At 37.0% G+C, this 576,716-nt stretch overlaps 5 protein-coding genes and 3 non-coding genes across 9 annotated transcripts; 4 read left to right on the top strand and 4 right to left on the bottom strand.

The window, feature by feature from the left end:
• Positions 1-15,837: 15,837 nt before the first annotated feature.
• LOC150082755 (uncharacterized) lies at positions 15,838-18,105 on the bottom strand. The gene has a single exon (XM_090377582.1). It carries the CDS (start codon positions 17,889-17,891, stop codon positions 16,938-16,940), a length of 954 nt encoding a protein of 317 aa, XP_090233708.1. The 5' UTR covers positions 17,892-18,105; the 3' UTR covers positions 15,838-16,937.
• A 20,554-nt stretch (positions 18,106-38,659) lies between these two features.
• Positions 38,660-38,741, bottom strand: LOC150082754 (small nucleolar RNA SNORD36). Its single transcript, XR_016547240.1, has one exon. It is a non-coding gene; the product is annotated as a small nucleolar RNA SNORD36 (small nucleolar RNA).
• A 13,674-nt stretch (positions 38,742-52,415) lies between these two features.
• Positions 52,416-52,487, bottom strand: TRNAD-GUC (transfer RNA aspartic acid (anticodon GUC)). Its single transcript has one exon. It is a non-coding gene; the product is annotated as a tRNA-Asp (tRNA).
• A 204-nt stretch (positions 52,488-52,691) lies between these two features.
• On the top strand, positions 52,692-78,095 carry LOC150082752 (CCAAT/enhancer-binding protein gamma-like). The gene is made up of 2 exons (XM_090376808.1): positions 52,692-52,885; positions 76,782-78,095. The coding sequence occupies exon 2, from the start codon at positions 76,806-76,808 to the stop codon at positions 77,193-77,195; it is 390 nt and encodes a 129-aa protein (XP_090232934.1). The 5' UTR covers positions 52,692-52,885; positions 76,782-76,805; the 3' UTR covers positions 77,196-78,095.
• A 61,451-nt stretch (positions 78,096-139,546) lies between these two features.
• On the top strand, positions 139,547-340,113 carry LOC150082751 (guanine nucleotide-binding protein G(s) subunit alpha-like). 2 transcript variants are annotated; one of them, XM_090376807.1, is made up of 11 exons: positions 139,547-140,175; positions 194,797-194,869; positions 205,204-205,258; positions 207,398-207,517; positions 227,322-227,419; positions 265,383-265,437; positions 278,479-278,552; positions 291,288-291,467; positions 312,479-312,609; positions 324,956-325,020; positions 339,625-340,113. In XM_090376807.1, exons 1-11 carry the CDS (start codon positions 140,037-140,039, stop codon positions 339,769-339,771), a joined length of 1,137 nt encoding a protein of 378 aa, XP_090232933.1. In that variant the 5' UTR covers positions 139,547-140,036; the 3' UTR covers positions 339,772-340,113. The 2 variants fall into 2 exon arrangements, with proteins under 2 accessions (XP_090232933.1, XP_090232932.1); XM_090376806.1 differs by having other exon boundaries at positions 324,953-325,020.
• Positions 340,114-353,797: 13,684 nt separating this feature from the next.
• Positions 353,798-416,257, top strand: Kua (Plasmanylethanolamine desaturase Kua). The gene is made up of 5 exons (XM_090378267.1): positions 353,798-354,219; positions 405,776-405,895; positions 409,685-409,776; positions 412,382-412,600; positions 415,997-416,257. Exons 1-5 carry the CDS (start codon positions 354,042-354,044, stop codon positions 416,255-416,257), a joined length of 870 nt encoding a protein of 289 aa, XP_090234393.1. The 5' UTR covers positions 353,798-354,041.
• A 125,358-nt stretch (positions 416,258-541,615) lies between these two features.
• Positions 541,616-541,688, bottom strand: TRNAK-CUU (transfer RNA lysine (anticodon CUU)). The gene has a single exon. It is a non-coding gene; the product is annotated as a tRNA-Lys (tRNA).
• A 4,350-nt stretch (positions 541,689-546,038) lies between these two features.
• aln (divergent protein kinase domain 1C) lies at positions 546,039-561,219 on the top strand. The gene is made up of 3 exons (XM_090378266.1): positions 546,039-546,432; positions 554,589-555,437; positions 560,922-561,219. The coding sequence occupies exons 1-3, from the start codon at positions 546,229-546,231 to the stop codon at positions 561,153-561,155; spliced, it is 1,287 nt and encodes a 428-aa protein (XP_090234392.1). The 5' UTR covers positions 546,039-546,228; the 3' UTR covers positions 561,156-561,219.
• The last annotated feature ends 15,497 nt before the right edge of the window (positions 561,220-576,716 follow it).

Below are 576,716 nucleotides of genomic sequence, written 5' to 3'. Positions count from 1 at the left end.
GTCGTGTTACTGTAGATCCAAGAACTCTGACTATCCTACAGGTATTCAGGATTGCAACTTTCTGGAGTTCCTTTTATATGTTCTCTGGGAGACTTAGTGCTGCTAGGGTCTTTGGCACCATACAGTTAACACTATACACTACGTTCGGCTATTATTTTCTGGCTCTCCAAGCGGCTTGATATCTTCTTGGTTATGCAGCTGGTCATAATCTTGTATATTGTTGGGATACAACTGATAGGCCTGTCTGGATTCTAATTGGGTCTCTGTGGGGTTATTATTTTTTATTATTAATTAATTTTTGTTTCTTGTACTGTGCACATAAGTCTTTAGTCTTGCTTTTAATTTTATGAATTAAATCAGCATGTCCTTTTTATATATATTACAGGACATTTCGTGTGAAGATAGGAACAGGGGATAGAAACAGGCCGGAACATTGCGAATTTCTTCGCAATGTTCCGGCCTGTTTCTGTCCCCTGAAAGTGGGGCCTCCACTGTCCATGCGTTTTAACATGTAACCGGAATTAACATTGTCGTCTATGGGAATGCCCACTCTGTGCCTTAAGCACTGAGGCCCCCAAACATTTTTAACCATGTACAAATGTACATTTTATTGCACATTTGTCTAACAATTTAACCATGTTCAATTGTTCCTTTATCTTTTAATTGCCTGATCTCATAATTCATCATTTATAGAGCTCATTTCTGCTCATATTATTTCATTTATATACGTTTCATTCCTACAGTAATCACAACATTTACATTATATTATTCAAACCCCAGTATTCTTAACGTTACACATAGGTTTAGTCAGTTCTGTTCCTAAATTTTAATAAAGTTCTGAAAATCTTCGACCCTGAAGACTTACAGTTATGTATTTCGGGGGCTTTGTTCAAGAAACAAAGTGAAGATATCGCCCATCTTGAATAACCTCCAATCCAAGATGTGTGATATCAATTCACTTGACCTCAATCCAATTGAACACGTGTGGGGTGTTTTGGAACGGAAGTGAGGCGTATGGACACGCAACCATCATTTATTCCGACATTGTGGAAAGACTTGCAGGCAGCACGGCCGTCTTCAGACATCTGGTGGAGTCAATGCCTACTCGAATAGCGGTTTTATCCGTGGTGGTCCAATATGCTATTAGTTAAGTGGTCATAATGCCATGATCACCAAGTGTATGTGTGATCAGTACATGAACACCAAAATACGCACACTCTTCCCATCACCTTCTCTCTCTCTCTCTCTCTCTCTCTCTCTCTCTCTCTCTCTCTCTCTCTCTCTCTCTCTCTCTCTTTCGATTTCCGCGCGAAAACCTTAAATCTTTTACTTTCAAGTCAAGCCAGCAAGCAGATTTGACGTATGTTTAATTCTCTGTTCACTACCCAAAGGAACTCGTCCACCTGTTTCCAATGGCCTCCCACTGACAGTATCAATGAGGCCGCTACACTCAGACGCTCTACCCAAAACACCTTAAGCGTCGGCGTCTCAAAGTAGTGGTGTATGGTACAGATTAACCTCCTTAAGTGCCCTATTACTTCCCACTTTTAAGAATTCAAAGGTCACCCCCTCCATCTATTGTCAATTGTTTATTTCGAAAACTACTTTCCAATCTTATTTTCCCAGACCTGCCCATACCGTGTTTCTCTTTATTCTCAAGTTCCATGCTGCCAAACATATTTTCTCTTAAAAGCAATTCATTTAAAGTTCGAGATTATTATTAAGAACTAAATAATTACAAAAATTGAATAAAAACTCCATAGCTAAATAATCCCTCGAATTTTCATTGTTACTCTCGTAGTTTTATTTGGACATAATTTAAAAATATAATTAAATAGGATATAATTTTATGAATAATAATTTTAATTTGGTTTTAACAAATTACGAAAAGGTGATGGGTAGGATAAAACCTTCAGCTAACCGAATTTCAAAATTCCGAACCAGGACCAACTTATGAGCAGGGTGGGAAATGCACCTCGAGTCCCCCCGGACTGTAAACTGCCCTGAAGAGGGGATTTAAACTAAGCATGGTCCACAATTTGTCAATTGTTCTAATAGCTGAAAAGATTACTCGAATAGCAACATGACTCAAACAGCACGATAAACAGAAACGTGACCAGCTAACATTTTCTGCAAATCGGTTTTAGTAAAACCTTATAGGAAGCCACTGTTTCATCATAACGCCAACGTCCTGGAGTAGGAAGAGGAACCAGGACGCAAGAGGAAATCAAAGGAAAATGATGGCGAAATAATTTAGAGTAAACAGAAAGGCCGGAAAGAGAAAACAGATCAATAATACTGTCCATCGAATCGCCTCTGAGCCACAGGCTGGCACATTCAGCAACTTAAAGAAGGACACCGATAATGACCAGAAGTCGATAGCCATTGCTGTCATTGTGGAAAGACTTGCAGGCAGCACGGCTGCAAGACTTGCAGACTTGCAGGCAGCACAATATTATATTTTAGAATCAGTATAAAATAGTGCACAAATATCCTGTAGTATTTTACGTCTATGGTTTGTAAATAGAGTTCATCATTCTTCTTAAAGGTGATGAACTATTTATGAAGTACATCGAACTGTTCTGTTCTATTGTATAACATTAATGTAGTAAGATGTAATAAGAAACTGAGATGTCGTAAGATGGTTGTGTAAGGCTTCTGTAACTACAAGATAACCTTGGACTGTATATATCCGCGCTGTAATTAGAAACAGACTTACAAGTGTGTGTGTGTATGAAGGAGTTCATTAACACTTACAGGTCAGAACCTGAATGCTTTGGATTATTTGAGGAATATCTTCGAGTTATAGAACATTCACAGATAACATATGGCTGTGAAGGTTAGTGTGGATTCAATACTGGACAATCGGTGGATGTTACCCTTGTTAAAGTATATATCTTAAAGATTCAACTTTTTTTTTTTTACGTTAAAAGTAAGATAAGATAGATATCGTCAGAAGTCAAGACAGATATAGAAAATTTTGAATATTTCTGTATTGAAGAGAGTAAACTCTAAAAAATATTCAAAGCAACTTGTAACCCATCACCACACTTCAGGTTCCCTCCTCCTCCGTTGGCAATTTGCCACAAGAAATGACGCAAGCACATACACCCAAAAGTGTCTACCTTGTTTACTAAATGGAAGAGTTTATTACACATAAATTCGTGGTTGCAATTGATGTGGAAACAGGATTTCTGAGAATCATCGAAGATGTTTACAACAGAGATGCAAACCAGCTGGATAAAGATGATATACTTAATCTTTATCCTTACATGCGAAATTCTTTTCCCCTCCTCGCCAAGACTAAGATGAAAATCATCAATACGAAGTGCTAACCGAACCGGTAGATTAAAACCACCTTTATTCATACAATGAGTGACCACTTTATTAGGTACACCTACCCTTTTCACGAAATGAACAACTACTTTGGTAACAGCGCCACGTTTTCGTACCAAATTAAGCAAGTGAGTATATATGTAGGAATGGTGGATGTGGCATGATAGCTGTTCCTTATACGCATGTATGAGTATCTCGAAACTGCAACCCTGCTATGGTTTTCGATTGTGACTTGGGTGTATCGATAATGGTCCAATAACTAAATAGCATCCTGCCAACTACGATCCTCCGGTCGCAATGCGAGAGGTTAACAGAGGCTGACAAGACTTCTTCAGGGTAAGAGAAAGGTTACAGCCATTCATATAAGAGCTCATTACAACAGTGATAATCAACAAGGCATTTCAGAAATAACAATTGTCTTGCCTTTTCACAGATTGGGTATCGTAGTCGACGACCGAACTGAGTTTCATTCCTGTCAGGGTCAAAAAAAAAAAAAAAAAAAAAAAAAACACCACAGGGAGATACTGTTAAAGTGGGCTCAAGACGCCAACATTGGGCAGTGAAGGATCGGAAAAACATTGTCTGGTTGACGAACCTTGGTTACTACTGGTTCACGCTGATGGAAGGATCAGAATGTGACGAAAACAACACGAGTCCATGGACTCATCCTGCAGGGTGGTAGTGGCGGCGTAGTGGTGGAGAGTGTTTCGTCGTGCACTTTGGGCCCCTTCATATCACTGGAGGAACAGTTGGGTACCACAGGTTATCTGGAAATTGTTTCCGACCAGATTCCTTCATTGCTGCAGTGTATCTATCGGTTCTTGTAGGATTTTAAGCACATCAGCAACTTAGGCCATATAGCGGCGTATATAATGTCTGTAAATTGCGTGTTCTATGATAGATATGGTGTTTGCTGGTCGAATAACCCGACTTTTCTGGAGAAAAAATTCACACTATCCTCGCCTGAGACCAACTAACTCAGCCATGTTGCGATAAAACCTCATAAAAATCCCTTGCATCATTTACGGTGTCCGAATTCAGGTAATTTCCAACCTGTGAAGGGAGGACTGTGATTATACCAGCTGTGCTACCCAAGAGAGCAGTGTATCTATCAGCGATTGGGTTCTTCCAGTATGATAATGCTCCATATCACAAGACCAGAACTGTACAGATCTAGTTCCAAGAACATGTGAGTGAATTTAGCCTACCATTCTGGCTTCTCCAGTTATCAGATCTCAAAAGTGATGCTGTTCAATGCTGACTGAAGAAATTGAGTCAGCATTGAACAGCATCACTGCAGTTCCCTTTCGTCACCCTATTTAGCCAATGCCACTTTGAATTCGGGCTGTTCTGAGGGCTAGAGGGAGGGGACCTACCCGCAATTAGTTAGGTGGACCCTAATAAAGTGGTTATTCGGTGTAGATCGCAAAGATGAAAAATACACATTAAATTTTCTTTCTATGAGAAAAGCCGTTACTGTACACTTCAACTTTAAGGTACTGTTAAAAGGGTTTATTTAAATTAAAATGGACTTTAGTAAGAAAGGTAATATAGATTCTTTCTTTAATATTTGTGCTATATTGATACACTGACCTGAAATTCGAACTTCCTCGTCAATATCTACGTGTTTATCAAATTCAGACCACAATGGAAAAACCCCATTGGTCTAAAACCAGACCGTTCACTACAAAAATATGGTAGTTTGATAACGGTAAGATAAGGTCCAGGAGTATTTTTGTTGACACAGTTTTGCACTTGAAAAGTGCAAAGCCAGTTTACTTTTTAGTACACCATTTACACAAAATGCTCCCGAAAAGCCGAACACTATGCGATTCATTGCTAACCAAAATAATCTTATAATGGAGCGTTATATTCCGAGTAGACCACAAAAAATCCAATTTCAACCAAATTTTATCAAAGAAAATGGCTGCACTAATAGTGAAAACCAAAGGCATGCTGTAACTATTGTAAACGTGATTTAACCAGTTAACCATATTTTAACACTGATAATGTATAAAAATATAAAATATAGATGCAGTTTTTATTTCAGAAAGTATTCATGTAATTTAACAAACAAATTCTCTTAGACTAATCATGGGAAAACACGCTGACCAAGATTTAGTTCCTACAGTCCAAGTTCAGAGGCTTTAAGTCTCCCCAACGTGTTACTCATGCTACTTATTGTCCCTGTCCGAAGCACCACTGTGAAATGATGACCCAGCTATGTGCAAATGAGTTGGTTAAAGCGTAATGGTGTCACTATACCATATAGTCAACAGAACATCTTTCAGTGGCTCTTTTAGGACAACTTTTAGGTTTATCCGTAATTAAGGAAATAATAAAAGAGAAGTTGAAGTTGATTAAGCGTTGGATACTTTCTGAACTGAGAAAAATAGTTACCACCAATTTAAACAATGTTATAATAAATATGACACCTCGTATATTATACGCTATCCTACTAAAAGTATGGGGCACTTCTTTCTCCGGAAGAAATTATGCATGACTACGAAATAGGAAAATATTTTCATATTTGATTAGCGGTTAGCCTGGAAATCATTTTAAATATGAATGTTAAAGCTAAGAACACAAAAAGGACAGAGTTTCAAAGGGAACTGATAGTTGGAAGTCATGTGGAGGAAATGTCCGTGCGTGTTCAGTAATTAACCATTCGCAAGTCGACAAGGCCGCCGTAGCCTAGTGGTCAGGCGCGCGGGTGCATAAGTACACGTGCCTTGAGTGACCGGGGTTCAAGCCCGTGACTGCTGAATACGGTGCTGTTTCTTGTATTCTGTCTATCTTGTGAACTCCTCTGATCATTTGGTCGTCCCGGAGTATAAACAGAAAATTTATTTTATTTTTATTTGACAAGAAACTGAGAAAATGAAACTCCACAGGTGATGTCTAGCTCTAAAAATGACCAGACAGACGTATCATACTGATGATGGGTGTTTACCTTATCAGAATCACAAGGATACTAATCTACGTTGATTCCATTTCTACCCTCAGCTGTTGCAAATTGATTGGTTGCAGATCTCTGCTCAGAAGAGATCGTTCCGCCTCACTTCACAAGTGCTCAGTTGGACTGAGATCTAGCGACTGGGGAGGATCAATTCACTTTCACGTTCCTAAAGCCAGTTTTCTACACAGTTCTATCCTTGTGACATGGCGCATTATCCTATTGGAAGAACTCATTTGTATATGGATAACTGCTGCACCTGGTCAGAAACAATTTCCAGATAACCTTTGGCATCCAAATGTTGCTCCACTGACATCAAGGGGCACAAAGCGCACCATGTAAACACTCCCTACTCCATTATGCGGCCACCACTAACTTCCATTTTACTTCCACCTGACATGATGGATCTATGAACCGATGCTATTTTCGCCATCAGCGTGAAGTACCAGGAACCGGGATTCGTCAGACGATTTTTCCAATAATTCACTGTCCAGTGTTGGCACTCCATTTCATGAAAAGGTTCGCTGTACCTAATAAAGCAGCTATTCAGTTTACTTAATTAAAATCATATTAATAAATAAAAATGTCACCAATCCACTAAATAATAAATCTTACTAACTGAAAAAAAAAAAAAAAAAACATTATCTGATTACTTGTACAAAATAATTTAACAGAAGTTCAGAATCAATAAATGCTGAACCTACTCAATAGCTTTTTGAGAACATTACACCATTTTCTGAGAAACATTGTAATTTCATTCAGTGCCGATTATATCTGCAAGTGATAGAATTCGGATTTTATTTTTATTTTTCAGATTGGTGCTCTTGCAGCGTTTCGCCCCACTTGAAAAGGTCTTGATAAAGATCTTTGCAAAACGTGCGGAAAGTAACAAAGATATTTTGCTGCCACTTAGCAAAAAATTTCCACTCATTAATTATGTGGTAACAGTGTATAAAGGCTACTGACACTACTGTCGGATGATCGGTAAAAAACACTTATCAGGTTCTTATGAATTGCGGTTTATTGAACTGTATCTTCTGTATGGTAAAAGTTGCTAATTCATCTTATAAAATATAGCGATCTTACTTGTGAGCCGATGCTAAATTTTCCATGTCATGACAATTATTTGCTTTTTGATATCCCATGGTGAGCTGTTCAGATACTGTTCATGTGACGCACAGTTTCCAGCTCTGAGGTCACTCTGCCGGTCAATACCATCGATGACTGGCGATCAAGAGACGACTGATGAAGTAAGAGAGACTTTCCCAGTCAAATAACCGATTGAGATACATTCCTTTGTAAAAACCTTCCTACAAAAAAAAGCAAAAACAGCAGTTTTACAAATATCCTGATGGAAGAATGATCAAATCTGGAGCCAGATTCCTCAGACACTTACTGTAATGCACGTATACGAGTTGTAATTCGGGCCAAAAGATATTGAATAAATGTTTCTAATTTTTTGGCCAGTGAGTGTATATTACCAGCATTTTTAATAAGTAGGCTAAATCTTCCTTTAACACGAAAATAATAACGATTTTGTGTGAAAAGCATTACTTAAAATGAATTCTCTAATTCTGTAAAGGACTACTCTTTTACCACGTATATTGTTCTGCCCCTTAACGTCCCCTTCACACTCTTTTGACGATATGGGATGTTCACGGCCCTTGTACAACTCGACATTGTTTGCCTGCCATTGTCTCCTGTTTCATCTCGCAATCGGAACTAACGATCCCTGCCTTTTCTTCGACAATATGTTCCTGTTACTAGAAATTATTTCAAAAGATGACACATTTGGATACATTGAAGAACTTGGCGACCTCTATATGTGATTGGCTTCCTCTTGATCCTTCCAACGGCTCTCCATCACACTGATAATAATCCATTTCATATCTCCTTACCATGATGTACAGTCCTGTAAAAGAAAATATGCCGGATACAATCTCTCGCCTATCAAGTGAAAAATCTATTTAAAACAGTTTCTCGAAGACATTTAAAACTGTATCTAGAAGGCATTTTAAAGATAGTAGGAAAGAGATCATTGAATCTTTCAGCAAAATTGAGCTCTTCTAGGATTCCCCTGCCTATTCCATCTGGAATACAGATTACTGTCAGACTTGGAGCTCTTTGGCGCGCCACAAGAGACATCCTGATATGTATTGACAATCTGAAGTGATCACTGATCTGAGGAGAACCCCATCCTTTATTGGACATGTGTGCAGCGAGATAGACGAGAGGTCTAGCACAGTCTTTCTCAAATTGTAGTCCGTGAATCCCTGGACAGCCGTAGAGACTTTTCAGTAGATCCGAAAATAATGTCCGAAATTATCCGGGAACAGATTTTCAAGCTAAGAAGGGGTCCTTATGTCACTACAGCTTGAGAACCGTGGCTTAGTAGATTTGACCCGAGGAACTTTTATGGGTCTTTTATACTCTGTGGCTGAGTTAGTCGGTGTCAGACGTGGACAGTAAGGTTCCCCCTCCCCCCGGAAACTAAAGTTTTTCGTCTAGCAAAATAGGCAAATCGCCGCAGAACACACGTGCAATTTATGGGCATGTTACACACAGGCAGATGAGTTAGTTCTAGGGTGGCCATAATATGACACTTTACTTTTGGCCTAATAGAAAGAATTATACAAAGTGATGGATTATTAAAAGTGAAGGATTATGGAAGGATTAGGCAGAGGGATGGATTATGGTGGAACAATTATTTAAAGACATGGATTACGTAACGGGTGGAGTTTCACTGAAAGGTTAAGTAAATGGCAGATTATAATTGAAGGATTATGTAAAGGAATGAATTATGATTGAATAATTATACAAATAGCGGTTTGAGTTTGAAAGATTATATGAAGGAATAGATTATGTAAAGGAGTGTATGGTGATTGTCGAGTTATTAAAGGTAGGGTTATTATGATGGAAGAGTTATTAAAGGTAGGGTTATTATGATGGGAGAGTTATTAAAGGTAAAGTTATTATGATGGAAGTTATTGAACGGTGCATTATGATTTGAAGGATTATTTCCTTCAGTAATAATATAAGAGTATTTATAGGTGTATATTATGATTGAAGAATTATGTAAAGGGTGGATTATGATAGCGTTTGTAAAGGGATCAGGGTTATACGTGGCCATTTCGAGTAAGACTGCTGAATTTCATCTACTAAGATACCAAAAAATAAATTTTGTGAACAACAGTTTTCTGTTTCTTTTAAGGTGTTATTACAAAAAAAACATGTAACGTATTTATGATAGTACTGTGTACATAAACATTTGATAAATAACCCAGTTACCAGCTGAACACTTTTCGATAAAACACCTAAAAACAGAACTACAGGGAAGTTCTGTAAAGATCCCCTACGTCTAACCACATGTTGTCTGGCAGAGCGAGGAAACTCTTCTCCGAAGTCCAATCGTTTATCAGTTTGTCGGTATCACTGTTTACTTTCACTGCATGAAACTGAAGACCTAGGCGTAAAGGGAGGAGGATAAATACTACTAAAAATGCCCTATTAACCACTTGTACATGTGCTGACTATAGCCAAAAACGGAGCAACACTTTCGAAGAAGTCTGCAGAAACACGTGGGGGAAAACTAGGTCTGCTGTGCTAATTCTGAACTGGGAACAAACACGGAAGGATATGGCAATATTAAATATTTCCTCTGCTCTTTGAAACATCGTTTAATGATAATCACAAATAGAAACCATAGCCTATGTTTGTGTGCCCTCGTCGGTAGCACAGTTGGTAGAATCGCCTTTCTACCCACACTGGGTGGAAAAGACCTGGGTTTGAGTTCCGTCGATGAGTAGAGGAATTTTTATGGCTTTTTCACAACGTGGCCGAGTTAGTCGGTCTCAGGTGAGGTAGCATGGTTTTCATCCAGCAAATAGAAAATCGACCACAGAACACACGCAATTTACAGACAGTATACACTGAGCAATACAGTGAAGCTTCTAAAACCCAATAACAACAATATTAACACCACATATCAGTCCATTGGGTCCTATCAGCTTTGTTATGGCAGACGTGTCGCAGAAAACAAAGGAAAAAATTAATTATTTATTAATTAATTTGATTTTATTAATTAATTTGATTTTTAATTTTAAATATTAAATATGAGTCTGTTGGACACCAGATAATTCATCGTCTGGGGTGATTTGGGCTCTGAGGCATCTGTCTTTAAATTGCATCTGTTCTATGGTCAGTTTGTATGTTTAGACGCATGAAAAACCACTTTCCGGCAAGAGGTACAATGTCTCAACCCTGAGGGGCTGGGATTTTTTAGTTTATTATTTTCGTGTTTTTTTATTAATGCTTAATAATCGCTGTGATTATTTTTACAGCTACCACTTTATTTAAAATAAAATCCAATGCACATAACGAATTAAAACTTATCGTTTTTCTAAGCCATTCGAATATGACACAACAGCTTAGCTCATACCTATAAACGATTTGGCATAATGACAAGAGAAAAACATAAACGTATTAACTGGAGAATTAAAAAATGATGGTTTTTTTGAAAAGGAAAACACGTTTTGACAAGAATATGCTATATTTATATTTAAAGGAAGTTTTATCAAGAGAATATACTAAAAATCACATTGTAGCGAAGCTCTATACTAAACACGCAACTTGTTTGCTACAGTCGCATACAGAAAGAGGTCACCTTCATGACGTCAGAGGTTAAACACACCTCAATCCAGACAACCTTCAATTAAATTACGCGAACAACAATACACTTATGTAGAATAGTGGCATCTTATAGGAAAGGAAATACTGATCTCTTCCAGACGAGACACAATTATCATTTGTAGCCATGCTATTTTGAATTCTAATATGCACCCATAAGTTGCCAACGATTCCATCTTTATATTCATGCGTATTGACATCTGTTAATGAAAAAGATAAAGTGTGATACTCTCCCTGCAAAAGATCACGTGTGATCTTACTTGAATCCAATCGAGAGCTTAGAAATGCTGAATTTTTAAACACTAGTTTTTGGTGGTATACAAAAAAATTATCTGTCTCCAGTTAGCATCATAAAAGGCTGATATCTGTCTTTTGATGTAGATGTTGTAGGCTTTTGGGAGCGTCAGCAACTAAGACCATGCTGCTTGTGTATATTTGTCTGTAAATTGCGTGTGTTCGGTGGCAGTTTTTCTGTTTGCTGGACGAAAAATCCGAGTTTCCTGGAGAAAAACCATGCTACTCTCGCCTGAACCGACTAACTCAGCAACGTTGTGAAAAAGATCCATAAATATTCTTCACGTCACGGACGGGGCTCGTACTCAGGTCTTTTCCACCTGGTTTAGGGAGGACGGCGATCGTACCAACTGTGCTATCTAACAAGGGCCTGTGTTTTGTTGGTAATTCATTTTATAATTATCTATCTGTTCGTAAGTAAAAGTAATTTTATCAAACATCCTGATGGTACATTTAGAATACTGTAAGTTTAAGTTGAAAGAGGTAAGCTAGTGTTCATCCCAATTGTAGAATTTACAATACCCCATATTGGTTTAAGTTGAAACACGTAAATTCGTGTTGGCATAGGGAATGTTATCAGTGTGTAGGTACGTGTATGAGTCGTACGTTATCAGCACATACACCCACACTCCGCCTATAAACAGAACACACGTGATGAGTAAGTTCGATGAGTATTTAAAGATATCTCCATTATCATTCGACTACTAACACCAACTTCGATACCTCTATCTCTTTCGTTATCTTTCTTTTAGGGCTGCAAAGAGAGAAAAACAAAGATATAAAGCAACACTAGTTGAATAAAAGTGAGGAATAGTTTCGTGGTAATCCTCTGTTCGTTAGAGAATATTCTTGAAACACGTAATATCAGTAATTTTATTTGCTCTTGTAATCTAAAATGATAATCACAAGAGAATCACAAACAGGATTTCCCCTTGCATGGAACCTTATGAAACAGTGGAAATAAGTTGTTTTTTGGATAATGCTTAGGATTGGTTCTGAATATAGTCTTTTTGGCGCAAACTGGGTAAGAGGACATTCATTCTTATCGCATCGTCAAAGTTTATGTCGATAAAGATAATGTTTCACTTTAATGGCCTGATAATTTATGAAAAATATCCATCGGCCACGTTCCTTCATTTCACGCCAGTTCTGGTTTAATATTTCTCTTACAACGAACCTCATCAAACATTGTGGAGCATTTATTTTTTGAATGCTGTTATAAGCTGGACGTCAACAAGTTTTCCAGAATGTTATAGCGGACATTTTTTTTTTCTCTAAAGAAGGATAGACTTGGCATATTCTATTTTGATACAATTGACGTGTTCAACCATAAATGATAGGCATGAAAAGGATTTATAAAGCGAGTGGGCAGTAGATCTTAAATAAGTTGTGCAATTGGACTTACTAAATGAATGTCTTGACCATGGAGGTGCAGACCATGTTCTCAATTTAATTCCTTTTGACTTTTTGTGAAAGATACCAAGTAATGTCTAGATTCCACTCAACCAGAAAACACCGGCGCCAACTGGAAGATAGCATCTGTCTTCCGTTTGGTCTATTGAAAAAAAAAGAGTTTTCAGTCTCTAAATGCTCATCAAAAAGAAACTTCGCTTTATTATTCTTTGATGATCCAAGCAAAAAACTGCGCTTCAAGCAAAAGGCTTTATAAACTTAAAAGGACATTACTGAAAAAAGAGTGGACGTCATACGTGTACATGTATCACTCTGACACTATTGTTAACGCAATGACCGGTGGAGAATAAAAAACGTAACCCTCACAAATTCCATGTGGAATAAGTTCTGATTCAGCAATGTTCTATGTAGTTGAAATGCATGACAGATCAAATCAGTCACGTGATTAGCTATGTTCGTGCATGACAAATTAGGGTAGCTATTTACTTGAATGAGTAAGCACGGACCTCAGGTAAAAACAGAGTTCATGCGTCAAGTGTAAAGACGTGATTATGGTTAACTATCTGCTACTTAGCATAGGAAAGTGAATAAACGAAAGGAGCACAGGAAGCACATTTGATGCTGCTTTTAGGTGAAGAGAAAAGTTTTCTATACTTTCTGCGTAATATTTGTATACTCTGTATTTGATAAAGCAGATTCCGCTAGCAGGTACATTGACTACGCATTCAATATTTTATTGGTGATCGCTAGTGCACGTGATAATTTGTAAAGCTAAGCATTAACTGAGTCCTTTAAAGACCTTTAAGGCTCCCTTTACAGAGTTAATTGAAAAGTAATTAAATTTGCCTACCGAGGAGTTGGCTTTGCTGATATTGGACACCCAATATCCTGAGTATCTGGAAGTAACAGGATGCGCGTGCCATTGCAAATTTGATTCAATATACAATTACACCACTTGGTGTAATGTGGAAAAAAAGAATTAGTGATTTTTCTGATTATGCTTATATGAAGAACGGATTGTTCTCCAACAATTCTTCGAAAATTCCAGAGTGTCTGCGTAGAGTCGAAAAACGTTTACATATTGATAGGATTACCAAGAGTCCCGGTTTTATGAAACGATCACAATTTAAAAACTAATTGAAAAAAATTCTTGTTCACAAAGAAAAGAATATATCTATCAAAAAATTAAACAAGATTTGCATTCGTGTGTATCCATCATTCAAATCAAGAAAGAGGGAGGAATATAATCCCCATAAAATGCAATATAACCTAGCTTTCAATATCCACCTCTTCGTCTTATTTCGTTCATACCAGACCACATTTGCGAGATCTGTTGCTGATTTTAAGTGATATTACGATTGGTTTATCTGCTTCAGAAAGGTGGGATAGAACGAAATACCCAAAAAAAAAATATTCAAATCTAATGCTCTAAATAAATAAATATAATATTATAAAAGGTTAGCAGAAGAATCCGTTCTGTACGTTAACAAGAGTAAAGTCAACAAAAAAATGCCTCAACTTCTAGTGTGAAAATTAAGTAAAATGTTTCCGGGATGAAAAAGTTAGTTCAAAGTCATTAAAATATTTCCTTAAAAGATCAAGGCAAAAATCGCAGAGTGTAAAGCTTTTTCAATAAAGAAACTATATATAACATTCTGAAATTACTAAGCATTAATTGGACACCAACTGATCTGCTGAAAACTGTTAGGTTAAACAGAAGTTCTTTGGACCATTGCCCAAATAGTTTCTGCCTTCTTAATGAACTCCGACTAGGAAACCACTGAAATAAATTTTGAAAGAGAAACTGATTCAGGTCATGTGTCTTGTCGGAATTCATTAAGGGCATGCATGTGTTTTGTGTGCACGAGATACGAAGCGCCAATGATTGACTAGATGGAAGGAATATTACTGTAGAGAAGTGAAAGAGGCCCCACGTTTAGTGACCTACTTATTTCACTTCGGAGCACTGAAGTGGCTTCGAATGTAAATAAGATTATCTTGCTGAAACAAGACCTGCCAGTTGGATTTAATCCCTATTGAGTATTCATATTACCATTAGAGAAAAAATGTTCACCATGATTACAATTACGTTGATATAATTTTGTCTAGGATATAAACGTCATTCCTTCAATATTATTGAAGGAATGACGTTTAACATTGAAGAAATGATTGGTCTCAATAATATTGGTCTCATTTGGACTGTCTGGATCCATAAATTCCACAATAAACAAAATCACTTAAATTTTCTGTAAATAAAAATGCGGGGAAAGGATTGAAAGAACGTTTACTCTCTTAAAGGTTCATAATAACTTTAAAATACCTTCAAACAGCATTCTTAAATCATTACTTCAGAATATAATTTAATAAAATGATTGTGGAAAACGAATACAGTTTTTGAAGTGGCCAATTCTTTTAACTTATACGGGTATTTGTGAATTTTGTGTCCTATTAATTCTGATAGTGAAAAAAATTCAATTGGGCCAAAATATATATTTTAAAAAACATAATTTTCTGCTTATACCCCAGGACGACCACACAGTCAGAGGAGTTCACAAGACAGACAGAATACAGAAAACAACACCGTATTTAGCAGCTGGGGGGCTTGAACCCCCGAGCTTTTGGCATTGTATTTTTATTAACTAAAAAGAATAACCATTATTAATTTAAAACCAATATAAGGAATGCTTGCCTCATCCAACAAATATATAATTGTTATTTTTTTTACTCTTTTTCTATGATAATTAATGTTTTCATTTCAGTTAATTTATTTTATAATTTTAAGGTGTAAACACTTGAGTACCCCTACATTGGAATTATTTACTGACATCCAAATAAAGCATGCGTTCAAAGGTCTACAAGTTTCTATGAGTGTGGTTTCTCAGCTCAAAGGTTATTTGAAATGATTTTGTGGTCTAAACAAATAGAATGCAGACTTTGGGAGAAATTAAAGCTCAATATCTATTTTATATGTTGTCTGAAATCTATATACAGTACTTTAAATACAGATCTGCTATTAATACAAAAACAAAACTTGCTTAAATGAAAGAATTAGAGAGAGAGACAACAAATTTCATTACAAAGTATTCTTTATTTTATTTCATCCATTAAAAACAAATCTTATGATAAAAACAACAAGTTCAGTAGTGAAAATTACGAACACCTGTGGAGGGGAGGGGGGAGAATCACATGATTTAAAAGATGTGAGCATGGACGATGCTTGCTATAGCAGCAGCAAAGGGATAACCTATTAATACTAATAACGCATAAAGACACGTTACAGACAACCAGTTTGTGCATTTTTTTTTTTCTTTTACAGTTAACAATTACTTATATATGAGCTAGTTTCTTAGAATTTAAGATAAAACAGCAATGGATAAAATTTGAAACATAGTAACATGATTTTAATTATTTTTTTTAAATGTAACACAGAAATGAAGTCGCAGTTAGGATTTATTATAATTATTTTTTAATCTTTGGTCAGATACGTACCCATTAAATAGAACTATATTGTGCCAAATGGCTTTCAAAATCTACTTACATTTTTAAAGAATAACAAAATCAAATTTTATACTCGTCTCATTGACCAGCAGCCATTATCGTCTGTTACGTTGCTACGCCCCCTACAATTCTACAATGGATAAAAAGAAACTAAAAAAAAAAAAAATACTGGAGCGACCTCATGTGTCCTAACTAGCGACTTAATTCTGTCTTCAAACTGGCTATAACAGTGAAAAAAGTTCTTAAACTCTGAACAACCATTATCCGAAGTTTTAGATCAACAAACAGTTCTGACTATGATTTTTATAACTAGTTATTAAATATATTAGACATCTGATACTGACCGACGCCAAAGATATTAAAAATAATGTCTGTTTTCTTTTTATTTCTCTTCTCTTTCACTCTCGAAAATGTTAAAAGTATCTCTCGACATTAAAATTAATACACAGCCTGAGTTCGAATCATCCGAAGTAACCGTACATCAGATTTGTAGAAGAACAAGTACCTCAGAACTTCATCCTTGATGGCGTATTCTACAGCAAACAGTGCACTCGGACAGAACACGACACATACGAGATCGGATATGTAGTGTAAAAGGCAACAGCACCCACCAACGGTGCAGCTACCAGAATCTTTATAACAGTCTACAGCAGCAAAACCACCGTTAGGCTTAACGTCAAGCCTAACACACGATAGGCACAGGTGGCAGGCTAGGTAGAAAGGAAACCGGTGGACCAAGTTACCATCGTCCCGTTCACAGTTCTTGAAGACCGGCGTGAAAAGCGTCCATCTGCAAGGTCTTTGCGATCTCGTTGTCCACGTTCTCGGGGGCCACTCCCACATTAGACAAAATGGACTTCAGTACGTGTAGCTCTTTGGTCAACGATTCTACGCGTTTGCGCAATAAGTCGTTCTCGCGTGACAAATCGCTCACTTTGCGCTCCGTGTCTCGGGAACGCTGCTTCGCCTTCTCCCTGGACTTTCGGACAGCGATGTTGTTTCGTTCCCTGCGACGCCGGTATTCGTCCGAGCTCTTGTCCACTGATTTTTTCAACTTGTGCTTGGAGGGCGAGGTGACTTTTAGGGTACCATGACTCGTCGAAAGGTGAGGCCCTAAACTGGCCGACACCGCCCGACCTAGATTCGGCAGATAGGTACCCAAAACTTGATTCCCTACGGAGCCCGTGTTGCCGAGTTCAGCGTACGCCTGGCGATGCTCGGGAAGGCCAGTATAGTAAATAGCACTACCGGAATTGGTAGGACTGCTGTACGAACGCTGACTACAGCTGTTTAGATCCACGTGATCCAGTGGTTCCCGTTTGATGTTGATACCTGCTTCAGAGCCGTAACGATCGGTTTCAACGTTCGACTGTTGCGGCATAGGGTACCCCGTGAATCCGTTAGTTGGGGCGTGCCCCTGAGAGTTCAGATGCGCGCTCACTGAAGTTGGAACGTTAAGATTTCTCTGGTTCTTGGCTTCGGAAAGGATGTCCGTGAACAGACTTACGGATTCATCCAAGTTTGTAGCGTGATAATTATCACCGATGTAATTCTGCAGGTCGAACGACACCTCCGCCGAACTGAGGTCGGAGAGGTCTGGAACAGAGCCTTCTCCTAAGTCCAAAGGGGGAGACTTGGTTAGATTCAGTTTCGTTTTCAAGTCCTCGACACTCGGAAACGCTGGGTCATACAGATGCGGAGAACTCATATTTTGATAGGCATAGCATGGCGATAAATTGCGGCGGTCCAAGTCAAACCAGCTTTGTGGAGTAGCCGTTGTGAGTGGAAGGGCACTTTGCCCCACGCGCCGGTACAGAAGACGATTGCACCACAAGCGGCAACACACGACACTTTAACTGCCGACGCGAGTCACACAACAAACACTACTCAAACGACAACTTTGAAAACTTCAATCAGAATGCAGCCAAATACGCTACACAACGTAGATAAGCGTGTGTGAGACCTTTGCGCTCCGCCTGAATGTATTCCTCCGCGCAAACTCAAAGAATCAACAGGTACAAATAGCCTTCCGCCTGTTGCTCTATTCCTACGCGGGTACGACAAGCTGGCAACGAACCACTTAGCAACGAGCAAGTACACACTAGCTTGCAGACAGGCTTCTCGACGGTTGTACGATTAGTAAAGTGAATTAACGTGCGCGAACTACTTTCTGGACCGTCTCTCCTATCTTCTAGAGAAACAGATTCTAAATATAGGTCATGCGTCACTTCCTCGATTTTCTATTGGCCTAAAAGGACTCTTACCCCCTAGTTCGTCATCTTTCCTGCGATTTTTGCTTCATCATCGTTTACTGATACGCTCTTGCTAATATGTTCTAGGCTACTTGGAGTATAACATCACCTTCTCTCTCTCTCTCTCTCGCGTTGAACCTCCACCGCTTCAAAGGAGCGATGCATTTCGATGCCATTGAAAAAATAAAGATGGCCTCAATAAATGCACCGTTTATTGAATAAGCTGCTCGCAATAATAGCCACAGCAAGATTATTAAAACACTTTTCCTTCGCATCATTTTGGTGGAGGTAGAAAGGCAATAGGGTCACGGCTTTTAGCCAATCGGACGTCGCTATGACAACCATAGATAATATTACAGTGGCAGTAGAAAAGAGAAATCCAGTGTGTTTTTTCTCTTCTTCATTCTGTTTTTTATAGTAGTTTGAAAGTTCAGGTAACATTTGTTGAATAATGGGAGGGTATTTATTTCTTAGGTAGTGCTCTTATGCATCTGGTTTTCTGGAAACAAAAACAGTCTAAAAGAATATTTTCTTATATTATAATTTAAAATAGGTATGCATATTGAAGAAGGAATTTACAATATTGTTTAGTTCTGCCCTGAATTTTATATATGGGGTGGACTTTCACCAGTCCGATTTCAGTATGTAGTTACAACTGAAAATTATAGCTAAAAAACTATAAAACAGGGAAATATGAAAACGGTAAATTTACTATTACTTCTCTGTCGTTTCTAAGCAATAAAAAACCTACTACGTCTTATTAATTCAGTTGTCTTTCTACTGAAATGGCAAAAACAATAAATAATAATAATGCATATTCATTTATCTATTTTCTGAACGGATAACTAAAGCTTTTAGAAGAAAACATGGAACTGCACCGCCATCTACCGACAAATGTTGAAACTTAGAATAAAAGAAATTATTTATAATTTAGGATATGAATTGTCTCAGGTTTAAACAATTCAGACTTATCTAAGATTTTATATTAAGTGAAAGTTAATTAGAGTTTTTTTGATAATATTTACATAAATTAAACAAATAAATAAATATTTATTTGGTTAATATATGTAACTCATTTATTTGTAAATAATACTTTTAAATATTTATTTATTTAATTGCTATGTATAAGCAGGGTTGCATAAAGATAGAATTTTGGCTACTTGTTAATCCCAAGGGATGTTCCCTGCTGATGTTATCAAGGCCCAGGTCGAACCAGTGAAAGCTTTCCTTAATTCTTTCAAGGACATTTTAATCTAATACACAGAAAAAAAATTTATATATAAATATACAGTATTTGGTGTTCTTCGGGGTTGATATGAACCAATGCTGCCATCTAACGGAAAGGTTTGTTACTTATTTGTCTGAACTAAGTATACTAGCCATAAAGTTTTTTCAAAAAAATGGCCTATAAAATTAAAAACAAAAAAAAGAAAATCTAACAGGAAGAATAAGAATCATGAAACAGTCGTCACTTTTTTTTATTCGTCCCTCAAGGGATAAATTTATGTATTAAAATATTCTTCTAAGGCTCTGAAGGGGCATGGAAGATTTTTTTTTTTCTTAAATAATGACGCACCAAATCGTAAAAACCAATTAATAGTTTATTTATTTATTTAATTTCCTTTGAAGTTATACATTTATTCATTTCCTTTGAAGTCATACATTTTGTCCTTTAATAGCAGACCGTGCTAAGAGGAGGGAATATAGCAACTACACGACAGTAAACTGCACTGAGTATCCATTTTATTAAGTAAACTTACTCTGGTAGAGCGGTCTTTCAGCAACAGCATCACGTTTTCGTACCATGAAATGTAAAGTAGATCTGCAGATACGTAGGGATTCGTCGTACCACGTTTCTTGCCTCTAGGCCTTCTGAGTACATCTTTTACGATTCTGACACCAAGATGGCCGTATTTTCCAATTGGTATAAAAGAAGAAGAAGAACTCTTTATTGTATCCAAGATTAGTGGCTTCTGGAAGGACTCGTACTCCCGTGATGCATTTTTTTTGTAGCATTCTTCGCATGGTACGGATGTCTTGTGATGCTCTGGCATTAAATCTACAGATTGTCCCATCCTTCAATGATGATCAGACTTTTATAATCCGCCCCAGACATCCCCAGTCATTCTGCCACCTTTTTACACCTAACATCCTCAGCGGCTGTTGAGGCTGATGGTGTAGGATGGCTTCCGAACGTTTTTCAAGCTCCCGATTGCTGGTTTTTGCTGATTTGGGCACTAATCGGGTTACACAGCTTTACAGTTTTCTGCACACGTCACACACTGTGTAGTCTTTCTAATTATAATGTGTCAGCATCGGGCAATCAGTCAAAAAATGCAAACGAATTAATTTCAAGCTAATACTAATAAGGAAAAGTAGTTTCCACTATTCTACGAAGTCCTTTTTGTCCCTTTTAGTTTTCTCAAAATTTCACACCTTTCCAAAGAATCAGCTTTGGTGCAACATAACAATATTCACGGTGAAGTTGAGTCTCACAATGAAGATAAGATATTGACAATAAATCTGGCAATATTATTTCTTTTCATACATGTTGTATATTGTAGCTGAAGCACTGGATATCGTGTTTGTTGCCATTCGCTAATTGGAGAAATGAATGAGCATAATGGCACAGTGTTTTGTGGAATGCGCTACCGGTAGTTTCTCTGTGCCATGTACTTTATAAAGAAGTACAGAACCTCTGTAATAGCCAGCAAACTGTAATGTCTGGTTTGTGGTAGTAGTATTATGTTCTGTTGTTGTAACTCTGGCTACTTGGCCACAGGACCCCTAATGGGACCCTGCATTGCCCGCCACCACCGCTGGGAGGTGAGGCAGGCTACCCATCACAGTTTGGCTGACCTTCGCCAGGGTTGCTTGCGCTTCCTGACGCAGACCAATTAAATAAATTTTTTAAAAAAATCTGAAAGAAGTAAGTAGAGAAATAGTGAAGAAAAGTGGGTCGAATGTGCTTAAATAAGAGTAGGCCGAGGAGAAGGGGGCCTACTAGAGATAGAAAACGGGGATGAGTATGGGAAGGGGAATGATCCTGGGGGAGGGCAGAATTGATTGGCAAGGCTCTCATCATATACTCCCTCCTATCGTATCTGGGCAGAATTGCAGACACTTTCAAATTTAACCCTAACTCACGACTTTTTTTCAACATTGACCTGTACTTGTTAAGTAAATCTGCAGATCTCCTACTCTTAATGTCATTGGTGTCAACGCGTACAACAATATCACCGTTTGTGCCCTTAAAAGATGATATCTGCTCTACAATATCATCAACTTTTTTCCCTGGCAGACATACTCTGGTCCTATTCCATCTGTCTTTTTTACACAATATATTACCCGTCTCCCTGACAATAGTCGCCAAGAATAATTAACTCCTATAGGACCAGCGCATTCTGCCTTGGAGATTGCCGCTCTGTTGATTGATGCAAAAGAGTGAGCTCTGGCATTGAGTTGGGCAGCCGAGAGCTTGACGGGCCTCTCATATTAATTTCTTCGAGGGCATCTACCCTACACCTCAATCTCTCATAGACGCCCATCAGAACGCTGAGTTGATGCCTAATTTCTAGACACTCTCTGCACCTAGCACACACAAAGACATCCACATTGACTAGATCATGTTCTGTTCCAGAGAGTTCGGCAAACATTTCACAAGTTGCACATTTTTTTAGGCAGTGATGCGTTGTAGAATCGCCCCCCCTCAGTTTTCCACCGAGTCACAGCACTCCTGCCACTTTGTGCCCGTTGCTTTGCTTCTCTAGTCTGGGGCATGATATTTAAAATTAATATGATCAATAAATTTAATTAATTAATTGTCAATACATGTACTACACTGTCTAATAGAATCCTAAATGCAGTGATGCGTATTACGCTATATAATTTTACGTTAGAACTACCTAGTTACCACAATTAAAAATTTCTATCGCTTTAGTCGGCGCCCTCTCTTTAAAAATTTTGAGAGAGAGTCCTACATGAACTCTTTCCGGTAGGACTTTTTACATTCAATGTGTCTTAAATCCTTCGTAGTGTCCATTCTTGCATTAATTTCAAAAATGCAATGAATGCCTTACTTCATGAAAAGAGTAGGTGTGCCTAATAAATTGGCGATTCAGTATATATATATATATATATAGTTTTACCCACAGTTATGCTAGAGACAACAGTAGACGTTAAAAATGATGCATTTTACAATGAGCTGAACAATTTTTTCCTTTCCCATTTTCAGAGTGTCCACGTCTTACCCAATTAGTTCATTAGGGGTTTGTATAATTTGCTAAACTTCAGGCTCCATACATAAACCTTTAGAGAGCATGACGGTATTCAGTCCTAAAGGTGAACAGGAGATAAACTCCCAGACACTTTCAATTACTGTTCTTTATTATAACTGGTCTTTGAGATCAGCCTCCTCTTTCACCCAATATTCATTAAAGATCTATTAATGTTCATTTTCTTCGAAAGGCGTGTAGGATATCCTGGTTGAAAACCATTGAGGTTGTCAGTTTTGTATCTTGTCGGCTTGTAGGTGAAGTGTTTCTTGATTAATTGCTTTTGGTCACTGCTAAATATACATCCTGTATATAAAATAACAACAGCTTACAATATCCTGCAGGATTAATTTGCTCTAGTTCAATCTCTAACCGATTGTTAATGGGCATTTTGGAGATTATCAAAGGTGAGCGCCATAACAAAAACAGACGCATTAACCAGTACTTTCTTTCTACATTATGCTCGAGTTCATTCCCTGCTTGAACCAAGAAAGCATCTGAGAAAATAACCAAGTCTGGGATGTTCCTAATTAATCTGGAATAACGTAAGATAGGGAAGAAAAACTTCAAAGCTAATTGTTTCTCTTGAACTTCGTGTAAGCAGTAAAATACGTAGAATCATCTAGATATACAACCTTTGGAAATGAGCCCAACTTATTCTAATTTATTCTCACTTAGAGCTATATTTGATATTAGTGTAAGAAGGCAAAGATCCTTAATGACATTTACTTTGTATAACCACGGTTTTATGGTCTTTAACAGAAGAAAGCCCAGGGATTCTTTCACTTTTAGAAATTATAATTCTTTGCGGTCATAAAATATTGTACAAAGTCTTGTATTTATATACCTTTTACACCATCAGTCCACTCTACCATAATATTATATATAAACGATTAGAATTCTTTGAGTTCTTCGAGTTTTTCTAATTTTTTCTTCACCCAACACATTGCATAATAAATAGATGAAATACGGATTTAAACTCAAAGTCCTGACTGAATCATAGAGGGTAGAGGTTACACTGCGGAAAGATCTAAATTCTAACGCGCGGGGGTATTGATTGCGACCAACCTTCTGAAGTCTTCGTTGAAGCCAAAACAGGGATAGACTGGTACGTTTCGCACTACAATATTCACGCGACTTGTACCTAAGCAACCACCAGCTACCAACACGGTTTTGAATGCATGCGTGCATCAGAGTGCTGGTTGGAACTAGTAGTAATTGGAGAATTTAAAAAAAATAAAATGTAATGGCGACTATGAAGAGATCGCGTGACGTCTTTAGCCTCACGGTGATCTTGAAAAGAAGCGGAAATCCATTAGGCTTATTGAGAAAAAAACCACTTCAAACAGTGTGCAATAGTTTTCCCTACTTGTCGTTATATTCAAGGACATTATAGTTCCGAATTGCGCGTTCACAGAAGCATATCCGGGATGAAACAAATATAGATCCTTACAGAAAAGTAATAGTTTCTGTACGTACACTGACCCATTAACTACGGAGTGAAATCTCAAGATTATCCAATGTTAAATCATGCCAGTAATTGCCAGAGAAGCTTATGTCATATTTGGAATTTATGTTGGCAACTTTGGAAATCTCAAGAATCACACCATAACGTTTTAAAGTACGCAACAGGTTTCATGGTGAAATATCCATCCAGAGAAGAGCTCCCAAAAGGTTGCCATGTGCATGCATGGGTTATTTGCTGTATCTAAGCAATGAGCATCAAATTTAAAGTTACATGTCGCTTAGTTCTTAATAAAAGGCAACTTTTAATCAGTAATAAATACAAAAGGTTACTTAGCAAAGCAAGTGCATCTCTCACAAAATATGAATCTGAATTCAGAGAGTGAGAAACATGCTTTGACCATGCTTTCCTTAAGTGGAGTGGCAAATATCACTGTGGATAAGAAATATGGAAAAAAGAGCTAATAAAAATTCCTCCTGTTTTGACAGAATTGGAAGATCGTCTTTTCCACGCGATGTGGATGGACATCGATCTTAAATACTTATCACCAAATATTAAATAGTTGATCTTAATACATATTTGTTACCAGATCTCTAAATTCTTTTTCCACGATGTGGAAAGATAGCGATCTTAAATACTTACCAACCGGGGTGATAATTTCCATCTTAGTTTTTTTACTCATGGATGACGAGTGGACACACTTGAAAAGATATGTCGAGCAAGTTGGTGTTACAGCCATTGATGGATTTGGATATTCAACAGCGCTAGACCTATGTTGCGCCAGAAACACGAGTCCGTGGAAGCATCGTGCATGTTGCCCACTATCCAGGCAGGTGGCGGAGGTTGTTTAATGTGGGGCATGCTTTGCTAGAAAGAACTAGGACCCCAGGTGCGTATGGACCAACGTTTCGCTAGCGAGGTCTACTGGCAGCTCTTAAGAGACCATGTGTATACCTTGACATGTTGCATTGTTTTCCCGGACAGAAACGGGATCTATCAAGACGATAATGCGCGGTGTCATCGGGCCCGCACTGCACAAGAGATTCAAGGAACACAGTGAAATAATCACCCGTCTCGATTGGTCTCCAGATTTGCTTGACCTCAATTCAATTGAATTCTTGGATGACTGTTTTCTACAGCAGCATGTTAGAGAGGCAACAAGAGGAAGCAATATTCTTGATATGCTTATCAGCAGCCACATTGTGAAAAGGACTCATAAAAATTCCTCCCGTCATCGACGGGATTCGAACTCAGGTCTTTTCCACCCGGTGTGGGGAGGATGGCGATCCTACCAACTGTGCTATCCACGAGGGCAAAAAAATTGCATTAGGCGCATGTAAATTATCAGGTGATACAGAAGCCTATGGTAGATATAAATTAGTCTGTGTGATCAAGTCACAAATTGTTGTTATTTGGTTTTTTAGGAGCATTAGCAACTAAGACCATATTTCTCCGGTGGATATGCGGTGGTCATTCCCTGACCTTTCCACATCCTCCGTATTTGGTGGATCACGGGCTCGAATCCCGGTCTAATCAAGAAGCGTGTGCTACGCACTGTTGCTCCTGCCCACCTGGCTACGAAGGCGCCCAAGTCACAGAGGAGGTTAGGCAAGCTAAGACAGATTATGAGAAGTCCCTGGCGAAGAATGCAAAGAAACTCAGCAAACACTTCTATGATTACGTTAACAGTAGAAGGAAGGGGTTGAATCACATTGGGCCACTTGATATCAGCGGGTTAACTGCTGATGACCCTGCTGAATTTGCCGACAAATTGAACAGATATTTTTCCTCTACATTCACACATGAGAAATTCTTTAGGGGTGGAGATGTTAGAAGTTTATCAAACTCTAACAAGGAGCTGAATGAATTTGTGATAACTGTAAGGAAAGTGGAAGAGAAATTGTTGAAGCTGAACATAAAAGAGGGATCTGGGGTGGATGGGATCTATCCAAACATATTAAGGCAAGTAGCAAAGGAGGTGAGCAAAAGCTTAGCCATATCAGAGCATCCTTGGATTCAGGGAAGGTCCCTCTGGACTGGAGATGTGCGAATGTATCCCCAATTCACAAAGGGGGAATCAAAAGGTGACATGAGTAATTACAGACCAGTTAGCTTAACGTCTGTTCAAGGGAAAGTAATGGAGTCACTGGTTACAGAAGTAAAGTTGGACAAGAATGAAATTATACTGCAGTCACAGGATGGATCTGATGAAGGGCGATCTTCTCTAACCAATTTTATAGGATACTATAGAGCAGTGACCAAAAAACTGGATGAAAAAAATATAATTTTGATATCATATACTTGGATTTCACGAAGGTTTTTGATAATATTGCACATAAAATACTGCTCTACAGACTGGAGCAACGTGGCATTAAGCGCAGGTTACTGCTATGGATAAAGAGATGGTTAAGTGGAAGAAGACAGACAGTGGCTATCAATGGGCACAGCTCTTCGTGGACTGATATATCAGCTGAATCCCTTAGGGATCATTGTTGTTTTCAATATTTATTAATGATATTGATGAATGTATATCAGGCTTAATGTCTAAGTATGCAGATGATACAAAGTTTGACATGGTGAATAATGAACAGCAATTGAGCTACTGCAACAAGGTCTAGGAAAATTAGGTCGATGTGCTGAGAAATGGCAGCACATCAACCTTTAATATTGACGAATGCAAAGTACTGAATATGGGTAGCAGTAATCCCAGAGTAACTTATCAACCGTGTGGTACTACACCACTCAGGGTAGTTGAAAATGAAAAAGGCCTGGGGTAATTATGCAGTCACATAAGAAATTCTCTGAGCAGTGCAGACACATGCCAGGACAGCTCATGGGGCTTTGTCATTGATATGCAGAAACCTTGCTAGCAAGGATAAGGAGAGGATTACTGCTATCAAGGTCATCTTGAGTACTTACTGCTGGAATGGGAGCAGAAAAGGGCAACAAATTGGTGAAAGGAACAAAAGGGTGCTCTTACCAAGAAAGGCTTCAATTCTGTTATTTTGCGGCGTCTGGAGACCTGCGGGGAGATCTGATTGAGGTGTTTAAAGCCTTGAACGGATTGAGTAAGCTGAATGTTAATGGTAATCTTCCTCTTGGCTGAGACTACACACACACACACACGAGGGAGCACAAATTCAAGTCGAGAAAGTATGGTTGCAGGATACTTGCGGAAGTTTTCCTTCAGTCAGTGGGTAGTTGATTCTTGGAATAGGCTTCCATTTGTTGTTGTGGAAGTGGATGTTATGAACAAATTTAAGGAAGAACTCGACAAATTCTTGGAAGGTATGAATGAGTGAAGTGTGTAGGTTTTTTTTTTTTTTTTGGGTGATGGTGTATAAGTTTGCTTTTTTGCATCATTTTCCACTATTACAATTGAACACCCGTGCGATGTTTTGGAACTTGAAGTGAGGCGTATGGATATGCAACCGTCATCTGTACCGACATATCGATCACTATGGACGTCTTCAGATATCTGAAGTCTAGTGGAGTCAATGCCTAGGCGAATAGCGGTTGTTATCCATGCCCAATGGGGTATTAGGTAGATGGTCACAATTCGGCGATCACTGAGTATATAGCGAAAAAGCCTCTTCTGATGCACTCAATCAAATAATGTTGATCAATGTAAAGAAACAGTTTAGTTTAGTTTAATTGAAACTTGATAGACACACTATTCTCAATCGACTTTCGATCTATTACTAAAATTTTATACAGGGTGTCTCAAAAATATTGGTAATCTTCCTCTTGGTATTAAGATTACCAATATTTTTGCAATACCGTTGCCTCTGCCTTAGGAGTGTCTCGTTGCAGTGTAGAGCGTGTGTGGCACGGCGATTCCTTACACCCCTTTCATCTCCAAAGGGTTCAGTTACTGCTCCCCCAAGATCATCCTGCACGTGTGGCTTTTGTGCAGTGGTTTCTCCAAGAAAGTGTTCAAGACTTGAATTTACCAGCCTATGTTTTGTTCACGGATGAGGCTTATTTCACTCGGGAAGGCTTATTTAACCAGCACAATGCTCATGTGTGGGCTCACGACAAGCCACACGGTGTGCGCCCCAACCCACACAACATCGCTTCGCAATAAATGTGTGGGCAGGTATGGTCGGTGACTGCTTAGTCGGCCCATACCTGTTACCATCCCACATGAACTCCGCTAAATATCGGATCTTTCTTGAACAAGTTCTACCAGGGTTACTTGACGATGTTCCAGCAAATGTGAGACGCAACATTTGGTTTCAACATGACGGGGTGCCTGCCCATTATGGAAGGTGTGTTCGTGACCATTTGAACAGCCGTTTTGGGCGTCGATGGATTGGCTGTGGTGGACCCGTTGCTTGACCCCCACGCTTGCCTGATTTATCGAGCCTTGATTTCTTTCTGTGGGGGGCCCTCAAATCTATCGTGAATGAATCGCCTGTGGAGACGGAAATGGATCTCGTCTGCGCTGCTGCTACTGCCAAAGAAACTCCAGGTGTGTTCGACTGTGTCTGCCAATCCATGCTGCGTCGGTGTTACGCATGCATCGCGTCGCATGGTGGAACCTTCGAGCATCTGTTGTAACATCATGAAATGCATCCATCTCGTACTCCATTGTTAATATTATGTCAAATAAATGTTTGCCACTAATTACTGTCTTGTGTCATTTCTGCTTCTTGTGCCTCTGCTACTACTTTCCCATGACGTTTCCGGTTATGGGTTCCTATGCGATTCACATTCCTTTAGATGTTACCTACCTCCCCTAAACGTTTGTATCAATATTTTTGAGACACCGTGTATACTACGTTTCAGATCCTCTGTGTAACCCTTCTACGAACGAAAGAGGGAGTGATAGACCTTAGTAAAATAGTATAGAGTGTGTACATCTTCTACAAGGACGAGAAACAGAAAGGTATATGATGAAGTTTTCTGTTAGAAAAATTTATCTTCCTAATTAAAACCCATTTAGCCGTTTTCTGTCTCAACCACAAAAAGTTTAAAAGTTAATCTTCAAACATTTGGTTATTTGAAAGGGGAAACTACAGCAAAAATTTTGCAATGCTTGCTTAAAAACTGTATATATGAAAGGGTATATGGTCAGGTCCTTTCGGCAAATATGGACCACTTTTTTGTAGCACATGGGAATGTACTACCCTGTAATTGATATCCGGGCACCCACATATTTACAAATAACCTTTACTTACAGAAAAACTAATAACAGGTGCTGAAACTTTTAGCATGTATGATAGCTTCCAGTCTCCGTGAACACTCTCCAATAGATTTATCTTAAATATCCTCCGATATTTTCCGCCATTCAGCCTTCAAAGCGGAAACCAGTTTAACTTTGTTCTATTTTTAGGAATTAATTTCATTCTCTGTTTCTATTTTACAGTTTATTCTCTCTAGATCAGGGTTGTGAGCTTGCCAGACCAAGTTTTTGATGCTTATGTACTGAAACCAGTCCGTCAAAACACGAGCAGTATGACACCTAGCATTGTTCTGCTGATATGAGCCTTCCCCGACGTGCAGTTGCAACTTAGGTAGCCCATTATTGCCCAGGACGTCTAGACAGACCTCAGCATTCATGGTTTTGTCCAAAACAACCAATAGACCAGGGCCAAACTATAAAAAACAGACCGAGATCATCACGTTGCCTATGCCAAACTTCATTGTCAAGACGTTATAGTCTGGCAAGTAGCTTTCTCCCGACATTGCCACCTAGGCACGACCATCAGATCTGTAGATGTACTCTGACTCGTAACTTCTACAAAGCGCGGCTTGCCATTGGTCTATGGTGCAAGAACTGCGGGCCTTACACCAGGCTTCTGGCACCTTGATTGTTGTTGGATTTGTTTTGGAGCATCAACGACTACGGCCATATTGCTCCGTGTATGTTGTCTGTGAATTGCGTGTGTTCTGAGGTCGATTTTCTGCTTTCTGGACGATAAACCCGAATTTCCGGGATAAAAAATCCATGCTACCTTCACCTGAGACTGATTAACTCAGCCACATTGTGAAAAAGACCCATAATAATTCCTCACTTCATCGACGGGATTGGAACTCAGGTCTTTTCAACCCAGTGTGTGTGGGGGAGGGAAGTGGTAACCATCACAGTCATTGAAAAGGTGAAGTCAAATGAAGACTTATGTCAAAACTGCAAAGCGAACACTATCTGGAATTAAGGATGTGAAGCTAATTAAAGAGAATTATTCACACGACTTAAAGACATTGGTGCGAATGAGAAAAAAAAAAGATCTATAGACATCCAGTGATGTTGTCCATTACGAAACTTCTTTGTTAGTAAGCTCAGAAAGTTGAACGTACTCTTTCTATGTTATTATACATAATGCATTCATTTTTCGAAAGAAATTATATCCTGCAATTTCGCCACCACTTTTCCCTTTAGACTTCACTGAGACGATATAAATATATAGCGACCCTTCTTCATGCTGCTCACCATTATCTTCACAAAAGTTCCATAAAGGATCGAGCAAGTAGACAGGAATAATCTGAAACAGAAGCTATCGCTGCATCCGTTACTATAGCAACCGGTTGCTAATGTATCTTACTTTTTTTTGACATTGTACATTAGAGAATTATATACGATATGACATACATTACGTTAATTAAAAAAAAGATGTCAATGACCTTCCCTGTTTTTCGAGACAGTGGGTCATTTTTCGAGGTTTTCCTGATATTTTACGTGCATTCACCAATTTTGGAAGAAAACAATAAAATAAATATTAATAATCACCGAGTTTCCTTTTGGTGATGAAGATTCGCTTGATAATTAAAATCGAAGATGACCAAATCTTTTACAGTTAGAGACTGGTGGAATACATTGAACAACAATGAAAATTTTCTTCAATATGGGACCCTCACAGTTGGTAGGGTGGAAAATATCGATTTCAACTCCCGTCGATGGAGTGAAGAATTTCTATGGGCCTTTTTTTACAACGTGGCTGAGTTAGTCGGTCTCAGGCGGAGGTAGCATGGTTTTTTCTCCAGGAAACTCGGATTTTTCGTCCAGCAAACAGAAAATCGACCTCAGAACACACGTAATTTATAGTAATATTCACGGATCAATATGGCTTTATTCGCCGATGCTCTTAAAACCCAACAACAACAACAACAACTGGATATGTCGCTGAGCAAGCCAAAAAACGGGAATGAGTTTTTATAGGCATGAATAATTTGTTTAATTTGCGGCTGTGTAAGGTGGTAGATCAATTTCTATTGGATATTCAGCATTTGACTGCCAGGATACCTTTTATATAAAATATTCATGAAAAACAGGATGCATCTGGTGTAATACTTGTTAGAATTTCATTAAAAATTTAATTAAGTAATTTGTATTCCTCTCAAAATCTGTGGTGGGTACGTTTGGATTCAGCTCATCAAAATCCATGAGATGCGTTATATTTCTGTAGGAAAATAATGAGTTGCTTAAAATTTCAGACTTTATGGTCGACATTGAAATTTATCTATGGGGTGATTGACTTGTGTATTGATTAGTTAATATTAGTGATGTTCGGGTAATCACTGATAATCACTATGTTTAAAAATGTGCATAAATATTATTTAGAATATAAATACGTAAACAATTAAGTCGTGAATTTGATGTAGATATGAATAAAGTAATTGAACATTTGGCTAAGTATGGAACGAGAAAATTAGATATCATATTTATGAAAATATATTTAAAACTGTTTATTTTCAGTTATTTAAATTCATGCACGAATATAAATAACGTGTTTTCAAAATTATTATTTAACTAATAATTTAACCATAAGCTTCGTTGCTTTGGCACACAAATAAAACAACAAACCAACTCAGTAGTCAGTGACAATACTTTTGCTTCTAGAGATGAGTTGGTGAAGAGGGCACGTTTACTCTGTATTAAGGAGCACTGGTAGGAGGAATCACCATAAGGTTTCTCTGGTCTTCACTGAAGACATTTTGAGGGCTCAACACTATGTTGACATCGTCTGACACCAATCCCGTTCCTGCCACCCTGGCACACATCAGTGCTCCCCTCATGATTTACAAATATTCCTGTAGTGTATTCGTAATATTGACATGCTTCTTTATCCAAAAAAGTCCATTGACTCTCCATAGAGTATTTTTTAAACATGATGAAAATTGGCATCTCTAAATCTGTTTACATTCCTGCAACACATCAATCAGGAATTTAAGCCGTCATGAAGTGGGGTGAGGTTTGTACGAACACACTACATACATAACTTCATAGTCTTAGTTTTCAAGAAGGAGCGGTGGTGGATAAGCCACACATCACCAACTTCAATCAGCATGCCTTGCATTGTGCAACGAACGCAAAATGGTCCATCGATCAATGGACATCGGTTCTATGGAGTGGCAAATCTAGTCACGCCTTATCCGATCGAAGGAGGTTTTGAGTTTGGAGGATGCTTAGAAAGCGTCTGTTGCTTCCGGAGCGTATTGTGCCAACAATGAAGTTTAGCAAAGGTGAGATTATGGTATGGCCAGGCCATTTGGAGGGCTGTGCGGAACTATGAACGCCAAAGCGTATCTTGACGTTTCAAACGATCCCATGCTCTCTCCGATGTGGCAGTTCTTTGGCACAGATTTTGTTTGAGCAAAATAATCTCATGCCATATCGCCGGAGCCGTTCAAGAATGGTTCATGGACATAAATGTACAAAAGTTGAAATGGCTGGCGCAGAGGCTACCGATTTGAACTCTATGAACACCTGTAGGATGAAATGATATGTGGGATGAGGACCAGACCAACACGTCCTGGATCCGTTGCTAAACTGCTCACTGTTCTGCAGGAGTGGAGGATTTTCCTGCTACAGTCCGTAGGTGGAAAACCTACCGAAGAGGGTAGACTGTCTGGAAGCACGCTATTGAAGTTAATGGCAGTAACGTCAATGTAAAATCGACGCGTGTTGGATACTTTTTTTGGAGGGTAGTGTATTTTTTTCCTGTGACTGTTGATTAAATTTTGGAAAGAACGTATGTCTTTATCTCCAACAACGCCTGCAGTGACGATTCGTGGATTACGATACTATTGATTATTTAATTTGTTGTATGTCGAAAGGAACATTAAATGAAGCTAAAGACCAAGGTAAAGTGCTAATTAATGAAATTCCTTATTTCATTTTATCCATCATGTAATTTTAGAGTAAACAATTAGTTTCTCTGAAATTTTGAATATAATCATAACTGTAAGTTGTTATTGATGAGCCAGACAACGTATAGATCATTTTAAAACTCCCTTAAATCAATTGTCTTTTAAAGGACCAATTGATATTTTTGGAGTTGGGTGGGAGGTAGCCTTCTTAAGTGGAAAAGGACACTAATGTTTTTCCACCTAATGTGCATGGTGCAAGATTTGCTTACCTAGGTTTTCGGGGGAAAAAAAAAATAATAATAAGTGCTTTCTAATAAGGTGTTTTCTTTTTTTTTTTTTTGAGGTGATGGGGTTGGTTTCTATGTTCCATATCGGTAGCTTCTACAGACGTCACATAACAGCGCAATTAGATAATATAAAAGAAAATTCCTTGGGAATTTAGCACCCCCCCCAGTCCCTCTCCAGCCCTTAGTAGCTTGAGGTAAACAGCATACATATGGCAACTTATTTTGATAAATTTTCATTCCTTCGATTACCCATCGTTATCCTTTAGGCATTTAACTATTTATTATGATAAAGTTCACTCCCATGTTGAATGAACAAAATCATACAGCTCTACATGAAAGTCAAGAAAAACTCTCATGGCAGTGCTTTTTAGGGAAGTGGCCCTAAAAAGCACATGATTATACGTATACGCCTTTTGTTTGGGTCAGACCACCACAATAAGCATTGTGGTTACTTCCTCTATGAATGATCTGTGGTGTTGTGGTGTTATTGTAGTTTTAGGGACTGTATGTGGAGATTGATTAAGGTATTCATCTTAACTGCTGTTGGCGTTTCAGGTTTGAGGAAAAGTTAACTTCTCCATCGTGACCATAATTCCTGGTTTAGATATCTACTGCCTGGATTGGATTTCTCATCATTTTGAATCTTCATAGTGGACCTAAAAGTGTCAATTGGATCCTCAGAGATCATTGCAACCTGACGTTGGGACTTTATAGCGTCAGATATCTTCATGGCATTGCATTATGATATGAACATTGCATCGAGAACGAATTCTACGAGCGAATCTGAGATAATTGCACACCAACATTGTTAGTGGTACAGCATTGTAAGTTGATTGCGAGGTTGCCGGGAAAGCTGGCTGGGACAGCATAGTACAATAAATAAAATAAAATAAAATCTTGTTTGGGTCAGTGAATTCAAATTCTTTGCCAGAAATAGCTTATATTTACGAGATTCGACCGAAAGGTTTGGTAACTGAATTAATAACTGCGGAATGGTGATGCTTATCGGCTATTCGATTAATCTTCTCCAAAGCAGCCTCTTTAGCACTATATACATTGATTCCAATGCTTCTACAACTTCTGGAAGCATCGCTGATAGGTTTCTTTCTGAACTGTTAACAGTTCCTGTGTCACTTTGTGAAAAATTTCCTCACAGTCGTTGCAAATCTGTAACCCTTCAAGAGAGCTTTAAGCTTGGAAAGGGGGTAATCAGAGGAAGCTAAATCCGGTGAGGTCAGATGAGGGAACACAGTGATGGAATGCTCCTTAAGGAACTCTTGAACCAATAATTCCAAGTGTGTAGAGAGGTTATCATGATAGAAGCACATATTTCTGTTTGTTTTCTCCGAACAACATCGCCAATCGTAATAGAAATGTTTTATAGTGTTTCTAGTTATCTGTTTGACCATGGATATAAATTTCATATTGAACAGTGTCCTTTGTATAACAAAACAGTAAAAGTATGATCTTCTACATTTGATCGAGATTGTCTAGCTTTTTTGGGGGGAGGGCATTGGAGAAGACGGTGTCTTTCACTAAGAGGATTTGGCCTTTATTCTTGGGTCTCCATACACCCATAAACTTGACTGAAAAGTGTTGCATCCTCAAATCTTGTGTTAAAATTGATTGACTTGTCCAATATGAAATACTGATTTTACTAAGAACTTCGCGTGTAGTTAAACATCTGTAACTGCTGGGCAGATCACGAATAAGAGCAATTGGATTATTGATTTTTAAAGTTGAAGGGCGCCCAGGGCGAGGATCTTCTTCGTAACACAAGTGGTTCTCTTTAAACTTTGCGAACTACTGAAAATACATTGAACGAAACACTATATCTTCGCTGAAAGATGTTTTTAAAATTTAGTAGGTTTCTGTTGCACTTTTTCCTAATTTAAAACAAAATTTTATGGAAATTCTCTACTTATTATAATCACTCATTTTAAAACGGGACGAAACACATAAAGCACCTTCTGTTCAATGCCTGCTAATTCAGATTTATTGAAGATAAGCACGTGATGAGTCACCGAACATGTTACAACAAGTCCAAACTAGCTACGACACCGCAATTTCAAGATTTCAAGTCAATCTCCTAATTTTTTCATCACGCTTTGTATAGTTATTATGAAATTCAGATTGCAAATGTGGAGATGCTCGGCATGATCATTTATTTAGGGACTGCGACAACAAAATGGGAGCCCTCGTGTGTACTACAGTTGATAATACACTGGTGTGCAAAACTTAAGGGCCAACACTATTTATAAAGGTTACAACTACAAAATCAAACGAAACAACCTGTGGCGATTTGCATAACAGTGGCCGTTCAGTAGAAAGCTGGTGCACATGCAAAAATTTGAATCGTGATGAGAGGGCTCACAACAGATGAAAGCAGTAGTTCAGTTATGCGCAAATTACCGAATGGTGAGCAACATTGTTACAGACGTTCGTTTGGTTTCATATAGTGCTACAGACAACGAAATGGCCAGTAGACAACATCTGGATTACTTTACCCGGGGTCGAATAATTGGGACGCTCGAAGTGCGAGGAGTGTGGCTGCAGAGTTCGGTATCGCCCATAGCATCATCTCACGTGCGTGGTCGACCTTCAGAACGACAGGTACAGCTATTCGGAGGACCAGTGGTGGTCGTTCACGAAAAATAACGCCCAATGATGACCGCTATATACTCCTACAGGCCAAGCGGGACCGACACCTGACAGCGGGGACTGTGCAAACCAGCTGCACAGGAACACAGAACACAGGATATCGCGGTTTACTGTGGCCAGGCGACTGCACAAAGGTAGACTGTTTGTCCGACGGCCAGTACGCTGTGTCCCTTTAACACCTGCCCATCGGAGACATCGTTTACAGTGGTGCATCGAACACAAGGACTGGACAGCAGCACAATGGGATAAGGGTACAATTTACTGATGAGAGTAGATTCAGCCTCAGCAGCGATTCTGGACGTCAGCTGATCTGGAGAGAGGTATCACCCCGCAAACATCACTGAATGAAATCGATATGGCGGTCGAGGTGTTCTCGTCTGGGGACGCGTTATCTTGGATGGATATACACAACTCCGAATACTAGAGGGCAGTATTGTAACCGGTGCACGCTACTGTGCTGAGGTAATCCTTCCCCATGTGCGTCTGTTCTGAGGTGACATTGGCCCCAAATTTGTTTATGGATGATAACGCCACTGCAGCTGTTGATATGCTTTTGGAAAGTGTAAAGTGTAAAGTGTAAAGTGTGTTTAGGGTCAAGCGGCACCAGAGATTTCCCCCATCTCCGCGTAGTTTACATTGTGGGTGAACCAGTTGACTGGAAAAGCCAGAGATTTAAAAGTGTATGGACTTTGTATATATTTGATGCCTTGTACCGTTGTTCATCTGGTCATTTAGCCGCCAGACCCCTACTGAGGCCCGACGTTGTCCTACTTTAGCCCCGTGGAGGCAGACCAGGTACTCACTAGTATATAGTTCACTCTGGCAGGTCCTGCCACCTAATTTCCAAAGATTTCAGTGGCTAGGACCTTAAAAAAAAAAAAATCGCGTACGCGTCGCGGGGAGCGCTAGAAGTCCAAAATGTTGGGCAAAATTAATTTAGATTGGTGATTTTAGATTGTGTGGGACATGTTCACGTTGCTATCAGATAGAGTGGGGTGAAGGCTGAAGACTGGGGGGCAAATAAGTGAGGACATTGTTTGTATGGATTGGCCTGCCCGTTTCCCTCGATCTAAATCCCATTGAACACATATGGGACGCTCTGGGGATACGCCTAGCCGCACGTCCACACTCACCCACCAGAAAATGTTCAACAGCTGAAGATGGCACTGACAGAAGAATGGACGATGTTACCTCAAGAACTTATCAACAACATTGTTCTAAGTATGGACAGGCGGTGCAAAGCCTGCATCGACATTAGGGGTGGCCATATCTCCTACTAAGGACCACCTCTTCCCTTTGTTCCATCTTTGGCAGTGATTCATCTGTATCATGGCATCCAGTGCTATGTTGCCATTTTTGATTAAAGTCCCACTATACAGTTTTGTTTCCGTTGTTGTGTCGGTATTGTTTCCTTCATCATTTCCGTACCTCACGAGATTCCTTTGGTATGCTTTTCCCATATTCAGGCCATTCCTATGAGAAGCTACAGGTGAAAACCTGACGACCGGTCCTTGGGTTTTGCACACCAGTGTAATAATCACCGTCCTCCCCACACCGAGTTGAAAATACCCGAGTTCGAATCCCGTCCATGACATGAGGAATTTTTATGAGCATTTATCACAACGTGCCTGGGTTAGTCGGTATCAGACGAGGGTATCATTTTCTCCCGGAAACTCGGGTTTCTCGTCTATCTAAACAAAATATTGACCCTACTACAACAAAAGAATGAAGATTAAGGCAGCAAAAACAGCAGTAAATTTTTAATAGTAATTTATGTAATAAAATTACATTTTTTATGCCGTGCTTTTAATGTTAATTATTGTTTGTATTACCATTTCATTAAAAATAATATTTGTTCTTTTGCTATCTGCTTTGGTCTAACAGTCATTTCGTAGTAGTATGTGCTGCCATCTAGTGCCGCTAATAAAAACAGACAAGGGACTTGATCGAAGATAAATAAATTAAAATAAAAATCAGATGCAAAAAAATGAGAAAAGAGATGATGTAACTTCTCAACATCATACAAGTAAATGTGTAATGCACGCAGCTGGGATCATTCATTCAAATAAAAACCATAAAATCGAGGTAAAATGCATATTATGCAACAACTGACGATAATCTTAAGGCAAATTATTGATCGAAATCTGTCGGCAACCTTGAGCGTGCACGTGGCACCATCTGCTGGCATTATTTAGAAACAGTCAATTCTCAATATGGCAGCGCCTTTGCATTTGTGGGGGGTGAAAAGAAGGATGATTTTGGAGGGGACTATTTTATTATTTATATAGTTCCTATTTATTTATTCTTATTCCGTTTTGTTCCCTATTATGTGTTTGTCCACTTTATTCTTATTTCCCCCACTTACGCATCTGACTTTACTTCCTAGGAGAATTTCAGATTCGTGGGAACTTCTCAATTGTGTATAATTCCCTTCGGAAAGGCTGAGTGTTCAGGAATAACAAACTCACAAATTAATAACCAACAAAGTTAGACTATGTATATAAAGTGCTTAGCATCATAATACACAGCCATTTCTGAATAAACAGAAAATTTTTAAAGTGGCATCGTTTTAGGTTATATCTCATATTGTGAATACCTTCACAACGAGTTGCCATGATATTGCACTACTTCGAATAAGTAACGCTTCACCTAAGGAGAAGACTAGTGTTACTTATTCTCAGATAGGTACCACCACCCAGACAGCACTGTTTCAGGGCTATTTGGCCCTTCGTCAATGAGTGGGTAGGTACCCAAGTGATGCAATGATGGCAAAAACAGTTATGAAGTATAACTCCACAATATGAGAGATGCCTGATGGTGTATGATGTATTTAGACTAAGGCGCATTCAGGGCTAGAGCCTCAAGCTGCGAACAAATTTAGACTATGTATATAAAGTGCTTAGCATCATAATACACAGCCATTTCTGAATAAACAGAAAATTTTTAAAGTGGCATCGTTTTAGGTTATATCTCATATTGTGAATACCTTCACAACGAGTTGCCATGATATTGCACTACTTCGAATAAGTAACGCTTCACCTAAGGAGAAGACTAGTGTTACTTATTCTCAGATAGGTACCACCACCCAGACAGCACTGTTTCAGGGCTATTTGGCCCTTCGTCAGTGAGTGGGTAGGTACCCAAGTGATGCAATGATGGCAAAAACAGTTATGAAGTATAACTCCACAATATGAGAGATGCCTGATGGTGTATGATGTATTTAGACTAAGGCGCATTCAGGGCTAGAGCCTCAAGCTGCGAACAAATTTAGACTATGTATATAAAGTGCTTAGCATCATAATACACAGCCATTTCTGAATAAACAGAAAATTTTTAAAGTGGCATCGTTTTAGGTTATATCTCATATTGTGAATACCTTCACAACGAGTTGCCATGATATTGCACTACTTCGAATAAGTAACGCTTCACCTAAGGCCATGATATTGCACTACTTCGAATAAGTAACGCTTCACCTAAGGAGAAGACTAGTGTTACTTATTCTCAGATAGGTACCACCACCCAGACAGCACTGTTTCAGGGCTATTTGGCCCTTCGTCAGTGAGTGGGTAGGTACCCAAGTGATGCAATGATGGCAAAAACAGTTATGAAGTATAACTCCACACTCACTGACGAAGGGCCAAATAGCCCTGAAACAGTGCTGTCTGGGTGGTGGTACCTATCTGAGAATAAGTAACACTAGTCTTCTCCTTAGGTGAAGCGTTACTTATTCGAAGTAGTGCAATATCATGGCAACTCGTTGTGAAGGTATTCACAATATGAGATATAACCTAAAACGATGCCACTTTAAAAATTTTCTGTTTATTCAGAAATGGCTGTGTATTATGATGCTAAGCACTTTATATACATAGTCTAAATTTGTTCGCAGCTTGAGGCTCTAGCCCTGAATGCGCCTTAGTCTAAATACATCATACACCATCAGGCATCTCTCATATTGTGGAGTTATACTTCATAACTGTTTTTACCATCATTGCATCACTTGGGTACCTACCCACTCACTGACGAAGGGCCAAATAGCCCTGAAACAGTGCTGTCTGGGTGGTGGTACCTATCTGAGAATAAGTAACACTAGTCTTCTCCTTAGGTGAAGCGTTACTTATTCGAAGTAGTGCAATATCATGGCAACTCGTTGTGAAGGTATTCACAATATGAGATATAACCTAAAACGATGCCACTTTAAAAATTTTCTGTTTATTCAGAAATGGCTGTGTATTATGATGCTAAGCACTTTATATACATAGTCTAAATTTGTTCGCAGCTTGAGGCTCTAGCCCTGAATGCGCCTTAGTCTAAATACATCATACACCATCAGGCATCTCTCATATTGTGGAGTTATACTTCATAACTGTTTTTGCCATCATTGCATCACTTGGGTACCTACCCACTCACTGACGAAGGGCCAAATAGCCCTGAAACAGTGCTGTCTGGGTGGTGGTACCTATCTGAGAATAAGTAACACTAGTCTTCTCCTTAGGTGAAGCGTTACTTATTCGAAGTAGTGCAATATCATGGCAACTCGTTGTGAAGGTATTCACAATATGAGATATAACCTAAAACGATGCCACTTTAAAAATTTTCTGTTTATTCAGAAATGGCTGTGTATTATGATGCTAAGCACTTTATATACATAGTCTAAATTTGTTCGCAGCTTGAGGCTCTAGCCCTGAATGCGCCTTAGTCTAAATACATCATACACCATCAGGCATCTCTCATATTGTGGAGTTATACTTCATAACTGTGTTTGCCATCATTGCATCACTTGGGTACCTACCCACTCACTGACGAAGGGCCAAATAGCCCTGAAACAGTGCTGTCTGGGTGGTGGTACCTATCTGAGAATAAGTAACACTAGTCTTCTCCTTAGGTGAAGCGTTACTTATTCGAAGTAGTGCAATATCATGGCAACTCGTTGTGAAGGTATTCACAATATGAGATATAACCTAAAACGATGCCACTTTAAAAATTTTCTGTTTATTCAGAAATGGCTGTGTATTATGATGCTAAGCACTTTATATACATAGTCTAAATTTGTTCGCAGCTTGAGGCTCTAGCCCTGAATGCGCCTTAGTCTAAATACATCATACACCATCAGGCATCTCTCATATTGTGGAGTTATACTTCATAACTGTGTTTGCCATCATTGCATCACTTGGGTACCTACCCACTCACTGACGAAGGGCCAAATAGCCCTGAAACAGTGCTGTCTGGGTGGTGGTACCTATCTGAGAATAAGTAACACTAGTCTTCTCCTTAGGTGAAGCGTTACTTATTCGAAGTAGTGCAATATCATGGCAACTCGTTGTGAAGGTATTCACAATATGAGATATAACCTAAAACGATGCCACTTTAAAAATTTTCTGTTTATTCAGAAATGGCTGTGTATTATGATGCTAAGCACTTTATATACATAGTCTAAATTTGTTCGCAGCTTGAGGCTCTAGCCCTGAATGCGCCTTAACCAACAAAGTTTATTTACATATGTATATACAACAAAATATACAATTGAATAAAAAAACATGTAATATGCATACAAGGTTAAGTCAAGGATACCTTGCATATATTATTCTTATATTAACAATCAATATGCTATTTATATCATTCTACTCTGTGTTCTCGCTATTCTGTTACAATACGCTGAAGACCAATCTTAACTTTCCTAAAGTCTCTATTTGTTATTAGTCTTTCAGTTGGACCAACAATTCTTCATCAATACAAACACTATATTCAATTACTTAGCCTTAAAACATAATCAAAACTTCTCATAGGATTCAATTATCTATCCTTAAAACATTCAAAGTTTTTTATATAGTTCAATTATCCTTCTAACATATTATAATCATCTGAACAACAATTTAATCTATTACTTATCTTTCGTTTCTCTTGCATTTTACAATAACCTTTTTGAATTAATTAAACTTTGTTAGTATATATATATAATTTACTTAAGAGATAATTTATCTATCAATTTACTTCTAGTGCTATCTCTGTTTTTCATTAATTAATCACTATACTGTTTCACTAACAGTCCTTGTTAACTTACAGTACTTACTATTATCTTTTTTTCTTTCCTTTGCTTTCCGGGGCGGTTTCAAACTTCCATTTTTTGGTTCACTGAGGATCTCCTTCATCTGCTTTCACCTGAATTTGCTACAGATAATTTTTTTTAGGAACTCTTGGCTGCATGGGACTGGCGTTCTTTCTCCGCCTTATTCGGGCTACCATCCATTCGCTGCTTCCTTCCTTCTCGTCGAGCTACTAATTTCGCATTTTCGCTCTTTTCTCTCGAGCTACTGATTCTGCGGATTTCGCTCCCTTTCTCTCCACATTATTAAAACCTATCACAAGGAAAACTCATAGGGCATCTCACTCTAACTCCTTCTCCACTCCACTTTATTAAAACTTATCACAAGGAAGAACTCATAGGGCATCTCACACTAACTCCTTCTCCACTCCACTTTATTAAAACTTATCACAAGGAAAAACTCATAGGGTGCTACCCTCGTTTTTCCGCTCCACCTATTAAGAACTTTTTCAAGAAGAAATCTTCTCAGGGCGCAACCCTTCTCTTTTCCCACCACGACCAAACACTCAACTATTAACTGACACATATTTCCTACCACAACAGAACTCTCAACTGTCCATGTTACTAACTCATTTGACTTATCTCGACGAAAATCTCGACTGCTGTGTCCGCTGACTATTTCATTTTCTCTGGCACCAACAAGAATCTCAACTTCGTCTCCCTCCTAACTCATTTCCATAAACATCCACATAACTCAACTCGAGGATCTGTCTTTACTCACATTTTCTAACACGACAATAACTCAACTGTCCATCCTAACTCATTTCCATAAACACCCACATAACTCAACTCGGGGATCTGTGTCTCCTCACATTTTCTAACACACTAAAAAACTCAACTGTCTGTCCTAACTCATTTTCCCAAACGCCGACGAGAATCTAAACTTTGTCTCCCCCTAACTCATTTCCATAAGCACCCACATAACTCAACTCGGGGATCTGTCTCTGTCTCCCCCTGTTCACTCACTTTTTGCTCATCTCAATTTCTGTACCGCCTACATATGTCAAAGGCGCCTAGTTTTCTGTTTAACCAATCTTACTCATTTTATCAACTTTCTCTCTCTTCTTATTTGCCCATTTTATTTTCTCAAGCTGATTCCTTGTTGCTCGGTCTAACTTCTTATTTTAAGAAATTTGTAAACTTTCTCAGGCTGTCAGTACCTTTGAAGTCAGCCGCTTATAGTTATACTGTAGCAGACTAATTTCCCACGATCTAAAAACTTGCCATCACCGACAGCCAGACAGACTTAAACCTACTTCCCAGCATTTGTTCCGTTTTCGCTATCCTGTCTTTTATACAGGTGTCACCGATTAAAGAAATGTCCCGACAGCACATGGTCCACCGCGCTATTGTTTACCAGAGTTAACACCTTCTACTAATAGCCGTTGCTACTGGTTTCTATTGTTTTGGTTTGCCTGTGTGAGCTGAGAGTCGGAGTGTCCCTAGGTTGCTAATAGCCTTTCACTTACCGCTCCCCTTGTATAGACGTTGTCTAATTTAATCCCTTGGCTTGTAAGGTTCGCTACCCCATATTATAAGTTTTACTTTAAATAAATCTCACTTTTCTATGAAATAATATATTTGTAAGATTTTACATCTTACACATTCATGTACCAAAGTAAAGATGCGATCTGCAATCCGATTTTTGAATGTAGACAGTGACGACACTACCATACCCCCAGACTCCAATCACCGCGGGAATTCTTCGAAAGTTATGAGGACCGGATGGTTGGTTTGGCGTATTTGTTAGTGAGCAAGGGCAACCGTTTCTGACGTTTCTGCGCATCCGCCACTTTCTAGAAAGAAATAATAACACAAAAATAAAAAATATCACAAAAGAAATAATAATTTTCGGATTTGTACTGGTCCGATTTTAGCAGAATTAGGGGGAACGCGACAAATCGTTCTAAACGAGCGAAATATAAAATTTCATGACATGCGAATGAACGAACGAAGAAATACTTGACCACTCGGCTACGGAGGTCTCCTGGGAATCGAATTGAAAGATGAGTGCCAAATAAATAAAGAAAGAAAGATAGGCTACGAATTAAACTGATGCCATTGCACTAATCTATACGTTAGTGCAATGGCATCAGCAATGGCCGCCACAGCCAGGAGACCAGAGACTTGACAAGGTTATGCGGTAATATAAAAACATGTACAGTATTACAAATAGATAACATGAAATTAATTAAAAACATGAAATTAAATATACCGGCAGTTCTCGCTTTACAAGATTTCGCTTTACGAGTTCCCGGGTTTACGAGTTTTTTTTTCCAAATATCAAGTATCAACAAAATCGAAAATACAGTATAGCCATATAGTCAGTTCCATGGCGTGCATTTAAAAGGTCCATGAGGTAACAGTTTGATTTCACTGTCATTGTTTCAAGTTAGTAATTTGATAGTAGTACCTGTCGGTTCCCAATGGGTCCCTAGGGTATGCTATCCAGTAAGTGTTATTTTCAAGGTGCAGTTTCAAGTCCAGGATTGTCAAGTCGGGTGTTGTCATTTTTCAGTTGCCTCTAATTAGAAGTCTTTATTTTGTTGGTCATTTATGTCAGGTCGGTTTGTCTAGGTAGTTTGTCCATTTCCGATCAGTTTAGTCATATAGTCAATTCCATGGCATGCATCAGTAAGGTCCATGCTAGTGGCCTCTGTGGATGGCAATTAAGGTCCTGCGTCGGGCAAAAAGTTCCTGTGCATACTTAGTAAAAGCCTTGTACTCTTCTGGTGAGTCGAGGAGATGTGATTCCAGATTCCACGGGAAGTAAGTGATTGTTGTCATTATCCAGCAGCGAAGGTACTCATAATGGGTACAGTCAAACATAATGTGGTGCCAGGTCTCTGCCTCCCAGCATGTGCAGCATGGGTCCTCGATGATCCCAAAGTTGGTTAATTTTGCATAGAATGATCCGTGGCCGGTCAGTAGGTAAGTTGTAAATAGTCCGGAATGGAACCACGTTGGGGACTTTAGATACACCCTGTCAATACTGGGCAAGAACTCTTTTGTGATTTCGCCTTTTGTTGATGCAGCCCATCGATCTTGCCATGCCTGCTGTAGATGCCTTTGGAGTCTAGTTTTCTTTGCCTTCTGATTCGCTGTTGGGTCTATGGTGAAATTCAAAAAGGTGCAGGGCAATCCCTTGGCATTGTAATATGCCATACCACAGCGGATTATCTCAAGATCCAGAGGGAAGGCCCCAGCAAGGACCTGGAGGGCGTGTGTACTGGTTGTACGGCAGGCACGGGTGATGGTGAATAGTATCGACCGTTGGATTGTGTCCAACATTCTTCGATTTACTGCGGTTGCAGCTTTATGGAACCAAACTGGAGAAGCGTAAGTTATTGCAGGTAGGAATGTAGTCTTATAATAGAGTGACAAGGTGCGCTTATTGAGTCCCCAATCCCGTCTTGTGATTCTGGCAACCGGTGCGGAGTAATTCTTAATCTTTGTTCTTACGTGCTTCAAGTGGTGTTCAAATGGTAGATTAGGGTCCAAGATGATGCCAAGATATTTTAGCTGGTTTACCAGCTTGTTGAGGATTCCCTTAAATAAGATGCAGGACGTCTTGTTTGGTGAGATTTTTAAGAAGTGGGTTTGTGCCCAGTCTCGTAGGATCCTCAATGCCTGGTTTGCCTTGGTTTCGAACTCATCTAAAATCATGTTCCACAGGAGCGGCCCCAGAACAGAACCATGGGGACAACCCCTGTGAACCAGTCTGGTCAGCTTTTTGTATGGTGCGACGACATTTCTTTTTCTCTCCGAGAGGTAGGACTTGATTGTTAAGTAGAGGTTAACAGGCTGAATGGGATAAAAAAAAAATTATGATATTAGGATCCCCCGTAATTGATTACATCTACCCATATATTTTATTTGTCTGTAAATTGCGTGTGTTTTCTGGTTGATTTGCCTGTTTGTTGGATGAAAAAAAACCACAATTTCTGGGGGAAAAAACTTTGCTATCTACGCCTGAGACCGACGACCGACTAACCCGGCCACGGAGTAAAAAAAAAATCATAAACGTTCCTTGCGTCGTCAACAGGATTCGAACCCAGGCCTTTTCCACCCGGTGTGGGGAGGACGGTGACAATACCACTGTGCTACCAGCGCAGGTTGGCTCAATGGGACAGCCACATCTCCAGTATTCAGGATGGCAAGACATCTTCGTTTAGACGATGCTTTGAGATGGCCGCCCACTGGACAATTCGAAGCCATGAAATCGCAGGCAGACCTGGCACTTTGGCTTAATGTGTCACGCAATGTCGTCTCGGTAATATGGAAGCAGTTTCAGGAGACAGGAACCATTACATGAAGAGCTGGCCAAGGTCGTCCGAGGTCTACATCAACCAGAATAGACTGCTATCCAGTTCTAACAGCAAGACAGAACCCTACGATATCCTGTAGTCAATTGTCTCTTGAAGTTAATTCAGTTACAGGTGAAAACATTTCCAACCGGATTGTGTTAAGGAGTCTCAATTCAAGTGAACTCTATGTAAAGAAGCCAGTGGTTTGTATCCCATTAACCCCAAACCAACGCAGAGCTCATCGAAACTAGCGTCATGAACATGTGACTTTGAGCCATGACAAATGGAGTAGGTTCTGTTTTCTGATGAGGTCCTGTTTTAGCCTACAAACAGATTCTAGATGTTATTTCATCTGGACACTTGCGGTGTTCTCATGTGCGGGCGGAATAACGATCAACGGCCACACCCCTCTTCGTGTTTTTGATATCGTAACTGCGCAGAGGTACCAAGAATAGATCAACCATATGTGCGACTTTTTAGGGGTACCGTTGCCCTTGATTTTCTCTCCATTCACGAAAACGCCACTGCGCAAGTGGTGGAGGAATATTCTGAAACTGAAGATATACAGGAAGTGCCATAGACAGCACAATCCGCAGTCTTACCACCCGATCGATAATGTGTGGGACACCCTTGGGCGTCGCAGTGCACGCCACAGCCAACTCCTCGGTCACTTGGTGAGCTAAGGTCTGCACTGGCAGAAGAATAGGATTTGTTGCCAGACTCTTATAGACACCCTTATATTGAGCATAGTTCACCGCTGTCAGGCCAGTTTAGCTGTTTGACGGGATCATGCGCTGTAATGATGCCATGTAACCATATTTCCGAGCATCTTGTATCAACTTCTCTAATGTGACCTTTTTGGTAATTCTTATACAACCCCTATAAATGTCCCATTGACCTGTCCGAAGTCTCTTGATGTCTACTCATTTCATTGTATTGTATGGTACACCTCATTACCAAATTTTGTTCGGCTTCATCGCAAGCTGTACGAATTACACTACGTTTACTACGCATTCTGTTAATTTTGTGGAGCAGTGTAGCTTCCCAATTGTACAACTGGTACAATTGGTAGCACAATTGATATAATCACCTTCCTCCCGACAATGAGTGGCAAAAACTTGAGTCGGAATCCCGTCAATGACGGGGAGAATTTTTATGTCTCTTTTTACAATGTGGACGAGTTAGGCGAGGGTAGCATAGTTTTTTTCTTCCGGAAACTCGGGTTTTTCGACTAACAAACAGGAAATCGATCACAGAGCATACACAATTTACAAACATATTATGTACGGCACAATTTGGCCTTAGTTGCTGAATGCGCCTAATACTCTACATCAACAACAATAAGATACCTTTCAGTAGGCTTAATATGAGAGTTTCATTCACTGTGGCTGATCAAGTATACCTCTTCATTGTGCTTGTTTTCCTCGATGAAAAGTGTGTGTTGCAGCAGAATAATGCGTCCTCTACGGAAAATTATACAAGGCAAGTGAGCAACGCATTTTGTTCGACAACACAGAAATATTACGGCTATTCTTTTCCAACTAAAAATAATCAGTGATACAGATCTAAATTGAAAAGCTGTAACCCAATGCAAATATAGAGGGTGATTCACTACCAGTGCGACAAACTTGCAGGAGGTGTAGAGGGCACAAAGACGAATCGGAATCACATAGCATTGCAAGGTCCGAAATGCCTTCGTCATGCGGTAGAGGACGTTGAACGGGAGGTCGCGTGAACAGCGATCCCCCTGGAAGTCAACATTTGCAAACCGGTTCCCGAGGCAGTTGGATGGACGAGTATTCAAACGTTGAACTGGCCGATATGCACCTCGCGTATGGAGCTGCGGACTATAACGGGCGCGCCGCTCTGCGCTTGTGCCAGGAACGTTTCCCGCACAGGCGTGCTCCTCATCATACGATTTTAATCGTATGATGAGAAGGTTACGTGAAACTGGTTGTTTCACGAGAGGTAACATGAATCGAGAGCGAACTACAACGACGCCAGACAATGAGGAGAATGTCCTACGTCTTGCAGAAGGCAATCCGAGTAAGACTACTTGAGCGTTAGGCCAACGATTCGGTATTTCCCAATCCACTGTATGGAGGATACTGTCAACAAACCAAATGAGTTCATACCATCTGCAACGCGTCCAATCATTGGAGCCTGCGGATTATCCACTCCGCAGGACTTTTGCTACTTGGTTTCTTCAACAGAAACGGTTCGCAAATGCTGACTTCCAGCGGGATCGCTGTTAACGCGACCTTCCGTTCAACGTCCTCTACCGCATGACGAAGGCATTTCGGACCCTGCAATGCTATGTGATTCCGATTCGTCTTTGTGCCCCCTACACTTCCTGCAAGTTTGGCAGTGAATTACCCTGTATACATTGGGTTGGCTCTGCACTAGCAACACCGCCTTGTGTAGAGAGGACTGAATTTGTGATGCTCGTGAAGGCTCAAAGTCAGAAACGGCTGATATACGATCGTAGTTCGCTCACTTGGCAATCAGTTTTTGAATGCCAGTAAGTAAGAATTGTTGGGTGTCAAGATCTTTCCAACTTCGAACATGGAATGATTGTGGAAGCAAGACGCCAGCCATTATCTCGACAACAGCAAACGTAGTTAAGTGCCTGTTTTGTGGTGTCACGAGTCTACCGTGATTGGCTCAACAGCGGTCGCACAACCAGTCAAAAGTCACACGTGGGACAGCTACATGGTAGACGCAAGTTATAAACAGTGTGTCTCGTCTTGTAAAACAGCACAACAGCAACGCAACACAGTGACTCAGCTAACCGCCCAGTACAACGTAGGAACAGCAGTACCAATATCCGCATGGACTACGAACTGAACATTAGCTTACAGGCTATAGCAGTCGAGGGTTGTCACAGGTACTCGTGCCCACTGCGAGACAGAAGAAACTACTCATTGCATGGGTGTACCTTGTTGGCACCAATCCTGGACTATTGACAAGTGGAAATCTGTCGCTTGGTCTGATGAATCATGTTTCCAACTCTATCATGCTGTTCGGCTTACCGCATTTGGAAAAAGCAATATGAGGCCATGGAAGCTGGAGGTCGTAGTGTTATGGTTTGATGACTGTTTTCGTGGTATGCCCTTGTTCCTCTATCATCACTATCGTCGGTGACCAAGTACTGTATACTCCTTCATGATGACAGAGTATCCACACAACCCCGGAGTCATTATCATTATCTATACAGTGCAAGGTAGCCTGAGGCTTTTGCTGCAAACAAAAAAAAAAAAAAAAAAAATTCCTGAGACATCCAGAGAGAGAGAGAGAGAGAGAGAGAAGAGAATCACAAATAAAGAGAAGAAAGAGAATAAAATACAATTAGAGAATATTCGTGGGCAAAAGTATATTAGAAGATGTTATTTCATTTAAAAATTTAAAAAAACAAAACAAAGATTTTAAAAAGCGGCATATTGGCAACAACAGAATGCTAAGCTCAACTGTTTATGAAATTGCACCAACATTACAAACAAAAATTGATTCTATAGAAACTAAGAAGTGTTTCTTCAAAACAGAAGCTCAGAAAATTTGTTGAACAAATGTTAAAACAGGGGGGAGATTCTCTAAATATGAAGTAATGAGTGTTTTCAGGTCACTTGATAAGATGACTTGTCACATACTTAAGTTGGTTTCTCATTAATATGTAGGAAAAGTTGATTTTTCAAGTTACTTGACTAAGAAAAGGTATTGTTACACATTTCATAAAAGAATAATTTCTTAGTATGAAAAAATAGGTGAGTTTATAGTCTACCATCTTTTGAAAACACCATGCCACATAGCTAACGAGAAAATGGTTTTTCCTTAGTATGAACTTTTTTGATCTCTTTAAATTACATGATTGAGTAAAGGCCTTGCCGCACATTTCACAAAAAAAAAACGGTTTCTCCTGTGTATGAACCAAAAGGTGAATTCTCATATTAATTGAGAGTGAAAATGACATACCACATATTTTGCAACAAAAAGATTTCTCCTTAGTATGAACTAACTGATGGGTTTTAAGACCACCAGACTGAGAAAATGCCTTACCACATGTTCCACAAGAAAACGGTTTCTCTTGTGTATGAACTAAAAGGTGTGTTTTCAATGCACCTGCCCTTGAAAATCTTTTGCCACTTATTTCACATTGAAATGATTTCTCCTTAGTATGAACTGAAAGGTGTGATTTCAATACACTTGCCCTTGAAAATCTTTTGCCGCGTTTCACCATAATATGAACTAACATGTGCGATTTTAGAATGTCTGATCGTGAAAATTCCCTACCACATATTTCACAAATAAAAGGTTTCTCCTGAGTATGAACTGACAAGTGGGTTTTTAGCTTAAAAGATTCCGAAAATGCCTTGCCACATGTTTCGCAAGTAAATAGTTTCTCCTGCGTATGAACTAAATGGTGTCTTTTTAGGCTATCCAATCTAATCTTGAAAATCTTTTGCCCCATATTTCACAAGAAAACAGTTTCTCTTGGGTTTTACTTTGTTTTCCATTTATACTTCTGTACTTTTCTTCATTGGTAAATCTATACACTAATTTTTTTCTGATAACTTTATTATTATTTTAAATATCTGTGCATTTAATACGATACTGCTGATTCTGAATTTTTGACAGATTTATTCTGTTTCCAGTTCTTTTAAAATGTTGAGGATTCGCGGAGTAAAAAATACTCTCTTGGTTGGCAACTGCAGCTATATTATAAAGGATCACACTGAAACCATTGATTAGTTACACTGAATTCAGATACGAATTTTGTTATCAAGTCATATATTCTCTCAAAGCAGCAGCTGCAGTATCTGTTTTCTTCTTGATATCTTATTTGTTGATTTTAAATATTTTTCTCCTCTAGCCTCAGGTTTAATTAAGTTCATGACCTAGCTATGCAATTAAATTAACAGAATCCATTAATTATTTTTTAAATTAATGGTAAATTTAAGTACGTTTCGAAGGTGCACTAATCAATTTCTCTCAAATTTCTAAAAAAAAATCACCAAGACGATGCTCCATGACACATGGTTCGGAAATTTGCTACCTGTTTTCACGAACATGACAATAAACTCTTCGTCTTTTCATGACCGCTAAACTCATCACTCGGCCCCAACTTAAAGGAGCATGCTTGGGATCTACTGAAAATGGACATTAAATGTCAAAAGGAATCCATATGACAATGTGCAAGAATTACGGAGACATTGTGCAAGACATGGGTAGTACTACCACAGGACACTTTGCAACGCCTTGTGAATTCCATGCTGAGACCCGTACTACCTGTATTACGTGCAAAAGATGGCCTGACGGGGTAATTAGCAACACCTAACTAATTAGGTGTTGCTAATGCAAAGCCAACTCGGTGTTATCTTTATTGCAACCAGTAGAAAATTACAGAGTTATATAGTTAACTGATGCAATAACAGCAGTAATGCTAGGAGTTTAATTTATAATTATAAAGAAAAGTTATTTACAGTTTTTTTTTTTTTTCTCTGCAGATGAATCAGGATACTTTTAAGTTAAAGTTGAGTATTATAGCAAATGAAAGGCGCCATATGCCGGATATTTATTCTATTGATTATTTCTTATTGTCATGGAATTTAATTTCTTTCCTGCTAGTCTCATGCTCAGAAAATTGTTCTGTTGGTTTCCTTTGGAAGTCACATGTAGAAGGCGTATTAATTCAATTTTTTTTAAAAAATAAAAATAATAATAATAATAAAATAAATAGAGATTAAAACAAATTACTGTTTATTTATTTTAATTGAACAATGAGCAAAAAGATTGCTCCTCCCCGGCGGGGAATCGAACCCCGGTCTCCCGCGTGACAGGCGGGGATACTAACCACTATACTACCGAGGAACTTGTAAGTATTTTCTTCAGAAGTCCTTATGAATGTAATACACATCATGTAGTTTTAGTTTATTTTATAAATTATATTGAGTAAAGAAGCATTATAAGAAAAATAAAATGTTCCTATGTACATCATAATAGTTAATTTATAATTATTAAACACTGTTAACAAAATGCAATTATTTATGAATGTTGATTAGGGCATGTGATGAAACCAAGAGAATCCAGGAAATGCTTGAATTGCAATATACAGTGGAGAGTGTGATGTAAGATAATGTCAAATGAAGTATCGATAAGTTTGAAAACGGATTGAAATATTGTGTAATTCGGAATTAACAATACATGTTATTTATTTTATAGGAGCACTGTTTTTATATCTTCTCACTCATAAACTTAAGGACGTCTAAGTAAGTGATATTTTTGCACATAATAGGTGTTTCTGTAGTATTTCAGTTATTAAATGCTTCTTCTGAATGTAATTGTATTATTTATGTATTTGCTATTATTATAATTATTTTCTGTAAGTGTAATTTCTGTTAGCCCCCCCCCCCCTTGCAAAGTTTGTATAACCCCAGGGGCACACATTTGGTGAGGCTAGGCACCCAGGGTCCTGAGCTTGGTATCATCATTCTTCTCTTTCTTGGCGATTCCCTTCTACTTCTGACTTGTTTTTTCTCTCTCACTCAGGATAACCCAGAAATTTTTTTTTGGCTGGTGCTGCATACACTTCAGGCTTCCTTGCACCATATGGCTAATAATAATATCGTGGCCTACTTTAATCACATCAGTTCATTTTTCATGCATGTAATTATTTTTTTCTTCTTAATCCAGGAGTGGTGGTTTTTAACCCGATAAGAATATTCCACTACATATATTTTTAATGGAATCTGTTTACCGCCCTTGGATTCAGAGGAAGCCGCGGACTGGAGATGTGCAAATGTATCCCCAATTCACAAAGGGAGAATCGAAGGGTGCCACGAGTAATTACAGACCAGTTAGTTTAACTCCTGTTCCGAGTAAAATAATGGAGTCACTAGTTAAAGATGCATTGCAGGATCATCTAGACAAGACTGCAGCAATAATTCAGACATAGCATGGGTTTGTTATGGGAGTCTTGTCTGACAAATTTGATTGGATACTATGATGTGGTTACAAAGGAACTAGACGCAAAAATAATTTTGATATCATATACTTGGATTTCAGGAAAGCTTTTGACACTGTTGCGCTTGGAAGACTATTGTACAAATTGGAGCAGAATGGTATTAAGGGTAAGTTGCTACAATGGATAAAAGGGTGGTTAAGTGGGAGAAGAGTAGTAATCAATGGATGCTGCTCTTGTGGACTAATGTTATTAGTGGAGTCCCACAGGGTTTGGTGTTGGGTCCACTGTTGTTTTGTATATTTATCAATGATATTGATGAAGGTATATCAGGCTTAGTGTTGAAGTTTGCAGATGATGCAAAGGTTGGCAGGTTGTTAATGACAGTAATGGCAGTGTGCTACTGCAACAGGATCTGGAAAATTTTTGCAGAATGGGCTGAGAAGTGGCAACTGAAGTGTAACATTGACAAATGTAAAGTACTGCATGTGGGTAGGAGTAACCCCAGAGGACCATACCAACTGTGTGATGTGATACTACACTTAGGGCGGTAGAAAATAAAAAGACCTGGGAGTAATTGTGCAGTCAGATATGAAGTTTTCTGAGCAATGCAGACAGGATGCCAGAGCAGATCATGGGGTTTTGTTAATGATATTCAGGAATTTTGCTAGCAGGGAAAAGGTGGTGATTATCCCTTTGTATAAGGAAATGGTCAGGCCACGCTTCGAACACTGTGTACAGGTCTGGAGGCCTCATTTTAAGAAGAATGTAGATTTGTTTGAGCATGTACAAATGTTGCGTGTATGTTGCGTGTATTTGAGCATGTACAAAGCGTGTACAAATGATACAAAGGTTGGCAGGGTCGTTAAGGACACTACTGACGCTATGCTGCTGCAACAGGATCTGGAAAGGTTGAACAGATGGGCTGAGAGGTGGCAAATGAAGTTTAACATTGACAAATGTTAAGTACTACATATGGGTAACAGTAACCCCAGAGCAATGTATCAACTCTGCGGTACTACACTGATAGTAGTGGAGAATGAAAAGGACCTGGGGGTAATTGTGCAGGCAGATATGAAGTTCTCTGAGCAGTGCAGACGAGCTGCAAGAGTAGCTCATGGTGTCTTGTCAATGATATACAGGAATTTTTCTAGCAGGGATAAGGAGGTGATTATTCCCTTGTATAAGGCAATGGTTAGGCCACATCTTGAGTACTGTATACAGGTCTGGAGGCCTCATTTCAAGAAGGATGTAGAGCTGCTGGAACGGGTACAGAGAAGGGCAACAAGATTAGTAAATGGAACAAAGGGTTGCTCTTACGAAGAAAGGCTTAAGTTTTGCAAATTACAGAGTCTGGAGACTAGGCACCGGCGAGGTGATCTGATAGAGGTGTATAAGGCTTTGAATGGTTTGAGCATGCTCAATGCCAATGGGATTCTTCATCTTTCTCAGAATAATCACCTCAGAGGGCATAAATTCAAATTGAGGAAGGACGGATGTCGGATAGATGTGCGGAAATTTGCCTTTGGCCAGCGGGTGGTTGGTTGGTGGAACCGACTTCCATCACTTGTTGTTGAAGTTGATAGCCTAAACAAATTTAAAGCTCAACTGGACAGGTATTTCGAACGAACGGAGGGGTGAAATGGGAGAGGGTTTTTTTTTTTTTTTTTTTGGCTGATGCTGAATAAGCTTGCTTTCTTGCATCATATGCCTCTACTAATGCTAATGCTAATGTATCGAGAAGGGCAACAAGATTGGTGAGGGGAATGAAGGGGTCCTCTTACCAAGAGAGGCTTAAGTTTTGCAAATTACAGTGTCTGGAGACTAGGCACCTGCGTGGTGATCTGATTGAGGTGTATAAAGCCTTAAATTGTTTGAGCATGCTCAATGCTGATGGGATTCTTCCTCTCGCTCAGAATAATCACCCGAGAGGGCATAAATTCAAATTGAGGAAAGAGAGTTGTAGTATAGATGTGCGGAAATTTGCCTTTATCCAGCATGTGATTGATTGCTGGAACAAACTTCCATCTGTCATTGTAGAAGTTGATCGCTTAAATAGATTCAAGGCAGAACTAGACAAACATTTGGAGCAAGTGGATGGGTGAAATTAGAAGATTTGGTTTTTTTTGTCTGATGCTATATAAGCTTGTTTCCTTGCATCATGTGGCTTTACTAATGCTAATATCTGTGTTGAGATGCAGGCTTAATTTGAGCAAGGGATAAGGAAAGAACCTATCAAGAGAAAACATTTTTAGAGAGAAGGGAATTAAAGAAGGCTTTGCCTGGTATTTCTGGGAGTGGTGAAATGTCAGCCAACCTTATCCCATAGAGAAGAGTTTGTACACTGCATGCAGGGATTTTATCCCTGTCTGAAGCAACTGCTTAAATGGAACCCTACTTAAATTTTCCATCATTATGGTGCAAGAGATGGTATGTTCTTGGCCAGCTTTGCATGTGTTAATAGTCAATATTTCATATAAAAGAGATTTTTAATTAATTTATATAATTAAAATTGTATTAATTTCTGTACATAGCCAACTACTTAAGTATATCTCATATTGTGAATACCTTCACGAGATGCCACAATATTGCATTACCTCAAATAAGTAACGCTTTATCATAGGAGACGACTATTTACTTATTCTCAGCAGATACCATCACCCATTCAGTGCCGTTTTGGAGCTTATTGGCTCCTCATCAATGGGTAGGTGGGCAGGTACGCTGGTATTGCAATGATGACAACCCAGTTGCAAAGTATAAATCCACAGTATGAGAGATTCCTGATGGTGTGGAGTAATTTAGTTTATGATATAGTTTAGGGCTTAGGTTATGTAAAGAGTTTAACTAATGTACAAGTTAGTACAATTGCATCATTTCTGTACATAGCCAACTACTTGAGTAGTTATAAATTGGCATCATTAAGTATATCTCATATTGTGAATACCTTCACAACGAGTTGACACGATATTGCACTACCTCGAATAAGTAACGCTTCACCATAGGAGAAAGCATTACTTATTTGAGGATTGTGGATTTATACTTCGCAACTGGGTTGTCATCATTGCAACACTAGGGTACCTGCCCACCCACCGATGAGGAGCCAATAAGCTCCAAAACGGTTCCGTATGGGTAATGGTATCCACTGAGAATAAGCGAGAATAGTCTTCTCCTATGGTGAAGCGTTCTTATTCGAGGTAGTGCAATATCGTGGCAACTCGTAGTGAAGGTATTCACAATATGAGATATACTTAATGATGTCAATTTATACAGTAACTACTTAAGTAGTTGACAAAAATGATGCAATTGCACTAACTTGTACGTAACCTGAGGCTTTAGCCCTAAACTATATTGTTAATTTATTTATTTAAATAACCACAACAGCAATTATAATATATATATATATCATTTATAGCAATAGTAAAGCACCAAGAATTGATAATGTATCTGTAGAGTTTTTAAGATACAGTGGAGAAAATCTGAAGAAAGCCTTATTTGAACCAATAAAGAAGATATAGGTATGAGCGTTGGTTGGAGGAATTCTGCACAACAATCATAATTCCCATACCCAAGAAGATGACACCAACAGTATGCCAAGGCTACAGAACTATAAGTCTTATTACCCATGCATCCAAGTTTCTGCTGAAAGTTATCAAAGTCCTTATAGAGAGTCATATTGAACAATTTCTGGATGACTCACGGCACAGTTTTCACAGAGGCAGACCGACAAGAGATGCCATTGAGAGTGTTAGGAGAGAAAATGTATGACATGGGAAGAAACCTCTGTGTGTTTTGTGGATTACGAGAAGGCATTTAGTACAGTAATCTGGAGAGAACTGTTCCCATTGCTTGAGAAAATTGGATGCAAGAAGAAGATTATTGGACTGATCTGTTACTTATATAGAAGACAAAATGTGGTGATAATCATGAAGGAGAACTGACAAAAAAAAGGGATGCTTACTTTCACCTGGATTGTTCAGTGCTTTTGCTGAAGTGATAATAAAGGAGGCACTTGGGAAAAAGAAGTGGGAGGTTAAAATGGGTGGAAAGTACTTACAGGCTATTAAGTCTGCTGACGATCAGGCCATACTAACATGTGCCCTGCTACGCTGCAAAAAATTATTAGAAGACTAAATAAGAAAGTGCTGAAGTATAGAATGAAGAAAAATGTGATGAAAACAAAGGCAATGATGATGGGTGAAAGGTCAGTTCCATTCTGAATTGAGATTGATGGAGTAAGAATAGAACAAGTAGATCACTTTAGGTATCTGGGACAGTTATTTTCACAGGAAATTTCATGTCAAACTGAGATTCAATCCAGAATTGCAATGGCAAAACAATCTTTCAAGAATAAAAAAATACAATCTTTCAATTTAAAAAAAAAGGCCACAAATTCACTATACATAAATTATAAATGAGTTGTAGATTTTTTTTCAATATGTAGACTACCCCCCCCCCCCCAGAAGCTTTTATACAATTACATTAGTGGGGTTGGTGGCACATGGGTAATTTACCCAGCCTGCTTGATGTTTTTTCATGGACATACAACAAGTATCTTAATTTTTTTCTACATTTTGCTCCTTAAATTTTTATTTACATAGTCTCTTGATTTAACTTTCCATAAATAGCAGTTTTCTTTGTAAACTTTTAACTCTAATAAATATGAGGACCACACTAATACCTCCAAATATTACTCCACTTGTGTGATGTTGCATACAGTGTAGTGGTGTTAAGTGAAATTTAAATGTTACTACCAGTATCCTGAAAGTTTTAACACTGCACGCATGGTTGCAGGGATGTAGTCATCTGTGAAAATGGAGGACAATATTGATGTACTATGAAGCAGCAGTGTGTTATTGTTCCTGAATGCAGAGAACATTATGCACATTGAGATTCACCAATGCCTAACGTTTGTAGGGACATGAAAGTTGATGTAAGCACAGTTAGACTGTGGATTAGATGTGTCAGTGACAATAATGGTTTGAAGGACATGTTGAGGTCCAGCCATTCTTACAGTGCATCTTTCTCAGAAAATGAGAAGAGTGGATAAACTGATTTGTGAAGACTGGTGCATTAAGACCTGGAAAATGTGTGGAAGAGTGGGAAGGATTTAGTACAATTCTTTAAAACAATCTGGATTCCACAATTGCTAATGTCAGATCACAAGAAATAGATATTGCAGGTTTGTGACGATCTTCTGGAGCAGTATAAGACAATGGGCAACAGTTGTCTTGAGAGCATCGTCACCCAGCCAGCATCGGAGCAGGCTATGGAGTTTCAACACAGGGATTCATAAATTAAAAAACAATGATGCAAATGATGTAAGAAATAGAAATTCTCATATCATTTACCTCTGCTAACTAGAAAGTAAAGTTGGGGAGGAGGAATTAAAGTTTTTGGCAATGATGATGATTATCTAGGCCAAATGCAGTCAATTTACAAGTTATTGTATGGAACAATGGCAAATGCTTTTGTAGCATTAAAATAGATTACATCTATAGACAACAAGAGTCTATAGATGTAATCTATAGTTGTGCAGTCAGAAATAAAGGTTATAAGATTGGTTAAAGGACAAGCAGGACAAAAATTGATATTCAACTTCCTATAACACTTATGGGATATTTCAGCACAGTAGTTGAAAAGAAATCAAGATTCATATGTACTTGCATTTCATTTCATTCACAGAGAGATTCTGCTCTAACTGAAGACCAAGGGACAAGTATTCGACCATATGACTTGGGTTTATGTTCAACTTAGAGACATATACCATTATCCATATGCCAGTTCTGCTTAAACACAGCCCAGGGCACATATAACTGTTATGTTAATGAATGAATTTTACTTTCATACATCATTGACTATTCACTTAGACAAAATACATTTTTCACAGTTCTTCATATTTTTGCTAATGAGAAGCCAGTAAGCTTCAAAACAGCTTGCCTGGCTGTGTCTGAGATTTTAAATTCTATAGCAGATTTATATTTTCTGGTGATGCTATACAATTTAAAAAGATATTTGCAACTTAGAACTATGGATAACAGTATTTGTCTCTACATTGAACAGTTAAAAAATTCAAAAAAGGTCTTGCTCTCAGTTAAAAAGGTCAAAAAACACAAACATATGCTTCAGTCAAAAGGTTTGTGTTCTTGACTAATCTGGTTGCTCTTCTCTGCACCTGTTCTAAAAGATCCACCTCATTTTTTAAAACGAGGCTTCCGGACCTGTATGCAATAGTATAATCACCTCCTTGTCCCTGCTGGCAAAGTTCCTATATATCATTGACAGAACTCCATCAATTGTACTAACAGTATCTGCACTGCTCAGGAACTTCATGTAGGACTGTAAAATTACCCCTAGACCTCTTTTGTTCTCCACTTATTTAGTGTTGGTACCTTGCATTTACCAATATTAAACCAAAATTGTCACTTCCCAGCCCGTCTGCCTAATCTGTATAGATCTTGCTACAGTGTAATTTGCTTTGATTCCTGTTATTAATCACCCTGCCAAAATTTGTATCATCTGTAAACTCAGCCAAGTTTGATATGCCCACATTAATATTGTTAATAAATTCTGTAAACAGTAAGGGGCCTAGCACTGAACCCCAAAGGACTCCACTAATAACATTAGTCCAAAGAGAGCAGTGCCTATTTATAACCAACCTGTGTCTTTCGACGCTCAACCATCCAATAACTTTTAAAAAACTTTTTTGAACCGTTAACCTTTGAAAAAGAGCATAAAGGCAAGTAAGGCTTTTAGAGTTGATGGCATATACCCAGTAGTTTTGAGGGACACCGCCTGGGAGTGTATTGAACCATTGAAGTTAATTATGAGGGCATCTTTGGATTTGGTGGAGATTCCTTTGGTTTGAAGAAGAGCCAATGTATCAACAATACATAAAGGCAGTTCTAAGACTGAAGTTGGACTACAGACTGGTTAGTCTGACTTCAGTGGTAGGAAGGCAATGATTAAGAGTGCAGTCCAGGGACATTCAGAAAGATATGGCATTCTGAAGGACACACATGGTTTTGTTAAGGGAAAATTGTGTTTAACTAACTTAGTAGGCTATTTTGACATAAGTTACTCATGAGCTGGGTGTAGGGAACAATTTCAACATGGTTTATTTGGATTTTAGCAAAGCATTTGACTTGGTTCGTCAGGAGTGATTACTGTATAAGCTTGAACAAGCTGAGATTACTGGTAAGATTCTAAGATGGACTGCTGGGTGGCTGCTCGGCGGAAGGCAGAGGGATGTGATTAATGGATATTCTTCAGATTGGTGTAACATCAGGAGTGGAGTTTCTCAAGGAGCAGTTCTTGGACCACTGTTGTTTCTCATTTTCGTAAATGACATCAACAATGGGATAGAAGGCATGATGTCAAAATTTGCAGACAACATAAAGATTGGTAGAGTCGTTAATGATCATATGCAGACCTTGCATTTACCAATACATTTTTCATGTGCCAAGCAGTGCTCCTTCAGGATGACTTGAACAGACTTCAAAAATGGTTAGAGAAGTGGCAGCTATGTTTTAATGTAGCAAAATACAAGGTCTTGCACTTGGAGAATAGCAACCACAAAATAACTTATACATTTGGTGGGGTTGAATTAAAAACAGTAGAGGAAAAAAGAATCTGGGGGTTATGATATGACAGATATGAAGTTTTCTGAACAATGTAAACAGATACCAGGAAAGCCCATGCTGTCCTATCGAAGATTTATCAAACATTATCCTACAAAGATAGGGAGGTCATAATCCCACTGTATGAGGCAGTTTTAAGACCACATTTGGAATACTGTGTTCAAGTATGGAGACCTCATGTGACCTCATGTGAAAAATGACATTTAGCTTCTTGAAAGGGTCTAATTATGAGTAACTAGAATGGTGAGATCGGCAAAAGGACCGTATGAGGAAAGACTCCAATTATGTGGGCTACAGAGTTCGGAAATCAGGTGACCTGATTGAGGTGTATAAGGCTCTGAGAGGAATTAGTAAAATGAATGAAGGTAGAATTTTCACTGTTATAAAGAAATGCAGAACTAGGGTCTATAAACTCAGATTACAAGGGTTGAGGTTTAAATTAGACTGTAGGAAGTTTTCTTTTAGCCAGCAAGTTGTTGATTGCTGGAACAAGTTGCCCTCGCGAAAGTAGTTGAGGCTGACAGTTTAAATAAAATCAAAGGTCAACTGGATAGTTACCTGTATGAGGAGGGAAACATATAATTTGTATTTTCTTATCTACTTGATTTTTTTTTTTTTTTTTTTTTTTTTTCATGCCAGTGCAGCAAATGCCCGTGGCTTCCTTGCACTGTATGGCAAATACTACTATTACTGCCCCTTTATCCAATGCAATAGTTTGTCCCCAATGCCACACTGCTCCAATTTATGCAGCAGTTTTTTGCATGAAACAGTGTCAAAAGTACTTTACTTTACTTATTCTAAGTTTACTTTACTTATTCTAAGCACCGGATATAGTGATCAAGTTTGAAAATTGAATTTTGATTCTAATAAACGGTGATTCTAATAAGTGAAAATCAATGATTATTATCCACAGGCTATAAAAATAAAGATATAAAGCACAAATATACACTTTATTATCAAAAGTTTATTACCAATTAAATGATGCATGAAAAATCCACAGCTTAGCAAAATAAAAATAGCTTTATACTTATGTATAAAGCTTAATTAATATACATATTAATTAAACATAACACTTTGTACTATGATTATAATTTTAAATAGCCACTTATTTTAGATTGCTTTAAATTATCGTTACAAAGCCTATTTATAGATTTTTCTATATTGTATAATAGTCTATATTCGTGATTACATTAGCATCAGCATTAGTAGAGGCATGTGATGCAAGAAAGCAAGCTTATGCAGCATCAGCCAAAAAAAAAGCTTCAGTTTTCACCCCTCTGTTCGTTCCAAGTACCTGTCCGGCTCAGCCTTAAATTTATTTAGGATATCAATTTCCACAACAAAGGATGGAAGTCTGTTCCACCGCCCAACCACCCGTTGGCTAAAGGCAAACTCTGCACATCTATCCTACATCTGTCTTTTCTCAATTTGAATTTATGCCCTCTCAAATGATTATTCTGAGCAAGAGGAAGTATTCCATCAGCATTGGGCATGCTCAAAACATTCAAGGCTTTATACACCTTAATCAGATCACCTCGCAGGTGCCTTGTCTCCAGACACTGTAATTTGCAAAATTTAAGCCTTTCTTCGTAAGAGCAACCCTTTTTTCCCTTCACTAATCTTGTTGCCCTTCTCTGTACTCGTTCCAACAGCTCTACATCCTTCTTAAAATGAGGCCTCCAGACCTGTATACAGTATTCATGGTGTGGCATGACCATTGCTTTATATAAGGGATAATCACCACCTTATCCCTGCTAGAAAAATTCCTGTATATCATTGAGAATACACTATGAGCTACTCTTGCAGACTGTCTGCACTCCTCAGAAAACTTCATATCTGCCTGCACTTCTCAGTTTCTCATTACTTGCACCAGTTTCTTCCAACACTCTCCTCAGGACGGCTATAGCTTCACGAGTTTGCCTTTTCATAACTGGAATTTGTTCGGATTCATCTTCGTTTCCATCCTCCTTCTCAAAATTATCATTAACAGACTGGGCAATTTCTTCTTCTGTTAAAGCTGTAGTAACTACCCATTTATAACAGATTGTACAAACTAAAAGGCCCAATAAACTGTAAACTGCAAATTGTTTTATGGTTGTGACCTCTAGAAATTTGATCTCTCCAAAAATATGCTTTAGAAAAATATCAGAGGCATTCAGAATTGATTCTTATAACCGAAGATGTGATTCTAATAAACAATGAAAGTGTAGTACATTTTATTGATTTGAATTGGTTCTTTGAATTTGATTCTCTAAAGCAGCTGATTCTAATAACCAGTGATCACTACTACCGGCGCTTACTATATATGATGTTAGAATTGTTTGTGTTCAGTTCTTTTGTTATTTCATAATAATTAATCAACTTGGTCAAAATGGATACCACCTTAACAAACCCATGCTGTGAATTTACATAATCCCATTCCTGTTAAGTTGATCCTGCGATACTTCTTTAACCACTGATCTCATTTTCCCTGGAACAGAATTCAGTTTTACAGGTCCATAATTGCTCATGTCACCATTTGATCCCTCTTTATGAACAGGAGACACATTTGCACACCTCCAATCTACAGGAACTTCCCTTGAATCCAAAGATGTTCTCATAATTATGGGAAAGGGTTTGCTTGCCTCTCTTGCTGATTATTTTAATATAATTGGATAGGTTACATCAGACACAAGTTCTTATTTACTTTTTATCTTCTGCAATTTCTGTTCCTCTTTCTTAATAACAAAATCATTTAGCTCTCATTTATAACTTGGTGTACTTCTGATATTCCCATCCCTAAACTTTCTTCATGCATGAATGTAGATACAAAATATATATACAGGGTGTCTCAAAAATATTGGTACAAACGTTTAGGGGAGGTAGGTAACATCTAAAGGAATGTGAATCACATAGGAACCCATAACCGGAAATGTCACCGTAAGTCTGTAGACGGCACTGTTCATCAGTTCACGAGAGGGAAAATTTCTAGTTTACTCATTCAAGCAGTAGTCGCCGCACAAAGAGCATGCCAACAGACGTTTTGGGCGTCGATGGATTGGCCGTGGTGGACCCGTTGCTTGGCCCCCACGCTTGCCTGATTTATCGAGCCTTGATTTCTTTCTGTGGGGAGCCCTCAAATCTATCGTGTATGAATCGCCTGTGGAGACAGAAATGGATCTCGTGGCGAGACTAGTCTGTGCTGCTGCTACTGTCAAAGAAACTCCAGGTGTGTTCGACCGTGTCCGCCAATCCATGCTGCGTCGGTGTCATGCATGCATCGCGTCTCATGGTGGAACCTTCGAGCATCTGTTGTAACATCATGAAATGCATCCATCTCGTACTCCATTGTTAATATTATGTCAAATGTTTGACACTAATTACTGCCTTGTCCCATTTCTACTTCTTGTGCCTCTGCTACTACTTTCCTGTGACATTTCCGGTTAAGGTTTCCTATGCGATTCACATTCCTTTAGATGTTATCTACCTCCCCTAAACATTTGTACCAATATTTTTGAGACACCCTGTATATATATATATATACATTTTTTTTTAATTTTTCAGCAACCTGAACAGGATCATCAATTGTTATGCCATTCATATATAGTGGGCCAGTGTTCATCAATTTCCTTGTATTGTTAATGTAAGAAAAGAATTCTTTGCTACCTTTCTCTACATCCTTAGCCAAGGACTTCCCATAATCGGCTTTAGCTTGCCTAACTCCCTTAATGACGTGATTGCAGACTAGTCTGTACTTGCTGTAGGATTCCATGTTCCCTTCTCATTTATAATCATCCCATGCATTTGTCTTCTCTGCCACTAGTCTCACAGTTCATTTCACGTCTATTTTGGTCTAAACCTTGAACTGTATCATCCTAGTTAGTATTTAAAAAAAACTTGATAGCCTCTATGATTACTTCCCCAACTGCGTCTTAATTACAATTTACAGTTCATCTTGCATCTGTTTAGGTTTACACCTAAACGGATACAAGATGACTCTCATCTACCGGTGCAATACCACCACTTTGCTTATTGGAGGCTTGAAGTGATGGAACCCATGTTTAGTCTCTAGAGCTAAGTTCCGGTCAACCCTTCCCCATCTCTTCCATCATGCCGTATGATTGATGACTGCCGACCGGGCTAGCCGGGTAGGTAAAGTGCCTGCCTGGCAACCCAAAGGTCGTGGGTTCGATTCCCTCCTCGGGCTGGATATCACGATGGTGCCGAACCAACCGGTTGGTTGGATATCCCGGCCACGATACACGAAGGAAGCAAGAAAAAACTGGTTCCTTCGTGTATTGATCACATCATACGAAATAAATAAATAAATTGATGACTTTTGAGGTTATGATGAACATCGTGATGAGATCCATTATTCCTTACATTTCGAGGGTACAGCTCTAAAACAGTGTTCGCAGGTCGGCCGCTAGTTAGTACACCAGACCGAACCTATTGGTAACTCTCTAGGAGGCTTCAGGATCAGCTAGTGTATAATCTTGCTACCTCTACTCTGCCAGATAGTGACTGGAGGGAGTCCGAGTAGTGTGTATGGGGGGGGGGCATTGTCAAGGCCATGTTATGTCAAGGATCTGGGTATATTCTTACCATGTGTACGCCATATCCAAAAATTTCATTACTTCATACAGCACATGTCCCACCCACTTTTTCTTACTATTGAATACACCATGAATTGTCAAACTAATTGAGCAAGCTTATCTGCAAAAAGATCTAAATCTCCCAGACACTTCCTAATTCATTTCACAAATATACGTGGTCTCAATTCTAATCTCAACGATGTCCATTTCAATTGCAGTCTGCCAAACCCCATGTACTTTTTCTGACAGAATCTCAGTTATCGGTTGATTCAACTACTGCTCATCTCAGATGCCCAAATTATTCGCTGTATGATACCTTTCGTCTCAAAGGTGGTACTTGTGGATATGTCCGTTCTGATATTCCCTGTCAGAGACTTGGTAATTTGGAATCGCCTCTCTTCGATGTTCTCTGGCTTAAAATCTCTCTACCTCATTGTGTCAAATTCATGTTGTCTCTACCATTCTCCCAACTCCACTAATCACTTGGAGTTCTTTGACTTCCTCTCTTTGCAACTTGACTTTCTCCATTCCAACTTTCCTAACAGTGAGGTAATTTTCCTTGGTGATTTCAATGTTCACAACTCCAGCTGGCTTCCGTTTTCTAGTCACACTGACCCAGCTGGTCGAGATGCTGAGGCTTTTACAATTACTAATGACCTTGCACAGATTGTTCATTTACCTACAAGAATACCGGACAATCCTATTCATACAGCCAACACGCTTGATCTTTTTCTCACAAACAAACAAACCTTCTAAGTACACGGTTGAAGTGAGAGGTCCTTTAGGCACTTCAGATCACTACTTGGTGATTGTCTCTTCTCCAATGGAGCCTTTATATCATGGCTATTCCCAACCTCGTGTTGTTTGGCATTACAAGAATACAAAATGGGATGACCTGCGAGATTTCTTTTCTTCTTTTCCTTGGTCGGATTACTGTTTGAAAACTTGTGATGTCAACGTTTGCTCAGATTGTGTCAGTGAAATTATACTTGCAGGACACCTGGTGCTGTCCCCTGGTGGTCACCTGAACTCCAGACTCTTAGACGCGAAGTCATTTACCGACGAAAACGCTATCAACGTGCAAGAAGAACATGGCCTCCAGAAGAAACAGAGGCTTTACTGCAGCAATATCGAGTGACCAGGAACCAGTGTACCACAACAATAAAACAGCGGAAAAGGCGCTCATGGGAAGCCCTTTTAAGCACTGAAGGGAACGCCGATCCCTGGGGGATTGTGTACAAAGTGACCACTAACAAGCTCCCCAGAGGTGAGGTCGTATCAACTACAAAATTACCGAACGGACTGTACACCAGATCGTGGCAAGATACTATCAATAATATTCTAGACGCTACATTCCAGCAGCCTGCTGACCCACACACACTGGAACAGCTACAGCTCTGCACGGAAAATGAAACATATCACACAATTGCAATTGAAGAACCCTTCACCACAACCGAGCTCAACTTAGCTGCATCTAGAATCAGAAACAAGAAGGCTCCGGGCAGAGACATGCTCGATCCAGAAATCGTCCAGAAGGCCATTGAACTTATTCCCACTACAATACTCAACCTGTTAAACCACTGTCTCCACCAAGGATTCTTCCCCACACAATGGAGGACTGCAATCCTTAGACTTATATTGAAGAATGCAACCAAACCACATGATCTGCCACAATCTTACCGGCCCATTGCACTGCTGCCAGTCTTCAGCAAACTTCTCGAACGGATGATCTCCCATAGAATAGAAGCCCACTACAATGACGCTGGTCTCTCCTCACCTAAGCAGTACGGTTTCCGGAAAGGACGCTCCACGATTGATGCACTGGAAACAATCATTGAAGCTGCTACCAACTGCAACTCCAAATACTTTCTACTAATCTCCTTTGACTTTGCTGGTGCCTTCGATTCCCTCTGGTGGCCCAGCGTCCTGGGCAGGCTCCGAAGAGCGCATGTCCCAGAAAACTTATATAGATGCATCAAGACCTATCTCCAGGACCGGCGAGTTGTCGTGTCTGCTCCCCACTGCAGTGTCTCCAGACCAGTCTTCAGGGGATGCCCTCAGGGATCTGTCCTGGGGCCTCTCCTCTGGAATCTGGTGCTGGATGATTTCCTGAACACCAAACTCAACAATGTACAAACCCAGGCCTATGCAGATGACCTGGTCATGCTCTTTTCTGCCAATAACAGAACCCAACTAGAAGCAACTGCCAACCAGGCCATCTCTACCCTTCAAGCTTGGGCAGAGCATAACAACCTAAAGATCTCCCCAGAGAAAACCAATTCGATCCTACTAAAAGGCATCCTTGATTTGAGAAGACCACCCCAAATCAAGGTCAATGGTGTTACAGTAAAACTAAAAACAGAGCTTAAATATCTAGGTTTGATCTTAGACAAAAACCTTTCTTTCACTCCTCATCTAGACCAACTCAGGATTAAGATCAGGAAGTATGCTGCCCAAGTCTCAAGAGTTGCCCGGAAGGACTGGGGCTTAAAGAAGAGAACGCTGTCACTTTTCTATAAGGCAGTTTTCATCCCGGTTATCACCTATGCTTCTGGAGTCTGGTACAAGAAGGCCAATACTGTAGTAAACAGATCGCGCCTAGGAACTATCCAGCGCTCTCTTCTCCTTCTGTCCTCGCGTGCCTGTCGCACTGTCAGCACCCATGCGCTCCAGGTCCTCACTGGATCTCTTCCACTGGACCTGGAGATTGTTCGTCATGGGTTGCTCTACCAAATAGCCAAAGGAAGAGCAGTTACTTGTGTAGGTTTCACCACTGACCCAGCAAATAATAGAAACGCTGAAAAGAAGAGACTTAATGAACATCTAACAGACACCTGGCAAGAAAGATGGCAGGCATCAACTAAAGGCGCTGTCACCAAAAGATTCCTCCCTGATGTCAGGGCCTCCTACCCCCTCACACCTGTCTGGTTTTCACCAGGACTCTATGCTACCTACCTCCTCACTGGACATGGCTCCTTCCAGAAAAAACTACATGACTTCAGAATTTCAGACTCACCCCGCTGCCACTGTGGAGAGGATCAGACGTGGGAGCACCTTGCCCACAGCTGTGAAATCTACGAGGACTTCAGGAGGATCCTAATAACAAAACTACGCTTCAACTACCAAAATCAAGAACACCTCACCCTACAGAATGAAGAAACTTACCGAGCTCTGACTCAATTTGCAATGGACTTATTTACCAGGCAGAAAGCGCTACCACCACCTTAGTATACGAATCAACAGGTCATAACAACCATGACTGCCAATTGTTGCTACGCATCATTGAGCCATGGATGCTAACGCATTGGACCAACTTGCACAAGACTTGACCAGCAGTGCAATAAAAGACAGGGTCCGCACATACCTTGACAAATTCCTCATCATTGATTTCTGGATAAACTTCTCTCGACCAGATGTGACACATTTCATCAAGAAGAGGCCTAGCATCGATCCCTGGACTTGACCATCAATCTTGGACTCCCGGTTTTGACCACACCCACTGTTCGTTCTGATGGACTACTGGACCAGCCTTCAGTCTGGATGCGACACAGACTCACCAAATGGAGCCCCAATGACGGCACCTGAACTAGACCTTACTGAACATGACCCATCCACCATAGCAGCACTCACACTGCTGGATTTCCAACAAGTTGTCGGCTCCAACTGACTGGCCGTGCTAGCTGTACCTACCCTGAACTTGCGGAATATATCTCTCTCTCATTTTTTATTTTATTATTTTTTATTTTTTTATTTATTTATTTTTTTCGGCTTCTTTCTTCTGTTTTCGTTCTTTTACTCCCCCCCCCCTATTTTTCTCTTACAGAATGATTTTTTTTTTTTTTTTTTTTTGTGGGGTGGTGGTTTTTGTCCACCTGCCACCCCACTCCTCTCTCTGGTGAGGCACTGGGCATGCCACACTGTCATCAGGGGCCATCTTCCCTTTTGGCCCCTTTCTTCTGTTTCCTACCCTCCAGTCTTCTGCCTTCCTCCCTTACTTTTCTCTTGCACGTTTTTTTTTTTTTTTTTTTTATTTAGTTTATATATATATATATATATGTGTGCGTGTGTGTGTATATACATATATTTATATATACACACACACGCATTCCCCACAGGTCTAAATCTAAAAACATCAAAATTACTGCCCGACCTATTTGGCCCTAGAACAAGTTATCAGCGAACAACCCTACGCTCTGTTAAAATTACAACCGTTGCTCAAGAAACAGCGAACATCTCATTCTCAAATCTGGTCCTAGCCACTGAAATCCCAGGAAAGTAGGTGGCAAGACCCGCCAGAGTACTCTAGCTACAGTGGTACACCCGGTCAGCCTCCCCGTGGCATGGTGTGGTAACGTCGGGTCCCACTAGGGGCTCGGCGGCTAATAGACCGGAGGAACAAAGGGCACAACACAATATACAGCACATGACCCCCACACACTTCAAATCTCTGGCCCCGATACAATGTACACCCGCGGAGATGGGAGAAATCCCAGGAGCCGTTAGACACTAACATACCTTATACCTTATACTTGCAGGAATGGAAATCATTATCCCACACTCCACTTTAAATTCTCGTCCTTTATCTAAACCTTGGTTTTTGAATAAATGTGTTAAGGCTGTTCAAGAAAAGAACGTTGCATATCATAATTGGCTTGTTTCTAATTCTTCAGTTTCATTTTCTGCCTACACCAAAGCTCACAACAATTGTAAAGCAGTTATTAATCAGTCCAAACTAGAGTTTGAACAGGCTACGAGTAGAAAACGTGTTTCTTACCCTAATGGTAGCCAAGCATTCTTGTCTCTTGCCGAAGCTATTGGCCGCAACTTTTGCCCATCTGTGCTCCCACCTCTGTCCAAACCAGATGGTTCTGTTGTCACTTCAGCCAAGGATAAAGCTGACCTGCTTTATCCTTGGCTGAAGTGACAATGCATCCCATTTTTCTTCCAACTCATGTATTAATGATCTTGGTAAAGCCCCTCCCACCATTCCCAACATGCTCCATTCAATGCCTCCTGTGGTCTTCCATCAAAAGGATGTTAGAAGGATTTTTACGAATCTTGATGCTAAGAAAGCTCCAGGTCCCGATGGTATTTCTCCACTTGTTCTCAAAACCTGTGCTCCTGAACTTACTCCTGTTCTTTGCCACCTTTTTTCACTTTCTTATTCCAAAGGTGTTTTTCCTTCTGCTTGGAAATTTGCTCATATCCAGCCAGTTCCTAAAAAGGGTGACAAATCCCTTCCATCCAATTATCGTCCCATTGAAATTACTTCTACTCTTTCTAAAGTAATGGAGAAATTAGTTAACCGCCAACTCTTAAACTACCTGGAAACCTTCCATCTGATCAACCATCGCCAGTATGGATTCTGTCAGTGTCAATCCACTGATGATATTCTGGCTTATGTTACCCATTTATGGACTAATTCAGTGGAAAGGTTCGGAGAAACACAAGTAGTTGCTCTTGACATCTCAAAGGCTTTCGATCGATCATGTTTGGCATAAAGGTCTTCTAAACAAGCTTCCATCTTATGGTTTGCCAATGTTTTTTGTAATTGGCTATCCAGTTTTCTCTCTGATCGCTCACTGAGGGTGATGGGAGATGGCTCTCTGTCTTCTAACTTCTCCACTAATGCCGGTGTACCCCAAGGTTCAGTTCTTTTCCTCTTGTATATTAATGACCTTCTTCCATTGACTGGAAATCCTATCCATAGTTTTGCCGATGATAGCACATTGTATTCCACTTTCCATTTTGAGAAACCTTTCCCTGCTCAATCAGCTTCAACTTCTTGAAACTCTGCTACCAATTCCTTAAATTCCGATCTTCAGGTAATTATCCAGTGGGGCAAAGACAACTTAGTTGATTTCAATCCTTCTAAAACTCAGTCTTGTCTTATATCTTGCGAAAAGGATTCTTCTGCTCCTATGCTTATCTTTGGTGACACTCCGATTTCTAGGTAAAATGATATATCTCTTTTGAGGATTACTCTGACTTTTCATCTCTCTTGGCACAAGCACATTAGAAAAATTTAGCTTCCTCTGCATCTAAAAAACTTGGTTTTTTTCTTTCGCTCTCGGCGTTACTTTTCTTCCAAACAGCTGCTCACTCTGTATAAATCGCAAATCGGCACTACCATGGAATACTGTTCCCACATCTGGGGTGGTGTCCCCAAAATCTCTCTCAGGCTTCTTGATTCCTTTCAGAAGAGGGCAGTTAGGTTAATTAATGATTCATCTCTAACAGAGTCTCTCCACTCGCGTCTCTTAGACGTACTGTTTCTGCTGCATGCCTCTTCTACAGATATTTCCATGGGCACTGTTTTTCTGAATTGGCTTCTATAATTCCCGCTCTATCCTTCAAAACAGTCCGAACACGTGCAGCCACCAACCAACATCCATTTACTGTCTAACTTCAAACTCAAAGAACCAACTTTTCATCTTCATTGTTTATTCATTCAACTGCCGTTTTCAGGAACAACCTTCCTTAATACGTATTTCCTGAAAATTAGTTTCTAGAAGTTCAAGTCCAATATCAACAAATGTCTTCTTTCGTCTTCTCAACCTTTCCCAGATATTGACTGGAATTTGGGGGCTGGTCACTCACACACTAGCAAGGCTTTTGTGGATTTATTGGATGATTGTTTTCTACATCAGCATGTTCGGGAGGCAACTAGAAGGAGTAATACTCTTGATTTGATTATCAGTAGTGATTCTTCATGCATTAAGAATCTGTAGATAAATGAACCACTAGGTGGCAGTGATCACAAGATGGCAGCTGAAGTGGGATTTACTCAAAGAGGTAACTACCATTAGGGGTAAAGGGAAGGGTTATTGCTTTCGTAAAGGCGACTACGAAGGACTGAGACAGTATTTAAATTCTATACAGTGGGACCAACTGATGATGTTACCAACAGGAAATTCAAAATGGGAAGCATTCAAAGAACTTATCGTGGAAGCTACTAGGCTTTACATACCAACTAAGAAATATTGTTCAAGGTTTAGGCCTAAATGGATGTCAGATGAACTAATGAGACATATGGCAGAGAAGAAACATGCATGGGATACATACAAATTAACATGTGACACAGAAGCCTATGATAGATACAAGTTGATCTGTAACCAAGTTACAAAGGAGGTTAGGCAGTCGAAGGCAGATTACGAGATATCTTTGGCAAGGGATGCAAAGAAAAACAGCAAAGAGTTCTTTACTTATGTAAACTCTAGAAGGAAGGGGATGAATCAGATCGGTCCACTTGATATCGATGGGTCAACTGTTGATGATCCTGCTCAGGTAGCTAACAAACTAAATGAATATTTTGCATCGCCATTCACACATGAGGAGTTATTCAGCGAGGGGAATGCCAGAGGTGTATTCAACTCTGGCAGTAAGCTAGAGAATCTTGTAATCTCTGAGAGTAAAGTGGACGAGAAATTGTTGAAGATAAAGACAAGAAAGGCACCTGGGGTGGATGGGATCTATCCAGTTATATTAAAGGAGGCAGCAAAGGAAGTAAGCAAACCCTTAGCCATAATTATGAGAGCTTCCTTGGACTCAGGGGAGGTACCCATGGACTGGAGATGTGCAAATGTGACCCCAATTCACAAAGGAGGATCAAAGGCTGACACAAGTAATTATAGACCTGTGAGTTTAACTTCTGTTCCCGGAAAATTAATGGAGGCACTGATTAAAGAAGCACTGCAGGATCATCTAGACAAGACTTCAGTTATAGCTCGGACACAGCTATAACTGTGTTTTGTTAAGGTCAAGTCTTGCCTGTCCAATTTGATTGGATACTATGATGCAGTCACAAAAGAACTGGATGCAGGGAATAACTTTGATATTATATACTTGTATCTTAGAAAGGCTTTTGATACTGTTGCACATGGAAGACTGCTGCACAAATTGGAGCAGTATGGCATTGGAGGCAAATTGCTGCTATGGATAAAGGGATGGTCGAGGGGGAGAAGACAGAGAATGGTAATCAGTAGACACTGCTCATCGTGGACTAATGTTATTAGTGGAGTCCCTCAGGGTTCAGTATTGGGTCCATTATTGTTTTCTGTATTTATAAATGATATTGATGATGGTATATCAAGCTTAATGTCCAAGTTTGCAGATGATACGAAAGTTGGCAGGGTTGTCAAGGACACTACTGACACTATGCTGCTGCAACAGGATCTGGAAGGTTTGAGCAGATGGGCTGAGAGGTGGCAAATGAAGTTTAACATTGACAAATGTAAAGTACTACATATCTGAAACAGCAACCCCAGAGCAACGTATCAACTCTGTGGTACTACACTGACAGTGGTAGAGAATGAAAAGGACCTGGGGGTGGTTGTGCAGGCAGATATGAAGTTCTCTGAGCAGTGCAGACGGGCTGCAAGAGTAGCTCATGGTGTATTGTCATTGATATATAGGAATTTTTCTAGCAGGGATAAGGAGGTGATTATTCCCTTGTATAAGGCAATGGTCAGACCACACCTAGAGTACTGTATACAGGCCTGGAGGCCTCATTTCAAGAAGGATGTAGAGCTGCTGGAACGAGTACAGAGAAGGGCAACAAGAGTTGTGAATGGAACAAAGGGGTGCTCTTACGAAGAAAGGCTTAAGTTTTGCAAATTACAGTGTCTGGAGACTAGGCACGAGCGAGGTGATCTGATAGATGTGTATAAAGCCTTGAATGGTTTGAGCATGCTCAATGCTGATGGGATTGTCCCTCTTGCTCAGAATAATCACCTAAGAGGGCATAAATTCAAATTGAGGAAAGACAGATGTAGGATAGATGTGCGGAAATTTGCCTTTAGCCAGCGGGTGGTTGGTTGGTGGAACAGACTTCCATCCCTTGTCGTGGAAGTTGATAGCCTAAATAAGTTTAAGGCTCAGCTGGACAGGTATTTCGAATGAACAGAGGGGTAAGTGGAAGTGGTTATTATTTATTTATTTTATTTTATTATTATTATTTTTTTTTTGGCTGATGCTGCATAAGCTTGCTTTCTTGCATCAAATGCCTCTACTAATGCTAATGCTAACGCTAACCCCCAACCCAAGCACAGTTCTAAGTACTAAAGGTTCTAATACATCTCGTGTTTGGGGTTTACATAAAAAAAAAAAAACCTCAAATAACATTTCTTTGTTGTTATAAAAATCTTAGTAGTTTCAATGATTACTTCTCTGAATACCTTCCATTTAATTTACAGTTGCCACTTTCATCGTTTTTTTTTTTTTTTTTTTTTTCTCCAAGAGTACTGTAATTGCCTTTAAGAAAGAAAAATCCCCTTCCCTTTATGCTTGACAGTGGTTATATCTTTAAGTGTATCCTACATCAATATATTATGATCTCTGCCACCCAGTGGTTTCTTTATCTTGATATTCTTAAGTATGCATGTGCCCATCTTATGGTACAACTGCCTGATTTAGTATTTGCCACACTGGCATTCGAAATAATAGACAGTCCTGTGCCTCCTTTGGAGGGGGCATCGGCAACTGTATCACCTTAGTTGTTACCTGTGAACTGGACTTTCACATGATGTCGTTTGGCATTTCTGAGCATGGATTATTATTATTATTAGTGGTGGCAACATGATGCAAGTTAGCAAGTTTATATTCCCATCAGCCAAAAAAGAAACACCCTTGTCTGTACATCCCCTCCAACAATTTGTTGAATCCTTTCTTAATCCTGAAGCCATTGCACTGGGTCAAGGAGACCCTAGACAATATTTTAGCAGTTCGCATCGTCTTTATTCACTCTGTCTACACAGCTGAAACACCTAATAGCTGTTTTTTTGAAAACGTTTTCTTTGATTTCTGCACTGAAAATTGCAGAAATCTCCATTAATTATCACACAGTTAGGAAAAATTCAGGAATTAGATTAAATCTAATTATATGCACACATTGAGCTTCATCTGTCAGGTACAATTATTGATAGCCAGCTGGCTTTACTGACAATGCACTTCCTCTCCGTGATATAGACCATTTTTGTGAAAAGCAGTACCAATTTTCATATTGACTTTTGAAAATATCACATTTTGGTAATATTTAATTTTTCTGTATTGCTTTCCTGTATTATATTACATTATGATAATACTGTATGATAAGTGTGAAGGATTTTTGAATTTGATTATTAAAAAATCTTACTTTAGCTGTAAATATAAATATTGATCAATAAAATTAAAATCTTATTTTTAAAAATGTATAAATGGCTCACATGTCCCTTGACCTCCCATCGTTTTATCTGTTTTGGCCCTTAGCCAAAAAAAAAGGTTGGATGCTCTGTAGATCTTCTTAAGAGTTGGTTTTGTGTTGAAAAATTTCTCATATGTTTTGCTATGTTTTACGCTCATAAAGAGAGGCAGACACTGAGATGATGTAGCCTGATTTTATATTAGATATTATTTGTAAAAGAATAAGAGAAGTTCTACCTATCATATTGAGATAAACACTTCCATATGACACTCTCCAGAAATTAAAATGAATAAAACATTAATATAAAATAAATTGAAAATAATTAAAATCAATTGAAAACAATTAAAAATTAATTACAAAAATCTTAACATAAATGTGAAAAATGATTTTCAACAATAAGGAAGGAAAATGGTTTTTCATATTTACGTTAAAATTTTTGTAATTAATTTTTAATTGTTCAATTGATTTTTTAATAGTTTTGAATTTATTTTAATTATCTTGCATTAATGTTTTATTTGTTTTAATTTCTGGAGAGTGTCATACAGAAGTGTTCTACGTATCATATTGAGGTAAACTTCTCTTATTCTTTTTCAAATATTGAAATCAATATAGAACGTATTGAGCATCATAGCCCTGGTTTATACTATCAAATTAGATATTTTATTTGGTTTATACTATCAAATTAGATATTTTATTTGAAGTGAAATGATTTGAATATCACTTTTGAACTTTTAACTGCCTTCTCTTCTCTGCTAATCTCTGTGCTGTATCTGCAATAAGACTATAGAATAATTATATATTTATTATTTACAGGTGAAGTCAAAGTATACAGCACACATGGCAGATCAGAAAGAAAGCACATCACTAGATGACGATGATAACAGTTGTGAGAAATATTCCAAAAGTGTCAGCTATGGAAAGAAACGCTGTACGCCAGATAAGAGTAGTGTAGAATATCGCCAAAGGAGAGAGAGAAATAATCTTGCAGTAAAGAAGTGTCGAAGCAAAAGCAAACTGAAAACTCAAGATTTTATTAATAGAGTTAATCAGTTGCGAGAAGAAAATGAAATGCTGGAAACTAAGGTCACAGTGCTTACCAAAGAACTGACTTTTTTAAAAGATATGTTTCTAACTTATGCAGGAAATGTTAATCAGCAGAGTTTGGCCAATGTAGACTTGAGTTTTTTGAATGAAGATTCTAATCATACTGATGATATAAAAAGCTAAAACAATTATGATTTTCTGAAGGTTTTGTCAGTTTGAAAAAATGTTTATTGAACACAAAATCTGTTCTCTAGGCAGACAACTCTTTCCATGCTGTGACTGAAGCACCTCACTGTATAATTTGTGGCCACTGTGCCACAAACAAGAAAGCACCTTACATTTTCATGCCCACTATTCTACCCATACATCACATTACAGAGGTTTCATTTTGCAGTAAATTTCACAGAAAATTAATAATGTTATTAACATTAAAAAACCCAGGAGTGTCTTTGTTTTACATTTATTCTGTACTTCGTTAGCAAGAATGTAATGGACTTTGTGGACAAAAGTCCATTACATTCTTGGACAAATGGACAAAAGAAGGCACGAATATATGTACTGATACAGATGTCTTTCAGTATTAATATTATTTGTTAATTTTCTGTAAAATTTGCAAAATTAAATTTCTTGATACAGAGAAGTGTTTTTTTCTCTCTTATACTTGCATTCAGTAGATCCTTTCAAAATTACATTAGAACTACAACTCAAGCATTATCAATCTTAAGTGAGTTAAGAGCAGGTGTGCAAAAATGCACTAGCAGGTGTGCAAAAATGTGTATTGGGATCTTTATTCTATTAAACTGAAATTTCTTGAATTTTTAATAATTTAAAATAAAAGGAAGAAGAAACTTTTAGTGAAAGTATTCTGAGAAGTGCTGGTTGGACAAAAGTTTGTGTGAAAAACACACACACACACACACACACACACACCCATGCAAGTGGAGTTAAGTATAATCTGTTTAAAGACTCCTACAAGGACATTCACTATTCTGCATTTCTAGTTCTTCTTTCATTTGCTAATAATATTTTACCCTGCTTTTAAATGTACTTGTTAAATGTGGTGGTCTTTCAAATATGGTGCAAAACACCTTAAGTTATATGTAAAAAAATATACTATATAAATATAATTCATAGTATTACGTATCATTTCTGTAAAGAAAATATTGATAATGTTGTGATTAGTTTTGTATGAATAGTTGTATATTTTTTATTTTATTAGGAAAGTTGATGTTGCTGAATGGCATTGTAACCGAGGATTTAGGTTTTTTGGGGTATTAAAGTTTTATTGTAAAAGAAAGTTATTCTTTTACTTTTACAGACTTCCTTTAAAATATTACTGTTATTTTTCAGAATTAATAAGAAGAGTGAATTTTGCCTATTTTAATGACACTCTGTCGACAGTTTTTGCTGCAATTAAATTTTTAATTGTAATTTTCAATTTTGTGCAATATAATATAATATGTATTTTATCCTTGTCTGGTCATGCATTGCCTTATGCAATTCCATTTTATAGATGTTTGTTATAACATGAGTACCATTGAATTCTATATGTCATCTGTTTGCATTATTCTTGATATGCATATAAACACTCTTATCACAGACCTTACATATTACCAAAAATGCTAAATATCAATATTTAGCATTTTTGTTATTCGTTTAATGTACTTTTGGGATTTACAAATATTTACATTAATATTTCACTTAACTCGTCTTGTCATCATCAACATACAGGGTTATTCAAAATGAAGTCTGGGGTTTCAAACAATTCCTGCACACACATGAGCAGACATAGGAAGAAACCCCGGACTTCATTTTGAATAACCCTGTGTAATCTATTTATGACCTTTTGCACAAATAGATACCTGACAATTTTGCTTACCGTGAAATTGTTAAGAATCTATTTGTTGTTCAAAAAGTGAGGTATGATTGCAATGAAATGTGGTTAATATGTAATAGTTAAACTCAATCTCTGCTAAAGTTGGTGGATGATTACATCTGTGTGAATCTATCAGATGGGTAGCACTTTGAATATTGATTAAGGTTAACTTGCAGTAATGGTCATCCTTTATTTTATTTATTTATTTTTTAATATAATTACATTTACATGTACTCAGTGAACATAAGTGGTTGTCACTTAGCATCAGTATACTTTTGTAATTTTACTGTCATACATGTTACATGTTTCAAGGTTGGACAATTTAAATAATTAAGAATAAAGTAACTAAAAAATAATGTATTTATAATTTTCAGGCTATTTTGTCTTTCGAAAGATATGCTGATTAATTCACTGGCAGTCATACAGGATGATAATACATGATCTGGTCACTTTAAGAATCATTTTGAACATATTAAATTTCTGAATTTTTAATAGAATAACTAGCAAAAATTTACCTTCGAAAGCACTATGGCGCCTCCGTAGCCAGGTGAGAAGGAGCAGCAGTGCGTAGCACACACTTCTCGATTAGACCGGGGTTCGAGCCCGTAACCACCAAATACGGAGGATGCGGAAAGGTCAGGGAATGACCACCGCATATTCACGGAGCAACATGGCCTTAGTTGCTAATGCTCCCAAATAACAAACAAGCAAACATCGAAAGCACTATAGGTTATTCCTTAGTAAATAGAATGGTTAGCTATTTCACACAAAAACAAGGAACATTTATTAAATGGTCTGTGCATTTTTTGTGCTGTGTACATATACATGATTGTACAAACAAAGCTCTGTGCTTGTATGCTGACCATGTGACCATGGCAGGCATGTCGAGTTGCCACCTCCCCAGTTTTCACCCAGAACCTTTAATTTAAGTACGTAATGCTTGAGCTCAGGATTTTGTTGTAACTTCTCTGGGTTGTAGAATGATAAAGAAAAAACTTTTCCATTCCATTTTGAGAAGAATATGATATTATCACAAATACAACTTGTCTGCATACCACTTTGGATACAGTAAGTTAGATTTAATTTTCTGCTATGCCTTCCGTTTCTTTCGGGTCAGCCATGAAATATACGTATGTCTCTTCCCTGCCAACTCTACTTTTAGGCCTAACTCCAGTCACCGCCAAATTCAAATTGCATTACCGATACCACCATGTGCTTATGTATATTTCATGTCAGAAACAGAGATCTTACTTCTTGCTGTAATTCCTATGATTTCGATGATTGACCCTCGACGAAGATATTGAAATCAAAATTTTTCAGCATTAAGTACTTTTTATTTTATCTATGTTTTCCGTAGCCCCAATTCCTCTTTGGTAGCTCTTTGGCTGTTCTGTTACTCTCAGTCATCTAATCTATATATCCGTTATAGTCATTGGGTTTCTTCTACCAATATATGCAGTGTCCCTAGTCCATATTACTATATGTTAATATTCCTCATTAAACTTATATATATAACTTATAAATATAAGTTATATATTTTGAAGACTAAATGCACAAGGCATAATACGTTATGGGTTGAAATTAACTATATAATATTTGTGTAAATACACCATAGTTTACCCATAAATTTAACTACATAAGTAGTGTAACAGCATCATTTGATTTTATCTCATATTGTGGCTACCTTCACAATGAGATACCAGGTATTGCACTACTTTGAATAAATAACACTACTCTAGTAAGGAGACTACTGTTATTTATTCTCAGTCTGCATTATCAGGATACCTGCCTGCCCACCAATGAGTGAGCCAACTAGCTCCGAAACACATCTGGGTGGTGGTGCCCACTGAGAATAAATAACACTAGTCTCCTCTACTAGAGAAGTGTTATTTATCAAAGTAGTGCAATACCTGGTATCTCCTGAAGGTAGCCACAATATGAGATAAAATCAAATGATGCCGCTACACTACTTATGTAGTTAAATTTATGGATAAACTATGGTGTATTTACACCGATATTATATAGACAATTTATATATATATATACACACACACACAACTTACAAAACTATTCAATATAAGCTAGTTGAAGCACATGATGTTGAGCACAAGAACAATTAATCCTATGGAAAACACTAGTATATTATAGGAGCGTTTAGACTTTAATTAAAATGACATAATAACGGAACAAAAAAATTGTTTTGGAGATCTATCTTCCCTTCTTCTGTGGATAAAACATCTGTTTTATCCACAGAAGAAGAATTAATATAAATGTTTAATTTAATATATTAAACATTTATATTAAATGTTAGATTAGATGGAAAACTGCAAAATTTGGAAATATGTTGCTTTTAGCCAAAGACACTATGAAGTGCCAAAATAGTGGAATCTGATGACAAAGGGATTTCATGTACAAGAGGAGTCCTTCAATTAGTGGCTGGATATGGGGAGCTGTCTCCTCTTAGCAGAAAAATGTGCCAACATTTGTACACTATCTGTCAAGAAGAGACAGCTAGGAGGGAGGCTGAGATGTCAGACCACTGTCACTGTAGTGGTCTGGAAAGTTGGACATCTAAACTGACTGAGCTGTTAATTTGTGTGGCTGTATGTTGATTGCTCCTTGTAAACTTAGCCTGATTGAAGAGTTCCTATAAGCTCCTGAATTTTCTGGAAGAGGTTGATCCATGGGGAGGGATAGTAATTCTGTCTTTATTTCTGTTTAAAATAAATGTAAAATTACCATAATTGCTTAACAGAAATAAAGGCAGAATTACCCCACCACCAAATGGCTCACTCTTTTCCAGAATGACTCGGGTACCTATAGTCGGGTGGAGTTCACAGGAGCAATCATCATTCATACATCCAAAACAATGGCCATTGCCAGCCCAGCTGGCTCAGACCACCACAACAACCAATTCTGATGTCACAGCCTTGCCTTTTCCAGACAACCCATCAGCCACCAATTAAAGTACTCCTGTGCACATGATCCGGCACCCACCGGTATTGCACTATCTCCGGTGGGTGTGGAATTTGTGCCCATGACACTAAAGGTAATAGTAGACCCAGGCTTGGCTGCTTGTGCCTGGGGGCAGGCAGCGGCTGCCTGGGTGTTGGCTGCTCCCTGGTGGCAAGGTGGACATACACAAGCGATAAAAAGCTTGCTGAGTTTCTGCACCACCACAGACGTGCAAGGTGGAGATGGGCTAAGGCCTAGGAGCCACCCTTGATACAGGTAAAACACACACGTGTTCATATATAATATAGTATATATATAGGTATAATGAGAATGATAATGCTAATGTATATAAAATTGTATATATATATTCTCTGTAAGTTCTTGTATATAAAATGTAAAGAATTGTGTGTACAAATAAATGGAAAAAATGGAATGTGCACATGATCCCTTTGTCTTTGGGCTCCATTCCTCAGTTTACAATGACCATGTCTTTAGCTAGAAGCAACATATATTTCAAATCATGTTTAGTTTTCCATCTTCTGTCTTTTCCATCTTTTTGTAATAAATAACGTTTAGCAAATAAATTTTTTAGCTGGGAGGTAATCTAAAAATGTGCAATTTGCATGAAGAACGAAGGATAACTTTTATTACATCTAACCCCCCCCCCCCCACTGTTCAGAGATTTTAAATAGATGGCAACCCTATAGATGTGATATTACCTTACTGCCCTCTGAGGCAAATACCACAGTACATTACTTCCAGAATTTTATCTGAGAACCAATGTACATTGCATGATCATATCAATTGCACAGTCCACTTTATTTCAACTGTCATAAGAGTAGTAGTAGTAGTGGCATGTGATGCAAGAAAGCATGCGTATGAGCTTATGCAGCATCAGCCAAAAAAAAAAAAAAAAAAAAAAAAATCGCACCATTCCCTCCAAATGCCTGTCCAGTTCCTCCTTAAATTTATTCAACCTATCAACTTCCACAACGACAGATGGAAGTTTGTTCTAGCAATTAACCACCCGCTGGCTAAAGGCAAATTTCCGCACATCTATTCTACATCTGTCTTTCCTCAATTTGAATTTATGCCCCCTTAGGTTCGTAATCTGAACAAATGGAAAGATCCCATCAGAATTCAGCGTGCTCAACCCATTCAAGGCCTTATACACCTCAATCAGCTCACCGCGCAGGTGCCTAGTCTCCAGCCACTGCAGTTTGCAGAACTTAAGCCTCTCTTGGTAAGAGGATCCCTTCATTCCCCTCACCAATCGTGTTGCCTTTCTCTGTACATGCTCGAGTAAATCTACATCCTTCCTAAAATGAGGCCTCCAGAGCTGTACGCAGTACTCAAGGCATGGCCTGACCATTGCCTTATACAGAGGGATAATCACCTCCTTTTCCCTGCTAGCAAAATTCCTATATATCATTGACAAAACCCCATGACCTGCCCTGGCAGCCTGTCTGCATTGCTCAGAAAACTTCATATCTGCCTGCACAATTACTCCCAGGTCTTTTTCATTTTCTACCACCTTAAGCGTAGTACCACACAGTTGGTACGTTTCTCTGGGGTTACTTCTACCCAAAGTTAACAGTGAAACTGTTTACTTTGCCTGAATCCGACAAAGAATCCACTCTCTGGAAAGGCATCTTCTAGTGGATGCCACCTGCTTGTATTACAAGAAACAAAAATATTAAATTTGCAACTGAAACTCTAGAAATGTTTTTTCAATCTTGGAATCACTGGAATAATTTCAATTTTCATTCAGAATTTTGTGAATTTAATAAAGTAAAAATTTTGATATATAAAAAGTAATGAAAAATAAATGAATTAGATAAAATTTGGAAAATAATAAAAACATAACCTGTGACCAAGTAGCATCTACAGTTTTTTTTTTGCTATTATTTTTCTGAATGTACCAATCCTTGTAAATTTTATTTAAATTATGCAGTATTTTGGTTTTCATTTTCAATGAATTAGAGTTCAGTTCCTTACTTCATGTTTAACAGACCATGCAAGTACACTAATTGGTCACTTTAATAGGTACATGTACCCTTTTGTGAAATGGAGCCTTCCAGTATTAGAATCATATTCATACAACGTGATATAAAGCAATTGGGCAGATATGGAAAGATGCTGCATGTGGGCAATTCAGTGCGAGAATGGATTTAAGTGACTGAACACAGTATCAGTCAATGCCAGGATGAGTATCTTGGACGCTCGAGATCAAGTGTTTTCACATATGACCGTGTCTTGGGTGTTTCAAGATTGGTCCATTAACAAAATCACATCCAGCAAATAGTGATCCTGTTGTTGGAAATGGCTAATCGATGTGAGAGACTACAGAGGCTGACAACACTTGTTCAGAGTAACAAATGTTAGTTGGTCAACAACCAAGTATGACAGTAACCAAAGCAACAATTTCAGAATGAATAACTCGCACTTTGTCAAGAATGGAGTATTGCAACTGAAGACCAAACCAAGTGCCTCTACTGTCAGCAAAAAACAAAGCATGGTTACAGTAGAATCAGGAACACTAACACTGGACAATAAAGTATTGGAAAATGTCCTGGTTTCTGATGTTTCACGCTGCCGAGAGGACCTAAATATGATGAAAATAATGAGTCCATTGCTGCAATTCTGCCAGGTGTCAACTGTAGTGTAATGGTGTGGGGAGTACTGGTATGTAGAGCAACCTTTAGATGCCTCATATCTGGAAATGGTTTCTATTCAGGTGCATCCTTTCATGGTAGCAGTGTCCTGTGAATGGATTCCTCCAACAGGATAATGTTCCATGTCAAGGTCAGAATTGTACAGTATTCCTGAAATATGGGAATGAATTCAGCCTACTGTAGTGTCCTCTTCAGTCCAGACATAAATCCAGTTGAGCACCTTAGAATGAGGTGGGACAAAAGCTCATTAGTGTATAGATCCACATCTGTTGAATTTTTGAAAACTGCAAAGCAATTGAGTCAACGAACAACTTGTTGAGCCCTTAGGTGTAACACAGCGGATATAATCTGTCCTTCCCATACTTAGGGGGAAGGTCTGGATTTGAATCCCATCAATGAGAAGGAATTTTTAGTTTTTTTTTTTTTTTTTTTTTTTTCCACAACATGGCTGAGTTGGTTTCAAGCAAGGGTTGTGTGGTTTATCTTCAAGAAGCTGATTTTTCAGCCAGCAAACAAGCAAATAGACTACATTATACATACAATCTACAAACAAGATACTCTCATAGACTTGGTTGCTTTGATGCTTAACATATGCACTTAAGTCCATACTACAAAACCCAGCAGTTTTGAAGGCTCCGAGGGACCAATTTGCTATTTGATAGATGCACCTTTTAAAGTGTCCAATTAGTGTAAATAGTTCTGTTTTCTGTGAGTATATAAACACATATTAAATATTGCCTGATGAGCAACAAATGAATAAGGGAAGGATCCCTGTCAAATGTAGCTCTCTCCAATTGGGCTTGTGGTGTTCGCAAGTATGAATGTCCTGTTTGACGGAAAAGCTGGGGATTGCAAAGTGGGTGTAATAGAAGAATAATTGTAAAAATAGCTCAAGAAATTTCAAGTGATGAGGAATTTGAAATAAATTTTTAAAATACAAAAGTTAGTTAAAACTTTTAATGTAAACATATCAGGCTAGCAGCCATATTTTATTTGGGGGTGGGGGTGTGACTAATGAAACGATAACCTAATTTTCTTGTTACTATCATTCATTATTAATTTTTTTAATATTCGAAGAATTATTTCTCCAATTCTGTGAAGATGTGTAGTGCTGAGAATGAAGTTTCAAACAATGCATTGCTCATTATGAACAATGAGCCATAAACAAAATCTGAAGGAGCCGATAAAGATCTGATAATGTATTAACAATATTCCTTCCCCAAAAATTTGCTTTTGCCAATAAATTAGGGTATGTTAACTGCTTCAAGTTATAGTATTAATACTAATACTCAAGTAATAATCTGACATTACTAATATTAATATATTTAATACTAGTAATGGCAGATGAAGGATGCTAATACAGTATCAAATACAAAAAAATCATCTATCCAGTCCCTCTAATAACATGCACACAATGTCCAGTCTACTCAAATTTATTTAAATTGTTCCTTCCCAGCTGGAAGTTTTTACAACAATCAATAAGGTGGCCTAGCAGGTATATAGTTTCCAGAAGCTACAACTTATAGAACTGGTCCTTGTTAAAGTGTATTCTTTTGTGCCCCGGATTAATGTTGCTCTTCTCTGCACTCGTTCCAACAGATCCACAACCTAAAATGAGGCTACCAAACTTGTATGCAGTAGCCAATCTGCAGCCTACCATTGCCTCATACAATAGGACAATTACCTCCATGTCTCTGCTGGCAAAATATTGACAGAACTTCATGAGATGGCCTAACAGCATGTCTGCACTACTCAAGAGAACTTCATGTTGGATTATACAATTACACCTAAGGTTTCTTCCTTCTCCACTACCATCCATTAGTGCAATGGTTTTCAATTGGGTTGCCACATAATTTGGGTTTTCTCCTGAAAACTCTGGTTTCGTTCGGCATACAGGAAAGTCCACCTAGAACACAAAATGTAGACACATATACGGTGGCAGATAAAAAAAACTGAATCACTTGTGATTTTGCAAAAAATGTGTTTTGTGTTGCATTGTGGGTTACAGAACTGTTCAAAATGCATTTGTTAGATGGGATATATATATCTCTGTGAATGAAATCCAATAAAAAGACTCAATCTGACATACCTAATTGCCATAAATATCTTCCCAAAGGGTAAAATGCATAATAATGAAAATATGAGAAATCATGCAAATGGCAATTATGACAACCAAACATACATTTTATTGCATCTACGTGTACAAACTGAAATGACAAATTAATGTAATAGTACATATACTGTAAATCAGCAAAATAAGTCTTGAGCTGCAATTACACCATTGCAACAATCTGATATAGAGTTAATAAACTTCTGGATATATGGTTGCCCAATTTCGTGGTACCACACCCTTACAATACTCTCCTGCAGCTGAATCTTACTTGTTGGTTTCTCAGCAATTTTAGATGACATTATGTACCAGCAATTTTCAATAGGGTTCAAATATGCTGTTGCCAGCCAGTCCAACACTAATGTCAGCATTTCTGAAGTATGACTGCACCTTAAGGGAGAAAAACGAGGGAAAGCATTGGTGTAAGTATGTTTTAAGCCTTGTGAGACAAGAAGATAAACTCATTAAATCTAAATAGAATAAAACTTACCAATTTTGCTGTGGCATGATGCTGAGCAGGGCCATGCCGAACCATTTTTGTACCTATGTAAGAATGAAAAATTACGCCCTACTGTTAATCATCGCAAATTTGGTAATTATTTAATCTTTCTTTTGGCGCCTTTTCAGCTTTTAATCTGAGACAAGAGCCTCTTTCGCCTCGACACGGCTCTGGTGCTGAGTCCTGTTGAAAAATGTAGTTTTGGATGTCTGTGTGGTGATTCCTAATAACAGGTTTCAGGCAGTCCTCCAAGAAAGCAACATAGGTTTCTGCATTCACCATTCCATTAATAAACTTAATTCGCCCCACCCCTTTGCTTGTTATGCATCCCCAGACCATCTGACCAGCAGGGAACTTTACAGTCGGTGTTATGCAGTCAGGATGGCATGCCTCTGAATTTCGTCTTCTGACATATCGCTCCATATCCGAGCCATGCAGGTTGAATTTCGATTCGTCAGAAACGATGATGGTGTCCTATTGCTCTTTTGTCCATGAAACATGCGTTTTAGCCCAAGCAAATTGCGTCTTCCTCATTTGTTGGGTCAACAAAGGCTTCTTCTTGGGCAGATAGGCATGCAGACCACATCCCGAAAGCGGTCTTTGGACAATTCATGCACTTATTTCAACACCAGAGGTCATCTCAAAGTCCAGTTTTAGATCAGGAGCACTAGCATGGAGATTACGAAAGCATAGCCGTTTCAAATATCGATCTTGAGAAGGCGTAGACATTCTCTTACTGTATGATCCAGGTCCTCTCTTCACATAACTGGTTTCAAACTTTAATTTCAGCACCCGGGATACTGTTGACTGGTGGCAGTCTATTTTTTCAGTGATAGCACACGTAGAAAGCGTAGAAACGGCTGATGCAATACCTTGCAATTACTGTACGATGCTATAGAAGCGTTATCTGTCGCAATACCTTTACTTTGCGACAAACAAAATTACTGTAATAAAACAATATCTTATACGTTTCACTATAAATGTTACTTTTTTTAAGGTGATGCAGTTTTTTTGTCCGCCACTGTGCGTTCCAATCTGGTCTACGTCGTTAATGCGCCTAAAAACAAACAACCTTTGTGATTATGTCATAGTTACTAATCAGATTGGTGACAACAAATCCCTTAACAAATTCGAGCTGTTATTGTCATATAGCCGTATTTAAGTCAAGATAAATAGCATTCAAGTTCTAATTATTATATTAGGACCACCCGTAATTCCTTACATATACCCGTCTATGTATTATGCCTGTAAATTGCCTATGTTCTCTGCTCGATTTGTCTGTTTTCCTCGACTCAAAACTCTAGTTTCTGGGGAAAAACCTTGATATCTACGCCTGAGACCGACTAACTCAGTGACGGATGTAAAAAGCCCATCAAAGTTCCTCGCACGATCGAAGGCTTTGGAACCTGGGCCTTTTCCACCCGGTGTGAGGAGGATGGTGACGATACCACTAAGCTTCCCGCTCAGACAGATAAATAGCATTATTTATTTAACTGTTGACTCTATTCTTCTCCCTGAAATAGAAGTCAAACTTCCAAATCTGTAATTATTTATTTTGCCCTTTTATCTCCTCCTATGAATATTAGAGACATTTGCACATCTCTAATCTGTTCGGACTGCTCCTGAATTCAGGGACACTCCCATTATTATGTATAACGGTTTGCCTACCTTTTTTGATGTTTATTTAATATAGTTGGATAGATTCCAATCGCCCCAGGACCCTTATTTTTTAGCTTCCACAACTTCCACAGGAAATTTAGCTTCCACAATTTCCCTTCCACTTTCTTCTCAGTCATCACAAAATTATTTAGCTCCAATTTATAATTTGGTCGATGAAATCCAGTATAGTTCATTCGCTTCCTTCTATGCAAAGCATTCTTTGCTACTTTTCATTGAATTGTTAGCCAGACTTTTTGTAATCTTACTTGACCTGTGTAACCAATATGACTTGTTTGCACTTCTGTTGGTTTCTGTGTCTCCTGATAATGTTTAATCGTCTATGCATTCTTTCTTGCCACTAGCCTCATATGTTCATCTGACATGAATTGAGGTCTAAATCTTGAACAGTGTCTCTTAGTTGGTATAAAAAAAACTTAATAGCTTTTACGATTACTTCTCTGAAGTAAATGAAAAGCTACTAAGTATTTAAAAAAAAAAAATTCTAAGGGTAGTGATGGAGTAGACAATTCAGAATTAGAAGACCTTGCAAAGAGTTAAACATAGAGAATATTGCCGATAACATTGCTGAATCACTGGAAAAAAATGAGGTGTCTGAAAAGAATGAATCAGAGCAAATTGTGATCATAGTGCATACGCGATTTCAGGAAGTTTCCGCTATTATCAAATTCTCAACAAATTCAACATGACATCATTATTGCATAAAGCTCACATGGATGAGGTTGGTGATGATGATGGTGTGGCAGAGCTCCTTAGGTCTTGTGGAGAAGGATTTTCAAATAAAGACTTAGTAATATGGATCAAAAGAAGATCAACTCTATGCATTTTGACAACGCAAAAAAGTATCAAAAGCTTTCTTTCTCTCTTATTAAATTATGTAGAACTCTGCCCATTCGTTTAATTTGATTTTTGTACGGCCACAACAAGGTTATTATTATTATTATTATTATATTATTCCTTGCAAATTAACCAGTGGCGTAACCAGGATTTTTTATCAGCAGGTACATTCACAAAAAAAGGCGCCAATTGCCTCATGCTAAAAAGTGCCATAATACCATCCTTGGACTCAGGGGAGGTTCCCACGGACTGGAGATGTGCAAATGTGTCCCCAATTCACAAAGGTGGATCGAAGGGTGACACGAGTAATTACAGACCAGTTAGTTTAACTTCTGTTCCGGGTAAAATAATGGAGTCGCTGGTTAAAGATGCATTGCAGGATCATCTAGACAAGACTGCAGCAATAATTCAAACACAGCATGGGTTTGTTAAGGGAAAGTCTTGTCTGACAAATTTGATTGGTTATTATGATGTGGTCACAAAGGAACTGGATGCAAAAAATAATTTTGATATCATATACTTGGATTTCAGGAAAGCTTTTGACACTGTTGCGCATGGAAGACTACTGTACAAATTGGAGCAGAATGGTATTAAGGGTAAGTTGCTACAATGGATAAAAGGATGGTTAAGTGGGAGAAGACAGAGGGTGGTAATCAATGGGTGCTGCTCTTCGTGGACTAATGTTATTAGTGGAGTCCCACAGGGTTCGGTGTTGGGTCCACTGTTGTTTTGTGTATTTATCAATGATATTGATGAAGGTATATCAGGCTTAATTTCGAAGTTTGCAGATGACACAAAGGTTGGCAGGGTTGTTAATGACAGTAATGGCAGTGTGCTACTGCAACAGGATCTAGATAATTTGGGCAGATGGGCTAAGAAGTGGCAACTGAAGTTCAACCTTGACAAATGCAAAGTACTGCATATGGGTAGAAGTAACCCCAGAGAAACGTACCAACTGTGTGGTACTACACTTAAGGTGGTAGAAAATGAAAAAGACCTGGGAGTAATTGTGCAGTCAGATATGAAGTTTTCTGAGCAGTGCAGACAGGCTGCTAGGGCGGGTCATGGGGTTTTGTCAATGATATATAGGAATTTTGCTAGCAGGGAAAAGGAGGTGATTGTCCCTCTGTATAAGGCAATGGTCAGGCCACGCCTTGAGTACTGCGTACAGGTCTGGAGGCCTCATTTTAGGAAGGATGTAGATTTGCTTGAGCGTGTACAGAGAAGAGCAACACGATTGGTGAGGGGAATGAAGGGATTCTCTTACCAAGAGAGGCTTAAGTTCTGCAAATTGCAGTGGCTGGAGACTAGGCACCTGCGCGGTGATCTGATTGAGGTGTATAAGGCCTTGAATGGGTTGAGCACGCTGAATTCTGATGGGATCCTTCCACTTGTTCAGATTACCAACCTACGGGGACATAATTTCAAATTAAGAAAGGACAGATGTAGAATAGATGTGCGGAAATTTGCCTTTAGCCAGCGGGTGGTTAATTGCTGGAACAAACTTCCATCTGTCGTTGTGGAAGTTGATAGGTTAAATAAATTTAAGGAGGAACTGGACAGGCATTTGGAGGGAATGGTGTGATTTTTTTTTTTTTTTTTTGGCTGATGCTGCATAAGCGCCTACACTTGCTTTCTTGCATCATGTGCCACTACTACTACTACTACTACCAGATCTTGGCTTCAGGGGATACAATGTACTTGCTGATCCTACCCTGGCTACGCCACTGGAATTAACCCTAACAAAAGCAAATGGAACTAACAGACTACACACTGATGCTGCTCTTTCTCTAGGCTACTATTGCTCTGGCACCATCTAATCATCCATCAGCAACTAGGAGGAGTTCCAAAGCGTCATACAAAATAAATAAATAAAAAAATTTCCTTGACTAGTACAAAATAAATAAATACATATCAGTTATGTATATCAAAATACAATAAGATATCTACTTTTATTTTTTAGGGCTACTGTGTCGCTTTATAGCCAGCTGCCATTGATTCACCCCAGGGGATCACAGCTGGTGAGTATAGGCTTGGCACACCCAGGGTCATCATTCTTCTCCACCTGAGCTGGATATCATCATTCTTCTCTCTTTCTTGGTGATTCTTTTCTACTTCTCTCTCTCTCTCTCTCTCTCTCTCTCTCTCTCTCTCACTCTCTCTCTCTCTCTCTCTCTCTCTCTCTCTCTCTCTCTCTCAGGGTAACTCGGGAATTTTTTTTTGGCTGCATAAGCCTCAGGCTTCCTTGCACCATAGGGCTAATAATAATAATAATCATAATAATTTCACCACACTGGGTTGGCCTTGTGAGGTTCGAAAGTGCCAGCAGTGACAAATTATTGATTCTGCAGCCTACAGTTAAAATTCTTTGAAATTGCGTATCTTGCTGCGGCTAATTTTTCTGGTTGGGATTATTTGCAAATGCACAGAATTGCAAACCTTAAATTAATAGAAATAATCTATGTTACCACCAAACTTCGTTCACTGCATTTTTGAAGTATTCCAATACTTTTCGTCAAGCATATATATATATATATATACTTTGTGTCTATGCAAAGTGTTTGAAAATTGATTTCATGTACCGCATGACAGGTATCATCGAAGAACTTTGCAATTGTTTTGCTTTACTAGAGACCACCTGTTATCAGATGAATCACTAGTTAGACCTCGAACAGGTTATCATAGCAGTCCCAAATTTTAAACAAATGACCAATTAACCTCCTGGATAGGCCATCGGTTTGAAAGTAGTGCAACGCTAGGGCAACTCGTTGCGAAGGAAAGTTTGTTCTTCTGTGAGAATTAGGACCATTGCATTATTTATGCAGTTTAAATCTTGCTGACCGCTAAAACAGATTAAAGAACAAGATGGTTTTGTGAGAATATTATTAAAAAAATTTACTTTATTTTGCGTGGATTCTTTAAAGACAAATGCAATTCGTGGTAATAGTGCCGGATTATAGTGTTGATTTTTTTCTTTCTTTTCTTTTTTTTTGTAAATTATGACAGATTTTAAGGAATTTGGATTGTAAAGTGGCATATAATACAGGGTTTACTATATTTGAGAAATCTCACAGTTAGAAAATTGCAATATGCTTCAGTGTATATGGTTGTCGCTAGATGGCAGCACACTATATATTTATGCTTCATCAAAGAATTCTCAATACTGTACTATAACGTACAAGCAGGGCCGGCCACAAGCATGTTCATTGGGTTCTGTAGATCAGAACCCCGCACTCAAATGGTCTACATAATAATATCATCAGCGTCTTTTCCGAATTTATGTCAATGAACCTACCGTTTTCTTAATGTCTAATTACTCGATTTATCGTCACTCCAAGAGCGCTTGCGCAAGTCAACTTGAAAATTGCTAGAAGTAGAGCGTATACGTCATTATTACTATTATTATTATTATTATTATTAGCTACATGGTGCAAGAATGCTGCACCATCCAAAAAGAGAAGAAAAAAAATTCCCCGAGTTACCCTGAGAGAGAGAGAGAGAGAGTCAAAAGTAGAAGGAAATCACCAAGAAATAAAAGAATGATGATATCCAGCTTCTCAATTTAAAAATGTAATTTTTATGTTATGCAGTGCTCACTTTCAATAATATCTATATTGTTTTTAACTTCTGGGAATAACAAACAGGAACCCCCGCAAGCAGGGCCGTCCACAGAAAATTTTCCGGGGGGAAGCAAAGCTTGGAGACAAATAATTACATCAATAAATTTTTATTTAATTAATTTTTTTTTTTTTTGTTTTTTCCCTAAGTAGATTATAGAATACAGTATTGCATCAATACAAAAACACATACATAATGTATATAAATTTACAATATAAAGGAAACAAGAATTAATATATATATATATAGATAGATAGATAGATAATAATAATTTCAATAATCACGTATAAGAATTGAATTCTCCTTCTATCGCTTGCAAACCTATTGATGACATTTTCAATAAATTCTTCTTTAGTTCTAGTTTCTTCCTGTGCACACTAATCATACATAAACCTGATAAGCGAGTTTCTGAGATAGTGGACCTTAACCATGTTTTCACACGTTTCAAGGTGCTGAAACTTCTCTCAATGGTACAGGTCGTAAGAGGTAATGTCATACCAATAGTTATTGCTGAATTAACAGAAGGGAAATAGTCGCAATGTTCCAAAACGTCTGGTAAAGTTTGGGGAATATCAGTCGAATATTTGTCCATATTTCATACCACGTTGTTGCCTCTATTTCTAAATATTATAAATTGACTCTTTTGACGTTGTTTTGGAACTTTATTTTATCTATTTTTAGAATATTCTTGGGATGAAACTGAAATACTGAAAATGCTATTTCGTTATCCGAGGAAAATCTTGATTTTAAGGATGAAATTAAAAAATCTAAGTATGTGATAAATATTGATTGCCGATAATAGTCTTCAGGTGTGATTCCAGGATAATTGCATCTATATTTCTGTATGGAACATCGTCTAGGTATTTCTATTTTCATTGTTCATTTTTCAGCCATATCTAGTGAAAGTTTATAAATCTCTTCAAAGTTTTCTTCAGATTTTTCCCTATGAAATGCAAATATTTTAAGTAAGTCCTCAATATGTTGGTGAGCGACTAGTAAATCTACATCTATGGCTTGTAATGTTTGGGTTATTGGTTCGAGAATAGCGGAATATTTTGATATTATATTTAAACAAATAATAAACATTGAAGTACTACCTAACGTTACTAAGCGATGCGCTTCTTGATGTGTTGATCCTGTCCAGCATAGAAATTTCTTCTAATTTATTGAAAATTAGTTGAAAATTCTTTGAAAAAACCGATATACTTTGATATTTCGAAGTCCATCTAGTTTCTGAAAGTAAAGAAATTGTTGGCACGATGGCTCTTCGTTTTGGACTTTGGATATATATTTTTTATCTGGGCTTGAACACCAGCTTCCTTTCCTGCCATACTTGCACAGCGAGTCAAATTCATCAAATAAATTATTTGATGAATTTGACTCGACGGAGTCATTTTGAATCGACGTTCAAGGAATTCAAGGGTGGATAAGCTTGTTCTCGAGTAACCCTAATATGCGTTTTTTTTTTTTTTTATTTATCCGATTGAACTTCATTGCTGAATTTTTGATTTGACTCTGCTCATCTATATCCTCTGTATGGAACCTTTGCCTCGAACCTGAATTTACTATACTTATCCACGCCCTTGGATTTAACCTTCTGACTGATTCTACTTTGAATTGTTCTGCAAATACCTTCTTTCTCTCGTTTCCTCCTCTACGCTTTTAATACTTCCTTTCCTCTCCAATTTTCTAGCGGAGTGGTCTTCGCAGATATTATAGTTATAATTCCCGTTCCCATACCGTGTGATAAAGGCCCAGGTTCGAATCCCGTCAATGACGCAAAGAACTACTATGAGCTTTTTTTCACTCTACAACTGAATTAGTTGGTGTCAGGCATGGATAGCAAGGTTTTTGTCCCCCAGAATCTCGAGTTTTCTACCAGAAAAACAAAAAAATCGACCAGAGAACATACACAATTTATGGACATATGGGCAGATGAGTCAGATGGCCCTTATATGACTTTTTATTGTCTTCTTAGACTTTTTTTCTCTTTATATTTTTTGCATTTGACTGTCCTGTTCCTGTTCTTGTGAACTGTAGGGACCATACACATTAGTTTGAGATAGACAAAGACCCATCTCTTCGTGGATGGCATGGGAACCAGGGAGGACCTTTCTTGCTCCACCCTCTTTGCAAAGTGGCCAGTATAACAATACAAACATACACCATAACAGTACTTAAACAAATATGCATGAATGGCTTAGAGGTATTCTTGCTTCGCCTTAAAATAAACATGCAAATAAGGCGATTTCTAGTATCACCGGTACACATGATGCAGTGTTTCTTTACCTGACATAGTCTTAACAATGTGGAAAAGTTCACGATTAGGTTATTCAGAAATAATGCTTAAAAATAATAATGCGTTTGCCATACAATGCGAATTTCATCCCACTAATAACGTATGCTGCATGCATATGCTTCGCTCGAGCTTATTTTACTACTATCCAATCTAAACTGGCAACTCCACATTTCTACTGATTTCGTTAAGAACTTGTCAGACCGTCTCTATGCTCTCATTACAGGTGATAGCAGAACTTCTCCCTCTTGAACTTCACTTGTACATGAAGCATTATGCCGTTATAAAAGGATAGATCTTTCTATAAATTTTTACAATACAAGTGTTTATCCCTTAGCTGATCCAAAACAGCAAAAACAAAAATGCTGGGATGAACTTTACTTTACAGACGTCCAGGATAAAGATGTTGCTGATGTTTTTCGACGAACATGGTATGATTTACAAGGAATTTGCACCTGAACGTGTATCTGCGTTCTACGTGCAGGTGCTCCAAAGACTATTGAAGCCACAATTTCGAGGGAAAGGCAACTGGTTCTTTTTGGATGACAAATGTCCTCGCTCATTTCGCAGTTTTTTTTTTTTTTTGTAAAAGCGTTTCAGACGACACATAGCATTGTACTGATTAACCATCCACCTTGTTCTTCCGATCTAACACTAACGGAATTCTTCCCCTTTCCCAAGGTGAAAACTGCTCTCAAAGGAAAGAGATTTCAGGACTTTGAGGACATAAAGAAAAATGTAACTGCCGAAGTAAACGTCATCTCTTTGGACGCCTATTCTGACTCTTTTCAGAAACCTTTATACATTTGGTGTAACAAATGAGGTGGTGATTGCTTTGAATAAAAATAAATAAAAAAAATTTTAGAACTTTTATACATTTGATGTAATAAATTGGTGGTGATTACTTTGAATAGAAATAACACAGTTTTTGAGCTTCAGTTTGTTCTTTTATTGCAACAATTCGGGAAGTTTATTGCCACACCTGATACAGTTGCATGCTTGATTGATGTCAGTGTTCTCTCATAGATGGTCACATGGGTTTTTGATAATGGAATGAAATGTAGAAATTAATAACAAACTGTAACGGTAATATACATTTTTTAATAGTGCAAGTATTTAACCCAGTAACAGAATCCTGGATTTAGGTAGTCCTTGAGGGACATTATAATACACCCTGTACATCACTTTCAGAAGAGCTTGAATGTACCATGCAGTCTTCTTCCCTCCCAGTGAAGTGAGAAATAAGTTTCTAAGCTTTCCTTTAACAGGGTTTGATATTCGCATCGAGTTTCTTAAAAATACATCACGTGGGTTCACACATTAAACTACGTATTTCTGCTTAAGTTTTCTTGAGATAATATGGTTGGACCTAACAGTAAATTCACGTCTGCTTTACCATCTCGTTACGCTACGAGATGGTGTTAAAACATGAAAGGAAACTGCTCTCCCAAGACTAAAGAAAGGTCATTATGGATATCGAAAACTTTCCACCATTTGATCAAAGTGAAGTGTCATGTTAGGGCCACTGGAGAATTAGCTCATCTGTCCATGTCTATTATAATCATTAATTGCGTGTGTTTTTTAATCGATTTTCTGAAAGAAAAACCCGAGTTTCTGTGGGAATGGGATCTTGCTATTCACACCTGAAAGCGATTAGCTCGGCCAGAAGGTAAAAAAGAAATAAAAAGTTTCTCGTGTCGCTGACTGCATTCAAATTCGGGCCTTTTCCACCTGTTGTGGGAAGAATGGTGGTCCTAACCACTGTAACACCCACACGGACCAACGTTTGATCAGGCTACTCCAACCATCGTAGATTTACATTAAAGTGATCTTCGTGGTAGGTGAACACACCTACCATTTTTGTCTCTTTGAAATAGTAGATGAGTGTTCACCTACCATCTAAAAGAGACAAAAAATGGAATCAGCTGAGCAAGTTTATCCCATCTTTCTTGAAATTCCACTCCCTATTCAATCAATTAGTAAATAAATTCTCTCCATTTGTAATGCAGTGATTTCTTTAAAATGTTGCTAGTTCCCAGAAGATGGTGAGAAGGCTTCTTTCTGGCGATCTAGCTGAAACTACCAATCAGAAACAGGTTCCAACATTTCTGAAACTATCAACGTGTGTTGCAGTAAAGATACAAGTTACTCTACATGCTACTCTGAACAGCTCTAAAGGAGTCATTTCTGGGGATCTTGCAAATGTCTCAGAAGAGGAACTTATGCAAGATTTAAGTTACTGAAGTCAAATATTCTGATAAAAAAAAGTGCCTTCTAGTGCCTACCCAAATCATCATTCTTACCTTTAAATTATTTTCAAACACAGTGATTGGTTTAACTTAATTTTTGGATGATGTCCATTTTAAAGTATTTCCCCTGAGATTTAGTACACCAAGTCTATCGATTCTTTCATTTTCGAAAAATATTTCGTCGCCTGATGTCCTATTCCTATAATTTTGTTAGTATGTCTTTTGTTGTTTGCTTTGCACAACCTTCAGAATACTCTTAAATCCCTTTTATTTATGCCACAAGTACAAACCATAGTCTTCAAAGGATGTTTGTAACATGTTATTGCCTATTTCTGAAGCTGTTTTCCACGCTAAAACAAATCTAGATGAAAAGTCGTTTTTTTTTTTTCTTTTTTGAGTTGGCCATAAATTCTTTATAACTTATTATAATGGAGTTGCACAAATACGTTGAAGTTTCTAATTCATCAATACAATACACGATAATGACATAATGCCTAAGAGCTTATGAAACCTAACTTATTGACAAAAATGTCTATATATTTTAACTTCTCATTCTTTCTTTCGTGTACTCTCGTGAGTAGCACAGTTGATGGGATCGATCGCTTATTCCCACACCGGGTGGAAAAGACCTGAGTTCGAATCCCGTCGATGACGGGAGGAATTTTCATGGATCTTTTTGACAATGTGGGTGAGTTAGTCGGTCTCAAGCGAGGGTAGCATGGATTTTTCTCCCTGAAATTCAGGTTTTTCATCCAGCAAATAGAAAATCGACCTCAGAACACGCCCAATTTACAGACAATATACATTGAGCAACATGATCTTAGTCATTGATGCTCCTAAAACCCAACAATGACAACAGCATCCTCTCTTGTCACAACGAGTAAAAATTTGTAATGATTTAGCAAAAAAATCTATTCTTTTTATTGGAAACATAAAGGTGAAAAAAGTATTATCATCACACTTAGTCAAACATCATCCACAGCACGATTAAATAAAAATTAATATGCTGTACCATATACGAATATAGCAACACACTCACACATGCAAAAGTGACTGTCATAGAAATTAATCTGTACAGAGGAGTGCATAGAACTGTTTGAAATTTAGCATGAATTTTTATTAGACATACTATTGGCTTTTCAAACCAATGTAGTAACACTGGAGTCATATGATCATCTACCACGATTTTGTTGTAGATGTTAGAAACGTTTCAGCAGTGACGTGTGCAAGAAAATTGTATACACTGTTAAAGGTTCAGTGACTCAACCAGGATCGGATTATTGGGTTATATGAATCTGAACAGTGAACTCGGTAAATCGCTGCTACGCTGCAAAAATTGCACGTAATGATCCTGACAGCTTCTTAGAATTTAAGCCAAGAATTGATGGACTAACTGGAGTCTCCCTACCTCGACAAAAAATTCTAGAATGTGACATCTTATGTCTGAGTGTTACCTTCCTAAAATGGACATAGTCATCACAAGAAGCTTCTCAGCGTTTAAACTCAGTATTGGAGGCTAATAAAGGACTCTCTCTGAGTATTACATTTCTGATCTAGACGTAGACATCACAGAAACCATTTTTTTGTTTTGTTTGCTGACTTTTATTGTTGATATTGTAAATACACAACGGAGTTGTCAAAGGTTGGTTGAGACAGTCTAATACACAAACAACAATAATAATAATAATAATAATAATAATAATAATAATAATAATAATAATAATAATAACAATTGATCATTGACGCTGCAGTTATGGAGCAAGCCTACGAGAAGCACCGCAACCTGTACACGACCTACATCGACTACCGCAAGGTCTTCCATTCCATAGCTGGCTGATAGAGACACTGGGAATCTACAAAGTAAACCCAACTCTGACACACTTCCTAGAAGCAACCATGGCGAAATGGAGGACCACCATCAAGATCGAGAACATCACGATCAGACTGATCTCCATCAGAAGTGGAAGGGAGATGCCCTGAGCCCACTGTGGTTCTGTCTAGCACTCAACCCACTGTGCACCATGCTCAACAACAGCAAGTACGGTTAAGCCCTAAAAGAAAGGAAGAAGAACCTGTACAGCCTCTCACCCCTGATGAAAACGGATGACGTCAAACTTTATCCCGCAACCGAGAATCAGCTACTGGGATCACCAAAGGGTTCAGCACTGACATCAGGATACAATTTGGCCAGACAAATGCAAAACCCACAGACATCAAGGAAATACACTAGGCTGAAACTACCAACTGAAGACCAGTGAAGAGATCGAAGCCATGATTGAAGAGGGAGAGACCTATAAATATCTGGGGATGATGCAGGCCGCCAGTTAGAACACAAGGAGATCAAGACTCATCTGAGTGAGAATACCATGAGAGCTGAGGAGTCTGCTAAAGTTAAAGCTGAATGACAGGAACATGTTCACGACCGTAAACAATTACCCATTCCTAGTACTAGGGTACCCCTTCAGGATCATAGATTGGACCAACACCGAGCTGGAGGAGATTATAAGATCGACCAGGATAATGATGAACAGGAGCTGCCAACACCACCCGAAGTCGGCCATAGAGAGACTGACTATATCCCATAAAGAAGGAGGCAGGGGATTGACTGTCCTCATTGTACAAGAGAGAGCGATTAAGAACCTGCGCCATTACTTCCAGGAAAAAATAGCACCAATCTACCAAGCCATAAGAAAGATAGACAAACGGCGCAGAGTACTCAACCTCAACCAGGAGACCACACTGACACAGAGAAGAAACAAAGACAGAAAGATGGGCGAAGAAGACACTTCGTGGCAGATACTACAATGATCACCATCAAGACTACAAAGATGGCTTCCAACACTTGGCTCCCAAACGGAAGAGTTTTCCCCCTAGAACGAAGGATTCGTGCTCACCATCCAAGACCAGGTAATGAACACTAGGTACTACAAACAAAAAATAAACTATTACATTAGGGTTACCCACCAGGAACGTTTATTCATATACCCATGCGTATTGTGTCTGTAAATTGCGTGTGCGTTTTCTGGTCGATTTATTTGTTTTGCTGGACGAACCCCCCGTCTCCAATTTCTGGGGTAAAACCTTGCTATCTACGCATGAGACCGACTAACTCGGCCATGGAGTGAAAAAAGGCAATAAACGTTTCTCGCGTCATCGATGGAATTCGAACCTAGCCCTTTTCCACCCGTTGTGAGGATGACGGTGACGATACCACTGTGCTACTCACTCAGACTGTGGAATATCAAAGATAACCATTGTTCTAGCTGCTAGAGCTACACACAAATAAATTACTATTTTTTGTTATTTTTAAAGCGTATCACCCCTTTCCACCGCTGGAAAGGGATAATACAGTTGGATTTTCCAGGAAAATCCAACTGTATTTAATCCAACTATGCCTGGCCTTGGAAGATATCAGTCTGTGGGGTATATTCTGTCGGACTATATCCCCCTTGAACGTTATTCACCGGACCCCATCTAACAGGAAAGAGAGGCTGTAGCCAACTGCAGTAGGGGGCCCCAAAAGTTTATATAATACAATTTTCTTATTGCCAATCGAGGACCACAAAATTGTCCTGAGCCCCAGTCACCCAGAGTTCTTGAATGGGTGCAGACATTCACCAACCTTTTGATGCTCTACCACAACGTTCTACGGTGATCTGTGTTACTGCTTGTTCATTTTTTGATAGTGGCTATCTCTTCCTATATATGATTTGAGGTAATTATTTAAAAAAACTCTTTTGGGAGATTGAATTTCAGTAATGCAAATGTACACTGGGTAGACATAAATCATGGGACACCTACCTAATAACGGGTAGGCCCACCTTTTTTCCCGATAAGGGCAGTCACACGGCGAGGCATTGAGTCCACTGTTCACGAAAGCATTCCACAGGAATATACATCCATGCTTGCTACACCGCTGCAAGCATGGATGAAAATACCTGTGCGCCATAATTCCGTTGCATTCCTGGGTGGAGGATCCAAAGCTCGAACTGACCTTTCCACAGCACCCCAAAGATGCCCCACAAGGTTCATGTTCGCTGAACCAGGAGGCCATTCCATGGAGATAAAATCTGCAGAATGCTCTTCGAACCATGTTCTAGTCACTACGGCTGTGAGGAGGTGCATTGTCCTACTGGTAGAGTCTATTGCCCTGTGGGTGCACGATGACAATGAAGGGACGCAGATGGTCTGCAAAGATGGACACATAACATGGACCGTTCAGAGATGCACCTAGAAGTACCAGAGGTCCCAGCGTGTAAAAGGATAAAAGAATAAAATGATTTAGCTCAGCGAGTATCGTTTGAAAACATATTTATTTATATAGAAATACCGCATATTCAGAAGTATGTTATAACAGATACAACTAATTTGTTTTCAGTATTTGACTTCTTTTTTCACTGCATTAATACAAAAATCAACAGCTTCATCGAAAAATGCTTATACCATTTTACGGGTTTTTCTTAACCCGGAAAGAAAGGCCCTGTCCTCTTAATAGCCTTTTCCAAGACTCAACTGAGCAATCTCGATGAGATGAAGATTATACTTGTTATACTGCATTTTTTTTTTGACTCACAGTCAATGTTCATTACATATTTTTTTTCCGAATGGTCAAACCGTCAAACCAGAAAACAGTTCCATGATGATTGAACGATGTTATTCAGAAAAAACAGCTGAGAAAGTGGGCTTCAGGGAATACGCGCATGTATCAAAACAACGGCCCTGTACACTCGGTACTTTCTACTCAAGAATTTCTCGCGAAGAACTCAATCACTGTGATGTTCATCTGCCGTGCTCATCGAATTTAACCACCTGTGATTTGATTATTATATATATTTTTTAGTTTGTTTGTTTCCCAAGCTTAACCTTCCCTTGAAAAGTCAAAGACTAGGATTGAGAAAGCGACACTGGAACTATTAGAAAATTCAAAAGTGGGCCACCTTCGAAGTTGGCTGCCTTATACTGTATACAGCAATTCCAACGGGTTTTTTTAACTTCTGGAAGCATTTCCAATAGGCTTATTTTGAATTTGCTAATAGCTCCAGTGTTCCAGAGTTCAAAGCCATGTGTAACGCAGTTAACAGGCTTCTGTTCTCACAGGAACCAACTTCAGAGTGTAAGCAGATTGTAGAGAATGCCAAGACTTTAGGTTCAACATCGACATCAGCAACTCAGCGACTTTTACAGAGGGCGAATTGTATCGTCCTTCAAGAGGCTGGATAGTCCCCTCGTAGCGTAGCTGGACGTGCAGTTTTGCTACACTTAGATTGCTCAGTGTATCCGCAACCGTTGTGGATCTACATTATATTGATTTGTCCATTGTAAGCATCATTTTGTGTCATTAAATGTGCTCACACAAACACTCAATAGCGTTTGAAAATTTTATCATGTATTCATTAACTCCTTGGTTATCATTGCTCTAAGTATCCTCTATTCTTGTTCCTTCAAGGTGCTGCAATTACAATAGCTCAGGCCCCGAACTTTTTGATCACACCTCCTAATTTGCAGTATTCATTCATTATTAATTTATTTCAGCTACAATACTAAAATACTGTATATGTCTTAAAATGCAGCTACATTAAAAATATAAAACTCTTAAAAGAAAATCGATATAGGAACTTAGTAATCTTAATCGCGAAAGGTTATAAAATCATTAATTGTTAATGATTTGATCCTAATTTGTCCTTTGCTTTAATAATGAATCATTTCTTTATGATCTAGCAAGTGCATTAAAATTTCTTTCTGTGACTAAGTTTGAACTATTTACAGTCCCGTTTAACAGCTTATTAAATAATAATAAATCAGCATTACATGGAATACAGCGCTATTCATGATTTTCAATGATTTTTCGTGAATACAATATTTAATTTTGATAGGTTCGATTATTATCACAGTATTAGTATTGTTCTTTATATTATTTCTCCCTGATTGGGGATTCCACCTCGTGACGGGTATTGCTACCAAGTACACAGGGTGGTTGTAGTTATGTCTGGTGTTACTGTTGGTCGAGGAAATCTGTGACTATCCTACAGGTGTTCAGGATTGCGACTTTCTGGAGTTCCTTGTAGGTGTTCTCTGGGAGACCAATTGCTGCTAGGCTGCTATGTAGAGCCTTTGGTACCATACCGTGGTTGACACAATGATCGGGATGGTTGATACTTCTTGCATATGCCACATCTCCTTGACCTCGTGTCTCAGGTCCGTGCACTTCCTAATTTTTTTTTCATGGGTTTTCTGGACATTGCTAGTGTTGGGCACCGCTATGTCAATCAGGTAGGTAGCCTTTTCCATCTTGTCCACAAAAGCTATGTCCTGATGTGCGGGATGGTCTTATCCGTTATATTGGCGCGGTCCCAGTACAGCTTGTAGGTTCGGGTCTCTAGTACTGCCTGGGGTTCGCACTTGTAGTATGGTACACTTTCTTTGGTCAACTAATATTTCCTCGCTAGCTTCTGAATGTATTATCCTGGCTACCTGATCGTGTCTATGAATGTACTCCAGTCTGGATGATCACCTTACACCCCGCGGTGATGTGTTGGATCGTTTCTAACACCAGGTAGCATCGTCGACATGTGCCATTTGACATTCCGGGCTCCTTTGTGATGTATTTTCTATAGTTTCTGGTTTGTTTACCTGGTCTTGGATGGCCAGCATGAATCCTTCAGTCTCGGGGAAGAGCGTCCCGCTTGTGAGCCATGCACTGGAAGCAGTGTTATCGATGTGATCTTGGTGGAGGTCATTGTAGTGTCTGTCATGGAGTGTCTTCTTTGCCCATCGTTCTAACTTCGTTTCTTGTGCCGTCTGTGCGGGAGGGGGTTCCTCACTTAGGTTGAGTGGGGTATACCACTTATCTATCTTCCTTATGGCCTGGTGGAGTGCTGCTGTGTTGTTCGCGAAGTAATCCTTGAGGTTAACTATCGCTGTTTTCTGTTGCTCTATTAGGTCTATCAGGCCCCTTCCTCCCTCTTTCCGAGCTATTGTTAGTCTCTCGACAGCTGACTTCGGGCGGTGTTGGCGGCTCTTGGTCATCATTGTGCTTGTCTTTCACATGCTTCTAGCTCGGTGTTAGCCCAATCTATAACCCCAAAGGAGTATGTTAGTACTGGAGTTTCATAGGTGTTTATGGTTTTAACTGTGTTCCTTCGGTTCAATTTTGTTTTCAGCAGGCTTCTGAGTCTCTGATAATATTTTTCGGTTGGGCACTTCTTTATTTCCTTGTGCTCTAACTGCTGAGCCTGCATCATCCCTAGGTATTTGTAGGTCTCTCCTTCTGTCATAGTTTCGATCTCTTTACCAGTCAGCAGCTGGTAATTTTGGCCAACTAATTTTCCCTGGTGCAGTGTGTGGGTCTTGCATTTTTCTAGACCAATTTCCATCCTGATGTCCTTGCTGAATTATTCAGTGAACCGGAGTAGTTGCTGGAGTTGCTTCTCGGTTGCCGCGTTGAACTTGATGTCATTCATGTTCATCAGGTGGGTGAGGGCGTACAGGTTCTTTCTTCCTTCTTTGAGGTTATATCCATACTTGCTGCGGTTAAACATGGTGGATAGCGGGTTGAGTGCTAGACAGAACCACAGTGGGCTCAGAGCATCTCTCTCTGAAAGATTCCTCTTCTAATGGGGATTGGCCTGGTTGTGATATTCTCGACTTTAATGGTGGTACTCCATTTCGCCCTTGTTGCTCCTAGAGAGTTGTCACTATCGGATTGACCTTGTAGATCTTCAGGGTCTCTATTAGCCAGCTATGAAGGACGGAGATGAAGGCCTTACGGTAATCGATGTAGGCCGTGTATAGATTGCGGTGCTTCTTACAGGCTTGCTCCATAACTGCGGCATCTATGGTTAATTGCTCCTTGCATCCTTTGCTCCTCCGCTTGCATCCTTTCTGTTGTTCGGCCATTATGTTCTGACTCTCTAAGTGGTCGGATAGCTTCTTGGTTATGCCGCTGGTCAGGATCTTGTACATCGTTGGGAGGCCAGTATTTCGCCGGGTTTCTTGTATCTTCGTCTTTAGGCTTCAGATATGTGATTCCTTCGGTGAGGAACTTCGGGATTGTCTCTAGATACCTTATCATTCGAGTGAACTGCTCTGCTAGGTGCTTGTGTGTGAAGGCGAGCTTCTTGTACCAGTAGTTGTCGATGTTATCAATTCCTGGGGTTCGCCAGTTGTGGGTGTTTCTGATTGACTGTTTTACTTCTTCTTCTCGTATCTCCCACTCTCTCATCTCTTTTATGTCCTTGGTTTCTTCCATTGTACTTCTATCCAGAGCGCTCGGCTCTTACGTCTTACTTCACTGCACTAGATATTTCCCCAGAACTCCTCGATCGTTTTCTTCTCGGGTGGTCCGTTTCCTGCTTTCTCATTTTCACCCAGTTTCCTGTAGAAGGCTCTTTGGTCCTCATCGAAGATATGGTTGTTTATTTTCCTCTGGGAGCTCTCTTTGTATCGGTGTAGTCTCTTGCTGAGTGCGAGGAGGTTCTGCTTCAGTGTGTCCAAGTATTCTCCTATTCTCTGATTTCTGGTCTCATGTTTGCTGTGGAAGCTGTCTCTCTTGAGGATGCTCTTCACCTTTCCAGTCAATTTCTTACTTCTATTACCCTGTTGGTACTGGATCAACTGGCCTATTTTGACTCTTAATTCTTCTATCTTCTGCTGGAGTGTTCTTTGCCAAGCTGGCGGTTCCTTCTGTTTTCGGTTCTTCTGCTGCTGGTCTCTCGTTTATTTTTTGCCTATTTTGACTCTTAATTCTTTTATCTTCTGCTGGAGTCTTCTTTCCCAAGCTGGCGATTCCTTCTGTTTTCGGTTCTTCTGCTGCTGCTGCTGGTCTCCCGTTTCTTTTCCATTAATCCTAGTAGCTGCTATGGTAGCACAGTATACGGCTGTGTGGATAGTCTCCCGCGTTGCATCATTGTTGTCAAGGTAATGTGACATTATTTCCCAATTGAGGTGGTCTGTTACTCTCCACAGGATTTTAATTGGCCTCTGCATAGGTTACTCTAGGTTGTATTTCTTCTTGGTGCTCCTCCTCTTGTTCCATGGTATGCTGTTCCTCCTCTGGTTACATATTGACAATATTCTTTGTGATTTGTAGTTGATCGCTGACATCCTGCTTGAATTTTTCCAAGATGGCAGGAGGTATTAGGTTCTTCGTGACGATGGTCCTTTGGTCTGCTAATCGCTGTTCTGTGACCTGAATATCCGGGTATTGTTCCAACCACTTGGTATGTAGTCGCGACCTGTACATTGTCATATCGGTCTCTAGCCTGGTTATTTCATAGTATCCTCGCATCATGTACGTATTCATTTCAATGCTTCACTTTATGCGTTGGCGTTTTCTTCCTTCCTGGGTGGTCACTAGCGCAGTTGCACAGGAAGCACTTCCAGTTGGTGGGGCTGGATGGTCTTGCCCTTCTCTTGTGGTAGCCTTACGGGGGGGACAGCGCTACTTTCTCCACTGTCTTGCTCGGGAGACTGTCTCCAACTTAGCGAACCGACCCCGCTGCCTAAGGCCTGAACGCGAGTGACTTTATTCTGCGCCACACCCGATGCAGTATGAATAATATTTCTCTGCGACATCATCCATCTAAGGAGGTGGACTTGTTTAGTTTCGGCTTATGTCCAGTGGTTTGTTTTTAGTTCTCGCGAGTGACACCAGATGGCGCCACTATCTGCCACAGCCGTCACTCCGACCTTGTGGAAGGTAAGTCCAATGGGGTAACTTTCGCGATGTTTTTTTTATCATCTTTTAATAATAATATTATTATATTGATGTCCCAGCGTAATAGACCGTGTTCGCTTCCAACAAGGCGAGATTCGAGCCCAGGTCTATCAGGCTGGTAGTCTAGTGTCTTAAATACTGGGCCATCGCGCCCCCTTTTTTTATTATTATTATTAAATGGGGATAACGGAGCCAACTGATCGTACTCCTTATGAAACTTTCAAGTTTTTTTTTTTTTTTTTTTGCTTTCATTTGTTACAAATCAGTGAAGCTTGACGTTATACTAGCGTGGCATTTATCTCAATTATATTCTTTGGGGGGGGGGGAGAAATTCATCTCTATTAGCACTGAGACAAGATTCCCTAGCAGCACAGCTGCATATGAACGGCTTTATTCTATTTCGAGATTTAATCAAAAACTGAAATTCGATTGCACTTAAAAAAGTTGGAATCGAGTTTTTAAGTAGGGATGCAAAAGGCAGAGGGACCAGCCTGTCTTGCAGAGGCGCGCATTGGTTAACTATAAAGGGAAATATCAAAATATAATGTACTTGCCCCCAGCTAGAGTTTGCTATCCATGGAAAGCTTAGATAAAAAAAAAATTACATGTATATATTTTTCAGCTGAACTTTTTACTTGTTTTCAGCAGGACAGTTTGTTTAGGTATATAATTTTTTAGTAGTTTTGAGGACATGTTAGCCGCAGTTCCTCGGGTTAGGTGATTTGTTCGATTCCTTGCAGAGCCGATGCTAGAATTCGGGGGACTTGAATGCAAGAATTAAAATTTGTTACGCCTGGTGCTATTTGCCAGGACCAGTGTGCTCCTTTGTTGGCATTTCGATCCCTTTTCATTCGACGTTCCTGGTATATTGTTCATTTTACTCCCTCTCCGAAGGGCAGGCCCTATTTCCTGATATGGGATTCCTCCAGCAGTACCCTTTGTTTCCTTCCATCTGGTGTGCTTTCCTTTTCTCTCTCTGTCTTCCTTTGTTGATTGATTAATTTTCACATTTAATTATGGGTACAATTACATTGTACTTGTCGAATTGCTGTTTGTACTCTGCAAGGTTGTCTTTACTTCTACGTGTATATATAACATTCTTGTACATAAAGTACAGGGCTGATCCTCAGGGTATGATATGCACTAATCCATGCCCCTCACTGAAAAGGGTACGAATTCGCAACGAACGAGAATCCTCCCCATCTTCCAAGCAAAAAGAACTCCTTGCTCTCCTTTTAGAACCGGCCCTGATACAATGAAGCAAATATCGCAATGTCTGAATCATACAAACCATTGACGAGAACGGGCTTTGCGACTGGTTTTATATAAAACCATAATATTGTGAAATTTGATGCTTGGTGTGCATACTGACTTTCGTGGTAGAACAATGGTCATGTCTTTTGCTACTAATTTGAAAAGATCCCTGTTCAAATCCTGGATAACTAGGACTTATTAGAGCCTTTTTAAGATCTGATCGTAATTCTGACTAAGATCTTTCCAAAAAAGTCATTGACGTCTCATAACCTCAATTCGCATGTTGCTAATTCAGATCGAGTCTTATCCTTTAGTAAATTACATGTGGTAATAATTAATAAAAGTGTAGAAACGTTTTGTAGATCTCCACAGGAAATGAACCGTATCCATGACTCATCACACCTCTTACAATAATAACACTAACAATATTTTTTGTCAGCCAAATGCTGAGTGGCTCTTTATCTACAATGAGTACCAAGGAAGTGCTCATGAGTCATCGAGAAAAAGCAGGGATATGCTGCCGATTGGTGAACAAGGGCTTGCTCAAGAATTTCACCAGAGTCATCCCTGATTAAATTAGTCTCAGATTTTATCAAATGTTTTTTTTAAAGAAAGGGCTTCGGACTATCCCCCAAATTTTAACAAGGAACTCCCGCAAACCCCCAAATCCCTTCCAGCACACCCTTGCAAAAAATCATCTTTGAATTTATTTGTATTCTGTTCTCGATTTATTTGCCTGTTTTGTTGGATAAAAATCTGAGTATCCTGGAAGACAAGTATGCAGTACTCACCAGACACCGACTAACTGGACCACAGTTTCGTCTTCAGGGGATCAAAAATAAAAAAAATGATTAGTCGAACATTGAAAAAGGGATCATTGTTTGTGCTGGGCCAACTTAGAAGGATTTATATCTCTCTTTCCACCATTTACCATAACAACAGAATCATTATCCTTTGAAAAGTAACTCCAAAATCCCGTTTTCAAGTCCAAGGGATTGGTGCCTAAAGGTTTTTATATTCAATGCATTAATTAAATAATGTTCTGGAAATTATTTTTTTCCCCAGATTTACTCGAACCTTAAGTTAACCTTTCAGTAATTCAAAATATTTACACAAAGAGAATAATAACAAATAATTCTGTTTATTGACTGTGTCATCTCTCATGTAGACAACTGATTTCCTGTAAAAACTTCAATCATTTTTCATTTATACGTAAAACTGATTCTCATATACAACACTCTATCCGGAGATTTCTATTTTTTAATAGTATTTTGAATAATAAAGTATCTCAAAGGAGTTTTCTTCCCAAAAATTGGATGCTTTCAAACATCTTTATCTCAAAATGACGGTAGCTGTATACTCTTCAGATAGCATTATCTATTCGCTAGATATGTCAGATCCTTTAGGGGCTTAAGTGACAAGGATGTCAATTGCCTCCACTAATAATGGGCGTACCTACATTGTGTCAACACCTTGTGCCTCGGCAAGGTCGTTTCTCTTTTGTTGAATCACTCCAAGGCAGGAGTACAGTCGGCCCAGAGTGGGCGAAAACTAACCTTGTGGAGAAGGAAGCAGCGAACTTTATTTCCTCACGGTTTCTAGTTTATCGAATACTTTCAATGTAATCTGATGATTGTTGATCTGATCTCTTCGAATACTTTCAAGTGTAATCTGATGATTGTTGATCTCTTGGAGCTTAAGATAATCATAATTACATTAATTATGCCCAAACAATATATTTGTCTAACACAAATACTGTAATAATATAACCAGCATAACTAGGATCTGTGGCACCTATGACCAAATATCAGAAATCAGACACTGCTTTTTATTAATTTTTATCTAATTATTTTATAAAAAAATAAAATATAACATTAATTATGTTTTAGTTAACTAACTTTGACATTAATTAAATTATAAATTAAGATAAAAGTGATTAAATTACACACACAGTGGCCAAAAAAAAAAATAGGAACTTTTGTATTAAGAGTCATAGACAGAAGAAATGAGAATAAATGCAAATGGATGCAAAGAAAACTATGGCATTGGATGTTGACGTATTGCCTCGTTGAGTGTAAAGACTGCACAGGCTTTTCGACTGCAGTAATCTGAATGCAGAATGGGGAAAAACGCATGGTCTGTGAGGCTTTGAAAATGGTCTTATCGTGAGTGCACGTATAGCAGAAACCATGATTCAAGAAACGAAAGACATAATTGGTTACTCAAAAGCATCCATCTCAAAGGTTTTTGGTGACTGCAAAGCAAACGGTTCTTTCACATCTCAAGGCGTAAATGTGACAGTAAAACAATACTTCAAGATCGAATTACTGTTTTCATGCCACAGGACATCTAATGTGTATCAAATAACATCAGGATTCAACCAAGCCCAGAACTGCCCTATTTCAACTGGTATCATGCTCAGGGAATTGAAGACATTGGGCATTGGCAGTCGCTTGCCTATTCGGAAGCCACTTGTTTCAGAAAAAAAACAGAAAAATCCGCTTGCAGTGGTGCCGAGAACGTCGTGATTGGGCAGTGGGACAATGGAAGAAAGTTATGTGGTCAGACGAATCACTATACACTTTGTTTTGCACTGATGGTGGGCACAGAGTGTGGCGAAAACTTCACGAAGTGATGGATCCTACTTGTCTTAAAACAACCCAAGCACCTGGAAGTGGTATCATGGTATGGGGAATATTCTGTTGGCACGGACTGGGCTCGTTAATAGCGGCGTAAGGTCGAATATCATTCAGGGCGTACCTGAATTTCGTAACAGATCTACTGCGCCCTGTAATGTTACACTTTTATCCTGAAGGTGATGGCCAATTTGTGGATGACAATGCAACAGCGCATCGTGCTAGAATCCTAAAAGAATGGTTCAGAGAACATGACACGGGTTTCCACCATCTCCCCTGGCCCACACATTCACCTGATCTCAATCGTATTGAGAATGTGTGAGATATGCTGGAGAGAGCTATTCGGCAACGAAGTCCTCTTATTTCAACTTTATCGCAGCTCCGCGATATTTTGCTGTACGAATTGTTACAATTAGACCAAAACTCACTAAAACACACCTTATAGACTCCATGCCGCGCAGTACACTTAATTTTAAAACAAAGACGGCCCGGTTAGATACTGAATAAAGATTTGTATTTTTTTGGTCAGTGTGTGTTAAATAAAAGCTAAATTCCATTATCCAATGGAATTTAGCTTTTATTAAAAATCGGTTCTTAGATTTTTAAATATCATTATTACAAAAGGTTTCCGTTGCCTTGGGATTGACTATGATGAAAATTCAAAGTTTTGGCGGAGAGAGAGGGAGAGAGAGAGATGCGATCCAGTAAATTAGCTAATGAGTCTACACTACCTGTAACTACAAGTTTTATATAAGGTCCAAAAAAAATAAGTTATGACTTTATTTTTATTAAAAAAATTAGAGTATATAAAACATTCTTATAAGCCGGTCCTTTCTAAGTAATTTCTCCTGCCAGTTCTGGAAGCACCGGAAGTCTTGAATTCTGCTGTCACATTCTGAACAAATTCATAATGAATTATATCCCGAATGTCAGCAATCGATTATTCTGACGAACGCAACTTTTCAGTTCATCCTACAGATACTGAATGGAATTGAGATACTTGGATTGAGTTGTCCAAAGGACATGCTTGAAGTCTTCTTCGCATTCCTCAAACCATTGTTTCACACATTTGGAGCAAGGACGGTTGCGTTGTCCAGTAAGATCAGGAGCAGAATAAAGATATGCCAAAAACGTTCCTCATAACTGCAGCAACCTGTACTGTTGGTACACAGCAGGGTGGTACCAGTGCCTAGCCTGGTTTTCTCCGTATGTGTACTCTCCATTGGTCCTAAAAACTCAAATGGACACTCATTAGATAACATGACTTTCCTGTAGTTCTGCATCTATTCATAGAAACAACACAACAGTATTTTCCAGTTGATGTCCGAGATCACTGTCATATTTGGGTCACCCGAGAATTACGTCATCTACCCGTATGCTGTTGTAGGGATTTTAGCGCATTAGCAACTTAGGCCAAATTACCCCGTATATAGTATGTCTGTAAATTACGTGTGCTCTGTGGCCGATTTGCTATTTGCTGGACAAAAAACTCTAGTTTCCGAGGGAAACAACTATACCACCCTCGCCCGAGACGGACTAACCCAGCCATGTTGAGAAAAAGACCCATAAAATTCCTCGCGTCACTGATGGCATTCGAACTCAGGTCTTATTACACCCAGTATGGGGAGGACGGAAATTCTACCAACTGTGCTACCCACCCGTTTGCATTATGGCTATAAATTGCGTATGTCTGGTTGGTTTGCATGTTTTTCTGGACGAAAAACCCTTATTTCTTAGGGGGGGTTAACTTTGCTATCTTTGCCTACGACCGACTAACTAAGCTAAGAAATGAAGAAAGCCATCATAGTTCCTCTTTTCATTGATGGGATTCGAATCTGGGCCTTTTCCACCACTGTGTTACTCGTGAGGACTTGTCATTTCAATTCAAGTTGACTTGTCAGATACATACTGGTTGTCTTTTGATGGTGTTACCAATTGATAGCCTTCGTCTGTATTATGTTTACATTTTCCTGTCTTCACAAATTGTTTCCGTTGCCTTGGGATGACATTTTCGGATGCATTGGGACAATAATCCAGATGGTATCTCCTTGGCATGTTGCACAGGCCTAAAAAAAGAAGTCCTGTCACATGCGTTCTCTTATCACTGAGTACAATAATACAACTCTTAAGTTGTGTTATTGTACTCGGGTTCATACTGAGTTATGTTATGAATAAAATAGCAGAAAAGAAAAGAAAGTTATTTACTTATTGGACTAGACAATCGTCGCTTCACTGTACTTCTTTTATGTATAAAGAATGCATTACATAATCTGTTTTTGTTTTTAATCTAATTAGCTATACAACGCGATTTGCAGAATGCAAGTGATTTTAAAAATGAAATTTTAATGCCCAGACCAAATTCTTCGCAAAGCTGAATGCAGGTAAAAACTATTTTGTTTGAATATAATGTAAAATCAACAGGAATACAACTGGTGAGGGAAGTTGCGGTTAAGAAGATCAATATAAATTAATTTAAATTATCTTTCAAGATCCTTTATCTTCTTTCTTTCTTTCAAATATATGCCAAATGTTTTCTTCGTATAATGGACATTATTCTAGTAGTCTGCTTGAAATCGCTTCTCATGTTACTCCATGTATAGTTAAAAGAATGTGTACAAAGTTCCCACGGTGAAATATTTATATCAATCTTTAGAAAAGTTTCAAAAGTTAGATCACAATCTTCCAGAGATCGCAAAGTTTTTTGTTTTTTGTTTTCAAAAATCAAGAAAACTTGCGAAATCTTGTAAGATAAATTTAATCTGATCAGATGTGATTAGATTAAATTTCAGAGAGGAATGTTATTCTCTAAGTGGACTTTCTCCATGCACCCTTCGCCATCATCACACAAGGTTTCTATTGAACGAAAATCTATAATTAGACTCCTTATCTATCCAAGGATCATAATATCGACTCACGATTACCAACATATTCTTGAATTCATATTCGAAGTATTTAAATTCGAGTTGCTGATGGCGTTACACCTATATATTATATTTATACTGACTCATGCATGACTTTCTTATGTTCCTTCTTTGCTAACAAGCTTTGATGTGTCTTCACCAACAGTCTTAATATCCAATATCGCAATCGTATTTTCTTAAGCTGTAGCAATCCTCTCATACGAACTTGGGGAAGGTGGTTATGCAACGACACTCTTTAACCTCACCTACCTGCACTCATAAAAACAGCCACCGAATAGCTCCCGTCTATTATTTCACGGCTGACGCAAGTGATAAAATGTTATACCGCTACAGTATCATGTCAGTATGTGGTGCTGTGTACCACCTCATTCCGGTATCGTCTAGTCAGCAACAGACGCTTGGGGACAACCTAGGACTGCATCAGTGCCGAACCTCATTATCATGGCATAAGTTTAGATAAACAAAGACCATATAAGGGCCATATTTGATGTCTACTTATGACCAGCCCAAAATAATACCCTGAATTAATGTACACTTATGTGTACGGATTTAATTCGAAACATTCCATTCTTTGCTTCGTTTTATTAAAATATTTCTAATCTATCTAATTGAGTTCAGTTTTTTTCACTTCCCGAAAAATGTAGTTGTTCTGAAAGAAAGGTAATACAACATAAAAATTTTAAGTTCAGAATTGAACTTCTGCTTAGCTAACATTAATTTCAGTGCAGACACATGATGTCATCATCACGTGATCACGTTGATAAACCATATTTATTCATTCAGATATTTTAAAACAAAAATCAGCGCTTACTGGGTATCTTTATTTTTATTTTTTTAAGCTGTTCTCCTCTCTCATTTTGTATACTTTTCACCCACATAATTCGTAGAGCTATAGCATCGCAAAATGGTAGAGAATGACCTTGAAGAAATAAACCCAGCAGAAATTATAGCAGAAATTCTCTCTACTATAGTTGCATTTGTTACTATAAAGTACACAAATTTTAACTTTTTTTTATTTAAAATATTTCAATTCCGCTTTGCGCAGTCCTACTAAAATTTTAAGTGCCTGTCAGAGGGTTTAGAGTTTATATTGAACTTTACGGACCCATGAAATACAAATGGAAAAGCATTTTCTTTATTTTGCAATTTCTTCATACAAGGCTATCAATCAATCTGTTATCGGTACAATCAGGAATTGCACTGCGTATAAAAATTAAACGGGGAAGTGTTATGCGTAAACACGAGATGTCCAGTGTCATATAATTAGCGAAGTGTATGTACCATGGAGTCGGCCAAAGTTTTGATATACGACATGAGACCTAAGGTTTTTGGGATTCCAGCAGTTACAACCTGAACATAAGAATATGATCTACACCATACCTGTCCTCATTTGAATTTCACTATTTGTTGCTTTCTACTGCAGATAGCATTCTCCAGAAATTTTCCAAACCCACACCAAACCAACCATCAGGTTTGAATACCATGTAGTGCTACTATTTGCCACTTCTCTGAATCTCCTTAAATCGTTTAAATGGACTATGCACCATTCCAAGCGATGTTTAGCATCCATTAGTTTTATGTGAGTTTTGAGAACTGCAGCTCTTCCATAAAAACTTCCCCTATGGACAGTGACATTTATGCAGTTATGCTTGTATTTATGCATTTATGGATAGTTATACTGATCTTGGCGCTCCATTGTCAGGTTTCAAAGTGAAGTCTTCAGGGATGATATAACCAAAATCTTCACTGTTTGCCAGCTCCTATCTGTCCATCAATTTTTTAGATATACTGGGTCACAGTTTAACTGTTATCGAAGAAATTTCTAGATACCTGTTTGAACTTCGTAAGCTCCTTACAATATTTCCTACTGGCGGCTGCTGACATCTCTAGTGTTATCTGGACTTTTATAACTTATACCTTTTTCGTGTAAGCTGAACTAGCATGCTACAAGAGTGACCAAATATTTTGAGAGAGTAATGGACATTGAGGGATATAAAGACTACGGTTGTAGAAAAGAAAACTGTAATATCTGATGATGTATTTAAATTAAATACAGTACTATTATACCACTTATTAAAATAGCTGCTGATCGCAACACATAATGTGAGAGAGGTGCTAATGTCAACCTGCACACGAGCATTGTATTTATTGTTTTTTTTTCTTAAAAATTCGTTCTTAATCATATAGTCGGCTCCATGTTTTTTTACACCTTTTTTTCACATTGTAATGTACAAATATTGGTAAAACCTGCATTAAGAACCTGCGTTAAACGAAAAAATCGCAAATCTTACATCACAGTAAAAAATAAAAAATAATTAAAACTCAATTGAACACAATTAAAAAATTAAAAAACAATTGAACACGATTAGAAATCAAATGAACATAATTAAAATCAATCTTGATTTTATTTGTGTTTTTATTGATTTTAATTAAGATTGATTTTAATTGTGTTAATTTTATTTCTAATTGTGTTCAATTGAGTTTTAATTATTTTTTTATTTTTTAATGTAATGTAAGATTTGCGATTTTTTGGTTTTAATTGCTGGAGAGTATCATACGGACGTGTTCTACGTATTATATTGAGGTAAACTTCTCTTATTGTTTTACAAATATTGATATCAACGTAGAACATATCGAACATTACAGCTCTGGTTCATACTATCAAACAGTAAACACTATATAATGGATAAAGATAAGTTAGCAAAAGCCAGCACTCGCCTAGGAAAATTGATTATCATGTAAGTGACTTTTCCGAAATGAAACGAGGAAACCCTATCTATTACCCATAAGCCAATACCTGTTAAGAAGAATATAAAATAACACAAAAGGTGGTTTTGGTAAACCACAGTGACAATGCCATAAGGATCTCATCTTTAAATTCTTTCATCCTTGGGCTTTCCTTGCAGGCCCGCACGGAGAACCACGCCTCTTTCCGCGAAGTTAGCGGGATGGAATCTAGTCCCCCCATTTGCCCCATGTGAAGGTGCGCATAGAATTCGGTTGAAATCTGTATATTATCTCATCATCGATGTAGATAAGCATCGTGGTCCATAACTCATGGGTCCAGTTAGTATCGCCAGTACCATTTCAAACTGGTGTTATCTGGACGTTTATAACTTATACTTTTTTCGTGTAAGCCGAACTAGCATTTGTATATAGGAACTAAGGGAAAACAGACAGCTGGTTCTCACTCATGGAGTGAGGATCAGCTGTCTGATGCAAGGTTCAGGAAATCTCCGACGCCCCACAGTTAAGGCCCAAATAACAGCTATCGTACACGAGAACTATCCGCAACAGGCTTGTTTTGTTGCTGTTTAATTTTGCACCAAGGATATTAAGTCCATAAGGAGCAGTGTATTCGTATTGTTAAATTGCATATATTTTATGCTCAGCTTGCCTGTTTGTCGGATGAAAAACTGGGGTTATACAGTGTGGCAAAATTTTGTTTTCAGGGAGTTAAAAACCCATGCAACCTTCTTCCGAGACTGCATACCCCTTACAGAACCTAGGGTTTTTCCTCATGATGTAGAAGGACGAACATTGTATCCACAGTGCTACCGTGAGTCCCCAGACGGTACTTGGAATGTTTTGAAAGTAGTTTTTGGTTTGCTTACAACTCTTCGAGTCAATATTCAGGCAGCTGGCTATATTGGCTTGACTTTGTCCTTCCTTTATTTTCTCAATTGTTAAAGAATATTTGAAACGGTGTCTTTATTATATGCCCCAACAGATTTTGTTTACGGAGCTTGAGTTGGTTTTTTTTTTTTTTTTTTGACCCACTTCCTAGGTTCCCTTGTTTGACCGAAATTGTTTCTTTTCAAAAGTCACGAATATTTGGTTCTATTTTGTGTTTTTAATTAGATTATTTTAAATAATATTATTTAGTGTAAAATAAATATCAAAATATTTCAAAATTATAAATATATTTCAAGGTATATAAATATACGACAACTAATAAATATATTTATATATATGTCGAAATTTGTATATTGGTTCTATGGTTCAATATACGAGTGTTATTAAAATCCAGTAATAAAATAACCTCTTCGAAACCTTGAATAATTTACTCATCCATAATGGTGAGGTAAAAATAAAAAATAAAAAAAAGAGAAAGATAAGCTAAATCCTTTAATAGATGCCTACTTATGTTTGTTTTTTTATTTCGTTCTCAACTACACGGTGATTACAAGTTCTATTTCAAGAGGAATGACGAGGCCGAAAGGCGTCGCCAAAGTCACACCGTTTAGTCTGATACGTCTGCCGCATCAGATTTATGAAATTTAATATTTTCGTTCTATTCAGTATAAGTGGTTGCTGTTCTGATTTATTCATACATGTACCAAATTGTATAGCCTGCAAAGTAAAATCATTTATTATGATAAGAAGCTTCATTCATGGAGGTATTGATAATATTTGATGTTTATACTGTACCGGAAGATCAAACAGTTACACTTCATAATGGTAGGGTGAGATATAATTGAGTGAAAATTTAAAGATATTTTAGTATTAGCAATGTCCACATGGTGCAGGGAAGTCTATGGCTTATATTACACCAGCCAAAAAATAAAAATAAAATAAAACAATAATAAGAAAAATAAAATAAAAAAATAATAATTAATCAGAGAAAAGGAAATAGGCAACCTACACGTTTTCCTCCTCTCATAGGTAATTATACAGCTGACCTTTGAATTCCCCCAAACTGTCAGCCTCTATCACCCAAGTAGGTAACTTATTCCAGTAATTTATAACTCGCTGGCTAAAATAAAACTACCTGCAATCCAGTCTAAACATCTCTCCACGAAACTTGAATTTATGGCCCCTAGTTCTAGAATCGTTTATAACCGTGAAAATTTCGTCCTCATTCATTTTACTTATGCCTCTCAGAGCCTTAAACACCTCAATCCAGTATCCTCTAAGATGCCTAGTTTCCAGGCTCTGCAACCCACATATTCGAAGTCTTTCCTCATATGGACGTCCTTTTGCCGATCTCACCAGGCGAGTTACCCATCTTTGGACTCTTTCAAGAAGCACAATGTCTTTCTTTAGGTGATGTCTCCATACTTGAACACAGTATTCCAAATGTGGTCTAACATCAGCCTTATATAATGGGATTATGACGTCCTTATCTATACTAGCAATTCTATATATCATCGATAGGACACCATGGGCCTTCCTTGCAACCTGTCTACAATGCTCGGATTTTAATATGACTTCTAAGACTCCTCATTATTTTATGATTTCTCATTATTTCAGAATGCATCATTTGAAGTATCTATATTGTTTATGATATAAACTACACTATCTCCTCGAAAGTATTTGATTATTATCAAAAAGTATAGTCAGTATAATTATTGTTAAATCCTTTATTGCATGTTTCTGCTTTTACATAAAGACTGTGAAGAAGAAAGCGTAGCAATATTGCCCAATACACTCCGAATGATTGTGACCAGGGGTTCATATATGTATAACTAAACATTAACATGCAGACAGTAATAACATGCAGACAGTAATGCTTTATTGTTTGAATCTATATCAATGTTTATCGTCCTGTAGGATTTCACATTATTGTTATTATGTTTATTGATCTGATCTCAGATACACTGTTAATGGTTACCTGTTGTGTATCTTTTTATTAATAAAATAAAAAAATAAAATAAAAATAAAATAGAAGGGCGAGTATCAGTAAAAGGATGACAGCTTAATATGCTGAAAGCACCAGCTATCGAGTAAGAGTTAAAAGAATTGCAACAAAACGTAGTAAAATAAAGCTAATTAGGATACATAGACATTGAACAATAAATTAATGAAAGTGTGAACTTCTTTGCCTCAGTTAAGAGCAAGATATTGCGTGTCAGAGGAAAGAGAGCTTCTTGGACTATCTGGAGCGATCAGTAATATCATTGTGGTTTCTGTTTGCAGAGCCAGTTAGATGCATTTTATACACCCACTGACCAAAATATTACGACCCTTTATTCAGGATCGAATCAGGTCGCTTTTGTTCAAATAACAGCAAGTTTGTGACGCGACATGGATTCTATACGGTGTTCTAGTGCGTTTTGGTCCAATTGTAATGATTCTTCCAGCAAAATATCGCATAGCTGCGACAAAGATGAAAGTTGTGAGTTTTTTTTTGTTTTTTTTATAGGGGCATCAACCACTAAGGCCATATTGCTCCATATATACTGGCTAGAAATTGCGTGTGTTCTATAGCCGATTTCTTGTTCTGTTGGACGGAAAACCGGAGGTTCCGGGAGAGAAAACCATGATACCCTCCCCTGAGATCGACTAACTCAGCCAAGTCGTGAAAAAGGCCCATAAAAATTCCTTACGTCATTGACAGGACTCGAACTCAGGTCCTTTCCACACTGTGTGGGAAGGACGGTAATTCAATTAAAGCGATATCAATGGACTCAGTCCCTGCCAACAAAACTAAGATTCTCCAATACCATGATACCACCCTCATATGCATGGGTTGTCTTAATAAGGCAAACAGGATCCATTGCTTCTTCAGGTACTCGCCACACTCTCTGTGCATCACCATCAGTGCAAAGCAAATTATCGTCATTCGTCTGAACACAAGACTTTCTGTCATTGTTTCTCTATCCAATCACGATGTTCTCGGCACCACTGCAGGCAGATTTTTCTGTTTTTCTTTGAAACAAGTCCCCCTGAGCGACTGCCCAATACCTAATTTATTCAATTCCCTGCGCATGATACGCATCGAAATAGAGCATCTGGGATTGGTTGAATTCCGATGTTATTTGCTGTGCACGTGATGCCCCTTTTTATTTCCGTACAGTTCTCAGAGTGCAATGGCTTCACTCTTTAAGTATTGTTTTTTTTGTCACATTTACGCCTTTGAGATGTGGAAGAACCGCTTCCTTTCCCGTCATTAAAAACCTTTGAGATGGATGCCTTTTGAGAAACCAGTGATGTCTCTCACCTGTCCAGACATAACCCGCTTGAGAAACCAGTTATGTCTGGACAGATGATGTTCGAAATGCTCAGTAGCAATGTGGATGACTTGGTGGTGAACTGGGTCTATTCATCGTAGTATACTCTTTCTAGCAGATGAGTACAATTGGGACCCATAGTCTAATTTAGATCAGACCAATGGACGAGAGAGGCGGAGTAAAGTGCAACGGTCTGCTCCAGAGTTATTAGATGGGATGGCACAAAAACAGAGGTTCAATCCTCTTTTGCACTTGGTCCACGGTTGACGGATATGTAGAAGGAATGTCAACTTATTATCAAATATAAGGCCCAGAATTTTGTCTTGGGTGCTATTGGAAATAATGTTTAGTCCTAGCTTGAGTTCTGTTCAGGGTGATGGTTCCGTTTTTTTTTTTTTTTTTTTTTATGGAAACCCCAAACACGAAAGGTATCAAAACCTATAGTACTTAGTACCATGCATGGGTTGAAGGAGAAGTATGGGGAGAGGGGGATGCCGGAAACTTTGCTCTAGAGACTAAACATGGGTTTCACCACTTCAAGTCTCCAATAAGCAAAGTGGTGGTATTTCACCGGTTGATGAAAGTCACCTGAAAATTTTGTGACAAAAGTGTACACAAACTGTCTTCTGAGGGGAGAACCTGAAACCATTAGCCATTGCGGAAGAGTTGACGTGGTCAATGCATACTGCAATTGCCTTTCAATGATCCTCATATTACATGACTGTGAAAAGATGGTAAAGTCATCAGCGAAGAGGGCATGTTTGTCTTTGGAGAAAGTTGTTCAATAAAAGAATTAACTTTTATAGCGAAAAGTGTAACACTTATAACTGACTCTTGGGAGACTTTCTCCTCTTGGACAAAAAGGCAGTAGAGAAAGGACCCCCACACGAACTTGTGAACGACCGGTTTAATAAAAAGGGCTAGATGACCTCTACGACCAAGATTTCAGATATCTTTAAAAATTCCAAATCTCCAAGCCATGTCGTATGCTTTTTCCATATCAAAGAAAATTGAACCTGGTGCTTGCGTTTGAGGGTAGCATCACGAATAGATGTTTTCAGTCTTATTAGTATTGACATGTGCCTTCAGAAGCCACATCATACTTTGGAAAGGAGGTTATTTTCTCCTAAATACCACATGAAGTGCACATTTACCATCCTTTCTAAGACCTTGTGCAAGCAGCTTGTCAGAGCGATGGGACAGTAGTTGTTCGGAATTTTGGGGTCCTTTCCTGGCTTAGGGAAGACAAGAACCATTACCTTGTGACAAGAGTCCAGAAATTGGTCTTCATTATATATTCTGTTATAGAGACAGAGCAGCCGATCTATAGATTCAGATGTAAGGTGTTTAATCATCTCGTAATAGATATTATCTGGTCCAGGCATTAGTCTCGGATAGAGACAGCCCCGCTTTCAATTCCCGTTCTATAAATGGTTGATTGTAAGCCTCACATTTATTTGAACACGACTTCAGAGGCAGCATTTCAGCTTTTTATTTCAGGGCAAAAAACTCAGGGGGATACGATGTTCCAACAGACACTTTGGCAAATGTCTCCCCTGCGGTGTTCGCAAATGCAGTTGGCTTTGTAATTGCACATTCATTATATTCTAATATTCATTGTATTCTAATATCGATGTAGTGTACGATGTATATCTGCCCTTCATTTTCCGGACTTATCCCAGGCGAACTTAGGTGACGCCTTCTGGGAGATGGAAGAGTGAAGCCGATTCAAGGTTCCTTCTGACTCTGACATCTAAAATAACGTGATTTGACGCGTGCATGTTTGATTACCGTTAGATTATCTGTGGTGGGGTAACGGCAAATGTTCCCTATGGTTTGTTTTGAGACTTTCTTGGTACTGTGCAATCTTCATTCCAACGTGGTTGTGGAAATCGCGTAAACCGAGTTGGTCTTTGATATTGTAGTTGTCGCTGCTTGGACGATTCTCTCTGTGATATACATAACTGCGTCTTTAATTGGCTCCTGGCTGACTGTGGATGGTATTAAACGTTGCCAGATGTCTGAAGGCATTCCGATCAACATGAGATTCCACCGTGTTATTCTAGACGGGTGGCATTTTCTCCCATTGGAAAGGGTGGATAACATGGGGAAGTGATCACTTCCATAAAGATTGTCATTCACCTCCCATGTACAAACAGCGAGGAGTGACGGGAGCATACAGAGCATACATTTACTGTTGCAGTAAATGTACGAGAGGTTTCCGAAAAATAAGGTAACACATTTTTTCTCTCGATGATGTTTAATAATACGAAGTTGAAATTACACACCAAGAAATAAGTAAAATGCACTACTTCTCCACAAAGTCTCCAGTTTTATTGATGCACTTTTCCCAACGATGGATCAGTTTATCAATACCAGTACTGAAGAAGTCCGTGACCACACGCAGTACCCAACATCACACCGCCTGATGAACTTCCTCAACCATACATCGGCCTGCCCGCCCGATGTTGATCTTCAATGTCAACATGGCCCTCTTTTAATTCATTGCACCAAAAACACACCTGCTTCTTTGTCATCACCTTTTTCCATACACAGCAACCAGTTCACAGTGAATATCACTTGGTGAAGACCCTTTTGCTTGCAAAAAGCGAATAACTTCACGAACACCTGACCACAGATGTTCGTGAAGTAATGGACCACACTCGCACGGTAGTCGCCATTTTGCAACTGGAATCTGCTGTGAGGCGACAGTACCACAACACTGCACTGGCTGTTTTTTTTTTTTTTTAACGTTATTAACGGGTCTATCTGTCCACCACGTTTCATCTAATTCCCTTTCACCATTATTAAGAAAAAAATGTGTTACCTTACTTTTCGGAAACCCCTCGTCCATGTGGAGGAAGGTGTTTGAACCCACATTTAGAACGGCCAGAGCATTGTTTTCAAGCATACGCTCGATAATCTGACCCCTTCTATTGATGTCAGTGCTGTCCCACATAGTATTATGTTAGTGCTGTCCCACAGAGTATTATGTCAGTGCTGTCCCACAGAGTATTATGTCTGTTGAAATTCCCTAATAATAGAAAAGGGGATGGCAATTGCTTAATGAGATAATCAAGATCGGCTTGCGGGAAGTCATTCGCAGGTGACAAATATATGGAACAAATAGGAGGAACCTTACTGTAAGACGAACTGCTACAGCCTCTAAGGTGGCGGTCAGTGGCGTAACTTGAAAGGGCGTATGGTTACCCACAAGTTATGGAAAAATAGCAGGATTGACATGATTAGTTGGCTCAATCCACTCCATGGGAACAGAAAATTACATTGAATTTTATGTTCATTTTTTAATCAGCTTTTAAGACACGAAAGGCAATGCAGCATATACTGTTCGACAAAATTAACAGAACATGTAGAAAACGTGGTGTAACTCTTGCAGCTTGCAATGAAACGGGACAATATGGTATGGTGGTGTACCATAGAATAACAATGAAATGACAAAACAACAAGAAACTTCGAGCAGATTTATAGGGATAGTATAAGAATTCCTCCACATCTAAGGACAACTGAAATCGTCAGTTTGATTCAAATTCACAGGCTCCCCTCGCTGATCATGGTGAAACGTGTTACCACGACTATCAAAATGATCGTTGGCGATATTTCGGCACAATCATTCTGGGACCTGTGCTCGTGGAGAGTCCCTCAGCCTTCTCTCAGAACGACTCCAACTCTGGGCCCACATCTCAACCGTCTCCACTTATCCGATAGGTTCCTGCCTTTTCGGCTACTTTCATGTGCCCAGTCCTTGGATGCTGACCTTAATAAGTTCGCTTGTGACAGGGAATTCGGACGCCACATCTTTGTATTGTACTTCCCTGTTCCTGATCCTTCTCCTCGAAGCTCGTCTTAATGTCGCATATCATCTGATATGAAGATGGCATACTAACTTTGCAGCATGACAGCGAGTAATGATGAACTAACTACTGTTCAGTGCAAAGAACATTGCCTGTTTTATATTACTACATTAAGTTATTTGTTTCCACCAATATCTTCTTTATATATGTGTAAATAACTGTATTATACTTTGAGTTACATATGGAAGATGTACTTCCATATATAACAAATGCATTTCGAACATTTCTGCAACTCACAATGCAGCACAAACACATTATTTGCAAAATTTACAAGTGATGCAGTTTTTTTGTCCGCCACTGTATTGGATACTCGGAATTGCATGCCAGAATGCCAATTATATTTGCCTTCGGCGACACTGTTCACAATAAAATATTCATGAAAAACATTTTGTTCTGTTAATTTGTCGAGCATTGTATGAGGATCCCATTTCTTGACATGATTCAAATTTCCATCCAAAATTCGGTTAAACTTTTGAATCAGGTATACAGCTATATTGGTTTGGCCAAGTGACTTCAGCAATGGTTTATAAACGCGGCTCTCCATACAGATGATAGTCATTGGCTACAGAATACCGCTTATTTGCGTTCTAATTATTATTATTTATTAGTCATATGGTGCAAGGAAGCCTGAGGCTTATGCTGCACCAGCCAAAAAAATTTCTTCCTGAGATAGTAGTAGTAGTAGTAGTAGTGGCATGTGATGCAAGAAAGCAAATGTATGAGCTTATGCAGCATCAGCCAAAAAAAAAAAAAATCACACCATACCCTCCAAATGCCTGTCCAGTTCCTCCTTAAATTTATTCAACCTATCAACTTCCACAACGACAGATGGAAGTTTGTTCCAGCAATTAACCACCCGCTGGCTAAAGGCAAATTTCCGCACATCTAATCTACATCTGTCCTTTCTTAATTTGAATTTATGCCCCCTTAGGTTCGTAATCTGAACAAGTGGAAGGATCCCATCAGAATTCAGCGTGCTGAACCCATTCAAGGCCTTATATACCTCAATCAGATCACCGCGCAGGTGCCTAGTCTCCAGCCACTGCAATTTGCAGAACTTAAGCCTCTCTTGATAAGAGGATCCCTTCATTCCCCTCACCAATCTTGTTGCCCTTCTCTGTACACGCTCAAGCAAATCTACATCCTTCCTAAAATGAGGCCTCCAGACCTGTACGCAGTACTCAAGGCGTGGCCTGACCATTGCCTTATACAGAGGGATAATCACCTCCTTTTCCCTGCTAGCAAAATTCCTATATATCATTGACAAAACCCCATGACCTGCCCTGGCAGCCTGTCTGCATTGCTCAGAAAACTTCATATCTGCCTGCACAATTACTCCCAGGTCTTTTTCATTTTCTACCACCTTAAGTGTAGTACCACACAGTTGGTACGTTTCTCTGGGGTTACTTCTACCCATATGCAGTACTTTGCATTTGTCGAGAGAGGTAGAAGGGAATCACCAAGGAAGAGAAGAATGATGATATCCAGCTCAGGACCCTAGTTGTGCCAAGCCCATACTCACTAATTGCCGCTTATTTGCATTAGAATGCTGAATAAACTGACCTAACCTTTTTTCTTTAGTATACGATATAAAAAATACGATTTTAGGCTAATGCCTCATGGCCTTAGTGGCGTTAGCCTAAAATCAAACAATAATAATTGTACTATATCTCAAAGCGTAGGACAAGTAAACGCCTATTTATACCGTATTGTAGTGTGAATTTTTTTAAAATAAACTTCTTAATGAGATAAAAGCATAAAATTCTTGATAATGATTTTTGTTTGAAATTTATTGCTGCAATAATTTGAATTTTTATGTTACAGGACGTTCAGCTATGTAACAAAAAACGGAGGGGAGAACATTGCTTAATAAAAAACAAAAGAAAAATAAAATATAAAGAAAAGTATGGTAGGTATGTGAGGCCACAGGCTAATGTGTATTCAAGAGCAAGACGTGGGCACTAAAGTTCCACGCTTGTTTGCTAAAATCCTGTGTGGTGATTCCTGTGTGTTAAAGTCCTAGACTCTTTTCAAGGTCGTGTATATAACCTCGTCTCTAGGAAAGGGAACTTCAGCAGGTGTACCTCCCCCCACTTCGATTGAAACAGTCTTCAAATCCCAACAAAGGAACCCCTCAGTTCCACAAAGGAGATTACATTGCTTTTATATTAATTACGGCACCCGCCCCCATTACTCTAAGACCAGCTCTATCTTCCTCTTTAAAAAAAAAAAAAAAAACGGAGATTTATGAATTATCTTCGTCTGGAGCCAGAGCTGGCTTGAAAAATTCATTACACTTGGTGCAGTGGGTGTTTGTGTATACTAGGTGTGGCATTAAAGTTTCCAAACTGGTACTGTTGCTGCCGTGTTCGATGAGTTGGAAAATAAACAGAAGTGATATGCTGTGTTTCAAACTTCTTCCAACAGATGGAGGTACAGAGATTGTCCAGTAGGCTGAAAGGTCGCAGTTAACAATCAGTTTCGTTACGTATGAAATGTTAAAAATAGTTTATGGTGATAAAATGCTAAGTCGTAATTGCCATTCAAACAGTGTGCTTGGATGGTATAAGCGGTTCAAAGATGTGAGGATGTTCGCCCAGACCTAAGAAGTGGGCGTACATCAAACTCTTGAAATGAGGACAGAGTTGCAAAAGTTAGGAAATGGTAAGAGATTGTGTTTTATTCTCAGAATGATGGTTGATGAGTTGGATATAATAATGAAACGATTAATCAAATTCTGCATGAAGATTTAAAGAAAAGGAAGGTCTCTACAAAATTTGTGCCGCAGAAACCACAAAAAGTGTTATCATGCGAAAACTTCATTCAGACTCGTTAAGACAATCCTAATTTTTTCGACTGTATTGTCACTAGAGATGAGTGTTGGGAGTTTCAGTACGACCCAGAGACGAAGCGTGAGAGCATGCAGTGGCTTCAAAATCATCACCAAAGACCAAAATGTTTCTTTTACAAAGGTCTTTGATCAAGACGATACTGATATTGGTTTAGACAAACAAGTCTAAAAACATTATCAGTATCGTCTTGATATTGAACAAATTCATAGGAATTTATACTTGAAGAGGAAAAAGTGAATGTTGCGTTCTACCTACAGGCGCTTCAAAGACTATTGAAGTGCAATTCCCGGGTGAGACCGCAATTTCGAGAGAAAGGCAGCTGATTCTTGTTATTGAACGACAATGCACACCCATTCTGCATTTGTTGTGAAGACATTTCTGACGGACCATGGAATTGTACAGATCAACCATCCATCCCACTCTTCCGATCTAGCACTAGCGAACTTCTTTTTCCTTCTCAAGGTGAAAACTGCCCTTAGAGGAAAGAAATTTCCAGACGTTGAGGTATAAAAAACACAATCGCCGAACTGAACATCATCTCTTCGGACTCCTCTGACTCTTCAGAAATTTTTAGAAGGGTGTAATAAGGCATTCAGTCAGGTGGTGATTACTTTGAGTAAAATTAAACCATTTTTTGAGCTCCTTCACTTTTTTCTTTCAATTGCACAAATCCGAGAATTTTTTTGCCACACCTCGTATATGTGCGCAGTATTGTGGAGGATTCAAACTTTTTTAATCATGGATTATGTCTACAATAACAAATGCATCCTTACGACCTGTTCTGGTAGAGGAAGCACGATGTCCTGTACGATCATGCTGTCATGAAGCTTGTTTTGCCTATAACGCACATTATTTCGAAAGGACTGTTTTTTTTTTTTTTTTTTTTTTTGTTTATGGTGACGATTGCCAACTATATTTAATATTTTTTTTTAAATTCAAAGATCATTAATGATAGTACTCTTACTAATAGAAATGAAGCCCAAAATATTTGTAGCCTATTATCTAAACTTGTCATTCAATCCCCCCCCCCCCCACTACCATCACATCAGAGCCCTGATGCAGATATACCACTTGCATCATAAGTTGTTAACGTGCATTGGAAGTAAGCTTTTGTATATTTTCAATTTCTGGTTTCGATTATCCGCTACTTTTTTCGCTTGTTCGAACCTTCCAGTTTTTTGTATTTGCTTCAATTCCTTCAAAGTAGTATGTTCAAAGTTTAATATTAGTTTTAACTAGTGATTACATTTTGAAGTTGATTAGGTTGTTTTACGCTGAAGCAATTTGGATAACCTGTCATTGACAGGTTTAGCCAAAACGTATCTAAACATGTCATTGACCAGTTTAGACACGTTTGAAAAATGAAATAAGTTTATGAAATGTGAGCCCTTCGACCAATATTCTTTGCTTTAGCAATATTCTGGGGTTGGAGAAATTTAATAGAACTGTTTTTTTTTTTTTTGTTATCGAATATTTAATTGTAGATCGCACCATTTAGATATTATTAAGAATGACAGGAAAACAAGATAGGGTAAAGTTAGAATAGATGACGCACTTTTGGTGGTAGTGGGGAAACCATCATAACTTTAATATGTTTATTCAAAAACCAACTTTTAACAATTAATTTCGCACTATGCGGTTTGATTCATTTTCAACAAAATTAAAGATTAACAAAGCCCCCCTAGTAGTTTACGTAATATATTCATGCGAATAAATAATCTCATAGGCTGACCATATTCACTGGTGGGCATTAATTTCTACCCTGAAATAATTTCGACAGATTCTCATAGGAAATATGTTCAAAAACACATTTCCTAATTCTGTTTGTTCCCTATTTATTGAGCAGCAGTGTACATTATGAAATATGAAATACACTGCTCGACAAAATGAACAGAACACATAGAAAACGTGGTGTAACTCGTGCAAGCGAGTTACACGTGGTGTAACCCGATGAAGCGGGACAAAATATGGTATGGAGGAGTACCATAAAATAACGATGAAATAAGGAGACAGCGAGAAATTTCGAACAGATATAAGAGACATTTATAGGAGATGTATAAGAATTACCAAAAAAGGTCACAATTCAGAAGTCAGTACAAGATGCTCGAAAATATGATCGCGTGACAAGAGTTGACTGTCCGCGTGCAATGCAACGCCCAAGGGTGTCCCACACATGTTCGATCGGATTTAAGTCTGCTGATCGTACTGGCTACGGCAGTCGTTGGATACTTCAGTTTCAAGGTATTCCTACACCACTTGACCACTAAGTGCAGTAGCGTTGTCATGCATGAAAAGAAAATCGGGCCAACCGTACTCCAAAAAAGTCGCACTTCTCTTCTTGCTAGTTTTGGTAACCCTATCAAAAACAACTTCCTATCTCCTCTGTGAAGTTACGGTACCCCTATCAAAAACATCTTTCTATCTCCTCTGTGTAGTTACGGTACCCCTATCAAAAAAATCTTCCTATCTCCTCTGTGCAGTTATTGTACCCCTATCAAAAACATGAAGAGGGGGTGCGGTCTTTGATCATTATTCCGTCCCACACCAGAACACCGCCTCCATTGTAAGTGTCCCTTTCTCTGATGTTGGAGGAATGGTACCACATTCCTTCTTGTCTCCAGATGAAATAACATATAGAACCTGCTTGTAGGCAAAAACGGGACACAGAGAACAGAACTTCATTTTTCACGGCCCTAAGTCATTTTCATGGCGCACCAGCTTGGACGAGCTCTGCGGTGCTTTGGGATTAATGGGATACAAACCACTGGCTTCCTGGGGTAGAGTCCACTCGAATTGAGCCTTCTTAAAATAGTCGGGTTGGACAGTGGCGTATCCAGGTATCATCGTAAGGGGAGGCATAGTGGCCTGGTCCAGGTATCATTGTAAAAGGGGGGAATGGTGACCAGGCTTTTGAGTTTTTTTTTTTAGAATGCCTCCTGGGTTCTTTTTCTTTAATTTCAAATTTTTGGTTAAGGGGGCATATTTCCCCTCTGCCCACCTCTGAATACACCCCTGGGGATGTAAATGTTTTCACTAGTGGGTGCAGCAACCTCAAGAGACAATTGATGACAGGACATCGTAGGGTGCCATCTTGCTGTTCGAGCCTAATAACGGTCTGTTCTGGTTGAGTAGCCCTCGGGCGACCTTGGTCAGCTCTTCTTGTAACGGTTCCTGTCTCCTGAAACTGCTTCCATAGTGTGACATAGTGTTATTTGACAAGCAGCACTGGTGGTTTCCCAACTCCACGTTTGGATCTCTTGTGAAGCAAATCAGTACTCTGTCAAGGCCAGATAATGTATGTTCGTGTTTGCTTAATGTGGGTTATGTTGTTCATCTGGCCGCTTAGCCTAGGGTACGTGGAGCACCACACACCGCTAGTTATCATCACTGGCACAAGGAGCCAGGCCAGGATAGTAGGAAGAGAACTAGCTGGCCAATCCGGAGGTAACCTGAACTTTCCAGGGAGGGCCCTTAAAAAAATAATAAAAAATAAAAATAAAATAAAAGCCTGAAAAGTTGGAGTTACAGTAAGGAGGAAAAAGTATGCAGAAGGAAGGCATCCTCTAACAGAAGAGGTGGGGGACGAGAGGGGTAGATTGAGCGAAAAGTGGGGGGAAGTGGAGGAAAGAAGGCATCCTCCAGTTGGAAGATAGATAGGGGATAAAGACGGGGTTCCTGAGATGAGGAAGCCCACAGAGCCTCAGGAAAGGAGGAAAGATTGCGAAATCAAGTGCCCTGCAAAGTCAGGTCGCCTAGTGGCATGATCCTGCATTTGTCAAAGCCAAATGGCAACAATACCAAACTGCTTTCATAGTGCAGAGACGACACTGTGTGACATATAAAACCAACGGTGCCACCTCCAACTGCGATTACCGGGCTTCAATTCATCCAACAGCCTGCCATCTCAAAGAATCATCTAAACGACGGTGATTTGCCATCCTGAGTACTGGAGATGTGGCTTTCCCACTGAGAAAACAACGAAAAAAACAAAGGACTGAAGTGATGTACTCGCAACCCGTGTTTTTATGGTCATGTATAATTTGCCTAATGTACCGCTCTATAAGGTGGTAGATCGATTTAGCATTAGTAGAGAATTTATTTAAGCTATCAATTTTCGCAACAGACGGCAGTTTGTTCCAGCAATCAACCACCCGCTGGCTAAAGGCTAATTTTCGCAGATATTCTACAAGTGTCTTTCCTCAATTTGAATTTATGCGCCCTCAGGTTCGTAATCTGAGGTAACCTCAGGTTCGTAATCGTAAGGACACTACTGACACTATGCTGCTGCAACAGGATTTGGAAAGGTTGAGCAGATGGGCTGAGAGATGGCAAATGAATTTTAACATTGACAAATGTAAAGTACTACATATGGGAAATAGTAACCCCAGAGCAACGTATCAACCCTGTGGTACTACATTGACAGTGGTAGAGAATGAAAAGGACCTGGGGGTAATTGTGCAGGCAGATATGAAGTTCTCTGAGCAGTGCAGACGGGCGGCAAGAGTAGCTCATGGTGTCTTGTCAATGATATACAGGAATTTTTCTAGCAGGGATAAGGAAGTGATAATTCCCTTGTATAAGGCAATGGTCAGGCCACACCTTAAGTACTGTATACAGGTCTGGAGGCCTCATCTCAAGAAGGATTGCAGAGAAGGGCAACAAGATTAGTGAATGCAACAAAGGGTTGCTCTTACGAAGAAAGGCTTAAGTTTTGCAAATTACAGTGTCTGGAGACTAGGCACCGGCAAGGTGATCTGATAGAGGTGTATAAAGCCTTGAATGGTTTGAGCATGCTGAATGCCGATGGGATTCTTCCTCTTGCTCAGAATAATCACCTGAGAGGGCATAAATTCAAATTGAGGAAAGACAGATGTAGGAGAGATGTGCGGAAATTTGCCTTTAGCCAGCGGGTAATTGATTGGTGGAACAGACTTCCATCCCTTGTTGTGGAAGTTGATAGCCTAAAGAAATTTAAGGCTCAGCTGGACAGGTATTTCGAACGAACGGAGGGGTGAAATGGAAGTTGTTTTTTGGCTGATGCTGCATAGGCTTGCTTTCATGCATCATATGCCTCTACTAATGCTAATGCCAATGCTAATGCTAATCTGAGCAAGAGGAAGAATCCCATCATCATTAGTCTACTCAAACCATTCAATGCCTTATACACCTCAATCAGATCACCTCGCATTGCCTAGTCTCCAGACGCTGCAATTTTCAGAACTTAAGCCTTTCTCGGTACGAGCACTTCTTTGTTCCCCTCACCAATCTTGTTGCCCTTTCTCTACTCGTTCTAGCAACTCTACATCCTTCCTAAAATGAGGCTTCCAGTACCTATACACAGTACTCAATGTGTGGTCGTCTGACCATTGCCTTATATAAGGAGATAATCACCTCCTTATTCCTGCTAACAAAATTCCCATGATCTGCTCTGGCAGCCTGTCTGCACTGCCAAAACTTCATATCTGAAGTTTTCTGAGCCCCATATCTTTTTCATTCTCCCCTACCTGAGTGTAGTAACGCACAGTTGGTACTTTACTCTGAGGATACTGCTACCGATATGCAGTACTTTGCATTTGTCAATATCAAACTTCACTTACCACTTCTCAGCCTGGCGCACCATGGCCATAGTTGCCGATCAGCCTAATAAATCCCGAAACAAACTTTTCAGCCCATCTGCCCCACCTTTCCAGATCCTATTGCAGTAGCATACTGTCATTACTGTCATTTACGACCCTAATGGATATCCTATTGGATTTCTGTTTGATACTCGGAATTTGCATGCCAGGATACCTATTATATGAAATATTCGCTTCAGCAACACTGTTCACAATAAAATATTCATAAAAAACCTTTTATTCTTTTAATTTTGTTGAGCAGTCTAATAATCATATAGTTTATTTAAAAAGAAAATTTCCCCGTGGTGAGTTTTCCTCCCACTTATTTCAATCAATCTGGGACAGATTAAAGACACCCATAAGAATACATTCACGCTTACTTTCCCAATCCATCTGCATGTAAAGACTCTCGTCATATTCTTCACAATCTTCTGGTCTGCAGATAACTGCCACTCTCATTATACCTTTGCTTTCGACTAATTCACACTACAAAGATTCTACGCAGGCAGACGTAGCTTCGGACTCAGAAAAAGCTCTTTTCGCGCTCAGTCTGCTTTTGAATTATCCACCCCTTCTATCTTCCATGTCTTTCCTGAACACATACACAATACCATAGTGGAACTCACTATTCCCAATTTCGTGTGGCACCACGTTTCTGTTAGCCTTATTATATCAGCATTAGTTATTCTTACCAGGAATTCAAAGTCAGCCATTTTATTGATAACACTCCTGACATTACAGTAGACACAGTTAAGACAAAGTAATCTTCTATATTTTACTACCCTAACATATCCCTTGAAGTTGTTTAGATTTGTATCCCAAGCTTTATTTGAAACGTTGCTGCTCTCAGAACATATTATCAACATCGGTTGTTTTGGCAACAAACAAGAATCCTTGAGGTGAGTGCAAGAAATACTTTGACCCAAGCATCAGATAAATGCCGATATAAATTGGAGTTCCTTATTTGAAAGACAACGAATCCATATAAAAAGTTTATACAGTTTATTGGACATTCATTCACTTTCAGTATAAGAAAACCTTTATTTCGATCAGAAAAAAATAATTTAAGTTAATTACATCCCAACATTTTTAATACACAGGTGAGTCGAAATTATATATGCATACTTTAAAAACCCATCAATCGTGAATTAGCTGACCAATTTGTATCATTTCTTCCTTCAGATCGCCTGAAACCCATAGAAATGTTGCAGAACACGTAAACCCATTTGAGAGAAAGGCAATCCTCAAGTGGCACTGGAAATTTGAAAATATAGAAGTTCAGTGTGCATGGGAAAGACAATATGGAACAAGGGCGCCTACTCGTCTAACAATAACCCATCTGCGTGGCAACTTTGAGGAACATTGAACTGTACATACACAATATAAATAAGAAAGCGGTGGGAGGAAAGGGATATCAAGAAGTATCCCTATTACACTCTGGCGGCCGCACCAAACCGATTGTCAGGAGGAATATATTTTTATATTCGAGATAGGGTCACTTATGGTGGAGGCAGTGTTCTCGTGTGGTGCGGAATAATGATCAACGCAAGCACTCCTCTTCATGTTTTTAAAGGGGTAATGTAAGTACTCAGAGGTACTGAGAACAGATTCTCAAACCCTAAGTGAGACTTTTTAGGGGTGCAGTTGGCACAGATTTTCTTTTCATACACGAAAATGCCACTGCTCATAGAGCTGAAGTGGTGGAGGAATATCTTGAAACTGAAGATATACAACGAGTGCCTTGGCCATTATGATCACCAGACTTAAATCCGGTCGAACATGTGTGGAACAACATTGGACATTGCACTGCACGCCGACAGCCAACTCCTCGGTCACTTGGGTAGCTAATGTGTCTGCGCTGGTGGAAGAATGGGATTTATTGCCACAGAATCTTACATTTTATAGGCACCCTTATATCGCGCATGGTTCACCGCGTCAGGCCTGTTTAGCCGTTGGTGAGGGTTATACGCTATATTGATGCCAAGTGGTCTACTTTTCGAACTTATTTTAGAGACTTCTGTAATGTGACCTTTTTGGTAATTCTTATACAACCCATATAATTGTCCCTGATACCTGTCCAAAGTTTCTCGCTGTCTCATCATTACATCGTTATTCCATGGTACACTACCATACCAAATTTTATCCTGCTTCATCGCAAGCTGCACAAGTTACACTACCTTTTCTACATGTTCTGTTAATTTTATCGAGCAGTGTATAACAAGCATATAACTTTTATATAAGAATTATATAACTTACATATCTGTCACATAACTATTTTTATGCGTTGTGTCATTGTGAGCGGAGGACCTACAAAGCAAAGGGCATGCGCGTTCAGTAAGAGACGGATGCATCGGAATACGATGAGACATACACATACCTGATCTCTCTCGTATGATAGTATGTTGTCACCTAGCAGGAATGTTCATTCGCCGAATATAGAAGGAGTGGGACACCTGAAATGAGACATTGGAAATATCGTATGTCAACAGAAGTCTTTGTGATCATTCATTCCAACAGAGAGAAATGGGTAGCTAGAGGAAATCACAAAGTTTCTGAACTGACTCCAAAGACAATTAGCAGAAGTGAGATACATATAGCACAAACACCTATCAGAAAAACACTTCATAGAATGGATTACCATGGTTGAGTTTTTACTTGTAAGCCGAAGTTGTCTACCAGCAATGCTTTCGATACACATTTGGCCTTTCGTGGAGCACAGTGGTTATAATCAACATTTTTAATCCGCACAGAATGAAAAATACCTATGAGTTCAAATCCCATCAGTGATGTGAGAGATTTTTGTGGGCTTTTTTTCACAACGTGTCTGAGTTAGTCGGTCTCTGGCGATGGTTGCATTGCTGTCCCTCCCCGAAACACGTTCTTCTTCCAGAAAACAGCAAACCGACTGTAGGATACACGTTTGCAGACACAATTGACTTCTGCTTCATAGCTTTAGTTGCTTTGGTGCTTAACACACAATAAGCTACATATTATGACAGTGAGAAAATAATGTGGAGAGATGAATCATGCCATAGTCCAAGAACAAGGTGAATGTCACCTGGGTGTGATATGTATCCAAAGACCAATTTCTTCTAAATTGTGTTATACCAACAGTAAAGTATTGTGGTGTGAATGTTTCGATCTGTTTTATATGGTTTGGTCTTGATCCGCTGGTTGCCATTAATGAAATCATGAATACAGCTGCCTATTTCGACATTCCGAATAATTTTGCTTTACCTACATTCAAGTATTTCCTTAGAGATAGGGGCAGTACTTCTGTGACCAAGACAATACTTTGTGTCACAAACACGACGTACTGATGAGAACAACGTGGTAAACCTGCAAATTCTTGCTCAGATTCCAGATATGTTGTTTATGTTGTTTGTTTTAGGGTTTTCCCGGCTGAAGTAAAGACCTAGTTCCGGCCTTGCAAGGCGGATTGGATCAGGATTTCTATCTCCACATTCAAAATGTCCCCATAGGGTTGTTAATGTCATTAAAGACCAGTGTAGTCATTCTGTGTTAAATATTTTTTTTTCTGACCAGATTTTTTATTTACGTAGTGTCCCAATAAGCGATGGAGGAGCGTGTATAAGCAAACCATAAAGTTACTTATTACAGATGCATTTTCAAACTAGTGGAAACATATTCAGGGAGATGTTCGCAATATGCGAATTAGCTCAAGGTTTAGCTACCGGATAGCTCAAGGTTTCTCTTGCATCTATTTTCTCACACTGAGGGAAATAGCTTTCTCTTGATTCCCTTCGTTGGCGAGAATTAAAGGGTCTTCTTTTTAAGAAAGCAACGAGTGTTTATGGGCTGTTTTCGATTGTCCGTTTCCAGTTAGTGGGCACATAGTCTCCCTCAACTCCGAAAACTCAGGTTTTTCGTTCAGCAAACGTCCAAATTGTGGAGAGTTATAATTTTCCAAGGGATTCATTCGAATCCCTTGGAAAATTATAACTTTTGCGTCCATCCCATGACGGCAATGTCAATATAATGGATGGTTTGGTGTATTTGCGGTGGGAGAAGAGTCATTAAGTCAGTTTATCCCACCTATAAAAAAATGCTTATTAATATTATCTTATCTTATCTTATTAATATTATCTTAGGTGATTATTTTGCATGAAGTCTATGCTTAAGATTCACTATTGAACAGGTTAGTGCCTTTGCACCATGTTTTGTTCTTTGTGGACTGGCAAAGTAGATAATTGGCATCGTTTTAATTGTATCTCATATTGTGAATGCCTTCACAACGAGTGGAGGAGGTATTGCACTGCTTTGAGTAACACTTCACCAGTGGAGAAGACTAATGTTACTTATTCTCAGCGGACATCACCACTCATACGGCACCGTTTGAAAAATAGTATGGGATAAGATACTATGTTATCCTCATACTGTCCCTAATAGACTTAGGAAAGCAAAAAAGGTGTAGGAAAGTGATAGTAGGAGAGGAAGAAGAAGAAATGCTGTCGAAAGAGGAAAAGGCAGTTACTCCTCACACTCACTCACTAAACTAACCACTCATAAATCTCCCGAATAGGCAACGCCTCCCCATTAGAGAAGACTGTTGTTATCTATTCGCGGTAACGAGTACCCTTCCCCGAGACGGCACAATTTCTGAGCTTATCGGCTTCTCATCGGTCGGTTAGCAGGTACCCTGGTGTCGCAATAGTGACAACTCAGTTATGAAGTATAAGTCCACAATATTAGAGCTGCCTGATGGTGTGTAATAGTATAAACTAAGGTGACTATTTTTCATGAAGCATGGGACTACACTTAAGATTCACCATTGAATGGGTTTGTGCCTTTGCACCATGTTTTGTTCCTAGTGAATTGTCAAAGTCGATAATTGGCATCGTTTTAATTGTATCTCATACTGTGAATACCTTTAAAAGGAGGGATGAGGTATTACACTGCTATGAATAAGTAATGCTTCACCAGTGGAGAAGACTAATGTTACTTATTTTCAGCGGATACCACCACTCAGACGGCACCATTTTGAAGCTGATTAGCTTCTCATCGGTGGGTGGGCAGGTACCCTGTGTTGCAATAGTGATAATCCATTTACTTAGTATAAGTCCACAATATGAGAGATGCCTGATTCTGTGTAACGGTATAAACTAAGGTGATTATTTTGCATGAAGCATGGGACTATGCTTAAGATTCATTATTGAACTTATACTTAATAACTGCGTTGTTACTATTCAATACCAGCGTACCTGCCCACCCACCAATGAGAAGCCAGTCAGCTTGGAAACGGCGCCATCTGGGTGGTGATATCCGCTGAGAATAAGTAACATTAGTCTTCCCCACTGGTGAAGCGTCACTTATTCAAAGCAGTGCAATACCTCGGACGCTCGTTGTGAAGGTATTCACATAATTATATACAATTAAAACGATGCCAATTATGAATTTGACAATTCGCCATGGACAAAACATGGTGCAATGGCACTAACCAGTTCAATAATAATATTATCTTAGATATAAATCAATACTAATTTTCCTATTTTAACTTCCTGGATTCACAACCTTTGGAAATACTGAGCTGATTCTGATTTAAGATGTAATTTTCCAGCGATGGTCTTAAAATTCATCTTACCTATAAGTGTACATACTTGTTGCTGCTGTCCCTATGCTGTTACTCAACATTAAGAATTTTAAAATAGAAATTTCGCTAGACAAAAATCTTTCGCAATTTCAAGCCATTCCAGAAAAAGAAAAATTTCAGTAATAAATAACCTTGCACGAATCTAGATTACTTATTTCAATACACTTCTGTTAATAAATCGCGGTATGCGAAGTAAAATAAAACGTGCCTAATTTTGAGGCGCCTGTGCCTACCTAAGAAAATACTCGTTTCATGTCGTGCGGTATAGGTGCGCATCATCGGTTCTAAGCAGTTCACTCGCACGCCCATAAAAGTCATCAATGTAAGCTCACGTTTCTTTAAAGTGCTGGTGCAATAAAGTAATCACAAAAATGTAAGCACTGCACATCGCTTTCACTTTATTAAAAAAAAAAAAACCGAAGAAAATAAGTGTGATGTAAAGTTTTATTCACAATTTACCCAGAATCCCTTGTGAAAGTCCCACCCATTCTCACACAGACTCGAAACCAAAGCTTTCTGGCTATTGCTTTCAATGAGACTATGTTTACTATTAGTGTTGTGTGATAGTGCCTGTGGAGTGGGCTGTTTGACTTTGAGCTTAGTCGCAGATGTCTTGCTTTTGCGACTGTGCCTCTAATTCCTTGTCGTGACGCAAGTAGTGAAATTTATTACTGTGTTAAGTGAAAATGTTTGTGGATTAAAGTTGCTGTTTGCGAAGACCTTTCGATAAGCTGGTTAGAAACACACACCACTCCGGGTGTAGTGGTGGTAGACCGGCAACAACCGGCATTAGGCTTAATGTCATGGGTTGCTTCGGAGGATCGAGCTCCAAGGGTGATGCGGAAGAGGACAAGCGAAGGAAAGAAGCTAACAAGAAGATAGACAAACAAATTCAAAAGGATAAACAGATATACAGAGCTACACACAGGCTTTTACTATTAGGTTGGTAAAACACTTATCTTGTATTCAAACAAAAAAAAAAAATTGATATATATGCTGAGTTGTAGCAACGAAAGTTGTTACACTTTTCCTCTTGTTTCAAACCACTTGTAACTTATTTGCGAACTATTAATTGTACACTACATTTTTAAGTGTCGTGGGAATCGTTATAATGTGCTACTGTCTTTTAAAAAATATTAAATGGGTTATCTTAACTATTATCTTAATTAGTGAAAGAAGAATAAGCCGTACGAAGATCAAGGAATTTTTTAAAAAAAGGTATTCAGTCCAAGGCTAAATTTCAGCTACAGAATGTCATTATGGATGTATGTTGTTTATACGACTGGGAAAAACCATTTTTTTTTTTATTGTTTCTTCCTTGCGTTTTTATTACTCATAAGACTATTCGGATTTTATTATTTTTCCTTCAAACTGAAAGATATTTCCGTTTTGTTTTTGTAATTTTATTCGTAGGTTCCAACAATATTTTAAAATATTTCATTATGAAATTGTTCGATTGGATTGGAGATGAAGTTATAGGGAGGGTAATTTATGCTGTTTCATATACAATATGTACTTTTTTCCTATATGCTGCTTATGTCTTCCCAGCTGATACTTGGCACCAGTAAAGAAACACTTTGACATAGCAGTTTAAACGCGGTGTTACCATAATCACTATTTATATTACATAATCGATTTTTTAACATAATTTGTTTTATGTGCGTCTGCCAGTATTAATTTATTAACCGAAAATGACAAATTTCATTTAATTCGTAGGGTAAATCTGAATACCAGAAATAGCTGAACTTTATTGAGATGGACATAAAATATATATGATATTTTGTGCAACTTGTTAAGGGGCGCGAGAGGTCCATATCAGTGAATTTGCATAGCGGAATCTTAATTTTTAAATATTTCACGTCTTTGTGATCTTGGTCTACATTTACTCTGCTATGACCAAAACCAAGCAAAAGTACTATATGCGTTTTGGAAAGCAGTTATCAAAGTTAATAAAGTAACGGAACTATGCGATTTCCACAAATTGCGTCATTATTTTGTCGCGAAAATATGCATATACTGTATTCAGATGAAACAATTCGAGTTTAAAATGCAAGCTTTCATCCGGTATACAATATTTTTGGTTAGTTTTTTAATAACTCTAAATTTGTAATTTATATTAATTTAATTTATTAATGTGAGAAACATGTCTTTTTCTCTAATTGATACAGTTTAACTGATGTTTAGATTCTACAATGCTTGTTTATAAAAAAGTTTAGTTTGTAATATTCCATACTGCAGGGAAGCATTTAGGCATTGCTAAATAAGTCGTGGCCTGGGGCCGCACTTTCTGAGGAGGGACATCTCCATTTCCTTTTGGGAACTTAAAAATATATAATTACATATTTTGGGGCCTCTACATTATTTGCCTTGCTTAGGATCTCCTATCCCTATCTGCCCATAATCATACCTTAGCAGGACCATGTCATATTTTTAAGTGCCTGAATGCAAGCAAGAAAATCTCCTTTCCCTAACAAGGAATAAGGGTCCTATTAATATTGTATTAATTTTTACACCCCAAGGGCTGGTGTCTAGATGCCATCATGTCTAGGATTCTGTGTTAAGTCTTGCCAGGAACTACTGTATTTTAATTATTCCTTTACTATTTTCAACCTAAAATGTGACAGTAATGTCTAAATTTCAAAGACAAGGAATTTCAATATTCCTTGTCATTCCTCTCCCCCTCAACTGCCCTCTTTCCAGAATATTTTTTCTTTGTCAGAAAAACAAGTTGGCCATTGAAAGTACTAGTGACAGTTACATTTATCATTACATATTATTATTATTTATTCTAAGTATTCACCTAAAAATGCTTACAGCAGCAAAGATTCCCATTTTAGATTCTTAGCCAGCAAATTATGGGTGGGAGAGATATCCTCCAAATATTCACTTGGATAAAAATCAGAACAGATGATAAACAGTTTTAAAAATGGGATTATTTAATGTTTTCTATTTTATTTCCAAATCTCATGTATTGTACTTGGAAGTAAAATGTATGCTCTGTCTGATGTTCAAACATCAGTTGTTGTGTGTGTTAATAAGTCATGTTTATTCATTATGAATAAACAAAAATTTGTGATAAATTTTAAGTTACTTTATTATCCATCACTGATAAGAGAAAAAAAACAAGGGGCATAAATGTGAAGTTTATTTTTGGGCAGAGTGTTGTTGCCCATTGGAATAAATTATATATTAGAGTGGCTGAGGTGGACGGTTTGGTGAAGGTCAAAGCAAAACTGGATAGTCACTTTTTTGCAATGGGGGAGATGGAAAAGTATGAGAAGTTTTTTTTTTTTTTTTTTTTAATTTTATTATTATTTTGTGGCTGATGCAGAAAAGGTCCACTTCCTTAAATCATTTAGTCATTCTAATACCAGGTCTCATAATCATGAATTTTTCTCCTAGATATTGTAACTTTTTTCTTCAAACCATTCTAATGGCTAAACAACTTTATGCACATTAATGCTTATGCCCTGCCGAGTGGTGGATTCAGGAGGGAGCAGTACCACCCCACAGCTTGAGTAAATTGAAACAAACTGTTTTTTTTTATTGTATTAAGTTGTTCTATGGTAACCTGTCAATCAATTCGGCCCTGGAAAGATTGTGCAGGGCTCAAGGGGTAGAATTTTTTTCAGCCTGGTCTGTACTTGTTAACAGGAGAGACTGCTTCTACAGGGATGGGATACACTTAAATAGAAAGGGTGCAAGAATGTTTGCTGATGCTATCGAGGCAATGTTAGGTGGGTCGGAAAACTGCTAGATTGGGGGGATACAAGGACTAATAGATTAACAGTAGCCACTGGCAGAGGTGAAAGTGATTCTTGCACTGCTTCTATTGGAATGAGCCGCAGCCTGGAAAATAAGATGCAGGATATTTCAGAGACTGCTGGGAATCATTGGGGTACAAGTAAACACATGGGTTGTGTTAGGGTAGCTAAGAAAAAGAACAGGTGCATGTATACTTGTGTGTACACCAATGCTAGGAGTTTAGTAAATAAATTTGATGAATTTGAGGTATTGCTCAAAACATCAAAGGCAGATATTGTGGGGATTTCAGAGACGTGGTGTCACACAGATATAAGAAATGCAGAACTGGAATTTGGGGAGTACAATGTCTACAGAAAGGATAGACAGGATAGGAAGGGAGGAGGGGTTATGCTATTAGTTAAAAAACACATAAAATCCAAGGAAGTGAAGCCAGTCGACATCACTGGACAGTGCAGTGTCGAGTCAGTTTGGTGTGACATAAGCATTGGGAGATCAAAATTGAGAGTAGGAGTGTGCTATAGGACTAATGACTCTGATGAGTATAATAAGAAACTGTTCGGAGAAATAGAGTGGGCCAGTAAATCAGAGAGTCTTATAATGGGGGATTTTAATTTCCCAGATATTGACTGGAATTCGTGGGCTGGTCACTCACACAGTAGCAAGGCTTTTGTGGATTTATTGGATGATTGTTTTCTACATCAGCATGTTCGGGAGGCAACTAGAGGGAGTAATACTCTTGATTTGATTATCAGTAGTGATTCTTCATGCATTAAGAATCTGCAGATAAATGAACCACTTGGTGGCAGTGATCACAGTGTGCTGAAGTGGGAGTTACTCAAAGAGGTAACTACCATTAGGGGTAAAGGGAAGGGGTATTGCTTTCGTAAAGGCGACTACAATGGACTGAGACAGTATTTAAATTCTATACAGTGGGATCAACTGATGATATTGCCAACAGCAAATTCAAAATGGGAAGCATTCAAAGAACTTATCGTGGAAGCTACTAGGCTTTACATACCAACTAAGAAATATTGTTCAAGGTTTAGGCCTAAATGGTTGTCAGATGAACTAATGAGGCATATGGCAGAGAAGAAAAATGCATGGGATACATACAAATTAACACGTGACACGGACGCCTATGATAGATACAAGTTGATCTGTAACCAAGTTACAAAGGAGGTTAGGCAGGCGAAGGCAGATTACGAGAGATCCTTGGCAAGGGATGCGAAGAAAAACAGCAAAGAGTTCTTTACTTATGTAAACTCTAGAAGGAAGGGGATGAATCAGATTGGTCCACTTGAGATCGATGGGTCAACTGTTGATGACCCTGCTCGGGTAGCTAACAAACTAAATGAATATTTTGCATCGACATTCACACATGAGGAGTTATTCAGCGAGGGGAATGCCAGAGGTGTATTCAATTCTAGCAGTAAGCTAGAGAATCTTGTAATAACTGAGAGCAAAGTGGAGGAGAAATTGTTGAAGATAAACACAAGAAAGGCACCTGGGGTGGATGGGATCTATCCAGTTATATTAAAGGAGGCAGCAAAGGAGGTAAGCAAACCCTTAGCCATAATTATGAGAGCTTCCTTGGACTCAGGGGAGGTACCCATTGACTGGAGATGTGCAAATGTGACCCCAATTCACAAAGGGGGATCAAAGGCTGACACAAGTAATTATAGACCTGTGAGTTTAACTTCTGTTCCAGGAAAATTAATGGAGGCACTGGTGAAAGAAGCACTGCAGGATCATCTAGACAAGACTTCAGTTATAGCTAGGACACAGCATGGTTTTGTTAAGGGGAAGTCTTGCCTGACCAATTTGATTGGATACTATGATGCAGTCACAAAAGAACTGGATGCAGGGAATAACTTTGATATTATATACTTGGATCTTAGAAAGGCTTTTGATACTGTTGCACATGGAAGACTGCTGCACAAATTGGAGCAGTGTGGCATTGGAGGCAAGTTGCTGCTATGGATAAAGGGGTGGTTGAGGGGGAGAAGACAGAGAGTGGTAATCAATGGACACTGCTCATCGTGGACTAATGTTATTAGTGGAGTCCCTCAGGGTTCAGTATTGGGGCCTTTATTGTTTTCTGTATTTATAAATGATATTGATGATGGTATATCAGGCTTAATGTCCAAGTTTGCAGACGATACGAAGGTTGGCAGGGTTGTCAAGGACACTACTGACACTATGCTGCTGCAACAGGATTTGGAAAGGTTGAGCAGATGGGCTTCGAGGTGGCAAATGAAGTTTAACATTGACAAATGTAAAGTACTACATATGGGAAACAGCAACCCCAGAGCAGCGTATCAACTCTGTGGTACTACACTGACAGTGGTAGAGAATGAAAGGGACCTGGGGGTGGTGGTGCAGGCAGATATGAAGTTCTCTGAGCAGTGCAGACGAGCTGCAAGAGTAGCTCATGGTGTATTGTCAATGATATATAGGAATTTTTCTAGCAGGGATAAGGAGGTGATTATTCCCTTGTATAAGGCAATGGTCAGGCCACACCTAGAGTACTGTATACAGGCCTGGAGGCCTCATTTCAGGAAGGATGTAGAGCTGCTGGAAAGAGTACAGAGAAGGGCAACTAGATTGGTGAATGGGACAAAGGGGTTCTCTTACGAAGAAAGGCTTAAGTTTTGCAAATTACAGTGTCTGGAAACTAGGCACCAGCGGGGTGATCTGATAGAGGTGTACAAAGCCTTGAATGGTTTGAGCATGCTCAATGCTGATGGGATTCTTCCTCTAGCTCAGAAAAATCACCTGAGGGGGCATAAATTCAAATTGAGGAAAGACAGATGTAGGATAGATGTGCGGAAATTTGCCTTTAGCCAGCGGGTGGTTGGTGGGTGGAACAGACTTCCATCCCTTGTCGTGGAAGTTGATAGCCTAAATAAGTTTAAGGCTCAGCTGGACAGGTATTTCGAACGAACAGAGGGGTGAAGTGGAAGTGGTTATTTTTATTTATTTATGTTACTTTTTTTTTTTTTTTTTTTTTTTTTTTTGGCTGATGCTGCATAAGCTTGCTTTCTTGCATCAAATGCCTCTACTAATGCTAATGCTAATCTTTTGTGTTGTGTGTGTATTATTTGTATCTACATTCATACATGAGGAGTTATTCAGGGAGGGGAATGCCAGAGGTGAGTTAAACTCTGGCAGTGAGCTAGATGATTTTGTAATAACTGAAAGGAAAGTGGAGGAGAAATTGTTGAAGATAAACATAAAAAAGGCACCAGGGGTGGATGGGATCTATCCAGTTATATTAAAGGAGGCAGCAAAGGAAGTAAGCAAATCCTTAGCCATAATTATGAGAGCTTCTTTGGACTCAGGGGAAGTACCCATGGACTGGAGATGTGCAAATGGGATCCCAATTCACAAAGGAGGAGCAAAGGGCAACACAAGTAATTATAGACCTGTTAGTTTAACTTTTGTTCCAGGAAAATTAATGGACGCACTAGTTAAAGAAGTGCTGCAGGATCATCTAGACAAGACTTCAATTATAGCTAGTACACAACATGGTTTTGTTAAGGGAAAGTCTTGCCTGACCAATTTGATTGTATACTATGATGTGTTCACAAAGGAACTGGATGCAGGGAATAACTGTGATATCATATATTTGGATCTTAGAAAGGCTTTTGATACATTAGCATTAGTAGAGGCATTTGATGCAAGAAAGCAAGCTTATGCAGCATCAGCCAAAAAATAAAATAAATAAATAAAATAAAAATAAATAAATAAATAAAAAAAATAACCACTTCGCCCCTCTCTTCGTTCGAAATACCTGTCTAGCTGAGCCTTAAACTTATTTAGGCTATCAACTTCCACGACAAGGGATGGAAGTCTGTTCCACCAACCAACCACCCGCTGGCTAAAGGCAAATTTCCTCACATCTATCCTACATTTGTCTTTCCTCAATTTGAATTTATGCCGTCTCAGGTGATTTTTCTGAGCAAGAGGAAGAATCCCATCAGCATTGAGCATGCTCAAACCATTCAAGGCTTTATACGCCTCAATCAGATCACCTTGCTGGTGCCTAGTCTCTAGACACTGTAATTTGCAAAACTTAAGCCTTTCTTCATAAGAGCACCCCTTTGTTCCATTCACCAATCTTGTTGCCCTTCTTTGTACTCTCGATACTGTTGCACATGGAAGACTGCTGAACAGATTGGAGCAGTGTGGCATTGGAGGCAAATTGCTACTATGGATAAAGGGATGATTGAGTGGGAGAAGACAGAGAGTGGTAATCAATGGACACTGCTCATCGTGGACTAATGTTATTAGTGGAGTCCCTCAGGGTTCAGTGTTGGGTCCATTGTTGTTTTCTGTATTTATAAATGATATTGATGATGGTATATCAAGCTTAATGTCCAAGTTTGCTGACAATACGAAGGTTAGCAGGGTTGTTAATGACACTAATGATAGTACGCTGCTGCAACTGGATCTGGAAAAGTTGAGCAGATGGGCTGAGAGGTGGGAAATGAAGTTTAACATCGACAAATGTAAAATACTACATATGGGAAGCAGTAACCCCAGAGTAATGTATCAACTCTGTAGTACTAGACTGACAGTGGCAGAGAATGAAAAGGACCTGGGGATAATTGTGCAGGCAGATATGAAGTTTTCTGAGGAGTGGTGCAGACGGTCTGCAAGAGTAGCTAGCTCATGGTGTCTTGTCACTGATATACAGGAATTTTTCTAGCAGGGATAAGGGGGTGATTATCCCCTTGTATAAGGCAATGGTCAGGCCACACCTTGAGTACTATATACAGGTCTGGAGGCCTCATTTTAAGAAGGATATAGAGCTATTGGAACAATTGCAGAGAAGGGCAACAAGATTAGTGAATGGAACAAAGGGTTGCTCTTATGAAGAAAGGCTTAAGTTTTGCAAATTACAGTGTCTGGAGACTAGGCACCTGCGAGGGGATCTGATTGAGGTGTATAAAGCCTTTAATGGTTTAAACATGTTCAATGCTGATGGGATTCTTCCTCTTGCTCAGAATATTATTATTATTATTAGCCATATAGTGCAAGGAAGCCTGAGGCTTATGCAGCACCAGCCAAAAAAAAATTTCCCTATTACCCTGAGAGAGAGAGAGAGAGAGGAATCGCCAAGAAAGGGAAGAATGATGATATCCAGCTTGGGACCCTGGGTGTGCCAAGCCCATACTCACCAGATGTGAGCACCTGGGGATAATCACCTGAGAGGGGATAAATTTAAATTGAGGAAAGATAGATGTGCAGAAGGTTGCCTTTAGCCAGTGTGTGGTTGGTGGAACAGACTTCCATCCTTTGTTGTGGAAGTTGATAGCCTAAATAAATTTAAGGCTGAGCTGGACAGGTATTTGGAATGAACGGAAATTGGAGCATTTTTTTTTTTTGGCTGATGCTGCAGACAATATGTGGACACAATCAAGGTGAGTGGTCCTGTGGGCTCCTCAGATCACAACTTGGGGATGGTCTATTCTCCAGTAGAGACTTTCTCCCATGACCTTTTTCAGCCTTGTGTTGTTTGGCATTACAAGAATGCAAAATGGGATGAGCTGTAAAATTTTTATTTTTATTTTTCTTGTTGGAGTACTGTTTTAAATCTTTTGATATCAGTGTTTGCTCAGATTGTGTCAGCAAGGTTATTCTTATAGGAATGAAATCCTGTATTTTACACTCCACCTTAAAATCTTGTCCTTTATCTAAACCTTGGTTTTCCAATAAAAATGTTAAGGCTGTTTATAATAAGAATGTTGCATATTGTATTTGGCTTGCATCCACATCTCCATGTTCATTTTCTGCTTACACCAAAGCTTGCAACAATTATAAAGCAGATATTAATCAGTCCAAACCAATTTTGAATATGCTAAGAGTAGAAAACTTGCTTCTTGTCCAAATAGTAGTCGAGCATTCTGGTTTCTTGCCAAAGCTATAGACTGCAACTTTTTCCCATCTGTATTTCCACCTCTGTTAAAACCTGATGGTTAGCTAAAGATAAAGCCAACTTTCATTGCATCCTACTTTTCTTAATGCTTGTATTGACAATCTTGGTAAACTACCTCCTACCATTCCCATTACACTCAACTTGACCTGTGGTCTTCTGTCAAAAGGATGTCAGAAGAATTTTAAAGAATCTTGATGCTAAGAAAGCTCCAGGTCCCAATGGCATTTCTCTACTTGTTCTCAAAACCTCTGCTCCTGAGCTTGTTCCCATTTTGTGTTGCCTTTTTAAACTTTCTTATTTAATTGGTGTTTCCTTCTGCTTGGAAATTTGCTCATATTCTGCATTCCTAAAAAGGGTGACAAATCCCTCCCATTCATTTATCATCCCATTGCACTTACCTCAACTCTTTCTGAAGTAATGGAAAAACTGCCAACTCCTTGAGCTATCATAAAACTTTCCATCTGATCAGTGATCACATCACCAGTGTGACTTTTGTCAATGTCGATTCACTGGTGATATATTATGTTATTACTTTCCACAATTGTTACTCATTTGTGGAAAAATTCAATGGAAATGTTTGTTGAAACTCAAGCAGGTGCTCTTGACATTTCAAAGGATTTTTATCATGTTTGGCATAATGGTCTTCTAAATAAGCTTCCATCTTACAAATTGTCGACTGTTTTTTGTAATTGAGTATTTAGTTTTCTCTCTGACTGACTGCTCACTGCGGGTGATGGTTCTCTGTCTTTTTATTTCCCCGCTGATGCTGGTGTTCTCAAAGGTTCAGTTCTTCTCCAACTCTTTTCTTGTATATTATTGACCTTCTTCCATTGACCGGAAATCCACACCGTAGTTTTTCTGATGATAGCATTCCACCTTGCAGTTTGAGAAACCTTATCTCAAGTGTCCACTGCCAATTCCTTAAGTGCTGATTTCCAGGTAATTCTCCAGTAGGGCAAAGATAACTTAGTTAATTTCAATCCTTCTAAAACTTAGTCCTGTCAAAAAGGATTGTCATTCTTGCAAAAAGAATTATTCTGTTCCTATGCTTATTTTCAATGACACTCATGTTTCTAGAGCAGATAATATATTTCTATTTGAGATTACTTTGACTTCTAGTCTCTCATGGCATAAGCACATCACAGGTATTGCTTCTGAAATTTAAAAAACTGAAATTTTCTCTTTCACTCTCAGCATTACTTTTCTTTTAAAGATCTACTCACTCTGTACAAATTTCAAATCTGCTCTACCATGGAATATTGTTTCTCCCTCTGTGATGGTTCCTCCATATCCTCTCTCAGGCTTCTAGATGCCATTAAAAAAAAGAAGGCAGTTATGTTAATTAAGGACTCATCTCTTACAAAGTCTCTCTAATCCCTGTCTCATAGATGTTTCTACTGCATGCCTTCTCTGTAGCTACTTCCATGGGTGCTGTTATTCTGAATTGGCTTTTATAATTCTCTCTCTCTCTCTCTTCCCCCCCCCCCAAACCAATCCTGTGCCACATCTACTTGATCTACTTCAAACTCACAGAACCAACATTTCTTCTTTCTCATTTATCTCTTCAACTTCTGTTTTCTGGAACAACCTCTCTTCTCATGTATTTCCTGAAAATTACAATTTCATCTTCTCAACCCATGCACATTACTAATTACTATAGGTTCTAATACTTTTCATGTTTGGCAATTTCATAAAAAAAACCTAAGGAATATATTTTTTATGAGAATAATTGATCTTCTGTTAAAAAAAAAAATTATTTATAAATTGAGATCTGTTCTTCTCTTGTTAAACAGATTAGTAGCTGTATCACCTTACACTCATTTGCAAAGGTTCAAGTCCCATTGATAAAAATATGAATTAATCAATACAGACGTGTAGAATTTCCCTTGGGTTTTTCATCCTACAAATAGGTAAATTGCCCTCAACACATCACACAATACATGATAGCTTGATAGCCTGAGTTACTGTGGTACCATTCCGAAACAGTCCCAATAGTAAGATTCATGTAGCTGAAAGAAATAATCCTTTCAGTAATTTCGGTAATGAATAAATAAGAAAAAATAATAAGTTGAATTGATTCTAATATGCTCAACAAAGAACTGCTTTCTTGTTTTTTTTTTTTTTTTTTTTTGGTAAATCTTTTATACATTATCAAAACTGTTCTTGAATGTGTGTTATTTCACTGTCTGACCCTTGAGTTTTTTGTCTACAAAGACATGTCATTTGAATGGTCCTAAGGAAAAATTGAACTTATGTTATCAACCCAGATTAAATAAGTTAAATAGATTTTAATTATAAAGTGCATAATTAAATAATCTTTTTTTATGGCTGAGTTGTACAGTTTGACTGATTATTGTGGTATGGCAGTAGATTTTAATAAGGGTATATAGTAGTGGCAAATGATACAATAAAGCAAGCTTATAATAGAGCATCAGCAAAAAAGAAAAAAAAAACATTTCCCATATCACTTGTCCATCCTCTCTAACAGTTTGTCTAGTTCTTCCTTGAATTTATTTAAACAATGCACTTTGACAACACCACCAGGTGGATGCCCGATTCCAACAATCAAGTACCTGCTGGCTGAAGGCAACTTTCTGCACATCTATCCTGATGTGCAGGAATTTGGATACCATTAGCATTGAGCTTATTCAATCCATTCAGAGCATTAAACACCTTGATCAGATCTCCACACAAGTGCTTAATCACCAGATGCTGAAATTTTTAGAACAGAAGCCTTTCTTCGTAAGTGCACTCTTGTTTCCCTTACTAATCTCATTTCTCTTCTCTGCATCTATTCCATGCACTCCATATCCTCCAAAAATGAGGCCTCCAGACCTGTATGAGTATTAAGATGTGGCCTAACTGTTAGCTTATACAATGGGATAATCACCTCATTATCCCTGCAGGCAAAATTCCTGTATATCATTGACAAAACTCCTGTGAGCTGTCCTAGCAGCCCATTAATGTGGAATAGTGTCATGTAGTTTGGTTGGTTCTCAGTATATATGATCAAATGCAACTTGTTGATGCTATTTTTTTTAACCTCAGTTTTATTTGGTGAGATGTAGTGTACGAAATGACACACAAAAAAGAAAGCTGGTTATAGATTGAACATTAAAATTAAATTTTTTTTTCATGTAAGAATAGTAAATAAATAATGTAATCATTTGATTCAGAAATGATAGATAATAGTCTCTTTATTGATTGAAATATTGCTTGTAGTCTAATAACCAACCTGCCTGGCAAAATGCATAGAATTTTGTGATCTAGGATCTTGTGTATCACAGAACTCGATGCACCTTTGAGAGTGAAGTTATTGCCTTGCAAATATTGTACTAAAAGAATGCTAAGCATGTAATCATATCACTAATTCTTAACATTTGCTAAAACACATTGTAAGATATCTTTGATGGGCACTGCTCTTCTTGGCCTAATGTTATTAACAGACTCCCTGTGGTAGTCTGCTAATAACAATCTTGATGTGTATAACAATCTAGAGACCTCATTTTAGGAGGGATGTCGATCTGTTGGAATGAGTGCAGAGAAGAGCAACAAGATTAATGAGGGAAACTAAGAGGCGCACTTACTAGGAAAGGATTCAGTTCTGAAAATTGCAGCATCTGGAGACTAGGCACCTGTAAGAAGACTTAATTGAAGTGTTTTTGGCCTTAAATGGATTGAGTAAATTAAATGCTAACGCCATCTTAACTGTTGCTCGGATGACATACATATGGTATATATTTGTTCTGAATATGTACTACTGAATTTGAATACAGTGGACTATTATTGTGATCACTTCAGGACTCAGCTAAACTGATAACAATAACCAATGGAACAAGAATGCAGCTGTTCAGCATTGTTTATTGATGCAGAGCTGAAATGTGTACATAAAAAGGTGGCAGTGGACAGAAATAAAACATTAAAATGAAGCAATAAAAATACTTTACTTTGATTGTCCACTATTTTTATTGTAATGCTACATAAACACCTCCCCTGCAGGTGCATAAACTGCAGTGAGGCAGAAAAGCAATAACATAAACTGAAGTGCAGATTACAAAAAAAAATTTTTGCTTTTTCTAGGTATTAGTATACATCTGATCAAGGTTACATAAATAATGACATTATCTGTGATCACAATAAGCATTATGGACTATAACATATTTACATTTCGTCAACTTTTAGTTTATACCCAATCTGTTGAAATAATAAATAGTATTCTTGGGAACATATGCTATTTGAATTAGCATTAGTAGTGGCAAATGATGCAAAAAAGCAAGCTTCAGCCAAAAAAAAAAAAAACCACTTCCCATTTCACCTATTCATTCCCTCCAGTAATAAATAAATAAATTTTCTGTTTATACTCCGGGACGACCAAACGGTCAGAGGAGTTTGTCTAGTTCTTCCTTGAATATATTTAAGCTATCAACTTCCACAACAACAGTTCCAGCAATCAACCACTTGCTGACCAAGGCAAATTTCCGCACATCTATTCTGCAACCATCCTTCCTCAATTTGAATTTGTGTCCCCTCGTGTGTAGCCTGAGCAAGAGGAAGAATCCCATCAGCATTGAGCTTGCTGAATCCATTCAAAGCATTAAACACCTCAATGAGGTCACCTTGCAGGTGCCTAGTCTCCAGATACTGAAATTTGCGGAACAAGCCTTTCTTGATAAGAGCATCCTTTTGTTCCCCTGACCAATCTCATTCCCCTTTTCTGTACTTGTTCTAGCAGCTCTACATCCTTCATAAAATGAGGTCTCCAGACCTATATGCAGTACTGAAGATATAGCCTGACATTGCCTTATACAATAATCACTTCCTTATCCCTGCTAGCAAACTTCCTGTATATCATTGAAAAAACCCCATGAGCTGTCCTGGCTGCCTGTCTGCATTGCTCAGAGAACTTCATATCTGACTGCACAATTACCCCCATGTTCATTTTTCACTATCCTGAGTGTAGTACCACCAGTTGGTACATTACTCTGGGGTTACTGCTATGCATATGCAATACTTTGCATTTGTCAATGTTAAACTTCAATTGCCATTTCTCAGCCCCTCTGCCTAACTTTTACAGATCCTGTTGCAGTAGCATACTGTCATTTCTGTCATTAACCACCCTGCCAACCTTTGTGTTATTTGCTAACTTCAAAATTGAGTCCTATATGCTTTCATCAATATCATTGATAAATACAGAAAACAATAATGAGCTCAATACTGAACCCTGCAGGACTCCACTAAGAACATTAGTCCATGAAGATCCGCATCCATTGATTACCACTGTCTTCTCCCCACTCTCATCCATCCCTTTATCCATAGCAGCAGCTTGCCATTAATGCCACACTGCTGCAAATTGTGCAGCAGTGTTTTATGTGCAATAGTATCAAAAGCTTTTCTGAAATCCAAGTATATTATATCAAAATTATTTTTTGCATCCAGTTCCTTTGTGACCACATTGTAGTATCCAATCAGATTGGCCAGACAAGATTTTCCTTTAACAAACCCATGCTGTGTGTGAAGTATAGTTGTAGCCTTGTCTAGATGACCCTGCATTACTTCTTTTACAAGTAACTGCATTGTATTCCCTGGAATAAAGCTAAATTATCATGTATGTAATTCCTCGTCACTCTTTGATCTCCTTTGTGAATTTGGGATGCATTTGCACATTTCCAGTCCACATCTCCAGTGGACTGGAGGTGTGCAAATGTATCCCCAATTCCTCCCCTGCCTCCCTTAATATAATTGGATAGATCCCATCCACCCCAGGTGCTTTTCTTATTTTTAATTTCATCAATTTCTCTTCCACTTTTCTCTTAGTTATTACAAAATCATTTAGCTCTCTGTTAGAGTTTTGATAAACTTCTGGCATCCTCTTCCCTAAAAAATTACTCATGGGTCAATGTAGATGCAAAATACTCATTCAATTTATCAGCAACCTGATCAGGATTGTCAACAGTCGAACTATCAATATCAAATGGACCAATTTGATTCATCCTCTTTCCTTCTAGTGTTTACATAAGTAAAGAAGTCTTTGCTGTTTTCATTCGCATCCTTCGCTACAGATTTCTTGTAATCTGCCTTCAATTGCCTAACCTCTTTTGTGATTTGATTACTGTTTAGTTTATATCTACCATAGGCTTCTGTGTCACCTGATAATTTGTGCATCCCGAGCATTTTTCTTCTCTGCCACGAGTCCGATCAGTTCATTTGACGTCCATTTAGACTTAAACCTTGAAGAGTATTTCTTAGTTGGTGTGAAAAGTCTAATAGCGTCTGTGATTAATTCCTTGAATGCGTTCCATATAGAATTTGCTAATGGTAACATCATGTGGTTCCACCGTATAGAATTTAAAAACTCACTGAGAACACTGTAGTCATCTTTACAAAAGCAAAAACCTTTCCCTTTACCCTTGATGGTAGTAGTAGTAATAATGGCAAATGATGCAAGAAAGTAAGCTTATATAGCATCAGCAAAAACAAAAAAAAACACAGTTCACCCATCCATATCCTCCAAGAATTTATCCAGTTCTCCCTCGAACCAATTCAGGGGCTCACAAATCTGGTGAGTATTGGCTTGGCACACCCAGGGTCCTGAGCTGGATATCATCATTCTTCTCTTTCTTGGTAATTTCATTCTACTTCTCACTCTTGTTTTCTCTGTGTCTCTCCCCCCCCTCCCCCCTCCAGGAGTAACTCTAATTTTTTTTTGGCTGGTGCAGCAAAAGCCTCAGGCTACCTTGCACTGTGTGGCTAATAATAACCCATTCACCCCACAACAACAGACAGAAGCCCGCTCAAACAACCAACCACCCACCAGCTGAAGGCAAACCTCCGCACTTACATCTTTAAGTAAATCCCAATTCAATACATTGTGATCACTGCCGCCTTGTGGTTCTTTTATCTGCAAATACTTAATGCATGAATAATCACTGCTGATAATCAGATCAAGAGTATTACTCCCTCTTGTCGCTTCTCTTACGTGCAGCTTTAGAAAATAGTCATTCAATAAATTCAAAAAAGTCTTGCTAGTCTGTGAGTGACCAACCAGTTATTATCTGGAAAGTTAAAATCCCCATTATAGGACATTCTGATTTACTGGCCCACCCTGTTTTTTTGTACAGTTTTTTGCTAATTTTTGCTTTTTAATTCTTGCTAATTTTTGCTTTCCCAGTGCTTACGTCATACCAAACTGACTCAACATTGCACTTGTCCCCAATGTCAACAGGATGCACTGCCTTAGATTTTATATGCTTCTTAACTCAGAGCATAACCCCTTCCCCATCCTATTGTGACTGTCCTTTCTGTATACATTATAATCCCCATATTCAAATTCTGCATTTCTTATATTTGAGTGACACCATGTCTCTGATATCCCAACAATGTCTGCATTGCTGTCTTGACCAGCACTTTAAATTCATCAAATTTTTTACTGGGCTCCTAGCATTGTTGTACATGCAAGTATATATGCACCTGTTCTTACTCTTATTTACTCTAATATAGCCCACGTATTTACTTCTTTCATGGTGACTTCCAGCAGTCTTGGAAATCCTTAGCACCTCTTGCTTTCGAGGCTATTGCTCATTCCAGTAGAAACAGTGCAAGAATCACTTTCACCTCTGCTGCAGCTATTGTTAATCTATTAGTCTGTGTATCCCCACATCCATGCTAGCAGTTTTCTGACCCATCTAACACTTCCCCAATAATCAGCAAATATTCTTGCACCTTTTCTATTTAAGGGTACTCCATTCCTGTAGAAGCAGTCTCTCCTGTTAACAAGCGCAGACCACGCTGAGAAAAAATCTACCCCATGAGCCTTACACAGTCTCTCTAGGGCTGAATTGATTGACAAGGCTCTTGTCATATACTCCCTCCTATTGTCTTAGCTGATCACAATTAGAATAAAGTGATATGACTGAAAATCCCCATGCACTAGCAAACCTACCACATTATCAAGTCTGTGAGGTGGGGGTTGGGTGGAGAACAAGCTAGGAGGAATCCAAATGGTTAGTTTTGATTAGTTATTAAAGGGCATACTGCTTTAATTCTTGAATCTTGTAGAGTGCACAAAATATGCTGTTTTACTACTGCTTGCACGACCCTTTTGCTGTCCAGATGCGTGATGATTGTGGCTGTCTGGCAAGCCTAGTTGAAAATAGATACAGTTTACCTTATATTTGCTCTAATTATGAATAATATCTATGGGGATAATAATTAGCAAAACGTTCGAGTACAATGCTTGAATTTTAGATTATTAGCAATACATTATTTGCTACAAGGCATTCAATAGATTGATCTTCTGGAAACAGAGGAATAGAAACACACTTTCAGAAAAAGAAAGTGTATTGTCTTTACTGCATATAGGTTGCTTGTTGTTTGACACAAAGAACCTGAGTTTTGTGTCAAAGACCAACTAACTCAGCTTTGGAGTGGAAATAGCATATAAAGGGTATTTTATTTTTAGGCTTTTTTTTTAGGGTATTTACTTCATAGCCTTTAGAGACTATCCCTCAACTCTGATTGCTGACAGGAATTGATCTCAGAATATTACATGGGGTCAGTCATATGATAATTTTGACATATAATCAGCCAAGTCAGTGGTTGCTCATGGTAAACACAATTGCATTTATTTCATGAGGTACATCAAGAAATGGTATCAAAGCTTTTATTGGAGATAACACAGCAGTAACTATACTGAGACTTATGAGAAGAATTGTTATTGGTATTAGTAGTAGTGCCATATTAATCAAGAGTTAGTTAGTTATTTTGGTTTTTAGGAGCATTAGCAACTAAGGCCATATTGCTCCGGGGATATGCGGTGGTCATTCCCTGACCTTTCCGCATCCTCCGTATTTGGTGTGATGGGCTCGAACCCTGGTCTAATCAAGAAGCGTGTGCTACGCACTGCTGCTCCTTCCCACCTGGCTACGGAGGCGCCTATTAATCAAGAAAGCAAACTTATAAAGAATCATCAAGCAAAATTTTAAAAAAATAAAAAATACCTCTCACGTCACCTGCCCACCGTCTCCAATAATCCTTGTGTAGTCTGAGCAAGAGGAAGAGTACCATCAACATTGCTCAATTCATTCAAAGCCATAAACACCACAATCAGATCACATCATAGGTGCGTGCCTCCGTAGCCAGGTGGGAAGGAACAGCAGTGCGTAGCACAGACTTCTTGATTAGACTGGGGTTCGAGCCCATCACCACCAAATACGAAGGATGCGGAAAGGTCAGGGAATGACCACTGCATATCCCGGAGCAGTATGGCCTTAGTTGCTAATGCTCCTAAAAACCAAATAACAACAACAACCTCGTAGGCACAGAGAGTCTCCAGTCGCCAAAATTTGCAGATCTTGGTAAGAGCACCCTTTTTTCCCCTTCACCAATCTCACTACTCTTCCTTGCACCCATTTCAGCAGATCCACATCATTCCTAAAATAGGCCTTCAGCACTGTATGCAGTACTTAAAATATGGCCTAGCCAATTCCTTGTATAATGGGATATTCACCTCCTTATCCCTACTAGCACAATTCCCATATATCAGTGACAAAACCCATGAGTCCTGGTAGCTTGTCTGTATTGCTTAGAGAACTTCATATCTGATTGCACAATTAGCCCCAAGTGTTTTATCCACAATTATCTGCTACCTTTGTACCACATCAAACTTAGACATTAAGCCTGATATCCTTTCATCAGTATCATTATTAAATATAGAAAACAGCAATTGGCCCAGCACTGAACCCTAGGGTACTCCGCTAATAACATTAGTCATCCATGAAGAGCAGTGTCCACTAATAACCATTCTGTCTTCTTCCGCTCAACCATCCCTTTCTCCAGAACAGTAACTTACCCTTAATGCTATACTGCTCTAATTTGTACACCAGTCTTTTTTATGTGCAACAGTATCAAAAGCTCCTGAAATCCAATTATATGATATTATATACAGGCAACCCCTCTTATAACATGGTACTTTTACAACACGGTTTCGCTCTAACACGATTGTTAAATTGCAGAAATCCTCACACAACATGATATTTATATAACACCGTTTTGCTCTAACACGGTTAGAGAATTTCAGAAAACCTCACATAACACGGTATTTTTGAACATTTGTGTGGGGGAAAACCCTGCTGTTATGTTGGATGTAAGTTTTCAACATTTCCATTCTTTTTTGTGAATCCCCACTGTTCATTCATTAGTCATTATGCAAAAAAAAAAATTTGGAAATCTATCTGCTAGGTTCTGTGCTTGTTGAACTTGTGGAAAAATCTAGATTTCAAAGTTTTATTACTATTGGATAATGTGCAAAGTCATCCTAAAGAATTCGAAGTCATCCAAATGTTGAAGTAATGTTCCTACCAGTTTTACAACTTTTTTAGAAAAAATTGATTCCGAATCTATTAAAGTGATGGAGACATGGAAATATTTTTCATTTGTGGACTGTATCTGCTTTATCGCTCCAAGAAGTAAAACCGTCAACATTAAATGCGTGAAAAATGTATGGCCAGAGTCAGTTCATTTAGGAAATATGTTTGAACCGGCAGAAAATGAAATCGGTGCAATAGTAGAACTTTGTAAGTTGGTAGGAGGGGAAGGTTTTGATGATATGACTACTGAAGCCTTCCAGTTGGTAGAATTGCCATCCCTCCCGTGCACAAAGTGGAAAAGCCCCGAGTTCAAATCCTGTCGATTATGAGGGAATTTTTATGGGTCTTATTCACAACTTGGCTGAGTTAATCGGTGTCAGGTGAGAGTAACCTGGTTTATGGATGAAAAACCTGAAAACTTGGGTATTTCATTCAGCAAAACAGAAAATTTACCTCAGAACACAAGCGCTTTATAGACAATATACACAGAACGTGTTCTTGGTCCCAGGTGGTGCTTCTAAAAAAAAAAAAAAAAAAGGTTACTGAAGATGTTTAAGAATTACTGGTAGAAAAAGAGGCTGGTAAAGTGGATTTGATGGAAATGGTATTGGAGGTAAGCCAAATCAGTTCAGAGGATGATAGAGCAGTTAAAAATTCCAAACTTCCAAATTTTACACTAAAAAGCATACGGGAATGCATAAAGTTAACCGAGCAATTAGGATCTTATTTTTTGAATGCCAATTCTTTGACTGAAAGGAGCCCAAAGTTAAAAAGGGAGCTTCAAAAATGCTTAGTTCCATATACGAAATTTACAAAGATCTCTCAAGCAAAAGCAAACAAACCCAGATTACTAATTTTTTAAAGGGAGCGGAAGATACATGAAATTTGGAATAGTGTATTTTTGTTAGCTTTTGGAATGTAACCCCCATTTTTCTACTACTAATAGTAATAGAGGCATGTGATGCAAGAAAGCAAGGGTATGAGCTTATGTAGCATCAGTCAAAAAAAAAAAAAAAAATTCACACAACCATTCCCTCTGAAAGTTTGTCCAGTTCCTCTTTGAATTTATTTAAGCTATCAACTTCCACAACTACAGTTGGAAGTTTGTTCCAGCTAACCACACAGCTGGTATGTTCCTCTGGGGTTACTTCTACCCATTTGCAGTACTTTGCATTTGTCAATGTTAAACTTCAGTTGCCACTTCTCAGCCGATCAGCTCAAATTTTCTAGATCCTGTTGCAGTAGCACACTGCCATTACTGTCATTAACAACCCTGCCAACCTTTGTATCATCTGCAAACTTCAACATTAAGCCTGATATGCCTTCTTCAATATCATTGATAACTATACAAAACAATAGTGGGCCCAACACCGAACCCTGTGGGACTCCACGAAGAGCAGTGTCCATTGATTACCACTCTGTCTTCTCCCATTCAACCACCCTTTTATCCATTGTAGCAACTTACCCTTAATACCATTCTGCTTCAATTTGTACAGTAGTCTTCTATGCTCAATACACATTCTTAGTCTCATATAACAAGGTTTCGCACTACACAAGATTTTTTAGAAACCTAACTACTGTGCTATACGAGGGTTACTTGTACTACAATGCAGTAATTTTGATATCATATATTATGATGCAGACCCCCCCCCCCTTTAAGAAATCAACGCTGTGACTGCAGTATTAGTATTAGCAAAGGCACCTGATGCAAGAAAGCAAGCTTATAGCATCAGCCAAAAAAAATAAAAAAAAAAAACCCTTATTTCATCCCTCCACTCACTCCAAATGTTTGTCAAGTTCTGCCTTGTATCTGTTTAAGCTATCAACTTCTACAACGACAGATGGAAGTTTGTTCCACCAATCAACCACCTGCTGGCTAAAGGCAAACTTCCGCACATCTATCCTACAACCGTCTTTCCTCAATTTGAATTTATGCCGTCTCAGGCGATTATTCTGAGCAGGAGGAAGAATCCCATTAGCATTGAGCCAGGTGCCTAGTCTCCAAATGCTGTAATTTGCTAAACTTAAGCCTTTCTTCGTAAGAGCAACCCTTTGTTCCATTCCCTAATCTTGTTGCCCTTCTCTGTACTCATTCCAACAGAGTTACATCCTTCTTAAAATGAGGCCTCCAGACCTGTATACAGTACTCAAGGTGTGGCCTGACCATTGCCTTATACAAGGGGATAATCACCTCCTTATCCCTACTAGAAAAATTCCTGTATATCATTGACAAGACACCATGAGCTACTCTTGCAGACCGTCTGCACTGCTCAGAAAACTTCATATCTGCCTGCACAATAACCCCCAGGTCCTTTTCATTCTCTACCACTGTCAGTGTGGTACTACAGAGTTGATATGTTACTCTGGGATTACTGCTTCCCATATGTAGTACTTTACATTTCTCAATGTTAAACTTCATTTGCCACCTCTTAGCCCATCTGCTCAATTTTTCTAGATCCTGTTGCAGCAGTGTACTGTCATTAGTGTCATTAACAACCCTGTCAACCTTTGTATCATCTTCAAACTTGGATATTAAGCTTGATATCATCAATATCATTTATAAATACAGAAAATAACAATGGACTCAACACTGAACTCTGAGGGACTCCACTAATAACATTAGTCCACGAAGAGCAGTGTCCATTGATTACCACTCTGTCTTCTCCCACTCACCATCACTTTATCCAAAGCAGCAATTTGCCTCCAATGCCACACTGCTCCAATTTGTGCAGCAGTCTTCCATGTGCAACAGTATCAAAGGTTTTTCTAAGATCCAAATATATGATATCAAAGTTATTCCCTGCATCCAGTTCTTTTGTGACTGCATCATAGTATTCAATCAAATTGGTCAGGCAAGACTTCCCCTAAACAAACCCATGCTGTGTCCCTGATGATGATCCTGCAATGCTTCTTTAACCAGTGCCTCCATTAATTTCCCTGGAACAGAAGTTAAACTAACAGGTCTGTAATTACCTGTGTCTCCCTTTGATCCTCCTTTGTGGATTGGGGTCACATTTGCGCATCTCCAGTCCATGGGTACCTCCCCTGAGTCCAAGGAAGCTCTCATAATTATGGCTAAGGGTTTGCTTACTTCCTTTGCTGCCTCCTTTAATATAACTGGATAGATTCCATCCACCTCAGGGGCCTTTCTTGTGTTTATCTTCAACAATTTCTCCTCCACTTTACTCTCAGTTATTACAAGATTATCTAGCTTACTGCCAGAGTTGAATACACTTCTGGCTTTCTCCTACCTGAATAACTCCTCATGTGTGAATGTCAATGCAAAATATTCATTTAGTTTGTTAGCTACTTGAGCAGGATCATCAACAGTTGAACCAACGATATCAAGTGGACCAATCTGATTCATCCCCTTCCTTCTAGAGTTTACATAAGTAAAGAACTCTTTGCTGTTTTTCTTTGCATCCTTTGCCAAAGATTTCTCGTAATCTGCCTAACCTTCTTTGTAACTTGGTTACAGACCAGCTTATATCTATAATAGGCTTCTGTGTCACATGTTAATTTATATATATCCCATGCATTTTTCTTCTCTGTCACATGTCTAATTAGTTCATCTGACATCCATTTAGGCCTAAATCTTGAACAATATTTCTTTGTTGGTATGAAAAGCCTAGTAGCTTCCAAGATTAATTCTTTGAATGCTTCCCATTTTGAATTTGCTGTTGGTAACATCATCAGTTGGTTCCACAGTATAGAATTTAAATACTGTCTCAGACCACCGTATTCACCTTTACGAAAGCAAAAACCCTTCCCTTTACCCTCGATGGTAGTTACCTCTTTGAGTAAATCACACTTCAGTGCACTGTGATCACTGCCACCTAGTGGTTCCTTTATCTGCAGATTCTTGGTGCATGAAGAATCACTACTGATAATCAGATGAAGTGTATTACTCACTCTAGTTGCGTCCCGAACATGCTGCTGTAGAAAACAGTCATCCAATAAATCCTCAAAAGCCTTTGTAGTGTGTGAGTGGCCAACCCACAAATTCCAGTCAATATCCGGGAAACTAAAATCCCCCCATTATAAGACACTAATTTACTGGCCCACTCTTTCTCTGCAGAATTGCTCATTATACTCATCAGATTCATTAGGCCTATATCACACATCTACTCTCATTTTTCCTTTCCCAGTGCTTGTGTCACACCAAACAGTCTCAACATTGCATTGTCCACCCACATCAATTGGATGCACTTCCTTAAATATAATTCCATTCCTGTTTAGATGGTCCTGCATTACTACTTTTATCCAGACCCCATTATTTTCCTTGAACAGAAGTTAAGCTAACAGGTTGTAATTACTCGTATCACTTTTTGATCTTCCTTTATGAATTGGTGATGATAGATTTGCACATCTCAAGTCCTTAGGGATCTCCCCAGAATTCAAAGATGTTCTCATAATTATGGTTAAGGGTTTTCTTACATCCTTTGTTGTCTCCCTTAATATAATTGGATAGATCCATCTGCCCAGTCTCCTTTTTTATGTCTAATCTGAACAATTTCTCTTCCATTTTTCTCTTGGTAATCACAAAACCATTTAGCTTTCTGTTACATTTTGATGAAATTCTGGCATTTCAGTCCCAAAAGAACTCCTTATGCCTGAATTTGTATAAGGAGTTCTTTATCTGCCACAATTTACTTCCCTGAATGTTTTCAATTTAGAATTTGCTGTTGCTAACATCATCAGATGTTCCCACTGTATAGAATTTCAGAACTGTCTGAGACCATTGTAGTCATATTTATGAAAGCAAAAGCCCTTCCATTTACCCTTGATAGTAGTTATCTTTAAGTAAATCCCACACCAGTACACTGTGATCCCTGCCGTTCAGTGCATCTTTTACTTACAGATTCTTAATGCCGGAAGAATTGCTGCTGAAAATCAGATTAGCAGTATTGCTTCCTCTCGTTGCCTGACTAACATGCTGCTGTGGAAAACAATCATCCAATAAATCGACAGAAGCCTTGCTAGTGTTTGAATGATCAATCCACAAGTTCCAGTCAATATCTTAAAAGTTATTAGTGGTGCCCCCCAGAGTTTGATGTTGGGTCCATTGTTGTTTTGTTTATTTATCAATGATATTAATGAAGGTATATCAGGCTTAATGTCCAAGTTTGCAGATGATACAAAGGTTGGCAGGGTTGTTAATTACAGTAATGACAGTATGCTACTGCAACAGGATCTAAAAAAGTTGGGCAGCTGGGCTGAGAAGTGGCAACTGAAGTTTAACATTGACAAATGCAAAGTACAGCCTATGGGTAGCAGTAACTCCAGAGAAATGTACCGACTGTGTGGTACTACAATCAGGATAGTGGAGAATGAAAAAGACCTGGGGATAATTGTGCAGTCAAATATGACGTTCTCTGAGCAGTGGTGCAGATGGGCTGCCAGAGCAGGTCATGGAGTTTTGTCAATGATATATAGGTGTTTTGCTAGCAGGGATAAGGAGGTGATTGTCACCTTGTATAAAGCAATGGTCAGGCCACACTTTTAAGTACTGCAGACAGGTCACAAGGCCTTATTTTAGGAAGAATGTAGAGTTGCTGGAGTGGGTGCATTGAAGGACAACAAAGAAGAAAAGCTTAAGTTCTGCAAATTGCAGAGTCTGGAGACTAGGCAACTGCAAGGTGAACTGATTGAGGTGTATAAGGCCGTGAACGGATTGAGCAGGCTCAATGCTGGTGAGATTCTTCCTCCTGCCCAGATTTCAAACCTGAGGGGGCATAAACTCAAGTTGAGGACAGTTGTCGAATAGATGTGAAAATTTGCCTTTAGGCAGTTGATTGCTGGCTGTCATCTGTCGTGGAAGTTGATAGCTTAAATTAGTTCAAAGAAGTAGACAAACTTTTGGAGCGAATTGATGGGTGAAATGGGAAGTGTTTTTTTTTTTTTTTTTTTTTTTTGGCTGATTCTATATAAGCTTGCTTTCTTGCATCATATGCAAGAAATATGCATGATATCCAGTTCAGGACCCTGGGTTTACCAAGCCCATACTCACCAGATGTGAGTCCCTGGGGATACACTTGAAGACACTTCTCTTATTTCATACTGTTTTACTGTGTTTGCAGTAAATTGATAACAAAACAAGTTAGTTAATGTATGCAGTGTGTTACATTTCAGGTGTATCACCAAATAGCAATAATTCATTAACCACCCACAGAGACAACTTATTCTTCTAGTTAACAACTTGCTGGCTAAAAGAAAACTTCTGTAATTTGAATTTATGGTTCCCAGGTATATTGAATCTATGGTTTCCATTTATAACAGTGAAAATTTTACCCTTATTCATTTTACTTTCTCCATTCTTCCTCCATACTTTCTTCATGTCTGATGTGATCAGACATGGTCTCCCAAATCCCTTTATTCCTCTTCTGTTTTTAATTCAACCCCACCAACTGTATAAGTTATTTTTGGGTTGCTATTCCCAAGTGGTAAGATCTTGCATTTTGCAATATTAAAATATAGCTGCCATGATTCTGACCATACCCAAAGTCTATGTAAGTCATCTTGAAGAAGCATTGCTTGGTGCCGATCATTAATTATTATACCAATTTTGATATCACTACCTGTACCCCTTCGTTGATGTTATTTCACAAGTCAAAAACACTATTGGTATCAGTACGAGTCCTTGGGGAAACTCCCACTTCTTATATTAGTTCAACCTGATGAGTAACCATTAATTGCAAGCCCTCTTCTTCCAACCCTGCACCATTTTTGGTGTATGTAGAGAACCATTTTGGATTTTTTCTAATTCCAGCATGTTCCAGTGTATAAGCCTCCATGTGGCGCTGAATCAAATGCTTTGCTGAAATCCAAGTAAACAATGTCAATTATTTCCTACATCCAGATCATGAGCATCTTTGTGAAAATAACTAAACTGTCAAGTTAGTTAAACATGGTTTTCACTTTACAAAACTATGCTGTGTGTATTCCAGAAATCCATTTTTATCTAAATGATCCTGTACTGCACTCTTGATTATTGCTTTCATAATTTTCCCCACAAGTGAAGTCAGAATTTCATAATTTTCCCCACAAGTGACCAGTTGGCAGTTACCCACCTTCACTTGTAGAAGAATACTTTATCTACTGGCAATACATTAGTACTTCTCCAATCCAACTAATTTTTTTAATTAGTTGATTACTAATATTTAATTATTATTATTATTATTATTTTGTTTCTTATAGGGCATAAAGTTTCCATATATCGTTTTTTAGGCTGTTTGTTTTTCACTTTTCTCATTTTCTGGTAATTTAGTTATCATTTAAAAGTTTCTAAATCCTATACAAATTTAACTTTAAATGGATTTTTTTCATACCAGTGGCTGTTTCCATTCCTTCCTTTCTCCTTTTCTGTTTGACATGAGTTAAGATTAATTCTGGCTATATTAGGATAACTGCCAGCTGTTCAACATGTTCAAAATGCTGCCAGCTTAGTCTAGAGCAGTGTTTCTCAACCTTTTTTTAATTATCACCCCTTAAAGGGGTTTTTTAGCAAATTTTTTTTTCTAATCCTCCCCCCCCCCATTAAATTTTAAACAAGAAAATACTTTATACTTACTCTTTTTATTCATCGAGATCTGTGAGCCTGATGCGTCTTAGCTAAAAGTTCAGTGTTTGGCATGATATTAGTATGTTTAATTCTAATGTCTCCTCTTGAACATAATTTTTACATCAATATTTTATTTACTGAACTAAAACCACTTTGAACCATATAAGACGGAAAACAAAGCAGTACCTTGGCCATATCAGGCCACATTGTTCGGTAAAGAAGTTTAGTTGTTTTTGATCCCCACAACTCAGCCATTCCACCCTTTTCAAATTCATATTTGCATTCTTCATTACATTTTAATTCAATGAGTTCTTGAATTTCTTCACTAGCAAACCCGGTATCACATCCAATTGGATCTAACATCCATAGCTTCACTTCAAAAGAAAATAAATCTGAAAATCTATTTTTCATTTCACCTTTGAAAGAACACAAATGATCTGAATAATTCTTAAGACCATTCTCGGTGAGAGATTCATTGATTTCAGCTGACTCTTGCATACCATGGAAAATTGTTTTCTCATTAAATTGCTTTCAAATATTTTCAGTTTTTCAGTGAAAGCTCTTAATACACATTGGCAGTCTATCACCGTAATTAATTTCCCTTGAAATTGAAGTGATACTTCATTAAGTCTTCAAAAAATCCAAGCCATATAGTATATGTTGTTTTTGTGTTTGCGGATCTCCTTTGCCAAATCTGTCTCTCCGTTGCTTTCTAAAAAACTAATTATCATATCAAAAAGGTTTATAAATCTTGTTAGACGGTTTTCTTTAGAAAGCCATCTGACTTCTGTATGTAAAAGAAACTTCACATGCTGTTCTTCATTATCAACACAAAATTTTCTGAAAAGCGATCATATTTGCTATGTGGCTTTATTTTATTGATGGCTTTAATAACTATACTGAAAGATCGATAAAGAACTGAACTAACATTTTTACCAACCATATGATTCCAGTGCACAATGTGGTGTATTGCAAGAACTTCGGGATATACTTCCTATAGGCGGGCTATAAAACCTTTGTCCTCCAACAATGGAGGTAGCACCATCAGTGGCACAGGATACCAAATTTTCCAATAGTACTTGTTTTTCATCAAACTATGTTTTTAAAGCAGCAAAAATGGATGCTCCAGTACAGTCAGTTTCTATAGATTTTACAAACAACATCTCTTTTTGCAATTTACAATCATCATCGAAATAATGAATGTATGCCATTAGAAAGGGCCTTATTGTCAGTAACTGTGGATTCATCAATTTGAATAGAAAATTTTCTCGTTTTTAGTTTGTCAATTAGCTGCTCTTCAGTGTTAACTGATACCTCATTGATTTGTCTTCGAATTGAATCATTGTATCCAGTATTTTAAAAGCTTTGCGTAGTAGCAATGCTTTTAAAATACTGGAAGGATTTTGATGCATCACTGTTGAAATTAGTCTCTAATGTGGGTCGTATCATAGTCTTAGTAACTGTATGAGTTGCTGAGACTGTGATACTACCAGTTTTTGTAATGATTTCTGCAATTTTATAAGATGCAATCACGTCATTGTCATTTTTGTTTATTCTTCTTAAATAAGTAAGTGTTACATTGCTCAAAATTCTGTTTTAAATTTTGAAAATATTCAATATGTTTACCAACTTTATCAGGATGTTTCCTTTTTTTAAGTGATCTAAAAGTCTTGATGGTTTCATAACCTCATTTGAAAAAGAACTATTACACATAAGCCACATAGGCTGTCTAGTCAAATGGGTTTTCAATAAAACCATAAACTAGATGTTCATCCAAATACTGTCGCAGGGCCGCTGCGTGGGTGTCCGCCGCCCATGTGCAAACTTTCATAAGACTGCCCTCTACTAGAAAGGGGTTACAAAAATAATTAAAAATTTTATTATATATTTATTTTATTATTCTAATTACAGTACAACCAGTTCAAAGTATTGTTAAATATATCATAAAAACAGAAAAAATATAAATAGGTCACAAAATAAATTTTCGGCATAAAAAAAGATTACATAGTATGATAATAATCAGTTAAACTTGTTAATAATAAGTATCACTAAAAAAAAATATATATATATATATATATATATATATATGTTTGTATTAATATATTGAATAAAGTGTGCATAAATGGATGTGAAAGTTACACAAAGTGCCAGTAACTATAAGGGTGAGGATAGTTGAAAAAGAAGTGTAGTAGATATGTGAAAGAATGTTAATATCCTAAAAGTTATGATGAATTAAGAAAATTATTGGCTAAATTACTAAGCCAATAGAAGGTGGGAGAACTGTAATGAAAAATTAGTACAGCAAAATACCAATAAAATAAAAATAGAAAGTGTACAGCTGTCATCAGATATGGGAGGAACATATTTAGGTAAGGCAAAAGTGCCTGATCTGATGTCAGCTGCAACAAATATTGATAAATGATCAGGTATTTCATGAGGGGACTACACCTGACCATGTATCAGGAACTGCATTTCTATACTTGTCCATAGTAGTAGAAGAAAAGTGAAAAGCCAAAAAAAGGAACGCAAATGAAATTAGCACATTTTAATACTGTATGGACAAAGTAGTCCCAATGCAGTATAATTTATTAAAGTAAAAATAAGGATCAAGTTAGAATAAATTTGGTTAATATAAATATGTAGAATTTGGTGTAGGATTAAAGAATGTAATTTTGTGTAGATTGGAATTCAATAAATAAATTTGGAACAAGCACAAGCAAATTTATTTATTGATTTATTGAATTCAATAAATAAATTCAATATTGTTTTAAACGAAACATAAAATATATAACATAATAATTTTTTGCATACCTTTACAATCTACCAGTGACGCAAGTAAGTTTTTTTAGATTTGTTCTACGTTTGCAGAACAAACATAAATGAGAACTACTAGAAGATGATTAAATAAATATACTAATTAATGTTAACATTTATCTTTGGTCCTTGAGGTTGTCACAGACATTCTTTGGTCCTTGAGGTTGTCACAGACATTCTCTCAGATATGCCAGACAAGCTGTACTTGCTACCTGGGAGTCTAAAACGCTGATGGAACTGATATTCGGGTAACACACTCAAGTCAAGTGGACCCAATTTCGGCGAAGTCCGGACGGTCTGTGACAACCAAATCCTCTGCTTGCACCTTCACGATGGTGGGACTGTTAGTAATCCTGGGTATAACCTCCATGCACAAGCACATGGTGGGTGACCACCCAGGTGTGAACCAACGTAAGCAGGGGTCGAGGTGTGGCGCCCACAGCACATGGAGGAATGCCGCCCCTCTATGTTACCAGGCAGTACTAGGTGGTAGATGACTCTCATCAACCGGTGAAATACCACCACTTTGCTTATTGGAGGCTTGAAGTGGTGGAACCCATGTTTAGTCTCTAGAGCTAAGTTCCGGTCAACCCTTCCCTATCTCTTCCATCATGCAGTATGATTGATGACTTTTGAGGTTATGATGAACGTTGTGGCGAGATCCAATATTCCTTACATTTCGAGGGTACAGCTCTAAAACGGTTTTCGCAGGCCGGCCGCTAGTTAGTACACCGGACCGAACCTATTGGTAACTCTCTAGGAGGCTTCCGGATCAGCTAGTGTATAATCTTGCTACCTCTACTCTGCCAGATAGTGACTGGAGGGAGTCCGAGTAGTGTGTATGCGGGGAGCATTGTCGAGGCCACGTTATGTCAAGGATCTGGGTATATTCTTCCCACATGTACGCCATATCCAAAAATTTCATTACTTCATACAGCATGTCCCACCCACTTTTTCTTACTATTGAATACACCATGAATTGTCAAACTAATAGAACAAGCTTATCTGCAAAAAGATCTAAACCTCCCAAGGATTTCCTAATTCATTTCACAAATATACGTGGTCTCAATTCTAATCTCAACGATGTCCATTTCCACTTGCAGTCTGCCAAACCCCATGTACTTTTTCTGACAGAATCTCAGTTATCGGCTGATTCAACTACTGTTCATCTCAGATGCCCAAATTATTCGCTGTATGATTCCTTTCGCCTCAAAGGTGGTACTTGTGCATATGTCCGTTCTGATATTCCCTGTCAGAGACTTGGCAATTTGGAATCTCCTCTCTTTGATCTTCTCTGGCTTAAAATCTCTCTACCTCATTGTGTCAAATTCATCTGTTGTCTCTACCGTTCTCCCAACTCCACTAATCACTTGGAGCTCTTTGACTTCCTCTCGTTGCAACTTGACTTTCTCCAGTCCAACTTTCCTAACAGTGAGGTAATTTTCCTTGGTGATTTTAATGTTCACAACTCCAGCTGGCTTCCGTTTTCTAGTCACACCGACCCAGCAGGTCGAGATGTTGAGGCTTTTGCAATTACTAATGACCTAGCACAGATTGTTCATTTACCTACAAGAATACCGGACAATCCTAATCATACAGCCAATACGCTTGATCTTTTTCTCACAAACAACCCTTCTAAGTACACGGTCGAAGTGAGAGGTCCTTTAGGCACTTCAGATCACAACTTGGTGATTGTCTCTTCTCCAATGGAACCTTTATCTCATGGCTATTCCCAACCTCGTGTTGTTTGGCATTACAAGAATGCAAAATGGGATGACCTGCGAGACTTCTTTTCTTCTTTTCCTTGGTCGGATTACTGTTTCAAAACTCCTGATGTCAACATTTGCTCAGATCGTGTCAGTGAAATTATTCTTGCAGGAATGGAATCCTTTATCCCACACTCCACTTTAAAATCTCGTCCTTTATCTAAACCTTGGTTTTCCAATACATGTGCTAAGGCTGTTCAAGAGAAGAATGTTGCATATCGTAATTGGCTTGTTTCTAATTCTTCAGTTTCATTTTCTGCCTACACCAAAGCTCGCAACAATTGTAAAGCAGTTATTAATCAGTCCAAACTAGAGTTTGAACAGGCTAAGAGTAGAAAACTTGCTTCTTGCCCTAATGGTAGCCGAGCATTCTGGTCTCTTGCCAAAGCTATTGGCCGCAACTTTTGCCCATCTCTGCTTCCACCTCTGACCAAACCAGATGGTTCTGTTGTCACTTCAGCCAAGGATAAAGCTGACCTGCTAGCATCCCATTTTTCTTCCAGCTCATGTATTAATGAACTTGGTAAAACACCTCCCACCATTCCCAACACGGTCCATTCAATGCCTCCTGTGGTCTTCCGTCAAAAGGATATCAGAAGGATTTTGATGAATCTTGATGCTAAGAAAGCTCCAGGTCCTGATGGTATTTCTCCACTTGTTCTCAAAATCTGTGCTCCTGAACTTACTCCTATTCTTTGCCGCCTTTTTTCATTTTCTTATTCCAAAGGTGTTTTTCCTTCTGCTTGGAAATTTGCTCATATCCAGCCAGTTCCTAAAAAGGGTGACAAATCCCTCCCATCCAATTATCGTCCCATTGCAATTACTTCTACTCTTTCTAAAGTAATGGAGAAATCAATTAACCGCCAACTCTTAAACTACCTAGAAACCTTCCGTCTGATCAACGATCGCCAGTATGGATTCTGTCGGTGTCGATCCACTGGTGATATTCTGGCTTATGTTACCCATTTATGGACTACTTCAATGGAAAGGTTCGGTGAAACACAAGCAGTTGCTCTTGACATCTCAAAGGCTTTCGATCGTGTTTGGCATAAAGGTCTTCTAAACAAGCTTCCATCTTATGGTTTGCCAACTGTTTTTAGTAATTGGTTATCCAGTTTTCTCTCTGATCGCTCACTGAGGGTGATGGTAGATGGCTCTCTGTCTTCTAACTTCTCCACTAATGCCGGTGTCCCCCAAGGTTCAGTTCTTTCCCCCACTCTTTTCCTCTTGTATATCAATGACCTTCTTCCATTGACTGGAAATCCTATCCATAGTTTTGCCGATGATAGCACATTGCATTCAACTTTCCATTTTGAGAAACCTTGCCCTGCTCAATCAGCTTCAACTTCTCGAAAATCTGCTACCAATTCCTTAAATGCCGATCTTCAGGTAATTCTCCAGTGGGGCAAAGACAACTTAGTTGATTTCAACCCTTCTAAAACTCAGTCTTGTCTTATATCTCGCAAAAAGGATTCTTCTGCTCCTATGCTTATCTTTAGTGACACTCCAATTTCTAGGCAAAAGGATATATCTCTTTTGGGGATTACCTTGACTTCTAATCTCTCTTGGCACAAGCACATTACAAATATTGCTTCCTCTGCATCTAAAAAACTTGGTTTTCTCTTTCGCTCTCGGCGTTACTTTTCTTCCAAACAGCTGCTCACTCTGTATAAATCGCAAATCCGCCCTGCCATGGAATATTGTTCCCACATTTGGGGTGGTGCCCCCAAAACCTCTCTCAGGCTTCTTGATTCCATTCAGAAGAGGGCAGTTAGGTTAATTAATGATTCATCTCTAACAGAGTCTCTCCACTCACTTTCTCATAGACGTACTGTTTCTGCTGCATGCCTCTTCTACAGATATTTCCATGGGCACTGTTCTTCTGAATTGGCTTCTATAATTCCCGCTCTCTCTTTCAAAACAGTCCGAACACGTGCCGCCACCAGCCAACATCCATTTACTGTCCAACTTCAAACCCACAGAACCAACTTTTCATCTTCCTCATTTATTCATTCAACTGCCGTTTTCTGGAACAACCTTCCTTCATACGTATTTCCTGAAAATTACAATCTACAGAAGTTCAAGTCCAATGTCAACAAATATCTTCTTTCGTCTTCTCAACCTCCAACCCAAGCACGGTACTAAGTACTATAGGTTCTAATACCTCTCGTGTTTGGGGTTCACATAAAAAAAAAAAAAAAAAAAAAAAAAAAATCTATTGTGCAGAATGTAAACCTAATTTTAATTTAGGATAATTATAGAACTTTTATATATATATATATATATATATATTTGTTATGTATTGTGAAAAATAAATAATATTAGAACCAGTTTCTAATATTATATACATACAAATCAGAAATGAACAAAATATTTATTTTTTATTTTTTTTTCTTGTCCATGGTAAATATAAAATCTGTTTATTTATTCTGTAAAAGTAAATGCACTAATATTTCGAGGAATGTGCTAAATCTTTAAACAATATAATAAATATTACTTATCTTTAGTATTATAAACTATAAATATATGCCCACACTGGACATGGACTTTGCACTAATATAGACCCGACTAGACTAAAGTGACCAGACGTCCTGGATTATGTGGGACAGTCCCGGATATAACCATTAAATCCCGGATATAACCATTAAATATAACCAATGGCAAAGCCAGGAAAACCAATGTCACAACAGAAAGAGTTTTTTTGGTAGTAAATAAGTTGTGCACATCAACAAAAACACAACTGACGTAGAAATGCTGAAAGCAACTAAAAGTTAAAGTGCAATTTTGCTAATTCTTGTGAAGAATTTTATGAAGAAATAGCAAATAATGAAGAATTATTAAGAAAAATTCACTCAGTGGAAAAATATATTTAATTATATTATTTAATTTCCCTTGTTTTCATTGGTGAAAGAAGTATGCATTTTTATTATTGTTATTTCACAGAAAAAAAACCTAACCTTTTTTTCACTAAACAAAAATGAAAGTGGATTAAAAACATGACCCCCTCTAATAAGTGGGGTTTTTTTTTCCCCTTCTAATTGCAACTGCTTTTCTCAGTTCATGTCCGTCATGCAACCTTTTGTTCGTCACGTAGCGTAACACAAGGGGTACCATTACAGAATTTGAGCCTTTCTGTGAAAAAAAAAATAAATAATAATAATATAGGCTTTTTTTTTTTTTTTTTTTTTGATGAGCTGCCCGTATGCAGAGCACACCCTGAACACCTGCACACGGCAGCCCTATACTGTCGGCACTTTTTCTTTTCATCACTTGATGTGATTGATGATGGGTTGAATAACTACAAAGAATTAAATAATAAAATATAAACCATTTTTATTTAACTCTCATAGCCCATGTCACTCATTATGTTACTCACAAAAGCACTGTGGATCAAAAATAAACAACTTCTAATAAGAAACAATAAATCAATACTAATTGTCGCTTAGAAAGTAGAAACAATAGACTGAAACATTTCCTCATCCCATCTGTGCCTCATATATTGACCAATGAAACAAAAAAATAAATAAATAAACCAACCCACCATGCCGCCACCAAGGTTGCAGCTGTCGTAAAGGCTCAAATGCCACGGATTGTGGAAACATTACCCCTGAAAGCACTTAGGCATTTAATGCCTACGAAAAGCAAAGGTGTTTGAATTAAATGATGCCCACTATCTTTTTCAAAATTTCTCACTCAGTCCTGATGTGATATACCTACATGTTAAAAATCAGTTGTTTTAGGGGAAAAGAAAACCCAATGAGTGAAATGAAATATTAAGGAATAAGATGTCGTCGGGGAGGGACACAAACCATTGTAATACCCATGATTTTTCCCCCAAAAAATAATTTTTGTCCCCTTGGGGGCAATATCACCCCTGTTGAGAAACCCTAGTCTAGAGATAAAGCTGACTTATTATCATCTTGCTTTTCTTCTAACTCACATTGATCACTCTGGTAAATCTCCCTTCCATAGTGAACACAGTACATTTAAAGCTTCCTTCCCTTGGTTTTCTCACAGAAAGAAAGACTTTAGAAGAATTCTAAATGAATTTTTTTGCCAAGAAACTCCTCCATGTCTTGAGGGCACTTATCCACTGATCGAAACCTGTGCTTCAGAGTTAACTCTTCTTTCTTGTAACCATTTACACCTTTTTTTCACGGTAATTATTTCTTGTTACATGTGAAAGTTTGTTCATATCCAGACAATTACCAAAGTGGATGACAAATCATCCCTCCCTTCCAATTATTGACTTATTGAGTAACCTCAACTTTTCTGAGTAATAGAGAAATCCATTATCCCTTCTAAGCTTTCTTCAAGCCTTCCAGCTGATTAATGATCAAAAATATTTTGTATTTTGTTAGTGGTGATCTGCTGGTGATAATTTGAATTGTATTATTCATCTTTGAATAAATTCTGTAGAAAAGTTCTGAGAAATTTAAACAATCACTCTTGACAACTGCCAGTATTAGGCTTTTATTAAGACTTTCAGTATTAGTATTTATAGTAGCAAATGATGTAAGGAAGCAGTCTGTAGGCATGAACCTAGAGATGCTCTTATAATTATGACCAAAGGTTTGTTCACCTCTTTTGCTGCTGCTTTTAATGATTAGGTAGATTTCAGCAGCCCCAGGTGCCTCCTCCTAGTTTGCTTTGAGATGAATTTGCAGTGCCAAAAAGAAATGCAATATTATTTTGTTAAATTGAATGAAGAGGCTTACCTCAGTATTTTCTTATTAAACCCTTCTATTCTTATTCTCACTATAGTGAGAATAGAAGGGGCTTATAATAAAATATTGAGATAAGCCTCTTCGTTCAATTTAATTATTTATAATGTGAAACAAATTGAACCTCGTTCTTATATATTTTAATATTATTTTGTATATTGGTAGTGCCGGACCAAAGTATTTCTGCACCCTGGGCAGAATGATTTTTTGGCACCCTTTACTAAGGATATAAATATTTTTGCCTCATTGTTCTGTTGTTTTTTGGCGCCCTTTAAATAATGACGTCTCGGGCAAGGTCCCTGCTAGCTCATACCTTAATCTGACACTGTATGTTGGGCCTGCCTTTTGATAGGAAACAAGCTTAAGTCTTTGTTTAATTTCTTCTCCAGGAATTCCAGAAACCATTAAAACTGTATAAATAATGTTGTGTGAAGTTGTGTTTTAGTTTTTTATAGATCCATATAAAAACATTTCTGCACTCACTTTTTACCTTTATAAGGAAAAAAAGTAAAAATACCTTAAAAAATTTTCCTGCATCTTAGAAGCCGAAAGTGGCAATACAGCACATACACAAAACCAGGAAGTCTGCAAGCGACAAAATGTAGTTAACCGATAGTTTACATCACGATTACGGCCAGTACACTTTTCAGTAATTACTAGGCTGTTGTTGGAGTAACAAATGAATTCCAGTTATACATTTAAGCCCTAATCAGTGGAGGTGCATCTTGATGTGCCTGCCATTGATCCTCAACATCATGATGATGTTGAGGATGATGATGGTCAAATCAGTGATGAATCTGAAGTTGAATAATACTAAAATAATAAGAGTAATAATCCTTTACCTTTCTTTATTGACTTTTGGGTTTTACTTTTATTGAATTTTAAATTTCCATTGTATTAACAATAAATTTTTTTCAAAAGTTTTTTTTCTTAAATTTACTGTTCCAAAATTAGGGTGCATCTTCCATGCCGCAGTGTCTTATAAGTTGGCAAATACAGTGCAAAATGTTCAGTAAGTAATGTTAATATTCAACCTTTCCTAACAAAAAAAGATATGATTTGTTGGGCTCTTATTCTTTTACATTTCTTCATTCAGTATGATTCGTTCTGTAAAATAATGCTGGCAATAGTTTAGCTTCCATACTACGAGTCCATCATATTGTACATATGTCAAAAGTCATGCCAATCCCTGCAAGATACAGGCCATAACAATCAAAATACAAAAAACTGACAGTTCAAGCTCACAGCTATTAGACTGGTCAGTAAAATTCTAGTTGCTATGCCAGATTTCTTAGTTACTATGGTGACTGTGATTGTTAATCCCAGGAAATCAAATTGCTAAAATTAGTAAAAATAATTCAGACTGGTTAAAAATACAACATACATATATAGAAGTGTTTTGGTGCTAACAATCCCTTCATAAACTGAATGTTTAAGACAGAGCAATCTGCTTATAAAAACCTGAAGACACCTGATGGTATACATATCATAAGCACATGATGTCCATATTGTATACATCAGGTTATTGTAAGCAGATAAATCTATAAGATTTCAGCTGGTGAAGAAGTCATTAGTCCCTGAAATTGTCTCTAGATATGTATGAGTATTCTTATTTGATTATAGCAGTATTAAGAAATGTGAGGTGTGCCTTTTTGTCTTTTAATATTTTTATTCTATATTAATTTTAACAGTTTTTATTATTTTTTTTGTATAATTCATACAAACTTGTATGATGTCTAAAAATCATTTCTTAATGTTCTGGTACATAGTATTATGGTTCCATTTGTATTGTGTTGTGGTTGGTGCATGCAAGAAAATTATGAATAATCATCCTTCCACTTGCTCCCAGCTATTAGTTTACCCCAGAACCCGACTTGATAGCATCTGCAGACTTTCTGGCATCTCTCCTATTCAAGTGCACTCTGTTATTACAGTAACAACTCCATCCTCCAACTTTTGTGGGTCATACTACCAGGGCTGCCAGTGGCCTATGCCAGTGGTTTTCAAACTGGGGTTAAAAAGGCATTTCAAGTATAGTACAGTATGGTGAGATTACCATACTAATTGTAGAAATCACTACAATCACCATTAGTAGAAATTTTTGAATGAAGCATGACCACTATTGTTAGTGTTTGAGTTAGGTGTGTTAAAAAGTTTGAAAAACAGTAATCTAGGCAACATGAACTAGTTCAGGGTTGGCAACATGTGGCACTGATGCAAAAGGTGGTACTAAAGACTGTCCCAAATGGCATCATGAAACTATTTAATGTGTAAACTACTGAGAAAACAGTCTGTTATGAATTAAATTAATTTATTGAAATTCTACAATTAGAAAATTGATTGCACTGATTTATTGCAAAAGAACAAGCAAAACTGCTTTACACAGTTTTTAGTGTTCTTGTTTTCTAGGCCTGATGATCAGATTTTTGTAAAAAATGTCATATCTTTATATTCCCTCTGTTATGCTTAGGCAGGGGTGTATGCAGAAATTTTATTTGGGAAAGAATGAGTGCTTTCCAAATTTGGTGGAGGATTATGGGAGTAGGATTTATTTATAAAGTTTCCCCATTTATATATTCCACTGGCCAACATCATATACAAGTACAAATCTGGATAGCTTATTACCAGGAATGTATGCAGAAATTTGATTCACATGTAGGATAACAATATAAAAAATAATTTCCCAATTGTTGGTTAGGAAATTTATTCAAGACTATGGTAGAATTAAAAATACTAATAATACTGCAGAGCTAATACACCAAATGAATGCAATGTTATTTGACAAGGTGCAGTTTTACTACATGACCTCCCAATCTAACCAACAATTAAATAAACTTAAATCATAAAAATAAAATTATTTTCATTTATTATTATTTTTTTTATTATTATTTGATTTTATATGATTATTGGTTAGCTTTGGAGGTCAGGTAGTAAAATAGCACTTTGCTAAGTATAACCTAACATTGTATTAATTTGCTGCATTTGGTTCAGTGATGTAATTAGTGTGTTTGTTTTTACCATAGCCTTGGAGACGTAATCACCTTTTAGTAGTAAAGTTTATCATCCCCTACTTCCACATTCCTCCATGCCAAGGTAAAAATTTTATTAGCTCTCTTTTTAAATTCTAGTTCAGAATATTTTGTTAATGTTGCATTGTAACTTACAGCTAAGTCTTCATTTTGTCAATTTCTAAATTACTAGTTCTGTATAGATAGCTATACTTCCTTGGTTTCTTTGAATGACATTAAGTGATATGTTACATCTTATGCTTTTATCCCATGAAAATAGTTCAGAAGCTATTCCGCTCTCCCTTACTTGGTATGTAAGGGAAGGTAGAATCTTGTTCTCTATCAAGGAGATACTCAGTATTACAACTGCCTGTTACTGGTTTAGTTATTTTTGGTTGTTTCTTACAAGACTATCCATGCCACAGGAATAGTCAATAAGGGGACCTTTCTCTTATATCTGATAAGAAAACTCTTTGAATAGAAAATATGAAAAATATCACTGATATTCATTACTTCGTTACATATAAAACATATATCATTTCAGACTGAATTAACTCCCACATATGATTTATATATAAATAATTGCAAACAGTTTCTCTGCAAATTTCAACCTCTTGTATTTTGAAGAAAACCGGTTCTTAGTGCAATGGATCAACTTTATGGCTATCAAAGCTTGACCACTGTAGCTATATTTCCAATTTAAAAATTTAATGAAAGAACAAAACTAAAAATGTTTGATGAAAATGGTTTAGTAAATAAATATGCATGTGGAACAGCAAATCAGATTAGTAAAAAACTGACACGTATGTTTTTTTCTGCTCAGTCATATCAGCAACGAAATGAATTTTCAGTTCACTTTTTATGTAAAGAGGTATAATTATTTTTTACTATTAATTCCTTTAGCTTATGTACACTTTAAACATCATTATCATTCCTAACATTACTGATTTTAAATTATTAACATGACTATATTACTAACATTTAAAGAAAGTTAATCTCCAAAATATTTTATAATTTTGCATAGATTTTTGTGTATCACAGATTGTAAACCTACATTTAGTCTTGATTATAGTTGTGGCTAAGTACAAAAGGCTGTAGTTATGGGGAATTAAGTGATTATATACATATGCACAGTTTTGGGGATTATAGTAGATTATATTTGAAAAACAGGTGCTATTTCATTTATACTGTAAATGGGGAATCACCTTTACAATAGAAATAATTTAATTTACAGTGATTGATATTTTGAATGTACAATACTTCAACAAATACAGGATTTTTTAATTTTATTTTTTTATTGACACTAACTTTTTTCCTCATATAAGAAATTCACTGAGTTCTGCTTCTTACCTTCTTTTTCATGTTTTCCTTTCCCCTTTTTTGTACTTTTATTCATGTCATTGGAAAGCTTCATGCACTCAATATTTGCTTTATGAACATGTTGGCAGTATTCCAAATTGCTGTGTCATCAAATAATGAGATCTCACAGGGGAGGTTTTATACAAGGTCATCATTGTATGTAAAAAAAGATGAATGGTTCCAAGTACCAGTATTCAAACAACAATATATCCCATCCTGTGGAAATTATAACCAGGAACTGAAATTGATCCTTCTGGCTGCACTTTTCTATATTTTTAGCATCAATTTTATAACTTATGCACTTTTGTGTAGTGCATGGACATTTATTCCTTCACACATTTTTATAATTAGGAATAAAATGTATTGTGCTTCAACTTTTCCACCTATATTTTGAAATTTCATCATAAGGAAATTTTCCTCATATGTACTAATGACATCATCCTTCATTGATTAATTATGGGATCATGACTTACAATAACTAAAAAGCTTTTCAACATATATTGAAACCTATAAAAAAGTTCTGAACTAATAAAAGCTGAGTTTAATAACATTATTATGACATTTCTAATCTGTTTCAAAACTGTATTTGTTAAAATTTTGTAAGAAGAGTTCCAGAATTACCACATCTCTCAATTGAAATACCAAATTTTGCTTAATTTTCTATTTATATATCTGTATAGTTTACACTTGCATTTTCACCTTGTTAAAATATAGTCACAGTATTTGCTATAGTTTTCATTTTTGTTGCTTGAACCTTCAGATTTAATAATTGCACACGCACATAAACAAGATTTTCAAATCTTGATAATTTCTGGAAACCGAGATATTTTATACAGGGTTTTCACAGATCATCCTGGAAAACTCAGGAATTCAAAAAAAAAAAAAAAAAAAAAAAAAACACTGATAGAAACAAATGTATCTAAATATGAAGAAGAGATTTGAGTGAAATCCAGAGCCAAAAATTCTTCATACAGCAACCAGAAACAGATACAGCTTTAAATTATATTGAACAGAATGTGAACAGTGTGATGTTTATTTTTTAAAAAAATGGAGGGAATATGCTGCAAATTGTCATATTTCATCATTTAAAACAGCTAAAAATTACTGTTTTTTAGCTGTCCTAAATGATGTACATTCATTCACTGATGTAAATGAATGTACGTGTTTATGTTTTAAGCAAAATAAATCCAAAAAACAGAAAACTTAAATATTTATTAGGATTATATCAGGGTGAATTTTAGTATCCCTTCAGTATTATATTTAATTTCAATCACTGTCATCAATTATTTTTTAATTGGGAAAGTGTAGCCATAAATCAGAAAACACCTTTGCTGTGAAATCCTAATGTGGAGTTTGGTTTCCTTCTTTTTTCAGCTGCTCACGGCTCTAGTTTTGACTGTACAGTTCACACTTTATTCCAAGAAGTAATTAGTGAAAACAGTTTGTGAATTATTATTTATTTATTTATTTACTTGATAACAAGGCTGTTGTTTTTAATGTTTTCTGTCTTATTATACCCTCCAAATTAGGAATAAAATTTTAGTTTTCCCATTAATTAAAAAAATGATTGATGTATAAAATTCACCAGTGCTCTGATGAATTTGGCCCACTAAGTAGAGGATTAATTGTGTTATGAGTATGCAATGGAAATCTCAATCAGAATGAAATTTTCAGCTCATTTTGATCTACTCATCATAGGAAAGAATATCATTATTTTGCCATTTTTCACCAGTGCATTGCTATTGAAGCAGATTCCTACATCATAATATTTATTTATGATATTATTTTACAGCACAGGCCATATGTCACTTTATTGAGAAGAGATGCAATTTTCTAAGAAGTAATTAGTGAAAACAGTTTGAATAATTCATTTAAATGTCATATAATGTTAATGATGTTTTAAGGTAATCTCTAAAATGAAATAAACTTCCTGTAATAAATTTGATATCACCTATAAAGATTTAAATATTAATATTTGATCTCAATAAAGTAATATAGGTATGAAATTGATTTCAAGATTGAAATTGTACAAATTATTTGGACAATATTCAGTGACAAAAGAATTTTGATGAAATACTTTAATAGCCTTAAACTTGTTGAAGCTGTTTATATAGAGTGAGGGCAAAGAAATGGGCAATTTTAAAAACTGGTTTTCTGTATACTGGTGTGGTGGGGATTGTGTCACCCAACATTCTTGCCCACATCATGCTGTTTAGTAACTATGGAATGGTGGAGTGGATCATAATGTTCTTTCACCATCAAGTCACTTTACAAACACAACGACAGTTATGAGGCCACTTGATGTTTATTTCATGTTCCCTTTAAGCTTAAGCATTAAGATCCTGTATTGTCTACTCATTCCATTAAAACATGGGTATGTAATTTTGAAGAAACTGATTCTGCTCTTGAAACGAGTGCTTATTTCAGGAGGAATAAGAAGCACCAGAAAACATTGCAGCTCTCAGGACTGCTCTCACATAGTCTAATGCATTCTGCACATTGGCATGCACTGTCATTGAAAGTATCCAATAGGAATGCATGACAGACATCGCACCAGGACTAAAATTTCCATACTTTAAGTATGGAAATTTTAGTCCTGGTGCGATAGTCAAGGTACTTTAAGAATTAAAAAATCTTATGATCCTCTTACTCATAAGAATTTTGTCAAGAAATGCTAACAAATGGATCATGATGAAGACTTTATTCACAATCTATGGAAGACTAATGAAACTCACTTTCTTCTAAATAGTTTTGTAAATAAACAAATCTTTCATTATTGGTTAGAATGTAATTTATAAATGCCAGAGCAACAAGGCTCAGTAAGTTCTACGTTATATATATCATTTAATAATAGAATAAGAGGAATTACCTCGATATTGACCGTAGAACACTTCGATGCAAACACTCTCCAAAATTTAAATGAATATGAAAACTAACTTAAATGAATTCTCCACACCTGAAGAAATATTAATGATCCAACTCACTCTGAATCACAGGTCCAGGAGCTCCAAGCCAACAAAATACATCAAACCACCAACAAATATCTACGAGCAAAAGATGACATTTTGTCCTTTAATAAAATGAATGAGAAACAATTGCAAAAATGGTATAAAATAATTTTTTACATTCCTGAAACGGAATGCAAGAGGAATGCAAGGAAGCCTCAGGCTTATACTGCGTCAACCAGCCAAAAAACGAGAGTGCCTTGGACCATAAAGGTTAATTATGAGGACATCACTGGACTCAAAGAAATTCCCTTGGATTGGAGAAGTGCCAGTGTATCACCAATACATAAAGGCTATTCGAAGAGTGAAGTGGGTAACTACCAACCTTCAGTCTGACTTCATGGTAGGAATAACGATGGAAGCAGTGATCAAAAATGCAGTACAGAATTATGAAGGAAACACAGCATGTTATTTTTGAAAGGAAAATATGTATAACCAATCTGGTTAGCTATTTTAAGTCTCTCATCAGCTAGACGTAGGAAATAATTTTGACATTAAATACTTGGATTTCATTTGACTCAGTCCCACACATATAGTTGTTGTTGTTGTTATTTGGTTTTTAGGAGCATTAGCAGCTAAGGCCATATTGCTCCGGGGATATGCAGTGGTCATTCCCTGATCTTTCCGTATCCTCCGTATTTGGTGATCATGGGCTCGAACCCCGGTTTAATCAAGAAGCATGTGCTACGCACTGCTGCTCCTGCACACCTGGCTACGGAGGCGCCACACATATAGTATTATATATAATACTATATGTGTGTATATATGTACTATATGTATATACAAGCATGTAAAAATAAATGTCTGATAACGTTTGCATAGATGGAGGTGAAAATTACACAAAGTGCCAAGGACTAGAAGGGTAAGGATAGTATCATAGATTTGAAAAATGCAAAAGAATGTTAATATCCTAAAAGTTATGATGAATTAAGAAAATTATGGGCTGAATTGCAAAGCCAGTTTGGAGGCAAATGAACTGTAAAGTAAAATTATTAATACCAAATGATAAAATATAATAACAGGTGGTAGAGCTGTCATCAAATATGGGCGGGCAAATTTCGTTATAAGTCAAATACAGGGATGGCAAAAATGCAAAGTCTAATGTCAGCTGAAGTAAATATTGATACATGGTCAGATAATTCATCAGGGGACTACACCTGACCATGTATCAGGAACTGTTTCTATACTTGTCCATAACACTAGAAGAAATGTGAAATAAAATCAAAAAGCAAAAATAATAACATTAGCACATTCTTTTACAGTATGGACAAGGTAGTCCCAATGTAGTGTCAATGATATCAAAATTATTAAGGTAAAAATAAGGATAAGGCTAAAAAATATAATTGTTTTCAGAGTGGGAAAAATATGTAGATTTTTGAGTAAATTTGTAAAAATATTTTTGTGTTGGAATTTTGTGCAAAATGAGAAGAATTAAAATAAATAGGAACAAGCACATACGGGAGAGGTATTAATTTGAGGATGGGGAAGGGATAAAGGTGTATTAAATAAACACAAAAATAGCGATGGAATGAGGATATTTGGAACATTCATGTCACCGTCGTATTACACTAATAGCTCTATGAACAGGAAGAAAGGTAGAAATAGAAAGTAGAAAGGTAAAAAGTATAGAAAAAGTTATCAAAACATACTGAGCTAGCTGGGGTTATAAAACCCAATGTTTTAGTAAGGGCTCTGGCTTTGTATATATTTTGTATATATAATAATATATATATATATATATATATTATACATACAATATATATACATATACTATATATATATTAAAGCATATAGACAAATGTATATGATCAGTGTATTTGGGTAGGGGTACTGACCTGTCAAGTGTAATTACAATGGAATAAATTGAGAATGCCTGCAAAGTGAAAGCAGATTATTTGAAATTAAATAAAATTAAGATTAACAAAAGATAAAAGATAACAAAAAAAAAAAAAAAAAAGACTTTAACTATGTCAACAAGGGTTCGGCAGCTAAAACCGAAGGAACCACAACAATAAGTAAGGTCTCTGTTTCTGTTATGATGTATACGTATGAAACGTATACATCATAGCTGACCTTAAAGCATATATATATATATATATGTGTGTGTGTGTGTTTTTAATCTACTATTTATATTATTGATACAACAATTTCTAGCAGTGTATATATAGTCTACTATGGAGTGTTTATATCAAAACAGTTATAATTTTCCTATTTGGCTGCTATGCAAAGTCCATTACCAATTCTACTGTTCATTTAATAGTACACAGAGTATACTTATAAGAAACTTTGGGATGTTGCAAGTATAATAAGACAACTCTGCAGTTTAAATTAAGCAATTAAATTGTTTTATCACTTGAAGTCTTGTATATTTAATGTGGAGGGGTTTATCTTGAATTGACTTTCCTCTCCTATTAAAACAGAATTACCAGAATGGAAGAAGAAATTCCATTCTGTACCACTATTTGTATTTAAATTATTTCTTGCTTATATTCTTCTTTAATATATTTTGACATTGTTTATTTTATTTCTTTTTTAACTTCTAAATTCTATTAATAATTTTCCTTAAAATTAAACAAAGATTTTTGGCATTTCCAGTTATATAATTACTTTCTGGTATATATGTCTTTCTACTTATATTATATTATATATGATTCAAATTCATTCCTTTTACAGTTTGTGTACTATACAACACTGTATGGAATTAACTTCCCATTTCGTATTAAATCTTGTCTCAGCCAGGGCTCACTTGTAGATTGGGTACTTGCAATCCCATTTTATCGAAGCAAATTAAGTGGCTCTTTCCTTCACTTTTCTGTTTGCTTTGCATACTTTTTTTCCCACAAAATAATCTATTGGGGTTGCCCTAGAGATTTGTTCTGCATTCTTTCTCTCCTCTTCCGTGCTTTATTATCTAATTATTGTCTTTTCACTCTTCTCCATTCTCGAATTGATTCCTCTTCCTGCATACATACATACATACTTGTATTAATGCCAGAGCCTCCCATTGGAGGATGGACTTTATGATCTCAATATGCCTGAGTATTACAACTTTTTAGTGGTGTATTTGTTATATTTAGCATTATTTCTTCCATTCTGTTCTTTGGTGACTACTTTGTTCCTCTCCATACATTGTACACTTACATTAATGACTTTTGATTGGATGTCACCTTTTAAAAAATTTCTTAAAAAAATGTTTACCCAAAAAGTTCTGAATATTTGTATACGTACGTACTTTGATTCTTGTCATACACCTCACCACATCAAATATAATTGTATACTTCATTAATTGTTTCATTTTGGCCATGTGTTTCATGACATCAAAAATTATCATATGCCATACATAGTCTGACTACCTTTCTTCTTACTTGCTTACTGTTGTACCATTTCCAGGGCCTCCTATTGGAGGATGGGCTTTGTTACCCCAGCTTGCCCAAATAGTACAATTTGTAGTAGTGTACTGCTTTCTCTGTTAGCAATATTGCTTCCACTCTATACTTTTCATCGTTTATCATTAACTGGTTGTCATTTTTTCCCTCCACATTATATGTGTACACCGCTCCTTTACACTACTGTCATTTATCTGGATAGACACCTAAATTTTTTTTTTAAATTTAATTATTTCCATTTTAATGCACTTGCATTGGTAGAAATTTTTGATCATTGATGGATTATCATAGTTGTGGTCCCCTGATGAAGTTTGCCATGATGTTTCATTTTACTTTACTTTGATTTTCCTCCTAGCATTGATATTTTACCTATTAACTTTTGTCCCAGGCCTTATATAAGAATTACTTATTATTATCAGCAGAATTTGTCACATTATGGCAAAATTTGTACAATGTTCACATTCTAACTATATGTATATTAATGTTAATAATCAGTGTTATATATATAATTGCAGTGTAAATATAGTTTTCACATTTTTGAGGAGGGCTCTTTCATTTTTAACAAACTTGTAAAATTCTGCACAACCTAAGTTAAAAGGGCATAAATTCAAATTGAGGGAAAGACAGTTAGTAGGATAGATGTGCTAAAGTTTGCCTTTAGCCAGCGGGTGGTTGATTGCTGGTTAATAGCTTAAATAGATTTAAGGCAGAACTAGACAAAGATTTGAAGCGAATGGATGGATGAAATGAGAAGGGTGTTTTTTTTTTTTTTTGGCTGATGCTATATAAGCTTGCTTTCTTGCATTATGTGCCTTTTCTTAGACTTACACTTTCACTTACATTTCTACTTCTTATAGATTGGCATCTTACAGAATAAGTTTATTACTCTGGTAGAATTTCTCTTCCATTATTATACTGTCACCAGCACTCTTTTTTAGCAGCTCAGTACTTGAAGGTGTTGCTTGTTGGTAGATATCTTAGTTTTTTTTTATATATAAGGTGGAACATGTTGGAATCACAGAGAAAATACATAGATGGTCGCAGGGCAGGAGGCAGAGAGTTGAAATTAATGGTTAGACTGGACAAAGGGTCTCTAAGGATCAACAGGATTAAATTAAAAACAATAGAGGAAGAAAGGGATTTGGGAGTTACAATATGTTTGGACATGAAATTCTCATGGTGTCCTATCAATATGTTGAACATTTGCTTGTAGAGGTAGGTAGGTAGGTCATTATCCCACTGTAAAAGGCAATTTATGACTGCACTTGGAATACTATGACCACCCCTAAAAAAAGATAATGGCCTGACCATTGCCTTATACAAGGGGATAATCACCTCCTTATCACTGCTAGAAAAATTCCTGTATATCATTGACAAGACACTATGAGCTACTCTTGCAGACCGTCTGCACTGCTCAGAAAACTTCATATCTGCCTGCACAATTACCCCCGGGTCCTTTTTGTTCTCTACCACTGCCAGTGTAGTACCACAGAGTTGATACGTCACTCTAGGGTTACTGCTTCCCATATGTAGTACTTTACATTTGTCAAGGTTAAACTTCATTTGCCACCTCTCAGCCCATCTGCTCAACTTTTCTAGATCTGGTTGCAGCAGCGTACTGTCATTAACAACCCTGCCGACCTTCTTATCATCTGCAAACTTAGACATTAAGTCTAATATACCATCATTAATAAATACAGAAAACAACAATGAACCCTGGGGGACTCCACTAATAACATTAGTCCACGAAGAGCAGTGTCCATTGATTACCACTCTGTCTTCTCCCACTTAACCATCCCTTTATCCATAGCAGCAGTTTGCCTCCAATGCCACACTGCTCCAATTTGTGCAGCAGTCTTCCATGTGCAACAGTTCAAAAGCCTTTCTAAGATCCAAATATATGATATCAAAATTATTCTTTGCATCCAGTTCCTTTGTGTCCACATCATAGTATCCAATCAAATTGGTCAGACAAGACTTCCCCTTAACAAACCCATGCTGTGTCTGAGCTATAACGGAAATCTTGTCTAGATGATCCTGCAGTGCTTCTTTAACCAGTGCCTCCATTAATTTTGAAAAACAAGATGCAGGATATTTCAGAGACTGCCGGGAGTCATTGCGGTACAAGTAAACACATGGGTTGTGTTAGGGTAGCTAAGAATAGAAATAGGTGCATGTATACTTGCGTGTACACCAATGCTAGGAATTAAGTAAATAAATTTGATGAATTTGAGGTATTGCTCAAAACATCAAAGGCAGATATTGTTGGGATATCAGAGACATGGTGTCACACAGATATAAGGAATGTAGAACTGGAATTTGGGGAGTACAACGTCTACAGAAAGGATAGACTGGTTAGGAAGGGAGGAGGGGTTATGCTATTAGTTAAGAAATACATAAAATCCAAGGAAGTGAAGCCAGTCGACATCGCCGGACAGTGCAGTGTTGAGTCAGTTTGGTGTGACATAAGCATTGGGAGATCAAAATTGAGAGTAGGAGTGTGCTATAGGCCTAATGACTCTGATGAGTATAATAAGAAACTGTACAGGGAAATAGAGTGGGCCAGTAAATCAGAGAGTCTTATAATGGGAGATTTTAATTTCCCAGATATTGACTGGAATTTGGGGGAATAACTCCTCATGTGTGAATGTCGATGCAAAATATTCATTTAGTTTGTTAGCTACCTGAGCAGGGTCATCAACAGTTGACCCATCGATATCAAGTGGACCAATCTGATTCATCCCCTTCCTTCTAGAGTTTACATAAGTAAAGAACTCTTTGCTGTTTTTCTTCGCATCCCTTGCCAAGGATCTCTCGTAATCTGCCTTCGCCTGCCTAACCTCCTTTGTAACTTGGTTACAGATCAACTTGTATCTATCATAGGCTTCTGTGTCACGTGTTAATTTGTATGTATCCCATGCATTTTTCTTCTCTGCCATATGCCTCATTAGTTCATCTGACATCCATTTAGGCCTAAACCTTGAACAATATTTCTTAGTTGGTATGTAAAGCCTAGTAGCTTGCAAGATAAGTTCTTTGAATGCTTTCCATTTTGAATTTGCTGTTGATAACATCATCAGTTGATCCCACTGTATAGAATTTAAATACTGTCTCAGTCCATCGTAGTCGCCTTTACGAAAGCAATACCTCTTCCCTTTACCCCTAATGGTAGTTACCTCTTTGAGTAACTCCCACTTCAGAACACTGTGATCACTGCCACCTAGTGGTTCATTTATCTGCAGATTCTTAATGCATGAAGAATCACTACTGATAATCAAATCAAGAGTATTACTCCCTCTAGTTGCCTCCCGAACATGCTGATGTAGAAAACAATCATCCAATAAATCCACAAAAGCCTTGCTAGTGTGTGAGTGACCAGCCACCAAATTCCAGTCAATATCTGGGAAATTAAAATCCCCCATTATAAGACTGTCTGATTTACTGGCCCACTCTATTTCTCTGTACAGTTTCTTATTATACTCATCAGAGTCATTAGGCCTATAGCACACTCCTACTCTCAATTTTGATCTCCCAATGCTTATGTCACACCAGACTGACTCGACACTGCACTGTCCAGTGATGTCGACTGGCTTCACTTCCTTGGATTTTATGTGTTTCTTAACTAATAGCATAACCCCTCCTCCCTTCCTATCCTGTCTATCCTTTCTGTAGACATTGTACTCCCCAAATTCCAGTTCTGCATTCCTTATATCTGTGTGACACCACGTCTCTGAAATCCCAACAATATCTGCCTTTGATGTTTTGAGCAATAACTCAAATTCATCAGATTTATTTACTAAACTCCTAGCATTGGTGTACACGCAAGTATACTTCCAACTCTATCATCCTCATCCAAAGATAAAGCCTGACTTATTAGTATCCTAATTTTCTTCTGACCCTTGCATTGATAATCTTGGTAAATCAGCTTCATAACCTCCTGCTATACTAAAAATATTAAACTTGATGCCTTGTTAGCCTTCCAACAAAAGGATATTAAAAGAATCCTGAGTAATCACGATGCCAAGAAGTCTCCAAGTTCCAATTTTAGAACCTGTGCTCTAGAACTTGTTCCTTTTGGTTTGCCTTTTTATACTCTCTTATTCCATTGGTATTTTTCATTGAAATCTGCTCATATTTGGCCAGTTCACGAAGCGGGTGACATATCCTTCCATTCTAATTATCATCCTATTCAACTTCACTACTCTTTCCAAAGTAATAGAGAAATCCATTGACCACTGACCCTTAAACTATCCTAACATCTTCCATCTGATCAATGATCACCAGTATGGATTCCATCAGTGTTGATCTACTGGTGATATTTTGGATTATGTTACCCATATTTGGACAAATTCGATGGAAAATTTCAGTGACACCCAAAGAGTTTCTCTTGACATTTCAAAGGCTTTTAGTCATGTTTGACATAGTGGATTTCTACCATCTTTTGGTGTGCTTTCTGCCTTTTACATCTAGGTAGCCAGTTTTCTCTTTGCAGGTAATGATAGGTGGCTCTCTGTCTGCCAACTTCTCAACCTATGCTGGTGTTCCCCAAGGTTTGATTCTTTCTCTTGCATGTAATGGCTTTCTCCCACTAACTATAAATCCCATCCGTAGTTTTGTAGATGATAACACACTAGATTCCACCTTCACTATATTCAACTTCTAGTTTGAGAAACTGGAAGTTGCAATATAGTGTATTCTACATAAACAGCTTCAGCTTTTCAATTATCCACCATCAGTTCCTTAAATGCCAATCTCCATAATTCTCAAATGGGAGAATTATGGATATTTTAAAGATTTTAACTAAAATTTTAACTTTAATCCTTCTAAAATTCAGTTCTTTATTTCTTGCAAAAAAGATTTTGCTGTTTCCATACTTACCTTTGATAACATTCAGATTTTTTAGACTAAGTCACATATTCTTACTGGGAATTACACGATTTCTAATGTCTTTTCCTCTCTCTTGGCATAAGCACAAATGTTGCTTTCTCTGCATCAGAAAAACTGGGGTTTCCCTTTTAGGCAATTTAGCATATATACATAATATGCCCATTGTCTATCCATGCTTAACAACTTGTAGATGTTATGCATGGATGGACTAAATATATTGTGAAATATTGTCATAAATATTTGAGCCATTTAAAAAGATTTGCCAAGTCATTTCAAATTTAATTCAAATTTAGACCAGTAAAAGTGGCAATCATTATGATTTTTTTGTTTTTGGTTAGTCTTTACAATCTGGTGCCCTTTCCAATTGATCATTGCGAGTAGCAGTGATTGACATGCCTAGCCTGTTATGGTGTTTATTCCTTCCTTGCTGCTGTTTTAAAATCAGAAAACAAGTTCCCGATTTTAAAACAGTGGCAAGGTGGGGATAAATGCACCAACACTAACCATAGTAGGCTAGGCATGTCAATCACTGCTATTCGTAACAATCAATCGGAAGGGATACTAGATTGTAAAGACTAACTGTTTTTTTTTCCATCATCATGTAATAACTTTACTTCCAGTGGATGGATTTTCATGAAATTTTATTTTTTGGGACTTTTAGAAAGATTTGTAAGTTATCCTGGTGTATTAGCAAATAGTAATAATTCATGATTTGTAACAAAAAAAAAAAACCCTTCAATTATTATTTCTTTGTCCATTCACCTGCATGTAAAAACTTGACTCTCGGTGATTGCATTTTCATAAAATTTTATATTTCACTCTGATAGAACAATTTATTCAACCTTTCAAATTTCATTAAAATTGACCAATAGAAATCTGGAAATTATTATTTATATTTTTTCATACATATCATAGGCTATCTATATACCTCTAATTATTACTCTTTGCTAATGTACTTGAAACGTAACACATTGCGAGCATTAACTAACTTGTGTACTAAGATAGTACTTGATCAGCATGATGTGTAGGTAAACTGTGTTGTTTGAAGATAATAAAGCACTCAAAATCTATGTTGGTATCATTATGTACATACTTCCAATTTGGAAATTCTTAATACCAACATAGGTTTTGAGTGCTTTATTATCTTCAAATAACTTGCATACTTTTGGCATTACTTTTCTTCCAAACAGCTATTGAGTCTATAACTGTGAAATCCTCTCTACTGTGGAACATTATTTCCACATTTGGGGTGGTGACTGCAAAACTTCTCTTAGGCTCTATCAAAGAGTACAGTCTGGTTAATTAATAACCCATCTCTTACAAATTACCTCCACTCAGTGTTACATAGATACTTTCAGCGATACTATTTTTGTCAGAATTATCATGTGTATTCTGCATCTCTGTTCCAAACCAGACAACTTTTTCTCTTCTTCATTCATGACTTATGCTATTATTTGGAACACCTGGCACATGTTTTTTCCAAAAATTACAGCCTACAGAAATTTAAATCCAGTGTGAACAAGTGCTTTCTTAATCTTCAGCCCATACATGGTATTAAAGTAGCAGCAGTGCATAGCACACACTTCTTGATTAGACCGGGGTTCAAGCCCATGACCACCAAATACGGAGGATGTGGAAAGGTCAGGGAATGACCACCGCATATCTCCGGAGCAATATGGCCTTAGTTGCTAATGCTCCTAAAAACCAAATAATAACATGGTATTAAAGTATTAGTAGTGGCATATGATGTAAGGAAGAAAACTTATTCTACATCAGCCAACAAAAAAAAAAGAAAGAAAGAAAAAAAACTACCTGCATCACTTTTTCATCCTCTAATAATTTGTGTAAGCCTTCCTTAAATTTCAAACCACCCACTTCCACAATACAAGATAGAAATTTCTTCCAAATCAACCACTCTCAAGCCGAAAAAAAGCAAATTTTCACACATCTATAAGTTCTAATATCATTTATGTTTTGGGGTTATCATAAAAAAAATAATAAAGAAAGAAAGAAAAGAAGAAGTTAAAGAAAAGCAAAACTTGGAAACAAATACAATTATCCTAACTGCAGATTCTAGTTGAAAATCATCTTCAACTTTATAAAATTTAATATAGTTACTAAAAAAAAAAAAGTACTGTAGTCAATTGTTTAAATTTAAAGTCATTGAGGAAAGAGCAGAAGAAAGCTCCAAAACTTAACATTAATAATGTATATTATTTTGGCTAAAATATCATTAAAATTTATTTATTGTGCATTCAGTTTATAAATAATTGACATTCTTTTTGAAAATATGAAGCATCAACCCTGCAACAACAACCTTCTACCTCCAAATATGACAATGATGGTTTGTAAATGAGTAAATTTCTTTTTATACTCTGTATGGCTGCTGCAGCCAGAAGAGCTTTAAGCTTTGTTGTTACTGTTTTATTGCAGGAACTGTATGAACAATGAACTGGACATTTTTTATGGCACATTACAGACTTGGATTTCACAATTTGCAATCCATGTTTGTTACCCATTAATGTATGCTTCCTTCATCACACTAGTAATTTGTTTCTGATCTAGTTTATTGCTCTTTTTCTTTTCCTCCAATGAGATTGTTTTTCCAGATTTTTGGTATTATCTTTGATGGCCCCAGTACAGACAGGTACTGATGTCAGCAGTACCCTCACCATATGCTACTTAGATTCATCGATGAATCTCAGTAAGAAATATGTTCACCACTCAGAAAATTCAGTAACACAATTCTGTTTTAACTGTGCTGATAAGCATGCCATCATGATTTTTACTAAGACAACACAGAAATCAAATGCTGCAGAATTCCAAACTTTACATTTAGCAATGGGAGGAATAAAGAATATTTTGACCATGCTTTGTTTTATTCAGATATTTCTATCCATTCTTGATAAAAATAAAAACTGGAGGCAATGCTTTTCATCTCTTCCTCATGAAAGCAACATTGAAAGTTATTGTTTTGTTTTAGGTGCTGGCGAATCAGGAAAAAGTACAATTGTAAAGCAGATGAAGATTCTTCATGTTGATGGTTTTAGTGATTCGTAAGTTTTTTGATTACTTTATCATTTGAATTTTTTAAATCAGCTTTAGGTCACTATTGTTATTGGGTTGTCATGTTATTTGACAAATGGCCTACTTAGGCCATTCTTAGAATAACTGAAAATAAAGTTGTATGTGTGTCTTAAGTCTTCTTTAACATACCTTTTATGCATTGTATATCACTGTCAAATCCATGTTGATCAGTGTGGATTTTGATCAATGACGACGATGAAGAATCCAGACAAAATAATGTTTTATTAGTTGGAATTCATTTTTAATATACAGTACTGCATTTTTGATCAAACAAATTTAAAAATATTCTGGTGCACTTTGACACAAACTCACATACTGAGTTGGCTTTCATTAGCAACATCCTTGTGTAGGAATGGACTAGTCTGTGATGCTGGTGAAGACTCAAAGTGGGGACAAACTGATATAAGATTGTAGTTTGCACACATGCTGATCAGATTTTGAGTCTGAGAGAAAGAATGGGTTGGCATTGAGATCTTTCCTGCACTGAATGTAGAATGGACAAGGTATGCAGATGCCAGTATCTCAAAAACAGCCAAGACGTTTAAGTGCTCCCATTGTACGGTGCCACAAGTCTACCATGACTGACTCAACAGTGGTTGAACAACCAGCAAAGGTCACATATGGGACAGCTACTTGTGGTTGATGCTCCTGATATGCATTATTGTCTCGTCTTATAATATAGTAGCAATGCAGCACAGTGGCTTAGCTAACCACTCAATACAAGATAGGAATAGCAAGACCAATATCCACGTAGACTATGTGCCGTACATTAGTTCTTATAGGCTGTCATTTGACAGCCATTACAGGTACCCATGCTCACTGTGGAACAAAAGAAACTGCACCTTGCATGGGCTAGTCAGCACCAACACTGGATCACCAATGTCAGTATGATATACAGTGGTGGACAAAAAAACTGCATTACCTTAAAAAAAGTAACATTTGTAGTGAAAAGTATAAGATATTGTTTGATTACAGTCATTTTGTTTGGTGCAAAGCAAAGGTATTGCATCAGATAACACTTCTATTTCATCAGACTAATTGCAAGGTATTGCATCAGCCATTTCTATAAATATGGCCTTGGAAGGATATACACGCTCATTAGTACAGAAACTCCCCGATTTATGTAAGGGTTGCGTTCTGCGGAATGCTACATAAGTCGGGGAATTTCCCCATGCTTGTGCAGCACTCGCAACTGTGCTCACTGAATTGATTGAATCAAAAAAGAAATGTTCGACGAACAAGTAAATAGAATTTTTGTATTTATTAAATTTTTTATCTCATGCGCAGGAAAAATTACAAAAGCGTGCAATTAAAAAAAAAATTTCAAAATTATAAAATTACAAAAAAAGAGAGGAGACAGGCATACTGACAGTAAGTTTTACCTCTCGAGCAATGTTGAATCGACATCTTCAGCTGATAAGTACGCTGCTGCGGAAGTTGAGGGCTGTGGAGATTTAGAAGGGGTCGGCTGCTCAACCTTATGAAAGAACATATTAATGGATAACTGGATGGTGGCTTTTTTCTTTTCATTGTAGATTTCTTTGTAGCAAGCTAGCATATCATTCACCCTTCTTGACTTTTAAGAATCGTTCGCTGTCAGGATCCATCTTCTCACACCTCGCCATTGCCGATGCAATTTCACGAAATGCCATGCCGTCTCTCTGGTGATGAAGCATCTCGGCTCCTTATTTGGTTCATCTTGCGCTTCGTCAGCATATCCTTCTTTCACTATCGCTGCCTGCAAGTCAATAAGTTTTTCATTAGATAATTCCTTCTTGTCTTCCTCTAACAACTCCACGTCTTTGGCATCAACCTCCAACTGAAGTAGCTCTGCAACCTTCACAATCTTATCTGTAACCACTTCGTATGATTCATCTTTTTCAAATCCTTCAAAGCCTTTTGTGCTGTTGGCATATTTTCTTCCATGCACCATTTAAACAGCTTTTAGTAATTTCCGCCCAGACCTTTCAAATTTAACCCTAACTTGCAACTTTTTCTCTTCATTGCCCTGTTCTTGTTAAGTAAGTCCACAGATCTCCTATTCTTAATGTCAACATGTACAATATCACCTTTTGTGCCCTTAAAAGATGATATCTACTCTACAACTTCATCAGCTTTTGCCCCTGGAGACACATACCTTGGTTGTGTTCCTCCTATCCTTTGTGCACAATATATTTCCTGTTTCCCTGACAGTGGAGTCACCGATATTAGCTACCTCTTGTGGGACCAATGCATTCTATCTAGGTGTTGCCACTGTGTTGCCTGATGCACAAGTGCAAGCTCTGGAAATGAGGTGGGCAGCTGAGAGCTTGATGGGCCTCCAATTTAATTCTTTCAAGGGCATCCACCCTGTTTTTCAAGCTCTCATAAATGCTCATCAGAACACTGAGTTGACACCTAATATCCTCACACTCTACATCGAACACACACAAAAACATCCGTCTTGACTATATCACGCCCTGTTCCAGATAGATCTGCAAACATCAAATAAGTAGCACGTTTCATAAGGCTGTGATTTGGAGGACAACTGCCCCTTTCAGTTTTTCCGTGAGCCACAGCACTCTCGCTATTCTGAGCCCTTTGCTTTGCTGCTCTGGTCTGAGGCATGATTTCCATTCAAATTCAATTTAATTGAGAATACTAAATTCAATCTAAAGAGAATACTACACTAAAGTGTACTTTAGTGTAGTATTCTCTTTAGGTTCCCACTCCGAGGAATCTAAAGTGTAATACTACACTTTAGGTTCCTCGGCAGTGTAGTGGTTAGTATCCCGGAGACCGGGATTCGATTCCCTGCTGGGGAGAAGCAGTTTTTTTTTTTCTTGAATGGGTTGAGCAAGCTGAATGCTGATGGGATTCTTCCTCTTGTTCAAATTAAGAACCTGAGGGGCACAGTTTCAAATTGAGGAAATACAGTTGTAGAATAGATGTGTGGAAATTTGCCTTTAGCCAGCAGGTAGTTGATTGGTGGAACAGACTTCCATCTTTAGTTGTGGAAGTTGATAGCCTAAATAAATTTAAGGCTGAGCTGGATGCAAGAAAGCAAGCTTATGCAGCATCAGCTAAAAAAAAAAAAAAAACCCTTCCATTTCACCTCTCCATTCATTCCAAATGCCTGTCCAGCTCAGCCTTAAATTTATTTAGGCTATCAACTTCCACAACAAAAGATGGAAGTCTGTTCCACAAATCAACTACCTGCTGGCTAAAGGCGAATTTCTGCACATCTATTCTACAACTGTGCTAAAATGCTAAAAATAATATACTTAAATACAATAATAACACTATGCATCATTTATGCAACAATAATACATATTATGCTATCAAGTTTATGTTTTATATATTGCATTACTCAGTTTTGCTATATGGGCTGTACCACAAGCAAAGGTGGCCACACAAGGTATTAGATATTTCAGTATTTAGTTTATTATTTTATTAATAAACTAAATTATTATTTATTTAGTTTTCAATTAGGAAGATTTTTTCTCCCTTCTCTTTTCTTAGAAACAAAAGAAAGACTAAAAAAAACCTGCAATTTACAATTAAAAATTACTGTAATAATGCAAACACCGTATGTTAATAAATTTGCTTGATAAAAGCAAATTTATTAACATATAATTTATTAACCTTGCTCCCACAAGGTTATAAATTTGGGAAATGCACATAAAATAAAATGAATTTAGTGGGAGGGCTCACTGGCCATATATTTTTGTCTAACATTTTAGACTTTCCTTCTCTTTGTAAAATGAATTAAGTAAAGAAAAGTCATCTCTTTATTCTCACCCAGAACGGATGTATGTAACAAAAAACCCGAAAGTTTGTAAATTTGTTTTGGAGTAATCCCCCATTTTCATGTTATTTTTATTTAATGTGCATTTTACTTCAAAATTTTTAAGCTCATAGAAGCAGTTTGCCTTTATTTTAATAAATTTATTTTTACCACACAAAGCAGTATTTTTATTTTGAGTTAATCTAATTGGCCTGTAAATTTGGCCTTTAACTCATACATCAGTAATGGATCTCTGCTGTGGAAATACTTTAAGTGAAATTATCAAGAAAAAAAAAAAAAAAGGAAATTCAATTCAGTTTTAAGGAACATAAGTTCATTTTTATTTATTATAAGAAATTCTTATAAGTAAAATGAAATAATCTGTAATTCAAATAAATCATAATGAGATGTGGAGTTAGACTGATATTCAGAATAGTTATATACCTGGAAAGTCTGTTTATAATCATGCACAAATATTTGTGGTTTAACAAATAGTTTCTCTGCAATCCCATGTTACATTTTCAGCTTATATACACACTCTACAGGTTATGCTGCAAAGAATAGATGAGATCCTAGTTCAACTGATGGATTAGGTTTGCATCGCAACATTCAAATTTTTATTACACCTACAACACATTTGCAAAAATTCTTGACTAGATGGAGAGTGATTCTTCTGTTAGTCAGCAATTTCTAGACAAAATACATACATTGCTCACTACATAAAAATATAAAGAAATTTATAGATGAATCTGTCAACTTATGGGATTTTTTTTTTTACCCCATGTGGATGCTGGTACCAAATGCACGTGGTGGTTGGTTGTGTCCAGTTACTGTTGGTCAAAGAACTCTCTGACTGTCCTACAGGTGTTCAGGATTGTGCTTTTCTGGAGTTCATTGTAAGTGTTCTCTGGGAGACCCATTGTTGCTAAGTTCTTATGGAAGCTTTTTGACACCATGCCAGGGGTTGACGTGGTGATTGGGATAGTCATTGCTTGTTCCATATGCCACATTTCTTTGACTGGCTTGGATCAGTGTACTTCTTGATCTTTTCCTCATAGGTTTTCAGGAGGTTGCTGGTGTTGAGCATTGCTATTCTGATCAGGTAGGTAGCCTCTTCCTTGTTGATGAGGATTATATCTGATCCATTGTGTAGGATTGTCTTGTCTGTTATTATGGCACAGTCCCAGTATAGTTTGTAAGTAGGGATCTCTAGTATGACCTGAGGTTCGTATTTGTAATATGGTGCACTTTCTTTGATAAACAGGTATTTTTGCACTAGCTTCTGAGGTGTTATCTGGGTGACCAGGTCATGTCTCAGAGTGTACTATTATTATTATTATTATTATTAAATAGAAGGTTACGTACGTACAAGTTAAGTGTAATAGAATAATTTTCGTATGTAGCCAACTAAAGTAGTTACGAATTGGCATCATTTAAGTACAGTCAGACCTCTCTTTAATGAAAATTTCCATATAGCGAAATTTTCTATGTAGTGAACTTTTTTGATTTCCCCTTGGTCATTACATTGAAAATAGTTTCTGTATAACGAACTGATTTTGAGAGACCTGGGTATGCATTGTTCGCACCTCTGGCCTTTAGGCAATAAAGCTGATGTTGGAGAAAGTACAAATTAAAAGCTAAAAGGATTAAGCATTAATCCCTTTAGCTTTTAATAGTTAAAGGCGTAAATTCAACGAATTAAGAGTTAAAAAATTTTACAATTTAATGGTGCCTGTAAAACCTTGCAGGAGGAAACTGGCCAACCACGGCACAGGATAGAAAAAGATGGAAGGTTCTGGGAGAGGCCTTTGCCCAGCAGTGGGTCAGCAACTAAAAAGAAGTAAAACCTATACAACTTATACACTACTATACCGAGAAGACCTGCTGGCCAGATGTCCACAGCCATTGGCAAAGATTAAGGCATATTCCCAACGCGGGCGTTGGCTCTGGTCAACTTATTTTCTTCCGTAAGCATCCTATCAGAGAATTAGGAGAGAGTGAATTTCCTTTATCTTGGAAATTCATCTGTTGTTTGAATGTAGTGTGAAAAAGTGTAGTGTTTAATAGTATAGATTGGCGCATTAGAAAAAGAAATTGCTTTAAAATTTGGTATTCCTGCCAGTAGTGTGTTAACCATTCTGAAAAACTGTTTCGATTCTCAAACTGTTCGAGGAAATGGGACCCAGTCAGAAATGTGCAAAATTATGCCTTTGAGAAGATGTAGATGAAGCAGCATTTAAGTAGATGAAGCTGATTCGAGACCAAAACATGCCGATATCAGGGCTATCGGCATGTTTTAGAAAAGGCTTTGGAGTATGCATCTTTTCTGGGGCACAAAACATTCCAAGCCAGTTCTGGTTGACTGGACAAATTTAAAGAGCATCATGGCTTACTTTAAAAAGTTATTTCTGATGAAAGTAGAGTTGCAATTGAAGACTACTATACCCATTGGAAAGAAACAGTTTTGAAAAAAGATTATAGGGGACTACAAGTCCAAAGACATATTCAACGTTGATGAATATGTCTTTGGGCACTCTTGGTTGCAAATATGGCTAGTAATGAAAAACTGAAGCTTTTGGTAATAGGCAAAAGTAAACAGCACTGATGTTTCAAAGGAATAAAGTTGTTAGAGTTGGATTACAACAAAAAATCTTGAATGACAAGTGAAATTTTTGAGCAGTGGATTTGAAATTTTGATAGAAGAATGATGAAAGAAAACAGAAAAATCCCGTTGATTGTCAACAAATGCCTACCTTCACTCGGCAATTTTGAAACTTACAAGTTTGTTTGTTTTGAAGCTTATTTTCTTCCTTCTAAATAATTCGTCTTAACTACAGCATATAAACCAGTTCCTGATTTACATATAAGCTAAACAAGCTACAGCTTAGGGCCTCATGTTCCAAGGGGCCTCGCTCAATCTTAAAAAATCCTTTTTTATTATTGATACAGATGAACAGTAAGGGAAAAGGGCCTCATACATGTTATAGCTTAGGGCCACAATAAATTTAAATCCGGCCATGACTGCAGCCAATGGACTAAGGCATTATCAAGAATTTGAAAATGCATTATGTAAAGTACTACATGCACATGAAAATGCAAATGTAAAGTACTACACATGGGAAACAGCAACCCCAGAAGCAACGTATCAACTCTGTGGTACTACACTGACAGTGGTAGAGAATGAAAGGGACCTGGGAGTGGTTGTGCAAGCAGATATGAAGTTCTCTGAGCAGTGCAGACGGGCTGCAAGAGTAGCTCATGGTGTATTGTCAATGATATATAGGAATTTTTCTAGCAGGGATAAGGAGGTGATTATTCCCTTGTATAAGGCAATGGTCAGGCCACACCTAGAGTACTGTATACAGGTCTGGAGGCCTCATTTCAAGACGGATGTAGAGCTGCTGGAACGAGTACAGGGAAGGGCAACAAGATTAGTGAATGGAACAAAGGGGTGCTCTTACGAAGAAAGGCTTAAGTTTTGCAAATTACAGTGTCTGGAGACTAGGCACCAGCCAGGTGATCTGATAGAGGTGTATAAAGCATTGAATGGTTTTAGCATGCTCAATGCCGATGGGATTCTTCCTCTCGCTCAGAATAATCACCTGAGAGGGCATAAATTCAAATTGAGGAAAGACAGATGTAGGATAGATGTGCGGAAATTTGCCTTTAGCCAGCGAGTGGTTGGTTGGTTGAACAGACTTCCATCCCTTGTCGTGGAAGTTGATAGCCTAAATAAGTTTAAGGCTCAGCTGGACAGGTATTTTGAACAAACAGAGGGGTGAAGTGGAAGTGGGTTTTTTTTTTTTTTTTTTTGGCTGATGCTGCATAAGCTTGCTTTCTTGCATCAAATGCCTCTACTAATGCTAATGCTAATTACCAAAGGCTCATACTGAAAAAAATTATACTGAGAATAGAAACCAACCAACCTATAGATTCTGTTATAGATTTGTGAATGTGCATATCAGAGTTGGCGAAAGTGAGAAGTTAAGATGTCACGGAAATAACAATTAAGAATTGTTTTGCAAAAACAGGTTTTGCTAAAATGCTAATTAACAGAGATGAGAGGGATGAACTATTACAAGACAATGAGCAAGCTTGGGAAAAGTTCCAAGCGAGGTTTGATCAGTGGAGAAATTGTTCTTGACGAATTTTTAGGAGTTGATAATGATGGCGTAGCTGAATATCCAAGTGACTCCAACATTTTGGAACGTATTTAAAGAACTAGTGACAATATCGATGATGAGTTGGATGAAAATGAGGGCAATATTAAACATTCCAAACAAGAAACTTTGACAGCATTTGAAACTTTGCATTGAGGCCTTCAGTGGGAAGAAAATGTAAGAGAATATATATCTGAGTGGTTAAAGTTTAAACAAATTCGAACATTTTTATGAACGGTGTACATTAGAATCCAGTGCACAACAAAAAAATAACCAAATATTTAACAACATAATTCTTAAGTGTACTAATATATTTGCACATCATACTATAGTCATTTCTTAATATGTATGTATTAATAAATTGCTTTAAAATGTTAGAAAATTTATTCATACCCACTTATTTCTGATTTATTTCCCATCGTTTACTATATTTCTGAATTTACAGTATTTTTCATTGTTGTTCATTGAATATTTTTCAGTGAATAACAATATTTTTCATATTTTTCATTGAATTTCTATATAACAAATTTTTTCAAGGGAACAATCGATTTTGTTTTATAGAGTGTATATCTCCGACTGTATATCTCATATTATGAATACCTTCATGAGTTACCATGATATTGCATTACCTCAAATAAGTAATGTTTCACCATAGGAGAAGACTTGTTAATTATTCTCGGCAGATATCACCACCCATACGGCACCATTTCAGAGCTTGTTGGCTCCTCATCAGTGGGTGGGCAGATACCCTGGTGTTGCAATAATGACAATCCAGTTATGAAGTATAACTCAACAATATTGCAACATCTGCCCACCCACCGATGAGGAGCCAATAAGCTCCAAAACAGTGCCGTATGGGTGGTGGTGGTGGTATCCGCTGGGAATAAGTAACAAATAGTCTTCTCCTATGGTGAAATGTTACTTATTCGAGGTAGTGCAATATCGTGGTAACTTGTTGTGAAGGTATTCACAATATGAGATATACTTAAATGATGCCAATTTGTAACTACTTAAGTAGTTGGCTACGTACAGAAATGATTCTATTACACTAACTTGTACGTAAGTTAACTTCTTTTGTAACCTGAGGCTCTAGCACTAAATTACGTTGTAATCTAAATAGAAGGTTTTAAGCAAACAACACTTGTAGTGGTTAAGGGCTCATAAAATCTTGTCAATTGTGTGCAGTCAGAATCTGAATTATAGTTACTCTGAATCACATAAATTTCTTGCTGATGAGTAAATTCCTGACTCCTGTTATGAGGGGAATTGTGTTATATTATGTATTATAATTCAGATCACGTAGAATGGAAAATTATTTTCATATGGTGATAGAAGGATATAATTCCTTGCTAATCTTTCTTAAATCAGCTGAGTCATTAAAGACACTGATAACTTGTTTGATTTCTCTCTCTCTCTCTCTCTCGAATTGTTCTTTTATCCTTTTTCACATAGCTAGCAAAAGGTTTTTTAGTAATATGAATGCACAGTAATTTCCATGTACTTGAAGCTGGTTGGGGCATGTACATAACAAATATTGTTGTGCATATGCCACAACCAGCATTACCACACATTTGGTTTTTGCAATCATCTGGTGAGATGTTTTTTGAAATGGTGCAAATCGTGTAGTTTTTTGATAAAAAGAACACCATTTAATGGTGATATTTCTTAAGTGGTGAGAATGATACAGAAATTTGTAAGTTGTAGTAAATAACCAGCTTTTAAAGAAATATAGGATATAAAGAAATGAGGACGACACAAAAGATTCATACTGGTCTGGGCACCTGAAATCAGTAATGAGTAGATAAATGTCAAGTGTAATGAAGATATGGTCATTTAAATAGTTGGCTGTTGAAATTACTGTCAATGTTTAGGACTCTCACCAAATGGTGTGAGGCATTCTGATTGAAAAATTATCTCACACAAAGTTAACCTCAGTAGGTGCAATGTCTGTTTGACAGAAAAAAAAATATATATTTGAACTTTTCATGTGCTTTATACATGCAATGCTGCAAACTTTTCAGTGGCATTATAACACTGAATGAGTTCTGCATTCTTCTGTTAAATTCTGAAACAAAATACTGGATTCTTGAACAATTTTGAATGTCAGAAATTATCTTTTCTATTAATTAAATTATGCCATCACATATACAGTCTCTAAATAACTGTTCTTTGCTTTTATTATGCAGTTATTAAATATAATATGTGGTATTCCAATTTAATATAGGCCTATTCCCCTTTTTTGTTTTAGTGGTGACAGTAACTCTAATAAAAGTTTTTTTCATGATAGCTGATATATTAACAACTACTTATTAATATATTATGTATTAATTGGTCGCTTTTCATCTTATTTTTTTTTTTTTTCTTTTTTTTTATTAAGAGAAAGAAAGCAAAAGATAGAAGACATTAAGAAAAATATTAGAGATGCAATTTTGGTAAGTGAAGACATTTCAGTTTCATAAAAAAAATGCTTAATTGAGAATGAATTTGATAGAGCATGTGATTAATACCTTTCTTGTTTTTCAGTATTATAAATTTTGTCATTAATGGCTATTACTGCACCTGCGCGCGCGCGCACACACACACACACACACACACACACACACACACACACACACACACACTTCTTGGACATTTTTGTAATACAGTGGATGTGAAACAGTGAATTTCACTCAACTTTTTAAGTATATAATAGATTATAGTATGTGGAGTTCTTGCTTAAAATATATGGTATTTTTAACAAATTCAAAAAATACTGAAAGAGAATATAAACATACTGTTTATGTTCATAACACTGAATGCATTATTGTAATGCAAGTTACCAAAAGAGACAATTTCTCATTGTGTGCATGAATTCCACATAATCAGAATTCTGAGAATTGGCAAACATGTTCCTGCCCCAAGAAAGCATACAACCGTATAACTTGCACAAGCTGCAAACCTGGCTTCCTATATACGTTTCAAAAATAGTATGTCACTTGTCTTAAAAGAGAATAAAAACTTCCCATTTGGGTTATGCTATCTGATTTTGCTAAATAAGAGCAAGTTCAGCCTACTTATTAATTGTAATTTAATTTTTTTTATTATGAAAATATTTTAAGTGTTATAAAATAAATGTATATATGCACAGTGTGATGAATGTATATGATGCTGTATGCTATTTCCTTAATTTGTTCAGGTAATCAGTATTTCAGATAATCCACATTCATGAAATCGATGTCCCACTGTGTGTAAAATTTGAAATTGCTTTTATTGGCTTTTTTAGTATCAATACATAGCAAATAAGATTTCTACCATACTTTATTGTATAACTAGTTTAAATACTGTAGTTGCTTTTCCAATGACTAAGGAATTATGCTTTTTGGAATATAAAAGAAGATTAAAGAGATATAAATGGTATTAGTTTGAATGACATAACTTATGTCCATATAAGGACATGTTAACTCCATAAAAAACTTATCTATCTAATTATATCTTCATGATCTTAGATATGGTGTCTCAAATGTATAGCCCACCAATTAATTTTCTACAGCCCTCCCAGTAATTTTATTATAATTATAAAATATAGTCCAGCTTAGTGATCCAAGAATTATTAAATTTAGATACCATAAATCAACTTTAGAAAATATAACATTCAAAAGTACTGCAGTGGTAGCCAATACAAGATCCACCTCCATTCTCTTAATGTGAATTAACATTCTAAATTCTTTGGCCCGTGGAAATTCTGTTTGCTGATGTGACCATTTAAATTGGAGTGAGTCTTGGCCTCATTGGTTGTGAAGAGTGGTGCCATGACATTGTCTTCAGAGATGATTAGTGTGGCTGAGCAGTGGCAAAATCTGTTTCCTAATGTAGGTTTGGACTGTAAACAAATTAGACTTCATATGGAAACAACTTGATACTGGTGCAACATTCTCCTGACACTTATCTAAAATTTATCTCTGAGGGCATCTATGTTCTTGGATTTTTTTGGACTTCATTGCAGTTTAGCACTTATTGTTGCAATTTTTTTAAATTATTTTAAAAACTTTTTCCCACTGCACCTTCTTCTTATATTAATGTAGTCTGTGAGAAGTACTGATGTGGGCTGTGTGCATATTAATGTGGTCTGTGATAAGTACTGGTGTGGCCTATAACTATAAGAATTTGTGACCCTGCCTTAAACCTTTGTGATGACAATTTCAGTTACACTGGTGATTACAAAAATTAAATACTTGTTTGAATTGAATTACATGCCTATTTAAAGTTAATTTATAATTATATCAGAAAAATAATTTTTAATTTGTATATGATTTAAAATAAAGTTCAGATTAAATTATTTAATTTAATTTATTTAATTGGATATTTAATTTGTTTAAAATAAATTAATTTAATTTCTTTTAACTGTCAACTGAGATACTATAAATTGTGAATATTCTAAAGCAACCATTCCATAAATTTTTTTTTATTATTTTCAAATGAAAGTTTGTACTACAAAACGATTTTAATAGTGGTGGCATGCTTTATATTCACAAAAGAAAAAAAGAAAGAAAAGAAGTTCACAAGTACTGAATTGAATCACTGGTTTATTTCAGACAATAACAGGAGCTATGAGCACTTTAGTTCCACTTGTTCCACTAGAAAATCCAGAAAATCAGTGGCGAGTTGACTACATACAAGATGTTGCAAGTTCTCCAGACTTCGACTATCCTTCAGTAAGCTTGTTTATTATATTGCTGGAATTTAATTATTTAAATATAAGTGTTAGCCTCTATTTCAATTTTTGATATTAAATTTTTATATGCAAAATGGCATTAGTAGTAGCCACTAAAATATCAACAAATTTTAGTTAAAAGGAAATTAAACTAGAAAAACAGGTGATAATTGATATTAAAATTGCACCATTTTTAAAATTAGGTGTTTCTTTGCTTATAGTGGATGAAGTAAATAGCAGTTTCCTAGACATTAACACATAGAAGGCTTCTGATGCCAGTACTTTTTTTTTTTTTTTTTATAAATAACTATTTTTATCACTTATACAGAATTAATTTTTTAGGACAGCTTCTTTATTCACTGCTCAATTTGGTTTCAAGAGTTGTATGGTTGTAGATTGAGGTATTTTAAGTACGTTATCATACTTTTCAAACTGAATGAAAGTTAAGTTAATGTGAAAAAATTACATCTAACGTTGTTTTGCAGGTTATTAAAACTGTCACCATATTTATCTATCTACTCATACTAATAATATAAGCTATAATAAACCTTTTATTAGAGCATTATTTCCCCTTTATCATTTCCCCTTAGTATTTCCCCTGTCTGTATATTTTTTAACCATCCTTTCTTTAAACTTATCACCGCTATCTGTAAATATTCTTTCAGGTTTCATTTAATCACATTTCATGCTTTATTCAAATGATAGCTAATGCCATTTACATTAATTATATGACATCATCTAGATTTTCTGTATGTGCTGGCCAGGTTTTTGCATTGTCATTCACTACATATGTAATATACTGAAAGGCATATTGCTTTGCTTTCCAAAGTAATGCAGTTATGCTTCTTCAGAATTGCCTTATAGACATCAGTAGAGGTGTGAACATGTTTTTCATTTGGGGGAAGCTCTTGAATCAATATATATATATATATATATATATATATTCAGGAAAAAATTCAGGACTTATTTTGACTTTTCAGTCATATAGCTTATCTCTGAAATATTTTAGGTAGGAAGCTCTTTCATTTTTTGAAAAATCCTATACTTAATTTGTTTGAATGAGCAGTATTCAAAGAACTATCAATTCAGACTAAGATTTGACTTAAGATTTTTCAAGTTAAATTGCCAGTAAGCTTGTACTATTATATTTTTGAAGTTTAGTTTAGGACCTAGTCCCATTTATGATTAATACCAGTGGTGAGCAATTATATTTATAATTAATTGATATATTGATATCATTTTTTACACTTTATTGCAGATATGTATATGCAAAATCAGTGTTACACAAGAGAAATTTAAAATAATTCTAATCTAAAAATTTGTACACGAGCAGGATTATGATCAAATATTGCATATATCTTATAGTTCAGTCTATAAGATATACAGATACACTTGTCTATCCCATTACTTCTCTAAAGTAAACTGTATCCTCATATCTATGGTGCAGCATAAGCTTCAGGCTTCCTTGCACCATATAGCCAATAATAATAATAATAATAAAAAAATCTACATCAGCATTCAATTTTATTTTATATTGCTTCAATGTTTTACTACTTTTTTTTAGTCCTGTGTACCTTTTTTTTAAGCCCATGCTGCCATTCACAGAATGGCAGCATGGAAGGGATCCTCTTACCAAGAGAGGCTTAAGTTCTGCAAATTGCAGCGGCTGGAGATTAGGCACTTGTGAGGTGATCTAATTGAGGTGTATAAGGCCTTGAATGGGTTGAACACGCTGAATTCTGATGGGATTCTTCCACTTGTTCAGATTACAAACCTAAGGGATCATAAATTCAAATTGAGGAAAAACAGCTGTAGAATTGATGTGCGGAAATTTGCCTTTAGCCAGCGGGTGGTTAATTGCTGGAACAAACTTCCATCTGTCGTTGTGGAAGTTGATAAGTTGAATAAATTTAAGGAGGAACTGGACAGGCATTTGGAGGGAATGGTGTGATTTTTTTTTTTTTTTTTTTTGGCTGATGCTGCATAAGCTCATATGCTTGTTTTCTTGCATCACATGCCATGATTACTATTCCATGGATGCCCGGTGGCTTTTTTTTTTTTTTTTGCTGTCTTCATATAGTTTATGCTCTTATACCAGAGTGTTACCTTGCACCCACTTTGGTAAAAATCTAGTTGGCAAACTTTGTTATCTTGACCCTACTGCTTGCAACAGAATCACTGTACTTGACTTGACTAACTAAATGGATACTGATTGACTGATAATAGTATTTTGAAACTATATAGTTTTTGACTCTTGAATTAGAAGAAATCAGTGGCACTTTACATCGAAAAACCCACATAACCATAAAATCTAGAATTACGATAAGCCTAATTACCAGGATTGCATGGTACTTCATAGACAGCAGATATTTCGCAGTGTGAAAGGCATAATACAAAAACATACGGAATGGAGAAAGAATTAAAGAATAATATTTCAGATTAACCTGAAGACTTTTGAAAAAACTGAGTCTTGTTTTACTTCATGAAAAAAAATCCTCAATGATGCTTTATAAATCATCTCAGTGAAGCAGATTGAGATGATATATTATGAAGTAAGTTAAAAAGAAATATAGGTTTAGAGTGATGTATGTTACATCTACCAGTGCAAAGCTGCACTGGTAGATGTAACACTACCTGAGAGGATGAAGAAATATGAGTATAAAAGTGGTTATGAAAGTTACATCTACCAGTGCAAAGCTGCTGAAGAAGAACGTAGTCATACATATTATAGATGTATGAAACATGATCATGTTCTTAGGTGCACTGGTTGTTCCAGAAATATAGGATAGAAGGAAGAATAAGGAGTAAGAATAAAAGTATAAAGAATTTGAAGAACTATGTGGATTGCATGTTAAAAAATTATGATTGAATGAACAGTATACTAAGAAATTATAACTGAATAAAAATTAATAAAGAATTATCATAATGCATATATGACATATTGGTAAACCAAAAGTGATTATAAAAGTATAGAGGTGTGTGTGTGTGTGTGTGTGTGTGTGTGTGAATTAAATATTCAAGAATAAACATATATATGTTAAATAAATATTCAAGAAGATAGAAAAACAAAAATAGAATACAGTAGTAGGAAATTAGTACTGCAAAATCTATAGCCTGAATTTTTTTCTGTATATATATTCTAATTTAACAGTGACTTTGTCAGTGGTATGATGTCACTGTGTGAGTGCTAGGATCTGTTCTGTTATAAAAAGTAACCCCAGGGGCTCACATCTAGTGAGTATGGGCTTGGCACACCCAGGGTCCTGAGCTGGATATCATCATTCTTCTCTTTCTTGGTGATTCCTTACTACTTCGCTCTCTCTCTCTCTCTCTCTCTCTCTCTCTCTCTCTCTCTCTCTCTCTGAGTAATTTGGAAATTTTTTTTTGGCCAGTGCAGCATAAGCTTCAGGCTTCCTTGCACCACATGGCTAATAATAATAATAATTTTTCACTGCGTAAAGGCCACCATTATTCAAATCCATTGCATTTATGGTTCGATCTGCGTATCGGTTCGACAATGCATGGATTTGGCTAATGTTCGAAATGCAGCGATTCCTTGACCATTATTGTCCTTGCGATCCTCTGCCAAAATGGGCCATAATATATAATGGGCAATCTATTTTATTTGTTTTCATTTTGTTGGTCAAGTGTTGTTTTTAGTGATATTTCACATAATTTGGACCTGGTGCTGTCTTCCGGGTGCCACTAAATTTCAATACTAATTAGCTTATTCTAAAATTTTCATTATTTGGTATTCTATTAATTGCTTTTCCTAAATTATTTTAGAAGCATTCCTTCTGCAATGCCCTTTATCTTGATCCCACCCACCCTCCTTTTATTATATTACTTATGGATTTATTTTACTTTTTGCTCTACTGGTTTGTCATGCTTACTGGCATTTGTTTATTTTATTTTTACTTTAATATATATATATTCAAAGAATCATCTGGAAAGTATCTGGGAACCTCCTGTGATTTGGAAAAAATTAACAATACTCATTATCCCTGTGTCAGGAATAGATATAAAAGCAAATGCAATCATAGGGTATGTCTGCCAGGGGCGAAAGTTGATGACGTTGTAGGGCAGATATCATCTTTTTAAGGGAAAAAAAGGTGATATTGTTGTACATGTTGGTACTAATGACTTTAAGAGTAAGAGATCTGTAGATTTACTTAACAAGTACAGGTCAATGCTGAAAACAAGTTGTGAGTTAGTTAAATTTTAAAAGTGTTTGCAATTCTACCCAGACACGATAGAAGGGAGTATATGATGAGCGCCTTGTCAATCAGTTCAACCCTGGAGAGATTGTGCAAGGCTCACAGGATAGAATTTTTTTTTCAGCGTAGTCTGTGCTTGCTAGCAGGAGAGACTGCTTCTACAGGGATGGGATACACTTAAATAGAAAGGGTGCAAGAATATTTGCTGATGCTATCAAGGCAGTGTTAGGTGGGTCAAAAAACTGCTAGCTTGGGGGAATTCACAGACTAAAAGATTAACAGTAGCCACAGGCAGAGGCAAAAGTGATTCTTGTACTGCTTCTATTGTAATGAGTAGCAGCCTAGAGAGCAAGTTGCTAGGGATATCAAGAGCAGCTGGGAGTCATCATGGAACAAGTAAATATATGGGCTGTGTTAGGGTAACTAAGAGTAAGAACAGGTGCATGTATATTTGAATGTACACCAATGCTAGAAGCATAGTAAATAAATTTGATGAATTAGAAGTGCTGATCAAGGCATCAAAGCCAGATATCGTTGGGATATCAGAGACATGGTATCACACAGATATAAGCAATGCAGAATTGGAATTTGGTGAGTACAATAAGTACAGAAAGGATAGACAGGGTAGGAAAGGAGGAGGGGTTATGCAGTTGTTTAAGAAACACATAAAATCAAAGAAGTGCATCCAGTTGACATGGGTAGGCAGTGCAATGTTGAGTCTGTTTGGTGTTGACATAAACACTGAGAAAGGGAAAATGAGATTAGGAGTGTGTTATAGGCCTAATTGTCTCTGATGAGTACAACAAAAAGTTGTGCAGAGTAATAAAGTGGGCCATTAAATCAGAATATCTTGTAATGGAAGGTTTTAACTTTCTAGATATTGACTGGAAGTTGTGGGTTGGTCACTCGCATGCTAGCAAGACTTTTGTCGAGTTATTGGATGACTGTTTTCTACAGCAGCATGTTTCAGAGGCAACCAAAGGGAGTAATACTCTTGATCTGATTATTAGCAATGATTCTTCATGCATTAAGAATCTGCAGATAAAAGAACCACTAGGTGGCAGTGATCTCGGTGTACTGATGTAGGATTTACTTAAAGTTGTAACTACCATCAAAGGTAAAGGGAAGGGTTTTTGCTTTCGTAAAGGTAACCATAGTGATCTCAGACAGTTTTTAAATTCTGTACAGTGGGATCAACTGATGATGTTGCCAACAACGAATTCTAAATAGGAAGCCTTCGGGGACCTAATCTTAGAGGCTACTAGGCTTTTTATACCACCTAAGAAATACTGTTCAAGATTCAGGCATAAATGGATGTCAGATGAATTAACAAGGCTCCTGGCAGAGAAGAAAAATGCATGGGATGCATATAAACTATCAGGTGACACAGAATCCTATGGCAGATATAAGCTTGTCTGTAATCAAGTCACAAAGGAGGTTAGGCAGGCAAAGGCAGATTATGAGAAATCTTTGGCAAAGGATGCGAAGAAAACCAGTAAACTGTGAACTCTAGAAGGAAGGGGATGAATAAGATTGGTCCACTTAACAAATGGACCAATATATGGTTTGACTATTGATGATCTTGCTCAAGTAGCTGATAAACTGAATAAGTATTTTGCATCTACATTCACACATAAGGAGTTATTCAATGAGGGGAATGCCAGAAGTTTATCAAACTCTAACAGGGAGCTAAGTGATTTTGTAATAACTGAGAGCAAAGTGGAGGAGAAAATGTTGAAATTAAACATAAAAAAGGCACCTGGAGTGGCTGGAATCTATCCAGTTATATTGAAGGAGGCAGTGAGGGAAGTTAGCAAGCAAACCCTTAGCCATAATTATTAGAGCATCCTTAGAATCAGAGGAGGTCTCCATGGACTGGAGATGTGCAAATGTATCCCCAATTCATAAAGGGGGGTTCAAAGGGTGACGCAAAAATTATAGGCCTGTTAGTTTAACTTCTGTTCCAGGGAAAATAATGCAGTCACTGGTTAAAGAGATGATACAGCATCACCTAGACAAGACTGCAGTAATAGTTCAGACAGCATGGGTTTGTTAAGTGGAAGTCTTGTCTGTCCAATTTGATTGGATACTATGATGTGGTCACAAAGGAACTGGATGCAAAAAATAATTTTGATATCATATACTTGGATTTCAGGAAAGCTGGAACGAGTGCAGAGAAGGGCAACAAGAATGGTGAGAGGAACAAAGGGGTGCACTTACAAAGAAAGACTTAAGTTCTGCAAGTTGCAGCATCTGGAGAGTATGCACCTGTGAGGTGATCTGATTGAGGTGTATAAGGCTTTGAATGGTTTGAGCAAGCTCAATGCTGATAGGATACTTCCATTTGCTCAGACTAATAACCTGAGGGGGCATATATTCAAATTGAGGAAAGTTGTTTGTTTGTTATTTGGTTTTTAGGAGCATTTAGCAACTAAGGCCATATTGCTCCGGGATATGCGGTGGTCATTCCCCGACCTTTCCGCATCTTCCGTATTTGGTGGTGACGGGCTCAAACCCCGGTGTAATCAAGAAGCGTGTGCTACGCACTGCTGCGTCTTCCCACTTGGCTATGGAAGCGCCATTCAGGAAAGACAGTTGTAGAATAGATGTGCAGAAATTTGCCTTTAGCCAGCGGGTAGTTGATTGCCTGAACAGAATTCCATCTGTTGTTGTGGAAGTTGATAGCTTAAATAGATTTAAGGCTGAACTAGACAAACATTTGTAGTGACTGGATGGGCAAAATGGGAAGAGGTTGTGTTTTTTTTTGTTTTTTTTGGTTGATGCTGTGTAAGCTTGCTTTCTTGCGTCATATGCTTCAACTAATGCTAATACTAATAGATGGGCTTGAGGCATTGGGTTTAGTGACTTCCATTGGGGAGTCATTGTAGGATGCTTTGCAATCAATCATGCCATTGTAACAAAGTTGCAACACCCTAGAGATTGACATGTTAGACCACACTTGGAATACTGTGTTCAAGTATGGAGACCGCACCTAAAGAAAGACATCGAGCTTCTTGAAAGGGTGCAAAGACGGGTAACTCGCCTGGTGAGATCGGCAAAAGGGCGTCCTTATGAAGAAAGACTTCGAATATGTGGGTTGCAGAGTTTGGAAACTAGACACCTTAGAGGAGATTTGATTGAGGTGTTTAAGGCTCTGAGGGGCATCAGTAAAATGAATGAGGACGAAGAAATTTTCAAGATTATAAATGATGCTAGAACTAGGGGACATAAATTCAAGTTACGGGGGGAAATGTTTAGATTGGACTGCAGGAAGTTTTATTTTAGCCAGCGAGTTATAAATTACTGGAATAAGTTGCCTTCGTGGGTGGTAGAGGCCGACAGTTTGGGGAAATTCAAAGGTCATCTGGATAGTACTTTCGGGTAAGGGAAGCGCATGGGATGATAGGTTTAATTTCCTTTTTTTTTTATTAATAATTATTATTTATTTATTTTTATTTTTTTGTTTTTATCATTGTTTTGTTCGGATTTTTTTTTTTTTTTTTTTTTTTTTTTGGCTGGTGCAGCATTAGCATTAGTAGAGGCATTTGATGCAAGAAAGCAAGCTTATGCAGCATCAGCCAAAAAAAAAAAACCCACTTCCACTTCACCCCTCTGTTCGTTCAAAATACCTGTCCAGCTGAGCCTTAAACTTATTTAGGCTATCAACCTCCACCACAAGGGATGGAAGTCTGTTCCACCAACCAACCACCCGCTGGCTAAAGGCAAATTTCCGCACGTCTATCCTACATCTGTCTTTCCTCAATTTGAATTTATGCCCTCTCAGGTGATTTTTCTGAGCTAGAGGAAGAATCTCATCAGCATTGAGCATGCTTAAACCATTCAAGGCTTTATACACCTCTATCAGATCACCTCGCTGGTGCCTAGTCTCCAGACACTGTAATTTGCAAAGCTTAAGCCTTTCTTCGTAAGAGCACCCCTTTGTTCCATTCACTAATCTTGTTGCCCTTCTCTGTACTCGTTCCAGCAGCTCTACATCCTTCTTGAAATGAGGCCTCCAGACCTGTATACAGTACTCTAGGTGTGGCCTGACCATCGCCTTATACAAGGGAATAATCACCTCCTTATCCCTGCTAGAAAAATTCCTGTATATCATTGACAATACTCCATGAGCTACTCTTGCTGCCCGTCTGCACTGCTCAGAGAACTTCATATCTGCCTGCACAACCACTCCCAAGTCCCTTTCATTCTCTACCACTGTCAGTGTAGTACCACAGAGTTGATACGTTGCTCTGGGGTTGCTGTTTCCCATGTGTAGTACTTTACATTTGTCAATGTTAAACTTCATTTGCCACCTCTCAGCCCATCTGCTCAACCTTTCCAGATCCTGTTGCAGCAGCATAGTGTCAGTAGTGTCCTTGACAACCCTGCCAACCTTTGTATCGTCTCCAAACTTGGACATTAAGCCCGATATACCATCATCAATATCATTTATAAATACAGAAAACAATAATGGACACAACACTGAGCCCTGAGGGACTCCACTAATAACATTAGTCCACGATGAGCAGTGTCCATTGATTACCACTCTCTGTCTTCTCCCCCTCAACCACCCCTTTATCCATAGCAGCAATTTGCCTCCAATGTCACACTGCTCCAATTTGTGTAGCAGTCTTCCATGTGCAACAGTATCAAAAGCCTTTCTAAGATCCAAGTATATAATATAAAAGTTATTCCCTGCATCCAGTTCTTTTGTGACTGCATCATAGTATCCAATCAAGTTGGTCAGCAAGACTTCCCCTTAACAAAACCATGCTGTGTCTGAGCTATAACTGAAGTCTTGTCTAAATGATCCTGCAGTGCTTCTTTAACCAGTGACTCCATTAATTTTCCTGGAACAGAAGTTAAGCTCACAGGTCCATAATTACTTGTGTCAGCCTTTGATCCTCCTTTGTGAATTGGGGTCACATTTGCACATTTCCAGTCTATGGGTACCTCCCCTGAGTCCAAGGAAGCTCTCATAATTATGGCTAAGGGTTTGCTTACTTCCTTTGCTGCCTCCTTTAATATAACTGGATAGATCCCATCCACCCCGGGTGCCTTTCTTGTGTTTATCTTCAACAATTTCTCCTCCACTTTACTCCCAGTTATTTCAAGATTCTGTAGCTTACTGCTAGAGTTGAATACACCTCTGGCATTCCCCTCGCTGAATAACTCCTCATGTGTGAATGTCGATGCAAAATATTCATTTAGTTTGTTAGCTACCTGATCAGGATCATCAACAGTTGACCCATCAATATCAAGTGGACCAATCTGATTCATCCCCTTCCTTCTAGAGTTTACATAAGTAAAGAACTCTTTGCTGTTTTTCTTTGCATCCCTTGCCAAGGATTTCTCATAATCTGCCTTCGCCTGCCTAACCTCCTTTGTAACTTGGTTGCATATCAACTTGTATCTATCATAGGCTTCTGTGTCATATGTTAATTTGTATGTATCCCATGCATTTTTCTTTTCTGCCATATGCCTCATTAGTTCATCTGACATCCATTTTGGCCTAAACCTTGAACAATATTTCTTAGTTGGTATGTAAAGCCTAGTAGCTTGCAAGATAAGTTCTTTGAATGCTTCCCATTTTGAATTTGCTGTTGGTAACATCATCAGTTGGTCCCACTGTATAGAATTTAAATACCGTCTCAGTCCATCGTAGTCGCCTTTCCGGAAGCAATAAACCTTCCCTTTACCCCTAATGGTAGTTACCTCGTTGAGTAAATCCCACTTCAGCACACTGTGATCACTGCCACCTAGTGGTTCATTTATCTGCAGATTCTTAATGCATGAAGAATCACTGCTGATAATCAAATCAAGAGTATTACTCCCTCTAGTTGCCTCCCGAACATGCTGATGTAGAAAACAATCATCCAATAAATCCACAAAAGCCCTGCTAGTGTGTGAGTAACCAGCCCCCAAATCCCAGTCAATATCTGGGAAATTAAAATCTCCCATTATAAGACTCTCTGATTTACTGGCCCACTCTATTTCCCTGTACAGTTCCTTATTATACTCATCAGAGTCATTAGGCCTATAACACACTCCTACTCTCAATTTTGATCTCCCAATGTTTATGTCACACCAAACTGACTCAACACTGAACTGTCCAGCGATGTCGACTGGCTTCACTTCCTTGGTTTTTATGTGTTTCTTAACTAATAGCATAACCCCTCCCCCCTTCCTATCCTGTCTATCCTTTCTGTAGACGTTGTACTCCCCAAATTGCAGTTCTGCATCCCTTATATCTGTGTGACACCACGTCTCTGATATCCCAACAATATCTGCCTTCGATGTTTTGAGCAATACCTCAAATTCATCAAATTTATTTACTAAACTCCTAGCATTGGTGTACACGCAAGTATACCTGCACCTGTTTCTATTCTTAGCTACCCTAACACAACCCATGTGTTTACTTGTACCGCAATGGCTCCCAGCAGTCTCTGAAATACCATGCATCTTGTTTTTCAGGCTTCTGCTCATTCTAATAGAAGCAGTGCAAGAATCTCTTTCACCTCTGCCAGTGGCTACTGTCAATCTATTGGTCTTTGTCTCCCCCCAAGCTAGCAGTTTTCCGACCCACCTAACACTGCCTCGATAGCATCAGCAAATATTCTTGCACCCTTTCTATTTAAGTGTATCCCATCCCTGTAGAAGCAATCTCTCCTGTTAACAAGTACAGTCCAGGCTGAAAAAAATTCTACCCCTTGAGCCTTGCACAATCTTTCCAGGGCCGAATTGATCGACAAGGCTCTCATCATATACTCCCTCCTATCGTGTCTGGGCAGAATTGCAGACACTTTCAAATTCAACCCTAATTCTCGGCTTTTGTTCAACAGTGACCTGTACTTGTTAAGTAAATCTCGCCGGTCTCCTACTCTTAATATTATTAGTGCCAACGTGTACAACTATATCACCTTTTGTGCCCTTAAAAGATGATATTCGCTCTACAACGTCATCAACCTTTGCCCCTGGCAGACGTACCCTGGTCCTGTTCCACCTATCTTTTTTACAAAGCATGTTCCCCGTTTCCCTGACAATAGAGTCACCAACAACTACTAGTTCCTTCGGGACCAGCGCATTCTGCCTTGGGGGTTGTCTCTGTGTCACGCGATGCCCAAGTGCAAGCTCTGGCGTTGATGTGGGCAGCTGAGAGCTTGATGGGCCCCTCAATTTAATTTCTTCGAGGGCATCCACCCTGTCCTTCAAGCTCTCATATAGGCCCTCAAGAACGCCGAGTTGTTGTCTGATATCGATACACTCCTTGCATCGCGCACACACAAAGACATCCCCCTTGGCAGTATCATGTCCCGTACCCGATTGCTCTGCAAACATCAAGCAAACAGTGCATTTTATAAGGCTGTGAGTCAGAGGACAACTGCCCCCCTCAGTTCTGCCCTTGGCAGTATCATGTCCCGTACCCGATTGCTCTGCAAACATCAAGCAAACAGTGCATTTTATAAGGCTGTTAGTCAGAGGACAACTGCCCCCCTCAGTTCTGCTCTGAGCCACAGCACTTCCATTAGCTTGAGCCTTTTGCTTTGCTGCTCTGGTCTGAGTCATGATTTTATTAATTAATTATAATTAATTATGTTATGTTATTAATTATGTTAAATATATAAATAATTAAATTACATTTGTAATCTAAGTCGTTATATGTATTTATTTAAACGTACAATTTAGCTGCTAACGAAGTTCAACTAACGCTATCTAGTACGGTATATAACTATCGTATCACAAAGGCGGGAAAGTTACTAACGGTAGCGGAGTTGAAACACATGGAAACCCTTACCGATACTTTTATGCAATTACAAGGCCGAGTAAAGAATAAATACACCAAATTAATCAGAAAATCACAAAATAATGTTATACTACTAAATTTAAATCAAAAGTTTTAGAAAAACAATAATTTCAAATCAATAAATAAGAAAAATCCACTTAGCGGCTTTGAACACGACCGTCACTAGTAGCCTCGAATATAAGCCATAGGCTTTCTTGCACCATGCAGCCATTACTAATAATCACCAAGTGGAACTGTCATAGTGCTACTGCAAGCAGGAAATGTATAAGCAGACTACAGAAATTGACCAAAAGAGACCAATGGGTGCTCAGAAGAGTAATACTTAAATACTATCACTCCTCATTGAATAAGCAACTGACAGTTCAAGGAAGCCACAGGAACTGTTATTAGTACAAATACAATACATAGAGGGCTGCATAGCATTGGATTTCGTGAAATAGCTGAAGTACACACATCAAACATCGTTAACAGTGGTGACTTGTCTGGTTCAAAGCATATTGTAATTGGTCCCTGAAATGTCAAAGAGCTGTGTGCTATGGAGTGATGAATCACAGTACACAGTTTTATTATTTAATAGCTATTATTATTAGAATATTATTCCCAAAGTGTGTTTTCGCAACTATGAAGTTTGGCTGAGATGCTCTCACCATCTGCAGTTGTTTCTTCTGGTTTGGACTTGAACCACTGATCATCATTCCTAGAGCAATGAATGCCCTGGAGTATACTGGCATTCTTTCTTCCTATACTGTGGCAACAGTATTTGAGAGGGGCCCTTCTCTATTTTGGCATGAAAATGCAATGTCTGTGTAGTAGGACACCACGCAGTGTCTTACTACACAGACTGAAGTGACTTAGTTTGAAATCATTGACAAGCAAAAGTTTCATTGACCTGCCCAGAGCTCCAACCTTAAACCATCAACTTAAGGCCAGACCAACACCCATGCAATCAGTAATTGAATTAACCATTGTGTTGAAAGAGCAATGGGACAAAATTAGTATTAGCATTAGTAGAGGCATATGATGCAAGAAAGAAAGCTTATGCAGCATCAGCCAAAAAAAACAAAACCTCCCATTTCACCCCTCCATTCATTCCAAATTCCCGTCCAGCTCAGCCTTAAATTTATTTAGGCTATCAACTTCCACAACAAAAGATGGAAGTCTGTTCCACCAATCAACTACCCACTGGCTAAAGACAAATTTCTGCACATATATTCTACAACTGTCTTTTCTCAGTTTGAATCTATGCACCCTCAGGTTCGTAATCTGAGCAAGAGGAAGTATCCTGTTAGCATTAAGCCTGCTCAAACCATTCAAGGCCTTATACATCTCAATCAGATCACCTCACAGGTACCTAGTCTCCAGATGCTGCAACTTGCAAAACTTAAGCCTTTCTTTGTAAGCGCACCTTTTTGTTCCTCTAACCAATCTTATTGTCCTTCTCTGTACTCATTCTAGAACTCTACATCCTTCCTAAAATGAGGCTTCCAAACCTGTACATAGTACTCAAGGTGTGGCCTGACCAAGTGCAGTACCACACTGTTGGTATTTCTCTTGGGTTATTGCTACCCATATGCAGTACTTTGCATTTGTCAATGTTAAACTTAAGTTGCCGCTTCTAAGCCCATTTCGTAACTTATCTAGATCCATTTGGAGTAGCATACTGTCTTTACTGTCATTAACAACCCTGCCAACCTTTGTATCATGTGCAAACTTGGACATTTATCCTAATTTACATTCATCAATATCATTGATGAATACACCCAACAACAATGGGCCCAGCACCGAACCTTGGGAAACTCCACTAATAACATTTGTCCATGAAGAGCAGTGTCCACTGATTACCACTCTCTGTCGTCTCCCACTCAACCATCCCTTTATCCATTGTAGCAACTTACCCTTAATGCCATACCTCTCCAATTTGTATAGCAGTCTTCCATGTGCAACAGTATCAAAAGCTTTCCTGAAATCCAAGTATATGATATCAAAATTATTTTTGACATTCAGTTCCTTTGTGACCACATCATTGTATCCAATCAAATTGGTCAGACAAGAGCTCCCTTTAACAAACCCATGCTGTGTCTTAACTATTACTGCAGTCTTGTCTAGATGATCCTGCAATACTTCTTTAACCAGTGACTCCATTATTTTCCCCAGAACACAAGTTAAACTAACAGGTCTATAGTTACTTGTGTCACCTTTTGAATCCCCTTTGTGAATTGGTGATACATTTGCACGACTCCAGTCCATGAGGACCACCCCTGAGTCCAAGGAAGCTCTCATAATTATGGCTAAGGGTTTGCTTACTTCCTTTAATGTAACTGGATAGATCCAGTCCACCCCTGGCACCTTCCTTATTAGCATTAGCAGCAAGCTTATGCAGCATCAGCCAAAAAAAAAAAAAAAAAAAAAACCCACTTCCACTTCACCCCTCTCTTCGTTCAAAATACCTGTCCAGCTGAGCCTTAAACTTATTTAGGCTATCAACCTCCACAACAAGGGATGGAAGTCTGTTCCACCAACCAACCACCCGCTGGCTAAAGGCAAATTTCCACACGTCTATCCTACATCTGTCTTTCCTCAATTTGAATTTATGCCCTCTCAGGTGATTTTTCTGAGCTAGAGGAAGAATCTCATCAGCATTGAGCATGCTTAAACCATTCAAGGCTTTATACACCTCTATCAGATCACCTCGCTGGTGCCTAGTCTCCAGACACTGTAATTTGCAAAACTTAAGCCTTTCTTCGTAAGAGCACCCCTTTGTTCCATTCACTAATCTTGTTGCCCTTCTCTGTACTCGTTCCAGCAGCTCTACATCCTTCTTGAAATGAGGCCTCCAGACCTGTATACAGTACTCTAGGTGTGGCCTGACTATTGCCTTATACAAGGGAATAATCACCTCCTTATCCCTGCTGGAAAAATTCCTGTATATCATTGACAATACTCCATGAGCTACTCTTGCAGCCTGTCTGCAGTGCTCAGAGAACTTCATATCTGCCTGCACAACCACCCCCAAGTCCCTTTCATTCTCTACCAGTCAGTGTAGTACCACAGAGTTGATATGTTGCTCTGGGGTTGCTGTTTCCCATGTGTAGTACTTTACATTTGTCAATGTTAAACTTCATTTGCCACCTCTCAGCCCATCTGCTCAACCTTTCCAGATCCTGTTGCAGCAGCATAGTGTCAGTAGTGTCCTTGACAACCCTACCAACCTTTGTATTGTCTGCACACTTGGACATTAAGCTTGATATACCATCATCAATATCATTTATAAATACAGAAAACAATAATGGACCCAACACTGAGCCCTGAGGGACTCCACTAATAACATTAGTCCACGATGAGCAGTGTCCATTGATTACCACTCTCTGTCTTCTCCCCCTCAACCACCCCTTTATCCATAGCAGCAATTTGCCTCCAATGTCACACTGCTCCAATTTGTGTAGCAGTCTTCCATGTGCAACAGTATCAAAAGCCTTTCTAAGATCCAAGTATATAATATCAAAGCTATTCCCTGCATCCAGTTCTTTTGTGACTGCATCATAGTATCCAATCAAATTGGTCAGGCAAGACTTCCCCTTAACAAAACCATGTTGTGTCCGAGCTATAACTGAAGTCTTGTCTAAATGATCCTGCAGTGCTTCTTTAACCATTGCCTCCATTAATTTTCCTGGAACAGAAGTTAAGCTCACAGGTCTATAATTACTTGTGTCAGCCTTTGATCCTCCTTTGTGAATTGGGGTCACATTTGCACATTTCCAGTCTATGGGTACCTCCCCTGAGTCCAAGGAAGCTCTCATAATTATGGCTAAGGGTTTGCTTACTTCCTTTGCTGCCTCCTTTAATATAACTGGATAGATCCCATCCACCCCGGGTGCCTTTCTTGTGTTTATCTTCAACAATTTCTCCTCCACTTTACTCCCAGTTATTTCAAGATTCTGTAGCTTACTGCTAGAGTTGAATACACCTCTGGCATTCCCCTCGCTGAATAACTCCTCATGTGTGAATGTCGATGCAAAATATTCATTTAGTTTGTTAGCTACCTGAACAGGATCATCAACAGTTGACCCATCAATATCAAGTGCACCAATCTGATTCATCCCCTTCCTTCTAGAGTTTACATAAGTAAAGAATTCTTTGCTGTTTTTCTTTGCATCCCTTGCCAAGGATTTCTCGTAATCTGCCTTCGCCTGCCTAACTTCCTTTGTAACTTGGTTGCATATCAACTTGTATCTATCATAGGCTTCTGTGTCATGTGTTAATTTGTAAGTACTGTATCCCATGCATTTTTCTTCTCTGCCATATGCCTCATTAGTTCATCTGACATCCATTTTGGCCTAAACCTTGAACAATATTTCTTAGTTGGTATATAAAGCCTAGTAGCTTCCAAGATAAGTTCTTTGAATGCTTCCCATTTTGAATTTGCTGTTGGTAACATCATCAGTTGGTCCCACTGTATAGAATTTAAATACTGTCTCAGTCCATCGTAGTCGCCTTTACGGAAGCAACAACCCTTCCCTTTACCCCTAATGGTAGTTACCTCTTTGAGTAAATCCCACTTCAGCACACTGTGATCACTGCCACCTAGTGGTTCATTTATTTGCAGATTCTTAATGCATGAAGAATCACTGCTGATAATCAAATCAAGAGTATTACTCCCTCTAGTTGCCTCCCGAACATGCTGATGTAGAAAACAATCATCCAATAAATCCACAAAAGCCCTGCTAGTGTGTGAGTGACCAGCCCCCAAATTCCAGTCAATATCTGGGAAATTAAAATCTCCCATTATAAGACTCTCTGATTTACTGGCCCACTCTATTTCCCTGTACAGTTTCTTATTATACTCATCAGAGTCATTAGGCCTATAGCACACTCCTACTCTCAATTTTGATCTCCCAATGCTTATGTCACACCAAACTGACTCAACACTGCACTGTCCAGCGACAGTGCAGTGTTGAGTCAGTTTAACTTCAACAATTTCTCCTCCACTTTGCTCTCAGCTATTACAAAATCACTTAGCTCCCTGTTAGAGTTTGATAAACTTCTGGCATTCCCCTCATTGAATAACTCCTCATGTGTGAATGTAAATGCAAAATACTCATTCAGTTTATCAGTTACCTGAGCATGATCATCAATAGTCAACCCATCTATGTTAAGTGGTCCAATATGATTCATCCCTTTCCTTTTAGAATTTACAAAGTAAAAAACTCTCTGCTGTTTTTCTTTGCAACCTTTGCCAAAGATTTCTCATAATCTGCCTATGGCTGCCAAACTTCCTTTGTGACTTGATTACAGACAAGCTTATATCTGCCATAGGCTTCTGTGTCACCTGATAATTTATATGCATCCCATACATTTTTCTTCTCTGCCACGAGCCTCATTAATTCATCTGACATCATTTAGGCCTGAACCTTGAACAGTATTTCTTAGTTGGAATGAAAAGACTAGTAGCCTCCAAGATTAAGTCCCTGAAGGCTTCCCATTTAGATTTCAATGTTGGTAACATCATTAGTTGATCCCACTGTACAAAATTTAAAAACTGTCTGTGACCCCTGTAGTCACCTTTACGAAAGCAAAAGACGTTCTCTTTAGCCTTGAGGGTAGTGACATCTTAAAATCGTCCATTATAAGACATTCTGATTTATTTGCCCACTCTATTTCTCTGCGCAATTGCTCATTATACTCATCAGATTCATTAGGCCTACAGTGCACACCTACTCTCATTTCCTTTCCCAGTGCTTATGTCACACCAAACAGACTCAACATTGCATTGTCCACCAACATTAACTGGATCCATTTCCTTAGATTTTGTGTTTCTTAACCAACAGCATAACCCCTCCTCCCTTTTGTCCTGGCTATCCTTTCTATACACGTTGTATTCACTAAATTCCAATTCTGCACTGCTCATATCTGTGTCACACCATGTCTCTGATATCCCAACAATATCTGCCTTCAATGTCTTGACTAGCACTTCAAGCTCAAGAAATTTATTTATTAACTATACTCCTAGCATTGGTGTTCACGCAAGTATACATGCACCTGTTTCTACTCTTAGTCACCCTAACACGGCCCATGTATTTATTTGTTGCATTATGACTTCCAACAGTCCTGGAAATCTCCATTGCCATGCTTTCCATGATCATTCTACTAGAAGCAGTGCAAGAATCACTTTTGCCTCTGCCTGCGGCCACTGTTAACCTTTTAGTCTGTGTATTCTCCCAAGCTGGCAGTTTTCCGACCCACCTAATGCTGCCTCAATAGCATCAGCAAATATTCTTGCACTCTTTCTATTTAAGTGTACCCCATCCCTGTAGAAGCACTCTCCTGTCAACAAGCACAGACCAGGCTGAAAAAAATTGTACCACTTGAGCCTTGCACAATCTCTCCATGGCCAAATTGATCAACAAGGCCTCGTCATATACTCCCTTCATTAGGCCTATAATGCACATCTACTCTCATTTTCCTTTCCCAGTGCTTATGTCACAACAAACTCAACATTGCATTGTCCACCAACATCAACTGGATCCATTTCCTTAGATTTTGTGTTTCTTTGTCTGGGCAGAATTGCATACACTTTCACATTCAGCCCTAACTCACGACTTTTTTTTAACGCTGACCTGTACTTGTTGAATAAATCTGTAGATCTCTTACTCTTAATGTATATATCAGTTTTCTATTATCTAAAATTGGTTTAGTCTGCGGACAGGGTTGTGGTGTGTAATTAAGGCCAAAGATGGGATGACACATTTTTAGATATTGTATCAATAAATGGTTTTTACAAATGTGCAGGTATCCAGTTACTTTTGGAAATATAATGTATTTGAATGTATATATTTTTATACTTGTAAGTAAAGTACTTTAAATAAAGTAAATTAATGAAGGAGAGTTTTTTAATTCAGTGAAAATTTTTAATTTTCACTGAACTTGTTTTAATTTTTTAATTGTTTTTAATTAATTTTATTACTGTAATTTGCATTAATTTTATTTTCATTTATTTTCTGGAGAGTGTTATTTGGCCAGAATCTTTTTGATAGTGTTCTATATATCATATTGAGGTAAATTTCTCTTATTCTTCTACAAATATTGAAATACAACGTAGAACGTATTGAGCATCGTAGCTCTGTCTTATACTAATATATCTTTATACATATATAAAGATATGTATGTATATATGCATATATTGAGGTGATAATTTAGTCTAAAATAAGCCTAAAAAGAAATAAACCCCCATAGTCCTATATTATTATAAGCCTAAAAATTTAATACAAGTCTGTTCATTAACAGTAAGAAATTAGATTAAATTATTAGAGATTATGCTTCAGTTTCATTTCTGATATTCATCAGAATAATAAGTTTCATACTTTAGGGAACTAAAGATTTTGGAAAACATCAGTTTTTTTTTTTTTTTTTTTTTTTATATCCATTTAAAAGTTTAAGATAAATCCAGTTACTGTTTCATAATATAGTACATGTCACAAAAGCTATGACCTTTTAACATTACAATTATTGATCACTATAAGTCCACGTGAATTTAAAATTTTCCCCCCACCTTTTTAAAGGTATTATGAAGTTTTGTAAAGGGTTTGCTGAACCTAAAAATAATGTGTTAGTATTATTTCCAACTATCAATGAAAACCAGAATATATTACAGGATTCAGAATTAATAATCATATTAGTTTCTTAACATATGAAGTGTGCTTTCTTGATATCTATTAGCTTATTTTGTAACTCCGAAAAAAAAAAAAAAAAATTTATATGGTGTATCTTATGTAATCTGTGTACTATAGGAGTTCTACGAACATACAGAAATTCTTTGGAATGATAGAGGTGTTCAGTCTGCATTTGAGAGATCAAATGAATATCAACTTATCGACTGTGCAAAATAGTGAGTATTATTATATTATGTGTGATGAAATTAGAAAGGGAGATGGGTTGGGATATTTTTTATAAGAACCGTTATGATACTTTAAATCAAATATTTGCAATTCATCATCAAAAGTTAATCATTAGTAGTTAAATTTTATTAATAAGAACATGCTTTGAGTCTTAGCAGTTGTGCTATAAACAGTTTTTTTTTTTTTTTTTAATGAGCTGTCTGTAATTTTAGCATTTAGTATCAATTGTGGTAAATGATACAAGGAAGCAAGCTTTATACAGCAACAGCCAAAAATAAAATAAAATAAATAACCACCTACCTCATCTGCCCATCCTTTCTAATAATTTGTCTAATTCTTCTTTAAATTTATTTAAACTACCTACTTCCACAACACCAGATGGAAATTTGTTCAAACTATCAATCACTTTCTGGCTGAAAACAAATTTTTTTACATTATGGCATGGTTATGGCAGTGAACAAAACATTGTTTTGCTCACTGCCAAAATCATGTCGTGTGTGGTGTGAAAACAGTAAAGTTGTCAGCATTTAAATGCCTTAAACATTTCAGTCAGGTCTTCTCCTTGTGTTGAAAAATGCAGAACTGAAGTCTTCTGTGGTAAGAATATACTTTTTCACCCTGACTAATCGCTTTTCTCTGCACCTGTTCAACAGTGGGATAAGCACTTCCTTGTCTCTGCTGGCAAAATTCCTATGTAAGACTGTACACTTATTCCCAAGTCTCCTTTGTTCTCCACCAATTTGAGTGCAGTACAACCCAATTGGTACGTTACTCTGAGAATTCTGCAGCCCACCTTGCATTTATCAGTTAAACCTCAATTGCCACATATTAGCCCATCTGTCCAATTTTTCCTAGCTCTTGTTGGAGTAGTATGCTTTGATTTCTATCATTACCACCCTGCTAACCTTTGCATAATTTGCAAACTTCTTTTTTTTTTTTTAATTTTAATTTTTTTAATAACTAACAGAAAAATAGATAAGCTTCAAACAGGGCTTCCCAACCTCTTTCATATGTTATCCACTGCCAAAACCATGTTATTTAAAGAATCTGCATGTAGTCTTGCTGTGTGTATTTCATCATTTTCACCCACACCAATTTTAACCTCACCCACCCCTCAATGCATCATGAATAGTCAAACTAATAGAACAAACTTATCTGTGAAAAGATCTAAGCCTTCCAAAAACTTCTTAATTCACTTGACAAATGCACATGGCCTTGGTTCCAATTTTAATATCCATTTGATCTACAATCTGCCAAGGCTTACTTACATATTTTTTCTGACAACATCATCATCTCAATTATTGATTAAATTGCTACCTTTAATTTCATTTGTCCTAATTATTTACTCCATGATTCCCTTTGCTCTAAATGTAGTACTTGTGCATATGTCCACTCTGAGATTCCTTGTCAGAGACAGTCTTAATCTGGAATCTGTTTACCTCATTCTGTTAAATTCATCTATTGCCTCTATCATTCTCCCAACTGTATAAAGCACGGTCCTTTCTGGTTTTCTTTCTTTGAAACTTGACTTTCTCAAAACTAATTTTCTTTGACAGTTTTGATGTTCATTCATATCTCCAGCTGACTTCAATATTTTGGTTGCATGGCCATAGCTGGTGGAGATGCTGAGGCTTTGGCTATTATTAATGGTCTCTTACACAACTTCTTGTTCTTCCTACTAGAATACCAGATGATCCTAATGTACATCCAATGCTCATGCTGATTTCCTCACCAACAATCCTTCAAAGTGTACAGTAAATGTTAATAGACCTCTAGATACCTCAGTTCAAAATTTGGTGATGCCTCTTCTTCAATGGAGGTTCTCTCCTACAGTCATTCTGGGCCTTATTTTTTTGGCATTACAGTAATATAAAATGGAATGATCTGCATAATTTTTATTCCTCGTTTCCTTGGTTGGACTTCTGTATCCTTTATCTAAACCTTGGTTTTTCAAATGCAAGTCTGTTCAATATAAGAACATAGTATACTGCAGATGGCTTGTATTCAAAATCTTAAGCTTTGTTTTCTGCTTATATTAAGCATGCAACATTTAAAAAAAAAAAAAAAAAGAAAGAAAGTTATTAATCAATCCAAACTTGATTAGGCAAACCCAGGGTCCTGAGCTGGATATCATCATTCTTCTCTTTCTTGGTGATTCTTTTCTACTTCTCTCTCTCTCTCTCACAGGGTAACTCGGGAATTTTTTTTTTTTGGCTGGTGCAGCATAAGCCTCAGGCTTCCTTGTACCATGTGGCTAATAATAATAATAATGAACAGGAGTAGGAAACTTGTGCCTTGTCCAATCTAGCCTTTTGGTCTCTAACCAAGTTATTGGCTGAAAATTCTGTCCCTCCATACTTCCACCTCCATTACATCCTGGTGGTTCTATTATATCCTCATCTAAAGGAAAAGCTGACTTTACAAAACCCTGCTTTAACTCTTGCATCAAAGACTTCAGAAAATCACCTCATACCATACAAAATCACCATACCAGTTGCATTGTATTCAATTCCTTCTATATTCTTCTGACAGAATGATAGAACAATCTTTATGCCAAGAAATCTCCAAATCCTGATGGAATTTCTCTGTTTGTTTTCAAAACCTGTGCTCTAGGCCCTACTTCTGTTTTATGCCACCTTTTTATATTCTTATTCCACTGGTCTTTCCTTCTGAATGGACATTTGTTCACATCCCACAAATTTTGAAAAAGGGGCAACAAATTGTCCCCTCCCAGTTGTTAGGCCACTGCACTTACCTCTACTCTTTCTAAAGTAATTCACTAACCCTTTCATTACCTTTAAACTTTCCATTCAATCAGTAATCTTCAGTACAGATTCCATCAATGTTTATCCATTGTTGATATCTTGGCTTATGACTTATCTTTTGAGACATACAGTGAAAAAATTTGGTGAAAGCCAAGCAGTTTCCCTTCACTTTTCTAAGGCTTTTTATCATGTTTTTCATAGATGTCTTCTATATAAGCTTCATGTTTGCCTTCTGGTTTTGCAGTTGAATAGCTAACTGCACTAAGAAAGCTATGAGGGTGGTTCAATAAAGAATCGCCCTCACCTACTTCCACATATCGCAGAGTTATGATATTTTGCGTGTAGCATCATACATATCTCTGTACTAAAGGTGTAAAAATTTCAGCCCTGTGTCTTAATTTGTTTTTCTCTTACAGAGCTGAACGTGTGACGAAGTAGCATCATGGACAAAGTTGAAGCCAGAGAGAGGGGGGGTGCCTCCGTAGCCAGGTGGACAGGAGCAGCAGTGCATAGCACACGCTTCTTGATTAGACTGGGGTTCGAGTCCGTGACCATCAAATACGGAGGATGCGGAAAGGTCAGGAAATGACCACTGCATATCCCCGGAGCAATATGGCCTTAGTTGCTAATGCTCCTAAAAACCAAAATAACAAACATGAAGCCAGAGCTGTAATCTGGTATCTGTTCTTGAATGAGAAATCTCCTAAAGAAATCCATGAGGAGATGACTGCTGTATATAAGGATGAAGCCCCATCCTATGGCATTGTGAAGCACTGGCAAAGACAGTTTAGGTGTGGTCGGATATCGGTAGAATCTGAGCCCATTCCATGTCGTCCCCATTCAGCCATTGATGACAGCACGATCAGAAAAGTGGAGTCGTTAATCATGGACGATCGCCAGATATCTGAGTGAATTGTACCAGGAGGTGAAGATTAGTGTGGGCTCTGTTGAAACAGTCCTTCATGACCAACTCCATTTACAGAAATTGAGGGCAAGATGGATTACCCGATTATTGACTGGTTTCCAGAAGTCTTCCTCATTTTTTTGTCACCCCTGCTTCTTCTTCCTCATCAAAATGAGGAAGACTTTTTTTCTCTTGCCATAATCACTCAGGATGAAAGTTGGATACGCCATTTTGACCCTGAAAGTAAAAAGCAGTCCATGGAATGGCGACATCATGGTTCCCCCACCCCCAAGAAGGCAAGGGTCCAAGCTTCAGCAGGAAAGGTCTTGCTGACAGTATTTTGGGATGAGAAAGACATAATAATGACTGATTACCTGCCAAAAGGTAGAACAATTACAGGTGCCTATTATGCCAACTTACTCACAAAATTACGGGAGAAAATCAAAACATGTAGGCATGGCATGCTGTCCAAAGGTGTGAGAATGCTTCAAGACAATGCCCAAGTTCACACTTCTGAAATTGCAACAACAGAAGCGGCCACTTGTGGATGTGAATTACTGCCCCATCCAGCCTACTCACCCGATCTTGCACCATCGGACTTCTTCTTGTTTCCTTCCCTCCCATCATTTCTTTGGGGGACCCAATTCCCTGATGACGAGACACTCATTTCCGCAACAGAGTCTTGGTTTAAAGACCAACCTCACCACTTCAAAAAAAAAGGTATCCATAGTCTCATCCATCAATGGGAAAAATGTGTAAATTTGCAAGGTGGCTATGTAGACAAGGACTAAAAACTGTGCCAAGATTCAACAGGCTAGCACCTCTGCAGCTAGATCAGGGTGATTCTTTATTGAACCACCATCTTAGACAGCTCTCTATTTTAGTTTCTTTTCCTTTTGTATATATTAATACCCTTCTACCAATAGGAAATCTTGTCCTTAGTTTTGCTGATGATTGCATGCTGCATTCCACCATCCAGTTTGAGAAACCGTGCTCTGCACAAACAGTTTCAACTTCTCAAATATCCATTAAGCAGTTCCTTAGATGCTGATCTCAGGGGCGTATTCAGGGGTGAGCAGAAGGGGCATATGCCCCCCTTAACCAAAAATTTTAAATTAAAGAAAAAGAATGCAGGAGACATTCTAAAAAAAAAAACTAAAAAGCTTGGTCACCTCGTTCCCCCCTTACGATATTACCTGGACCATGCTCCCCCTCCTTACGATGCTACATGGATACGCCACTGGCTGATCTGCAGGTGATTCTGTAATAGGACAAAAAAAACTTTAACTTCAGTCCTTCTGAAACTCAGCTCCTCCCATACTCTTCAGTAACACTCAGATTTCTAGATATGAACATGATCAGATATTTTTATTGGAGATAATCCTGATTTGTAACTTTTCTTGGTATAAGCATATTTCAAATATTGCTTATTTTGTATTGAAAAAGCTTCTCCCTCTCTCTCACTCAGTTTTACTTTTCTGTTCAACACCTGACTATATATCTCAGATCCTGAAATTAGATCTACCTCAGATCTTAACATTGTTTTAAAAAGATGAAGGTATTAAAGAATAACTGATAGATTTTTACCAGGACCTTGATGAAAATTCTTTATCGGTATCAACACAAATTGAAATAAAAATTTTCTCAAATAATTTAGATATTAAATTAATAATTTCGTATTCAACTAATAATACTGCAGTAAATTTTGGCACATTTCATTCTGTATTTAACCATCAAATGTTAATACAAATATAGTTAGACACATTATCCATATGTCAAAATTTACAACTAAATTATTGAAGTAAGATGTTGAAGTGCTGTAAAAGCTTTTAACAAGTTTCATCATCTGCACAAATGTATAAAATTTGTAAAGTGCTTTTGATTTTGTTGATGAAGAATATTCTTCTATATTAACATATGTACCTACACATTTTTTGTGTAGGTACATACACATTAGTTGTCACTTTTTAGTGCTATGAATTGGACTACAATTACAGCATATTTTGTTCAGCAAGGTAAAGAAGAAAATCATCCTCCTATTTGGAATTTTGTTAAAGATCAAGGAAGTGAAATACTGAATGATAATGAAATAAGTTATCCCGAATGTCATTTTTATTTCTTTACATAATTATATGAATTTAGTAGTTAAATCTGTGAAATCATGGGGGGGGAGGAAGTATAAGCTCAACCAAATTGGTCAAGCATTAATGGAAAATTTACTAAAAATGCCTGGGAAAAAAAAAAGAAAAAAAAAAGTTCTTTGATTTTACGGTAAACTGAAATTTATCTAAGCTTGAAAGTAATAAGAGAAGTGGATTTATCAATTACTTATTTGAAAAAATAGTTCATTTGAAAAATTCAAAATTTAAGAGTTTTGCACATTTTAATTGAATGATTGGTAATTGAGTGATTTGTCATAGTTGAGTTATTTCCATAATCAATTGAGTCATTTGAATGATACAAGTACAGTGGATTCCATTTATTTGGGCCACCGGTTAATCGGGGCAGCCGTTTATTTGGGACAGAACCCAATCAAGAAAATAGCCAGGGTTTACTTCGCTTAATTGGGACAAGATGCCGTTTAATCGGGGCAGGAGACCGCGGCACTCGAGATTACCCTACGATTGTCTCCAACCATACCATGTGGTTCGGTCGGATTTCTGGAGGTCACAACCATAAAACAATAAAAACAATTAGCAGTCCCCTGTTTATTGGGCTTTTCTGTCAGTGCTTCAATCATATAAAAAAATAATTTTCAGAATCTGCTCTTCATTCCTATTTTTTAAGCTTCGTAATTTGTTACACCATTGTCACTTGCGCGTATCGTGTTACTTGCAATTTGTGTGTGCCGTGTTCTTTGTTATTGATTGTTTATCTTTTTTACTGTTTTAAATTTTATCCCCCACCCACAAATGTCAGTGAACAGAAATGTCAACTAGTTAGTATGTACATATTACAGTACGTATTAATTAAGCTATGCACGTAAGTGTAAATTTATTTTTATTTTCTAACCTGTGGAAAATATTCTTCCTATTTTCACGTATCATTTAATTTTTAATTGGTAACGTAACATACTGTAAAGTTGTACTTAATACAGTGTATCTTTACTTTTATAGCCTGTGGATAATATTCCTGCTATTTCCGCTAATTAGAATTGCTGTTTAATAGAATTAAACTTCAATTCATGATCACAATCACCGGCGCTTACTACACATTGTATAGTGATCAGTATTTTACTATGGTGAGTCCATCGCAACGTGATTTGATCTTACAGAAAATCAGTCTTAAAGCTGTATTTTTAACTATTTACGTGAAACTCCACATAATTGGGGCAGCCTCTTAATCGGGCCAAAATGCACTAGTCCCAAATAACCAGAATCGACTGTATTATTGAAATAATTGAATGATTTGCTATAATTGAAATAATTCAGTGATTTGCTATAATCGAAATAAACATGACCTTTCTCTTATGCTGCCTATCACCAAAATAAATACCCTGTATTGGGGTCAGGAAAAATATATATGATATTCTAGCAGCCATTAACCAAATTAGTAATAAAGACTATGAAAATTGTCAATAACAACAAATTTTAAGTAGATAAATAAAATCCATCCTTATGTAAAGTGAAGAAAGAAAGTCGGAAGAAAAAGGAAACTCCAAAATGTCATCAAGACAGATCTCCTCTCAGACAATTATTTCACAAATGAATTACACAATATGACTGGGAGAAATTTTCCGAAGTGAAAAACTCTGGAAAACCAGTGAAACAGTATGACTCCTTTACTTTATATAAGGACAGACTTTATTTATCTCCTTAAAAGTTGATGTTATTGACATTAAGCTTTCATATTCTTTATTTACTGTTTTGTTGGTGACTGCAAGAATATCATATACATGATCAGCAATGATGAACTGTATAATAAATATATGATTTTAAGAGTTAAAAGAAAGACAAAATTTAATCAGCCTTAATTTGCCTGTTGATAAAATGTGAGTTTATTTTTTTTAAAAAGGCAGACTGCCACAATATATTAAAAATTGTAGAGCATGTCTTATCAGTCCCTATTAGCAATTTCACTGCAGAAAGGACATTTCCAGTTATGAAAAATATGTGCTTAATGAAATATACTGAATGTAGAGTCCATACTGCTTAAATGTATTGCTTACCTAGTCTGTATTAATTTTGAGTGCATTCTAACAAAATAGAATGCAGTCAAAATTAATATGGACGTAACAAAGTTAGAATATAGCCAAAATCAAATATGAGCTGCAAATGCCAACAAAAAATATTCATTTAAATTTAAAATTTTTGAATTCTGTTATAATATTTATGTAATATAATAAAATTGTAGTAATATTGGTTATTTTGTGTTTTTTTTTTTTGCCCCTCCTTTTTTTACTTTTGAAAGGTGTAAACTCATGATTCCTGCCTTTCCCCCCCCCCAGTGTTGCCCAAACCCCACTTAAGCTCCTAGACTCTATCTCAAGGAAGAAAGCCTGGTTAATTAATGACTTTTCTGTCACAAACTCTCTCCACTCCATTATCACACAGATGTTCAGTTTCTGGTGCATGTCTTTTTTCTAGATGTTTCCATGGGCTCTGTTTGGAATTGGCATTTGTAATTCCACCTTTTTCTAGTTGACATCAATTTATTGTTCAAATCCAAACTCACAGAATAAATTTTTATTTATTATTTATTTTTTCATTTGCCACTTCTACTTATATTTTTTAGAACATTTAGAACAACCTTCACATTATTTCCCAAAAATTACACCTACAGAAATTCAAGTTTAGTGTCAACAAGTATCCTCTCAACCATCACCATGCATGATACTAAAGTACTGTAGGTCTAATACCCTTTATGGTTTATTTTAGTGTTTACCGCTACCATTATACATTTTTACCACTCATGAGTTTAAAAGAGCCTTTATACAGTAAAAGTGTTTCTCAGCAATTGCAAACTTACCATCACAGTTTTACTTATTTGCAGTTTCATTTTTACTTCATTTTTCCAATTGTGATTTTTCTTATTCATAATTCCCTTTTTACTTTCTTGTGTTTGCTTTTTCACAAGGAATATAGTGAGTTGACATTCGGTAAATTATTTGATGAGGTGAAGTAAAAAAAAAAAAAAAAAAATATTAAATACTTCAAATATCAGTACAACTCTATTATTATCCTATGTTTTCACTGAATATTGTAATTACTTTTTTTCGATACAGTGTATTTTCAGTAATATTATAAGAAAAAAAAAAAAATTATCTATTGTATATACAGGTAGATATTGAATTATTTTTAATACAGGAATCCCTTGCCAACTGTAGGGGGAGATATAAATATGCCAATGAAATATATGAAAAAGCACAGTGAAATTTATTTTTGATTTATGCAACATAAAAATTATGGATCTATCAAGTACTTCTACCTTTCATTCAAATTTTATAAATTTCCTTTGCTTTTTTCACACATTCACTTTCAGTGCTTATTAGACATTCAGAGATAATACAGGTAGTTCTCGACTTTACGAGTTAATTCGTTCCTAGTGCATGCTTGTAAAGCGAGAATTAAATCCATAGACATAATGCTAAAAATAGGGGTTACGTTCTCAACAATGAAATTAGTTAGCTAATTAGTTTGTTTAAACAATAATTGATTTATCAAAAGAAATGAAAACATAGCCTGTAAAATCAAGCAAATTATAATAATAGAGAAATTATTTCTGACTTACAAATGTTAAAGAATGTTTATTCTTCATCATCGACTAAATGCATACTCATTGATCACTCATTATTGGCTCGGCACTTGTTGGTTTGTTGCACAAGGAGTCGTTTTCTTCAGAAATTCTTCAAGAGGTGTTTGTTTTCAAGATAATCTTCTATTTTCTTTATAAATTTCAATAGATGCATAAGCATTTTTTAACAGAACGCACAAATTGCAACCAACATGATTTGCGCAGAGTAACAAGTTGGCCCCGGGTGCCAAGCGAATTCGAGGTCAAGCGATTTTTCTGCGAAAACAGAGTGCTCATCAAAAGCGATTAAAGTTTTTTTCTAATTTCCTACGTTTCTATTAGCAGCTTTATTTCTATATCGTTCTACACTTAAAAGCCACAAGTTAGAACAGAGAAAGGAAACTCACCTTTCTTTATTTATCCATATATTTCTATTTCCACTAACGAACTAACACTTTAACCGCTTGGCCTCCTAGCGGCACTGCTCCTGCCTCCCCGTGGCGGGGCCGGAAATCTTGGCAAGCAAGTCCACTTGCCAAGGGCTAAAAGGAGCAAACATGGCAAACACAGACCATCAGCAGGATATTGAGAACGAAAATCCAAAGAGACAAAAGACTGATCGGATGGAGCAACCTTGCCCATCGTTCTTAATTATCCACTCTCTTACTAGTCAGCCCATTAATAAATTGTCTCCGTTTGTCATACAAAAACATCTGGAGGGTATTGCAGGATCTCCCAAGATGGTGAAGAGACTGCAATCAGGAGACTTACTAGTAGAAACCACCAACCACAGACATTCTGAGAAGCTGTTACAACTGACATGTTTTGCTGGAATTCCAGCTAAAATATCCCCGCACACAACCTTAAATTCATCTAAAGGTGTGATATCCAGTTGGGACTTATTAAACGTTACTGAGGAAGAAATAACCCAAGAGCTGCAGGGACAACACGTAATTGAAGCAAGACGAATAATGATCAAAAAAGATAATGTACTTACACCTACAAGAAACATTATTCTCACCTTCAATACACCCAACTTACCCTCCTCTGTAAAAGCAGGTTATTTACTTTGCCGAATCCGGCCTTACATTCCAAACCCTTTAAGGTGTTACAAATGTCAGAAGTATGGCCACTCACAAACTGTATGCAGAGGAGTTCCTGTCTGCCCTAATTGTGGATCTGCAGATCACATACAAAGTAACTGTACAGCTACAAAAATGACCTGCCCAAATTGCAAAGGTGACCATCCTGCATATTCCAAGACATGCGAAAAGTGGAAAACCGAGAAAAAAATAGTAAAATACAAGGTTGAGAACAAAGTAAGTTACCCAGAAGCGAGAAAATTAGTTGCTCCAACTATAACCAAAAATATGACCTATGCCAATGCTGTGAAAAAATATCAGACCGTCTCCACTCAAACTGATGTAACAGTTCCCACTAACAAATCAATTTCTGATTGGGCTAGAAATGTTCTTTCTAAGCAACAATCCAAGTTCTCTGACCAAGCCAATAATACTCCTCTGACAATACCAGCGGCATCACCTACTCCGGTCATAGATACCATATCTCATAGTTCAAACGCAAATGTAGTAAAAAATTTTCAGGACACAACCATGGACACAGATGGCACATCCATACAGGATGATCCCCCTCTAGAAATCCATGCAGAAGAAGAAATGGACACAGGTTGACCAGTTTTCTCTAAAAAAGATAAAACTAAATTAGAGCGTCATAAGCCAGTAACCTTCAAAAAACAGTCAGATACAGCTCCTTCAATAAAACACAAATAATGCCTTGTATTTTACAATGGAACTGCAGAGGCTTTCGTTGCAACACAGATGATATCCGTGATCTAATTAGCCGATATTCTCCAGTTGCCCTTTGTCTTCAGGAAACTTACCTAACCTCGCAAATTTCTCCTTCAATAAAAAACTATTGTCTTTATCGAAGAGATCGTAACACAGCAAATGCTGCCCATGGTGGTGTAGCAATCCTGATAAACTCAAAGATCCCAACTAAACATATTCCACTTCAAACTGAAATAGAAGCTGTTGCTGTTCATATAACTCTGAATATTTCAATAACAGTTGTTTCAATATACCTACCACCAAACCATACTTATTGTTTAAAAGATCTTGAAGATCTATTCATACAGATACCTCCACCTCTCTGTATATTAGGGGATTTTAATGGGCACCACCCCTTATGGGGGCGATCCTAAACTAGACACACGTGGTCGACTCGTTGAAAGCTTTCTAGAGTCACAAAACCTCACCTTACTCAATACTGGTACGCACACTCACATACAACTCCCAACTGGACACACCTCAGCAATAGATCTCTCAATTTGTTCTCCAATACTCTTTCCAACCATAGAGTGGGACGTTTTAAATGATCCAATGGGCAGTGACCACCTTCCAATCATATGCAATGTTTTAATGTCACAGACTCCATCAAACAAGCTCCGCAGGAAATGGAAATTCGTTCGCGCAAACTGGGCAAAATTTCGATCATCAATCTCTCTTGACGAGGAAAAAATCCAGCTCCAAAATATTGATAATGTAACAGACTACATCACATCACATCTCCTAAAAGTGGCCAAGGACACAATACCATTATCAAACCCCCCTGATCGCAAGCATTATAATTATTGGTGGAATGATGAGTGCACAAAAGCAAAGAAAGCAAAAATCAAAGCCTGGAATTTATTTCGGCGATGTCCAACCACAACCAATCTCATTAATTATAAGAAGCTAAGAGCAAAAGCACGATTTGTACAAAAGCAAGCTAAGAAAGAATCCTGGACCCGTTTTGCATCGACCTTTAACAGAAACACTGATCCGAAAACTATATGGAAAAAAATTAGACAGTTATCTGGTAAGTTTCCTACTATACCATCTCCAATCCTCTCCTGGAAAGGGCAAGATCTATCCAATTCCTTAGATATTGCTAATGCTTTGGGCAATACTTTTGCTGAAATATCAGCGGCATCAGCATATCCTACATCATTCCAACGAATTAAAAACACTAAAGAAAAGCATGCCATAAAATTTCAAACCGCATGTACTCTTCCATATAACAAACCTCTGCAATACTTTGAACTTCTGCATGCCATTAGAACAGCCCACAATGGTGCAGCCGGGCCAGATGGGATTTATTATGTCATGCTTCAACATCTTGATGACAAAGCTTTAAGACTGCTTCTGGTTTTTTACAATCGTATATTTTTAGAAAACGTTTTTCCAAATTCTTGGCACCACTCTACTGTTTTGGCATTCCTAAAACCTGGGAAAGATCCAACTAACCCCTATAGCTATAGACCGATCTCTCTATCAAGCTGTCTGAGCAAAATCCTTGAAAAAATTGTCCACAGAAGACTCGTATGGATCATTGAGTCACAACATCTAATGAGCCATAGCCAATATGGCTTTCGTAAAAATAGGTCATGCTTAGATCTTATGGTCAAAGCTGAATTCGCCATTCGAAATGCCTTTGTTAAACGTGAACATCTTGTAATGGTTTCAATAGATATCGAGAAGGCTTTTGACACTACCTGGCGGCATGGCATACTTAGTGATCTTTACTCTCTTGGTTTGCGAGGCAACCTTCCTATTTTTGTTCAGAACTTCCTACGTACTAGATCGTTTCAAGTTCAGTACCAAGATGCCCTCTCCAAAACGTTTATACAGGAAGAAGGAGTGCCACAGGGATCAGTACTGAGTGCCACTTTGTTTGCTCTTAGAATAGATTCCATCACCAATCAGCTTCCAAATACAGTTGAGACCTACCTTTATGCAGATGATCTTTCTATCTCCTGCCATTCCCAAAATATGAGGTCTATTGAACGGCAGCTCCAGATATCACTTAATAAAATTCAACAGTGGGCCAGCCTCAACGGATATCGACTCTCGCAGCAGAAAACAGTTGCCATCCATTTTTGTAGACAGCGCAAACTTCATCTGGATCCTGAACTTCAAATTTATAATGTCTCCATCCCGGTCACTAATAGCATCAGATTTCTAGGATTAACATTTGATAATAAGTTAAATTTTATAGACCACATTAAAAATGTACGTACTTCCTGTCTAAAAAAGTTAAATATACTCAGAGCTTTATCCTCCCAAACATGGGGCGCAGATCGTACATCTCTGCTTCGGCTGTACCGTGCATTAATCAGATCCCGTCTTGATTATGGAGCTCCCATCTATGATTCAGCCAGATTGAGTGCATTGCGTTGGCTTGATCCAATTCAACACAGTGCCTTGAGACTTTCACTCGGTGCTTTCAGAACATCACCAGCACATAGTCTCTACATTGATGCCCATGAACCCCCACTAACTTTACGTAGGAAAACACTGTTATTGAACTATGCTGTCAAGATACAAAGCTGTGCCATGCATCCGACTCAGTCATACCTGTTCAATCCACAATTAGAAAACCTTTTCAGAAATAAACCAAGCGTAGTAAAGCCAGCTGGTCTTCGCCTTCTCGAACTGATGCAAATTTGGAATGTTCCCATCCTTTCTGTGCAACAGACAACAACTTGTCCTCAACCACCATGGGTTCCACCACCTATACCGACCTGTGACACCTACCTCTCTCAATGGGGAAAGAACATTTTACAAACATCAAATATCAAACAACTTCACGAAGCTCACATTCAAAGATACTTTGACTTCTCTCCAATTTATACAGACGGCTCTAAATCTAATTCAAACGTTGGAGCAGCTGCAGTGTTTCCAAATACCGTTATTTCAGCATCCTTGCCATCCGAATTCAGTATCTTCTCAGCTGAATTATATGCTATCAAACTAGCTTTACAGAATCTCTCTTCTGACTGTGCTTTAAAATATGTTATTTACACTGATTCACTCAGCTCAATCTTGGCTTTATGTAACTCCTTAAATAAAGTGCACCCTGTTCTAGACGAAATAAAACGCATATTACTGAAAATTGAAGAACGCCATCAACTGGTCACCTTCTGCTGGATTCCAGCTCATTCTGGCATTTTGGGCAATGAACTGGCTGATAAAGCTGCAAAAAATCCAACTAGCTTCGACTTAACTGATTCCCTGTTCCGCCATCAGATTTTGCATTAACCATTCAGGCTGCATGCCTGTCAAAATGGACAGCAATATGGCACTCTCAAATTAATAATAAACTATTTCAATTTAAACATGATCCAAAAATTTGGCGCTCCAGTGTCCGCACATCAAGACGAGAAGAGGTAGTCCTTTCAAGGGTAAGAATAGGACATACTTACCTGACCCACCTGTATTTACTCACAGGGAATGACCCGCCACAATGTCCACTTTGTAATATAAATCTGAGTATTAAACACATTCTGATTGACTGCCCTTACTATGAACAAGACAGAACTTCAACCCTACTATCACTGATTAATCTTCGTAGACCAATAACTTTAGAGAATCTCATTGGAGATGACGCAGATATTTCCCAATTTTTCAACTTCTTAAAGCAAACTGGACTTTTTAATCAATTCTGAATTTATGGAACTTTATCATTTCTTTTTATTATAAATGAATAGGCGCATTATAGCCAAAGTAGCTTATGCGCCATCAAACCTCCATATCAACAGTAACAAGTTTACGAAGCTTAAAAAAAAAAAAGAATGAAGAGAAGATTCTGAAAATTTATTTGTTTTTTATACGATGGAAGATTTCAGTAAAGGGAAACACATTTCACCATAATAATGTAAAAACCCACATAATTCCAGCTATCAATATTTTTTCAAATGCAATAACATTGAGTGCAAATTGTTTTTATTGTTTTATGGTCATGATCTCCAGAAATGTGCTTTAGAAAAATATCACAAAGCTGTTCAAAATTGGTTCTTATAACAGAACATATGATAATGATGAAAGTGTAGTGCATTTTAGTGATTTGAATTAGTAACTAATACAATTTGCACTATAAAAACAACCTTTTATAGAGTTATATAGCAAAAAGTTCAACTTCCGAGGTCGTGGAACGAATTACCAAAAAACATTGTGTTATTGGGTTACGAGGGAACTCGTAAAGCAAAAACTCGCAAAGCGAGAACTGCCTGTACTAAAGAATAAAATGTTTTTAAGAAATTTTAAACATGTTAATCTTCAAAGAAGTTAATCTCCAAAATACATTTGTAATACCTACCTGCCTTGTAATACGCACCTTACTTTATATTCAGAAGGACTATTTTGTTTCGTTGCAGTAATGCTTGGTCATTAGCAATTTAAATTTTTATCATTACAGCATTAATTGATTATGTTAAAAACTGAAAATATTATTTAAAGTGATTAAGAGACAGCACAATGAGTGGAAATTGTGCTTTCTTAGTTGCCTATCCTATGAATTAGTATATAATAAGGGTATGAAGCAAGTCGAATAACTAAATCCTCTGCTTGCACCTTCACAGTGAGGCCATTAGTAATTCTGGTTATACCTCACATATGCAAGGCCTGAAGCATTTTACCTAGTATATTGTAGATGACCTATGTGTTCATCTCCAATATATTAGGTAAAGTGTTTCAGGCCTTGCGTATGTGCAGTGTGGTGAAAGTGTATTGATGTCTAATGGCACCAAGGGTTTCCCCCCATCTCCGTGTTGCTTTCATTGTGGGTGTACCAGTTCACTGGGAAATGCTAGAGATTTAAAAGTATGTGGGCTTTGTATTTGTGTGATGCCGTGTACTGTTGTTCATCTGGCCATTTAGCCGCTGGACCCCTGCTGAGGCCCAACATCGCCCCATGGAGGCAGACCAGGAACCCAGTAGACTCAGTTACTCTGGCAGGTCCTGCCACATAAGTTCCTGGGATTTCAGCGGCTAGGACCTGGAAAAAAAAAAAAATTTTTTTTTAACTAATCGATTGCGTGAGGGTGGTATCGCCTGGTGTGGACGCCATACAGTGAAGTTCACACCACACAGAGGAATGCCACCCCTCTGTGTCACTAGTCAATACTAGTTGATAAATGACTCACCATCCTGTGCAGTGCCACTACTTTGCTTAATGAAGGCATGGAAAAAGTGGTAAAATCCATATTTAGTCTCCAGGGCAAAGCTCCAGCAGCCCCCATCTTTTCTATCATGCAGTATAAGTGATATCATTTGAGGTTGTTATAGGCATCATAGAAAGATTCAATATTCCTTACATATCAAGGGTTCAGCTCTAAAACAGTTTTTGCAGACTGGCTGCTAGATAGTCCACCAGATCAAACCTGTTAGTAATTCTCTAGGAGGCATCCAGTTTAACCAGTGTATCTCACTGCCTCTATTGTGTCAGCTAGTGACTGCAGTGAGTCTGAGTAGTGTGTATGCAGGAGGCATTATCAAGGCCATGGAGAGATGATACGTACACAATAACCAAAAATTCATACTAATTCATTTGTGTCCCTTTACTTCACTCCATCTACTGAATGCATCATGAATAGTCAAACTAACAGAACAAAAATATCTGTCAAAGATCTAAACCCAAAAACTATTCCCAAAATCTAATGAAAAAAAACTTTTTTTCATTAGATTTTGGTGTGAAAAATTCATTTCACAAACAAGTGGTCTCAGTTACAATCTTCACATCCATTTCTATCTACAATTTGCCAACCCCCCAGATTTTTCTGACAGAATCCCAATTGTCAGTTTTTCCTCAACCTCTACCCATCTCAGTTATCCTAATTATTTGCATTAAGATGTCCACTCTAATATTGTCAGAGACTTCCTTGGAATCTCCACTTTTTGATCTCTTGTAGCTTAAAATCTCTCTACTGCATTCTGTCACATTTACTTGCTGCTTCTGTTTTTTTCCCAACCCCACTAAACACTTAGACTTCTTTGACTTCATTTCTCTGAAACTCTACTTTCTCCAGGCTAACTTTCCTAACAATGTGGGTAATTTTCCTTGGTGATTTTGCACATTATAGCCTTAGTTGCTAATGCGCCAATAAAATCCAAGAACCTTGGTGATTTTAATGTTCACAACTCCAGCTGGCTTTAATTTTCTGGTTATGCAAACTTAGCCAGTCAAGATGGTGAGGCTTTTGCTATTACTAATGATCTTGCACAGATTGTTTATTTACCCAGCACAATACAAGACAATCCCCAATTCACACTCAACACTCTTAATGTTTTTTCCACCAGCAATCCTTCAAAGTACACAATGTTAGTGATCCTCTGAGCACCTCAGATTTCAACTTGGTGATGCTTTCTTATCAAATGGCCATTCTCAGCCTCATGTCATTTGGCATAACAGGAATGCAAAATGGGATCTGTGTCAATTTTATGCTTCTTTTCTTTAGTTGGATTACTGTTTTAAATCTTTTGATATCAGTTATTGTTGTAGGAATGAAATCCTTTATTCTGCATTCTACCATAAAATCTTATCCTTTATCTAAACTTGGTTTTCCAGTAAATGTGGCCAACCCTATATTAAACTGTCTCGAAACTTTAATCTGATAATCATCAGTATAGATTCCATCAGTGTTGATCCATTGGTGATGTGTTGATTTTAGTTACTCATCTTTGGACAGATTAATAATAAATGTGCTAAGGCTATTCAAGATATGTGTATAGCATATTGCAGTTGCTTGTGTCTACATCTGCAGTTCATTTTATGCCTATACAACAACAAATCCAAACTCTATTTTGAACAGGCTAAGAGAAAACTTGCTTCTTGTCCAAATGGTAGTAGAGAATTCTGGTCTCTTGTCAGAGCTGTTGACTGCAATTTCTGTTCAACTATACATCCATATCTGTTGCAACCTAATAGTTATGTTGCATCCTCAGCTAAGGATAAAGCTGGCTTACTAGCATCCTCCTTTTTTGCTGATTCTTGTATTTGACATTCTTGGTAAACTGCCTCCTACCATACCTAGTACACTTCACTCAGTGCCTGCTGCCATCTCCCAACAGAAGGATGTTAGAAAAATTCTGAACTTTGATGCCAAGAAAGTTACAGGTCCTGATGACATTTCTCCACTTATTCTCAAAACCTTGCTTCTACCCTTGCCTTTTTTACACTTTATATTCCACTATTGTTTTTCCTTCTGCTTGTAAATTTGCTAATATTAAGCCAGTTCCTAAAAAGGGGGTGACAATTTTTTCCTCTCCAATTATCATTGCATTGCACTTAACTTCTACTCTTTTCAAAGTAATGGAGAAATCCATCACTGGCCAACTCTATATTAAACTATCTCTCGAAAGCTTAATCTGATAATCACCAATATTGATTCTGCCACTGTTGATCCACTGGTGATGTGTTGATTTTTGTTACTCATCTTTGGACAGATTCAGTGTAAAATTTTAGTGAAATCAAGCAGTTGCTCTTGACATTTCTAAGACTTTTGATTGTATTTGGCATAAAGGTGTTCTAAACACGCTCCAGTCTTATGGATTATTTTTTTCCAATAGGACATTGTTTTTTCTCCGACCAGTCAATGCACCTGATGGTAGATGGCTCTGTCTTTTAACTTTTCTACTAATTCTGTTGTTCTTCAAAGTTCAGTTCTTTCCCAGTGTTTTCCTCTTGTATATTAATAACCATGTACTACTGACTACAATTTTTCTTAACTGTGTGATAATTAACAGACATTTCTGGAATTTTCTGCAGAGAAAAAAAAAATATTTTCTAAAACAGCTATTAGTTGTTTTAGCTATGTGGATGATGAACTAGATGAAGCACAAATTGCTTAAATATTTTTGGGATCAAATCAACCCCATGCAGCTGGGTTGGGGGGGGGTCACACATAATGATTGCAATTTATTTAAATGCAAGTTTTACTTCCATGCACTGCTCTTGGCTATTCACTTAGACAAAAATATATTATTGTGAGTTTGGTGTACATTTGAAGCCATTAGCTTTATATCAGCTCTCCTAGTGATGCCTCAGATAATAGTGGATTCATCTGCTCAAGTAATGTTATATAATTTATAAAAATATGGCAACTAAGACAGAACTGTGGATTATGGTACCTGTCTCTGTATTGAATAGTAGCCCAAGCTTTAGTGCTGGGTACTTGGCCTCGGTATGCAGTAAGAGCAGGGTGATCCCAGATTCACAGTGAATTCATATAAATTTTGATTTCAGCTACTGCATTGAACTCCTCCCCACAGTTCTGTAGTATTCTGTTTCCCTGACAACAGTCATCAAGAATAACTACCTCTGGTGGGACCAACACCTTCTGCTCATGATAATCCCATTGAAGATATATGAGGGTGGGATCATCTAGTTTCAGTTGAGCAGCTGAGTACTTAATGACTTCCCTGATTTAATTCTTCAAGGGCAATGACTCTTTTCTTCAGGTACTCAAGTTTTATTTTAAAAACGTTAAATTTCCACTTAATTCCTTTACTCTCTTTGCATCTAGCACATGCAAAGGTTTCTGTTGTGACATTATGTGCAAATATAGTCAGTTCTGCATATGTATCACACAAACAAATAAATTATAAATACAAGCGATAAATTAATTCATAGCCCATCCTCAACCAAAGGCATCTTTTACTCTGGGCCATATTTGCCTAATAAAGATTCAAGACTGGAACTTTTTGATCCTACCTTGTATTATTAATTTTGCTGTCTGCCTAAAAATACTTCCCCATTGTTATCATTTCCTATGTACTAACAATAAATACCCATCTAATTCTTCCTTAAAGTTCCCTAAACCCTCAACCTCAGTAATTCTTGGGGGTAATTTATTATAATGATTTGTCATTTATTGGCCAAAAGCATGCTTCCTGATATCCATTGTATTGGTATTCCAGTTTATATTTATGACTTGATCCTTAATTCTCCTACTAGCAAGCATTTATATCCATATTCATTTTATTTCTTCCCTCTATGTTCTATACACCTTAAACTGACCTCTCCTTCCAAGATGCCTATTTTCTCTCTTACGTATACATCCGCTTTGCTCCATACTAGTTCAGTTATCCATTTTTTAGACTTTTGGACCCTTTCAAGAAGTGCAATGTCTTCTGCAGATGTGAGAGAGCCTTGCGACACCGTTTTAACTTTACAGCATATTTTAATAGATTGCATTCATTTTACCCATGTTCGCAATATACATTTTACCGCTTTTACTCATCCGACTGAGCCTTATACACTCAGTCAGATTTTATCAGACAACGACACGTGTCGGCAGTTTTTAAGTTTTTACAAGCTACAAATATATACACACACATATAAATTGGATAATTTACTTTTAAACATATACTGCCTTATATATATAAATAACAATTTGACATGTGTGTGTTTTGTAAAGGGCGGCTCCTAGAACGTCTGTTCAACTCCGCCTGGTATCTCTGTGAAGTACAGTATCACTACAAATGGGCCAGAATGTGAATGACGTAGGTTTGTGTGTATTATGTGTGTGTTCTGTTGTTCTGTTCTGGCCTCTTGGCTACCCAGAAGCATCAGTCACCTGGACAGATGATTCTGGGTACTCGTCCACACCACGGGAAGGTGGGCCAGTCCCAATAAAACACGTACCGTCTCAAAAGAAACTCTGATTCACCTGATGTTGTCAAAAGGTGGACCAGGTTCCTCTGGGGGCCCATTCCAGAGGAAGTGAAACAAAAAAAAAAAAAAAAAAAAAAAAAAAAGATCCCGTGATGTAATTAATAAATAAAAAAAAAAAAAAAAAAAAAAATAAAAAAATAAAATAAATAAAATAAAATAAAATAAATAAAAAAAAAAAAAAAAAAAAAATCCCGTGGTGTAATTAATAATAATAAAAAAAAAAAAAAAAAAAAAAAAAATCCCGTGGTGTAATTAAAAAAAAAAAAAAAAAAAAAAAGTGAGAGAGAGAGAAGCTACACTAGTGGAGAGTGGGGAGACGAAAAAAAAAAAAAAAATAATAACAATTTGACAAGGTAACCTTTTTAAAGGTTACCAAAATTTCTTTGTTGATATTTTAATCGTTTCCTGGCGCAGTATAACCTTAGTTGTTTTTGCGCCAATAAAACCAAAATCAAACTCAGACTCTGCAGATGTGGTCTCCAGACTCTAAATGTAGCCTCTCTGTCAACTTGTACAATGGGATTATGACTCCCTCCCTCCCTGTATGCAAAGGTTTGGAAAATCACAGGATTCCATATCTTCCTTTTTGCCTGCCTGCAGTGTATGAAGAACTTCATGCCCACATGAATTGAACACCCTGAAGTCTTTCTTGTTGGTGACTGTTATGGAGTTATTATTTCCCCAGTGCAGGTCATGTTCACATGTTTATATGCCACCACATATAAACATGTTCACATGTTTATATGTGGTGGCATTAAACCATAATTGCCAATTTGTATTGAAGTAGCATAGTGTGACTACTGTTGTTTACCACAGTGTCTGCCTTTAATAACTTAATTTTATTAATAAAATTCCTTCCCCATTTTCTTGATATTAGTTCAAGTAACGAAAAAAAAATTCCTCTATGAATTTAGGGCGAAGGTCTCATGATGCATAGCTATAAAATATTGTGTAGATAGAGTGTAACTTCATTTTGTAGGTAGAATTGAGCAAAAAATGTTTGCTACCAAGTGTATTGATCTTATACTATAAGGTATAGCTTCAGTTTGTATGTAGTACAGGAACGTGCAATGCAGCCCGTGGGCCATAAGTGCTCTCTTCACATTGTGCAGCCCACACCAATTAGGCAGCCCTAAATATTATGCATCCTACCAAATTTCAAATTAGCTTGTCATAAATTATAATTTCACTCTGACTTTTAAAAATATTCATGATTAGTAATATTTGATTTTTCTGTATTGCTTATATATTACTTATGATGTTTTGTGTATCTTCCTCAATATTTAACGATAATAACCATATAATGAGAATGATATTAAAAAAAACTAAATGTAACCTGTCTGTTGTTGAACATTTTAGTGTTTATTGATGTACAGACAGGGACAGGCCGTACCGAGGGAGGGTGCACTGCACCCAGGCACCAATGTTCAAGGGGTGCCTGAAAACCTGAAACTTACATACACATATGAAGAAAATTTTTAAGGGGGATGCCAAATTTAAATTAGCACCTAGGTGCCAAATTGCGATTTGCACCTGGGTGCACATACCCTAGGAATGCCCATGTACAGACCACATTAACACATTTATCAGTTACTGTTAATTGCTTATTGGTGTTAGATGCTATGGAGAGGCCACATTATATTTCATATCTTAAGACTAGAATACCAAACTGAATCTGAAAATCATTTTTTATCATATAATTAATTTAGTATGCTTGACATAGGTAAGTTTTGTCATATAACCTGTATAAAAAAATTGGAGTTATTAAGCATTTAGTGATGTTAACATTAATAAATACCTTTGTCAGTAACACTGAACCTTTTTTGGCCTGCTTGTCACAAAAAAAAAAAAAAAAAAAAAAAAGTCAGATAAAAATATACAGTTTTCGTGTGCCACGGGGGTGGGGGGGAACTGATTAAAATTAGTAAATAGTTTTTAATGATTATAAAATGGTAACAGTGCTTGAAAGTTTCTGATGAGAACTTTTTTGATACATAATTTTGTAGACAGTGGCAAAATTTTCACCATTAGATGTGGTTGATTGAGCATAAAACAAATTTATCTTCAAATAAAAATTACTATATTTTGTAATTTAAAATATTTATGATTGTATGCTGGTATATTTTCCTATACAATGCCCTTCACAGCAAACATGCCATTGCATCTCTAACTATCACTGACCTATGTTATACTTTATACCTACATACAAAGAAAACATGGAACTGCATTTGTGACATTTAAATCTGCTTATATCATAAACTTGTATCCAAGTTAGTTACCACATATATCAAAAGATAATAATCTTCAAACAGTATTGTAAATAGTGAAATATAAATGATTCCACTTAATATGACTAACGAGGATAATATAGCCTTCATGCTTTGGGAGCTAACAGCATAGGAAATTTTTTTTCTGATTACAGACAAATGAATGCAGAGCATGCTTTTGGAATAATCTTAAAGGTGTGGTTTACCCTTGGTGACCAGATTGCTCATTTATTCAGGAAGTAAATTTATAATCAGTGATGGAAATAGGATTTTAGAACTGGAGGTGTGGCACATTTGTCATTTGTATCAGTCACTTATTGTTAAGTGCAATTATAAATTTCCTTTAATCTCTTTTTTTTTAATCACTAGAACTGTGGATATGGCATATACCCTCACCTCCTCCCCATTTCCACCCATGTATTAATCACAGAAAATTTAATGAAACCTGGATGGATATATTTATTGTGGTATTGAATGAGATGTTAAAACCACTAAAGGACAAACTTGATTGTCTTGGTTAATTCAGCAAAATTTATTCCCAATTGATGGAATATTCAGCATAATACGATACACTCAAGATAGAGTTGTTACCTCTTTAAATGTAAGCATGCCACTTTTGAGTACCAGGTTTTTTGTTATTTTTTCATTTTTCCAGATCATAGAATGGTAAAGAAAAAATAAAATTTCCATTCCTTTTGAAGTGTAATATTATTTAATATAATATATGCTGCTTTTTTTTTTCTCCCTTCCAGAATGTTTGATACTTATATCATGTATCATAATTACCATTACAACTGAGGATTGTTATATACCAGAATCTTTGACAGATTCTGGTAAGTAACAATTAGAATCAATAGTTTGGAGACCTAAGAAGCTATGACAACAGCTTCTTAGGTCTCCAAATTGGTTATCATCCTATACTACATAAAAGCAGTTTTTTGAGTTTCTTCCATTATTGTGGTGTGAGAGATACTATCTCTCACATCACAATGATGGTGTGAGAGACAGTATCTTCATCGCCAGTTTTTAGGTTTGCATATGTTATTAGTCAGTATTTCACAGAAAGGAGACCTCTTAATGGGAGAGGATGCAGCAGATGACCAGATTTTAGCTGCATATGACATAGAAGAAAGAAGATGGGTTTTTATATAGTTGAGGATGATAACCAAGTTGAAGACCTAAGAAGCTGTTGTCTGCACCCACAATTTACAGTTGAGGATTCTGACATATGACTTCATTTAACAGGCTGAGTTTCATTGGGAGAGAGGTCTTCTTGGAGAAAGAAATATGGGCACACTTATTAGGATTGGCATGAAGGCCAGAAGGCTAAAATAATTAGTAACCACAACAGTAGTAGCATTATTAAAGATACTACTGTTGGTTACTGATATTTTGATGTGCTTCCTCAGATGAGGTGGAGATGGCCCAGATTTTAATAATTTCAGCATAAAGTGATGACAGAGGCTTCTAGAAGCAGAAGCAGAGGAAATAAGCCAGAAAAAGAGAAGGGAAGAAAGAGTGTCATTCCGCGGAGTTCTGGTAGATATTATGAGGTTAAAGAGGCTGAACGGATTTTTGAAAATAATTTTAGCAGTGAAGAAGAGATGGTAATAGGCTGGCAGTCTTTAAAAATTTAGAATTAAGGACTTTTGGAATGAGAAAGATAGAATAATCACACTAGCACAGAGGATTTTTTTTTTTTTTTTCAAGTAAATAGTATTATCAAAAAAAAAATTCCATTGCAGTAATTTTTTTCCATAATAAATAGCATTTAATAATTTTTTTTTTTTTTTTAGTCAAAAAATGCATATTTTACACAAAAAAGGTTCAGGATCCCTCCTCCACCCAAAAAAAAAAAAAAAAAATCATCTTTCAATTAATGATTTTGAAATGGTCGAAAATTATGGTTATTTGTAATTTATAATATATATCTTGAGTGCATCCTGTTTCATGTTTCCTATTTCTAGTGGAAACTACAAAATGCACAGTACTGAAAATTGCAAATAAGCATAAATTCAAAAATAAATTCTGTATAAAATAATTATCCTTTCTGGCGAAAATTTATTTCGTTACTATTTTCATAATGTTTTTATTAGTATAAAACTCTAATTCATTATAAACTGTTGTTAGTCATTAGTTAAAAAAAAAAAAATGAAAAGTGTTTACTACGGAAACGATTGCACATTTTGTTAACCAGATTTCCCCGGTTGGTTTGTTCCTGTATAGTACGATTATCCACTGTGTAGTTTGTATTTCACATAATTTTCGAAATTCAAACCCATTTTGTTTGCTAAAATGAGACACATTTGCCTAACTTGTTAACAGATAACGTATAAATTATTCCTTGCGACTGTCGGCATGAGGATGAGTAAACAAGCCAACTTAACAAAATAAATAAATAAATAAAACATTCGAACAACTTGAATATCCGTTGCCTTTCACTCGTCATTGTGACACCAACGCAGCGTTCTGAACTGCTTTGCCAACGCAGGTCTGCCGTCAGAGCCTGCGACAGGAAATAGGACTTTACTTCTGTCGACATTGCTATTTTTGGATACCGAGATAGTCGGAAAATAGACTGCACTTCTAGAAATAAAGTCGCCTCACTGGGAATACCCTAAAGCAGGTGAATATGGCTTGCGCATGTGTGAGCGTTCACGTGCCAGTCATAAATGTGCACATGCATGTAAAAATAATTTAATTAAAGATTAATACCATACATTCATTCAATGGAATAATGATTGTTTCATTCGTTGTAATGTTACAGTACAGTAGGCATTCAAAAGTATCTTAAACGATTTCAGACTTCTATTTAATTAAAAGAAAAAGGTCCAAGTAAAGAAATAATTTTATGGTCACTTTAATAACTGTTATATTTCATACAAGTGGCTGTCTTTTCTCCCCCCCCTCTCTCTAGTAAAGAAGTACTTTATTTCAGTTTTAAAATAAGATCTTTTCGATTGTTTTTAGAGAAACATCTAAAAGATAGACAGGAATGCATTATAAGTGGGCATACAATTTACATTTTTATGAAAAAAAAATCTTGTAACTACCTTTGCCAGAACCATGCTGTATTTCTCGTTCATCGCTCCCCATTTTCTCATGTTATTTTACATGATTCTGAATCTCAATTTACAAATGGCATATTTATTTCATGCCTTGTTTATAATACGTATCTATACGACCACAAAACAGACATAATGGCTCCATTATGAATATGATAAATCGCCTCCTTTTTTTTTTTCCTTATTCCCATCCTCCTTATAAAAATTATCTTGGCACCCTGTTGATCTTCTGTGGTCCCCGAACGAGTATGTTAAAAAGTACATCATTATTTGAAATCCCCACCTCTCCGCAAGCATCGTGTAAAGATTTTAGCTCTTGTCATCCCTGCACAGCAGAAGTTAAAAAAAAATTCTTATATTTCGAGCATCATTATTTCAAAATTCCCCCGCCTTCTCCCTATGAACGGATATTTTGTTGGATCCTTGCAGGTGAATTTTTTTTAGGAATCCCTTGGCTTTGTTATACTACTTAACCTTTGTCTTAACATAACATTACCTAACCTTTTTCTTTCTTAGAATCCTACGATACATACACCCAGCTTATTTATTTATAATAATAGTAATAAGATTCGCCGCATACTGCAAGTATGCCACAGCCTTTTGATGCACTGTCCAAAAAAAAAGACAAGAAAATGCAAATTGTGCTTCCTTCCTGGCATATGTAACTGTCCAATTCGTCATTCAATTTATTAAAACTGTTAGCGTCGACTAACTAAACTTGTTCCAGCAATTCACGACTCTCAGGCTAAAAGAAAACTTCCTACAGTCTAGTCGAAACCTCTTCCCTTGTAATTTTGATGACCTCTTTTGAAGAGGTCATCAAACCTCTTTGATGACATCTTCAAAAAAAAAAAAAAAAAAAACGTGCGGTATGTCCCAAACATGAATACTAACCAAAGCAAACGTCACTGACCTTCAGTACCTTGATATGGACTTTCTATAGTGAACTCTTCTTTTCTGGCTCCATTGAGATCTGACCTTAAAAACGGAGCAAAACCAAAAAATATATATGCATTGGGGAGATTGGGAAGTGGTAGGTTGCTCTTACGAATTACTCCAACTCACAGTCAACCAGAATTCTTCAAACAATAAAATATCAGTGTTTTTATTAATTAAAATACCATGTAAAAATCTCTATTATGCTCGAAAATGGTTCTTTGGCTTGTCTTATTAGCATTGAACCCGAGATTGAAGCATCCTCTAAAAGTTTGATCTTAACCCATTCATATAAAATGGTGTCCAAGTTTTCCAATGTAGGTTTTGTAGTATATGCCTGTTTCGTATGGGAGGCAGCAATAAACTTCATTGTCTTGTTTTTTGTCTTAATATAAATTATTGACGAATTGGCATATTCTTTCAAATATGCACTGTGGAAAGAGATATAAGAGTTTTCTTGGTGTATTCTGTTTTATATCTTACGTAATTACTGTTTTTCGAGTTTTGGGTTATCGTTAGCAGGGGAATTTATATATTTTCGGACCCTAGATGATATATCTGCATACTAATCCTTTACAAAGAATGTCTGAGAGAGACTCAAATAAAACACATCTGGTGGAGTATGGGCTTGGCACACCCAGGGTCCTGAGCTGGATGTCATCGTCATTCTTCACTTAATGTGATTCCCTTCTACTTTTGACTCACTCTCACAGAGGGTAACTCGGGAATTTTTTTTTTTTTTTTTTTTTTTTTTGGCTGGTGCAGCATAAGCCTCAGGCTTCCTTGCATCATATAGCTAATAATAATAATAATGCAGAAAATAAATGTTATTTAACAAATTTATATATATATATATATAGATTTTCGAAGATAAACGTAATTAATGCAGCATACCAAAGGTCGAGAGTTGTCGCGGGCCCCAGTCAACTGTGTAACTTCAGGCATAATTCTGCCCATATCGTTTTGCGGACAGGATTGACATTATAATGAATAATCATCGGTAAAATTTTTGGCGTACGGGACATCACATGGAGCTATTTTTGAAACAACAGTAATATAGTGGCGTAACTAGGGTGAGGCACGTGACCTGGGCGCCAAATTCGGGGGACGCCTTTTTATGGTTAAAAATGCAAAAATTCCAAAAGAATAGTTTTCATCAACCCTAGTTACGCCACTAGTATTGAATAAAATAATTTTTAAATATTCCGGATAAAAAGAGATCGGATATTTGATAAGACATTGAGGTAAACTTCTCTTATTATTTTACAAACGTTTCTGTACACTTTTTTTTTCTTTTTTTTTTTTTTCTTTTTTTTTTTTTTTTTTTGGTCAAAATCTAGGTATTTTACCATTTCAAATTGTATGGAAAAAAGAAATACAGTAAGAACGACTCAATTTTTATTTTTCCGATTTTAACGAAATTTGGGATAGCTCGACAAATCTCTACGAACCAACGGCAGTTCACGATTGGACACTTTTTTTTTTTTTTAAACACAAACAGCTGAACTGCAAGTGCAGTGCATTACCCGGGTGAAGTTACACACTTCAAACTGAGCAAAATAAAAATATGCAATTAGGTTTATACACCGATGAGCCAAAACATTATGGCCAGAAAGTCGTTATGCAAATCGAAGCAACTGCAGGTGAACTACAGCGCGTGCACGGGTCGGGACACGGTATAAAAACACACCTGATACTGAGCTCCGTTAATCAGTGTTACTCTTGTTCTTCAAATGGGAAAGGCAGCGGTCTTAAGCGAGTTTGACAAAGGCCAAATTGTAATGGTCAGAGCATATCCGAAACGGCTTGGCTGGAGCCGCGCTGACCATCAGCCATGGTTAGTACCTACCGAAAGTGGTCCGAGGAGGGAAAACCTATGAACCGCCGGCGAGGTGTTGGACGACCACGGCTCATCGATGCTCGAGGTGAGCGAAAGCTATCCCGGGTGGTACGTGGCAACAGAAGGGCGACTGTGCGCAACTGGCCGGTAATTGGAATGCTGGTGAATGGAGTAATGTGTCACAACAAACAGTACGTCGAACCCTGCTGAAAATGGGGCTGCGTATCCGCAGGCCGCTCCGAGTGCCCATGCTAGCCACGGTTCACCGGCGACAGCACCTACAATGTGCGTGCGAGCATCGAAACTGGACCTTGAGTGATTGGAAGAAGGTCGTCTGGTCCGATGAATCACTTTTCCTGTTGCACCATGTGGACGGCCGGGTATGTGTGTGTGTCGTTTACCTGGGGAAGTGATGGCGCCTGGATGCACCATGGGACGAAAACAAACCGGTGGCGGCAGTGTTATGCTTTGTACGATGTTCTGCTGGAATACCCTGGGTCCAGTCATCCATGTGTGCGGCACTCTGACGTCTATCACCACCTAGTGTTTTACAGTTTTGTAAGAGAAGTTCCATTTTCTGCTGGAATTTCTTACACCGGTTCGAATGATTATAAATAGTGTTTCTGTTTATGTATTTATGTAAATAAATTTTTAAAAAAATACCTAAACATAAATACGAATGTATTTTTGTATTTATATAAATAAATTTAAAAAAAAATACCTAAACATCTAACATAAACCACAGATGCTCGATGGGATTGATGTCTGGGGAATTTGGAGGCCAGGACAATACCTGGAAGTCTTCCTTATCTTATGTATAGCATCTTATCTTATAAGATACTATACATGTCTACCTAAACATCATTGCTGACCAGGTACATCCTTTCATGGCAACGGTCTTCTCCTCTGGCGGTGCAGTCTTTCAGCAGGATAATGGGCCATGCCACACCGCCCGGGTTATTCAAGACTGGTTTGCAGAACATAAGGAAGACTTCCAAGTATTACCCTGGCCTCCAAATTCCCCAGACATAAATCCCATCGAGCATCTGTGATTTGTGTTGGAACATCAACTCCGATCTGCGGCGTCTCAACCACGGACCTTAGAGGAGTTAAAGGATCTGCTGGTTGCGTGATGGTACCAGATACCACAAGACACATTTAGAAATCGTGTAGCGTCCATGCCTCGCCCGGTACGAGCTGTTTTGGCTGCATGTGCAGGTTGGTTGGTTGTTTAAGGATTTTATGGCGCATTAGAGCCTAAGGCTATAAGCGCAAAGTCAACGCATGCATGTGGAGGACCAACATCATATTAGGTAGGTGGTCATAATGTTTTGGCTCAATGTATACATGAACAGATGCACCACAAGTATCTGGCTATAAATAACGAGTCAATTGCAAAAAATAAATATAATGAAATATTTCGTACCTTGCAAAATAAACGTCCTTGGCTTGGACACACTGTTCCATATGTTTCTTCTAAGCACAGAAACATTTCTGGAAGTCATCTTCTGTAAGCCTTTTAAACATTCCGGTCCTGCTTTTTTTTTTTTTTTTTTTTTCTCTCTTCTTTTTCTGAATGTCTTCAGTGGACTGAAAATGGGTTCTCTTAAGTTAAGGTGACCACATCCTTAGCATTCCAATGTGGGACATCTGGGGGGGGGGGAGAGGAATTTTTCAACTCCCCCAGAAACAATACACACATTTTTTAAAAAAAATTTATATATAAAAAAATATTCACATACAAAATATAAATTAAATATATTGACGTCTTTGAACAAAACGTATAAAATAAATATCAAACTTCTTTAAAAAAAAAAAAAAAATATATATATATTTTTTTTTTTCCCCTTCACAGAAAGGCTGAAATTCAGTATACGGTACCCCTCATGTTACGCTTCGTACAATTATTTGTAATTAACTAATTACAAATTAGTTAATTTTAATTTACATTAAAAAAACACTTATTAGAATGGTTATGGTTTTAATCGATTTTCATTTTTGTTTAGTGAAAAAAGGTTGTTTTTTTCTGAGAAATAATAATAATAATACATACATCTTTTAACAACAAAAAAACAAGAGATATTAAATAATGTAATTAAATATATTTTCTGCTGAGTGAATTTTTTTTAATAATTCTTCCTTATTTGCTATTTCTTTGTAAAATTCTTTACAAGAATTAGCAAAATTGCACTTGTAGTATTTCTTTCAGCGTTTCTACGGTCAACTGGGTTTTTGTTGACGTCCACAGCTTATTTGCTATCGAAAAAACTCTTTCCGTTGACTCATTGATTCCCGGCAAACATAATGCAAACGATTTGCATTATGTTCCGTAGCCGAGTTGTCAGGAGCGGGAGTGCAGTAGCACACGCTCTTTGAGTAGACCGGGGTTCAAGTCTCTGACTGCTAAATACGGTCGATCTGCCAACCCGCGGACCAGCGTGGCAGATTATGGTCCATTTCCCTCAGCATGAATTGTTGAGGAGGCTTCCATCCTGCAGTGGGTTGATAATGGCTGCAGTTAACTGTAGAGGCTACGTGTTTAAAGACAGAAACTGGTGAACAGGGCGCGCATTGTGTGCAGAAGCAACTAGCCATCCTTCCACAATTCAGGTCCCTTCAATTTTTTTCATACAACCTTGTCAGAACTTCAGCGTAGTATGCTTGATTGACAGTGTGATTTGGTGGGATGTATCAGCTGTAATAATTCCTTCAATATCGAAGAAAAGAAGGAACATGGTTTTGATATTCTTTTTTTTTTTTTTTTTTTGTCTGGGGGATTGTTTTGTCTTCCACTGCATCATTGACTGTCTTTTAATTGCTGGGTCGCACTGAAACAGCCAACTTTCATTGCAAGTAATTACAGTACTATTTTTTTTGTTAACATCTTCACAAACTTGGAATCTTCTCATTCTTTGATCTTATTCAAAATTTTTGGCACCATCTTGACACACTTTTCTCATGCCTAAATTTTTGGTTAAAATGTCTAACCGTCCATACTGATTTTTGATGTAACCATTCTAATGCTTAAATGACGATCACTATAATCAATGGCTTAACCCGATCCACATTTTCATCAGTTTTCGTGGATAGTGGATGATCTGGTCGTTCATCGTCTTACACATTCTCTCATCCCTCTTAAAATCTTTTATGCCATTCAAACACGTGCGCTCTTGACTTAGTAACTTCCCCATAAACTTGACGTAAAAACTCGTAACTTTCAGTTGGTGTTTTTTCTAGTTCTGTTAAAATTTTGAGGTTGATTCGTTGTTCGATTCCTTTGTCTGTCATTTTTCCAGCAAACAGCAAAAATAAGGTAATGAAAATCTGTGTCACTGCAAAGCGAATGAGCGTGTTGGAATGTGACATGGCAGATAACTTGGGAAAGGTTCAAGGTCACCCTCTGTCCTTTTTATTTTTTCACTGGTGGCGCTTGGTGTGTAGTAACTGCGCGTGCAGTCCCAATATTTAACCTCGTACAAGTCCATAGGAACCACTGAGTCCCTTTGTTACATGTGGATGGATGGACATAAAGACAATAGGTGCTTATGCATCTATTGTCTTTATGCTACTAACGCACCTAAAAACTAAGTTCGTTATCGTCTTCTTGATACTAATTCACTGCATTTTATAGTTTTTTGCTGTTAATTTCATTATTTGTTTTTATCAAGTTCATATATAGTTCTGTCCAGTAGCGTAGCTACCCTTTTTCGGACCCGGAGGTAAAGAACATGTTCGGGGCCCATACTAAATTAATTAAAAATTTCAAAAACAGGAGACAGCCAAAGACGCCGGGCCACTAAAGGGCACGGAGACAATTGCCTTGCCTGCCTACATGGTAGCTACGCCACTGGTTCTGTCACTCTTAAGTTCTCACTACTACTCCACTGAAGAACCACAAGAGGAGGATTGTAATTTATGCCTCCCATCAAATAGTTGTGCATAAAACCTTTCAAACGCAGTGAAGTATTGCCTAATTGTTATTATTAGCTACCTGGTGCAAGGAAGCCTGAGGGTTATGCTGTACCAGCCAAAAAAAATTCCCCCAGAGAGAGAGAGTGTCAAAAGTAGAAGGGAATCACCAAGAATAATGATGATATCCAGCTCAGGGCCCTAGGTGTGCCAAGCCCATACTCACCAGATGTGAGCCCCTGAGGTTCAAGTAAAATAACTGTTAGAATTACATCCTGTGAATTTTACTATTCCTCCAGTATGGGTTTGATTTTTGGCCTCCATCATTATGTTAGAATTTGAAAAGTGTGACCATTAAAAAAAAGAGAGGGGGGGGGGTTTCACCGTAAATGCGTAGCCTTCGTTCCTAACAGTATAGCGGTTTCACCTTTGTCACTCGTATGGCGAGGTCTAAGTTCGAATCCCTTCCTAGACTGAAAGAATGCCTGAGAGCCTCTTCGATCGAGTTAATCAATCAATCTCAAGCGGAAGGAATGGAGTTTTCATCGTTAGTTATTCTCGGTTTTTCAGCCCACACAACAGATTGGCCCGTGAGTGCACACTTTTACTTATACTGTATAATAATACATATTGGTGCAATATGATCTGATGCATCAAAACCAACATTGGACTAAGCGTTCCCTCCGTCTGACTGAGGCGTTCCCTCTGAATATTGGGTTGGGCTTCCATTTTTCTCGCTACTTGTTGGAAGTGATGTAACCGAATAATATTTTTTATTTGTTATAATTTTTTCGCTTATAACAGGACTGCACTTTCTAATACAGTAGTATTGTTCCGTTCGCATATAGTATATTGTCAAAATAAACATAATTAAAAATTGCACGATTTTAAACTATTTCTTGCCGTGTAAAGGTACTTGGGGTTCCATTTGCAAAAGGGGTTAAGGGGCCTCGTTTATTTATATCGAGACTTTGATGGCTCCTTCGATTGGGCCATCCAGATCGGGGGTTCTGCTGCGACACATCTAATGCATCTCCCATTTTCATGGCCCTGCTTGCCATTATCACAAATATCGCGACTGCTCGTGTCTTCAGAAGAATGAAATAAACCAAAACAGCTTTTAAAATAATCGAAAAACACATTTCATTTTTGTTGAGTTCTTCGGAAAACTGAGTGAGGTATGTTTATTTTGTACGAAACGGGTACTTCGATTCCCGTGTAATACAACGAAAAAACTTTCTAAAAAGGATTTTCACGTGTGTAAAGTTTATATTCTTATTCTGTTAGTACTGGTGCCACGCTTTTTCAGTTTGCTTAAATATAATAATATATAAAAAAAAAAAAAAAAACACAAATTGCGCTGCTGTAAATGTTGCCTGCTAGTAATATTTGCAATGTTCATACTGAAACAGATGCTTTAAGTTAGCACTTTTTTGTTTTTTTAATTACTATGAACATGCAAAAAAATTTGCACGAAATTATATAAAACTATTTTTTTTTTTTTATTTTGGCGTTTTCATTTGAACTTGTCCAACATCAAGTGAATACGCAAATCAATTGACACTTTCCTGATTTTAATGAGTACCTTGTCATAAATAAACTGATACTATTACAGCAGAGTATTCATTTTCCATTTACATCTTTATATCTGTTTATTTATATTTACAGGTTTTTTATATATATATTTATAGCTCAGCGTTTGTTTTAAGCCCAAGTAAACATTGCAAACGAAAAGATAAAATAGTAACCTTCGCTTTATATTTCCTCCTACACAACTGAAACGCCACCGAAAATTTTCTCCCTCTATTTCTTTTTTTCTTTCACCTCTCTCTCTTTTTCTTGCACGTTTCCCAAAATAACATTATTTTGCGGACACCGATCGATAATAGAGTCGCTTACGCTATATACAGTTGCTGCCTAAGCAGACTTGCAAGCTGAGCTGCAGTTAAGGTCTTCGCTGACTTTTGTGGCTTCGTCACTCCTGTTGATTGCTTTTCTCTTTTATGGGTAGGAGAGAATTGTGACTCTGCTACCAAAATAGAAGTTACATATATTGCATGTATGCAGGGTATCACTCAGTTTTGAACTGAAAATTATTGCTTTATTGTTTATTTGTTTACTTGCTCAAAGTAATTTTTTTTAAAGTACATGTACTTTCACATTTTGTTTTCCTTTTTTTTTTTGTACAAATTTTTGGTTGTTGGTCTATCAAAATAACATTTATTTAAGAAATCATTGTTTCTAAAGATAAGCACAATAGATTCATTATACTATTACAATTAACCTTTCACTACAAAAAAAAAAAAAAACAAAAGTATACATTGTATTTTATTTTTACACACAAAAATAGAATCAGAATAGTGTTATTACTAAATGTTTCCCCCCCACCACCACCAACATTTAACATTGACCTTGCTGTGTGTAATAGCTACTTTTCCCAGGAACAATTTAACTGTATCAACAATATGACCTCAACCAGTTAGAGATGTGATTTGGGGGAGGAGGGTAGGAAAAGAACTGAAAAATTTTCATATAAAATACACATTTATAAATTAGGTTGCTTTTAACTAAAAAATTTGTTAAATTATATTTATTAGGAAAAAAGTTACTACAAACACTTATTTTATTTTATAAGTAAATATCCAATAATATGTAATAAAATATATGAAAATATCTACCAAAATACTATTATTTATGCAATAACATTTTTACATTTATTATAATACATTTCTTATACATTAATTTATTAATAGAAGTACAATTTCTTTGTTTTCAGTATTTAAAAGTTTTAGAATAATAATCATTTTACTTTTACTTTAACCTTTATTACAGTAAACAACAGTATATTTTTCAATGTGGCTCATTGTAAATGTGTAGTATTTATCTAAAACATTATCTCATTATCATCCAAAGCAGAGAATGATCTTTCCACATCAACACAACTGACTGAGCTAAACATAAAAATATGAGCTTTCAAAATGTTCTTGCTCATTTCTGTTAACAAAGAAATCAGTTTTCCATAAAAGGTGAAAGCTGGAGTTTCTTTTTTATTCTTTCCGCAAACAACACAAAAAGACTATTGCCATCCACAGTAAACTTTTTTCTGTGATTAGAAATCCACGATTTTGTAATTTCAGCAGCATATTTGATTTTTGGCATTTTGAAAAAAAAGCTCAGACTGCCTATTCTGTAAACTTTTTATAGAAAAATGCTACACATTCTATGATATCTTCTCAGTCTAAGATAGCCTCTCATTCATGTCACAAAAAAATTAAAATAAAACATTTACATGTTTTCCCGCACTAACTGAAATCTTTTTCCATGCTAATATTATTGTAATATTGTGACAATTTCCATTGATTGAAATCACATTTCTGAGTTTAATGCCTGAAAACTGATCAAAATAATAAAATGTGCAATGTGGCTAGTAATATATCCGTGTTATATGCATTTATATATTCACTGATGATTAAAACATAATATGCATATAATTTAATAATAACAGTTTTACTTGTAGATTAGTATTGGTAGTGGCAAAATTATGTATGGAAGCAATATCTCATATGGCATCAGCATCTTAAAAAAAATCCTCAGCCATTATAAAGCCCATCTCTTTTGATAATTTGTCAGTTCTTTAAATTCATTCCAACTATTTATGGTTATGTGCACCATTGTTTTATGCTAAAAATTTTGATTCTATAAAAAAAAATTGTCAATGTTTGGGGTGCTGCAAATGCTATAGCTATTGACATTGCTAAATGTGACATTCCTTCTGATTCTTTATTCCAGCATTGCTACAGCTATTGATATTGCTAAATCTGACATTCCTACTGATTCTTTATTCCAGCAATTAGTTACTCGCTGGCTAAAACAAATTTCTGCCTTGCAGCCATCCCTTTCCAGTTTATGTCCCCTTTTGTATGCACAGATTAGCAAAAAGGGAAACTATTTAAATATCTCTGTTAAATTCCAGAATTCTTTAAATTATGGTGCTGATAACATCCAAACTTTAATTTCTAATTTCCAGTTTGGATTTTTTTTATTACCACGATAGGCAAAGGGCATAGAGTTTGTTCCATGAGTTATTCTGGGTTTTTCACACTGCACAACATGCAAATCAACCTGTGAACACATTTCTACAGATAATACACAATGGAGAAATATCTAGTTCTCTGATGATCCTAAAACCCAGTCACAACAACAACCAGAAAATGTCAGAGCCACATTAAAATGGAATTCTGGAAGCCATCACATCCAGATGCTACCTTCCATATCAATTGGACCTTTTCATGTAGTGAGGAGAGGGTAACATTTTTCTTCTTTGCATTCAGGCATCTGACACAGAACAGTCACCATGTCTGCATCACTAATTTTTGTTTTATGCCTTTAATATATAAATATGTAAATAGTTCTTTGAATCTATTTGGTTTCCAATAGAAGGAACCCAAATAAAAAAAATCCAAACTAGAAAATAGAGAGGAGTCTGTACGTACTGTGAAGATAAACCAGTGAAATGTTGCCTCTTCTTTGATATTTTGCATTGAGTGCCCTTTCCCAACACAGAAAACTGCTGTATAATAATCATTACTCAGAAATCTGTGAACTTTTTTCTCAGCAGTATAGTCAAAGAATTTCATGATATCAACATAAATATGCCTCATTATCATAGTTATGTTTACAGAAATGTTAAAAAGCTCTGATATATACCAACCATCTCAGTAAAAAAAAAAAAATAATAAATAAATAAATAGCTGCATTAGATTACTTTTTAGTGTTAAATTTCTGTCTCGTCAAGTTTGAGTTCTTAGTCATTTGAAAGATCTTTTCAGACTTTTATTCTGGAATTCCGGAATAATAATTCCAAACTAGAAGATTATCTTTAAACTTAACTAATTACTGTAGAATTTTATGCTTTTTGAATTCTGTTCAGCAAGTTATTTTTTATTTATTTTTTAAATTAAATTTAATTTGAGTGATTTTACACCAAGAACTAACTGCCATAATAAAAAAGTGTTTCTTTTAGTTTCCTAGACAGGGTACAAACAGTTAAAAGGAATGATTACACACCATCAGAACAGGTAAGGAATAATTTTTTTAATGGTTATAGAAATTTGATATCATGTTATCTGGATTACAGTTTCATAGAAAATTCAGAAATTATTTTTAATTTATTCTTTATTTTAATTGTGCATCCATACCCACGCTACATTTTAAATTAATATATTATGGGGCTGAGAAGTTACATAAAATTCTCAGAAGAAGGAAATAAAATTCAAAATCCCCTTGTGCTTCAGCAGATTATTGTAGGACAGCTTTACACATGTTATTATGATAGAAGTCACATTCCGGCCAGCATATCTCAGACTGAGGTCTACAAAACTACTCTGGGAAGGGCAACAAGTTATGATCAAAATCAGTTATAAATTTTAAAACATAAGATTTATAAAAGGTATGTCAAACTGGTGGGCTTTGTACAGCCTTCTGATGTTTGTTATTGCACTGTCAATTTTCACAGGAAATAGGTTAACAGGAAACCTATATGGAAGTAATGATAAATGGTTATGCTTAAAAGAGATATACTGTATTTCTTCGATTCTAAGATGCCATCGATTGTAAGACACACCTTAATTTCAGAAAAAAAGCTTTGATTCTAAGAAAAATAAATAAATAAAATAAAACACTAAAATAAATCTAACAAATATTTTTATTATAATAGAATTCAATTTACTAACAATAGTAACGGTATTTATCAGTAGATATGTTATTCATCACTTTCTTCTGAGCCGTCAATATCTGCATCTGAATTGATATCAGAGTCTACTTCACATTCAGGGTCAGATTATTCTGAGCCGTCATTATCTTCATTATTCCATAATATATCATCTTCTGAGCCATTGAGAGCGTTGGTGATGCAACATTTTTTAAATGAGTGCTTTACTATTCTTTCTGGGATCAGCTTCCAAGCTGTTGATACCCATTCTGCCAATTTTAATGCTGGCACTTTCATAATTTTTATGGAAGATGTCAGTGGAAGGTTGTCGGTCAACAGCCAGGATTCATATTCCTTTCTCAAGTAACCTTTAAATGGTTTGTTGACTACAACGTCGAGTGGCTGCAGTTGGCTAGTCATTCCACCAGGAATCACAACCAAGTCACCACGTTTTTGCACGATTTTATTTTTGACATGTTCAGACAAATGTCCACAAAATGCATCAAGTACTAGCATGCTAGGTGGGTTACGAAGACTTCCAGGACGTCTATTCCACACAACATTTAGCCAGTCTTCCATAAGCTCTGCTGACATCCATCCATTTTTTTTGTGCACGGACAATAACATCTTTGGGGAAAATTTCATTCTTTGGTATGGTTTTTCTATTTAAAATTAAATATGGTGGCAACTGTCAACCATCAGCAGTGATGCATAGCATCATAGTGATACGCTGTTTTTCGTAGCCCATGCTTGTAATCTTGGCTTCTTTACCACCTTTAGTGTTGACTGTGTAATTTCGAGGCATATCGAAGAAGACTGGGGTTTCATCAGCATTTCCAATTTGACTAAACTCAGTTTCTTTTTTTCCTTAATTTCATCACCTGTTGCTGAAAGTTAATCAGCTTCTGTTGAAAGTCTGCAGGAATTTTTTGACAAATAGATGTTCGGCACCTTAACAATAATCCACTATGACGCATGAGTCTGTCGCACCAGCCGCAGCTGCCTTTAAAAATTAATTTCTCTATTCCGAGCGACTTGGCAATTTCTCCAGCTTTCAATTGCATGGTTTGTCGAGTGATTGGTAATCCTTTTGCACGTGTCTCCATTACAAAACATATCACAGCTTCATCAACTTGTGGAAATCTTTCTTTCTTAGGCCCTGTAAAGCACTTGATTGTTGCTTTGCATGAAAATATGGAATTGCGATCATTTCTCCAACAACGAACATTTACTTCACTAATGTCAAAATTTCGACCCACAGCTCTATTTCCATGTTCTTTTGGATACACAATAACTTTTCGTTTCAATGCAGCTTCGTAGTGCAATCTTTTTGACATTTTAATGTGCAATAAAAGATCAAAATTAATGAAATACAGTAATTCCGCTTCTTATATACTTTCGAAGATATAAACAAAACTTCCTAGTTTTCGCTGAGTGAGCTCCACTATAATAAAATAACGGTGTCTTCGCATTTCGAAAGCACGTGAAATCACTCACGCCACTTTATTCTCCAATGGAATTGGAGAATGCGATAACTTAGAGGCGGGGTTTCCAAGTAAAAACAAAACGTGTGGTGCTGTGCAAAGCACAGGAAAATTCGAAAAAAAACTGCGATTGTAAGATGCACCCCGTTTTTAGAGAAGTTTATGGGGGGAAAAAAGTGCATCTTAGAATTGAAGGAATACAGTAAGTAATATGACTTAAATAAAATTCATAACTTATCTTCAGAAAATGTGATAACCATTACAAGTGCCATGAAATTATGTAATTTTGTACAAAAGAAAAATGTGAAATTTATCTCAATAATGCCATTGTCGTACACTAAGAATTGCCTTTGCTACCCACTAGAGAATTGTTTGTGTGCCCCACAAAATTCTTCTGAGTTTGTTGTGAACGTCAAAACACTTTTATTTCCTGTTAAAATGAAATTTAACATCCAACCCTGTTATACTCAGTGGGGACACAGGTCACTATAGTAGTACAGATCAGTCCTTCTGGATTATTAGTTTTCTATTCACAAATTTTCTTTGTGCTTTCCTATTTCTTGTTAGATGTTTAAATGCCCTCATTCTTCTAATGTGTGCTTGATGCCATTCACCCACTTTCCTCTTGACTATCTATAGATCTATTATCATTCAGATCCTGCTTCTTAGTTAATCGCCCTTCTTCCATCCTTTCTACATGTCCATGCTATTTTAACTTTTCTTTCACTTACCTTTTTTTTTTTTTGTTAACACAAGATTTGTTCTTATTTCCTTATTTGTAATATGGTCATGCCATCACTTTCATCCATTCTATTTATTTTTATTAAAACTCTCACATCTTTTTAGATTCTAATTTTTGATCAATCCCTTTATTTCTTACCCAGCTGTCAGCCCCAAACCTTTAAAAATAAGCTTAAAAAATATACTATAAATAGCTGTTCTCGTGAGAGTGTAGTGGTTGTTAGTTAATTGCCCTTCTTCCATCCTTTCTACATGTCCATGCTATTTTAACTTTTCTTTCACTTACCTTTTTTTTTTTTTGTTAACACAAGATTTGTTCTTATTTCCTTATTTGTAATATGGTCATGCCATCACTTTCATCCATTCTGTTTATTTTTAGAGGTCTGGGTTCAGATCCCTTTGGACTGAAGTGATTCTTAAATGGCCATTTCAATTGGGACCCTAGTTATTCTATTTCAGGTGAAGGAAGTAGACCCACATCCCCACGAGTTATTCTGAGCATTTTAATTTCATATAAAATGCAAATTGGCCCACAAACACATACCTTATATTGATATAATACTGATTAAATAATACTAATACTGATGACAATAAATAGCTAATTTTGTCTTTGGCAGATTTCCTTTGGTTCCACATCAATTTTCTCTTTTGATCAACTCTTCAAATTTCTTTTATGTTCCAAATGAAAACTGGCTTCCTACACCTCCTGTTTTACTTATTCTATGGTTTATTTCCATGTTTAATTGTAATTTGGTGTTAGAGGCTTTCTGAGATAGCTGAAAACTGGAATAAGTTAGTACAGTTGATTCCGGTTATTTGGGACACATTGGGACTAGTTCATTTTGGCCCGATTAAGTGGCTGCCCCAATTATCCGAAGTTTCACATAAAAAAAGTTAAAAATACAGTGCCCCCCCACTTTACAATTGGTTCACTGTATAATCAAATCACATTACGATAATCACCATAATAAAGTACCGTTCACTATACGATGTGTAGTAAGCACCAGTCATGGTGATCAAGTTTGTGAATTGAATTTTAATTCTATTAAACAGCGATTCTAATTAGCGAAAATAGGAGGAATATTATCAACAGGCTATAAAAGTAAAGATAAATTAAGCACAAATTTACCCTTTATTATCTTACCAATTAAAAAATTAAATATACATGAAAATCTGAAGAATATACGTGATAATCAGAATAATTAATACGTACTGTAATATGTACATATTAACTAGTTGACATTTGTGGGTGGGTTTTAAAATTTAAAACAGTAAAAAGATAAGCAATCAATTACAAAGAACATGGCACACACAAATTGCAAGTAACACAATATGCGCAAGTGAGAATGGAGTAACAAGTTACAAAGCTTTAAAAATAGGAATGAAGAGCAGATTCTGAAAATAAATTTTTTTATATGATTGAAAATTCCATGGAAGTGTAAATACATTTCACCATAATAACCCACAGAATTCCAGCTGTCGGTATTATTATTGCAAATTCAATAAGATTGAGTTTACTATCCGTTTATAATAGATTGCACTAACAGAAAAGCCCAATAAACAGGCGACTGCTAATTGTTTTATGGTTGTTACCTCCAGAAATCTGACCGAACCATGTGGTATGGTCGGAGACAATCGTATGGTAATCTCCAGTGCTGTGGTCTCCTGTCTCGATTAAACGATATGTTGTCCCAATTAAGAGAAGTAAACCCTGACTATTTTATCAATTGGGTTCTGTTTTTTAAGATTTGCCCCAAATAAATGGCTGCCCCGATTAATCGGTCGCCCAAATAACCGGTGGCCCAAATAACCGGAATACACTGTAGTTTTGTGTTTCTGCTCCCCGTATATAATAGAGTAGATATGCAAACTAATTCTTGCTTAAATTTATTTAAACTATCCCTTTGATTCTCTGGGCATATGCATACCCCTAGAGGTACCTCAGGCATTGCATTCAAAATGGCAGGTTTTCATGTGCTTAGTTGTTAGTAAAATATTTATCAGCTAATTGTGAAAATGTACTGATTTTACCGCCTAATTATTTCTGATCTAGAATTTTTAGTGTTTTGAGCAGACTAAATCAAAACCAAACTGCCCAACCTATCATAGTGCTGGCACCTCCGTAGTCAGGTGGGCAGGAGCAGCAGTGCGTAGCACACGCTTCTTGATTAGACCGGGGTTCGAGCCCGTGACCACCAAATACGGAGGATGCAGAAAGGTCAGGGAATGACCACCGCATATCCCCGGAGCAATATGGCCTTAGTTGCTAATGCTCCTAAAAAGCTAATAATAATCATAGTGCTAAAGTGAAGTCACATTCTCTCATGAGATTTCTCTGTAAATCTCATGTATATTTTTGTCTAGTTTAGCCCTTAGCAGTTTTCGCTATCTTAAGTGTAACTTATAGTTGACGAAAGTATATCGTGCTGTTGTTTGCAAAAATTTACTTTGTTACTAATGTACTGCACTTGATGAATGGTATCCATATTCCCCTTCAGAGGTATCTGTTTGTAATTAGTGTTCCACTGAAATCCTTTTTTATTGCAACTCCAGCTGAGGGAAGAAACTAAGTGTTTACAGTAATTATTCACTGATGAGTCCTGTTGTTTACAAAAATTGCTAGGCAACTGAATACTGAATGTATCAGAGTGAATATACAGCCAATTTTTAGCTCTTTTCCACTCTTAGAAATATGAATGTATGGTAGATATGAGTCCTAGAAACACTGTGTTTTGAGTTTGTGCTGGAACAATGTGGTGGTTTTTCTGCATAACTTTTTAATTTCTATTTTACACTGTCCAATCATGAATAAATTTTTAGTAAGAGGAACAAAGAGAAAGTTAGATTCTACACCTCAGTATGACAGACCAAGTGCAAGTATAATCATGACCATTCACCAAGTCTATTTACAAGCCAATCAGCTCCAGATAAGAACCAAAAAAAAAAAAATGACAATATTATCAAAATGAATATTTGAAATATGGCTTCTATTATTGTGGTGGTGATAAGAAGAATCAAATCCTTCTGTGTGTACTATATGAACAGGAACTCAGCAATAGCTGTATGAAACCCTCTCTGTTGATGAGACATTTTGAAAGAAATTATTGAGATTTAAACAGTAAGTCTGTCACTTATTTCAAAGAGAAAAAGAAGTATTATATAAAAAAGATTGTTGGTGAAATCTATATTTGTGAGTTGTAAAAAGAATTATTAAAAGCCTCACTGAAAGTGAGATTTCGCATTGCTTGTCAAGGAGAGGCTCACACTATTGATGAAAATTTGATAATGCCGTGAACTGTTGACATGTGTGAGACAATATTTGGACTCAATGAATCAGCAAAAATAAAATAGGTGTCGCTGTCTAATGACACTGTAAAATAAGAATTTTATTTTGCTCAGCCAATCTTCTCAACGAACTCATTCATAGACTTAAGTTGTCACCTTATTTTACCTTGCAACTTGATGAGAGCACTGATGTCAGTAGCCTAGCTGTGCTGTTAATATTTCTTTGATACTTATGTAATGGTGAGCTGTGCAAAGTCATTTTTATCTGTGACGATTTGAAACCACTACAACAGGAAGTGATATTTTTGAAAAAATTGACAGCTTTTTTTTTTGCGCTCATGAATTCAACTGGAAAAGGTGTTGGCTTCTGTACTGACAGTGTCAAGGCTATGCAGGGTCCCATTTCAGGTGTTGTTATGAGAATCAAGGCAGTAGCACACCCTTCCCATTCAAGTAGTCACTGTGTACTCCACAGGGAAATTTAGCTCTGAAAAACATTCTTGCAAAACTGAAAGATATTTTAAGACACTAATAGAAATGGTCAATTATGTGAAATCCAGTGGTTTAAATAAAAGGCTTTTCTGGCAGATTTGTGATGAAATGGATAGTGACTATGGCTGCTTACTTTTTTAAACTGAAGCACATTATCTGAGTCACGGTAAAGCTTTGATGAGATTCTCTGAATTATGCTCTGAAATTGTTATGTTTCTTATGGATTGTAAAGCCGAAGCTACAAGAAAAACAACTCGAGATAAACTGCAGAAATTCATTGACTTTATGTCTAGTGATTATAATTTACAAGGGGTTTGCATACCTTGCCAATATGTTTGACAAACTGAACACACTAAATCTATTACTTGAGGATAAAAACACGACACTTTTCATGGCTATTGATAAAATCTCTGCATTCAAAGGTAAAATTATTCTTTGGAGAAAGAGAGATGGAGCAGGACAATATGATATCTTCGATACTTTTTACTACGTCTTGTTGAAAAAAAATATCACCACAGAGTCAGACTTACAGAAAGAAATAATTGACCACATAGATGTCGATCACTTGAAGAATATTTTCCTACCAATACAGACATTGAAATTTACAGATGGATAACAAACCCATGGTGGATAGCACACCCTTTCTTGAAAAACCAAAGCTCCTCTGTCGTATCCACAAAAGAAGAACTAATTGATGTCTCTTGTGGCATATCACTCCAAGAAAAGTTTTTTAGTGTTCCACTGTCTTCATTCTTGGCTAGTTTGTTAGACTCTTTCCCTAATATAGCAGACATAGCAGTTCATAAACTTTTACCATTTGTGACACTTATTATGTGAATGTGGGTTTGTCAAATATTCATCATCATCTGTCATCGTTCCGCTATTCCACAGGTCAATGTATAAAGCCTCGCCACCATGCTCTGTTCTTGTACTTCTCTCCGTCGTTGATTTCACTCCAGTTTCCTCCTCTCTTAATGACATTGGTCTTTATCATGTGTTGCCATCTCATTCTTGGTCTCCCCCTTGGTCTTTTGTCCCTTAATTGTAAATCAAACATTCTTCTTAGCAAATGCCTCTCGTTTGTCCTCTTTATATGTCTGAACCATTTCAAACAGGACCTTTCAATCCTTTCCTGGAGTTTTTCAACCTGATTCAACCACATCATTCCTGATTTTGTCTTTCCGGCTATGCTCCTCACAAATCTCATTTCTGCCCCCCTGAATTCTGCTTTCATCCTTTTTCCGCATAGTCCAAGTTTCAGATACATACGTCAGAATTGGTACATAATAGGCCTTGATATATAGCCTTCTTACACTTCAGTGGTATGTTCCTGTTCCAGATCAGATCTCTTGTCTGCCTATAGAAATTCCTGCTCACTTATATCCTTCTACTTATTTCTTCGTCTACCACTTCAGTCTTTTTAATGGTGCTTCCTAGATATTTGAAGTTGTTAACCATTTTTAGCTCTTTCCCTTCCATTGTAATGTATCCATCAAGCTCGCCACTCCTCTTTAGAACCATTACTTCACTCTTCTCCTGATTGAAAATTAGTCCAAATTTATTTGCCATACTAGCCCATATATCAACTTGTCGTTGCACTTGTTCCTTTCTCTCTCCCCATATGCAGAGGTCATCTGCAAAGAGCATGACTTTCATCTGGTCCTGTCCAAGTTGTTCCACTACTCTACATTGCACATCATTCATCACTGTTCTTACTTTGCTCACTGTATTGGTGCATATATTCTCAATTCTCTCCACAAGATGTTCCTCTATCCCCAAGTTTCTCAAAACCTCCCACACTTGCTCTCTCTTTATGGCATCAAATACTTTCTTTATATCCAAAAATGCCATCCATAATTCTTTATTTTTTTCCATCAGTTGCCTGATGCAGAAAATTAGATCCACCATCGATCTGCCAGGCCTAAATCCATACTGTTCCTCAACCATTCTATTTTCAATCATTCATATTATCTTCCACTCTAACAGTCTCATACAGCTTACTCACATGTGGATGTCAATGTGATGCCTCTATAATTGCAACACTTTTTCATGTTTCCCTTCTTGACAAACGGGATGATCAAACCTTCTTTCCAGTCCTTTGGCACCTGGCTCACATCCCAGATCTTACAGAACAGTCTGTATGTCCATGCTATCCCTACCTTGCCTGTAGCCTTCAGCATCTCTCCATTTATCTCATCCATACCAGCAGACTTACATATCTTGATGTATTTCCATGCCTCACTACATTGAAGATAGTATAATGTTATGCACTGCAAACCGGTTGCAAAGAAATGGAGAAGCTGGAGTTTGAGGACAAGCTCGAAGAGAACATCACAGGTGGAGATATAGTTATTATGGGTGAACTGAACACAAAAGTCGGAGTGGAGAGACAAGGACTAGAATATGTTATGGGTCTGCATGACCTTTCAAATTCATTTCTTATGGTCAAATATTGTGACATAAAATTAAACAAGAGAAACAGACTTGACACTTCAGCAGACATTCACTGTCAATTATCAGCTTCGACTCCTAATTTCATGAAAATTGCTAAAAATCTGTCACATAATGTCTTTAATTAGATTCACTGAGTAAGTCTGTTTTTTTTATTTTTTAATTTGGGGTTTTTTGTTCCAACAGTAGTTTGTTCCAACGCTCAATTACCCTCTAGCTGAAAGAAAATTTCTCACATCTGTTCTGCAACCATAGTTTTTCAATGAATGTTGTCCAAGAAAGAGTAAAGATGCCATCAGCATTTAGTTTGCTTAATTTAAAGCCTTAGACACTCACTTCAATCAGGTCTTCTCATTGGTGCCTAGTTTCCAAACACTCCAATTTGCAGAACTGAAGTCTTTCATAGTAAGGGTACCCTTTTGTGACCTTGACTAATCTGTTTACTCCTCCCTGCATTCATTACAAGATATCCACATCCTTCTTAAAATGAGGCTTCCAGATCTGTGTGCAGTACCCAAGATGCAGCCCAACCATTTTCTTATACAATGGGATAATAGCCTCCTTATTCCTGCTGGCAAAATTCCTGTATATCATTGACCAAACCTCATAAGCTGTAGGCATACTATAGCCACAACACCCATGAGCTGCCCTGGCAGCCTGTCAGCAGTGTTCAGAGAACTTCATATCTGGCTGCACAATTACTAACAAGTCTTTTCCATTCTCAACTACTTTGAATGTGATACCACACAATTGGTGTGTTAATGTGGGACTGGTTCCCATGTTCAGTACTTTACATTTGTCATAAAGTTAAACTTCAATTACCACTTTTTAGCCCATCTGCCTAATTTTTCTAGATCTTGTTGCAGTATCATACCCTGATTACTGTCATTAACCACCTTGCCAACCTGCATATCATCTACAAACTCAGACATTAACCTGGTAGGCCTTCATCAGTATCATTAATGAATATTGGAAACAATCAGGGTCCAGTACTGAACCTGAGTGATTCCACTAATAACATTAGTCCAATAACAGGAGTGCCCATTTATAACTGTCTTCTGTCACTCAACCATCCCTTTATCCATAGCAGTAACTTTCCCTTAATGCCACACTGCTCCTTATACAGCTGTCTTTCATGTGGAAAAGTGTAAGAAGCTTTACTGAAATGTAAGTATATGGTGTCAATTTTTGTGTTAGCATTAGCATTAGTAGAGGCATTTGATGCAAGAAAGCAAGCTTATTCAGCATCAGCCAAAAAAAAAAAAAAAAAAACCCACTCCCATTTCACCCCTCCGTTCGTTCGAAATACCTGTCCAGTTGAGCTTTAAATTTGTTTAGGCTATCAACTTCAACAACAAGTGATGGAAGTCGGTTCCACCAACCAACCACCCGCTGGCTAAAGGTAAATTTCCGCACGTCTATCCTACATCTGTCTTTCCTCAATTTGAATTTATGCCCTCTCAGGTGATTATTCTGAGCTAGTGGAAGAATCCCATCAGCATTGAGCATGCTCAAACCATTCAAGGCTTTATACACCTCTATCAGATCACCTCGCTGGTGCCTAGTCTCCAGACACTGTAATTTGCAAAACTTAAGCCTTTCTTCGTAAGAGCATCCCTTTGTTCCATTCACTAATCTTGTTGCCCTTCTCTGTACTCGTTCCAGCAGCTCTACATCCTTCTTGAAATGAGGCCTCCAGACCTGTATACAGTACTCTAGGTGTGGCCTGACCATTGCCTTATACAAGGGAATAATCACCTCCTTATCCCTGCTGGAAAAATTCCTGTATATCATTGACAATACTCCATGAGCTACTCTTGCAGCCCGTCTGCACTGCTCAGAGAACTTCATATCTGCCTGCACAACCACCCCCAAGTCCCTTTCATTCTCTACCACTGTCAGTGTAGTACCACAGAGTTGATACGTTGCTCTGGGGTTGCTGTTTCCCATGTGTAGTACTTTACATTTGTCAATATTAAACTTCATTTGCCACTTCTCAGCCCATCTGCTCAACCTTTCCAGATCCTGTTGCAGCAGCATAGTGTCAGTAGTGTCCTTGACAACTCTGCCAACCTTTGTATCGTCTGCAAACTTGGACATTAAGCTTGATATACCATCATCAATATCATTTATAAATACAGAAAACAATAATGGACCCAACACTGAGCCCTGAGGGACTCCACTAATAACATTAGTCCACGATGAGCAGTGTCCATTGATTACCACTCTCTGTCTTCTCCCCCTCAACCACCCCTTTATCCATAGCAGCAATTTGCCTCCAATGTCACACTGCTCCAATTTGTGTAGCAGTCTTCCATGTGCAACAGTATCAAAAGCCTTTCTAAGATCCAAGTATATAATATCAAAGCTATTCCCTGCATCCAGTTCTTTTGTGACTGCGTCATAGTATCCAATCAAATGCATCTACTGCATTTTGTTCATATGCATCTACTTTTTTCATCCAGTTCCTTTGTTACTGCATCATAGTAGCTAATCAGGTCTGTTGGACAGGATTCCTCCCCTTTAACAAATGTATACTATGATTTCCATATAATTCTATTCTTGTCAAAATGATCCTGCAATGCTTCTTTAACCACTAACTCTATTATTTTTCCTGGAGCAGATGACCAGCTTACAGCTCTGTAATTATGATTAATATTATATATGCTTCACTCTTTGACCCCCTTTGTGAATAGGAGAGATATTTACACATGGCCAGTCTATAGGAACCTGGTCTTGGCGCATTATAGCCTTAGTTGCTAATGCGCCAATAAAATCCAAATCAAATCAAATAATTACTCTCATAATTATGCCTAAAGAGGTAACGCCTGCTTACCTCTTCTACTGCTTCTTTTAATATAATTGATAGATTCTATCATTCACAAAATCAATGTTTTTACTACAGTTGCATTGCAAAAGTCCTTAAAGAATTCTTCTGTCTGAAACATTCCAACCCATACTGCTTACAAATGATGTATGAGTGGTAAGACTATTATACTGTCTATCATAGAGAACAGGCAATATAATAGTCTTACCACTATTATACTGTTTTAATTGCATATTTGTGAATAATTCACACTTTTTATGCTCTGAAAATGAATGCTTTAATTAAACTTTAAGTGAAAACCTATTTATATACATCTTATACCTAACTCAAGATTTCAGCTGTGTATTATTACTAGTGTTCTGGAGAATGTTATATTTATATTATAAAAGTAAAATTATATTACTACAAATTTTTAAAACTTGCAGTAATTTTCATTCTGTTTCACACAATCCTAATTTTAAAATAGTTTTAATTGTCATACATAATTTATTTCGTATATCACCCAGTCCAGTTCCTAGATGATGAATTAGCTATTTTTCCCCATCTTTTATCTCAGAATTTTAATTTTTAATTATCATTTATACATTTCATTATGTCTAGCTTAATCTTTTTGTTAATTAATAACATATATTGGTATGTTCAGAGGTGCTTCTTCAATTTCCAGGCCAAAATATCTTTTGCAAAACAAGAAGCCTTAAAAGCCTTAAAATTTATTTTTAGGGTAAGGTGCCTTTCTTGTTTTATCTTATTTTACTTAGTATCTCTACTAAGTAAAACAAGACAATTTTTAAATTAAAAGAGTTTAGTGTGCGTTTATAATATGAGATTTCATTGTAAATTATATCTTCGTGAAATTCTTATGGAAATTTTAAAAAGCTTTTCAACATTTAATATACTTTAATTTATATAAAATGTATAAGAAAAAATTATTTTATTTTTGAAGATAAGAATATGCTTTGTTTAAAAAATTCTTCTTTGGTATGCATTAGCAACTACCGAAGTTGTTTTTCATGTTGATTACATATATTATGTGTTATGTGTTCACTCTGCATTTAAACTTATTATATCAGAAATTTAGTAAACCATTTTATTATAATTTAACTCTTTGTATTTTCAAAAATAACTACAGGATATACTACGGTGTCGAGTTCTAACATCAGGAATATTTGAAACAAAATTTCAAGTGGATAAAGTTAATTTTCAGTAAGTATAATCAAATTATTTCCAAATTTCATTATTGATTATCACTAAACATAGGATTATATGTATGTGCATATGCAAATGCATATTATGGCCACTTTAACCATTAGTATATAAATGCATATAACACAAATATTACTAGCAACACTACATATTTCATTAATATGATCATTTTAGCATTAGCATTAGCATTAGTAGAGGCATATGATGCAAGAAAGCAAGCTTATTCAGCATCAGCCAAAAAAAAAAAAAAAAACCCTCTCCCATTTCACCCCTCCGTTCGTTCGAAATACCTGTCCAGTTGAGCTTTAAATTTGTTTAGGCTATCAACTTCAACAACAAGTGATGGAAGTCGTCGGTTCCACCAACCAACCACCCGCTGGCCAAAGGCAAATTTCCGCACATCTATCTGACATCCGTCCTTCCTCAATTTGAATTTATGCCCTCTGAGGTGATTATTCTGAGAAAGATGAAGAATCCCATTGGCATTGAGCATGCTCAAACCATTCAAAGCCTTATACACCTCTATCAGATCACCTCGCCGGTGCCTAGTCTCCAGGCTCTGTAATTTGCAAAACTTAAGCCTTTCTTCGTAAGAGCAACCCTTTGTTTCATTTACTAATCTTGTTGCCCTTCTCTGTACCCGTTCCAGCAGCTCTACATCCTTCTTGAAATGAGGCCTCCAGACCTGTATACAGTACTCAAGATGTGGCCTAACCATTGCCTTATACAAGGGAATAATCACCTCCTTATCCCTGCTAGAAAAATTCCTGTATATCATTGACAAGACACCATGAGCTACTCTTGCAGCTCGTCTGCACTGCTCAGAGAACTTCATATCTGCCTGCACAATTACCCCCAGGTCCTTTTCATTCTCCACCACTGTCAGTGTAGTACTGCAGAGTTGATACATTGCTCTGGGGTTACTGTTACCCATATGTAGTACTTTACATTTGTCAATGTTAAACTTCATTTGCCACCTCTCAGCCCATCTGTTCAACCTTTCCAGATCCTGTTGCAGCAGCATAGCGTCAGTAGTGTCCTTAACGACCCTGCCAACCTTTGTATCATCTGCAAACTTAGACATTAAACTTGATATCCCATCATCAATATCATTCATAAACACCGAAAACAACAATGGACCCAACACTGAACCTTGAGGAACTCCACTAATAACATTAGTCCACATTGAGCAGTGTCCATTGATTACCACTCTCTGTCTTCTGCCACTCAACCATCCCCTTATTCATAGCAGCAATTTGCCTCCAATGCCACACTGCTCCAATTTGTGCAGCAGTCTTCCATGTGCAACAGTATCAAAAGCCTTTCTAAGATCCAAATATATAATATCAAAGTTATTCCCTGCATCCAGTTCTTTTGTGACTACATCATAGTATCCAATCAAATTGGTCAGGCAAGACCTGCCCTTAACAAAACCATGCTGCGTCTGAGCTATAACTGAATTCTTGTCTAGATGATCCTGCAGTGCTTCTTTAACCAGTGCCTCCATTAATTTACCTGGAACAGAAGTTAAACTAACAGGTCTATAATTACCTGTGTCAGCCTTTGATCCTCCTTTGTGAATTGGGGTTACATTTGCACATCTCCAGTCTATGGGTACCTCCCCTGAGTCCAAAGAAGCTCTCATAATTATGGCTAGGGGTTTGCATACTTCCTTTGCTGCCTCCTTTAATATAACTGGATAGATCCCATCCACCCCAGGTGCCTTTTTTATGTTTATACTCAACAATCTCTCCTCCACTTTCCTCTCAGTTATTACAAAATCATCCAGCTCACTGCCAATGTTTACTTTACCTACCTCATTCTCCTTCCTGAATAACTCCTCATGCGTGAATGTAGATGCAAAATACTCGTTTAGATTGTTAGCCACCTGAGCAGGATCCTCAACTGTTGAACCATCAATATCCAGTGGACCAATCTGATTCATCCCTTTCCTTCTCGAGTTCAAGTATGTAAAGAACTCCTTTCTGTTTTTCTTTGCATCCTTTGCCAAGGATTTTTCGTAGTCTGCCTTTGCCTGCCTAATCTCCTTTGTGACTTGGTTACAGACCAACTTATATCTATCATAGGCTTCCATGTCACCCATTAATTTGTATGTATCCCATGCATTTTTCTTCTCTGCCACATGTCTCATTAGTCCATCTGACAACCATTTAGGCCTAAACCTTGAACAATATTTCTTAGTTGGTATGTAAAGCCTGGTAGCCACCAAGATTAGTTCCTTGAATGCTTCCCATTTTGAGTTTGCTGTTGGTAACATCATCAGTTGGACCCACTGTATAGAATTTAAATACTGTCTCAGACCATCATAGTCGCCTTTACGAAAACAAAAACCCTTCCCTTTCCCTCTGATGGTAGTTACCTCCTTGAGTAAATCCCACTTCAACACACTGTGATCACTGCCACCTAGTGGTTCATTTATCTGCAGGTTCTTAATGCATGAAGAATCACTACTGATAATCAGATCAAGAGTATTGCTCCCTCTTGTTGCCTCACGAACATGCTGATGTAGAAAACAATCATCCAATAAATCCACAAAAGCCTTGCTAGTGTGCGAGTGACCAACCCACAAATTCCAGTCAATATCAGGGAAATTAAAATCCCCCATTATAAGACTCTCTGATTTACTGGCCCACTCTATTTCCCTGTACAATATATTATTATACTCATCAGAGTCATTAGGCCTATAGCACACTCCTACTCTCAATTTTGATTTCCCTATGCTTATGTCACACCAAACTGACTCGACACTGCCCTGTCCATCGATGTCAACTGGCTTCACTTCCTTTGACTTTATGTGTTTCTTAATTAATAGCATAACCCCTCCTCCCCTCCTGTCCTGTCTATACTTTCTATATACATTGTATTCCCCAAATTCCAGTTCCGCATTACTTATATCTGTGTGACACCACGTCTCTGATATCCCAACAATATCTGCCTTTGATGTTTTGAGCAATACCTCAAATTCATCAAATTTATTTACCAAACTCCTAGCATTGGCGTACACGCAGGTATACATGCACCTGTTTCTATTCTTAGCTACCCTAACACAACCCATGTGTTTACTTGTAACGCAATGACTACCAGCAGTCTCTGAAATATCCTGCATCTTGTTTTTCAGACTTCTGCTCATTTGAATAGAAGCAGTGCAAGAATCACTTCCACCTCTGCCAGTGGCTACTGTTAATCTATTAGTCCTTGTATCCCCCCCAACTAGCAGTTTTCCGACCCACCTAACACTGCCTCGACAGCATCAGCAAAAATTCTTGCACCCTTTATATTTAAGTGTATCCCATCCCTGTAGAAGCAATCTCTCCTGTTAACAAGTACAGTCCAGGCTGAAAAAAATTCTACCCCTTGAGCCTTGCACAATCCCTCCAGGGCCGAATTGATCGACAAGGCTCTCATCATATACTCCCTCCTATCGTGTCTGGGCAGAATTGCAGACACTTTCAAGTTCAACCCTAATTCACGGCTTTTTTTCAACAGTGACCTGTACTTGCTAAGTAATTCCGCCGGTCCCCTACTCTTAATATCATTAGTGCCAACGTGTACAACTATATCACCTTTTGTGCCCTTAAAAGATGATATCCGCTCTACAACGTCATCAACCTTTGCCCCTGGCAGACATACCCTGGTCCTATTCCACCTATCCTTTTTACAAAGCATGTTCCCCGTTTCCCTGACAATAGAGTCACCAACAACTACTAGTTCCTGTGGGACCAGCGCATTCTGCCTAGGGGGCTGCCACTGTGTTGCCTGATGACCAAGTGCAAGCTCTGGCGTTGATGTGGGCAGCTGAGAGCTTGATGGGCCCCTCAATTTATTTCCTTCGAGGGCATCCACCCTGTCCTTCAAGGTCTCATAAAGGCCCATAACAACGCTGAGTTGTCGCCTGATTTCCTTGCACTCCTTACATCGTGCACACACAAAGACATCCCCCTTGGCAGTATCATGTCCCGTACCCGACTGCTCCGCAAACATCAAGCAAACAGTGCATTTTAATAGACTGTGATTCAGAGGGCAACTGCCCCCCTCAGTTCTCCCCTGAACCACAGCACTCCCATTAGCTTGAGCCTTTTGCTTTGCTGCTCTGGTCAGAGTCATGATTCCAATTTAATTCAATAAAATTTAAAACAAAAATTAAATCCTTAAGTTATATCCCAAAACAGTTATGTTATATATATATATATATATATATTTTTTTTTTTCGGTATCTAGTGCTCCCTTTATACAACTTCCGTATCACGTGTACCACTATAGTTATGTATTAATTATTCGTTACGATTAAGTCGTTATATATATTTATAGAGTTAAAAATACAATTTAATTGACAATAAAGTTTATCAAGATTAATAGATTTACTGATTAATTGAAAATATTATATTATGCAGTATACTACACTAAGCTTATGCTATCGTGTAAAAATGGCGGGAATTCACGAACGGTATTTCTACGGACTCGTAAGTATTGATTAGCTTCGAAATCTCGCTATCTCAATTTAGAATAAACTAAGGATCCTGACTAGGTCTATAATCTACTTATAGAAGATAATTTGATATAACAATTGGTTAATAAATCGACTAAATTTGGTTAAAAGACCTCTCGTTCAATTTGTGACACGTGGATTTGATACCGTTACCGATACTAAGTAATATCTACGAAATCTCTGTCTAAGTTAAACTTTAAACTAAGTATCGTAACTAGGAATATAAAGCTACTCTAGAAAATAAGTTAATATGACAATTTAAACTAATAAAGCAGAAAATAAATCAGGAAAAACTTCTCTGTTTGAAGAGCTTTAAGGAGCAATGTCTGCTTAGGCTAACCTCGCACCCAGACTCTTACACATTAAATTCAGAAATGTGACTTCAGTCATTGCAAACCCATACTGAGAAATAGACAAATTGTATGTCCATTTCTCAGTATGCCTGTACAAGAATTGTTGCCACAAGATATGAATAAACACAAATTTGTCAGTAGTTCATTTTGCAATGCACGCATGATCCTTATTTTATTAGCCATGTTTAGGTCACTGGTAAATCATATTTTAGAAGAAATAGAATTCTTAACTCTCACGAAAATGTGGGTTTCCTTCACGGCTGAAGAAAACCCACATACAATTTGCCAGTACTCATTATCAATATATGTTTTCCTTTAATGTTTGGTGGGCCTTTGGGGACAATCTTATTGGCCCCCAAGAACACCACAACCTTATTTTTTTTTTTATCAGCAAGGCTTTCTAGAAAGATATTTTGTGGGAATTATTGGAATATTTAGCCCTTGAAAATTGGCAAAGGATATGATTTATACAGAAATGGTGCACACCCTACTTTTCCTGTGATGCATCTGACTTTTAATGTGGAGTACAATAACTGATGGTTTGGTTGGAATGGCCTTGTATACCACCATGATTACCTAACCTCACACCCTTAGATTACACTGGTCAACACCAAAAATGTTTCTGGTGTTTAAAAATAGTCAATTCTTAATTTCAGCATGAGAAAAATGAATGTAACATTTAAAACTCTAAGTTAGCTCTCGGTTCCACGATATAGCCCCTCTTATGATTTAGGGAATATTGGTGAATACTAGGGAATTTTGAAGTCTAGAGAATAAATAGGTTGGTAACACTGAAACAGGAACGGATACAGCATGTTTTTATTTATTTTTTTTTATTTCTGTGTATTTGTATTTCTGTGTCTCATTTACCTTGCAAGTGATGTTCATTTTTTTTTTTTTTTTTTTTTTTTTCGGGTTTATGGACAAAAATTACGTAAAAAGCCAGGATGCCATGTTTTCGTCCTAGCGATTTATTTTAGTTTAAACAGTTTTGTAATTTACAATTAATGTTTAATATATTGTAAATAAGGACTTCAATTCCTTTCTTCAGGGATGGGAATGCACATATTTTCCACATGGTGAGGAAAGACAGTGACTCAAATTACTTGAGAATAATATTAGTATATTATAATGGCTGACATGTTTATGGGAACTTTTTTGCGTATTTTTAGCTGTGGAATGTGCTCCTACATTTGTTTCATGAAATTTTGAAACACTATTAATTTGTGTGTGTCACATTATAATTAATTTGTAATACACACATATATACAGTGTGTCTCAAAAATATTGGTACAATCGTTTAGATGTTACCTACCTCCCTGCCCTAAACGAGCAGGGAGGTAGGTAACATCTAAAAGAATGTGATTCGCATAGGAACCCATAACCAGAAACGTCACCGTAAGTCGGTAGATGGCACTGTTCGTCAGTTCACGAGAGGGAAAATTTCTGGTTTACTCATTCAAGCAGTAGTCGCCGCATGAAGAGCGTGCATCGATATACGAACTGTGAGCTGGCAGACATGCACCTAGTGTATGGATTAGCAGAGGGCAATGGATGAGCCACTCAACGAATTTATGGAGAACGCTTCACAGACAGATATGTACAGGACCACAGTTTGTTTGCACGTTTGCATCAAAATTTATGCAATTATGGGTCATTAAGAGGTAACAGGAGTAGTGTGGGCAGACCACGTTCGATGCGAACTCCCGCCATGGAACAAATTTGTGTTGAATGCCGTCCAGAATAATCCTACTACCAGCACACGTCCCATTGCCTCTGCCTTAGGAGTGTCTCGTTGCAGTGTACAGCGTGTCTGGCACGCCAATTCCTTACATCCCTTTCATCTCCAAAGGATTCAGTTACTGCTCCCCCAAGATCATCCTGCACGTGTGGCTTTTGCGCAGTGGTTTCTCCAAGAAAGTGTTCAAGACTTGAATTTTCTAGCGTATGTTTTGTTCACAGATGAGGCTTATTTCACTCGGGAAGGCTTATTCAATCAGCACAATGCTCATGTGTGGGCTCACGACAACCCACACGGTGTGTATCCCCATGCGGTACAACATCGCTTCGCAATAAATGTGTGGGCAGGTATGGTCGGTGACTGCTTAGTTGGCCCATACCTGTTACCATCCCACATGAACTCCGCTAAATATCGGATCTTTCTCGAACAAGTTCTACCAGGGTTACTTGACGATGTTCCAGCAAATGTGAGATGCAACATTTGGTATCAACATGACGGGGCGCCTGCCCATTATGTAAGGTGTGTTCGTCACCATTTGAACAGGCGTTTTGGGCGTCGATGGATTGGCTGTGGTGGACCCGTTGCTTGGCCCCCATGCTTGCCTGATTTATCGAGCCTTGATTTCTTTCTGTGGGGGCCCTCAATTCTATTTTGTGTGAATCGCCTGTGGAGATGGAAATGGATCTCGTGGCGAGACTTGTCTGCGCTGCTGCAACTGTCAAAGAAACTCCAGGTGTGTTCGACCGTGTCCGTGCTGCATCTGTGTCACGCATGCATCGTGTCTCATGGTGGAACCTTCGAGCATCTGTTGTAACGTTATGAAATGCATCCATCTCATACTCCATTGTTAATATTATGTCAAATAAATGTTTGCCACTAATTACTGTCTTGTGTCATTTCTGCTTCTTGTGCCTCTGCTACTTGCTACCATCCCATTTTTCTTCCAACTCATGTATTAATGATCTTGGTAAAACACCTCCCACCATTACCAACATGCTCCATTCAATGCTTCCTGTGGTCTTCCATTAAAAGGATGTCAGAAGGATTTTGACGAATCTTGATGCTAAGAAAGCTCCAGGTCCCGATGGTATTTCCCCACTTGTTCTCAAAACCTGTGCTCCTGAACTTACTCCTATTCTTTGCCACCTTGTTTCAATTTCTTATTCCAAAGGTGTTTTTCCTTCTGCTAGGAAATTTGCTCATATCCAGCCAGTTCCTAAAAAGGATGACAAATCCCTCCCATCCAATTATCATCCCATTGCAGTTACTTCTACTCTTTCTAAAGTAATGGAGAAATCAGTTAACCGCCAACTCTTAAACTACCTAGAAACCTTCCGTCTGATTAACGATCGCCAGTATGGATTCCGTCAATGTCGATCCACTGGTGATATTCTGCCTTATGTTACCCATTTATGGACTAATTCAATGGAAAGGTTTGATGAAACACAAGGAGTTGCTCTTGACATCTCAAAGGCCTTCGATCGTGTTTGGCATAAAGGTCTTCTAAAGACGCTTCCGTCTTATGGTTTTCCAACTGTTTTTTGTAATTGGCTATCTAGTATTCTGTCTGATCGCGCACTGAGGGTGATGGATGGTAGATGGCTTTCTGTCTTCTAACTTCTCCACTAATGCCGGTGTCCCCCAAGGTTCAGTTCTTTTCCCCCACTCTTTTCCTCTTGTATATTAATGACCTTCTTCCATTGACTGGAAATCCTATCCATAGTTTTGCCGATGATAGCACATTGCATTCCACTTTCTATTTTGAGAAACCTTGCCCTGCTCAATCAGCTTAAACTTCTTGAAAATCTGCTACCAATTCCTTAAATTCCGATCTTCAGGTAATTCTCCAGCGGGGCAAAGACAACTTAGTTGATTTCAACCTTTCTAAAAACTCAGTCTTGTCTTATATCTCGCAAAAAGGATTCTTCCGCTCCTATGCTTTTCTTTAGTGACACTGCGATTTCTATGTAAAATGATATATCTCTTTTGGGGATTACCCTGACTTCTAATCTCTCTTGGCACAAGCACATTAGAAATATTGCTTCCTCTGCATCTAAAAAACTTGGTTTTCTCTTTTGCTCTCAGTGTTACTTTTCTTCCAAACAGCTGCTCACTCTGTATAATTCGCAAATCCGCCCTACCATGGAATATTGTTCCCACATTTGGGGTGGTGGCCCCAAAACCTCTCTCAGGCTTTTTGATTCCATTCAGAAGAGGGCAGTTAGGTTAATTAATGATTCATCTCTAACAGAGTCTCTCCACTCGCTGTCTCATAGATGTACTGTTTCTGCTGCATGCCTCTTCTACAGATACTTCCATGGGCACTGTTCTTCTGAATTGGCTTCTATAATTCCCACTCTCTCTTTCAAAACAGTCCGAACATGTGCAGCCAACATCCATTTACTGTCCAACCTCAAACTCACAGAACCAACTTTTCATATTCCTTGTTTATTCATTCAACTGCCGTTTTCTGGAACAACCTTCCTTCATACTAAAAAAATGAATAGCAAGTGCTTAAAAAACAGTACTCACCTTGTATAAATCTGCAATAAATTTATTGGTAGATGGTGGCTAAATTTAGGTTGGAAGATGAATTAAAAAGAACTAAGGCGGAGAATGGGGTGAAAATATTTTAAATAGATTTTAAAATGAGCGCAAGAAAGTAGAAGTGCAGATCTCTAATCCTTGTTTGTTGTAAAGAGGTTAAAGGACGCAAATGAAAAAAAGAAGACCGGTGATGCCAATAGTCGTTACGAGGGACTTTCGTTGAATAAACCGTCATCAGTTGGCAAATGGGAGAGAAGAGAGCGCGTGTTGTATTTAAAGTTTATCTATACTCTCATGATGCTCTTTTTGACACGTGGGAACTTTAGCCGCGAGAGGTTCCAAGCCGGTGAGAGGTTGAAGGGAAGTTTAGCGTTAATAATATTGAGATCGGAATGGTGTCGGTACCATTTGATGGTGAGGGCTTCATATCGGAGAATTCTGTAGCTCGAGCTAAGTTTAAAAATGGTGATGGCAGAGTCAACAAGGGAGCTGTGGTTGTGGGTTTGAGCGTGGATTGTTAACTCAGTGCAGGATTGACTTTTCCTGAAACTATTGAAGTGGTAGTATGCGCGGGTATTGGAAGTTGTGGATGAACCGAATTTTGTGGTAGTGCTGCCGATATAACAGGTGTCGCAGTTTGGTTGGCATTTTATGAGATATATTATATTATTGAGATGGTTGATGGGATATTTGTGTGTATCTTTATAAGAATTAAGTAGGGAACCTGGTGTATTGTAAGTAGAGAAGGTATCGGTATCTTTGAAAATACGCCGGAATTGTGCTGTGAGTTCACTATGGTAAGGGAGAACTATGCGAGTATTTGTCTTGTTACTGTGTCTGGTGGAGTTGTTAATACTGTTTTTGACGGTGGATATTGTATGTTGGATGAGTTGAGGTGGGGTAGCTCCTGGCTATGAATTTATCAGTAAGGTATTGATCATTGTGTAAATTGTGCAAGTTCATTGTGTAAATCGTTTTGTGATGAGCTGAATTTGATAGCGTTGTAGATTTGGTTGTGTAGGACGGCTTTTTTGAAACTAAGGGAATGATGTGAAGTGAAATGTAGATATTTATCGGTGTACGTGTTTTTTCTGAAAACCTTTGTATTTAAATTTGTGTCTGTTATAATTAGTAAGATTAAGAAAATTAATCTGATTGTCCGTTGCGATTTCGAGGGTAAGGTTTAGCCTGTCGTGTATTGTATTGAATTTTGAAAAGAGATTGTCTATGGTTGTTCTGTTGCCTATTATTAGGATATCATCGGCGTAGCGTATGTATAATTTAATTTCAGAAGGGAAAGGTTGTAAAATTTGATTTTCAATAGTGGCGAGATAAATTTCAGAAAGGGGGGCAGAAATGCCTAAACCCATTGGTAAACTGAATGTTTGTCGATAAATTTTATTATTAAATCTGAAATATCTAGCGTCTAGTAAAAGAGTTGTGAGTTCAAGGATGTGGTCAACTGAAAGAGAGGTACGTTTCGTTAAAGTGTCATCAGCAGTTAGAAGTATGCGTAATGCTTGTAGGGTGAAAGGAATATGCACATTAGTGTATAGGGATATGAAGTCAAAAGAAGCTAATACTTCTCCGTCAGATATGGTGGTGTTACTGATTTTTTCGAAGGCTTGGTTGATATTATTAATTTTGAATGTAGAGAATCGAGTGAGTGGGGATATTATTTTGACAAGGAAGGTGGATAAATTAGCAAAAGCTGATCTACTAAAAGAAACGATAGGTCTTAGTGGGTGGCCAGGTTTGTGTAACTTGGTATTCCAAACATGTGGGGCATGTTCGGAATAACCAAGGGCATAAAGTTCCCACGTCTCAAAAAGAGCATCACGAGAGTATAGATAAACTTTAAATACAACACACGCTCTCTTCTCTCCTGTTTGCCAACTGATGACGGTTTATTCAACGAAAGTCCCTCGTAATGACTATTGGCATCACTGGTCTTCTTTTTTTCATTTGCGTCCTTTAACCTCTTTACGACAACCAAGGATTGGAGATCTGCACTTCTACTTCCTTGCGCTCATTTTAAAATCTGTTTAAAATATTTTCACCCCATTCTCCGCCTTAGTTCTTTTTAATGCATCTTCCAACCTAAATTTTGCTACCATCTACCAATAAATTTATTGCAGATTTATACAAGGTGAGTACCGTTTTTTAAGCACTTGCTATTCATTTTTTAGTCAGATTTATCACGGTATTATAAGATTCCTATAATTTCACTATTGCCTTCCTTCATACGTATTTCCTGAAAATTACAGTCTACAGAAGTTCAAGTCCAATGTCAATAAATATCTTCTTTCGTCTTGTCAACCTCCAAGCCAAGCACGGTAATAAGTACTATAGGTTTTAATACCTCTCGTGTTTGGGTTTACATAAAAAAAAAAAAAACACTCGGGCACTAGCTTCTGAATCTGATTTTCTATCCATATTATTAACAGTTGTCCATCTTCAATGTAGCACCTGAATGCTGTTTTGTGATCACTGTTGATCTTAAGTGCATTGATCCTTTGACATGTTCTGTTATGCATGCACTGGGACAGTTCCTTAAAATAGTATTCACTGTTGAAGCAGTGAGACCTAATTCCGTGCAATAGATGACCAACTTTGTCCTGCTTCATCTTCATTTCTAAATTAATTTTGTTTCATGTCCTAGCACTTGCACTTTCCGTTGGTCCTTTTCCTTTCACCATTGTAATAAGTAAATAGTAATGAAGAGAAGATTCTGAAAATTTATGTTTTTTATGGCTGAAGATTTCAGTGAAGGGGAACTCATTTCACCATAATACCGTAATGTAAAAACCCACAGAATTCCAGTTATCGGTATTATTGCAAATGCAATAAGATCAAGTTTAGTACCCTCTTATAATTAGATGCACAGAAAATAACAGAAAAGCAACTGGAAAGTGCATATTGTTTTTTTGGTCGTGACCATCAGAAACGTCCTTTAGAAAAATATCACAAAGGAACGTGATAACGATGAAAGGGTAGTGCAATTTACATTATAAATATGGTCTTTTAGAGAGATAAATAGCTTAGTAATATAGCAAAATTTTCAACTTTCAAGGACTTGGAACGAATTACAAAAAAAAAAAAAAAAAAAAAAAAATGTGTTATTGGGTTCACATTACATTTTCACAATACCTCCATTTATTCCTACAGGATGCAAAATAAGTTTCCACGATTATTTTAGGTTTGCACCGGCCGGCAAAAACTTACATAAAGTCGAATTTCCGTAAGTCGAGTATTGCATAAGTCAGGGAGTTCCTGTATATATGAATTATATTTATTAATATATATAATTCGTATTACATGCGCTGCTATTAGTGCATAAAATCTAAAAATTCAGTGCATTTTCTATGTTCTCATTGGTTACCAAAGTTGTTGAGAGTATTGACAAAGGAATGTTATAATCCTTTGCAATTGACTAATCTACCTGTAACAGCTTACAAATTATACATACAACATATTTTAAAAATTTGCTTGTCATTTTCTCATATTTTTCTTTCTTACATATCACTTCAATTTTTATTTCAACTGCAATTCTTGTAAACAGTGCTTATAATTTTTATTTGTTCCAGTATGTTTGATGTTGGGGGACAAAGAGACGAAAGGAGAAAGTGGATCCAGTGTTTTAATGATGTCACAGCAATCATTTTTGTAACAGCATGTAGTAGTTTTAACATGGTGCTGCGAGAAGATCCAAACCAAAATAGGTTACGAGAGTCTCTTGATTTGTTTAAAAGCATTTGGAATAACAGGCGAGTAGAATTTTAAGCTTTATATGCATCTAATTTACAAAAAACTGTTCATAAATAAATTACCCTGCACTTTCATACAAAAATCAAAGATGCCCTGGTAACCCATACTGAACTACCATGATATTTCTGATACAATACATAACTGTTCATTTCAAAAAAGGAAAGAAAAAAAAAAAAAAAGCCAATGTTATTACAAAACTATTTTGCAGAATACTGTTGTATTCTATGAAATTTCATTCAACATGAATTGAATCATAATGTTTAATATCAATTTCTAATTTTTTTATACCATCATCATCATAAGTTCTCTGCCACATGTCAGATTCATTGACATCTAGAATTCAATCGCATTCGCATTTCTCCCTATTTCAAGCTATCTCCTTTAGTTTGCAATACCCATCAGCTTCTATCAAATCATCCAACATTCCAGTTCTCTTTCTTTCTCTCTGTCTTTTGCCCATCACTTTCCTTAAATTACACAGGCGCCTCCGTAGCCAGGTGGGAAGGAGCAGCAGTGCGTAACACACGCTTCTCGATTAAACCGGGGTTTGAGCCCGTCACCACCAAATACGGAGGATGCGGAAAGGTCAGGGAATGACCACCGCATATCCCCAGAGCAATATGGCCTTAGTTGCTAATGCTCCTAAAAACCAAATAACAAACAAATAAACCTTAAATTACATCTATTAAATTTAACATTAAGACACATAAATGAGTCACACATGGCTTTCATCATTATAAAGGAGACTCTGGAGCTTAGTAACATGTGCCACAGTTGATAAATGTAGTGTTTAAATCCTATCGATAGCTAGGAAATTTTTTGAGGGATTTCTATCCACCAGCCAGTCAGTTGGTTTCAGGCCACAATATGTTTTTTTTTGCTAAAAGACTAGCCTATCCAACAATGCAACTGGATTAACCTGTAAAACACAGTCCCAGCTCTTAATTGCAAAGATTAATGGTCTACATTTTCTAAATTTCATGTTTCATGGCTTTCACATGCATTGAAAAAATATTCAAATAATATTTTAATATTTCTGCTACAGACATAGTGCCTAAGCTTTTAATTGTGTGTTCAGTAATTATAACAAAAATATGCTGTTCAGAAAATTGCCTACCTATAAAAACTCATGTTACCATTTCTTCTTCATTCACATCTAACAAATGAGGCATGCCACATAGGTTGGGATTGTTTCTTTAGAACATGCAGTTTACAGACATAGTATATTAGCCACATTGTATCCTAGTTATGCTTATGTTAAATGAACACCTGACCTCATCTTGTTATAAACTTTGTATGTATAATTTGGTAATTTACTGGCTCTTTTAGCATGTTTTTTTGGTTGTGTACTTTATTATTTTTTGATAGTTTACTTGGTTTTTATTATTATAAAAAAAGGAAATGTGCTTTTATAAATATGTGAAAATATATAATGAAGATGACTAATTAACAGAATTATAACAACCCTACCACTTTAATCAGTTGCTTGATAAATCATCTTTTGAGCACCATGGACCCTTCCTTTTTCAGCTGTTTGTCTACCCGTATCATAACCACCAAATCCCATTTTTACCATACTGTTATTAATTGCATAGTGTATAATTTATTTTTGGATTATTTTCCAGTTGTAGAACTTGCATTTTTCAGCATTAAAGCATAGCTGCCACTTATCTGATCATCCTTGAAACCACTCCAAATTGTCTTGAAGGAGTACCATTCATTTACCCTGATACCAGCTATTTACTACCTCCTTGATCATCACAACGTCAGAAGACTTTAACATCACACCGTATAACCCTCTGTCAGTGCCATTTATGAAAATTGGAAACAGGAGTGCAACCAGCACCAAGCCCAAGGGGCCACAGTTCTAAGCCAGCACATTATGAGGATTAACCATTAGTAATAACCCATTGCATCCTTGTCCTGTTGCTGTCCTATACACCATTCAAGGGTCTTACCCATAATTCCAATATGTACCAGCTTAAATAGCAGTCTCTCATCTGGGACCAAGTTAAATTCTTTGCTAAAGCCCAAATAGATGATATCAAAGTTATTTCTGGAATGTAGCTCATGAGCAATAGTCATAATACTTTATCATTTAAATAAACAAGATTTTTTCCTACAAAACTGCTGTGTTCTCTTGAAATACATATTTGAATGAATGTCATTTATCTAGATCAGTTGTTTTCAACCGGGGTGCCGCGGCACCTTAGGGTGCTTCAACAACAATTCAGGGGTGCCGCGTAATTTGGGTTTGTTACTTAAAACTTATTATTATTTTTTAAAATTTATATGTTTATTTTTTTATAAAAAAAGTATACAGTATCTTTTTAATTTTGTGGTGATCTATAATTGATGTTTTCTTAGTACCTCTAAATGAAGAATAAAATTATTATATACTGTATATATATAATTTGTATTATGAAATGTAATTTTTATAATTATATATTGTAATAGCTATCATATAACATATATATATATATATATATTTTTTTTTTTTTTTTTAATATCACACACACACACACACACACACACACACACACACACACACACACACACACACACACACACAATCGGATCTAACAGGCAGAAAATTGAGTAGAGGTGCCGCAAAATAAAATAGATGACTTGGGGGTGCCATTATTAAAAAAAAGGTTGAAAACCACTGATATAGATGATCCTGTATTTTAGTATTAGTATTAGCAGTGGCCACATAGTGCAAGGAAGCCCATGGCTTATGCTGCACCAGCCAAAAAAAAAAAATAATAATAAAATAAAATAACAAAAATAAATAAAATAATATAATAATAAGAACAAAAAAATTAATAAGAGAAAAGGAAATAGACAACCTATGCATTTCCCTCCTCCTGTAGGTAATTCTGCAGCTGATCTTTGAATTTCCACAAATTGTCAGCCTCTATCACCTATGTAGGTAATTTATTTGAGTAATTTATAACTCATTGGCTAAAATAAAACTTCCTGCAATCCAGTCTTAACATCTCCCCCCACCCTGTAACTTGAAATTATGGCCCCTTGTTCTAGAATCATTTATAACCATGAAAATTTCATCCTCATTAATTTTACTTATGCCTCTCAGCGCCATAAACACCTCAATCAAGTCTCCTCTAAGGTGCCTAGTTTCAAGCTCCACATCCCACATATTCAAAGTCTTTCCTCATATGGATGCCCTTTTGCCGATCTCACCAGGCGAGTTACCCATCTTTGGACCCTTTCAAGAATCACAATGTTTTTCTTTAGGTGCGGTCTCCATACTTGAACGTATCCTGTGTGTTATCAGACAATCAGCCTAAAACACTGATGGATCCAATATCTCTCTATTACATAAGATTTGGGAGAAGTCCGGTTGGCCTGCCTCCCTAAAATCCATTCATGCACACCTTCTCAATGGTAAGCCCTGTTACGTCACTTAGGTGGCAACGAACGTGTAGAGTGGTTCTCTTCAAGACACCTGGTCAGCGTGAAGAGGAAAAGACCAAACCCTCCAGCATATGGCAGCACGACAAAATAAATGTCCCTCAGTCCTCAGCAGCTTTCACTTTCCCTCTTAAGGCAGCGAGAGGATCAGAGTGAAAGCAGAGGGTGCTAAGAATCTCTGGGTACAACCAGGCTGCCATGCACGGAAACTGAACTTGGCCTGTTATAACGTAAGATCACTCATCGGTGAAGACAGGATATTAGAGCTGGAAAAGGAATTAGAAAATGTGAATTGGAATATCATCGGCTTGGTTGAAACAAGAAGAAGAAATGAATCACTTATAAGTTTATCAAGTGGAAATCTGCTGTACACCAATGGAAACAGTGAAAGGAGTGAAGGTGGAGTTGGTTTTCTGGTCCATAAAGATTTTAAAAACAACATTTTGGAATTCAAAAGTACATCACCAAGGGTGTCAAGACTAATACTCAAGATTTCTAAGAGGTACAAGCCAAAGATTATAATGATTTATGCACCAACATCGAGCCATGATGATGAAGAGGTTACCGAAATTGAGTCTTCTAGATGAGCAGAAAACCCACTACACTATTATTATGGGGGACTTCAATGCTAAGGTTGGAAAAAGACAAAACAGCACAGAAAGGGGAACAATAGGAAATTTTGGAATTGGTGAAAGAAATGAAAGAGGTGAAAGACTTGTGGAATTTGCAGAATCTCAAGGACTGTCAGTAATGAACACTTTTTTCAAGAAAAGGGTGGACAGAAAGTGGACATGGAAGAGTCCAAATGGATTAACTACTAATGAAATCGACTTCATCCTCACTAACAGAAGATATATTGTGAATGATGTTACCGTCCTGAATAAGGTAAATGTTGGAAGTGATCACAGAATGGTAAGATGTACACTTGATATAGATGTAGGAAAGGAAAAAACTGACTTCAGTAAATAATACAAAGGTCTTTGAGATAACAGAAGAGGAGAAAAAGCAGTATGTACTGGAACTTAAGAACAAGTTTGAACAAGATATCGACGAGGAATATTACAACTTTCTGAAAGTGATAAAGCCCAAGAAACCTATAGGGAAAAAGAAATCCAAATAAGAAAAAATTAGTCCAGAAACACTTGTTATAATGAACCGAAGGCGACAAATGAACAGCAAGATAAACACTGACAAGGAGAAAACTGAGTATACTGAGTTATGCAAAGCCATTAGAAAGAGACCCGGAGAAGACATAAGAAGATTTAACACAAGAAAAGTAGAACAATCATTAAGGGAAAACAAAGGATTTAAATCAGCAGCCATGAGCAGTAATACAGAAAGTCAAATGATACTGAAACTAAAGAATAGCAATGGTGTACTTATAAACAGCAGAGAAGGCATAATTCAAATAGCAGCAGCCGACCGGGCTAGCCGAGTGGGTAAAGTACCTGCTCGGCAACCCAAAGGTCGCGGGTTCGATTCCCGCCTCGGGCTTGGATCAAAGTACTGCAAAAACCCTGGGAGGTGCAATATGGCCACAGAAGCCGATGCGCCAACAACTACCAAATCAAAAAAAAAAAAAAAAAAATCAAATAGCAGAAGACTACTATAGAGAATTATACAAGGAGAAGGGAAATGATGCCAGCAGTGGGGAAGATGGATTGCAAAGTAACAACACATACGACATACCCAATATTCTTCCTGATGAGGTAGAACATGCATTGAGGAAAATGAAGAATCAGAAAGCCCTGGGGGAAGATGAAGTTACTGTAGAGTTGTTAAAATTGGGAGGAAGAGACATAACACAAAAACTGGCAAGGCTCTTCACAAAGTGCATTAGAAAAGGTGTGATGCCTAAGCGGTGGAATAATGCAATCATAGTTTTGCTGCATAAGAAAGGAGATAAATCAGAAATTGGAAATTATAGACCAATTAGCTTGTTATCCCACATCTACAAGTTGTTCACAAGGGTCATTACTAACAGATTAGAAAGAATACTTGATGAGAATCAACCGAAAGAGCAAGCCGGCTTTAGGACAGGATTCTCAACTATGGATCACCTTCACGTAATATCACAGCTAATGGAGAAAGCAAATGAATATAAAACACCATTATGCCTGGCATTTGTGGATTATGAAAAGGCATTTGACTCCATACAGCATAAGGCAATGTTTCGGGCACTGGAAAGACAAGGCATAGATACCCCATATATTATGATTTTGAAGAAAATATATGAGAGTGCTACCTCCTTTATTAGACTAGACAAAGACAGTAGGAAATTTAAAATTGAGAAAGGAGTTCGACAAGGAGACACAATATCTCCGAAGCTGTTTACTGCTGCCCTTGAGGAAGCTTTCAGAAGATTAGACTGGTCGCAGAAAGGAGTCAATGTGAACGGAGAGTACCTAAACCATTTACGATTTGCAGATGACATTGTGGTCATAAGCCACAATCCCAAAGAGTTAGAGGAAAATCTTAATCAGTTATGCACAGTTAGTAAGGATTTTGGACTAAAGATGAATATGGCTAAAACAAAAGTAATGATGAACAAGTATGCCACAGAAAGGGAAATAATGATTGAAGGAGCAGTAATTGAAAAGGTGGAGTCATATACTTATCTGGGACAAGTAATTAGCTGTAATAATGATAAATGGCTGGAAGTCAAGAGAAGAATAAATTTTGGATGGATAGCATTCAGGAAATATAGTCACATTCTGAAGAGCAATATCCCAGTTTGTCTGAAACGTAAAATAATGAACCAATGTATACTCCCCACCATGACTTATGGAAGTGAAACTTGGGCACTCACCAAAAGAATGGAAGAGAAGCTGAGAACTACACAGCGAAGAATGGAACGAATTATATTGGGAATCAGACTGTTAGATAAGAAGAGAAACACATGGATTAGGGCTCGAAGACATGATGACAGATGGACTAAGAAGATAACAGAATGGTATCCAAGAGGAGCTAGAAGAAAACCTGGAAGACAAAGGTGGAGATGGATAGATGAAATTCATGAGTTTGTGGGTAGTAAATGGATGGCCAGTGCTCAAAACAGAAGGAACTGGAAAGTTGCTGGAGAGGCCTTCATCCTGCAGTGGATTGAAAATGGCTGATGATGAATAGCCTTATATAATGGGATTATGATATCCTTATCTGTACTACCAATTGTTTGATAAATCATCGATAGGACACCATGGACCTTCCTTGCAACCAGTCCTCAAAGCTCGGAGTACTTCATGTCTGACCGTATTGTAATACCCAAGTCCCTTTCCTCCACTACTGGCTTTAGTTCAATCTGCCATGTGACAAAGCAGGGGCCGGCTCGTTGGTAGGCCCTGTGGAACTGCAGCACTCCTATCTTTTTAAATCTAAATATACAGTTAATGGAGTTATATGAAATTTTGGGAAGTGCAGTGCAATGCAGTGAATATTTTTATTAACAGGTCCCGCATATAGTATACTCGTCCTCTATTTCCAATAATCATTTCAATAATAAATGAATAAAAACATGAAATCATTTTCAAATTTGAAGTTTAATCGTAGGCAGAACTGTGCACTACGCATTCCACATTTTGGTCCCAGTGGTTCAGTTAATACCTAGTTGGCAGGTTGCCAACATGCATTTTTCAGAGATGTTAAAACAAGGGAAAGAAACTGCAGAGCAAGCACTGCTGATTTGAACAGTGCACCAAACTTGAATGAAAAAGTTAATCTATTTTCAATAAATAAAAACCGAAGAATGGATTTTATTTTTAAATAAAATTTTAAGATTACCGAAGTCTGTTAATGGTAATTCCAGTTAATGTTTTGTAGTATTTTTAACTTGCTTATTATTATTACTATCTATGTCCACATGTCTTATAACCAAGTCAATTTAATATAACTTTAAGAAGCAGCACCCCTCATACATATTGCTGTAAAGATGAATATGGTTAAAACAAAAGTAATGATGAACAAGTATGCCACAGAAAGGGAAATAATGATTAGTATTTTTAATTTTTACCATATTCTTTGTTAATTAACATAGTACATTGTGTTTTACAGAGATATTAAATAGGTTTAGTAGCATTTGTTAGCTTCTTATTTCGAATTTAACCAGTGATTTTTGGAAGTTACAGCTCCCGGTGTTGGTGCCAATATTGTTGAACTAGCCGCCATATTGTAGTCGATAAGAAATAGCGTAATGTACATATATCTCAAACTGATAGCGTAAGATATAAAGTAAAACTAGATAGCATAATACGAAGCACTGTATTAGGAATCTGTTAGCTTATTATAGTATTATCAATTAATCAAAAATATTATTAATCTTATTAAATTTCATTGTTAATTAAATTGTATTTAAACGGAAATCATGACCCAGACTAGAGCTGCGCAGCAAAGATCACAGACTAGCGAGAGTGTTGTGACTTGGGGGAGAAGCGAAGGGGGCGATTCTCCAATGCATCATAGTCTCAAAAAATGTGTGAAATGTTTGCCGACCTTTCTAAAACAGGACACACAAAGGCATGCTAGGTGTCTAGAGTGTCAAGAAATTAGGCTCCAACTCAGCTTTCTGATGGGTGTCTATGAGAGCTTGAGGTGTAGGGTAAATGCCCTCAAAGAAATTAATATGAGGGGGCCCATCAAGCTCTCAGCTGCCCTGCTCAACGGCAGAGCTCACTCCTGTGCATCAGGCAACACAGAGACAATCTCCAAAGCAGAATGCACTGGTTCCAAAGGAACTACTTATTGTTGGTGACTCTATTGTCAGGGAGATGGGGAATATACTATGTAAGAAGGATAGATGGAACAGGACCAGAGTATGTCTGCCAGTGGCAAAAGTTAATGGCATTGTACAGCAGATATCATCTTTTAAGGGCACAAAAGGTGATATTGTTATGTACATTGTAACTAATGATATTAAGAGTAAGAGATCTGCAGATTTACTCAACAAGTACAGGTCAATGTTGAAAAAAAGTTGCGTGTTAGGGTTGAATAGGAAAATGTCTGCAATTCTGCCCATACACAATAGGAGGGAGTATGTGATGAGAGCCTTGTCGATCAATTTGGCCCTCTCCAGGGCCAAATTGATCGACAAAGGGGTAGAATTTTTTTCAGTATGGTCTGTGCTTGTTAACAAGGAGAGACTGCTTCTACAGGAATGGGGTACACTTAAATAGAAAGGGTGCAAGAATATTTGCTGATGCTATCAAGGCAGTGTTAGGTGGGTCGGAAAACTGCCAGGTTTGGGGGGATACACAGACTAAACGGTTAACAGTGGCTGAGGGGCTAAGGCAAAAGTGATTCTTGCACTGCTTCTATTAGAATGAGCAGCAGCCTGGAAAGCAAGGTAATGGAGATTTCCAGGACTGCTAGGAGTCATAGGGGAACAAGTAAATACATGGGCTGTGTTAGTGTAACTAAGAGTAGGAACAGGTGCATGTATACTTGCATGTACACCAATGCCAGGAGTATAGTTAATAAATTTGATGAGCTCGAAGTGCTAGTCAAGACATCAAAGGCAGATATTGTTGGGATATCAGAGACGTGGTGTCACACAGATATAAGGAATGCAGAATTGGAATTTGGGGAGTACAATGTGTACAGACAGGATAGGAAGGGAGGTGGATGGGGTTATGCTGTTAGTTAAGAAACACATAAAAATCTAAGGAAGTGCATCCAGTTGACATGGGTGGACAGTGCAATGTTGAGTCTGTTTGGTGTGACTTAAGCATTGGGAAAGGAAAAATGAGAGTAGGTGTGTGTTATAGGCCTAATGAATCTGATGAGTATAATGAGCAATTGTACAGAGAAATAGTGAGCCAGTAAATCAGAATCTTATAATGGGGATTTTAACTTTCCAGATATTGACTGGAACTTGTGAGTTGGTCACTCACACATTAGCAAGACTTTTGTGGATTTATTGGATGACTGTTTTCTACTGCAACATTTTCAAAGAGGCAACCAGAGGGAGTAATACTCTTTGATCTCATTATCAGCATTGATTATTCATGCATTAAGAATTTGCAGATAAAGGAACCACTGAGTGACAGTGATCACGATGTACTAATGTGGAAATTATTTAAAGATGTAACTACCATCAAGAGTAAAGGGAATGCTTTTTGCTTTCGTAAAGGTGACTACAGTGGTCTCAAACAGTTTTTAAATTCTATACAGTGGGATCAACTGATGATGTTGCCAACGGTGAATTCTGAATGGGAAGCCTTCAGGGACTTAATCTTGGAGTCTGCTAGGCTTTTCGTGCCACCTAAGAAATGCTGTTCAAGGTTCAGGCATAAATGGATGTCAGATGAATTAACGAGGCTCCTGGCAGAGAAGAAAAATGCATGGGATGTTTTTTTTTTTTTTTGTTAGTGCATCGGCTTCTGTGGCCATAATGCACTTCCCAAAGGTTTTGCATTTTACTCCGATCCAAGCCCGAGGTGGGATTCAAACCCTCAACCTTTGGGTTGCCAGACAGGTACTTTACCCACCTAGCTAGCCTGGTCGGCACATGGGATGTGTATAAACTATCAGGTGACACAGAAGCCTATGGCAGATATAAGCTTGTCTGTAATAAAGTCACAAAGAAGGTTAGGCAGACAAAGGCAGATTACGAGAAATCTTTGGCAAAGGATGCAGAAAAACAGCAAAGAGTTCTTTACTTATGTAAATAAGGAAAATAAGAAGTGGGGTTCCTTGGGGAACCCCACTTCTTACATTAATCTAATCTGAGGAATATGGTCCCATCAGTATTGGGCGTAGTGTTGTTTTTGATTTTCTTAAATGACATTGATGAAGGGATAGAGGGCATGATGTTAAATATGCAGATGATGTGAAAAAAATCGGTAGAGTAGTTAATGATCACTGCCAAGCAGAGCTTCTTCAGAGTGACCTAGATAGACTTCAGGGATCATCAAAAAATGGCAGCTATGATTTAATTCAGCAAAATGCATGATCTTACACCTGGGGAAGAGCAATACAAAAATAACTTTTACATTTGGTGGAGTTGAACTAAAGTGAGTAGTGGAAGAAAGGGACTTCGGAGTTAAGATACGGTCAGACATGTAGTTCTCCGAACATTGTGAACACGTTGCAAGGAAGGTCCACGGTGTCTTATCAATGATTTATTGAACATTTGCTAGTAGAGATAAGGACATCATAATCCCATTATAAAAGGCTATTGTTACACCACACTTGGAATACTGTGTTCAAGTATGGAGGCCACATCTAAAAAAAAAGACATCAAGCTTCTTAGAAGGGTCCAAAAGACTGGTAACTCACCTGATGAGATCGGAAAAAGAGCGATCATATGAGGAAAGACTTCAAATATGTGGAGTTCACGTTTTTGAAACTAGACACCTTAGAGAAGACTTGATTGAGGTGTTTAAGGCTCTGAGAAGCATAAGCAAAATGAATGAGGGCAAAATTTTCATGGTTATAAATGATTCTAGAACTGGAGGTGATAATTTCAAGTTACAGGATGGGGGGAGATGGGGGAGACTGGATTGCAGGAAGTTTTATTTTAGCCATCAAGTTATAAATTACTGGAATAAGTTACCTACATGGGTGGTTGAGGCTGAAAGTTTGGGGAAATGCATAGGTTGTCTGTTTGATTTTCTTTCTTCTTGCTGGTGCAGCATAAGCCTTAGACCTTCTTGCACCATATATGGCCATTTCTAATACTAAATTTCCAATCACATTGTCTCCCACTTTGCAAATACTGAAGAACCTGTAATAAATGTAACACAGGTTCTTCAGTATCAGAATTGGATACAGTATTGAAACTTCATACTTCACCTCTGTGAAGTATAGAGTTTCAATACTGTAATCAATTCTGTAGCTATTTCAGAATTTTGATGGCCAAGAGTTTCATAATAAATTTTAAGTTAGCATCTGCAATTAAAAAAGATTTGCTTCTTTGCGACATAGCACATCTACTGCTAACTTTATAGGAATTAATGTAGATATAGCTGCAGATAATAGATTAAATTCATCCTCACAAAAATGAATGCTTGAATCTAAATCAATTAAAGCTTTCTGCACACAATATCTCAACTCAAAAAGCTTTCAAGCATGGACAATAAAATGTTCCAATTAGCTTTGGACTAATTGCATGACAATTTATTTGCTAAATTCTACTGCAGTATACTTTTGTAAATATTTATCATTTGTGGTTGGTGGTTATAAAATCACCTTTATATGATTAAATCATAAACAGTTTTTTTTTTTTTAAATTAGTACAGAGAAACTGGTATTTTTGTATCAATACCAGTATTTGAATACTGGAAAAAATTACTAGGATCTCGGTTTTGTAAGCCCTACCAAGGAGGTAGGTCACCCCATCTAGAAAACCACTCTGACTTCCCATCAGAATAAATAATAATAAAACACAAAGCAACTTTAATTCTTAAGTAATTTATCCTATAATTTACTCTGTTTATGGTTAATCAACCATCACAACAATTATCAATTCCATTGACAATAAACAATAACATAACCGTATAAGTGACCTGGAGGTATGCACACGAGCGGCCCTCCAGCAACCTACACAGGATCCAATATTGCTGATCCAACTTCCACATCCACCCTCCAAAGAGGTCAAAATCCACTTTAATCTGTTTGTTCCTTAAACTTGCAGCAGAGGGCCCTCAATGCTCAACGCTGCAGGAGCACTCAGACTCTGTAATCAGTTCTTCTACAAAGAATATCAACCGCTCTGATGTAGTCTGGACATATCTTATCCACTGCTGCATGAGCAAAAGGGGACTTCCCCCACCAACAATTTACACACCTAGGTGTATCCGTATGCTTGATACAATTTTTGAATGTATGACCTCTCCCAGCACAATGGCCACAAAACTCATCAGCTTGACAATGTTTGACTACCTGGCCATAGGACATACATTTATAACACTGTGTTGGTGTCAGAAGGTCACTCACTTGGTGGGACCCTCAGTCAATAAATATTCTGGACTGAGCCAACAGAACTTCCCGTATGGCTCCAGTAACCTGAACAACATAATTCATACCAGATGTTCCTCTGGCCTTATTTCTAGCTAGTACAGCTATTTCTGACATAACTCTGTCCTTTGAAATTTCACAGTCCACTAAATTTCTTTGCCCGAATTCAAGGAAATGTTCCTTAGTGACTTTAGGAATTGTCAAACACAACAAGCTTTGTGCTCCTCTGAAGGGTCTTCCCTACCTCCAGACCCAGCTGCTGTACTTGAGCACATTATATATTTGAGCCTATGACAACAACATACAAATCATTATGTTGTGACAGACTTGATCTTTTTAGAGATTTAAATCTCTCCAAAAATTAAACCGAACTACTAGGCTCTGGACCAGTTGTTCCCAAGTGCAGCCACCAACACAGTCCAATTTTCAACAGCAAATAAGAAATTAATACTCTGAATGAAATATGTTAGAGATTCATCCTTTTTATTTTTCATATTCATTACTTTTAAACTATCAAAGCATTTAATAGCTTCTCAAGTAAGTTAAACCCAAAATTTACTTGCCATTATAATTTTTTAGCAAAATTTAAAAAAATATCCCTAAATCACATGGAAATGTGATTTCCTCAAAACCATTTCACACTGGCCAATTTAGGTTTATATAACTGACAACATTGTGAGTTTAAGTGAAATCTAATGCATCACTACCAAATATTTGTTGAATTGATGTTTGATGACTGTATATATGTGTGTTAATTTTCTACACTATAAAAACATATTTGATCTCTAGTACATATTTTTACAAGGTACATTTCAATTTGTCATTATCTATATAAATTTTTTTAGCTAATTTTATATTTTGCAGACTCATATTCTATCTTTTAGTTCTACTTAATCATAAATTATTCAGCTTACAACCAAAGTAAATTCTCATTTAAATTTTGGTGGATAAAAGTATGTACTTTACTACAATTTTAAAAGATATTATTAAAATGATTATAATAAAAAAAATTTTAAATGAGTTTTTTAAATCTTCACCTATAGGTACAATGGATATAAGAAAAATTTTAATCAAAAGTAATAAGAAGAGACATTCAAATGAGGCAAAAGCCAGCATGAGCAAAAACGACTTAGATTCATCAGAGCATTTATAGAAAAAGCCTTTGCTGAAACTTCCATGAAGAGAAAATGGTGTTTAATATTAAATGGGAAGAAAAATATTTAATGGTCAAACAACAAATTTCTTTGGGCATTGTTGCTATAAGAGCAATTTTTAGAGATGTAATTAATCAAAATCTTATGCTATGAAATGCCATTATAAAACACATAGAGGTATAGTACAAAATATGTAATCTGCTTCTTCACAAGGAACTCTTAAAGAAGTTTAATCAAGTTGTCTTTGCAACATAAGGTGACATGAACCTTTATTTCATGGTTAGAAGAAGAAATGCATTTGGCATCTCTAAAGGCATGTTATGTTATTGGAGAGAATTGAAAACCATTTTCAGATGGAGAATTTGTTAAGTCACTAGTGCTAGCTGTTGGACCAGAAAATAAGCTTTTTAGAGACCTTCCTCTTAGTAATGATACTGTACAATGTAGAATATATGAACTAGGGAAATTTATAGGCATAGATGTGTCAGTGAAAGTCCTTTCTTCAGCTTATGCCTAGATGAAAGCAAGGATTTAACACACATCAGACAAATACATATACGTGCATGTTATTTTGGTATTGATCAAGGTCATTTTTGTGAACAACTAATGTTGCTTAATTTCTCTAAAAGAATGCTTGAATGCCAGAAATAGTTACAAAACAATAAAATAAACTTGAATCTTCTTGGCATTTCAATGAGAAATCTTTGTGCTGTAACTGCAGAAGGTGCTTGATGAAGAGCCAAGAAGCAGTGTATTGAGTCTCCTTAACAATGACTGTCAGAGTTCTATATTTTGTCTACATTGTTTTTTCCATCAAGAAATGCTTGTGCTTGTTTGCAAATCTATTAACAAATCAATGGACAATATAGAATCAGTGGTTAATGAAAGTTATTAACGTGATAAATACTAACAGCATTCTTAGAAATAATTTTCAATCATTATGTGACACTACTGATGAAAAGCATAAAGTACTTCTTAAATGCAGTTATATTAGCATTAGTTGAGGCATATGATGCAAGAAAGAAAGCTTATACAGCATCAGCCAAAAAAAAAAAAATAAATAAATAAATAAACCCCTTCCCATCCGGTCACTCCAATTGTTTGTCTTGTTCAGCATTAATTTTATTTAAGCTATCATCTTCCACAACAACAGATGGAAGTCTGTTCTAGCAATCAACTACCCGTTGGCTAAAGGCAAACTTCCGCACATCTATTCTACAACTGTCTTTCCTCAATTTGAATCTATGCCCACTCAGGTTCTTAGTCTGACAAGTGGAAGTATCCTGTCAGCATTGAGCCTTATAGACCTCAATCAGATCACTCACAGGTGCTAGTCTCCAGATGCTGCAATTTGCAGAACTTAGTCTTTCTTCATAAGTGCACCCCTTTGTTCCTCTCACAGATCTTGTTGCCCTTCTCTCTACTCATTCTAGCAACTCTACATCCTTCCTAGAATGAGGCCTCCAGACGTGTATACAGTGCCCAAGGAGTGAGTGGCCTGAGCAATGCCTAATATAAAGGGATAATCACCTCCTTGTCTCTGCTAGCAAAATTCCTATATATCATTGACAAAACTCCATGACCTGCTCTGGCAGCCCATCTGCACTGCTCAGAGAACTTCATATCTGACTACACTATTACCCCCAGATATTTTTCATTCTCTACCTTCCTGAGTGTAGTACCACAGAGTTGGTACATTTCTCTTGGGTTACTGCTACCCATATGCAGTACTTTGCATTTGTCAATGTTAAACTTCAGTTGCCACTTCTCAGCCCAGCTGCCTAACTTTTTTAGATCCTGTTGCAATAGCATACTGTCTTTAGTGTCATTAACAACACTGCCAATCTTCATATCATCTGCAAACTTGAACATTAAGTCTGATATACCTTCATTGATAAATACACAAAACAACAATGGGCCCAGCACCGAAACCTGGGGAACTCCGCTAATAATATTAGTCTACTTAGAGCAGTGTCTATTTATTACCACTCTCTGTTGTCTTCCATTCAACCATCCCTTTATTCATTGCAGTAACTTGCCCTTAATGCCATACTACTCCAATTTGTACAGCAGTCTTATATGTGCTAAAGTATCAAAAGCTTTCCTGAAATCCAAGTATATGATATCAAAATTATTTTTAGCACCCAGTTCCTTTGTGACCACATCGTACTATCCAATCAAATTGGTCAGACAAGACTTCCCCTTAACAAACCCATGATCTGTCTGAACTATTGCTGCTGTCTTGTATAGGTGATCCTGTATCACCTCTTTAACTAGTGACTCCATTATTTCCCTGGAACAGAAGTTAAACTAACAGGCCTATAATTATTTGTGTCACCCTTTGAACCCCCTTTGTGAATTGGGGATACATTTTTCACATCTCCAGTCCATGGGGACCTCCCCTGACACTCTAAGGATGCTCTCATAGTTATGGCTAAGGGTTTGCTTACTTTCCTTGCTGCCTCGTTCATTATAACTGGATAGATTCCATCTGCCCCAGGTGCCTTTTTTATGTTTAACTTCAACAATTTCTCCTTCACTTTGCTCTCAGTTATCACAAAATCACTTAACTCCCTGTTAGAGTTTGATAAACTGCTGCCATTCCCTTCCTTGAATAACTCCTCATGTGTGTGAATGTAGATGCAAAATACTCATTCAGTTTATCAGCTACTTTAGCAGGATCATCAATAGTTGAACCATCTATGTTAAGTGGTCTAATCTGATTCATCCCCTTCCTTCTAGAGTTTACATAAGTAAAGAACTCTTTGCTGTTTTTCTTTGCGTCCTTTGCCACGGATTTCTCGTAATCTGCCTTTGCCTGCCTAACCTCCTTTGTGACTTGATTACAGACTAGCTTAAAACTGTTGTAGGCTTCTATGTAGCTGGATAATTTCTATGCATCCCATGCATTTTTCTTCTCTGCCATGAGCCTCATTAATTCATCCGACATCCATAGATCGTAGTTACATCTTTAAGTAAATCCCACATCAGTACACTGTGATCACTGTCACCTAGTGGTTCCTTTATCTGCAAATTCCTAATGTATGCATCATCACTGCTGATAATCAGATCAATGGTATTACTCCCTCTGGTTTTCCCTTCAACATATTGCTGTAGAAAATAATCCTCCAATAAATCCACAAAAGACTTGATAGTGGGCGAGTGACCAACCCACAAGTTCCAGTCAATATCTGGAAAGTTAAAATCCCTCATTACAAGTCATTCTGATTTATTGGTCCATTCTATTTCTCTGCCCAACTGTTCATTGTACTCATCAGCATCATTAGGCCTATAATATACCCTTACTCTCATTTTCCTTTTCCCAGTGTTTGTCACACCAAACAGACTCATCATTGCACTGTCCACCCATGTTAACTAGATTCACTTCCTTAGATTTTGTGTTTCTTAACTAACAGCATAACCCATCCTCCCTTCCTACCCTGTCTGTCCTTTCTGTATACATTGTACTCCCCAAATTCCAATTCCGCACTGCTTATATCTGTGTAACACCATGTCTCTGATATCCCAACAATATCTGCCTTTGATGTCTTGATCAGCACTTCAAATTCATCAATTTTATTTACTATACTTCAAGCATTAGTGTACATGCAAGTTCGGTTTCGGTTTCTTTTTAGGAGCATTAGCAACTAAGGCCATATTGTTCCAGGGATATGCAGTGGTCATTCCCTGACCTTTCCGCATCCTCCGTATTTGGTGGCTCACGGGCTCGAACCGCGGTCTAATCAAGAAGCATGTGCTACTCACTGCTGCTCCTGCCCACCTGGCTACGGAGGCGCCTACATGCAAGTATACATGCACTTGTTCATACTCTTAGTTACCCTAACACAGCCCATGTATTTACTTGTTCCATGATGACTCCCAGTAGCTCTTGAAATCCCCAGCAATTCGCTCTCTAGGCTGCTGCTCATTACAATAGAAACAGTGCAAGAATCACTTTCACTTCTGCCTGCGGCTACCGTTAATCTTTTAGTCTGTGAATCCCCCCAAACTAGTAGTTTTCCGACCCACCTTACACTGCCTCGATAGCATCTGCCAGTTAAGTTTTGATTCAAATGTGCAGAGACTTTGTGAGCTTTATGATAACGTAGTAACTACCTTGACCCCAAAATATAATGATTTAGTGCTGGAATTACAACAAATCTCCATTTGCAGTTGCATCCTATTTTTAAAAGACTTTTTATCAAAGCTTAGTTCCATAAATCGTCAACTTCAAAATAGATGTTTGATAATTATCGTTGCAATTTTAAGTGTATTTCCAACAACAGTTACATGTGAAATTTCATTTAGCTTCATATCATTAAAAACAAATTCCGAAATAAAATTGCTGATAAAAACCTTCAGTCAGCAATGCATTTTGCTTTTGAAGAGAGAAATGTGTCCGATTTTCCTTTTAACAAGTTATTGTAATAAACATATGCTTTTCATGTGGTATGTCTTGTTTGATTAACCATTTTGCTTTTCAGATATTTTCAATTATGTTTAAAAGCTCTGCTTATTCTTATTAAATAAGAAATATAAATGTGAAAAATATTACAGCCTCATTAAAAAAACATTCATTTATTTTCTGAAACTACTCTTAGAATAATTTTACAAAATTAAAATTACAACACAATTGCAAATGGTTAGGAACTAAGTTTCAATAGCAAAATCTTAATTTACGGTACTCACCTTGGACGATCTGCAGTTATTTGGGTGAAATGAATGACTAAATTTTTGGGTTTGGGTAATTTAAAGTTAAGTAGATTAATTGGGAAGTTTACGGGATGAGAATAAATTAATTAAAAATGGAATTAAAATATGCTCAAGGAAGCAGAAGTGCACTACTCCGTCCCTGGTTGTCATGGAGAATTGATTAATTAAGAACTCTAAAAAATGTGAAATAGATGAGGCCAAGTATAATAATAATAAACGGTTAGGAATTATATGTTACTGCTTTAGAAATATGTATTATAGGATATAAATGATTTGCTTTTGCCATAATTTTTGTTAAGTTTATGGATTAAGATCAATTATTTATTATACAGGTTTATCATCAAAATAATTTAGTTTTAAAAATAACTACAGATTCATTTAATAGTAAAATTATAGAAATCTGAATGACCGCAGCCACAAAAATATTTCTCATGAGAACTGCTGCTCTAGACTTCAAGGTTGGACTCTGCTTGTAAAGAAGTATGACAATAACTGTTTCTTAAGCATCAAATAAAAAATAATATAAAAAACAAGTTTTTCAGAAATATACCTTAAATATAAACTGCTGCTCCTGCCCACCTGGCTACGGAGGCGCCGTTTTTTTTTTTTTTTTTTTTTTTGTGAGTGGTGATCTTATATATTGGTTTGACAGAATTGAACTAATAGAGACAATGGGGAAAACACTCCATATAGATGGCACATGTTCATTGAATTCATACAGGATTAGTTTGAAGACTTCTAATATGAGTCTGTGCTATTGATATGATATCCACATGAAGCCTTTACCTCTGCAACATAAAATGCCTCTTTTTAAAAAACAGTAAAGGCCACACTTTATATTTAAGGTATATTTTTGAAATACTCGTTTTTTATATTATTTTTTATTTTCTTATTTTTTAGTTATGTAGACATAAATAGGATATGTTTGAATGGATAAGGTAAGAAACAAACAAATTGAAATTTTCATAAATTTTTTTTTTATATATAAAGTATGCTTGAAAATTTGTGAAAAGATTTTACCAACAAAAAATCTTTACACAATGCAAGGATAGACAATAAAATCTTGCACACTTTATATGTATGTATTACATGGATACAACCGTGTAAAGCAAGTAGCTGATATGAGGCATGTAATAGCTGCACAATGGACCACGCAATGAATTAGCTCAAATTTAATTGGAAACATTATTACGTCAAGAGATTGTTTACAAAATTACACCCTTCTAACCAGATAAGAAGTGTGGAAAAGTTCGGAAATCCGGGTCAGGTATAAATCCACGTAGCCAATATATGACATGCATTGGCTGCATGGTGCACTGCTTGATAGATTTAGCTCAAATTTTGATAGAATGCATTGTCACGCGAATCAGGAATATGTACAAAGTTTCAGTCTTCTATCTCTATTAGAAGTGACTGAAAAAGCAATTGGCAGATTTGATGACAGAGGCAGTAACTTAATATAAGGTATATAAAAAAGACGTGCTGTTTTTTTTGTGTTTGTTTGTTATTTGGTTTTTAGGAGCATTAGCAACTAAGGTGGGAAGGAATATGATTAGTCTTCTCAAGAGCATTAGTTGCAATGAATACTGATAAAATATTTCAGTGCCCTGAAAGTCAGTATTTCTGTACGTGCAGCTAGATTTTATGAAGTATTACTTATTTCTATTAGAGTAAGATAGTAAAGTAGAAGGCCATCATTATGCAGTTAAAGAAGATCCATTTGACAGCATTTAGTGTCAAGGCAGTGTTTCGTATTGTCCTTTTTCCTTTGCTCTATGTTAAACTGGGCTGGATGAAAACTATTGTCATAGTTGAGTGTTCTTTTATTATTTACAGTTCTGCAGGACAGCAACTTTGATGACGTTTTAAATGATACTGAAAAGGCAGCATGGAAGGCTTTCAGAGCTTTTACACTAATAATTAAGCATTTTGGAGCCAACAGTTAAAATGAACTCACAGAAGGCATGCTACAGACCTTAGCAACATGTCACTGAAGATCCAAATTCTTCACTCAGATTTGGAGTTTTTTTTTCTGCTACCCTAGCTACCATCAGCAGTGAGCATAGTGAATGATTCCATCAAAATGTTTATATTATAGAAAAATGATATGCAGGAAAGTGAAGCTTTTGTGTGTTAATTAACTTTTGCTGATTCTTAATCAAAGGAATTCCAGCCATAAGTGGAAAATATAAAAAAAAAAAAAAAAAAGATTTTAAATAGTAACTAAATTTGTATGCTGTAAAGGCATATGAAATTTGATTAACATGTGTATAGTTTCATTATGTTTCCTGACAAAATGATTGGTGATGCATCAATTTTTAATTGAAGATCTATTTAGCAGAATCAACCATTTTCATTTTAAGGCAACTTTTTGTCTTGCCTAAAAATTAAAGTTCAAATTTATTGTACAGTGTAATTGTCAGAAAATTATAGGTTATATGTATGGTCACTTATAGTTTTACTGTTTCCAAATGTTGGTTGAAACTGTAAATATTTATTCAAATTCAGTGTAATTGGGTATAAACAAGCAAAGCAATACATAGGATAAAAAGTTGATTAAAAATTTGCATTGATAACTTAATTGTTACCAAGATGTCATTTTTAAATCTTGTTTATAGACAGGAAACTTAATTGAGTGCTCATTTTGCTTTCCTAGAACAGACACTGACTATTGAAATATGACTTGCTACAGAAAATATTTACAAAATTTTTTTATATATTAAAAAAGTAAAATATATTTATTGAAATAAATTTTTTAGGTGGTTACGGACGATATCAGTGATTTTGTTCCTTAACAAACAAGATCTTTTAGCAGAAAAGATCAAGGCTAGTAAATCCAAACTTGAAGACTATTTTAGTGAATTTGCTCATTACCAGACTCCTCCAGATGGTAAATTATCTCAAATTTCTTTTTTATTTTAATAAAATGTTATTAGCAACTATTAAAATTATTAAAAATTATATAGGAGAAAATCATATTAGTAAATATTAAAAGTTTTAATCAAAGTTAGGTTACTAATTTTATGTTTCACCATTTAGAGTGCAAGACTACTAAGAAAATCTTCTTCAGATAAGGTTTTTACAAATATATAACCACAAACTGCTTTTATCTTCCTAAGTGAGATTTTCTGCTTAATCCATTTACATATATCTGGATACTAAGTATACAAATGTAATAGAAATTAATTATACAGGGTGATTCAAAATTGATGCAACCCAAATATCAGTAATTAAAATTTATTAATTATTTTACTATCAGATTATGTTTTATGTTATCAAGTAATTATAAAAAATATAATAAATGTCAAAAATATTCACTTTCTTGAATATGTGCACGGACAACATTTGTTATTTTTCAGTGTCTACTTTACAATTTCATTCTATATATTGGTTTTCAAGTCCTCCAGTGTGTGGGGATTATTTTTTGTACTTTGCCTTTTAATAAGCCCACATAAATAATAATCCAACAGTTCTAAATCTGGAGATCTTGGCCACAATTTTTAGAAAAAAGACAATCAGTAAAAATGTCTCTCAGCATTGCCACTATTTCATTGGATTTGTGATGAGTTATCCATCTTGCTGAGACCAACATTCATCATTTGTCAAGCAGGGCAGTAAACTGGTGTATTAAATCATGATATATGTTACTATCAGCTACTTTTTTTCAAAGAAGAGCACTCTGGTCAGTCTACGACTTGAAACCCTAACCCACACAATACCCCAACTTAAAATAAAGTTGAAGTCTTATAAGTGGAATTTTTGAGGATGTATGGACATGAAAAACATATAGATCTAGATTACTCCATATCCTGCTATTTTGTGGTGATGTATTGTATTCGAATCAATAAAGATGCGAAACCATTGAAAATAATGCAATCTTTTTTTTTTTTTTTCTTTATCAAGTTCTCCACGTTCATGCTTTACATGAATATGACAGGGATAGAAGCCTGATTTTTTAACAACTTTGTGTACTTGAATAAGATATACCCATTTGCAATTCATTGCATTAAAGAAAGACAAAAATTATGTTTTCTGATATTTAGCATTAGCATTTGTTGAGGAATATGATGCAAGAAAGCAAGCTTATACAGCATCAGCAAAAAAAAAACTTCCCTTTTCACCCATCCAATGGGCTTGACGTAGCCCAGTGGTCAGGAGCGAGAGTGCATAGCACGCGTTCCTTGAGTGTTTGTTTGTTTGTTTGTTTGGTTTTTAGGAGCATTAGCAACTAAGGCCATATTGCTCCGGGAATATGCGGTGGTCATTCCCTTGACCTTTCCGCATCCTCTGTATTTGGTGGTGACGGGCTCGAACCCCGGTCTAATCAAGAAGCGTGTGCTACGCACTGCTGCTCCTTCCCACCTGGCTACGGAGACGCCTGTTCCTTGAGTGGACCGGGGTTCAAGCCCGTGACTACTAAATATGATAAATATTTGTATAAATAATTCACCCATCCAGTCACTCCAAATGTTTGTCTAGTTGAGCCTTAAATTTATTTTAGCTATTAACTTCCACAACAACAGATGGAAGTCTGTTCCAGCAATCAACTACCCGCTGGCTAAAGGCAAACTTCCGCACAGCTATTCTACTATCTTTCCTCGATTTGAATCTATGCTCCCTCAGGTTCTTAATCTGAGAAAGCGGAAGTATCCTGTCAGCATTGAGCCTGCTCAAACCATTCAAGGCCTGGGGGACTCCACTAATAACATTAGTCCATGTAGAGCAGTGTCCATTTATTACCACTCTCTGCAATCTCCCACTCAACCATCCCTTTATCCATTGCAGCAACTTGCCCTTAATGCCATACCACTCCAATTTGTATAGCAGTCTTCCATGTGGAACAGTATCAAAAGCTTTTCTGAAATCCAAGTATACGATATCAGAATTATTTTTAGCATCCAGTTCCTTTGTGACCACATCACAGTATCCAATCAAATTGGTCAGATAAGACTTTCCCTTAACAAACCCATGCTGTGTTTGAACTATTGCTGCTGCTGTCTTGTCTAGGTGATCCTGTATCACCTCTTTAACCAGTAACTCCATTATTTTCCCCAGAACAGAAGTTAAACTAACAGGTCTATAATTATTTGTGTCACCCTTTGCACCCCCTTTGTGAATTGGGGATACATTTTCACATCTCCAGTCCACGGGGACCTCCCCTGACTCTAAGGATGCTCCCATAATTATGACTAAGGGTGTGCTTACTTCCCTTGCTGCCTTCTTCAGTATAACTGGAGAGATTCCAGCCACTCCAAGTGCCTTTTTTTTTTGTTTAACTTCAACAATTTCTCCTCCACTTTGCTCTCAGTTATTATAAAATCACTTAACTCCCAGTTAGAGTTTGATAAACCTCTGGCATTCCCCCCCTCATGTGTGAATGTAGATGCAAAATAATCATTCAGTTTATCAGCTACTTGAGCAGGATCATCAATAGTCGAACCATCTACGTTATGTGGACCAATCTGAATCATCCCCTTCCTTCTAGAGTTTACATAAGTAAAGAACTCTTTGCTGCTTTTCTTTACATCCTTTGCTAAAGATTTCTCATAATCTGCCTTTGCCTGCCTAACCTCCTTTGTGACTTGATTACAGACTGGCGTATACCTACAATAGGCTTCTGTGTCGCCTGATAATTTATATGCATCCCATGCATTTTTCTTATCTGCCACGGGTCTCATTAATTCATATGACATCCATTTAGGCCTGAACCTAGAACAGTATTTCTTAGTTGGTATGAAAGCCTAGTAGCCTCCAAGATTAAGTCCCTGAAGGCTTCCCATTTAGAATTCACCGTTGGTAACATCATCAGTTGATCCCACTGCATGGAATTTAAAAACTGTCAGAGACCTAGTCACCTTTATGAAAACAAAAACCTTCTTTCTCTTTACCCTTGATGGTAGTTACATCTTTAAGTAAATTCCTCATCAGTACACTGTGATCACTGTCATCTAGTGGTTCCTTTATCTGCAAATTCTTTATGCATGAATAATCATTGCTGATAATCAGATCAAGAGTATTATATATATAATATATACTCCCTCTGGTTGCCCCTCGAACGTATTGCTGTAGAAAACAATCTGGCCATGAATGCCAGATAATCCTAGTTACATCACTGTGTGGAGACAGCATCTGATAATTATTTCCTCTTCCAAAAATATACCTTACTGTATATGATAAGTTGGATTTTGGAAAAAGAAATAATTTTTACTCTACCATAAAATATACCATACACTTACAAACTGTCATGTGCAGTAAGTATTTACTCCCCTTTCTATGTACTTATGTACTTTATTTCGAAAAACAGTTATTTTTTACAATACTATATATAAGTTGCAGCAAATTTTTATTTTTTTATATTTATTACTATAATAGGACTCCCCAAAATCTGAAAAATTCCAAGGTACAGCAAGGATCAGGTGCCAAGTTTATTGGGTTTATGAGGTTTAATGGTAGTAAGTCATAAATATAGAAAGCATACTTTCTATATTTAGTCATATTATTTTATAATTGTTTTCTGTGTTGTAGGAATACTTCATGACTTAACTGCCAATATGGGTATAAAGATTTGGAGGAGGGTACACTGGGTTAAGTCATAATATATTGTGATTTATAAAATGAAAAACATTCATTTAAAAATCGCCATTCTTAAAATGGTGATTTTTTTTTTTAAGGATAGTGGTGTGATCATCAACTACTGTATAGTAGAAAGATTATGCAGTGTTCCACTGGAGCACCATCTCCATTAAACTTTCCTGAGCATCACATAAGACTTAGTTTGACAGTGGCAAACTGCTATAGTGTGACAATTGTAAATTTAAATTTTACTACCATAGATTTTGTCATAACTTTTTGAAGCAGTATTGTTTCCTGATGGCTGTCCAGTTCAAGCTGTGGTACGATTGGGTGATGCACAGGAAACTTTCTCAAGATGAGCAATGTGCTATAAATTCCAAGTCTGAAATCAAGAAATTAATACACAACAGAGTTGATAAAGTGATTTTTGATATCATATTCTAAGCTTTGAATTAAAATAAACAAAAACAATGCTTGCTTTTCAGATCTGTTAGTGGATGTTACTTTTGAAGCTAATTTTCCCTTAGTCATATAGATTTCTAATAAATGTACTTGCAGAGTATTTTTTTTTTTTTTGATCACCATGTTTTGTAATATTTTTAAAAACATGATGGCTTTTTGAGAATTCCAGATGTATTCATGCCTGATTTATAAGGTTTTTCTGTATTTTCAAACTCTGTCTCCAGACCTATGAGAGATAGATAAAAATCCCACCAGTAAAGGTTTTATCTGCCATAGAAATGCTTTCTGTCTGAAGTATATTTTAATATTTTTCATAAGAGCCATCTTTTCTGGTTAAGTAGAGTAGAAAATTTTGGGATCCCGAAAAGCAGCCATAGTGAGTTCAATATGTTATTTGTTTATACATTAAAATCCCATTACAATGAAAGTGTCACTGTAGTGAAAACATTTCCGGATCCCAAATGCTTTCCTTATTAATAGTGATTTGTAAAAGCCACATTTAAACAGACTAGTTCTCATGGAAAGTTCAATACAATGTCCACTTATGCCATTCATGTCACCTAAGTGTTCATAATTATTACATGAATATAAAATTCATATAAAAATTATGAACATAAATGGTAAATTCAGGGAAACAAATAAACTAGTTTGATTTTGTTAGTTGTGCTTGGAAGTGTTGCTGAGTGCACCTCATATCTTAAATATAGCCATGAAAATTATAAATGCCAGCAACATTTGCTCAAAGAAAATAAATGCAAGTTTTGAAAAATGTGGCAGAAAAATTCAGTGTCATTCCCTTTGTTTTCCACATTTTTGAATGATCCTGCTTAAATCCAGCTCTCTCTTTTTCATGCAATATTACTGCACACTGACACCTTTTCATTAAAAAAAAAATCAAGATAATGTATGACAACACAGCCTGTGAGGTGACATATGTGCAGTGCAACTTCTTCCATGTGGAAAAAATGCAAGAAACATAATATATGCAAATTAACAATAAATTATATATTGTACAGGGTGTTTCATAAAGGACACAATCCTAAAATGAAGGTAGAACTTATGGGCAGGCAAATGTTATGTCAAATTTGAAGTGTAGGTAGCAGCACTGCACCCAAGGTTACTCGAGATAAGCAGTTGAATGACCGTGGCATGCATTAGTCTCGGTCAGACATCCAGTCCTTTGTGTTGTGTCGGCCATGTCGTTTTCCAAGAATGAGTGTGTTTATTATGGAGTCTTACTTCGCATATAAATTTTATAAACGTATGCAAGACGAGTTTCAGATGAAATTTCCTTGGTCATTTGTCCCTAACAAGTCAACAATATCACTTATAATTGCAAAATTTCGTGATACTGGGAGTGTGAAGGACACTCCCAGTATCACGGCAGCCATCACTGTTAATTGGGAACATTCTGGATGATCTGAATGAACGTTTAACCCGCTCACCAAGAAAATCGCTTAGGAAGTTATCTTCTCAAACCGGACTGTCACCAACTACTGTTTTCGGGGCTACGAAGAAGTTAAAATTGTATGCTTACTGTATTGGTGTCATTCAGGAACTGAAAGAACCTGACCATGAAAAATGTGTACAGTATTGTTGTTGGTTTTGTTCTTTTGTTGATGAAAATGGAATTGAGGTGTTGGATTGTGTTTATTTTAGTAACGAGGCTTAGTTCCACTTGGATGGTTATGTGAGTAGTCAGAACAGCCAAATATGGAGCAGTGAAAACCCACATGCAGTATTACGAACGATCATTACATATCCTGAAAATTGGGGTTTGGTGTGCCATCTCACGCCGCCATGTTATAGTGCCTATATTTTTTGACAAAACTGTGGATGGAGAAGTTTATCGTGACATAATCCAACAGTTTATTGCATTGTTGGAGGTGAATGAACGAGATTGTTGGTTTCAACAAGATGGTGCAACCTGCCATACAGCAAATGAAACAATGGCCATGGTACAGGAATTTTTCGGAGATCGCTTGATCTCAAAAAACTTGTGGGCCCCAAGTTCGCTAGATCTTACTCCTCCAAATTTTTTTCTTTGAGGACAATTAAAAGGTGAAATGTTTTATGACAATCCTCATACTCTTGACAAATTGAAGGCTAACATTGAAAAAAGAGATTGCAAACATAACTGAGCAAACATTACGTAAGGTGGCTACAAATGTCATGAAAAGGATATGAACCTGCATTCAGGCGAGTGTAAACCATTTCCAACACTTGTTGTAAAGGTTGAGTAATTTCTTTCCATTGTAAAGGTAAAGTTATGTGTAATTTATATCCCTTTTGTGTGATTTGTTAAAATTCCTATAATACGGTTGTGTCCTTTATGAAACACCCTGTATTATATACTGTATATTTCTGAATGTTATGGTTTATTAAAATTTTATGTTTTGTAAAATTTATAAGTGATATATATATATTTATGTTTATATATATTTAAATAATGGCTTAAAGTTTAACGTAAGATAAAATAAGAATATAAATTAATATTAAGCTATCATTAGAGGCAGCAAAATGCACATCCTCCACATGAAGCCCTGATATATCCGATATTTCAAAGCTAATTCAAAATAAAACAAAATTAAAATATAAGCCAGTAGTATGGCTAAAATGTAGAGCGAAATATTAACATAAATAAAAAATAACGTAAAATAAACCAAACAGGAAAGGGAAAGTAAAGGTAATAAGACATAAACAGTAGCCGATTATACCCTATATAATTTAGTACTTTAAATCCAATTAATCAGCGCCAAAAACAGATGTAAATTTAAAATAATGCCAATTATAATATGATTTAGCGGTACCCCCCTTGAAGGTACCAGTTCCGAAAATAATTTTAATATATCACCATATATTAAAAAAGTGCAGTAAAACTTATTTGAACAACTAATGGCTTTGCTGAGGAATATTCTTTTTAATGAAATTTTAGTTCAACAAAGTTTTATGTAATACAAAATAATTCATGTTTCCCCAGGAAGTTTGTGCAGTGGGATTTTGCTGTATATTAAATATGCTCAATGAATTAAAATTAACATTTATCTCACATACTATGATATGTACTGATATAATACTTGTGTATCAAAATAATGATGTTGTATCATTAGGTACAGACTTAAATGTGGAATAAATTATATAGTATACATTTATATACCAAATGTGCATTGCATTAATATAATTCAAGATATTCCACCTGCAGCTGCATTACATATCTGTACTCATATAACTATGTTGCAATTATTGTTCATTGAGCATATTGAAAACACATTATTATATTGTATTTAAAGCAATACAATATATATATATATTTTTTTAATATATGTATTGCTTTAAATACAAATATATTTATATCTTTTGTCTGAATTCTAAATGATAACTATCAAAAAACTAGCAGTTTTTAAGGATAAAAGGAATTTCTTTAAAGAGCAAGCTTACAAATTAGAATCCAACATAAGATTCAAATTTGGAGGCCAATCTACCATCATTGCAGCAGATCAAATTCATACATAAACTGTCCACTCTACAAAAACCACTTATAGTTTAGATATTTATGGTGTAACAGCATCTGAGGCCATAATGTACCAAGCCCAGCCTTACTAATTTGATAACTTTATGTTGACATGAATGTTATTCTACCAACATTTGTAATATATAAAATCAATTGATTCTATGTTACACCTGTAGTTTTTAACATGTTATTCATCCAGAGAAATTACTTGTATAAATACTTCATCTTTAATTTCATATATATCCAAAATTATTAAATCTTTATTAAATCTTAAAAAATTATCAAATGGTGCATGACTTTTATTTTTGATTGGAGCTGTTTTACATATGAAAGTCAGGTGTGCTTCATTCTTGCTATCAGAGCTGGCTTTCCTTCTGCAAGTGTTTTTTGTAGCCCACTGTGCTCAAGAGTAGCAGCAAATGGATGTATCAAATTTTGACTTATGGCATTAGACGATATCTACTTTTTTTTTTTTTTTTTTTTTTTTACAATGGCCCAGAGGGATATTCCACATAGAAGAACAAAAATTAAAAGTTGTTTTCCCTTATGTAGTTGAAAATGTGACACTTAATTATAATAACTTTGCCATAGCTGAAAAGTCAAAAATTTGCAAAGAAACACAACAGTAATGTGCACAGAAGGAGAATCGTCCTGACTTTCTCGTGGAAAATAGCTCTAATTGAAATGAAAGGATTGATTACTGCCTGCAAATTATTAACAATGGCTGAAGGGGATATTCCACACAGGAAACAAAAGCTAAAAGCTAGTTATCCTCTTATGCTGTTGGTAAAATTTTGTCATTGCTATCAACCATAGTGGGCTGCAAAAATTTGCCATAAAATAACAAACCATAGCAAGAATGAATCATGCTTGGCTTTCACACATCAAACAGCTTCAGTTGGGGGAGGGGGGGTCACATGCTGTTTGGAAATTTTTTTAACAATGATCCCCCTACATATACAAATGTTAAAAGCTAGATATCCTCTTATGCCATTGGTAAAAAATTGATACTAATCATTATTAATGGCAGGCTGCAAAAAAAAGAAAAAAGAATGCCATGACATGCAGCCATAACATATGCAGAAGGAATTTGTGCTATAAGGCCTAGCAAAGTTTGTTAAGGGAATCTCTGTCTGAGACAATTTATTTAAATGGTCTTGGTTTTTGGTCAAACGAAATTCCAAAGGTAAATCTGCATTGTTACTTGGCTACTGAGCCTTACTAAAGTTTATAGAATTAAAGCTGAGAAATTTAAAAAAATACTCCATCATGAATCATGCAATAATTATATCTATAAATAATGAAGGTTATTAGCTTGAAATCACTTGAATCACATTAATGGTAAGAAATAAATTGTGTGTATTTTGTGTCTTTTTGGAAAAAGAAATTTTCTGTAAAGGTAATAATAACATGCAATTACAGTGGAACTTCTCTATTACGAACTTCTATTTAACGAATTTCTCTATATTACGAATTTTTTCGCGAAACATTGCACCTTGAAACGAAATTACATGTAAAATTAACCCCATATAACGAAGTGTTAGTCTCTCTATAACGAATTTTTAAAAAAAATTAGTAAAAGCATTTTTGAAGATTTTCAAGCATTCACCGCTAAACAGCTGCTCAAATATACTGCCTCCTTCCTTCCGAAATTGCGTATTACCATCTGGAATTAAATAATCATCCTTTTAGTGAACACTTGTGGCCGTTGACGCCCGTAGGAGGGTCTCTGTTTCATTTTTGTTACAGTTATTAAACCAAATGGGTTTTCTTAAAAGTGGTCGTAAACTTTACAATAAATAGCGTAGATTTGTAAATTGATGTTGGCTCAGGGGAAAGCGAAATTCGCTGAGGTAAACCTTTAGCATGCTGCGGCGGCAATACATAGAATGCTACCATAGTCGGTTTTTAGTAACGCCTATTGAGTGACATTCGCTTCTCACCTCAACTGTACCACGTGACCTTCATGTCAATCATTATATATGTCCGTTCTCGTCTAACTGGACCCCCAGTAGATGGTTTTCATGAATTTTTTTTTTTTTTCGTTCGTCGTCAATCACATAGGCTTGTATGCTCTTTTTTTTTTTTTTTTCTGAAAAGTAACATACAGCATATGTTAATCATAAATTTTCTTTCGTGTATATATGCATGAAAGCGGAATAAAAGAAATTCACAAAGTCGTATATTTCTTCAAAGGGAGTGAGTGATACTGTTGAATTGGCAAGCGAACTTCATTGAGTAGGCGGTACCTGTACTAACAATTCACTGTATGGCCGGTGCAGCAAAGTTTGCGGTGCAGTCCAGTAATTTTTACAATTGCGAAAACAATGTCGAAGAGAAAGTGTTTAAGTATTAATGATAAAGCAAAGATTGTTATGATATTGACCAGGGTTTTAAGAAAAAAGATGTTGCAGAGAAATATGGCAATATCTGCAAGCAGTTTATCTACGAATTTAAAAAAATCGAGAATCAATTTTAAATGCAATTGAAGGAGGAGCAGACAAGAAGCGAATTAAGTTGTGTATATACGAAGATGTTGATAAAACTGTTCTAAAATGGGTGCAAATGATACGTGAAAAGAATATCCCAATATCGAGCCTAATAATTAAGCAACAAGCTCTGAAATTTGTACAGTTCTTCAGACATAAAGAATTTAATTCGAGCACTGGGTGGCTAGAAAAATTTAAGAAGCGCCACAGAATTGTGGAAAAGGTTATTTGTGGAGAAAGTGTTAATGTAAGCGAAGAAGATTGCAACAGTTGGAGGAACAATACCAGAAGATTTTGGAAGAAGATGAGCGTAAGGATGATTCTAATGCTGACGAAATGGGTTTATTCTTTAAATGTTTACCGAATAGAACACTTGCTTTTAAGGATGATAAATGTTTTGGCGGAAAACAAAGCAAAGAAAGAATCACTGTGCTAGTTGGAGAAAATATGACAGGAAGTGAAAAATTAAGACTTTTGGTCGTCGGAATATCAGAAAACCCAACATGTTTTAGAGGCACAAAATCTTTGGAAGTTGACTACACCTTTAATAAAAAAAGCATGGATGACAAGTGATATTTTTGAAGAATGGATATTAAAACTAGACAAGCGTATAACAAAAGAAAAAAGGAAAATCGTGTTGGTAACTGACAACTGTCCGGCACATCCTGCCAAACTTAAAAGTGCGAAGTTGTTTTTACCACCAAACGTAATGTCAAAACTCCAGCCAATGGATCAAGGCATAATTAAAAATTTTAAATTTCATTATCGAAAGAGAATAATAATGAAGATTGCCAATGCGTTCTCAGAAAGTAGAAACTTGGAGGTTACCTTAGAGATTGCATCTCTGAACTGACAAAAGTTTGGACAAACGATGTCACTGAATACACTATTCAAAATTGTTTTTCGAAAGCGGGATTTGCATTGAATACAGAAGTCGAACAACGACTGGACGAACAAGATGAACTGCCCCTTTCACGCTTCTTGATTAGACCGGGGTTCGAGCCCGTCATCACCAAATACGGAGGATGCGGAATGGTCAGGGAATGACCACCGCATATCCCGGAGCAATATGGCTTTAGTTGCTAATGCTCCTAAAAAAAAAAACCAGCCCCTTTCACAACTGAAAAACTTTTGGATATTATTAGAATCGTCTGGAAACATCGAAAATGAAATAACAATGGATAGTTATGTTTATATGGATCACAGCAGAACATTCAAATGAAGATGAAATACTGCTGAACAGTGTTAGACGCGACCATGATCACGAAGAAATTAACGATGACGCTGAAGAGACGCATCAGAACAACCCGCAGAAAAGCCAACTCGCGAAGAAATGCTTAAAGCTTTTAAAACGGTTCGTATGGGTCTACAGTTTTGTGAAAAGGTTCCTGATAATTGCTCTGAACAAATGTGAGGTTTTCTTTGAGAATCAGACATTTTTTTTTTAATTGTACTGTGAAAACGAAAATTACAGATTTTTTTTTATTTGTGATATTTACTGGCGAAAATTGTGTAAACGTAATTTAAATAAGTATTTTTTTTTAAATGAAATACATTAAAAATAAATGTAGATTCGTTTTCATTTTCTAATTACATAATAATTTCTAATAAAAAAGATATTCTCTGTATAACGAAATTTCTATATAACGAATTTTTTCGCCGGATTTATCGAATTCGTTATAGGGAAGTTCGACTGTATATTGATTTATTCAATAAAAATTGCATATGAAATAAAACACAAACCCTACACAGAGTTAATAGAAGTATCCACACAGTTAATAGAAGGCTTTAAGTTTTTGTAACTTTCCATTGATGAAACAGGAAGATCTGTGTAATCCTTACTGACTTGGAATTTTGTATTCAGTAGTGTACTACCAGTTTTTTTGCCATTAAATGCTGTATTCATTTGTTTTCAACTTGTTTAAATGTTTTGCTCCTGTAAATTCTGAATATCATTTACAACCAAGCATTAAGCCCTGGCTTGCCATGAACTACGCAAGTACTACTTTGTAACCATGTTACAACCCTCTCTCTCTCTCTCTCTCGCTACTTATAAACTAATTTCATATTTTTATCCCAAGTGGTGTTTTATGTTGGGTTTCAAATGCAATTTTATTGAAACAAGACAGTTCTAGCTATGTTCTCTAATTAACTGCTTCTTCCCCCTTCCCCCTCCCAATTTTCTTGTTTACTTACAGCAGTAACTGAAGGCGGAGAAGATCCAGATGTAATTAGAGCAAAGTACTTCATCAGAGATGAATTTTTGGTTAGTATCATCAAAAGGTGAAATCACAAATTAACTTTCTGTTTTATTGCTCCTGCTCACACTTTTTTCTTTTTTTTTTTTAAATTATTTTTGTTATTAGCAAGTATATAGAACCACTTTAATATAAAAACGATTTTTAACTAGAATTTGATCTTTTAATTTAGTATTTGTTATCTGAATATATTATTTCCTTTCAGAATTTTTTTATTTTCCATACCCTCCTCTGAAAAGTAAAAGATTAAACTATAATAAAATATAAAAATCTCCTGTCAGGAACTTCCTTATAATAAAAATTTTTTTAATAAAATACATAAAGTCCATTATTGTAGGTACAGCCTATAACAAGATGTCTGTCATAATAAGATTATGTAATATACCATCAATTTAATAACATAAAATACAGAGAAGTTCAATGGTAATGATGAGTAAAAGCTGTAATTTTGCTATAACAAGTACTTTAAACTTAAGTATAATATAATTTTTTCATAACATGCTTTTACAAATATCTAACTCATGTTTATCATACCCATCAAACTCCAAAATTGTTTCTATCATTTATTCATACTTGAACAACACAAAACATATCAATAAGCTTGTTGAACATAGGTAGCTATAACCTCACTGCTGAATTTTTCGCATTATAAAACTCATTACTGAGAGAAAGGCTTAATTTTGAGGACTTACTAAAGGATTAAAATGAGCAATACTTTTAACTCATATGATGCATTTAATTAAATTTATTTGAGAAATACTTTTTGTATATAGATGACCCTCCAACACTTAGTATCATCAGTAGACTCAACAAAAATTTACTGTAATGTTTCTGGAATTCACTATAGAAATCCTATCATCAGAACAAAATAATTAGACATGTTGGACAGACAACTTGTGTAATCAAGACCCGCTAATATTCGTAAAATCGGACAAGTGCTAACTTATTGTGATTTTTCCTTGTAGAGGATCTGTGTCCTCATTTTGAATTTAAATCAAATAAAAAAAAATCAAATATTAAATAGAACATATAAGATATTAAGAAATATTTTAGAAATTTTAAGTCAGGAATTCTCTTACCTCAGATTTTTTCAGGAATAACTGCATCCAGGTAAGATGTAATTAAAATAGATGGAAATAGTATTGAAAGACCTGCCTAAAGATAGATGAACCTTGTAACAGGACAAAGGAATGAAAGCAAGCTTTAACCCTAAATCCATGCATGGCAAATAATCGGAAGTATAAAGGGAGATAAATACCCGAAGCTTGATAGGGTCTTTTCACTTATACCATCTTCAAAGGGGAAGCGAACACACATTGAAGGCCGAATTTATAGCCCCAGCACATTCCATTTCAGTATTTCAAATACGCGAGGGTGGGCCTTAGTAGGCGAAAGGAAGAGGAGAATAGAAGGAAAATTCCCACCCCCTTATATTTCAATAATAGTTTGGGAATTTGAAAATTTAGAACAGTTTAAAGGTTTTTGGAGGAAAGAATATGAAAATTACCACTCGGAAATCCTGGTGTGTGACTACCCAACCCCGTTAGCTGTTCTAAATCTCTAAATTTTCAAATTCCCAAACTATTAGCGAGGGGGCAGGAATTTTCCTTCTGTCCTCCTCTTCCTTTTGACTACTTAGCCCCCCCCCCCTCCGAGGGGGCAGGAATTTTCCTTCTATCCTCCTTCTCTTCCTTTCGGCTCCTTAGGCCCCCCCCATCTTTGAAATGGAATATGCTAGGGCTATAAATTCAGCCTTCAGCACATGTTCTCTTCCCCTTTGAAGATGGTATAAGTGAAAAGCCCCCATCAAACTTCAAGTATTTATCTCCCTTTATACTTCTAATTATTCACCATGCATGGATTTAGGATCAAAGCTTGCTTTCATTCCTTTGTCCTGTTACAAGATTCATCTATCTTTAAATAAATAAATAAAATAAATAAATTTTCTGTTTATACTCCGGCATGACAACCAAGTCAGTAGAGTTTACAATAAATTGTCAATACAAATATTTATCATATTTAGTAGTCACGGGCTTGAACCCCGATCCACTCAAGGAATGCGTGCTATGCACTCTCGCTCCTGACCACTGGGCTACGTCAGGCAGGTCTTTCAATACTATTTACATCTATTATAATTACATCTTACCTAGGTGCAGTTATTCCTGAAAAAATCTCAGATAAGAGAATTCCTGACTTAAAATATCTATAATATTTCTTAATATTCTATATATTATGTTTAATATTGTATTTTTATTTGATTTAAATTCAAAACGAGGACACATCCTCTTCTAGAGAAAATCACAATAATTTAGCATTTGTCTGATTTTACGAATATTAATGGGTTTCAATTACACAAGTTGTCTGTCCAACCTATCTAGTTTCAAGACAATAGGATTCCCATAATGTTTTTTAAACAAAAAAATTAATGAAATTTGCTTACAAGAGGCAGCTGAACAATGCCAGCTGTAGTTACAAAAATGATTTATGTACATACACCTTATCATGTGCCAGTCGTTGTTGCATTAGTTGCATAAGTTTTTAAATGAGTGATTCAAAAGAACAACGAATACATTAAGTTTTATTACAAGTCTGATCATTTAGGTAGTCTTTTTCACTCATTCCAATTATGGCAGAATAGCTGGTTTAGTATATTAAGACCCAATGGGAGTTTGATGATGCAGAATTAGTTTAAGTAATTTTGGCATAACCTTGCTATATTGAGACAAAAAAAAAAAAAAAATCAATCAGGGCATTCCCCCAACATGCACACAAAGTTCCAGTCAAGTTTAAATGAAATTGCATATAGAGTATACTCTATATGAAATTTTAAATCTTCCTCCCTCTACTCTAAACATAGTAGGGATTCTCCCCTTATGATAAAATAACCATATATTTTTCTGATCCAAATAATATCAGTATTAATAGGCAAGTGATGCCAGAAAACAAACTTATGAATCATTAGCCAAAAAATAATAATAAATAAAAAGAAATACCTTCCCATATCACCTGTCCATTCATCCTCTCCAAGAATTTGTCAATTCTTCCTTGAATCTATTCAAACTACCCACCTCCACTATAACAGATGGCAGTTTGTTCCAACAATCAACCACCAATACTTCACTAGTTGTTTTCCTTGCTTTTCTGTGGTAATATAGGACTTAAAAAGGAAATTTAATTGATCTAGAAAAGGAAGCTATGTTTTGTAGTTAACTCATGTGTAGTAGTGATTGCCTGATGTAATAATAAGTGAGTATATTTTTTCAAGGATGTCCAAATTTATATGTCAAAATTAAAAATGATTTTGGTGTAACGAGTGTTTTTAAATACCATGAAATGTAGCCACTAAATCATCCTCCTAATGAAATTTGTATATCATTGGATAAGTTAGATAACATCCTGTCAGAAATGTTGTAGCTGTTGATGTTACTACAATACTACCAAGTAGCCAGCAAACAGCAAAGACTACTGGAATGAGTCAGTATATATATCTCATATATTTGATATATGTGAAATACACATGTATCAAATATATGAGACAGATCCTTAGACAAAACTGAACTGTGATCAGCAAAAAGTTGGACTACCTCCTGCCTTTAAATTTATTTGTATATGGCTTAGCATTGATGAGTGCATGCAGCTCTCCCAGAGGGATTCTGACCTATTCCTCTAGCTGGGTCTTAAAACTAAGAGATTGAACTTATCTAAAATGTGGTATAATTCTTGTGATGCCTTATACATATCTCAAGAATATCCCATATGTTTTTAGAGATTCAGCTCTGGGAATTATTAGAATTCATCATGTTCCATTCTACCACTACTCTGGAAGAGTGGACAATACCACTGGCATCCTGGAAGGCTTCGGCACTTCTGGGTTAGAACATTAACATCGATGCACTGTACACGATCAGAAGAATCACAGGTGTGTATTACCCGACTGATCCCCTACCATCTTTAATTGTTGAAGTTGGGAATGCTTGAGCCAAAGTTACAGTGCCATTGAAGCCAAACATTTCCCTGCATATACATAAATTAGGAATTGTATTTATATACAATAATAAGAAGTTTAAGAAAAATAAAATTTAGAAGCTGTGATATGAATCCTGCAGTTGAAACCCCTTTCTCTCTTGAAGATTCTTCAGAGGTAGTTAATAAAATGATTAAGTCAAATAGGACTTACACAGTTGGGTAGCTAAATAAAGACAAATGATATGCTACTACTGCAAGTACTCTGTAAGCAACTTTTCGAGATGTCTGTGGTTGTTCAATTTCCTCGTGAGAAAATGATGCAAGGAAGCAAGCTTATAGAACATCAGAAATAACTATCCACATCGTCCATCCCTTGTAATAATATGCCTAATCTTTCCTTAAATTTATTCAACCTACCCTGTTCCACAACACCAGATGGAAGTTTGTTCCAACAGTCAATTGCTCTGGCTGAAATTTAGTTTACTCTATCCATTAAACACTTCACCTTAAACATTTCAATTAAGTCTCCTCACAGGTGTCTGTCTGGTTTCCATATGCTGTGATTTGCAGAACTGAAGCCTTTTCTTGGTAAGAAAAGTTTCAGTTCTGCATTTTGTTGCTCTTCACTGCATTTATTCCAACAGATCTACATCCATCAAAAATTAGGCTTCCAGATCTGTATACAGTACTCAATGCATTCCTAACTATCGTCTTTACAATAGAAAAATTACCTTGTCTCCTGCCAAAATTCCTGCATGTTATTGATAGAATCCCATGACCTCTCCTAGCATCCCCTTTGCACTGCCCAGAGAACTTCATGTTAGACTAGAATTAACTCTCGGTCCTTTTTGTTCTCTACTTTGAGTGTGGTACCACCAAATTGGTATATTATTCTTGGAGTAATACAGCTGCTTAATTACTGCTACCAGTAATTAATTATTGTTCTAGGATTAATACTGCTAATTACTGATACCCAAGTGCAGTACCTTGCATTTATCAGTGTTGAACCTCAGTTGCCACCTCTCAGAAATTACCTAATTTATCCTAGACTTATTGCAGTTGCATACCTGATTCCTGCCATAACCACCTTGCCAACCCTTGTTTCACAGCAAACTTAGAAAACACTAACTCAATATATCTACAATATTTTAATACATATTGAAAACAATAAGGAACTAGTACTGAGCATTGTTGAATCTTACTTATAATTAGTCCAAGATCAGTGCCCATTTATAACCACCCTCTGTCTTCTATCACTGAACCATCTCTTTATCTATAACAGTAATTTGTCCCTAATGCTACACTGCTTCAGCTTGTATAGCAGTCTTTCATGTGGAACAATGTTCATAAGCTTTACTGAAATTTAAGTATATGATGTGAAAATTATCCACATAATATACTTAAATTTAGTTCCTTTGTTACTCTCTCATAGTAGCTAATTATATTGGTTAGACAATATTTTCTATTTTTGCATTCTGGTCAAGATGATCCTGCATTACTTCAGTAATCATTTTCTTCATTATTTTCTCTGGAACAAAAGTCAAGCCAATAAGTCTGTAATTACTCATTTTGTCTTTTGGCATCCCTTTATGAATAGAAAGACATTTGCACATCTCCAACCTCTATAGACTTCCCTCCCCCCCCCTCTGAACTCATGAATACTCTCATAATTATGGCTCAATTTTCCTTACCTGTTTTTTGCTGCTTCTTTTCTTTTAATGTAATTGTATAAATTCCATCAGTTCCAGGTGCTTTATTCACTGTTAGCTTCAACAATTTCTATTTTCCCCTTCCTCTCAGTTATCACAAAATCATTTACCTCCTGGTTATAACTTAGTACAGTCAGTCCTCGTATAACACGTGTTTACACTACACGAATTCGATCATACGCGATTTATAAATAGGGGAATGATATCTTATATAACACGAACCGAATTCGATTATGCATGATTCGCCTTTGTGTTTACAAGAAATGGCAGTCAAACACGGAATCACTCCCAACCGAACGCAACACAATAGGAAAGAAGAGAAGATTCTGAAAATGTAATTGTTTTTTATATCAGTGAAGGGGAAACACATTTCACCATAATAACGTAAAAACCAACACAATTCCAGCTATCGGTATAATCGCAAATGCAATTAGATCTAGTTTACTACCAGTTTATAACAGATTCCACTAGCAGAAACGCAACCAACTGGAAATTGTTTTTATTGGTTTATGGTAGTAACCCCTAGAAATGTGCTTTAGTAAAATGTGAGGTGTTAATAGTGTATCTCTGCCTTTACGGTGTTGTTTATTCAGTTGCTACATGCGCGCAGCTTTGTTTATGTGTATCAAGCGTGCCTCCTCGTTTTGTAATTGTGCTTTATTCCCTAAAAATGAGTAAAATACTTAAAAGGTGTGAAAAGGAAGCGTCCTGGTGAAGACACTGCAGATTCAGAGAGAAAAAAAAGCAATATCGATAAACAGAGGTGGACTGGGTCAAAAATTCTTACCCGGGAAAATTTATAGTGGCCTCATACTATGGTTTATGGCTAAAATCACACCGGCCTCTGGCCCACCGGGGTTTCCCCGGTAAGGCTTATGGCCAGTCCGCCTCTGTCGATAGAGAAAAAATATGAAATTGTGAAACGCTTTGAGTGAAATGAAAGACCATGTGATATTGCACGTGCTACGGGCCTAAATGAGGCAACGCCGAGAATTACAAAGAATGCAGAGAAAATAAAAACAACTTTCATAGCAGGAACAACTCAAAGTGTAATTAAAATCCATTAGATTAATACACAAAGAATTGGAAGAGATGGAACGGCTGTCATCTGTTTGGATAGAAAATCAAACAAAAAAACAAGTTTGCTTACGATAGAAGCAAAAGCATTAGCAATATTTTATTACGTAATAGTAATAAAATACGTATTTTATTATGATTATTTATTGTGTTTGGTAATGCTTTGGTTACAAATGTGTGTTCAATCTTGGGTGGTCGGCACCTAACCCTATTTTTCTCACAGGGCCTGTTATTTATATTGCACGATTTTGCATTGCACGAAGGTTTCTAGGAACACAACTATCGTGCTATACGAGGACTGACTCTATTCATCTAGTATCCCCATCCCTAAAAACATTCTTCAATCCTGAATGTAGATGTAAAATATTTATTGTTTGTCAGTAATCTGAACAGGATCATCAATAGCTTAAGTTTTGCAAATTACAGTGTCTGGAGACTAGGCACCAGCGAGGTGATCTGATAGAGGTGTATAAAGCCTTGAATGGTTTGAGCATGCTCAATGCTGATGGGATTCTTCCTCTTGCTCAGAATAATCACCTGAGAGGGCATAAATTCAAATTGAGGAAAGACAGATGTAGGATAGACGTGCGTAAATTTGCCTTTAGCCAGCGGGTGGTTGGTTGGTGGAACAGACTTCCATCCCTTGTCGTGGAAGTTGATAGCCTAAATAAGTTTAAGGCTCAGCGGGACAGGTATTTTGAACGAACAGAAGGGTGAAGTGGAAGTGGTTTTTTTTTTTTTTTTTTTGGCTGATGCTGCATAAGCTTGCTTTCTTGCATCAAATGCCTCTACTAATGCTAATAGTTATGCCATTCATATAATATGTTTTATCCCTTTACTTTTAGTAACACAAGCAAAGGATTGTTTGCTACTTTTATTTGCATTCTTAGCTAAAGACCTTGTAATTTGCTTTAGCTTGTCTAACCTCATCAGTGACTTGATTCCAGATTAGCTTGTACTTACTATAAGTTTCTTTGTGCCCCACTAATATATAATCATTCCAGGCATTTTTCTTCTCTGCCACTAATCTCATCCATTTAGGTCTAAATATTGAACAGCATCTCTTAATTGGTATGGAAAGCCTAGTAGCTTCTATGATTACTTCCCTAAATGCTTCCCATTTAGAATTCACAGTTAATAACTTTATCAGTTGGTCCCACAGAAATTGTGTAAAACCATTGTAGATGCCTTTGCAAAAACAGAATACATTCCCTTTACCCTCTACAGTAGTTTTAGCTTTAAGTAAATCCGACATCAGTACATTATGTTTACTGCCACCTAGAGGTTCCTTTATGTGGTGATTTTTAATGCATGAAGAAGCAGTGCTGATAATCCGATCAAGAATATTGCTTTCTCTTGTTGTCTCTCTGACATACTGCTGTAGAAAACAGTCGTTTAATAAATCCAAAAAAGGTTCTGCCATTGTGGGAGTGATCAATCCACAATTTCTGAACAGTATCTGGAAAGTTAAAATCCCCCATTATAAGACGTTTTCTGATTTACTAGCCCACTCTGTTTGCCTGTATAGTTGTTCATTATAGTCATTTGGCCTGTAATACTCCTATTCTCATTTTTTGTTTTCTCACTGTTTTTGTCGCACTATACTGACTTAACAGTATACTAACCATCCATGTCAAATGAGTGCACTGTCATAGATTTAATGTGCTTCTTAACCAAGAGCATAACTCACTCTTCTGTACTGTATGTCCTTTGTGTATACATTGCATTCACATATTCAAATTCTGCATTCTCTATGTCTGAGTGGAACAATGGTTCTGATATCCACATTTGATGTCTTAACCAGTACTTGTTGACAGAAGACAGCAATACATTTGAGGTGTGTTGTGAGGAAGGAGAAGGAAAATCAGTGATGAGTACTTTTCTAGTTCTAAAGGATGCTAAGATTAATTAAGGTCAAATATACTCTAACGGTATTGTCTATCTTTTAATTCAAAAATTGCTTATCCTTGAATGAACTTGCTTCTTCCGCTTTGTGATTTCTTATAAGAATGCCAACCGCAAGGACAGGATAAGTGTTTTTATTACTTTGATAGTAATAGTATTTGCCATATAGTGCAAGGAAGCCACAGGCTTTTGCTGTACTGGCAAAAAACAAAAAAAAACCAACCAAGTAAATAAGGGAACACAAATTATATGCTTCCCTTCTCACATAGGTGAGAAGCAGACCTTTGAATTTTCAAACTTGGCCTCGTTTACCTGTGAAGGCAACTTGTTGCAGCTATCAACAACTTGCTGGCTAAAAGAAAACTTTCTACAATATAATCTAAACCTCAACCCCCATAATTTGAATTTATGACCTCTAGTTCTGGAATTGTTTAGTGTTAAATGTAACTTGGCTCCAGGAGTTCCCCAAACTTCGCATCCGGCAATGTGATGAATACAAAACTCTGTAAAGGCCAGATTTATGTAGGTTAGTGAGTGTTCATGTAGTATTAGTGTGGGATTGTGTTGTTTATCCAGCCTCTTAGCCTAGGGGGCCTGTTTTCTCACACAAAAACCTCTACTTTACCATCCAATGCCACGAGGAGGCGGGACAAACCCTGTGGTAGCCAAAGCTACAGGTAGGGAGAACCCTGCCTGTGGTGGGACGGGGTAAAAGTGGTAGGAAAATAGAGGAGCATTAGTGAAGGTGCTCACCTGAGTGAAAGGGGCACAGAGGAGGATGTGGGACCCCCAGGTCAGGATGCGCATCCTGCTCTCGGGTGGGAGTTGACAGATGGCAGTGGGGTTACCCACCAGACGAAAGGGGAAGCCACCCAGGTTGGGGGAAATGAGAGAGTAAGCAACCAACCCAGGTGGTAAGAGTGAAGGTTCATAGGGAAAGGGATCCATATGTTAAAGCAGCTGTTTGCTGCTCATTCCCACACCACGGCATCTAAATAGCTACAACATAGTGTCTGCTAGGGTAGGCAAGGCGGGGGAGCATATTGGTCCTGCTCACCACTCATTCTAGGGAGGGGAGACAGGCAATTCTTCCATTTAAAACCTTTATTCACTCCCTGCTCTCATTCTGTTTTTTTTTTTTTTTTTTTTTTTTATATATACAGTGAAACTTCCCTTTACCGGACAGCCATGGGGAACGAAAATGTGTCCGTTAGAGAGAAGTGTCCGCTAACAAGAAGTCTGAGGGAAAAAAAAAAAAAGAAAGAAAGAAAAATCATTAAACTTTTAATGTAAAATTAAATTAAATTATATACAGATTTTGCACAATATTTTTGTAAATAATATACATACAATTGTGCTATGCATATTATGACTTTATCTTAAGAAAATTACATACAGTAATCACTTATTTTCTTCTGCACCTTCTTCCGGCTGATAATTTTGTTTTTAACATTTGTTTGGAGTGAAGAAACCATCGAAAGTCCTTCAGTATCTTCTTCAGCGGCGAAAAACATTTTTAAACGATTGATTCGTATGAGCGCTTCTTCTTCTATTTTCATCGGTGGTTCATCGTTCATTCTTCGACAGAATGACCTCCTTCCATTTCTTTATCCTCATGAGGAACTTCCTGAAAAATATCGATGATAATGTCGTTGATATTTTAGCCAGGGTCACTTGTAGCTGAAGTATCGTACGTTATCAATAGATGTACGATACTTCAGCTACAAGTGACGTAGCTGAAGTATCGTACATTATCAATAGATGTTGAAGTTCTTGTTCTCCTTGATGCTCCACATTGCTGTGGAGCACCAAGTTGTTCACAACTTCAAAACTTCAAAAATTGAAGTTGTGAAGTTGTTCACAACTTCAATTTTTGCGTTTGAGAAGCCAGACTTTACAAAACAGTTCACGACAGTTTGTTTTCTAATTGCGTTTACTGAAGAGGAAATCCATTGAATTGCATCTAGGATGCTGATTTTCTTTGCAAGGTCACTCGCACATTTTACATCGTTCATGTTTGCAATGAGATGTCTTAAAACACGTTTTCTGTAGTGAAGTTTAAAATTTTTTATTAATCCAAGGGCTGACGCTCTGCAGATGTGTTTGGTGGCAGAAAAACGATTTTAATGTTGGACAATTCAATGTGCGGGTGAGATGCAGCATTATCCATGAAAAGAATAATTTTTCTGTTTTGACGAATCATGTTTTGGTTAAAGTGACATCCATTCGCTCATGATATCTTGTGTCATCCATGCTTTTTTATTAGACTTCCAGTCAACATTCAAAAGATTCAACTTTATGCCCTTGAAACAACGAGGATTTTGTGGTTTTCCCATAACAAGTGGTTGTTCAAAGTCTCCCAGCATATTTGTACACAATTGTACAGTCAAGCGTTCCTTAGAAATTTTTCCACCCTGGCACTTTTCGTTTTTTAGACTCATTGTTTTTTCAGGAAGAGCTTTAAAAAAACAACCCTGTTTCGTCACAGTTGTAAATATCCTTAGCTTCAAAATCACGACATAAATCTTCCAATTTGACAGTCCACTCTGTTACAACCCCAGTATCAACAGATCCACCTTCATCACTTACGGTTTTCCAAGAAATTTTATGCCGAGTTTTGAACTTGTCTAGCCATCCCACAGAAGCTTTGAACTCATTTACTCCCATAGATTTCACAACCTCCAAAGCCTTTTCCCTAATAATAAGCCCATTAATGGGAATTTTTTTAGCACGTTCGCGACAAAACCACTCATACGTGACATTGTCAATTTGAAGTCCAACAGTTTTCGGGAATGATTTTTGAACGTGATCATTTCCGTGTTGCCAAAATTGTTTGAGCAGTTAATTTTTTTTCTTTAGGATGTCGCTTACCTGCGTCTTCCCGATTTTGAATTTTGCAGCGAGATTGCTAACACTATTTTTTTTGCCGATCATACGCATTAATGAGTTGGACTTTATCTTTTAAAGTTAAATGTTTACGAGAAGACATTGTGCACTTCACACGACACTGAAAAAAACTGAAAACTGAAACTGAAAAGACGAAAGGCAGACAAAATCCCCCCCTCCCCCCCATCTGCACACACTGAATTCATCAGAAGTTTTACACGTGCCTTAAAATTCTTGAAAAAGGGTTTAGAACAGCGACGTAAACCTTGATAAAATTCAGAGAATCGGAAATAGAAAATAAGCACACGATTGAGGCAATACATGGAAGAAAAGTTCCTAGAAAAGGACCGTGAGCTCTCCCGCAGTCCGTTATGGGGAGATCAAATTAAGTGCTAATCTAAACGAAACAGTGCAGATTGCCTGTCCGCGTCCGTTACAGAGAATGTCCGCTAGACAGAAGCTGCAAACACGTTAAAACCAATGGAGGTGAGTTGGGGAATTTGAAAATGTCCGTTGTAGAGAGATGTCCGTTAACGAGAGGTGTCCGTTAGGAGAAGTTTCACCGTATACTGATTTTATGTTTTTTTTCTTATTTTTTCATTCATCCATTTTCTTTCTCACACCTGTTGGGGAAATACAGTGGTATGTTGTGTAGCTTAATATACTAGGACATAACACTAAGATGAAGCAGATTAGGTAAGCTAAGACTAGGGATTAGTGAATTCTTAACTGTAACATTGTGGCTTGTGTTCGTTCTCTCACACAATTACACTCACATTTTCATTCCTCTAGCTTTCATTTCATTTGTTCAGCTCTTTCTGGCTGCATTGCACTCTGGGCACCTCAGCTTATTATTATTCTTCAATTGATGTGCAAGGTTGCAATTTTCCTGACCAGGGAAGAATGCAGTAGGTGTTGTTTGTGTTGTTAGTATTAGAATAGATTGTGTTAGTATAAATTAAGGTGAGTTATTATTAAATGTGTTCATACAGCCAACATTCATTCCTTCACTCACTCCTATGGACCATAACCCTCATTCACTTTCTCTTGCTCCCTTGCTGAGATACTCTCTTTCACCAACACTAGCATTCATTCCCTTTTACCATAATTCCTATTTTCATTCTATTATTCGGTGCCCAGCCCATTCATTCAGTCTTCCACACCCTTTCTTTCTTTCCTTTCATTCTGCATTGCATCCCCTTGCTGCTAGCTTACTAATAAAGGGTCTTTTGTGAGTAAAGACAGATGCAAAGTACCTGTTCAATTTATCTGCAATATCAGCTGGGTTGTCTAAAACTTTCCCATACCAGTGCACAAGGGTCCAGTCTGATTCACTTTTTTCTTCCTTGTATTCACACACATGAAAAATTCCTTGTCCCCATTCTTTGCTCTCTTAGCCAATACTTTCTCATATGCAGCCTTGACCTCCCTGGCCTTATTTGTGGTACTGTTATAAATCAACTTGTACCTGTTGTAGGCTTCATTACTTTTCATCACTCTGAAAACATCCCATGTTTTTTGCTTCTGTATTTGAACAGCCAGCTCTGCAGTCATCCATTTTGGCATCCTCCTCCAATATTTTCTTAAAGGTATGTATGAGTTCGTGGCTTCTGTGATTTTTGCTTTAAACATGTTCCATAATTCAAACATATTTGCCATCCCTTGGCAATCTGCCCAATTCACAGATGCCGTATAGTGCCTTAAATTGTCAAAGACCCCTCGGCTGAAGGTAATCCTGTGCCTTTACCTTTAAATACTGCAACATACTTCTTCATCCTCCAATTGACGATTGCATGATCACTTCCTGACAATGGTTCCTGTACTTTAAGCCCTGTGATGTCAGCTGAATCATTAGTAATGATGAGGTCAAGAATATTCTCATCCCTAGTACTTTCTCTAACATGCTGATACAAATAATAACTATCTAATTTTCTCCATTGTGAGTTTCCCTCCCACTTATTCCACTCAGTCTGGGGCAGATTAAAGTCATCCATAATAAGACATTCATGCTTGCCTGCCCATTCAATCTGCATGTAAAGACTCTTGTTATATTCTTCATAATCTTTTGGTCTGTAGATTACTTCCACTGTCATTGTTTCTTTGCTTCTGACCAACTCACACCATGCAGATTCTATGCTGGCAGATGTAACTTCAGACTCAGCAAAAGCTCTTTTTGTGCTCAGGCTGCTTTTGATAAGAAGTATGACCCCTCCACCCCTTTTATCTTTCATAAATACATTATACATACTGCAGTGAAACTTGTCCACGAATTTCCGGGTTGCAACACATTTATATTAGCCAAAAGCCTCACCCTTCTGTCCTTTGTGTATACATTGCACTAATGTTCAAATTCTGCATTTTCTATATCTGATTGGACAGTGGTTCTGATATTCTTATTTTAAGAGTCATCAGTGATGTCAGTTTGAGTTCTATTCTATATATTCATATTTAATTTTTAAAATAGGTAGGTTCTCCAAAACATTGTTGTGTGTGTGTGTGTGTGTGTGTGTGTGTGTGTGTGTGTGTGTGTGTGTGTGTGTGTGTGTGTGTGTGTGTGTGTGTGTGTGTGTGTGTGTGTGTGTGCGTGCGTGCAATGCATGTGTATGTGTGTGGCAAGAGGTAAACAGAATATAGATATTTTGATAGATTGTGATAAAAATATTTTGATAATTTAGTAACTAATAACTTCAAATAACTTAACATGAAATCACACCATTCTTAAAGTTTTTTTTCAATTTACAATGAAGTATATTTCAGTAAATGTATATTATTGTAAAAGAGTATTAAACATCAAAAATTTCCTTCAAGTTTATTCTCGTCATTGTTTCATCCAGTGATTTATGTTTTTCCTGTATATATCATACACAGTGCAACTAGACTGTTACAGTGATTTCTTTGATTGGCAATTTACTTTGAACAGCAAACTTGCAAACTTAAATGTTTCTTAAAGCTGTTATACACAGAACCAGAACAATTGACACACATTTATACCAACTGTCATATTTTGTAGTTTCCATTTTGTTAATTTCATATTACACAATTACTAATTTTTTTTTTTTCTTATTTTAGTGTATCAGTACAGCTAGTGGAGAAGGAAAACATTACTGCTACCCTCACTTTACTTGTGCAGTAGATACTGAGAATATTCGACGTGTGTTTAATGATTGCAGGGACATTATACAGAGAATGCATCTGCGCCAATATGAGCTCTTGTGATGGCTCCTGTCATTGTGTCTAGACTTACTGGCTTAGGTGTCATTCAGACTTCAGTGCATGAAGGGTGGTTGATGTGAGCTGTCAGCATGTCTGATCAGACCAGAAAACCTCTCCAAAGATCCATACAGGCCAAACACCTGCCATTTTTTGATACCACCCACGTGCATCATTCCCAGTGCTCTATGTATGTGTATATGTATATGTATGTGTGGCATACATGACTTATTGTGGCAACAAATGACAAAGAAGTATCCTTTAATGTCCTGTACTTGGATGGACCTCGGAGTGCATCACTTGTCATCTTGTGTGGCACAAGATTTAGTTTTTGGAAACAGTGTACCTTCACACCATTTGCTGCTTTTTTTTTTTTTTTTTTTTTTTATACTTTTAGCTCCACACAGCATTACTCAATAAAATTTAACACACAGTACCTCTTCAGATTTGTGTTCTTTAATATAAAAAAAGATTTAAAAAAAAAAAAACTAAATTAATTTAGCCAATGTTGAAAGTGATCAGTTTAGTAATAAGTTTTATAACCATAGTATGTTCAAATTTTTGTTCCCACAACTTATTCTAAGAGACTTCAATGAAAATTCTTATTCTACTTCAATGAAAATTATCACAACACATTACAAAAATCATTTTTAATTGATTAGTAATAGAGTATTTTCTGGAATCAGACATCATTCTTTTGTTTTTGTTAGCATTACTGATATAAGATTTATTTTTTAGCTATTTTCTTGTATAAATTGTAATCCAATTTCATAAGATAATTTCGTAATCCAAATTCATAAGATAATTCCAATTTCGTAAGCACATTGTGTGTGCTCTTCTGGGTTTTTTAGCTTTTAAACTAATTTTGGTTGCTGTGAAGACAATACATTACACATATATCTTTATCTTCTCATATTTAAAATTTTATTATCATAATATTTCACAGTCAGTATTTAAATGCTATGCATGTTTTTAACATATTCCTTTCATAAGTCATTTGATGATGCATTAAACTTTCCCAGTACACTTATTTATTAGATCTCAATTTTTTTTTTTTTTTTTTTTTTTTTGCCATAAACCACTCAGGAGAGTTATTCATGGCTTTTTGGTAAGAAAAACAGTTCTTCCAATTAAAATACAGAAATGGCAATTCAAATTATATTCAGCAAAAAACAAAAAGATTTAGTACAAGTGTGTAAACTTTCTTCAGAAACAGTATCATTGCATTAAAAACAAAAACCTCAGGTTTTCTATATTATAAAAGTGAAAATTTAATTAAGCTGACTGTGTGATTTTTGGTAATAGACTTCTTGAATTCATTCTAGGAAAGACTCGTCACTCTCATTTAGATGTGTTGGTACTGAGCATGAGCAATTTTGTTCTCTACAGGGGAATTTGTTTTAAGTGTTTCCTAAACTAATGGTACCACTTTTTAATAATCTAATAAATATGTATTCTTTACATTTTCCTGTTTGAATTGGGTGGGTTTGTACACTTTTCCCATTTTTCTGCCTGTATGTGTTTTTTTTGTTTGTTCAGTACAGTGTATGTACTTACAGTTGTCTGTTTATAAGTAGACAGTGCCTTCCAAGAGTTTTGTGGAGATTATGAATGCCAGATTAATGACATAAAACATTTTCTTACTTGCATATCATTATACATAGTAAACATAGTTTCAAAAGATTCATTAGTTTGCCTACTTTTTTCTCTATACTTCAGTGCAGTGTCATGTTTTATTTAAAACACTGTTCTTCTTTCTTCACAAATTAAAAAAAAACAACAATAAATCCATGTATAACACTGTTTTTAAATTAATGTTTATCGAAAACATTATCTTCTGGTATGTTAGTAATTCCAACATTGTTTTCTTTTTGATCCTTATTGAAGAGATATTTAGTAATACAAAAATGTACACATTCATATTTTGTATTGTTTCGCTCTGAATTATTAACGAGCATATCAACACTTGTGTTTCACATTGGATGCAAAAAAAAAAAAAAAAAAAACCTAATAATCAATTATAGCAAATATGTGTTGTGAAGTATGTGCTGTTACCATGTTAATAATAAAATGAAGTAAAAATGACAGAAATTTATATAGACCTACATATGTAATCAAGTTCTTTTGTATATTTTTTATTTCTTCTAAATAGAAAAGCAGTGAAAAATCTGCAAGATTAAATACAATTAATATATTATTGCTTTGTATCTTTCCTCATATACTGTGTAATAAAACCAAAGCATTCTGTAATTTTACAAAGATTATTTCCCTTGTTTAATTGAGTTGTATAGCTCTTTAAATAAAATGATTAATACCAGTGAAATAATTCATTTATTTCATTCGAGAAGATAAAAAACTGCATGATTTGTAGCTTGTCATTGTAATATAGAAGTTAAGTTTTATATCTTTAATGTCTTTTATCACATTTTCCCAGCATATTGAAGCACCAGACTGATTTTAAAAAAATTCATATTTTATTTATATTTCAGTATATTATGGTATACACTTGGATTAAAACTTTTTTGTTGTTGTTGTTATTCAATGAAGAGTATATTGTGATGCAAAAAAAAAAGAAAAAAAAAGCCAGTCTGAAACATCAGAAGTAATGCGAAATTTTGAAAATTACAAGTAAATAAAAATTGTTAAAATAGCTTTTTGTTATTGTCTGATTAATTTCTAAATATGATTATTCTTTGTTTATTAGTGAATCCTAAATGAGATTTCTTAAATCAGCATGAATAAATATAATTAGCATTAGTATTAGTAGAGGCATTTGATGCAAGAAAGCAAGCTTATGCAGCATCAGCCAAAAAAAAAAAAACCCCACTTCCATTTCACCCCTCTCTTCGTTCAAAATACCTGTCCAGCTGAGCCTTAAACTTATTTAAGCTATCAACCTCCATGACAAGGGATGAAAGTCTGTTCCACCAACCAACCACCCGCTGGCTAAAGGCAAATTTCCACACGTCTATCCTACATCTGTCTTTCCTCAATTTGAATTTATGCCCTCTCAGGTGATTATTCTGAGCTAGAGGAAGAATCCCATCAGCATTGAGCATGCTCAAACCATTCAAGGCTTTATACACCTCTATCAGATCACCTCGCTGGTGCCTAGTTTCCAGACACTGTAATTTTCAAAACTTAAGCCTTTCTTCGTAAGAGCACCCCTTTGTTTCATTCACTAATCTTGTTGCCCTTCTCTGTACTCGTTCCAGCAGCTCTACATCCTTCTTGAAATGAGGCCTCCAGACCTGTATACAGTACTCTAGGTGTGGCCTGACCATTGCCTTATACAAGGGAATAATCACCTCCTTATCCCTGCTGGAAAAATTCCTGTATATCATTGACAATACTCCATGAGGTACTCTTGCAGCCCGTCTGCACTGCTCAGAGAACTTCATATCTGCCTGCACAACCACCCCCAAGTCCCTTTCATTCTCTACCACTGTCAGTGTAGTACCACAGAGTTGATACGTTGCTCTGGGGTTGCTGTTTCCCATGTGTAGTACTTTACATTTGTCAATGTTAAACTTCATTTGCCACCTCAAAGCCCATCTGCTCAACCTTTCCAGATCCTGTTGCAGCAGCATAGTGTCAGTAGTGTCCTTGACAACCCTGCCAACCTTTGTATCGTCTGCAAACTTGGACATTAAGCTTGATATACCATCATCAATATCATTTATAAATACAGAAAACAATAATGGACCCAACACTGAGCCCTGAGGGACTCCACTAATAACATTAGTCCACGATGAGCAGTGTCCATTGATTACCACTCTCTGTCTTCTCCCCCTCAACCACCCCTTTATCCATAGCAGCAATTTGCCTCCAATGTCACACTGCTCCAATTTGTGTAGCAGTCTTCCATGTGCAACAGTATCAAAAGCCTTTCTAAGATCCAAGTATATAATATCAAAGCTATTCCCTGCATCCAGTTCTTTTGTAACTGCATCATAGTATCCAATTAAATTGGTCAGGCAAGACTTCCCCTTAACAAAACCATGCTGTGTCCGAGCTAAAACTGAAGTCTTGTCTAAATGATCCTGCAGTGCTTCTTTAACCAGTGCCTCCATTAATTTTCCTGGAACAGAAGTTAAGTATCACAGGTCTATAATTACTTGTGTCAGCCTTTGATCCTCCTTTGTGAATTGGGGTCATTTGCACATTTCCAGTCTATGGGTACCTCCCCTGAGTCCAAGGAAGCTCTCATAATTATGGCTAAGGGTTTGCTTACTTCCTTTGCTGCCTCCTTTAATATAATATTGGATATTTTTAAAATGATATGAACTAAGAAGCATTTGGTTAGCCTAAGGAAGTTGCAAAGCTCACTGCTAAAAAGAAAAGTGCCTAAGCAACTCAAGTGGCACCTCCGTAGCCAGGTGGGAAGGAGCAGCAGTGCGTAGCACACGCTTCTTGATTAGACCGGGGTTCGAGCCCGTCACCACCAAATACGGAGGATGCGGAAAGGTTAAGGAATGACCACCGCATATCCTGGAGCAATATGGCCTTAGTTGCTAATGCTCCTAAAAACCAAAAAAAAAAAAAAAAAAAGCAACTCAGGTTATGAATATCGGTTTATGGTGTCTATAAACTGTGTTTTAAGGTCAGTTTTCGAGATAAAAAAAAAAAAAAAAAATCCTACACCTTTTCCTGGGACTAATTAACAGCCCTGTTTGAAAATACCTAAGTAAGTTCTTCCTCTTACCATTAGATTTGTTTAAATTCAGACCTTTTTTGGCAGCGATACCAGTGTGCATTTTATTCATTCAGAAAAGTATTACTGGTAAGAAGCTAAATTGAAATTTTGTGTTTTCTAAGTTATTTTTTGTTATTTTGGTTTTTAGGAGCATTAGCAACTAAGGCCATATTGCTCCGGGATATGCGGTGGTCATTCCTTGACCTTTCCGCATACTCCGTATTTGGTGGTGACGGGCTCGAACCCCGGTCTAATCAAGAAGCATGTGCTACGCACTGCTGCTCCTTCCCACCTGGCTACGGAGGCGCTGTGTTTTCTAAGTCCAAAACTGACAGTGTTTGTGTGATAGGTAAATTTGAACATAGTCCACTGCTAATGCAAGAGTGGTAGTGCCTTATTTTAGTATTAACCTATAAGAAATAACAATAAAGGCAAAGAGAGGCATAAAAGGCATAATTATAATACATTTCATATTGCACCTATTCAAAGCACTACTGCAACTCAAATAAGTAGCATTTCCCTATAAAGAGAAGTATAGTGCTATTTATTCTCAATCAAATAGTGCCGCTCAGATTGCACAGTTTCAGGATTGTTGTCCGGACTTTAAAAATTACAACTTTATATTCCACAGCAGAACCACTCTGTGTTCCTTTCTCAGTGAATTTAAATAAATAATTTAAACTAAACCTTAATGTCAGCAAAAATTCTATACAAAACAAAAACAAAAAGTGATGTTAGATGTTGATTGAGAAAAATAATTTGGTTATGTTTAACTGTTTTGTATTATTTTGTGTGCCAAATCCAGAGATTTCACTAGTTTTTCTCTAGTGTCACTATTTTGGCAGCGATTGAAGGCCTTGTCTTTTTGTAACATATGTATTACATAAATTTGTACTAGTACTGTGATATACATTCAATGATTCCCGAATTATGACCACCTGCCTAATACTATGTTAGGCCACTTTTTTGCACAGATAAGTCACTATTAACCTAGGCATTGACTCCGCTAGATGTCTCATGGTCCATTCCAAGGATTGTTGTTTTGGTTTTTAGGAGCATTAGCAACTAATGCCATATTGCTCCGGGGATACGTGGCGGTCATTCCCTGACCTTGCCGCATCCTCCATATTTTGGTGGTCACAGGCTCGAACCCCAGTCTAATCAAGAAGTGTGTGCTCGCACTGCTGCTCCTGCCCACCTGGCTATGGAGGCGCCCCATTCCAAGGAAATCATCCCTGAGTCGAATGTAGCCTTCATGATTAACCTCAATGATTTGACACATTCCTTTAAAATAGCAGGATATATATAATGCTATAGTGTGGTGCTAGTTGTTAATGGCTGCCATTTGTTGTTTTCATCATTAATTTTGAAGTATAGTACTCATCTTTTTATTGTATTTCGTTTTTTTCTTTTTGTGCATTGCACCTTCATATCAGTTGAATTGTGTTCCGGTATATGTTTTTTCAACAATTGAACGAATGAATATCTCCCTGATTTTTGTGATCCCTTACACCTGCTTAGGCACTCTTGCTGCCAAAGAAAACATTCATTTTCAGGGCCTGAAAACATTCATTTTCAGGCTCTATTACATAGGATACTAATTACAGCTGCTTTATGAATATAGTTTAGTTTTAAATTTAAAGAGATTACCAAATTTAAAGAGATTTATAAGAATTACAGATAAAGATTTTTGAGACTAGAAAGTTTCAAAATTTGAGGCGCAAGTTTGAGACCATTACTTTTACCATACCACAACTTCCCATTTTCCATTTAGTATCGTTTAAGGAATGGGGTAATCCTTAACCAGAAATTGGGTAAGAGAAGGCCACCAAAAAGACACTTTTTTTTTTTTTTTTTTTTTTTAAGCTTTAGCTGTTCATTTCCAAGTTTGTAATGCATAAATATGAAAAGCGACAAGATCTCTTCAAAACTGGATTTCTAGCTAACTGAAATAATTTACTTGACCCACTAGATATGAATCCCATAACTATTGATGATCCTATTTAGGTTGCTGACAAACCAAATAATTATTTTGCATCTACATCCATCCATGAAGAAGTTTAGGGATGGGAACACCAGAGGTTTATATATGATAGTTAAATGATTTTTTTATATATATAACTAAGAAGAAAGTGGAAGAGAAACTTCTGAAGCTAGAATAAATAAGGTTGATGAGTTCTATCCAGTTATATTAAGAGAAGTAAGCAAATATCAAATAATGTAAACAAACTTTTGGCCATAATTATGAGAGAACATCCTTGATTTTATTTAGGGGAGATTCATATAGATTGGAGGTGTGCAAATGTCTCTATTCAAAAGGGAGATAAAGGGTGATGTGAACAATTATAGAGTTGTACACTTCACACTGAGTCACCTCACGGGTTGGCAGCTTACCAAGCTTAATCAATCTTTGGAGGGAACAACATTCCTTGTGATCAGCCTAATGCAGTAATGAACTTCAAAACACTGAATTTATTATAAATTATTTGAATTACTTGTTACTCTACTATAATCTACAATGAAGCATTATTGTTTACACCCAGTGTCAGATTTAAGTAGGCTGGAGCAAAAGCATACTTCATTTGCAATTTTTGAAACTATACTGTTTGACAAAATTAATGGAACACGTAGTAAACATGGTGTAACTCATGCAGCTTGCAATGAAAGGGAACAAAATTTGGTGTGATGTATCATGAAATGAGACAGTGAGAAACTTTGGATAGGTATAAGGGACATTTATAGGGATATACGAATTACCAAACAGGTCACTGCAGAAGTTGATACAAGATGCTTGTAAATATGGTCATGTGACATCAGCATGTCATATGATCCCCTCCAATGGCTAAACAGCCCTGACAGTGGTGAGCCATGCTAGTATAAAGGTATCCTACAGATTTTTTGGCAACAAATCCCATTCTTCCACCAACTCATGCCTTAACTCACCAAGTAAGTGAGGAGTTGGCTGATAGCAGGCAATGTGATGCTCGCAGGTGTCCCACACATATATTCAATCAGATTTAAGTCTGCTGGCCATGGCAGTTGTTTATATCTTCAGTTTCAAGATGTTCCTCCACCAATTGAGTGCTATGCAGTGGTGTCATGCATGAAAAGAAAATCTGGGCCAACAGCACTGCTCAAAAGTCACGTGGTTAAGAGGATTTGTTCTTGGTCCCTCTGTGCAGTTACAGTACCCTTACCAAAAACATGAAGCCCAGTGTGGCCATTGATCATTATTCTACCCCACACAAGAACACTGCCTCCATCATCAGTGTCCCTTTCTCTGATCTTGGAGGGATCATACTGCATTCCTTGTTTTCTCCAGATGAAATATCTAGAATCTAGGCTAAAAAGGGACTCATCAGAGCCCATAATTGTACCCCATTTGCTGGGGGCTCCTAGTCACATGTTCATGTCATCAGTTTCAACAAGCTCTGGGGTAGTTTGTGGTTAATGCGATACAAACCACTGGATTCCTTGCATAGAGTCCAGTTGAATTGTCCAGAAGACGAGTGGAAGAAGGCCCTAACAGAATTCGAAGGAATGGACTCCACAAGAATCCACGTGATACCTAGGCAGAGGCCAAATAAAATCTTGTGGAGAGTAACAGACCACCTCCATCGGCAAATAATGCTACATTACTTTGACAAAAATTGGCCAACGCCGGAGGCTATCCAAACAGCGGTATAATGTGTTATTATAGCGGCCACTAAGATTAATGGAAAAGAAACGAGAGACCAGCAGCAGAAGAACAGGAAACAGAAGGAACCGCCAGTTGGGGAAAGAAGACTTCAGCAGAAGATAGAATAATTAAGAGTCAAGATAGGTCAGTTGACCCAATACCAACAGAGTAATTGAAGTAAGAAATTGATTGGAAAGGTGAAGAGCATCCTCAAGAGACAACAAACATGAGACCAGAAATCAGAGAATAGGAGAATACTTGGACACACTGAAGCAGAACCTCTTCGCACTCAGCAAAAGACTACGCCGATACAAAGAGAGCTCCTAGAGGAAAAGAAACAACCGAATCTTCGATGAGGACTGAAGAGCCTTCTACAGGAAACCGGGAGAAGATGAGAAAACAGGAAACGGACCCCGAGAAGAAGACGATCGAGGAGTTCTGGGGAAATATCTAGAGCAGTGAAGTAAGACATAACAGCCGAGAGCCCTGCATATAAGTAGAACAGAAGAAAACCAAGGACATGCAAGAGATGAGAGAGTGGGAGATTCTAGAAGAAGTAAAACAGTCGATCAGGAACACCCACAACTGGCGAACTCCAGAAATTCATAACATCCACAACTACTGGTACAAGAAGCTCACTTGCACACACAAGCTCCTAGCAGAGCAGTTCACTCGACTGATAAGGCACCCAGGAGACAATTCCGAAGTTTCTAACTGAAGGAGTCACATATCTGAATCTTAAAGACGAAGATACAAGAAACCCGGGACAGGCCAATTACCTGCCTCCCAACGATGTACAAGATCCTGACCAGCTGCATAACCAAGAAGATATCAGGCCACTTAGAGAGTCAGAATATAATGGCCGAACAGCAGAATGGATGCAAGCGGAGGAGCAAAGGATGCAAGGAGCAATTAACCGTATATGCCGCAGCTATGGCGCAAGCTGACAAGAAGCACCACAACTTAACACGGCCTACATCGATTACCGCAAGGCCTTCGACTCCGTACCTCATAGTTGGCTAATAGAGACCCTGAAGATCTACAAGGTCAATCCGATAGTGACAAATTTCCTAGGCACAACAATGGCGAAATGGAGTACCACCATTAACGTCGAGAACATCACAACCAGACCAATCCCCATCAGAAGAGGAATCTTTCAGGGAGATGCCCTGGGCCCGCTGTGGTTCTGTCTAGCACTCAACCCGCTATCCACCATGCTTAACGGCAGCAAGTATGGATATAACCTCAAAGAAGTAAGAAAGAACCTGTACACCCTCACCCACCTGATGTTACATGGATATCAAGCTTTACATACTCGCCAACCGAGAAGAAACTCCGCCAACTACTCCGAATCACTGAAGAATTCACCAAGGATATCACGATGGAATTTGGTCTAGACAAATGCAAGACCCCCACGCACTGCACCCGAGAAAATTAGTCGGCCGAAACTACCAGCTGCTGACTGGTAAAGAGATCGAAGCTATGACAGAAGGAGACACCTACAAATACCTAGGGATGATGCCAGGGACGCCGCAAGTGGGTAGGCGAGTTAAGCGTCGCTTAGGGGCGGCAGTTCAAGTAAGCGCCGAAATTTCTTTTGATATTGTGTTCTGATTGATTAACGCTTATCAATATTCAACATTTAGGGCGGCAAATTTTATTTTGCTTACTTGGCGGCACATAGGTACACAGTGCCAGTGAATGATGCAGGCTCAGCAGTTAGAGCACAAGGAAATCAAGAAGTGCCTGACCGAAAAATAAGGTCAGAGACTCAGAAGCCTGCTGAAAGCAAAATTGAACGGAGGGAATGCAGTTTAAGCCATTAACACCTATGCAGCTTCAGTACTAACATACTCCTTTGGGGTCATATATTAGATTAATACCGAGCTAGAGGATACCATGCGAAAGAAAACGACAATGATGACCAAGAGCCACCAACACCACCCGAAGTCAGCAGTGGAGAGACTAACAATAGCTCGGAAAGAGGGAGGAAGGGGCCTGATAGACCTAATAGAGCAACAGAAAACAGCAGTAGTTAACCTGAAGGATTACATCCAGAAATACACAGCAGCACTCCAGCAGGCCATAAGGAAGATAAACAAGTGATATACCCCACTCAACCTAAGCGAGGAGTCTCTCCCCCCAATCAGGAGGCACAAACGAAGCTAGAAAGATGGGCAGAGAAGACACTCCATTCCAGACCTTACAATGATCTCTACCAAGATCACATAGATAAAATTGCTTCCAATGCATGGCTCACGAGCAGGACACTCTTCCCCGAGACTGAAGGATTCATGCTGGCCATCCAAGACCAGGTAATCAACACCAGAAACTATAGAAAATACATCGCAAAGGAGCCCGGAATGTCAGATGTCACATGTCGACGAAGGCACCTGGGCTCAGAAACGATCCAACACATCACCGCAGGGTGCAAGATGATCACCCAAACTGAGTACACTCATAGATACGACCAGGTAGCTGGGATAATACATCAGAAGCTAGCTAGGAAATACCGATTCACCAAATAAAATGTACCATACTACAATTCCGAACCCCAGGCAGTACTAGAGACCCCAACCCATAAGCTGTACTGGGACCGCGCCATAATAACGGATAAGATCATCCCGCACAATAGACCGGACATAACCCTTGTGGACAAAATGGAAAAGGCTATCTACCTGATTGACATAGCGGTGCCCAACAGTAGCAGTGTTCAAAAAACCCACAAGGAAAAAATTACGAAGTACACTAACCTGAGATATGAGGTCAAGGAGATGTGTCATATGAAAGTAGTAACGACCATCCCGATCGTCGTGTCAACCACCGGTATAGTGCCAAAGACCCTGCATAGCAGCCTAGTAGCAATAAGTCTCCCAGAGACACCTACTAGGAACTCCAGAAAGTCTCAATCCTGAACATCTGTAGGATAGTCAGAGAGTTCCTCGACCAACAGTAATACCAGACATTACACCCACCCTGTGTACTTGGTGGCAGTACCCGTCACTTAGTGTAATTCCCCAATCAGGGAAAAATAATATAATAATATACAATCCTGTGATGGGTCTGTCAATTTATCTTTGCTGCACTATGCCAGAGGCCCACTCAGGAGAATAATTTCGCAGCTTCAGTTTCGGTTAAAAAAAAAACACTTTCTCTAGGTGAAAACAGTGTCTCTGATTCTCAGCGCCTCTCTCCCCCTCCACACATACACATAAAAAAAGAAAACTCCTGGGTGCACTGCTATCCTTATCAGCTATCTTAGACTTCATATATCGATTTTATTGCAACGATTGCATGCCGTATACAGAGTGTTTCAGTTAAACGTTTCAGAACTTCTAAGAGGGGTAGGGTACATCCTGACAACTCGAAATCATATAGCAATGTGGGGTCGGAAATGCTTTCCTGAAGCGGTGTTGTACACAGAAGCACCATAAAGAAAAGAGACCGTAAGTGAGAAATCGTTTTAATAATACATGAAAAGAAGCAAAAGGTACATGGATTAAAGTAAGTGTTCGAAGTTTCTTCCACGGGCTACAATGCACGCCTCACATCTCCGACGCATGGACATCCGAACATTCTGGAATACTCCAGGCGAATTTCGAATTTCTTCGGCAGCTACTGCGATTCTTGCAACCAGCTCCTCAGCATTGTCAACAGGGGTGTCATAAACTAGCGATTTCATATGACCCCAGAAATAAAAATCAAGACATGATAGGTCGGGTGACCGAGCAGGCCAACGCACGGGACCACCACGTCCGATCCACTGTTGACCAAATGTGACATCCAGGTAGTTACGAACATCTCCGCTATAATGGGCAGGGGCTCCATCGTGTTGGAACCACATTGTCTGTTGTGTCGATGTAGAAATCTGTTCATCTCTCAAAAGTTGTGGCAATACTTGCTGCAGAAAGATCAAGTAGATAGGTCCGGTTAGACGACACGGTAACAAGTAAGGTCCGATGAGGTGATCTCCCATAATACCGGCCCATACATTGACCGAAAATCGAATCTGTGCTGCACGACGTCGTATTGCATGCGGGTTCTCGACCGCCCAGATATGGTCGTTATGCGTGTTGAAAATTCCTTCCCTTGTGAAGGATGCCTCATCGGAAAACAACACTTCAGCAGGAAAAAGGCGATTTGTAGCACATTTTCAAAGGTACCACTGTGCGAAAGCAATACGAGGTGCATAATCCTCCGGTTACTGTGTCTGGACACGCTGCACGTGAAACGGATGCATGTCTTGTTCTCGGAGAATCCTCCAGACGCTGCAATGGGAAACCCCGACTGCGTTTGCTAGACTTCGTGTACTCGTTCTTGGATTCCCCTGTACATGCTGCAGCACATTCTGTTCGACGGCTGGAGTCCGTGCTGTTCTTACCCTGTCCCTGTCAGCTCTTTCAAATGAACCTCTCTCAGCTAACCTCTGGTGCAGTCTTGCAAAGAAATTATGACTGGGAATACGCCTCGTCGGATATCGTTCCGCGTACAAACGCTGTGCGGCTGGCCCACTACAATTTGCAGCCCCGTACGCCAAATGCATATCGGCTAACTCTGCGTTCGTGTAATCATCCATCCTACTAACTTGGCGTTCTTGTTCAAGAAATTCGAAATTCGCCTGGAGTATTCCAGAATGTTCGGATGTCCATGCGTCGGAGATGTGAGGCGTGCATTGTAGCCCGTGGAAGAAACTTCGAACACTTACTTTAATCCATGTACCTTTTGCTTCTTTTCATGTATTATTAAAACGATTTCTCACTTACGGTCTCTTTTCTTTATGGTGCTTCTGTGTACAACACCGCTTCAGGAAAGCATTTCGGACCCCACACTGCTATATGATTTCGAGTTGTCAGGATGTACCCTACCCCTCTTAGAAGTTCTGAAACGTTTAACTGAAACACCCTGTATATATTTAAATTAGGTTTAATAGTATAATAATTTAGAAAATAATTTAATTTATAAGTTAATTAAAATAATTTAAATTTAATAATGCCTTAATCCGCCTGTAATGCAACGGAACAATTAATCTAATGTTCTTGTTTATACTCTGACACGATCACTAGGTCAGAAGAGTTTACATTAATTAGTTTGACCATGAATACAAGCGTTAACCTTATTTAGTAGTGAAGCGTCCTTGAACCACGGCCCATTCAAAGCAAGCATGCTTCTGAACTCCTTTGCTTGACCACCTCGGGGCTAATTTCCATAGTATGCATTAATCTAAAAATTATACTTTTAATAAATAAATAATAACTCCACTTTACATCCAAGTTTGCCTCGCTAATGTTGAATTTTAATTCCAACAATAGTTGAAATTTTGTTGCTACTGTCCCCGTAAACAAAAATTTTAGAAGGAAGAATTTTAGCACTGAGCAAATTTTGCTATCTTTAATTACAGTTCGACATTTGTTTTTAACATATTTTATTTATTTTTATAATATTCGTTTTTGTTTATTTGCGTTTCCTTCCTTTTAAATAGAGGAAAAAATTGTTTTATTTCACTTTCACGTCTTCTCTTTCTTTTTTCATTATATAAAGCTCATAATTTCATTTAGTAACACTAGAGGGCACGAGCTGCAGCTCTTCCTACCAAAGATGGTATATGATGTTAAGTTCATTTGCACACGATCTTTGATCACTACCATATCAGAAGGGAGAACTGTGTGTTGTATTTGAAGATGGGTGGTTGTCTTGGGCTGTTTGTTATCCGTGTGATTTTTGTGCTTGTGGAGGAACTGTGATTTCATTTTGTTTAATTTGCGCTACGTCATTTAATGAATCAGTGTATTAGAGTCTACTATACGGATATTAACACAAGTTGTTACCAAGCAAACTCAGAACTGTTTCGAATTGGTGGCCGGTATCTATTCCAACATAGTGAAGAGTGGTTATCGGAGCATAATGTCTTCATGTTTACTTTTACTTGATATTACTGACAAACAGATTTTCGAAAATTCCATGCCGGAAGATGATCCAAACTGCAACTCAGACGTCATAAAAGAAGATGATTCTAAACCAAGGACTAGGTGGGGTCCAAACCACGCTGGAGCCAAGGAGTTAGCCGGCCTTTACACTCGTGGTAAGCGGTCTTGTGTATCGATGACAGATAGTTGTCATTTAATCCCGTTGCTATTCCTGTCTAATGTTTATGTCTATATTGCATAGTTTCGTTTGTTAATAAGACTAATTAAAGTAAGCCACTTTGAAGTCAGCAGTTTTATTTATGTGTCATCATTATGGGGAAATTATTTGAGTCATATGAAGCCAGTTGCTGATCTAGACTGTTTTTTAGGGGTTGGCGATATAAAAATGATTTTATTTTTTCTAAGGATGGGGGACGATATAATGATATGTGTGTTTGAGAGTAACTGATAATTTAGCTTCGAATGTAGCTTTGAATTCTGCTTCAGTTTTTAACTAGCAATTATATAGTATATATACAAACATGAATAGTTACCGTTATCATACTACAACTTAAAATCGTAAGGTATTTTATGGTATTAAATATTTGCTCCAATTTACTCAGGTTCTCAGGGATATCTCTCCCTCCTGACTCACCACTTTGAGCCTAAAAGCTGTCAACAGAAAAAGAGACAAGGTGGGCGTAGTCTCGAATATTTTTGGGCTACATGTTTTCAATGAAAAACATGTAGTCATTGTATCATGGAGTTCTCGTCCTTAATTTGGTATTAATCGAAATGGTTCTGACCTATGTGTTATTTGTAGAAGTGCATTAAGTAATTTCGGATATATTTTGTAAAATACTGTGCCGTTTTTATTTATTGATATTAGTTTTTACAAAGGAAGGATAGTACGTAATTGCAACTCTAACGGTATGTACTTTAACGGGTGGAAGGTTGTTTACGATCGCTGTTTTTTAGTATTGCCTGTGGTTTAGGTTCAAATCCTACCAGGACGAAAGAATTTTTTTGTGGCTATTTTCCCCTCCCTCTTTGTTACACTATCTCGCCGAGTTGCTTGGGCAAGGATTTCACTTTTTTTTCCCCCGACTTGAAACAGGTGATTTTCATCCAGTAGAACGACCATAGAATATGCAGTTAAGGATACACTGTCACTTATCTTTAGTTGATTTAGCGCAACAGCCTCTAACGATTATTTTGATTCGAAACACAAGTATGGCACCAGGAATTTTTTTTTCAGGTGGACTGAGGTAAACTATCCGATGTTGTAGGTCTGCTGACTTTTTAGTTTCTTCTGCCTGTATAACGCACTAATGGCTCTTGGCGACTTACGCGTTGCTAATTCTCATTGTCTGGATTTGGACATGAAAGAGGCCCAAAATATACATTTTTATTTTCATATTTTGTCTTTCCCAATAACCACAACAATAAAGCATTTCGACGCACATTATATAAATACACGCATGCACATACAAGCTAGTTATCATCATAGTGCATCACCTTGGCAATTTGAATGTGGCAAACCATAAATTTCTCAGCGATGAAATTTTGAATAGAATCCATGCTGCAAAGGCACAGAGAAGTTCCAAAACAATGTCAAGTGTGCTTGGTGTTAATTAAAAATAATGCGCGCTCTCTCTCTCTCTCTCTCTCTCTCTCTCTCTCTCTCTCTCTCTCTCTCTCTCTCTATATATATATATATATATATATATATATATATATATATATATATATACAGTGAAACTTCCCTTTAACGGACAGCCATGGGGAACGAAAATTTGTCCGTTAGAGAGAAGTGTCCGCTAACAAGAAGTCTGAGGGAGAAAAAAAAAAAAAAGAAAGAAAGAAAAATCGTTAAACGTTTAATGTAAAATTAAATTAAAATATATACAGATTTTGCACAATATTTTTGTAAATAATATACATACAATTGTGCTATGCATATTATGACTTTATCTTAAGGAAAATGCATACAGTAATCACTTATTTTCTTCTGCACCTTCTTCGGGCTGATAATTTTGTTTTCAACATTTGTTTGGAGTGAAGAAACCATCAAAAGTCCTTCGGTATCTTCTTCAGCGGCGAAAAACATTTTTAAACGATTGATTTGTATGAGCGCTTCTATTTTCATCGGTGGTTCGTCGTTAATATGTTCTTCGACTGAATGACCTCCTTCCATTTCTTCATCCTCATGAGGAACTTCTTGAAAAATATCGATGATAATGTCGTTGATATCTAGAGCACCATTTTCTGTAGTGAGGTTCGAGTGTATATCTTTGTAGCCAGGGTCACTTGTAGCGGAAGTATCGTACATTATCAATAGATGTTGAAGTTCTTGTTCTTCTTGGTGCTCCACATTGCTGTTCACAACTTCAATTTTTGCGTTTGAGAAGCCAGACTTTACAAAACAGTTCACGACAGTTTGTTTTCTAATTGCGTTTACTGAAGAGGAAATCCACTGAATCGGATGCTGAGTTTCTTTGCAAGGTCACTCGCACATGTTACATCGTTCATGTTTGCAATGCGATGTCTTAAAACACGTTTTCTGTAGTGAAGTTTAAAATTTTTTATTATCCCTTGATGCAAGGGCTGACACTCTGCAGATGTGTTTGGTGGCAGAAAAACGATTTGAATGTTGGACAATTCAATGTGCGGGTGAGATGCAGCATTACCCATGAAAAGAATAATTTTTCTGTTTTGACGAATCATGTTTTGGTTAAAGTGACTTATCCATTCGCTCATGATATCTCGTGTCATTCACGCTTTTTTATTAGACTTCCAGTCAACATTCAAAAGATATAACTTTATGCCCTTGAAACAACGAGGATTTTGTGGTTTTCCTATAACAAGAGGTTGTTCAAAGTCTCCCATCATATTTGTACACAACAGTCAAGCGTTCCTTAGAAAATTTTCCGCCCTGGCACTTTTCGTTTTTTGACTCATTGTTTTTTCAGGAAGAGCTTTAAAAAACAACCATGTTTCATCACAGTTGTAAATATCCTTAGCTTCAAAATCACTACATAAATCATCCAATTTGACGGTCCACTCTGTTACAACCCCAGTATCAACCTTCACCACTTACGGTTTTCCAAGAAATTTTATGCCGAGTTTTGAACTTGTCTAGCCATCCCTCAGAAGCTTTGAACTCATTTACTCCCATAGATTTCGCAACCTCCAAAGTCTTTTCCCTAATAATAGGCCCATTAATGGGAATTTTTTTAGCACGTGCGCGACAAAACCACTCATACGTAACATTGTCAATTTGAAGTCCAACGTTTTTTGCGAATGATTTTTGAACCTGATCATTTCCGTGTTGCCAAAATTGTTTGAGCAGTTCATTTTTTTTCTTTAGGATGTCGCTTACCTGCGTCTTCCCGATTTTTAATTTTGCAGCGAGATTGCGAACACTATTTTTTTGCCGATCATACGCATTAATGTGTTCGACTTTTCTTTTAAAGTTAAATGTTTACGAGAAGACATTGTGCACTTCACACGACACTGAACAAAACTGAAAACTGAAACTCAAAAGACGAAAGGCTGACCAAATACCCCTCCCCCCCCCTGCACACACCTAATTCATCAGAAGTTTTACACGTGATGTTTTTATTTTATTTTTTTTATTATTTTTTTTTTTTTTGGCTGATGCTGCATAAGCTCATACAGTTGCTTTCTTGCATCACATGCCACTACTAATACTACTACTGCGTGCCTTAAAATTCTTGAAAAAGGGTTTAGAACCGCGACGTAAACCTTGATAAAATTCAGAGAATCGGAAATAGAAAATAAACACACGATTGAGGCAATACATGGAAGAAATGTTCCTAGAAAAAGGGCCGTGAGCTCTCCCGCAGTCCGTTATGGGGAGATCAAATTAAGTGCTAATCTAAACGAAACAGTGCAGATTGCCTGTCCGCGTCCGTTACAGAGAATGTCTGCTAGACAGAAGCTGAAAACACGTTAAAACCAATGGAGGTGAGTTGGGGAATTTGAAAATGTCCGTTGTAGAGAGATGTCCGTTAGAAGTTTCACTGTATATATATAGTCTTAAAACAATAACGTTCCCAAATACATTATAACTATTATTTCTTTTTCAGTACTTATTAATATGAAATGTTCTAAATGTTGCTGATTCACTGAATTTATCAATCTATTTAGAATTATTTTTAATCTAGAAAATGATTGTTCACAAGCAACGTATGAAGATGACAGTATGAGAATTAACTTACCGTATTTCCCCATGTATAAGATGCACCTTAATTTTGGGATCCGAAATTTGAAAAAAAAATGTATTACATAAAGTTATTGAACTCAAGTTCAATAACTTTATGTAATACAATATCCCATCCATCTGTGTCTGATGACGAATCACTGTCTTCATATATTGCTTCGTCCTCAGTTCCATCTATGGCATTTGAAATGCCACACTTCTTAAATGACTTGACAACGATCTCAATCTTGATATTATCCCAGGATCTTTTCACCCAGGTACAAACTTCTCCTATATTTGGTTTCTTCACTCTTCCTGCTGGTGTCAAATTGTCCCCAGAAGACTTCATCCATTGGTTCCATTCGTCTCACATGGCAGCTTTGAAGGGTTTGTTAATGCTGACATCAAATGGTTGGAGCTGGGATGTCAAGCCTCCAGGTATGATGGCAAGTTTTGTTTTTTGCTCTGCAGCAATCTTCTTTTTTTTTTTGTTATGTGTGCCCTGAACTGATCAAGCACCAATAGGGCAGGTTTGCGTAAGAGCCCACCTGGTCTCCCGCTCCAAACTTTCTCAAACCAGATCTTCATCCCATCCAACCCTTGTCATGAACGTGGACAATCATTCCTCGAGGAATGTCTTCTTTTGGCATTGTTTTTCGTTTGAAAATCAACATAGGAGGCAGCTTGGTTCTGTTGGCACAACAAGCTAGAACAACCGTATAATGGCTCTTTTCATGTCCACTTGTCTTCACAGTTACAGTTTTCACCCCCTTCTTATCAACAGTTCTGTTACTTGGGACATCAAATTGAAGGGGGACTTTGTCCATATTTGCAATCTGTCCCAACTCAAACTGATGTGTCTTCCGACATTGAATGACAAAACGATGAAATTCAAGGACCTTCTGCTCATAGCTTTTGGGCATTTTTGGGCAAGTCTGGTGTGTGAACGCATGCTTAGTCCATTCCGTTTCATGAACCTGAAGCACCAATTGTGTCCTCCTTTGAAATCAGTAACTTCTTTTTCATCAGCAATTCTTCTTGCCTCATGCTGAACCATCTTTGTGGACACAGGAATTCCAATTGCCCTTTGCTCCTCAATCCCCTCTCTAAATCGGGCCATTTTGCTGACTTGCCTCTAATGGCCTTCTTCTTGCCGTGGCGTTTTCAGTAGGGTTTCTTCTTCCCGTAGCCAGTCTCGGATTGTTTTCTCAGTTGGAGGAGGACCAAACTTACGTTCAGCAGCACGATTTCCATTCACTTTTGCAAACTGGATCACTTTTAACTTGAATTCAGCACTGTACAAAAATCTTTTCTGAGCCATTTCTGGGCAAAACGTAACCTAATATACTGGTAACAAGTGCGAAACAATGAGTGCAAAGACAACAAGCACGAAAAAGCAGGAAATTCAAGTAAAAAAATCTACAACCACTGTGTAAGACGCACCCAGTTTTTAGACCCCAAATTTTTCGAAAAAAGGTGCGTCTTATACATGGGGAAATACTGTAATTCTCACACTGTCCATGCCTTTCCCCCTCCATGCTTCTGGTGGACTTTATGGTCAGTCTGCCCTAACATCTGAGATGCAATAAAAGCAAATGTAACCACAGTAGCAAGCAAAATCAATATGATACTGCAAATTAAAGGTCATTATCTATCATTTGTTATTTGAAATCATTCAGATTATAATCTGTTGGGAAGCCTAAAGTGGTTATAGTTCTACATTTCAGAACCATAACAACTTTAAGAAGAGAATGTCTTCTCCAAAATGGATTGCACAAAATGAAGACATTCAAAGAAGCAGATGCTAATACTTTGTCTGTACTCCCAATGGATGCTGCCCCCATTTGCAACAGTTAATGAAATCACTCTTATTGTAGTTGACAGTTCGACTGAAATGCACACTCGTTGGTTTTTAGTGCTAGAGTTGCGTAATGATTTGTGGATGACAGTCTGCTTAAGTGCTTAGATACTCTTCTAGCAGTTTTCTTGTGTGTGTGTGTGACAATTAGAGAGAGTTTGAACATAAAAGGTTTTTCTGTAGGATGAAGTTCTACTACATATTGCTTAGCCAATCAATTGTTTTGGGCCACATATGATCACATTTCTAGCTTGTCTGTATTCAGGTATCTAGCACTTTAGATTCCAGAATTCTTTAAAATTCGGCACATTTTACAAAAAAAAAAAAATCAACATTTTACAATCCACGAAAAACATTAAGAAAGCAATCTTATATTCATAACAGTGAACACATTTGTCTTTAAGAATCCATGCAAAAAAGAGTGACATTCCTTTCTTCTGTTTTTGCAGGTAGCAGGATTTAAACTGCATGCAAAATGTAATCGTCTTAGCAGAACAAATTTGCCTTTATTAGTTTCCCTGGTATTGCACAACTTTTAAATAGATGGTCTCTGCAAAAGGTTAATTGGCTATTTGTTTAAATGACAAGACTGCTGTGGCAGCTTGTTTCAGGACTAACTGGTGTCTCGTTAGATAGGTGGTCTGCAGTGACAAAATGAGAAAATAGACAAAACACTTGTAAAGATGCCATTCCATGTAAGTTCTTGTGTGGTATATGAAATCAGTTTTCAAAATTGTAATATGACTATCTGTTAAAACTGGTGCAATACCTTGAGGTTGTCATGGACATTCTCTCAGATATGCCAGAAAAGCTGTACTTGCTACCTGGGAGTCTAAAACGCTAATGGAACTGATATTCGGGTGACACTCAAGTTAATTGAACCCAATTTCGGTGAAGTCCAGATGGGCTGTGACAGCCAAATCCTCTGCTTGCACCTTTGCGATGGTGGGACTGTTAGTAATCCTGGGTATAACCTCCAAGCGCAAGCACATGGTGGGTGACCACCCAGGTGTGAACCAAAGAAAGCAGGGGTCGAGGTGTGGCACCCACACCACATGGACGAATGCTGCCCTGCTATGTTACCAGGCAGTACTAGGTTGTAGATGACTCTCATAAACCGGTACAATACTACCACTTTGCTTATTGGAGGCTTGAAGTGGTGGAACCCATGTTTAGTCTCTAGAGCTAAGTTCCGGTCAACCCTTTCCCATCTCTTCCATCGTGTAGTGTGATGACTTTTGAGGTTATGATGAACATCGTGGCGAGATCCATTATTCCTTACATTTCGAGGGTACAGCTCTAAAATGGTGTTTGCAGGCCAGCCGCTAGTTAGTACACTGGACCGAACCTATTGGTAACTCTCTAAGAGGCTTCCGGATCAGCTAGTGTATAATCTTGCTACCTCTACTCTGCCAGATAGTGACTGGAGGGAGTCCGAGTAGTGTGTGTGCAGGGGGGGGGCATTGTAGAGGCCACCTTATGTCAAGGATCTGGGTATATTCTTACCATGTGTACGCCATATCCAAAAATTTCATTACTTCATACATCATGTCCCACTCACATTTTCTTACTATTGAATACACCATGAATTGTCAAACTAATAGAGCAAGCTTATCTGCAAAAAGATTAAACCTCTCAAACACTTCCTAATTCATTTTACAAATGTACATGGTCTCAATTCTAATCTCAGCAATGTCCATTTCCACTTGCAGTCTGCCAAACCCCATGTACTTTTTCTGATAGAATCTCAGCTATCAGTTGATTCAACTACTGCTCATCTCAGATGCCCAAATTATATTCTGTATGATTCCTTTCACCTCAAAGGTGGTACTTGTGCATATGTCCGTTCTGATATCCCTGTCAGACACTTGGTAATTTGGAATCTTCTCTGACTTAAAATCTCTCTGCCTCATTGTGTCAAATTCATCTGTTGTCTCTACCGTTCTCCCAACTCCACTAATCACTTAGAGCTCTTTGGCTTCCTTTCTTTGCAACTTGACTTTCTCCAGTCCAACTTTCCTAACAGTTAGGTAATTTTCCTTGGTGATTTTAATGTTCACAACTACAGCTGGCTACCGTTTTCTAGTCACACTGACCCAGCAGGTCGAGATGCTGAGGCTTTTGCAATTACTAATGACCTTGCACAGATTGTTCATTTACCTACAAGAATACCAGACAATCCTAATAATACAGCCAACATGCTTGATCTTTTTCTCACAAACAACCCTTCTAAGTACACGGTCGAAGTGAGAGGTCCTTTAGGCACTTCAGATCACAACTTGGTGATTGTCTCTTCTCCAGTGGAGCCTTTATCTCATGGATATTCCCAACCTCGTGTTGTTCAGCATTACAAGAATACAAAATGGGATGACCTGCGAGATTTCTTTTCCTTGGTCGGATTACTGTTTCAAAACTTCTGATGTCAGCGTGAAATTATTCTTGCAGGAATGGAATCCTTTATCCCACACTCCACTTTAAAATCTCGTCCTTTATCTAAACCTTGGTTTTCCAATAAATGTGCTAAGACTGTTCAAGAGAAGAACGAACGTTGCTTATCGTAATTGGCTTGTTTCTAATTTGTAAAGCAGTTGTTAATCAGTCCAAACTAGAGTTTGAACAGGCTAAGAGTAGCAAACTTGCTTCTTGCCCTAATGGTAGCCGAGCATTCTGGTCTCTTGCCAAAGCTATTGGCTGCAATTTTTGCTCATCTCTGCTCACACCTCTGTCCAAACCAGATGGTTTTGTAGTCACTTCAGCCAAGGATAAAGCTGACCTGCTAGCATCCCATTTTTTCTTCCAACTCATGTATTAATGATCTTGGTAAAACACCTCCCACCATTACTAACACGCTCCATTCAATGCCTCCTGTGGTCTTCCGTCAAAAGGATGTCAGAAGGATTTTTACGAATATTGATGCTAAGAAAGCTCCAGGTCCTGATGGTATTTCTCCACTTGTTCTCAAAACCTGTGTTCCTGAACTTACTTCTGTTCTTTGCCGCCTTTTTTCACTTTCCTATTCCAAAGGTGTTTTCCTTCTGCTTGGAAATTTGCTCATATACAGCCAGTTCCTAAAAAGGGTGACAAATCCCTCCCATCCAATTATCGTCCCATTTCAATTACTTCTACTGTTTCTAAAGTAATGGAGAAATCAATTAACGCCAACTCTTAAACTACCTAGAAACTTTCTGTCTGATCAATGATCGCCAGTATGGATTCCGTCAGTGTCAATCCACTGGTGATATTCTGGCTTATGTTATCCATTTATGGACTAATTCAATGGAAAGGTTTGGTGAAACACGAGTAGTTGCTCTTGACATCTCAAAGGCTTTCGATCGTGTTTGGCATAAATGTCTTCTAAACAAACTTCCATCTTATGGTTTGCCAACTGTTTTTTGTAATTGGTTATCCAGTTTTCTCACTGATTGCTCACTGAGGGTGATGGATGGTAGATGGCTCTGTCTTCTAACTTCTTCACTAATGCCAGTGTCCCCCAAGGTTCAGTTCTTTCCCCCACTCTTTTCCCCTTGCATATTAATGACCTTCTTCCATTGACTGGAAATCCTATCCATAGTTTTACTGATGAGCACATTGCATTCCACTTTCCATTTTGAGAAACCTTGCCCTGCTCAATCAGCTTCAACTTCCTGAAAACCTGCTACCAATTCCTTAAATGCCCATCTTCAGGTAATTCTTCAGTGGGGCAAAGAGAACTTAGTTGAGCCGACCGGGCTAGCCGAGTGGGTAAAGTACCTACCCGGCAACCCAAAGGTCGCGGGTTCGATTCCCGCCTTGGGCTTGGATCAAAGTACTGCAAAAACCTTGGGAGGTGCAATATGGCCACAGAAGCCGATGCGCCAATAACTACCAAATCTAAAAAAAAGAACTTAGTTGATTTCAACCCTTCTAAAACTCAGTCTTGTCTTATATCTTGCAAAAAGGATTCTTCTGCTCCTATGCTTATCATTGGTGACACTCCGATTTCTAGGCAAAATGATATATCTCTTTTGGGGATTACCCTGACTTCTAATCTCTCTCTTGGCACAAGCACATTACAAATATTGCTTCCTCTGCATCAAAAAAACCTGGTTTTCTCTTTCGCTCTCTGTGTTACTTTTCTTCCAAACAGCTGCTCACTCTGTATAAATCGCAAATCCACCCTACCATGGATTATTGTTCCCACATCTTGGGTGGTACCCCCAAAACCCCCCTCAGGCTTCTCAGTTCCATTCAGAAGAGGGCAGTTAGGTTAATCAATGATTAATCTCTAACAGTCTCTCTTCACTTGCTGTCTCATAGACGTATTGTTTCTGCTGCATGCTTCTACAGATATTTCTATGGGCACTGTTCTTCTGAATTGGCTTCTGTAATTCCCGCTCTCTCTCTCTTTCAAAACAGTCTGAACATGTGCAGCCAACATCCATTTACTGTCTAACTACAAACTCACAGAACCAACCTTTCATCTTCCTTGTTTATTCATTCAACTGCCTTTTTCTGGAACAACTTTCCTTCGTACTTATTTCTTGAAAATTACAGTCTACAGAAGTTCAAGTCCACTATCAACAAATATCTTCTTTCTTCTTCTCAACCTCCAACCCAAGCACGGTACTAAGTACTGTAGGTTCTAATACCTCTTGTGTTTGGGGTTTACATAAAAAAAAAAAAAAAAAAAACCCAGCGAAACTCATTAAAGAGGTAAGTTTGTTCTACTGTGAGAATTAAAACAAAGCTGCATTTATCCATGCAGTGGTCTTCATTATCCACACTGTCTTACAGTTGATGTTCCCCCTCCTCCTTTCACTATATGCATTGGTTTGTTGTGCATGCATATATGTTGTGCCTCTGCTGAATATATTGTATGTCATATTACTTTATTTTTAAGTTAATAAAGAAGCACATTCCTCTGTAAGTTTCTTAATGTATGTATATATATAAAAATAAAATAATACATAAGCCAGTAGCATGGTAAAACTGTAGAGTGAAAATTAACAGAAAAATTAAATCAACGGGGAGGGGTAAAGTAAAGGTAACAAGACAGAAGCTGTAGCCGGTAGTCCTTATATATTTATTTTATTTATTTATTTTTTATTGCTTTTATTACTTTTAGCATTTATTAGTATATATTTTTATTTCTGTTCTTAATTTTTCATACAGTATATTTTATTTTTTAATTTTACTGTATTTTAAATAAAGTTTTATTTTATTCTTTTACATTTCATTGATACTGACAAGATTTGTTTCACTATTTTTGTGCAGTTTAAATTCTGCTACCCACAAAAACAGATAAAAGAACAAGTCACTATAAATGTTTACAGATGTAAATAAGTTCAATATTTATTGAAATGTACTTCTACAAAACTGTTTCCCATTCAGTACACCTCTCTAAAACCCAGAAAATTTTAAAATATGGCACCTCTCAATCCTTGAGGATGTCAGATTTTAAAGAGCTTACTGTACATAATTTCCTAGGCATTTTGCTAATTCTTGGCCACCTTGCACTCAAGACTAATTCTTGTAACTGCTATTTATGGAAATATCTCAGGGATGAAGCCTATCAAGGCAAATTCAGTTTCTAGCTCACCCAAAGGAAAGCATTACAAGACAGTATGTTACTAACATTTCTCATGACATGCTTCAGGGCAGCATGTGATGAGAAATGTTAATTGGGCAGCATGTCATGAGAATTATAGAAGCCAATTCAGCAGTTGACCATTCCATGCTGTGCTTCTGCCACATTGGCAATACACAGTAACCTCACGGCTGATTCCATCATTCATCAAATAAATTGTGCTGTGTCTGCCACTTTTGTAATTTTTTTTTTCTTTTTGTTTTTTATGCCTTTTTCCACATGGTTGAACCTGTGGCTCCAGAACCATGTGCAGTTCTGTGTGCACAAAATTGCGGCTCATTTTGTACACAAAGTAAAACAAAACACACACACACACATTATTGTTTTGTGCTTAATTATATAAACGACTGATAAAAATATGTATATATATATACATATTTTTATCAGTCGTTAATATAATTAAGCACAAACAACACATTTAAAGATATATAATACCAATTACCTTCTGTTGGGTTTTCATCTTTTGAATAATCCTGAATAATAAATTGTAGCTTTCAAAACTTGCCTTTTTGCTGATTTGGCTTCTTGACTCAAAAGAGTTTCTTGACCCCCCCGGTCAAGGCACACTTTAATTATAACCACCTGCTCTGTTTAATTATAGCGAAACATGCAGAACATGTTAATTAGATTTTTTTATTATTATTATTTTGAACCCAAGAATGCATCCCAGTGTTTAATAAAAAAAAAAATCTACAGTATAATCTGTTATTTTGGGAGATTTTGAAAGATGTTTATTTTTTCAAGCTTGTTTATTTAAATAAATTCACTGTTGTTGCCATTAAAAAAATTGCCAAGAAGCCTTATGCAATGTCCTTTTATCCAGTTCTCCAATCACATTAAATAGATTACACATTATTTTAAATGATTTCCTGCCTTTTAATGATTAACACAGTATTTAAACTGTCTCTTCAATTTAAACTTTTAAATTACAGGCAATCCCCATATAACACGGTACTTCTACAACACGGTTTCACTCTAACACGGTTGATAAATTGTGGCAATCCTTTCACAACACAGTACTTTTATAACACAGTTTCGCTCTAATACAATTAGAGAATTGCGGCAAACCTCACATAACACAGCATTTTTGAGCTTTTGCGCCAGAGAATTATGTTGGATATAATTTTTCAACATTTCCATTTTCTTTGTGAATCCCCACTCTTGATACACTAGTAATTAAGCAAAAAAATTATTAAATTATTGCAAAGTCTATTTTATTTTGTTGGAAAATCCCAGTGTTAGGTTCTGTGCTATTGAACTTGTGCTTGTTTGAGACAATAAAAAAAATGTGACTTTGAAGTGTACAGTTCATGACTTTTTAAGATTTTTGTTAGGTTATTTTGGTTTTTATTTGATTGTTTTAAATTTTTTCAGATATGTAATTACTAAACTTTGTTCTTAAGAACCGAATTAGAATAATTTCTTTGTTGTTAATTAAATTCCAGCTCTGCCTAAATTCTGCCCTTTGGAAAGTAAAAAAGTACCCCTCAAAAGAAACGTTGATTCTCTAGAATCAAAGATACAAATTTTGGATAGTTTTAAAAAAGGGGAGAAGGTATCATACGTTGCAAAACGTTTAATGAATAAATGAAGAAAAATGAACAGAAAATTAGAACTGCTGTTTGCTGCAGGATCTTTAATTTCTGCAAATATGACAGCTCGTCCCCCTTGCACCAATAATTGAGAAAATGAAAAAAGCTTTCAGTATTTTGATTGATGATAGCTGTAAAAAAACTGATACCATTAGATGGCAATGTAATTAAACAAAAAAGGCACTAAAAATTTATAACCATTTAAAAGAGAATGGAGAATCTTCTGTTAATCCAGAGTTTGTTGCCATAAAGGTTGGCTTGAGAGATTTAAAAACCGCTTCTCGTTATATAACATAAGAATTCATGGGGAAGGTGCATCGGTTGATAATGAAGCTGCCAAGGAATTTCAAAAAATTATTGAAGAGCATGGTACACAACATATCAAGTTTTCAGTGCCGATGAGACAGGTCTTCGGCGTAAAAAAATGCACAACAGAATGTTTATTTCAAAAAAAAGAGAAAACTGCACCAGGTTTTAAGACATCAAAAGATCATGTAATGTTACTTATGTGCAGTAATGCATCAGGAGATTACACAATAAAACCTATGGTAGTTTATAGGTTTTATCGTGTAATCTTTGATCCTCTAATCCTTGTGTAATGAAAGCTATAAATAAAAACACGTTAATGGTATATTGGAAAGCAAATAAAAAAAGCTTGGGTAACTACCGATTTGTTTAAAGAATGGTTTCTAAATTGTTTTGTGCCAGCTGTGGAAAAGTATTTAAAGTGGAAAAATCTAGATTTCAAAGTTTTATTATTATTGGATAATGCACCAAGCCATCCAAAAGATTTAAGTCATCCAAATGTTGAAGTAATGTTCTTACCTAATACAACTTCTTTAATTCAGCCATTAGATCAAGGCATTATATCTACCTTTAAAACTCATTACATAAGAAAATCGTTACAATGGATTTTGCCGAGTGGGTAAAGTATCTGCCCGGCAACCCAAAGAGGTCGCGGGTTCGATTCCCGCCTCGGGCTTGGATCAAAGTACTGTAAAAACCTTGGGAGGTGCAATATGGCCACAGAAGCCGATGTGCCAACAACTACCAAATCAAAAAAAAAAAAAAAAAAAAACAATGGATTTTGGAAGAAATTGATTCCAAATCTATTGAAGTGATGGAGGCATGGAAACATTTTTCAATTGTTGACTATATCAGAATCATAGCTTTATCTCTCAAAGAAGTAAAACCGTCAACATTAAATGCGTGTTGGAAAATATGTGATCAGTTCATTCAGGAAATATGGTGGAACTGGTAGAAAATGGAATCGGTGCAATAGTAGAACTTGCTAAGTCAGTAGGAGGGGAAGGTTTTGATGATATGACTACTGAAGACATTCAAGAATTACTGGTAGAAAAAGAGGCTGGCGAAGCGGATTTGGTGGAAATGGCATCAGGGGTAAACCAAATCAGTTCAGAGGATGACAGCGCAGATTCTGGAATTCCAAATTTTACACTAAAAAACATACGGGGGAACCATAAACTTAGTTGAATAATTAGAATCTTATTTTTCAGATCCTTCAACTGAAAGGAGCACAAAGTTTAAAAGGGAGCTTGAAACATGTTTAGCTCCATACCATGAAATTTACAAAGATTTATCAAGCAAAAGCAAACAAATCCAAATTACTGATTTTTTTTTAGAGAGCAGAAGGTACATGAAACCTAGATACTCCAGAAGACAGTTCAGGTGAAGATATTCTGCAACAGAGAAAACATTCTCGTTTGATTGTGCTTAGCAGTGATGAAGAGGAATGAAATTAAAGGAACCACACATTCTGACATATATGTGTCACAGTTTGTAAGATGTGTGTTCAGTTATTACTATTTTTAATAAAAATTAAGTTTCTCATAATTATAAAAAAAAAAGTGTATATTTTGTTAGCTTTCTGAACGAAAGCTAACAAAAAACGAAAGCCCTTTTTGTACTGGTTCTTAGTCCCGTATAACACTGTTTCGCACTACACGAGATTTTATACGAGCCTAACTACCATGTTATGCAAGGGTTACCTGTAGATCAGAAAAAAACTTATTTCCACCAGTTTTCTGTTGACCATTTAGATCTAACTTTTTGTAAAAGAATTATTTGTCATATCAAATTCAGATTTCACTCATTAAAGTTGATTTTATATTCATTTGGGAGAAAGAATATGAGCAAGCTTTTGATTTTTTCATAATATGCAGGACTATATTTCACTGACTACTACTGGAGGATTAAGTATATTCCTTTACAAGATTAAATATTATTAGTATCTATTGCTAAGCTTATTTTGAGGATTAGGGCAGTGATCTTCATTCCATAGATACCTTCCCATGAGGGCAACTTTTGTATACTTACAAAAAATGTTTCTTCACCATTGTACCATAACTGTCATATGGAACAGTATTGAAATGTTCACTAATGGTAGTTTAAGCTTTTTAATTGTAAGTCAATGTATGATGAATATTAAATAAATAAAATAATTTTTAATGTATCCAGTTTGGTTTTAAGTTGTAGTATTTACCTCCTATAAAATAATGAACTATATAACATTTGTAGTGTGGTTTTTTTTAACTACCAAAAAAAAAAAAAGTATAGCGGACTTCACCTTGAATTTTTAAAGGTATCATTAAAATGATGGGATCAGCTAATGTTTTTTTGAAGGAATATAATTTTTATATATACAGATAAATTGCCTTTATTTTTTCAAATGAAGGCATTGTTTGAACAGCATTAATGCCTTGGAAAAATTGCTATTAGTAATGACTTTGATAGATTTTCTGATTTTTATTACATAAACATTGGCAGTATTTGTTTGAAATCCTTTTTAAGATTATGATATTAGTGGTACTGTGTAATTTTGAATAAACTGTTTTCAAGCACAGTACTACTGTATTTAGAAATTATTGTAATAAGAACAGACATATTATAGTCAGGAAGCCAATAGTTAATCATTAATTTAATATCTAAGAAATGTTTGCTTCTAAAAAAATCTCTCTTAGACTGAATTTGTTTTTGTTCAATGTGTTTAAGTGAATCTGGAAATTCTAGCATGAAAATTATTGAATAAAGATATAGATTAATACTGGCAGATAAACATTTGAATATGAGTATGTATTAAGTTGACAAAATTCATACCTTCATATACCAAACGTGTTGATTAAAATTTAATGTCATCCTTTCTATTGCAATTTTAAAAATTAAATAGTTTTTGTAGTTCTTCAAGAATACTTTTTAGTTCATGAAAAATTTTATTTTCCAACAATTTTAATATGTTGAAATCTATAAACAAAATTGACGATACTTAATTTTAATTTCTATATATATATAAAACACTTAGGTATGCCGCCCAAATTTTCCAACTGCTAATTGTTGCTAGCACCCGTTCACGCGGTTCACTTCACATGACCACCATACCGGTCATTCTTTATTAATTTTTGTACTAACGTTTTTTGACTGAAGAAAGGCACCCTATGCCTAAAAGCTATTTATGTATGTTTATGTTATCTGTCTTCAATTTTAATAAACAGTTTTAAGTGCAAAAATGGCTGAACAGTGTATAAGAACTTTAAGAAAATGTAGAAGAAATGCTAATGAAACATTAGAGGAAAGATCTACGAGACTCTACGACTATGAAGACGGACAGAAAACCTTGAAGAAAGAGAGGCAAGATTTGAAATGAAGGTGGGAAAAATGCTGTAGGACTAATAGAAATACTGGATGCAAATAATCAACAAACTGTAATTAATGTGGAAGAGCATGACATGAAATATGTGTTACAACTGTAATTGCTATGCAAGATATTGGAGATATGAGTTAAACACATTGAATAAATACACTAAATGCTGTCATGATGGAAAGGTTTCACTTGACCCACTGTCTGAGACACCTACTGTATTACGAGAGCTGCTTACAGGAGATACACGTGAAGCAAATAACTACAGCGAACATATACAAGAGTACAACTCAGCAATGGTGTTTGCGACAATGGGCACAGAGATTAAATCACCGCCTGGAAATGGTCCATACTGTTTTAGAATACACAGCCAGTTTTACCATTTGAATACAACTTTATATTTTCATTACCAACTGAGAGTTGATAATGGCTCTGGACTACTATTTATACTTGGGCTTGATAAAGTGGAGGATCTACATCTTGTCTGTGGTTACAAATTTTGCTGAAACATTTTTTTGGATCTGATGTGTAATGCTAACAATCCTTAGGATGTTTAGCAACAACCATCTGTTTAATCTGGTGTCAGAATCTGTGGGATCCATCTTGAAAAAACCTTTGATAAACCCAATTCCTTTGTCAGAATGTTTTGCACACATTCATATGAGATGCATATAGCCTAGGGTGACCAGATGTTGACTGCCTCAACCAGAAAAAAAATAGTTTTAAGCCTAAAAGCTAGGTTAATTTAAAAAAAAAAATCCATAACTAACTTCACATATGTGTGGGTAATATGTGCTCTAAAAATGAAAAATAAATGTTAATAAAAGTGAAAGTATGGCTTAACACATCATATTAAATAATTAATATATCTGAGGAATAATTAGAAGATATTGCAATAAAATAAATTAGAAATCCAAATGTTTTACTCAGTCATACTTCACTGAAAGCCAACCGGGCTAGCCGGGTGGGTAAAAGTGCCTGCCTGGCAACCCAAAGGTCGCGGGTTCTATTCCCGCCTCGGGCTTGGATCAAAGTACTGCAAAAACCTTAGGAGGTGCATTATGGCCACAGAAGCCTATGCGCCAACAACTACCAAAAAAAAACTTCACTGAGTGCCTTCCAGCCCTATTCACAGTTTAGTAATTTTTTTTGATCATCTTATAAAAATCACTACGTGTTAAATTTGTATAACGTTAATGTAACTAATGGTTTTTACAGCTAGACTGTTAATATGACTATGAACATCTATTTCTGAAAATATTCTTTCAACATTTTTATGATGTGCTTGAATGGCAAACAAGAAGCCATATAATTTTTCTTTTGTGTGTTATTTCAGTTGTCTAATGTGCATTAACTTCTGCCCTCATGTCCTCTATTATACAATTTTTGGAATATTCAGTTTTTAGTACTGTTAGAATCTGATGTATTTGCTTATTGAATATGCCAAATACGTGCTGCATAACATTTAGGGGTGATCTCCATTTAATGGTGATTCAATAAATTTTACAATCAATTTTGTCAGCCTTTCTTCTGTAAGAAAAAAAATTCCCTCAATACTTAAAAATTTTAATACTTGGTCAATTGCTTGCTTGGATTGATCAAGTATTAAACTCATTGGTTAAGTATCAACTTATTCAATGAATTTTTGAATGCATCAGTAATTTGTTGTACACAGTCATAGAAATTTGCTCCAACTAAAAAGATTGGAAAGATTTACCAGAAACTTTTGTGCGTAACTGTGATGTATTTCGGACAAATTCTGTATGGACATAAATATCCAATAACTTTTCTGTTACCACCCTGAAAGTGCACTAATAGAATATAAGGATGCTGTAAAAATGTGTGTAAATGTTAGCAGGAATACAAAGTGGTGAACAAATGGCCATCTAAGAGTGTGTAGTACCTTAACATGTATAAGGCTATGTTAGGTACAGCTGATGGATTTTCAAAGGGATTTTATTAGCATTAGTAGAGGCATACGATGCAAGAAAGCAAGTTATGCAGAATCAGCCAAAAAAGCAACCTCCCATTTAACCCTTCCATTCGTTCCAAATACCTGTCCAGCTCAGCCTTAAATTTATTTAGGCTATCAACTTCCACAACAAAAGATGGAAGTCTGTTCCACCAATCAACTACCCACTAGATAAAGGCAAAATTCCTCACATGTATCATCAGGTTGTCCGAAGTTCAATGGTCAACACACAGCAAAACACGATTTCACTCATCCAACTTACGGGTGCCTCCATAGCCAGGTGGGCAGGAGCAGCAGTGCGTAGCACATGCTTCTTGATTAGACTGGGGTTTGAGCCCGTGACCACCAAATATGGAGGATGCGGAAAGGTCAGGAAATGACCACCTCATATCCCCAGAGCAATATAGCCTTAGTTGCTAATGCTCCTAAAAACCAAATAACAAACATCCAACCTATGGATTAGGGTGTTATTTCGGATTTAAAAGCATACTGTTTATGCACAACATTTGCTCAAGCATCGTCTTCAGTAGACAACGAGTAAAATTTTATGTTAAGGGACTTATGGAAATCTTACAATATTTACCATGCCATCTTAAACATTAATAAGGCCTGGGCAGAAATTACAAAAGGTTGTTTAAATGGTGCATGAAAGAAAATATGCCCATGGAATTTGAAAAGGACGAATTATATGAAGAGGTTACAGATAAGATTGTAAAGGTTGCAGAGCTACTTCAGTTGGAGGTTGATGCCAAAGACATGGAAAAGTTAATAGAGGAAGAAGAGAAGGAATTATCTAACAGAGAACTTATTGACTTGCAGGCAGCAATAGTGAAAGAAGAAAATGCTGACAAAGTTCAAGATGAGCCAAATGAGGAGCCGAGACACTTCATCACCAGAGAGATGGCAATGGCATTTTGTGAAATTGCATCAGCAATGACGAGGTTTGAGAAGATGGATCCTGACAGCAAACGATTCTTAAAAGTTAACAGAGGGGTGAATGATATGCTTCTTTGCTACAAAGAAATCTACGATGAAAAGAAAAAAGCCACCATCCAGTCATCCATTAATGTTTTTTTGTAAGGTTGAGCAGCCGACCCCTTCTAAATCTCCACAGCCCTCAACCTCCGCAGGGGCATACTTATCAGTTGAAGACGTCAATTCCGGCAACAATGCTCGAGTGGTAAAACTCACTGACGTTATGCCTGTCTCCTTTCTTTTTTTATAATTTTATAATTTTGAAATTTTTTTAAATTGTATGCTTTTGTAATTTTTCCTGTGCATGAGATAAAAAATTGAATGAATACAATAAATAATTCTATTTACATGTTTGTTGAACATTTTCTTTTTTGATTCAATGAATTCAGCGAGCACAGTCGAGAGTGCTGCACAAGCATGGAGGAAATTTCGACTTTCTGTGGAACGCAACCCTTACGTAAGTTGGGGGGTTCCTGTACACACAAAGGATGCATTAGCATTAGTAAAGGCATATTATTATTAGCCATATAGTACAAGGAAGCCTGAGGCGTATGCTGCACCAGCCAAAAAAAAAAAAAAAAAAAATGTTTGAGTTACCCAGCCCCTGGGGTTACATGCAAGAAGGCAAGTTAATACAGCATCAGCCAAAAAAAAAAAAAAAAAACCCTTCTCATTTCACCCATCCACTCGCTCCAAATGTTTGTCTGGTTCTGCCTTCAATCTATTTAAGCTATCAACTTCTACAATAATAGATGGAAGTTTGTTCCAGTAATCAACCACCCGCTGGCTAAAGGCAAACTTTTGCACATCTATCCTACAACTGTCTTTCCTCTATTTGAATTTATGCACTCTCAGGCAATTATTCCAAGCAAGAGGAAGAATCACATCAGCAGTGAGCATGCTCAAACCATTCAAGGCCTTGTACACTTCAATCAGATCACCTCGCAGGTGCCTAGTCTCCAGACACTGTAATTTGCAAAATTTAAGCCTTTCTTCGTAAGAGCAACCCCTTGTTCCATTCACTAATCTTGTTGCCCTTCTCTGTACTTGTTCCAACAGCTCTACATCCTTCTTAATACGAGGCCTCCAGACCTGTATACAGTACTCAGGTGTGGCCTGACCATTGCCTTATACAAGGGGATAATCACCTCCTTATCTCTGCTAGAAAAATTCCTGTATATCATTGACAAGACACCATGAGCTACTCTTGCAGACTGTCTGCACTGCTCAGAAAACTTCATATCTGCTTGTACAATTACCACCAGGTCCTTTTCACTCTTTACCATTGTCAGTGTAGTACCACAAAGTTGGTACATTACTTTGGGATTACTGCTTCCCATATGCAGTACTTTATATTTGTCAATGTTAAACTTCAGTTGCCACCTCTCAGCGCCCATCTGCTCAACTTTTCTAGATCCTGGTGCAGCAGCGTACTGTCATTAGTGTCATTAACACCTTTGCCAACCTTCATATCGTCTGCAACAAACATGGACATTGAGCCTGATATACCATCATCGATGTCATTAATGAATACAGAACACAACAATGGACCCAACACTGAACCCTGAGGGACTCCACGAAGAGCAGTGTTCATTGATTACCACTCTCTGTCTCCTCCCACTCAACCATCCCTTTATCCATAGCAGTAATTTGCCTCCAATGCCACACTGCTCCAATTTGTGCAACAGTCTTCCATGTGCAACTCTTCCATGAGCTTAACTTCTGTTCCAGGAAAATTAATGGAGGCACTGGTTAAAGAAGCACTGCAGGATCATTTAGACAAGACTTCAGTTATAGCTCAGACACAGCATGGTTTTGTTAAGGGGAAGTCTTGCCTGACCAACTTGATTGGATACTATGATGCAGTCACAAAAGAACTGGATGCAGGGAATAACTTTGATATTATATACTTGGATCTTAGAAAGGCTTTTGATACTGTTGCACATGGAAGACTGCTACACAAATTGGAGCAGTGTGACATTGGAGGCAAATTGCTGCTATGGATAAAGGGGTGGTTGAGGGGGAGAAGACAGAGAGTGGTAATCAATGGACACTGCTCATCGTGGACTAATGTTATTAGTGGAGTCCCTCAGGGCTCAGTGTTGGGTCCATTATTGTTTTCTGTATTTATAAATGATATTGATGATGGTATATCAAGCTTAATGTCCAAGTTTGCAGATGATACAAAGGTTGGCAGGGTTGTCAAGGACACTACTGACACTATGCTGCTGCAACAGGATCTGGAAAGGTTGAGCAGATGGGCTGAGAGGTGGCAAATGAAGTTTAACATTGACAAATGTAAAGTACTACACATGGGAAAAAGCAACCCCAGAGCAACGTATCATCTCTGTGGTACTACACTAACAGTGGTAGAGAATGAAAGGGACTTGGGGGTGATTGTGCAGGCAGATATGAAGTTCTCTGAGCAGTGCAGACGGGCTGCAAGAGTAGCTCATGGAGTATTGTCAATGATATACAGGAATTTTTCCAGCAGGGATAAGGAGGTGATTATTCCCTTGTATAAGGCAATGGTCAGGCCACACCTAGAGTACTGTATACAGGTCTGGAGGCCTCATTTCAAGAAGGATGTAGAGCTGCTGGAACGAGTACAGAGAAGGGCAACAAGATTAGTGAATGGAACAAAGGGGTGCCCTTACGAAGAAAGGCTTAAGTTTTGCAAATTACAGTGTCTGGAGACTAGGCACCAGCGAGGTGATCTGATAGAGGTGTATAAAGCCTTGAATGGTTTAAGCATGCTCAATGCTGATGGGATTCTTCCTCTAGCTCAGAAAAATCACCTGAGAGGGCATAAATTCAAATTGAGGAAAGACAGATGTAGGATAGACGTGCGGAAAATTTGCCTTTAGCCAGCGGGTGGTTGGTTGGTGGAACAGACTGCCATCCCTTGTGGTGGAGGTTGATAGCCTAAATAAGTTTAAGGCTCAGCTGGACAGGTATTTTGAACGAACAGAGGGGTGAAGTGGAAGTGGGTTTTTTTTTTTTTTTTTTTTGGCTGATGCTGCATAAGCTTGCTTTCTTGCATCAAATGCCTCTACTAATGCTAATGCTAACAGTATCAAAGGCTTTTCTAAGATCCAAATATATGATATCAAAGTTATTCTTTGCATCCAGTTCCTTTGTGACTACATCATAGTATCAAATCAAATTAGTCAGACAAGACTTCCCCTTAACAAACCCATGCTGTGTCCGAGCTATAACTGAAGTCTTGTCTAGATGATCCTGCAATGCTTCTTTAACTAGTGCCTCCATTAATTTCCCTGGAACAGAAGTTAAACTAACAGGTCTGTAATTGCCTGTCTCCCCCTTTGTGGATTGAGGTCACATTAGTGCTTACAATACCGGTCAAAATCTTAATACCAGTATTGTGGTATTTTTAATTTATGATACCGGTATTCCAAAAACAAACATTTTATTCAATAAATTTTGATGACAATTAGGTGCAATGAAGTAAGAAAAAAAAACAAGTGCTGTAACTAGTTCAAATATTCATGATTTAAATAAACTTTTATTGCAGTAATAAATATTCTGAAAAAATCATTAAAATACAATTATTCTAAAAAAAATACATATTGTTACTGCAAAGTTTGGTTATGTTTAAGCATCCACACTACCTAACTGAATAAAGTGAGCTCTTAAGAAACATAAGCAATCAATAGTATGATAGTTTAAAATGGATCTAATTTTGGTACATACAGTATTTCATTGGTGGCAGAAAATGCCCTTTTGGATTCTATTCTGTTACTGAGATAATCGTAGACGATCTCAGTCCATATTTTCTAGGCTTTGAACTTTTTTAGCAAAAATAGTTAAGTATTTCATTAATTTCTGACTCAAGTTCATCTTTAAAAAATCTCAATGGAGTCAGGCAATTTCTTATTTTGGAAAGAATTTGCGGAACACTGATGTTCTGTTTCATGTTGTTCTTCCATGGTTGAATTATGTTCATCATTTTCTGAAGGAGAAAGATGTTTTATTAAGCGAATTATAATTTTCACTATAGTATCTTTACTGAGTCTGGTAGAGAGCAAAGAGTGCAGTTAAGCAATTCTTCACATATATAAATGCAAAGAACAGAAGGACAAATCAGATCGGACACATATGTAATTGCATGGGATAGTATTAGATACCCCCAACTGATGTTGCAGATGAACTAGACAGTTACTTTGCATCGATATTTACAGAAGAAAAACCCTTTACATCAATGAGCAATTATGGGAGTGAAGTTGAAAAAAATGTAATGATGTTGAAATTTCACATGGTGATTTAATGAGAAAACTTTCGCACCCACAGGCGAGTAAAGCTCCTGTGGTTGATGGCATATACCCTATAATCTTAAAGGAGGCGGCAATTGAGTGCATTGAACCATTAAGGCTAGTTATGAGAGTATCACTGGACAGGAGAGATTCGTCTGATTGGTGTAAATTGGAACATAAAGGCGGTTCTAGGAGTGTAACAGGAAATTACCGACTGGCCAGTCTAACTTTAGTAGTAGGGAAAATAATGGAGGCAATGATCAAGGGTGGAATTCAGGATCATTTCAATGGAAATGGAATTCTGTAGGATACACAGCATGGTTCTGTAAAGGGAGAATCATGTTTAACAAATCTGGTTAGCCATTTTGACAGGTCACTCGTGAGCTGGATTTAGGGAATAATTTAAACATCGTTTATTTGGATTTCAGCAAAGCATTTGACTCAGTCTCACATGAGTGGTTACTCTAAGTTGGAGACTGGAATCGTAGGGAAAATCCTTAGATGGTAGCACGATGGCACCAGGCAGAGGGTTGCGATAAATGATTATTCCTCAGATTGGGTTAATGTAAGAAGTGGGGTTCCCCAGGGATCAATATTGGGACCACTGTTGTTTTTGATTATCTTAAATGACATCTATGAAGGGATGGAGGGTGTGAGGTCTATACTTGCAGATGATGTAAAGATCAGTAGAGTAGTTAATGATTGCCACTTGGCGGTGATCATTAATTACTCTACTGACATTAACTACTCTTCTTCAGAGTGACCTAGATAGACTTCCAGGGTGATCAGAAAAGTGGCAGCTATGCTTTAATTCAGCAAAATGTAAGGTCTTACACCTGGGGAACAGCAATCCCAAAGTAACTTATACACTTGGTGGAGTTGAACTAAAGTCAGTAGTGGAGAAACGGGACTTGGGAGTTACGATTCGGTCAGACATGAAGTTGTCCGAGAATTGTGGACAGGTTGCAATGTTGCATGGTGTCGTATCAATGATTTATCAAACATTTGCTAGTAGAGATAACGACGTCATAATCACATGAAGGTGATTTTATAACCTTTGTGATTAAATTATAAACAGTTATTTTTTTTAATTAGTACCGAAAAACCGGTATTTTTTGTATCAATACTGGAAAAAATTACCGGTATCCTGTTATTCGAGATCCCGGTATTGTAAGCCCTAGGTGAAATATGCACATCTCCAATCCATGGGTACCTCCCCTGAGCCGAAGGAAGCTCTCATAATTATGTCTAAGGGTTTGCTTTCTTCCTTTGCTGTCTCCTTTAATATAACTGGATAAATTCCATCCACCCCCGATACCTTATGTTTATCTTCAACAATTTTTCTTCCACTTCACTCTCAGTTATTACAAGATTATCTAGCTTACTGCCAGCTACTTACACCTCGCATTCTCCTCCCTGAAAAACTCAATGTGTGAATATAGTTGCAAAATATTCATTTAGTTTGTTAGCTACCTGAGCAGGATTATCAACAGTTGAACCATCGATATCAAGTGGACCAATCTGATTCATCCCCTTCCTTCTAGAGTATATATAAGTAAAGAACGCTTTGCTGTTTTTCTTTGCATCCTTTCCCAAAGATTTCTCATAATCTGCCTTTGCCTGCTTAACCTCCTTTGTGACTTGGATACAGACCAGCTTATATCTATCATAGGTTTCTTTGTCACCTTTTAAATTATATATCTCATGCATTTTTCTTCTCTGTCACATGTCTAGTTAGTTCATCTGACATCCATTTAGTCCTAAATCTTGAACAATATTTCTTCATTGGTATGAACAGCCTAGTAGCTTCCAAGATTAATTCTTTGAATGCTTCACATTTTGAATTTGTTGTGGTAACATCATCAGTTGGTCCCACCGTATAGAATTTAAATACTGTCTTAGACCACTGTAGTCACCTTTATGAAAGCAAAATCCTCTTTCCCTTTACCCCTGATGGTAGTTACTAGGGCTTGCAATACCCTGATCCCTGTCATTTTTTTCTGGTATTAATACAAAAAATACCAGTTTTTCGGTACTAATTTTAAAAAAAGAATTGCTTATAATTTAATCACATAAAGGTTATAAAATCACCTTTATGTGATTATGACGTCGTTATATCTACTAGTATATGTTCGATAAATCATCGATAGGACACCATGCAACATTGCAACCTGTCCACAATTCTCGGACAACTTCATGTCTGACCGTATCATAACTCCCAAGTCCCATTCTTCCACTACTGACTTTAGTTCAACTCCACCAAGTGTATAAGTTATTTTGGGGTTGCTCTCCCCCAGGTGTAAGACCTTGCATTTTGCTGAATTTAAAGCATAGCTGCCACTTTTCTGACCATCCCGGAAATCTATCTAGGTCACTCTGAAGAAACTCAGCTTGACGGCTATCATTAACTACTCTACTGATCTTTACATCATCTGCAAGTTTAGACCTCACACCCTCCATCCCTTCATAGATGTCATTTAAGATAATCAAAAACAACAGTGGTCCCAATATTGATCCTTGGGAACCGCACTTAGCATTAGCATTAGTAGAGGCATTTGATGCAAGAAAGCAAGCTTATGCAGCATCAGCCAAAAAAAAAAAAAATAATAATAAATAAATAAATAAAAAATAACCACTTCCACTTCACCCCTCTGTTCGTTCAAAATACCTGTCCAGCTGAGCCTTAAACTTATTTAGGCTATCAACCTCCACGATAAGGGATGGAAGTCTATTCCAGCAACCAACCACCCGCTGGCTAAAGGCAAATTTCCTCACGTCTATCCTACATCTGTCTTTTCTCCATTTGAATTTATGCCCTCTCAGGTGATTATTCTGAGCAAGAGGAAAAATCCCATCAGCATTGAGCATGCTCAAACCATTCAAGGCTTTATACACCTCTATCCGATCACCTCGCTAGTGCCTAGTCCCCAGACACTGTAATTTGCAAAACTTAAGCCTTTCTTCCTAAGAGAACCCCTTTGTTCCTTTCACTAATCTTGTTGCCCTTCTCTGTACTCGTTCCAGCATCTCTACATCCCTCTTGAAATGAGGCCTCCAGAGCTGTATACAGTACTCTAGGTGTGGCCTGACCATTGCCTTATACAAGGGAATAATCACCTCCTTATCCCTGCTAGAAAAATTCCTATATATCATCGACAATACACCATGAGCTACTCTTGCAGCCCGTCTGCACTGTCAGAAAACTTCATATCTGCCTGCACAACCACCCCCAGGTCCCTTTCATTCTCTACCACTGTCAGTGTAGTACCACAGAGTTGATACGTTGTTCTGGGGTTGCTGTTTCCCATATGTAGTACTTTACATTTGTCAATGTTAAACTTCATTTGCCACCTCTCAGCCCATCTGCTCAACCTTTCCAGATCCTGTTGCAGTAGCGTAGTGTCCTTCACAACCCTGCCAACCTTCGTATCGTCTGCAAACTTGGACATTAACTTGGACACTTCTTACATTAACCCAATCTGAGGAATAACCATTTATCACAAGCCTCTGCCTGGTACCCTCAAGCCATCGTGCTATCAATCTAAGGATTTTCCCTATGATTCCAGTCTGCTCCAACTTATAAAGTAACCACTCGTGTGGGACTGAGTCAAATGCTTTGCTGAAATCCAAATAAACAATGTCGAAATTATTCTCTAAATCCAGCTCATGAGTGACTTGTCAAAATGGCTAACCAGATTTGTTAAACATGATTTTCCCTTTACAAAACCATGCTGTGTATCCTACAGAATTCCATTTCCATCTAAATGATCCTGAATTCCACCCTTGATCATTGCCTCCATGATTTTCCCTACTACTGAAGTTAGACTGGTCAGTCAGTAATTTCCCGTTACACTCCTAGAACCGCCTTTATGTTCCAATTTACACCAATCCAATGGAATCTCTCCTGTCCAGTGAGGCTCTCATAACTAGCCTTAATAGTTCAATGCACTCAATTGCCGCCTCCTTTAAGATTATAGGGTATATGCCATCAACCACAAGAGCCTTACTCGCATGTGGGTGCGAAAGTTTTCTCATTAAATCACCATGTGAAATTTCAACATCATTACATTTTTTTCAACTTCACTCCCATAATTTCTCATTGATGTGAAGGGTTTTTCTTCTGTAAATATTGATGCAAAGTAACTGTCGAGTTCATCTGCAACATCAGTTGGGTGTATCTAATACTATCCCATGCAAATACATATACGTCTGATCTGATTTGTCCTTCTGTTCTTTGCATTTATATATGTGAAGAATTGCTTAACTGCACTCTTTGCTCTCTTCTTTATTCCTTATCCCCACTCTTTGCTCTCTACCAGACTTAGTAAAGATACTATAGTGAAAATTATACTTCGCTTAATAAAACATCTTTCTCCTTCAGAAAATGATGAACATAATTCAACCATGGAAGAACAACATGGAACAGAACATCAGTGTTCCACAAATTCTTTCCAAAATAAGAAATTGCCCGTCTCCATTGAGATTTTTTAAAGATGAACTTGAGTCGGAAATTAATGAAATACTTAACTATTTTTGCTAAAAAAGTTCAAAGCCTAGAAAATATGGACTAAATCGTCTACGATTATCTCAGTACCAGAATAGAATCCAAAAGGGCATTTTCTGCCACCAATCAAATACTGTATGTACCAAAGTTAGATCCATTTTAAACTATCATACTATTGATTGCTTATGTTTCTTAAGAGATCACTTTATTCGGACAGGTAGTGTGGATGCTTAAACATAACTAAACTTTGTAGTAACAATATGTATTTTTTTTGTTTTTAGAATAACTGTATTTTTAATGATTTTTTTCAGAATATTTTTTATTGCAATAAAAGTTTATTTAAAACATGAATTCAAGTAATTACAGTACTTGTTTTTTTTCCTTACTTTATTGCACTTAATTGTCATCATAATTTATTGAGAAAAAACGTTTATTTTTGGAATACCGGTATCCCAGTTTCATAAATTAAAAATACCGAAATACCGGTAAAAATTTTGACTGGTATTGTAAGCTCTAGTAGTTGCCTCTTTGAGTAAATCCCACATCCACACACTGTGATCACTGCCACCTAGTGGTTCCGTTATCTGCAGATTAGGAAGAATCACTACTGATAATCAGATCAAGACTATTACTCCCTCTAGTTGCCTCCCAGACATGCTGCTGTAGAAAACAATCATCCAATAAATCCACAAAAGCCTGGCTAGTGTTGTGAGTGACCAACCCACAAATCCCAGTCAAAATCTGAGAAATTAAAATCCCCCATTATAAGACAATCTGATTTACTGGCCCACTCTATTTCTCTGTACAGTTTATTATACTCATCAGAGTCATTAGGCCTATAGCACGCTCCTATTCTCAATTTTGCTTTCCCAGTGCTTATGTCACAACAAACTGACTCGACACTGCTCCATCCACCCATATCGACTGGCTGTACTTCCTTGGATTTTATTTGTTTCTTAACTAATAGCATAACCGCTCCTCCCTTCCTATCCTGTCTATCATTCCTGTACACGCTATATTCCTCAAATTTCATTTCTGCATTCCTTATGTCTGTGTGACACCACATCTCTGATATCCCAACAATATCTGCCTTTGATGTTTTGACCAACACCTCAAATTCATCAAATTTATTTAGCAAACTCCTAGCATTGGTGTACACATAGGTATACAGCACCTGTTCCTATTCTTAGCTACCCTAACACAGCCCATGTATTTATTTGTTCCACAGTGATCCCCAGCAGTCTCTGAAATCCCCTGCACTTTGTTTTCCAGACTGCTGCTCATTCCAATAGAAGCAGTGCAAGAATCACTTTCACCTCTGCCACCGGCTTCTGTTAATCAATTAGTCCATGTATTCCCCAAGCTAGCAGTTTTCTAACCCATCTAACACTGCTTTGATAGCATCAGTAAATATTCTTGTGCTATTTCTATTTAAGTGTATCCCATCCCTGTAGGAGCAGTTTCTCCTGTTAACAAGCACAGACCTGGCTGAAAAAAATTCTACCCCTTGAGCATTGCACAATCTCTCCAAGGCCGAATTGATCGACAAGGCTCTCATTGTATACTCCCTCCTATTGTGTCTGGGCAGAATTGCAGACACTTTCAAATTCAACCCTAACTGCTTTTTTTTTCAACATTATTTAATAATTCATCCGGTGTCCGACTTTTAATATCATTAGTGCCAATGTGTACAATAGTATCACCTTTTGTGCCCTTAAACGATATATTCTCTACAACGTCATCAACCTTTGTCCCTGCAGTCATACTCTGGTCCTGTTCCACTTATCCTTTTTGCATAATATATTCCCCATTTCCCTGACAATAGTCACCGACAACTAATTTCTGTGGGATGAGTGCATTGTGCCCTGGGGGTTGCCGGTGTGCTGCATGATTTTTTTTTTTTTTTTTTTTTTGAGAAAAACGTGCACACAGTAGCCTGTGCTGACGTAGCTTTTTGCCGCTCCTGGAACAGAGAAGTTTTTTCTGATTTATTTTCTGTTTTATTAGCTTAAATTGGCATATTAACTCATTTTCTAGAGTAGCTTTATATTCCTATTTACGATACTTAGTTTAAAGTAACTTAGATAGAGATTTTGTAGGTATTACTTAGTATCGGTTAGGGTATCAAATCCACGTGTTTACCTTTCGTAAATTGCCGCCATTGTTACGCGATACAAAATATCTCGAACTAGATAGAATAAGCTTAATATAGTATAGTATAGTACATAATATTGTCGATTAATCAGTAAAATCTATTAATCTTGTTGAACTTCATTGTTAATTAAATTGTACTTTCAACTATACATATAACGACTTAGGTTACGTAACATAAATAATTAGTAAAAATAAATAATTAATACTTAACTTGATACTTAAGTTATATAAAGGGATTTCGTAGATAACACTCGATACTGAAACATAAATATAGCATTATAACTGTGTTGGGATACAAGTTTAGGGTTTTAATTTTGTACTGAAATTGAAATTTTATTGAAATTAAATCGAAATCATTACTCAGACCAAAGCAGCAAAGCAAAAGGCTCAAGCTAATCGGAGTGCTGTGGCTCAGGGGAGAACTGAGGGGGGCAGTTGCCCTCTGAATCACAGCCTTTTAAAATGCACTACTTGCTTGATGTTTGTGGAGCAGTTGAGTACGGGACATGATACTGCCATGGGGGATGTCTTTGTGTGTGCGCGATGCAAGGAGTGTAAGGAAATCAGGTGACAACTCAGCGTTGTTATGGGCCTATATGAGAGCTTGAAGTACAGAGTGGATGCCCTCGAAGGATTAAAAGTGAGGGGCCCATCAAGTTTTCAGCTGCCCTCACCAATGCCAGAGCTTGCACTTGGTCATCACGCAACACAGCGGCAGCCCCCAAGGCAGAATGCGCTGGTCCCAAAGGAACTAGTAGTTGTTGGTGACTCTATTGTCAGGGAAACATGCTTTGTAAAAAGGATAGGTGGAACAGGACCAGGGTATCTCTGCCAGGGGCAAAGGTTGATGACGTAGAGAAGATATCATCTTTTAAGGGCACAAAAGGTGATGTAGTTGTACACGTGGGAACTAATGATATTAAGAGTAGGAGACCGGCGTAATTACTTAACAAGTACAGGTCACTGTTGAAAAAAAGCCGTGAATTAGGGTTGAATTTGAAAGTATCTGCAATTCTGCCCAGACACGATAGAAGGGAGTATATGATGAGAGCCCTGTCGATCAATTCGGCCCTGGAAAGATTGTGCAAGGTTCAAGGGGTAGAATTTTTTTCAGCCTGGTCTGTACTTGTTAACAGGAGAGACTGCTTCTACAGGGATGGGATACACTTAAATAGAAAGGGTGCAAGAATGTTTGCTGATGCTATCGAGGCAGTGTTAGGTGGGTCGGAAAACTGCTAGATTGGGGGGGATACAAGGACTAATAGATTAACAGTAGCCATTGGCAGAGGTGAAAGTGATTCTTGCACTGCTTCTATTGGAATGAGCAACAGCCTGGAAAATAAGATGCAGGATATTTCAGAGACTGCTGGGAATCATTGGGGTACAAGTAAACACATGGGTTGTGTTAGGGTAGCTAAGAAAAAGAACAGGTGCATGTATACTTGCGTGTACACCAATGCTAGGAGTTCAGTAAATAAATTTGATGAATTTGAGGTATTGCTCAAAACATCAAAGGCAGATATTGTTGGGATTTCAGAGATGTGGTGTCACACAGATATAAGGAATGCAGAACTGGAATTTGGGGAGTACAATGTCTACAGAAAGGATAGGAAGGGAGGAGGGGTTATGCTATTAGTTAAGAAATACATAAAATCCAAGGAAGTGAAGCCAGTCGACATCGCTGGACAGTGCAGTGTCGAGTCAGTTTGGTGTGACGTAAGCATTGGGAGATCAAAATTGAGAGTAGGAGTGTGCTATAGGCCTAATGACTCTGATGAGTATAATAAGAAACTGTACAGGGAAATAGAGTGGGCCAGTAAATCAGAGAGTCTTATAATGGGGATTTTAATTTACCAGATATTGACTGGAATTTGGGGGCTGGTCACTCACACACTAGCGTGGATTTATTGGATGATTGTTTTCTACATCAGCATCTTCGGGAGGCAACTAGAGGGAGTAATACTCTTGATTTGATTATCAGTAGTGATTCTTCATGCATTTAGAATCTGCAGATAAATGAACCACTAGGTGGCAGTGATCACAGTGTGCTGAAGTGGGATTTGCTCAAAGAGGTAACTACCATTAGGGGTAAAGGGAGGGGTTATTGCTTTCGTAAAGGCGACTACGATGGACTGAGACTGTATTTAAATTCTATACAGTGGGACCAACTGATGATGTTACCAACAGCAAATTCAAAATGGGAAGCATTCAAAGAACTTATTTTGGAAGCTACTAGGCTTTACATACCAACTAAGAAATATTGTTCAAGGTTTAGGCCTAAATGGATGTCAGATGAACTAATGAGACATGTGGCAGAGAAGAAAATTGCATGGGATACATATAAATTAACACGTGACACAGATGCCTATGATAGATACAAGTTGATCTGTAACCAAGTTACAAAGGAAGTTAGGCAGGCGAAGGCAGATTACGAGAAATCTTTGGCAAGGGATGCAAAGAAAAACAGCAAAGAGTTCTTTACTTATGTAAACTCTAGAAGGAAGGGGATGAATCAGATTGGTCCACTTGATATCGATGGGTCAACTGTTGATGATCCTGCTCAGGTAGCTAACAAACAAAATGAATATTTTGCATCGACATTCACACCTGAGGAGTTATTCAGTGAGGGGAATGCCAGAGGTGTGTATTCAACTCTGGCAGTAAGCTAGAGAATCTTGTAATAACTGAGAGTAAAGTGGAGGAGAAATTGTTGAAGATAAACACAAGAAAGGCACCTGGGGTGGATGGGATCTATCCAGTTATATTAAAGGAGGCAGCAAAGGAAGTAAGCAAACCCTTAGCCATAATTATGAGAGTTTCCTTGGACTCAAGGGAGGTACCCATGGACTGGAGATGTGCAAATGTGACCCCAGTTCACAAAGGAGGATCAAATATGCTGACATAAGAAATTATAGACCTGAGAGTTTAACTTCTGTTCCCAGAAAATTAATGGAGGCACTGTTTAAAGAAGCACTGCAAGATCATCTAGACAAGACTTCAGTTATAGCTCGGACACAGCATGGTTTTCTTAAGGGGAAGTCTTGCCTGACCAATTTGATTGGATATTATGATGCAGTCACAAAAGAACTGGATGCCGGGAATAACTTTGATATTATATACTTGGATCTTAGAAAGGCTTTGATACTGTTGCACATGGAAGACTGCTGCACAAATTGGAGCAGTGTGGCATTGGAGGCAAATTGCTGCTATGGATAAAGGGGTGGTTGAGGGGGAGACGACAGAGAGTGGTAATCAATGGACACTGCTCATCGTAGACTAATGTTATTAGTGGAGTCCCTCAGGGTTCAGTATTGGGTCCATTATTGTTTTCTGTATTTATAAATGATATTGATGATGGTATATCAAGCTTAATGTCGAAGTTTGCAGACGATACGAAGGTTGGCAAGGTTGTCAAGGACACTACTGACACTATGCTGCTGCAACAGGATCTGGGAAGGTTGAGCAGATGGGCTGAGAGGTAGCAAATGAAGTTTAACATTGACAAATGTAAAGTACTACATATGGGAAACAGCAACCCCAGAGCAACGTATCTACTCGGTGGTACTACACTGACAGTGGTAGCGAATGAAAGGGACCTGTGGGCGGTTGTTCAGGCAGATATGAAGTTCTCTGAGCAGTGCAGACAGGCTGCAAGAGTAGCTCATGGTGTATTGTCAATGATATATAGGAATTTTTCTAGCAGGGATAAGGAGGTGATTATTCCCTTGTATAAGGCAATGGTCAGGCCACACCTAGAGTACTGTATACAGACCTGGAGGCCTCATTTCAAGAAGGATGTAGAGCTGCTGGAACGAGCACAGAGAAGGGCAACAAGATTAGTGAATGGAACAAAGGGTTGCTCTTACGAAGAAAGGTTTAAGTTTTGCAAATTAGTGTCTGGAGACTAGGCACTAGCGAGGTGATCTGATAGAGGTGTATAAAGCCTTGAATGGTTTGAGCATGCTCAATGCTGATGGGATTCTTTCTCTTGCTCAGAATAATTACCTGAGAGGGCATAAATTCAAATCGAGGAAAGACAGATGTAGGATAGACGTGCGGAAATTGGCCTTTAGCCAGCGGGTGGTTGGTTGGTGGAACAGACTTCCATCCCTTGTTGTGGAAGTTGATAGCTTAAATAAGTTTAAGGCTCAGCTGGACAGGTATTTCGAACGAACAGAGGGGTGAAGTGGAAGTGGTTATTTTTTTATTTATTTTTTTTTTTTTTTGGCTGATGCTGCATAAGCTTGCTTTCTTGCATCAAATGCCCTTGCTAATGCTAATGAATTATGTGCAAGCTCTGGCGTTGATGTGGACAGCTGAGAGCCTGATGGGGCCCCTCAATTTAAATCCTTCAAGGGCATGTTCCCTGGCCTTCAAGCTCTCATATAGTCCATAACAATACTGAGTTTGCACCTGATCCTGATTTCCTCACACTCCTTACGTCCTGCTCACACAAAGACATTCCTCTTGGTAATATCACGTTCCATTCCTGATCGCTCCACAAACTTCAAACAAGCAGTACATTTCAAAAGGCTGTGATTTAGAGGACAACCGCCCCCTTCAGCTCTTCCCTGAGCCACTGCACTCCCATTAGCTTGAGCCCTTTGCTTTGCTGCTCTGGTCTGAGTCATAATTTTGATTCAGTTTCAATACAAAAATATAACACTAAACTTGTATCCCAATGCAGTTATAACACTATATATATATATATATATATATATATATATAATTTCAGTATGGAGTTTTATCTCCAAGCGAGTTACGTTATATGAATTTCATATCTCAGTTATACGTACTAATTTATAGTGTTATGTTTGTAAAATCTAAATTGTTATATATATTTAGTTAAAAATTAAGTTTGTAAAATCGAAGTAGTTATAATAGATAATAAATTTAACTATCTATTTCTACCCATGTGGTTCGAACTCTCTGCTAGCTATCTATGCCAGATCATCGAGTCTATTAACAGATATCAGGTTGATAACATATGCATTGTAACATGATGAATCACAAGTCATACACCAAGTGTGCATCAAACACCACTGCATTTCCATTGTGCAGCAGAACTGCTTTTAAACTTAATTTTGAGGCATCAATAAATATATGCCTTTCATTAGGATTGTGTTCAATGCCTAGTTAATGAAGACCACTGATATCTTTACAGCAACTCATACCATCTTCCATAGTAAAATATTCTGAAAACATTTTGTGACAGTTTTTGATAAACTGTAATTTTAGTTCCTGCTTTAAGTAACTTTGCCTGTTGTTGCTTTGAACGAAGGGGTCTGCTTGCTCTTTTGATAAGTTTAAATCATGAACTAAGTTATTCATAAGTGCAGTGTGACTGCACTTAACCGAGTGCAGTGTGTTATAATTTTCTGGTTCGAAGGCCGAATCTTTTGAGGTGGACAGTCTAGAAAAGTCTGAAACAAGAATTCTCTCTCTATTCATCATTGCTTTCTTTATCCCATGATTTTGGGGTTTCTAGTATCAGCAGATCTTCATTATGTGGAACAGACTTATTGAATGTGGTATGTTAGGATATTTGATGCTGAGCCTGCTTTTCTGCACATCTGTGATATTTTTGTCATGCAGAAATAGCAGTCATTGTGTTTGCACACTCCTTGCCACACAATAGGATCAGCAAAAGTCATACTTTTAAATTTCCCAGTTGTTTACATCCTCAGATTTGTGGTGCAGATGATAGAGCACATATGTGGAGCCCAAGTTTCGTCCTAATCACCAAACTTGTAAAGAATTATTTGTACGTGTGTGTGTGTGTGGTTCAAAGAGTGCATGGAAATTAGGCACAAACTCAGCATTCTGATGGATGTTTACAAGCACTTAAAGAATAGGGTGGATGCCCTTGAAGGATTTAAAATGGGGGACCAATCAAGTGTTCAGCCACCAAACTCAATGCCAGAGCTTACACTTGTGCATCAGATAACACAGTAGCAATCTCCAAGGCAGAATGGACTGGTTCCACAGGAGGTAATTATTGTCAGTGATTATTTTGTTGAATTCAAAATACAACAAAAAAAAATTCAGTGTTGAATTCCATTCCCAGGGTAATGGGAAATTAAATCTTAAATATTCTTTTAATGGCATGATGCATAGGTATATTAACAACTGGAAATTGGTGAAATATATAGTGCAAAAAGGATAGGTGGAATAGGAACAGGGTAGGTCTGCCAGAAGCAAAAGTAGACTATGTTGTAGAGCAGATATCATTAAATTTGAAAGTGTCTTCAATTTTGCCCAGACATGGTAGGAAGAAGTGCATGTTTGAAAACCTTATCAATCAGTTTGACCATGGAGAGACTGTGCAAGAGTTTGACCATGGAGAGACTCGTAGGTAGAATTTTTCTCTGTGTGGTCAGTGATCCTGAACAGAAGAGACTGTTGTTTGAAGATAATAAAGCATTCAAACCTATGTTGATATAATTATGTTCTAAGACTTTTTGTGATGGTGATATTGCAAAGACAGCTCTCACTGAAGAAGTGGTAAGAAAATACCACAAAACATTTGACTCCATTTTGTACATATTTCCAATTCGAAAATAAACATAATTATACTGACTTAGGTTTGAGTGCTTTGTTATCTTCAAACAACACAGTTTGCCTACGCACCATGCTGTTCAAGGAATACCTTAGAAGTGACTATTTTTACGTGGTTGGGATACCCCTAAATAGAAGGGGTGCAGGGATATTTGCTGATACTATTGAGGCAGTGTTAGGGTGGTTGGAAAAAACTGCTAGCTTATGGGGATATGTAGACTAATAGATTAACTAGAGCTACAGGAAGAGGTGAAAGTGATTCTTGCACTGCTTTTATTGGAACATGCAGCAACTGGAAAGCAAGGTATAAGGGATTTAAAGTGCTGCTGCTGTGGGTCATCATGGATAAAATAAATACCTGGGCTGTGTTAGGATAACTAGGAGTAAGAACACATGCATGTATACTAATGCCAAGAGCATTGTAAATAAATTTGAAATTCTGATTAAGTCATCAAATGTAGACATTGTAGGGATATCAAAATATGATGTTATTGTTCAGACATAAGGGATGCAGAATTTGAATATGGGGAGTACAATGTGTACAGAAAGGAGACAGGACTGGAGGAGGGGGATTATTCTCTTAGTTAAGAAAGAAATATATTATATCAGAGGTAGTGCATCCAGTCAAAATAGGTGGCCAGTGAAATGTTAAGTAAGTTTGGTGTGACATAAGTACTGGGAAAATAAAAATGAGAGTAGGAGTGTGCTAAAGGCCTAATGACTGTGATGAGTATAATAGAATGTCTTATAATTAGAAATTGGATTATATGCTCTACAAAGATAGATCAAATATGCACCAAAATGTTAATATATGTACTACAATTTTTACATTTATTACTCTTTATTACAATTAATTGAACTGCTATTTCTCTGTATTCAACATTTTAAAGTAATAAAACTTTATGAAAAGTGTTAACATCTTTTTAAAGTTTCCCTTTCAAACTCATACCTGGAATAATTTTTGTTATAATACACAATGATTATATTTCTCAAAGTGGTATAAGTTTGAAAGGGAAACTTTTTAAAAAGATGTTAACACTTTTCATAAGTAGTTTATTACTTTGATATGTGGAAGTTCATTTCCTTTTCCATCCTTGTGTCAAAGGCTGACACAAGTAATTATAGACCTGTTAGTTTAACTTCTGTTCCAGGTAAATTAATGGAGGCACTGGTTAAAGAAGCACTGCAGGATCATCTAGACAAGAATTCAGTTATAGCTCAGACGCAGCATGGTTTTGTTAAGGGCAGGTCTTGCCTGACCAATTTGATTGGATACTATGATGTAGTCACAAAAGAACTGGATGCAGGGAATAACTTTGATATTATATATTTGGATCTTAGAAAGGCTTTTGATACTGTTGCACATGGAAGACTGCTGCACAAATTGGAGCAGTGTGGCATTGGAGGCAAATTGCTGCTATGGATAAGGGGATGGTTGAGTGGCAGAAGACAGAGAGTGGTAATCAATGGACACTGCTCAACGTGGACTAATGTTATTAGTGGAGTTCCTCAAGGTTCAGTGTTGGGTCCATTGTTGTTTTCGGTGTTTATGAATGATATTGATGATGGGATATCAAGTTTAATGTCTAAGTTTGCAGATGATACAAAGGTTGGCAGGGTCGTTAAGGACACTACTGACGCTATGCTGCTGCAACAGGATCTGGAAAGGTTGAACAGATGGGCTGAGAGGTGGCAAATGAAGTTTAACATTGACAAATGTAAAGTACTACATATGGGTAACAGTAACCCCAGAGCAATGTATCAACTCTGCGGTACTACACTGACAGTGGTGGAGAATGAAAAGGACCTGGGGGTAATTGTGCAGGCAGATATGAAGTTCTCTGAGCAGTGCAGACGAGCTGCAAGAGTAGCTCATGGTATCTTGTCAATGATATACAGGAATTTTTCTAGCAGGGATAAGGAGGTGATTATTCCCTTGTATAAGGCAATGGTTAGGCCACATCTTGAGTACTGTATACAGGTCTGGAGGCCTCATTTCAAGAAGGATGTAGAACTGCTGGAACGGGTACAGAGAAGGGCAACAAGATTAGTAAATGGAACAAAGGGTTGCTCTTACAAAGAAAGGCTTAAGTTTTGCAAATTACAGAGTCTGGAGACTAGGCACCGGCGAGGTGATCTGATAGGTGTGTAAGGCTTTGAATGGTTTGAGCATGCTCAATGCCAATGGGATTCTTCATCTTTCTCAGAATAATCACCTCAGAGGGCATAAATTCAAATTGAGGAAGGACGGATGTCGGATAGATGTGCGGAAATTTTCCTTTGGCCAGCGGGTGGTTGGTTGGTGGAACCGACTTCCATCATTTGTTGTTGAAGTTGATAGCCTAAACAAATTTAAAGCTCAACTGGACAGGTATTTCGAACGAACGGAGGGGTGAAATGGGAGAGGGTTTTTTTTTTTTTTTTTTTTTGGCTGATGCTGAATAAGCTTGCTTTCTTGCATCATATGCCTCTACTAATGCTAATGCTAAATATATTTTTCTTAAAGTGTGAAATCCTGAGTTCTGTTCTAAAACATTATTGTATTTACTTCTTATTTCTTGTCTTATGCCTCCAGGTATGATTGAAATTTGCAATTCAATTTTTCTATCTCTCCAGTCTGCTGCTCAAAGGTCCCCACGTTTCATGTTCGGTTATACAACTAACCAACCAACTGAAATGAGTCTGGATGAAAAAAACGAATGTTTTCTAGCCAACTAACACAAACACACATACCAGTATCTGCTGAATGTGTACTGTCCAAAGATTCAAATTCTTTTGCAGAATCAAAATAAAACAAAGCCACTTGTAACGATGTTCCCCATCTTGTGAGAACAGGGTCAGGGTGGGAGAGGAAGAGTGGGTTGCATATTCCTGTAATTTGCTAATCTCAAAGGTGCTTTTGACAAAAATCTTTTTTATACTGGAAATAAGTTTTTTTAATTTCACCAAAATTCCCCAAAATTGCCTATGTTTGTTTGTTATTTGGATTTTAGGAGCATTAGCAACTAAGGCCATATTGCTCCAGAATATGCGGTGGTCATTCCCTGACCTTTCCGCATCCTCCGTATTTGGTGGTGACGGGCTCGAACCCCAGTCTAATCAAGAAGCGTATGCTACGCACTGCTGCTCCTTCCCACCTGGCTACGGAGATTGCCTATGTAAGCCATGGGCTAAGCAAAAGCAAATAACATAGATCAGATTTGGATAGAAAACTTGTAACACAGAAGCGACTTTTACCATATACGAAGCAACATCACTAACAAAAATGCAGACTTTTGCTATGGATCAATTCTGGCCACGATAACTGCAAAGAATCATTACAAAATCTTGCTATTGTAGAGTCATTCACCTTTTTGAAGGCCTTATAAGCAAGTAAATAGGGATGCGATGGTTCTGCATCTAACTTTCTACTTATAAAACGTGCCATATTGCAACCACAAACATCCATCATTTTGTCGATGCACATTCAAGTGTAAGTTTCTCCAATATCTTGATGAATTTTGCAAATAATGTCATCATAAATAGCATTGAGGTAATTCTTTCTCAAGGTAAATCCATCTGGAATACTTTGAGTTATACAATATTTTTTCAAAAATTGCTTGAAGACTCAATTGCTTAACTTATCGAAGCAGCAATATCCCTTTCGATGAAAAGGATATTGCTGCTTACACAAATCCTTTGAAAAATCACTTTTGTCTTCTTTTAAAGTACATAGATTGGTTAAAAGTGACTGCTCTGGAAATTTTTTCTTGCTTTTCCTTTTTTTTTTTGTCCATAATGTGTGATATTATTTTCATATGTTAGTTGATCTTGAATTTTTTTTTCTTGCATGGAATGTTCTTTTCACATACAACACAAAACACTAATGCCATCCAGAGTAAAATTTTTTCTGTGACTGGCAGTCCATGATTCCATACAAAATTTTTTAACATATTTAATTTATTTTTTATAAACTAGTCCATAATCAAGTCAAAGGAGCCTAGGAAAGCTAAGCAAATTATGAAAAGTCTCTGGAAAATAATTCAAAGAAGAGCAACAAAGACAACTTTGCTTTAACAGGAGAAGGAACGTGTTGAATCACGTTGGGCCATGATGTCAATGGTTAACAGTTGACGACCCTGCTCAGGTTGCTGAAAAACTGAATGGGTATTTTGCATCTACATTCACATATGAGGAATTCTTTAGGGAAGGGGATGCAGAAGTTTATATCTTCACGCTTGAAGGGACAATTTCAAACTGAAGGATGGTTGTGGTTAGATGTGTGGAAATTTGCCTTCACCCAGCGAGTGATTGATTGTTGGAACAAACTTCCATCTGTTGTTGTTGAGGTGGGTAGTTTGAATAAATTCAAGGAGGAACTAGACTAATTATTGGAAGGGATTGCCAGGTGATATGTGTATGTTTTTTTTTTTGGCTGATGCTTTTATATGCTTGCTTGCTTGCATCATTTGCCAGTACTAACACTAACAATCTCCTTTTCAAGCTACACAACTTACCACCAAAATTGAAGTGATAGGACTGTATCTAACAGTAGGGTTCCTCTTAACTGTTTGTTCCATCTATTTGCCACCTGGGAACAATGTTCCCCAGGCAGCCTGGGATGACCTCATTCAGAAATTGCCTCCCATTTTTTACTTTTTGAGGATTTTAATGGACATCACACTATTAGGTAGTGCTGATATCAGTGGAAGGGGTTGGATTATTGAGCATATGCTTGAGAACAAATGATTGGCCCTTCTAAATGTGGGTTCTTATGCTTTCTATTACATACCTATACATTTATTACAGTTGATTTCTCTGTATGGCCCCCTTCTGTTCTCCCTCCATGGGAGGTCAAAGAAAATCTTTATGGTAGTGTGATCACTTCCCCATGATATCCACCCATTGCAGTGGGAGACCATGCCACTCATCAAGGATACCATGGTAGAAGAGTTCATGCTGACTAGAATGCTTTCATCACACCTTTCATTGATCTTAGAGCATAGTGGATGTGCAATTGCACTTTAGCAAATGGCTAATGGCATCTTACCCCCCCCCCCTCCCAAAAAAAAAAAAAAAAAAAACTGAAAAACAGCATTTGAAATAGTCTTCAGATAACTGTGAGGCCTACAATCAGCCTTTCACAGAATGGGAAATTAAGGCAGCACCATCTCTGTCCCAAGAGAGTGCCATCAGGCAAGATGACATCACTTATCTTTCTTCTAAATCTATGGATCAGCTTTTCTCTCTCTCTCTCTCTGCGCAACAGAATCTGTCTTGAAGAGAAGTTCTCCTGGCATAAGGCAGTTGTTTGTCCTCCCTAAACCAAGAAAGGATCCAAAAATTCTGAACAGTTGTCACCAATTGCCCTGACAAGCTGCTTGTGCATGATCCTGGAAAGGATGGTCGGTGCCCACTTCATGTGGTGTTTAGAAGCTAATGACATCTTTTCCGAAGGAACAGGTCAACATTTGACCATTTAATTGACTCAATATCTATTTGTGATGCTTTCCTTAAAAGTAAACACTGGGTGTCAGTCTTCTTTGATATGGGGAAAAACATATGACACAGCTTGGAGATTTAGAATTTTAAAAGATATCTATAATCATGGGCTTAGGGTCATCTAGTGGTTTTATTAAAAATTTTTTGTCGGTTCATTCTGAGTTTGTGTGGGATGCACACTCTCTTGACCTTTTTGCTAGCCAAGAGAAGGGAGTTCCCTAAGGGTCACTGCTAAATGTTATACTTTTTGCTATCAGAATTAATTCTATTGCTGAACAACTTCCTATAACAGTCAACAGTGCCTTCTTTGTTGATGATTTCAGTATATTTTCTTAGTCATGTAAAATGAGGGTCGTCAAAAGGCAATTGCAACAAGCCATTGACCATCTCACCTCCCCTGGACAATGGCTAATGTTTTCAGGTTCTCTTCTCGGAAGACCATCTGCGTAAATTTCACCCTGAAGCTCAGACAATACATTATTCCAGTAGCACCCAAGACAAAATTCTTGGGACTTATATTCAATAATAAGTTCAATTCCTACTGTGTATCCATCAACTTCAAACAAAGTGCATAAGGGGACTTGAACCTTTTGCATACTATCTCATCCAATAACTGGGAGAAGACATCTACATTTTACTCCACTTCTGTTCAGCAGTTGTCCGATCTAAATTGGATAATGGATCCCAACTGGATGCATCAGCTACAAATAGTGTACTTTGATGGCTTGATCCAGTTCATCATCAGGCCACCCTTACTGCTACTGGAGCATTTAGAACATCTCCTGTCCAGAGTCCATATGTTGAAGAAACTGAACCGCCCCTATCATTCAGTGAAAGCAGTTGTCACCAAAATTTACTTTCAAACTAAAATCCCTGCCAGACTACCCTACTTGGACTTCATTTTTGAGCCACAATAGGAAAGTCTCTATTATACCCGTCACACTGTCAGCCGACTATTTGGCATTCATTACAAGAGCTGCTTAGAGAGCTTAACATTAGGTAGACAATGTTACTGAGTCATCAAGGCTATCCCTGGCATACAAAACCACCATCAATGCATCTCATCTGTTAAAAACTGGGGAAAAGCCAACACTCCACTTTCTGTCTACCTACAACTCTATACTGCCCATTGAGCTACCTACTCCGATTTCATTCCTATCTTCACTGGTGGCATGAAGTCAGAATCGTGTGGGATCCACTGGTGTGTTTCCAGATAGTAGTATCTGAGAAGATTCCCCACGAGTGCAGTACATGCATTCAGGGTTGTATGCTATGGAGCTAGTTTTGAATCTCATTAAAAGTAATAATTATCAAATGTGTATGGTTTACACAGATTCTTTGACTGTCTTACAAGCTTTATCAGTAATGAAATATAATAGTCTAGGATCAGCAGAAGTTTTTTTCTTTATGAATCTATATTAGACGTGTGTTTCTGCTGGATTCCAAGCCACATTGGGGTCAATGGTAATGATCTGGCAAATGCAGTGATGAGATCAGCACAACCTAAGAGCAGTCATAGCGTGCTAGTCTGCTACACAGACTACAGGCAGGTATTATGTAATACAGTAATTACATCCCACTGGCAACAATCATGACACTGACAAGTCACAAACAAGTTGTATCAGATTAAGCCTGTAATCCAAACATGGCAGTCCAGCCTGTGCAGGAATCATAGAAAGTTGTTCTTGCTTGTTTCTGCATAGAACATAGTCTTACACATTCTTTCCTGCTAAGGGCTGATGACCGTCTTATGTATGAGGATTGCAGTGGCCTCTTTAACCATTTGACATATATTAACCAAATGTCCACATTTTAAGACACAAATGGCATATATCTTTTGCTGCTTTTAGTAATTTGACTGAGCCTTATATGCTCAGATACTACTGTCTGACAGTGACTGTGTTGGCTATTTTTAACTATTTAAAATTATAAACTTTAGATCTATTTAAAATATACTCTTTTTATGCTTTTAAAACTCATATATATATATATATATATATATATATATATATATACACACCTAATTCTGTTTTTGCACGAACTTTTTTTACACGAATTTGATTTAACACAAATTCAAAATAAATATTTCATTCTCTTTTTACACGAGTCATTTTGATTTAACACGATTTCTATGAATTTTTTTTGCCTAAATTGTAAGAATTTTTTTTTATTTGTGGCATATTAGTATCATTTCTATATTACACGCGCCAATAGATTGGATAACAGCTAGTGTGTGCGTTTTGAAACGCGTGCTTTTGCTTACCAATGTGTACGTCTAGGTATCTATGAATCATCAACGTTTTTATTGAATTTGGTGCACATTTACGGTATTCGTGCATTGTACCTTCGGAAGACATGTAGTAGTAAGCTCTATTTCAAAGTGAAAGAATCTTTAGTGAAATTTGTGCACATATAAATTTATTAATTTTGCCAATAGTCAATAAATTGTAAGTTTACAAATTTTTCATACTTTTTTTATTAATTATAACTGAGATATTTTTCGGTAGCCCTTATATAATGTCGAATAATTCGCCTATTACCAAAATGAAAAGGAAAGCGATTTCTTTGGAACTTAAAATTCAAATTTTAGATCGTCTTGCAACTGGACAAGGGGCTACGTCTGTAGGAAAGCATTTTGGTGTACATGAAGCTACCGTAAGAACTATTAAGAAAAATGAAGCTGCAATTAGGAAGTCGGTATGTTCTGGAACAAAAGTAAGTGTTAATTCATCATATACAAGAGATATTGTCAAGGAAAAAATGGAAAGGGCTCTGGTAATATGGATAGAAGATCAGTCACAAAAAAGAGTACCAGTAGATGGAAATACCATCAAGCAAACAGCACTAAGAATTTACAGACAGATTAAAGAAAAGGAGCCAAGCATTTCATCTCAGTTAAACAGAAAGTATGAATTTTCTGCAAGTACAGGTTGGATGACAGGGTTTCTTAAAAGGAATGCTCTTCATAATATAAAAATTAAAGGTGAAACTGCATCTGCAGATGAATCGGCTGCTAAAGTATTCCCGCAGGAACTTGCAAAAATTATTGAAGATGGAGGATACACTCCTGATCAAGTGTGGAATGCAGATGAAACTGGTTTCTTCTGGAAACGAATGCAACAGAACGTATGTAGCCAAATCGCAGAAAACTGCTTTTTTAAGGTAGCTAAGGATCGCGTGACCTTATTATTTTCCTCCAACGCTTCAGGAGATCGTATGTTGAAACCACTGCTGGTAAATCGAGCCCTAAACCCACGTTCAATGAAAGGTGTCGATATCAATAAACTGCCTGTTCACTGGATGGCAAACAAGAAGGCCTGGGTGACCACTACTATTTTTACAGAATGGTTCAACAAATGTTTCGTCCCAGAAGTCAGACGTTATATGAATTTGAAAGGTCTCGAATTTAAAGTTCTTCTGATTCTTGACAATGCACCCGGCCATCCTGTCTTGGAACACCCAAACGTACAAATTTTATTTCTGCCACCTAATACTACATCTTTGATACAACCGCTAGACCAAGGTATAATTGCGACAATTAAAACATACTACGTAAAACGAACATTCCAACACGTTTTGGACAAACTGAATGATGAAACACTAACAATCATTGATGTGTGGAAGAAATTCTCAATTATGGATTGTATCAATCAAGTTGGATTAGCGTTAATTGAATTAAAACCAGCAACTTTAAATGCGTGTTGGAAAGCGGTTTGGCGACAATGTGCAAAAAGCAAAGATCCCATCATCCCTAATACGACCGAATTTCCCAACATTATTACAATGGCACACAAAATTGGTGGAGAAGGATTCGATGATCTATCGTTTGAAGATATTGATGAATTGTTAACCGACAAAGCCCTAAGCGAAGATGAAATATTAGAGGTTGTCCTTGGGACTCCTTATCCCACAGAACGTAGTGATAATGAAGAAAATGATCCTGTTCTAAATGCAGATTTAATAAAAGATGGTCTGGAACTGGCCAGAAAATTAGGTAATCATTTTGTCAAAAATGACCCTAATGAGGAACGCGCTGGGAAGTTTAAAAGTGAACTGAAGTTGTTGACAGCCTCTTACGGAGAATTATATAACGGCCTAACCAAAACACGAACACAACGATTAATAACTGAATTCGTTCGTAAAACCGGTGAAACATCAGCACCAGAGGAGACTCGTGCTGATTTTGCTCAAGAGATCACAGAAAGAATTTCATTAATAGAGGAAGAAGACGATGTCCACAACATTTCTAGTGATGGCAGTGATATTCCAGTCGTATGCAAACATATGTGCCGTTTATTATCAGAAAGTGAAAATGAATAAAATCTTGTTATGTGTAAAACAGATTTTTTTTGTTCATGAAGAATTTTTTTTCATTTCATATGCATACAAATTTATTTTAATACATTTTAATTACATATTATTACATGTGTATTTTGTTTAAATAAAATAATAAGCTTAAAACGAATATTTTTATGTGTTTTTTTTTAATTATTTTTACTGATTTTTTTAGATCTGGAACCAATCTTCTTTTCTTCCATAAATACAATGTATTTTTTTACACGAATTTTTTTTACACATATTTTTCAGGAACGTATCTATCGTGTAAAAACAGAATTAGGTGTATATATATATATATTATACTTTTTGACATAGTGACCAATTTTTATGGATCACTGTACTTGTTTACTGCCTTCTTATTCTTTATTATTTTTATAAATAATAAAAGATAAAAAGGCAGTAAAAGAGTACAGTGATCCATGATAATTGTCCATTGTTTTATTCATTTCTGTTGGCATGTGTGTTGCTAATGCACAGTAAACTTCAAACCAATCAAATTATCAGCTTGGGGGGTTAAAATTGATTATTATTATTATCAGTGTTCTGCAAAGGGTAGGTCCACACATACACTCAACTACTTTTTCATATCTCTCTATACTCAGCCTTCCTCTCCTTATCCACCATCTCTCATTTCATCTGTCATAGTTTTCCTTTCTTTCCCTTTGTCTCCTTCCCTCCATCACATCCTTTATCGATCCCTCACCTTGCAACATGTCCAGTCCAATTTCTCTGAATTTTTGCCTTCTGATTATTTCAGTCATATATCTTCTCACCCACCCTTTTCAAAACCATCTAATTTTTCATTTTATCAAACTATCTTGTCTTTTCCATCCATTCTCAATGTCCATGTCTCTGCTCCTTAAAATTCCACACCAGACATCATACTAATCTCTTCCTTAAACCAATTCCTTATCTCCCACATAATATTCTTTTTCACTTCTGAAACGGTTTTTGACCCATTGTTATTCTTGTTCTTATTTCTCTTCTGCTCTTGATCGCAAAATCTTGATCCTGCCCTTGATCCCAGTTGCAAAATGGAAGTATCAAGACCTCAAGTTTACTGCAAACTAATCATATTCCTAAATGCCCTCCCAGTTTTTATAACTTTCTTCACTTTTTAAAAGACAGATTTTTGTGTAGTACATTATCAATAATTTACATTTTGTAATTTTCACATTCTGTTGTTTAAATAAAGCACTACGTTCCTTTACACTCTTATCTGAATTAAACCAACTGGAAGAAAAATACCTATGTCCTTTTCGAAACAAACTAATTGTAATAAATCAAAATTATCATCTAGCAAATACAACAAAAATTACACAAGTCAAAAGGAGTATATAATTTTAATTAAATGCAAGGAGTTTCTTGAAGGTGGAATGAAATATTTTTAGTGATGGTTCTTAAGATAATTAGGATGCTTGTTTACCAATTTTGAAGCTGGCACTTATCCTATTCAACCATAAAATAATCTAACAATTATTTTGGACTGATATATGATGAGTTGTGGCAATATTGTAGTCCACGTGTGATTTATTAAATGCTGTACTAACTGGAGAATTGTGGCATTAAGGGCAAGTTGCTGCTATATATATATATATATATATATATATATATATATATATATATATATATATAGAGAGAGAGAGAGAGAGAGAGAGAGAGAGAGAGAGAGAGAGAGAGTGTGTGTGTGTGTGTGGACACTTCGCTTCATGGAGTAATGTTATTTAGTGGAGTCCCATAGGGTTTGGTGCTGTGTCAACTGTTATTTTCTGTATTTATTGATGAAGGTGTATCAGACTTAATGTCTGAATTTGCAGATGATACAAAGGTTTGCAGGTTGATTAATGATGGTATGCTACTGCAACAAGATCTAGAAAAATTAGGCAGTGTTGTGATGGGCTGTGATATGGCAATTGAAGTTTAGCATTGACACTACATATGGGTAGCAGTAATCCCAGAGAAATGTACCACCTGTGTGGTACTATATTCAGGAAAATGAAAAGGATCTGGGGTAATTGTGCAGTCAGACATGAAGTTCTCTGAGCAGTACAGATAGGCTGCCTGGGCAGCTCATGGGGTTTTGTCAATGACATACAGGAATTTTGCTAGCAGGGACGAAGAGGTGATTATCTCCATTGTATAAGGCAGTTGGTCAGGAATACTGCATACAGTTTTAGTGGCATCATTTTAGGAAGGATGTAGAGTTTCTGGAACGGGTACAGAGAAGGGCAACGAGATTGGTGAGGGAAAAAAAGGGGTGCTCTTACCAAGAAAGGCTCCAGTTTTGCAAATTTCAGCATCTAGAGACTAAGCACCTGAGAGGTGATCTGAATGAGCTGTTTAAAGCTTAGAATGGCTTGAGCAAACTTAGTGCTGATGGGATTCTTGCTCAGATTATGCACATGAGAGAGCATAAATTCAAATTGAGGAAAGATAGTTGCAGAATAAATGTGCAGTAGTTTGCCTCCATCCAGCAGGTGGTTTGATTGGAAGAATAAGTTTCTATCCATTGTTGTGGAAGTGAGCAATTTGAATAAATTCAGTGAAGAACTAGACAAACTATTGGAAGAGATGGATAGGTGAAATGGATTTTTTTTTTTTTTTTTTTTTTTTTTGGCTGATGCTACTACCTCTCTTCTCCTGGTGAGGCACAGGCATGCTCCACTGATCATCTGGAGACATCTTCTCTATCGTCCCCATTCTTCTGCCTTTATCCCTCAGTCTTCCGCCTCCCCTCCCCCACTCTAACTGCACACAAGCGAATGCCCCACACATCCAATCTAATCTCATCCAAATTTACAGTTTCACCCAATCTTGGCCTATTCATTTCAAGCGACATCCCACCAATGCAATTGATATTTTATTTTTTTATTTATTTTTAAGGTCCTAGCCACTGAAATCTCAGGAAAGTAGGAGGCAGGACCTGCCAGAGTACTTACTCAAAATACTTATGTACCTGGTCTGCCTCCATGGGGCGATGTGCAGGCAACATTGGGCCTCAGTAGGGGTCCACCAGCTAAATGGCCAGAGGAACAATGGTACATGACACTACACATTTACAATATCCATACACTTTTAAATCTCTGGCTCACCTACAATGAAAGCAACGCTGAGATGGGGGAACCCCTGGTGCCGTTTGACATCAACATACTTTACACTCCTGCCTCTCTTCTCCTGGTGAGGCATGGGCATGCCCAACTGATCATCTGGAGACATCTTCTCTATCGTCCCCAGTCTTCCGCTTCCCCTCCCCCATTCTATCTGCACACAAGTGAATGTCCCACACATCCAATCTAATCTCATCCAAATTTACAGTTTTGCCCAATCTCGGCCTATTCATTTCAAGCAACATCCCAATGCAATTGATAAATTTTTTTTTAAGGTCCTAGCCGCTGAAATCTCGGGAAAATGGGTGGCAGGACTTGCCAGAGTACTTACTTAAAATACTGGTGTACCTGGTCTGCCTCCACGGAGCAAAAGTGCAGGCAACATTGGGCCTCAGTAGGGGTCCAGCGGCGAAATGGCCAGAGGAACAACGGTACATGACACTACACATTTACAATATCCATCCACTTTTAAATCTCCGGCCTTCCCAGTTAGCTGGCTCACCTATGATGAAAGCAACGCGGAGATGGGGGGAACCCCTGGTGCCATTTGACATCAACATACTTTACACTTTACCCCTATATTCTTATCTCTACACTTTGTGTCATCTTATCCTACCCTAACTATTACATATTATCCTCCATATAATCTACTAATCATTCTTTTGCCCTTCCAATCCTTTGTTCCAGTATATTCAATAATTTAACCCAGTTTACCTGAACAAGAGTCTTCTCCATTTATAAAACATGTACATATATATTTGTGCCCTTCTTGAAACTAAACTGGCCTACTCTTACATTTTCTTCCATCCATCTCTTTAATATTCTTAGCATTATCTTTGCCACATGTAGTACCAACTTTATAATTCTGAAACCTTTATATTTCATTGCATGGCTTTTTTTTTCTATTGGTATCATTACTATTGTCTTAATCTTCCAGCCATTTCCCTTGCTCATACATTAATCTGCATATTTCTGTTAATTCCCATAAGCTCACATCCTCTAGCAACCTTATAAACTTCACTGAAATTCCATCAATACCTACTGCCCTATTTCCCTTCATTTCCTTTTTAATGCTATGATTACCTCTTGCTCAATCATGACTGGCCCAAAGCTATCTTTACCCATTATTTCTGTAGTTCATTTGACTTGTATAACTCTCTTATATATGAGTATTCTACTCATCTTACCCTTATTTCTTTTGGCTTTCTTAGCATCCTCCCTTCTGTAAAACCCCGACCTCTTTCCTTTTTTTCTCTATGCTCATTCCTCTCTCTCTCTCTCTCTCTCTCTCTCTCTCTCTCTCTCTCTCTCTCTCTCTCTTACACGCATGCACACACAGTAAGGTGCATTGTTTTAGATTTTTAATATATACATTTAAGCTTATAATTTTTATTATTATTCTTGTCTGTTTAGGAAAGCGAATCCAAGAAATAATATGTGTAGTACTGTGCCTTGCTCTTATAGTGATCAACTTTTGTTATTTGCTGTACTACTTTGTACCTAGTCAGTGGAGTTCCATCCTTCTTTCTGCCTGTAAGTATTTTTTTTTTTTTTTGTATGAATATATTGTGATATTTTCTTTCACACAGTTTTTTTAAAATGGTAATGTATATTTCTAGAGTTGAACTAACAGAATAGTCAAAAATGATTTTCTGCTTCAATAAATTGCATCTGTATTTCAGTGATTAAAACTGTATTACATCTGTTTCCTTAAAGAAATAAGCCAAGATTAATTAGCAAGAATAGCTACTCCAATTATAATTGGGCTACTGAGCAAGAAATTTGTTTTAGGAGTGAGAATTTAGAGACATGAAACTCCTATGCATAATTTTTTAGTTCAAGAATTACTGTAAACTATAATGCCTTCTTTTTTTCTTTTTTTTTAGTTTGTGAATGAAATATGAACAGTATCCTTGTCAACACTGACCAGACAGGAATTGTGACTTAAAAAATTTTAAAGCAGCAAAATTATGTCAGAATAACAGGAAAAGAAGGAAAATACCTAAAAGTCAGTGAGGCAGTATGTATCTTTGCATGTTTATAGTTTCTAAAAATGGAAAACTAGAATGGCTTGAAGAAAATTTCAGAAGTGAAAACTCCAGAACATCAACAAACTATGTCTCCTTGACTAGCTAAAGCTGTCACAAAGAAATGAAAGTATACCAAGAGTAAAATGAGTTTTTTTCCTACCACTCTTCTTATAGGTGGACTTTTATTACTTAAAAATTTGTCTCTTTTCTTTAAATCACTTTTCCTATCTGGTTAGTGTTGGCAGGAATATTGTTCAAATTGCCATAAAATCGATATTAATTTAAAACCGTGATGGGCATTGTCATGAAAATCACAATCATCATTAAAATGCTTATTCAGGATTTTTGTTTAAACTGTTTCCGGCACCTCCGTAGCCAGGTGGGCAGGAGCAGCAGTGCGTAGCACACGCTTCTTGATTAGACTGGGGTTCGAGCCTGTGACCACCAGATACGGAGGATGCGGAAAGGTCAGGGAATGACCACCGCATATCTCCGGAGCAATATGGCCTTAGTTGCTAATGCTCCTAAAAACCAAATAACAAACAAACTATTTCTATTCTGGTTTGAACATTCATTTTCATTGAAGAAATTAATGTAATCTACAACCATGGTTAGTTGAGCCTGTGGGATACTGCTAGCAAGGATCAGAACTATACACCAGTTAGTTTAATTTCAGCGACAATGAAGGTAATGGAGATTATGGTCAAAGATGCTTTATAAGATCATCTAGAGAAAATATAATATCCTAAATGAATCAGTTTTGTAAACAGCTTTATAAAGCTGTTACCGTGGATCAGTTTTGTACACAACTTCGTAAAGGGGAAAATCTGGTTTGAACAACCTGATAAACTACTTCAATGTGGTTATGCAGGACTTGGATGAAGAAACAATTTTGACTAATATGTACTTGAACTTTAGCAAGGCATTTGACAGAATTCTGCATGGGAACTTGCTGTCCTAGGTGGAGTCTGCTGGTGTCATAGGCAAAATCCTGAGGTAGATTGAGGACAAAAGGCAGAGGGTTGTTATAAGTGGTTCTCCACAGTGAGCCATGGTTTATGAGCAACATCTCTCAAGATTCAGTGAAATTACTACTCTTGTTTCTGATCTTGAATGATAATAGATGAGGGAATAAATAGTACAATACTAATTTGCTGATGAATAAAGGTCAGGAGGGTGGTTTTTTTTTTTTTTTTTTTTTTTGTGCTAATGGACAAGGCCTTTGTTAAGTCACTCTTTAAAACTTATGAAATTGATACAGGTTTTAATGCCTTGGAAGTTGCACTGTTGCATATGTGTGGTCAATATAACATTTTTCAGTCATGGGAAAATATTCTTTTTAACATGTTTTTGAGTCATCATTGGCCATTTTCAATCCACTGCAGGATGAAGGCTTCTCCAGCAACTTTCCCGCTTCCTTCTGTTTTGTGCAATGGCCATCCATTTACTATCCATGAACTCTTCAATTTCATCTGTCCATCTCCGTCGTTGCCTTCCAGGTTTTCTTTTAGCTTCTCTTGAGTACCATTCTGTTATTTTTACTGCTGTGCAATAAATTGAATTCTCTTTCAAGATAAATTTGATCAGAAACAATATAGTCCATTTAATTTCAGTATTTGGATTAATTTCATGTGGGCTACAAAAGAATGTCTGTGCTTGAAAAATATAGTATTAGCTATATGCTGCAAGGAAGCCCTAGGCTTTTGCTGCACCAACTAAAAAAAAATTAATTAAAATAATAATAAATAAATAATAAAATAAAATAAATTGCCTATTTGATTCCTTCCTCATGTAGGTATCTGTATAGCCAACCTTTGAATTTCTCCAAGCTGTCAGATTCAGCCACTGATGGAAATAACTTATGTGATAGTTGTCAGTAATCAGTTAGATGAAATGGTGGGAAATGATGCAGCAATAAAGAAAACTTTTGGAAATGATAGTGATCAAGAATTTATTTTAATTTATATTTGTAAAACTTTAAACTATATAAGCGAGGACTGAATGTTTCCATCTCAGGCTTATTTTTAGCATATCTAATCTTATACAAAATTTATTTGAATATGAAAATATATTAATGGTACATATCTTTTAAAATTGTTTTCAAGTACAAGTCCTTCAAAATACAATATAATCCCTTAAATCTGGCAGCACTTAACCCTTGCTGGATTTTTGAAACTTAATACTGTATAGCTGCACTAGTGATAAAGTGCAGAGATTACTGTAGAAAGGTCACCCAATATTCCAAGGGAGCAGCATAGCAGCTTGCCACTATTTCAGTTATTGCCCAGTTCATTTCATAAAACTTTCCAGTTATCACATTCTTAACTTTCCCTTGGGAAATTTTGGTTGCCAGCTCAGTTAAAAAAAAAAAACAAAAGAAATTTAGTACCAGCATCGAGGCCTTTAGCTTTAGACTTCACAATATACCTTAGGATAGTTTGACTGCTGAAAGCCAAGAAATTGAATATTCTAGCATGATTCAAGATGAGCTAAAGTGTTCTTGTAGTTAGATAGTGTAATTTGACAGCAATTTTAACTCAAAGATGCTATATCTGTAGTAGCAGCCATCTCAGCAAATTGAATGGATCCTGAGCTAGAGAGAATGTCTACCAGTGAGGGACACTGGTAGAGCAGGGAATGAACAGAGGAATAAATCTTCCTTAAGTGCAGAAAGTCACTCCTGTTTAGTTTTTGAGATGTCATGTTCAGGAACCATAGTATCGGGTACACTTGCTGTTTAACTGAAAATTTTGTATTAGTCTACAAGCAATTTTTTATAGTATAATGGTGAAATAAAAATTTTTTATTTAAAAATATCAACAGAATATACATTTAATATCATTAAGTTTGACTTGGCCTTATGAAATTGTAAATATTGGTATATTTGCCTTGTGAACTGGAAATGTGTGACTTTTCCTTTGATAAGAGAACTTCAATTTTACTTCAATTGATACATAAATACAAAATTGTCTTCTTGTTTAAAGATCAGCATGTTTCAGTTTCTTAAAGGATCACATTTAATTTATACAAGGTTAGACAGACAAAGAATGTAGCACAAAAACTTATTTCCCATGATTATGGATACTTCATGCAGAGTTTGCATATCTTTCTTTATATTTTCTAATCTTACAAACACTTATAATGGTTCAAAGAATAAAAAAGAAAAAAAAAAAACAACCCATTCTCTGCATAGAGTAACTTTTATTTAGTTAGTTTTATCCAAGCAGGGTAGTAATGATTCCCTGACTGAAGATTTAAACATGCAGTTTCAGCATTTTTCATTTATTTTCAGTGTGTGGCATTGTATTAGCAGATTTCTTGAGTGGCTTGGTGCATTGGGGAGCAGACACATGGGGTTCTGTTGATCTGCTTATTATTGGCAAAGTAAGGTTTTTAATTTCAGTATTTTATATATATTATCTGTTGCAATTCTGTTATATAATATTGTATAATTATCACTTTATATGTTCATTCAGTTATCACTGTTGGATCACTGATAGTAATAAGTTCCTCAAAGGGTATGAATTGCTGCAGGAGTATGGTATTCAATATGTTGATGGATCCAACCATGTAAACATGGCAGAATTTATTTGTAGAGTTGAATTGAATTTTCGATTCAGAAATATCACAATTAACACACAATTTTACTGGAGTAGTTTTATAAGTGAAATATGTTGTTGCTTATGCAGGATTATTAAGTAAAGTGTCATGATAAATGAAGCACCACAATTTGCATTACTCTTTTTGCCTTCCACTTTGTGCTGCTATTTTTGGTTCCAGCATAACGTAAGCAAATGTTTCCTGCCAGACAATCGCCACTCCTTAAGAAGTTAGGTATTCTTTATTTTATGATTAATTATTATATTAAATGGGGTTCTTGTTTCAGTTATTATTAATGTAAAATGGTTTATTTTATTGAGTATTATGATATTTAATGTTTATATTTTTTCCCCAATGTAATTAATAAAAATGTTGAAAATAACAAATGTGAAAAATATTTTTGAATTCAAATAATAACAGATGCATTTTTTTCAGTATTATAGTTCATTAGGAAAAGGTCAAGCATTTGATATACTGGAAGCAGAATTCAAAAAATTAAATACTTAAAAAAATAATAAATAAAATAATAATAATAAAAAGTGTGTGTGTGTGTGTGTGTGTGTGTGTGTGTGTGTGTGTGTGTGCATAAAAATGAAAATTATGGTAGTCATACAAATAAAAATGATAGTAGTAAGAAACGTCCAGAAAGCCACAGGCCAAAAAGGAAGATAGCCGAAAAAGTGTATATATATATATAATAATAAATTGGGCCTACCCAGACCCCATGGCATTGTATTTTTCACATTCAATGGCACTGCTGCTGATGGATTAAACATGTAAAGTCACATCTCACTGGACTTTACTTGCAAGTTATTTAAATAACAGATATACAAATGAACAAATGAACTTCATTAACTTGGATACCTGCTTGTAGCTAAACAATATTTTGTAATGGAATCTTTCATAATTGAACTGAATAAATAACTTCATAATATTGAGCAATGCTTCACTTTTTTAATTAGGAATTTTTAGGAGATAAAAATGATTGTTAATGCTTGTGCCATTTATATGGCTGGATTGTCTGTCAGGCGACATGTTTGAAATAAAGGTTATTCCAAATTATATAAAAATAATTAGTATAATGTCTTAATTAGTTAGATACAAAAATATTAAATATTACTTTGTCTCAGTTACAACATATGTAAAAACATTATAGAGCAGGTTGGTTCTTTGACTTGAAAAGTTAGTATTGGGTATTTACAACAACCCACCCTTATAAGCATCATATAACGATATCACAAATTAATACTGTTTGATTTTCCCCACCTTGAAATGCAAATTCATGAAGAGACTGTCTAATATTAGCTTTTCTGACTTTTGGTGGTCATTGAAAATATTGTTTGCTTAATGCTTACAAACAGTTATCAGACAATCCTGTGACCCTGTAATAGTGGCAGGTTGTGTTTGTGCAACCACTGTTTTTTTTTTTTTTTTAAATCAAATGAAATGCAATTTGTTATACCTGGTATTGTTTTTGAAACTGATAAGTTTCAAAAATCAAAATGTAATTTCAAACTTGCAACTGCCACCACCTTCTAGCAAGCTTTTCTGTGCCATTAATTAATTACAACAGCAAAAGTATTCCTTAATTCTAAAAGAACTATGTACATTTCATAATAAGTACAGATAGGATCTTTGTGGCCCAAATGAAATTGCCACCCAATGCAACCAGAAAAGGATGAAGTTGCAGTGTGTGCGTGCACACATGTGCAGGGTTTTATTTTTTTGGTCACAGTAAAAGTGAAAAAATTGAGAGTGGCATAAACAAAACTCATAGTGCATGTCATGAGTTTAGTTCACATCTTTGACCCATGCAATTTAGGAAACCAGAGACAGGTTACACAAGTTGGAATTGATACAGTACAAATCATATAGGATCACTAATTGCTTTAATTAAATAAGCAATTTGAGTTGTAGATTTCTGCTTCTCTCTCACCCTCCACTAATTTAATTTTTGTGGTTCTGGTTAGTTTGGTCACCAGTGTTCACACTGTGCAACCAGATCCATATGCTGCCACAAAATATGCTCAACCATTGTTATTTCAGTATGGTCTAAGGACTATATTGAAATATACAAAGCAACTTTTATGTTTGTTCTGCATACTTTCTGTAAATTTATAATGCTTTCATTATAAAACTACATAATTCTATGATAGTCATGACACTATACAAAAGACTATCAGTTATCATTTATCTAACAAAAAATGCAGATTGAACTATTTTATAAAAAAAAAAAAACGTGAAACAGCATAACAGTACCTTACAGTATATTGACAGAACTGAAAATTCTCAAAAAATCGCAAGTGAGACAACTTTTAACTTAAATTTTTTTTTTAATTACCATCCAAAACTAAATATATAGTCATATTGTCAAAATAATCTACTGTAGGCATTCATTCGTCCATTCCGAGAGCATCATATTGATCCTACTTCCATAACTCGTCATGACTTCATCGAAACAAATGGAGACAACTTCATGATGACCATTCCATCATTAGGATTTATGACATACCAGTTTCTCTCATCATCAGAGGTCCAAATACAAGCCAGTTACCATTGGAATTGTTTTTTATTTTTGTTGGCCATCTTTATAGCCATGACAAACCAGGTAAATTTCATATCTTTTAAGTTATTAAATTTTAGCATATTTATAAATTTTTGAAGTTTTACTAGGCCACATTTAGATACAGAACAATAAGCAATTTGTTGCTATTGAAGTTTGTAGAATTTATTGCTCATATCCATTAATGTAACAGTTGTGATCACAGTCCTTCCACACTGTGGTAAAGGCCTGGACTGCATAATGTTGGAATGTTTTATCAGCTTTGCACAATGTGGCTATATTAGTCAGTTTTGGGCAAGGGTTTAATGGTTTTATATTGCAGAAATTCTGGTTTTTCATCCAGAAAACAGGGAAACTAACTGAAGAATATATGCTATTATTACAGACATTATACTAATGCCTTATGGTCTTACTGCTTTGCTGCTTAAAACATACATTAACCACTAACCAATTTTTGCAGGGTTTCCTGTCTGAACCCCCCCCCCCCCAAGAAAATTGCTGTTCTTATCTGGTTACAATATATAATGACTAGTTTTAATAAGAGCTATTATATACTAAGTATTTCCTATATTGTTTTTTTTTTACAAACTATAATAAATAATACAGGGATTACCTTGGTCTCTTTATAGGAATGCTTCTTTTCCAACTCTCTTAGTTGACCACGTAAGAATTCAATTACAATAATAAAATTAATAAAAATTCATTTTTTTAATGTGTTCTATACTGACAGCTCGTCCATAATTCAGTAAATCTGAATCACCGTTGAGGCCCCAACCCAACCCCTAAAATACTAACTGCAATGCAACTAATTATGACGTAATTGTTTCCCTATGTTGATAGTTGCATCGCAGTTAGTATTTTAGGGATCGGGTTAGGGCCTCGATGATTCCGATTTATTGAATTGCAGACGAGTTGTCGGTATGGAACACATTAAAAAAATTTTTATTAATTTTATTATTGTAATTGAATTCTTATGTGATCGACTAGGAGAGTTGGAAAAGAAGCATTCCTATAAAGAGAGCAAGGTAATCCCTATATATATTTTTTAATATATAATGACATATTTCTATACTGTGTGGTAGTTTTGTTTTTTTTTTTTTTCCTTTCTAATTCTGCAGTTCAGATTGCATTTACATATACGTAAGTAAGTGTGGTCTGAACTGCAGAATTAGAAAATTAGTGTGGACAGCTGTGACTATCATAGAAGCCCACACTTACGTATAAAGTTGCTTCCCTTTTGGAAGCAACTTTATAAGCATAGTGCAGGCCCTGAGGATTGAGGTTTTCTTCATCAAATTTTGAAAATTTGCAAAAATTTAAATTTGTACTTAAAGTGCCTTTTAAATATTAATTTTTTTCTTACTTTGACACGATTGCTCAGTATTAGAATGAAATTTTAAATCGGAATTTAAAAGAAAAAATTGGTCAAGAATTTGAAAAAAAATAATTCAGAAATGTGTAAAAAAAAAAAAAAAAAAATCAATTGTGACTTCATTTTTTGATCTAATATGAAGAATTTCAGCTTTTGTAAGCCACAATTGCTCAACAGGCTGGCTGAGTGCAACCCCCCTCTGATTTTAAAATATGTTTTCATGCTGAATTCTATTATAAACTGCTTACAATTACTTAGAAATTCAGACAAGAGATGAGAACTTAGGAGATGAGTTTATTGCACTATTATACGTTGTTTGAAACTACTTTGAAAAACATGCATACTTCTTGAGACCTATGCATGAAAAATGTATATGTACATACTACAAAAAGGGTTAAATAAAGGCAACTAATATACTTTTAAACCTGTTAAAATTCAGTCACCCACCAATGGAACTTTTCTGTTCTAAAATAAAAATAAGTCAGACACTCCAGCAAAGATAGCAAACCAAACTCCCCACAAGATTTTATTGTGGGGAGTTTGGTTTTTCATTCCACAAGCAGATCATTAAAACACATGCATATATATGCACATGCAAAGCACACAAGGTGTTGTGTAGTTATATAATGTTATTAAAAGTACATAGTCCTTTGCCAAAAATAAGTTGGAATCATGTGAATTCACTGTTACTGAGATACAGAGGCTTCACATTTGATAGGCCACTATTAGGTAAAATTAGTAAAGTAGGGATTTATGGATAATAGCACTAATAATTGTACAAGAAACAGGTATTTGCTTTTTAAATTCAGCAAGTGTTCAAAGTGATCTCTGCCTGTCACTTTGAACACTTGCTGAATTTTGTGCTTTGGCACAGCATAATTAATGATTATTGAATTCACCCAAAGATATCATGAGCAACCAAATTACCAAGCATCTTGAATTCTCTTTTACAAGTGCTCTTGACTAAACACTGCTTTTGCCACAAAAACAAAATCCTTGAAGTGGTCTAGCAAATAAAGCTTGATGGGGTTTAGATCTAGTGAGTATGATGGCTGCAAGCAGGCTGCCTTTTCTATCCTTTGATAGTTATATTTTAAATATAAGTTGTTAAGAAAGCCTGACAGCATCACAAAAATTAAGTACATTACCTAATTTCCATTGGCAGTTAGGTAATGTACTGAATGACATGCCTTCTAGCAATTCAGAAAATGTTCTCAGAAACTCCAAGAATAAGGATCCCATAAATTGTATGGGAAAGCTCAGTGAAACCACAAAGGTTGAGTGGTCGCACTTACTCTTTGTACACAGCTTATCTGTAAACATGGATTCTCCTTTACATGTGCAGTTATGAATGTTTAAGGTACCTTGTGAACAAAGCTTTGTCTCTTACTTAAAGTCAATCTGTGAATAGTGGATCTGTTAAATGTTACTGAAGAGCTCAAACTCGGTGTCACAATGGTAGCCTGTGATCCAGTGTTTATGTTAAATAATCCCAAACCCTGGGTGGGGGGCTCTTCATTTTTCATGCTACCACACAGTATTACTTACAGTGCTTGTAATGTGGTTTGTTCTAGAAGTCCTGAGAAAACAAGTAAAAAGAAAATGAATTCCTAGTTTGCTTCTTGTAATCAGAGGCATAACTGATATTTATACTGATATTAAAGTAGTGAATTTCCATCTGCTCTGTCATTAGTTATATTTTATATATTTATATTTGATCTTTAAATATTAATTTTGTACATGGATCAATCTTTTGGTGTTATGCCTGTTTATAGAAAAATATTTTCCGGTCATTAAAAAATAGCTCTTTTATACTTTCATTCATTAATTAAAATATTGGGAAATAATTTAATTATCGAAATACTTTGCTTTGCAATTGCAGTTTATGGAACTTTAATATTGTTTCCATGGCTATAATATTCAGATTTATTTTGTATTGTGTACATACTCATGCAAATATATAGCTTAAGTACTTAGGGAGACTGTAAAACAGTCTCCCTTGGTATTTTTTTATTTTTTATTTTTTTAAACTGTTTTATTACAAAATGATTTTTTTTCCTTCCTTCTAGATTCATAAGTGGTCTCATACTTACTTTGGTCTCCCACGCTGGGTTACCTTTCTTCAAGACTGGCATATTGTGCTACCACGACGTCATCATCGTATTCATCACGTTGCTCCACATGAAACTTATTTCTGTATAACTACTGGTTGGCTAAATTACCCACTAGAGAAACTTTGTTTCTGGCCTAGATTAGAAAGACTTATTGAATCTTTTACAGGATGTAAACCTAGAGCAGATGACTTAAAGTGGGCACAGAAAAAAGATTAAGTTTTAGTACTAAAATTAGTAATAAACTCATGGCTTTGTGCCTCATTTTTTAAAAATATCATTTAAGGATTTGCTATGTTTGCCATCCAACCTTTTTTTACAAAAAAGAAAAGAAAAAAAAAAAAAACCAGTTGCTGAAAGTTTTTAAACTTGTAGGAAAACTTGTATTTAATGTTTTGTAAGAAAATGTTAATATGTAATGGTGATTTTGTGTTTGTGGTGTAATTTTGTATGCTTCAACTGCCAACTCATGTTTTAAATGGATTAGTATAGTAATTTAATTCAACATGAGAACAAAATTTCATATATATGATAATAGTGAAGTGGTTGACAGCATTATTTGTGCGTATGTGTGTGTTTTTGAAGTAATTATTTTTATTTTTTCTTTATTCTGTAGTTGTCACTATAACATTCTATTGTTGGACAGTGTGTTGTAATTGAGAACATGATTGCCTTATACCAAAAGCTATATTATAGTTAAACACTTCATCACATCTTCCATATAAACTGTTCACTCTCATTGTAAGCCTTTGTACTTCTCTTGGTGCTAGCTTTTTTTTATTATTTTTTAAAATTTTTTTTAAGAGTAATTATTTATTCTCTTGTTAATTCATGTTATTTACATGAGCAATTAATTTGTTACTTATGAAAGAATATTGTTTTATTTTTGATAGCAGTGATATATGTTTTTATTATACAGTAGTCCAAAAGTTACCATCATTAATCACATTGATATAACTAGATAAGTTTTATGAACTGATTGGATGCTAAGGATTAGGGTATGTCACTGGTAAGATGGGGTTCAAATCCCATTTGGGCCTTTGGTAATTTACCTCATTTGGGGAAGCTCTGAGTTTGAATCTTCCCAATGAGAGGAGAACTTTTTTTTTTTTTTTTATTTTATCGTTTTTGGCAGAAGTCATATGATTTTCTTGCCAAAGAACTTCTGGTTTCCTTCCTGCAAAACAGACAAACCAACCTTTAAAAACCTAATTTATAGACACTTCATAGTGCCTCGTGGCAAGGTTGTACTAATCTGAATGACCTGACTGTTGTTGTGGAAGTTTATCAGTAGTTAAGGTAATTGGTAATTTCTTTTTGCTCATATAAGCATGCAAACCAACTTTAGAATGTGAATGAAAGTGAAACTCTAGAACGATGTAGGAAAATATGGGAGAAATTATTTGTATTCCTAACCCCTTTTATAACCAACTATATACTATTTCCAACATACTTGTTTTACCATATTTACACAGATGATAAAAAATTTTCATTGTGGTTTGTTAAATTGCAAATTGCTACACATTTGCTGTGGACTTAAATAACATGAATGAAGTCAGTGGATATTTGATGTAATAATGGGTACAAAGGGGATGGGAGGGCACATGTTTTCAGCTTCTTTTGTGCAATTTTCAAGTAGCTATGCCATGGGAATTTGCAATGTTGTGTTTGTAACTCTGTACAGTGGTAAGGTTAACTTGTTTTCGTGCTTAATTGCTGTTAGATGATCAAGAATGATGACAGGAGTGTTTCCCTGTGATCAAGGCAACCTGTTAATAATATTAAAACAAGATTGGAATGCACTGAATGACTGTTATAAGCATTCTGGCCCCTGTTATTTTTCTTTGATCTGATAACTCAGAATTCATTATTTCTACTACATGGCTCTCCCTATTCAAGTATGATTATTGATGATATCTTTTGAGATATTTAAAGCAGTTTGCACTCTCCTATACTAATTTTTTTCATTTATGATATTTCAAGTCATGATAATTATGTTTTGTTCCTTTTAAGTCTAAACCTTGCTTTTTATGGGTATCTTAAATCATAGCAATTAAAGTTTGTAATTCAAGTTAAAGAGATCCCAAGCAAAACAGCTTTAGGATCACTAAGTAAAAGCAGGAAAAGGAGTTGGTTTACAATGAAAGAAATAATAGCATATTGTGATTCTTTTGAATATACATTTACATGTAATAACTGTAAAAACCTGCCCAGTATTTGAAAAAATAAAAATGGGTTACATGAGTTGGCAGATATGACTTGTGTATATAATTTTAATTTCTACTGAGAGCACTTATTGTATTGACTAAATAGTTATTGCACTGTTTGTATTTAAATGCCTTGTCAATAAATAATTTATATAATCGACATCTGTAAGATCCATATGCCGAATTTTAAACTGTCATTGGTATTTGCTGAAATTTATATTCGTATCATTCTAGAAGCCCAAGAGAAATTTTACTGTTATGATGATATGCTCATTAAATTCTTTTGATGTGCATACAAATAATAAATATACAATACAAGAGAAGATTTCCAGAGTAGTGAAGAGACTGCAGTCTTTTAAAATTGAGCATTGCTAAAGTTTCTTATATTTACAGTAAACTATATAAATAAACATTATTACAGTTTGGAGAATATGTAATTACTGTTACTGTCTAATCATATATTACAGCTCACTTGTTCAGGATGTTTTGTATTATAGAAGTATGAAGCTTTCTGTATCAGTTTTGTAAAATTATTTAAATAAATAAGCGGCATGATCTCAGAGCTAGTAATCTATGTAAGTTTATCATGGCCATTGCAAATGGGGGTTGGGTTGGATGCAATGCAGTCAGGCTTCAACACAGAAGGAGGCCTTAAACATTTCTTAAATGGTTATAATATAGGGGCAAACAGAACTAATCATGCACCCGGGCTCCCCAGGTACCACTGCACAGTCCTAAAGTTTATCTCTGACAATCACCCATTGATATGATTAAGTATCTACCGTTTGACCTCTGAATGTGCATTGTTTACTTTTTTTTCCCCTTAATATATATATATTTATTATGTACACATACACAAGTAATGTTTAGGCTATAAAAAATAAAAATCAAGATCATCCTTTCCAAATAATTTTTTTAAATGTTATATTGATCGAATTTATTCTGAGATTGTGATTTGCAATATTAGTTTCTTAGACCTTCTGAAGTTCTTTCAAGGGTTAAATTTCTCTTGGGCGTTTGGAAATTGACAAAAAATATTTTTTTTTATATATATTTATTGCTAATATTAAATCTATTTTGCTATACATAATGTAACGTTTAGAATATATGGCATTTCAACCTGTACAAAATGGTAATTTTATTAAAAAAAATTCACAATAATAGAGTAATGAATGTGGATTATTTATGCTAGATTATATTAGAAACTGATAAAAAGGGAAAAAAAGCCTTTAAATGCTAGATAAATAGTATAAATGTCTTACTGATAAGTTTTCTTCTAGTAAATATACCAGCACATTTTAGCATGCACATTTTTGCAGCCAGCACCAGTTTTGCATAGTATATTCTGCTGGCTGAAAGAAATATTGTTACCACTGCCAGCACTTTAAGCTTTGACGGTGTTTATTTATTCCTAGCACCTGACCAGAAATTTACATAATTTGTATTGCTTTTTATAAAAAAACAAAAAAAATTCTCTTAATAAAATTCTGTAAGCAGTATTTTATTTAGCACTAAAGGATATAACTTTATATACTAATTTTATATACTTTATATAGAAAACAAATGTAATAGTCAGTCGGGAATTGCAAGCTGATTTCTTCTGAAACTAAATAAAATCATCTGACAGATTTGAAATGCACTATTGCATTAGTTACAGAATCATGGGAACTTTCTGCTTCCTCAAAATATCAAAGCCAAGAACTATGTGCTAAAGTGTCCCACTTAAAGATAAATACCATTACTCCCAGTTCACCTGAGTTGTTAACATCTTTTTAAATTGTACGGCGTCACCTAAACAGGTGTTACCATACAATTTACATCTATTTGTGAATATGTTATTCACTCATTTCAGCACACGTTTGCTAATAGAAGCCACTCACCTGCTGATGAGAAGCCAGTAAGCTTTAAAACAGCTATTTGGATGGTATCTCAGATTTTTAAATGCATGGTGGATTCACCTCTTTAGATGATGCTATACAATTTAAAAAGATATCAACAGCTTTCACAAAATCATGGATAACTATTTGTCTAAGCTGAACATGAGACTAAGCTTTAGTGCCGCATTCTTCACATCACTCCTTTCAGGGAACAGAAAGCCCTTTATACCTAATGTATTAATGTGCCTCAGATCTATCAGATTTTGTTTTCTGCATTAAAGTATTCCGGCATTCCTTATATCATTAAATAAAAACATATTTTACATAAACTTACATTTTTTATATAGCAGTCTGATATCAAATTCCTGTGATTTTAAATTTTACTCATTCAAGTCACTGTTTAAGGTAAACAATATTTGTTTTAGTTAATCAGTATTAGTTTTCATTCTGCTCACTTATACAAAACCATCATAAACTAAAGTTTGGATAAACATATTTTAAAAGCTTTGTGATAGAAAAACAAAGTGGAAGGTTATGCTAATTTCCCAATTTTAAGAATACACAATAAAGATAACATAAAAGAATAATTGCTTGATCAGTGCTGTTTAATGTATTATTCTTAATTTATATTTCATTATTTTTCTTAAATGTATAACATAGACAAATATCTTCTGTGTTTAGATTTCTGATCCCATCATTATGGACTTTTTATATTATTGCATTTTTATACTTTTCTCCTAAGAAGATATGTAGAAAAAATTTCACTGTAGCATATGAATATGACATAGATATAATAGTATTCATTAGTTGACTCTCAGTCTGGTATTCATTTTGATACGTATGACTATTAGAAGTACTGTTACTCTATAAATGCTTTTGAAAGCTTCAAATTAAGTGCTTTAATGACTGACAGAATCAGTGTAAGAATGTGGTAATTTCATAAATCTTTTGACAAATGTTCCAGAAAAAGAAGACAGCCCACAATCAAGTGTCTGTCATTTTCACCATGTCTCGCAATTGCAATCTTGGAATTTCATAAGTTATTAATGCACATTTACTGTCACATCTTGAATATAAATTCTTGTGGTTTAAGTGGTTTATTAAAAAATAAAATTTTAATTATTTCAGTCAAACTGGATAAAAGGGATAATATACACACAAAAGGGATACAATAACATGTACAAGGTTATTTAGTGGTGTTCATTTTGATATGTGTGAAGTACTCTTCAAAAATGGTCATAAAATTCTTTAAATTCATAAAAAATAAGTGCCTACTTTTCCAGTGTGTTCCAGAATATCATTGCAGATTGTGACTCTTCATGCACAAGAATACAAGAGAAAGAGGACCACATCAGTAAAGGTCTTATTATTGAAAAATTGCAGAAATTGAAGATTATCCTTCAAAGTAATGCTCTAATGCACTTCTCCATTCTCTTCTTTCATGCCCTGAACCATTTTTTTGAAGTCCTCTTTCGAAATACTGCAGTAGTAATGCTGGCAGTAACTCCAGAGTAACATACCAACTGTCTGGTTCCACACTTAGGGTAGTGGAGAATGAAAAAGACCTCAGTGTAATTGTGCAGTCAGATGTGAAATTCTCTGAACAGTGCAGACAGGCTGCCAGAGCAGCTCATGAGGGTTTTGTCAATCGTATACAGGAATTTTATCACAGAGATAAGGAGGTGATTATAACAATGAATAGAGTATGCAGAACTCAAGATGTAGTGAGATCACATCTTCAGTTCTGCATACATTAGAAGCCTCAGTTTAAGAAGGACATGGATCCGTTGGAACAGGTACAGAGAAGAGCAACAAGATTAGTGAGGGGAGCAAAAGGGTGCTCTTATCAGGAAAGGCTGCAAATTGCAGTGTCTGGAGACCAGGCACCTGTAAGGAAATTTGATTGATTTAAGGCTTTGACTGGATTAAGTAAGCTCATGATGGAGTTTTCCTCTTGCCCAAACTACACATATGAGGGGGCATAAATTCGAATTGAAGGATGGTTGCAGTTATCATGTGCAAATATTTGCTTTCAGTCAACAGGTAATTCATTGTTGAAACATTCCCATCTGGTAATGTATAGGTGAGTAAAAAGTAAAAAAAGTAAATTGCAGCCATTATCAATCCACTGCAGGATGGAAGCTTCCTCAACAATTCATGTTGAGGGAAATGGACTTTAATCTGCCACACTAATCCAGTGTGGGTTAGCAGATCGGCCATATTTAGTAGTTAAGGGCGTGAACCCCGATCTACTCAGTGTGCTACTGCACTCCCACTTCTTACCACTTGGCTACAGAGGCCTCAGTATAGGTGGGTAGCTTGAATAAATTTGAGGAATAATTAGGCAAATTTTGGAGGGGATGGGCAGGTGATAATGGGAAGCATTAGTTTCTTTTTTTTTTTTTTTTTGCATCATTTGCCACTTCTAATTCTCTCTCTCTCTCTCTCTCTCTCTCTCTCTCTGATTCGGGTTCGTTCTCTCTTTCTCTCTCAGGTTCGGGGTTTTCTCTCTCTCTCTCTCTCTTTGAGCTTTTTACTTTAGTTGTAGAAACAGAAAATCACAACAGGCAAGATACAGTGAATAGGTTGGGAGGGGATGTTTTATTGTTGCAATTTAGTTTTAGGCCAAAAATTGCTTCATTCACAGAGCTGTATAAGGAGCATTGATAGTAATGAAGAACCCTTTTGTTGTTATAGTTCTGGTCTTTTATGATGAACTTTTTTCTCTTAAACACTTCAGAACATCTTTATAGATATATTGGTTGATTATTTGTCCTGTTGGAATGATATTGGTGGTGTACAAGCCTTTAAATTTGAAAAACACTCTGCATTGCTTCACTTTGGAATGCAACATTCTTGTCTTTGTTGATTTGGAGAGGTATGTTCATTGTCCATAGTAGGCTTTGTTGTTTAGTTTCAAGATTATTCAGAAACACCCACAACTCATCAAAAATGGTGATAAAATTGTTCACAACACCTACTTCATTTTCCACTATGTTCCAGAATATTATTGCGATTTTGACTCTTCATCATGCATCAGAACTTTGGGCACAACTTCCTCATTCTCAAAATCTTACAAATTAATTCCTTATTCATGTTTAGCATGAATAAGGAATTAATTTGTAAGATTTGTTTTAACCTAACAATTTTAAACTCTTGTGTTTTCATTTGTTTTTGGTTGTCTTCTCAGCCACTCAAATATGCAAGCATTAGACATTGTTTCACCATGATAATCATTGTTCAACATATCATTACCTTCATTTGCATATTTGCCCAATGAATAAAAATTCAAATTGTTTTCTGGCTAATGTAATCTTATTTAGAAAAGCCTAACAACTGACTTGTCGCTAGATCAAGGAAATCCTAGGTTTTCTGTTGAATATTTTTAAAGTGTAATACCCATTAGGAAATTACACTAAAGACATTCAAATTCCCTAATGGCTGCCAAAAGAAATTACCAGTATTTATTTTTACAGCCATTTAGCACTGGATCACTCGGTGTATATTTTGGATATTAATCGACATGGAATTATTATGTGAATTATATGAATTTGTGATATTTGCTTGAAACATTAAATTATAAAATCAAAGTAAACAGGATAAATTATAATGGTCAGTTGCTTCTCTGCAACTGTTAACTGAAAAATTAGTTTTGAAGAATGTATAGTTAATTGAATTCCTCAGTTAATATATTGTAAAGCTTGAAATTGTGATATGTATTGTTGCCATTACAAAGTCATCTTTTAGATAATTGAATGACTTTCATGTAACTTTTCAAAATGCTGTTCCTAAAAATGTTTTTAAGTTGATTCATTAGTGTATTCATAATCTGAAATAGCATTCAAAATTTTAAAGTTATTTTTGTTATGCTAATATAGTCAAATTCCATTATTTTTTTAAGAATTACATATTGGTAAGAAATTTTTTACTGATATTTGTCAGGTTGTAGGAAGCAAGTATTTTACAAAATAAAAATTTAAAAAATTGGCTTCTGTACAGAATTAATAGCAATGCTCTGCTTTATCGACAATTAGATAAATCTAAAAATAGAAATACCTACTGTATTATATAGCCAACATTCATAATGTTAGCTAAAATGCAGTATATGCAAGTTTTAGATAGTTATTTTTACTTATTGAGCATAATTTTATGAAAAGGAAAGAACGAAATTAATTTTTAGAAATATACAGGTACTTTTTTTTGTCAGTTTTAATTATTACCCCTTTTTAAGTTCAAATTTTACTTAAATGCTGAAATTGTTTTTATTTAATTATACTGAGAGACTTATTTTTATTATGGCAGCTTTATATTTCCCTTGGTACATATGCAATCACTAGACATCGGATTATATGTATTTGCATATGTAAATGCATATTGTGGTTTTAATCATTAATGCATATGAACACATGTAACATGAACATTACTAGTAACACTGCATATTTCATTAATTTGATCAATTTTTCAGAACATTACTTGGAAACATAATATATTACAGTAACATTAGCATAGGAAAACACTTCAGATTTCAGTTTTCTCACTTAGCATGAGAAAACATGTCAGTGATGTTTTGCTTTAATTTTCATGCCATCAAAGATGTTGGATGAGAGTACATTCTTTGTGCATTTATCGTAATAGTTCAATTTTTCTATAAAAATTCACAGAATAGGCATTTAGAGTTTCATAAGGCAGTTCTTTCCTATTAGAACCGTGTTAGCAGCAGCAATAGAAGGTTTGGTTAGAAAACATTTTGCTGTTCACTGAGATAGTTTGTTTGGTTAATTAAACTTGGAAAATAAGAAATAAATTTAATGTGTTAAACTCCAGATTTCATATTTTAAGAAGAATAAACAACTTTGTTAATGGAAATGAACAGGAACTTCCATTTCATATAACATTTTTGAAGACTAACATTATTAAATTTAGTCTGGCCACGTCCGTGGATGTGGAAAGATTGTTCTCTGCCTTTGAGATGATTTGGCATAATAAACACCGCAGATGAACACATTTAATAATATTTTTGTTGTTTACTGCAAATCGTGAAATTATCCTCATCCAAAAACCTTTTGTTAGTGGTTTTGTTACTTTTAAATGTTGAATATAAAGAAATTGTAATTCAATTAATTGTGATGAACTAGTAATAAATAATGGCATTGCATATAATAATGTTTTGGCACATATTTTGCATATTTTTTGGTGAACATTATCTGATGTCTAGTAATCATTTTTTTTTTTTTTTTTGAGAAGTATAGAACGGCTTAAATAATGAACTTAAGTGAATTATTTTCTATGAAAATGGTACTATGTACATAGATATGTTTCTTCTGTATACCTGAAAGAACTAATGTTAACCTATCCCTGGTTGTTTTCAATTGTTTCACATTTTTTGTATTTGTAATTTTCCTGATTTTCTTTAAATATGTGTTTTACTGCTGATTGTCTTTGTACAGCAATGTGCCTAATATCATCAGTACTATTTTCTTGCTGATGGGCTCAATAGCTTGTATTGTGTATGGAGTGCACATATAGGTTTCATTGGGTCAGAATAAAGAAAGGACTGGTGTATGTATTCTGTTGTTAACTTGAAGTTTTATTTGGCTTCTATAATTGCTATAATATGTCACAAAGGTAGCTTATAATTTATCATTTTTAAATTTGTCACATATATGAACTCATCCTTAATTTAATTATTTAAGGAAGCTACAATTTTATTCATGATTTTATAAATACCTTATTTTATTTATTTATTATTTTCTGTTTTGTCTTGAGAACATTGTGCATGAAAAATTTGATAAAATTTCCAAATTTAAAATTTTATAGTCCGAAAACTATTTTCATGACAGTTTCTTCAAAAACATGTTCTTACATTTTGAAAAGGGGGGAGGCATTATTCACACAGTGGTATCAAAAATTTTGGAACTGAATGATATAAAGAGCATTTGTAACATAATACACAAGTTATTTGCATGTGTTTATGCAAAATTTTTAATATAACAATAGAGGATGATTTGAAAATTGGAAAAATGTATGAAAAGAAAACGTATATGGAATTGTATGAAGATAATAAAGCGCTCAAAACCTACGTTGGTATTATGTTTATTTCCGAATTGGAAATATGCGCATAATGCAGTTAAACGCATCATGATATTTTCTTACCACTTCAGTGACAGCTGTCTTTGCAGCATCACTATCACGATAGATCACTTCGGTAACAAGAAACCGTTTTGAATGCTTTATTAACTTCAAGTAACACAGTTTACCTATGCATCATGCTGCTGAAGGAATACTTTAGATACATAGAATTATCATATAATTAAATTAAAATTGCACATTTTCAATTATGAGAATGTATTGCTGAAATTACAGCAATATTTTGATTGCAAGGAACAACTGCAATTTGTATGCAGCAAAAAAAATAAAAATAAATAGAAACAGTTAACAAATGAATATTAATAGAATTAAAAGACAAAAATAGTGCCTACACTTACTATTTGTAGTCCCATTGAATTTGTGTTTTAAGGTCACTACTGCTACCTGTATTCAAGCAAGAAATCTATTTTTATTTAATTTTATTCTTTTTGCTTGTATACGTGTAACAGTTCCTTGCAAATAAAATACTTGCTTTAGTTTAAGTAATACATTCATATGGTTGAAAAGTGTTTAATTATTGCAGAGAAGTCAGTTTCAAATATTTATTTCTTGGCAGTGAAGCATAATGAAAATGATTGGTTATTGTCAGCATCCAGGAACACTTTTACCAAATAACTGCAACAGTTTTGTGAACTGCCAACTATTGGCAAGTTCAGTGCCATTTACAAAAATTTTTGAAACATTGAAAGAACTAAGCAACATTACCTTCTTCTGTAATGAATGTTGGTATAAATGGACCAAATTGGTGTACCCAGGAGAATATCTTTTAGTTCTTATGAGAAGGAATGCAGCTTTTCACTGGTACTATTTTTATCACTTTGAGGAAATAAAAGTATAGAAAGTATTTGAAATTAATGCTGTATTACTTTAAAATTACCATTTAGAATGACTTTGCTCATTCTGTTGATAGAGATTTTCCTTGTGCATAAGTGAGCATCAGTTTTCAAAATACACAGAGGTTTTTAAGAGCATTGTCGAATTCTGGCAGTGTATAGAAAAATCTGCTACAGAAATGAAAAGAGTTTATTAAAGCATTTCCAATTGAAGGTATCAATGTTTATTGCCACTCTTTGGAGAGCAGTGGGCATGTTGGATGACTGCCATCACCATAATAATACCATTACATGCTGTTCTATGCAGATTCCTTTCAAACTCTGGATATGGAATCAGATTGGACATATTTTTGTGATTAGTCATCAAGAAATATTTAAGAATTTCAATAGAGCTTGGCAACACATTGTGCCACAGAATCTAATGCAGGACCAGTGTAATGAGTGAATGAAGATAAAAGAACTTGTCACTATAAAAGAATGCTATACAAATTTTGTTTCTCATAAAAATGTTTGCATTAGTAATATTTAGTATTTCCTCTACACTGTGCCAGGCTTGCCTTGGCTTCTGTTGAGTGCAGATTCATTTTCCTGAGCCCTTTAGTTTAAGTTCAATTATCATAAAAAAAAAACTAAGTAAACTTCTTGTACTTTGGTAAATTTTAAATTGTACATCATTGAATTACAGTTACTGTTATAATCAGGACTTTATTCATAAAATATCAACTTCCAGAATGCTGAGGCAATTCCCTTTAGGAAACGGGTGGGGGGATTTCCTCAGCATTCTGGCACCATGATTTTCTAAAAAATTTTAGAAAATGTTAAGGAAAAAAATAGTAGTAATGCACCAATGGCATTAGTAATAATAATTTTTATTTTAAAATAAAATATTTTTAATTTAAATATATAATTTATTTTTTTATTTTTGAACACTGTTCCAGCAGAGAAAAAAACCCTGACTATAATCAATATGTTGTGATATTTTTGTTATTTGCTTTAATAACAGTTAATATAAGAAGTCAGAATGCTGCAATGCAGGATTATGTGACTCAGATAGGAATGACTGCAGACTATCCACCCCCCCCCCCCTGCCGAAATCATGGGTTCGCTGCTTGTAAAGTGGTATTGTATTTTCCAAGGTCACTCTTATATGCAATCCTAGTTTAACTGGTGATTATGTAGAGTTGCTGGAATGAGTACAGAGAAGGGCAACAAGATTAGTGAATGGAACAAAGGGTTGCTGTTACGAAGAAAGGCTTAAGTTTTGCAAATTACAGTGTCTGGAGACTAGACATCGGTGAGGTTGATCTGATAGAGGTATAAAGCCATGAATGGTTTGAGCATGCTCAATGCTGATGGGATTCTGCCTCTTGCTCAGAATAATCACCTGAGAGGGCATAAATTCAAATTGTGGAAAGACAGATGTAGGATAGATGTGCGGAAATTTGCCTTTAGCCAGCGGGTAGTTGGTTGGTGGAACAGACTTTCATCCCTTGTTGTGGAAGTTGATAGCCTAAATAAATTTAAGGCTCAGCTGGACAGGTGTTTCGAACGAACAGAGGGGTGAAGTGGAAGTGTGTGTTTTTTTTTTTTTTTTTTTTTTTGGCTAATGCTGCATAAGCTTGCTTTCTTACATCATATGCCTCTGCTAATGCTAAAACTTAGTGCACTGCTAGACAAGACTGAATTACTGAGGAAGGGAGATATTCTAGACCCTGCACAGGGTCCTATTTGTGCAACCTACAGTGTTTGAATGATGAGTTAAAATGCTGGCCATATACAAATTTTGATAAGTGGAAAAAGTTTCAAAACATATAGAAATAAGTAAAAAGAATGAAAGTTCGTATCATTTGGCATGCTTTGATCTTGAGCTTTCCAAAGTGGATGTTGCCAGATTTTGGCATCATGTCAGTATTTTTTTCATTCTGATTTCCTTTTCAAGACTGATGAACTCTACCTGACTTCTGGCAGGAGGGGAATGAATTATCTATCAGTGTGACCTACCGTGATTAGTAAATCTTTTTTGTAGAGATTGGAATACATCTTAACAGACTACAAAAATATTTATCTTAAAATTTTTGGCAAGTCGTAATCATTTTCATCAATCAGTCAATTACATCAGTCCATATACTGATGTAATTAATTAATTACAATTACTGTATTAAGTAAATTTTTTGATGTGCATTTTACTCTGCAGCCAGTTGATGGATAAGTTTTTTTTTTTCTCTTTTAAAGATTTGATATCAGATGGCGCTTATGTTTTGCACTGCACATTTTCTCTTGCTCTTGTTTATATTTTTGGCCAAAAACAAAGAAGTTGTATATCATTGCATTTATCAACAATGTAAAGATAAGGAATGAAAAAGGTGGGGTATTGAATTCATTTTTGGCGCATGCATAGTTTGTTGGCTTCAAAAAAGTTTGGAAAGCACTGCTTTAACCAAATTGGTTATTGTTTGGAAGGAAGATGGATTTGCCTTGATGTGCACTTTTTTTTTTTTAATCTATTAGATGTGTGTGTAATGTGTTATGGAGGTAGAAATAGATTTACAACCACTGCCCTAGACCAAATGGAAGGGAAGAGATTTTCCAGTGGTTCAGACATTGGCAAACTTGTCAACCACAGACTACTTTGGTTCAGAAAGGTGCAGTTTTATTGGCGAGTCTATCATAAGGAAGTGGGTAACTATTTTTTATTATTATTATTATTATTATTTTTTTTTTTTTTCAATAAAGACAGATGGATCAGAACCAGGGTATGTTTATCTGGAGCAAAAATTGATGTAACAGAAATCTCCACAACGCGTTCAAAAGAAAGAAGAAATCTGCAAGCAAGAAATGCATGCAGAGACGGAATTATCCCATGCTTATTTCACTACTGAAATACAGGAGTATGCATTTAAAAATGCTGCAGGTGTAGGTTACATGTATCCAATTCTTCCAGGAAGGACTATATGTCAAAATGCTTTGTGGATTAATTCAAGATTGAGGAACTCTGCATGACTTTTTATGAGGGGGGGTGAATTGTTTGTTTATTTGGTTTTTAGGAGCATTAGCAACTAAGGCCATATTGTTCCGGGTGTATGCGATGGTCATTCCCTGACCTTTCCGCATCCTCCGTATTTGGTGGTGACGGGATCGAACCCCGGTCTAATCAAGAAGCGTGTTATGCACTGCTGCTCCTTCCCACCTGGCTACGGAGGTGCCGGGGAGGTGAATTATCATTGGATTAACTTAAACTATGTCAATAGTTTAAGTTAAATTTTTTTGAACAGATAGTACAAAAATATTTAACTTAAACTATGTCAATTTTTTTTTTTTTTTTTTTTTTTTTATGAAAACCCCAAACACGAAAGGTATCAAAACCTATAGTACTTAGTACCGTGCATGTGTTGAAGGAGAAGTATTGGGGTGGGGGATGCCGGAAACTTTGCTCTAGAGACTAAACATGGGTTTCGCCACTTCAAACCTCCAATAAGCAAAGTGGTGGTGTTTCACCGGTTGATGAAAGTCATCTACCACCTAAACATAGGAGAGTTACTAATAAAATGGGCATGTGTGTTCTATCAGATAGGACAACTATTGCTGTTATAATAGGGTTAACAGAAACTTTGTCATCAAGAAATAGGTGATGATTAATTTTGCTGTGACAGTTACAATATTTAAGAAGTATATAAAAGGTAGAACACTACACTCTGAAAATTAGAATCTATCAGAAGAAGTAACTACACTCAGAATCCACCTGAAGTAATTTAAATTACTTCAGAATCCATGTAGAATTAAATAAATTTATTTAGTAAAAATAATTTGAATGGCACAGCTGCTCTTAGAAATATAGGCCAAATAATAGAACACTATACATCAGAAGAGTACTGAAATAGAGAAATTAAAATATAGAACAAAAGTTTTAGATCAACCAGATGATTGTTATGTATATAAGCATGTTAGGAAAAGTACTAGGAGCAAAAATATTTCAGATGTAATGATCAGCTGCAATCCTGATAGGATTGACAGCTTAGAAACCCTTAGTGGAGAATGATGATGATGGAGTGCTAAGGTGGATGATGATGACAAGTGAGGTCTCAGTTTTTAAAGGCAGGCATTTTGATTTAAAATAAGAGGACTATGACAGGCCTAAGATGCCACATGGTCCCAATCAACTGGAAGGACAAATGTGGAGAGTATGATTACAGATAAATATAGAATAACTTTAAACCTGCCATAACAGAAACTATAAATGCATACATACCAAAAATATAGCATAAGAAGGATTCCACAGTGGATGAACTCGCTAGTTAAATAATAAATTAAAAAAAAAAAATAGGAACAGGCCAGTTACAGAATGATGAAAACTCTGAAGCGTTTAATAGTTTTCAGTCAATTTGTGATAATACCGCAAAAATGGTTAGAATGAGTACGAGAAACCACTAGCTAAGGGATTAAAGATACACAAAGTTTTGCACATAAACAGCCTCCGTAGCCGAGTGGTCAGGAGCGGGAGTGCAGTAGCACACGCTCTTTAAGTAGACCGGGGTTCAACCCCCTGACTGCTGAATACAGTCGATCTGCCAACTCGCACTGGACCAACATGGTAGATTATGGTCCATTTCCCTCGGCATGAATTGTTGAGGAGGCTTCCATCCTGCAGTGGGTTGATAATGGTTGCACTTTACCTTTTTATAAGCAAAGAGCAAATTACATTAGGCAACTTACAGAATTTAAGACTACTCTTGGGGTAAAATTAGTCAGCCCCAAACAGGAGAGCAGAGTTTCCTCTTGATTTTCTGTGGGTTTTTTTTCATCCTGCATAAATTATGCATCAATGTATATATATATATTATTCCTGAGGAAACTTTAGGCACAAGGTACCCGTGTGTGTATGGTCAGTAAAAATACACACATCTGATGCAAAACAGTTAAGCATATATTTTAAGGCTGGTTTTTCTATCTGCAGAATGAAAAAAGAACATCTGAACTCTTTTAATTTCTGGAGAGTATCATGCGGATGTGTTCTATGTATAATATTGAGGTAGATGTCTCATTCTTCAAATATTACTTTGGAATATATAGCAGATTAACTGATGCCTGCTAACCATTTTGGTATAAGTATAACTTCCTGAGCAACCAAAAAAAAAACCTAGGGTTTTAATTTTTTTATTTTTCTTCTAAAGAACTATTAACTGGTAATGGCACCCTTAAAAGCTATCTAAGAATTCGGAACTCCATTTCACAAAAAGTGATTTGCAGTTCACATCTAATTTCCCCACAGATGTTCAGGTTTAGATGTATGCCTTTTCTATAAATATTTCACTGTTCTTCAAAATAAGATCCAATAATTCAGTCACCTTCTTCCGAACATATTAAAATGTGCAATAAATCATCATTTGCAGATCAGCCTTCTTTCATATCTATTTTCTGAAAAAAAATTAGTCTACAGCAATCAAAATCCAGGTATAAAATGTCATATTAGGGCCACTCAAGAATAAATTTAGCTGCCTTGTGTAACATGTACCAGGTTGTTATAAAATAAGTTTCCCTATTCAGGAGACCCTAGTGTCAAAACAGAGATAGTGCTGTGAAAATTGGTATGTCATTTAGGGTATGGGGAAGAGATTTTTAGAAGAAAAAAAAATTTTTTCAAATTTCTGCCACCAGGGGAGAAATTGGCACTGTAAACATGAGACAGAAAACTTAAGATTAGATTTTAATATCAGAACTTAGAAATCTACAGATATTGTTCTATGTGTTTTCCTTCACTTGAGATGACATTCTGAAAATGGAGGATTGCGTGCAACAGTTTCACATAGCATCTCATTGGGGATGTTGGCTACATGCTGTTTCATGCTTGCTTTCAAATCGACAAGTGTCTGTATGCTGCCATGGTAAACTCTGTCTTTCAGGTATCTCCATAGCCAGAAATCACAGGGATTGAGATCTGCTGATCAGGCTGGTCAGAACTGCGGAAAGTCTAGAAATGATGCGATCATTTCCGAATGTTGAACGGAGCAGTTCCTTCACTTGTCGACCAACGTGGGGAGGGACACCATCTTGCATGAACACTACAGTCTCCAAGCATTGCCTTTCTTGCAGAGTGGGAATAATGTGATCTTGTAGAAGAGCACAGTACCGTACACCTTGACAGGGCCATGAGGTGTAGACTCTTCAAAGAAAAATGGTCCAATTATAAACTCTGCTGTGAATCTACACCATACTGTAACGTATGGACTTTGTAGTTGTCTTTCAGGCACAGCAGATGTACGAGAAGTTCCCCATATTCAGCAGTTTTGTGCATTTACAGCCCCATGAAGAGTGAAATGTGCCTCATAAGACCACAAGATCATTCAAGGCCATGTATTGTCAAGTTCCATACGAGCCAGAAATCGTAGAGCAAAGTCTATTCCTGCAGAGTGGGACAAGACTTTAGTCTTGTGATCTAAAGTTTTTGCACTACATGAATCTTGTATGGGAACCAGCGTAAAGTTATTCAAAGCACTTTACGTATAGTAGACCAGGAAGGTTCAAGCCTTGACACACCTCTGGCACTACTGACTGGTAGTGGTTTGCATTCTGATCTGGAGGCCATTGCAACTGCCACTACCTCTGTTCCAATACGTGGTCGTCCCCTGCCTGGAATTACACCTAACTCCCCTGTCGCTTCAAATTTCTTTATTAGTTTTCGAAGCCCCACTGACATCAAAAGTCCTTTAAGTTTCCAATATTCATGTAGTACTGCTTGTTTGTTTGTTTGTTATTTGGTTTTTAGGAGCATTAGCAACTAAGGCCATATTGCTCCAGGGATGTGCGGTGGTCATTCCCTGACCTTTACGCATTCTATTATACCAGAATAATAGTAATGCATTAGCATTACTATTCTGGTAGAACAATTTTACTAAAAGAGCACATTCATTTTTTGTAAGAGCCATAATGGTTATTGATGGTGGCGTTGGCCTTTTTGCTTTTATCTAACAGGATGTCATTTGTGTAAGCAGCATGTCTTGAAGCAAATGACAACTTTTACACATGTGCAGTGCCATTTTTCCCCATGGTGGTGGAAATTTGAACTATTTTTTTTCTTCTACAAATCGCTTCCCCATACCCTAAATGACATACCCACCGATTTTCACAGTGCTAACTAACTGTTTTGACACTAGGGTCTCCTGAATAGGGAAACTTATTTTATAACCACCTGGTACATAAATTACTTTGTTCTCTGGTTAATTTGTCTACTTTGCTGGACAAAACACCGAGTTTCTGGGAAGGAGACCTTGCAATTCATGTCTGAGACTGACTAACTCAGCCACTGAGTGAGAAAAGCCCATAAAAATTCCTTATGTTGTTGGCAGGACTCAAACCTGGGCATTTTTGACCCATGTGGGGAGGACAGCAATTATAACCACTCTGCTACCCATGCAAAACCAAATCCACAGAAAGTAAGTTGCTTTATTCTTAACCCACACTTGTATTTGGTTCAATAACTTTTAAGTTCGATTGGATGTAAAGAGTATCAATACTGTTAAAAAGTTTATGAATGAGAAATTGTAATGAGAACAGATGTGACAAACCTAAGCATGTCTTCTTTGTGTAGTTAATGGAAAGACAATTAAAATAGCCGACCGGGCTAGCCGAGTGGGTAAAGTACCTGCCCGGCAACCCAAAGGTCGCGGGTTCGATTCCCGCCTCGGGCTTGGATCAAAGTACTGCAAAAACCTTGGGAGGTGCAATATGGCCACAGAAGCCGATGCGCCAACAACTACCAAATCAAAAAAAAAAAAAAAAAACAATTAAAATTTTGTGGGAGAGAGTACCACATGTTACAAATTTAAAAGATTATTTTAATATAAAAATAATAAAAAGATTTGGTAAGATTTTAAACTGGCTGGTTCATTTTTGAAATTGCACTGTTGCTGAAACAGTAATGGTTTTTACCATTTCTTAATGTATTAACAGTGATGAAATTGTAGAAGTGGGTAGTATCACAATAAATTCTAAAATTTTTCACCACATAATGATGTTGTTTATTTTTTGATAACAGTGAAACATAAAAAAACAAAACTTGCTACCCACATTTGTATACCACGGCTTTACAGTCTGAAATACTGATACCCTTTTGAACAAATATAAAGTACAAAATACTTGTATGCATGTTGAACTGAATGCTGCACTAAACATGAACATCACTACAAACTAACAGAAATTTAAAGTGAAAATATAGGTATGAGTAAAGTAACCAAGTGTCCCAGATTTAAGTTGTTTACCCTGCATTGCAAACTGTCCCAGATTGTACATGTAACCTCCATACTTATATTGTGAAGTTAATTGATGCGGATGCTTTTTGACGAGATGTCATATTTAAAAAAATATGCTGATGATTCAAAAATAAAAGAATAGAATGACGAAAGAATGCCAACAGATATGATTTGGGTTGAAATATTTAAACATTTTGACACAAGGGACGTACCATGAAAAGAGCAATGAGATTTGCATTATGTTTGCTGGGAATTAGTGGTGCAACGGAAAGAGTTTTCTTGGTAGTAAATAAGTTGTTGACATCAGAAAAAACACAACTGACCATAGAAACACTGGAAGCAATAATACAAGTTAAGTGCAATTTTGCTTATTCTTGTGGAGAAATTTATGAAGAAATAGCAAATAATGAACTATTAAGAAAAACTCACTCCGCAGAAAAATATATTTAATTATATTATATAATTTCTATTGTTTTTTGTTAAAAGAAGTATGTGTTTTTATTATTTCACAGAAATACCTAAATTTTAAATATATATGTGTATATAATATAGGTATTTCTGTGAAATAAAACAAATATATGTGAAAATAAAAAACGAGTATAGGCTATATATTTTTTTTTTTTAAGAAGTGTGATATTTTATTTTATAAGTTTAGTTCAAAGAAGTATATCTATTTAATTTATATTTTGTATGTGAATATTTTTTATAAATAAAAAAATTTTAAATATATATGTGTATATTGTTTTTAGGGGGTGGGTTGTAAAATAGATGTCCCGCATTGGAATACTTAGGATCTGGTCACTTTAGGTATGAGGCTCGTCATTTTTATTCTCTTTTTTTCCTGCTTTCCAATAAAGACTTACTCTTGATGTTTTATGAAAAATGGGAACTTACAATTAATTCTATTAAATATTTTTTAGATCTTACTGCAATAAATATGTATAGGAATTTCTGTATATTTCAAGGATATATATATATATCCTAAGGATATATATATAGCATTAACTACTTGTGTATGCAGTTAATTTTGTAATGAAAAATTACTACAGCATTTGATGTAGTGATGAGCATAATCAGGATGTTATAATTGATTATGGATTTTTTGATAAATAGAGAGGGATAATTATGTGGACTGAAAGAGAATGATGCAGAACTTAAAAATTACTTTTGATAACATCAGTATGATTCAATTCACTGTTATTTATTTATTATTTATTTTGTTTTATTATTTTTTTTGAATTTCATAATTGATTATTTTAATAATTAAAATAATCAATTATATAAAACACTAAACACATAACATTCTTATTATTTCTTTATATTTCTGTATTATCTTCTTTATATATAAATATAAATACTTATTTATATTTCGTTATATTTCTTTTGGTTGGGTTAAGTTACTTAATGATTATTGTTTACTATTATTATACTTGTGTCTTTAAATAAATTACTGTAGAATGATATTGCATTCATTTTTTTTTTTTTTTTTAATCAAAATCAAGGCACAGAATCAGCCTTGGAAAAATATGTAAATATAATTGTTAATGGCACTTGTTCCAGGTTTTCTGCTCTAGAAATAAAGATTGAATATAAGTAGTTGAAAAATTTTTAAGCACAGGTAATGTTTCATATATTATATCATTCTGCATTTAGATTAATTTTTAAAGGCAGTATCTACTTAGAATACATTCATCTATCCTTTCTTTCATTGCCTGACCTTGTGTATGTATTTGATACAATTGGAAAATTTTAGGTAACTGTTGTTACCTAAGTTTTAAACTACAAATGTCAGCTGTTGAATTTTGTACTGTACTCAAGTCAGCATTAAATGTTTTGTGGGAAATTTTTGTAAATTCATTGTAATACACAAACATCACTGTAGCACATGGTCTTACCAACTCTTTGTAGTTGAATGATCTTAAAATAGTCTCTTAAAGGTGATCTGTAAAATATCTCATATTTTACAGATCACCAAAACTAGGTGCCTCCAAATATAGACAAAAATAACATCAGATCTTTGTGAACTGTAGGATATGTGTGAATATGCAGAATATAAGTTACTAATATGAAGCAAAATAGCTTTGCATTAGGAACACCTCCCTAGTATCTGGTTGCACCACTTTTCACAGCATGACCTGGTTATGTCACAACATGGATTCCAAAAGGTGCTGGAGGTGTTTACAGGTATGGCAACCTATGCCAGCAACACTGCATCTCCCCAGCTGCCAGGTAGTCTGCAGTGCTATATCCAGTGCCCATAAGTTGCTTCATGACATCTCACACATCTTCAATTGAGCCTAAATCAGATAAGTTTTGAGACCATGGGATGACTGAGAATGCACAAAATGTTCATCAAACCAGTCCAACACCATTACAGCTCTGTGACATGGAGCAGTGTTGAAAGATGATGATTTGGGCACACAGTCACATATTTATCCCCAGGGGCTCATTATCTGGTGAGTATGGGCTTGGCACACCCAGGGTTCTGAGCTGGATATTATCGTTTTTCTCTTTCTCTCAGGGTAACGCAGAAAGTTTTTTTTTGTCTGGTACAGCATAAGCTTCAGGCTTCCTTGTACCATATGACTAATAATAATAATAATCTGTAGGTGCTTATGTCAGAAATGGTAGAGCTGTAAAAGTCTCCATCGATAAGTATTGGTGGGGGGGGGGGATTTCTCATCAAAACATGCCCTAGACCATTATACTCTCCCACTGGTCCCTATACAAAACTTTGTGAAGCAAGTTTGAGAACCCTCCATGTCATCTGCTGTCCAGTGGCTTTTGTCCTGTTTTTGCTGTAAGCATGTTTGTGACAGCCCATCAACTGAGGTGTTTTGGTGGACTGTATTGCAATCCCCCATCCATGCTGTGTTTGATGTAGTGTACACTGACCCCATTTTGTATTTCATAGTCAATTGCCGTAATGTGACACCTCTACCCTGCTGGGCAGCAAGTGCCTTTGCTTTCTGCCCAGCTGCTCAATGGTACATGAAATATCTTGCTGGTGGTTCTTCCAAGTTTGGTCCATTTTTAATACATCTGAGAGCTATATTGGAACACTAGATGAAAGTAAATGCCCATGTCTAAGGTATTCATTCCTGCTAATCTGGCCTCCAACAATTATCTTCTGTTGGAACTTGGTTAGGTAATTTGAGGAAGGATGGGTTGGAGAATAGAATGTGTGGAAGTTTCCATCAGCCAGTGGGTTGTTGATTGTTGGAACAGGTTTCCATCTGTTGTGGAAGTGGATGGGTTGAATAAATTCAAGGAAGAACTAGACAAATTCTTGGAGGATATGTATGGATGGGTGAACTGTAGTTTTTTTTTTTTTTTTAATGTTGCTATATAAGCTTGCTTTCTTGTATCATTTGCCATTACTACTATTTCTGGTCCACTCCACATATTACACCAGTTTACTGAATGTTGTACCGTTAGGCTATATAAAGACACTGTGAAGCAGTGCTAGCAGCTGATGCTATGCATGGGGGATGTTTCTAATGGAAAGCTATCTCTGCATATACTAAGTAGCCACTTTATTGGGTATACTTTCCCTTCTCATAAAATGGAGCACTCCTTCAATAGTAGCATTGTTTTAGTATCATGCAATTAGTAAATTAATAAGAGGAGTTTACCTCAATATAGTACGTGGAACACTTCCGTATGATACCCTCCAGAAATTAAAACGGAAAAAACGAAAAAATCGACAACTTACCGGTACATTAAAGTAAAATATAAATAATTAAATAATTAAAGTAAAATATAAATAATCAATTTAACACAATTCAAAACAATTAAAATTCAAATTAACGCAATTAAAAGAATCTAACGAAAATATTCAAAACGATTCAAAATATTCAAAATCGTTTTGAATATTTTCGTTAGATTCTTTTAATTGCGTTAATTTGAATTTTAATTGTTTTGAATTGATTTTGAATTGTGTTAAATTGATTATTTAATTATTTATATTTTACTTTAATTATTTAATTATTTATATTTTACTTTAATGTACCGGTAAGTTGTCGATTTTTTCGTTTTTTCCGTTTTAATTTCTGGAGGGTATCATACGGAAGTGTTCCACGTACTATATTGAGGTAAACTCCTCTTATTAATTTACTAATATTATTATCAACGTAGAACATATTGAGTATTACAGCTCTGATTCATACTATCTAGTATCATGCAATATAAGGCAGGTGGGCAAATATGTACGGATGAAAGTGTGAAATAAGTACAAGAATGGGCAAAATTAAAGATTTAAGTGATTTTGAATATGACATGGCATTCAGCACCATACCCGTGCGCGAGTATCTCGGAAACTTTTCCCTCCTGGTCTTCACATACATCTGTGTCCTGGGTGTATCAAAATTGAACCAAATAACATCCAGCCATTCATAATTTTGCAGTTGGAAACAGCTTGTTTATGCTAGAGGCCAATTGAAGCTGACAAGACATGCAGAGTAACACAGAGGCTATAGTCAGTCAAATAACCCAGTATAACAGTGTTAACCAAAGAGACATTTCAGGATGCAACTTGTACCTATTCACAGATGGGATGTGATGACCAGTGATTGAACTGGGCTCCACTCCTGAGCAAAAAACAAGAATGTGTGGTTACAGAGGGCTCAGAAAGAACACCAACATTCTTGGTTCCTGCTGTTTCATGCTGATGGGAAGCCCAGAACTTGAAAAGAAAAATTTTAAAAATCAGAATGCTCAAGAATAAAACTTAGTATTAATAAGCAAGTAGCCATATGACATTACAATGCAATGATGACTTGAACATTGCCCAAGTCTATACCAATCCTCTGGGAGGACCAGCATATGATTAAAACATAAGACCTCATGCTGCTAGGTATCAACAATGCAGGCTGCTGGTGGCTGTGTGGAGAGTATTTTTCTGCTGCACATTGCTCTGCGATACAAGTGGAACAGCATTCAGATGCTACAGATTACCTGAAAATTGTTTCTGACCAGATGCATCTCTTTATGCTATGGATGCACTGCAGATATTACTTCATGCTTGCAGTGTATATTTGTGAATAGAGTTCTTCCAATAGGACACCAGTCACAAGGCCTGAACTGTACAGAACATGAGAGAATTTAGCCTATTGTGGTAGGCTTTCGTTATACTTGGAATATAGTAAATATGTAACATTGACAACTTTGTGGTGACAGCAGAAATATCTTCTCTATGCCTTCATTTAAAAATTGGAAAAATGAATAAACCAGAAATTATTATTCTTACATTTTTGCACTATTACTAACATTTGGGGATAGACAGTATATCTTCACTATGCCCTTGTTTAAAAATCAGGAAAGTGATAATCAGACTGCATAAGAGCCAGCAATGGTAATCTGCTTCATTCAGTTTTTAAACAAGGGAATTGGGGGGTTACATATGCTATCCCTGCAAAATTGCCTGGGTAACATTCACTGTATTCAGAATGCCTAATATACAGTACATCAGTCGTAATATGTTGAAGGCTAAATGCACAAGGCATAATGTTATGGGTAGAAATTAACTATATAATATCGGTGTAAATACACTATAGTTTACCCATAAGTTTAACTACATACATAGTGTAATAGCATCATTTAGATTTTATCTCATATTGTGGTTACCTTCATGAGATACTAGGTATTGCACTACTTCAAATAAATGACTCTTCTCGAGTAGAGGAGACTACTGTTATTTGTTCTCAGTGGGCACCACCACCACCCAGACGCATTTCGGAGCTTGTTGGCTCACTCATCAGTGGGCGGGCAACCATGATGGCATGTCTGCATTATCAGGGTACCTGCCTGCCCACTGATGAGAGAGCCAACAAGCTCCAAAACGTTGTAATACAAAACGTGTCTGGGTGATGGTGCCCAATGAGAATAAATAACAATAGTCTCCTTTACTAGAGAAGCATTATTTATTTCAAGTAGTGCAATACCTGGTATCTTGTTGTGAAGGTAGCCACAATGAGATAAAATCTAAATGGTGCCGTTACACTACATATGTAGTTAAACTTATGGGTAAACTATGGTGTATTTACACCGATATTATATCAGTCATAATGGAAAAAAATTCAGCAATGCAATTATCAAATTGTTAAATACTAGAATTTACCATATCAGGACAGTAAAAGTGAATTGTTTTAAGGCCCTATGAGAAGACCCAGTGATGCAATCTAGAGGAATAAAGGTTTCGGGGAATACCAAACATTATCCAATCATAATTATGAGATTATGACATAATTATGAAAGCTTCTTTGGACTCAGGGAAGGTACCCATAAACTGGAGATGTGCAAATGTGACCCCAATTCACAAAGGAGGATCAGAGGCTGCACAAGTAATTATAGACCTGCGAGTTTAACTTCTATTCCAGGAAAATTAATGGAGGCACTGGTTAAAGAAGCACTGCAGGATCATCTAGACAAGACTTCAGTTATAGCTCGGACACAGCATGGTTTTGTTAAGGGAAAGTCTTGGCTGACCAATTTGATTGGATACTATGATGCAGGGAATAACTTTGATATTATATATTTGGATCTTAGAAAGGCTTTTGATACTGTTGCACATGGAAGACTGCTGCACAAATTGGAGCCGTGTGGCATTGGAGGCAAATTGCTGCTATGGATAAAGAGATGGTTGAGGGGGAGAAGACAGAGAGTGGTAATCAATGGACACTGCTCATCGTGGACTAATGTTATTAGTGGAGTCCCTCAGGGTTCAGTGTTGGGTCCATTATTGTTTTCTGTATTCATAAATGATATTGATGATGGTATATCAAGCTTAATGTCCAAGTTTGCAGATGATACAAAGGTTGGCAGGGTTGTTAAGGACACTACTGATGCTATGCTGCTGCAACAGGATCTGGAAAGGTTGAGCAGATGGGCTGAGAGGTGGCAAATGAAGTTTAACATTGACAAATGTAAAGTACTACATATGGGAAACAGCAACCCCACAGCAACGTATCAACTCTGTGGTACTACACTAACAGTGGTAGAGAAAGAAAAGGACCTGGGGGTTATTGTGCAGGCAGATATGAAGTTCTCTGAGCAGTGCAGACAGGCTGCAAGAGCAGCTCATGGTGTCTGGTCAATGATATACAGGAAGTTTTCTAGCAGTGATAAGGAGGTGATTATTCCCTTGTATAAGGCAGTGGTCAGGCCACACCTTGAGTACTGTATACAGGTCTGGAGGCCTCATTTCAAGAAGGATGTAGAGCTGCTGGAACGAATACAGAGAAGAGCAACAAGATTAGTGGATGGAACAAAGGGTTGCTCTTATGAAGAAAGGCTTAAGTTTTGAAAATTACAGTGTCTGGAGACTACGCACCGGCGAGGTGATCTGATAGAGGTGTATAAAGCCTTGAATGGTTTGAGCGTGCTCAATGCCGATGGGATTCTTCCTCTTGCTCAGAAGGTGCCTCCGTAGCCAGGTGGGGGAGCAGCAGTGCATAGCACAAGCTTCTTGATTAGACCGGGATTCGAGCCCATGACCACCAAATACGGAGGATGTGGAAAGGTCAATGAATGACCACTGTATATCCCCAGAGCAATATGGCCTTAGTTGCTAATGCTCCTAAAAACTAAATAACAACATTCTAATGTTAGCTTGCTCAGAATAATCACTGAGAGGGCATAAATTCAGATTGAGGAAAGACAGATATGCGGAAATTTGCCTTTAGCCAGCGGGTAGTTGGTTGGTGGAACAGACTTCCATCCCTTGTTGTGGAAGTTGATAGCCTAAATAAATTTAAGGCTCAGCTGGACAGGTATTTCGAACGAACGGAGGGGTGAAGTGGAAGTTTTTTTTTTTTTTTTGGCTGATGCTGCATAAGCTTGCTTCTTGCATCATGTGCCTCTGCTAATGCTAATAAATCACCTCGGAATGATATTTTTGGCTTTGTATACAGTAATTCATCGAGATAATGGAACATACTCCGACTTTTACTTATTTGCTTTTTAAAAGTCTGAATTTAGGGACAAAGTAAATGGGTAAATCACAGGATATACTAGACTTCAGGTTTTTACAGTAACACAAATACACACACATATATATACACACATACTCATGAGCCAAAACATTATGACCAGCTACCTAACAGCATGTTGGTTTGCATTTTGCCGTAACAGCTGCTTGCATCTTGCATGGCATCAGCTACAAGAGACTGGAGTCCCTAGATATCCTGAACCAGGTAGACATCTCAGATTTTGGCAATAGAACACTGGCGAATGCTGCATTCCACCGCATCCCACAGATGTTCTGCAGGATTGATGGCAGGGAAATTTGGTGGCCAGGGGAGCACATGAAATGCTTGGACATGATCCTCAAAACCATTCCTGCACAATGTAGGCCTTGTGACATGGGGTGTTGTTTTGTTGAAAGAGTCCAATGCCATCTTTATACACAGTCATTGTGTAGACAAAAATTTGGTCTGAAACAATACCAATGTAGGATCTGGTGATGGTGTGGGTTCAATGAGGATGACAGGATCCAGTGATGTCTATAAAAACATCCCCCACCAAGATGCCACTGCTGCCAGCCTGTTTTTGTCCAACTTTTCTGTCTGGGTGCAGCTGCTCACTGTCGAATATGTACCTGTCCATGGCATGATGGAGCTGGAACCTCAATTCATTAGACCAGGTGACTTTTCCGGTTGTCCAATATCCAGGAGCATTGACAGTTACTCAACATGGGCACATGAAAAGATCACTTATTCCATAGGCCTCTTCACAAAAGTGTCCAGTAGATGGTGTACTTGGAGACATTCTCTGTGTGCTCTGGTTGTAGTTTGCTGTTACTTGAGGGATCATGAACTGTCTATTGTCCAGGCAGCACATGCCAACCACTGTTCAATTCATCTGTCAACCAGCAATGGTATCCCCAGAACATCGTGCTGGTTCAGCAGGACTGGCTTTAGGGTGATGCGATTGGGATGCCTGAACCTTGATAATTTTTTATAATAAAATTTATGTATTAAGTGGTACTTGATGAGAAAGTCTCACTGACAGTGAAAGCTATACATCATCAAACAAATTTTAAGTGATTGTAGAAAGCCAATACTGTGAGTGGCATAACATCGTAAGTGGTGCATTGAGCAAACTCAGTTTGCTATTTAGTATTACTGATCCTGTAGAGGCACCTTCTTTAGGATGCTGTTATTAGGTATGAAGCACAGTGCTAGCAAGTCACTTCAAAGTTCTAATTTGATTACTGTATGGTTCTATATTTTATTTCAAATAAATATATTAAGATGATGTAAAATCTGAAAGTAGATATCACAAATGTAATGTCTTAAGAGTTGCTTGTGGTATGTTTTTTTATCTTAGTACAGAAACAGCAGGTTTAAAAATCCTATTACAAAAGAGACTGCAGAAGCCTGCATGAAAGCGTCAATGAAATATGTTTGATGATGAAGGGAAAGATGGATCATTAATTAAAGCAAAAACCAGGGGAAATAATGGTTGATAGTGCAGAAAGAAGTTTCTCAAAATTTAAAATACTTAAACTTTCATCCACAGTGACAGACAAGGGATTCCCGTCATTGGCGATGCCATCAATTTAAAATGAATCAGCTAGTAACTCAATCTGACATCACCGGTGAAGCTGAAAAAGCAAATTTTATTTAGTTTTTAAAATTTGTATATTGTGTTCTTGTCAGTTTTACAGCTTAAAATAGTTATTTCAAATAATTATAATTTATGTAGGTGGTAGATGACTTTCATCAACCGGTGAAATACCACCACTTTGCTTATTGGAGGCTTGAAGTGGTGAAACACGTTTAGTCTCTAGAGCAAAGTGTCCGGCATGCCCCTTCCCCCATACTTCTCCATAAACCCATGCACAGTACTAAGTACAATTGGTTTTGATACCTTTCGTGTTTGGGGTTTCCATAAAAAAAAATAAAAAAAAAGTTAATAAAAGTTGCTTTATTGTCAAAAATACAATACTTATATCCCTGTCAGTTATTTTTTTATTTCAAACCCATTTTTAAATAAATAAATAAATATTTCATTTCTCTGTTTTATGACAAAAAATATATTTTTTTATATAGAGTGGAACATGGAGCTCAATAGAACCACACATACCAGCTGCGGTTTTCTTATACAGCCAACTTGATGTTTATACAGGATGTCTCAAAAATATTGGTACAAACGTTTAGGGGAAGTAGGTAACATCTAAAGGAATGTGAATCACATAGAAACCCATAACCACAAACGTCACCGTAAGTCGGTAGATGGCGCAGTAGTCGCCGCACGAAGAGCATGCATCGATATACTAACTGTGAGCTGGCAGACATGCACCTAGTGTATGGATTAGCAGAGGGCAATGGACAAGCTGCCCAACGAATTTATGCAGAACGCTTCTCAGACAGACATGTACCGGACCACCGTTTGTTTGCACATGTGCATCAAAATTTGTGCAATTATGGGTCATTTAGAGGTAACAGGAGTAGTGCGAGCAGACCATGTTTCATGCGAACTCCCGCCATGGAAGAAAGTGTGTTGAATGCCGTCCAGAATAATCCTACTACCAGCACACGTGACGTTGCCTCTGCCTTGGGAGTGTCTCGTCGCAGTGTACAGCATGTCTGGCATGACGATTCCTTACACCCCTTTCATTTCCAAAGGGTTCAGTTACTGCTCCCCCAAGATCATCCTGCACGTGTGGCTTTTGCGCAGTGGTTTCTCCAAGAAAGTGTTCAACAAGACTTGAATTTTCCAGCCTATGTTTTTTTTCACGGATGTGGCTTATTTAACTCGGGAAGGCTTATTCATTCAGCACAATTCTCATGTATGGGCTCACGACAACCCACATGGTGTGCGCCCCCATGCGGCACAACATCGCTTCGCAATAAATGTGTGGGCAGGTATGGTCGGTGACTGCTTAGTCGGCCCATACCTGTTACCATCCCACATGAACTCTGCTAAATATCGGATCTTTCTTGAACAAGTTCTAGCAGGGTTACTTGACGATGTTCCAGCAAATGTGAGACGCAACATTTGGTTTCAACATGACGGGGCGCCTGCCCATTATGGAAGGTGTGTTTGTGACCATTTGAACAGGTGTTTTGGGTGTCGATGGATTGGCCGTGGTGTACCCGTTGCCTGGCCCTCATGCTCACCTGATTTATCGAGCCTTGATTTCTTTCTGTGGGAGCCCTCAAATCTACCATGTATGAATCGCCTGTGGAGACGGAAATGGATCTCGTGGCAAGACTTGTCTGCGCTGCTGCTACTGTCAAAGAAACCCCAGGTGTGTTTGACCCTATCTGCCAATCCATGCTGCATCGGTATCACGCATGCATCGCGTCTCATGGTGAAATGCAATGTACTCCATTGTTAATATTATGTCAAATAAATGTTTGCCACTAATTACTGTCGTGTCATTTCTGCTACTACTTTCCCATGACGCTTCCGGTTATGCGTTCCTATGCGATTCACATTCCTTTAGATGTTACCTACCTCCCCTAAATGTTTGTACTAATATTTTCGAGACACCCTGTATATACACTGAGTGATCACTGAATTATGACTACACCTATGAAAACTAAATGCGACCCGCTGACCCCGTGAAGTAATCTTCCCACCTTATCTATGTTAGGTAGTCAACCTACGTAACATAGATAAGGTGTCAGTGGTTCAGTAGGTAGTAAAATTCCGAGTGTGATGGGTAAAAGGAAAAATTTATCAGACTTTGATAAAGGACATATTGTGGATGCTCGACGAGCTGGTGCCGCGATTTCCCAAACGTCTGAACTGGTGGGGTGTTTGAGAGCTGCCATAGGTCAAGTGTACCAGGATGCATCAAAATGGCCAAACAAAGACCCAACGGCAAACTGCAAAAGTCAGCAAAAGGTTGATGTTAGAGGTGAGCGCCGGGTCCGACGACTCGAACAGGCACAGCACTGTTGAAGAGTTGACTACATATTACAACATGGGCCAACCCGGAACAATATCTGGCATTACTATGCGTCGCACACTTGCACGTATGGGCTATACCAGCAGACGACCCCTACAGCATCCTCTCCTAACCAAGGTTCATCAGCGTAAAAGACTCGCCTGGTGCAAAGAGCATGCAAGTTGGACGTTAGAAGACTGGTAGAAGGTGTACTGGTCGGATGAGTCACTTTATTTACTCCACACTGGATGGTTGTGTACGGATTTGGCACAAACAACATGAGCCTCTTGATCCATTATGCATGCTACCAAAAGTGCAGGCCAGTGGAGGCAGTTGTATGGTGTGGGGCATGTTTCACTGGCAGGAACTTGGACCCCTGGTGCATGTGGCACAACGTATCAGTGGTGTCCGCTATCGTCAACTGCTTCCTGACTACTACAAAATTGCAGATTTAAAGAACATGTGTTAGCTTCTTTCAAGTCCAGCAACCCGCTGTGTTACACTTTTTCCCGAATGGCGATGATGTCTTCCTAGATGACAATGCGTTGAGCCATCAGGCACTTGTGCAGGAACAGTTTGAGGAACACAGTTCTGACTTCCAGCATATCGATTGGCCTCCGACAAAGCAAAAAAAGGAAAGATAAAGAAAACTTTTTAGAATGAAATACAAACGTTTCAACATTTCAATTTCAGGAATTAAGAAAACAGTTTCTTGGCGTTGGATCATTCTCATATTAAGTGTCACACGTTGAAGGTGATGGACTGTTCAGTGGTGGTGAAGAGGTGACAGCCACTGTTCCATTCGCTGTTAAGATGATCCACAGTTTCCGTTTTTTTTGCTGTGGAATTCGAGTAGAAGTCTGCTCTGCAACTTTCTCCGTAGGCTCCACTTCAGATGTTGCATCGACAGGAGGCACGTCGTCACTGCTTCTTGTGTGCTTCAAGTAGAAGTTGTAAATGACGGCCTTGGCCGCAATGAATAGGAAGTTGCAGGTGGTGTGTGCTGTCTGCTCAGAGTGAAGTAGGTACCAGTAGTCCTCCGGAGTGTGGACGTGGTTGCAGGCAAGCTTTGCTGCATCCAAAGCGTATTTGACGAGTTCCTTGTTCACAGGATATGCCAGATATATGTGTTCCAGGGCACCTGGAGTGGCGCAGAAGAGGCAGTAGTTTGAGGAGCATAACCCGAAGATTTGTAACTTGACTGGGGTGGGAAGGATGTTGTGCCACAGTCTCCACTGGATGTCTGCATCCGATTTGGAACATTTCGTCCTGTACGGAAGGTTTCACTGAAAGTTTGATGGTGGCTTGTGGCGAGTGGAGAGGAGTGTAGGGACAGCTTGGTAGGTGGATGACGGGAAAATCGTGGTTGTATGGCGAGACATGATTAGCTGATAGACTTTTTTGGAGGGTGCAGGAGACAGAGGTACCGTGTCTTCTGGTGATGTGATGACGAAGGTTGGTGTAGGCGAGGATCCAGTGACATTTCCAATCCCTTTAGTTGTGTGACAGTTTGAATAAATTCAAGGGTAAACTGAATAGTTATCTATGTGAAGAGGGAAGCAAATGATTTTTTTTTTATCTACTCGTGTTTTTTTTTTTTGGACAGAGCAACAAAAGCCTGTAGCTTCCTTGCACTATATGGCTATTACTATTGTAATAGCCATATAGTGCAAATAGTAATAGCCATATATGGCTATTACTATTGTAATAGCCATATAGTGCAAGAAAGATTGTCATTTGCTAGAATCGGACATCTGTGGGTTGTTTGATAACCTCACTAGACTAAAATGCTATTACAGCCTCGAGAGAAGGCTGTTTACTGCTGATTGGCTCTGGCTTTTTTTTTTTTTTTTTATATATATGCAGTGGTTACCTAGGATGACTGGGGACTGAAAGACTATGCTTGGTTCGGTTCAGTCCCCAATATTCAAATCACTGCGATTTAAAACAGACAGGCCAGACCAATTAGCATTAAGCAGCTTTCTCTCAAGGTCGCGATGACATTGTATCTAGTATACAACTCACAGAGTCGTCCTACTCTGAACAATCACAATCTTCTATCTTACAACCGCCATTAAATCGCTCTGTACATGTCCAGTGTACTTTTTATCCCACTACAAAATTCTCAAAATTTGCCATTGAAGGCCCTAACACTCAGCTGAAGCGTATTTGATTCCCCCCCCCCTCACTTCATATATATTCTTTGGGGTTTTACCGATAATTGTTTTACTTGGTATTATTCGCAGTGCTGGATTAAGGTACGGGCTAGCATGGATATTACCCGGGGCGCTTAAAACGAAAGAACAATGAGCCAAAAAAATTTCGACCACTCGGTTACGAATGCCGCTAAACCTCAACTCAAAAATGAGTGTTCCAGTACGTACTTTTAAACAGCCCTGTAATGCGAATAAATAGTCTGTTATTTATTAATTTATAAATGCAATAAAAATTCAAACCATTGCCGATAATTCATGATTATCCTGAAATAAGCGTATTTAATAAAGAATGCTACAAAATAGCAGATTTAAAGAACATGCGTTAACTTCTTACAAGTCTAGCAACCATAATCAGAATTTTTTTAACATACAGTACGACATTTACAATGGTATTATCATTTGTCAAGGATAACACCTTCGTGTTAGCTAAAAGTGAACAATATCTGTGATTAAATGGGAACCAAGATTTCCCTCCTCGTTTAATGCAATTTTAATGCAAGTAGCTGAGAAAGCTGCTGGAACTTTGCCAGGATTTTCCTTTTTTTAATATACTTTCTTTCTTTTTTAGGATTGTACGAAACAAAACTAACACTGTTATCACCATTTTCAGCTGTGGTAAGCTGCTATTTTTATCAGAGTTCACTAACTTAAAAAAAAAAAAAAAAAAAAACCTGGCTAGCAAAAAAAAAAAATATATATATATTTCAATTTAATTCAATTTTCAGTTAATTTTCTATTTAAATATTATATAGATGATATTTTCAGTTTTGTACCAATTTTTTTTAATCATTTTTATTACAATCCAGTGTTAAAATAAAAATTAAAAAAGTGCATTATATTACCCCAGGAGGCTCACATCTGGTGAGTATGGGCTTGGCAAACCTAGGGTCCTGAGCTGGATATCATTTTTCTTGGTGATTCCTTTCTATTTCTCTCTCTCTCTTACACACTCAGGGTAACTCGGGGAATTTTTTTTTTTTTTTTTGGCTGGTGCAGCATAAGCCTCAGGCTTCCTTGCACCATATGGCTAATAATAATAATATTATTATTATTATTCCGTTAATACTTATTTTACTCCCGAAGTTTGAAGTTAAGCAAAAACGCGGATGATGTATTTGACGTTAAGTTTATTCGCAGTAACTTTAATGATATTAGGTTGCAGTTTACTCTTAAAAAAGTTGACTGGTATCGGTGATTCAAAATTTCAGAAATTTTCAAAAATCTAATCCAAAATGAATTATTGGTTAATTTTGTAAGGCACGATTCGGTTTACAGTTTTTAGCACCGGAAGAAGTGGGCGCGACTGTTTTGGATTAGCGATTTGTGAAGAACTTCCTGTTTACAAGCCTTTAACTGAAATTTATTGATCTAATATTCCAAAGTACGGATCCAGCTTTTTTTTTTTTTTTTTTTCTGGGATAGGTAGGGTAAGAGTAGAGGAATTAAAAAACATCCGAAAATAATTAAATAAAAATAAATAATATAAATAAAAAAATATATACAATCTATGTGTCCCCCCCCCCCCGACTCAGTAACTATCAAACTGTCTGCCCTAACTACCCACGTAGATAACTTAATCCAGTAATTAACAACTCACTAGCTAAAAAAAGAAAGAGAGAGAGGAAAAAAAAAAAAAAAAAAAATAGCATCACTATTGCCAAGTGCGTCATCGAGCGAGTCATTTGACTGCCCCTCCCAGAAAATTATTATTAATTTAATCTAACATTGAATAATTGCTGATTTTCCCATTTCAGTTTTATCGACCCTGTTATGAAATTTGAACTAATGCTGTTTCTCGATATGTATTACCTATAGAGCTTGATTCGTCTATTTGCAAACTAGCCCCCCCCCAAAGCTATCCCTAAAACTAGAAAATAGATAAATGATTATTATTTGTTGTACTATGTAAATACTACCATAGATCCTCCCCTGCTCTTATAAATGAGTGCAGGGGCGGATCTAGGCTCTTTTGGACCCAGGGCTGGCATTCTTATTGGGCTCTTTTAGGTATTAGTATAATGTGCATGGCACAATCAGTTAAATCAATGTGATCACGTCCTGAATATAATCGGCCAATTAAGAGGAGCTATTAAATTCTCTCTCACTAATATTCCATTTGTTATTGTTAGTAAAGAAAACAATAACCGTGTCAATACGTAATATTTTAGGAACATGTTTTAGAACGTTGTTCAAACGGTAGATTATGAAAAGTGGGAGCTTGGTTCAACTAGAGTCGTGTCAGAACATCCACTAACTCTAACATTCTAATCATGAAAAACCAAGCGATTTGTAGAGGATTTTGGTTGAAAATCTGCTTAAAGGTCGCAATAACCGTTAATCGTTTAAAAATTCGAATGTCAAGAGTGTCTATATAGGTACTGTAAATAATAAACAAAAAAAAAATTTTACAAATTAATAATAATACCATAACACAAAAAATACGTTAAGTATTTGGGGTTCCTGGTCTCTAGGGGCCAAGGTCTCAAGCCCTACAAGACGTGCTAGATCCGTCCCTGAATGAGAGGTATATAACCTCTGACGGCAGGAAGCCAGATGGAATTAGTGGTATTTTTCACCACCAGGATGTTTACATTTCCAAGTACATTTGAAATTTTTCTGGTGTTACAAAAACGCATATCAATGAATCTTAAAGGTGGAGAACTTCCATTTTCAAATTTATCAATAGAGGAATTTCATCTGACTATTTTTGACAACGGACGCACTCAAATGGTCCCCATTTCTCTTACTTGGGGAGTGCTCGACAGCTTTCGGGACTCATCAGAGAACAGAACTGTACCCCATTTGTCAGGGCCCTAAGTCACATGTTCATTGCAACAGTTTCGACGAGCTCTACAGTGGTTTGGGGTTAATGGGATATAAACCACTGACTTCCTTGCCTAGAGTCTATTTGAACTGAGCCTTCCTAACACAGTTCGGTTTGAAATGTTTCACCTGTGGCTGCAGCAACCTCAAGAGACAGTTTGTCGCCGGACATCGTAGGGTTCCGTTTTGCTGTTAGATACAGATAGCGATTTGTTCTGGTTGACTTGTCCCTCGGGCGATCTTTGCCAGCTCTTCTTGTGTTGGTTCCTGTTCTCTGAAACTGCTTCCATAGTGCCGAGACGACACTGTATGACAAATTAAGCCAACATGCAACCTCCGCCCGAAGCTGCCAAGGCTTCAAGTCATGCAACGGCGAGCCTTCTCAAAGAATCATCTAAACGATGATGACTTACCATCCTGAGTATTGGAGATGTGACTGTCCCACTGAGCAAGCCAAAAAATGGGAATGAAGTTGTGGTCGCAACCATTGTTTTTATAGGCATGCATAATTACATAATGTGCGGTTCTGTAAGATGGTAGATCGATCTCTATTGGAGACCTGACATTTGCATGCCAGGTGTCTATTATACCAAACATTTGTTTTGGCGACACTGTTCTCTATAAAATATTCATGAAAAACATTTTGTTCTGTTAATTTTGCCAAGCCGTGTAGAACAGGCGCTGAAATGAAGGGAAAATATTAATTATAAAGTAAAACAGACTTATTAAAATTATAATTCTGTTTCTACATTACGTCAATTAAGCGTTCTCTTATTGTCTTCCTTTAAAGAACGTAGTAAGACAAACGCACGTTTTCGATTACCGGTACCTGTAAAGGTGAGGTTACCGCAGTGTGCCAAACGTTTTATCTCAGGGCAGCTGAGATAAAATGATGACATTTAAGTTCAAATCTCATTAGTAGAGATTAATGCAAGAACAAAAGATTATGGTGTCACTTATAAATAAAAATGCTATTTAACGGAAACACGTCTTTTCACTAATACTGTTGCTGTACAGGGGATGTTTTAAAATAACACTTCAAATTGAAACTGACCAAGTTTCATGCAGTTTCAATAAAGTCTGATTTTTTTTTTTTTTTTCCTGAAGTCAAGAAAGTTGTGTGAATGAAGAAAGATAGACAAAATCAGTCACCATGCAGTCATCCAAAATTTGAGAAAAAGGACTAAAACCAAAGGAGATTATCGTTTGAAAACATACGTTATTTGTAATGTGCGGGTTCATCTAGCACCAAGTGAATTCTGGTTCTTTTTTCGAATCATAATCGCCTCACCTTTTTTTTTTTGTGAAACGTTGCCAGAAAGTTGTACCGGTTATCTGCCGCCGACGGAAGTGGGGTGTTATGTATGATTTATTCAAAATATGGAAAACGTATAGGGTGTTATATCACATTATTTTGTCGAATTTACTGTTTGTGCTATTAATGGTCTGGGGCGTGTTCGACTGGCACACGTTGGGACCTCTGGTACGTCTAGATGCATCTCTGAACGGTCCAGGTTACATGTCAATCCTTGCAGACCATTTGCATCCCTTCATGGTCGTCGTGCACCCAGCAGGACAATGCGCCTCCCCACAGAGCCGTGGTGACTAGAATACGGTTCGAAGAGCATTCCGCAGATTTTACCTCCATGGAATGGCCTCCCCGTTCATTTGGGATGAACCCTGTGGAGCATCTTTGGGATGCTGTGGAAAGGTCCGTTCAAGCTTTGGATCCTCCACCTAGGAATGAGGCGGAATTATGACAGCGGTGCAGCAAGCATGGATGGAAATACCTGTGGAACGCTTTCGTGAACTAGTGGACTCAATGCCTCGCCATGTGACTGCCCTTATCCAGGAGAAAGGCGGTCCTACCGTTACTAGGTAGGTATCCCATGATTTCTGTCCACTCAGTGTAGAGTCATTCACAATGTTTGTAAGCATTGCTGTCTCTGAGCATTGTCAGTCAGTCGAAACGATATATGGTCAGCCCATCTTATATTCAATATCTGTTTGTAAATAGATATTGAATTTACAATGTTAATTTATCTGTTTACCTTAATTGAATTTGGTTGAGGTTATAAGACTGGATGTTTTACAGTGTTGCTACTGTTATTAAGAATTAGCCACTTTCTGAATAACTGTAAGGTCGAAGAAATTTTTTAGCATCGCAAAATGAGCATGAAGACGAATCTTCGACAAGTGACATTATTAAAACAAATATGAGGTTATGGCAGACTATCAATTTAGATAATAGTTATTTATCTTATGGTCTTACGAGTACAACTGTAAATGGTAAAGGCCATCATCCACATTGCATTGTTTGTTTATGCGTTTTTGCTTCAGATAGTATGAAACAAATTATGAAACCATCTGGAAATGAGACATGCGAAACTTGTCTGTAAGCCTATCATTATTTTTCAGAAATTGAGAAATAAAAGAGAATGTAAGTTACCTTGTTTTCCATTTATAAAGTTTTACATGTAGTCTTGAAAATAGCGATAACGAGGCCTTGACAAATCTGATCAAGATGTAGGCGCCACCTGCAAACAGTTAATCAAGGTAGGGGCATACAAACAAAAAACAAAAAAAGTAAACTCTCTTCCTCCTAGAGTCACGTAATTGGATTAGAATTCCCTTCCCAAAGTAATCGATACTAATGAAATTCATGCTATGATATTGAATGGTGTGTTGATCAACAGAAAATTAAAATTGAAAATTAAAAGCTTTTAAATTTCTTTACGTGATTAGCCTTTATGTTAAATTAATTATAAATGATTAATGATTAACAGCGTGCTAAAGCAACACAAATCGAAAGTACACGAAAGATAATAAATTATCAACTCATTTCCACAGTTATGAATACAAGATCATCATGGTGCATGCGAACAAAGCTCCATAAATAAAGTGTCATATTAGGTCCACCCGTAAATTAATTCACTGCCCACGTGTATTAAATAATTACAGCTTGGATTTGTTAAGAGATCTTGTCAGACCAATGTGATTAGCTGCTATGATGGTAACAGGAATTGGATGCAAAAAATAAGTTTTACATAATATATTTAGATTTCAATAAAGTTTTTGACACTGTTACGCATGAAAGAATACCTTACGAATCGGAGCAGTGTAGCATTGGTGGTAAGTTACTGCTATGAATAAAGGGATGGTTGAGTGGCAAAAGACAAAGAGTGGTTATCCATGAGCACTGTTCTTCTTGGACTAATGCTGTTAATGGAATCCCTTAAGCGTCGGTGCTGCGTCCCATACTATTTTCAATATTTATTAATGATACTGATGAACGCATATCAGGCTTATCTAAGTTTTCAGATGATATAAACGTTGGTAGTGGGGTTAATGGCAGGAGTTAAGGTGGTGTACTACTGCAACAAGGTCTATAAAAGTTGAACAGATCGGTTGAGAGTGGTAATTGAGGTTTAACATTGATAAATGCAAATACTGCAGGTAGGCAAGAATAATTACAGAATAACATACCAGCTGGACGGTACCACACTGAAGATGGCGGAGACCGAAGGAGGCCTAGGAGCAATTTTGCAGTTTGATATGAATTTTTTTGAGCGGTGAAGACTAGCTGCTAACACAGCTCATAGGTCCTGTCAATGATATACAGGGTCCCTGTATATCATTGACAGGACCCTATGAGCCTTATCCTTGCTACCAAAATCCCTGTTACAGGGATTTTGCTTGCCTTATCTTATCCTTGCCTTATCCTTGCTACCAAAATCCCTGTTACAGGGATTTTGGTAGCAAGGATAAGGAGGTTATTATTATATTGTATGAGGCAATGGTTAGGCTGCATCTTGAGCACTGCATACTGGATCTCTTGGAACGGATGCAGAGAAGAGCAACGAAATTAGTCAAGGACTCAAAAGGCTATTCTTACCACAAAAGGCTTCAGTTCTGCAAATTTTTTCGCTTGGAAACTAGGGCATTTTCGTGGAGACCTGATTCTAGTGTTTAAGTCTTTAAATGGATTGATTAGACTAAATGTTGATGGTATTCTTACTGTTTTACTATTTTTTGGACAACACACATTAAGAGACAAACTTAAATTGAAAAATGGATGCAGGATAAATGTACGAAAATTTTCTTTTAGCCAACGAGTGATGAGAACAAACACACATCTGACATTGTAGAAGTAGGTGGTTTAAATAAATTTAAGGAAGAATTAGAGCACTGCGTACCGGTCTATTAAAGGGGACGGATAGATGAGTTGAGTTTTTTTTTTTTTTTTTTTTTTTTGTTGTTGTTGTTTTTGAGCTGCATAAACTGGCTTCCTTGAATCATTTGGAGTTACTGATATTAATACCTACTATTAATACTAATACTTTTATCTGACAGGTTATCTTATCCATATATTCAAGTTGTACGACTTATGTCGATACCTATATCTGGATGGGAACGCAGCTTAAGGATCTAAATGAGCAGTGAGTTGATTGAAAAGGTATAACACAGTCTCTTTGTTATTCAAGTTGGCAAAGCCACTGATTTACGAGGTATGGTCAAAATTTTCAGCGATTTATTGAACTAATAGTTGGAAATGATAAAGCGTACCCGCTATTCAGAAGGATCACTTCGAAGTATCCTGCTTGATACTGTATAGTATACGTCGAATTGCTACAAGAAGTTTCAGAAACGTTAGGATCAGTGTATACACTGATCCTATAGCAGCGGTTCTCAAACTTTCTGAGCTCACGCCTCCCCTGTAAAATTTTCCCGGCGCTTCCCTTGAAGGAAAACATCTACAATTGTGCAATTTCTTATTTTTAATATGTTAATACAATAATTCAGACTCATGCAAGGTCAAATAACGTGCGAAAATACCCGAAAAAATCGCCCGTAGTAATCGGATCCCAAGAATACAGCTAGGGAACACGATGGTTCTCTTCGTCAAAAATATCCCAAATCTTTTCTATAATTATATACATTAATAATTCAGATCAAATATTAGTAGATATCTAATAGCAAAAAAAAAAAAAAAAAAAAGATTCTTAATACATTTTAATATTTGCCATGGAAATCTTACATAAACTATTACATCGCCCGCGACACCTCTGGTAAATTATGGCATCGCGACGCACGGGTTGAAAACAGCTGCCTTATAGGCTTTCGTTGTTGTTGCTGGGGTTTTAGATGCATTAGTAACTCAGACCATATTGCGCGTATATAATATGTCTGTAAATTGCATGTATTTTATGGTCAATTTGATTTTTGCTGGACGAAAAACCCGAGTTTCCGGGATAAAAACCATGCTACCCACGAGGGTAGCACAGTTGGCATTAAGTTCTGAATAATTTTCTTGTGGGTACAAATCGGTGACCTTTCAAGGGCTTTCAACTTGAAAATGAAAAACAAATCACAGAGAGCTAAATATAAAAATCTGTTTTAATACAGGGTGCATAACTTTTTTATGCACCCTGTATTAAAACAAGTGTATGAACTCTGCAATGAAGCGCAGTACTTTTTGAAAGAACATCATTACTATGCTAAAAATCATTAGCTGATTTTTTCATTAATTTCTTTGCTATTTATCCGCCGACATTTTTTAGACGCTAAACACTTTGAATTCTTCTCTACAAGGTGGAAAGAAATATCTTAGGTGTGGCAAAGTTAACATGTTTATCAAAGAACTTACCCCTTGTCTAGGAGGGTTGAGTAACAACAAAATCGATATGTTTCCGACAGTGAAGCCCTGGCTATAGGACAAAGAATTTATCGAATTTCTCTTCTGCAGAACGATTTTTTTTTTTTTTTATCGCTCTTTGTTATTTTAAAAAAATAATCACCGAAATATTTTGAGACAATTTATAGCAGTTTTATTGGATCAGAGATCTCCTCAATCGTAAACATGATTTATTAAATATGAGTTAACAATAAAAACTGATTCACCTCTCCACCTATTTGTCTTTGAGGATCAGTTTTAGCAGTCAGTATTTGTCTATTTTCTGGTTGAATAAATAATAGGATTATTATTCTTTAAGTGGAAAGAATTATAGTTTAATTTATTTTTAAGTAACCTACTTATTCGAGAGAGGATTTGCAGTGAAGTTAAAGCAACGTTACAGACTGAACATTAAAAAATGAATGAATGTAGCCCTTTTGGAACTGCAACAACGGTTTGCACAGCTTTGTTCAATAACATAAGCCCATCCTTGTCAGTGGCGTTGTTACTATCTAATTTCCATACTGTTTTCATTGAACTCCATTCTTAAAATATCGTAATCGCTTTTGTAATGTTTAATAAATTTTATGGCTTTAAAATTTCTGCAGAGTGAGAATGAGGAAGAATAAAATGGTTACTTAATTTACTATATTTTGCTGATCTAATAGTTCCTTACTTTTTATTTTGGAGAAAGAAATTTTCACGTGAGGGAAAAACTAGTGGTCAGAGTTCAAAAGAGGGTCGCAGGAGCGAAACTTTTGAGAAACACTGTCCTATACCAAAAATCAAAACATACAACTACACTCCACACAAGAAATCCATGCTAAAATGTAGCAAAAGAACGCTTTTGTTATTCGTATTTTGGAATTCAGCTATTTTCAAATTTTTTGGTTAAAGTTTTTAATTTATTTAATTCTGGTCGAATATTAATACGATAATAAATTTGATTTTTTTAACTTTGATTTAATATTGACAGCGCCGTTAGGGGTATCTCTGTCGATAGCTAATGGTTTATTTTGGATTATACATTTACGTTTTACGTTTCTTTTTACATACTTTTTACATTCTTTTTACAGTGTCAGAAGTATTTCAGGTAGGAATATGAATTTATGGTTATATTTCATTTAGTAACTTCGTAGGTTGGCATACTAAATTATTTCTCTTTGAGACACGAAAAAGTGCTTCCGTGTTGCATTATCAATCTATCTACATATTAAAGTATTAATGTAATGTGTAATATTTCTTAAATTACAGTTTCAATTCGTGACTGATAAGATATGGGAGATATAGGATAATCCTTAAGAATTTAATAATGAATGATTCTTAAATATGACAGTAATTTTACTTTTCTGATTTGATATATGACAGTTTGGTAAATCGTATGCCTACCTACCGTTCCCATTACAGTATCCTTCTGGTGTTTATGTGTATGAATTTAATTATTATTATTTTTTAATTTTGATGTTGGTATTATGTATTATTTATTTATTTCTCAATTTTATTTATTTATTATTTTTTGTAACAGTGTGTTGCTTTCTGAACAACGTTTAAATTAAAAACTCATAAGTTAGTTGCCTGCTTTATTTCATTAAAGAATATTTTCATTTAAATTATTTTATTCCATAATTTTATGTCATTAAAAGTTAATATTGCTTTAAGGAATTACTTTAGCTTATTACAATCTTGCGAGTATGAGTAAGGAGAAATGATCATAGGTTCAGATGAGGTGCCCTTTATTAATTCATTCTCAAATTAGCGGATAGGCGTATAATTTTCAGAAGCTATTCATAATAACTTCATAAATAATATATAACCAATCGAAATCGAATTACTCTTTCATTTTTTTTTTTTTTTTTTAGCACATACGACTGCACACGCTCAAAATTATCTACATAAGAAATAAGCTAGTAGGCAGATCTATCATCATACTTTCGTTAAATGGGATTTAGAAAACGGTAGGGGGGGGGGGGAATGAGGAATAAAAAGGCTATCTTTCATTGTCAAATGCTGCATTTCTTTCACGCAGAATGATAAATTGGATGTTCTTTATCTCGAATGAAACAGTACATGCAATTTTAGTCCTTGCAGTGAAAATATTAACCTCTTATCTCTTTCTTTTTTCACCGTCTAAACTTCTTTTCTTGCCACACCCCTTTCAAAGCCCCCCCTAAATAATAATAATTAAAAATAAATAAATAAAAATGTTGTCGTTGTCATAATATTCTAATATTCTTTGATTTTCAAATTACGTATTTTTTCCCGATATATTTTTATTTTATAATCGTTTATTCTAATTACTCAGACCACTGGAATGTAAATTGTTAATTAAAAGTATTTAACATCAATAGAATAAATTGATGAAGTTTTTTTTTTTTTTTTGTTAGGTACAGGTATTCTGTCAATTTTGTTTCATTTAATCAGATTTGGTAGCGTTCTAATTACGATTATTTGTGTCCAATTAGTGTTAATTATCCATAAAGAAATTTTAATCGGGTAATGAAACATAGGTTTTAAACGCTAAATTAATTTAATTAGTTCAACCAGATGACAATATCTAAGAACACAAATGAACATAAAGCTTTAACACAGTTTATCAGACATCGCTCTCAAAGTACAAAATTGCATTTGAAGTAAAATTATAGAAAGAGTTGACGTTGCTTTCGTGCAATCTTTACAGCTGACGTGACTAGAATTTCGTACGTTCACAGACATATAAACAGCACACTGGCACAGGGAAAGAGAGAAATAATATGTCTTGTGCGTGATACCTGCTATTTAACTCAATTCACCATCTTGTACAGTGAACGATGTGATGAAATATTGTCAGATAGCCGCCATGCATTGGAAAGCAATGTTAAAAGAAAAAAGAAACAAAAGTGTATCAGAAATTGTTTTGTCTCATGGCTTACTCGTATATCTTATAGTTTATAATATAGACTTCGTTATGGCTACAAAACATTGTTTCATTTATGGTTAGCATAGTGGTTTCAAGCAGTGTGAGAATGAGGAAGAATAAAATGTAAATATTAACCGGTGTACATATTAACCATGGACTAGCCCATGGTTAATATTTATACCGGATCTGACGCTAAATTCTGTGACGTCACATACAGACAGGAAACTAGACACCTGCGAGGAGATGTGATTGAGGTGTTTAAAGCCGAATGCTTTAACACCTCAATGCTTTCAACGAAAGCATATTAAAGACGAATGCTATCAACATTGAGATTACTCAATGTTGATAGCATTCGTCCTCTTGCTGAGACAACGCACATTGGGGAGGAGGATAAATTCAAATTGAGGAAGTAGTTGCAGATAGTGTGCGGAAGTTTGCCTTCAGCCAGCAGGTGGTTGATTATTGGAACAAACTTCCATCTGTTATTAGTTTGAATAAATTCAAGGATAAACTAGACAAATGGGTAGTTTTTTTTTTTTTTTGGCTGGATCTGCGTTAGCTTGCTTTCTTACACATTTGCCACTATTAATACTAATACTAAATTCTAACTTAATTTAACAAAATAATTACTATGACAACGTAGTAATTAAATTGAATCCGGAATGTTTTTTTTTTTTTTTTGGTTTCATACATAATATTGACATATACTGTCTTCCGCCTATATGGTATGAACTTTTAAGAGTGAAAACACTATAGTAGTGTTCAAAATAATGAACGATATCTACTGAAGATGTCAATAGATATCGATAAACAGGGATGGAAGCTAAAGTGGTGTAGCTGCACGAAGGCCGAGTGGGGCACAAGTGAAAAAGAGAAAATGACACAAAAATAACGAATTGTGTTGCACTAGGACCTAAACTCGTGACGATACACCACTAAATGAAGCTGTCCAAAAATTGGCCCTTAATTGAAAGAGACACACACATCATGCATCTCTAAAACTGAATCTTAGTTATCGGTTGATTCGACCACTGCTCATATCAGTTGCCAAATTATTCACTGTACGATTCCTTTCGCCTCAAAGGTGGTACTTGTGCATATGTCCGTTCCGATATTCCCTGTCAGAGACTTGGTAATTTGGAATCTCCTTGTTTCGATCTTCTCTGGCTTAAAATCTAAATACCTCATTGTGTCAAATTCATCTGTTGTCTCTATCGTTCTCCCAACTCCACCAATGACTTCCTCTCTTTGCAACTTGACTTTCTCCAGTCCAACTTTCCTAACAATGAGGTAATTTTCCTTGATGATTTTAATGTTCAGAACTCCAGCTGGCTTCCGTTTTCTGGTCACACCGACCCAGCTGGTCGAGATGCTGAGGCTTTTGCAATTACTAATGACCTTGCACAGATTGTTCATTTACCTACAAGAATATCGGACAATCCTAACCATGCAGCCAACACGCTTGATCTTTTTCTCACAAACAACCCTTCTAAGTACGCGGTCGAAGTGAGTGCTCCACTGGAGAAGAGACAATCACAACTTGGTGATTGTCTCTTCTCCAGTGGAGCCTTTATCTCATGGCTGTTCCCAACCTCGTATTGTTTGGCATTACAAGAATGCAAAATGGGATGACCTGCGAGATTTCTTTTCCTTAGTCGGATTACCGTTTCAAAACTTCTGATGTCAACGTTTGCTCAGATTGTGACAGTGAAATTATTCTTGTAGGAATGGAATCCTTTATTCCACACTCCACTTTAAAATCTCGTCCTTTATCTAAACCTTGGTTTTCCAATAAATGTGCTAAGGCTGTTCAAGAGAAGAACGTTGCATATCGTAATTGGCTTGTTTCCAAATCTTCAGATTCATTTTCTGCCTACACCAAAGCTCACAACAATTGTAAAGCAGTTATTAATCAGTCCAAACTAGATTTTGAAAAGGCTAAGAGTAGAAAACTTGCTTCTTGCCCTAATGGTAGCCGAGCATTCTGGTCTCTTGCCAAAGCTATTGGCCGCAACTTTTACCCTTCTCTGCTCCCACCTCTGTCAAAACCAGATGGTTCTGTTGTCACTTCAGCCAAGGATAAAGCTGGCCTGTTAGCATCCCATTTTTCTCCCAACTCATGTATTAATGATCTTGGTAAAACACTTCCCACCATTCCCAACATGCTCCATTCAATGCCTCCTGTGGTCTTCCTTCAAAAGGATGTCACAAGGATTTTTACGAATCTTGATGCTAAGAAAGCTCCAGGTTCCGATGGTATTTCTCCACTTGTTCTCAAAACCTGTGCTCCTGAACTTACGCCTATTCTTTGCCGCCTTTTTTCACTTTCTTATTCCAAATGCGTTTTTCCTTCTGCTTGGAAATTTGCTCATATACAGCCAGTTCCTAAAAAGGGTGACAAATCCCTCCCATCCAATTATCGTCCCATTGCAATTACTTCTACTCTTTCTAAAGTAATGGAGAAATCAATTAACCGCCAACTCTTAAACTATCTAGAAACCTTCCGTCTGATCAACGATCGCTAGTATGGATTCCGTCAGTGTCGATTCACTGGTGATATTCTGGCTTACGTTACCCATTTATGGACTAATTCAATGGAGAAGTTTGTTTGGTGAAGCACAAGCAGCTCTTGAAATCTTGACATCTGAAAACAAGTTGCTCTTGACATCTGAAAACAAGTTGCTCTTGACATCTGAAAACAAGTTGCTCTTGACATCTGAAAACAAGTTGCTCTTGACATCTCAAAGGCTTTTGATCGTGTTTGGCATAAAGGTCTTCTAAACAAGCTTCCATCTTATGGTTTGCCAACTGTTTTTTGTAATTGGTTATCCAGTTTTCTCTCTGATCGCTCACTGAGGGTGATGGTAGATGGCTCTCTGTCTTATAACTTCTCCACTAATGCCGGTGTCCCCCAAGGTTCAGTTCTTTCCCCCACTCTTTTCCTCTTGTATATTAATGACCTTCCATTGACTGGAAATCCTATCCATAGTTTTGCCGATGATAGCACATTGCATTCCACTTCCCATTTTGAGGAACCTTGTCCTGCTCAATCAGCTTCAACTTTTTGAAAATCTGCTACCAATTCCTTAAATGCCGATCTCCAGGTAATTTTCCAGTGGGGCAAAGACAACTTAGTTGATTTCAATCCTTCTAAATCTCAGTCTTGTCTTATATCTCGCAAAAAGGAATCTTCTGCTCCTATGCTGCTTATCTTTGGTGACACTCCAATTTCTAGGCAAAATGATATATCTCTTGGGGATTACCCTGACTTCTAATCTTTCTTGGCAAGCACATTACAAATATTGCTTCCTCTGCATCTAAAAAACTTGGTTTTCTCTTTCGCTCTCGGCGTTACTTTTCTTCCAAATAGCTGTTCACTCTGTACAAATCGCAAATCGGCTCTACCATGGAACATTGTTCCCACATCTGGGACGGTGTCCCTAAAACCTCTCTCAGGCTTCTAGACTCCATTCAGAAGAGGGCAGTGAGGTTAATTAATGACTCCTCTCTAACAGTGTCTCTCCACTCGCTGTCTCATAGACGTACTGTTTCTGCTGCATGCCTTTTCTACAGATACCTCCATGGGCACTGTTCTTCTGAATTGGCTTCTATAATTCCCACTCTCTCTTTCAAATCAGTCCGAACATGTGCAGCCACCAGCCAACGTCCATTTACTGTTCAACTTCAAACTCACAGAACCAACTTTTCATCTTCCTCATTTATTCATTCAACTGCCGTTTTCTCTAACAACCTTCCTTCGTACGTATTTCCAGAAAATTACGGTCTACAGAAGTCCAAGTCTAATGTCAGAAAAATATCTTTTTTCGTCTTCTCAACCTCCAACCTAAGCACGGTATTAAGTACTATAGGTTCAATACCTCTCGTGTTTGGGGTTTTCATAAAAAAAAAAAAAAGTTAAGGAAGTTTTAGCATTAGCATTAGTAAGGGCACACGATGCAAAAAAGCAATCTTATATAGCATCAGCCAAAAAAAAACCCGTTCTCATTTCACCCTTCCACTCGCTCCAAATGTTAGCATTACCATTAGCATTAGTAGAGGCATATGATGCAAGAAAGCAAAACTATGCAGCATCAGCCAAAAAAAAAAAAAAAAAAAAAAAACACGCTCCCATTTCACCCCTCCGTTCTTTCGAAATACCTGTCCAGCTGAGCCTTAAATTTATTTAGGCTATCAACTTCCACAACAAAAGATCGACGTCTGTTCCACCAATCAACTACAACTACTCGCTGGGTAAAGGCAAACTTCCGCACATCAAACTTTCCTCAATTTGAATTTATGCCCTCTCAGGTAATTATTCTGAGCAAGAGGAAGAATCCTACCAGCATTGAGCATGCTCAAACCATTCAAGGCTTTATACACATCAATCAGATCACCTCGCAGGTGCCTAATCTCCAGACACTGTAATTTTCAAAATTTAAACTTTTCTTTCCTTTGTTCCATTCACTAATTTTTTGCCCTTCTCTGTATTCGTTCCAACAGCTCTACATCCTTCTTAAAATGAGGCCTCCAGACCTGTATACAGTACTCAAGGTGTGGTCTGACCATTTCCTTATACAAGGGGATAATCACCTCCTTAACCCTGCCGGAAAAATTCCTGTATATCATTGACAAGACACCATTAGCTACTCTTGCAGACCGTCTGCACTGCTCAGAAAACTTCATATCTGCTTGCACAATTACCCTCAGGTCCTTTTCATTCTCTACCACTGTCAGTTTAATACCACAGAGTTGATACGTTACTCTGGGGTTACTGCTTCCCACATGTAGTACTTTACATTTGTCAATGTTAAACTTCATTTGCCACCTCTGAGCCCATCTGCTCAACTTTTCTAGGTCCTGTTGCAGCAGCGTACTGTCATTAGTGTCCCTAACAACTCTGCCAACCTTTCTATCGTCTGCAAACAATGGACCCAATACTGAACACTGAGGGACTACACTAATAACATTGTGGGAGGTGGAGGTCTTATTATTTTGTTTTTGCTATCTCTATTGATATGCTTACTCAATTAATGAGATAAACAGTAATAAAGAGAAGTGTCCTCAAACCTCGGATACCCACTTGCGCTACATGACTGCTGTAACTAAATCAGAAAATTTCCGGTCCAGAGGACGTTGTGATTTCCCTCGGTCCTGATAAAACCTAATTATGTCGACAAGCCAATAATTACCAACAAATGTTATACTTTTAATACAGCTTTAATGTCATAATATTTACAAGTACATTATAATACATATTACTTCATAAGTACAATATCTACAAATGCTTCCCAAAATGAAGACAGCTCAAACATATACTAGCCGATTCTAATCTGGTTATCTCATTATGTTTACTTACTCTTGGTGAACAATATAGGCATAATTAACAATTTTACTGTTTGTTCTTCCTCTCTAATAGCTTAGACTTCCTTACTTAATATATATATATGTATAATTCTTTCTGACATTATGGGAATCTTCTACTCTTGAAGCCCTTCCAATTTAGTTATAATTCAAAATTTCACTTATCTTATTTCTCAACACCTTTAAGAAGTTGGCTATAGGTGTATAGCAAGCTCCGATCTATTTTAATATCTACCCTCGGTACGAGAAACATCCTATACGTGTCAGGTTTCTTAATTTATGAAACTTTTCCCTCTATGGAGCTTTAACTATCTCTGCTATCCCTGACGTTATCACAACTTTAACTTATCCTAGTAATTAACACAATTCATTTACCTAAAGCACTCGATCTATTACTTAGTGCTACCAGAGCCTTAGTGTATGTATATATACAGGGTGTCTCAAAAATATTGGTACAAACGTGTAGGGGGGGGAGGTAGGTAACATCTAAAGGAATGTGAATCACATTGGAACCCATAACCGGAAACGTCACCGTAAGGCGGTACATGGCGCTGTTCATTAGTTCGCGAGAGGGAAAATTTCTGGTTTACTTATTCAAGCAGTAGTCGCCGCACGAAGAGCATGCATCGATATACGAACTGTGAGCTGGCAGACATGCACTTATTGTATGGATTAGCAGAGGGCAATGGACGAGCCGCTCAACGAATTTATGGAGATGCTTCCCAGACAGACATGTACCGGACCACCGTTTGTTTGCGCGTGTGCATCAAAATTTGTGCGATTATGGTCATTTAGAGGTAAGAGGAGTAGTGCGGGCAGACCACGTTCGACGCGATCTCCCGGCATGGAAGAAAGTGTGTTGAATGCCGTTCAGAATAATCCTACTACCAGCACACGTGCCGTTGCCTCTGCCTCAGGAGTGTCTCGTTGCAGTGTACAACGTGTCTGGCACGACAATTCCTTATACCCCTTTCATATCCAAAGGGTTCAGTTACTGCTCCCCCAAGATCATCCTGCACGTGTGGCTTTTGCGGAGTTGTTTCTCCAAGAAAGTGTTCAAGACTTGGATTTACAAGCCTATGTTTTGGTCACGGATGAGGCTTATTTCAGTCGGGAAGGCTTATTGAATCAGCACAATTCTCGTGTGGGCTTACGACAACCCACACGGTGTGCGCCCCCATGCGGCACAACATCGCTTCGCAATAAATGTGTGGGCAGGTATAGTCGGTGACTGCTTAGTCGGCCCATACCTGTTAACAAGTTCTTGAACAAGTTCTACCAGGGTTACTTGGCGATGTTCCAGCAAATGTGAGACGCAACATTTGGTTTCAACGTGACGGGGCGCCTGCCCATTATGGAAGGTGTGTTCGTGACCATTTGAACAGGCGTTTTGGGCGTCGATGGATTGGCCGTGGTGTACCCGTGCCTGGCCCCCACGCTCATCCGATTTATCGAGCCTTGATTTCTTTCTGTGGGGGCCCCTCAAATCTATCGTGTATGGATCGCCTGTGGAGACGGAAATGGATCTCGTGGCGAGACTCGTCTGCGCTGCTGCTACTGTCAAAGAAACTCCAGGTGTGGTCGACCGTGTCCGCCAGTCCATGCTGCGTCGGTGTGACGCATGCATCGCGTTTCATGGTGAACCTTCGAGCATCTGTTGTAACATCATGAAATGCATCCATCTCGTACTCCATTGTTAATATTATGTCAAATAAATGTTTGCCACTAATTACTGTCTTATGTCATTTCTGCTTCTTTGCCTTTGCTACTACTTTCCCGTTATGGGTTCCTATGCGATTCACATTCCTTTAGATGTTACCTACCTCCCTTAAACGTTTGTACCAATATTTTTGAGATACCTGTATAAACATACAAGTACTTTAGTTCTTGTACATTCATTTATGTTGACTTACATATTCCATTTTCGCTGCTACACTCCTTTTTTATATACTTCCCAAACTTTAGGCCTACACCTATGTATATATATATAATAATAATAAATAAATAAATTTTCTGTTTATAATCCGGGACGACCGAATGGTCAGAGGAGTTCACAAGATAGACAGAATACAAGAAACAGCACCGTATTCAGTAGTCACGGGCTTGAACCCCGGTCACTCAAGGCACGTGTACTTATGCACCCGCGCGCCTGACCACTAGGCTACGGCGGCCTAGCAATATATATATATATATATATATGTGTGTGTGTGTGTCCTGGAATTTTCTTTGTGTCTTATATATCGCGAAAGTAACAGTCCACTTACTTTATTCCATCCGGCCCTTGCCTTGTCTTAAGTTGGTGTTTCCTTGGGTAATTATTGCTGCTGCTTCCATCTTTCTGAAGGATCTCTGGTGCTTGTCGATTAATACATCTAAGGGATGGCTTTCACTCCAGCTTAGTAGGCTGTACTGCTGGCGGGTTGTTGTGGTGGGCAAATAAGGAACAGCTTCTCACTTCTTGTACGGATTCCATTTCTCCATAGGGGCATTGCTTTACTTGGAGATTCTCTCTCCCTGTCAGGCACATAACTATCTTAACTTTACACGCACTATCATTATTTTCTCTTACTTCTCTCACAACGCCGTTCTTGTTCTGCCTTTCATTCTGACTCCGGCTTCGACTCTCTGCTCCGACTTCTCTCTGTCTCATCCCCTATCCTTTTCCCCAACATCACATGATATATTTCTCTCTCATCTATTTGTTCGTCCTTCATCGCCTGATTTCTTATACCAATCGCGTTGAATTCCTTTCTCTTAACTTTTATTTCCCGCCAATATTTTTACTAAATATAGCGTATTCTTTGTTGCTATTTCTTATTGTTTTCTAAAATTCTTTCCGAACAGCCTTCCCAGAGAATCGCTTACAGCAGCCCTCTTCCACAATTAGTCACTGGCCTTCACTGGCCTTCAACAAAAAACTATACATGAAATACTTGTGTGAGGTATCATGAAAGATATATTTGTTGTATTTTTATCAAATCTGTTGCAGAAGAGTACCATAATAAGACTCGATTATATCATGTTTGAAAAGAAATATTCTTCTATTTTAATGAGTCTAATAGTAAGCCTTTGTAATAATAAATCTCACAGTTCTAAATAATAGCAGATGGAGGATTCTGAGGCCCGTATTGGGTGCGGAGGGTGATGTTAATTTTGCTTTCAGTAATGTTGTTTATATAAATCAACAAGCGGGGATGAGTTCCCCCTATAACCTTGGGCTCCCAGTTCAAGTGCTTATTATGTCCATTGGGTAATTCTCCCTATGGACTATTCCCCCTATGGAACTCATCCCAATGGACTTAGAATGTCCATTGGGATCAGTTCCCCCTATAACCTTGGGCTTCCAATTCACGTGCTTACTATGTCCATTGGGTAATTTAGTACTGAGATCGGTATTCTCCAGTTACGTTCCCGCATTTGAGGAATTTGTTGAATAGATGCCATATGCGAAAGAGCATTTATAGGGCTCAAGTATATCCTCCCTATATTTTTGAGCAGTCGGTATACTTCCCTCAAAAAACCAGACGTTTGGTGTGTAAAACAACAAGCACCTGTTCTTGTTATTTTGGCACTCTTTCTTACGGGTTTAAAATCGTACTGTGATGTATGTAAATCGTATAGGAATTTATTATGTTAAATTATCAAGAACGTCACATTTCATGTAAAAATTGAAGCAATTGCAATTAAAGGTGTGTGGTTTTTGATACTGAAAGCTCTAAGGCAAAGGTTTAATAAAACTCTGTATGCCCAGTCAGTTCTGGAGAATTTTCTAACTATTCAAGCAAACATTAAGAGACTGCGAGAAATATTAAACTGTTAGATGCGTGTTTGTACAACATCTGGGTATTTCGTCACGCACTTCTTAAATAATATACAAAACCTGCATCTCATGCCACCTACCGTCACCAAACACGCACAACAAATACTTTATACACTGTCTAGTCCAACAGACGACAATGACTGGTTGTTGTAAGTGGGACAATGAACGACGCCATGTGTTTACTGTACAGGTGACTCGTCAGTAAATGACTCGACTAAAAAACCATGCTAAAAAAAACTGCAGTGCGAAGAACTCATCACTATAATAATAGTTATGGACAACGACACCACTAGATATTTGACTGAATTTTATTAGCTATATTATAACTTCAAATGGCTTCGTCAGGTATTTACAGCTTTCACCAAAATGAGATGGACTATCCTTGGATTTTGTATCTCGAAAGAAGATAAACCAACCAAGATAATGAAGTCTACTGGCTTCGGTTGCCTTTACGCTAATAAAAGACAGTTGCAGAAACAGGTGGAGAGAATGATTGTGAAAACTCCAATTTTATTGTACTTTTAATGTTGCAGTTTTTCCAGCAGCCAAAGCAAGAGAATTTTAAATGTCAAAGTTCAGAAGCCGTTTATCGCCACGCTAAAATTATTCTTGTTTAAAAGTTAATTGATGTTTTACTAGAAACAAAAATGGCAAGGAGCGACGATTAGCCAACCATTTAAAAAACAACCATGAATAAAGTAACTTGTCGTTTATCACGGAATTCCATCTCGGAGCTGCTACTGTAACTGGAATTGCTTCACAGCTGCAAGTTATAGGCTTATATATAGACTTGAAATGAAGTCAAGGGAACTATTTGTTGATTTAAAAAAAAGAAAAAAAGAGTGGGGAGAAATGTGTTTGAAGTGATAAGATCTCTGGAGTACAGTACAGTACAGGGATCGCCTCCTAATGACATCCACATTATAAGGAACATATACTGTATTTTATTTAAAAAAAAACTCTATATTCCTCAGAAGAGATGGTGGGGGGGTGGATCCGTCGGTAAATTTTACTACAGCCCTTCTAATTACGTTACTTGTCATAAGCAGAGAGCATCATCCTTCCTCACACATACCACCAAAATAGGATTTTTACCTATTTAAAATCTTTTCTGCCTATTTAAAATTAAGACCTTTTAGACCTTAATATAGTTTATTAAAAGGTTAGGATAGGTTATGTTATCTTAGTTTAGTTTATATTATTAATAAGTTAATATTAAGAATTTTATTGAGTGTTGATCTATAGAAATCTGAAATCAATTATTAGAAAATTTCATTTGTCACAGAGGGTGTAATAAATTCATATAAATTTATGGCGAAAGCCTCATAATTTTCAAAATTGAAACTCATGTTCATATCAATTTCAAAAGAATATCCTTCAATAGCGTTCGAATTGTACCTTATTTTTCCTAATTCTTGATTATCAGAAGCCACTATATCAAAATTTGATATAGTGTTTTGTTTTAAAAGACCCTTATCCCTGGGATGCATCTAATTTTAATCACGATAATCAGTAACTGCATGCAATGATTTTTTCAGTCTCATTCTTTTTGATATTTTTGAAAAGTGAGCAGCAATGAATGAAAGATTCGCTGCGTATGACTTCTTCAGCAGCAGCTGTTCCAAGATGCTTATTGAATACTCATCCTTTTTGTCCAAACAGGTCATAAAATATCTATAAAGTGCAGAGATTATATTATCTCCAATCTAGCCAGGATGGGTTGATTACACAGTACGAGTCCGGATATAATTCATTTGGATACCTAAACATCTGATGGAGCTTTCACAAAATTTTGCCGTGCATATATCATAAAATAAACTACGTACTTTCTCTAATTATGGGAATTGCATCTGCTAAACAGGAAGCAGCGAAAGGAAATTAATTTTAAGAGCCCTTGCTGCTTTTTTCATGGAAGGAGCTGCGATAGTCAGGATTAGCACGACGTTGTTCTGCTCAATTCTCTTCTGCCAAATCACAGAAAGAGCACTTGTAAAGAAGTTAAGCTACAGTTGAGGTATTTTCATGTTCAAGTACTTCAGACATAAGCATAGTAAATATGGTTTGGACATTAGCCTATATATATATATATATATATATAGTGGCGAACAAAAAAGCTGCATCACCTTAAAAAAAGTAACATTTGTAGTGAAACGTATAAGATATTATTTGATTACAGTCATTTGTTTGTCGCAAAGCAAAGGTATTGCGTCAGATAACGCTTCTATTGCATCAGATAGTAATTTAAAGGTATTGCATCAGCTGTTTCTATAAATAGGCTTTGCACGCTCATTAGTATCCTGTTTTGCGGAGTTGTAAGCATGGCTTCATATGTTCAGTTGACACCAAGAAAAAAAAGTGTAGCTGTTGCTCTGTCCCAGGAAGGGCTTTCTACGCGTGCTATCGCTGATAAAATAGACTGCCACCAGTCAACAGTATCCCGGGTGCTGAAATTAAAGAGTGAAACCGGTAATGTGAAGAGAAGACCTGGATCCAGGCCGTAAGAGGGTGACTACGCCTTCCCAAGGTCGATATTTGAAACGGCTATGTCTTCGTAATCGCCATGTTAGTGCTTCTGATCTAAAACTGGACTTTGAGATGGTCTCTGGTGTTGAAACAAGTGTACGAACTATCCAAAAACGGCTTTCGGAATGTGGTCTGCATGCCTATCTGCCCAAGAAGAAGCCTTTGTTGAGCCAAGAAATGAGGAAGAAGCGATTTGCTTGGGTTAAAACGCATGTTTCATGGACAAAAGAACAATGGGACACCGTCAAATTTTCTGACGAATCGAAATTCAACCTGCATGTCTCGGACGGCAAGCGATATGTCTGAAGACGCAAATCGGAGGCATACCATCCTGACTGCATAACACCTACTGTAAAGTTCCCCGCCGGTCAGATGGTCTGGGGATGCATAACAAGCAAAGGGGTGGGGCGAATTAAGTTTATTAACGAAACGGTGAATGCAGAAACCTACATTGCTGTCTTGGAGGAGTGCATGAAACCCGTTATTAGCGATCACAACACAGACGTGCAAAACTGTATTTTTCAACAGGACTGAGCACCTTGCCACACAGCAAAATTGTTAAGTTTTATGGTATTTAGATTTAATGATGAGTTTGTCTTCTTGTCTCACAAGGCTTAAAACATACTTACACCAATGTTTTCCCTCGTTTTTCTCCCTTAAGGTGCAGTCATACCTCAGATATTACTGTTGCCGGGCCAGTGTTGGACTGGCCCGGCAACAGACAGATTTGAACCCTATTGAAAATTGATGGTACGTAATGTCATCTAAAATTGCTCGGAAGAAGCCAAGAAGTAAGATTCAGCTACAGGAGAGCATTTTAAGGATGTGGTACCACGAAATTTGGCAACCGTATATCCAGAAGTTGATTAACTCTATGCCAGATCGTTGCAAGGCTGCAATTGCAGCTCGAAGACTTATTTTTGTACATAATACTATTACATTAACTTGCCATTTCAGTTTGTACACGTAAATGCAATAAAATGTATGTTTGGTTGTCATGATTGCCATTTGCATGATTTCTCATATTTCCATTAATTACTCATTTTACCCTTTGGGAACATATATTAATGGCAGTTAGGTATATCAGGTGGAGTCTTTTTATTGGATTTCATTTACAGAGATATATATCCCATCTAACAAATGCATTTCGAACATTTCTGCAACCCACAATGCAGAGCAAAGCACATTTGCAAAATTCACAAGTGATGCAGTGTTTTTTTCTGCCACTGTAGTTGCATTTTTTCAAAAAAAAACTATTCAAAGAAATGTTCCCCTATTTTTGCAAGTGCCGACATCGATGAAACAGCATAAATCAAATGAAAGCAGATCGCTTGCTGGAAGACGACTGTTGTACAAATTGGAGCAGTGTAGCATTAAGGGGACGTTACTGCTATGGATAAATGGGTGGTTGAGTGGGAGAAGACAGAGTGGTTATAAATGGACACTGCTATTCGTGAACTAATGTTATTAGTGGAGTCTCACAGGGTTCGGTGCTCGATCTATTGCTGTTTTCTGTATTTATTAATGATATTGATGAGGGGATATCAACCTTTATGTTTAAGTTTGCAGATGAAACAGAGATTAGTAGGTTGGTTAATGACAGTAATGAATGCTGCTGTAACAAGATCTAGAAAAATTAGATAGGTGGGCTGAGAAATGGCAATTGAAGTTTAACTGCTACCCAAATGCAGTAGCTGACAAATGACAGGTACTGCGTTTGGGTAGCAGTAACCACAGAATAATATCAACGTACTACACTCAGGATAGTGGGAAATGAAAAAAGACTATGGATTACTTGTGCAGTCGGATATGAAGTTCTCTGAGCAATGCTGACAGGCTGTCAGAACAGCTCACGGAGTTTAGTCAGTGATATATCGGAATTTGCTTGCAGGGATAAGGAAGTGATTATCATATTGTATCAGGCAATGGTCAAGCCACATCTTGAGTACAACATACAAGTCTGGAAGCTTGATTTTAGGAAGGATGTAGAGTTGCTGGGACGGGTTCAGAGAGGGGCAAAGAGATTGGTGACGGGAACTAAGGGGTGCTCTTATCAAGTGAGGCTTCAGTACTGCAAATTGCAGCGTCTGGGTACTAGGTACCAGCGAGATGATCTAATTGATCTGTTTAAAGCTTTGAATGTTTTTAGCAAGCTCAGTACTACTACTACTACTACTACTAGTAGTAGCAGTAGTAATAGTAGTAGTAGTGGCATGTGATGCAAGAAAGCAAGTGTATGAGCTTATGCAGAATCAGCCAGAAAAAAAAAAAAAAAAAAAAAAAAAATCACACCATTCTCTCCAAATGCCTCTCCAGTTCCTCATTAAATTTATTTAACCTATCAACTTTCACAACGGCATATGGAAGTTTGTTCCGGCAATTAACCACCGCTGGCTAAAGGCAAATTTCCGCACATCTATTCTACATCTGTCTTTTCTTAATTTGAATTTATGCCCCCTTAGGTTCATAATCTGAACAAATGGAAGGATCCAATCAGAATTCAGCGTGCTCAACCTATTCAAGGCCTTATACACTTCAATCAGATCACCGCACAGGTGCCTAGTCTCCAGCCACTGCAATTTGCAGAACTTAAGCCTCTCTTGGTAAGAGGATCCCCTCATTTCCCTCACCAATCTTGTTGCCCTTCTCTGTACACGCTCAAGCAAATCTACATCCTTCCTAAAATGAGGCCTCCAGACCTGTACGCAGTACTCAAGGCGTGGCCTGACCATTGCCTTATACAGAGGGACAATCACCTTCTTTTCCCTGCTAGCAAAATTCCTATATATCATTGACAAAACCCCATGACCTGCCCTGGCAGCCTGTCTGCATTGTCAGAAAACTTCATATCTGACTGCACAATTACACCCAGGTCTTTTTCATTTTCTACCACCTTAAGTGTAGTACCACACAGTTGGTACGTTTCTCTGGGGTTTCTTCTACCCATATGCAGTACTTTGCATTTGTCAAGGTTAAACTTCGGTTTAACCTTCAGTTTAAAGTTCCACCGAACCCTGTGGAACTCCACTAATAACATTAGTCTACGAAGAGCAGCACCCATTGATTACTACCCTCTGTCTTCTCCCACTCAAACATCCCTTTATCCATTTAGCAACTTACCCATAATACCATTCGCTTCAATTTGTACAATAGTCTTCCATGCGCGACAGTGTCAAAAGTTTTCCTGAAATCCAAATATATGATATCAAAATTATTTTTTGCATCCAGTTCCTTTGTAACCACATCATAATAGCCTAGCAAATTTGTCAGACAAGACTTTCCCTTAACAAACCCATGCTGTGTCTGAATTATTGCTGCAGCCTTGTCTAGATGATCCTGCAGTGCATCTTTAACCAGTGACTCCATTATTTTACCCGGAACAGAAGTTAAACTAACTGGTCTGTAATTACTCGTGTCACCCTTCGATCCCCCTTTGTGAATTGGGGATACATTTGCACAGCTCCAGTCCGTGGGGACCTCCCCTGAGTCAAAGGATGCTCTCATAATTATGGCTAAGGGTTTGCTTAGTTGCTTTGCCGCCTCCTTTAATATAACTGGATAGATCCCATCCACCCACCCCAGGTGCCTTTCTTATGTTTAACTTCAACAATTTCTCCTCCACTTTGCTCTCAGTTATTACAAAATCATTAAGCACTCTGCTACAATTTGATAACCTTCTGTAATTTTCAGACCTTAACTCCTCATGTGTAAATGTAGATGCAAAATACTCATTCAGTTTGTTTGCTATCTAAGCAGGATCATCAACAGTCGAACCATCGATATCAAGTTGACCAATCCGATTCATCCCCTTCCTTTTAGAGTTTATATAAGTAAAGAAATCCTTGCTGTTTTTCTTAACAGCCTTTGCCAAAGATTTCTCGTAATCTGCCTTCGCCTGCCTAACCTCCTTTGTGACCTGATTGCAGACTAGCCTATATCTGCCGTAGGCATGAAGGTATATCAGGTATATCAGGCTTAGAAGTGCTGGGATTTTAATACTGGTGGGATTTTTCCTCCGGCTCAGACTATGCACATGAGAGCGCATAAATTCAAATTGGGGAAGGATGGTTGCAGAATAGATGTGCAGAAGCACATCGATTTGTAACGTTATCCTTCCTCAATTTGAATATGGTTGCAGGTGGTTGATTGCTGGAACAATCTTCTATCCGTTATTGTGGAAGTGGATTGTTTGAATAAATTCAAAAGAACTAGATAAACTATTGAAGGTGATGGATAGGTGAAATGGGATTTTTTTTTTTTTTGGCCGATGCTGTAAACGCTTGGTTCTTTTCATTATTTGCCTCTACTAATACTAAATACAGTATGTCTTTTTGTCATAAATCTTCCGAGTTGCTGCTGCTTTGTATTAAAAAGTTTTTAAATGTTTAGAAACTAACTCTTTCTTACCGGAATTCGTTTTTTTTTTCTCATATTTTGGTTTGTTAGTCTAGCATTGTTATTTCAACACAATACATGTTAAAGTAATAGTGCTACAGTAAAGTAACAAATGTCAAGTCAGCCTGACATGGTTTGTTTTAAATTATTACTCTTACCTTTTTCTAATAAAATTGTGTTTTACAAAAATCTGAAATCATTGTAACAAAATTTCTGACCTACTATTCCACCAGCTGAGTTTCCTCGCATGTTTTTTTCTACGTACGCTAATGGGCACACTGTATTTTGAAACGATAAAGTTATCGAACGTATTTTATTTCGTTGACAGCCTACTTTCGGACTAATAGGAAGGTGGCATATTTCAAAGTAATACTTGAAGCATCCGAAGATCTGTTATACCTTAGTAAAGAATGCCTAGAAAATGCTCAGTGGGGAAGTGGGAGGATGGTAAATGACTTCAAAGGTTTCAAGTAACACTTTTGTGTAAGAGACGGGAGAGAATGTAAGGGTAGACAGTTTCAAAGAAGTCGATTTGTAAGAAAAAATCGTTTTTTTTAGAGTTCTGAAGTAAGAAACTGTTGTCGATAAATGATGGCAGAAACCTCATTATTGATTTGGGCATCATTTTCGAAACAACAACGTTGCCATACTATCCCATGTTGCGACATAACGGACGAATTTTGTTTTTCATTCTTTCCAGTAAGGATATTTCATTTTATCTTTGCGGTATAATCTTTGGAGCCCTCCAATTTGAAGGAGCAGTAATTCTAGTTTCTATCGTTATTATTTCCTTTATTCCTTCCTTTTATGGTATCATGATATAATATGTAACTAATACCTATCTGCTTTTCTCTCGAACGGATACCTATTTACTGAAAGATTGATTTGTTTCCGTGACATTGAAACATGCGGAGAATATCTATACAAAACGAGTACGAGGGGTATCAAAATGTTTTGCCCTTGACCTTCTTCTGTGTATTCTATGGACGTTATGTTTTAGTGACTGTATTGCTTGTTTTTTTTTTAATAATGTATGTCAGAAGTTTCATTGCTTTAACTCTTATGTTTCTTTTGTTATGAGAGCTGAATTTGTGACAGTGTTATCATGGATCAAGTTGAATATTAATCCATCATCAAATTCCTGTTTTTGCAAGGAACACAGCCAAGGACTTTCCATGGAGAGATGTGTTTGGTGTATGGGGATATCTGTCCGTCATATTACTGTAAAACATTGGTGGAGACAGTTCAAGTGCTGTCGGGAGAGCGTCCATATTGAGGAAAGAAGTGGGTGGCCATCCACATTTCACACTATCGAATTCGTGGAGAAAATTGAACAGCTGACCCTCAGTGAATGCTCGAAAACAATTAAACAGATAGTTGCTGAGACTGGGATAAGATGTGGATCAGTGGAGATCATAATTCATAATGATTTGAATATGAATAAGATCTCAGGGCGATGGATTCCTCGCGTGCTCATTTTTGTTCACAATGAAAAAAGGCAGGCTTACTCTGCTGATTGATTTCCACATTTGACAGCGATTCTGAACTGCTTTTTTTTTTTTTTTTTCGATTGATTATTACGGATGAATTGCTTGCAGGGATAAGGAATTGCAGGGATAAGGGATAAGGAATTTGCTTGCAGGGATAAGGAAGTGATTATCATATTGTATCAGGCAATGGTCAAGCCACATCTTGAGTACAACATACAAGTCTGGAAGCTTGATTTTAGGAAGGATGTAGAGTTGCTGGAACGGGTTCAGAGAGGGGCAAAGAGATTGGTGACGGGAACTAAGGGGTGCTCTTATCAAGTGAGGCTTCAGTACTGCAAATTGCAGCGTCTGGGTACTAGGTACCAGCGAGATGATCTAATTGATCTGTTTAAAGCTTTGAATGTTTTTAGCAAGCTCAGTACTACTACTACTACTACTACTACTAGTAGTAGCAGTAGTAATAGTAGTAGTAGTGGCATGTGAACATTTCTGACCTACTATTGGAAACATCATTTTGATGTTTCCAATAGTAGGTCAGAAAAAACATCATTTTGATGATGGAAACATCATTTTGACCCAGAAACAAAACAGGTTTCAAAACAATGAAACATCCATCATCACCAACTCCCAAAAAGGCAAGAGTGCAACCATCTGCTGGAAAGGTGTTGCTTTCAGTTTTCTGGGATGAGATGGGGGTTATTCTCACAGATTACCTGGAGAAGAGTACTACCATCAATGCTCATTACTACAGAAACTTACTGAAGCAAATACATGCGACAATTAAGGAAAAGCGACGCGGAATGCTCAGTAATGCTGTTGTTGTTGTTGTCGTTGTAGGGTTTTAGGATCATCAGCGACTAAGGCCATATTGCTCAATATATGTCTGTAAATTGCGTATGTTCTGTGGTTGATTTTCTGTTTTGCTGGAAGAAAAACACTATTTTCCGGAGGAAAACCATACTACTCTCGCCTGAGACTAACTCAGCGACGTTGTGAAAAAGGACTGTTAAATTTTCCTCACGTCATCGACGGGACTCGACTCAGGTTTTTTCCAGCCATTGTGGGGAGGACGGCGATTCTACCAACTGTACTACGAGGGCTGCTGTTGCGTCCAACGCCCGAGTCCTCACTACTGTCGCAACCACTGGACTTGCCCGGACGTTAGGTCTTCGTATCTTGCCACACCCGCCTGATTCTTGTGACAGACTTGGCATCTTCTGATTTCTTCCTTCTTCGACAGCCAAAATCATTTTTGCGTGGAAAGCATTTTTTTTTTTTTTTTTTCCCAGCAATGCAGAGGTAGGTTCTTCGACCAAAGCATAGTTTCAAAAGCGAAGTGAGAACTTCTACAAAATCTTTTCCCTGAAGTTATAGCTTCATACCGTGCCACACTTGCCTGATTCTTTTATTATTATTATTATTAAAATCAGTTTATTTCCCAAAAAACCTTGGGTCACCCCGGGACGGCTCTGTGCCAGAAGGGTGTGAATACAGACTAAGGTGCGAGGAACACAATGTACAATAAACAAGGGTACATTCGTGCTCGACCCGAGACTTTTACAGGATTAAATAAACAATAATGTACAAAATATACAGTAATATACATGATTACATGAAGACAAAAAGTCTTTGTCATATACAAATAGGCAAGTTAAAAAAAAAAAAAAAGTCTGTCCAGGAGCAGGTGAGTAATATAGGTTCATAATCTGGTAACAGTTCTTGAGGATTTCCTTCCTGTAGGGCTTGTCTTCACAGAACCTATCAGGGTGGATCCTAAATTTATTGAAGATCCGAAGACAATTGGCTGGAAACATGTTCCTCAGGGAATCGATGTTTGACAGAGTAAGACGTAGAGGGAGACAGGAGTCGGGGTGCTTCCCTCTTGCCCTCCTCGGGCCAGAGATTAATGCGGATACTGATGGAGCATCAATTCGCCTCGTTATAAGCCGTGCAAGCGTGAGAACATTTTTTGTCATGATGATATGTCTCCAGGGCGTGGTGCCTAGATTTGCTTGTAGGATAGATCTGGAGCTAGTTAGGGGGGTGGCCTACCACCCTGTTCATCCATCTAAGCAACCAGTACTCTAAACTGAGATACTTCTGAAGGTATGAGGCAGGGGCAGATGACCAAATTTCTGAAGCATAGAGAGGAATCGGCGTAATACACCTCAGGATGTGCCGAATAAGCAGCCCTGGCTGGTGCACACCAACGAGCTCTTGACGCACTGCCCAAAGAGCAGCGTACATCTTCTGCCTCATCCTGGCAAAGTGAGGCTGAAATGTGAGCCCAACGTCCCAGGTGAGGCCAAGATCAGTATTAGAGGTCACCTTTTGCACCGGTTCCCCACTCACAAAGATTTGGATATCATTTTTGGCTTTCTTCTTGGTCGTCAGTTGTGCTGATTTGGAAGGGCTCAGATGCAGCCCTATTGTGGCAAGATAACTTTCCAAGCTCAATATCTGCCTAGAAGCTTGTTGGTTGATATCATGAATCTGATGATTATGATCTGAGCTCACGTAGAACTTCAGATCGTCGGCATAAGAAACAAAGTTCGGATTCTGAGCAAGGAAAGGCTCCAAAACTGCTGCAAACAGGATAGCTGACAGTACGCTTCCTTGTGGGATGCCTCTTGAGACGTCAATAGTTACTTTAAAGTCATTGTGGGTCACAGACAGATGTCTAGGAAGTAAAATAGACTTCAAAATTTGAAGTAAGGTTTCCGCCAGGCCGAAGTAGTGTTTCAGAATGGTAAAAAGAGCTGGGAGGTGTATTCTGTCATAAGCCGATTTTATTCTTCTGACTTAGCACTTTCTAACTTCTTCCTCTTTCCACAGCCGAAATCATATTTGCGTAGAAAGGGTTTTATTTATTTATTTATTTTATTTTTTTTTTTTTTGGCAATGCAGAGGTAATTTCTGCGACAGAAGCATGATTTCAAAAGCAAAGTGAGACCTTCTGCAAAATTGGCATACGGAAGGGCCGCAAAGGATGGGAGAAATGTGTCGTTTTGGGTGGTGATTACGTATAGAAGCAATATATGTTCCAATGGTCCAATATATTCCTTCTGCGGCACGTAGAACATGGTCAGGGGACAATGTTTTGATACTCCCCTCGTAAATCTACTAAATCTTTTGCTGCAAAAAATTATCGTAATGCAAAACTATCGTAATAATCTAAAAACCATAGAAAATAAATAATGATTTTTAACAGATTTTTTTTATTTTAAAAATACTATTTTAATCAAAATTCGTATTTGCATGCAAACAAAATCGCATGTATTTCGTATGTAAACATACGAAAGCAAATACCCATAAAACTAAGTTAATTGCAGCACTCCTGATCGAGAAAATAACTTTTTTTTTTTATATTTCATTATTCATACTTAAATAATTAAATTAGAATAATTTTTATGAAACTGATCGAATCACCAAAGCGGCAGAGATATTTCTTATTAAAAATAAACCTTAAACAGTGTGAATAAATGCAGTACTCTGCTTTTTACAGTACTGAGATGCAGGACCGTCTTTTCCATTAGGCACTGTGCTTAGGGCCTACGAAAAAAAAAAATAAAATAAAATAAAAAAAATAGGGGCCCGATAAAATATATTCAAATAGAATTCAGCGATTTTATTCCAACCGAAAATTTCTACAAACTAATTTTTAAACAGATTTCTAAAGTGAATTCTTTCTTCCGCGTTTTCTGTGAAGAAAATCGTTAACAACTTCATTAAAGTTCAAATTGCGAGTAAGTTAGTACTGGAATAAGTATTGTGTTAATAAATTCAATAACAAATTTATAGAAACGCTTTCGAATTTCTTTAAAAACAAAAAAAAAAAAAAGATTTAATGCAAGGGCATTTTAATGTGATTGATATAATGTAGTGAGGCCTTAGAATGAAGAGTACCTAGGGCCTACAAACTCACGAAGACAGCCTTACTGCGATAAGATGTAAACGTACGCGTGAAGCAGTTTCTTGCTTAGTTTTAAAAGGAAAATATGCATTTTATTATCGCCTTCAACAGAAGATATATGAAAATTCTCCAGGTACTTGAAATTTGTTTCTTACAGTGAGAAATAAAAAAAAAGTCATATTAGAATTACCCGAGAACAGCTTCATCCACCCATATGTGTTAAATCCATAAACTGCGTGTGTTCTCTGGTTGGTGTGATGAAAAGCCCAATGTTTTGGGAGAAAAGACCTTGCCATTCTCGCCTGAGACTGACTAACTCAGCCACGGAGTGAAAAAAATCCATAAAAGTCCCTCGCGTCATTTCCGGGATTCGAATCCGGGCCTTTTCATCCCACGGTGTTGGGAGGACGGTGATTATAACCGCTGTACTACCGAGGACTCTTACAGTGAGGCAAACGATTTTTTGTATCGAAGGGAATAGCAAAATCGCGACTAGCCGAGTCACTACAAATGATGCTCTGATGTTCTGTGGAAAAGGCCTGGATCCTGTTTCCATCTCTACGGGCGGTATTTTAATCGTATTTTATCGCACCATGGCCGAGTTTATCAGTCACAGAAGAGGACTACGTGGTTCTCCTCCTGAAAACTCAGATTTTTCCATCCGACAAAAGACCACGGAACAGTTACAGTATCCACGCCTCATGGCCATAGCTGCCTTAGTGCTATTTCTAATAATAATAACACCCCATAACCTCGTTTGCAAAATGGCAGAAACCTATTATGATCAACCAGGTACGTGCAGTCTAATACGGATAAAAAAAAAAAAAAAAAAAAAAGGGCCTTTTCTATTCTTTAAGTTTTATTGCACATATAAGCTTGTGAAAACTTTTGTAATTTGATTATGAACATTGAAGACAAATAGAAAAGTTCTTTCCCTCTTGGGCTACATCCATATGACCCTAGATGAACAATAAAATTGCCTCGGAAGAAAACGTACTACAAGATTCTGGTATTCCCTGATCGTATGACTACCTTAATCAGTACCCAAGTTCTTTTATCAACTCGATCCACTTTCTGTAGATTGAAAGTGAAGCGCTATAGTAATGTATCTCACCACATCGTGGTAATTTAGAAACGAAGTATGATAACTTAAAGTAACTCAACTTCAGTTATGAAAATAATTAAGTTATTTTAAAAAACCAACATAAGGTGACACTAAAGTGCTTTACCAGACGCTAATAGCAAATGATCAATTAACATGAATAGGAAAAGAGGACATACATATTAACCTACAACGAAGGTGACAGTTCTGTATACCACCGAAGATTGTACAAGATGGCAAGGTTTCATATTTGTCAATTTTTCCAAAAACATTGAACGTAATTGTAATTTATATATTAAATATTAAGAATTTATTGTTTCTGAACTTTTTAAATGATATTGCCAAAGCGATACAGAATGTAACGTTAATATTTGAAGATGATTATGAACAGCTGGAGAGTGGTTAATGATAATCCCTTCAGGGGGACGTGGATAGGCTTTAACGATGGGAAAATAAGTGGAAATTATAGGTATTAAATATTTAAATATTAAATATTTCAATGAATAAAAAATATTTCATTAAATATTTCAATGAATAAAAATACATATTTAATTCTGATTATTTTAATTCATTGATTCTTTGTATTTTAGCATAACCATCTATATGAGGCTTCATGAGAGGGATATTTATGCACATTGACCAGCTTTCTGTGTTCTCTTGATCCCTTCACATCAATTTAAAGATGTTCTTTTGTGTATAGGGATCAAGAGAAAACACAAAAAGTATTGTGCATAAATATCCATCTCATGAAGCCTCCTATAGATTTGTCCGTGCCTTTTTTTGGTAGATACTGTTCATACTGTGTAAAGATTACAGGATGTCGGAGACTTTGGATGGAGCTTCGAGCCACTGTTTTGGAACTGGTTCCACAATCTGCTCACCTACTACTTACATTTAGCCACTTACTTTGCCACTTCAGCTTGACTTTGTCCTGCCTTCAGTTTTCTATATTGCTCTCCTCCTCTAAGAATCATCTTGGTAACATTTTCCCAATGAATCCTATTTTGAAATGGATAGCTCTCTCGTTAAATGACAAACACAGAGGTTGAGTTTTTATCTCATTATGTGATACGCATGTCGAAATAGATTGTGTGCAGCTTGATTTATGGGGTTAGACAGAGATGTTGTGTGCCATAAACGACGAAACGTTTTGGTTCTGTTTTATTTGTATTTAAAATGTATTCGCCTTTTTGTCAATGTTCCTTACCTTTCGAGCACCAGTGTATTAACGATTTAATGCCATTTTCAAATAAAATTAGCCTGCAGCAGAAACTTTTCTCTACTTCGTACAGGTTAGTAACTTGTTGATTATCTTCTATAGGACTTGGTTATCTTGTTCGAAATGTAATTTTGAAGGATTAAGATGATTTAAGTTCACATGGCCTGAATTTTATCTGTTATGAAAAAAATACCAGTTGTTTTTTTTTTCCTAAAATCACGAACTCTTTACTACGTTAAAATCATCAATCCCATAGGTTATATCTAATATTACTATGACCATTCTCAAACCTTCATAGATTTGTGGAGAATGTATTGATTGGTAACGAGCAGCCAATGTAAGGCTACTCACGCTATTAATGTCAGCACTTTCACCTATAGTAAAACTAATAATATCGCCAAATAGAAAGTCATTTTTCATGTGGTTACAATATCTTTCCACATATGGCCAACACGTTGCTCAACAATTCAGGCTGATAGACGCATTTCTTTGGACCCACTCTAATATCTTTCTTATTTTTAAAATCATTAATCTTCTCACAACGTTTTATGAAAGATATGTAACGATGTATATTTAAGCAATAATTTTGAGGTAACTATTTTTAATTTGTCCACATCATTAATTTTTCAGATCACATAACGTTTTTTATGTTCTAATAATCGTATCATGAATTTTTGACATGACCTTTTTGATGCGAACCTGAAAGTGAAGTTCCTTATCAAATTTCGTATTTGCTTAGTTTAGGTGTATGTGATATCATAATCACAAAACCATGTAACCCTCGCCTGAGAGCGACAGCTCAGCTATGTTGGGGAAAAAGGTCCATAAAAGTTCTTTGCGTTATTGATTCAAACTCAGACCTTTTCTACCCGTGTGTGGAAGGAGGTGGTTATAATCACTACGCTAGCGCGAGGGCTCGAATTCGCTAAAATAGTTTGTTGTTCAATGAAACTAGTTTCAAAAACTTGTCATCCCTAAAGGATTTCCATGTCGGGCTGTGCAACAAAAAAATGCAACAAATTGCCCTTGCAGAATGTTCTTTTGTTTCTTCCAATTCGACAAACATTTCTTGATGTGTTCTGATTTTTTTTCTGTTTCTGTTTCAGTCGATACGAGTAGAATAATCACCATTCTCCTCACACGGGGGAGAAAATGTACGGGTTCGAATCTCGTTAATGACGCGAAGAACTGTATGAGTTTTTTTCTGAATGTATCAGAGTTCGAGTCTCGATCTCAGGCGAGGATTGAATGATTTTTTCACCCGGAATCTCGGGTTTTACGTCCAGCAATACAGGCACAATCCACGGCTTCATGGTATGTTTGAGCAGATAAACTGACAAGGGTTTTTTGATTTAAATTTAAATATGGCTGTAATATTTTATTTTGGAACAGTTTTCAAAACAAAAAGAAACGCATAATTGTACAGTCAGTAAGAAAGTAATGGGCATAAACACAGAGTGAGTATGACTATTTTAAATAAACAAACTTCCCTGATTTACAGTACCAAGTGTTTGTTTCCTTCTTTTGTGGGATCAAACTCCAATAGTTACAGAAACAACATCGGAAATATCCGGTTGAACCAGTTATTTAATTTGAATTTGCGACAGATCTTTTGACATACATAACTCAAAGGATTTCAGAGTAGAACAATGTCACCTGCTATATTCTACTCTCCAATCCACTCTTCCATTACCAATTACTGTAAATCATATACTGCACATTGGAAGTTCATGTCCTTTTCCTGACTTCTCCAGGTTTCTGTTACACAGACAAAAAACATGTCAGGAAACGGATTCACTTGCCGAGCGAGCACGTATTAGAGATACTTCTAATTTTTTGAGGAGAGCAAGAAAAGGGAAGAGCTTTGGGAAGAAGCCTTGTTTAGCGTTTGTGTCACTCTGGAATGAAATCCCTTCGACCATATTATAGCTATTGATGTTACTTGTAAACATCAAGACCCTTTTATGCTGTGCTTCTCACATGATTCTTTATTCACTAAGCTGCATGTTGGCAAGTTGAGTAGATTCTTTCAGTTCTTTTACTGCTCCAAAATAGCGCCTAATTAGGGGAAATAGGGTAGATTATTAGTGAGGTTGTCGAGAGTCTGCTTCGGATTTTCGCGGAAGTGCGTAGGATTCTAATGTCTTCCGCATTTGGGATATTGGTTGTTTACGCTTCAGTGGCCCGCATTTCAATATCTGTCGGTTTTGCTGATCTGCCCTAAGCGCAGGGCTCAATTTTTTCAGCTTCTTGAGGATTATGTGTGAGAACTGGGTGTACTTCTCTGTTTAGGTAGAGATTAATCCCCATTTCATATAGACAATCGATAGTCATAACATAGTTTAGATGCAATAAATTTGTGGGTTGATTATTTGTCAATCCTAATGTCGTTATTTCAGGACCACTTCAAGATGAAAGGCGCTTCTCACAGGTTGCTCTGTATTCTGAGCTTTGGCTTCGATTTTACCAATTTGTATAGAACCTATACACAAAACTACAATCGAACATCAAGAATGCCTGGAAACATCCATATATATACATACACTGTTTAATATATACACTGCCCTACCATTAATATCCGGACACCTGCCTTTAGACAAAAAAAAAAAAAAAAAAAGAAAAAAGAAAAGAAAAAAGAAAAGAGCTTTTATTGTGTCATTTAATATTTTGTGCTGAAATCTTTTGGGTTTTTATGACGGCCTTCAATCTTCGCGGCATACTCTCAACTAGCTTTTTATAAATAGGTATTATGTTCCTCCATGTAACACTCTGCCTTTAACGCAGCCACCAGTTCGGCCTTGTTCTTTGGGCGATCTCGACCTGCATGTACCCGACGATCCAATACATCCCAAAGATGCTCCATAAGGTTCAGATCAGATTCTGGGCTGTCCAATCCAACTTTTCCACGCCCATGTCCTCAAACCACTCTGTTACGACCCGAGCCGTATGGCATGGCGCGTTGTTTTGCTGATACAGGTTGAAATATCGGCAATACCTGTACGGCAATACAGGTATTGCCGTAATGTTGGAAGTGCATAATTGTCCAGGTTGTCCTGGCATTGCATAGCATTCATGGTTTTGTCGATAACGACTAATGGGCCCAAGCCAAACCATGAAAGGAGCCCCATACCATAACACTGCCTCCACCAAACTTCATTGTTGGGAGGGTACAATCAGAAAGGAAATGTTCCCCTGGCATTATCCATACCCAGAAACGGCCATCAGACTGGTAGAGCGCGAATCTCGACTCATCTGTCCATTGGACTGTTTTCCACTGCTCTACAGTCCAGGATTCTCGCCCGTTGCACCTTGTTAATCGGCGTATAGCATTTGTTGAGGTGATCAATTCTGTTGAACCGTTGAGGTGATCAATTCTATTGAACCGTCGAGGTAATTCTATTGAACGTGTCATCTTGCATGCCCACTTTTGCAGTTGTCTGTTCGAAGCGCAGTGTGCATATTTATAGCAGGTACTGTGACGTGTTGCATGCATAGGACCTGTTTCCCCATCCATGGAGGGATGTCCAGATATTACTGGCAGGGCAGTGTATATGACGGGGGACATTCATTAAAGGAACCATTTTCAGGCTGTAATTGCTGATTTCCTTACCCCTACAGCTGTCATTTTCATTTACCCCACTTGTGCTACCACTTTCCAGGAAACGTGATTTTATAATATCATGTTACAATCCTTTACATAGAACAGGGGTCGGCAACCTGCGGCTCTTTGAACATGTAACTACGGCCTTTAACTTTTAGCCCACATGTACAACAAACTACGTATTTCCGCGAGCAAATATTTTCGAACATGAACTATATTAAAAATAAATCAAGGCACCGTCTGAGCAATGCAAGTCTCTCAGCATGTTTAAAGATGAAAATTACGCATAGTCACTGATGTTGTGAGAGTTCAGAAGTTCAGAAGCTCAAGAAGTTCAGCAGCAAAAGTCACATTAATTCGTACCTAATTGGATGTTTGTTACGTTTTTTCATTATTAATAAATAATATTTCAAAAAAGATATGTTTTAATAAAACTCCTTCCCACTCTATTCCATTTCTTAAAATACTACACTCCCTCATCCCATCTTGAGCTGAGGTGCGGCTCTTCGGATTCTTTTTTTTTTTTTTTTTTTTTTAATTAGATCAAAAATGGCTCTTCAAAAAAGGTTGCCGACCCCTGACATAGAAAATGTTCTGGGATTCAGAGATGAGGTATGGTATAGTGAAAACCACGCATTTGTATCTTTTTACGAATGCCTTGTAACAAAAGGCTGCCGTAACCGGTGGTAAGGGCGCGGCTGCATGAGTACCCATACCTTGCGTGACCGGGGTTCACGCCTTTGACTGTTAAATACGGTGCTATTTCTTGTATTCTGTTTATCTTGTGAACTTCTCTGACCGTTTGGTCGTCCCGGAGTATAAACAGAAAAAGTTTTTTTAAAACTTTCTAAGCACTTTTTATGAAGACTGGGACTACTGCTTAAAAACATAATGCGTTTACTCGATGCGCCTTTCTTAACTTAAAGATTTCATCAGTAACGGATCACCACGCGCTTGAACTCTGGTGCTCCGATAATTATTTCTTATATAATTCCCTTATTTTATATTTTCCTTTTGGTCTGGTGAGTGTGTGTGGTGCAGTGCGCCACTTGTACCCGCTGATTATTGCATTCACGCGGACGACTAGGCGTGCTTTATTTTAAATTCTTTTCAGTGGAACCAACCGATGATGATACCTAGGCATGCCAAGGAGGTGCAACGTGTGCACGGTGCCAGAATCTAAGTGGTGCCATCAAGGTAGTGGCCATGTTACTTGGCATGGCATCAATACGCTTACTTTAAGTGGCCACCGCGCAACCTATTACATTTACTGTGCAACTAATTTGCTCTCTGATGATTCGTATTGTTACAGTGTTTATAGAATTGAAAACAGTGAACAGAATTATTGAATACACATTCATTATAATTGTAATGCATATGTATTTAATTATTTACATATTTGTCTAATTCATCAGAGTTTTCAATATATGCTGGATTCGAAAGTTTCAAAATTCACGAAAGTAAAAGAGCACCAATTTTGCATACAGGTGCAAAAATATCTCGGCGCGAGCCTAACGATACCAGCTGAGAATTCTAAATGGACAGCCTTCATGGAAATAATCTTGGAAGCTAATAGTTTATTTATACCAAAAAAAAAAAAAAAAAAAGAATAGTAATCCCAAAGACATTGTTCAAACTATAGACCTAAATATATGGCAGATTAACTGATAAGACCAGTGGCAGAGAAGAAAAATGCATGGAATGATTATAAATTATCATGGGACACAGAAACATCAGCAAGTGCAAATAGTCTCGCAGTTAAGTCACTAAGGGATTCAGGCAAGCTAAGGTAGATTACGAGAATTCTTTGGCTAAAATAAAAAATAAAAAAGTAGCAAAGAATTCTTTGCTTATGTTAATACCAGAAAAAATGGATACGAACCATATTAGATGTAGATAGCATAACTATTGGTGAACCACATCAAGTTTCTGACAAACTGGACGAATAGTTTGCATGTACATTCACGCGTGACGTTTTTAGGGATGAGAATACTAGAAGTATATCAAGTTATCAAACTCGAACTAAATGATTGTTTTAAGTAAATTTTTGCGTCCCCAACCTAGCTGAGATCCGCAGATTAATTTTTCTCATACCCTCACCCTCTCTAAATGGACAACCAGCTGTTCTATAACATTAACATTTTCACTTCCACTTTTCTAATTGCTACTTCATTAACAAACCTTTTTCCCCAGTCACACCAAGAACTGCAAATTGGCCCCTGAACCCACAACAACAAATAGTAAGCTACCTTTGTAACAATGGCCAGCTTTGAATTTTCATCAAATATAAAATAATTCGCTATAATTCACAAAATCTTAATGTAGATTTTGTATTTATTTAAATGTATACCATACGTATTATCTTGGATGAAAAAATAATGTTTTCGCTTTCCCTTTTGCGTTTTTTGATTTGTATTTTCTGTTTTATCTCAGCAAATGAACTTTCTGAGCCACAGGTCATTCACTTTGATAAAGTAGCGGAAATATCTTCTTTGTTCCGCTGCAAGGGCTTCATTGGAAATCGCATAGACACTTTGGCGTCTGAAGTGTGTATAGGTCTGTATATATATTTATGCACTTTGGAATGACGTATTACAGTTGGCGATCGATACGACAACAGTCACTAGCAGACGAAGTGTTAGGCAGACGTAGTCGTACTTCCGTATACAGTGTACTGTATTTATTTTGTGTAGCATATAATTAAAATAAAATGGAACAAAACAGCTATGGTATACGAAAAATAAATACATCTATCAATTAAACGTAACTTTATATGAAGTAATTACATAGCTTACAAAAATGTCACACAAACTCCTTTGATGATATAGAAAAATTGATCTGATTCCAGGAACTGTCTGAACACTCAAGGCCACATCCACTTTTCTCAGATCTTTCTCAAAGGCATGGTAAGGAAAAGATTAATTTTCTCAGAATCCACTGATTGTTTGTACTTAGCTCGAATGGACAGATGCAAAAAAAAAAAAATAAAATAAAATAATAATAATAAAATGTAACTACCGGCAGTGTTGTCACGTGTTCTCGTACACCTGAAAAGTGGAGAATCGGCCGAATTATTATTCCATTGCGTTATTAAAAAAATGCCAAACATGAATTAATTAAGGTGAAACTCCATCATTTATTCTAAGAAAAGAATGTTAATTTGTTTCAATTATAGATTGCAATTAATTATTTATTTTATAATTTACTTGTGTAGTCGAATAACCAACAGAGGGCTCTGTTAGTAAAAACTTGATTATTGCATACATGATTTTTTCAGCTACTAGTTAAAACACAGTGGGTATATTCTCATTTTAATTATTTTTCGTTTATAATTTAAGATTAACATGTTGAAATAATAAACGATCCAATAAAATTTTCAGAATTCATAATAAACGAAATATTTTTGGAGAGAAATGTGTACAGCAGAAATAGCAAACTCGCTTATAAATGACAAACAAAAGAATTGCATTTGAAATTGCTGATACCGTATATTTCTGGAATTTAGACATCAGGTAGGGAAAAATGTATTAAAATAATTCGCACTAACTGTAATTTTAAAAAGGGTCACAATATAGATTAGTGTGGTGATTTTAGCTAATTATTGTTGCATTTAACTTTCTTCTCTAATTAAGAACAGTGTCGTAAACTATCCTCAGACACAACCCACTGCCACAGAAGATATTTGACGATACCATTTACACCGGAACTATTTAGAGCCGCCGAAAATCTCCTGCATGTGCCTGTGCATCGTTCCCAGGAATAACTTTCACGCACTTTACCAGCTGTTTGGTTGTTTTAGCTTTCTCTACGGTGTCTTAAATAAGGCTGAAACAGCGTTACTGTGGCCAACATCACATGACACGTTTGCCATTACAGTATAATGTAATATTGGATATAGTAGAGTGGAAAAGGGGAGGGCTGGAATACCCACAGGGAGTGTGCGATTCTAGTGAGCGATCCCTAAAGAAACACGCAGGAAGAATTCTTAACGAGAATTTTTCATCGCACACACACACTTCTATGTAGAAACATTACACGTGAATGTTTCAATATTAAATCTCGGGCTTCTGATCCCCCCTTCCCCCACTCACTTTTATAAATAACTTACTAAGTGAATTCAGTATTTTAGCAGAACAAACAGAAAGCAGAATCCAGTTGTTTTTTTTACTGTGTCTGCGGTGAAAAATGAATTTTTTTTTTCCTTTTGTACAGAGAGGAAGTTTGAACACTTTAGTTTCCGTGGAAGAAATTTTTATTAATAACACAGTAACGGCAAATTGGTAAAACGCACTTCGGATTTTCATACTTTCGGTAATTTTTGTACATTTATTACGATGAGTTGTGTATTTTGATGATAAACTGTCTGATCTTTTTTTAATCATTCAAAATATTTGCAGATGTTCTTTACAAATACGAATAACTAGTTGCTTTGCTGCGAAGTGTACGTTGTAAAACCTGTATAGACATATGTCCCACTATTGCATTTTAGTTACCATAGCAACAAGTTACTATAGTAACCGTAACCATAGACATTTGCGTTGGTGTACTTTGTGCTGCGTTCTTATCTACTCTAATACCGTGGTTATGACCACTCTCCACGCTTGGTAAAGAAATGAGCTTGATTCTCGTTGGACGGAAGGAACTCTTATGAAATTTTTTTTTCACACCTTTAATCAGCCTCAGACGAAGGTTTTACTCTTTTTTTGTAACGTCTGGTGACTAGGCACCTGCGAGGTGATCTGATTGAGGTGTATAAGGCCTTGAATGGTCTGAGCAAGCTCAGTGCTGATGGGATTCTTCCTCTTGGTCAGATTGCGCACCTCAGGGTGCATAAATTCAAGTTGAGGAAAGACAATTGTAGAATAGATGTGTGGAAATTTTCTTTTAGCTACGGGTGGTTGATTGCTGGAACAGACTTCCATCGGTCGTTGTGGAAGTTGATGGCTTAAATAAATTCAAAGAAGAACTGGACAAAGTTTTGGAGCGAATGGATGGGTGAAATGGGAAGGATTTTTTTTTTTTTTTTTTAGCTGATGCTGTGTAAGCTTGCTTTTTTGCATCATATGCCTCTACTGATGCTAATGCTTTACTCTCTTTTTCGTTCCAATCGCTGTTGTACCACATTTTGTCGAAAAGGCCTGGGTTGATGACGATAAATGTTATGGACGTTTTCACGTCAATAATGAGTCAGTCGGTCTAGGACGAGAGTTGCATAATATCTTCCAGAAATTCAGTTATTCATCCAACAAACGGACAAACCGAACGTTCATAAATTACATCTGTTACAGTTGTCAAACGTTGCACTGTCAAACAACTGTTAAAGAAGTTGCTGGTGTTACAGAAAGAACAATAATATGAATTTTTAAGGAATGCGCGAGTCGAAATTCGACCGAATTTATCATCGGCAGAATTGTGGTCGAAAGTTAGCGCTAAGTGTTTGTGATCGGCGTCGAATATCCCGTCTAGTAAACGAAAAACGATTTCAAACATGACAAGGACTCCTGCTAACAGTTAACCAAGGACCTTCCAGCCAATTTCTGAGAGCACTGTCAAGAGAATTGCATAACATGGATACGTTGAGTAGGGTCCCCGAAAAAGACCACCTGATATGGGCTAAAAGGCGTAAAACTGGACTGTTGATGACATGAAAGCTGTTATGTGGGCTGAAGAATCCAAATTTTGCCCATACTCTAATGATGCTAAGCACCGATCAACATCGGTTGTTGATATAGGCGCATCAGCAACTTAGGCTGCATTTACTGTATATAATATACAGTATCTGTAAATTGAGTGTATTCTAGTATTAGCATTAGTAAAGGTATATGATGCAAGATCATACAGCATCAGGAAAAAAAAAAAAAAAAAAAAAAACCCTTCCCATTTCACGCATCCATTCGTTCCAAATGTTTGTCTAGTTCTGCCTTCAATTTATTTAAACTGTCAACTTCTACAACGACAGATGGAAGTTTGTTCCAGCAATCAACCACCCGCTGGCTAAAAGCAAACTTCCGCACATCTATTCTACAACTGTCTTTCCCCAATTTGAATTTATGTCCCCTCAAGCGATTAATCTGGGCAAGAGGAAGAATCCCATCAGCATTGAGCATGCTCAAACCATTCAAGGCCTTATACACTTCAATCAGATCACCTCGCAGTTGCCTATTCTCTAGACACCGTAATTTGCAAAATTTAAGTCTTTCTTCGTAAGAGCAACCCTTTGTTCCATTCACTAATCTTGTTGTCCTTCTCTGTACTTGTTCCAGCAGTTCTACATCCTTCCTAAAATGAGGCCTCCAGACCTGTATACAGTACTCAAGGTGTGGCTTGACCATTGCCTTATACAAGGGGATAATCACCTCCCTTTCCCTGCTGGAAAAATTCCTGTATATCATTGACAAGACACCATGAGCTACTCTTGCAGACCGTCTGCACTGCTCAGAAAACTTCAAATCTGACTGCACAATTACTCCCAGATCCTTTTCATTCTCTACCACTGTCAGTGTAGTGCCACAGAGTTGATACGTTATTCTGGGGTTACTGCTCCCCATATGCAATACTTTACATTTGTCAATGTTAAACTTTAGTTGCCACCTCTCAGCCCACCTGCTCATCTTTTCTAGACCCTGTTGTGAAAAGCCAGGCACCAAGTACGCTGGAGAAGAAATCAGGCGTTTTATCCAGACTGTGTGCAAGGAATTGGTGGTGGATGTTGTACAAGCTAGTGATGGGTCGGTGATGTTTTGTGGATGTTTTTACTATTATGAAGTGTGTCTGTCCCCTACTTGAAATGCCAACCAGGGTGAATCAAGCGAATGAATAATTCTGGTTGATCAGGTGGTGCCTTTTACTGACCATTTGGGGAACACGAGGGAATGGCAGAATATTTAAATTTACCAGTTAAGTCACTAGATTTAAATCCTCTAGAGAACGTATGGGGCTATCTTGAACGGAAAGTGAAAACACAACAACAGCATCCTAGAAACCTGAATCAATTTCGGGCTCAATTGTTTTTAGCATGATCTAACATTGATATAAACTATTTAAGGGGTTTAGTTGAATCCGTACCAATGATAATTTATGAAGCGATTCGTGTTAACGTAGAGGGTGGACATTATTGAAAAATTACACAGATGATTACTTTTTTTTTTTTTTTTTTTGGTGTCTGGTGTATATAGGCTGGTTATATAGTTCTTCTCTTGAAGCTGGAGGCAGAAATAGTGCAATACCGGAGCAACTTTTTGCCAAGGCAAGTTTGTTCTGCTATTCGAATTAACATCATTGCCTTAATTATGCAGTTTGAATTCTATTGGCCGGAAAAAGAGATTAAAGGGCAAGCTAACTTGCAAGCATCTTATAAATAGAGAAGTTTCACCCTATTTTCATAGATTCTTAAAGGCAGATTCGAGTGCAAACGTATATTTGTATTTACGTTTGCTTTAGACCTATCGATTGGCTGGGTCGACGTTTAAATTCACACTTTGTTTTATATTGTTTATTCTATAGAGGATCATGGCCATGGCATACTTTACGACAGTTTAACTCTTTCGTTATTTTCTTTCACTGTTCGGTTCTTACAGGGACATCCGTTGACATTTGGATGAATAGCAGTCACCGACTGAAACAGATCATGCTTTTAGAGTTTACAAAGCGTTGATGTTTTCCTCTTGAAGAGATGGTGCTTTGAGTTCCCTGTCTTTATTTAAGCCCATTTATTTATTTATTTATTATCAGCCATACTCTGTTTTTCTCATTTTTATGATTTTATCTTATTTTGAATATTAGAGTACCTTTTCATTGAAGTAGCAGAACTGTAACATTAATTTGTTGCATTTGTTTCGTGGTACTGATGTTCGCTCTCCTATCATAATCTTGCAAACTTGCACTGAGTGAACACTTAATTATGCCCCACCTACCTTGTTGGCAGGGCCGCGTTAACGCTACGGCCAATCCGGCCATGGCCGGTGGCCGCACTCGAAGAGGGGCCACATTTTCAGTGTAAATATTTTCTACTACTACTAATTTTTTTTTTCCTTAGCCACGCTCCCTTGCGTGGCCCTTTGCCTCCACTTCCCGGGCGGGAGGTGAGGTGACTTCTGGGCTCCTCCCCCCTCGCCGCCCCTCTCTTCCCTCTGGTGGGGCATGGGCCTACTCCACTGATTTGGGGGTCATCTTCTCTATGGACCCCTTATTTCTGTCTTTTCCCCCCAGCCTTCAGTCTCCCCACCCCTCTCTCTCTCTCTTACTTATAATTACTAGTGTCTGAACCATTGTTAAATTGCTTGAGCCCTACACCCAAAAACTTAATAACATCTATTCGCATAAATAGTACTCCTTTTGGCTGACCCCTATCTATAATGTTTTTTATTTTTTATTTTTTTATTATTATTATTTTTATTTATTTATTTATTTATTATTTTTTATTTTATTTATTTATTTATTATTTTTAAAATTTTTATTATTATTTTTTTTAAGGTCCTAGCCACTGAAATCTCAGGAAATTAGGTGGCAGGACCTGCCAGAGTAAATAACTATAATAGTGGTGTACCTGGTCTGCCTCCACGAGGCAGAGTGTGGACAACGTTGGGTCCCAACGGCTAAATGACCAGAGGAACAACGGTACACGACACTACACATGTACAAAATCCATACACTTTTAAACCTCTGCCATTGACAGTGTTCTGTTTCACACCCACAATGTATAGCACGCGGAGATGGGGGAAACCCCTGGTGCCGTTTGACACTAAACACACTCTACACTCTACTAATAATAAACCAAGAAAACGTGTAATATAAAAGCACACTTAAACTTAACTTGTTAAGTGTTTAAATTTTATTCTTATACCTTTTTATTGTACAGTACAATAAATAAGTTAAAAGTTTCTATTAAAATTGTTTTTATTGTTACTTTATTTTTCAGGTCAAAAAACATAAAACATTTTGACCTCTTTATTTTACGTTTTCATAAGGGAATTATTATTCACAATATAAATATAAAAACCTATGTAGTATTTGTATATATATATATATATATATATATATATATATTAAAGGAGCCTCAAATTTAAATATGGCCGGGGCTTGTTTCATCCTTAATCTGGCCCTGCTTGTTGGACCACCACCAAGTAGGGCCAGATCACAGATAACTGCTATTCAACTAGGCATTGACTCTACTATATGTCTGGAGATGCCCGTATGGAGCTGCAGCCATGCTGCCTGCAAGGCTTCAGAATAGTTGACAGTTGGGTGTCCATACGCCTCACTTTCCGTTCCAGAACATCCCACGGGGGCGTTTAATTGATTTTAAGTCAGGCGAATTTTGAGGCCAATCAAGATGTGTGATATCTTCACTTTGTTCCTTGAACCACTCGTGCATAGCGCCGGCCGGATGACATGACTCATTATCGTCTTGGAAGATCCCGTTTCTCTCCGAGAAAAAAAAATGCAACATGCAGGATGCACATGGTCTCCTAACAGCTGCGAATATTAACTATTATTTTTAGGCCACCCGAATAATTAAATTCATGTGCCGTGCACTGTGTATTATGTCTGTAAATTGCGTGTGTTCTGTGGTCGATTTGCCTGTTTTTCTGGACGAAAAACCCGAGAAAAAACTTTGCTATCTACGTCTGAGACCGACTAACTCAGCCACGGAGTGAAAAAAGAAGCCCATTGAAGTTTCTTGCGTAATCGACGGGATTCGAACCCGGGCCTTTTCCACCCGGTGTGGGAAGGACGGTGACGAACAGCTGCCACTGGACATGTGTTTTTCTAAAGGGCGGCTCCTTGAACGTCAGTTCATCTCCACCTCGTATCTCTGAAGAACAGTATCACTACAAATGGGCCAGATATGTGTGTGACGGAGGTTTGTGTGTATTATGTGTTCTGTTGTTCTGTTCTGGCCACTTGGCTACCCAGAAGCATCAGTCATCTGGACAGATGATTCTGGGGCCAGTCCCAGTAGTGCTCGTGATGTCTCAATTCGAGACTCCGACCCACCTGATGTCAAAAGGTGGGCCAGATTCCTCTGGGGGGGCACTCCAGAGGGAAAAAGGGAGGGGGAGGAGAGAGGGTTTCCAGCGGCGTATTAAGAGAGAAAAAAAAAAAAAAAAACAGAGAGAGAGAGAGAGAGAGAGAGAGAGAGAGAGAGAGAGAGGTTCCCCTGGCGTATTAAAAAAAAAAAAAAAACTAGAGAGATTCCCGCGGCGTATTAAAAAAAAAAAAAAGAGAGAGAGAGAAAAAAAAAAAAGAGGTTCCTGTGGCGTATTAAGAGAGAGAGAGAGAGAGAGAGAGATTCCCTCTTCCTCCCCCCTCTTTTTTAATACGCCAAGAATTGAAAAAAAAAAAAAAAGTTGAGATTTTATTCATCAATCATACAGCAAAATCTATTATTTTATAAACTGGTGAGGACAAAGCGAGACAGTTCGTCGTAAACATCAAGTTGAATGTCAAGTAGGGTTCAGGCCAGAGGCGTGAATAACTGCTGTCATCTGAGACTGTACAAGTCTTCTCGTAAAAGCTTCTTTTGCAAAAGACTGCAGCGCTCGGTAATTATCGGCATCCTGCACCAACACTGACTCTTGTCCCTAAGCCTGGCCCTAGAATCTGTATAGTTTGGGCATGAATACAGTACATGTTGCCAGTCTTCAACCTCTCCACACTGACATAGATCTGTTGTTGACAACCTAAATTTATATAATTTCATGTTCATGGAACCGTGACCAGTCAGCAAGTATGAAGTAAACATATACATGCCGAACGAGACATTCATCTTGTTCATCAATGTGTAGGCCTCGGGAAAGAACTTTCTCATAACACAGCCAACTGATGAAATGTCCCATATAGATTGCCAAAGGGTTATTACTTCATTCCAAATTCTTTTACGTTCATGTTTGACATCCGAGTCTAAATTAATTGTGATTCCAAAGAGTTCTGAGGGAATTTTACGTTTTAGTCTGTAGGTCAAACCTCTGTAGATCACGTGTAAGAACAGCTGCTGGTAGCCCTCGCTAGCGAAGCGTTGTCCCTTACGCACCAGGGTTCCTAGTTCTTGCCAGCAAAGCATGCCCAATATTAAACAACTAGCGCCGCCTGCCTGGACAGTGGGCATGATTCACCATGGACTCGTGTTGCTTGCGCCACACACGAAGATGTCCATCAGCGTGTTGCACCAGGTATTTGGACTTATGTGACCAGCACACTCGTTTCCAGTCCTCCAGTGTCCAACCAGCTTGTTGTCGACACCACAACATTCGCCGTCGACGATGATCAGCAGTGAGGAGAGGATGTCCTTGCTGTGCAACCCCGATGGGGTTGAATCTCTTGTTGACGCCACTGAGATATCTCCACGCAGGCCCCTCCTTGTGCCTGCGCTATCTTCTTTGGAGCAAGGGTGCCTTCCTCTGTCATCTTCCGGCACTCACTTCTATCTCTATCACTTTTATCATGTACTGTTGCTGTCCCCACTCACCACCTGTCTTGGGTCGTCTCCCACTAGTGGCCTCTGATTTCCTGCTCGCCTAAGGGATCCTCCTCCTTGTCGTCCCCACTTTTTCTGAACGCTTTCTTCCCACTTCCTCAACTTCTTTTCTTGGGTCCTCTCCCTCCTTCCTAGCAGGAAGGATTCACCCAGACAAACATCCCTCTGCAACCTGACCCGGCTTCTCGTGCCATGGATGGATGCTGGAATGCCCCTTCCTCGTAGGGGCCTTCCAGTAACTAAACGGGGCCAGATGAACAACACGGACAACACACCAACCTGTTCTCACAATAATTACACTACTCATACCCTCGTCTGGCCTTGGCGGTTTTTGCTTCTTCACAGTGACATTTTTACGCGGTTTTGGACGAGCACCAAGATACACACTATGTCCACTATACGTCTGAGTGTGCGGCGCACACTCAGACGTATAAGTGTGCGGCGCATCGTCATTTGTGATATTATTCTTGCATTCCTCAACTGTCGCACAGTGACCTGCCATTGAGCCCGCACAACGTGCTGCATCCTTCGCTCACTACGAACATCCACCTTCCGTAGTCCTTTAAAGTTCCGTCGGCGGGAGGTAGTTTTACCCTTTCTTTGTACACGTTAATCACAGTGGGCCGTAAGCAATTGACAAGACGTGTCTTTTCCGATATGGAACCACCCAATGCACGAGCTTTCAGTCATGCCCTTTTGAAGCTCCGTGATATCTTTATTAAGTCCCATAACTGCTACTTTATCACTTTGTCTTGCACGACCAGATGCAAATTACCATTGCTGTAGTGTACGAAGCCTTTCAGCTTTTTATACTGCGAGCTATATAACATAGTCCATTACTGACGGGGGTGATGATAATTCACTGAGCACTGAGTGCATATTCTTAAATAAAATCCGTGCTTATAATGCTAAAATGTCTGAGACTGCACACCAAGCTTTTGTGAGTATAAGAGTCCTTCTAATATTGCGCGAGGATTTTTTTTTTTTTTTTTTGTGAGTCCTATATTCGATTACTTTGGCTGTTGCTGTAACCATCCAGATGAAACTAAATTTCACCTGGATGGTTTCAGAAAAATAGGTTTCCCGAATATTTATCCCTAGAGGAACAAAACAGTGAAATGAATTACAGTATAATATCCTATTTGTTTTATCTGTCATTTAAGCTCGTACACAACCTGAACTTGACTGCATGCATCTTCAGCCTCATTCATTTTACTCAATATCTTCAGCGCTTTATACAACTCAATCTGATCTCCTCTTAGATGTTTAGCTGTCAAACTCTGCCGTCCGCTCCTTCTAAGTCGTTCTTCATATATGCGTTGATTGCACTCATTACTAATAATTTGATGGCTCTTCTTTGAACCCTCTACATAAGTTCTGTACTTTTTTTAGGTATGATCGCTAGGCCTGAATATAATATTCCAATGCTGTATAACCATTGTCTTTGTATAGAGGGATAACGATCCTTCTTCCCACTAGCAAAGTTCATAAATCACGAACAAGAAACCACCTGCCTTCTTAGTCACCTATTCACACTGCATGGAAATTACATATGTTGCTGAAGTTTCCTCAAACGATGAAGATACAAAACTGAATTTTTGTTGAACCTCTGAAATTCGTACTGGTTCTCCAATAATGCGATTCATGACCAAGAACAATGGTGATTCTAGTTAGGGACCAAAGAGGCTAATAGCTGACCCTTTATGATGAATAATGATTCTCCAAAATAGTCCTTCAGAAAATCCACGGACTGCTACTGGACACGAACACAACGGCAAACAGATGAAAAACAAACTTCATATATTTCTTTTCATTGTCACGTAATTCTTTTTCCTTTCATATGAAAAATAAAGTCAATATAAATGTCTTGGGTTGCAAAGCATCTTTGGGATTATCACGTATGATCAGAAATCGTCTAGTTCGATTCTAAAACAACACTATTAATAAGCTCAGTTTTCCTTCTGAATGTTGCCAAAAATTAGCATAAATTTTTCCTACCTCAAAAATTAGATCTCAAAGCAGTAATATCGCCTTTACATTTAGTTTTATTAATTAAGAAACAAAATAAAAAGTTTATAACTGTATTTTTAGTTTGTCAGTCCCATTCGTTTTGGTTTAGAAAAAATACAGGCTGTATTTCAATGTTATTATTTCTAAAATGAACTAAAATGCAAATATTATCTAAATTAGCTGAAACCACACCAAACCATTAATATGTAGACGTAAGAAATTATTAAAAAATTGTTTTAAAAAACGAAATGTTAAACAGAAATCACTAAAATGTTTTCGGGTAGAAAATCCTAGAGTAGTCAGAAACCCTGTTCTCTTAATCACAAAAACAGAACTAGCTAATCTAGCATACAATGAACAAAATTGCCCTCATCAAGTTATATATACAACGAAAGCCGGTGGCACTACCAGTAAAAGCACCTAACAGAACTTGTTGAAACAAAACATATCATTATATAGATAATGAATACACCCAAATACCTGCTTTTTTTTTTTTTTCTCCGAGGTTTCATATCATCCATCAACTGATGTTAAATGTCCTAAACATAGCCGAGGAGTACCATCATTTCATTTATGCAGTGATCTCAGAGGCACACAAGGGCGTGTCTTTATACTCATGAAATGTGTCCTGGGATTTTAGGTTTCGTCATGCTCATACAGCTGTACATACGAAAATGGTGATCTATATCTTTGTTTGAGCCGAGCACAGAATGTAAATACTTATCTGCTCACCATAAATCTTTATAAATGAATTTTCCACTGAATGTATAATAAATCGTGACAAACATCATTATACTAAAATACGCTTTATAAATATATTAATGGTTATTTTTGCATTGGTTTTATATAATTTCAGCTAAGAAGCTTTTGAAAATAGGAGAATTATTTAATCCGCCGTTTCATTGGAATGCTCGTGAAATATTTATATGTTTGTAAAATATCCTTATATTGCACATGTAATACGCATATGCTAAAATAAAATGTTTATTAGCTATTTAAATAAACGATTTATTCCACCAAGATGATTTATAGCATTCGGATGGTCAGGAATAATACCAGACGATAAAAAACAAAATGTCTACGTTGAAATATGATGTTTACAAATTAAAAGGGCAATGAATGGCGGTTTGAAGATAGTCCAGAGAAAGAAGTGAATGTTTTATTGATATGTTAATAACATGGCATCGAAGTGGTTTAAAATATGGACTTAATTGTGGCTAGTTTTGGACGCATTTTTAAGCATTTGTTCTTTTATGAAAAGCGTCTGCAGAATATCCGCAATGCCCAAGTTTATGATGGTAGCCCTGTGAGTAGCAATATTGATTGGTAATACTGACTTAGCGACCGATAACAGCCATTTGATTTAAATATTTTGTTTAGTGCTGCAAGATATATATTGCAAAATTTTAAAATAGTCACGCTACTGTAGAAAAATATAGACTAAAATCAATTCCCCTTTAGTTGCAACATAAAATATGCATGCTAACTGCCTATCTGCTATTTCCGTTTTTAGCCATCATGATTGTATAGCGTGTCACGTTAAACTTTACACGCGGTCATTTTTATTATCGATAAAAAGATCCAGACAATCTATATATATATATATATTTTTGTTTTGTTTTGTTTGTTTTTTTGTTAATCCATTTAGTTATTTGGTTGGCGCCAAGTATCGTTATATTTCATAAAACTGAACGCTGATAGTTAAATGGTAGCAAATATGTGCGAATTTTAAAATTATTTTGCACGAATTAAAAATAAATAAATAATAAAAAATATATACATACAGAAGCTCCCCGACTTACGTAATACTCGACTTACGGAAAATCGACTTTAGGTAAGTTTTTGCCAGCCGGTGCAAACTTAAAAAATCGTGGAAACGTATTTTGTATCCCGTAGGAATAAATGGAGGTATCGTGAAAATATCATAATGTGAACCCAATAACACATTGTTTTTTTGTTTTTTTTTTGGTAATTCTTTCCAAGGCTTTGGAAGTTCAAATTTTCGCTTTATAATTAAGCTATTTATCTCTAAAAGTTATTTATTTATAATTAAGCTATTTATCTCTCTAAAAGGTCATTTTTATAATGGAGATTGCACTACCCTTTCATTGTTATCATATGTTCCCGTTATAAGAATCAATTTTAACGCCTTTGTGATATTTTTCTAAAGGACGTTTCTGGAGGTTACGACCAAAAAACGATATGCACTTTCCGGTTTATTGGACTTTTCTGTTAGTGCATCAAATTATAAACGGGTAGTAAACTCGATCTTATTGCATTTGCGATAATACCGATAACTGCAATGTGTGGGTTTTTAAGCTATTATGGTGATATGTATTCCCCTTCACTGAAATCTTCGATCATATAAAAAACAAATTTTCAGAAATTGTTTTTTATATGATTGTTATGAAAAATCTCTTCATTCCTATTTACGTATTACAATGGTGAAGGGAAAGCAACCAACGGAAAGTGCAAGTGGTGGTGGTACCAGGAAACGAAACAAAATTGATTTAGAAATGAAGATGAAAATGATTAAGTACGAAGCAGGACAAAGTTTGTCATCTATTGCAAGGGAATTAGGTCTCGCTGCTTCAACAGTAAATACTATTTTAAAGGACAGTGTGCGTATAAAAGAACATGTCAAAGGATCAACGCACTTAAGATCAACAGTGATCACAAAACAGCGTTCAGGTGCTATATCGAAGATGGAGCAGCTGTTAATAATATGAATGGAAAATCAGATGCAGAAGCGAGTGCCCCTGAGTCTAATGACCATTCAAGCAAAAGCAACAAGTATTTATAAAGATATTAAGGATAAGTACGGCGAACCCCAACCCAAGTTTGTGGCAAGCAACGGGTGGTTTAATAGGTTCAAGCATCGCCCTGGTTTCCACAACGTTAAAGTATGCGGTGAAGTCGCCAGTGCCCATTCTGCAGCTGCAGCTGCAGAGAAATTTTGTGATTTGTTGGAAAAAAATTATTGATAAAGGCGGCTATTCAACGCAGCAAATTTTTAACGTTGACAAGACTGCTCTATATTGGAAAAAAATGCCGCATCGAACATACATTGCCAAAGAGGAAAAGACAATGCCAGGTTTCAAGGCTTCAAAAGACAGGGCCACTTGCTTGGGGCTAATGCAGCGGGAGATTACAGATTAAACCACTGCTTGTGTACCATTCTGGAAATCCTCGTGCATTTAAGGGCATAAATAAAACCACCCTACCCGTGCATTTCCGATCGAACCAGAGAGCATGGATAACAACATCTCTCTTTGAGGATTGGTTTAAATGTTGCTTCATTCCTGAGGTTGAAAAATATTGTAAAAACAACGACGTTTCTTTTAAGATTTTGCTTCTATTAGATAATGCTCCTGGACATCCTATGTATCTAGAGTCATATTCCTACCGCCAAACACGACTCATCCAACCTGTGGAACAGGGTGTTATTTCGAATTTAAAAGGTGTTATTTCGAATTTAAGAATTTAAAATTGAATTTTCGAATTTTCATATTTACGCACAATATTTGCTCAGGCATTGTCTGCAGCAGACGATGAAAAAAAATTTACGTTAAGAGACTTTTGGAAATCTTACAATATTTACCCACGCCAGCTTAAACATTAATAAGGCCTGGGCAGAAACTACTATAAAGTTGTTTAAATGGCGCATGGAAGAAAATATGTCCACGGCACGTAAAAGGCTTCGAATGATTTGAAAAAGACGAATCATATGAAGAGGTTACAGATAAGATTGTAAAGGTTGCAGAGCTACTTCAGTTGCAGGTTGATGCCAAAGACGTGGAGGAGTTAATAGAGGAAGAAGAGAAGGAATTATCTAACGAAGAACTTATTGACTAAAAGGGCAGCGATAGTGAAAGAAGAAAATGCTGATGAAGCACAAGATGAACCAGTCCTTCTCTATAAGTGTTAACTCCTGGTCTTTTGGCCGTGAAGGGACATTGCAACACGATCCAGTCATGTAACTGTCACAATTGAAGATGGTGCAATAAAAGATTCTCTCTCTCTCTCTCTCTCAAATGAGAAGCCGAGACGCTTCATCGCCAGAGAGATGGCAATGGCATTTCGTGAAATGCATCGGCAATGGCAAGGTTTGAGAAGATGGATCCTGAGAGCGAACGATTCTTGCTTGCTACAAAGAAATCTATGATGAAAAGAAAAAAGTCACCGTCCAGTCATCCATTAATATGTTCTTTCGTAAGTTGAGCGGTCGACCCCTTCTAAATCTCCACAGCGGCGTACTTATCAGCTGGAGACGTCAATTCTGGCAACGATGGTAAGACTTACTGACGTTATGCCTGTCTCCTCTCTTTTTTTATAATTTTATAATTTCGAAATTTTTTAAATTGCACGCTTTTGTAATTTTTCCGGCGCAAGAGATAAAAAATTGAACAAATACAATAAATAATTCTATTCTCATGTTCGTCGAACATTTCTTTTTTTGATTCAATCAATTGAGCGAGCACAGTTGCGAGTGCTGCACAAGCATGGGTGAAATTCCGACTTACGTAGCGTTCCGCGGAAAGCAACTCTTACATAAGTCGGGGAGTTCCTGTAATTATAGTAATCTGAGTATAAGGCATATAATCCTGCTACTACACGTTCGCCTTTTGATGTATAAAATATAAAGAAAAATGTTTAAGATAGGTATTTGTTTCAATACAGTTGGGGGGGGGTTAGGAATTTCTGAGTTTATTAAGAAGCTGCAATTAAATACAATATAAAATAACTGAGTTTATTATTCGTTAAATCCAACTAGCTAATTATTTAATTTATTAAAATAATATATTAATAATTAAACAAATAGTTAATTAAATTTAAATAATTTTATAAGTTAAATTATTCTTACTTCATACAAATGTTTAAATGAAATATTAAATTATTAGAGAAAGGGGAAGAAGAGTAATTTTTATTCATTGAACTTAATAAAATCATAAATGAATCTGCAATCGAAAACTGAAATTTTTAAATATAAAATCATGAGGTCCAATTGTAAAGCAAGCCAAATATCACGTTTTTTAAATTTGATTTTAATCAAAAAATTTTATTTTTATTTTTTGGAAAGGACAAATCATTTTCAGTTCTGTCTCCGACTTGGACATTCTCATCGAAAACATCACATGATTAGTGTTTACCTTTTCGTATCTTATTCCAATTATCCATTGCTTGGTTACAGTTCACTGATTTCCTTTCGAAACAGCAGTTTAGATTGTATTATTAATCTATTGCTGAGTGATAAATTAGCTACAAAGACTCAAACCAACAAAATGTCAAGACCAAAAGAGACGTAAGACGAGAGCAAGTAAGGAAGGATTCTTATTTTTACAAGAAAAAATAATTTAAAAGCGAGCCTTCATTTTGGTTTACTTTGCTTTTCTATATTTCTTGATATTTGGCATAATGTACAGTAGTACATATATGCCAAAAAAAAAAAAACCTCAACATAAAATCTTCAACAAACTCGAACTCGCCGTCTTCCCAACACCAGGTGGAGAAGACTTGAGTTCGAGTTTATTGAAGATTTGTCGTAATAAACAATCTATGCAAAATAAATGGTATATTTTGCAAAGCTTTCTTTATTTAAAATATTTTTATAAACAAATTAAGGTTAGATCTCTTAGTAGTTCCATATCAGCTGATAATAAGTTTTTCTCTTAATTTTAAAGAAAAATAAAGAGAAAAATCATGTAATTGCAAAGATTGTTTTCCAACTTTTTAAATCGGCTTGTTGTATACGACTGTCTTTTGGCAAATCTGATAAATCTAATTTAATTTCGGTGCTGGGCTAACCTTAAAAGCGCCACCTTTTAAGAAAAGAAAATGTGCATAAATAAATTTACCTTTAGTAAAAATTAAATTAAGAAAATAAACTTACATTTCATTATGCAAAATTAACTTAAAGAATCCAAGGTTAATAAAAATTATCACTTATAAATTTAGGAGGTAATAAGGTTCAAGCTTATAGATGTTTTCTAACATTAGTATTAAAATGGCAGAATACAAAGCAGCAAAGCTTACTTATGCCCTATGTATAAAAATAAATAGATAAATAAAAATAAAATTTCTTCCCGGTTTTACATTTTAGATTTTATATTATATTAAGTTTTATATTTTAATACAAGGTGTGTTTTTAAAGTTGCCGAACGCATACAGTTACATACTCCGATTACACTTGCGGGAACAACATGTAATTTTCTTGACATGTAGACTTTAAGGTCATAATGCATTTTAAGAGATATTGGATATGTTACTGTTCCATGCCCTCGTGGGTAGCATAGTTTGTAGAGTCGCCTTCTTCCCCACACCTGGTGAAAAAGATGCAGAGTTCGACTCCCGGTGATGACGTGGAATTTTTATGGGCTTTTTCACAATGTGACTGACATAGTTGGTCTCAGGTGAGGATAACATGGTTTTTCCTCCCGAAAACTCGGGTTTTTCGACCAGAAAACAGAAAATCGATCACGGAACACACGCAATTTACAGACATCATATACAGAGCAGTATGGCCGTAGTCGCTGATGCCCCTGAAAGCCTAATACAACAACAACAACAACAACACTATTCCGTGCTAAACACGCTCGAACGTGACCACGGTTTTTCACAATACAATACAGAGAAGCATGTTCTGGGAAATGTCGGCACTTAAGTAATAGTGTCCATTAGATCTTAATTTGAGGTTAGATTGTACACAAATGCCCACTCTCTAAATTGGCCTTAAAAATAAACGAATAAAAAATAAAGAGAGGTAAGGACTGGGGATTTTGGCGACTGGTTTAAATTAGAGATCACGATCTTCGAACACAGATTTCACTGTCTGCACTCACCGCAGATCGGTGTGTATCAGTTGCATCGCCTTGTTGGAAATACTCTGACATTCTACGTCGTCCAGTTGTTCTATCTCTGAACTTCGCGAACATTTCCAGATACCGCTGGGTATTGACTGAATTTTTAATCAACTTCCATATTAATTGGTAAGTCATGTATCTTGGAATACTGTTTACATTCCAGATATCGCTGGGTATTGATTGAATTTTTAATCAACTTCCATATTAATTGCTAAGTCATGTATCTTGGAATATTGTTTACATTCCTATTTAGCTTCCACAAAGGAATAGCTCAATATCGCTGTTTGAATAATTTTAGAAAAAGAAAATATGACCCTATTATTATTTTGCTCTAATTTTTTAAGTCTCAATCAGCTCCTCACGTAGATGCCTAGTTTCAAAACTTTGCGGCTTTCCGAACTGGAGTCTTTTCATGTATGAGCATCACTTTCCAAACACGTTTCCTGAAATGGACCGCCACCCCAGTATACAGTATTCAAAATATAGTTTCTGACCACTGATTTGTATAGTGTGATAATTACCTAATTTCTACGGAAATATTCCAGTTTATCATTGACACTACTCCATGTGCTGTCCAGGAAGCTTTATTGCAAACAAACATTATAAAAAATTTTCTGAATGTGCAGTCACCAAAGCATGACCAGTATAATCAAATAAAATGAAACAACGTTCCTTAGTTCCGTAGCAAAAGAGATGAACTCCCCGTACCAATGGGAGGGCATCTTGATTAGTCTAAGGAGAGTCCTCAGTTTTGCGAGCTTTCTGATTTTTCGCTACTCCACTGACGCTTCACTCCTACCCAAAGTTATAATACTTTTTCTTTAATATTTGAAATGATATTTGTAATCTTCTGGTTACATTAGAGAAAGCACTTTTTAAACTACAAAATGCTTTATCACACGTAAACTTGTTCCAAAAATGGAAGATTACAGGCGTGCCCTACATCTCGTAAAGGCTAGTTGCACTTCAGTTGCCAAATGTCTAAAATAGAAATTTGTGTTATTTGCAGGTGAGAATAACTTAATAACAATAAATAAGATTTAAAAAATTGCACTAGACGCCAAACTTGGATATTTGTGAAAGTATTTTCCTCATTAGTCCTTGAGACATGTAATTAATGCACTGCAGTAAGTATGTCCAGTAGGGGTAAAACTTCAGAATGCGTCTTGGAGGCTATTTTAAGAAAACTAAGAAGCAGAAGGATGGTGATGAGGCCAATAAGTCGACCACAACATACGCAAAATGTCAAAATCCCAGTTCTTCCCTACTAAAACCTCTTACTCTGCCAAAGGCGGTACCCATGATTTTTCTTCAAGGTCATTGCAACTCCACCCTTCGGGCTCGATTCACCCGGCTTTCCGCTGATAAACTTCTTGTTCTGTCAACACCCAGATATCTGTCGCTTTGTAACTCTGGAGTTTTACAGGCCTCATCAATTGCGTGCTCAAGAGATGGGAGTGTCAAATCAAAGAGTCTTTATATGTTACTTTTGACATTTGCGTGACCGTTGGGTGTTGACGGCAGCTGGCTGCTGCAAAAGAAGTCCTCCCTGTCTCTAAGGATCTAAATGAGCTTCCGGAAATTGAAGGGAAGAAGGAAGGCAAATCCATAAGTAATCGATGCACATCTTTGGTCGATTTTCGTTTATCTTTTAAAAGCAGCGAAACATAATGTACACGCAGTAAAGACCGAAAGATGTATTTACTTTTCTTCTTTGCATTTTTTTATTTTAAATTTGCTCTTCTCAGTAGATGATGGATTAATTTAATTTGCATATTGTTAAATATGTCAAGGTGATTAGATTACGTTAAGGTCAAATGAATTTAAATTACATTAAGACCCAATTAATGTATCTTAATGGAGATTAGGCTTGAGGTTCTATTAATGGAGATTAGATTAAGATCCGATTAGTGAAGATTAGATTAAGTTGTAGATTTAGATTATTATGTTAATCAACAAGGTGCAATCACGACGACATGTTATCGGAAGCAGTCTGTTGCTCATTAGTTAGATTGATAACTTGTTTCATTGAGGTGCCCTCGTTATGTCTTACAGCTCTTGGGTCCTTAATTTACACTCAAAATTACACAGCTTGTTCAAGTAACTGATCCTTCATTACGTATTTAGGTTGCCGTATGTTCAGAAAAGAAAATAATTCTGTACTGTATCTACACAGAGCATGACAGCTCTCAATTAAACAACCTGCCAATGCAATTCCTGATAGGCTTATTCATTTATTATTTACAGAATCAACTTTCAATACAGTAAAGGGGTACTTGTGCATCAGCACGAACAAGATACATACGAGACAGGAAGGTCATTTTAAAATACAAGCTCATTAATATGTCAGTAACTACACAAAGAGTGCTAGGGATATACGTGTACGTAAATTTTTTTTCTGACGTTACTTCATTTTTCACAAAAACTTTGAATATTAGTATTAGTAATAGTAGTTGCAAATGAGGCAAGCTTATTACACCCATTAAAAAAACTATAAACAACATCTATTCATCTCTTCTAATAATTTGTCTAACTGTTTCTTAAAATTATTCAAATTACACGCTTCCACAACACGAGATGGAATATCATTTCGACAATCAATTGCCTCTGGCAGAAAAAAAAAAAAATTCCGTATCCTGCAACCATCCTTACTCAGTTTAATTTGTTTCGTTGTATGGGTTGTCTGAGCTAGAGTAAGGATGCCTCCACTATTTAATTTATTCAGTCCATTCAGAATATATGAATCCTCAATCCGACCTCAATCAGATCTCTCAAGTGCCTAATTTCCAGACGCTGCAGTTTGCAGAACTGAAGTTTTTCCTGGTAAGGGCACCCTTTAGTTTCCCTCACTAATCTCATTGTTCCTCTTTACATCTGTTCCATCAGAATTACATCCTTTCTAAAACGAGGCCTCCAGATGTATCCTAACTATTGCCATATACTACCGGTTAATAACCTCCTCAACTGCCATTTCTCAGCCTAACTGACTAATTTGTGTAGATCTTGTTGCAGTCGCATATCCTGATTACTGTCATTAACCACCCTACTGATCTTTGTATCATCCGCAAACTTAGTCATTAAGCCTGGTATATTTGCATCAATATTAATAAATATAGAAAACAACAATGGGCCCAGCACTGTACCCTGGGGAACACTAATAACATTCACCCAAGAAGAGCAGTGCCCATTGATAACTACTCTGTCTTCTCCCATTTAACCGTCCCTTTATCCACAGCAGCAGCAGCAATTTCTTGTCCCCTGATGTTACACTTTTGCCAAAACCTTCTGATAATCTGCCTTTACCTGTTTAACTCTCTTCATTACTTGACTGAAAATTAGTTTATACTTACTGATAATTAGTTTATACTTACCCCTGATAATTTATATGCATCCCATATATTTTTCATATATGGTACTAGCCTTATCAGTTCATCTAACATCCATTTAGATCTGAACCTCGAATATCATCTCTAAAGCTAATGCCTAGTAACTTCTAGGCTTTTTATACGAATTTTTATTCTAGGCTTTTTATACGAATTTTTATTCTAGGCTTTTTACACAACATAATTGAGCGCGACAAAGCATATCCGAAAACACTGACTTCAGCTTGTTAGAAATGACGTTGGAGTAGTAGTAGTAGTAGAGTTTTAGGAGGAGCAGCGACTAAGGCCATATTGCTATGTGTATATTGTCTGTGAATTGTGTGTGTTCTGTGGTTGATTTTCTGTTTACTGGACGAAAAACCCGCGTTTCTGGGAGAAAAAACATGCTATCCTCGCCTGAGACCGACTAACTCAGTCACGTTGTGAAAAAGGCCCATAAAAATTCCTCACGTTATCGAAGGGACTTGAACTCAGGTCTTTTCCGCCTGGTGTTGGTGTCTTATGATATCGAAATTGCCTTCAAAAATGACATTGAGTAGTTTAAAACGACTCTATTTTTCAATTATATATATATATATATACACACACTGCCCTGCCATTAATATCCGGATACACCCCTCCATGGATGGAAAAACAGGTCCTATGCATGCAACACCACACAGAACCTGCTATAAATATGCACACTGGGCTTCGAACAGACAATTGCAAAAGTGGGCATGTAAGATGACACGTTCAACAGAATTACCTCAACAGTTCAAAAGAATTGATTACCTCAATAAATGCTAGCCGCCGATTAACATGGTGTAAGGAGCGCGAATCCTGGACTGTAGAGCAGTGGAAAACAGTCCTATGGACAGATGAGGCGAGGTTTGCACTCTACCAGTCTGATGGCCGTTCCTGGGTGTGGCGAATGCCAGGGGAACAGTTCCTTCCTTATTATATCCTCCCAACAATGAAGTTTGATGGAGGCAGTGTCATGGTATGGGGCTCCTTTCATGTTTGGCTTGTGCCCATTAGTAGTTGTCGACAAAAACCACGAATGCTGTGCAATACCAGGACAACCTGAATAATTATGTACTGCTCGCCATGCCATACTGCTCGGGTCGTAAAAGAATGGTTTGAGGACATGAGTGTGGAAAAGTTGGATTGCCAGCCCAGAGTGCTGATCTGAACCCTATTGAGCATCTTTTGGATGTATTGGATTGTCGGGTACGTGCACGTCGAGATCGCCCAAAGAACAAGGCCGAACTGGTGGCTGCGTTAAAGGCCGAGTGGAGGAACACGTTACCTGAAATTTATAAAAAGCTGGTTGAGAGTATGCCGCGAAGATTGAAGGCCGTCATAAAAGCGCAGAAGGTTTCAGCACAAAATATTAAATGACAACAAAAGCTCTTTTTTTTTTTGTCTAAAGGCAGGTGTCCGGATATTAATGGTAGGGCAGTGTATATATATATATATATATATTGATCCCGAGTTTCCAGGAGAAAAAAACCATACTAACCTCGCCTGAGATCGACTAACTCAGCCACGTTGTGAAAAAAGGCCAATAGAAATTCTTCCTGTCATCGACGGGATTCGAACTCAGGTCTTTTCTACCCGGTGTGAAGACGGCGATCCTACCAACTGTGCTACCCACGAGGGTCCATCAGACTGCTGCCTCCACCAAATTTCATTGTTGAGACAATACACTCGTACTGGAAGCATTTTCAGAGAAATATTCCTGCACATCCATCGGAACGAAACATATATGTAGCGAGATATCACTCCATATCTGCCACTGTTCCAGAGTTCATCACCGTTTGGAAGGACACCACTCCGAACATCGTTTCACATTGTGACCGTGATATTGGATTTATGCCCGATTATCCTCCCATCGAACCCAAGGCTGGACAGCTCGACACGATGCTTGAAGTATTGACGGATGTTCCTTTGGCGTATTAGTCCTACTCCTGAATGTTTCCGTAGATAATTGTGTGATACACGATGTACCCTCCCTCTTTATGGTTCGTCGAATACGTTCCGTGAATTTCTAAGGCCGCTCAGACCTTTTTTTTTTGTGGGTTGAGGTGTCACCTACGATCCTCCAACTTTGAATAACATCCGCAACGGTACATTTGTAAAGATTCAGACGAGTTGCATTCATGCGAATCCTGATGTGGCATCCAACAGCTGTCCCACGTTGAAGCTCTAGAGATTTCGACCGCACCCTTACTTGTCTCTACCGTACTGGTACTACCTGGGCGGACCACCGAGATTTATATTAGTACGTCTGATTGTTATTTGTCTGTTATTTGGTTTTTAGGAGCATTAGCAACTAAGGCCATATTGCTCCGGGATATGCGGTGGTCATTCCCTGACCTTTCCGCATCCTTCGTATTTGGTGGCGACGTGCTCGAACCCGGGTCTAATAAAGAAGCGTGTGCTACGCACTGCTGCTCCTTCCCACCTGGCTGCGGAGGTGCCTAGTACGTCTGAGCCAATACGTATGCGAGGGAGGGGGCTTCAGGTACAATACACAACATTTGTGGAGGGGTATCCAAATAGTTTTCAATAACTTGTATGAGCAAGTGAATTTCCTTTCCTCACACAGGTGAGGAATGATAAGTTTTTTTCAACCAGACATAATACATGCTGTGGAATGCCGAAACAGACTATTACCAGTAGCATTAGAGTCCGTCTTATCATACCTTTGCCGATTACTAACATCATGTTAATTTACATTGGTGGATTAAATTCTCTTATTAATTTAGATATCTAAGTCCTATTTGCATTTAGATTTTCAGAAAAATATCACTAACAAAATGATCATTTACACTATATAGTAACAATATTTTTAAATTCTCGTTTTCTAAGAAGATTAGTAATTCAGGAAATAATGACCTAATCAATTAATTGACCTAATGAACTAATCAATTAATTAATTGATTTAGAAGCCAATTAATTTTTTTTTTAAAAATCCAAATAAACGCTTACACAATAAACCTGTTTTCAGAGAGATTCGAAATTATTTGATGTACTTGTAGATGAAAGGTAGACTTTGGTTCGAGCAGAAACCAGTGTTGATTTCCAGGGAGTGTAATGGGCGGGCATTTCTCGGAGAAAAACCACCCTTCTCCCTCTGGCAGCTTGTAAATTCTCCTCGGCGAGACAGGTGGATTCATCGCTAACGAAAACCGCTTGCACTGTAATTCAGCTACCAAAATACATTTAGAAAATTAATTTTCAGAACGTTATTTAATATAAGCTGAATTGTCATATAAACCATGATGCCCTCTCCTCTATATTTTAGCGTGCGCGTACATCGGCATTGACCCAACGGACAAGCGGCACTGTTTCTTGTCCGGAGTGTAAATTGGTGCCTCATAAGTGTAATATCATATGAAGGAAGCACTCTTAAAATTCCTAATCGTACAGAAACAGAGCGTATTGGAATTTGAACTTTAATTTGGACTTTAACACCGCTCCTTAAAAACTGTTTATATTTCATTTTATTTTTGTCTGGATCTGTGCGTAACTTGCCTGCGGTTTTATTTGAACATTTATCTTCTGATATATCTGATCCCATTTGGCTTTTGGAACCTTTTTCTCTGTCTCTGTCTATTCCACTTTCCCACTTCTTTCTTCGTCTTTCTCTCTCTCTTTCGACATTAGCATTGTTATAACCCGCCTTCAACCTAGAACTATTTTGTGGTCCTCTACCAGATGTTCGCAAGAGTTGATTTCGTTTAACCGAAATCAGCTCTTGATTACTTCGGATAAGCACTTGATTACCAAATCCAAACAAACTATCAATTGGCATGGTACATGAAGCCCGAAAGCTGGTCTGTGGGTCAACGGAAAGCAGTATTTTGGAATGATGAGTCGTTGTACTGCTTTCAGTCTGATGGACATGTTTGGATCTGGAAAATGCCTGGCTAGAGCTTTCGACCAGAACACGTTATTACAACAGTGAAGTTTGAGAGTAGCAGTATTGTGGTGCAGGGGTTCATGTTGTACAGCTTCGGTATGCTGGCCGCAGTGCGCGGAACTATAGAAAGTCCCACGTTCTTTAGAAATTTTCTGCAATCGGCCCATACACTTTCCAACACCATAACTCCACAAAGCACATCTTGTGTGCTCGGAATAATGTTTGTTTGTGACGACTACAAAAAATAAACTCAGCTCAGTAGAGCGGGATAAATTATAACGCCCATTTCGGGTGTGCACATGTCCTTCTGTATTTCCGTGAAGGAAGAATGGAGAGCTACTGTTTGCGCTTTACCAGAAATTAGTGGACTTTTGCACGTTTATGCAGTCGTTGAAGTCGAAGTTGGTCCAACCTTCATTAAGTTTCTTAATCAATGCGTGTTCTAAACTATGTATGTCCCATTACTTTTATAAGGGTAAAGTAGATGGTTTCCTCTTTCTTTTTTGCTTCTAATTGTTATACCAACAAGCCACCACACTACAGTGCATTTCTCGTGTATGAGTATACTGGACAAAAAATTGAAAACATTTTGCAATTGGCGGTAACAGATAATTAAACGTACCGGTATGCAAATGTAGTTAACACATGGTATGATCAAAAGTACTTTGGTTTCAGAAAAATACTGTACACTTTCCTGTGGCTTCTGGAGCGCAGATGTGGGAAACCACAGGTGGCGCCTGACCCTAATACTATGCACACTATTTCCTGGGGCTTCGGAGTCGATTTAGTCATGGGAAAGAGAGGCGATCTTTCCGATTTTCAGAAAGGTGTTATTGTTGGAGCACATTTAGCAGGAGCCACAATTGAGAAAACAAAGAAAATCACTGATGTGTCAAAAGCAACCACCTGAAATGTATACAATGAGTGGAAGACAAAAGGAGGATGCAGCTCTAAAAGGAAGAAATGTGGCAGAAAGGCGGCACTCCAAGAACGCTATGGCAGGAATTAAAGCGAATTTTGCATCAGAGTCGAAGTTCCATTGTGCAGAAAATGATTGAAGAATTAAATTTAGACAAAGAAGACCCATTTCCAACTGAACCGTGTTAGTTGTCTGACGGCACCAGGGGTTATCCCCATCTCTGCACTGTGCGACAGGATTCTGGGATTTGATAACCTATACGAAAACACTTGTTCCTGTAAAAAATTGAAAGATTCAAATGTAGTGGTGCCGCCACCCCATTCGAATAACACTGGGCTATGGTAAAAGATCATGTGGTTGACGAGTCTCGATTTACACTTTTTTGCACCAATGGTAGGGTGAAAGTGGCGGAACCTCATGAAGCCATTCATCCAAACTGTCTCGTGTCCACCGGTTAAGCGGCTGGAGGGGGTATCATCGTACGGGATTTATTCTTTTGGGGTTTATTCATTTTCCTCCAATGAATATCTTTCTGTAGTATCGGACCAACTTCACGCTGCACTGTTTCAGTTTTACCCGGATTGTGGTGGATTTTTCAAGACGACGGTGCAACTAACCACCGTGCAAAAACTGTATCTGAATTGTACATTCCCATGATTTCCAGCATCTGTTCTGGCCGCCTAATTCTCCAGATCTGAATCCAGTTGAGAATAGCTGGAATACTTTGGAAAGGGCAGTTGGGCTTCGCAGCTCTCTACCGACCACAATACAGCAGCTTACAAATATTCTGATGGAAGGATGGGCAAATCTGGAGCTAGACGTCCTCAGACACCTAGTGGAATCCATGACACAAAGTGCAGGTGCTGTAATTCTAACAAAAAGTAGCTTTATTAGTTATTGAATAAAGGTTTCTAACTTTTTGGCCAGTGAGAGTATATATAAATCGAAAAACTGCAAAAAAAAAGTCTATATAAAAGTGTTTTTTGTTTTCTGTATTTATTATTGATATTGATGAAGGATATCAGGCTTATTATGTCTAGGTTTCCAAATGATACAAAAGTTGGCAGGGTAGTTAATGACAGTAATCAAGCTAAGCCACTGTAACAAGATCTAAAAAAATTAGGCAGATGGGTAATTTCAGCCACCAGGTAGTTGAGTGTAGTATCTATTTTGGCCGCAAACTTCCATCTGTTATTGTGGAAGTGGGTAGTTTGAATGAATTCACAGAACTAGGCAAACTATTGGAGGGGAATGGGCAAACTTATATAGCATCAGCAGAATTTCTTCTGCTGATACTGTATGTTTGCTTTCTCGCATCATTTTCCACTATTAATACTAATCTCTTTTCCGATTTTTTAAAACAAGAGCATGACAGAGATGATATTCACCATAATCGGAATATAGTGAATATGTTACCCAGACAACCTTGCCAAGATAGCAGATGTATATTGTATAGGGAAGTAATACTAATTTCCTGCTTCATTCACTATACGAAAAGGAAGGGATATATATCGGAATATAGGTGCCTGTATTAACTATATAGAATAAAGTTAATAAGGTATTCAATCATATCTGTTTATGTTTAATGTTTCTATGATTTGTATGTTTCTGCACTGGAATTTGTGAAGAAAACTAAACTTTCCTAAAAAAAATAAAATAATAATAAATAACTTTACTTATTTTTGAATTTTGGTTTTTCAAATAACCTTCGTATCTTTTTTCCAAAATGAACTTGCAAATGTAAGGATTTGCCGTATCAGAGTCTGGCTTTTATGAATGCAGATTTTATCAGTGTTAGTGAATTCTAGGATTGCTGGATTTTTGAGCTTTTAGAGCTTTTAATGCAGTACTGTAGTTTATATACAGGATGTCCATCCATAATCTTCCTTTGCAAAACTAATACGTTATTGTCTGAATTATTGCGTACATGATAGAAAGCTGAAACCACTTTCGTGTGATAGAGGATACCTTCAAGTTTTCTTTCACCAACTGGAAAATGTGTGCTGCAGTAGATGGCAGCATAATCGCAAATCTGTATTCATAGTGGATATGATTAGAGATCAACACCGAGAAGGCATAGTGCATACGTTGTTCAATGAGCTGTAGTCCGCCACTGCTTCGAACACAGTTTAAAAAGGAGCCACCGAGTAGACCTACAATTCTGTAATGGTATGAAAATTCATAAAGCATGACTGTGCACTTACTCCGATCGAGGTGGTGACGAACAAAAGTCAGGAAGGGTGCAGTGGGGCCAGTTCGAAGCAGTTTTACGCAAAGCCCAGGGAAATCCATACGATGTGCCAGTCGTGAGATTAACAAATCAAGGTCAACCGTGTGTACCTCTTTGCGTCGCCGTCAGAGGATGAAACCGTACAAGTTACTGCTCGTACAGAAGCTGTCGATTGACGATAAGACGGAGAGGATGAAGTTTTGTTCGGAAATATTTCAGCTTACTAAGTTGGGGTTTAGAAGCATTAGCGACTAAGGCCATACTGATATTGTGCTGTCTGTAAATTGTGTGTTCTATGGTTGATGTTCTGTTTGCTGGGCGAAAAATCCGAGTTTCGGGAATAAAAATCATGCTACCTTCGCCTGAGACCGAGTAACTCAGCCACGTTGTGGAAAAGGCCCGCAAAAATTCCTCACGTCATCAACGGGACTCGAACTCAGTTCTTTTCCACCCAGTGTGAGGAGAACGGCGATTCCACCAATTGTGCTACCTACGAGGGCATTTCCTTGAACAAATCCACTATTCCCACCTGTGGAAAAGTAAAAAAGCAAATTGTGACAGAAAAGTCTTAGGAAATTTTGGAATACCAGCGCAGCAGCCCCAAGATTGTGATAACTCATTGTCGCAATCTTTGGGCAATGTGTACGGATCTTTCTTCTTTGAAGAAGCTACCTTCACAGGTATCGTATATGTAGACATATTACAGGATTTCCTTATGCCCCAACTACAGAATGACAGTGATGGCAACTTGCTTTTCCAATAAAACTAGCACGCCATATTACCACAAAGAAGTTCGTTTATAACTGAACACAGTATTTTCTGGGAAGTGCGTTGGAAGAGGAGGACCGATTTTTAGGCCCGCACGATCCTCATTTGACTTCTTTACATTTTACTCTCTGGGTATTCATGAAAGACCAGGTTTATGTTCCGCCAATGTCATGAACCGTTATGGAACTTAAACGACATTTGCAAATCAGTCGGCAGCGTTGAGAGGGATATTTTGTGTCAAATATGGGAGAGATTGGATTATAGAGTGGCACATCTGCACAGTAATTAAAGGTGTCCACATCGAATAACTCTAATTAAATTTGAAGATATCCTCTATCACCTGCACGTGGTTTCAGGTTTGTGTCATATAGCCTATTCACATTAAGTTTGAGATTTATGTAGTTTCAAAAAATAAAGTTTTAAAGTCATAAACAGCTTCCACCATATCATGTACTCATTATACAGTTAGTTTAACTTGGTTTAATTCTTTCAACGGTAAAAATGCTGACATGATCTGTAAGAGCAGCTGTCATTTAAAAAACGTGTCAGCCTATTGCCAACTTTATATAGCGGAAACTGATTATTAAGACACGTAGTAATAACAATAAGCGATAATAAGTACAGTACAGTGTATGACAGTTATTTGGCCCATTGAAAAAGTAAATTCACCTTATTTATTCACTCACTCTCATACGAGTATTTCAATTCCTAACAACCTCGTGTCATTCACCACAAGTTATTTATTCTTAATCTCTTTGATTAGAATATCGTTATCACTATACGTCAAAAATAATCTCTTGGGAACAAAGTTTATTATCCCATTTAAGAGTAGCTGAACTCAGAATAGCCCATTTATTATAAACACATTCAAAGATTCAAGAGTGCTGTGAAAGGTTAGATCATCTGTAAATAATGTAAAGTTTCGTAAGTCATTAAAGTTTGTAGTAACAAATTTGTAGTAGTAATAAATCCTAGTTTGTAGTAACAAATTGTAAAATACGTTATTGTTGCAATGTTCTCTACATTGTCTATCTTTTATCACATAAAATCACATATCGATTAAGAGTTATCTGATGTCTGTCTTGTAAATAATTTTTATTGGAAAATGGCTCCTCTGTCATTAAATCATGCTCTTCATCAGTTAACATAAATCTGTCCACCCTCCTCCATGGCGAGATAACTCGAACACTTCGTTCATCGAACCTGGATGCATGAAGCTCACGCCATGTGACCAGAGGGCACTCAAAAAGGTAGCACGCCAATTGCTTCAGGCATCTCTGCAGAATATCAACCAAAAGTATGACGCCTCTATGAATACTATGTAAATAATACCACGAGCTCGGTTTTCATGGGAGCGGCTGCACATTAGCCAAAACATCGCCCAGCTGGCAGTCTGGCCTTGTATGGTGCAACGAACGCAGTAATTGGTACATGGTGTAATGGAAATCGGTTCTATGCTGCGACGAACCTTACCACACTCTTAGCGTTTGGGAGCCGCCCTACATAAGATGCTATACTGCTACACCCTATTCCAATCAGTGTGCGGGTGTGGCAGATGACTGGAGAATGTCTGCTGCTGGAAGAGGTGGGATTGTGGTGTGGGGCTGTTTCACACGGTATGGTTTGGGATTTTTGGTGGCTGCAGGGGGGACCATCGATGCCGAAGCCTACTCTAACATTTTGAACATTTCATGCTCCATACGACGTGGCAGTTCTTTGATACAAACCCATATTTATTTCAACAGGGTAATTAATGCCCCTTGCCATACCGCCGGTGATATTCGAGTGCAAAACTTGGAATGACTGTCGCAGAGTACCGAATTAAACTCTATGGAACATCTGTGGGATGAATTGTATTCTATTTTTTTTTTTTTTTTAGAAGCATCAGCGACAAAGGCCCATTGCTCTGTGTGTAAATTGCGTGTGTTCTATGGTCGATTTCTGTTTGCTGGACGAAAAACTCGAGTTTCCGGGAAGAAAAACATGCTGTCCTCACTTGAGACCGACTAACTCAGCCACGTTGTGAAAAAGACCATAAAAATTCCTCACGTCATCGACAGAACTCGAACTCAGATCTTTTCCACCCGGTGTGGGGAGGGCGGCGATTCTACCAACTGTGCCACCCCACGAAGGCCTGTGGGATGAACTGAAACGTACCGGATGAGGGCCACACCAGCACGTCCCAGTGGGTAGTCCAAAGAGTCACTGTTCTTCAGGAAGAATGTAATACCTGCTGCAGTCTGTCGTTCGTTGGTTGACTGTGTCACAGCAGCCAAAGGAAGACCAATACACTGTTGAAATGAATGGCGGTGACTTCAGTGTGAAGTCGACGTGCTTCCGGATACCTTTTAGTATATTTGCTGTATATGAAATTACCGATGCATGTGACGAACAGGAACGCCGTTCCGCTTCATTACAGCTAATTCCGAGCTCCGATTATACACCATACTTGTTGTACATAAATAAACATATGCAATAAACATATTTTACTTGAAGTTGTGAATCGATAACTTATTTAACAGGTTTAGATTCGAATTTTTAGTAACTGTACCACCGAAAGAAACAAACGATTAATGCTCTTCCCCAGATGATAATTTTTCCCAAACAACCGTAGGCCTGACATAGCCAACTAGTAGTACACGCGTTTGAGTCTGACTCCAATTCACGTCATGTTACCGCTAATTTGGGTTTTTAATGATAATATTCATTGTAAAAATGGCTAGTTGGAAATTCCCCTGACCTTATATGGTCCTGCAGGAGTATAAAGCGACCACGAGGAGAGTTAATTTCGTTTTCTATTTGAACGTGAGGATTTTCGGCTGCCCAACAAACACAATTATGATGATTAATATGTCCTTCTTGTTTCATTTTCAGTAATGGTAAAATTTAATTTTGTAATGGAAACTGAAGCAGTGAGGGGTCAGTGTATCGTGTCTGTAAATTTCTTGTATTCTGTGGTTGGTTTCTCTATTTTCTGGATGAAAAACCTGCATCTCCGGGCCCAATACTGACACTCGGCTAAGGTGTGAACAAAATCCATAAAAGTAACTCCTATCTAGACGGGGAATTGAATCGAGGTTTTTTCCGTCCAGTATTTTGGGGAGACGGCAGTCGTAATTAACATACTGGCCACGATAACTTTAATATGTCCATTTAATTTATCGTCACTCATACGAATATTTTCTTTAAATTCCAATACATATTAAATTCACCTTACGGGGGAGATGGGGACACCTATACGATGAACTGGAACGTTGGGTAAGAGCCAGACCAACACGTCTCAGATAAGTATTTTAAAAATATTGGTGTTAACTTTCCCCAGGCGTGCGCTCATAACAGCCAGTGTATCATATGTATAAAAACCGCGAGAAACTGAAAAAAAAAAAAAAAAACCCTCAAGGGAAAAACCTTTCGCCCTCTGCTTGAGTCTGAATGATAATCACTATCTCGAATGAAGAGGACTGCAGAAAATTTTCCGCTCATCCACAGCTTCTCAACTCAGACCTCTCTAAACGAGTGGCAAACGGAGATGTATCTTCCCGGTTTGGCTATTACGGAGGGCTTGTCCCATATTGATTGTCCAACTAGTCACTGTTCTGCAGGAGGAATACAGTATTTGTAAAAAAAAAGAAAAAAAAAAGTGAGGTTCAACCTGTGGTCACCGAGGTCAACAGACTGAAACACCATTTATCTAGCAGACTATGACTATGATCTTAGCAATAAGTGGGGAAGGATCTGAAGAAAACTTATTGCACCACTTGCGCAGTGCTGTAACCTTTCTTTGAGCTGGCGAGTGGGTGTTGTAAGTTTTAAGGGGCAATTTAGGCCGTAGGCTTTTTGCTAGACGAAAAATCCTGGTTTCCGGGAGAAAATATCATGTTATCCTCGTCTGAGACCGAACTTAGGTGCTTTCCGCCTGGCGTGGGAAGAACGCTGATGTCAACCGTGCTATGCATGCAGGCGATTTCAGCTGGTGCTGCGCAATCGTTTACTGTACACTGGTGTTCAAAGAAAGTGCATCACCTAAGAATCTCACATTTCTAACCCTTTTTCGCAATGGTTTGTTACATTAATGACTAGCGTCACAAATAGAAATATAAACAAAAGATATTTATTAATAGTTAAGGCAAAGCTAAGTAATATTTTACAAGTACTCTCAAAATATTCCAAAATGAGCATTTGTAACCTTTATACAACAGTTTTGGTAAACTCGACAATTAAGGCTGAAATGTTATCAGAAGCTCTCAATTTGCTTCAGTTTATCATTTTAAATGGAAAACAAAATGAAAAGTTCAGGTGCAAACTAATATTTAATTGAACCACCTCTGGCCCTGATGACAGCAGCACACTGTCCAGGCATTGACAAGATCAATTTCTGAAGATAATCAACTGATAGGTCGTGGTTCCAAATACGAATTATGGCTTCCTGAAGTTCACAAGGGTCTTTAGTTTCTTTCTGGCAACTGCAGATTCCACACGATGTCAACAGTTCTGTATAGGATTCAGGTCCTGGCTGTTTCCTGGCCACCTAAGAGTTGTAATGGACCGTTCTTCCAACCATTTTTTCACCTGTAACAAATGTAAACACATTACTGTCAAACCTCTAATGCAGAAATGAAGCTAAAAGTAACTACAGAAGTGCCTACTTACACTTTTCGCCCGATGACCAGGAGCAGAGTCGTCCTGAAAGATGCAGTTACTTGGCAGGTTGAAATGGTCTCTAATGGTTGGCAGTAATTTTCCTTCCAATATAGCCAGGTATCCATTGGCATTTACGGAACCTTTTATAAACTTAAAAGCACCCCGATTTCATTTGGCTGGTAGGGAATTTCACTGTAGACACCATACAGTCTAGATGGTATTCTTCACCACGTCTACGGCGAATCGTTTATCTTCCCTCAGAGCATACAGGTTGAATAACTAACTTCCACTGCTCGGGGGTCCATTTGACTTGCTCCTTACACCAAATTAATCGTGCCTTTTTCATTTTTTGTGTCGGGGAGGGATTTCTTCTTAGGACGACGGGCTACAAGCCCATTTTTGAAGAGGCGTCTTCTGACTGTTACTGCACTTGCCACCACTCCTGTATGTTCTTCCCATTCTCTTTTCAGTTCAGACGAAGAAGCTTTGCTGTTTTTAAGGCATAAGCGCTTCAAAACGCAGTCCTATTTCTCCCAGTAGAGACTCGTTTGCGTCCGGTTCCTTTTTTCCTATCAGCAGAACCAGTAGTCTTGAGTTTGTAAAGAAATCTAGTCACTGTCGACTGATTACAAGACACTCTATAAGCAATATGACGCGAAGAACATCCTTCCTCACGTAAAGCAACAATAGCGCTCATTCTTCGTGACGTCAACTGCACGTAACTTGCCATCCTGACAGAGTCATGGAATCACTGCAACTCTTGCAGAGCGTGCTTATAGGGCTGAAAGTAACAGCTAATGCAATATTAAGTCATCACCTACGCTGCTAATCTTATCTGATGCAATATGTAAGAAATTTTGCTATATACTTACGTTATTCGGACGACAATTACAATTTTAAGGGGTGATGCACTTTCTTTGAACACCAGTATATGTAGCACAGGGGGATCAACTTTTTTTCAGCCCAGGTGATTTTTTACCTCTTCAGCAATATTTCTCCACCGTTTGTGGGGAAATCTCTCTTTCTCTCTTTTCTACTAGGATGTTTAGGACGTTTCTATTAGGAGTTAGGACGTTTAAGACCATGTATGTAACATTCGGAACTCGCGTGTAGTGGGGGGGGGGGATTTATGGTTTCTTCTCAAAAATGTTCAAAGTATTTATTACAGAATTCATGAAACTGTACAAAGAAAACGTCTGTTTATGGATTAAATTGAGGGTATATACAAATGAAAACTTAAAGAACAAGTCGTATAAAATGAAATAAGAAATTCGACGTCTCTGATAAAAAAAAAACCAAAAAAAAAAAAAAAAAAAAAACAAACAAGCAGGCTGAGTAGATTATCCATGCCACTTCTGTTAACACCAACCACACTGATTTATCCAGAAAAAAAAAAATAATAATAAATAATAAAATTTTAAAAATTGTCTGTTATCTAAATTTTTATTTGCAGTAATTTATCTAATGAAGAATCTGTAGCTTTTATGGAAACGAAATTATGATTTATGCGATAGTTTTGTTTCTTACAGTTAAATATTAAAAATGTCGGTTTATTCGAGTGTGATTATGGGAAGAAACAGAAGCTAAAAAGAATTTGCATAATCGAAATTTTCGATAATTGTTATTCACATAACTACAGTACTGTAGAATTAATTATTTATCAATACTCCATATACAATACAATATTGAGTTTATCGTTACTTATGAATCACTTGCGCCATCTAACGACGATATTGTAAAACAAGTTAGAAACTCTCACAGACATGTTTTTCTACATTTCTGGGAAAGAAAATAGGAATGGCAAGCTAATATTTTATTTTGTACCACGAGCCGAATGTCGTTTCAGTAACTTTAATAGCATTAGTATAGATTTATTAGCAATAAAAAGTGCTGTTGCAATTGAGACATGATTGATTGAGACTCTCAGCCCTTCATGGACTAAAATATTACCACTTATTACAAATTATGACTCTTTATGTACCACTCTTAATTAATTATGTTGAATAACGCACTTAACTGCTACGTTATAATCAGCATCTTTTTACTGCTTACGTATGAAACTTGAGCTTTTTCCATGATGTCAGCAATTCACGGAATTATTTTTATTTTTATTTTCAGCAGTAATATAAAGAGAGCAAACTGCAATCAAAACGCATGTGTGTATTTGTACATGTACTATGAGTGTCCATAAAAATAAATGAAGCAGTTAGTAAGCATTTCATTTATTAGATTATAATGGCGATTAAAAGAGTAAGGACAATGCATTTATAGCTAAAACCTCTGGTTATTAAAGTTTTATTTTATTTCATTTGAATTAATAAACATTCGAATTAATAAACGTTTACCAAGACTGAGCAGTGTTCAGTTATTCGTGTTATTAGTGTTCGAGTAAAACACCCTTACTATTTGTGAGGATGAAAGCTAGGTTTATTACGACCTAGAAACAAAGAAGTTATCGATGGAATGGATAGACAGATCGCTCATCCAGTTTTGAATTTAGACATAAGCAAATAAGCCATGACTTTGAGCATTACTATCGGAGAGGTAGGGGGGGACTCTGTTTCTTCTTGTGAGTAAAAATATTTATAATTGCATATTTTGAGGCCTCTTCATATGCGTTGACTTACGATCTCATCCATTTTGAAGCCAAAGAGGAAATGCTTTTAAAAAAGTGTTTGTTTTGATCTCTGAAAAAGCCATTTACATCTTCCTTTGAGATCATCACTTGAAAATCGATGACCACGCAGGTGATTTTATAACTTTCCGAAAAGAAAATAATCAGGTTTGGTCTGTAGGCAGGCGGTTTAATCCATATTATTTGAGAGCAGCAGTTGCTTTATGGAACTGCTGTAATTTGACACAAATTAACACAAGGTGTCTGTACTTCGTGTACAGACACCTTGTGTTAATTTCGCTATTCTTTTGTGGCCCTCCTAAATGTCTTTAGAACATAAGCATGGGCATCTCCGGTAATTGTTTTCTTATGTGGCATTGTATTCTATCAAAGAGTTTCTTCCATACCCGAAAAATGGTGAGCATAATCTTCCTGGCAAAGGGGTGAACCCTGAATTTTATGGGTAATGGTGACTCATGGTGTTTCCATTACATGGACCCCTGTTTTGTTTCCGGATGCCAGTCGTGAATTCGCATTTCATCAGTTAAAATTCTTGAAAGGAACCCTTGTGGTTCTGCAACATCCATGTGCAAATTTGAGCCTTGCATTGTTTATGAACTGACCAAGCGAGAACTGACCTTTGACATGGCCAAGTGTTCATGGAGGATAGTCACTACCAAATCCTCAAGACATGTTACATTCTGTGACGTTTTTAATACGTATTTAATACGTCTATCCCGCATGATGAGGCGTTTTAATTTTTTTGTTACATTTCTGTAGTTGTCACTTCCTTTGTTTGCCCGAAGCGGAGGTCATTTATGAGACATTTATGAGTACCGTATTATGTATAGTAAAATCAGTTTTATAGATATCAAGCAGATGTGGTTTACAGCCAAGAGAACAGCTCATATGAGGCTGTAATCATACGAGCCGTTTTCTCTGCTATATCACCTGCTGGTAATAACACTGATCAACAAGGTTTTGCTAAGATGGGTGAAGGCAAGCATTTTTTGTTAATTTGTATGTGCTGATTACGAATATGACTGTAAAAGTTTATATCACGTCACATTTTTTATAAAAATGCAAAACAGTTTTTTTTTTAAAAAAAACATAAAATAGCTTAAAAATCAACCAAAATCGTTCAACATCGCACTCTGTACCTTTCCTGGTTGAATTTATTGTAACAAAAGAGACATATCTGTGTAGTTTAATGGTATACTAATACCTCCTTTTAGTTTTATGGCCCTGAGGAGTGGCCGTTCTAAGTTGTATTGCTATAATTCTTATTATGCAGTAGTATGTTTGGACCCTACTATATTTCCGGCGACCAGGCGCCTCTGTGAAAGACAACTTGTTTACAAGTTGTCTTTAGCCCTTAAATGTACGTTTTTGGGTTAGTTTCGATTTGTGAGATCTAGTGGTAGGTTGTGGTGTTTTAAAGTTCCGTTTTGGTCTTTTGAAAATTCGTGAAATGGAGCAAAACCGCCGTGCGTGCGCTAATTTTCCAAACAGTTTTTGCTTTGTGGACATTTTACAGTGAAGTCACAATGTCGATCAGTCACAGACAAGGTGAAACAAGCTTATTATTTTTATTTTAGTTGCCAGGTGGGCGATCAGGATAAAAGGTGGGCACCGCATATGTGCTGTATAACGTGCTATGTAAATCTGACTGAATGGATGAAGGGAAAGAATTCTAAAATGGCTTTTGTTGTTCCGATGATCTGGCGAGAACCAACACGTCACCTCGAAGATTGTTACTTCTGCCGCACAAATACTAAGGGGGTTTCAAGGAAAAATAGACAAATACTAAGGGTGTTTCAAGGAAAAATAGAGTTAAAATAAAATACCCCAACCTCCCGTTCGCAATAAGACCAGTGCATCAGAACTCCATATTCCTCCACCCAGTTGTGAAAAAAATCGTATTCCAGAAGAAGAGAAAGAGTCACTAGAGCCCATACCTGCCCCTCAATGTCTGCAGATATCTTTGTTACAATCCTGAAAATGAAAAAAAAAAAAAAAAAAAAAAAAACCACACTTAATTGAGCAAAGTGAACTTAATGATTTGGTTAGGGATTTAAATCTTTCAAAGCAACAGGCTGAGCTATTAGGATCTAGAGTGGCGGACAAAAAAAAACTGCATCAACTTTAAAAAAATAACATTTGCAGTGAAATGTATAAGATATTGTTTGATTACAGTCATTTGTTTGTCGCAAAGCAAAAGTATTGCGTCAGATAACGCTTCTATTGCATCAGACAGTAATTGCAAGGTATTGCATCAGCCGTTTCTATAAATACGGCGTTGGAAGGGTATACACGCTCATTAGTGTCCTATTTTGCGGAGGTGTAAGCATGGCTCCATATGTTCAGTTGACATCAAGAAAAAAAAAATGTAGCTGTTGCTCTGTCCCAGGAAGGGCTTTCTAAGCGTGCTATCGCTGATAAAATAGGCTGCCATCAATCAACAGAATCCCGGGTGCTGAAATTAAAGCGTGAAACCGGTGATGTGAACAGAAGATCTGGATCAGGCTGTAAGAGAGTGACTACGCCTTCCCAAGATCGATATTTGAAACGGCTATGTCTTCGTAATCGCCATGTTAGTGCTCCTGATCTAAAACTGGACTTTGAAATTGTCTCTGAAATTGTCCCTCCTTCCAAATGAGGAAGGAGCAACTTGCTTGGGCTAAAAACATGTTTCATGGACAAAAGAGCAATGGAACACCGTCATCTTTTCTGACGAATCGAAATTCAACCTGCATGGCTCGGATGGGAAGCGATATGTCAGAAGACGAAAATCGGCGGCTTACCATCCTGACTGCATAACACCGACTCTAATGTTTCCCGCCAGTCAGGTCTGGGGATGCATAACAAGCAATGGGGTGGGGCGAATTAAGTTTATTAACGGAACGGCGAATGTAGAAACCTACACCGCTATCTTGGAGGAGTGCCTGAAACCCGTTATTAGCGATCACCACACAGACGTGCAAAACTGTATTTTTCAACAGGACTGAGCACCTTGCCACACAGCAAAATTGGTATTTAGATTTAATGATGAGTTTGTCTTCTTGTCTCACAAGGCTTAAAACATGCTTACACCAATGTTTTCCCTCATTTTTCTCCCTTAAGGTGCAGTCATACCTCAGAAATGACTGTTGCCGGGCCAGTGTTGGACTGGCCCGGCAATAGTCAGATTTGAACCCTATTGAAAATTGATGGTACATAATGTCATCTAAAATTGCTCGGAAGAAGCCAAGAAGTAAGATTCAGCTACAGGAAAGCATTTTAAGGATGTGGTACCACGAAATTTGGCAACCGTATATCCAGAAGTTGATTAACTCTATGCCAGATAGTTGCAAGGCTGTAAGTGCAGCTCGAGTAGGAACAACAAGATATTGAGGACTTATTTTGCTGATTTACAGTACATAATACTGTTACATTAACTTGTCATTTCAATTTGTACACGTAAATGCAATAAAATGTATGTTTGGTTGTCATGATTACCATTTGCATGATTTCTCATATTTCCATTAATTACGCATTTTACCCTTTGGGAAGATATTTATGGCAATTAGGTATATCAGGTGGAGTCTTTTTATTGGATTTCATTCACAGAGATATACAGGGTGTTTCAAAAATGATGGTCAATAATTTAAATGTGAAAAGTACAAACTAAAATAAGCAAAAAAAGTCCCAGTGAACATCGGGCCGCAAATGAACCATTTTCGAGATAATGCTCATTTTCTGTTAAGATCCGCCACTGACTATGGGATCTCTCTGGGAGGGAAGTCTGTATTGTTGAGACCTTGTACACGCTGGATATGGTAGGGGTACATTAATTGGTGATGTAAAATTCTCCACACACTGCTATGACTCAGTACACGCTCTCACAGACAACCCTCCTTGTCGAAATTCCTGGATTTTGTTCTATTCTCTCTAACATCCTTTCCTCAACATCAGGTGTTATGCTTTTGGGCCTATCTGCTCGTACTCCATGTGCGAAACGCCCATGTTTTCTAAGGCGTTAATGTACCCTGATGAATGTGCGCCTGTTGGGCTGCCTTCGGCGGGGAAATGATTCTTGGTACAAACGTTCAGCCTAGAGGGCACTGCCGTTGGCTTTATCATACATGAAGTGCATATCCTCATACTCTTCGTTGCTGTAACCTCTTTCGATGTTGACTATCCTTTGAAAAGTACTGGTATGCCTGCTACGTCTCAGAGCATTGAGAAAAGGAGATAATGAACATAACCTAACCTAAACAAACAAGTCATTGGTGGATCCCAACTAGAAATGCTCAATATCTCGAAAACGATTCACTTAAGGACCCATGTTTATTAGGCTTTTTTTGCATATTTAGTCTGTACAGTTAACCCTTCACTCCGTAGCTGAGTTAGTCGGTCTCAGGCGTAGATAGCAAGATTTTTTTCCCCAGTAACTGGGGTTTTTTCGTCCAGCAAAACAGGCAAATCGATCATAGAACATACGCAATTTACAGACAAAAATACGGGTTAATGTATTTAATTACAGGCAACCCTAAAATACTAATAATGTACAGTTCACCTGTCTCAGGCGTAGATAGCAAGGTTTTTCTCCAAACAGTGTTAACAGTTTCATTTCAAGACTGTAAATTTATATTTTAAAGAAGCCTTTTTACATTTATTAAAATAACAACAAAAAGGCGAAACTATTAGTTTTGGGCCATATATCTGAACTCTTCTCCCACGTGATATTTAATAACCAATACCATATCAACTAGGGATGGATCGAGGAGGGATTCTGATTCCAGAATTTGAAAAAAAAAAAAAAAAAAATCAGTCCATAAACTGCAAATATATATTTTATTAAACAATTATTAGCATTAGCATTAGCATTAGTAGAGGCATTTGATGCAAGAAAGCAAGCTTATGCAGCATCAGCCAAAAAAAATAAAAAAAAACCCACTTCCACTTCACCCCTCTGTTCGTTCAAAATACCTGTCCAGCTGAGCCTTAAACTTATTTAGGCTATCAACCTCCACCACAAGGGATGGAAGTCTGTTCCACCAACCAACCACCCGCTGGCTAAAGGCAAATTTCCGCACGTCTATCCTACATCTGTCTTTCCTCAATTTGAATTTATGCCCTCTCAGGTGATTTTTCTGAGCTAGAGGAAGAATCCCATCAGCATTGAGCATGCTTAAACCATTCAAGGCTTTATACACCTCTATCAGATCACCTCGCTGGTGCCTAGTCTCCAGACACTGTAATTTGCAAAACTTAAGCCTTTCTTCGTAAAAGCACCCCTTTGTTCCATTCACTAATCTTGTTGCCCTTCTCTGTACTCGTTCCAGCAGCTCTACATCCTTCTTGAAATGAGGCCTCCAGACCTGTATACAGTATTCTAGGTGTGGCCTGACCATCGCCTTATACAATGGAATAATCACCTCCTTATCCCTGCTGGAAAAATTCCTGTATATCATTGACAATACTCCATGAGCTACTCTTGCAGCCCGTCTGCACTGCTCAGAGAACTTCATATCCGCCTGCACAACCACCCCCAAGTCCCTTTCATTCTCTACCACTGTCAGTGTAGTACCACAGAGTTGATACGTTGCTCTGGGGTTGCTGTTTCCCATGTGTAGTACTTTACATTTGTCAATGTTAAACTTCATTTGCCACCTCTCAGCCCATCTGCTCAACCTATCCAGATCCTGTTGCAGCAGCATAGTGTCAGTAGTGTCCTTGACAACCCTGCCAACCTTTGTATCGTATGCAAACTTGGACATTAAGCCCGATATACCATCATCAATATCATTTATAAATACAGAAAACAATAATGGACCCAACACTGAGCCCTGAGGGACTCCACTAATAACATCAGTCCACGATGAGCAGTGTCCATTGATTACCACTCTCTGTCTTCTCCCCCTCAACCACCCCTTTATCCATAGCAGCAATTTGCCTCCAATGTCACACTGCTCCAATTTGTGTAGCAGTCTTCCATGTGCAACAGTATCAAAAGCCTTTCTAAGATCCAAGTATATAATATCAAAGTTATTCCCTGCATCCAGTTCTTTTGTGACTGCATCATAGTATCCAATCAAGTTGGTCAGGCAAGACTTCCCCTTAACAAAACCATGCTGTGTCTGAGCTATAACTGAAGTCTTGTCTAAATGATCCTGCAGTGCTTCTTTAACCAGTGCCTCCATTAATTTTCCTGGAACAGAAGTTAAGCTCACAGGTCTATAATTACTTGTGTCAGCCTTTGATCCTCCTTTGTGAATTGGGGTCACATTTGCACATTTCCAGTCTATGGGTACCTCCCCTGAGTCCAAGGAAGCTCTCATAATTATGGCTAAGGGTTTGCTTACTTCCTTTGCTGCCTCCTTTAATATAACTGGATAGATCCCATCCACCCCGGGTGCCTTTCTTGTGTTTATCATCAACAGTTTCTCCTCCACTTTACTCCCAGTTATTTCAAGATTCTGTAGCTTACTGCTAGAGTTGAATACACCTCTGGCATTCCCCTCGCTGAACAACTCCTCATGTGTGAATGTCGATGCAAAATATTCATTTAGTTTGTTAGCTACCTGAGCAGGATCATCAACAGTTGACCCATCAATATCAAGTGGACCAATCTGATTCATCCCCTTCCTTCTAGAGTTTACATAAGTAAAGAACTCTTTGCTGTTTTTCTTTGCATCCCTTGCCAAGGATTTCTCGTAATCTGCCTTCGCCTGCCTAACCTCCTTTGTAACTTGGTTGCATATCAACTTGTATCTATCATAGGCTTCTGTGTCATGTGTTAATTTGTATGTATCCCATGCATTTTTCTTCTCTGCCATATGCCTCATTAGTTCATCTGACATCCATTTTGGCCTAAACCTTGAACAATATTTCTTAGTTGGTATGTAAAGCCTAGTAGCTTCCAAGATGAGTTCTTTGAATGCTTCCCATTTTGAATTTGCTGTTGGTAACATCATCAGTTGGTCCCACTGTATAGAATTTAAATACTGTCTCAGTCCATCGTAGTCGCCTTTACGGAAGCAATAACCCTTCCCTTTACCCCTAATGGTAGTTACCTCTTTGAGTAAATCCCACTTCAGCTGCCATCTTGTGATCACTGCCACCTAGTGGTTCATTTATCTGCAGATTCTTAATGCATGAAGAATCACTGCTGATAATCAAATCAAGAGTATTACTCCCTCTAGTTGCCTCCCGAACATGCTGATGTAGAAAACAATCATCCAATAAATCCAAAAAAGCCCTGCTAGTGTGTGAGTAACCAGCCCCCAAATTCCAGTCAATATCTGGGAAATTAAAATCTCCCATTATAAGACTCTCTAATTTACTGGCCCACTCTATTTCCCTGTACAGTTCCTTATTATACTCATCAGAGTCATTAGGCCTATAGCACACTCCTACTCTCAATTTTGATCTCCCAATGTTTATGTCACACTAAACTGACTCAACACTGCACTGTCCAGCGATGTCGACTGTCTTCACTTCCTTGGTTTTTATGTGTTTCTTAACTAATAGCATAACCCCTCCCCCTTCCTATCCTGTCTATCCTTTCTGTAGACGTTGTACTCCCCAAATTGCAGTTCTGCATCCCTTATATCTATGTGACACCACGTCTCTGATATCCCAACAATATCTGCCTTCGATGTTTTGAGCAATACCTCAAATTCATCAACTTTATTTACTAAACTCCTAGCATTGGTGTACACGCAAGTATACCTGCACCTGTTTCTATTCTTAGCTATCCTAACACAACCCATGTGTTTATAAACAAATAACAGTTAAAACTCATCATACGAGGAGCAGGTAAAAAATTATTTTTAATAATTTTTTGTTTACTTGGTTTTTAGGAATTTTCCGTTCACATCAAAAAGCTAATCTTGTTGGACAGACAACTTAAGTGATCGAGACCGGCTAATATAGGGTCTCGATCACATAAGTTTTCTATCCAACATGTCTAGTAAAGTTTCGAGACAACAGGATTCCCATAATGTTTTTGTACAATATCAAAAAACTAATATGAGAATGATTTCTTCTTCAGATATCTATCTCTGTAAACATCATCATGGAATGTAATTTTACGATCTCGCGCTGTTTTGGCTTATTTTTGTTGATCAACCATTTTATTTAAAATTTATTTTTCACACGCTATATGAAGAAATGGGTGGCACGCAGTCCGTGGGTCGGACGCCCTTGATGATAGCTGGTGTCTCCAGCCTGAAAATCGAGCATGGAGATGAATGTTAAATTGATATCCATGCGCGCGTAGAAGTCTGCATATGACGTGACCAGAGTTATTACAATTCCTTAGGTTGCAGGAACGGTTACAACTCAATGGGTTACTGAATGCCACGTTAGACACTTCGCGTTTTATGTTGCTCTTGCATGGACGAGACAAGTATAGAATTGTGTTATTATAGCAGCTTTGTAAATATAGTTTAGTTTTAAAATAACAATTATAGGTAACGATTTTAGAATCTAAAAAAAAAAAAAAAAAATCAAAACGCAAGTTGCTATCACCACTTTCGTATATCACGAGCCTCAGTGGTAAAGTTTATTTATTTTTTTTCCATGGAATAAAAAAAATACTTAAACAACATTAGAACATTCGCAGCGAAAAGAACGGATTACATTGAAGATTAATTTAAAAAATAGTTTTCCTTAGCATATTTTTTTCTAGTAAACTTTTTTTACTTTTTTTTTTGAATCGCGCTGATATTTTCAAACACTTTAGTAACTGCCCGATGTTGTCTTTATTTTTCATTGCTTGCAAGATCTGTTATCATCATCATCATCATCATCATCATCATCATTCTAAGGGCCAAGCCCTCTCGCCATAGAGATCTTTTTTCTCCTCTCGAATTTGGGCTTTTTGTCTTGCTTCGCTGTAGTTCATTCTTCAGAGTCGGAGCGCATCAAGTGAAGTGATCCTTGGTCATCCTCTGCTTCTTTTCCCTTCAAGCTGTCCTTCTAGTATGCTTACTGTCCAATCATTGTCTCCACAGATGTCCTAGGAACCGCATCTTCCTCTTTATTATGGTTTTATTGATTGTTCTTTGTTCCTCAGTTACTCTGAGGACCTCTTCATTCGTATTTTTGTCTCTCTCCAGTTGATTTTCATCAATGTTCTCCAGCAAAACATCTCAGATGCTTCAATTCTTCTCCAGTCGGTTGCTGTTATTGACCATGTTTCTTATCCATACAGCAGTGCTGTATACTCCATATATAGGTTTACACGAATCTCTTCCTCTTTTCTTTGTTTATCTTGCTTGCAATAAATGATTTGTTTTTCCTAAGTGCTTCTTTCGCTGTTGCAATTCTTTTTATTTCTAAATGGCTTTTGCCATCCTCTTGTATGTTGCTTCCAAGATATACAAATGAACTTGTTCAATTTCCTTGTTATCTATTTCTATCTTGTCTGTTTTAATTTGATTTTCTTTACCGGCAACCATTATTTTTGTCTTTTTTGTGTTAATTTTGAACCTGTATTCTAAGAAAACTTCCATTATTTCTGTTGTGTTTTTCAACTCTTCATTTTGAAAAACACAACAGAAGTAATGGAAGAAGTTTTCTTAGAATGCGGGTTCAAGATTCTGTAGGTGTAGCAAATAAATTCTTGTTTGTCTGAAAACACTGCTCGTATTTTCTTGGCATTCGGCAGATACTTAAAATTTTAGTGTTCCTTCATCTTCCACTTTTCTGCCATTTTAGATATTAAAGATCAGGAGATAAAAAAATCATTCGTGTTCATTTTTACTTTGCACGAAACCTTTGGCATGTCATCTACCGGAAGTGACGTGCAAGTGAGAGGCCACATTTTTAAGATGGGCGAAATGCGTCACCGCAATGAATGAATGAATGTCTTTGTTATGCATCAAAGGGAAGTACAGTAACTTATTACATAATACATGGCGAGGTTGTTATAGTAGTGTTTTAGGAGCATTAGTGACTAAGGACACATTGTTCCATTTTGCAAATCTGGCTTAAGTGTTCTGTATAATTTTCTGAATGGTGAAAAGTAATACCTTTGCTTCTAGAAATCAAAGTAGAACCAAGAATATAATTATATTTAAGAATATCATGCTTGTGTACCTCGTAAAAAGGTTCCCATTGTACATTTAAATAGGTTAAATATTATGCTATTGTCAACTAACCACTTCTCAAGTAACTGCAAGTTTGTATTAAGTAGAAAGCAATCTTCACTTGAGTAGATTGCTTTATATATTTATTTTTACATCTGCGTAAGTCAAGATTTTTATTTCAGGGTTCGATGTTTCGGTGACTATATTCTTTAAATAAACTGTAAATAATAGAGAACCGAAGGCAGACCCTTGGGGTATACCTCTATCACATTTTATATAGGTGGAAAATTGAAAATTGAAAAGTGTTATTCCAGTACAAAATGAAAAATTGATTAGATGTAAGAGTTGGTCATAAAGAGTATGGAAAGAATGCTTCCGAAAAGTTAAAGGAATCTTGTTAGGTCCAAAGTCGAAAACGTATCGAGCAATAACAAATTTTGATCTTTCACTCGAAATTTCCCAATTTGAAAGAATTGGGAAATTTTACATCGGAATTTCCCAATTCTTTCAAAATTTCCCTTTCTTCTGATTTACTGTATAATTTTTGAATTCAGTTTAATAAGGATTATTATATGTATTCCTATTTCTGTCTGGTTTATTATGGGTTTGTTGTTGTTGTTGTTGTTATGGGGGTTTGATGGCGCATAAGCTACTTTGGCTATAATGCGTCTGTCTCTTATGGGTGTAGTCTAAGCAAGAGGAAGAATGCCACTGGCACTGAGCTTGCTTAATCCATTCAAAGGATTTAGTAAGCTCAGTGCTGATGGCATTCTTCCTCTTGAAACACCCAGTTCTCTTCACAGGTGCCCAGTCTCCAAACGTTTTAATTTGTAGAACTGAATCCTTTCTTGGTAAGAGCACCCTTTCTTTCCCCTCACCAATCTTGTTGCCCTTCTTTGCGCCCGTTCCAGCAGATACACACCCTTCCTAAAATTAGTATGTGATCAGAGTTAAATAATGGTACTGTCTTTTCAATGTTTAAGAGTAGGTTAGTGAAAATACAAGTATCAACGGGTTAAGCCAACTTGTACTATTCACAGAGGTGCCTATTGAGTAGCTGATAGCAACGAGTGCTCTAGGCGACCGCCTAGTTGGCATGTATCGACAGGCCACCCCTGACTACAGAATAATCTTTCAGCTCCTTCTTACGTTGTGTAGGCACGGAAAAAAAGGCTGCCAGTCTTCATGTCCAGTGTGTTTCTCCGTTTTTTTTTTTTAAATGGATACTAGTTTCTATACATGATCAAGTACATTGCTACTATAAAAATATATCTCCAAATGACTGTCGCGTGCATCTAACAGGATCTCAACAAAACGCGAAGGTGATAGTAAGAAAAGTATGACGCTTGAAGGGGATAGCAGCAGTCATTTTAAATAGAAAAAAAAATATATATATATATATATTTTTAGTATGTGTATAGTATGCCATAGAAAGGGATATAATCATTGAAGGAGCAGTAATTAAAAGGGTGGTTTCATATACTTATCTGGGACAAGTCATTAACTGTAATAATGATAAATGGCTGGAAGTCAAGAGAAGAATAAATTTCGGATGGATAGCATTCAGGAAGTACACTGAGTGGACAGAAATCATGGGAATACCTACCTAGTAACGGGTAGGCCCACATTTCTCTCGGATAAGGGCAGTCACACGGCGAGGCATTGAGTCCACTAGTTCACGAAAGCGTTCCACAGGTATTTCTAACCATGCTTGCTGCATCGCTGTCCATAATTCCGTCGCATTCCTGGGTGGAGGATCCAAAGCTCGAACAGACCTTTCCACGGTATCCCAAAGCTGCTCCACAGCGTTCATGTCCGGTGAACGAGGAGGCCATTCCATGGTGGTAAAATCTGCGGAATGCACTTTGAACTATGTTCTAGTCACCTCAGCTCTATGGGGAAGCGCGTTGTCCTGCTGGAAGAGTCCATTGCCCTGTGGGTGCATGATGACCATGAAGGGATGCAGATGGCCTGCGAGGATGGACATGTAACCTGAACTGTTCAGAGATGCGTCTAGACGTACCAGACGTATGCCAGTTGAACACGCCCCAGATAATTACCGACTGTTCACATGCCTGAACAGTTCCTTGTTGACATAGCGGGTGCATAGTTTCGTGCGATTTCCGCCAGATACGCACCCACCCGTCCGCTCGAAATAACTGGAAACGGGACTTGTCGGACCAGGAGACTCATCTCCAGTCATCCAAGGTCCATGTTCTTTTGCCCATTTGAGGCGTAGAGTGCTGTGTCGTGGTGTTAGCAATGGGACTCTGGTGGGTCGGCAGCTCCTATAACCTATTGTGGCTAATAACCCCAGGGGCTCACATCTGGTGAGTATGGGCTTGACAAACCCAGGGTCCTGAGTGGGATATCATTATTCTTCTCTTTCTTGGTGATTCCTTTCTACTTCTGACACTCTCTCTCTCTCTCAGGGTAACTTGGGGAATTTTTTTTTTTTTTTTTTTTTGGCTGGTGCAGCATAAGCCTCAGGCTTCCTTGCACCATGTGGCTAATAATAATAGCAATAGTAATAATGATCACCTGATGGTCTTGGTGGAGACGTTTCTGGCACCTCACTCGTTGAAGTCGGCCGGCGGTGATTTGTGCCACTGTCGCTCTCCTGTTGGCTGAAACAATGAGAGAGAAACGTCGACGGTCACGTTCATCCACCACCTTTCTCGGCCCACTGCGCTGTCCACGATGAGATGTTGTTCCGAAAATAGCGCATTCCCGATGCACTCTTGATACTGTCGAACGGGGATAGTGCAATTTCTGTACCACCTCCGCAACAGAGTGACCCATGCGTCAGGCATCCACTATCATCAATCTTTCAAAGTCGGTTAACTCACGACGTTTATCCATACTGTCATCGAATTACCGTCTACGTGAATTCAGTGTACCTATATACCTGCCAAGCGGAAGATTCGTCCACTAGCGAGAGAGGTGACAGCGTCGCGTTGCCCAGGAATCAGGTATCCTATGATGATTTCTGTACTTTCAGTGTAATTCCATGTTTGAAGTCGGAAAGATCTCGATGAGACTTTTAATTGTTTTAAAAAATACATAATTTCGTCACTGTTTTTTTTTTTTTTTTTTTAATAATGATTCATTTATTCTGCTATCGTGGTTGCAAAATTTGTTGTTGTAGTTGTTATTGTAGTAGGATTTATGAGCATCAGCCACGAAGGCCATATTGTTCTATGTACTGTTCTGTAAATTGAGTGTTCTGTGGTTGATTTTCTGTTTTACTAGCCGAAAAACCGGACTTTCCGGGGGGGGGGGGGATGTATTAACATACTATTCTCGCCTGAGACCAACTAACTCAGCCATGTTGTGAAAAAGGCCCATAAAAATTCCTCCGTCATTGACGGAACTCGAAACTCGTCTTTTCCAGCTGATGTGAGGAGGACGGCGATTCTACCAACTGTGCTACCCATGCGGGTGGTTGCGCCATCTAGTAGTAAGCTTGTTACCTATTTAAGAATATGATTTGTTTTGCATTATGAGATATTAGATGATATATGTACAGTATATCAGTGGTGGGTAACCGTTATGAATGGCGGGTCAAATAAAATGTCGTTGAGGTACACGCGGGCCAAATGTTTCTTTATATTTCCACGATTTTTAGGGTTATTAAAAAGATGTATAATAAAAAAATTGTCATAAACAGTTTTATGTCATTTATTGTAATATTTATACATACGCATACATATAATTAATTTTACTAATAAGAAAAACGAAATACAAATTTAAGATAAAATTACAAAAATAAAATTACAGTAACAAAATTCAAGTACAATTCCAGTAATAAAAATTGCAATATTCTCTTTTTATAATATTTAATGAGAGATTTTATACTGTTTATTTTTTATCAGTGAATCGATTTCTGGATCGATATTTGTCGTAGCAATGCGCAGAGTATTTTCGAAATTTACTTCAGAAATTAATTCAAAAAAAAATATATTTTTTTTTTGAAACAACCGCGGGCCGGAGTTGGCTAGCGGGCCCGAGGTTGCCCACCTGATATATATATACTTTCTTCTCATGTTTATTAAACTGTATAGCACAGTTCTCTTCACATTGTAAACAAAAATACGTCTACAGTATTCTCTCGGAAATGTGGGGGAGGGGGAAAAAGTAGTTCCTTGAATATTTCCCCAGTGTTCAAAGAGATTGAAGGTACGTCTGAAGGTAGGATTATGAGGAATAAATTCATATCTAAAGTATTTGCTTAATTTATTTATAATTCATGGTTTCTTTTTTATGTAATTTTTATTACTTAAAAAAAAAAAAAGTAATTTTCTAATTCATTTAAGGTAAGTTTTATGTTGTTATATATTAATTTCAATTTCAATATATCGTATCTTAAACTTTTAAAAGGCTTGTAGACTTGAAGTCATCTGTAATAACTAATAATTGTATCAGGGTGAAAGAAAAAAAGAAAAAAAAAACGCCCAACGTGTGGCTCGAACCCACGACCCCGAGATTAAGAGTCTCGTGCTCTACCGACTGAGCTAGCCGGGCTACTCAACATGCATTAAGCACTAACCCCCTAGTTTTATCTGATCGATTTAATTGACAATATTTCATATAATAGTAGGGTGTTTCTGGAAAACAATCAAAATAATGTTTCATCAATATCAGAAAAACTAAAATAAGATAAATATATTTGTAGAAGTCTTTTTGCATAAGATTTGCAGCATTCATATTGTTGAAACTACTAACTTAGTAGTTTCAACAATAGCTGGATATCATCATTCTTCCCTTTATTGGTGATTCCCTTCTACTTCTCTCTCTCTCTCTCTCTCTCAGGGTAACTCAGAAAATTTTTTTGGCTGGTGCAGCATAAGCCTCAGGCTTTCTTGCACCATATGGCTAAAAAAAAAAAAAAAAAAATTCATCCATTTATCCCTTCTAATAGTTGCTCAATTTTTTCCTTGAATATATTCAAACTGTCCACTTCCACAATAGCGGATGGAAGCTTGTTAGAGCAAACTACCTTGGCTGAAGGTAAAGTTCCACACATCAATTCCGCAACCATCTTTCCTCAACTTAAATTTATATCCCTTCATGTGCATAGTCTGAGCAAGAGGAACAATCCCATCATCATTGTTTGCTCAAGCCATTCAAAGCCTTAAACACCTCAATCAGCTCACCTCACAAGTGCCTAGTCTCCAGATGCTGCAATATGCGGAACTGAAGCCTTTCTTGGTAAGAGCACCCATTTGTCCTGGCAGCCTGTCTGCACTACTCAGAGAACTTCTTATCACATTGCACAATTATTCCAGGTCCTTTTCATTTTCCACTACCCTGAGTGTAGTATCACAGTTGGTACGTTCCTCTGAGATTATTGCTACCCACATACAGTACCTTGCATTTGTCAATGTTGAAATTTCATTGCCATTTCTTGGCCCATCTGATTAATTTTTCTTGACCTTGCAGCAGTATATCTTCATTGCTGTCATGAAATCGACCATAGAATGCATGCAATTTACGGATATTTCATACACTGTGCTGCCACTTTATTAGGTACACCCCTGCTGTGCACACAAATGATCTGTCCCACAACGTTCCAAGTCACATGACCACAGTTGTGGATATAAATGCAGCAGAATAACCTTTCTAGTATCAGTTAAGCGTACAAACCGTAGCAAGAATGGGGAAAAGGAGCGATCTAACGGACTTCGAACGTGGCATGGTAGTAGGTGCAAGACGTGCTGGAGAAAGCATCTCTGAAACGACAGTTCTCCTGAACTTTTCACGCACCACAGTTTCAAGGGTGTATAGAGAATGGTGCAACGAACAAAAAACATCCTCAACGGCATTCCTGTGGAAGAAAATCGCTTGTTGATAAGAGAGGTCAGAGGAGGATGGCTAGACGGGCAACAATGTCACACATAACGTCAGAATACAACCTTGGTGCGCAGAACAAAATATCGCAACGAACCACTAGTCGCACTTTGTCGCGAATGGGCTGCAACAGCCGACGGCCACATCGCGTACCTTTGTTATCAATGAAGAATAAGAGGGCACGCCTCCTGTGGACACAGCAACACCAGCAGTGGACAATCGAGAATTGGAAAACAGTTGCTTGGTCTGATGAGTCGAAGTTCCTGGTGCATCATGTTGATGGAAGGCTCAGAATTTGGCGAAAACAACATGAATCCATGGACCCGTCATGTCTGACGACTACTGTGCAAGGTGGTGGGGAAAGTGTTATGGTGTTGGGAATGTGTTCTTAGCACACGTTGGGTCTATTGATACCCATAGATTCACGTCTGAATGCCACCTCGTGCCTAAACATCGTTGCTGACCAAGTGCATCCGTTCATGTTGACAGTTTATCCTCAGTCAGATGGATACTTCCATCAGGATAATGCGCCGGTGCACAAAGCCCGAATCACCATGGAATGGTTCCAGGAACATGACAATGACTTTTCTTTGCTGCAATGGCCCGCTCAGTCCTCGGATCTCAATCCTATTGAACATCTTTTGGATGAGCTGGAAAGGGCTGTTCGCTGCAGGCCTACACCTCCGTCGATTCTAAAGGAACTGCGTGACACACTCATGTCTGCATGGTACTCCATTCCTGCACAAATTTTTCAGCATCTTGTTCAATACATGCCTAGACGAATTCAGGCTGTTTTGAAGGCTAAAGGAGGCTCAACACGCTACTAGGTAGGTGCACTTAATAAAGTCGCAGCACAGTGTATATGCGTAATTAGAATTTTAGGCGTAATTAGAATTTTGATATTGCGGGAAGAATCGAAATTTTTTCAACCCAGATATCAGTACTTGTTACGACAAATGCTAAGTATTAAAAAGTGAAATAATACTAATAATAATACATAATTAATACGTATTAATGCAATAGACTCCGTTATAATACTCCCAGTTCTCCTTTCTTCTGGTCCAATGATTAATGATATGAACTACCATACATTTTTTAACACATATGGCTCTTCCGTTTACAATGCTTCCCTGATTTCATCCCCCCCCCCCTGTTTTTAAACTTTTTACTTTCCAAGAAAGGATAAACCCTGATATAACCTTCCTTCCTCTTGTGTTCTGGTTTGGGAAACATTGATAGAGATTAAAGTCTAGGAATCGTTTATGGTGCAGTTTGTTTACCGTACAAATCGTTACCAGTGCAGGTGATGTTTGTTTATTTTATGTTTAATTGGAATCTCTTTGCAATTCAGTGTATCCCATTTATCTGTTCATTCGCACGTTATACTCATCTTCTTTTTTTTTTTAATGAAAATTGTTCATTCCCTTTCCCTACATTGATCACTATTTTGTGAGTTTGTGTAATATGTGTTGAAAATGGTATTAATAAATTTCATTAATGACAGCATTGGTAAACATTATTATTATTATGTTAATAATACAGTACTTTTATCACATGTTATAGTCAGGACACAGTGTTTAAAGACATGAAATAAGCAAATTTCATTTCAAAGGGTTTTTTTTTTCAGTAATGTCGTATTTTAAAATGAAAATATTAAACAGCAATATTTTATTTCTTCTTCTTTAGTGTGCCGTCTCTTTGCAAAGGTTGGCTGTCACCTTCGCATTAGACGAACTTGAGGTTGCTAACCAAGATTTCCTTCTTTTCTCACGACTTCTTTTTTCATTGATCTTGCCCTGGATTATCATTTGTAGTATCTTATATTTGTCATTCCTTATCAAATGTCCTAAATATTTTAGTTTCCTCTCCTTAATGGTGTTAGTTATTTCTGTCTTTTTCTTCATTCCTCTCACGATCTCATCATTTTTCATCTTATCAGTACATGACACTCTTAACATTCGTCTGTAATACCACATCTCAAAAGCATTTAATTTATTCTGGGTCTTCTTTGTCAGTGTCCAGGCCTCAGCTCTATAAAGGAGGACAGAAAAGACAAAACATCTCAATATTCTTGTTCTTAAAGGAAGCGTAAGATCGCTGTGGCATAGAAGAATCTTCATTTTAAGGAAGTCTGCACGTGCTTGTTCATTTTTGAGCGTACTTCAATAGAATGTTCCCAGTCCTCGCTCAGCATACATCCAAGATAGCGATAACTTTTAACCCTTTCATTTTTGATTATAATTTTTGTTTGCACTTCTTTCTTAAAAAAAAAAATAATTAATTAAATCACACGCGCAGTATTATGTATTAGTGTTTGTTATTCTATATGTGATTTCATAGCCTTGGAAATGATGTCAGGTGATGTTGTTTACAAAAAGCTCGTCTTGTATTTCAACCTTTAAAATAGCAGTATACTTCTTTTTTTATTATTGTAGAGGTGCTTATTTATAGTAATTCTAAACCACTTCAGTTTCTGGTTTCCTTATGTGACCAGTTTTCCCAGTCTATTGTGAAATTTTTTTTTTTTTTTTTTTTTTTTTTGCCATAAACTGCATTTTACGCAACGCGAGTGTGGCCATGCCCCTTTGCCGGATGATCACACTGTCGTTATATCCGAAACTATGACATAACGAGCCGTGGTAGATCGAGGTCGCACCGTATTTAAAGAGGACTTATTGTTTCATAAAATGTCTCTCAAACTTTCTAAACTACTTTTAACAAGAAAATTAAAATATCGTAGTAGCAACACTAATTTGACTAAAGGAAACACACTAGTGTTTCGTTTAGTAAGATACCGGATAATGCATAAATGTTGAAAGCGTTTCATTCTCATAAATTTTATTTTAAAAAGATAATGTTGTTACTAATGCAGTAGATGAAGATGAACAAACGTTTGCCATATTGAACTTCGAGTTCGTAAATCAAGAAATTGCTGTTTAGAAAGAAGCGTTCCTAGAATGTTTGTAGATGGCGCTCTTTTACCATTTCCGTTTCCCTTTAAAGCGGAAGTACTCGAGGTGGAAATTAGGTTTTTTAGGGTACATCAACAACCACAAGTGACAGCAGATTATGAATCAGAGTAGGCGGGGTTCGGAAGATGGCATACATCGTATTTCGTTAGCGTTTATTGGCAAGGATGTACAAAGAAGATAAATATGAATTACGGATGGCAAAATTTGCATTGTGTGAAGCACTGTTTTAGGCCATATGAAAAATGGTGAAACCACGTGCGTTTGTATATATATTTTCATTTGTAAGAGCTTTCAGTTGTGATGCAAAGCGAAGGAGAAGGAGGATATGGGGATGTTGTACTTTAATCATATTATTCCAGATAATTATTGTATCCACCATCGTACTCTTATACTTTAGTTACATGTCGTGTGCATTTACAGAGGCGGAAACAGCTATAACAACTATAGTAAGGAACTTTTTGTTTTTGAAGTATTTTCCAGCAGCTAATAGAATTTTAATTTAAAGAATTTTTCCATTATATCTAAAAATAAAGTAACTATTAAATACAAAATTAATTTAAATCAAAACATTGAATTAAAAGCTGTTTTGTGTATGCAAGTCACTAGTTTTAGTCTTAAAATTTAAAACACGATTTGCTGTGTGTCTCGTTTCATTGATTTTTTTCAGTTCACGTGTTTTGTACATACTAAATAAATATTTGAGTAATTAATTTCTGACTTATTTATTCCTCACTGACTGCAAATTATTTCCATGTATTCGCTCGTTGATCTTACAATTTTCACTTTTTTTTCAGTCATTAGCATTAGTAGAGGCATACGATGCAAGAAAGAAAGCTTATGCAGCATCAGCCAAAAAAAAAAAATTCCCATTTCACCCTTCCATTCCAAATGCCTGTCCAGCTCAGCCTTAAATTTATTTAGGCTATTAGCTTCCACAACAAAAGATGGAAGCCTGTTCCACCAATCAACTACCCGCTGGCTAAAGGCAAATTTACGCACCTCTAAGGCGCCTCCGTAGCCAGGTGGGAAGGAGCAGTAGTGCATAGCACACGCTTCTTGATTAGACCGGGGTTCGAGCTCATCACCACCAAATATGGAGGATGCGGAAAGGTCAGGGAATGACCACTGCATATCCCGGAGCAAATAGCCTTAGTTGCTGATGCTCCTAAAAACCAAATAACAACAACAGTGTACCTCTATTCTACAACTATCTTTCCTCAATTTGAAACTGTGCCCCCTCAGGTTCTTAGTTTGAGCAAGAGGAAGAATCCCATCAACATTCAGCTTGCTCAACCCATTCAAGGCCTTTACACCTCAATCAGATCACCTCGCTGGTGCCTACTCTCCAAGTGCTGCAATTTGCAGAACTTAAGCTTGTCTTGGTAAGAGCACCCCTTTGTTCCCCTCACCAATCTTGTTGCCCTTTTTTGTACTCAATATAGCAACTCCACATCCTCCTAAAATGAGGCCTCCAGACCTGTACACAGTACTCTAGGTGTGGCCTGATCATTGCCTTGTATAATGGGATAATCACCTCCCTGTCCCTGCTAGCAAAATTCCTATATATCGTTGACAAGACTCCATAACCTGGCCTGGCAATTCTGCACTGCTCAGCGAACTTCATATTTGACTGTACAGTTACCCCCAGGTCTTTTTCACTTTCCACTTCCCTGAGTATAGTACCACACAGTTGGTACGTTTCTCTTTGGTTATTGCTACCCATATGCAGTACTTTGCATTTGTCAATGTTAAACTTCAGTTGCCACTTCTCAGCCCATTTTCCCAACTTATCTAGATCCAGTTGGAGTAGTATACTCTCTTTACTGTTGTTAATAGCTCTGCCAACCTTTGTATCATCTGCAAACTTTGACATTAAATCTGATATACTGTCATCAATATTATTGAGAAATATACAAAACAACAATGGGCCCAACACCGAACCCTGGGGAACTCCACTAATAAAATTTGTCCGCTAACAGCATTGTCCATTGATTACCATTCTCTGTCATCTCCCACTCAACCATCTCTTTATCCATTGTAGCAACTTACCCTTAATGCCATACCTCTCCAATTTGTAGAGCAGTCTTCCATGCAACAGTATCAAAAGCTTTCCTGAAATCAAAGTATATGATATCGAAATTATTTTTGGCATTCAGTTCCTCTGTGATTACATCATAGTGCTGTGTCTTAACTATTACTACAGTCTTGTCTAGTTGATCCTGCAATGCTTCTTTAACTAGTGATTCCATTATTTTCCCTGGTTGAAGAAGCATTGCAGGATATATATATATATATTTTTTTTTTTGTTGTTAGTTGTTGGTGCATTGGCTTCTGTGGCCATATTGCACCTCCCAAAGTTTTTGCATTTTCTACTCTGATCCAAGTCCGAGGCTAGATTCGAACCCACGACCTTTGGGTTGACAGGCAGGCACTTTACCCACTCGGCTAGCCCGGACAGCTGCAGGATCATCTAGACAAGACTGCAGTAATAGTTATGACACAGCATGGGTTTGTTAAATGGAGGTCTTGTCTGACCAATTTGATTGATTGCGAATAGGGGAAACCCTGGAGCCCGCCAAAAAATAATAAAATACTTTGACTTGACCAATTTGATTGGATACTATGATGTGGTCACATTTATAAAGTAATAGAATACATTTTTAAATATATAGTAAAAGATGCGTTATCATGTACTTACGGGGTTGAGGTTAATCCTACTTAAAAATATTTAAGGGATAACATTCTTCCAGCTGGTAGGCTGCCCCAGAATGACATTAGTTACAGCGAATAAACGGATTTTTCATTTATAACCTAAAAACTGCATATCAGAAATTAAGAGTACTGGTGAGTATTCCTATATTTTCATCCAGAAATACCCACCAAGTATTTGTTCTGCAAACTTAATTATTGGAAGTTGGAAAGCTATTTTAGTAGATTATTTATAATATTAAAAAAAAAAAAAAAAAAAAGGGTTTTATCAAGTTGCCCTAGGGCACCCAATTTATGATACATTAAACTAAAATCTTACTCTCTCTCTCTCTCTCTCTCTTTTTCTCACACACTCACTCACTCTATCTGTTATCTCAGAATTTTATATAATTTCTTGGTTGTTAGTTCACATACTTTATGTGTAGAGGGTGATGGCAAAAAGTCACCAACTATGTCACAAACTACAGAAGTCCTTTGCAAAATCTTGAAAATATTTGCTTGCAAGCCTGTTGCCTTTTAGTCAAACTTATTTTGGAAATTATACACACGGAAAACATCATCTGGAAACCCGATGGGAAACAAAGTAAAAAAAGGCCGAGAAGAAGACAGAAAGATGATCTATCCTGACCCAACAAGTAGTGTGCTTAATGGGAAAAAAAGAGGAAGAAAATATCTTGTGATTTAAAGCATATCTGTTGCTCTATGAACATGATTAAAGTATTTAAACAAATAGTTGCTAGCAATTGGCCAAGTTACTTTTTGCTCTTTTGTTGGCCGTTCCTTCTTCAGAATTACATCTGTTGTCTTTTTTCTTTTTTTTTTTCCTTTTGGGGTTCACAACACTTTCAGTTAACTGAACATCAGTAAGTTAATGAGTAATGCAACATTGACATCTACATTAATCCACTCTTCAGTATCATTTTCAGTAAAAGATTTTAGGTGATTTCTAATTGAAACATTTCCAAGGAGTTCAACAGTTTGTTTAATTGGTTTTTCTTGCAAATGATATTTATGAATGAATGTGAATGGAGTGTCCTGTAAATATGACTCTGGCTACAATTTTTGCAAATTAATGTTACACTTTAATATGAAATGTGATAATATGTAGATTTGTTCATGTTACATATGAATATGAAAAAGTATTAGTATTAGTATTAGTAATGGCCGCATGGTGCAAGAAAGCCTATGGCTTATGCTGCACCAGCCGAAAAAAAAAAAAAAAAAAATCCGAACAAAACAATGATAAAAAAAATGAAAAATAAAATAAATAAATAATAATAATTAATAAAAAAAAAAAGGAAATTAAACCTATCATCCTATGCGCTTCCCTTACCCGAAAGTACTATCCAGATGACCTTTGAATTTCCCCAAACTGTCGGCCTCTACCACCCATGAAGGCAACTTATTCCAGTAATTTATAACTCGCTGGCTAAAATAAAACTTCTTGCAGTCCAATCTAAACATTTCCCCCCCGTAACTTGAATTTATGTCCCCTAGTTCTAGCATAATTTATAATCTTGAAAATTTCGACCTCATTCATTTTACTGATGCCTCTCAGAGCCTTAAACACCTCAATCAAATCTCCTCTAAGGTGTCTAGTTTCCAAACTCAGCAACCCACATATTCCAAGTCTTTCTTCATAAGGACGCCCTTTTGCCGATCTCACCAGGCGAGTTACCCGTCTTTGCACCCTTTCAAGAAGCTCGATATCTTTCTTTAGGTCCAGTCTCCATACTTGAACACAGTATTCCAAGTGTGGTCTAACATAAGCCTTATATAATGGGATTATCACCTTATATAATGGGATTATTTAATTGTATACTTAGCCAGAAATCTTTGATGGTGTTATGATAATCTACACATTTCCTCATGAATGCCTTTCTTACTATGCTCTGATATATTTGTAAAATCAATTTAACATTAGTAGTCAAAAAGGTTGAAAATATTTCCTAAACACAAGCTCATTTCCTTGAGGGTGAGTTTTAAAAATATCAATAATAATAATAACCTTTGTGTCCTGAAGTTCCCCTTTCTCTGCAGTACATCTTTCGCTGTAGGAATGAAAATATGATGAAAGCAATAGGAAAAGGATTCCTTTCTCCATTCATACATTTGATTGTGATGTGTAATGAACAGACAAGTGAATAACACCATTTAGTGTTCTTGGTATCTTAAATCTTCCAACCACTAGAAGTTTAATTCCGTGTGATTCAGAAGATATATTTACACAAGTGAGAAGTGATGCTCACTCCTTATCTTGTTTGAACCCTCTCCCACTTGCTTTATTCATGCCAGCCAGTGATGTTGGCAAACATTGCCAGAGCAGTCAGCATTGTGCATTTCATCATGATTTTCTACTCTCCCCTAAAATAGTCATCTTTTTATTCCAAACAAGTTAGCCAACTGAAAATATACAGGTTTCATCAGAAAAATTTTCATTTTCTGGTCACAAAACTAAAGCTCTTTTTGATCTGTTTAGTGAATACTTTATACAGTTTCTCCATATTTGTCTAGTAAACCATATGACTTTTATCAACCGATTTAATTGTCTGAAGGTGAGACCAACTTCAATAATTCATCCTTCTGAGCCTTGATATTATAAAGCATGGAAAGAACTAATGTTACAATTTTTTCATTCTTTACATTTTACTTTTATCATCTGCTATTCATTTTATATAATTTCACTTTGAGTCAGTGTTAAAATAGTAAAAAAAAAAGACTAAAATAATAAAAGAAAAGGAAATAGACAACCTATGCATTTCTCTCCTCTCATAGGTAAGTATCCAGCTGTCCTTTGAATTTCCCAAAACTATCAGCCTCAACCACCCACATAGGTAACTTATTCCAGTAATTTATACTCGCTGGCTAAAATAAAACTTCCTACAATCCAATCTAAACATCTCCCCCCATTAACTTGAATTATGGATCGTAGTTCTAGAAACATTTATAACCGTGAAAATTTCATCCTCATTCATTTAACTTTTGTCCCTCAGAGTCTTAAACATCTCAATCAAGTCTCCTCTAAGGTGTCTAGTTTCCAAGCTGTGCAACCCACATATTCGAAGTCTCTCCTCATATGGGTGCCCTTTTGCCGATCTCACCAGGCGAGTTATTCATCTTTGGACCCTTTCAAGAAGCTTGATATCTTTTTTAGGTGTGGTCTCCATACTTGAACACAGTATTCCAAGTGTGGTCTAACAATAGCCTTATAATGAATTTTGACAGATTTTTCTATCAAATGTTCGATAAATCATTGATAGGACACCATGGGCCTTCCTTGCAAAATGCTTTGCAGAAATCTAAATAAACAATGTCAATTATTCTCCAAATCCAGCTCATGAGTGACCCTGTCAAAGTAGCTAACCATATTTGTTAAACATTATTTTGTATGCTGTGTATCCTTTAGAATTCTATTTCTAAGTGACCCTGAATTCCACCCTTGATCATTGCCCCCATGATTTTTCCCTACTATTGAAGTTACTGACTGGTTGGTAACTTCCCACCACACTCTTAGAACCGCCTTTATGTATTGGTTGATACTTTGGCATTTTTCCAATCCAACGGAACCTCTCCTGAGTACAGTGATTGCTTTCATAATTAGCCTTACTGGTTCAATGCACTCACCTGCTGCTTCCCTTAAACTTTTAGGGTATATGCAATCACACCTGTAGGCTTGAAAGTTTTTTCATTAAATGATCATGTGAAATTTCAATATTGTTAATTACATATTCAACTTCACTCCCATAATTTCTCATTGACATAAAGGGTTTTTCTTCTGTAAATATCGATGCAAAGTAACTGTTGAGTTCATCTGCAACATCAGCTGGGGTATCTAATACTATTCCAAGTCCAATACAAAAGGGGCCAAACTGATTTGTTCTTCGCATTTATATATGTGAAGAATTCCTTATCTATACGAAACTATAAATGAGAATAACAAAGAACAGTAAGAATGCAACTATTGCCATCTGTTGGCCCCTGGCAGTAGGCATATGGAGTGATATTGATATAGAAAGATGTAAAATATTTTACTGGATAGATAGCCAAATGCCAGAAAAAAAAAAAAAAAAATCAAATTAAAATTTTAATTTGATTGAAATTTTTAAAATCAAATTAAAAGTTTTAAAACTTGATTAAAATTTAATCAATTTTTAAAAATAAAAAAAATTGCATTTAAGTAAAAATCAAAACAAAAAAATCAATTTAAGTAAAAATACATTTTTAATTTTCTGGTTGGGAGAAGTGTATTTGTGAAATTGATAGTTTCTAAATAACTAGATAACATGCCTTTTAGGGTAATACACAAGGTGTGGCTATTAAATACAAGACTATTGCAATAAAATAAATATAATGAAATATTTTGTACCTTACAAGTTACCTACTTCAAAATAATTGCCTCCTTGGGCTTGCACATACTGCTCCATGTGTTTCTTCCAGGCATAGAAATATTTCTGGAAGTCATCTCATGTAAACCATTAAATTTAACACTTCGGTTTTTTTTTTTTTTTTTCTGAATCTTCTCAGTAGATTGAAAATGGGTTCCTTTAAGTACACTTCACTTTAGGGAAGAGAAAAAGTCACAAGGGGCTACGTCTGGCAAGTAGGGTGCGTATTCACACACAGGGATTTATGCTGGTAAACAGGGAGTGCATTGTGTGCTGCCAGAGCATTTTCTTGATGGAGCATCTAACCATTCTTCCACTATTTAGGTCTATTCCTTTGAATTTTTTCATGCAGCCTTGTCAGTACATCACTATAGTATCTGTGATTGACAGTCCAATTTGGTATGATTCAGCTGTAATTATTCCTTCAGTATCGAAGAAAACAAGAAGCATTGAAGCATGATTTTAATTTTTGATTTTGACATTTTTGCTTTTTGTGGTCTGGAGGATTGTTTTGTCTTCCATTGCATTGACTGCCTTTTAGTTTCTGGATCATACTGGAATGGCCAGCTTTCATCACAAGTAATTACAGTACCCCAAAAGTCTGGATTTTTTTCAGTTTTTTTCAAAACATCTTCACAAACTTGCAATCTTCTCATTCTTTGATTTTAATTCAAAATTTTCAATTAAAATTTGTCTAACTATTTCTTTGGCCATATTGAGTCCTGATTCAAACATTCTAATGCTTAAACGACAATCACTTCTAATCAGTATTCTTACCAGGTCCACATTTTCATCAGTGTTCATGGATACTGGATGGCCTAGTTGTTCATCACCTTCCACATTCTCTGTTCTTTTAAAAAATGTTTTATATCATTCAAACATGCAAGCTCATGACATTGTATCTTCCCTATAAATTTAATATAACTTTCAGTTGGTGTTTTCTCTATTTCTGTTTAAAAGTTTTGAGGTTGATTCATTGTTCGATTCTTTTGTCTGCCATTTTTCTGGCAGATAGCAAAAACAAAAGGTAATGAAAACCTGTCTCACTGCAAAGTGAATAGAGCATGGTGGAGACTTGGCAGACAACAGTTAAAAGGAATATTAGAAGATACAATTATACAAGATACATTGGCCCACACATATCAGTAGCTAAATTAGAGGTTGAATATATATATGCTGTGCTATAAATATAAATAATAATAAAATAAAATTGCACTATTATTTGCAAGCCTTAATTTGATTTGTTCTATTTTATATTTATTGAATTAATTATTAAATATTTTTATTAATTAATTAAAATTATATTTTTATTAATTATTAACAATTAAATATTTAAACCTAAAATTTATTCTTAATGCAGACAGAATTTGAGGAGTTATATCACTGATTTCACACATGGCATGTACATAATGAAAAGTTTTAAAACAGTAGGCATACTCATTAATTATTTTTGCACTTTTCAGCAAAATGATAATTTGCTTATTAATTAAATGTGTATTTATTTACAGTGTAAGAACTATAAAGACAAAAGGGCCCTTGGCAATTTTTGTTCTGCGCTATGTGAAACCAGAACTCTTAGGACTGTTGAATGTCTTCCCCATCATTTAGGAAAAGATGTTGTCTTTGTAGCAGTATGGAACACAAAGAAAGTGGTAGTAAAAGCTTCGAAATTGAATCCAGAATTATATGACCAGGTCTATTGGACAGATAAAGATGGTGATATTATCTATCCCAGTATACACTCATTTTTAGATATGGTCCAAAATAGTGTTCAAATGAATTTAAATTTAATTTTGGAGGTTGAAGGTATGGAAATGATTAAAAGATTATGGATGGCAAATATGAGCTCACTGTATAACTTACCAAAAGAGATTCAGTATGTAGCTATGGATAATATTTGGCATTTAATTCAACAAACTGAATATATATTTCTTAAGTATTTTGAACATAAACCATTTTTTCCACACATCTTGGGTATTTGTGGTCACTTTTATGTGATGGAGTACATTGAGCCACTTGAAAATATTTTTCTTTTTTTCTATCCCTCATGGAAGACAGATTTTTCAGTGCGAGCAAGAATTGCTTTATTAATTTTGAAATATCTTGATGACTTAAGGGATTTTCCAAAGCCCTTGCATATCTGTGATGTGAAAATTGGCCATTTTGGATTAAATGAATATCAAGAAATGAAATTGTTGGATACAGACATGATATTTTTTAAACCAACTTTGATTGAAAATATAGTTGCAGTTGAGCATTGCTCACGAGATCAAGATTGTTCTTTTGTGGATTGCAAAGGAATCTGTAACGTTACCTCTCAAAAGTGTGAACCAGTAATACAAAACAACAATTTACAGGTAATAATAATATGCACTTCTTTTATTTTATTATAATAAAAATAAATAAATCTGCAGCCATTGTCAATCCACTGCAGATTGGAGGCCTCCTCAACAAGTCATGTTGAGGGAATGGACCATAATCTGTCATTCTGGTGCAGTGTGGGTTGGCAGATTGACTGTATTTAGCAGTCAGGGGCTTTGAACCTCAGTCTATTAAAAGGGTGTGTGCTGTTGCACTCCTGCTCCTTACTACTCAGTTACAGAAGCTTTATTTTATTTTATTAATAAATAAATACAAAATCTGTTTAAAATTTTAAATATTACTGTCTTAAATAAGTTAGCTTGATTTGTAGTATCTTAAATAACCAACAGCCTGTTTTTTTTTTTTCAGTCCTAAATTCTGCATTTTGATTATATTATCTTAACAAGAGTTAATTTAAAAATTCCATACTGGAATAATTTTCTAATGGGAATTTTTTCAATGAACATTCATTTTGTTAATGTTTTATCTCTTTTTTTCTACAGAGATAAAAATGTTATCTCTTTTTTTCTACAGAGCAGGTAAGTTCAAAGTGAATTATAGGAATTTGTTATGAAATGAAGAAAGATGTACAACAGAGTTGGCCAGAATTATTTTTTGGGGAGAATGGGTCAGCTTCCCTAGACTCCACATAGGGAAAGGCAAGCTGCCCTTGTGAGACTGTTTGCCCCAAGGCCTGACTGACTTGATGCTCCTGAAGTCATGATAAACAAACAACAGAGGTTCACTCTGCCCTAGCAGAGACATGTAGAGAGCATTGCCACCAGCCTCTTTTCTTACTTTCTTTATGGCTTTTAGAAAGTTCAAGATGACTAATTTAGACAACTAGTGGGAGCTTCCAGTGAGGAAACTGAAAACAAAGTGTGGGAGTTGCTGAATATGGATTGCTGACTTAAGGAAAAACTTAGATTTTTCCTTAACTACATGGAATTTTTGGGAAATTCTCTTCTTCAGCATGCATCTGAAGTAGTGAGAGAGGGAAAAAGGCTTTGTGTAGATATGAGTTTTCTCAGCTGGAACTACATTCAAATTTTATCTTGACTTACCATTACTAGCAATAGAGAACATTTTTGTAGGATATGGATTGTTCAGTGTACATTGATGATATTGCTAGTGAAGCAGCAATCAACCATGCAGTCTTTAAATGTTGAAGATGGTCGTGTAATAACTTGTATCATCATAGCCTGTTGTTGCAAAAATGGATGCATTCCACGGTACAGTAAAATCTTGTTGAAACAAATACTGTTTTGATGAGAATTTCACTATAATGAGAAAGTTTAGATCTCAGCTGATTTCCTTTAATAATATTAGTGCTTTCTAGATCTTGTTTGAACAAAACAGTTTTGATGAAAAATTCAGTACAGCAAATTATTTTCGAAGTCCACTAAGCCTAAAATATACTACTTTACAATAAAAGAAAAACCTCATTGGAAAATTATGAATGGTAGTGTTGCAGCCCATTTGTAAATATGGCTGTGGAAGCATTCATTTGAAAATAAAAATAATCATTATATTTAAATAGTTTTTAAAACGTGGCAAAAGGAGTCATTGTCATGCCTCTTATGAAGGCTTTTTTAAATTTCCCTGTGTAGCGACATTATTTTCGATTGCACTAAAGTTGCATTTTTATATTAATGCAGACAAAAAATATTTAAAAAAATTGACATAATACACAAGAAGTGATAAGTTTTATTTGCTGTAGCATATTTATGAATGTGTGGTATTTCTTATTAAAAAAAATGCTTTGAAAATGGCATTTTCTGGACAAAATATTTTTACTTTTGTATTTTGTCATTGTATTTATTTATTATTGATTTTAAACTTCATATTTAAGTAAAATAAAGTAGAGATTAAATTTTCTTGTATATATTGCTTGCTTACTGATAGCAAACTTTATCTAATTCCTACAAGGCATATAGAAAGGCAAATTTGAAATAGATGGCCATTTGTGCATAGAGCAGTGAGACTACAGTACTATGATTTATGTTGGTTAAATATCAACAAGAGCCATTATAAGATAAATGTTATGTACTGAAACAGTTGCATCCCATAAGGCAGCATTATATTTCTGATGTGCCATAAGATTTTTTTTAGGGTGGACCATATATATATATATATATATCTTTACTGAAATTATTTTTAAATGTTGAAGACAATTTCATGCTCATATTATATCTATATGATGTTATTTATGAGTTGAATTAATTGTTCAAACCGTTTTTGGTAATTTACTTCTCATTGTCATAAACTGACATATGGCTTACCCTATAGTATAACTGTGTGTGTGTGTAATTATTATATAATTATGCAGTAATCTTTAATTGTTCTTTTGTTGTTATACAAGTAACTTAGCTTTTCTAGAAGCAGGACTGTTTGTGCTGTTTTTTTGGAAACTCACTGTTGGTCTGAGAGACTGCCAGAGCATTTTTGACTGTTGTTTGTCTGACAACAGTAAAAAATAGCAGACTCTAGAATAGTGGGGCCCAAAATGTTTTCACTTGAGTAACATTTGGAGTTAAAGGATGCTTTATTTGCAGCACACCTAAACAATGATTGCTATTAAAGCAGTGGAGTTTCCCTAAGTTTGCATCATATAGTTTGGAAACCATTGCTTTAGAGCAGGCATGTCAAACTGGTGGTCTAGGAGCCACATGCAACCCAAAGTGCATCTCCTCCCAAGTACTGTCAACTTTCACAGCATATTTTACTGCATATAAGTAAACCAAGTGGTAAATGGTGACACCAAAAGGAGATAATACAAATTTAAAATTCATAAGTTATACAAACCTTCAGATGAGATTGTATATTTTTTGTGCAAGAAGAAAGTATTTTATATATTTTTTCCAAATAATGCTACTGTGCTGTTTATACACTAGTGTGGGCCACTCGAGAACCATTTTCGTGGCCCTCTGGCTCTGCAAGAACTCTGTGTGGCCCTCTGAGCACTTTTGAGTTTGACTTTCCTACTCTAGGTTTGCATTGTTGAGTGCAAAATAAGTACACAGGGTCCATGATGGGCAATTGAAGGATATTTTATTATAAATAAATAAAGAAAATGAAGTTTAGCTATAAACTTAGGCATTAGATTAGAAATAATCTAAATGCCCAAGTTTGCTAAATAATCTAAATATCTAAGCTTGTTTCTTAATTTAGGAACAAGCTTAGATGCATTATAACCAATGTGAAAATGCTTCATGATAGGGGCTATCATATGTTTTGAATTCAAGCCTGAAAACTTTCAGGCCTGAACTATGTTTTCATTACAAACTTGGGACTGAATGAGGTGCACCCCATTCAGAGCCAGCCCTGACTGTTAGAATTGTAAAATAAATATCTGCATAAATGCATTATACAAGGGTTGGTCCATAAGTAATGGCTCTTTGGCCATACAAAGTTGAAATCTGTATAATTCAGTGTTTCTCAACCCGTGGCATGGCACAGCACATTAGTGTGCTGGGAGTATGCTGCAGAAAATGTAAATAAAAAACAATTAATAAATCCAAGTTTTATAATAAAAATTAATTCAAGTAAAAAAATTCGGTAGAAGAGGAGCTGAGAGTAAGCCTATCCACAATAAATCATCGTATTAAAAAACTGTGCCTCCCATCAAATCCAACAGTCTCACTGATTAAAATGTTATAATTGTATACTTTTTATTATATTTATATAATTATGTTATACATATTTTCTATTAAATTTCATGCATGTTCAAAAAAGAACATTTAAAGCATTTAAAACAAATAATAAATGTATTATTAAATATACCCAACAGAAATAACTTCCACTTTGTGAATATATATATATATATATATATATATGAGTATAATAGTGATTGTAGTGTGCCGCAAAATTTTAGCGACTTTAAAAGTGTGCCGCAACAACAAAAAGGTTGAGAAACACTGATTTAATTTATTAAACAAACACTGGGAAGCACATAGATAACAGATGCTTCCATTCCATGGACTAGCATTTAGAATAAGGTCATAACGGAAGGTTCAGGTCTCATCACCTGTTATCAGTTTTTTAAAAAAACTGCTTTGAAAGTTATTGCACTTCAGCAACAGGTCTTGGCAGATCTCCTGCCTGGAGAATTTCATTTCTCTTGTTAACAAGTTGGGTACTCATTTTTGGCATATTTTCCTATAATGTAACATGTCTAAAATGGTTAATACACCTCTCTTAGAACACCACAGTGCTGTCATCATTGCATATGTGGTTATTCCCTTATCTTTTTTTTTTAATAATTTCATCCAAAATCATGATGTTTTCTTCAATGCACACAGGCTTTGGTCTTTCATTTCTTGTCTAGCCACAAAAGTCAGACTCCTTTAAAACATGCAAACCCTCTACAAAGATTACTTATATGAATGGCCTTGTTGGCAAACTTTCATCATTTCACAAATCTGGACAGCTGAATTTTATCCTGTCTTGAAAACAAATTCTCTTACCAGCCTTTGGTGGAAACAGACATAAATTTAAACTTTGTATCTGTTGTCTTTATACTTTTATAGTCAGAGGCATTACCTTCTGCAAAAGTGTGCAATATCATGACCATCAACATTTTATGAATGTTAGTTATGAGTTCACTTAAATTTTATGTTACTGTTCTCCTTTTAAGTATTGCCATTTACCATTATTTTCATATAGGTTTAGCATAGTTAATCTGTGTTAAACTAAGTGTCACCTATGTATATATTAAGTGCAATAGCATCATTAATACACAGCCATTTCTGAATAAACAGAATATTTATAAGGTAGCATCGTTTTAAGTTATATCTCATATTGTGAATGCATTTAGGGCTAAAGAGCCATAAGATGCATTTAGGGCTTTAGCCCTAAATGCATCTTAGTCTAAGTGTCACCATTAAACAAAGTTGATGACACTTGTTGCAAAACACTGTGTGGGAAGAGCCACGCACACCCTATGGGCTATCAATTTGATGTGCATGCTTTAGGGGTTGGAAGTTGTCTGTGACCAAGAAAAAGTTTTTTTGAAGTTGAGTTCAACCCTGGGAAGATCATTAACAAGTGTTTAATTTATTGAAATTGCATTGAAAAAAAAAATAATAAATAAATAAATTGTATGCATGTCTTGGTGACCTCTTGATGCTGACAGACTCATTTTTAAGTAGTGCTTGAGATGGGAGGGCCACTACTTTCAGCACAATATTTAAATTATAATAGAAAAATTAAGAGAATATAAATGCACACCAGCAGACTGTGAAAATGGTTATATGAGAAAGAAACGTCCACTTTTATTCCTGGATTATGAGCTATTACAAAGTAGTGCATGACAGTTGGGCTCAACAAAAAAAGGGATACAGTATATGAAGGCACACTCAAAAATTTGAGTTTGTAACAATCTGAAGCATTTAATCTTCTTAAATTAAGAGAATTTTATTTTAAGTACAGTTGTTTTTTAGTTTATATAGTAATGGTTTTCCCTTTCTTTATTTTAATAGAGAGTGTGCAATAACGTTTTCCTTGGCCACTTGGGACACAAGTATTTTGGTCTCCTCAGCCATCCTCCTGTAGCATTGGCAACTAAACTTAGGACAGTACTTCAACAATGTGCAAATATGACTAGTCAAATTATTTCTGAAAGTGAGCTTACAAAGGAGCTAGTTGATCTTTTGAAATCTGAAGTAACAGCTAGTCTTGAGAATGAAGAGGGTTATCGAGAACATCTTTCGTAATAAGAAATGGTTAAGGTGGATACTGTTAAATATCTCAGTAAGGCTATTGTGGGTAAATCTGTAACTTTTGTAAATGAATTACAAAATTGATTTTTCTCCTTTCTCTGAATATGTTAAGTATTATTGATACTAAAAACCTGCTTTTATTACACTCTAGCAATAAGAGAAAATCTTTAGTAAATAAGCACAAATATACAGAAGAAAAAAAAAAAAATTTTTTTTAAAGAAATATTTGATTTCTTGTATGTGAAATCGGCACTTGGATTTTTTTAACATTAAATCCTTCAACAATTCTAACTGCTTTTCTCAAGTACCTGAATAGACTAATATGTCATCCAAAAACAGCACACCTTTCTTGAAAAGAATTAAAAGTATAACTTCTGTTAAATATTGGAAGAAAGCTGCAGAATTTTTGTCACCCTGAGGCATTATTGTTATAGAATATTTCCTGAATGGTATAGAAAAAGAAATTGTCAACCTTGTTTTCTTAAAGAGATTTGAAAATATCTTCAGTGCATATCTAATTTTGATAGAAATTTAGTTCCTTTCAAACTGCATTGCGAACTTTCACTGATGTTAGATGATGAAAATTCAATCCAATGCATCACCAAGTTGACCTTCCACAAGTCTAGTACTATTTCTAAAATTCCCATTTTTTCCCTTTTACCATTAGTAGAGGGCTATGATTCCTATCTTTCCTTTTCATTCTTTAAAATATTTAGCTGTGACTGGGGAATCTTATATTGGGGTGTATATAAACTGAAATTTCATGACATATTTTGTGTGCAGCTGAACCAATGTCTCACTCAACTGACATACTCCTCTGCTTCTATGATATTTATTTATTAACGTTTTTCCTCAGTCTTCTATATTGTGGATGTTCTGTTTCACCAAATATTAGTTTGCATGTCAGTAAGCCTTTTGTGACTTTTAACCTTTTTAATGAATATTTATAACCCAATATTTATAAATATCAGTGCTTTGTTTTTTTAAGAAGCGATTTTCTATGAAGCATTTTAACCAAAATGTTCCTGTTTCAGTAAAAATGTAATCATGTGATATTTGCAACAGCAAATATCGCATAACATTTTTAGATAATTTCAAATAAAATTTATTGAAATAATCAACATAAATTTAAAAAAAATTGTTCAAAAAGTCTTTAGCATCAGCACATAAGTAGTAAATTACAAGAATAAACAAGATTGAATACTTTAGTTTCTAGAACATTCTCAGAGTAGTAGTAGTAGTGGAAAAGCAAGTGTATGAGCTTATGCAGCATCAGCCAAAAAAAAAAAAAAAAAAAAATTCACACAACCATTCGCTCTAAATGTTTGTCCAGTTCCTCCTTAAATTTATTTAACCCATAAACTTTCATGACAGATGGAAGTTTGTTCCAGCAGTTAACCACCCGCTGGCAAAAGGCAGATTTCCACACAACTATTCTACATATATCTTTCCTTAATTTGAATTTATGCCCCCTTAGGTTTGTAATCTGAACAAATGGAAGGATCCCATCAAATTCAGTGTGCTCAACCCATTCAAGGCCTTATACACCTCAATCAGTTCACCACACAGGTGCCTAGTCTCCAGCCACTGCAATTTGCAGAACTTAAGCCTCTCTTGGTAAGAGGATCCCTTCATTCCCCTCACCAATCTTGTTGCCTTCTCTGTACATGTTCTAGCAAATCTACATCTTTCCTAAAATGAGGCATCCAGACCTGTATGCAGTACTCAAGGTGTGGCCTGACCATTGCCTTATACAGAGGGACAATCACCTCCTTTTCCCTGCTAGCAAAATTCCTATATATTATTGACAAAACCCCATGACCTGCCCTGGCAGCCTGTCTGCATTGCTCAGAAAACTTCATATCTGACTGCACAATTACTCCCAGGTCATTTTCATTTTCTACCACCTTAAGTGTAGTACGACACAGTTGGTACGTTTCTATGGGGTTACTTCTACCCATATGCAGTACTTTGCATTTGTCAAGGTTAAACTTCAGTCGCCACTTCTTAGCCCATCTGCCCAAATTTTCTAGATCCTGTTACAGTAGCACACTGCCATTACTGTCATTAACAACCCTGCCAACCTTTGTGTCATCTGCAAACTTCGACATTAAGCCTGATATACCTTCATCAATATCATTGATAAATATACAAAACAACAGTGGACCCAACACCAAACCCTGTGGGACTCCACTAATAACATTTAGTCCACGAAGAGCAGCATCCATTGGTTACCACCCTCTGTCTTTTCCCACTCAACCATCCTTTTATCCATTGTAGCAATTTACCCTTAACACCATTCTGCTCCAATTTGTACAGTAGTCTTCCATGTGCAACAGTGTCAAAAGCTTTCCTGAGAGAAAGTGTCTGTGAGATTCTTCTCTCTCTATTGATTATTTCAATAAAGTTTATTAGAAATGATCTAAAAATCTCATACACTATATTTTATAAAATCTACATCACATTTGTAACAGCAAAACGAAACTTGAACATTTCAGTTAAAATAATTTGATGAAAATGAAGAAAATAATTTAACCAAAGTGAAGAAAATTCTTCACTCTACAGACTTTTTGGATATAACTTATTGACACATCGTTTTGTCATGCATAAATTTATTTTACAATTAATTCAAAAAAATATATAAGAGTACTAGGTTGCATAACAATGTTTGTTTTTATAAAAAATTCCAGATTTTTGAACTTCTCTTTGAATACAATATTCCAAATTCATTCCTTACTGTTTGTGTCTATGGCTGAAATGCTTCAGTTTTTCCAGAACCATCTTTTCAGTTAGGTATTCACAGAATCCACAAATTATCTCTTGTTCAATCAAAGCCAAATCGACAATTTTTTTTAAAACTTTATTCTCACCAAATGTCAATTGAGAGTTAATGTTTTCAGGCTGATGTTTCCCATCAAACATGAGTTGATAGTAAAAATGCTGCCAAATCAGCATTTTTCCTATCAGGCAGCCTGCTTTCTATTGATTCTTTCAAAATTCTGTAGAAGCTTCTGGACTGATTGGAGAATAATTTCTGTAATCTTTCCTGTGAAGTGAAACTCCTTGAGACTAGATTTTCAGCAGCTTTGGCTGAATATTTGTAATATGGTCCCAGAACTGTTAGTCTTTTGCAAAGTTGTAAGGCGCTTCTATTGTTTTAAATTTTTTAATTCACCCTGGACAGATTCATGTCACACTCTTGCCAATCCAGTTTCAAGTGATATAATTCTTGAAGAGCATAATACATTAAACCTAAGTCTAATATAAAGTTTATAGTTGTAAGTTTTTTCTGTAATCCTTCATATGTTCATTTCTCTCTTATTTCACACTGAGTTATTATCTGCTTTTGAAAATGATCATCTAAGGCCTTTTGGTTATTCCAAACAGCTGAAACTCGTTTCCATCCATCATATGCTTAAAATTATAAAATTTTTAATATTAACAAAATTATATAACTCTTATTACTAGATATTTTTACAAATATAATACAGAATAAAAATGTACAATAAACAACAGCACTATCCATATTTAAGATTTAATGAAAAAATATGTATGTAGTAAGGCACGTAGGGTGTATCACACCCTCCAACTTTACAAGTGTCTGATTTGTCTCTGCACATACACTGAGACAATGTCCTTAAACAATTTGTAATCTTACTGGCAGCTACTGAAGTGGCAGTGGGGATAAGTGGAAATGCATTTTTTTGCTATTTGAAATGGTCCAGGGTGTGAAACACTCTGCCTGCCTGTTGCAGGGCATATAATTTTTCTTCTATATTAACATTAGTAGAGGCATATGATGCAAGAAAGCAAGCTTATACAACATTTGCCAAAAACAGAACAAAACCCACTTCCCATCCATTAGCTCCAAAAGTTTGTCCAGTTCTTCTTTGAATTTATTTAAGCTATCAACTTCTAAAATGACAGATGGAAGTTTGTTTCAACAATCAACCACTCACTGGCTAAAGACAAATTTCCGTACATCTATTCTACAACTGTCTTTCCTCAATTTGAATTTATGCCCCCTCAGTTGTATAATCTGAGCAAGAGGAAGAAGCTCATCAGCATTAAGCTTGCTTAAACCATTCAAGCCCTAGATCTGTGTTTCTCAACTGATCATCTAGAACACAGTACAGTAAACCCCCGGTATTTGCAGTTTCGCGATCGCCGATTTAATACAAAATGAAACCTAAAAAAATGTGAACTTTAAAGCGCAGTGAATGTTTTCAGCCATAAAAAAACATGGGCGTGGCTAAAATTATCTTTCCCGGTCGAAACAGCACTCAGTGGGTGGGGGAGAGAGGTGACAAAATCGCGAGCGTGTATGTTTCTCGCTAATCCTTGTTCAGTATATGTTATGCGCTTGTCATGGAAGGTTTCGTCGTTTGTTTTTAATTTATATGCTTATAAATTGAATAAATGTATCAATTTATAAATTGATATGCTTAAAAAATGATAAATCTACCGTTTTGCAGTGTAAAACAAACTTTTTCGAGTGTGTTAACGGAAGAAAGTGACTTTATTGTAGACAAGTTCTTTCTAACCCCTACAAAAATATGGCTACGAAAAACAAGAGAAATGTGATGACATTAGCGAATAAAATTGAGTTATTAGATAAAATTTCTAATGGTGAAAGTGTCTCCTCAGTGGCAAAACATTATAAAATCAATGAGTCAACGGTGCAATCAATCAAGAAATCGGAATAAAAAATCCACCGTAGTGTCCGTGAAAATGTGCTAATTGCTTCAAAAATTTGCTCTGTAACTCGTGATGTTAAATTAGAAAAAATGGAAAAAGCTTTAAATCTGTGGATAGAAGAGCGAACTCAAAATAAAATTCCGTTAAGTTCACTCATCATTTGTGAAAAGGCAAAACTCCTTTATCAACACTTTTTAGCAAAACTGGTGATAACACTGGCAGGATAAGTTTTTTAGCTAGCAAAGGCGCTGGATTGAAAGATTTCTTTGAAATTTCTAATAAATATTACATTTAATATTAAATTGTTTCTTATTTTCATTTCGATGCCATCTGCTTGCATTTCACTATATACTGTCGATGTACATAGTCATATTATGAAGGTACATATAATACATACATAGACAAAATTTTAGACTAGTTTTTCTTATATATTTCATACTTTGGAACGGAACCACTTTATTACTATGGGAGCCAAAACTCAGTATTCGCGTTTTCGGTATTCGCGACATTTCTCAGGAACGTAACCCCCGGGGGTTTACTGTACTCATCACTTGGGAGTACATGCTGGGGAATAAATTTTTAAATAATTTATTTATAATAGAAGTATTTTCTGTGTAAATATGAGTGCAATCTTATTTAGTTCATTTTCTGGATTGTTTCTAAACTAATGTAATATTTTTGTACAGTAAATATATAGTATATATTTGTTCTAATGCTGTGCCTAAATTGGGGAATATCTTGTAATGCTCCAGTCTAGTGAGGGTTGAAAAACACTTTTAGATTATTGGACCTCAGTTTAACTGCCAGTTTCTCACAAATCATGGTTAGATCTTGTAGTCACAGTGGGATACCTAAACCTCTAACAGCCATGTTAGCTCTGTTTACTCTAGTGGTCAAACGTGAGATCTCCGAACATTCACTCATAGGTCATTTAAATCAAGTCAAAGCCATGCCACTTCCCATTCTGTTGACCATTCTCTTATGTTTCTATCTTTGGAATCAACAACATAATACGGCTTACTAGTTGTTTCTCAGCTAATACTAGGAATTCAATTTGTTCATCTGATTAGACTGCAGTTGTAGATGTAATGGGAATGTGATCATGTCTCTCAAGAGGGAAATTATAAAGGGGGAAAATGCAGTTTACGGTAAAACATGAATTTCACAATAGACACTAGCAGAAGCAAACGTTATATCTCACTAAGGGAACCAACTACTGGAACTGTTTCCAGACTGTTGACCTGAGCTATTCGTTTCTGTGGTGTATTCTCTCAATCAGATGATTAAAATTTTTATAAATAACAGTAGTTATCCAAGAGTTCAGTTTACTATAGATGTTCAGTTTCTTCCATCTCTCCTCAGTTAGGTGCAATAAAAATACACCAGTGAAATGTTAATTATACACTTGCAAAACTATAACTATTAACAAAGTAAAGGTAAAAATAATCATTATTTGTCATAATGAAAAGAGTATAGAATAATGTATCACTGCTAACAGCAGAAAATTGTCATTGTATATCATTTAAAAAAGAAAGATGCTGCCCGAAGTTTTTTATTTACCTTTTAAATAACAGGGTTGTGGCACACTCCTCTTTGAGTGTGTGATATTTTAAGTGGCCAATGATTACTGCTCCAGTTGATTGTAATTACTTCTAAATGTGTGTAGAACCTATACTCACAAAAGAAAGTTACTTTTACTAACTGAACAACTTACTGTAATATTATTTGTATAAATATTTATAAGGTTTTTCTATCTTTTTTGACACATTTCAAGTAAGTTTTATTTACTAAAAAGTGTAGTTGTTTGATAAAAGTATTTTATTAGAGTTTGTACTTTGCAGCCTGATAAATAAACATATTGAAAAATTTTTGCACTGGTAGACTGAATAAACACATTATTTCTGTTTTCAGCTATTAAACTGATGGATCCCTCAACTAAAATATAACTCAAATGATCTTCATGTAATTCCTAAACCAGGTGGAAAATTTTTGGTGTAGAGAAACTGATGAATCTGTGTTATGTCTAAATCAGATTCGAAGACACTGGGTAGTTTGTCAAATGAAATTACCCAGTGTCTTTCAGTTTTCCATTCTTATACTAAAATTTTTTTAGTATTAGAATGGAAAATTAGTTGGTACAGTCAGGCTATTTTGAATCTTCATTATCTGTAAATGTTAGGTGGCATCACCTTATGTTTTTGTGATTTCTAGTCTGTCATCCTAGAAACACTCTCATAAATGACTTCCTCATTTGGCTGTGGAAGAGTTAGAATTAGTAATCTAACTCAACTTACTGCAATCTGAGTCCATATATTTTCAATTGCTTTAAAGTTGAATTTTCTTATTAATGCATAAAAAATTTATATACAGTAGGCCCTTGATTCAACGGACTAATTGGGGGAAGGGTGACCGATTTTTTTTGGATTTGGTAGTTGTTGGCGCATTGGCTTCTGTGGCCATATTGCACCTCGAAAGGTTTTTGCAGTACTTTGATCCAAGCCCGAGGCGGGAATCGAACCCGCGACCTTTGGGTTGCCGGGCAGGTGGGGGAAGGGGTGTCTGCTATTGCCAAAAGTCTGTTAAATTGAATGTATTTTAAAAACCATATTAATAATGAACTTAAAAGATACAGGATGTATTAAAATGTTATTATTAATGTATAAGTATGAATAAAATATTATAATGTACATTGAATAATTTATACTAAAACATCTGTTAAAAATAAATTTACAACAGGAACCAAACTTTATTTTAATTAAACACGTCAAAAACTATACAATGTAACTAATGGAGTGTTTCAACCTCTTTTTTTGCTTAAAGCTCACACAAAGTTGTTTTTAATGTGAACATTAGTTTTTTCATTTAAATCAATTTTAGAGGGAAAAAATACTTTTAAAATTCAATTCCATTGAATAAAAAAACATACAAAAAAACGTGAAAAAAAAAAAGAAACATAATATTAACTTAATTGAAAGAATCAATTTTCAGAGTCAGAAACTGTCATATGGAGGGAGAGGTGTTAATTCCTTGCTGGTAGAGGGTTCTGGTGAAACAGATCCAGTTGATGAAGTGGTCTGGAAGAAATCATCAAGCTTCAGTTGCCTTACACCTTGGTGCTGCTTCCTTATTACTGTAGATTGAAATTCTCAAAAATGTTCACAACAAGGAAGCACATCAGGGTCTGATGATGATTCAGTATAATGTATGATGACATCCACGTTATCTTATAACAGACAATTTAGGATGAGGTGCAACTGATTCTGTCATCATTGTTCTCCATGAACATACATTTTCTACAATCTCTCCCTCAGAAAAAATTTTGATAGCCCAGATCACCATTTTCGAGTCACTGTTCCACATCGTTCTTAGTTGCATTTTTGTCGGCCCTCAGAAGAGTATCCCGAAAATTAGACATCTCAACTCCCTCAAAGTCCATTTCAGATTCTACATCATATAACAACTTCTTCCAAGCATTGGCCAAGGTAGTAATCTTCATATCTTTCCATGCAGCTCTAAGTTGAAGATCTGATGTATGCATCTAAATTTTGCAATGTGCTGGTGCCTCTTGTATCTTCTTCTTCTGCATCTTCTATTTCTTCCAAAACAGCCATCACCTCTTCCAAAAACTTCTTATACAACCTCTTACAAGCAACAATTACACCCTGATCCATCGGCTGTATCAGTGAAGTAGTGTTACGAGGCAGAAAAACACATTTAATTCTCCTGTTCCTGCTAACTAACCTCTCAGCATTAGGGTGAGCAGGTGCATTATCTAGCAGTAAAGCAGCCTTTATTTCATTATAAGGAATGGATGTGCTGAAAATTCATCTGATAGCGCCACACATCAGACAAGATGTGTTGTCTGATGTGCGACACTATCAGATATAAATAGGTTTTAAAGTTTTCCTTTAGGACAGAAATTTTTTGTCCATTAAATCGAGGGCCTACTGTGTATATATATAAAAGGTGTGGCAATAAAGTTCTCAAACTGGTGCAATAAAAAAAAAAAGCCCAAAGTGAAGGAGCTCAAAAATGGTTTTATTTTTATTCGAAATAATCACCACCTGATCGAATACACTTATTATACCGTTCTAAAAGTTTCTGAAAAGAGCCAGCGGAGGTGTCCAAATAGATGTTCAGTTCAGTGGTTACATTTTTTCTTTATGTCCTCAACATCCTGAAATCTTTCTTTTTACGGGCAATTTTCATCTTGGGAAAGAGGAAGTCCACTGGAGCTAGGTCAGGGGAGTATGGTGGATGGTTGATCTGCAATGCCACGTTTCGTCAGAAATGAGTGCAGAATGGATGAAACAGGCTGGTTAACACAGTTGGCTGTCTGTCAGAATAATGGAACATTCGAGCTAATGGCACGTTGAGATCAGCGCTGGAAAAAGAAAACGGCAAGTCACACGATTACTGTATTTGTTTAAGTTTGCTATTTTGAAAATGAATTCTGTACTGGCATTAGCATTAGTAGAGGCATATGATGGAAGAAAGCAAGCTTATGCAGCATCAGCCAAAAAGAAAAAAAAAAAAAAAAAAAAAAAATTCCATTTCACCCCTCCGTTCGTTCGAAATACCTGTCCAGCTGAGCCTTAAATTTATTTAGGCTTTCAACTTCCACAACAAGGGATGGAAGTCTGTTCCACCAACCAACTATCCGCTGGCTAAAGGCAAATTTCCACACATCTCTTTCCTCAATCTGAATTTATGGCCCTCTCAGGTGATTATTCTGAGCAAGAGGAAGAATCCCATCTGCATTGAGCATGCTCAAATCATTCAAGGCTTTATACACTCTATCAGATAACCTTGCTGGTGCCTAGTCTCCAGACACTGTAATTTGCAAAACTTAAGCCTTTCTTTGTAAGAGCACCCCTTTGTTCCATTCACTAATCTTGTTGCCCTTCTCTGTACCCATTCCAGCAGTTCTACATCCTTCTTGAAATGAGGCCTCCAGACCTGTATATAGTACTCAAGGTATGGCCTGACCATTGCCTTATACAAGGGAATAATCACCTTATCCCTGCTAGAAAAATTCCTGTATATCATTGACAAGACATCATGAGCTACTCTTGCAGCCCGTCTGCACTGCTCAGAGAACTTCATATCTGCCTGCACAATTACCCCCAGGTCCTTTTCATTCCCTACCACTGTCAGTGTAGTACCAGAGTTGATACGTTGTTCTGGGGTTGCTGTTTCCCATATGTAGTACTTTACATTTCTCAATGTTAAACCTCATTTGCCACCTCTCAGCCCATCTGCTCAACCTTTCCAGATCCTGTTGCAGCAGCATAGCGTCATTAATGTCCTTAACAACATTGCCAACCTTTGTATCGTCTGCAAACTTGGACATTAAGCTTGATATACCATCATCAATATCATTCATGAATACAGAAAACAATAATGGACCCAACACTGAACCCTGATGGACTCCACTAATAACATTAGTCCATGATGGGCAGTGTCCATTGATTACCACTCTCTGTCTTCTGCTACTCAACCATTCCTTTATCCATAGCAGCAATTTGCCTCCAATGCCACACTGCTCCAATTTGTGCAGCAGTCTTCCATGTGCAACAGTATCAAAAGCCTTTCTAAGATCCAAGTATATAATATCAAAGTTATTCCCTGCATCCAGTTCTTTTGTGACTGCATCATAGTATCCAATCAAGTTGGTCAGGCAAGACTTCCCCTTAACAAAACCATGCTGTGTCTGAGCTATAACTGAAGTCTTGTCTAAATGATCCTGCAGTGCTTATTTAATTAGTGCCTCCATTAATTTTCCCGGAACAGAAGTTAAACTCACAGGTCTATAATTACTTGTGTCAGCCTTTGATCCTCCTTTGTGAATTGGGGCCACATTTGCACATTTCCAGTCTATGGGTACCTCCCCTGAGTCCAAGGAAGCTCTCATAATTATGGCTAAGGGTTTGCTTACTTCCTTTGCTGCCTCCTTTAATATAACTGGATAGATCACATCCCAGTCATGGATTATATGCTGTTTTATATTTATTTTAAACTGAAAACTCCTCACTATGGTTTGTAATGTTAAACTTCATATGGAGAAGAAAAGAAGAGCAACATTAAAGCTTAGTGACAAATTTGATATAATAATAGAAATAGAAAATAGAATGGGAGGAAGTAGGAGTGTATTAATGGCACAAAATAACATCGGATCGTCAATGTGTTTGTTTTTTATGTTCAGTTAATAAAATTGCATTCTTAATCTTTCTAGTTCTTATTTAGGCTCATTATTTTTTCATTAAATATATTAAAAATAAAACTTTCTAGATAATGGAAAAATTGAAATAACGGCACCTTGAATCCCTGAAAGTGCTGTCATTCTGAAAGTCTACTGCCCGGAGTTATAACTGGAGAGAACCCCCACAAAAAACTAATTAATAAAAAAGTAACTTGTTAATACAGTACCTTTTTCTCACTAAGAACTCTTGGCCTGTGTTTAGATCCTGCACTTAGTGGCAAATAGCAATCCAAAACATAACTTTTGCTTATTATTTGGATGTATTTGAATGGTGCTAGCCCTTGATAATGTACCATTCAGTGTATCTTTTTACTAATAATTACCGATAATTTTATTAATTAGGTTTTTTTTAGGCATTTCTTTTTTGGTTATACTTGGGCAACAGTACCTTTTCCTTGCAGTTTAACCGGCATAGTCTATTTCTTATGCTGGGCATTCAATATCTGCTATTGACATTCTTGGCTTTCAATTTTTTTTATATAGTTCTCCATATATATATGCAAAGTTAACTGTTTATATTGTACTTCTGCATCTGTGGTTTATTAAAATTTTAAATGGTACTGTATTTCTTTTAAATAAAATATATGGTCTAAACTGAAATCTCCGAACAAATATTTTTGCATATTTTTAATTTTATAGTTTCATTTTGTTAGAGAGATTTTTTATCGGCTAGTGCAGAAAAGCCTGTGGCTTCCTTGCATTATGCAACAAACTAATCTTTATTACTGATTTTAAAGTATATATTTAAATAGCTAAGACAGAATTTTTTTAAAAATAATTTTGAGCAGTATTCATTAGAATGTAACTGATACAATAAAACGATTTGAACACTCCCATGAAATTCACTGTAATGGAATTTTACCGTACATGACAAAATCAAACTACCTCTATTGTTTTTTGTGTAATAAGTTGTGAACTATTTATACGCATTGTACTTTGTCAGACGCAGAATGCAACACGATATAAAAATAATCACAGTAAGAACATTAAAATATTTATTTCAAAAATCATTTGTACAATCTGTTAGGTTTCTTTATAAAAAAAAAAAAAACATCAAACAGCTAATAGCTGAAGTTTCTTGATTACAGTGGTATAAAATATAACAAAGAATGCAGATTAAACAATTAATGTGCATGCAGTGAAGTGGGGGGGAATTGACAAGATTAGCCCATTTCTAATGGAATGGAAATCTATTTGTTCTTTATGGTGATTTCGACATGGGTATTTATGCAGTATTTGGCAGTACCAAAATTTTTTAATTTATTAAGAGGTAAAACTTTAAATCATAAAAAAGAGGACCTTAAAGTAAAGTTTGAAACATTACAGCACACATCTAGTGTTTCATACTTAGAAAGCTTTATATGCTTTTAAAACTGTATCAATCGCTATATCATTTAATCTGCATAAATAAATTTCATTTTCACTAACAATCAGCAAATGCAAGCTGGACGTTCTGAATTAGTCATAGTGGAGCATTTTGAAAACTTTTAGTATATTTCTCTGTATAAATTCTCTGCGGGGAAACACGTTTATTTTAAAAATTTTAGGATTATTTTACATAAAACATTCAAAGCCATTCTGGATTTCTCCATCAGTTATAATTAAGACTTAAATATGAATAAACCTTATGTACATATCTTACAAATTTGACAGGAATCTAAGATGTAGAATTAGTTCAAATTTAAGTCTTAATGATGAAGAAACTCAAAACAGTTTTGAAATGTTTCAAAATTTTTTAAATGGTTTATATAAAATTAAATAGTCTACATATCCAAAATAAATCCATTTCTTACACACACAAGTGTTATATACAATATTAAATGCTTGTACTTCATTGGTGTGTAGATATGTACCAAAAATTATCACGACATCCACAATTGTTATGTTTACTAATAAACAAAAGACAATGATTTCAATATCCAACATATCTATATTTAAGAGTGAATTTCTTCTTGATGTCTAAGCATCAGATGAAAATTTGCAGTTGCTTCCAGTGGTACTAAAAAAGTTGAAATATTCAAATGCAGCGATCATCCAAACAAGGAACGGTGGACTAATAAGTGTATAAAAAATTTCTAATTATATAGAGGACTTTGGCATACTGCTCACATTACCAAAATTAAAAACTATCAACATGCATTAATTAACAGAAACGAATATTCTTTCAGTTGTAGCCAGTGCTGTTTATTCTCGTCAACAAATTGGTACTTTATTAATCACACCACAGAATAATATAAAATATTCAAGCTAAGAATATTTAGTAATCAGTTGTCACTTTTGCTAATTCATAAAAGCAGGATCAAGCATGTTATTTAAATAAAATGTTTTAATAGACACAAATTTAAAAAAAAAAAAAAAAAAAACTATAGCAGTATGCTGCATAAGTAGACAATACGAAAGTTAAACATTCTTAATCTTTAAAATTATTATTAGAGGTATTCAGATAAAAGAATCAAATTATTTTTTCGTGCTTATTAGATATAGTATCAAACTATGAACCTGGCCGAATTAACAACTATGCTCATACGATATTTTAACATTTTCAATGCCCTAATATTTTTAGTTTGATTGCTCAAAACTGAAATACAACAGCAGGCATGTTTTTACCATTAAAACATGCAATAAATTGGATTTCTAAATGTTAAAAAAAACTCAAAATATTGTTTATAAAATTGCTGTCTTTGAAGAGAATTCAGTTTTTCTTAATTGCAGTAAAGATAGTAACAAGTAGCCATAAAAAGGAAACCACGAAAGTCTCAAACATATGAAAAGGGTACAAAGAGATAAAAAAAAAAAAAAAAAAACATTGTTTTCACAGCACTTCACGAAGTATAAAATCTGTGATATTAAAAGTAAAAAGGAATAAAACATTAAAATTTTCATAGCAAGAAATATGCAATAAAAATTCAGTATTAAAAACAGTTTCCAAATATAAACATTTAAATATTCACATTATTTGTACATCACAGCCTTAACTGGATAAACACTAGAAATTTTATCCAGCTTAAAATTAAAAAATTTATAAAATCAGATAAGCCACTAAAAATAACTTATCTGAGCTTTTTTGCTGCTGTTTCTATTTGATGGTTAAGGACACTAAGGTCAGTATTTTTATTGATCTTCAAGAAGACTCCTTTGCGAATTGTCACGAAGAACAGCCAATCTGGTATTAGTTCTGCTGTCAAGAGAAGATGTTCTTGGACCAAGTCTAGAAATGAAATATTAAATATAACTTAAAGCTGTCCTGCCTTAAAAAAAAAAAAAAAAAAAAATTATACACACAGTGCATGAATAATCAGTTGTTAAAATGACATCCTTATCAATAAATGTCTATCCTGTCTCTTAAAGCCATTTTTTTAACGTCATCAACATCCCAAAAATTTCAATTTCAGATGACATTCTTCAGAGTTCAAAGGTGGTTATCTGAAGGGGTAAGATCTAGGCTGTATGCTACATAGAACAGGACACTCTGCTACAGTTTTGCAACTGCTTTTCTGTCATCAAATTTGTGCGAGGAAGTCATTAGACATGTGGAAGCAAGCCACTTTCATACCTCTACTAGCTGAACTTGTTTTTAACACTTCTGTTTCTTTACGGTAATATGTTTCCAGTTTTGTTTATCAGAATTTTCCACAATGCCAACTGTAACAGAGCAATTGATGTGTGGCACCTAAAGAAAATCAGCTCTTTCTTGTCTTTTAAATGCACTCTTTATTCAGACCTTATACCAAATTCTGTGCTTTAACTCTTCTCACAATTTGTGCTGAAAACTCCAATCATAAATTTTGTAAATTTATGACTGGAAAATCTTCCAATCTTCCAACTTTTTCATGCTTTAGTTAAGGAGCTGTGGTAAAAGTACTGTGGGGGGAAATGTATGAATTAATGAAATTTTTGGATATGGTGTATGGAGAAAGAATATACCAAACTCCTTGACATAATGTGGCCTATCAGTGTCTCCTGTATACACTACTTGGACTTCCCTCAAGTCACTAGCTGGCAGAGTAGAAATGAAATGTTAAATATAACTTAAAGCTGTCTTGCATTAAAAAAAAAAAAAAATTACCTGTTTTGGATGCCCACCACCCCAGAGCTATCAACAGGTTTGGTCCAGTGGACTTTCTAGCAGCCAGCCTGCAAACACCATTTAAAAATACATGACCCATATACTGAACAACTCATATACATACAGAAGAGATGGAGAAATGCTTTTTTTTGCTATGAATGACAATAGCAGGGCTCACAAGTACTGAAAGATACTCTATCACAAGTTTATTACTACTACAGTCTACTAATAAAAACAATATACCCATCAATGAGACATTTCAAGCCTTGATATTTATGATCAGCTAAAAATGCACAAATCATTTAAAAGAACACTAACCTAAAATGTGGATACATAGTTTTTTTTAGTAGACTACAGTAATAAATTCATTTAAATTAAAATATAGTGAGAAGTTTCCTTTGATATAACTATCTGAATTTCCACATATTAAATGTCTGTGTGACAGTGGAAGCAGAAGTGCATATCCTAGGTTGCTGAGTCCCACTCCAACAATAATAGAGTATAGAGCATTAACAAAACACTAACATTT

Source organism: Mastigoproctus giganteus, chromosome 7 (genome assembly GCF_048544385.1).
Source record: "Mastigoproctus giganteus isolate SK-2022 chromosome 7, ASM4854438v1, whole genome shotgun sequence".
Lineage (NCBI taxonomy): Eukaryota > Metazoa > Arthropoda > Arachnida > Uropygi > Thelyphonidae > Mastigoproctus > Mastigoproctus giganteus.
This window is presented reverse-complemented; position numbering and strand designations above follow the sequence as displayed.

Coding starts and splice junctions, on each gene's coding strand:
- LOC150082755 (XM_090377582.1), bottom strand. CDS start 17,891: ATGAGTTCTCCGCATCTGTATGACCCAGCGTTTCCGAGTGTCGAGGAC.
- LOC150082752 (XM_090376808.1), top strand. CDS start 76,806: ATGGCAGATCAGAAAGAAAGCACATCACTAGATGACGATGATAACAGT.
- LOC150082751 (XM_090376806.1), top strand. CDS start 140,037: ATGGGTTGCTTCGGAGGATCGAGCTCCAAGGGTGATGCGGAAGAGGAC. Junction 312,610..324,952: donor TTACCAGACTCCTCCAGATG/GTAAATTATCTC, acceptor GTTTACTTACAG/CAGTAACTGAAGGCGGAGAA. Junction 325,021..339,624: donor TCATCAGAGATGAATTTTTG/GTTAGTATCATC, acceptor TTCTTATTTTAG/TGTATCAGTACAGCTAGTGG.
- Kua (XM_090378267.1), top strand. CDS start 354,042: ATGTCTTCATGTTTACTTTTACTTGATATTACTGACAAACAGATTTTC. Junction 354,220..405,775: donor AGCCGGCCTTTACACTCGTG/GTAAGCGGTCTT, acceptor TTGTCTGTTTAG/GAAAGCGAATCCAAGAAATA. Junction 405,896..409,684: donor TTCCATCCTTCTTTCTGCCT/GTAAGTATTTTT, acceptor ATTTATTTTCAG/TGTGTGGCATTGTATTAGCA.
- aln (XM_090378266.1), top strand. CDS start 546,229: ATGGTGAAACCACGTGCGTTTGTATATATATTTTCATTTGTAAGAGCT. Junction 546,433..554,588: donor AAACAGCTATAACAACTATA/GTAAGGAACTTT, acceptor ATTTATTTACAG/TGTAAGAACTATAAAGACAA. Junction 555,438..560,921: donor TACAAAACAACAATTTACAG/GTAATAATAATA, acceptor TTATTTTAATAG/AGAGTGTGCAATAACGTTTT.